Source organism: Malaclemys terrapin, chromosome 8 (assembly GCF_027887155.1).
Source record: "Malaclemys terrapin pileata isolate rMalTer1 chromosome 8, rMalTer1.hap1, whole genome shotgun sequence".
Classification (NCBI taxonomy): domain Eukaryota; kingdom Metazoa; phylum Chordata; order Testudines; family Emydidae; genus Malaclemys; species Malaclemys terrapin.
Window position 1 is genome coordinate 65,785,191 of NC_071512.1, and position 576,716 is coordinate 66,361,906.

The 576,716-nt window shown below is 41.1% G+C and overlaps 6 protein-coding genes and 1 long non-coding RNA gene across 17 annotated transcripts; 4 read left to right on the top strand and 3 right to left on the bottom strand.

Annotated features, from left to right (window-relative positions):
- The first annotated feature begins 24,031 nt into the window (after window positions 1-24,031).
- On the top strand, window positions 24,032-237,077 carry CRB1 (crumbs cell polarity complex component 1). 6 transcript variants are annotated; one of them, XM_054037261.1, is made up of 12 exons: window positions 24,032-24,251; window positions 87,076-87,657; window positions 102,044-102,239; window positions 106,041-106,180; window positions 108,089-108,271; window positions 136,465-137,418; window positions 141,513-142,063; window positions 142,440-142,605; window positions 146,808-147,714; window positions 150,336-150,464; window positions 155,617-155,743; window positions 235,994-237,077. In XM_054037261.1, the coding sequence occupies exons 1-12, from the start codon at window positions 24,176-24,178 to the stop codon at window positions 235,994-235,996; spliced, it is 4,014 nt and encodes a 1,337-aa protein (XP_053893236.1). In that variant the 5' UTR covers window positions 24,032-24,175; the 3' UTR covers window positions 235,997-237,077. The 6 variants fall into 6 exon arrangements, with proteins under 6 accessions (XP_053893236.1, XP_053893231.1, XP_053893232.1 ...); XM_054037256.1 differs by lacking the exon at window positions 235,994-237,077 and adding an exon at window positions 196,741-197,530; XM_054037257.1 differs by lacking the exon at window positions 235,994-237,077 and adding an exon at window positions 196,741-197,530 and having other exon boundaries at window positions 155,617-155,737.
- On the bottom strand, window positions 210,810-464,698 carry DENND1B (DENN domain containing 1B). Of its 3 annotated transcripts, none has more exons than XM_054037262.1 (23): window positions 464,409-464,698; window positions 460,356-460,420; window positions 389,721-389,764; window positions 365,630-365,679; window positions 355,300-355,419; window positions 340,360-340,429; window positions 337,913-337,993; window positions 332,531-332,590; window positions 330,294-330,347; window positions 326,248-326,358; window positions 302,710-302,810; window positions 288,678-288,723; window positions 283,964-284,065; window positions 273,502-273,627; window positions 262,244-262,345; window positions 254,438-254,528; window positions 243,355-243,395; window positions 242,372-242,440; window positions 239,500-239,556; window positions 238,541-238,651; window positions 224,041-224,129; window positions 222,429-222,645; window positions 210,810-219,618 (listed from the first exon to the last, which is right to left on the bottom strand). In XM_054037262.1, the coding sequence occupies exons 1-23, from the start codon at window positions 464,423-464,425 to the stop codon at window positions 219,061-219,063; spliced, it is 2,382 nt and encodes a 793-aa protein (XP_053893237.1). In that variant the 5' UTR covers window positions 464,426-464,698; the 3' UTR covers window positions 210,810-219,060. The 3 variants fall into 3 exon arrangements, with proteins under 3 accessions (XP_053893237.1, XP_053893238.1, XP_053893240.1); XM_054037263.1 differs by lacking the exon at window positions 464,409-464,698 and adding an exon at window positions 393,304-393,455; XM_054037265.1 differs by lacking the exon at window positions 332,531-332,590.
- LOC128841822 (uncharacterized) lies at window positions 308,343-310,254 on the top strand. The gene is made up of 2 exons (XM_054037266.1): window positions 308,343-308,749; window positions 309,740-310,254. The coding sequence occupies exons 1-2, from the start codon at window positions 308,347-308,349 to the stop codon at window positions 310,213-310,215; spliced, it is 879 nt and encodes a 292-aa protein (XP_053893241.1). The 5' UTR covers window positions 308,343-308,346; the 3' UTR covers window positions 310,216-310,254.
- Window positions 464,699-508,548: 43,850 nt separating the features above from the next.
- Window positions 508,549-521,840, bottom strand: LOC128842263 (uncharacterized). Its single transcript, XM_054038114.1, has 2 exons — window positions 521,182-521,840; window positions 508,549-509,997 (listed from the first exon to the last, which is right to left on the bottom strand). Exon 2 carries the CDS (start codon window positions 509,971-509,973, stop codon window positions 509,206-509,208), a length of 768 nt encoding a protein of 255 aa, XP_053894089.1. The 5' UTR covers window positions 509,974-509,997; window positions 521,182-521,840; the 3' UTR covers window positions 508,549-509,205.
- A 971-nt stretch (window positions 521,841-522,811) lies between these two features.
- Window positions 522,812-523,977, bottom strand: LOC128842041 (uncharacterized). Its single transcript, XR_008445932.1, has 2 exons — window positions 523,887-523,977; window positions 522,812-523,173 (listed from the first exon to the last, which is right to left on the bottom strand). It is a non-coding gene; the product is annotated as an uncharacterized LOC128842041 (long non-coding RNA).
- On the top strand, window positions 523,516-528,772 carry C8H1orf53 (chromosome 8 C1orf53 homolog). The gene is made up of 3 exons (XM_054037687.1): window positions 523,516-524,050; window positions 527,056-527,157; window positions 528,553-528,772. The coding sequence occupies exons 1-3, from the start codon at window positions 523,694-523,696 to the stop codon at window positions 528,622-528,624; spliced, it is 531 nt and encodes a 176-aa protein (XP_053893662.1). The 5' UTR covers window positions 523,516-523,693; the 3' UTR covers window positions 528,625-528,772.
- Window positions 528,773-533,462: 4,690 nt separating this feature from the next.
- LHX9 (LIM homeobox 9) lies at window positions 533,463-555,146 on the top strand. Of its 4 annotated transcripts, none has more exons than XM_054036483.1 (6): window positions 533,463-533,576; window positions 539,601-539,719; window positions 541,432-541,634; window positions 542,720-543,075; window positions 548,911-549,113; window positions 553,746-555,146. In XM_054036483.1, exons 2-6 carry the CDS (start codon window positions 539,603-539,605, stop codon window positions 553,800-553,802), a joined length of 936 nt encoding a protein of 311 aa, XP_053892458.1. In that variant the 5' UTR covers window positions 533,463-533,576; window positions 539,601-539,602; the 3' UTR covers window positions 553,803-555,146. The 4 variants fall into 4 exon arrangements, with proteins under 4 accessions (XP_053892458.1, XP_053892459.1, XP_053892457.1 ...); XM_054036484.1 differs by lacking the exon at window positions 533,463-533,576 and adding an exon at window positions 538,006-538,061; XM_054036482.1 differs by lacking the exon at window positions 533,463-533,576 and having other exon boundaries at window positions 539,501-539,719.
- Window positions 555,147-576,716: the final 21,570 nt, after the last annotated feature.

Consider the following 576,716-nt stretch of genomic DNA (forward strand, 5'->3'; position numbering starts at 1 on the left):
TCTTATCCAATATAAGAATTCTCACCCCTACAAGTCTTGAAGATATACAGTATATGCAACTTCTAATGGTCACTCTTAGCCTAACATCTCTGAAACATGACCCATATTTTCATTCATACATTTGTTTTATGATTCTTTCATTTCAGCAGTGAGGAATGAGTGTCTGAGGAAAAAAAGGCCTGAAACTTGGGTTGTCCTCTTTTCTAAGATTTTTTTGTATTTTATTTCTAGTAGCCACATTCACAGAAAACTTTTAAACTAGGCCATGAAGAAAGAGAATCAAAATATTGGCTGGAGGCTTAAACAAATTTTCTAGCAAACTGTGCTGAATTAAACCTATTGGGGAAAATGCTACCAAGATGCAATTTCAACTAGGCCATGAAAAGACAGCCTAGGTCTCCCAATTCAATTCTCAGTGGGACACTAATCAGTTGGAGATTTGTAATACTAATGTTATTTCCTGGCATGCATGCCCTATTGATCAAGCCTCTCCTCTTTTATATCACCAGAAGCAGCAATGTGCAGAGATGAGGGTCAGATTCTCTCACTGTGCCAATCTGGCCTATTACCCCACAAAGCGATCAATGCAAGGGACCACTGGCAGTAGTACTGCTGCTTGTGCTGCTTCAGGATTTCTTCTGGAGAGAGTAGCTTTAATATCTTCAGGGAGCTGGCAGAGGCTGCCATTGGTGTTTGCTGAATAAGCACAACCTTAACCAGAGCTGTCCTCTCCTGGAGCTGTGCTGGCCAGTTAGGGAGTCCTCCAAGCAGAAAGGAGGTTGCATGTGCCTTGCCCTGCTGCAGACTCCCTGAAAGCACACTTTCTCCTTCTGGGACCCTGTGCCATTGTGGACACTAAGTGAAACTAGCCCATAGTTTTAAGATCAGTGGTTCAGATTTCTACAATTTTCCTATAAATCATTACTCCTCTTTATCAAAGCCTGACAAAGTCTCTGGAAAGTATCAGACTTCTCTTTATACAAATCTTCTGTACTTTGTCTAGCAGCTGATTTAAATTCAGAAAAACCCACTTCTATTCCAGGAACCCAGGAAACAGTGAGCTAGGTGAGCAGCATCCTTCCCCGCCTAGATGGAGCTTTCACTTGGTGTCAGAGATTTTTCTCAAGGTAATTCTTCTGCTGAAATAGTTCAGAGCTATGGCACCAGAAATGACCATAAAGAGAAGCAGAAAGTGGAATATAAAATGTAAAATCCCCTACAGAAAAAACAAACCACACTCAAACTAGACTCACCTCTATCTTATCAGTATGTGTCTCAAACATACATTTATAGATAAGTTTCAATCACTAGACAAGGTCAAAGTTAATCTCTAATTTAATAGCCTAGACACTCTGCTGGTGTTGTATTAAACCCTGAAGTTGAATTATTATATTAACACTGTGTGGAATGCTTATTCGAGGGTAATCCTCTCATCAGTGTATACTCAAAACTCCCCTGGATTTCAATGGAAATTCCAACAGTGGCAGTCTTGTGCTTGGTTGCATGACCTTCTGAGTCTCATTTCCAGTTCAATATCATGTTATTCTGTTCTGAAGCTCCATAATTATTCATTTCTTTTCAAAGATCTACATGAAGGACCATGAAAAGGTGAAAAGTGAGTAATGAAAACTAAGGAGATCAAAGTCCTTGGACTGGATTCTTGGATCCACTGAGTTCTTGTTGTGCTACAAACAGAGCGGGTGGACAAACTTCCTAGAGAACTCCACCTGTGTTGGGGGAAATCTCTGGCTAGTGTTGGCTATGCCACTTCCTGTGCTTGCTTCACCACCTTCTGCTACCACCTCCTCAACTAGATCTATGCTGCCCACAGCGTAATGTGGGGAGAGGAGGCAAGTTAGGGGTGGGAAGATGAGTCAGGGGGCGGGTTGGAGAGAAGAGTGTGTACATGGCAAAGCGAGTCTAATGTCCCTTAGTGAGGTTTCATCTGCTCTATATGTTGAAGCTGCCCCCTGCAGCTTTAACTTGCACTTGGGATGTGCAGAGCAGAATGGAGGAGGCGTAAGCACAATCAAGATGTTAGCCCCTTATGAGAAAATACTCCTAGTATCAAAAAGGTCATTTTCCAATTATGGAAACAAAATCGTCCCTCCCTGCACAGAAACAATCTTTGGCTCTCCAGAAGCCCCAGCATAGCTAGGCACCCCACTGCACTGCATACCAAGAGACCTGCAAATCATCTTGCAGTAGTGAATTATTAATTGAGACCCTATTATAATACAACAAGTATTCCCGTAATAAAGGGTAACAGAGAGGTGATGCCATTGTCACTTTGTTCAGTCAACCAGAAACCAATTATCCCTGGCTGACAGGTCCAATTATATCACTGGATAGTAGGGTATGCCAGCCCTCTTCCTCTTAGATTTAGGCAATTGGAGTTTCACTGCAATCATCCTTGGTAGTGCCCATTGGACCATAAGATAAATGTGAAAGTCTTCCTACCCTTCCCCGCTCCTCCTTACATACACATTTAGCTTTTCTCCTCAAGAGAAGTAGTAGTATCCTGAAACAGGTGTAGCAAGCATGAAAATAAACCATACATTTAGCCGTACCAAACTGAAACCAGAAGGTAACTCCAGCTGTTAAGGTTTTTAGAGATAAAGTACTAAAGGTAGTTCTGTTGTGTTATATAGCCTCAGACTGAGGCTCTGGGTTGATAATTAAGATTTTAGGCCTTGAATCAAATACCTGTGCAAGGATACATAAAGCTCCAACTTGTACATTGGTTTTAAAATTAAGAATAAATATAACTGCTTAGTAATGGATGTAATAATTGGAATTGAGGTCTAGGGGTATTATATAACTCCTGATTCAACAATACTAAAGCAGCAATGCAATGTTTGTGCTTAGGTCCATCACTATTCAGCTAAGCACTTACTATGTTATTATAACAGACTTAAAAGTATCTGTTCCTTGGTGATGTAACAGACACTTTAGGAAAATGTCTTAGATAGGTGTTCATTTGAGGAATGCTCCCAGTACAAAACTATTGTAGAACGAATTTGCAAATGGTACAATTTTTGTACCCTTTGGGCTAATAGACCTTCCATCCTTCTCTCAGTTGCACATGGAAGTACACCCTAATTTGCAACCAGAAAAGTATGCCAAATTCTGCATCTTACTTACACCTTAGTTAGAGGGATTGCACCGAAAGTAAATAAACACATGATTTGGCCTCTCATGTAGAGCTCCGCAAATAATCAATTTTTCAGTTTGCTGACCTGGATTAAAAAGTCTTAAAATCCCTCTAGAGTGGGGATTTGAATGTGGGTCTTCCACAGTTCAGGGAAATACTCTAACCTCTTGGTCTATACAAAGGAAGATACTAACTTCTCCTTTGCCTCCACTGGTATTATGAATGAGGTCCCAGTCCCCTGGTGAATCTAGCCCAAAGCTATATATATTTGCTACCAAAACTATTCAGCACATTTCCAAATAGCTTTGGGTTGACCCAAAACTGCATTTGGAGAATAAACTTCTCAACTGAAAAATTTCAGCCAGCTCTACTCATGTTCTAATACTGATGTTGCATAATAAAAATTAGAAACTGGGCTGTATGGTAAGTTATATACAGGGCCGGCTTCAGGCACCAGCCCACCAAGCTTGTGCTTGGGGCAGCACCTGGAGGGGAGCGGCACTCTGGCTCTGGCCGCCGGGGAGAGCGGAGCCGCGGTGGGCACTCTGCCCGCTGCCAGGGAGAGCGGAGCCCCGGCCAGGCTCTCCGCCCTCCTCCCGGCGCTCCGGCTGGTCGGGGAGAGCGGCCCGTGGCCGGGCTCAGCCCCCTCCCCTGCCGTGCTGGGCGGCAAAAAAGCCAGAGCCGGCCCTGGATATATACACACTTATGTACTCAGTGCACTCAATACTTTTAATTTGAGAGACACAAAAATTGCCTCAAAGAACCATTACATGAAAATATTAATGCTTAGGAATAAAATATCAAGCATGGTAGTTTCCTGATATTGTTCAAAAAATTAAAAGGCCAGAAATGCTATTTGATCAAAAGATTAACATATTAACCTGACATGCTACCAATAGCTTCTAAACCACCTTGTCATCTCATAATATTCCATATGTAATGCTAACAACTGTTAGAAGAATTAGGAAAGAATAAAATATCAACTAGGCTTTTATCAAGGCTTTCTAGAGCTCTTCCCTTTTCCTGTCCATTGTTATGAAACTTCACATGGTTACAGTTGTCAGGCAATCAACATTCATCTCTGGGTTTGAAAAGCCTAGTGTTTCTCAGTGTAAATGGAAATAGAAATTCTATTCTGTGCCATCTTTAATCAGGATTTGTTAAAGATGTGTATAGTATCAATTTTAAATGATAAATAGAAATTATTGTGTTATCTACAACATTTTTCCTAAAGGAACTTTTTCGTTAAAACTGTAGGATGCCTTTAGGATCAGAGCATTTTTATCAGACGTTGTGCATTTATCTGAGCCCAGTTTGTGTATTCTATGATGAATTAAATCAGTCCAGTTACATGCAGTATGAGGGGATACATTTATGAAGCTTATACTGTATATCTTATTATCTGCAGGAAAAAAATAACCTATTACAAAATGAAAGCATAAGCAGCATATCCATTTCTGGAGCATGACTACACTAGAAGCAGACATTTATAGAACCATCCTTTCACTTATGTGATACTCATTAGCAGATTCCTTAATTATATATTTTAAAGTGGTGATTACAAAACTTAACTATGAAAACACAATTAGGTGTAATTAATCAGTGTGGAGGGTTCAACTGAAAATCCATATTACATGAAGATCAATTACACTTTAAACTACTGTTGAATATATAAAGCAGTACATACTTGTTTTCTGTTAGGAAAAGCCATAATTAGGTTATTATACAATACATAAATGCACAGTATTAAAGAAAAGGGTTTGATTTAACTCAGAATAGCCAGGAAATTAAGTGTTATGCCTGACTAATTGGTGGTTCCATATGTATAAATTGCCAGGATAGGAGTTTATGCTGGAAAGTCTGAATTAGGTGCAGAAGAGCGCTTTAAAAATTCATATTAACAGCAGAAAAACATGGTTTTATGGTTTTGTCAGTCATTCATGGTATAGTGAAAAACACTACTAGAAGTAGTTCTTATACTGTGTTGAGGCGGATTAGGGGGTTGTGGGTTCCTGGGTCAGAGCAAGCGGGGGCCCGTCCCCACCCCTTCTGTCTGCAGTCAGCCCTGCCCCTGGTACTCCGGCTGGGGAAATGGAGTCAGGGCATGGGGGCTTCCTTGCCTCGCTTTGCCCATCTGGCACTCCTGCTGGGGAGCAGGGCATGCCCCTGCGCTCCAACCCCACTCCCTGGCAGGAGCACTGGGCAGAGCAGGTCAGGGCGCAGGGGCACCCATTTTTCCAAGGGGTCTCTGTGACAGGGTTGGGACTTTCCACGACAGTGCCTCCTACTGGTCACCTCAGGGAATCTGTTCGATCCAGTAGAGCGCCTCCTTCTGGTGGTTTCCCGCCTTCGGTTGGCAGGTGGACCCGCGTTGCACCGGGTCCCCTTTCTGGAACACTGCCCTCCAACAGTGTTCTTCTGTCCTTGCACGCCCCCTTACAGGGGGGTGGGAGGGGCACTGGATGATCAACAGTCCCACACCTTTAAGTCCGATCCCTACAGTCCAGGATCTGGCGTGGTTCCAGCTGGCTGCTCCCTGTGGCCTATGGCTGAGTGTATGGCCAAAGGGAACAAAAAAGGGGGGAAGGGAGGGACCCAGGCCCACCCACTACTCTGAGTCCCGGTCCAAAGGCCCTCTAGTGACAGCCTTGCTGTCCTCCTTCCTCCTCTGACTGCTCCTCTGGACCGCTTCCCCAACGGCCCTTCTCCCCGCTAGGCCTTTCCTTCCAGGCCTGCCGCCTGGCAGGCTACGGAATAGGACCTTCTCCCGCTCTCTCAGGATGGCCCGCACTGCGCTGTCCGTGGTGCTGACCTCCCAGCTCTGGAGACAGACCTTCCCCTCTGAAGGCCTGGGACAGACTAAGTGCTCGCTCCCTGAGCAGTCTTTTATATGGCTGAGCTTGGCCCTGATTGGCCGTCCCCTATCTGGGCTCTGATTGGCTCGCAACAAGCCTTTCCCTTATTGGTTGCCGGGATATGCAGGCACCCGGGCCTGTCCCAGCCCACACTCCCTGTGCGTGGGGCCGCCGCCCCACAACAATCCTCAATTGGCCAGGGCCCCTAGGCACGGCCCCATTGGCCCAGTGGCTAATCTGCCGCTGACTGTGTCTATGTAGTAAATACTTCCCCATATCAATACTGCAGCATCTTAAGAGGTTTGTGCTTCTCCATTAAAAATTGCTAACGGCTGCAGTCCATTAGCTTGAAAACATTCAGGCCTGGTCTACATTAGTTGGTTATTTTGGAATTAGCCAAGTTAATTAAAAAAAAATGAGTCCGTCCATACCACCAAACCGTTTTTTTCAATTTAAAGGGCTCTTTAATCTGATTTCTATACTCCACCTCGGCAAGTGGAGTAGAGCTTAAATCGAGATCGCAATCCTGAGTTAAAGGTATTGTAGACACAATTTGACGTTATTGGCCTCTAGGAGCTATGCTTCCTTGTGACTGCTCTGGACAACACGCTCAACTCCGATGCACTAGCCAGGTGGGCAGGAAAAGCCCTGGGAACTTTTGAATTTCATTTCTTGTTTGGTCACCATCAGCACAGTCCACCATCACAGGTGACCATGCAGAGTCCACCATCACAAGAGATTATGCAGTCCTGGATTTGCAGATGAGCTCCAGCATGGTCCGAATGGGAGGTACTGGATCTCATCGCATGTTGGGGAGACGAATCTGTTATGGCAGAACTACGTTCCAAAAAAAGGAACGCAAATACGTACGCTAAAGTCTCCAGGGCCATGACGGAAAGAGGCTACTCCAGGGGCACAGAGCAGTGTCATACAAAAATCAAGGAGCTCAGGCAAGCATACCAAAAAGTCAGGGAGGCGAACGGGCGATCTGGGTCACAGCCCCATACATGCCGCTTCTAGAGTGAGCTGCATGCAATTATGGGGGGTGACGCCACCACTACCCCACCACTGTCCGTGAACACCTGCAAGGAGGGAGTTGCATGGAGCGAGGATGGTGAGTCATTGGAGGATGAAGAGGAGGAGAAGGAGGAGGAAGACAGTGCACAGGCGGCAAGTGGGGAATCCGTTTCCCCTCCTAGCCAGGAACTATTCTTAACGCTGGAGCCAATAGCCTCCCCCCACTCCCAAGGCAGGCTCCCAGACCATGATCCTGGAGAAGGTACTTCTGGTGAGTGAGAGCCTGATCGGAGCCATGCGGTGGGAGGCTGGGGGGAAACCTAGCTGCGCTGGACTGTTTGCGTTTAGTTTAAAGGCTCATCCCTGCTCAGAGCCTCATCAGAGCCATGCAGTGGGTGTGGGGTGTGTGTGTTGTGTGAAGCGATCGTCCCAGAGAGCCCGCAGGCCCTCCTTTTATATGGCAAACCCACCAGGCATTGCTTGCTATGGGAAAGGGGGCCCAGCAGTTTGAAAGCATTGAAATGAATGCGGAACTAGCAGAACCCCCCGTGCCCCTAGGGCTTACCATGCCTGCAAGCTGAATTCTGTTGCCCGGCCGTGTGTGATGGCTTACTCACACCAAAGTGGCAGGCACTTCAGTACAAGAGGCAAAATGCTAACTCATACAGAAAGAACATGTGCTGTGTACTACGAATTGCCTGTTTCACTGAGAAAGGGTGTCCCCTTTGTTCTCTGAAATGTATCTTTTAAAATATTACCCTCCCTTTTTCTCCTCCCGCAGTTGCAAATGTTTCCATCCCAGAGGCTGGTCCAGATTAGAAGGCAGAAAAAACGAACTTGGAACGACATGTTCGCCAAGCTCATGCAGTCCTCCTGCACTGATAGGGCCCAGCTGAATGCGTGGAGGCAAACAATTGCGGAGTCCCGTAAAGCATTACAGGAACACGAAGAGAGGAGGGATGCGTGAGATGAGAGCAGGCAGGACGTTATGGTCAAGCTCATGGGGGAGCAAACTGACATGCTGCGCTGTATGGTGGATCTAAGGCGGGAAAGGCAACAAGACCACAAACTGCCGCTGCAGCCCCTGTATAACCACCCTCCTTCCTCCCCAAGTTCCATAGCCTCCTCACCCAGATGCCCAAGAACACGAGGGGAGAGGCTACGGGGACCCACACACTCAACCCCAGAGGATCGCCCAAGCAGCAGAAAGCTGGCATATGCGAACTTTTTATTTGGTTTCTGGATTTGTCCTTCCCTCCTCCTCCACCCCCAACCCAATACCCACCTCCCTCCGGTCTATCTTCTGATTTCTCTCAATGTGTTGTGCAACAAATAATAAAGAATGGTTTTTAGACAATTTTGACTTTATTTCCTTTCATATATATATATATATATATATATAGGGAGCGGGTAACTTATATAGGGAGCAGGTAACTTCAAGAGAAACAAACACAACTGTCACACCGTACCCTGGCCAGTCATGAAACTGGCTTTCAAAGCTTCTCTGATGTGCAGCGTGCCCTGCTGCGCTCTTCTAATTGCCCTGTTGTCTGGCTGTGCGAAATTGGCCACCAGGCGAGTTGCCTTAATCTCCCACCCCGCCATAAACGTCTCCCCCTTACTCTCACAGATATTGTGGAGCACACAACAAGCAGCAATTACAATTGGAATACTGGTTGTGCTGAGATCTAACCGAGTCAGTAAACTGTGCCAGCGCACTTTCAAACATCCAAAAGCACATTCTACCACCATTCTGCACTTGGCCAGCCAATAGTTGAACTGCTCCTTACTACTGTCCAAGGTGCCTGTGTACGGCTTCATGAGCCATGGCATTAAGGGGTAGGCTGGGTCCCCGGGGATAACTATAGGCATTTCAACATCCCCAACAGTAATTTTCTGATCTGGGAAGTAAGTCCCTTCCTGCAGCTGTTCAAACAGACCAGAGTTCCTGAAGATGTGAGCGTCATGCACCTTTCCCGGCCATCCCATGTTGATGTCGGTGAAACGTCCCTTGTGATCCACCAGTGCTTGCAGCACCATGGAAAAGTACCCCTTGCGGTTTACATACTGGCCGCCCCGGTGTGCCGTGGCCAAGATAGGGATATGCGTTCCGTCTATCGCCCCACCACAGTTAGGGAACCCCAGCACATTAAAGCCATCCACAATGGTCTGCACATTTCCCAAAGTCACTACCCTTGATAGCAGCTGGTCAATGATTGCATTGGCTACTTGCAGCACAGCAGCCCCCACAGTAGATTTGCCCACTCCAAACTGATTCCCGACTGACCGGTAGCTGTCAGGCGTTGCAAGCTTCCACAGTGCTATGGCCACTATCTTCTCAACTGTGAGGGCTGCTCTCATTCTGGTGTCTTTGCGCTTCAGGGCAGGGGACAGCAAGTCACAAAGTATGACTGTATAACTTCATTGACGACATAAAATTGGAATAATGCAGGGGTGAAGCAGGCCCTTAGTTTTTAAATTGAATTTACTTTTTGTTAGAGGAAATTTAAGAAGCACCTGTAAAACTCCTATATAAAAGGCTAAATTCTCCTTTATGCAAGTTATTTCTAATCCATCCTCTTTGTACAGTGAGCTTCTTTATAAAACATTTCCCACCATTGCTAACACCAGTGCAGCTTCACCAATGGCAGTAACAGTGGGTATGCCCAGTGTACCCAAGTGTTGCCCACTGCTGGCATTTTTAACCTCAGTACTCTGTAGATCTGACTTGAGAAGGGTTAGATGAGAAGGTGTTTATAAGACAAGTAGCTGCCTTTAGTCCTGTCTACATTAGCACTCCAGCTATCGCTACCTTTGGTTATAACCATGTATAATTCCCACTGATATTAATGAAAATTTATTTACATCAATGTCAAGGATAGGCTTCAAAGGCCATATTTTCAAAGGAACCTCAACTTGACTCATGTCCATTCCCAATTTTTATGAACACTCACCTGTGCACACCAGGAATAGAATATGCACCAAATTTTTTTTGCTCAATTTCTTCCCTGTTTATACTAAATTTGGGTACCCAAATTGGTTATGTGCATGTAAATTCAATTATTTTTATGCACAAATAGCACAAAATATATGCATATACATGACTATATGCACAAAGCTGTGTGCTCACAGTGTCTTTGGATGAAATCCTGGCACCACTGACTTCAGTGAGGCCAGGATTTCACCTTCTATTTCTTTCAAAGTGGGTAAGTAGTCTCCATTCCATTTCCAGAATTTTCTGGATCACCATAGGCATGGTAAATACCTTAGGGTGTTTATTAGTGTTTGCTGAATTGTCTTCTTACTCTGGGGATGACATCTCCTTCCTCTGGGTCATGGACATCTGCTCATCCAGAGTATTATCACCCATTTTCTGATCAACCATACCTTAATAGAATTTATCTCCTCATTGGTGGAGATCTCCTCTTTCTCATGTGGAGGATGGCAGGATGAATAGCCAGGACAAGAAGGGAACATCCAGGTCCTGGGTGTCCTTGTTCAAGCTGAAATGTGATCTCTGAAATTAAGCATGAGCAAAGGTAGCCTTCCTTTTTATCTGAGCTATAGGCCATGTAGCAGACAAACATGATGTAAAATGACCAATCCTGGACAGGATAGTAGAAAACTACAAGAAACAAGATGAAGGGATATCTCCAGGGTCCCCTGGAATCCTCTTTGCTGAGGCAGGACCTCCTTGTCCTTTGCTGTTCCCCAAATACTCACTAAAGAGGGATTTACGTTCTAAATTATTCTGCCTCCTCTTCAACATAAGAGGGGCAAAAGGACTCCACAACATGCCCTTGGAGTCAGCACCCTCATAGTGACAGCATCTGATATCTCTCATCGGTTTGCTCTGTCATTATGGGGGGAAAAACATCCAGCTCAAGGGATATGTGATGCACTGAGGCCCAAGGTAGTGCTGGCACCTCACTAGCCTATTTGACAGTGAATGTAGACGAAAAAGAGGCTGCTGCAGAGAAAAGGCCACATAGCTCACCATGGTGGGAGGGAGAGTAGTCCTCATTGGAGCAGGCAATTTGGCGGATTGCGGTTTGTCTGTGGGAGCTTTGTTGAGGAGGCAACATGTATAAGACCAGCGTTGAAAAAATCTCACCCTGCAACTGTTCCATATAATCACATCCATTTTTTAAAAGTTTTAGTTACATTAAATTAAGACTATGTTTTTTCAAGGGTATATACTGGCATGATGGAAGGTGATGAGGTTAACAAGCCCTGACTAGAATGTTATGGTCCTAGAATTACACAGGTCAAAGTACTGGGCCACTAATAAGCTCTGTATGTGTCCTAATGATATCTTAATTTTATTTATACATTACTTGTTTTTAAACAATGTTCTGTTTTGCAGTCTGTTTTAGTGCTGCTTTTATGGATAGTTCTAAGAAGGCTCAGTAGGTCTAATCCAAATCAATTGTTCTTCCTGATTTCTTACTATTCTCATTGTCCATAATTTTTTTTAACCATAGATGGAAATATGTTTATCCTGAAATGTTGTTTTCAGTTAGCACCAAGTCCTGTCTGTAAAACAACTACACCTTGAACTGATTTCTCTTTCACATTTCTCATTTCTCTTTCACATTTTAACATTTCACATTTCTCTTTCACATTTTGTAAACTGATTGGTTCACAATAAAAAATGAGTAAACCTGTGTCCCAGATTCAGATATAAATTGTCCCAAAGTTCTAAGTGGTGATATTCGAGTTTGTGGTTGTAATATTATTAAATATTACGTCATGTTTCAATAATGTACACAACATAGGATTTGCTATATCAAATCAGACCAATGGCCAATGAAGTTCAGTATCTTGGTCAATACTTGATACTTCCCACCTCTTCTCATGTACACCTAGCTAATTGTGCAATGTTCAACAGCTAAGAAAATCCTTGACACTGCAGTGGATTATGTTATGCCCTCAAACATTCAGAAAAGACTTTGAAATATTTCATGTTTACCATGGTTTTTTTTACCTGTTTATCACTTTCATCTCATTTTTATGCATCAGATTATGAATAAAAAATTGACATTAGTCTGATTATATGCACAAAAATGACTAAAAATCTTTGACCAAAAAATTGAATTGAAGGATTTTAGCTGTTAACACTAAAATTTACTTGGATGCCAAATATTTTCCACCAAAATGTGAGAATAATAAGATTTTTGCTATCTTTAAGCTATACATTTCTTTATAAACAGTACACTTATTAAAATAAGAGGTGTTGTGTTCATTGATGAGTTTTGTTTTAAAAAACAAAATAGAAAACTCTCCACAACAATATTCTTATTGTTATCCGGGCACATTCCCATACTTCCAATCAAGTTTGGCCATTTATAAATGGTAATGGTGGTATTCTTGTTTTCATACTAACTTGGCTATGAGTCACAAATGTGACTCTTGGTTTCAAGATTAATGAAAGTTTATAGCAATTAGTAGGATTAAGCTAAGTGCCATAAACTAAGTGCCTTCAGCTCCTGAAGATGAGCTCTGTGAAAATTAGAAAGCTTGTCTCTCTCTCTCTCACCAACAGAAGTTGGTTAATAAGACATATTATCTCACCCACCTCGTCTCTATACTAGAGAATAACCCTGCATCATTAAAATCAATGGCAGTTTTTCCTTTGCCTTGAATGGATCAAGGATTAAGCCCATAGTGCACAAGTCCTCCTGCATGTCCTCTGCAGTGGAGCGAAATTCACTCCAAGTAAACAAAGTGGATGCAAAGTATTCTGGATCAGAGAGTGCAACTTCTAAATCCATAATACTCCATTTTACCTTCATGAACAATAATTCAACCAGACAATCTTCCAGTATTTAGTTTGGTACAAACTGTCACATATGAAAAATGCATCAGTGTTAAGAGAATTCTGTCTTAACCAATATTTAACAGAGACTTGATATCCCTCAGAGGGCTCCAATTATTATGTACTGCTCTTGATCCAAAACATTATCTAATATTTTAACATTAAGGCCAAGATTTTTAAGAGGAATTAGTGGTTTTGGGTGCAAACCTAAGACACTTCAAAGGAGTCTGATTTTTAGAGGGTGAATGCTCTGCAATTCCTGAATGTCAGGCCCCTAAAATGAAGCTTCACAACACCTCTGTGAGAAAAAACAATGCACAGAGAGGTTAAGTGACTTGCTCAGGGTGATACTGAGTCAGTGGCAGAACCAGGAAAAGAATCTTGGCATCTTCACTTCTAGTCCTGTGCCAATGAAACCAAGAGTTCTCCAGAATTTTCAGTGTGGGCCAATTCTTAAGAAAACAGATCAACAGCATTAGAACCATCTCTCTTCCAAGAGCTCATCAACATGGGAAAATTAGTATGGAGCAAGCTAGAGTGTGAATTTTTTCCACTAACTTACCCATGTAGATAAGCCCCCAGGCCCCCTTCAGAGTCCTATTTACCATATCATGCCATACCTGCATTGAGCACGGTATTACATGAAATTATATATGTACAGTTAACATTTAAAATCAAAATGATCTTTGTAACCAAAGAAGCTCCTGGCTTCTTGGCTCTGACTGCTCCTCCCCCCCCCCCCTTTTATGGTTGTACTACCCTCTAATAGAGTCTGTTAGGTTTTCTCCTCCATCTGAAACGATTTACCATTGTTTAGTCCATGCTGCACATGTAATTAACTCAAATCTCTTTCAAATGCCCTTGGAAATTTTGCTTAGATGACAGAAAAGATCCTTTAAAACTGACAAGTTTCCTAATTCACTTCCTATTATTAATATACTAGTTTTCAGATCTCCTGTGGCTTTTTGTTTCAGTGGGTGAAATATCTCACCCTGAAAACAAATTATAGGGGAATAGCTCACAGACCTTTATTTATAGTGGTTTAAATAGAACCTCCAACTTTGCAGTTAAAAGGCACAGCGATAAAAGTAAAATTTGCAATACATTTAACAGAGTATGTTAAAGTTTTGAAAAATATCACTTCTCTCTTTGTCAAACCTTTCTGTAACCTTGACAATCACTGGAAGATTATCAGGACGCACAAAAACGTCATGATTAGACAGTTCATTAGCAGGAAGGTACAGAATACTAATCACGAGATTTTCATCTGCAGTGACAAGGGCTGACCTAGCATTCATCTCTTACAGTGGAATCGCTTCCCTGGTGGTATCAGCCACACACTATGCAGTAAAAACATGTTCTTTGTGCAAGTATTCATCAAAGGTAAGGATAAGTGAATCATACGCTACTGAGTTCTGCAGCTCCCAGGGGAGTCCTGCAGTACCTTAGTAGAGTCAGTTTGTTTTGTCTGTAAAGTGTAAAATACCCAGGGGGCACTTTACATGTTAAAAGAAAAACAGCCTAAACTCCTGTCTGAAACTGCAATGATCTGAACAGCCTGTTCTTTAACTGGTTTAAATTGACCATGAGCAAGTACTTGGATCAATAATGCTGTTATAAGTACATACAGTTGAAATATCTAGGGGACAGCTTCTGATCCATTACTTCAGATTTACACTGGTGTAACTCTCTCCACTACCCTAGGGTATCTCCACTATCCTAGTGTAACTGAGATCAGAATCTGGTACCTACCAGCCTATAGTAGTAATTTAGCAATTTATTTTAAAAATATTGATAGCAAGTATGCACTGCCTTAGATGGCTATCCCTTCAGGCATCACAACAATTGAACACTTCATTATCAGCCATGGAAAACATCTTTCTTTATATAAAAATAATAGCAAATACCATATAATCTTGAGGACACAGGCCCATATTGTTTATAAATTTACCAGCAATTTAGTATGCCTTCCAAATTTTGTGTATTAAACACTTGATAAAAATAATATGATTTCTACTGTCATACTAGAACACAATAGGGTTTATGCTACACATATAATATGATTGGTTGAAGGAAGGATATGCAAATTGTGGGAATTTGCAGTGTGCAGTCTGCAAGGACCCTATACAATCCTGATTTGAAAATACTTCCATGAAACTCTATCAAAGTTCTTTAAGACCTCACAGGATACTATGATGCTAACAGTCCAGGTGCCAGTTCATGCCAACGGCCATAGGCCTCACTGAATACATAGTTGGAAACCAGTGCTCTCTCACCTGTGTGTTAGTATTGTTAAAATAGATGTTAGAGCTATAAGAGTTTGTTTAGTGTTTAGACTTTATGAAATGCTTGTAGGACGCTTCATGCATTCATCTTACTTATAATATCTGTATCCCATGTTATAAGGTGATAGTTAATGTTTGTTCTTTAACTATAAAAATGTTTGTTAAGACTGTAAACCTCCACAGTTAGGGGAGAAGCATTACCAAGTGTGAAATACTAGTTTAGTACAAGAGGTGTCATCTCCTCCAATAAATGAAGGCCTACAGACACCTGACAAACCATTATGGCACATCAGTAGACAAGACACATTTGATTGCTTCCCCCACACCAGTGAAGAGGGTAAGAACACAAGCCCTCATCCCATCATGGCTTGAATGATGGGGAAAGGGAATAAAAATTCCCGTCAAGGGGGAATTGTTATGCTACTTGGAATTTGGAGAGGACAATATTTCTAAGCATCAGCAAGGGATCCCAAGTTGCTTAGGTTGGGTTAGCCCTAAAGGATACTGAGCTTGCATATTACAGCAGCTACTATTACTAGTGGAACCCAAGACTAACTCATTTGAGTGTGTATGTTTATCTGCTTTAATCTTGTAACTAACTCTTACTGCTTTTTCCTAGTTAATATGTCTTTAGTTAGTTGATTACAGGATTGGCTACAAGTGTTGTCTTTGGTAAGAGATAATGCACAATTGATCTGGCATAAGTGACTGGTCCTTTGGGACTGGGAGTAACCAGCATATTGTGATTTTTGGTGTAAGGAACTATCTATCACAAAGACAGGCATGCCAAGGTAGACTGGAGTGCTTAAGGAAACTATCATAAACAGATAGTTAAGGGTTAATGCCTCTTTTACCTGTAAAGGGTTAAGAAGTTCACCTAGCCTAGCTGACACCTGACCAGAGGAACCAATGGGAGGACAAGATGGTTCAAAGGGAAGGAGGGAAGTTCCCTTTGTCTATTGAGTTTCACTTTGGACCGGAGTGGGAAAGCTCCAGAATTCAGCCTCTTATTAAGTAGTGAGTATTAGTGAAGGAAATAAATAGGTTTATGTTTATTTCTTTGTAACTTGTCTTGTGCAATTAGAGGAATAGTCAAATTGGGTATTTGGGTATTTTTTGTGTTTTTGCCCAGGGGAACATCCTCTGTGTTTGGAATCTGTTGTCTGTGAGAGTAGCTGGTATGCTAATCTCTCCCAGAGGGTTTTCTTTTCTTTTCTTTAATTAAAAGCCTTTTTCTTAATACCTGATTGATTTTTCCTTGTTTTAAGATCCAAGACGGTTGGATCTGGATCCACCAGGAGTTGGTGGGAGAAAGGAGGGGGGATGGTTAATTTCTCCTTGTTTTATGAAGAGTCTCTCAAGGCTACCCAGGGAAGGGAGTTAGTACTTGGGAGTGGTGGCAGCAAAACCAAATCTAAGCTGGTAGTTAAGCTTAGAGCATTTCATGCAGGTCCCCACCTCTATACCCTAAAGTTCAGAGTGGGGAAGGAATCTTGACAGGAACTGTCTGGGACTCCATGTTAAGGCTGCCATAATGCTGCAGGAGTTCACACATGATACTTGGTTGGTGAAATCTAATGATGGAACTCACCACCAATTCAGGGTTTGTGCTATTCTTTTGTACTCCTCTTTAGCAATGTATCCATGTTTCTACTTTCTGTATGGCTGTCATGCACAAGGAGACCCATCTCCCTCTCGTACACCTACTAGAGGCAGCTATAATTTATCTGTTTACACTCCTGGAATGCAAGAAGAGGCCAGCCAGCACTCCCACCACTTCTGAACACTGCAAAGGAGGTATGTCTGAGTGGGGTGGGGCCTTTGTCCTACCATCTGTCCAGCACAGTTCAGCAATCTGTAGTTAACCTGACATTTTAGGCTAGCAGTTCAAAAATCCCTCCTTTCCTGATGGGAATAGCAGCTACATGGGGAAACAGTTCTGTGCCCAGAATCTCAGAAACATTTTTTTAGTGCACCAGTAGGCTTGGCAAATTTTGCAAAATGACTGTGAATTTTCAAATCTAACTCTTTCACTTCATAGTCCATTGATCAGCTGCAAATTGGCATAGTTGTGAAGCTTGTGTTCTGTCCTTTCTACAGGAACAGGGTGTTCTGCTTCACTTCTCAGTCCTGTTCTGGCTAAAGAAAAAAGAGCTCAACACAAGAGCAAAATCAAGAGCTCGAGAGAAAAAAAAATAGTAAGAAAAATGATTTTAAACTGCTAAAAGAAAATGGACTCTCAAAAGAAAAACATATTTTTACTAAACAATATGCAAAATAAAATTTAATTACAAGATATTTCTGCACAAAAATGACAGGGTAAAAGTAATGTCAGACTGTTGTCTTATTGACACCTGCTTTTATCAGTATTGTGTGGAATAGATGCACATGTAATTGTTCCTATTACTAGGTTCCTGGCTAAATGTGTGAACAGACCTTTGAAAAATTTGTGACAGAGTCAAATAGCTTTCTATTGCCTCAGTGGAGACTGCTCACTATCCAGAGGACTGCCAAGACTTATTCAAACCGGTTTACGTATTCCGACCAATTACCCAACTAGCGACATCACTCCGAGATCATTCTGGATCTGAGCTACTTCCCAAGTATATTAGCCCTGGGGCTGGCAGAGAGTGTGATTCTGGTGGGATCCATGGTTCTATCAGGAATCCAACTACCAGAGCCAAGCTCAAGGCTGGGATTGGAGGGGACTAGAGAATGTGGTCAAGAGGGTGAAGGCTAGAAGCATCAATCCATACCAGTGTCACACTGTAGGATGAGCTCAGGGTTGAGGTCAATGAGCTATACCAGGTCCGAGCCAAGTGAGTCAATCAAAGTAGGGTTAGAGGAACAGAGATAGAGGAAGGTGTCAGGAGCAGATGCCAGGACCAGCAGCAGGAGCAAGTCATCCTGAGTATACAGCAGGGTCTGTTTGCAGCAGCAAGCCAGGCATCCATTTAGAGTAGCACAGACAGCCCACGTGTGTTTTTCTAAGGTCCTAAATAGCGTGGCTTGGCCAATCAAGAAATGCTGTCGGCTCTGCAGTGTAGACATCCAGTGATACTTGAAGCTGTAGGGGTCATAGGCTGCTGTTTCCCACTTTGCCAGAGCTGCTGGGTGGTTGCCATGTCTACGCCACCACCCAGGAGCCAGCAGATGTGTGTTTCAGACCCACAGATCCTCACAGGTTCTGGCAGACTCCATGAATCTAAAGGTTCCAGGTAGGTGTATATTTCAGTGCCCAAAAATGTGCTCATCTGTGGCACAGATATCCTAAGTCATCCAGATAGAATATAATAAAGTATTAGTTAGCTTTCTATAATGCTTTTCATAGTCGAAGCATCATGGAATACTTTACAGTCAGCACACATCTTCAAATTGCTACCAGAAGAAAAGAAAATGCAGAGTATACAGGGAGGTCTTTTAATCCCTGCAAAATAAATAGATTTTAGGAAAACTTAAAGTTTTTTTTACCTTTAACTTAGGGGGGGAAAAAAAGACAATGTCTACCTTATTTTCTAAGTTAATGGAAAGGACATCCACACTGGTGGTGGAACTAAATAAAGTATCAGATTACAGCTGTTCTCTGAGTTGGTCACATGTAATTTAAAGTCAGCTGCCATGATACAGCCCAGCCATGGCTACAATACTAGGGTCAAATCCTGCTTGCATTACTCACATGAGCTTTAGTCCAGCTTGCTTGGTTTATTTTCTTGAGGTTAGTTGGACAACTTGCATGAGTAAAGCAAGCAGCATTTGACTCCCTAGTCAAGGCCTTCAGTGACTCCGTACTTTAAAGTTAAAGGAAAAAATGTTGTCCATTGGTTAGATGACCTAACTGGGAGTCTGAACTGCACAGCTCCAGGCAAATTAGTTACACCCTAAATTGACTTACACCCTGTGTAACTCCGTTGACTTCAGTAGGGTAGTGTGGGATACAGAATGTGTCTGCTTACCTCTAATTGGCTCAGTTTACCCATCTGCAAAATGAATATCGTAATAATTACTTGCCACAACCGTATTAAGAGACCAAATTAGTTGCTTGTAAAGGAGTTGGATGTGCTTGATAAAAGATGCTATATTGATAGTATTACAGAAATTAAAATGTTGTATATTTTATATGGGTTTCAAATGTATTTTTACAATCCACCTGTTTTAAATTGCCTCTATTTACCATTCTCTTGATGAAAGTTTTCCTAAAATCTATTTATTTTGCAGGGATTAAAAGACCTCCCTGTATACTCTGCATTTTCTTTTCTTCTGGTAGCAGTTTGAAGATGTGTGCTGACTGTAAAGTATTCCATGATGCTTCGACTATGAAAAGCATTATAGAAAGCTAACTAATACTTTATTATATTCAATCTGGATGATTTAGGATATCTGTGCCACAGATGAGGAACACGTGTTACTTTTATTACAGAGCTTGCAGTACTGATCTCCTTACATTATCTTTTTATTTAAGTTAGCACCTGAATAACTTGAGGTCATTTTGTTTCCCTACCAAGACAATTATTTAGGACATTTCTCTTTGAAGAGAAAAATATAGTATTACTGTGACTTCCACAGCCAAACTAGTAATTTAAAGGCATTGGTGCACAGCAAAACATTTATTTCAGAAATTATATTTATGTGGGGCCGAAGCCTGGAGTCTTTACTCAGACAAAACTTTGATTGGCCCAAACCCTGACCTGGTTGCTCCATTGGTCCCTATTGCAAGATGCATCCTTGCTGGTGATACACATCTGTGGCAAAATTTAGCTATCATCTAACACAAGGCTAACAATAAGTACTGCAAGGCAAGGAATAGCTAAAGCCCCGAGGAAAGGCAACACATTACAACATAAACCAGAGTGCATGCATCAGGTATGGAAAATCTGGAACTGAAGGGAAATAGTACTGAGTTTGTGCAGGAGGCCTAATGTTCTATTATCTTGCTCTCTGCCTCTGTGAAGCATTCATGAGAAAGCAGCCACCTAAAAAAAATCTGCCTGCTGCTAGCTAATAATAAATGCCAGTTACTAGGTGTTTTAATTGCCAATGGGCAGGAGGGAACCATTTAAAAAAAGCAATTCTCTTTATCATCATTATTCAACAACAACAGCTTTGTAACATCATGTCTTAAATTTTCAAACTGTAACCTGTACATAGATTTCAGAGTAGCAGCCGTGTTAGTCTGTATCCGCAAAAAGAACAGGAGTACTTGTGGCACCTTAGAGACTAACAAATTTATTAGAGCATAAGCTTTCGTGGACTACAGCTGTAGTAGCTGTAGTAGCTGGGCTGTAGTCCACGAAAGCTTATGCTCTAATAAATTTGTTAGTCTCTAAGGTGCCACAAGTACTCCTGTTCTTTTTGCTGTACATAGATTATTCAACTACTTTTATTTCTGTTCATGTAATACTCAGTTTACACGAAAAAACAAACAAATGTTGCACAGATTCTAAAGGAAATACTGATCAGCCAGGAACATTATCCTCTAGTGGTATCAGAACTAAAAGAAAGAGGAATAGAAAATGATCAATCTTAATAGGAATAGTATCACACAATCAAGAAAGAATATGCTCTATGGCAGAGAGGCAGATGTGGGGATAATCAGTGTTAAAAACATGTCAAAGTTGAAAAATATCACTTATATCAGAGAAAAAAAAAGATGTAGGTATTGAAGTTTGTAGGCCAGAGGTGAAAAGAGATATTCTAGAAGAAATCATATTGATTGGTAGAGTGTGAAACACATACTGTATTGTAATCACCACAAGTGGAGCAATCAGAACTACAGAGACAGCACTTAGGTGAAAGACAGTTGATTGCAATGTGAAGACATGAGATTGTGAGAGTCAAATACAGGGGAAATGGTTTAATGATGGAATTAAGTGACTGCAAAAATGTCATCAAGGCTAAATTGTACTTATATGCAAATTGAATTTATATCTCATGTTTGCTGCATGCAAAATAGTATTAATAATGGGGTTCCTTCCTATCTATTCCTTCAACTTCTTCTGTCAATCAGGAGCACCGTGATCTGAAATTAATATGGTGAGAAGCACATTTAAATTCCAGGACAGCAATGGCTAGCAAAGAGGAAGAAACATTTTATATAGACCTTTTAAAAATGTGGAGGGGAATTTCAAGAATGGAGAGATGATATGCTGAAGAAGAGTAGTCTCTTTTGGCTGCCGTGAAGATGATACACATTTTATGAACTAGCATAAGGATTAGGATTTGTCCATACACTAGCTTTGTATCTTGTAATAATGGTCTAGTTAGGAGAGCATGTAATTGTTTTGATCAATGAGAAAACATGGATGTTTATAGGGCAGTGGTTCCCAAACTTGTTCCGCCGCTTGTGCAGGGAAAGCCCCTGGCGGGCCGAGCCCATTTGTTTACCTGCCATGTCCGCAGGTTCAGCCAATCACGGCTCCCACTTGCCGCGGTTCGCTGCTCCAGGCCAATGGGAGCTGCTGGAAGCAGCGGCAAGTACGTCCCTCGGCCTGCGCTGCTTCCAGCAGCTCCCATTGGTCTGGAGCAGCGAACCGCAGCCACTGGGAGCCACAATTGGCCGAACCTGCGGACATGGCAGGTAAACAAACCGGCCCAGCCCACCAGGGGCTTTCCCTGCACAAACAGCGGAACAAGTTTGGGAACCACTGTTATAGGGTATTCTTATAATCTAAAATAGGTGGCATGTCTTTGTTCCTGTGGATTTGTATAGAAGCACAGACTTTATATAATTTTTGCATGAATAAGAGTAACGTATTTTTTATTCACAGTTATAAGAGACATGTATTTGAAGGATGGATAATGTTGGTTTAGATTTAATAGTTATTGTGACTGTTTTGCTCCAAGGCAGAGCTAAGGACTTTTTAATCAATGTGATAACTATAGATTTTTTTGAGTCCTTGCCATATAAATAATTCTGATCATACACTTTCGAAAATCATGAAGAAAAAAGTTTAGTCCACTGTTACAGTGAATACACGAATTTCAGACCAATAGTTCTTCCACATACAAATTTGGAGGGATGGCGGGGGCAGGTCTGTCTGATTAAAATAAGCATTATATTTGAGATTGCAACCTTAACTATGGAGTTGCACCAGTGTCTTTTTAATCTAAGTAAGATTAATTTAATGATTCATCATAACTCCAGCACAATAATATTTATCAAATTCTTATTTGCAGTGACGACAGCCACAAAAACATTGAGGGATTAATAAAAATTGCAATGGGAAAAGTCAAGCTTCCAAATAAAATAAATAATAATTAACAATTTAAACCTAAATTCTATTAGGTACTCAGCATTGAATTCAATGGCATAATTTAATCTAACAGAAGAAATTCCCAAAAGGCAGAACACTATTTTCATGTTCATATACTTATGCCCATGTATTTCACAGAGTAATTTTAGAAATAAACTAAATAGCTGGCAATGAGACAAAGCAGTGAAGCAAAATATAAATCAAAGGAAAGATTTAAAGACAGAGAAAGCTGATTGACCATTAAAGTGGACTTTAATATGGAATTATGGTTGTCTGCAAAATGTTACTGTTTCTCACTAGGAATACAGTTCACTGTAAGGTTTGCATCTGATTAGATTTGGCTAGAAGAGTCAATCTGGAACCCCATCAGAGAGATTGGAGGTCTTTTTCAGAATCAACTGGTGGTGGGAGGGCACAGATGAAGCTATAGGCCTGAAAGAAGGGAGTGGCTGGATTTTCAATTCAGATACTGAACAAGCAGAAGGGAGGAAAGGGTCGCAGCCCTGTTTAGAAGTGGACTATCGAAGCCCCACTGATAGGAGGATGAGGGATAGGGGGAGGGCTCAAGTGGCACCTGAGCCTGATTGAGGTGGAAGCGAAGAAAAGGCTAGAAAGCTGGGGAAAGGTGCTTTAAATGGGTTGGTTTCAGTGTGTAGAAAAGGTTGATGTTCCTGTCAGTGGACACAGAATATTTTACCCACCATCAATTACTGAGAAATAACAAATCCCTCAAACTAAGGTCCTGATTCAGCAAAGTACTTAAGCACATGAACAATCCCATCCCCATTCAGCAAACTGTTTAAGCTTGTGCTTAACTTTAAACATGTAAGTTCCATTGAACTAATGCTTAAAGTTAAGCATGTACTTTAGTGCTTTGCTGAATAAAGGTTAAACTTCCTTTGAGTCAAAGGAAAATACCAGGAAAACCGAAATTAGTAAGCATTATTTTTTTAACATAGCAACAGCCAAACAGATGTTTAAGGGTACACAATCATTTTTTTCCTGGACCTAGGGACATGCAGTCTATGTAGTGAGATTTATCCCAGAGCAAACTTTTATGTCTGAGTTTACAAACGCCCAGAAACCAGGATTTGTAATGAAAATGATAGTAGATTCTTACCTAGAGCTTGGAACTATAAATATGATCTAATGAAGACAAGAGCACGTGGGCAAAATCCCCTTTTAATGCACCTGCATTGCTGTACATAGACTAGAAAAGACACTATGAATAACTAACCAAAGACGAAGGGAATAGCTCTGGCTTTTGCAACTAAAATGAAACTGCTCTATGTTTCTAATCCATTTTGTAAGGGTGGGGTTAATACAGTAGGAATGCAAAATGTATAAAGTATTATTATTAGCAATGGTTCTTTAATGTTATATCAGAGAGCGTGTGATATAATGGAGCCTTCAATAAAGAATAAAATGTGTTGTTTTCTGAAAGCCTGAAAGATTACCTTGGAATTGTGTGTGAAATATCAGCTAGGCATTTAGTGGCACAGTTCTATAATAGAAAGCCAAGGGGAAAGACTCCAATCCAGACAGCAGAGAAATCTGCACCAGGTTTGAAAAATCACCCAAACATGCTCAACTAAAATCTTAACAAGCACAACTGCCTTTTGAATCAAAGTCTGTAGGTTTGCAGTGAACATGCTGAGAAGAGTCACGGGCAGAGATGGCATGTAGTGGACTCTGTGCCTTGGCTATCATCCTGGCTTAGAGGTAAGGAGAAAGCAGTAAAGATCAGCACCAGCCTCTTGGCAACTAGGCAACTTAGAGGAGGATGTCCTATCAAGATGAATATGGCTCATTCAAGAATTAACTCTCTACTCATCTTCTACCTCAGTTTTTTGCTGCTCATCCATTTAAAAAGTAAGTGTTGCTCTTTTTCTTATCATTCTGATATGTCCTAGGGCTAGGTGGCTAGATAAACACCTCTGGCAGAAAGCTCATTTTGTCAGGAAGCCTCTAAGCTATTGGTTACAGATGCCAAAATGAGTCGGTCCAGGGAACTATAAGTTTTATAAATTCATAGAACAGATGGCTTTAAGATCTGAGTATTCACACTGTTTGATGTTAGTAGAGAATGAAAGCATTTACATTTTATTTGTGTCTGAATATTCAAAGTTTGGTGCTAGGAAACCCATAAGAAATATTCACATAAAAATACACATCCATTTTAAACTTTGCACTTTTGGAACCTTACAAACAGTCCATTTAAACCTGGGATGTTTAAAATGATGTGTTAATATGGAGATTGATCTTTTGTTTCCTAATCCAACATATTACTTTTTATACTAACTGCTCATCTAAATTATGTATTGTTATTGTGTCCATCACGGTACTGTCTAAGCACTACTGTGCAATCATTTTTTTTAAAAAGTGTAAGAAAATTAATTAAACAAATATGATTTGTTTTGTGGTTTAAATGCCTTGAGTTTAACCTTTGTAAATATCAACATTAGTTGACATTTAGTCTGATCATTTTTATTAAAGAAATCTCTTCAGCAGACTTCCACATAAGCAGAAGTATGCACAATGGGTTTCCTTGATAATTTTGTCAGCTGGATGACAGTAAATAGAATCCAAGGAGACTAAATGGCCTCAGCTGGTAAGCTGATGTATGTTTATGAAAGGCAGTAGCTACTGAACATGTTTAAAATGAAGACAGCGAGAGTGTGTGTCTGTGCGAAGAGGCTGTGTGATTTGTGACTGTTGAGTCTGAATTGCAATAAGACAAAGCTTTGAGCAGCTGCCATAAAAGAAGACTTGGCATTAGCGGACAGTGTTTTGTAATCTGGGTCACCTTCTGTTACTGCATCAGTCAGATTGTTACTTGTACAGTTTACAGCTCAACGTAAATCAGACCCTGAAAACCCAGAAACATTTACATGAATTAGCACTGTTAAAAAAACAACAACAAAACTTTAGAGCCAGGAAGATTAATGTAACATATATTATACATTCAAGTATAGTTTCTGATTAGTTTTCTTACTGGAAGATGTATTGCGTTATGTAGTCATTGCTTGCACCAATGTTCTTTTCCAAACATCTCACAACAGGACAACTATTGGAAAAAGACTATTGGAACTTTTATTTTCAAGATGCAGTTTTTATAGTCACTGTACTATTTCATAAACAAACAGCCTTTAAATCTCTATGTAAATGTCTCTTGGAGAGAATTCTCTATCGTAATTAAAGGAACTGAAATGATGATAATGAAGAAATGTCATTTATACACAGTGCAGGCAAATATATCTAACTGATACTGTGTTAAAGGGGAAAACATACAATGCTTATAAAATTAAAAATGTTATAGTAAAAGTATCACACACACAAGGCACTGATAGATGCTTAGGCCCTTGAATGTAAGCCACAAACAGTAACCCAGAGGCAGTACAGAAGCAACAAAAATAAAATAAATGTGCAGGGCTCAGTCCTGGGTTTGGCTGAGACTGGCTTGATATACGACCCCAGGGGAGGCAAAAGTTGTTTGTCACCGTTAAACTCCCTTCCCCAGTATTGGGGCCCAAATCAGCCCTGGCACAAATTAAAGCAGACTCTTGGCCTTCTTCCTTTCTCTAGATATGTCCATATGTGAGGAGGGCTAGCAAGGGGTTGCCTTATATCACCTGAGGATTCCCTGTAGTGATTGAATCCTTAGACTGCTAAGTCTGGTTTGTGACTGCTTTGCACTGGCGCGGAACAACCACAGCAAGGATTGGACCAACATAGATTTTTAAGTACTGCACTTTCTGCAATCTCGACAGGATACTTGATTGCATAAAACTTTTTCTAAGAACTTTTTAGCTTCTGATTTTTTTTTTAGTGGTAAACAAAATAGTTGATTACAACTATTTTCTAAGATAAGTATAAAAGGAGACCATGACATAGGTATAACAGATAGGGGTGTGCAGCAGAACTGCGGCAGTATAAAATATGAGCTACAATATGTATACATGGTTATAAAAGTTGATTTTTTTTCAAGTAATTTTATCCCATTGGACACATCTTTCACCAAATGGTTCATCTGTTAATCTAACACAGGCATTAGGGCCCAGATCCACAAAAGTATTTAGGTGCCTAAGTCCACCGTTAAGATTCCACTAACATTCTCAAAAATGCTGCTTAGTAGTTGCCTAACCCCACAGATCCATAACTCCCCCAGGCACCTAAGTTTCCATCAATCGGCATTCGCAAAAGCACCTAAGTGTCAACACCATCTCACAGCTAATGAGCTGCTCAGGGCCCTAGCTTAAGCCGAAGCCCCCAAGCGGGGTTCTCAAACCTAGGCAGGAGAATGTTTATCTCGACAGTGGAGTCTGATCCTGTAGGCATGCTCAGAGCACTCATAAAATCTGATACCTGACACAAAAGACAGCTGGGGTGAGCAGGTCAGGAATTTTTTGAGGAAGAGGTTGGGTGTGTTTTGCAGGAACGTCGCAATTTTGTCAATTTTGGAAATGTTTTGTTTCACCTTTTATATTTTATTATTATAATTTATATTATATAAAAATTTAAATGTTTCCACTTTTACATATAATATTATTATAAATTATAATGTAAAAGTCAAAACGATAGTCAGCTGAAATGTTCTGACCTTATTGAAATGAAACGTTTTAGTAAGATCTAAATTAAATTTTTCAGAATATTTCCTTTGTGAATTTTTTTTTTTGTTTTTTTACTTTTTGTTCTGATTTGGGATGCGATGAAATTTCAAAATCTCAGAATATCTGTGGGAGAGCAATTCCATTTTTCTACCAGCTTTACTTAGTGCATGGGAGTGGGTTCAGCATTATGATGGCCCTGGGCTGGATTCACCCCAGCCTTGCATCTTGTACAATCAATTACACCTGTGCAGAGCAAGTGCCAACTGAATGCACAGTGGTACCAAATCAGAATAATAGTATTTACCACACACTTTGCACAAGTGTAAATGTCTGCATAAGGTCAAGGTAGTGGAGAATCAGACACCATGTCTCTAAGTGGGGTTATCTGCTGAGTAGGATGTATCCAGCCTCACCAATTGGCAAGTGCATATATTTCTGTCACCAATGAGTACTAGCTGGCAGATGGTGGACACTCCTACATAGAAGAACAGCAGAGTACAGTGCTATGGCACAGTGCCCTGGCCGGCAGGATACCGCCTTGCTTCTCATTCTTCCATTGGGCAAGGTGGGATTTGACTCTGACTTGGGTGAGGGTCTATAATAGATTTAAGAACTGACTCTACAAGGTGTTGAGTGCCCTTATATCTCATTGAAGATCCCAGGAATCTGCCAGTAGGGCTTCTTTTTAACCATGTTTTAATTTTACATTCACATAGAAATATCTAAAACAGAAATAATATTACTTAGCATGGACTTCAGATTAATTAGCATTTTCAAATTATTGTGAATTTGCTATAAAAAGATTTTTCCACACAAATCCAGAACACAAGATAATTTAAAAGGACAACTCAAGGTGCTTTATTATCAAGTGTCAGTCTCCACCTATGTGACACAGAGATAATATTTACCTCAAACAGTGTTAAGAGGATTAGTTATTTAATTCTTGTATAACATGATGCAAGTGTTGAGTACATGGAAAACCTTCATTTTATTAAAGTCTTGGGGGACATCCAAAACTTTCATAATACTGGGAATTTGTATAATTGGGGAACATATAATAGCCTTATGTAAAGTTGGGGGACAACAGCTTTTTTAATTAAACAGAGTTTCGTAAAATTGTAGTTAATAAATTTGTGTTTTACTTGTTATTAGATGTACTCACGTCACTTAACATCAAACTGTACAGCGAGAGGGATTTCAGTCAGCAAACCACCGCCCAGAAAAATAAAATATTATCCTCTCTCAAACAATATCTAATTCCTTGTTGATGCTATTTGTGTCAAGTTACATCACTCCACTTTCACACATCCCTCTCTTCATGCAACTATTATTCACTTCTTCAGAAGCTATCCTTTAGCAGTTACTTTCTCAAACCCCATCTCTTAAGTGGCCTCACTGGAAGAGATGGAGCTGCAACAGCACAGAATATTCAAAACACTCATGTGGCAAAGGAAACATTTGTTTTGAAAAAAAATCTTTGTCCTGCTATGGCGTTGATATACAGTGGTACCAGTTAAAACATAGGCATTTGTCCATAGTTACTAAACCATGGAATCTGAAAAAAATACTCCAGTAACTCAGGTATTCAACTGTGGTAAGCTGACTTTTTAATAGTGACCACAGTATATTCAGGATGGCAAATGTCTTCTGTGATTATCCGATGTTTCAGCTCCCATTTAATCTCAGCATTTATATCAGGCTCTTCATCACCATGGTATCTGAGCACTGTTCTTCATTTAATCACCCTCCAAATCCATTTGTTGCCTAGTATATTCCAGTGCCAGGTGCACTATCCTCTAGGAAACAGAGAATAATTACATATGAAATGTATTAGTCTGATCACTGGCATGACCTGAGGTGCCCAGCATCCCCACCCACAAATACACACAGCAGGAAATAAACACTGATAGCACTGGGAGCTTTGGTTCTTGTCTGACTTACACTGAGTCCCATGGAATACTTGATATTTTTCTTTCCTTAAAGTCAGTTGCACTTCCTGAGCTGGCATCCTGAGAGCAGTTCTTCCTCCCATCCATCAGCAAGAAGCAGTACTCCTCATGGAAGTGGCGATACAGAGTAGTGCAGTGATGAGGCAGGGATGAGTAAGAGAGCAGAAGAGGTGCAAAGGCTGCTCATGAGGACTGTTCAACATGCAGTTTTCTCTGTGAAAAAGTGTCAGAGGGATAAATGATGAGCTTTCCCAAGTTTCATCCTAGACTTGATTTTAACAAATAGGGAATTTGAAAGTAGAAGGCAGCTTGGGTGAAAGTGATCATGAAATCATAGAGTTTGCAATTCTAAGGAAGGGTAGAAGGGAGAACAGCAAAATAGAGACAATGGATTTCAGGAAGGCGGATTTTGGTAAGCTCAGAGAGCTGATAGGTAAGGTCACATGGGAATCTAGACTGAGAGGAAAAACAACTGAGGAGAGTTGGCAGTTTTTCAAAGGGACACTATTAAGGGCCCAAAAGCAAGCTATTCCGCTGGTTAGGAAAGATAGAAAATGTGGCAAAAGACCACCTTGGCTTAACCACGAGATCTTGCATGATCTAAAAAATAAAAAGGAGTCATATAAAAAATGGAAACTAGGACAGATTACAAAGGATGAATATAGGCAAACAACACAGGAATGCAGGGGCAAGATTAGAAAGGCAAAGGCACAAAATGAGCTCAAACTAGCTACGGGAATAAAGGGAAACAAGAAGACTTTTTATTAATACATTAGAAGCAAGAGGAAGACCAAAGACAGGGTAGGCCCACTGCTTAGTGAAGAGGGAGAAACAGTAACAGGAAACTTGGAAATGGCAGAGATGCTTAATGACTTCTTTGTTTCGTCTTCACCGAGAAGTCTGAAGGAATGCCTAACATAGTGAATGCTAATGGGAAGGGGGTAGGTTTAGCAGATAAAATAAAAAAAGAACAAGTTAAAAATCACTTAGAAAAGTTAGATGCCTGATGAAATGCATCCTAGAACACTCAATGAGCTAATAGAGGAGGTATCTGAGCCTCTAGCTATTAACTTTGGAAAATCATGGGAGACAGGAGAGATTCCAGAAGACTGTAAAAGGGCAAATATAGTGCCCATCTATAAAAAGGGAAATAAAAACAACCCAGGAAACTACAGACCAGTTAGTTTAACTTCTGTTTCAGGGAAGATAATGGAGCAAGTAATTAAGGAAATCATCTGCAAACACTTGGAAGGTGGTAAGGTGAAAAGGAATAGCCAGCATGGATTTGTAAAGAACAAATTGTGTCAAACCAATCTGATAGCTTTCTTTGATAGGATAACAAGCCTTGTGGATAAGGGAGAAGCTGTGGATGTGGTATACCTAGACTTTAGTAAGGCATTTGATATGGTCTCGCATGATATTCTTATTGATAAACTAGGCAAATACAATTTAGATAGGGCTACTATAAGGTGGGTGCATAACTGGCTGGATAACCGTACTCCGAGAGTTGTTATTAATGGTTCCCAATCCTGCTGGAAAGGCATAACGAGTGGGGTTCCGCAGGGGTCTGGTTTGGGACCGGCTCTGTTCAATATCTTCATTAACGACTTAGATATTGGCATAGAAAGCACGCTTATTAAGTTTGCGGATGATACCAAACTGGGAGGGATTGCAACTGCTTTGGAGGACAGGGTCATAATTCAAAATGACCTGGACAAATTGGAGAAATGGTCTGAGTTAAACAGGATGAAGTTTAACAAAGACAAATGCAAAGTGCTCCACTTAGGAAGAAAAAATCAGTTTCACACATACAGAATGGGAAGAGACTGTCTAGGAAGGAGTACGGCAGAAAGGGATCTAGGGGTTATAGTGGACCACAAGCTAAATATGAGTCAACAGTGTGATGCTGTTGCAAAAAAAGCAAACATGATTCTGGGATATATTAACAGGTGTGTTGTGAGCAAGACACAAGAAGTCGTTCTTCCGCTCTACTCTGCTCTGGTTAGGCCTCAGCTGGAGTATTGTGTCCAGTTCTGGGCACCGCATTTCAAGAAAGATGTGGAGAAATTGGAGAGGGTCCAGAGAAGAGCAACAAGAATGATTAAAGGTCTTGAGAACATGACCTATGAAGGAAGGCTGAAAGAATTGGGTTTGTTTAGTTTGGAAAAGAGAAGACTGAGAGGGGACATGATAGCAGTTTTCAGGTATCTAAAAGGGTGTCATAAGGAGGAGGGAGAAAACTTGTTCATCTTAGCCTCTAAGGATAGAACAAGAAGCAATGGGCTTAAACTGCAGCAAGGGAGGTCTAGGTTGGACATTAGGAAAAAGTTCCTAACTGTCAGGGTGGTTAAACACTGGAATAAATTGCCTAGGGAGGTTGTGGAATCTCCATCTCTGGAGATATTTAAGAGTAGGTTAGATAAATGTCTATCAGGGATGGTCTAGACAGTATTTGGTCCTGCCATGCAGGCAGGGAACTGGACTCGATGACCTCTTGAGGTCCATTTCAGTTCTAGAATCTATGAATCCCATATTCATACCAGGGAAGGGGTGGTCCAGAGTTTCAAAGTTCAGATTCAGCTCTAGATCTGTAAGTGTTCAGATCGGGGCAGCGGGTGGGGTTGATGTATGTCGTCTGTATACAGTGAGCATGACAGAAGTGTCTAATGTACAGGTCAGCAGATTCATTTACGTGGGATATGAAAACAATATCTAACTGTAGAACATTTTCTAGACAGGAAACTGTTCTCCTGAGACACCTCAGGTGATGGTGGCCATTGAGCGCAGTATTTTTAATTTATGTTACAAATAAAATGCATGAAGTTGCTAGATAAAGCTGATGAAGTGCAGTGGAAAATGCCATCTTTCCCTATTTAAACTCTAAATATAGTAGAACATCTTCCACCTCAGATACTGATGTTAAATTTCTTGAGTGAAACATTGGCCCTACTTTAATATGTCATTGTGAAATTCCCTTTTAATTGAAAGACTCAGGCCAACATTCTTTGCTTCTTTTCAAATGATTCAATATTTATCTTGTCTGCCATCAGTAAGGTAATTTGCACCTCAGATGCAGACACCCTGCTGTTTGACATGCTGTACAGCATAATCAATTTTAGCTTCTCTCTTTGGCTATCATTTGTAACCACTTGTTCATAACCATCATTAAAGTGTATGAGGGAGAGACCAAATGTTTTTTGGTGTAAAAAAGTGGACCTTTTTTATTCAGCTGCAACCTTTTATTTTAGAATTGGCCCAGACTAAGCCTCTGTGACTTCCACATTGAATAACTTCAGTGCTGCACACTCTAGCCCAGTTCAGGAAGGCTGTCTATTCAGGACTGCATATAAAAGGGGGTTACCTTTAGGCAGGAGCTTAAGTTCTGTTAAAGTCAATGGGATTTAAGCTTGTGCCTCACATTAAACACATGGGTAATTGCTGTTCTGAATATAGAAATACTTAAAGCTCTTGCTTAAATGTTTTCCTGGTCCATATGGGTAAGTCTATGGGTATGCAATAAAAAATCTAAGGCACTGAGTCTCAGAGCCTGAGTCAACTGACTCATACAGTTTGGGCTGTGGGGCTAAAAATTTCAGTGTAGATGTTTGAGCTCAGGTTGGAGTTGGCTTCTGAGACCCACCCCCCTTGCAGAGTCTCAGAGCTTGGATTCCTGCCCAAGACCAAACATCTACACTGCAATTTTTAGCCCCACAACCTGAGCCCAAGTCAGCTGACCAGGGCCAGCCGTGGCCATTCTGCAGGTCTTTTATTGTAGTATAGACTTACCCTTATGAGGCCACATTTAAAGAGCACTCAGAAATAACAGCTGGTGCAGAAGATGCCTATTTCCTTGTCAGGTGGAATCAACTTCAGGAAACCTACTGCACTGGTTTCCTATTTGCTTCTGCTTCAGCTGATTCAAGGTGTCAACTATATTCATAAAGCCCTACATGGTGTGGGCCTCCTGGCTACCTCAGATACCTCCTCATCCCACAGAAGTTGAGGTCATATGAGGTGCTCAAGCTAATAGAGGCTAAATTTAAAAATCTGTGGCAAAGGATTCTCAGTGAAGGACCAATGATGTTGTAATATGCTTTTTCCATTCATCTGCCAGTGCCCAAGCCTGTTCTTTAAGTCATGGTGAAAAACTCATCTCTTTTCTCAAACATGTGCTAGACGGGGTGCTTTGGTTGAGAGGGAGGGATTGCTGCTGTTGGAGAAAAAAATATGAGAAGACTAGGCCATGTCACAGAGCAGATAGCTCCCTAGTTCTGCACTGGCCTACCCCTTCTGCGAGAGCAGCCTAGGGTCTTTTGCCATTGGCATAAAGTCCACTGTAGTGGCAGGGGGGAGCTCGTGAAGGAGCTGACTCAGGCTTTATACCCTTAGAAGTTAACCCTCCAGCAAGGGAATTCTCTGTTGGCAAATTACATTTTTTAAAATTCAAGATTTGTAATCCAGGCACTTAAAAAACATAATAGTATCCCTAGCAATTTTCTTTCCTTGAAGTATATAGATAATTTTTATAACAGGGAGTATCATCATCAGATACACATATTTCTGCAAAGAGACCAGACTATCAAAATAATTGGAATGATTATTTCCAACGGTCTTAACTGTGATAAATATAGAACCAAAACACATAAAGGCAGGATACCTTGGAAGAGTAATATTAGACATTAGGCAATAAAGAGACGTTAGATGGTACCATACATAAAACGGTCAGTGAAAAAGAGTCGAAACCTGGAGCCAAGGAGCACTGAACTTTTGAGCAGCTCAGATATGGATTTACAGCTCCATTACTCTAAAGTGTGCCAAACCAAAACTTTGGGTTCCAATACCACCAAACTTTGGGGAAGTGCAGACCAGGATCCAGTCTGGATCTGAACTCTGTCTATAGCTGTAAGAGACTTGCACATGCTTTGCCACAACAGCAGTCTAACATCTTATCAATGTTTTCAACATCAGAAAATTAGGATGCTTCCAGATGTTGTTCAATATACCTGCAATTATACATTGTAGAAGTATGCAGTAGGAGTTACAGCACGGTGTGTCTAGAGTCAGACATGTAGATGAAATGAGAGGCTATGCCAGTGGTTTAATCTTTCCAGATTACTGTACCCTTTTCAAGAGTCTGATTTGTCTTTGGACCCCAAGTTTCACCTCACTTAAAAACTACTTACTTACAAAATCAGACAAAAAATACAAAAGTGTCACAGCACACTATTACTGAAAAAGTGCTTACTTTCTCACTCACCATATAATTATAAAATAAATTGATTGGAATATAAATATTGTATCTAAATTTCAGCATACAGTATATAGAGCAGTATAAACAAGTCACTGCAGGTATGAAATTTTAGTTGGTACTGATTTCACTAGTGCTTCTTATGTAGCCTGTTGTAAAACTAGGCAGATATCTAGATGAGTTGATGTACCCGCTGGAAGACCTCTACGTACCCCAGGGTACACATACCCCTGATTGAGAACCACTATGGCTATGCCACAACACTGCTAGTTTGTGGAAAGATGAAGTCCAGGAGTGTCACATATCTCTCATTTCACAGACGTGCACGTCACCTACCACAAAATACTGCAACTGATCTCATATATTATATAGGCTACTTCCATGCTGCTGTGTTTGCTTATACATGGCACTATAAAACAATTCAAAGAAAACTGTACCTTTTGTGTTCATCCCAAAGCTGTAATGGTATGAAAGATAGTATCATTAATTTTCATGTATAATTTTCAGTTCACTCATTCTCAGATATCCTTTTTTTAAATGGAAATGTCAGAGTTCTCCTACAAAAATCAGTAGAGAGGTCTTTTCCATAATATGAACAATATTTGGGAAATATTAAATCAGATAAAAACACAGTAGCTGTGTATCTATGTAATCGAATCATTGCTTTATATACCCAATGTCTTCCATGGAGTCTCGCAAATCCATAGACTATCCCCGAGATTTCCATTTTTCATTTAGAGTTTTATTTAGCTGGTAGATGTGAAAGAACACATGTAGACTGACAAATCAACAATAGCTACATATTTGAACACTTTGATCAAACTAAGGCTGGCATTAATTTCAGTTCAAAATTTTCCCCATTTATCTTTTTCCAATAGTACAGTACATCACTGTTCTCTTTATGATCTCACCAACTTTTGTTCTGATTCTGTCCCTTTTTGGGGACCCTCCAAGCACAAACAGGCACAGCTAGAGATGCATCCATTTTTTTCATAAAGCCTCCCTACAAGAAAAGCCACCTCAAGTCTTTATTTAAAACTTTATTCACATAAAGTCCTACCAGTGGGACAGAAGCTCTGTCATGCCATTAAAGGCCTATATAATGGGGATACACAATGCAGTTCTTGTTATGACTTTTTAGCTACAGTCCATAGATAGCTATGGATTAGGGTTGCCAACTTTCTAATCGCACAAAACCAAACACCCATGCCCCACCCCTTCCCAGAGGCCCCACCCCCACTTGCTCCATCCCCCTCCCGTTGTCGCTCATTCTCCCCCACCCTCACTCACTTTTCATCAGGATTGGGGTGCAAGAGGGGGGTGAGGGCTCCAGCTGGGGGTGCGGGCTCTGGGGTGGGGCCAGGGATGAGAGGTTTGGGGTGCAGGAGAGGGCTCTGGGCTGGGGTAGGGTGTTGGGGTGCGGGGTCCCGGTGGCACTTACCATGGCTCCCACGAAGCCAGGGCCGACTCCAGGGTTTTTGCCGCCCCAAGCGAAGAAGAAAAAAAAAAAAAAAGCCGGGATCGCGATCTGCGGCGGCAATTCGGCGGGAGGTCCTTCGCTCTGAGCAGGAGTGAGGGACCGTCCGCCGAATTGCCGCCAAATGGCTGGACGTGCCGCCCCTCTCTGGAGTGGCCGCCCCAAGCACCTGCTTGGCAAGCTGGTGCCTGGAGCCGGCCCTGCAGGAAGCGGCCGCCCGTTCCCTGCAGTGCAGCCCATAAGTGCATGGGTGGCCAGGAAGGCTCCACGCATTGCTCTCGCACCCGCAGGTGCCATGCCTGCAGCTCCCATTGGTCGCAGTTCCTGGCCAATGAGAGCTGCAGAGCCAGCAATAGGGGTGGGGACAGCATGCGGAGCCTCCCTGGCCACCCATGCGCCACTTCTGGGAGTCACATGGAACTAGGGCAGGTAGGGAACTTGCCTTAGCCCCAGGCCACCACTGCACCGTCGACCAGACTTCTAACAGCCTGGTCAGCGGTGCCAATCAGAACCTCCAGGGTCACTTTTTGACCAGGCGTTCCAGTTGAAAACTGGACGCCTGCCAAGCCTACTCTGGATATTGGTCTGCTGCATGTAAGGCAGCAGTTTAAATTAGTTTGTGTACAGAAATTTTTATGAATGAACTAATTACAGTGAATTCCTCTTTTCGGGAAATCCCCGCATATTTTGAGATATAAATGAGAAGGGGGCATGTGTATATAAATGAGATATAAATGAGAAGGGGGCAGATAGAATAATAGATGGAGTGAACTCTGCCAAAAATCAAGAAGAACATGGATAACAAGTTGCTCCCATTCTACTGTCTCACAGAAGTTGGCACCGTGTAGCTGTGGACAGACATGGGCCTCCTAACTGCATGTTATCTCTCTAAAATGACCATTGCAAGTGAATTGTGCCAAATGTAGATTAATTTAGGCCCCAATTCTGTGGCTGACTTTGTGTGGGCAGACCTCTGAGCTCAAAGGAGTCATTTGCAAGATCAGGGCCTTAGATTTTAACCCAGTTTTATAACAGACCAATCACCAATGTTGTAGTTGTTGTGTGCTTTATGTTATCATAGACTCTTCACAATGAAGAATCTAATTCTAATGAAATATAATCTAATATTCTTAATAAAAATTCACTGGATAAATTTTTAAATCTAAAACTATCTTCATCCATTACAGTGGCTTCATGACCTTTCAGCTCAGTTGAAAAAAAAATCAACCATTTATTAATATATACTATTAAATAATTTTCTACCCCAAATGTACATAAATTAGACTGTCATTCCATCTAGGAGTTCTGTGCAAAATATCTCAGCTTTATTTGCACTCCTCCTTTTCCTCTCTGAAATGTGAGCACTATGTAATATTTCCCTATGAACAAGGACTTTTCTTTCCTGTCACTATTCTCATTACTCAGTAAACTTCTAATTAATGCCTAATTACTGTAGTCAGAATAAAGCTCTTCTTACAAAGACATTTGTGGTTTTGCTCATGCTGATGGTCCCTCATGCATACCAGGATGACATCAAGCAGGTTCCCAGCAATCAAGGGAATCATGAAGTATTGTTAGGATGAATGTTTGATGAGTTCATAACAGATACTGTACTTTAATAGTTCCTCATTAGTTAACTGTGGAATGCAGTGGCAGCTAGAGATGCATTCAGTTATGTCAGAGTGCTAATGTGAAGAGCCTTGTAGCTTTCCCCTTCAATTCTGGTTTGCACAGATTGTGTCAATACATTTCATCACAAATAAAATATTTCTTCCTCTTTCTCATTCTGATCATCATCCAAAGTAAGCCCAAAGTGAGAACTTTAACTTCACTGGAGTCCTTTATAAGTTCCTTTTATATGCCTCATTATAACGTGAACACACACAAAATTTCCTCTCTGCCTTTGGAATCAAACTGTCTGAATCACAAGGATATAAAGTGGCACTGGCCGCACTGTAACTCAAGGGAATAACTTCCGCAAGTTGTGAGTAAAGCCTACATTTCTGTGGTAGCAAGAATTGCACATGGCAAATAATATAAGCTAATTACACCTCTAACAATTTAAAGGGGTAGAAGGTTGATCTTCACCCTTCCAGTGTGGTACAAAGAGATATAGGGTCCGATTCTGTTCTGACACTGATGTAAATCAGGAGTAACTCCACTTAGGCCTTGGCTACACTGGTGCTGTACAGCGCTGCAACTTGCTGCGCTCAGGGGTGTGAAAACTCCCCCCCCCCCCGAGTGCAGCGAGTGCAGCGCTGTAAAGCGCCAGTGTAATCAGAGCCTGCAGTGCTGCACGCTCACTCGCAGCGCTGCAAGCTATTCCCCTCGGAGAGGTGGAGTACTTGCAGCGCTGCACGAGAGCTCTCTCAGCGCTGGCGGCGCAACTACACTCGCGCTTCACAGCACTGCGAATTCTCAAGTGTAGCCAAGGCCCCAGATTAATGGCACTGGTCAGGGCCGGCTCCAGCATTTCTGCCGCCCCAAGCAAAAAAAAAAAAATCGCGACCGGCGGCGGCAATTAGGAAAAAAAAAAAAGCCGCGATTGGCAGCGGCAGTTCAGCGGCAGGTCCTTCGCTCCTAGAGGGTGTGAGGGACCTGCTGCCCCCGAATTGCCGCACATGCTGCCCATCTCTCTTGGCTGCCCCAAGCACCTGCTTGTTAAGCTGGTGCCTGGAGCCGACCCTGGCATTGGTGTAAAACCAAAGTTAAATGACATCACATTCAGTCCCATGAGGCAAAGTGCCTAGTTTATAAGAACGTAAGAATGGCCTTACTGGATCAGACCAATGGTCCATTTAACCCAGTAACCAATGCCAGATGCTTGAGAGGGAATGAACAGAACAGGGCAATCATCCAGTCCAAGTTTCTGGCAATCAGAGTTATAGGGACACCCAGAGCATGGGGTTGCATCGCTGACCATCTTGGATAATAGCCATTGAGGACCATGAATTTATCTAATTCTTTTTTAAGCCCAGTTATATGTTTGGCCTTCACAATATCCCCTGGCATTGAGTTCGACAGGCTGACTGTGTGTTGGGTGATGAAGTACTTCCTTATGCGTGTTTTAAACCTTCTGCCTATTAATTTAATTGTGTGACCCCCTCAGTTTTTGTGTTATGTGGAGGGGTAAATAACACTTCCTTATTCACTTTCTCTACACCATTCATGATTTTATAGATCTCTATCATATCCCCTCTTAGCAGGGGTGAAAGTAAGATAAATTACTTACCGATATGGGGGCCTGGCGCCTCAGCTGGAAAGGGCGAAGCTAGGAGGGTCAATCTCCCACAGCCAGCCCTTCCACGCTGACTGGCCCACACCGCCTGGGGCTCCAGTGGTGATTTTCCTAATGGTTCCTAACATTCTGTTCGCTTTTTGACTTCAACTGTACATTGAGCAAACGTTTTCAGAGAACTATCCATGATGACTCCACAATTTCTTTCTTGAGTATTGATAGCTGATTTAGACCCCATTATTTCATCAGTATAGTTAGGATTATGTTTTCCAGTGAGAATTACTTTGCACTTATCAACTGCCATTTTGTTGCCCAGACCATCCAGTTTTGTGAGATCCCTTTGTAACTCTTCACAATCAGCTTTCAAGTTAAATATCTTGAGTAATTTTGTATCACCTGCAAACTTTGCCACCTCATTGTATACCCCTTTCCTAGATCATTTATGAATATGTTGAACAGCACAGATCCCAGTACCAATCCTTGGGGGACCCTGCTATTTACCTGAAAACTGACCATTTATCCGTACCCTTTGTTGCCTATCTTTTAACCAGTTACTGATCCATGAGAGGACCTTTCCTTTTATTCCATGACTGCTTACTTTGCTTAAGAGTATACATTAAGTTTGAGCCTCTATTATGGTGTTTTTAAAAACAGGCATTTCATTCTTGTGACTATAATTTCTGTTTAACTAGCTTCCTCATTTTTGTGTTTTTCCCCTTATTAAAGTTAAAGGCTACTGTGGTGGTTTTCTTTGGTATTTTCCCCCTACAGGGATCTTACATTTAATTAAATTATGATCACTATTACTGAGCAGTACAGCTATATTCACCTCTTGGTCCAGATCCTGTGTTCCATTTATGACCAAATCAAGAATTGGCTCTCCCATTGTGGGTTCCAGGACAAGCAGCTCCAAGGAGCAGTCATTAATGGTGTCTAGACATTTTATCTCTGCATCCCATCCTGAGCTGATGTGTTCCCAATCAAAATGGGGATAGTTGAAATCCTCTATTATTACTGGGGTTTCTGTTTTTGTAGCCTCTCCAGTCTCTCTGAACATTTGACAAATTTTCACTGTTACCATCCTAATCAGGTGGTCAGTAGTATATTCCTACTGCTATGCTCTTATTGTTCAAGCATAGAATCTCTAAGGATGGAAATTCCATGGCACAGTTTGGTTCATTTAATATTTTTACTATGACTTTATGATTTCTGTGACGTTACACGCTATATGATTTTATGAAAATATGCTAATGTAACTGGAATATGCTTCATGCAAAGGGTCTCTTGTAAGGTATCATTACAAAGTTTGTAATTTACTGAGTGTGATCATCCTATTTGTATAAATGTACCACTCTTGTATCTGAAACTAGAAATATGAAATATAACTCTGAGGGCCTATTGTAATTATGCAAAGTGTGGGCCATTAATGGTGGTTTGGAATCTTGATGACTCCCATTAACCAGGACAATTGACTGCAGATGGCTCTATTTTACCTGTAAATCTTCCTGTATATGTGGGTGCTGGCAAGTGGGTAATGAAGTCTTACAGTGACATGTGATCATGTCACCTGAACTGGAATCCATCTTTAACCTGGTGCTTTTCCTCTGAGCGGAGGGTGTAGGGGGAGCCGGGAACCCAGAGGGACCTGTCAGCTTTTCCCCCGCCTTATGCAAAAGATATATAAGTGGGTGGAACAGAGAAAAGATGGAGCCATCATGAGGAATCCCCTAGCTACCACCTGAGCTGGAACAAGGGCTGTACCAGGGGAAAGGATTGTGCCCAGACTAGGAAGGCATCCAGTCTGTGAAAGAGACATATTGAAACATCTTTCAGGGTGAGATTTTATCTGTACTGAATTGTATTACTGTATTAGGCTTAGATTTGCATGTTTTATTTTATTTTGCTTGGTAATTCACTTTGTTCTGTCTATCACCACTTGGAACCACTTAAATCCTACTTTCTGTATTTAATAAAATCACTTTTTACTTATTAATTAACCCAGAGTATGTATTAATACCTGGGGGAGTGGGCAAATAGTTGTGCATCTCTCTCTATCAGTGTTATAGAGGGTGAACAATTTATGAGTTTACCCTGGATAAGCTTTATACAGGGTAAAACGGATTTATTTGGAGTTTGGACTCCATTGGGAGTTGGGCATCTGAGTGTTAAAGGCAGGAACACTGCTGTAAGTTGCTTTCAGTTAAGCCTTCAGCTGTTAGGGGACGTGGTTCACACCCTGGGTCTGGGTTTGCAGTAGGCTAGCAGCTGCCAGGGCAGGAAAGCAGGGGCAGAAGTAGTCTTGGCACATCAGTTGGCAGCCCCAAAGGGGTTTCTGTGATCCAACCCATCACAATTTCTTTCATGGATAGTGCCACTCTCCCACTAGGTCATTGTTATGTATTTTGTACCCTAGTGTTACCCTGTTCCATTGATTATAATTGTTCCACCAAGTTTCTGGGATGCCTATTTATATCAATATCCTCATTTAATACCAGGCACTCAAGTTCACGCATCCTAATCTTTAGACTTCCAACATTTATATACAAACTTTAATAGAATTTGTCAATATTTAGTTGTCTGCTTTCATGTGATGTAATTGCATGGGACTCTTTTTCGTTTGACCGTTTCTCTTCAATTCCTACCTATACTTTATCAACTTCTATCCTTTTCTCTTTACTAGGATCTAGAGTATGCCCATCAATAAACCTTCCCCAAGAATGTGTCAGTCCAAATTATGTGTTCCTCCTCATTTGTCAGCTTTTTCCCAGCCCTTAATTTAAAAACTCCTCTACAATCTTTTAATTTTACATGCCAGCAACCTGGCTGGTTCAATTTTGGTTTAGGTGGAGCCAATCCTTCCTGTATAGGCACCTTTTTTCCCAAAGGCTCCCTAGTTCCTAATAAATCTAAATCCCTTCCCCGGACACCATTGTCTCAACCCCACATTAAGACCCTGCACTTCCGTTTGTCTAACTGCCCATGTGCATGGAACTGAAAGCATTTCAGGAGAATGCTACCATAGAGGTAATGAACTTTAATATCGTACCTAGCAGCCTACATTTGGCCTCCAGGACCTCTCTCCTACCTTTCCCTAAGTCATTGGTACCTACATGCACCATAACCACGAGGTCCTCTCCACTACTGCACATAAGTCTATCTAGATGTCTCGAGAGATCTGCAACCTTCCTACCCAGCAGGCAATTCACCATGTGGTTCTCCCAGTCATCACAAACCCAACTGTCTATATTTCTAATAATTAAATGTCCCCATTACTATTACCTATCTCTTTTTAATAACTGAAAAAGACTTTTTAAGCTTTTAAAAGAACTGGGCCAGGTTCCACTTCTTTTCATAGCCACCATTCAGTAACTGAACAACACAACCATCTTACAACACAGCAATTAAATATTTCACATTCCAATACAGAGAGAAAGCCATCCCTGCTGCATGTTTTTGTGAAGAAGCTAAAATGGGAACTGTGGGGCACAGAGACTCTCTACATTAGGCTCTAGATATCCCAGTGTGGTTATGCCAAAGTGAAGACACTCAAAATTAATGGACACTTCTGAAAATTTAGGTGCAAAAGCTGATGCTGCTCCCATTGAAGTCCATGTCAAAACTGGCAGAGCCAGGAAGGATATGTAAGAGTTATAACTGTTTGTTCTTTCTGACGTCTCAAAAATGCTTTCTCCGTGTACAGTAAAAGCTTTGTTATCCAGCATGTTGGGGGAATAGAGGGTGCCGGTAACTTGAAAATTCTAGTTAGCTAAGAGGGAGGGAGTTTGGGTATGGGAGGGGGCTCAGAGCTGGGGATTGGAGCATGGGGGGGGTAGGGTCAGCGCTCGGGGGGGGGCAAGGGCAGCATGCAGAGCTGCCTAGCCGTGCCTCCGCCTAGGAGCAGCCGGGACATGTCACCGCTTGCAGGGAGTCTCCCGAGGTGAGAGCCACCCAGATTTGGCACCCCAAAACCCCTCCCACATCCAAACTCCCTCCCAGAGCTTGTGTCCTGCACCCCTCCCACACTCCAAACCCCTTGTGCCTGTTCCTCCACCTAGGAGCAGCAGGGACATGTCACCGCTTCCGGGGAGCCACACAGAGTCAGGTAGGGAGCCTGCTGGCCCTGTGCCAACCGGACTATAAAGCAGACTTTCAATGAAGATCAGAAATGCCAGTTTATAGAGCTTTCCGGTTGGTAAAGTGCCGCATAACACACTGTATTTGTTTGTTTATATAATATGTGTGTGTGTGTGTACATGCATTTGTTTATGAGTGTGTGTGTGTAGATGTGTGCATTTATGAAGCACACAGAAATAATGATTCTAAGAAAGGAACGAGAAAATGATACTAAAGGGAAAATGCATCTGGGGACTCATCAAGGTGAGAACTTTAAAGTTGGAAAATTCACTCACAGGTTAGTTACTAATTTAGTCTACAGACCTTGACTGTGGATCTTTAATTTGGCCTTTGTAGTTCATGTTAACGGTCTGGAGCTTTAGGACCACCAATGAGAAAATACCAACTTCAGAGAAGATTACTACCTTTGCAGAAACTGCTGAAATCTAACTTATCAGCTTTTTATTTTTTAAAAAAAGTTTGAGTAGTTCAATACAGGAATATAAATAGTCACAAATCAGAAAGACGTAGGGAAAGGAAAGAGATTCAGCAGGAAGATCATTAATCAACCCTATAATTTGGTGTTGTCTGTGAATAATGATCTATTACACCAATAACAAGAAAGAAAAGAAGTTAGATGAAGGGTATTTATCATTTATTTCCAGCTAGCTGCACAGGCTATGCAGATCATTTCGCAGCATTGACATATTTTGTATCAGAGAAAATGTAGTGAGAGACCAGAAATAACATTTTAAGAGCTCTGAACACTGGATATAAACATATAACTTTATATATAGATGGGTAAGTGTCCGAAGTGATTAAGGGCCAGATTTTCAAAGGTGTGTTCGTGCCAAAAGATGCAGATTGAAATAGGAATTAGGCAACTAACATGCTTGGGCATTTTTGAAAACCCCATTGAGGCACCTGAAGATGCATATTGGTGCCTCAATACCTTTGAAAATATGACCCTACGTGACTTAGGAGCCTTATTCCCTTTTTAAAAAGTGAGTTAGATACTTAAAAGCCTAAATCTTATTGACTTTCAATGAAACCTGGCTACAAAGTCACTTTTGAGATTGAAATTTAGGAGGTAAAGCTGATTTTGTTCAATGCCGCATTGGCTGAATTAAATAGCTAGGGATCCTACAGCAATGAAATTCCAAATGCTCTCCAACAGAGTATGCAGGTGTGAACTCAGTGGAAATTTGTAGTTAACCAATAACCATGGGAACTAGGCAGGATTAGTTAAAAGGCTATTCAAACCCCATCAGCCAAATTAGATTTTTCCATCCACCTTAAATATTCACTGTTTGGTTAATTGTAAAACACCTCTTTAAAAATAAAAAAATTCAAACAATATTTTAACCTCCAAGCAATTTTGCAGTGTTTGAAGAGTCAAAAAAATAATCAAAGATGAATATTTTTGTTCCTGATATTTACTTTTTTTTTCCCCTTAGGGGAGACTTTCCTAAATCTGGATGTACAGACAACAGGCATCATACAGATTACACTGTTATTCTCAATTGTTGATTTTAAAGATAGCCTATCAATCAGTCCTTAAATTGAACTTTTCTTTATTTCCTTATAGTTTTTCACATTGGCCTCATCAATGAAAGGCCTCACAGATTAAATTAAAAATAACCTGGCAAAAAACAGAAACAGATTTTCAAGTTAGAATCTTACTTTCACTTTATATTGATTAATTTTTACTCCTCTAGAAATGTCACTATTTTGCACAAATAGTACAATGGTTTGTATATTTCTGCTGGAAGCCCCAAATCCTCTCTCTCAGACATAGCCCAAGCAGCTGGGATTAGAGGACCCCTTGGGGGCTACAGGAAAATAATCCTCTCTCTCTAGGCATCGGCAGAGCCATTCTGCAGCTGTTGCTGCAAGCTCAGGCTGGAGTAGCCTCTATGCAGCCTCTGCAGTGGGGGCTGGAGTCACAATGCCTCTAGAAGTGTGGCCACTAAACCACTGTGTGAATGGTCTCTGCTTGGGTCCCACTCTACTAGCCAGGGTGCAGAGTTTAGCGTGGACTCTGGTACTAGCCTGGAGATGTCTTTGTACGCTGGGAAGCACATGGACTGGCACTGTGCTTATGCATCCTGAACTGGTGCTGCTCAAAGGGAGAGCTTTCTTCCACTCTCTTCCTCCCCGGCTCATCTGCACAAGGCCAGGCATGATTGAATCCTATTTCTTTAATCTCCCCTAGACCGAGACAGACAAAGCATCTTTAGTTCTCAGCGAGTCCCACAGACAGGGCGCGTAGCCCTAGATTACACTGACTCAGATTTATAACTTGGACAAACCAAATATCCTGCTGATTCCTACCTAAATAATTAGCCACAAACACAATGGCCTCGAGTCTCCATTGTTCCAGGTCTATGGGAACCATCTTTGTGCCTCCTGTATTCTGGGGCTATCAGGGACCTGCCTGGCACCTAGTTCAGATAATAAGCCTCAGGGCTGCTGTAATTTATGTTCAAGCTGCCAGTGGAACCCAAGTGGCCACAGGGAGCCGAGAATAATTGAAGTACAGTGTGTGTTGGTTATGCCTCTGGCAACAAACCCCATTTTGGGGATGATAGTAGGAGACTTTTCACCAGCTCTATGCCAGCCAAGGAGACCCTCAGCACTGAGTGTAATCTCCAGGGGCTGTGTTTATCAGCTCTCTATCTGCAAAGGGGGTGGATCATGAAGAAAAAAGTGAAGATTTGCTATGTAGACTGTGCAACATTGATTCATAACTTTGAAGGGAGTTAAAGGACTTTGAACTCAATATATAATTTGACAGGGAGCCAAAGCAAAGACTTTGAAACAGGAGCAATATGCTCAGACAGTCCATACGTTCCAAAAACAACAAGGAGTCTGGTGGCACCTTAAAGACTAACAGATTTATTTGGGCATAAGCTTTCGTGAGTAAAAACCTCACTTCTTCGGATGCATACTTTCACTCTATGCATCCGAAGAAGTGAGGTTTTTACTCACGAAAGCTTATGCCCAAATAAATCTGTTAGTCTTTAAGGTGCCACCAGACTCCTTGTTGTTTTTGTAGATACAGACTAACACGGCTACCCCCTGATACTTCATACGTTCCAAGGCCATCTAATCTTGTGATCGTCTAGTCTGACCTCCTGCATGACACAGGACACAGAACTTCCCCAAAATAATTCATAGAGCATATTGTTTAGAAAAACATCCAATAAAGTCACGTCTACAAGGATGTGGATATAAGGGTCTAAGGCAGTGGTCCTCAAACTAGAGCCGCCTCTTGTTCAGGGAAAGCCCCTGGCGGGCCGGGTCAGTTTGTTTACCTGCCGCCAGGGCCGGCTCCAGGCACCAGCCTGGCAAGCAGGTGCTTGGGGCGGCTGCTCCGGAGAGGGGCGGCACGTCCAGGTATTCAGCGGCAATTCGGTGGACGGTCCCTCACTCCCGCTGGGAGCAAAGGACCTTCTGCCGAATTGCCGCCGCAGATCGCAATTGCGATCGCGGCTTTTTTTTTTTTTTTGGCTGCTTGTGGCGGCCAAAACCCTGGAGCCTGCCCTGCCTGCCATGTCCGCAGGTTCGGCTGATCGTGGTTCCCACTGGCCGCGGTTCGCCGCTCCAGGCCAATGGGGGCTGCAGGAAGGGCAGCCAGCATGTCCCTCGGCCCACACCGCTTCCTGCAGCCCCCACTGGCCTGGAGCGGCAAACCGCGGCCACTGGGAGCTGCACTCGGCCGAACCTGTGGACGTGGCAGGTAAACAAACCGGCCTGGCCCGCCAGGGACTTTCCCTGAACAAGCTGCGGCCCTAGTTTGAGAACCACTGGTCTAAGTCATTTCAAATAATTTGCATTTATTATGCAACATGAACAGGAGCTCCCAAAATCAAGTGCAATAATTTAGCACTGAAAAGACAGCCACATACCTTAGTTGTTTCAAATCTGATATGCTGAGCAGTGATCTGAGCTTGGTGATATTTTGTAGATGGTTAAAAAGAAGTTTCAGTAATGGATCCATGATAAATAACCATTCATAAATCTGGGGACAGTATAGCATCCAGACTTCTTACACCTGAAGGAGGAGTCCATGTTATATTATAAAGTAAAATCAGCAGTTAGGAGCATAACTCATCCACCTTTCAAAACCAGTGACTGGCACCTCTGGTTTGTTTGCATGGTGATATTGATTTTTAAATACATTTTCTTAAATATGTGAAGTATCCATTGTTGAATGTGCCTAATGGTTGGTCAGAGTATAAATTTCAGTAGAACACTCAGGTGCAAGAATAAACTGTTTCTGAGCAGCATATGCCTGGCTTTGCTTATGGGCCAGATCCTGGGGTGCGGACAAATGATGCAGAGCACAGTTTAGGATGTATGTATATCACTGGCTTATACCAGCACTGTCTCCCTCATACCAGGCTTCAACATCCACAGGGGGCCAGAAACACAGTTGAAGTCTGGCACCATGTAAGGAAAAGCCCTGGTCACACTCACTTTCCTCCAGCCACGGCCACTTGCTAGTGCCTGTACAGAGTGGAGAATTAGCATTTGGGAGGGCATGAAGAGAGGGAAGGTGCCAGCTTTGCAGATTGGGCGAGGAGGGCCGAGAGGCTGATATGGTAAATGGCATGGAGCTGTCAGTGAGAGAAGCAGCACTGAATCTGGCATTAGTTAGTGGAGCTGGGAAGGATGTAATCGAAGATGAGATCAAAGCTATAGAATAGAGTGGAGCTGTGGAGGGCCTTTTTGTTCTAGTCCCAGCTGTAAAACAGAAGTTTAACAGAATATTTTCTGAACATTTCAGAATCTTGATAAAAAGTTTCCTTCGAATTTCCATCTAAAAACGTATGAGTATATGAGGGGAGCATATGGGAGAAGGAGACTTCCTTTACCCAAACCTATTTGCTCACTGCCCTTATATTTCAGGATGTGAAAGGGCACATTACAGTGTGTCCTGTTATAGGATAGCACAAACTGATGTGTCTACAATGTAACTGAAAAGGGCAATCAAAGGCCAGTTTTTTTGTAGCACCTATAAAACAAGGCTCAGTTGCTATCCCCAGACTCATCCACATCATCTTTGCCTTTTCAGTTGGAGGGATTTTTTTCCAAATGAAACATCACTGACATTTGTAATTCTATATTCACACTTAATCAGACTGAACATTCTGCAAGCATTGGTCTGTGTAAAAACGCCCTCTGCTTGATATAATGAGAACTGTCTGTTCCTTTCGATCTTTAGCATTTCACGTCTAGTTCAATTACATCCAACATGCAGCCAATTTGGGGCTCCTGTGATGGAGTGAGGAGACCAGGTAGCCTAAATCAATTGCTATGTTTGCATTTTAAAAGGCTTTTTCCAAAGTACATTCAAATTCACAAAGAACTAGGGGACCTTCCAGTACTTGGATCTTTGCTTGTGATAGAGAAAAGGACCAAATCCTCTTCCCAGCACATGGGCTGACTAAACAGGCTGGCCAGTGGAGAGATCTGATGGGCTGAGTGGGGAGAGATGTAATTCTTCCCTCCAGGCTGCAGAGCAAAAGTAGAGCTACCCTGTGGCCACTGCTATAGCCTGAAGAATGCAACAGATCCAGCGGACACTTCACCCATGGGGAGGCTGTTGGCTGGTGGTTCCATATAGACAGGGATGTACTAGCCCTGCACCTGCCCTGAAAAATCCTATCTGCTCTAGTGCCCAGGAAGGCTTCCTGGAGTGGTGCTCCATACAGCTCTCCCTGAGCAACAGAACCACAGTAGTTATGCTGCATCCAAGGCTTTCTGTGGCATTTATATGGACTGCATCACATGACCCAAAAGACTCAGAGGTGCACCTGCAGCACCAAACACAGCATACAATAGCCCTGATTTCAGTTTTACTTATTTTATTCTGGCCTTACACTGGTGTAACTCCATTCCATTTTGTTGTATCGCTGGTCAGGCCCAGTGTGCTATTTTATGTCTATATACACAAACTTTGTTTAATAGCTTATGATCAGGAATGGTTTATTTTCAAGTGGATTCAGGAGGATTCCCTTTGAGACTCCTTCCCTGCGTTAGGAGGCATCATAAGTAGGATCACACTCTTAAATCTTCTTTGAAGACTGACTGAATAGTGATAATAATCCTTGCCCATTAAATGTTAGCTGTACTCTGTGGTAGTAGCATCTGCATTTGCATTCTGTTAAATGCAAGTGGGTTGTGGTTATACACATAACAGGGATTTCTATGTAACAGGCAAGATGCAATCATTTAGAAATCCATTTTTTTAATGTTATCTGAAGGATAGTGATGAGTTCTCTGAGCTAACAAAGGAACATGTTATTCTGGGAGAAATGCACTTAGGGACTTACAAATGATTTAGTTTACCTTATTTTAGTACAGATGAGCTGTGTCAAATATTTTACAAACAGATAAAGATTCCACTTATTTTAATCAACACACACACACACACACACACACAAATACTGGATCTTCCGACAGCTGGCAGATTGTTTCACCTCTCAGCCTTGGATGGCTTTTATACTAGGGTTGTGAATTAGCTTGAACTGAAAAATTTGAGTCTGTCTTCATGGGTGACTGCTTCCTTTCTGCAATCAACTGCTCAGTGTTTGTATTTTCAGTGGTAACTACAGAGAAGTATTATGCACTTACAATAACATTGGCTTCTGGAAAATAAAGCCATACCACAAAACATTTTGGGAAGGGTTAGAAGAATTGACGTAAAACTGATAATAAAGAAATGAAACATTTTCAGTCAGGCTGAGTCAGTTATCATGGTGCTGGTATAGCAGTCATCTCAGCCAGGCCACCAGAAGAACTTCACTACCAGTTCTGGGATGTTTGTAGCAATCCAATGGATGATTTAGGGTTTGGGGAATGCTAGGGGATGAATGAGGGAGACAGAATTATTGGGATGAGGCCTTTAACTCCCACTTCAGACACAATTTAAAAAACTGGAGAGGGAGATTGGGCCTGGGAAATAAACTAAATCAAATATCACCATCCTTAAAAACATTTAACATTTAGCCCTGAAGCATGGCTCAAAATCCTCTCCTTTCAAAATCTCCCTAGCAGGATCCCAGCATCACAGCCATGTTATTTCTTATGCCCTTCTAATGGAACTCCTGGGGAGCCACAGGAATGCTGAGCACTACCCTCACTGAGACGCCCGCCTTCAGAACCATCCCATGACACTACAGCTTAGAACAATATTGGACTGCGGAAGGCTCTTGTGTACAAAATAGCCATGTGATGAGTGCTGCTATCACAGGAACATCTGCAAAATCTGTCGCTTCCTTTTAAAAAAAACCCTGAACGACGACTTGTGTCGTTTTTAGGATTTTGACCTTGCTGCCAAGGCCAGCAATTCAGCCTTTCATACTGCAGTCATGCCTCATTCCAGCTATTACATGCCTCATTTCTGTTAATCTTCTCTAATTAGTTCTGCTTCTTAAGTGAAGTCTTGGAAGCTAACATTTTTCTATGCTAGCAGTCAGGGCTTTGCTTTCATGTTCAAGGTCAAATTCCCATTTCACCTTGTGAAACTCATTTGTCCTCTCAGCACTCAGAGGGATATATTTTAATTCAGGTTGCGTGGCCAGATTTTCAAATGACATTTTACTAAAAGCGTTGAATTAAAACAGTGACTAGAGCTACAGGGGTGTCCAGGTTTATTGTAGGCCTAGATGTCCTCCTTGGTTTTACTTCTATGGATATTGTATTTGCTGCTGCTCCATTTATACAGGAAGTGAGAGAATGGGGTTGTAATGCCACTGCTGGTGGTACAGGGATTTGGAAGCTGCTCCCAGAGATATTGCGCCTCAGGCAGGCACAGAGTCTCCAAGTGCCAGGGGAACACAGGACAGAGTGACCCCTGCTGCCACCCTTTGAAAATGTGCAGTGTGTACCCCACAACATGGGATCTAGCTCCTCCCATCCCACTTCTTTGGAAAAGCTAGTGCTGCCAATGGTGCAAGCAATCATTATGCTCACAAGGCCAAAATCAGAGGGAAGGTGTAAATTATATCCCCTACACTCAGTTAGACTCCACTGGACCTGCGTACACCCACTTGGCAGGTGGGTATAAGTGTAAAGAAGTCACCCTAAGGGAGTCTAAGATGATGTAACATCGATGTTGTTGAAACCAGAAGAAGAGGAACATTACATCAGTTTGGACTTCCTCTAGACTTACTCTGAATTTAGCACAGAGAGTGCAGTGTTGCAATTGTGACAAGGCTGTGCACAATACTGCAAGTGTTTGTGTAGGAGGGGGTTTCCTGCACATTCTTCCACTAGTTTGCTCGTCTGCACAGAGCTAGTGACAATTTATCCATAAAATACCTTCACTAGGTATAGTGTCTGTCATGTGAAGAGCTGTGTGCTTTATAAATGTGCATAAGTGAATCCTCACAGCACCTCTGGGAGGTGGGTACTATTGCCATTTTACAGATGGGAAAAATGGAGGGACAGAGAGATTAGTTGCTCATCAGGTCAGTGCCAGAGGCATGAATAGAATCCATGTCACCTGATTACTGGTGATGTGGTTTAAACCATGATATCGCCTCTTTCGGACTACTAATGCCCATGACATGTTACAGTTTGAATAAAAGCAAGCTAAGACATGAATAGTGATTCTGTAGTGACAGATATGCAATACACAAGATATCATTGAATCACAGAAATATAGGACTGGAAGGGATCTCAATAGGTCATCTAGTCCAGTCCCCGGCACTGGGCAGGACTAAGTATTAACTAAATCATCCCTGACAGTTGTTTGTCCAACCGGTTCTTAAAAACTTCTAGTAACAGAGATTCCACAACCTCCCTAGGCAATTTGTTCCATTGCTTAACTACCCTTAAAGTTAGGAAGTTTTTCTTAATGTCTAACCTAAATCTTCCTTGCTGCAATTTTAAGCTCATAACTTCTTGTCCTGTTCTCTGTGGGTAAGAACAATTTTATCACCCTCCTCTTTATAACAACGTTTTACTTGAATACAGTTATGTCCCCTCCCCTCAGACTTCTCTTTCCCAGACTAAACAAATCCAATTGTTTTACTCTTTCCTCATTTTCTAGACCTTTCATAATTTTTGTTGCTCTCTTTTGGATTTTCTCCAATTTTTCCACATCTTTCCTGAAATGTGGTTCTCAGAACTGGCCACACTACTCCAGTTGAGGCTTTATCAGTGCTTAGTAGAGTTAGAGTAAAGAAGAATTTCTTCTCATGTCTTGCTAATAAACACTTTTGCTAATAAATCTCAGAATGATGTTCACTTTTTTGGCAACAGTATTACTTTGTTGACTCATATTTAGTTTGTGATCTACTATAACCCCCAGATCACTTTCCACAGTAGTCCTTCCTAGATGGTCATTTCCCATTATGTATTTGTGCAATTGATTATTTCTACCTAAGTATAGTACTTTGCATTTGCCCTTATTGAATTCCATCTTACTGAATCCAGACCTTTTCTCCTGTTTGTCAAGACCATTTGGAATTCTAATCCTGTCTTCTAAAGGGCCAGCAGTCCCTCCCAGATTGGTATAATCCACAAACGTTATGTGTGTATTCTCTATGCCATTATCCAAATAATTTATAAAGATATTGACTAGAACTGGATCCAGCACAGATCTCAGTGGGACATCACTCAGTATGCCCTTTGAACTTGACTGTGAACCATTGATAACTACTTTCTGAATATAGTTTTCCAACCAGTTGTGCACATATATTATGGTAGGTTCATCTAGGGTATATCACCATAGTTTGCTTATGAGAAGGTCATGTGAGACAGTATCAAAAGTCTTACGAAAGGCAAGATATATCACATTTCCAGCTTCCCCCATCTGCAAGGCTTGTTACCCTGTCAAAGCAGGATATTAGGTTGGTTTGACATGATTTGTTCCTGACAAATCCATTTTATGGTTATTTATCATCGTATTATCTTCTAGGTGCTTACAAATTCTTTGTTTGATTATTTGCTCCATTATCTTTCTGTGTACTGAAGTAAAGCTGACTGATCTATAATTCCCCAGGTTGTCCTTATTCCACTTTTTATAGACAGGTACTATATTTGCTTTTTTTCACTCCTGTGGGATCTCTCCTGTCCTCCATGAGTTCTCAAAGATAATTGCTAATAGGTCAGAGATCTCTTCAACCAGTTCCTTAAGTATTCTAGGATGTATTTCATCAGGTCCTGCCAACTTGAAGACATCTAAATTGTCTAAGTAATTCTTAATTTGTTCTTGCCCTATTTTAGCCAGAGATCCTACCCCACTTACATGTTCATTAGGTTAGTTGTCTGATCACTGCTAACCTTTTTGGTGAAAACTGAAACAAAAAAAGCATTTAACACTTCGGCCATTATTGCATTTTCTTTATTGTCTTTTCCCTCTCATTGAGTAATAGGCCTACTCTGTCCTTGGTCTTCAACTTGCTTCTAATGATCTGTAAAATGTTTTCTTGTTATTCTTTTAATCTCAATTTGTGTCTTGCCCTTTCTAATTTTGTCCCTGCATGCTAGTGTTGTTGGTTTATCTTCATCCTTCGTAATTTGACATAGTTTCCACTTTTTGTAGGACTCTTTTTTGAGTTTCAGATTATTGAAGATCTTCTGATTAAGCCAAAGTGATCTTGATACTACTTCCTATATTTCCTGTGCATTGGGATAGTTTGCTCTTATGCCCTTAATAATCTCTCTTTAAAACACTGCCAATTCTTGTGATCTCTTTTTTCCCCATAGGCTTGCTTCCCACAGGATTTTACCTACAATTCTCTGAGTTTGTTAAAGACTGCTGTCTTGAAGTCCATTATCTTTATTCTGTTGTTTTCCCTCCTGCCATTCCTTAGAATCACGAACTCTGATTTTGTGATTGAAATCAGTGGGGAATTTCAACAGAAATATGCCCTCCTAGTATAGATCCTTTATTAAATAGGAAAAGGGAGTAGATAACATGAGATTCCCTCGGAAGATGGAATACTACACCAAATATAGACTAAAGGACCTTAGTCTCTCCTCAGCCTTTCCAGACTGCAGTGCCACCACTACACTAGACCGATGCTTTTTTTCCTGAGTAATATGTGAAAAAGAGGAATAAGTAAAACCCAGACCTAGACCAGGGAAAGGACACAAGGAACTCATCACACTTGTACTTCTGTGCAGGGACCAGCCAAAGGCTTGCTGAGAAGCTCCTGGCTAGCTCATCCAAAAGTCCTAGAGATAGTTGGGAGGCACACTGACCCTCCCAAAGAGAGGATAGAGCTGACAATCTGGCATGTGCTTCCTGGGAGAGCCCAGGAAGAATTGGTCAGCCACAATTCCACCTGTGGGCTCCAGCAGCAGCACACCCATATGCAGCTCCTAGTGGGCCTGAGTAAGGGTCCCAAGGTTTAGCCTTATATTTTCAAGTAACCAATTTGATTCCCCTCCCCCCACATAAAAATCAGTACACTTTTCACTACATAACACACATAGCCAGTCACTGGGTCTGCGATTTCCATTACTGGTTTGAAAGGGTTTCAGTTGCACAGCATTTCTTTATCTGGTTAACACTCCTTGCACTCTCTCATTATCACCTCAGACCAACCACCTACTATAATCCTCAACCTGCCATCCTGTAGGCCTTCCTTCATGATGATTGGCTAGTTGCAATAATTACAAGAGGCACATAGCTGGTGAGGTGTGAACAGTAATGGCAGGAGGCATCTGAGCCTCTGGCGAGAGAAACACTCAACTACAGCTGACACCTGATCCAAATGGGCAGAATATTTTCAGATTCATGGAATCGGAGGGAAAAAATCCTTATGTTTTAACGAAACATAGCAATCTAGGGTATAAACAGTTAAAACAAACAGTCTGCTGCAGGTTGAGCTTAGTTTCAGATGCTACTTGCAATTAAAAAAAAAATACATAGGATTAAGGTTTTGGATTTCATGCTCTTATCCTGAACAAATTGGCCATAGTAATGGAACAAATCTTTTATGCTATAATCTAGAGATCCCCAAAGTGTAGGGCACACCACCTATGAGGACGTGGAGGACTGTCCTGGGGAGGACGGTGCAGCAGAGCATGGGCCAGCCCCCTTCCCACCCCCAGCTCTGCTCTGGTCCCGCCCCCAGTTGCGGCCCTGGCTCCTGGCCCTGTGTGTGCCTAGCCCCATTCTCAACCTCTGCCTCCACTCCATTCCCAGCCCAGGACAGATGCTGAGGGCAAGGCCATGAACAGATCTGCACCTGACCACAGGCCCAATTGCCGGCCCCCACCACAACCCAGCTACAGCTCCACTCCTGCCCCCAGCCGTGGCCCTGTTCCCAGCCCCAGACCTACCCCCAGCTGCGGCCCCAACTTCAGCCCCCTTACCCCTTTCCATATTGCCTCTCCCAGCCATGGTCTCGCTCCTGGCCCCAGCTCTGGGGGAGAGGAGGGCACAGAGAGGGGCAAGGGGGGGGCACACAACCCTCAAAAGTTTGGGGACCACTGCTCTAATGACATCATACCTTTAGTTTCAATTGTGTTTTGTAAGCAGTGTGCTGGAAAATTTGTTACTGACTGATACAACTGTACCTTATGTTTTTTCCAAAAGGAGTGCAAATAAATATAGAGATCATTTTAAGGAACACTTAGCACTTTCACCTTTAATTTGTTCGTTCACAGTAGCGGGTGACAATCCCACCCATCCAAAGATTTTTAAGGGAGTACATGGGGTTTTAGGCATGTAACTCCAAGTGAAGTTAATAGGAGATATGCAACTAAACTGCACATGCCACTGAAAATGATTTAGGAGCCTGTTTTTCTTAGTTCTCTTTAGTAGGGCCTATCAAGAAAGTACTCAGTAGTGGTTTGTCCCTAAAATAGCAATAGCATTAGCTAATGTATGTCTCACTGAGGTACTGAAATCTCAAAAATCTGGTTATTCCTCTAAATCTTTGTGGTCCGATGCTGAAGTGGGGCAGAAGGGTCATGGCCCTGCATTCTCCCCACCTTGTGTGTGTGTGTGTGGGGGGGGGGGGGAGGATGTGCCTCCTGAAGGCACATGGAGTCTAGTTGGATTCTGTATGGTCACAGATTTCCACCCACACAGATTCACTTGGATTCTGGTGTCCTCAAGGCATGTTGGGGAGGACCTCACTCTAGCAGTAGACATCATTGCAACTATGCGAGAAAAATACAGTCTGACATGAGTAAGGCTACATCTTCACTGGGGGGGGGGCATCGATTTAAGATACGCAAATTCAGCTACGCTATTCGACGTATCTGAGCCGACTTTCCTCGCTGTGAGGACGGTGGCAAATCGACCGCCGCGGCTCCCCTGTCAACGGCGCTTACTCCTGTGCTGGTGGAGTACAAGCGTCGATTCGGGGATCGATTGTTGCGTCCCGACGAGACGTGATAATTGGATCCCTGAGAGATCGATTTCTACCTGCCGATCCAGGCGGGTAGTGAAGACGTAGCCTAAGTGTATCAGAAACTGGCTGTATATGAGCTGTACATCCACTCCCTCCTCTCCAAAGGATGCCTCTCTCTCCCCCTCTACTAGAAAAGCTGATTCAAGCGTACTGTGTTTTGGCTGTGCTCTGACTAGGTTTCCTGTGGTCAATCCTTTATCCTCTGTGTTTTTTGCTCATTAGGGAAGTACTTGTAGTGTTATCCAAATCTCAACTTTACTGTACATCTCAAATATTGTCAGCTGTAAATATTTTCCAGGTTCTGAATCCTTGCACCACGTACAATACTTAATATCATAGTTATGTGTTAAAAATTAACATCCAGATCCCAGATTCTTTGCCTAAGGATGGGCTATCTAAATAGCTCAGTATGCTACTGTCTTTCAGGAATATTGTTTGTACAGCACCTAGCACAACGGGGTCCTGGTCCATGACCAAGGCTCCTAAGAGCTACTGTAATACAAATAAATATATAATAATAAAAATAAATAATGTCAGAGACCAGGAGCTATTATGATATCTGTTTCCCCGATTAGTCCATAGGCAAATAATATTTCAGGTCTTACCAGCTAAGCTTAAGGCATTAGCGTTCTACCTAGTCCAACAGGGTTTTATAAATTTTGAAATATAAATGGTCAGATCCAACTTCCATTAAGCCAACAGTCGTGGGGGTTTGGTTTGGTTTGATTTTGTTTCCATTGACTTAGTAGGAGCTGGATTTGGTCATGGACATTAGACTTCTTAAAAAGTTAAATGGGGAGGCTTTTTGCTTTATACAGTGCTTAGAGGATTTGATCCAGCACCCACTGAAGGCAATAGCAAAGTCTCCCTTCGGTGGTGGAAGATCAAGCCTATAAAGCATTTTGTGTGAAGGGCATTATGGGATCGATTCCACAAAGTGCTGAACACCCTGGCCTCCATCCATGCTCAACTTTATACATGTGAGTACTACCACTGAAGTCAGTGGAATTATTCACATGCTTAAAATTAAGCACATGCTTACCTTCTCTGCTGAACTGGAGGCAGAGTGCTCAGCACTTCACAGGATCAAGCTGTGCAGGACAGCTGTATACTATTTCCAGAAGTATGGCATATTGACAGCAATGTAAGGCATATTGACAGCACTTATTTGGATGTATGTCAGATAAGCAATGTCTTTGACCTACCAATGGGTCCCGGAATATCCTCATTTACAGAGGCACAAACTCCAACACTGTGTAGCACAAAAAGGGGTGGGGTACCTTGAATTAATATTATTGAAATATTACATCAGCGTCCAGAGACCTCAGTCAGATTGGGATCCCCCTGTGCTATACCGGAAATGGAATATGGGAAAAGAGAGAAGTAAGGAAACCAAGGGGCAACTAGTTAGGATAGGGTCCCCTGCCAGCTGAACTTCTCTCTAGTTTTAACACTGGGTTGTTGCCCTGACAGCCTCACAGTGGCTATATTCTGCTTTTGCATACCTTGATCGGTCTCTCTCAACTCACAGTGACACTGTTTTATCATTGAAATATTTTCTTTATAGACCTGTACTGAGTACTGACAGGGCTTTCCCCTTCCCACCCATCACAATATCATCTTCATAGAACTGCATTGACACTATCTTTACATTGCCTTGACATTGTTTAGACACTTATGAAAACTTCATCATTATATTAAGCCCCTCTGTGGCAAATGGTGAAGGCAACGTTGCCAGGAAATGTAAAAGTACTACGGAAACAGTAAAATAACTGCAAGGAATTATGACATTGAAAATAACATCTGACAAATTTCTAGTAGGTGTTACAAACCGTAATTAAATAAAAAACACTTCTCATGGTTGGCAAAAATGCATTTTAAAGAGGAATCAATTTATTATTATTATTACTTTGTAGCTATGAGTCAAGGTTCAGTAAAACTGGTGCATGGATGTGTTAATTACACATCTATGCGCCCTCTGGCAGTGTTTCCTCTATTGCCCTCACGCAGAGGAGCTGCTTTCACTCCTAGCAGGAACTCCTATAGGAGATCAGCACGCTAGAATGTTGGAAGGGGTTGAATCAGTGAACTTGTCAACCACTGGGCTACACTCTCTTCCAAGAATTCAAACTTGAATTCCTTTTAGGAGTACGTTAAATTAGCTGGAGGCTCATCCTGATATTATTGGGGATTATTTCCTATTTGGTAGTAAAACTGAATTTCATTTTAATGAGAGCAAATGAAAAGGAAGTGGCTTTGAACTTGGAAGCAGCTAGTAGTCCTTTGGCACTCAGACTAATGCAAGACCACTGCATTTAAGAAGGTAGAGCCACCAAAGGCAATGGGCAAAAGCATAGTGTAGTGAATGCAGTGAATTCAGTAAATGTAAAGGGAGGCAGCTAGAGAGAGACAAAAGATAGCAAACTAGACTTTGAATGGCAAGGAAGAAGGAGGAAAAGGACCTAAGGAAAATAGTAAGTAATAACCTGAAAGAAGGAGCTCAGGGTTGCTTGGCAGCTGCAGCTCTACATATGCAAATTATTGCATACTTTCCTTGATTTGTTAATGGTTAGAATACACTTAGGGCCACATTGACTTCAATAGGAGCTGCTGAGAAGACACAATCAGAATTGTGTGGATAAAAACCCTTAGAGTGGTACAGTGAGCACTGAGTATAGATAAAGACCTTGATATTTTGGACAATATACAACAGGCATCATTTGAGGCCTGGATGGACTTTCTAATGATAAAAACTGGATATATATTTGTCTTGTGATAAGGCAACTAGGGATGATGGCGATCTTATTGTAGATTTTTAGTATCTTTGAGATGGGTTTAAGCCAGGGAGTTTGGATATAGGCCCAGTTGCTATCTGAATTTCAGGATTACTCAGATTCAGTGTTCTGTTTTAGCCCATTGTAGATACTGGTTCTGGATAAAAGCCTTCATCAAATTCAGGAGAAAGGGCTTAGGTTCTCGTATTTCAATGTGGGCACAACTCCAGAAAAGACATCTTTCTGACTCCTGGGCTGGCAGTATTATATCTAGTCATGATTGGATCTTAAAGTACAGTTCTACTGTGGAAAAGTGACTGTACATATGGCATTGTGGGGGTCCATGTTTAGCATTACTCACTGTTAATCAGATCCAGTTCTCTCAGCTTACAGGTGAAACTCCGGGGGTGTTTTTAAGTCAGTTCTGAAAACTCACCCTGGGATTCAAGTGTTCCCCCCGCCCCCTCAAACAGTGCCACTAATAAAGCTTCTGTAGGCAGAATAGTGTCCTTATAGTGACACTTGTGTTATGCTATACAAAGCACACAGGATCTTTTATAGGAGAAGGCAAATACGCAGCATTTATTGAAAATACAACCGTTAGCATATGCTTTTTAGTTACACACACACACACACACACACACACACACACACACACACACACAGAGTCCTACCAGTTGATGTTTATAGTTACCAGTCTGTTGTAGCTCGAGTCAATCTAATGGCCAGTTAGATTGAGCACGAGTGTGGAGCTGGGCTCTTGTCGGTCACGATCTGATGCTCCGAGGATTTGCAGGACTGAACCCAGAGTTCCATGGCAAAACACCCCAGCTTTATAGTTATAAATTCCCATTTGAGTCCAGGCATTTTGCAATGTCATCCTGTAACCATTAGTCCTTAAGTGGTGTTATCATTTGATGGTTATTGTCAGGCTTCCCATCGTTATCTTCTATTTGTTGTCTCGTCTTCGGGGGTGCCTGCCTCACCTCTGAGGTCGTCAATGCTGCTAATGTGTTTAACATCGGATACAATGGATATTTTCTGATTATCTCCTGGTCTTTCCACGTCTCTCACTTTGTCTTGACCATCTGGACATTTGTGATGGCTTTCACACCTTATCTTTTCCTGATGCATGCATTCCTCATTCACACAAACAATCTCTTACAGAAACCTTCAAAAGTATACAGAGAGCACTATTGTACATTCAGCAGACTACATTGTAAATCAAGCCTTGCTAAATCTTTTAACTAAAACAATTCACATTGGGGCTTCAGGCTCTCAACATTCCTCTAATGTCCTTAACATAGATACAATACAAGATCCTGTCTCTTACTTACTAAAACCTTAAAACAAAGAAACGTATATTTAACTAGAGTGTCTAATTTGTAATACGTATAGGAAACCACAGTAGACATTATAACTTATCCTAAAACAAAGGGTGACCATAATCAATCAGAAGGATTGTTTTGGTCTGTTATTCCTTTCTGCTATTCAAAAAGGGTGGCTGACAGGATGAAATCAAATCATACATTGATTCTTATGGAACATTATAAAATCCTGCTCCTACACTTGTGCAACCCCATTAACCTTTATTGGGTGTGCACAGGAATGACTGGGGATTAAAAGGGCACAGTTCTATTGATGATGCACAAAACTGATTAGAATCTAGTTCATTCTGTCTCAGAGATGATTCTGCATATGCACATGCGGCTGATCTGGTGAGTAGTGAGGGATCAGCCTTACAATTGCTTTTCAGAGTCCTGCCACACTTTTAAGATCTGCCAGATTTTGGCCAGGAAGAGCTTTGTCTCTCAAAATTGTAGTAGAAATGTAAAGCTAGGGTTTGAAATGCACACTGAGATTTTTCTGAGGTGGAGTATAATAAGGTGTCATTTAATACACCCTCCAGCCTGCTTGTGGTGCTGCCTACATGCTCAGTACAGCTCAGAAGGGGAGGCAGCCATACGTTTGCTTGGCTGGTCCCCATGTAAATTAGAGTATCCTCAGGGCTACTCTATTTTACACCAGCTGCCAATGGCTCCACGGGGCCACTGAGCTTACCCAGACCCAGCCCTATCCCTATTTCTTGGCCCTATCCCCTGCACCAAAAGCCGGGAGAAAGGGTATCACAGGAGCTCTACATTACCTGGGGATTCCCTTATGCAGGGGGAAATCTCAAGTGGCCATTTAAATGAGCTTTAGGGCTTGTTTGGGACACCAGGGAAATGCAAAGCACTCTTAATATACTGGGAGATCTAGCTTCACATCTTCATACAACAGGCCCCCTTTTCCAGACTGCTTTATTAAGTACAGTACATGCTATTGCTAGGGAACCGTGCTCCCACACAAATAAAATGTGGGCATGAACTCTGCCAGTCGCTATACCCTACTACGCATTGCACGGGTGCATGTGATGCTGGGATGGAATTAGGTTGCTGGGATTTATAAATGACTTTTGCAGATAAAACCTACTGTTTAATCTGTTCATCTACTTGAGATAATTCATTAAGGAAACCCCTAGCAGCCAGATACCAAGGTAGACTTTATTAGCCCACTCTCTTCACCTGAAATAGTCACAAAGAAACCCTGGACTGGAGTATTACAAGGGCTGTTTTGTGTAGGTTACATATATAGACACACGGTGTAAAGTAAAGTAATCAGATGATAAGGACTATTATAATGGTTTTATCTTGTATGCCATGTCTCCGCTCCAGGCCCAACTTCAATCCTGGATCTATGCCCAATGGAAGACAGGGCAGACCTGGATGCACAGCCCTAGCAGCAGTAAATCCACCTGCGGTGGAATCTGGCTGCACCTTCTCCATTGCTGCAGGGGCTATCACTGCATAGAAAGAATGCAGCTAGGAGATGTACTGTTTCAGTTCACCCACTGAGCAGGGATGCCCTCCCCCACCAAAATCCCATGGACAGGCAGACAGAAGCAATGCTACCTAACCTACATTTAACTTCGGGTATAGACTGATCAGCTGGTTCAGGGATGTGTAATTTACTGCTGTTCCAGCTTGGTGAATTTAACTTCTATCATAAATTGATTAGATGTTTTAGGGCACTGGGAACCAACTGAAAGGTCTGAGATCTCTTATATGTGCCCCAAGAGCCAAATTCTGTACTCTGGTAATCCAACACAACTCCCAGTGACTTTCCTGGGAATTTTGCACTGGGGGACAATAGAATTTTTCTGTGTGCTTTGGCAGAATGAATTGAGGGCAGTGTCTGCCATGATAATGAAAAAACTATTGATAGACCAATAAATCTGGCAGTTCCTGCATTTAGCTATGGCATGTATATCTTGGGTTTCGGGATCAGAGAAGAGTTAGCAAATTTCTCTTATGTCATAAAACCACTTAAGAGGGAAACAGTATTCTTAATCAGCAAATATAACTTTTATTGAGACCACTGGGAACTGTGCGTAGAGGGAGGGCAAGTTGAGAACTTTGGGGAAAAAAATCTGGGAAGAAGGGGACTGTGAGAAGTAACTGTTTTGGGGAGGAAATCTCTAGTAGTGCCATACTGTGCTATCCTTGCTTCTGCTTAAAACTAGATGTCATTATACGTTCCTAGCAAATTACTACAAAAAGATATTATATTCCTTAGATTCACAAATATGTAGTAAGTAAATTCTTAATTTTATATTTCATTGTATTATTTTTTTTCCCCTCAGTAAAGATAATGGTGCTAATCAGAGATTGTAATTAGATATATGCCTTAATTATTTGTATTCAGTACAGATGGGCAATCCTGCCAAACATCTGCAAATATTTTTTCAAAATCTTAAAAATTACCATTTGGCTATGTTCGTAATCCTTTTGTGTTTATTTTCTATGAATATTTGAGCAAAGGAAATTTTTGATAGAAGTGCTTGGTGAAACAGTGCACTTTAAGTATTCTTCAATATTTGCTTACAGGATATGAATTCTGAATTATTAAAAAATGAAATATTTATGCTGGCAACCTGATCCTAAGGTTTGTCTACACGAACACTCAGTTCATGGCAAGTTGGGTGTAAATCTACCTTGCACTAGCCTGCCGCATCCTAAGTGTCCATGTGGACCCTGCTGCTGCACACTAAAAGAATTCCCTAGGGCATCTGGATCTACCCCACTTTGAAACAGGAGTGGATTAGAGTGCCCACATAGACAATTAGTGCACAGCAGGCTAGTGCAGGATAGATTCATTTCAGCTTGCTGTTAACTAAGTATTCATGTAGACAAGTCCTAAGGCTTAAGCTCATCCATTAAGGAAACAAACATACCATGTGACCTATGTGTCCAATCAAAACTAATCAACACATTTCTGACTTTGAATGTCAGCTTGTAGCGGAGTGGTCACCCGCTCCAGCCTAAAAGGGCTTAAAACAGCCCAGGAGAGGTCTGTGGCTGGGAGCAAGCAGTTCCCAGGCTGATTGGGGGAAGCAGGCTCAGCTGTGGCCACACCCCAATCAGGGCTCAGCTGGCCCTTATAAGAGGGCAGTGGGCCAGGAGCACAGAGTCTCTCTTTGCCTTCAGAGAGAGAGAGAGAGAGAGAGGAAGGAAGGAAGGAAGGAAGGAGCGAGCGAGCGAGCAAGCAAGCAAGCAAGCAAGCAAGCAAGCCAGCCTGCCTGCCTGCCTGCCTGCCTGCCTGCTGAGAAGTTCAGGGTGCCTAGAGTGAGGCAGGGCTGGGGAGCTCCAGGCTGGCAACTCCACAGGCTGCAGGGCCTTGTCCAAGGCCCCATAGAGGCACTGGGTTGCAGAGAGAGGCAGCAGGTCCAGACCCAACCTTGACTATGATGAGTGGCTGACCCTGCAGTCTGCCTCAGGGCGCGGGGGTGAGTTGGTGACTGGCAGTAGCCTATGACTGAGGCGAGGTGGGGATAAGGGGTGGGGGTTCCCTGGGGAGGGGAGACCCCTGAGACTGAGGGGTGTACTGCCAGGGGGCAGCACCCCAGATAAAGGGGCACCAGAGTCCAGGGAGGGACACGGGGGGCCAAGTGGCAGTGGGACACTGGCCTGCAGCGGGCGCTCCACAGCTGGAAACAAGCTAATTCCCTGAGAGGCCAGCGGGAGGCGCCGCAGGGGTGAGTCTGCACACTTACATGGCTACTTAAAACACAGACTCAGGCTAGGTCAGAAGGATCCATCATGATCTAGTCTGACCCCTTGCAGGGCACAGAACCTTGCCCACCCACTCCTGTAATAGGCCTATCACCTCTGGCTGAGTTACTGAAGTCCTCAAATCATGATTTAAAGACTTTGAGTTACAAAGAATCCACCATTCATACTAGTTTAAACCTGCAAGTGACCCATGTCCCATGCTGCAGAGGAAGGCGAAACCCCCCCAGGCTCTTTGCCAATCTGATCTGGGGGAAAACTCTAAACGTGTGGGTAAGAGCCACCAGCCAGACACCTGGGAAAGAATTCTGTGTAGTAACTCAGAGCCCTTCCCATCTAGTATCCCATCACCAACCATTTGAGCTATTTGCTGCTAGCAGTTGCAGATTTCCTACAACAGCATGTAGCCAGTCTCATCATACTGTCCTCTCCATAAACTTATCAAGCTCGGTCTTGAAGCCAGTTAGGCTTTTTTGTCCCCACTGCTCCCCTTGGAAGGCTGTTCCAGAACTTTACTCCCCTGACGGTCAAAAACCTTTGTCTAATTTCAAGCTTAAACTTGTTGATGGCCAGTTTATATCCATTTGTTCTTATATCCACATTGGTGCTTAACTTAAATAACTCTTTTCCCTCCCTGATATTTATCCCACTGCTGCATTTATAGAGAGCAATCATATCTCCCATCAGCACTCTTTTGGTTAAGCTAAACAAGCCAAACTCTGAGTCTCAAACTGAACATGCACACTCTACAGACCTAGAATATTTGTTGAAGGTATTCAGTGACTAATTTCAAAAACTGAAGAGAGAGAAAAATCATAAGCTGTTCATGGACAATTTGAAAAAAGAAACAAAATTAATCTAAAACTACTAGCACTAATATAAACTCCCATTCACCATGGGGGAGGGGAAGAGGAAGAAAACTTCAAGTGCAGCAGTTAGAAAACATCAGATCAAGCCATTTTTCTGGTATGCTAGTAGAAGGGAGCTAAAGGACAGATTTAGGACCTGATCTTGTACTTACTCTCCATACAAACTTCAGTCATAACAGAACCAAAATTTCCTCTTTCAAAGTACTAAAATTAAAAATATATTAGTTACACCAAAATGAATACAATTAAAATATTTGTTATTTGAATGTCATGATCATGGTCATGTTTGGTATTTATGAATAATCAGTTCCTTAAAAATATCAGTACCAAGCAGTCATGAAAATACACCTATACTGAAACTGTTAAATCAAATAGTTTGTTCCTTGTAACTGTGAACACAGTGAATTAGGAGTACCAAGTTTCATTCAAGGCTACCTATACTCATTAATTATCCCAAGATCAAAGGAAATGTGATCCCTGGAAAAAATTGCTTTTGAGAATCCTAAAGTAGTGGGAATTAGTTCTAAATCTATTCTTCAGCCTTTCAGCACTACATGCTATGCCCTTTGGGACTGTAAAACATGCCATGTCATGAAAAAGATCTCCCTGAAAAAGGCTCTAGGTTAAATGCAGTCACTGCATTTAAAAGACATTACTAGCAGATCTTTTTTAAAGCTTTTTCTGACTGGACCTACTGTGCAGCCCAGATAAATCTGACTTTCACACACTGCAAGTTAATCAAAACAGGGTGAGAATGCTTCCTTTGAATGTACTTTGTATTGCTAGGTCCTGGATTGGTACTATGGCAGAATGACCCTATCCCCAGCTGAGGAAACCCTTCTGGCTCCTCAGTGGTGAATGGCTCCAAGGATCTGTTTACACAGGGACCTGTAAAACTTTGTGAAGGGACAGGGCCGGCTCCAGACACCAGCCCACCAAGCTTGTGCTTGGGGCGGCACCTGGAGGGGGGCGGCGCAGCGCTCCGGGGGAGCCCCTGGGGAGAGCGGGGCCACGGCCGGGCTCGCCGCCCTCCCCCCGGCGCTCTGGCCGCCCTCCCCCCGGGGTAAGAGCGGCAAGCCCTGGCTGGGGCTCGCCGCCCTGCCCCCTGCGCTCTGGCCGCCGGGGGGAGAGCGGAGCCCCCGCCGGGGCTCACCGCCCTCCTCCCAGGGTTCCGGCCCTCCTCCCCCCGGCCGCCGGGGGGAGAGCAGAGCCCCCGCCGGGGCTCACCGCCCTGCCCCCGGGGCTCCAGCCAGGGGGGTGGGTGGCCGGCGGCTTTTTTGCCTGGGGCGGCAAAAAAGCCAGAGCCGGCCCTGTGAAGGGAGCAGGGAGGTTGTTAGGGAGGATGCAAGTGTTGGGGAAGCTAAGGGAAAGAAACAGAATATATAACAGGGAGAGAAATGAGGCCATTAAATGAGAGGGAAAAACAAAAGTACCAAGAGGAGGAAGTGAGAGGGGAAAGAAGTTGCTCCAAGTCAGGACAGAGACAAGGAGATGGGAGCAGATGAGAGTTCTGCTTTCTTTCAAAGAAGTGGGGGCATGATTCTGTGCCCCCTGAGATCAATGGAAAGACTCCCATAGGCTTTGGATTACACCCTAGAAGGGTGGGTGCGGGGGGAAGCTTGGATAAATAGAATGGGAGATAAGACAAGGTGGGAGGGAAGAGAGAATTTAAAAGGGAAAGAGGAGAGGAGAAATCAAATCTCTGGTGTGACCGGACTGAAGTCAGTGGGGGTACCTCAGGGATGAATTAGAGAAGAGGGAGCATGGTATGTAAACAGGGAAAGAAAAAGCAAGAAATGGCATTAACTATATTGCTAGGGAAATGTTTGTTCACTCCTGGTTTTAAATTTTATAATGTTTCCTTGGCAGAACTCCTGCAGCTCTGTAATTTTTGTGGAGCATGGGCTTGCTGGCAGGATTTGAATCTGCATCTTGGATAACACTGCTGTTTGCCATATGCTGCAGAAATGCCATGGCAGCAGACAATTTTTCTCTAAAATGCACCATTTTATATTATGCTGTTTGAAACAACTTGCTTTTTAATAAGAGTTTCTCTAATAAGAGGGGCTTATTACTCAAAGCCTTCTCTGAGTCAGACATCAGTGCATGTCCTGATGTTGGTCAATGGTCTGTTTTGAATTTGGTTCCACAATGTAGCATTTTACTCCCATTATGGAGGAGGGTATTCCTTACTTCTCTGAATTCCTCTGGGCTAAATTCCCTCACCCAGAACCCCATGGGAAAAACCTGCAGGAAGGGAGTGAGGGGAGAGGAAGACTCATGGACTCCCCTCATGGAACCTTCCTGCTACTGTCCCTTGGGTGTGAGAAGTTAATGGAGGCCTGGATTTCAAAGCCCATGCCTCCTCTAACACCAGAAACCCTCCCTGAGCCATCCTGCTGAGATGCCTGCTGGCTTCACTGTCAGCAGAAATCCAGACACAGAACAGGGGACAGTGATGCAGGACCACCTCACTCCATTCCCTCCCCTTCCCTGAAATTTGTAAAGCCTTTTTGATATGAAGCACCTATGGGTGGGTTTGGGCAAAGAAGAGGGGGAAGAGAAGATGCCACACAGATGAATCTCCTCTCTCTGCCTGGAAAGGGAGATTTCCAGGGGTAGATCTCCTGAAGACCGCCTGTGCGGAAGTACAGTCACGATGACTTAGTTTGTACAAAGTTCTGAGGATGTAAACCACTATGGAAGTGCTAGATATTAATATCTAAAAAAGTCTATCCCCTTTCCTGTGTCTGACAATATAGGACTTACAATTTCAAGGTTTAATTGCAAGCTGTCACCCAAGAAAATTAACGCCATCCCTATTCTGTTGCATGGAATAAGAAGTAAAAGGTAAAAAATCTCAATGGCAGAATCCTGCACCAGACTCTGAGCCAGGTGTAGTCAAGAGAGATTTCATGGTGAGAGGAGCTGCCTTTTGTGAGGGCATGGCCTTGGTATAATGAATTATAGAAGAGTCTCTGGTACCACAAAGACATATGGAGCTTAGAAAAATACCGAACACTTCAGGCATGTCTACACTACACCGTGGAACCCAGGCTTGTGGACTCTGTTTCCGAGCCCACATTTGAGCGGCGTACAGCATGTGATTTCCACTTCCTGTAGGCCATCTTTGCCAGGGGGTGCAGAGCGTGGCTGTGATCAGAACCCTATCCTCATGCTGCCTGTCCTCGATGTAGTTGATAGTGTTAGATTAGCACTATGCCTATAGCCTCATCATGATTGTAACCAATCCAGTACAGCAGCACGAGAGAAGGGCAGGGGGATGGAATGCGCCTTGCACCCATTTCCCCTTCCCGCTGCTTATCCATGCAGGGCCAGCCACAGTCTGGCACAATTTATAGAAAGCAGGCCTCTCCCAAGCTATTTTTAATCCCAGTTGGCAGTTAGCTACTTCAGAAAACAGTTTCCAGGTAAATTCCAGGACCTCTAAGTAAATCATGGAAAGGGTCTGTCATGCTGACTTCACATACCAGAACAAAACTTGTCTACACAGGTTTTCCACCAAGCCACTTTGGAAAAAATTGCAGAGAAGAGGGGGTTTCACAAGGTTTTTCTGTATAGTATGTGATCCTTAGCCCCATTTAAGCCTCTTTCATCTGATGCATGTGGCAGCTATATCACAATACACTAAATTTCCAGAAAAAAAATAATGCAATTCAGCCACAGGGCTGAACATTTTAAAAAGGATGGAAGAGACAGGAGAAGCAGCAGCCTGGCTTTGACATGGAGAAGATGTTTGTTTAGAATAAAACTGAAATTGTGTCAGAAAAGGACAATGTATTCAGTGAGCCTGCAGGGACAGCCTGCACCCTGGTGGCTTTATATATCAGTTGCTATTCTACAAAAATCAGGGCATTAGTTACAAAAAGTTGAGCCTGATCCTGCCTCCATTTTGCTTTCTTAAGAAAAGTGAACAAAATAGTTTTCAACTCAATGCAATAACTAGCTGTGTCATTGACCCCAATGTGTTCTGAATCTTTCCCTCCCAACTTCCCCCCCCTCGCCTCTTCCTCAACATCAACACATGGCTTCACATCTATAATGTTTGAAACAAGACATTCAAGTATTTTCTCAGACTTCAAAAATGGAGCCCAGAAAGCTGGAAAAATTAATAAAGCAATGTCCCACCCATACAGTAGAATACATACCCAAAGGCCAAGGAGACTTGAGGATGCATTTTTACAGTTTTCAAAGTGAGCAGAAAGACAACATTTGGATCCAAACTGTATTTTGAACACCCCAAAACATTAGTTTCGATCTTTCTTTCATGATGCCTTAAAAAAAACAAAACTTTTTGTTAAACGTATCCCTTGGTCAAGCTATTTTAAAGATCAGTCACTTTGACATTGCCCCTTAGATCCACAGCATAATAGATTATAGGTTGGGATCAACTACCTCAGGGGTAGGTAACCTATGGCACGCGTGCCGAAGGCAGCACGCGAGCTGATTTTCAATGGCACTCACACTGCCTGAGTCCTGGCCACCGGTCCAGGGGCTCTGCATTTTAATTTAATTTTAAATTAAGCTTCTTAAGTATTTTAAAAACCTTATTTACTTTACATACAACAATAGTTTAGTTATATATTATAGACTTATAGAAAGAGACCTTCTAAAAATGGCACGCGAAACCTTAAATTAGAGTGAATAAATGAAGACTTGGCACACCACTTCTGAAAGGTTGCTGACCCCTGAACTACCTATTTATTAACAACTCCACCCTGCAAGAATCTCATGCTCTGTTATCTTGTGCTTAAAACAGAACCGTTTACTTTAATTAAATTAATAAGATCTTAACTGGGGAACTAGGTTAAAAGGTCTCAATTAGGGTTACCATACATCTGGATTTTCCCGGTCGTGTCCAGCTTTTTGGTCCTCAAATCCCCGTCCAGGAGGAAATTCCAAAAAGCTGGACATGTCTGGGAAAATAGGGAGGGGTTGTAGGGCTTGGGTCTGGGCTGGAGCTGCTGGGGCCAGGGCCAGAGCCAGAGCCGCTGGGGCCGGCGGTGCTCGGCCACCAGCCAGTGCCGCTTGGCCAGGGCCGGGGCCGCTCGACCGGAACCGGAACCAGAACCAGGGCCCGAGCCGAGTCGGAGCTGCTGGGACCGGGGCTGGGGGTGCTCGGCCGCCAGCCGGCGCCGCTTGGCCAGGGCTGGGGCTGGAGCCGAGCCAGGCTGGAGCTGCCGGGACCGGGGCTGCGGCTGGAGCTGCCGGGGCCGCTCAGCCGGGGCCGGCGCATTCAGCTGGAACCGGGACTCGTGCCCCAGGGTCCGAGCCGAGCTGGGCCAGAGACGCTGGGGCCAGAGCCTCTTGGCCGGGGCCGGCTGCCAGAGGGAGCCGCTCAGCCCGGGGGGCCGGACTGGGCCGCGCCTCCTCACGGCGCCCCCCGCCTCTGCCCCAGCTTACCTGCTGCCTGCCTGCCTGTTTCAGGCTTCCCGCGAACATTTGATTCGTGGGAAGCAGGGGAGGGGGAGGAGCAGGGGGCGGAGCGTTCAGGAGAGGGGGCGGAGTTGGAGCGGGGCTGGGAAGGGGCGGGGCCGGGGCCCCGTGGAGTGTTAAAATATCTCAATACAGAACTAGATTCCTATCTACACTCTAATCAAGCCTTGAAAGCCGAGAATGTATATTTATATTATTGCTCTACAAATGTGCAACATAGATTACCCAATTTTTATTTATATTTTTAAAGGAAACAAAGGTCAAAACCAAACCACTGGATGTTTTTGTTTTGTTTTTAGATCAAAACAATTTAGCAAATCTGATGGGAATTCATGAAATGTTTTAGTTGAACTGAATCTGTTTGATGAAACTAGTTTCATCTGAACAACATCCCCCAGCCCTACATGGCATTGCTTCTCCCTGCCCAGCAGCCAGCACAGCTGGGAGCACTAATTACACCCTGGCAAAAGGTATGTGGCAGCAGCAAGACACCAACTGCCTTCTACCATGCTTTAAAAGCTCTCTTGAGCCCACTGGTGCAAAACAAATGTAAGCAAAAAATGGAAGCGGAAGAGGAAGTGCCAGAAGAAAGCAGTGACACTTAGGAGGTTTGTGTTATTGTGCACTAGCTTGCAAGATACTCCATGAGTTAATGAGCAGCACCATTGCCTCCTGTGCTCCTTAATGGGGAAGGGAAGCAACTGAGGGTGTGTGATGCCAACTTAGTGCCTTTGAGCAAACACACCACATTGTGACTTGATAGGTAATCAGTGTGTGGTTGTTTTGTAGGAACACCTGTCATATTGTCAGTGTGTTTAGTATAATCGGTAGCTGCTGCTGTTGTAAGGTGTTCATAGGAAGAGGTAGGCTGGGATTGCACAAAGATAAAACGGTAGCAAAAGAAAACAATGGAAAACAGTAACAGCCTTCATTTTCAGGGAGCAGTGTCACATTAGCATGTGCTTTCAGGGCTCATGGAAGATTAATGAAATGAAGGCACCCATTTAATAGCCAATTCTGTAATTTGAATCACAAATGTCTTTGATCTTCAAGTGTTTCCTAAACAACATTTTCAAATTATAATACTTTTCAGTAGTTACTGATACGCTAATATGCCTTGCATAGTGCTTCTGCTGCAGTAAATATGTTGTTAATTTAGTTTCTTTGTTTCTGCCGATACAAGTACATTTGAAAACAAAATTAGCCTTTTCTATGGAAATTGAATGTTTTGAATAACTGACTTTTTTTTTGGTGGTGCTGGTTACTATGGCAATAATCTTGATTCAAGATTTAAACCTGCAAGTGGTTTCTATAACAACATGATAGGATGCTTTGGAAACCCAACTGAAGTAAACACATTCAAGAGACCCTTAATCTTAACTCTTTTATGACCACACTGTTAGTATCTTCCTAGGGCTCACGGGCATGTGCTGGCTTGTTTGACAGAAGCATGTTTAGACCTTCTAAAGTACAGTACTTAGTTTCATTTTGGAAATAAGTAAACATCAGGTATTAAATCTAAATTGTGCACAGGATCTGGACCAAGAAAGTCAGGTCTTAGGGAATGGCTGAAGTATGGGGAAGAAGGGATGGCATTTCTATGGCTCTCATCAGGTGCCTGAGTGCTGGTCTGGTCTTCAGAAGAAACAGAGCGGCAATGTAATTAAACTGTTCATTGTATTAAATGATGGAACATAGCTGGGAAAGGAGGAATGGGACACAGATAGAAATGGGAGAGAGCACGATGGAGAGAATAGTAGTTGTGAGAGCTATATTAATTAGGAGAACTTGAGCGGGACTGAGGGAAGGTAGAGGTTGGACCCCAGACAATGCTAGTGGATGAAGTTGTGTTGGTGGTGTCTTGTATCTCTTGAGGTATTTCATTCCATCAGTACACGTTCCTATGGCTTTATTTGTGTTGTATCTATTCCCTTGGCATGCTTCCCCACCCCATGTGCTGATCCAATCATAACATCCCTTCCTTCAAATTCATGATAAAGATGTCTGAGACAACTCAATCCCTCTCTCTCTGTTCTCCGTATTATGCATCTGTGTTCTCATGTTCACGGGTGCTTCCTTAAGTATCAACCAGTGCCATCCCAAGATTTAATGCATATGCACAGTCAGAGCCTTTTAGGGCTGTCTTTTCCAGGGAGTCATGGCATATTTATGAACCACATCTTTTCACTGGTACATTGTAGGTAAACTGAGATGTCTAGGTGTACCATAGCTAAGCACTTTGAGCAATGCAGACACATCAGCCTGGTCTACACTATGATTTTAGGTTGAATATAGCAGCATTACCTCGATTTAAGCCTGGACCCGTCCACATGACAAAGCCCTTTTTTCCGACTTAAAGGGCTCTTTAAATCGATTTCTTTAATCCACCTCCGACGAGGGGATTAGCACTGAAACCGGCCTTTCTGGGTCAGATTTGGGGTAGTGTGGACGCAATTGGATGGTATTGGCCTCCGGGAGCTATCCCAGAGTGCTCCATTGTGAACGCTCTGGACAGCACTCTCAACTCAGATGCACTGGCCAGGTAGACAGGAAAAGGGCCACAAAATTTGAATTTCCTGTTTGCCCAGTGTGGTGGAGAGCACAGGTGAACACGCAGAGCTCATCAGCACAGGTAACCATGATGGAGTCCCAGGATCACAAAAGAGCTCCAGCATGGACCGAACAGGAGGTACGGGATCTGCTCGTATGGGGAGATGAATCAGTGCTAGCTGAACTCTGTTGCAGTAAACAAAATGCCAAAACATTAGAAAAAGTCTCAAAGAGCATGAAGGACAGAGGCCATAACAGGGAGGCACAGCAGTGCCGCGTGAAAATTAAGGAGCTAAGGCAAGCCTACCACAAAACCAGAGAGGCAAACAGAAGGTCCAGGGCAGAGCCGCAGACATGCCGCTTCTACGCTGAGCTGCATGCCATGCTAGGGGATGCAGCCACCACTACCCCAACCCTGTGCTTTGACTCTGTCAATGGAGAATCACGAAACATGGAAGCGGGTTTTGGGGACGAGGAAGATGATGATGAAGACATTGAAGATAGCTCACAGCAAGGAAGCGGAGAAACTGGTTTCCCCAACAGCCAGGATACGTTTTTCATCCTGGACCTGGAACCAGTAACCCCCGAACCCACCCAAGGCATGCTCCCAGACTCTGAGGGCACACAAGGCACCTCTGGTGAGTGTACCTTTGTAAATATTACACATGGTTTAAAAGCAAGCGTGTTTAATGATTAACTTGTCCTGGCATTCGCGGCCAGTACAGCTACTGGAAAAGTCTGTTAACGTGTATGGGGATGGAGCGGAAATCCTCCAGGGACATCTCCAGAAAGCTCTCCTTGATGTACTCCCAAAGCCTTTGCAAAAGGTTTCTGGGGAGGGCAGCCTTATTCCGTCCTCCATGGTAGGACACTTTACCACGCCAGGCCAGTAGCACGTAGTCTGGAATCATTGCATAACAAAGCATGGCAGCGTATGGTCCCGGTGTTTGCTGGCATGCAGACAACATCCATTCCTTATCTCTCTTTCTAATCCTCAGGAGAGTGATATCATTCATGGTCACCTGGTTGAAATAGGGCGATTTTATTAAGGGGACATTCAGAGGTGCCCGTTCCTGCTCAGCTGAACAGAAATGTTCCCCGCTATTAGCCACGCAGTGGGGGGGAGGGGTGAAGTGATCATCCCAGAGAATTGGGGTGGGGAGGGGCGGGGGTTAGTTGGGTTTGTGCTGCATGTTAACCTGGAAACCGCAGCCCCTCCTTTTAAATTGCAAACCCATTTTAAATGGCCAACCCAATGGCCGCTTGGTATGGGAAATGAGGGTGCTCCTGTTTGAAACCATTCCCACATAAAAGAAGCCAAAAGACTGTGGCTTACCATGGCTGCCTTCAAGCCGAATTCTGTTGCCTGGCACTGCGTGAGTGATCTCTCACACCAAACCAGCAGGCCCTCAATATAAGAGGAAAAATGCGACCTTGAAATGAAAGCACGTGCTGTGTAATGTGAACAGCAAGATTGAATGTGAAAGAGTGTACCCATTGTTCTCTAAAATGTCTTTTTAACTGCCACCTCTCCCTTCTCCTCCACCAGCTGCAAATGTTTCGCCTTCACAGAGGCTAGTGAAGATTAGAAGGCAAAAAAGGTGCACTCGGGATGACATGTTCTCGGAGCTCCAGATGTCCTCCCACGCTGACAGAACACAGCAGAATGCGTGGAGGCAGGCAATGTCAGAGTGCAGAAAAACACAATATGAATGTGAGGAGAGGTGGCGGGCTGAATCCCAGGCTGAAGAGAGCAAGTGGTGGGCTGAAGAGTATATGTGGCATCAGCTTGCTGACAGAAGGCAAGAGTCGATGCTCCGGCTGCTAGAGCATCAAACTGATATGCTCCAGCGTATGGTTGAGCTGCAGGAAAGGCAGCAGGAGCACAGAGCGCCGCTACAGCCCTGTGTAACCAACAGCCCTCCTCCCCAAGTTCCATAGCCTCCTCACCCAGATGCCCAAGAATGCGGTGGGGGGGCCTCTGGCCCCCCAGCCACTCCACCCCAGAGGATTGCCCAAGCAACAGAAGGCTGGCCTTCAATAAGTTTTAAAGTACAGTGTGTCCTTGTCCTTCCCTCCTCCACCACCCCTCCCGGGCTACCTTGGCAGTTATCCCCCTATTTGTGTGATGACTTAATAAAGAATGCATGAATGTGAAATAACAATGACTTTATTGCCTCTGCAAGCGGTGATCGAAGGGGGGAGGGGTGGGTGGTTAGCTTACAGGGAAGTAGAGTGAACCGGGGGGGGGGGAGGAGGGGGTTCATCAAGGAGAAACAAACAGAACTTTCACACCGTAGCCTGGCCAGTCATGAAACTGGTTTTCAAAGCTTCTCTGCTGCGCACCGTGCCCTACTGTGCTCTTCTATCCACCCTGCTGTCTGGCTGCACGTAATCAGCAGTCAGGCGATTTGCCTCAACCTCCAACCCCGCCATAAATGTCTCCCCCTTACTCTCACAGATATTGTGGCATGCACAGCAAGCAGTAATAACAATGGGAATATTGGTTTCGCTGAGGTCTATCAGAGTCAGTAAACTGTGCCAGCGACCTTTTAAACGCCCAAATGCACATTCTACCACCATTCTGCACTTGCTCAGCTTGTAGTCGAACAGGTCCTGACTACTGTCCAGGCTGCCTGTGTATGGCTTCATGAGCCATGGCATTAAGGGGTAGGCTGGGTCCCCAAGGATAACTATAGGCATTTCAATATCCCCAACGGTTATTTTCTGCTCTGGGAAGAAAGTCCCTTCCTGCAGCTTTTGAAACAGACCAGAATTCCTGAAGACATGAGTGTCATATACCTTTCCCGGCCATCCCACGTTGATGTTAGTGAAGCGTCCCTTGTGCTCCACCAGTGCTTGCAGCAGCATTGAAAAGTACCCCTTGCGGTTTATCTACTCGCTGGCTTGGTGCTCTAGTGCCAAGATAGGGATATGGGTTCCGTCTATTGCCCCACCACAGTTAGGGAATTCCATTGAAGCAAAGCCATCCACTATGACCTGCACGTTTCCCAGAGTCACTACCCTTGATACCAGCAGCTTTTTGATTGCGTTGGCTACTTGGATCACAGCAGCCTCCACAGTAGATTTACCCACTCCAAATTGATTCCCGATTGACCGGTAGCTGTCTGGTGTTGCAAGCTTCCACAGGGCTATCGCCACTCTCTTCTCAACTGTGGGGGCTGCTCTCATCTTGGTATTCTGGCGCTTCAGGGCAAGGGAAAGCAACTCAAAGTTCCATGAAAGTGCCCTTACACATGCGAAAGTTTTGCAGCCACTGGGAATCGTCCCACACCTGCAACACTATGCGGTCCCACCAGTCTGTGCTTATTTCCCTGGCCCAGAATTGGCATTCCACGGCATGAACCTGCCCCATTAACACCATGATTTGCACATTGCTGGGGCCCATACTTCGTGAGAGGTCTATGTCCATGTCTATTTCCTCAACACTATTGTCGCCACACTGCCATCACCTCCTCGCCTGGTTTTGCCATGGCAGGTTCTGGTCCTGCATATACTCCAGGATAATGCACGTGGTGTTTAAAGTGCTCATAATTGCCGCGGTGATCTGAGTGGGCTCCATGATCCCAGTGCTATGGCGTCTGGGCTGGAAAAAGGCGTGATTGTCTGCCATTGCTTTCATGGCAGGGAGGGAGGAAGGGTGGGGCCTGACGACATGTACCCAGAATCACCCGCGACACTGTTTTTGCCCCATCAGGCATTGGGATCTTAACCCAGAATTCCAATGAGCGGCAGAGACTGTGGGAACTGTGGGATAGCTACCACAGTGCAACGCTCCGGAAGTCGACGCTAGCCTCAGTACTGTGGACGCAGTCCACCGACTTAATACACTTAGAGTATTTTGTGTGGGGACACACACAATCGACCTTATAAAAACAATTTCTAAACAACCAACTTCTATAAATTCGACCTAATTTTGTAGTGTAGACATACCCATCCACTTAAATGCTAATTCTCTCAAAACCTTACTAGAACCAGAGAATTTGATATTTCAGTGACAGGAACTCAAATTTGTGTTATAATCTCAGTGACAGATTTGTTTAAACAAGAAATGAACAACAAATGTTCTGACTCCAAACCCCAGGGACAGGACAGAGCAGTTACTTAGGAGTTTGTTGTACCAGCACTTCTCTGCTAGCCTTATCTGGTTGTGAAGGAAATCTTCTGAATGTGAACCAATGCCATCTACTTTTGCTAAGTCACCTGACAGACTGAAATGGTAGCTCTAAGAGATGCCAATGGTGCTGTGTTCATCTCAATCAATTGTCTCTGAAAGCTAATGAGGACTTTCCACATGTCAACATAGTTAACTATTCTGCTGCTGATCATATTAGCAAAAAATCCCAACCCATATATGCAGGGACTGTGGGTTGAACTTGAGTGAAGCAGCACTCAATTTCTCCTACTCCAATATAATCCCTGCTCAATACCACTTGATTAATAATTAAGGAATTAAATAGTTATAGCTAAAGGCACTTAAAATTGAAAGTCTCAGCTATGAACTAATGGTCCAGCATGTGTGCTGCAGCAGGACAAAGAACAGTAGTACATGTTAGCAATTCAGTGGCAGGTATAAGGCTAAACATTCAAGCCTTTGACAATGTGTTAGGCAACACTAGGGGATGGAGCTCCCCTCAGATGAACTATGCATAGTGATGCACAGCTGGATCTGCTCAACATGAAACAAAAGATCTGGGCAAGCACAGAATGCCAGTCTTCACTTTGATCTCCCTTGCGTGTGTGTGTGTGGTTGTTACTTAAATGTGTGTGTGAGAGAGTCACAAGAATTTAACCTTCCTGATTTTAATTTAGCAGACAAGTGAATCACTAGCTATGTGTTCAATAAAGGGGAATTTGCAGCCAATTAAGTCCCCTGCCAAGCACCATGCGCTTGTCAGTGCTGATGACTTTAAAGAGTATCCAGAATCTAGTCTTCTGCAGGGGAGTTCTTCTCCTAGGAAATATACCAACTGCTTTGAGAAGGTCAAAAAATGTCTGTAGATTACATGAGGACCCTACAGCTGTTAGTGCTGAAAGCTCCAGTGAAGATCAGGCCCTTCTCCAGGAGAGAGAGGGGAAAAGAAAAGGGAAAAAAAAAGAGGCAGACCTTACTGAGGAATGGGTTTGCTAACAACAAGCATCTGCAGGCCATGATGAACTAGTTAGCACAGTCCACCTGACAATAGTTCACCTGAATGTGGTGAACTAGGCTTTTAGTGACTAAAATTTGGTAAAAACTCCTGCCATTCATTACAGTATTTAGCTACATAATGGAGATGTATCCAGAAAGAACAAGTCTTTGCTGAAGGATTTATTTGGGATTGTGTATATGTATCAGAAACAACCCAGCAGAGTTCTGCAGGCCAAAGGGTGTGTTTTCCTTCTCTATTACCTACACTTGTAGGGCTTTTTAAAAAAGAAAAAGAAAAAGCTCTTACCTAATCATCTTACCAGTAAGTGATTTATATTTACTGAGTGTTGAGTTCCTCAGTGGAAGGTGCTATAGAAGTGCAAAGTATTCTGAAGTGCTGCTGTGATCTAAGCACAAAGACAAGTCTCCTGACCTGGGCTCTAAACCCAACTCTGCAACTGACTCAGCCTGCTGCTTTGGGCAAGTCATTTATTCTCAGTGCCTTTCTATAAAATGGGGATAACGATACATACCACCTTTCATAAAGCACTGTGAAAGACGGGGATGAAAAGCATTGTATAAACAGGTTTTAGTATATTTTAAATGCTAATAGCCCAATCTCAACAGCCTGTCTCCAGCAAACAGTCATTTTAGCAAAACAATGTTAGTCACTAGGCAGAACCAGGAGCATAACAGTGTGCTCTCAGAGCTGCAACTTTTGTCCTGATTCCCTAGATTGGCAAATCTTAGGCATGGATCTGGACAAAGCACAAGAGCCTAAGGGTCAGAGGGAAGCAACTTCAGGCAACTGGTTAGTGCTTCTATATGCTGGTAAGTCTCCATCCACCTATCATATGGTGACAGTGACCAAAGATACTATTTTTTGCCAGTATATTAATAAGTCCCCCTGGGCAAGGTAGGGCTGCAGAAAGGGCTGAACCCCAGCCTTGCAAAGATTCTGAGACTAACTGGAATCAAATCATATCCACCTTCTTCTCTATGAGCAAAAGTCATACCTATCTGACTTAATCTGGGAGCTACTAGATAGAGTCAGCTTTGCATAGTGACCTTGCCTGTTACTAACAGCTGTGTGTCTACTGGGAGTGCAGGTTGCATTGTGCAATGCACACCTGGACAAGTGAGTCAGTGCTGGGATTGGAGCCCAGTTGATTAGGGGACAAAGCAACCTGGGTTCAGAGGAGTCTATCAATATATGAGTAATCATAGGGGATGCTGGGTGAAGGTTAAGGAAGAAACCAGCATGTGATCTATGAAAAAGGTGGATGTGTAATTCAACTTATTAGGGGGCAGAGGTTGTTCCCCTTTGAGCTGAAGTCATTTATTTGGGAAAGATAAGAACTGTTAAAGAAGACCTGAATAGAATCAGAACCGAGGGAATCATTTACTCTTGTGTCTGTTAATTTTATTCTTTTAAAATTATGATTTTTTTTTGTTTAAAAAAAAACCCAAACCCATGAAGCCTCTAGCTCTGAATAGGACAGATGTTAGAAGAAACTGATCCCTAAAGCAAAAGTATTAAGAGTAACCTAGGAGCACAAATCCCACTGAAATTCCATAGAACTGTGCCAAGTCACTTCTGAAAATCCCACCCTAGAATCTTCATTAAATATAAATATATGGAGATACATCTATCTCAGAACTGGAAGGGACCCTGAAAGGTCATTGAGTCCAGCCCCCTGCCTTCACTAGCAGGACCAAGTCTCTTTGTTATTGTTCTGATGATTTAACCTTGAAGGGTCAAATTTGGCCCTCAGGTGCAGATGGCTGTGCATTCACAGCCTCATAAATAACATTGTCTTGCAACATCACAAGGGTGGATTCTGGCCACTGAGACAGAAATCTCTAAGAAGAGAGACCATCATACATTTTTCAGTGTTGATTGGTCATATGCTCTCAATTACACAAGTGCAACCCTGTTAAGCTGGTGTAAATCCATTGAAAAGTTATCTGAGTGAAGATCTGGCCCCTTTATTTCTAAAGTCTCTTAAAATGTGGTTAGTTTCTTCTAGCTACATCTCACTAATGTTAGACTATTTACACCATTTCTAGTAGTGCAGGTGATAACCAGTAGGTGGCAAGCTTTACTGCAAAGTATTTAGTGTAGAAAATTCAGAGAATCCAATATATTCCATCTTCTATGAAGTGTACTGCCAAGCATCTCACTTACATCAAAATGTCTTAACCATGGGGTAAAAGGTTTGGCACTAATTTCTCTAGTAATTAGATTAAAGTGGTGATGTTTTAAAGAGACTCAGATAATTACTTCATGTGTCAATCAGTCTAAATCTAAAGTGATCAGTGCTTTGTTTGAATTTTTCTAATGTTAAACATTAATTTTAAGAATCTCTGTCAGAGCAGGTCACTGCTCAAGTGATCTTAATTCGTTGAGAATGCAAAAGGCTCATTCTCTGCAGAGTTTAGTTTGGAACATGTGAGGACTCATAAGGTTATCTCTATATAAAGCTGCCAAAATCTAGCTCCCAAGAACATTTAAATGTTTCTTCACTTGCCCTATTCTCCTTTCCCACTATGTTAAATTGAGACATTTTTCTCCTGATAGCTGCCATTTAGCACTCAACCTGAGCCATCCTATGCACCCATGTGCCCTTTCTCCTGGGTATGGGCTACTCACACCATAGGTCACATCCTGCACAGGTGGGTGGGGAGTAAGTAGACCCTTTAACCTATTCTCTCTTATCCCATATGCACTCACCAGCACACCTGAGCTGTGTGTGTGTGTGGGGGGGGAGAAGTAACCTGCAACAGAAAGAGGACTGTGGCATGGAACAAGGTGGGTGTGGGGGGAACCAGGACCAGATTGTGACTCAGAGGGTAAGTTTTCAAAAAAACACCTAACTCACTTAGGAGCCTTGAGAATTAATGAAAGGTATGCTCCTAAGTTGCTTACGTGCTTTCAAAATTCCCACCCTTTGAGTCACAGCCTGGTCCCTGCTGTGCTACTGGGGCAGCATGGCTACATGATGCCCCTTATTCAGAGCAAATTGCAAGGTGCCAATCTAGCTTATAGAGAGAGAACATTGCTGTGTATCAAATTGAAACTGGAAAGGAAGAATAAAGTGCGATTATACAGTCTGAACAATACACTAGGGGCCAGATCATGGACTACACACTGCGGAAAGAACCACAAGCGGGGGGAGGGGGCGGAAATGCAGAGCTGTGCTGCCCCAAGGAGAGCTACAGGAAGATGGTAGCAGTGCAGATGCTACAGCTTGGTAAGAATCCAGCTGCCTACCTTCTTAACATGAGAGGCTGCCATCAACAGACCAGTGTGCATAGATTCTTCCAGGAGCTCCAGTCTGCCTATGCTGTTAATGCAAATTCTTGATCCTGGTCTGCAAATCCATCTGAAGGGAAGGACCCATCCTAAGCAACGATGGCAGGACTATACAGATAAAATCCAAAGCACATGAGAGAGAAAGTGCCCAGTTCTTTGTGGTCCTAAGGGACCTTTATGTTGCTCTGACATAAACCAGACAGAAGCATCCCCCTGAGAATCTCCCCAGCTGAGTTGTTGACCTACCCCCCTTGTAGGCTGTATAGTTATAGCTAGATACAATTGCTAATTACTTAAACAGCCTACTTTCTTCAGATATATCCTAACCATACAATTCCAATTAATGTAACTTTATAAACAGTTTGAAGAATGCATTATTGTGTTATTAAGATCATATGGTCCTCAGAAGTGCCTAACATAGGTGCTAGTTTTCTTAAAGAACCTAGCTTCATTAATTCTAACAAACTAATTATCAGGTTTACTTGTAAATTCTCAGATAATGAATTCTATACTCAAGTAAGTTTGGGAGGATCTGCTTCCCTCTCTATCCCCCCCCCCCCCCTTCATAACTGGGAGGCTGAAATCCTTCTTTAAGTGCAAAAGTCAACCTTAACTATGGTGTCATAACCAATGCCTCCATAAAAAATTCCTTCCCATCTCAGATTCTATTCTAGGCAGTAGACAGTGGGAGGGGAGGAAACTTTTTTTTTTTCCCCCTAGCCACATATGAAGAAGCAAAAGCAAAACCCTTTTCAGGTCTTCTTTATATATCATAATAAAGAAACAAAAAGGCATAAAACACATGTTTTTCATTTGCAGGATACCTTAAAGGCCACTACTGGTTTGGGTCCAATCATGGAATCATTGTTAATATGGTATTGAGAACTGTAATGTAATATGCACGTACAGGCTACTTGTTTCATCAGACAATAATTAGGCCTTTGAGTCAGTAAATATATCCATCCCTGGGTATGTGGGACCCACCCTCCAAATTGGTATATCTTATTTTCACAAATATCCAGAGCTCCTCTGCACATCTCAAAGAAGAAACCACATGAGGAGGCACAGCTCACTTCTCTGATCTCCAGATGTGTCACTCTGTCACAGTTCCTATTATAGGAGTGCTTTTCTGGTAAGATTATCTGAGGCTTTGTCCCTCTGGCCACAGCAAAAGTCCACTCTTTGCAGGACAAAATCAGGGAGTCCAAACTAAATAAGGCCACCTGTATCCTCCCTCAAACAACCAAACAAAAAAAAAAACACTGTACAAGCCCTTTTGTCTTCTGTGACTGGCCTCATTGGTCTTTTAGTCTCCCCAGATGAACAGCTCTACTCCTTCCATCTCAGTGAAGAGGTTCCCCATCAGTGGCAGATCTCTCTCTGGACTGAGTGTGTCACTCACACTTTGCAGGTGGGACAGCTGAGGTGTCAGGGAACCTCAGCTCTCTCTTTCCCTCAGTTCCAGTCTAGGGACCCTGAGAGTGAAGTGGCTGTCTCATTCACTAACACCCCACACTGCCTCACTTCCCCTAGGCCACTTCCTATACTGCCAATCCCTTCCTCAGGTCTTCATAGCCAGTTCCCTCACAGGCTCTGTTCTTGGCTCCCTTTCTACAAGGAACTCCTCTGGCTCTTGGTGCGTTTCCCCAGCCTGCCATTATTCTACCCCAGGAATCTCTCAGCAGTGAGCTAACTATCACTGATCTGTCTCCACAGCCCAGTTATTGATGAGCCTCCCAGCTCATTGCTTCTCCTACCAATACCATCAATCCTCCCTCCCCCCACCCAGGCTGCCTCATATATCCTAGATGGCCTGCCTCTTGGTCACCTGCTCTCTGGACTGTCAGTCCCAAGACCCAGGAAGAAATTAGAGACAGGTAATAGCTGAGCCTGAATTCCCTTTAAAGGGACAGCTCACCCACATACAAGGAACAGCATATTAAAGATAACATTCCACCATTCATTATCAAGCAGTTACACTACAACAAATGTATACTGCCTACTTCTAAAACAGGGATCCAGAGCAAAAATTGAAAGGAAAAAAGACTAATATGATGTGTTCAGACCAGGACTGCAACACAGATTGTTTAATATAATATGCATTCTCCAGCACACATGAATCTTTTTTGTCTTTTGACTGACTAGCCTCTTTCTGAAGGGTCCATTCAGCTTTATTTAGTAGCTTCTCAGCCAAGATGTGACAGCATCTTTTTTTCTGTTGAATAGACATGGATTTTCCCCTCCAGTAGTATACTTTTTTTATTTAAACAGCTTTACTGCTTTTATTCTGACTCCAGAATGCTCGACAATTCCAGGGGTACTATATTGTCATCACTGAAGAAGTTCTGTTCTACTCAAATGTTCACTAGACATTACAGTATTTGTTCACAACATGATGGCAATTGGTTACAAAAAAAAGTTGCATTGGATAAAATTGTGATCTAGTAACAGTTTAAACATTATACATGTTTTAAGCTTTTAACATTATTTCTACATCTTCTATTTTCTTTCATGGGCTGTGTGTGTGTCAATAACTAACCACCCCTCCTCCTCATTTCCACTCATTGGTTATGATCGGCTGTGACATTTGATCCATTATTGTCTAAAGTCTATGTTAGGATTGCTTACTGGCTTAGTAGGAGGCAATCACAGAATTGCTTCCTCAGGCCCTGAATCAGGAGTCCATCCCTGTTCAACAAAGCACCTAGGGACAGGCTTTGCTGGCTAGGGATGAACTTAAACATGTACTTAAATGTTTTGCTGAACCAAGGCCAGGGGTAACAGACATCCTGCAGCAACAGGATCATCTCTGTTAACATCTCTTCATTGATCCTCTCAGACCTTACAAACTAAGCTGAGGGTGAGTCAGGTCAGACCTGAATGAGAGAACTCCAAGGTGCTGCAGGAAGTGGTGCTGACGATTCCCTGGGTGGTATTCTTTCCTCTGAATTGGTCCTGAAGTAATGCCTTGTGATGATAGGGACAATGAGCGGTTTCACTCTGAAAGACAGGGGTGTTTAAGTCCTGACTATTAATGAGCAAGAAAGATCACACAGCACTCTGTAAGAAGAGCGTATTAACCCAGGTAATTCAGCTAAATTTCTGTTTCCCTAAATTCTTTGTGCTGTTTCAGTTGGATAAAGAACAGGAGTACTTGTGGCACCTTAGAGACTAACAAATTTATTAGAGCATAAGTTTTCGTGGGCTACAGCCCACTTCTTCGGATGCATATAGAATGGAACATATATTGAGGAGATATATATACACACATACAGAGAGCATGAACAGGTGGGAGTTGTCTTACCAACTCTGAGAGGCCAATTAAGTAAGAGAAAAAAAAACTTTTGAAGTGATAATCAAGATAGCCCAGTACAGACAGTTTGATAAGAAGTGTGAGAATACTTACAAGGGGAGATAGATTCAATGTTTGTAATGGCTCAGCCATTCCCTGTCCTTATTCAATCCTAAATTGATTGTATCTAGTTTGCATATCAATTCCAGCTCAGCAGTCTCTTGTTGGAGTCTGTTTTTGAAGTTTTTCTGTTGTAAAATAGCCACCCGCAGGTCTGTCATTGAATGACCAGACAGGTTAAAGTGTTCTCCCACTGGTTTTTGAGTATTAGGATTCCTGATGTCAGATTTGTGTCCATTAATTCTTTTGCATAGAGACTGTCCGGTTTGGCCAACGTACATGGCAGAAGGGCATTGCTGGCACATGATGGCATATATCACATTGGTAGATGTGCAGGTGAACGAGCCTCTGATGGTATGGCTGATGTGATTAGGTCCTATGATGATGTCACTTGAATAGATATGTGGACAGAGTTGGCATCGGGCTTTGTTGCAAGGATAGGTTCCTGGGTCAGTGTTTTTGTTCAGTGATGTGTGGTTGCTGGTGAGTATTTGCTTTAGGTTGGGGGGTTGTCTGTAAGTGAGGACAGGTCTGTCTCCCAAGATCTGTGAGAGCGAGGGATCATCTTTCAGGATAGGTTGTAGATCTTTGATGATGCGCTGGAGAGGTTTTAGTAGGGGGCTGAAGGTGACAGCTAGTGGTGTTCTGTTATTTTCTTTATTGGGCCTGTCTTGTAGGAGGTGACTTCTGGGTACTCGTCTGGCTCTGTCAATCTGTTTTTTCACTTAAGCAGGTGGGCAGTGTAGTTTTAAGAATGCTTGATAGAGATCTTGTAGGTGCTTGTCTCTGTCTGAGGGATTGGAGCAAATGCGGTTATATCTTAGAGCTTGGCTGTAAACAATGGATCGTGTGGTGTGTCCTGGATGGAAGCTGGAGGCATGTAGGTACGTATAGCGGTCAGTAGGTTTCCGGTATAGGGTGGTATTTATGTGACCATCACTTATTAGCACAGTAGCGTCCAGGAAATGGACCGCTTGTGTGGATTGATCTAGGCTGTAGCCCACGAAAGCTTATGCTCTAATAAATTTGTTAGTCTCTAAGGTGCCACAAGTACTCCTGTTCTTTTTGAGGATACAGACTAACACGGCTGCTACTCTGAAACCTGTCAGTTGGATAAAGTATTCTTCACTTGTTGCCCTGAACTGATGCTGTGCTCAGTTAAATAATTGCCATGTCTCCCTTCTCCCCCATAAGTGGCTGCATCCAGTGATGGATGAAGGTATCAGTTTATTAAAACACGTTGGGATCCTTTGAGATGGGTGACAGGGGGATGGATCACTTGATTACCGGTTCTGTTCCCTCCCTCTAAAGCACCTGGCATTGGCCACTGTTGGAAGACCAGATAGTGGACTAAATGAACCTTTGGTCTGACCCAGTATGGCTGTTCTTATGAAAGATGCTGTATACATGTAAGACTCAGAGGGGTAGTCGTGTTAGTCTGAATCTGTAAAAAGCAACAGAGGGTCTTGGGGCACCTTTAAGACTAACAGAAGTATTGGAGCATAAGCTCTCGTGGGTGAATGCCTACTTCATCAGAAGCGTCTGATGAAGTGAGCATTCACCCACAAAAGCTTATGCTCCAATACTTCTGTTAGTCTTAAAGGTGACACAGGACCCTCTGTTGCTTTTTACATGTAAGACTATTATCCTTCCTAATAAAATCAATTTAGGATCCAGTCTTCCACATCACATGCATTCCAAACCACTGACTGACTGTACTAATGTTCAGTGATGGTTGGGTCAGCATTTTGTTATTGGTATTAGGCGGTGAGTTTGCAAATGTTGATGCTGCTGCTGCCAATGGTCTCTGGAAGGGATAGGTAATAGGAAATTATACTCTGTTCATGCAGTAGTACTTTTTTTTTGTATTAAAGAATTCATTGCCACATCCTCCCCCAACTCTGTTTTCTTTTCAACAGTGAAAAATTACAGGAGAGAGGTCTAGTTTAAAACATTATACTAAGGTTTGTAGTTCTTTCTTATTCATTTAAACTGCTCTGGAAGTTTCTCAGTAATTTTTGTGTTTCCTTCTTAGGATCACTTAGCATAAGAAATGATTCCAGGTGCCTGTCAAACTCTTGCCAAAAGAACTCTACATGTGATGCTGCTGCTAAGGACGATTCCTGCCGCTGTGCAGACAGACTTGATATTTTGGGGGAAGACTGCAATAAAACTGATGATCCTTGCGCCTCAAACCCTTGTCTTCAAAATGCTACCTGTTTAAGCACTGCAGGAAACCTCAGCTTTACTTGTGAATGCCACACTGGGTACAGTGGAACTACCTGTGAAACTGTCATCAGCCTCTGTGACACAAACCCTTGTAGACATGGAGGCACTTGTCAGAATGGCATAGCTGGCCCTACCTGTGTTTGTAGTGCAGGATACACGGGCATGCTGTGTGAGACCTACTTCAATGTGTGCATTTCTAATCCATGCCACAATGGAGCATTGTGCAGGGAAGGAATTGACGGGTACTCCTGCTACTGTGTCCCAGGCTATCAAGGCAAGCACTGTGACCTGGAAGTGAATGAATGTGATTCAGACCCCTGCTTGAATGGGGCTACATGCCTGAACCAGATAGGCAAGTATGACTGCATCTGCCCTGCTGAGTACATGGGTAAGCTCTATTAAAGACATCTTTTTTTATTTTGACATGCAGAGCAACTTTATTTTATGTTCCAAGATATCTATCTTACTGTTTACTCACATTTTCATAACAAAGTCAGATCAAGTTCTCTGCTGAGTGCTGCTGCTTTATGAGTTACCGCATCAGGTTTAGCTAGTGTGCTAGAGATGGAAGGATTCAGGAAGTTTCATATTACACAAAATCTACAGAATATTTGACAAAGATCAGCCTACTTCACAGATTTTAAATAACTTTCCTCTTAAAGCAACTTAAACTGGATGTGCTCAGAATGCTACACCATGTATTTTGCTAATCAAATAAAACCAGGTATATTATATCTTCAGGCACAGAATGTTTCAAAACTTCAGACTGAGATCCCCTGGACTGGATTTATCTGCCGAGCGTGGCAGGCAATGCTCTTCGGCCTTTGCATTTGCTTTTCAGGATCCTTTTCTTCTGCCTTCACAGCCCATTCTCTCTCACTTTCTCCTCTGCTGAGTTTCTTTCAGACTTTTTTCAAATGCTTGATTCAATCTTTCTTTCCCTCTCTCCATCCCCTTTCCACAGGGCTGCCCAGAGGATTCAGGGGGCCTGGTGCAAAGCAATTTTGGGGGCCCCTTCCATAAAAAAAGTTGCAGTACTCTAGGAACATGTATTTGGAAATGTAAAAAATAACCAGTGAAATACATTCAAAAATTTTTAATAATTTGAAAATACACAAAATATATTTAAAAACATTAAATGCTTTAATGGTATGTATACATTTGCAATTACATAATGGGCTGTTGCTGGGTTATGGTTGGTGCCAATGGGCTGTTGCTGCCTGGGGGTGGCACTACTATTGCCCAGGGCTGGGTGGGGAGCTGGGCTTTAGGTCAGGGGCTGCCAAGCTCAGAGGGGCTGGACTCAGAGCTGGGGGCCGGGGGGGGGAAGGGTGCTGGGGGCCGGGGGGTGCCCGGCTCAGAGGGGCTTACCATGCCACCTCCCCCCTCTCCCAGAGCCTCAGCAAGCCACATCCAGGAGCTCCTGCCACTCGGGCCGCCAGAGCTCGCAGCTCTGCACCCTTACCACGCGGCTCCGAGTGGGAGGACCTCAGGCCCCGTTCGAGCCATGCTGCTGCAGTGCTGTCCAGGGCAGCTCCTGGACACGGCACGCTGAGGCACCAGGGGATGGGGGAAGGCGGAGGGGAGTCTCCAACATTCTCGTTGGGGCCCCTGCAGGGCCCAGGGCAATTTGCCCCACTTGCCCCTTCCTCTGGGCGGCCCTGCCTTTCCAGCTCAAAGTCCTCTTTCTCCTTCTCCACTTTATTGGACCTCCATGTCCACTTGATTTTTCAGTCAATCACTCTCATGTACTGCACTGTACATGACTTTACCCTTCATATTGTTTACTTCTAGTTTCTTTCTATGGTCTTAGTCTATGCAACATACTGATGGCACATAGTCAATCCAACAGTTTCCCCTACCACTCATTTTCCTGCACCACTTCTCAGCCAAGCACCTGCAACCTGTTATGTGGCTGACTCCCCAGTCAAACACCCTTCCTCAAAACCCTGGTAAAGATTCTGAATGGAACACAAAGCTCAGAAAGTTCCCTCCAGCATGGAAACTGGGAACAGTAGTTCAGTGGGTCCAACGTATTCTAAAATGCATTTTTCACTCTCCTCTCATAAGTAGTCAGGCTGACCTTTTAAGTGATGCAGTCATTTTATATTTAGAGAGTGCACTTCAGAAGCATGGACATTTGTCCAAATGGTAGTTAGCATTACATTCAGCCATGCAAGAGACCTAGATTCATTACCCATGTCCAGTTCCTCATTCTTCAAGCTGCTGTTGGTTAAGAGTGTTGGAGAGGCAGCTTACTCAGCCTTTGCTGGCATCTCAGAGTTAAGACTATTAACAATGGGCCCTCTTGATCAGATATTGCCCTGGTGTCATAGCACCTAAGTGTGGGTTAAGCGCCTTAAAACTATGATAGATGATTACATAGGTCTAAAAGGAAGATCACTGTGATAAAGCATCAAGCTAGAAGTTGTCTCTGAAGGACTAGGGGAAAATTTTTTACCTTGGAAGAAAAATAGATATTTAGAGCCAAACTTTCATCCTTCCATTTTGAACCTACAAAACAAAAATGTGCATTCATAGGGTCTACAAAATGCACATTCAGTGTCTGAACACACTTTTTTTTATATTTGCCATGTAGCTCCAGTGCCTGAATAATTTGGCTTTATGGTTAATGTTATTGAAAAACTAAAATCTATGATCTCCTTTATTATTTAATTGGATTTCGTTTGACATCTTAAAGACTACATGGAGTTAGATAAAGCCACAAGAAAAACCAAAACCAAAACCACTACTATTGGGTTCCAGCACAGCATTTTGAAGTAATGCCGTCACATTTTTCAGGAATGTGTCCCCTTAAATAATCAAGTGATTTTTTTTCTTATCATGTAATTCACTCTATGGGGAAGCACTTTCATGGTTCCAGGTCATTGCTTTAGTCGGCATTCTGATTGTGTGTAATAAACAGTCTCAGAGAATGCAGAACTCTGTTCTTGGATGGCATGGGGGGGAGGGTTAGCACTATCAAGCTTTTAAAGAGAAAAAAAAAGTTTTAGTGGCTAATCTGTAGTGAGGTTGGGGGGGGGGGAGAAGAACACTAGACAGTATAAAAAATTATAATAGTTGCTTCAAGCGATTCAAATGAATAAGAAATAAAAGATGTAGTTTAAAACCCCCATCCAAAAAACTCCACAAGGGAGAAGTCAGAAGGTAAAAGCAGATTTCTATTGCTGACACAGAATTCATTTGGAAGCCAGGCCTCAGTTAATATCCTTCATGTGCACAGAGAATGTTATTTGAAGGAAGCTTGTTGCCTTCCTGACACCCTGCTGCTACCAGTGGGTGTCTCAGCCCAGGCCAAGGGATGAGAAAACTACAGAACTAGGGGAAAGCTGAAGAGGAGGAAGAAGGAAAAAACCTATTAGCAAGCAGCATGGTTACTCTGAAATGATCAGACTTGACCCAGACCTCCTGTTGTACTCAGGAAGCTGTATTTGTTTAACCTGTGCTGTTAGCTCGATCCAGGGCTGGATCTATAGCAAAGGAGATCTGCTTGAAGCAAAGAGGATATGCTGGGGGAGGGGGGAGGAAGACAAAAAAAAGGGAGAGAAGTGAAAAATTAGAGCAACACAGATTGTTGGAGGAAGCGCACTCTGCTGGAGTCACTCCTTTCATCTCAGAGCTCTGCTGTTTCCCAGACTAAGTCTCTGCTCTCCCCAAACCCAGGGACTATCATTCTGATGGTATGTCTACGCTGCAATTAAAAACCTGTGACTGGCCCATGCCAGTGGGCTCAGGCTCACAGGGCTCAGGCTAAGGGGCTGTTTAATTGTGGTGTAGGCATTCAGGCTCAGGCTGCAGCCTAGCTCTTGGACCCTCTCCCCTTGCAATCAGTACAATAAAAGAGTTAAGAGGTGGAGGAAAGAGTTGGAAGCCAAGGAAGGAAAAGAGGTCTCATGTACAAAGCAAAAGAAATTGCACTGTTTTGATGTACAGCTCAGGCATGGCTTCCAGCAGCAATGAGGCGAATAATAATTCTATAAAAGGAGTAGTTGACTGTTCCTTCAGCACTAAACTACCAGCTTTTAAAGCCTCCTTAACCAAATGATTTATCAGAAGCCGTTTTTGTTATTTTCTGCACCTTGCTGTGAGTTGTGTTAAACGCATAAGCCAGAGGGATTATTGGATGAAAGCCCTGAGGTGTCCCCACTGTTAATAAAAATCCTCATTTACTCTGTCAGAGGATCTTGCCAACTGTTATTATCCTGGCCTGACACCATGAATCACAGTGGGAAGTCATCCAACCTCATCTCATTTCCCTAGGATGTTAAAGAGGTTATAACTTTTGATACATAGGTGGAGAATGCGCAGTAAATCTACAGCAGTAATGTTAACCAAAATGCTGGAGTTACTGGGTTTAGTTGCTACCAGTTTCATGGGCTATCACTGCTACTTTGTGTGATTGGTATGTTGCATGCAATTCCTAAAATAGCTGAGAAATCTCTCACAATTCTTACACAAATGGGAGAGGTTAGACTGTCTGAAGAGCTGAAGAATGGAAAATTTAGCATGAAATCTCTATTTTACTACGATAATGCACTGCATGTGTGAAATTATGTACAAGACATGTCATACAGCTGTTAAATAATGAAGCTCAATTGGTTTGTCAAACCTTTGCTGGATATGCTAGCAAAATGCAATATTTCTCCATTGTACTAAATTACACTTTCATTTCACTTAAGCAAACAGAGCATGGTATAAGAGTCTGCTCCTTGCTGATGGCCGGTCACAGTTATCTTCTTACTGCACACAGCTGAAACCAATCTCCTATTGCCAATAGGCAAACATTTAAGTGTAAATTATCAAATATGTATACTGCAGTTCCAAAAATAAATGCTATTCAGAGACAACGGAAAAGGCCATTTTGATTGCACTTGGCAACAGATAAAATAGATCTAATAGGCCAAATTCATCCTAGGTGCAATTCCATTTACTACAGTAGAATTATACGTGAGATGAATTTAACACAATGCGAGGATATTATTGCAAGCCCAAAACTAAGTCCTTACCTTCTTCACTCTGCCTTTTTGCACTGATGTAGTATTTCCAGCAGTAGTGGACATGCCATGCCAGTATTTAGAGTAGCTTTTTAAAACTCCATCCTCCTTCCCTGTTGTATCAGGGCATTGCAACTATGATGCACTAAGTTATCCACTTGTATTGATCTGTGATTGCACACATGTATTGACACTATGATTGCTAGCAAATATAGATATATGTGCAGTATGGATAATGACCAACTGCTCCAAAGACATAGAACTCCTCTGTTTGAGACAAGAGTTCTCTTAATTTTCAGTAGTACGAGAGGCAGGATCCACTTTTCAAGCCAGTCACTAGAAGGTAAGAGATTTACACAGGGAGATACGGTATGCTACAGGAGGGCTGACATAATCCATCCAGCACAGAGCAGTTGTACTCCTCCATACAAGTCAGTTTATAATGTCTGACCGTTCTTTCACCCCTGCCATGCTTGAGCAAAATGTAATTTAAAGACCAAAGTTTCTAAATGTGGGTGCCTGTTGTCAGGCACCTGGCTAAGTGACCTGATCCAGTTGGAGGTGCTGAGAATCTATACAGCTCCCACTGAAGTCAGAACGGGAGCACTCAGCACCTCTGAAAAAAAAAATCAGCTGATTTATGTACTTAAATAGGGACTTAGGTGCCTAACTCTGAGCATCCAGCTGTGATGCTTTATAAAGCCCCACTAAACATTTATCATCTTCCGTGCTCCCTCTCTCCTCACTGGGGCTGTGCATGCAGGTGAATATTTGTGTTCATTTTTTTAATTAGCTAAGAACAGGATTAATAATGGGCCTGGTTCTGCAGAGCATTTATGCATGTGATTAACTTAAAACATGTGAGCCATCCCAATCATTTCAGTGCACTTGAGTAGTCCGAATTGAAGTTAGGCACGGGCTTAAATGATTTGCTGGATCAAGGGCTGAATGTCTTTTCTTTTATGGGTTAGGCCTGTACAATATGAATGGAGGTTTCTGTTGGTGCGGTTTTATTTCAATTGTCTTTTAACTGCAATGCTGCCCTAAATACAGTAAAACAGGTACACACCTTTCCTTTCTTGTTCTTAAATATCATGCTTCTGGATGTCAGCCCCACAATGTATAGCATATCACGTTGGGTAGATACATTGAAGTGGGACAGGAGTTTCTTTCTGAAAGACCTGGTCACTGGAGTTAATGGACCAAAGGCATAACCCAATGTAGCAAACCCAATGTTCTTGTGTTAATCAGGCTGTCCTCTGGCCTGATATTTTAAATCTGGTTGAAGTGAGACTTTTGCACTAGTTTCATTTTGTCACATTGTTTCCACTGTTTGGAGCAAGCTGTTAATGAGCTCTGGCAGATTTATGATCACTAGACATAGTTCTGCAAACATTTTTTACAAGTTCAATTATTCATAGGGCAGCAACCATGGAGGAGTTCCTTGCTGTATCTGGATGAAATGAACATTACCACAAAACCTTAGGAGATCGTTCCAGTTGTAGGCCCTAATACTACACTCCTCACATACACAAAAATCAGTGGCTAATTGAAGCAATGAAGCCTCAGAATAGTGTTGTTTTGCATACATTGAAGACATGACCTATCATATTTTTAGAATATACTTCAACAACCTCTGATAATAACCCTAGTTATTTTATGTACCCGTATGTTTTTAAAGAACATTTTAAACCACCAGTGTAAGTATTTACTACTACAACTGTATTGAAAGATCCCATTTTCAAGGTTTATTCTGATTTATTATGATATCTCCAGCTGTAATACAGAATTTTACAAACGTGCTGCATTTGTTGTTGGCCTAAATAAGTCGGCAACCAAGTCATGCAGAGTTTAACACAAGCAGCCTAAAGGTTTGGGGAAAATACTCTTAATCAAAGTGTACATATCACTCAGTGTATCATGTACATGATCTGTAAATACATAGTTATTTACAACCAATTGAGAACCTCTCATTTTATTTAATTCAATTCAGTTTGTACCTATCCATTGTACTAGGTTCTGTACAGATATTACAAAACATTCTTTGTATCTATGGATAAACAGTATCAACAGGTTGCTTTCAGTTACCCCAGTATAAATCTGGAGTAACTCCAAAGAGTTAAGCCTGGATACATGTGGAATGATTGACAGCATAATTTGGCCAGATATGTCAATGTAGGCAATTTTAATTGTTAAATGATACAGAAACTAAAAATGTATGTTTCTACTCTGCAAAGTAACTGTAAAAATGCCAGCTTTTTTTACCCCACGAATTTTCAGACATAGCTCTTTACTTTAAATGAAGGAGGGGGAAGGAAATCACCTTTTATTGCTATTAATACTGCAGTAACACAGCTACAGGAGAATAACCTGGATGCCATGATCATCAGCATTATTAAACAAGTAAATATGATAAGTAATTGATTCAGACATGGAACCCCACAATGCTATTTCTGTAGGGCAACCTTTCAGATTATAACAGTGCTTTAAAATATACTATGGCCACTAGCTGGGAAATTCTCATTTACAAGCCAAACAGGATTCTTATATAGTCCAATAATTAAAAAAAAAACTACACATTTTAAGTATATGAAAATATTTTTCTCTGGACCTTATGCATCAAATGTGCAGAAATGGCTTCTAAAGTTACAGTCCACCATTTCTGATGCCAAGGTTTAAATTCTCAAATTGGGTAGTTTCACATAAACACTCAATGTGCATCTGCAAATACAGTTTACCCTTGTACTACTGAGTTTTGCATATGCAAGAGCTGGGAAATCAAATGTGCATGTTTAGTTTTAGAGGCTTATAAATATTTGCTTCTATATTGGAAGTCTGAGCATTGATTGACTAAGTGTTAGAAAGTTAGAAATAGAAATGTATTATAAGAAACATGACAGATTTAACCCAAGGTACATTATGTGGTGTCTAAATATAACAGCATGGTACCCAAGTGCCCCCTCCTGGCTGGGTGTGTCTACAGTCTTTAAACAGTCTCAGTCCTGGTATTGAGCCAGTAGTGGCCTACCCCCTACTCTAGGTGCCAGCCCAGGGACCCTAAGCATAGCAGCCACCCAGGGCCATGTCCCTTTAACTAAACTGCTTTCAGTTCCCTAGGCCGCTTCGCCAATGCTTCACCCTTACCTCAAAATGTGTCTATGTTCAGGCCCAGCAGCCAGCCAAGAGCCCTTTCTTACTGCTCTGGTCCCTGCCAGCACTGAGCTGTCCATAGTGCTACAGTTCCCTTTGGCCAGCCAGGAACACAAACTACACTCCTTTGACTCCAGCAAGTAACTGACTCTGGTCTTCACTGCTGCTTCTTTTATGCTAGCCTGCAACCCTCTGATTGGCTAGCCCCTTATAGTGTCACCTCCTGATTGGCTGCTTCCTGTGCAGTCTTTCTAGGCCTCTTGGAGGACTTAGCGCCACTGCTCCTTTTCTGGGACGGGTGTGGCAGGGCACTGTGGCCTCCAGCAGGGGACCTCTGGGCCTAGTCCACCCCACCACAATGAAAAAAACCCTTATTAAATGTCAGATGTTGACTATTAATACTGATGGAGGAATAGAACATCTTGGACATCCTGCCTTATACAATTTAGGAAACTGTATAAATAATAATAATAATCATTATCATCATCTGTGGAAAAGGGAGCTTTTGTGCCTTCCTGTAGTTGTGCAGAGCAGGGTCTCCATTTAAGTCAATGGGGGGGTCTATGTATGATAGGAATGCAAGATTAGGTAAATTAAGATTTAGTGCAGAGACTAAGGCTATGGGCAGGGTCAGCTCTAGGTTTTTTGCCGCCCCAAGCAAAAAAATTTTTGGCTTCCCCCCACCCCACCCGCACCCCCTGCCGCCCCAACCCTGGGCTCTCCCCCCACCCGACCCGCACCCCCTGTTGCTCCAACCCTGGGCTCTCCCCCCTCACCCGACCCGCACCTCCTGCCACCCCAACTCTGGGCTCTCCCCCCCACCCGACCTGCACCCCTTGTCATCCCAACTCTGGGCTCTCCCCCCCACCCCACCCCACCCGCACTTCCTGCCATCCCAGCGCTGGGCTCTCCTCCCCACCCCACCCGCACTCCCTGCCACCCCAGGCTTCCCCCCACCAGCGCTGACTCCGACCACTCCCCCCTCGCCTCCAGCCAGTCCAGCGCTGGCAGGGTTGGGGTAAGCAGCGGGGCTCCCAGGCCACGCCACAGCCCAGGGTCCCTCCAGCCGGGGCTCCCGCTTCCAGGACCAGCCAGGACCGGGGAGGACAGAGCCGGGGGACCACGCCGGCAGGGGGCTGAGGAGCCGGGGCAGGGCAGCCCCAGAGGGAGCGTAGCCCCGGAGAGCGGGACGCGGGCCCCGCACGGCAGCACCCTGCCCTCTGTGGCCCCGCTGCTGCTGCTCCTGGCCGCCCTGCTGCAGTCCCTGGATGGCTCGGGCTGCTTCACCCAGCCCCGGCTGCGGCACTGGGGAGCGGCCACCCTGTGGCACCTGCAGGCAGTTCTGTGTGCCCTGAGGGGCGGCCCCCAGCCTAAGTGTTCCGCGCTCGGAGCCCGCCCAGCCATAAGGTGCGGGCGCTGCTCCCTAACGCGAACTGGAACGGCCCGAGGGCGCCCACGGTGCAGGACGCGCTGCTGCTGCCAGGGCTGGCTCTAGGCTTTTGCCGCCCAAGTGCAAAAAAAAAAAAAAAAAAAGAGGCTGGCTGGAATGCTGCCCCTGAAAATGTGCCACCCCAAGCACCTGCTTGGTTTGCTGGTGCCTGGAGCCGGCCCTGGCTATGGGGCAGGTACAGCATCACATGATGCAGGCTTCTCAATCCCATCATTCTATGGGTGTCCTACTAGATTGCCAGCTGCTTTTCCACCAAAGTGTGTGGGGGGGGGAGGGGAGGGAGTGCGTGACAGGGAGTGTGTGTGCAGGGGGGGAAGAGACAGAAACAGAGTGTGTGTTGGGGGAGTATGTGTGAGAGTGGGGGGAGTGTGTATGTGAAAGAGACCGAGTGTGTGTTGGGGGAGAGTAAGTCTGTCACTCTAAATTCAGACAGATGCTGGAAGGAACCAGTCATGAGGCAGAAGAAGGGGGACACCCCCGACATCAGCCCCCACCTCTCTCCCTGGCTCTGCACAGCACAGCAGTCTCTCTCTCTCTCTCTCTCTCACACACACACACACACACACACACACGCCTGCCTGCCTGCCTGCCTGCTGCAGTGTTCCTAGTGCAGGGGAGAACAGGAGGATTCCACATTAATGATTTGGTCTTTGTTGCAGGAGCTGAGAGGCAAGCTCAGCTGTCAGAACATCCCAGAGCTTTGAAAGGGGAAGGGGCATGCCTGCAGGGCAGCTGAGTTCAAAAAAGTGAGCAGAGTGGTAATGGCAGGCATTGTGGGATACTAGGGGAGGCCAGTTATGGTGATATAACGAACGGCAGCATCTACACTGACACTTTGTCGCTTTAAGTTTGCCGTAAAAAGCTTTATGCCTCTTGTCAAGGTGGTTTTATTTTGTCTGAAACTGAAGAGTTTTGTCACCAAAAGTGGCATTGCACTGTGTCCACCTCCACTGTTTCGTTGCCAAAAGCTTCCTTTTGGTGACAAAACTCTGCAGTGTAGACAAGGCCTAAGTGGTGCGGATGCTATGTATTTCACTGATTCTTTTGGCAGACCTGGGCATGAGTCTGGAACCAAACTTTTCCAAGGTTTGGGTATGTTCAGATCTGGAATTTTGTATGTTCTACAACCTGGTTTTAAATCTGACCATTGATGGAGGCTATAGAAAGCTTTTCAAAGCTATCTTGGCAAACAGGGGACTATGACAAGACAGATCATTTGTCCAAGGACTATTTTTGGTTTTCTAATCAAGCTTCTAAAATGTCTGAATTACTCCTTAGTACACACAAAAAATAATGTTTTAAAATGCATTGTCTTTATATTGCAAATGTTGCCATCTCCTGACCCTACATTAATTTTTTCCCCTCTGTGCCTGGCGGCACTGTAACATTCTGGTCCTTTTCAGAATCATATCTCTAGCAACAATTTTTTTTCCCATGGGAGTTTCCCATCATATAAGAAATATTAATGAGCTCTCAAGTCATGATATAAGGCGTGCTGTTAGGGTTGATAATTACAAGCAGGATACTTGCTGAAAGTGATTTGATTCATATTGTATGTGCCTGTCTGTGGAGCTCTCAAATGCCACAAATTTGAATACAGTACAAAGACACTGCTATTTTGTCTGTGAGCAAATAGCAAGGAGATAAGCAGCTGAAGGTCAGAGCACTGCACTATTCTCACTGCTGCTTCCAGCAAGATGAATGCAGACAATACCTATCATAGCTAAAATGAAGCATACAGCCCTTCTGGAACTAAAGAAAAAAAAGCAGAAAGTAGATTTGTGGAGGGAATTAGAATTCTATGGGCAGTATTTGTATGATGTTTGCAGAGGCTATAAAACACAGTCTTGTCATAGCAGCACAGGCCTGGCTTCTGTTCTGGGCAGTGTCATGAACTTTTGGTGTGACCCTGGATAAAGCTTGAGTCATTCAGGCTGATAGGTTGCAATCCTGCTTGTATTGACTTTAATAGCGGAGGATCAGGCTGAGGCGGCATTTCAAGATCCTTGAGTAGGTGCTACCAAAGCCCTAGTGATTACTACTACCACTAGCTATTGAGTCAAATGTGATTTTGAAATGGACCTGAATAAAAGGAATTTATTTGTTTTGTAAAAATATTTGTGGTGAAACTTAGGTTTAACCGGGCATTGGGGTTAGTCAAATTCAGCACGAGTTCAAAGTTCAGCAAAAACAAAAGTCAACAAACTCTAATTCTCAGCAAGCAGAATAGTGCACATGGAAACTCAAAGGCTGGGACCATTCTGAGGGAAATCTCCTTCTATTGCTCTAGTCCTGGTCTTCGCAAGGGTGGGAGCACTGGAGTAGAAAGGCTGCTGGTGTTATCATCCCTATGTCACCAGAACTCACTTAGAGCTCCTACCCTTGCTAGCACCAGCAAAGTTGCAACAGTAGTTGAGCATGCGTAGGCGATTTCCCTGAAATCCTCAGTGCAGACAAGGTCAGAGCACTGTGCATCAGGAACAGAACCAAAACGACAAGGATGAACTCACCATCAGCTGGCTGAGTGCAGAGCCACAACAATTTATGAGGGTGAGCAATAGCCCAAATCCAGGTGTCTGCACCCTCTGTATCTTAGCATTGCCACAAAACAGGACTGAAGAGGCAAATGAAAGACAAACGGAACTCCAGTCACTGATGAGCAAAGAAGAGATTTGTTTTACCCCAGGCTGTTGTTTTAAATTCAAGCCCCTGCATAAGTAGGTAATGGGGAAGAGAGCCCAAGGCTGCATCTCTTGCAGAGGACAGCCATAGTGTGGCTGAAGAGCAGAGACCACACTCCATCCTAGTGCCTCTACTGGCATTGGCTGCCTGAAAGGGAGCAGGGCGAGGGAGGGGCAAGTGTGGAAGGTGGAGCACAGCACGCCCTCTCCAAGGGTGATGTAAGTGCTACACTGGTGTATGCTGCTGGAGAGTCCCCACGAGGATTCTTACCCCCGGGCACACATTGCATCTCCCTCCCAGGTGCCCATGCAGGCATCCAGGTCACAGTCTAACCCTAATTAAAGAAGGTGAGGTCAGCCGCATTAAATTAAGATGTAAGCAATATTCTCCCAGGGGTCAGTGAGAATGGAACATGGTTTCTGCTCTTGAGTCCTTATGCTCTACCTGCCCCCTTCTAGAACTCTAATGTATTGGGTGACACCGAATACCATGAATCAACAAGAACTCAGGTACCTAAAGGAGTTAGGTGACCAACTCCCACTGAATGCCAAAGGGAGTTGGGCACGTAAGTCTCCTAAGGCCCCTTTGAGAATCCCAGCCTCAATTCTCAAGCAACAAAACCCCCATTGGCTTCAGTTTTCAACAGATGAGCAGTGCACACAAGCAGCAAGAGAGAGAACTTTGGAATTATAGGTAGGTGATCCTATACATTAAGGGCATGATCCTGCTGCTACTGAAGTCAAAGGCACAAAATGCCCAATAATTTTAGTGGTTCAGAATCAGGGCCTACAAGCCCAATCCTACTCCTACTGAAATTAATAGAAGTTTAGCCTTCAGTTTAGATTTCAGTATTGTTATTATTGTGCTGTGGTGGTACCCAGATATCTTAATCAGGACCCCACTGTGCTAGTCACTGAACCCACAATTAATACAAAAAGACAAAGAGCATACAGTCAAATCATATGACAAGGGAGGTGGATCAAACAAGCGGTGAGGAAGGGAGAATGACAAGGTAACAGTAACACAGTTGTGTTGGGTATAAGCCCACGGCCTCAGCACACCAATTATCTAGCCTGGCAAAACTGTGGGAGCAGGAGCAGACTTCAAGTACTAAAACAGGCAAAGTTTGTAATTTGAAAATAAATGGCCTGGATCTTTATCTGGTGTAAATTGTCATAGTTCTGATTTGCACTGGCTCAATATCTGCCCCAAGGCTGTTGGGTTTTTATGTACCTGAAAAATGTGAGGAGGAGCCCTAATTTTTACGTGAAGATTCCATAGTCTGATTTAACAGATCTTAAAAGACATATCTACACCACAAGTAAAAGCATGTTGTGTTTAGGGACACCTTTTTCTAACACACATTTTATTTCTCATGTGGAATGGAGTCTGTCACTATGTTAGAATTAATAACACAGGTCTTGACCATGAAGGCTGGATTCTGAATGAGACCAAGCAAGACAGCAAATTGGATTTGAACTTTGACCTTCCTCACCCCCTGCAAAAACATATGCTTTCTCTGAATTACTGTTAGGAGCAAGAAAGCATTTCATTTTTCTGCAAACAAATGGAACACTTTGTAGATGTTGCTCTGGGTGCCAGATTTTCTTATTTTTATGCACTTTTAATTTAATTTTCTTAAATAATAAATATTATTTTTTCTGATGGTTTTAACCTGCCAACTGCAAGTGTTCTGCCAGCTACAATATCTCCACTGAATAAATGTGAGTTGTGAAATTTGGATGACATAATCACAGTTTTCAGTGGACTCTCTTGCCCTCCATTTAGCTAACAAGAAAGCAATGGTGCTAAAAAGATATTTTAGGAGAATTTCCTGCTCAAAAGAAAAACATTACTTAGCAAATAATACCAGCATCCCTTGGAACAGATAGAAGAGACTTTTTTTTTTTTTAACCTGCATGGTATCTTGAATATGGGTAAACATACTTCAGAGTTGAGGTAACTTTACAGAACATCCCAGAGGGGCTGTTACAATACTGTATTGTAACAGCCCTTCAGTTGTCAACAAGATATCTCACACACTAGCATATTTATGAATTGCAAAGGGCAATGACCAACACAATGAGACAATCTTCCAATTAATTCAACTAACTGTAAGGCCTACCAGTATTGACAGAGTCCCTTTAAGTGACTAGTTCCTCACAGATGCTATTAAATACAAATGTAATTGTAACATGGTGTAAGTAATCTGAAAATTAAAGGGTTTGGTTTCCATGTGAATACTTAGATAATAAGATGTGATTGTAATTATTCCTTGTGAATGAAAGCTGTTCTGTTCTGTCTTCTGTAAATTTCCCCAAATCTGCAAAAATGTAACCTGCAATACCTACTGAAGAGGCAAATTATTTTCTAAAAGAGATACTTGCTTGAAGAAAGCTTACATAAATATGACATTTAAAGTGTTCCCAGAGAAAATGTGAAGAATTAACACTTTGCTAAACTTTTTTTTTTTAAAGGTATAAACTGTGAGCTGGAAATTGACGAGTGTTTGTCACAGCCTTGTCTAAATGGTGCAACCTGTCATGATACTTTGGGTAGCTATTTCTGTTCCTGTGCACTTGGATTCCTAGGTGAACTCTGTGAAATCAACATTGATGAGTGTGCCAGTCAGCCATGCCTCAATGGAGGGCAGTGTATAGATGATGTCAATAGGTATGTATCCTAGATATAGGGTAACTTATTCACAAGAAGGACAGATGCTCGTTAACTTGAACACTAATAGGTTGAAATAACATCTGGTTAATTGAGTTGTCAAATTGTTGATTTCGTTTACTAAAAAAGAGGACCCAATCCTGCACTGACTTGAGTGCAAGTTTGGGTGCATTAAGAAATGCAAGATTGGGCCCAGAGCTGGGAAACCAATGGGAGTCTGCTGCAAAGACTGATTGTTAGGTGGACTCCTCACATTTGTAACTTTACAAAGTGCTGTTTAGTCAGCTCTGCACAACTATTATTTAAAGGTGAATTCTGAACCATTTTGATAAAACAAATCTTGAAAATCATATTAATCTGTCAAAACTTCAGTTTCTTAATCAAGATGAGGAAGTTACAAAATATAACATGTTGGCATTGTTCAACTGTCCACTTTGAAAGAATAGAAACATTAAAGAAAAGTGAAAGACAGGGTAATAGTAACCATAGTAATAGACATCACTAGGAAATGTGTAAGACATTTTACAGATACATAAGGCAACAGATCCCTGACCCAAAGAGCCTACAATCTGTGTAGATAAAGGACAGGAAAAAAAGAAGGAAAAGGGACGGACTTACAAGCAAGTTCCTTTTGCCAAAATTAAGTGATCCTACAAGGAGATCCAAGTGCAACCCAGGCAGGCCAAAAACCAGGTCTTGGCTCTTTGATGATAGCATTACATACTGTACATGTGATTCCAAAAGAGGGGAAGCTATGCAAAAGTAAAATCTATATTATAGAAGTTAGGCTGGAAACGATCAGTTAGTTCAGCTAAGTAATTCCTCTATCAGTACTGGATTGTTCCCTACCGTGTGAATTCCAGTTCTTAAGGGGCTATTTTGAAGGTACCAGTTATAAAGAAATCCATCGGAAAAGCCATGTCATCAAGAGCCTGGGCTTGACTTTAATTCACAAGAGGAGAAAGATCATGTTCCAGCAATGAACTTTTGCACCATATTGCAACATTACGCTAACCTTGTAGAATTCCCTTTCTGTAGTACTGAATGACTCTGAGCAATACAAAGCAATTCTCAATTTTCCAGTGCAGTGCAAGCATAGGGGAGTGAGAGAAAGAGGAGAAAGAGGTCACCTGGCATCTGACACCTGCTCGGCAGAGTCATTTGAAAGCCTGAGATCTTTTGAGGGCACACACATATTGTGCGCAGCAATAATGCTCATTCTAGCCAGACCAAATCACACTCATTTACCTACTGGAGACCAAAACTGTGGCACATGTAGGAACGCTTTGAAGTGACTGATTATACTACAGTGTTTCTGGAGGTCAATTTGGTTCTCATAATGAAAAAGAATCTGCACACTAATTACATTAAAAAGGGGCTTGGACAGCAGAGCACATTTGAAATATGAAGGTAGTGAGCCAGTCCTTTTCTGCCATCCCTCCTCTTATTAAGATGTTTGAGTTAGAAGAAAGCTTTTATTCTTCACATCCTCATTTCTCCTTTCTACCTCATCCTGCAGTGAAGTTATAATCCTTTGATGGGACAGTCTACTGCTGCGAACATGACTGTGAAGTCACAGATTCAGCATTATGAGCTATTTATTCAAACACTAGGCCAAATTCTTCCCTCATCTTCAGTCTTGAAGCCCTGTTGCCTTCAATGAGGTTACATGGGTGTAACATAGGGCAGAACTTGACACACTGGGCCCAACCCTCTTCTGAAACCAGTTTTACATTTTACATTGACATCAGTAGAGTGCTGATTTACACTGGTACCTAACCTGCACCCACAAAATACCAATATGTGCACACACAAAGTATAATTGTGTGTGCTCAAAGGACCTGATCCAAAGCCCACTGAAGCCAATGGAAACACTTTCAGAGGGATTTGGGTCAGGCGTAAAACAAGCACTGCTCTGGACAAGTAGCTATTTTGCACATTGTGAGATCTGACGTAAAGTGCCCCCAGAAAAATCGGTTAAGGGAACACAGGGATTTCTCTTAGAAGCGTATACCAATGAAATCACAGCCCGGGCACTAGGAGGTATGGGTGGGGAATTTAGAGCCTCACTGGGCTTTCTACCTACCCTGCCCTCTTTTTTATTAATTATGCAAACCACATCCTCTATACAAGTTAACCTCAAGGATCCCCTAGCAAATCATTGCAATGTGTAACAATTGAGTGTACATGAGAAATGGGTAGATATGGCAGTGCAAGCAATGCTATTTGAAAATTCACTGTGACATCATTTCTGGGTCAAGGGAGAAGAGAAGATGGGCTAAAGGGGGATGAATCCCTTCTCCAAATACAGATCGTCACCAAGCAGAAAATGTATCAAGGAAACATATGGAAAACTAACAAAAGAAATGACATTTTTCTGTTCTGAGAATACTTTTAAGAGTTCCTCTCAGGCTGAAAATTATGTAATTGATCAGAGAAGTCCTTCTCCCCACATTTGACTTCCAAAATTCCATACACACTGGACCAAATTCATCTGTGGTCTAAGTCCACATAACCATTGGTTTTAGCGGTGTCACACACACGGTATGAATGAATTTTCCCCATTGTGAATTTTTTTCCTACCATCCAAAGAAATACTGTAGAATGTTAATATTACAGTAGAAATATCACATTATGCTCTGGTGTTCAACAGCATTACTTGCTTCTCCAGAATAAGGCTTTGGAGGTAAACCCTGACATCACAAAACAAGTGTAGTCTTTTTATCTCAAGGCTAGAGATGTCATGTTCAGTCAGAAATCTTCATGGTTTTAATTGCACAAAAGCCAATGGATTTTTTTTCAAAATAAAGGAAATCTAATATAGTAGCTGAATTAATTTACTTTCTGATGACATACACAGATCCCCTGTTCTTACTAGATAAAGATGAAATGCAAATCACCCCAAAAAGCATATTATAACTCAGCCATTTTGCAGAGGCCTGTCTTTTTGTATGACATGTGTTGCATTAGGTGTTTACTTGGATCATGCCAGAAACATAGGAGGTATGACATATCATGGTGCGATTACAAGATACTGTGTAATGTGACACAGTTGGCACTTCTGAAATCAGCACAATGGATTAAAAAGCAGTCACTATTGATTGCCTGCAGATAGTTCACTACTGCACATATTCACATCTCATCTTCATGCACAAGCTACTTTATTTCTGAATGGAAAACAATAGCACTGCTGCTAAGTTAAAGAGATATTAGTATTATTTCTCTTACAATATCACACAGAGGCCTTATTGTGCTAGCTCTACACATTGTAAGAAGCAGTCCCTGCCCTGAAGAGCTTACTGCTTAAATAGACCAGGCAGACACAGGTCAGTATAAGAAAGGAAGTATTATTATCTACATTTTATAAATGGGGAACTGAGGCACCAAGACTTGCCCAAGTTTACACAGGAAGTCTGTGGTAAATCCAAGGATTGAACCCAGATCTCCTGAATCCCAGTCTAGTTTTTTAGCCAGAAGACCCAAGGCTGGGAAAACAACCCTGGTTGAAAGTGTTATGAGTGTGTCAGTTAGGCTTGCAAGGCACTGTGCTTTTACATAATAATAAGTACTATTATTATTTATTTCACATGGTGCCCACAATGTTCTAGGTGCAAACACAAGAGGAGGCACAGTCCCTGCTCTGATCTTTCAACTTTAAAAAAGTTTTCATTTTAAATGGGTCATCTCAGCACAGGATGCTATAGAGAATGTTTCCACTGTAAAAGCACTTCAGTCCAAAGATATATATGAATCATCATAATGGCTTCTAGTTGGACTCAGTGTCAACCTTTTGTATTGTAGGTATAGCTGCAACTGTACCAGTAGTGGATTTATGGGCCTGCACTGTGAAATCTTAATTCCTTTATGCCAGTCACAACCATGCCACAATAATGCTACCTGTGAGGACAGCGCTGAGAATTATACATGCCACTGTTGGCCAGGTAAGCTCTGCATTCCCTTACAAGCATTCTCCTTTCCTTTAAAGTAGAAATGTCCACACTACTCTACAGATACAAGAAAACACATACCTACATACATTTAAAAATATTGTATGTGACCAGCCTTGGAAAGGGTTCATGGGACAGAACCTTAGTATAGCTCCATTGGCTCCAATGGAACTCTTGACAGTTTACCCCAGCTAAGGACAGATGACCCCATATGAGGTCAAAATGAACAAAATACAAAGTATTATTAAGTCAACTCATTAGCACAGTTGGAACTATAATCTGGGGTTTACTTCCTAATCGCATGCTTAATTCATCAGCCCATGGAACATGGGAACTCTTGCTGCTGCCGCCAGGTTTTTAGTCTTCACAAAAGGGACTTTTCGATTGAAATGAGAACCCTGGTGCTCCCACACAACATGTTGAATGCTCCAGCTGGAAATAAATTGAGCTATAAGTGGATTTTGGAAACCAACCTCCTGTGGCCCTCTGAGTGCAGGTCCTTACAAGTTAGAACAAGGGTCAACACACAAGGCGCAATTTCAGAGTCTTGTGCTCCTTCATGCAGCCATGTCCCGCTAAACTGAGGAACTGCTTCAGAGTCAGTTGTTTGAGAAAATGCTCCTGCATCCCCAGACAGGATGCAGACACTATAGTTTCCAGAGAGACCCATTATGATTAGTCTGTAAGCTGGTAGATTGTTTTCCTGCTTACTATACTGTAGTGGGAGCTCAGATAAGGTGATTGTTGCATTAGAAATGCATCGATTTGACAGAAGTCTTAGAATTATGCAAGAGTCTCAGGAATAACAAGTCTTTGCAATTCTATAGCACCTTCCATTCAAGAAGCTAAAATCACTTTAAAACATTAGTTTATTTGGCCTCCCTACACTCCTGTGAAGCTTGCAGTCAAGCCAAGAACGTTTCCTGATTCCCAGCCCTTTGCCTTAATCACAAGACTACCATCTGTCTTTTATATGCCCTGCTATTTTTGAAATGTGTGTACAATTGAACTGGCATTGAAGTAAAGCTGAGGGTTCTTACTTTTCTCCCTTCCTTGAGAGCTGTAGAATCTGAGTGGTTTCTTTCTAATCCAGCTGCAACTGCTACTTGCTTATTACCAAGGTGTAAATGATGTATTTGGAAAAACTGAACGAATAAAACAGAAAAAAGCAATGGTTGGAAAAGGCCAGCTGCTTCCAAGTAAGGCTCCTCTTGGGCAAAGAATACTAACTGAACAAACAGGCACGTAAAAACTGAGAAAAGCTTGGAATAGAAATGGACAACACTTAAAGGTTTGCTGGAAGCTAATCACCTCAAAGTATGGATGCTTATTGTAAACATTTATAACCTTTTGGGTTTGCAAAACTTGGCAAAAAATGTTATAAGAATCATCTCTTTCTCCTTAGTTTATCAGTACTTCCTGCTTCTAGTTAGTACCATGAAAATGTCACCTGTTGCTGCGGATTTTTGGAACCATAAAACAGCAGCAGAAAGAAACCAGTTAAAACAGAAAACATAAAAAGGCTTAACTGCACCTTTTGAACCTCATAGGGCATTCAGATCCATGGTTCCAGTTTGACACATTGTAAAGTTTGTATCCAGATTTATCCGTAGTTTATGGTGCTCAATATTTTCAAATCCAGAATGTTGGTTCTGACTACTCTCTACCGTCACACTGGCCATGGAGATTGTTTGACAATGACACATTCTTGTTGTGGAATTAAGGGAAAATAAAGGAAGACTAATATTCTCTTAGGTATTTGTTATGAGACTACAATTTTGGAAGCAATCTTTTCTCCTGGAGAACTGAGACTTTTTACAACACATCTTAAGTGGCTTACTTATCCAGGGAGACTCATATGTTTTTCAAGACTGAGTCAAACACCTGATTTCTGTTCCACAGGTTATGAAGGTTCCTATTGTGAGATTGATGTAAATGAATGCAGCAGTAATCCGTGCTTCTACGAGAGTGAATGTGTGGAGCGGTCCTGGACAGCTTGGTATGGACGTATTCTAGAACTGCCAGCAGATTTCAGCTACAACAGAGCATCGGGTTATGTGTGTAATTGTCGGCCAGGATTCACAGGTAAGCCGGTTGGGAAAAACTGAAGATATAATCTGTTACAGTATCCTATGGCTTAAATATAGTTACATGTTGTATAGGTGACATAGTGCAAAGGGTCCCCCTTGTGGTCATAGTAAATATGTATTTTTAGCAGAAATATTGAGGGCAAGGCTCCCAAGTCTACAAGATAAAAAAAAAAAAAACTGCCACACACTTCAATGACAAAGCTACTTAAGAAAAGCAACAGGCTACTTAATTTAAATGAATGGGTAATTACAGAGGGACTACTAATTTATTAAAAAAAGAGTTGTGAGGGTAGCAAGTTACCAGGAGTTGTTAAATTTGACAACCAAACCAATCCCTGAGCAAGGAGACAGAAAGAGAGACTTTGTGCCCTCTGCATTTTTGTGCTTGGAACACTGTTGCTCTTATTGCATTTGTTTGAATTTTACTAAAAATTCCTTTTGGTTGGGACTTCTTTTCTCATCCATTTGAGGATAACTGTGCACACTTATAACATTCCACAATGGGCAATGAGTATTAACAATGATGACGCATATTTGTAAATCAGACATGAAGTAAGAACTTGACAAGTTTACAATTCCTCTCTCAATCTCTGCAATTCTAATGCACTCCATATTATATCGGTGGTAACCCTCCTCACAATGACCCAAATGCAACTCTGTTGACACATCTGTCATGTAAGGCACTGGTGAGCTTCTACATCTTAAATGAAAATTAACTTCAAAGGAGTTTGTATGTCCAAAAAAAATCTTTTAGTGATAATCATAATTCTATAATAGAAAGGTAGGTCAGTCCTGAGTTTCGTGTTCAGTTATCTAATGTATTAATCCTTTAAAAAAGTCCAGTAGTGTAAGGCTCTGGATCTACAGTCTGGCCCTGTCAACTCCACTCTCCTATTCCCCAAGAAAAAAGAATGAGTCTTTAAAAATAGAAAGGATACATTTTACCTGTCTTCAATTTGACATTCCGTTCACCTCATGAGTGGTTTATAAAATCTGCCATGTCCTCCAGTGGGTAGCACGACTGACCTCTCTGACTCAGCAGGTACAGAAAATGATTTTTCTTCTGCAATTCTCTCCCTCTGTCTGTCTCTCTGGATTTTGGATGAATTTCCACAGAGTGGCCATGGGACTCTAAATGATTCTGCTCCATTCTTTCCCCTTAACTATCCTTCCCTCTCCATTGCACTTTGTTCTGTCTGAGGCGTCCATCCCTCCCCCTGTATATTCAGCACCATCACTCTCCTCCCAATCCCTCCTCTCTCACCTTGCATCCATCCCCACCTTGCATCCCTCAGCTCTCTGTTCCTCCCCTATTAGCCTACTTTAAAAATTCACATGCTGTTCAATATGGCTTCCATTATTGCTCTTTGGTTTAACCTTCATCCCTCCCTTCCCTACCACTGTCTTTTGCCTGTTCCCTTCATGTGTCAGGTTTGCCTGATTGAGGCTCTGATTTTGCCGTTACTCACTCTTACTCCCTGGGTAGTCCCACAAAAGTCAATGGGTCTACTTACAGGGTCAGATACTGCTCAGAATGAAGAAGAATCCAGCCCTTACATCAGAAACTTTCTAGGGATGGGACAGTGTATTTTGTATTCTCTGTAAAGTCTGGCATTATGTGAATGTTTATTAACAATAAATAATAATAGCTGCTGCTATCTGCTCTCTGGTCTAGATGAAATTAGTGCTTGGCAGATACTCTCTACCCTACAAAAGCCTTGAGCAAATGCTAAGTCTATTGCACGGCTGTATAATTCCTATGTGAGTATATGCAATATGGGCACATGGAATATAACATATTTTTAATAATTAGGATCCTAAATGACTTTTGAAAGTCCTCGCTAAAGTGTTTATATTTATGTAGCCATCCTGTAGACTGTACCATGGGGGCAAAAAAGCAAGTCAGAATGAACAGCATCACTGTTTGCACTCAGTGTGACATGTGACTAGCTAGACACAGGAAGAAGGTCTGTGTAATAAGAATAGTTGCAGAAGCTGCTGCTGAAGAACCATTCAGCAGCCACATGTTGTGCGAGGCAGTGGCAAAACAGGTTTATTCTCGTTACTCAGGACAGTTCAGCTGCAGCATCTGGTTCTCAAAGTGGTCCAACTTTTAGCCACTTTCTTAGCTGGGTTGGCCAAGGTACAAGGAGGTCAAGTGTCTTGCTTCAAGTCACACGGTAAGACAGCTGTTCTGCTGCAACTGGATCCTAGGATCCCCTGGGCATCCAGTGCTTTGCTCTAACTAGAGAAAACTGTCTGCTGGAGTTAGAGATAATGCAGTGAGACTGATTTGCAGAGGAATAAAATCTGAGTTAGTGCTGATGAATGTGGTGCCCTTAGGTGCAGTGCTAGTAACCGCCCCAATTCCTTTCAGTAGACCGCAGTCTTTTATAAGTGTGTGTGTACATACCCACAGACACTATAGTCAGAGGCAGCATCTACATTCTGAAAATGAACGGACTCAAAATCTGCCTCAGCTGCTTAGTATGTCAAAAATGCTGATGCTAAAATCTCCATGAGACTAGAATGGAAACATTCACTTCTAGTGGTGGTAAATCATTTCTCCAATTAGAGCCAGGCACCCAGGCTTTCAAATAATAAATCACACTGTTCTGTGGGAATTAAGGAAAATGGGGGTTGATCAAGGTCTCTAGCAGTTGCACTGCTCAGTCTGGAGATAAATCCATAATGAATTTCACACACGGCAACATATTGGCTGCTGGTTTGTGTATGTGTATATAAATATATGGAGAACTGTCTTCTACTGTATGGAATGTCAGATGCTGTCATCTGCTTATCAGTTTCATTAACTGGCTAAGCTAAGTTGCTTTGGCTTGCTTGTTAAAGGTCTGTGTTTTTGGAGCTGAAGATCTTGAGTTCTTCTGACCTTAACACCCAAAGATCCATGTATGTTTAAGTACACTGTATGCAGCCACAGATTGTTATCAAGGCAAAGGATTAGTAGAACAAAGCTTGTTCTCTTTAATAAATAATCTTATACATTTTATTATAGTGGAATGTAAATTAAACTTGTGAATTCAAACAGCCAAAAAAACCCACAACACATAGTAGAGCCAAATTTTGCCCTTGAATATATGGGACTAGCAGCGAGGGTCAATCATTAGCTGGAGTAAATTGGAATAACTTCAGCAGAGCTACACTGATTTACCCCAGCCGAAGATCTGGTCCCCATTCTTCTATTGGGGCACAGCACAGTTTCACCATCCTTTGCTGCAATAAGTCACGCACACAGCAGTGAACATTTACTGTCCGTGGAGGAGCGGAGAGAAACAGCACCCTATGTTCTGTGAGACTACCTAAGGGAGTCTTCCCATTGACTTCAATGGCCTTTGGATCAGGCACTGATTTTGTAAACGCTTCCGATATATACCTTTGAAATACCATAGCTAGATGTATAAGGTTAAAAGTAAGTGCTGTAACTCAGTGGAAAACTGAGAATCTCTCCTTTTTGAAGGTATGAAATTCCATTTTCTAGCCCAATGGGTTAGAAGATAATGAACTTACTGCAGGGCAGAATATTGCCCATCTTAGACCTCATGACATCTGTAGGGAAGGTAAAGAAAGAAACAGTCTCTGGCCGTATTGACTTTTTGATGGTGGTTGATTGGGTGAAATGGGTCTCAATTGTACAATTAAAATTTTGTGCATGGACACTCCTACCCCAAGAGTTGGAGAGGAGAAAAATCCCCCCCCCCCCATATTTGGATGACTTGAAGCCAGCTAAACAGATCTGAATCTAAAATGCAGCAAAAAGATTTGCTTCTCAGCTAAAAAGAAGTCTGGGGAAAAATCCCCAAGGAGGATTTTTTGAGGGAGTTGAAAGTGATTGAAAATAGAAGCTTAAGGCCCTAGGGAGGAGCAAAGCCCCCTAAAGAAGCTGCAAGGTGCCAAGTAGCTCCTAAAAAGTGCTGAGATCATCAGCTCTCTTTTAAGCCAATAGACATTGAGGATGCTCATATTTCAAGAGGTCCTCAGCACTTTGTAGGATCAGGCCCTTAGAATGTGGATGCTCTCTCTGACTATAGTGTCTGTATCCTAAAGGTACTCTTAATAGTTTGCATTTTCTTTTTCTTTAAGATAAAATATGTTTGTAATTTGCTACCTTTGTCTGAAGACAATTATTGTACTAAAATTTATACGTTGTGGCCTTGATTCAGCAAGGTACTTTAGCACATGCATAACTAATTAATTGAGTAGTCCCATTGGTGTTAAATTTGGCATATACTTAAGTAACTTGCTCAGTTGGGGCCTAGATGTACAGCCATTTACATATGGGTTTCACCACTGTAGCTGCTAACGTGCTGGCTTGGAGACATGTGTGTACTGTATGGCTTAGTACTACATGTGTTGGAAGAATGCTGTTGGCTGAAAGAGTAAATTTTTCACTTCCATTCATGGAAACATTTAATGAAATGTTTACTGACATTTCAGCAAAACCAGCTTTGTACAGGAGGACACACTATTGATTTGCTAGTGACTTGTTGCACTAGATAGTAACAAAAATGAACCCCCCCTCCCCCAGGCCTAATGCGTACATTGGAGATTAGTGCATCCCTAATGTAACCACTTAAATGCTGCAGAGCTTGACAGGTTTGTCCAGGCAGGCACACTGAATTGATCCCAATGGAAGGTTAACATACAAGAGCGGTGATGCTGGAGTCCGATGCACCACTGGAATCAATAGGAATTATGCCATTAGTCTCGATGGGAGCAGGACTGCATTGAAAACCATCAGCAAAACCCAGCAGTTTTACATTAATAAAGCTATGTAAGCTGCAGTGAGGATAGCGACAGCAGAGCTAACCAAGCTGTTTGTGATTATGCCCAGTGCCTGCTGCCAATTGACTTAATGTTGCGTATTAAGGACTTTACCATTTACGGTGGCTTTCTGACACTAAACCACCTTGCCAGTTATGCCACCAGCATTGTTGCTTGCTTTGGCACACTGAGTTCCCAAGAGCCTTTTGGCACAGGAATTTTTTTCATTTTCTATTTTCTCCTTTTAAATCTCCTTGGCCCTTTCCCCAATATGTTGGGGCAACACATGACAAAATGATGTGACCAGACTGGTGTCATATGTGCATTCATTGCTTAGCACAAGTGGTTGGATGAGAAGAGGAAAGAGAACGAGGATAAGCTGGCTGTAATGCACCACTGCCAAGCAGCCTCTCAAGACAAGCTGCCTATGGAGCCTTGGGTAGATTTTACAGCTGTTCTCCTCTTGTAAAACCCCTGGCAAAGGGCAGCAACAGCAATGCCACCTGGAGGTAACTCCTCATTTTAGTGCAACTGCTCCTGTGGAAGCAGGTGCTGCAAATTAAAGTTCCTGCCCCTGTGGATAAATTGGGCCCAGAATATTATACAGATATAAATATTATTTGTGGTCTACAGTAATGGGCAAGATACTATACACAGGTTGCCAACCCCAAATGCTCAACAATCATGCATCAGAAACCCCCTAATCATGAGTTTGGGGTGGTGATGGTATTTTTTAAAAAATTATCTCATGATTTTTGTCTCTGTTGTTTTTTTAAATTTCCCTACTAACCCACAATGTCTGTGTGAGAGTCACAGTGCTGCCAACACTCCTGAATTTACACAGCAAGGTGATTTTGGCACTTGCTGCAAGACCCAACTAAGATCAAATGAGACAGGTTTGTATAAAATGCTGCCTGCTGGTGCAGAGCTTCCATCTTCTCCCCAAACCCCAATATTCTAATTCATGCATGCTGTGCTCTTCCTCTCCCACATAGTCCCACATCTGCCCATTTCACAGACCAGTAATAAATTATGCACTCACCCTGCCATCCAATCAGTTCTGCCCTCTTAACCCTAAATCTGTCCCTTGCTGCACAGAACCCCTCTGCTCCTTCTGCAGCCCCAGGAGTCTTCTTCCCCATCCCACACCTGGAAAGAGGGCAGCTGCAGGGGGTATTCACTGCATCTCCCTTTACAGGCCCAGTGTTGTGACAATGGAAAGGGAAGATGTGGGAGCAGAGAAAAGCCAACACATTTCTCACAGGAGGATAGAGGGAGGCGAGAGTAGAGCCACCCTAAACTTCAGGACTCTTTCTGCTCCCTCCTCCCCCATCACCTATGTGAAAATGGTATGAAGCTGTTTTGTCTCCCCCTTTTTCTACCTATAATCGCCTCTGTTTTTTGAGGGGAGGGGACAGAGCTCTGCCTGCCTCCTACAACAGCTCTGGTTGGCTGCTCTTCCTCAGAAGGTGGACAATCAAACAGGGTTCTCCGCAATGGCAGGGCTGAATATTGTCTGTGGACTGCAGCTTCTCACACTCCAGTAGAAGGCAAAATGTTTGTCTGATAAATTTGCAAGAGTTGGTATCGCTGAAGACAGACAGACCAGAGAGATTAGACAGACAGCTCAGTAGTTGATCATACCAGGCTCACTTTGACTTCCTATTAGACTAAGCAGAGCCTGGGAAGTTGTAAAGGTGGCAAGAACCTGTCCAAACTTTTCAGAGGATATGAGAGAATGGCCTGTGGTGCGCAGTGATCACTCTGAGCCAAGGAGTCTGACAGAGGTCTGAGTTCTAACTGATCAGGATTGTGTAACATGGGCCTCTGCATAAGCTAACAATGGCTTCCAACTAGCTCTTGCCAAAGCCTCTTAAAGGTACAGCTCCCCACATGGGTAGATGATGGGTGCCTATTGGTTGGCAAAGCAGCCAGTGAGCAATTTTGTGATAAGGGCCAAGGAGTATAGCAAACATGTAACCAGACATGTTACACAAGACTAATGCATTTGTAGTGATGGTAATACTGTCAGTTGTTGGGGGTCATAGAAAGAAAAGTGAAATTCTGCATAAATTCATAAGCCTCCGACCCCTCAATGGCCAAATTAGGTCAGGTCTCGGCAAGATCTCTTAGGCCTCTCAATTAGGATCAGATACCCCATGGTAGCCATGGCATGCACTTGGAATCAAAATCCTGGTAGACTTGCCACACCAGATTCTGGACCATTATAAGACCGTGTGAGTCTTACTCAGACCAGAAATGATCATGCTTGAATTCAAGGAGAGGAGAATGTTCTTGTCAGGCATGCACCCTAGCTAGACTTAGGTGGAATAAAGAAAAAGTCCAAAAACTAACACCTGAGACCACTACTTCTACAAAATAAATTCCATTGTTTATCTGATAGTCTGGAATGGCTCAGGTTTGTATGTAGTAGGCCTGATTCTTCTCTTATTTACATCAATGTAAATCAGGAGTGACTCCATTGCAATCTGTGGAACAGGAACAGTGTAAAGATCAACCACAATGTACCTAAGATATATTGTGCAGCATTAGGACTTGATTCTCAGTTACTCTGAGGCCCCCTTTACACCACACTGGCACTATAAAGAGGCCTTAAAATGGGGGCAAAGGTAATTTTTATTTGTTCCATCCTAATCTTATTAACACCCATCTTTACACGGTCAGAGCAGTTTAAAGGTGATTCAGTGGTAATGAGGGTCAGGCCCTGTCTACACTAGAATGATGTACTGGCAGAAATTCTGCTGCAAGCCCCCTTCTTTTTTCTGAAGACATTTATACAGTGCTGTCATGTCCATTTTAGTTTCAAGGGTATAATAACCAAGTTCCTTCAGTAGCCACTTTTGTATGTCACATGCGTTACTCTGCCCAAAAACATGTGGGGCAAAAAGGAAATTGTGCTACTATGACCAGTCAGTCTCCAGCATCAGCCTGCACTACAGGTATGCACGTATTGTGCATCAATACATGACACCCTCAGGGCTTGGCAGGCACTCACTGCCTGTAAAATCCCAACGCAAAAAAGACAATTAGCACTTAAAAGTACTTTTCCCTCTCTCCTGAAGCCTCTGATCTTGAAAGAGCATTTGAACAGGCTTTAAATAGATCTTATAACACTTCTTTTCTTCAATGCTTTTAACCTTTTGTCAATCCTCCGCATCCTAGTACAGTAGCTGTTCACTCTATTGTCAGCTGTGCTCACAGTGAGCAGAGTCTTTTGAGTCTTCCTCCTCCTCCCCTACTTTTGCTGTTGATTGTTTTTAATTCCTGAAACCTAACAAAACATTCTCATTGAGTTACATATGTGGTTCCATTAGTCACTCCCCCTGCAAAGCTCCAGTAGGTGAGTCTGAAAGTGCTTTGCATCTATTTGGGAGTGCATAGATGCATCTGTGTTCAATTCCAGTCTCCATCTTTGTTTGCTGTCAGTCCAACCCCTTTTCTTTGAAAAGGTTGATAGTCATTTCTTGCCTGCCACACTACGCTGAAAATCCTCTTTTCTGAGCATGCTGGGCCTGGATTGGCTGCTCCTTGCATCCTCTCTAGGCTACTAGTAGGACTCACCTCTACTGCTCCCTGCTGAGGTTAACCCTGGATAATCCATCAGAGCGGAGGGTGCTGCCACCTCCCTGGTGCCAGGGTGATACTACAGCCCCCAAAGTGGGTGGCACTTGTGGGGTGTGAGCATCACTGGGGAATGTCGCAAATAAGCACTTCCCTGTATAAGTTTCCACCTGCTGAGTTAGTATGGCACTTCAACGGGAGTTTAATGCCACACCCCTTCATCAGGATCCATGCAGTTGTGCAGCTCTAGAAACACCACTTCCTCTCCCTTGGGGTGAATCCGCAGCATGGTTTCAGCACCAGGGCCTCACAGGTGCAGGAAGGTATAATATTCACCTTCCTGAGCCCGTGTCAGTCACCAAAATGGCTAAAGACTGATGGCATTACCTTCTCCAGCTCCTTCCTGATAAGCCTAATTCTTAAGGTCCTTGAGGTTAACAATATTTTCAGCAAATATGCACCTTAATATAAGTTAGAATTTGTCTCTTCTCTGAGTTGTGGTTGGGGCAGTACTCATTTAAATGTGACCACTTTTTTCTGTAGCACGTTACATAGGGTTTATCACAGGCTAAGGGGGTCCTTGTTTGTGGGAGTGTCACAGGGTGCGTCACTCACTGCACCCCCTTTGGCACCCCCTCCTGATCTGGCACCCACTCCTGGTCACGCTGGTGATTAGCTTGAGACCAACACCTTCCTGTCCACGGTTTGCATGTCATCGCTCTGTCTCTGTTGATCTCCTGCAGTTTCTCTCACAGCCTCAGGAACCTCAGTGTCCTCTTCGGGACTCAGCCCTCAAGTCATGTCACCATCCTTGTTCCCCCCTTCTGGGGGTTAGTGTCTCAGTCTAATAATCATGCCACTTCCACATTGGCCCACCCACTACTCCAGGTCCCACGCCAAGGACCCTACAAATAGCAGCCTCTTCCTGTGACTCTTTAATGCCTCCCAGTGCTGCTATATCTCCCTGGCCCACTACCCCATGGCCCCAGCCAGGGCCAGCCTTAGGGAAAATGTACTTTGGCACTCCCTCACCCATCACTCCTGGCCCCCACGGGCTCCTTGAGCTTTCCCCCACCCCCCGCCTCACCTCTGGGCCCTGCTTGCCCCCCCAGTGTTTAATTTGTATTGAAAGAGATGCCAGAAGCTAGAGCTCAGCCCTGGCACAAATTAAGCCCTGGCAGGGCAGCCTGATACTGGCAGGTGCTGGCTGGGCATCCAGCTCTGAAGGCAATGCCACCGCCAGCAGCAGCACAGAAGTAAGGGTAGCATGGTATATGGTGTATTGCCACCTTTCTGTGCTGTTCTGCGGCTTGTGGTGCCTGATGCTAGGCATGTGGCTCAAGGCGGGCTTCATGCTGTCATATGGGGGCTGCATCTTGCCAGAGCCCATGGCCCTCCTGGCTCACCCAGGGCACCATTTCAGATTTGTGGGGGGAGGAAACTTTAACCATGATTCCAGGGACTCCTTAGGCACCTGAAAACTAAGGTTTTTGTAGATAACTTAGGAATTAGCTGACAGGAGCACTGTATCTAATTGTTATATAAAGAAAGAAAAAATATATACAAACTCCAATTAAAGCCACATCTAAAGTTTACATGTAAATTTAGAACAATCAGGAGAGAATACAGCAAGATATTCCCAATCCCAAGCCTTTAGGTATCATTTCTAGAGCTGTAACACACATATGAGAAACACGTTTGATACTCTGTACACTATCTTTATTAGAGATACATAAAAATAAATAAAATCTGCTTAAAATCTGTGTTATTGCCATTATCTACTCTATTTTAGTCAATTGTTTTTCACTAAAAACATAATTTTAACATATGTGACTAAGGTTTTTTTTCTCTTTTATTAAGAAAGGGAATTTATTTTTCTAATTATTTTGGCACTTATGTTTACAAATCACAATCATGTATGTGACTCACTAACATTTGTCTCCATCATTGCTATTGGTATCATAGTTGGAACTGCATTTATTTTCATGCAAATTTTAAGTTATTTTAACAGATATAACTAAAAATACAATTTGAAAATAAGCAACCTTCATCTGCCCAGTGTCTAAAGTTATGTGTTTAGCTAATGTTTTTTAAACTGGCACTGCTAAGGTAGTAGATGTAAGTATGTCTTAACTTAGATCATAACTTAGATCAACATCCCCCCCAGTGTAAACCAGGGCTTAGGTGCAGCATAAAAGCAGAGTGAGATGATATGACTTGTTCAAGGTCTCACAGGGAATCTGTGGCAGAGCCAAATCTCCTGAGTTCTAGTCCAGGGCCTTAATCACAAACCTCCTCCTGCCTCTGACTTTCATCTGAGGATATTAAAGTGCTTTGCAAAGATTAATGAAGTCTCACAACTTCCCATTGAGGTACCATAAGGACATTTTAGTCAGATCAAGTTAAGCATGCTTGATGGGTCCCTATGTTTAGCTGTAAATGGTTCCATATATCCTACATACAATGCACCAGCATTGGCACAATAGTTAACAGGAAATATATTTTTTAATGAAATGAGAATTGACTTTGCAAATAAATTCAGCCTGACTATGATATTCCAGATTTAGAAGGAAAGTTTGTTACAGAAATGCAAACAAGCAAATACGGACCCATTTGCAATGATGTTCTGTGGTGCAGTCATGACATGGCTAAACCTTGGTAATTCAGGAAGGAGCTCTGGAACTTTTCATGAGGACACTAAATAAAAATATGGCCCCAATTCTTACAACTGCTTTGCAATACTGGAGATAACATTTGGGGCTCTAATGTGGCTGTGTATGTTTTCCTCATGCAGAATATGAATTCAATGAGAGATGTGCCATCCCCAAAGCCATCTCCATGGATTTCTTCCTCCTTAAAAATGCAACAGGAAATTCAAAATATTCACAGTAACAGGCATCTCTTCAGCAGAAAAAAAATGTATAAATATTCAATTCCTTTTTTTTCTGAATTGGAAATGCATAGAAAATTAAAACCTAGGGAGCTTCTACCAACACTATTTTCAAACATCTGCAGAGATTTTTGCTTTAGGATTTCATAGCTGACCCATCATTACTATAATCTATCTTGTCTGGTTACATTGTTACGCAGTGTTATATAATGTAGCCCGACATGACTGACAGCGCCTGCAAGCAGTGGATATTTTGAAGCTGGCACATCTCTCTGCGTAAAACATTGCTGTTCATAAACACTTTTTAGCATGTAAAACTTGTTCCCTTAAAGGAGGGAGGCGGGAGAGAAAAAGATAAGTGTCTTCTCAGCCATGAGCACCCAGACCCTGGTACAGATAGCATACTTAGAACTGTAGGAATCCCAATGCCCTGTACTCGGGCTGAGCAAGTTCCTATAGAAAGAGAATTGTGTATTATTGGCAGCAGGAGAGTGTTTCTCAAGTGTCTATGCATATGCATTTTCCAAGGACATCTCCCCCCTTCTCTCCTTGCACTCACTGCTGGTGGACTATTCCATTATCTGATGGATATCTTGTTATAAAATATTCCAAATATCAAGAATTTTTCCTTTTGAGGCTTTTAGAGGCCATTACTATTTACCTTGCTTTCTCTAACTACTAGGAATAATTCTTCCACAGCTTTTTTTCTAGTATATTAGATATTTATAGTGTGTTATGTCCCAGTTTTGTCACCTCTCAACTAAACTGTATGAATCCAGTTACTTCAGTCTCCCCCGTATAGAATATGCTCTCTAACCCTTTCATGCTTGTATGGCCTTTACATTTTGTCCAGTTTAACAGGGTCCATTCTGTATTGTGCAACTCAGAACTGAACACAAAACTCAAACTGTGACCTTCCTATGACTGAATAGAGAGTGATTATCAACTCCCTAATACAGCCAGAGACTGGTAAGATCTCTTACCTGGAACAATGTGGGTGCTGATCTTGGTGACTCTTGAAACTCATGGCATCCTATTTCAGCTAATGATATCTAGTTAGGAAAATATGTATTCCCTTTCCTCATGTGTCCGACTGAGTTCTTTGTGTAAAGAACAAGTTTGATTGTGCACCGCAGACTGAAGACAAAGACAATTCTATCACTGGCCATGGAGGGTAAAATTGTGCTGTGTTATAAGCAGGCAATACCCCCTGTGAAATCAATGATGCCGCACATGCGTAATTGACAACAGAAGGTCACTCAGCCTCTGTTACGTAATAATCTGCTTCTCCAGCTCAAGGAAAACTAGTTTGTAGAGCTGATGCTTTTCAGCATAATGTTGTACAAGGCCACATTGTACTGGTCAAATTTACAATCAGGTTGCCAAATCAAGACAGATGCACAACCTGTCATATGCTATGCATTGGATAATAAAACTTGCAATGAGATAATGAACTTGAGCATTATATAGTCTCACAGATCCCTAGGAAGATCTGAAAGAGTCTGACATATACAGAGAAGAAAAAAAGCGGAATATGTTGGATGTGTAGGACTCATACATTTTACATGCCCCATATATTCTAGAATATGACTGGGATATTTAAGATCAGACTTTAAGTGGTAAACAAAATGACCCAATTTAATGGTTCAAAAATGAATGTAAAGGGATCAAATCACATCCTATACAGCCCTACTGACTTCACTGAGTGCTGCACCAACTTACCTCAGCATTAAATTTGGCCAAGTATTAGATTTTTAACAAAAAAAATTCTTAACATGCATATTTTGCTGTTTTGAATTTTGAAAACAGTCCTATAAACTCACCGTTATAAACCCTATTAAGATACAGTGTACTTGGAATTCAGGAAATTAACTTTATTTCGATAAAAGGAACAGGAGTACTTGTGGCACCTTAGAGACTAACAAATTTATTAGAGCATAAGCTTTCGTGAGCATATGCATCCGAAGAAGTGGGCTGTAGCCCACGAAAGCTTATGCTCTAATAAATTTGTTAGTCTCTAAGGTGCCACAAGTACTCCTGTTCTTTTTGCGGATACAGACTAACATGGCTGCTACTCTGAAACCTGTCTTTATTTCGATAAACACTTTTAAAGGCAGAAGGCTTGATTCTGATCTCCATCATACCTGTGTAAATCAAGAAGTTAACATAATTGTAAATCTGTGTAGAAATTAAAATGGCTATACAGTGCTGGGCTATATATGGACAAGACAGTTGTTCCTGAAGTTACATTATTGCTTTCTTTATAGAAAGTTTTTCTTGAATAGCTATGATTGTTAATTGAAGTGTTCCAACTGTTTTATATTATCTATATTAAACTGCACAATCTTTCTTGGCTGGATGGATTGTATTTTGTGGTAAGAGAAAAACATTTGTCATCATTTCGCTTCTCATGATCTACAGCGTGTGTGTGTGTGTGTGTGTGTGTGAGCCAGAATTTATTTTGCTCTTCTTTACAAATGAATATAATATTGAGGTTTCAGATAACAGTAACCACGTCGTGTATATGGAGTATTTATATATTTGCTATGCCAATAATATTGGCCACTATTCAAATGTCAATTCTGTATTAATCTTGATTCTTAAATGTACAAGAATACAGCCCAGCCAGTATTTTGCTGTTGCAATAACATTAAATGTTGTAATTCTCTCCTTAATTCACCGTGTGGTGCTTAGAACCTTTAAGGGTCACAAATTGCATTTAGTTAATATATTTCTTTTACTCTACAGTATCCTCTGTAGGCTTGAGAAGACTTTATGCTGCTACTTGGTTTGCCCCCTTACTCTGGCAAATGTTATTTTGGATTTTTCAGTATTAAATTCTAGCTTGAAATTTACATGATGCATTATCCTTTGCTTATGAACCAGCATCACCACACAATAGGAAAATGTCCTGTACTTCCTGCATCTACTGAGCCAGCAGAGGGAGCATAGTGTTTTATAGATGTGTAGGACCTTATAAACATTGGCAATTGTTTGATTTTAGATTTAGCTCTTTATGTCCCAAAGGAGCGATTAGAGCCTAATCCTGCAGATTGTACTCACTCTTTACAGTCAGAGTCCTTTACAGTCAAAGGACTTTTGGGTGAACTCAGGTCCTTCGTGTCAGCATTTTCTTAGGCTTACATAGATTCAGGAGATTACAGAAGTTGGGCTTTGGTGTCATGTCGATTCACACAGACCTGGACATGCTATGAAAAATAGGAGTTGCAGCTTTGTGCAAACATGAAGAAGTAACTTGATAGTTGAACCGAGGCTAACATCTGCTGAAAGGTGAATAGACCTCTGATGCTTTCACACAGGAAAATAACATGGTACTTCCATTCCCATGTGCTGTGTCCTGTTGATGGGGCAGGGTGTCTTATTGATGAAATGACTTCATATTTAAGATGGACAGTGTGGAAGGAAGTGTTAGAGTGCCGGATCCCGAGCACTCACAACACACACCGCAGTCTCAACAAAATAAATATTTTGATTAAGTATTTTATTTTTCTATCTATCTATCTATATATATATATACACACACACACACACATTCATGTGTCCTCCAGATTGCTAAAACAGCAGTAAAGTAGGTTAGAAACAAGTATGCCGTCCCTTACATAAGGTTCCCATAATACCAGTGACATAAATGATGTCACCTTTTAAGCATAATGGGCACCTCCATCTAGGCTCAGAAATCTCAAGGGTAATTACAAACTTTGTTTTCAAATACATTTAATAGTTTATTTATGGTGTGAAATGCTTTTTACCCTTTTGAACTTTCAGATTTCCAGGCTAAGCAAAATTGTAGGCATTTTCCTTTAAAAAATAATTGCATCTGGACTGAGAAATTGTGTGCCAAGATCCAGCCTGAACTAAATTAAATGGGCTGAGCTAACAGGCTGGTTGGTGGTAGAATTCAGTGCTGCCATGCAAGAGATGTGAGTTTCAGTCCAGGATGTAACCTCTTACTTCAGAGGCCAAAATGGGTAGGAAACACTGCAGAGACACCACACTTATCCTTGGGGGAAGGGAATGTCTTGCACGGATGATTCACAAACGGTTAAAGAGATGCAATGTCAGGCTCCACAGGGAATACAACCTAGTTTTTATAGGTCATCATGGGTCTTCAACCAGTGAGTAGTAAAGGCAGGGGAAATCATGGGGGCGTTGGAAATGCTCAAGACTGTCATGCACAGATAATCCTCTAAACCTTCTTGGACAAAAGCTGCTAAGCCAAGAACCTCTGAATTGGTACAGGTATAACAGAAAAACCCAAAGATCCTCAATTTTAACAGCAGGGCCAATCTGCCTCCAATTTCCCATCTGTAAATGAGGGTAATACTTACCTGCTGAAACATTACCCAGAATACAATTGGGACTGTTGGACAGCTGTGTCCACTCAGTTCTCCAGTCTGGGGTGCCTTTTACACTGCTTTGCTTTGAAAGCAATCACTCCTGGTTTCCTCACACATAGCCTCCAACACGTAAATTACCCTCAGCTATAGTGCAAAAGGGCTTCAGCCAGCCAGCCTGCCATCCTTGAATTAGACTGCAGAGTGACACCAGCAAATTCCCAGTCCCAGACTTTCCCCCAGAAATGTGTCTTGTACTGCCCATTATCCTCTTGGACAATTCAAGCTCATATAAAGTCCATTATTTCATTAATAGAAAATTATATGCACAAACCTTATCTCAAATGGAGTTCCCCAAACACTTCAATCCAAACACACTGGCATAGATAAAACAGTAAAATAAGTTTATTAACTACAGAAAGATTGCTTTTAAGTGATTACAAGTAATGAGGCATAAAAGTCAGAATTTGGTTACAAGAAAATAAAAGGTAGAATGCAACTAAGAACTAACTTAACAAGCTAAATGAATCTCTTACCACATGATTTTGCGGTCTTACTGGCAGGATGCCTTTCAGTCAGGACCCACCCCCCAGTCCAATGCTCCTTTTCTTGTCCTTCAGGTGTTGTGGATGTCGTGGGCAGAGAGAAGGGAGGAGAGAGGTAATCTAAGGAGTTTGTTCCCCTTTCTCACAGCATTTCTCTTCTCCGAGAATCATCTCAGCTGGGGTTCACATGACAAGTCTGTGGGATGGGAACATCCAGCTGTTTCTTTGCCAACATGTAAATTTCTCACTCACATCCTTTTTCCTGCCAAAGAATAGCCACTTAATTAGGTTATAGTCCATTTGATTACGCTGACACCTGGCTGAGGTGCTGGGTAGCCTTTTGTTTCTGGGGCACTATTTTGAAGCTGTTTTCCTAGACTTGTAACGTGTCTTATACAATAGAATTTTATAACTTTACATAGAGTGCTGCCACTCATATTTTACTGGGACAATAATGTTCAGCAGATTATGAGATTTAAAAGTGATACCTCACAAGGCATACTTTGTACAAAATTTATCATAGTCTTGTAAAAAGGATGAGCATAAGGGTACAGACTGTCACACCTGCCTTACAGAAGTGCTGTAAGATTTAGTTAATAATGCACAGCATTTGAAATTGAAAAGCATTATGTCAGGTTCCCTGATCCTATAAACCACTACAGCTGGACCTCATGCTTCTGTGAGGAAGCTTTAAACATAGTAGGTAAGAATGAAGCCTAGTCATGTTTGCAAGATCAAGCCCTCATTGCTTGGTTTTATTATTTTTTAACAGAAATTCTACTATTTTATGCCTTGTAAAGATGGTTCCTTGCCTCAAAAAATTGACTAGTGTTTCAACTATCCAAATGTTCTTTTTTTGTATAAAACTACATACACCAGATTCCCATTGTAACCCACCAAGGACAAAAACCAAACAACCCGCTGCCCGACCCCCCCCCCCCAAAAAAAAACCCTGTGTGTGTTTTTATGCTTCTTGACTGAACCCAGTAGATTTACATTTTGCTGACAGTTAATTATCACTGATGAGTCCTATGACTAAGGTCTTCTCAAGTACATAAGAAAGTACGTCACAATACCAAGCAGTAAAATAATCTGGGGAAACGAGTTCCAAAAATTTTGTATTTTATGTGGTGTGTCACATAAAAGCTCTTTTACCTAAATTGTTCCCTGTAGCATCTCACTCTTAATTGTTTTAGTGTTTGCAGAGAGTAAGAACATGAATGATAGTACTTTGCATATTTATATCGGCTCATTTGCACTGCTTGAAATCAACACTGAAGTGATTATAATGAGGTATGACCTGTTTTTGTTTAGATATGCTTAGTGACTCTTCCAGGTGCAAGGAGAAGTTAAAAGAAGTTAAACTAACCTTTTACATCCCTTAAGGATGCTGATCATCTTTTTAAATAAGAAAATATTTTAATTACCTTGAAAATAGGGACATTGCTGTTTGTTTAGGAGGGAATGGATTAAGGAAAAGGAAAAATGCAACATATGTGGCTAATTTGTGCTGATAATTAGTTGCTAGAAATAGATTTATTGGGCCTGATTCAGATTGATCTCACTCTGGTGTAAACTCTGAGATTCTAGCTATTTTAACAAGAAGACAGTATTAGATAGTCAAAGTTCAATAGTATTATGGATAATACACTGTAATGTCGGCACTGATTTTTTTTCTACCAAAAGGATTTATTCTTATTTATTATTAGGTTGTGTGCATATGGAGAGGGGCTGTTTTTGAGGTTAAGCCTTAGGGCTTGTCTCCATGAATACTTAGTTCACAGCAAGCAAGGCTGTGAATTTACCCCGGGCCTGCGTGCCATGCACTAAGTGTCCATGTGGACACTGCTGATGCACAGTAAAAGCTCCCTAGTGTGCTTTTTGATCTATCCTGCTTTGTGTACAGCAACACCCATATATAGTAAAATCCATGCCCTTACAAACTGCTGTATCCAGTCCATAGCAAACCATAGTTAAATACAATGGTGAGGATAACGGTTATTGAAAGTATGTTTCAAGGAGGAGTAGAGACTCACTTTTCTACTTTATATCTAGCATAATATATACATACAGTATATACACATCTATTTTTAGGGCTCTGTTCTCCTTTTAGCTGGGTATGCCCTATTAAAACTATCATTTTCTAGCCTACTGGCTTTTTGAATTTATTGTAATATGGACTGACAATGAGGTTATGCAAACGCAGTCACTTTTATAGATTGTAGAGATGCACATTGGTTTTAGCAAAACAAAATTTCTTGCAAATCACTGAAATATTTTCCCAAGCTACTATCTCCCTGGGCAAGAGTTAGGGGCAGGAGCAGTTTCACACTAGACAGCACAATGGCTGTACATGCCTATCTCAATTAGAACAAAGAGGAAACAGCCAACAAGAGACAAGATACAAAATTCCTTTACAAGAGACTGGATGCAGCCAAGCCTCTCAATAGCTGTATTAATCAAACAGCAAACATTCTTAAAAACCCTACAGAAGTTTTAGGAGTGAATTTTTTTTTTTTTAATTCCAGAGTGAGGTTTTCTTTAATCAAATGCTCAAAACAGATTTTAAGTCAATGACATGTGATGTTGTATGAACCTATTAAAGAGCTCAAAGGGATTGTTTGTTTTAAGGTCCCTAAGGATACTTGGCAGTTCAAACATACACAGTATATGTTGGTACAAGTGTGTAATCTACACAAAATGCAAAACAGATCATTGATGTTTTGAATTTAACAGTCTGGTTGGGGTACCCAGCAAAGTGAAAAATGAAAAATGGGGTGAATTGTTAACAAATCTCTCTCTGACATTCTGCCATGGCACTTGCAATTACAGCATATTGCAAGTAGAAAATAAAACATCTTTCTTTGGCTTTCACATGTCTAGTCCACAGCTCCTTCCAATCAATTGTAACCCTGTCTCCAGTCCTTTTGACGCCCCTGTCCCACTTATTTCTGTTCTATTTTGATCCCTATTTTCCTCCACCTTTTGTAAGTAGACAGTCTGCTTCCTCTCATATGACTGCCTTTTCTCCATTACACAATCCAATGGCTCTTGTTTTTCCTAACTCTTCTATATATTCTGCCTTTGACTTTGCTGATTTTCTCCTCCCTGAATCCACCTTCGATCTGTTTTTAGCCCCTTCCTCCCTCCCTTCATATTCATGTGTATATATAATATGAGCTCACCATTGCTGAGACAAAATCACTATTCTGCCTCCCAAACTTTCTCTACTTCTTTTTCTCTTCAACCATTGATGCTATCCTCCCCATCACCCAGACCAGTATTTTTGGTGTCATCTTTGATGCCTTCATCTCCTTCTCATTGATTCATAGAAGATTAGGGTTGGAAGAGACCTCAGGAGGTCATCTAGTTCAACCCACTGCTCAAAGCAGGACCAACCCCAACTAAATCATCCCAGCCAGGGCTTTGTCAAGCCGGGCCTTAAAAACCTCTAAGGATGGAGATTCCACTACCTCCCCAAGTAACCCATTCCAGTGCTTCACCACCCTCCTAGTGAAATAGTTTTTCCTAATATCCAACCTAGACCTCCCCCACTGCAACTTGAGACCATTGCTCCTTGTTCTGTCATCTGCAACCACTGAGAACAGCCTAGCTCCATCCTCTTTGGAACCTCCCCTTCAGGTAGTTGAAGGCTGTTATCAAATCCCCCCAAACTCTTTTCTTCTGCAGACTAAATAACCCCAGTTCCCTCAGCCTCTCCTCATAAGTCATGTGCCCCAGCCCCCTAATCATTTGTGTTGCCCTCTACTGGACTCTCTCCAATTTGTCCACATCCTTTCTGTAGTGGGGGGGCCCAAAACTGGACACAATACTCCAGATGTGATGTCACCAGTGCCAAATAGAGGGGAATAATCACTTCCCTCAATGTGCTGGCAATGCTTTTACTAATGCAGCCCAATATACCGTTAGCCTTCTTGGCAACAAAGGCACACAGTTGACGCATGTCCAGCTTCTCATGCACTGTAATCCCCAGGTTCTTTTCTGCAGAACTGCTGCTTAGCCGTCGGTCCCCAGCCTGTAGCAGTGCATGGGATTCTTCTGTCCTAAGGGCAGGACTCAGCCCTTGTCCTTGTTGAACCTGATCTGATTTCTTTTGGCCCAATCCTCCAATTTGTCTAGGTTACTCTAGACCCTATCCCTACCCTCCAGTGTATCTACCTCTCCCCACAGCTTAGTGTCATCCACAAACTTTCTGAGGGTGCAATCCATCCCATCCTCCAGATCATTAATGAAGACGTTGAACAAAATTGGCCCTAGAACCGATCCCTGAGGCACTCTACTTGATACTGGCTTCCAACTAGACATCATGCCATTGATCACTACCTGTTGAACCCAACGATCTAGCCAGCTTTCTATCCACCTTACAGGCCATTCATCCAATCCATACTTTTTTAACTTGCTGGCAAGAATACTGTGGGAGACTGTATCAAAATCTTTGCTGAAGTCAAGCTATATCATGTCCACTGCTTTCCCCATATCCAGAGAGCCAGTTATCTCATCATAGAAGGCAATCAGGTTCATCAGACATGACTTGCCCTTGGTGAATCCATGTTGACTGTTCTTGATCACCTTCCTGTCCTCCAAGTGCTTCAAAATGGATTCTCCCTTTACACTAAGGTCATCTCCAAATCCCACTCTTTTTTGCCACAACTTCATCTCCAAAATCTTACCTGCTGTATCTCTGTCACCACTAAAATTATTCTGTTTTCTGTCTTGATTACTGCACTTCCTCTTCCTCCTCCCCGGCTTTCTCATAGCTCATTCCCCCCTTTTATCTGCCCTGTGCCCTCACTCTGACTATGTTCCTTTTAAAGTTCTACTCTGGATTCCCATATTCTTTGAATTTCACTTCAGACTTAAGCTGGCTCCAGACCTCACTTCTTCCTACAGTCCATTCTACACCATGTGCAGAACCTCAAGCTGCTTTCTCAACTGCTCCTTTCAGGGTGGACTGTGGCATATAGACACTGACCCACACGGTGGGGGGGTGGGAGGGAGAGTGGCATAAGGACACACCAGTCCAGGGGAAACCCAAGAATGATTGTTCTTCATTGCACCAGGGCTGGGGGTTTGTCATGTGGGAGCCTGATGCAGCTAACTGAAGAGTTGGGGATCCTGATACTAGTATTTTACCCCTCCACTTATGTCCCCACTATTATTGCCGCCCTCCTTCTCCCAGTTGGTCCTTTCTGGCTCATATCCACCTTGGGATCAAGGAGAGGGGAGACAGAAAGGCCCCTGAACTGTCTGCTCAGTAGTTGCCAATGTGTACGCCAGAGGCCAAGTGAATCCAGAGTGTAGGCCTAGGGGCAAGCGGCAGCTATGCCATGCTGTTCTTCTATGAGAAGGCTTCATGCTATTCTCATGCCCAAGAGTTGCTAACCTCTGACCATGCTCTACATAGAATATTGAGGAAGATATACTGATGCTTAGCAAAGCAATCTCATGAAAAAATTCCAGCTGAAACGACTTAGAAGCTGATGCCGGTTGTTAAATAGGTTGGCTGTTTCCAATATTTGTAAAATAAAATAAACAGACCAGTCCTCACTACACAATCACCTACAGCAGGTATTTTTGTTTTCAAATGAAAATTATTTCAGGTGTTACCAAACATCTAACAAATGGAAAAAAATGTCCAAATGCTGTTGCACTCAAAAAGCTTTAATGATGTAAGAGATTAAGGCCTTTTTTCCCCTGCTTAAAAAAAAAAAAAATCCATGAAGGCTGAAAAGTTCAAACTAGTCTATGAAGTTTCAGCCCAGTGCAATTTAAAAAGGTTGAGTTACAGCATATTATACCAAACGTAGCACATTATGAATTCCATATTCCCTCAGCAAGAGTGGCATATTTAATGAGTAAGCCAAGTCATTCAGCTCTGTTTCCATTTTATGTTTTTCCCAAAATTGTATTAGGTTAAAATGGACATTTCAACTGGAAAGAGGAAAAATAGCCGAATAATGAATTTGTAGGCAATAAAGCAATAACTAACAAGTTACTAGGACTTTACAAACTTTGTGTTCTATGTGAAAGTTATCATGTGTACATTATCTCAGTGTCAGCAAATGCTTATTGTAATGCAGTTTTAATCAGGGTTTCAGCTTTCCATGTGCATCAGCCCTGTCCTGTCTTTTGTACTATATAACTTTTTCCTGCTAAAACAGCAATACAAGATTTGCAAGGGCAAATCTGATTGCTGGTTGGATTAAGACCAGTATCCAGCAGAAGTAGTTTTTTTACATTTCAGAAGAGAAAAAAAATCCTTTAATTCACCTCACCAGCTCTGTAGTGTTCATAGCAGTAACATTTCCCTCCTGACCCCTGTGGCAACTGATTTACACCCTGAATCACGAGATTTAATTATCATTATTTGAGGATGGGCGATTTCGCTTCCTTGCAGTCTCTCACTCATAAAGGTGCATTTCCTCCTTCCAGCAAAAAGTAATTATCTCTGCAATTATCAGCACAGATGTGGCAAAATTTGAATTTTCATGATTATTCAATAAGATTTGGAGCATTGAAGAATATATACCCAGCGAGATCATTCAGCTGGCCTCAGGATTAATGAGCCTCTTGAACAGAAGATGCTGCAGAGAGTGAAGGAGCTTTTCTAACAGACTGTTCCAATACAACTGTTAAGATGGGCGGGGAAAGGATAATTACAGATTCTTCCCTGTCCACCCCCCAGAATACATATTTTTAAAGGGCACATTATCATTTAAGTTGCTGCAAGGTTTACTCTTATTTGCATTAGAGTTAGCTTCATTTACACTTTAGAGACTGGGAATTATTCAGCTTTGTGAGAGAGATGAGCCCAAACCAAAACGCCATATCTGAACTCTTCGTAAGGCTCTGAACCCCCAGAGTTTGAACCCCACATCTGAGCCTGCCCAAATTGCAAAGAGCTCAGATTTGGTTCCTGATAGTGTTAGCTTCAAGCTGCAAACCAGAATCCAGATCTGTAGTTTTCTTTCAGGCCCATCTCCTTGTAGCAGTGCTGTACCCTCACATGGTTTAGAAATGTGTAGTTGATAAACTTGAATTTTCTGGGTATGAATGGCAGAGCTTCCTCCATAGGTGGAGCAAGCAGAAATCTGACCAACGCTAAAAGCAGCTGCTCAGGCCTTCAGAAAAGTTTCAATGCTGATTTTAGTTGAATGGTTGACTTTATTTGACTTCCCTTGCAAGCAGCCAGGGAACAGGTGTTTTGATCTCTCTAGTTCTCAAAGTGTGAAACTCTTTACTTGTACACTGAGCCCATTTGTTAAAGAAATAATCCAGTGACAGTAACAAACTCCCAGGTGCCATTGTACCAGAGTGACTTTTCAGTAGAGAAATGCACTTTAAGCCTTGTAAAGTACACAGATACCACAGCATGAGCACCAGATAAATGCTGATCATTTTTAGTCATAACACCAATGTTTCCATAACTTTTTATAAGGTTTCCTGAGTTACCTTTGAAAGAGTCTGAATTACAGTGTTCAAAAGCATATGCATTTATTATATGCATGATCACACTATATATATATATATATATATATATATATATATATATATATATATATATATATATATATAACTTTTCCAGCTGGAGGGGATGCCTTAGTTATCTAAACATCAGGTTGCAAACTTCCAGGTCCCATGGCACTCTGAATTCAAAGGCTGGCAGGGTCAACTCAGCCCTTCAATCTGTCAAGGTAGAGAAACTGAGTTTCCTGTATATGGGAGTCTTTGAGACCATAAAAGCCATATTCCCAAGACACAAGGCTCTGACGACCCCTGATGTTGGGCGGGGGCACTCAAAGCCAGTCTGTGTGGCACTAGACGGGGAGGGATGCATGTCCCCAGGCACTCAAGGAATGTTCTGATTTACCATACCCCTGACAGTCTCAAGTGGCAGGACTTCTGTAGAACTATGACTGCCTTTTAAAGGTACCCTCACCCTCAAGGAGCATGCAGTGCACATTTGGATGGGGCGTTGTAAGTTATAGCTTGAGAAAGAGTCCAAGTATACATGCCTACTGCGTAAGCAGCATAATGAGTCTTAAGTTAAGCCCTACTGATCTGGCTTGGGGAAAATACACCGTCAGGCTACCTCAGCAAACATAGTACATATGTGGAACAAGCTAATCCTGGAAAAGAAGCCCTCGTTTCTAGAATTGTTTCAAAATTTACAGAAAATTATTTCATGGACCACATAAATATTGTAAGATCCATTTTACTGCGGAAAAAAATGGTTGTAACTAGGATGCAGGCTTACGCTGTTATAATGACAGTATTTACAGGTAATTGGGGGGTTTTTTGTTGTTGTTGTTGCTAAACTGTGTCTTGGCTCAGACCTCTCAGTATTTTCTGGCAGGTGGACTGTACTGAACATACAGTTTCTGGCCTGAATACCAATTTGCTACTTGCATAATATTTAGAATGCATTAAGAAATTGAGATGGGAGAGGATGGTAAACAGATTTCTAAACAAAGACGCAAACAAATGTTTAATTCAGGTAGTAGCTTTAATTTTAATTATTTAATGGAGTGAAAAATTAATGGACACTTAGCAGAATTAAATTTGAATAATTGCTTTTGTCATTCAATTTCTGTGGCAATTTGCTACTAATTTTGAAACAGCTTAATTTAAGATTTGAAAAATTTGGTGAGTAAACAGTTGTAATATCTTAATAGCACATTAAAAATGCAAAGAAATTATCTGTTTTTTCAAGTACAAAATCAAATGGACACATTTCATCCAATTTTTAAAATAAAATGCATCATCTCAGATGGGGAAAAATTAACATGATATATGAAGAGAAACATTTTTAAAGTATTCCTGATTTCAAATTGTATTATGAAATAAATTGTGTACAAAAGAAGGCTGGATAATTTTACTTTCAAAAGAATATACAATGTATTTAGCTGAGCAGATGCTTATAACTACCAAAACAATTAGCACTGAAGTGACAATTACTATTCCTTCTTACCCTCTCCCGCCGCTAATTTTTGGTCTGTCTCATGGCCTACCCCTATGCAAACTATTTTTTACATGACGACTTATACACCAAACTGAAATTGGTGAACCACATAGGCAGTTCTATAAATATTGACTAATCCTTTTATCCTGAGTGACAGTGGTCCTTGCTTGCACAGCCAATTGGCAGATATCAAGCAATATCAGACAATGCTTGTAAGGAGGTTTAATTATTCTTGAGAACTAAACAGAGATTTAATCTTTGACTTTTCAATGGGGCTTGCGTGTATGTTTTGTGTTGATCTTAATACAAACTAGAATAGATACAGTTTGTTGTTATTTTTGAAATCTCATTTAATACTGCTTAAACAGAGATTCACATTCAGACATTGAAATTCTTATGAAATAGTGTTTCCTAAAATTGATCCTAACATGCAGGTTCTTTACATTCCAGGGTTTACTTTCTGTAGACAAAAGAACACTGTGGTGTGGTTTTGTTCTTTGTCATACTTCACCATTAGTAAATGTTCTACTTAATTTACAAAGTGGAAATGTACATGATTTACCAAAAAAAGTGGAGAATCAGCCCTTTTTTGTGATACCTTTATGAACAGCAGGAAGGATAAACTGGGAGGATAGGCTCAATGATATATATGCAGGGCTCAGATAGGTGAAATGGGGATACATAAGTACCTAGACAGACCATATGTTGTGCCATCCACTTTGCCAATTCACTCTATGAAAGGTGTAGTATGAAACTCTGATCCATACATTGCTAAATGAATTCTGACGACGCTGAGGGTATACAGCTCTTGGCATACTTAAGCACCCAGCTGATCCTACTGCTTCAATATTGCACACATTTTTAGCCCTGACACAAAAACCCAGTGACACCCAAATGACTACAACAGCAGTGCACGATTGAGTTGTACATACTTGTGGACACTTCATTCTCTATGTTAAAGGCAGAAAAAGTAGGCGACATCAGGAAGATGATGTATTAAAACATCGGCTGAAGCATAACAGCTCAGTGGAACTTCACTTTTCATATATTCAAATGACTTCTAGTATAGCAAAAAGCAGGACAAGACTACAGCATATAGATTACTGTAAACTGGGTGAGGCAGATATTGTTCTGGCCCCCAGTCAATGAAGGTTTAGAAAGTGAACTTGACTTTAAGAAAGTCAGTCCCAATTATTCATATTTCTGTCAGGTGTCACTACACATTAATGTACAAATAGACATCTCATGATGGAATATATATAAGGTAGCTGGGAAACAGAGAGACTACAGCAGTAATAGCCCATTGCCAAAACATAAGAGATAGTATTGGCTACATTTGATGATCTGAACTTTCATCTGGAAACTTCACACCATAATTTGAGAATGATAAATGACAAGGGTCATTGCTAAGACAGGGAGCTAGTTATGACAATGATTGAGTAAAGTGGACAGACACTGAATTAGTATGGCTGCTATTCCAAGCTAATCAAAATAGTTTAACTCGTTCCTATAATTTCGCTTGAAGGACATGTGTGTTTTGCAGTAGTAGGTCAATCTCTTTATAGGTTTGCATGCAAAGACAGGTACAATATATGATAACAAGTTATCCTCGATGAAGGGAATAGTGTCTTCTTATATGCTGTTAAGAACACTACAGAATTCTTACACAGTTTCTGGAGAGCCAACAAACCCATCTAAGCCAATTTAATTTCAGTGGGAGATATTTGGGTTCAAACATTATTTTGGTTAATTACTTCATAATGATCATGCTTTGTAATTATATTTCAACCAAAGAGCTCAAGACATTTCCTTTCCTTCTCTGGAATAAAAACTGGGGAGGGAAATGGAATCTCTGTGTTAAAACCCATGTGAGTTTTCAACCAAAAATCCCACTGGGATCTTCTGCAGACCTCTATGGATTTCCCTTCTCCATTAAATATGCAGGCCTAAATGGATTTCCCCTCTCCATTGAATATGTACTGGTCACTCTTGAATGGTGTGGTTCCTGGCTGCTCTGTATCAGAAGGGAAACTGCGGGATCTAGGCCCCATTTATTAAGTTTCAGATCTCTGTGAGATATGTGTTACTAACATCAGAGTGAATCTGTTGAAGGAAGAGAAAAGTCGCTCCCGAAACATGGTGAAGTGTGCATTGAATATCAGAACTTCAGATATGTATGTATGTTCAAAGAGCCATCTGTTTGCAAGACTAACTGGTCACCCTGGAGAAAGCTGAATCTATAAAGGGAGGAATGGGGACTTGATTATGGGAAAACTTTTTTTCTATTTAAGGTACGTATATGGCTTCCATCACTGTAGTATCTCAGCACTTCACAATCGTTAATGTATTTATACACTCAACACTCCTGTGAGGCTGGGCAGTGCTACCATTCCGTACCTTACAGATAAGGAACTGAGGCACAGAGAGACTGAGCGGCTTGCCCGGGGTCACACAGGATGTTTATTGAAGAGCTGGACTTAAACCAGGTTTCCTGCAGCCCAGGGTAGCGCTCTAACCACTGGACCATTCTTCCCCTCAACTGAATGAATGTAAATGAGAAAGAAGAACCTGCAGTCTCTGATCTATGTATTATTTTATTATTCATACATATTAACGAACAGTTCTTGGCTTTCAACATGGGATTTAAAAAAAAAAAAAAGTATTTTTCCAAAAGAATTGCCACTTTCACACCCACTCTGCCATGGAAAGCAATTTGTTTGATCACGTCTTCATCTTGATTTCATTACACTGCCATTCAAGACAAATTTGTAGCTTGCTCTTTTCTTCATCAATTATTTACCACTAGAGTATATGTACAGAGCTTAGCACAAGGCCCTGACCCTGATTGGCACCACTATGCACTACTGCAATACAAAATAATAACAGCATCTATTCTAATTGCTGTCAATCTCTGGGGACCAACCATCCCTTGATAAACAGATCCCCCCTGTAATTAGAGTTCATTTTATTAAATATCTAAAACAGTTTGAGAAAAACTGGCCTGCACTTATCCAATCAAATCATCATCTTTTTTCTTCTTCTTTTGTTTAGGTATTCACTGTGAAGAAGACATCAATGAATGTTACATGAACCCTTGCCAAAACGGTGGCACCTGTGAGAATTTTCCTGGAAATTACACTTGTCGTTGCCCATTTGGAGAGAAGGAGGGGATTTCTTATGGTGGCAGGAACTGTACGGAGGTCCTCCTTGGCTGCAATGACCATCAATGCCAAAACAGTGGTTTATGTATCCCTCATTTAAAAAATGGCCACCATGGATCCAGCTGCATCTGCCCACCTGGGTATACTGGAACACACTGTGAAACAATAACCACCTTTTCTTTTGAGGGAAATGGTTTCCTTTGGGTGAACAGTGACATGACCTCTGTAAAGGGATCTTTCTATAACATAAACCTGAGGTTTCAGACTGTGCAACCTACAGCTTTTATATTTCACCGAGGGGAGAAAGATACATTTGTCAAGTTGGAGTTACTGAATGGCTACTTACACTTATTCATGCAAGTCAATAACCAGCCACAGGTTCTTTTGCATATTTCACATAATGTCAGTGATGGAGAATGGCATTCCGTGGAGGTAACCTTAGCAAGAGCTGTTACCCTTAATTTACTTGACAGCTCTTGTATAGAATCATGTGTCAATAAATCTACTGCTGCAATAGATAGTGATCAACTGATGCTTGCATTTCAGAGCACATTTTTGGGTGGTTTACCAGTGGGAAATATGAGCAGTGACTCTCCACCTAACATCTATAATATGCATTCTGCACCTTCATTTGTAGGCTGTCTTCAGGACATTGAAATAGACTTGAACATTATTACCCCTGAGAACATATCAAGTGAAACATCTTTAAATGTCAAATCAGGCTGTATGAAACAGGACAGGTGTGAAAACCACCCTTGTCAAAATAGGGGACGCTGCATCAACTTGTGGTTGAGTTATCAATGTGACTGCTACAGGCCTTACACAGGGCCAAACTGTTCAACAGGTAAGATAATGCTTTTGGCATTAGTGTATTAAACGCCAGCTCAAAGCATAATCACAAATAACAAATCTGTTTATAGCAGTGATGAAACACTATGACCCTTAAGACCTTCGCTGCTTACTGTCAATTGATGAGAAAACACAAGAGATTAGTAGTAGCACTTGTTCATTATTTTCTAGTTCTCGCTATAGGAAGCCTAAATTTCAATCAGGCAGAAAAGTGAAGGTAAATTGATGGGTTCTGCTCATCCAATTCTTCATTTTTTATTTTTTTTTACTTTTAATATGCCATTAAACTTTGGGAAACTCTGGTTTGCTGTAGGTTTAGCACCTAAAGGCTATGTCTACACTATAAGCTAGGGGTTTGATTCCCCTGCTCATGTACAAATACTTGCACTAGCTCTCATCCAGCTAGAGTGAATATAAATAGCAGGGTAGTCACGGTAACCCTGGTATCAACAGTGGAGGCACAGCTGAGCCAGGCTGACTACAAACCTCCCTGAAACTGGGCTGGCTAGCTTGATGACAGCTCCTGTGAGTACTTCCACGACAGGGGAAGTGACACCACTAGCTTGTAATATAGACATAGCCTCAGGAACTTAAGTTCTATTTTTAAAACTAACTTAGGTGCTTTACCCCCAGTCTCAATATCTGTATGTAAAGCAGTGCTCATGTTTTTGAGGGTAAATGAAGAATGAATAAAACATTGAACAGATGAAAAAATTAGATATTTTTTAAAAAAATCATATCTGAGCTTTCACCAGCAGATTAAGCCTGACAGTCAGTAGCATCATTTTGCCAACCAGCCTAGGGAGAATGAACGCTTGAGGATTGGCAATCGGATCTTTGGTTAGCTGGTTGAAGTCCAGCCCTGGGTAACAGTTACCAATAGCTGTTACCATCTGAGAGCTGCCTGGTTGTCTGCGTGAAATGAGTCAATTTCCCACTGGACATGTGCCCATGTCTCAAAAACCATTTAACTGGCATCCTTAGGGGCAGAGTCAGCAGAGAGGCCAAAACCTGAATGGGCCTGGAAATTGAATTATCCTCACTTTAGGTCATGTTAGGGTTGCCAGCCCTCCAGGAATTAAAGATTAATCTTTAATTAAAGATTATGTCATGTGATGAAATCTCCAGGAATGCATCCAATCAAAGTTGGTAACTCTACTCCATGTGTTCCACCAAGTATGAGCTGAGGCAAACTGGAAGGACGATATGAAGTCCCTGCATCGCTGTCTGCTATGCTCTACCTGCTATGTGGATAAACGGAGTGCGTCATTCTCCAGGGTTATAAATATAGCACCTTTCAGGAACACTTTGAACTGGACCCTCCCCTCCTTTCTCAGCAAAAGCCTATTGAGCTCAGACTGGGAGTTTTGCCTGAGGAAGGTGTGCGGGATTTGGCCCTCTATTCACACACAAATGCCCCCCACCCCCTGTTACAAATCACTAACTTTCTACTAACACATGTTAATTTGGGGATGAAGAAAAGACAGTTTATTTTAAACCAGGCAGTCTGGAAAAAATGAAGAGCATCAGCAGTGCCCTGGCTAGATTCAAAGGGCCAGATCCTCCACTGGTGCAAGTTGTCATAGCTGCATTGAAAGCAATGAAGCTACACAGATTTATCCCAGCTGAGGATCTGGTCCCATGGGGTTATTGGATGTATTTAACCAGAAAGCTGCATCTTGAAATCCCTTTCAAAATGTTTAAATATTACAGCATATGAAGTGATATATTTAATAGTTATCAGTACCTTTTTTTTTAAATGTAAAATGATAAAGCCTGAGAGGTAATTCTAACAGACTGCTTTGAACTCCAGCTGTAATTTATCCAAAGGTTTGAAAAGCAACTTTGGAGTATAGGACAACATCTGGTAAATATGTTTGCCTCTTTATATGAAGTGAAATGAAAACCATTCAGGGCCAAGAGAGGCTTATTCTTGCATTAGAACTGTTGAGAATGATTAAAAAGTATTTGGTATTTTTTTCTGCTAACCGCAATATTCCTTGCAAATCATACCACCATGCCACTTTGATACATGGATTTTAGATATATGCAGTACTTAAAACACTATGGCAGTGGGGAGGAGGGGACTTGTGGCTAGGGATAACATAAGAAATTTTGGTGTCCTTTTGAAGAAAAGTTGCTGCCAAGGATTTAATTGACATGAGGCAATATTTTCACTACATATACAAAATAACAAACAGATGTTGACTTATTTTGATCAGCATCCAGATGTAGTGACACAAGAAGTTAATATTGACCAAGGTGATGCTAACTGTCCCATCAAACCCAAGATCAGATTCAATATTAACATTTTTTTGTGGCAAAGTAATAGAAAATTTCAAGTACAATATTACCTTTTTCTAAGACTCACCCTTTCTTCTAATGTTGCAAGGCTCCTGTACTCCAGCTCCTAACTCCATTAGAAATGCTCACTTTTTTCACATGAAAAATGCTTAGTTCTCAAGGACTGCCTTCTAGAGAGGGTGCATTCTACAAAGCTCTCATGCCTCAAAACACCCATTCCAGCAAAAGGGAAGATTTATTTCTCCATGTCATGGTTTTAACAAGCAGATAAAGAAAGAAACGTAGATAATCTCTTTCATAAAATTAAAATATTTCATACGTAGTTATTTATGAAATTGTCTATTCAGGAACAAGTCAGGGATTTATTCCCCTTACTAAATAATATTACTGTGGCACATACTAACACCATGGTTGTTAAAGGACTGTTAGGGTTTCCACAATCAATCCCCTATTTTCATGGGTTTTATAACCAAGTCATAAAAAAAAGTAGTGCTGCAGGCAGAAACTTGACATATGAGGTCCCAGTCCAGGAGTTTTACTGCACAAAAGAGGACTCTGACTGTTTAGTTACAGGAGTGATTTCTTTGTTTAAACCAGGTTGACACTTTTTATGCATTTGACATACTAAAAAAAAATAGCTCTTGAAAGTGTTTAGGCAGAAAGCCTATAATATGGAGAACAAGATTTTGAAACTTAAAATGTAAAACGAGTAGAAATACTGTGGTTCAAAAAGCTGATGCATCAGAATAAGTAGTTTTCATTACAATGGTTTGGGAGACAGTTTCGGTTTGTAATTAAAAATCTTTGCTTCATTATGGAAAATAGAGACAGACAGAGAGGAGTTCTGGTTTAATCATCTTAACTGATAAAAGCAAAATTTTAAAATAGTGTCTTGAATTCTAGATCCTTTGCCTACCCTGGTGGCGCAGCAGTGTCATGTGTTGGCAGAGACTGATCATATGTAGAAATGACAGTTTGGGAGCCAGATTTACTGATGGATCTAGGCTGATGCAGATCAGCATAGGTGTAATCTGCCAAGGGAATAGAGGGCTATCACAGCTCCAGAGTGGATGGTGATGTGTAGAAACTGAATAGAAAATAAGAGCATGTGCTAAATCAGCATATGCTCTTATCAGCCTCTTTGTTTGGAGACCAAATCCTGATTTAACATTGTCCATGTTCTTTGATGGGAATGCTTAGAGAGTATATGTAGGGGAAACACTTCCTGTCCTCTCTGAGGATAAATCCCTAATGGTACATAGGGGTCCACTTGGAATGGGAAGGTGTAAGTTACACTTCCCTATACCAGCAGTAGTGCATATGGTCTTGGGGTGAAGTCCTACCCCCGCTGAAGTCAATCGCAAAACTTCCATTAACTTCAATGGGGCCAGGATTGTACCCTGGGACTTTAGGGGATGGTAACAGCCAGGTTGGGCTCAAAATACACCCTTCTCATGACCAATACAAATAACTGTGCTGCAGTCTTCCCTGAGAAACCATTTGGATACACATCCTCACAAGATGTACAGAGGCTGCAAAAGGAAAAGAATGTGGTGTAATAATATACCCTACAGCACCAAAATAAAGCCTAACCCTGCCCCCATTGAAGCCAATGAGAATTTTGCCATTGAAGCCACTCAGACCAGAATCAAATCCTTATTTTGTCCTTAAACACTTGCAGGTACCTCTTTTTATCAGTGGTAGATGTTTGACCATTGTGCTGCCTCCATTAGTCAATTAGTCTTAAACTATTTTATTTTCTCTCTTTTCCCCCCTCATTTCAAGAGTACATGCCAGGCCGATTTGGACGTGAGGACTCCTCGGGGTATGCTGCTTTTTCTGTTGATGGTAGTCAGAACGAAAACATTACTATATCAATGTTTGTCCGAACACGGAAGTCTTCTGGCTTGTTACTAGCTGTGAGGAACAGTACATCTCTGTATATAAGGATCTGGTTGGAAGATGGGAAACTAGTCATGTTAGCCTCAAATTCCACCAAATTGTTCAGCGCATGGACTGTGAGTGATGGAAATTTTTACTTAATATCATTAAAAATAGAGCCAAATAAGGCTGAATTGTTCCAGTCATCTCAACAGCTAGGCTACATTTCTACCCCAATACTAACAGTCCAAAGTAGGGATATTCTCTATATTGGAGGACTCCCAGACAAACAAGAAACTGATATAAATGGTGGGTATTTTAAAGGCTGTATCCAAGATTTAAGACTGAATAACCAACAACTGGAATTCTTCCCCACTACTACATCACTGTATTCTGTCATCAACCGAACACTGATCAGCGTGACCCAGGGTTGTATTGGTGACAATCTTTGCAAGGTAAGGATGCCTTTTCTTAAAGCATGTTTCCATGTTTAGAGCCAGGACTCCTCTTTTCACCCATTAATGTTCCCATGCAATATGTGACAGTAATGACATCTTAATTAAACATATAAACATGCTGGTAAGAGCAGATTTTGCTGAATAGTGCTGAAAATTGTGGGCATCAGCAGCAAAATATATGAGGGTTCTGAAAGGTGAGGTAAGGATAACCATTTACCAAACTTGCTATCCATGCATGGAACCTGTAAGGTTTTATAGCTTTCAATCCAAAGTAAACACAATTCTGTTCTCTGCCAAGCAATCCTGCCTTCCCTTGTGTGTGAATCCACTGCCACTTGCTAACACTTTGATTGTCTCTACTCTTTCCATTTAGTCCAACCCTTGCCACAATGGTGGCATTTGCTATTCTATCTGGGACGACTTCACTTGCACATGCCCCCCAAACACAGCAGGGAAAGCTTGCGAGGAAGTTAAGTGGTGTGAACTCAGCCCTTGTCCTCATGAAGCACAGTGCCAGCTGGTACGCCAAGGATTTGAATGTAGGTACATTTCTATCATTCCTATGACCTTTGGGGAACTGAAACAACTTCAGATAATGTTGATTTTCATGAACTTTTCAATTAAATCAAGCATTCCAATTCTCATACGGCCCAGATGAATTTTGTTTGTTAATAATGATGATAATAATAATAAATAATAGAATCTTGATTACTGCTATTAGAAGTATTATGAATGGAATAATGGGATAGTAAAATTCAAGTTTAAGCCGTCACCTGTCCCTGATCACAAATTAAGATCCATTTAATCTTGGGCCTCTTTTTTTAAATTACCCTCCCATTTTGAAAGCAATCGAGTGAGGATTCCAATGATATTGCCTGCAGGGGCTTTACTCTTCAGTTAATCAATGCATCTACTTGGCATGTTTATAAAATAGACCACTTTGTTCCATCACTGCAGGGAGATAAGAGGATTAATCTTAAAATGTTCTCCCTCCTCCGGAAAGACATGCCAGATGACAGACTCCTGCACACTGCTTTATTCCATTTTCTTAAAGTGAAGCATCTTTAAAAGCTATCTTAAGCATCCTAACACCAGCAATGTATTTGAAAGATAGTCATTTCAACTGGTATCTTAATAAAGAGCATGAGAGTTCCAAGAAGCTTGTACATTTGAAAATTAATGACCACTACTTATCATAAGAACATTAACCAATGTGTTGGATATCACTTTCTATTTCCCCTCTCTTGAAATCGAGTGGAATTTAAAAAACATGCTATGATTTTGTTATGGTATTTTCCAAAAGCATCCTTTTTTCCACCCAAAATATCCCCATGATGCTGTGAAGCAGGATTAATGTACACAAAGTGCAATGGAAGCCGTTAGAATAGCTGACTCCTAGGAACAGAAGAGTTGGTCAGCAAAAGGTTTCTAGCATAGAGGAAATGGAGCAACCTGCAAATAGATCCATATGATGCAGGTTGTTGTTGAGCCAGGAAAAAAAGGTCAGTTAGAGTGAGTATTAAAACACATTTATATTTTAAAATACATAGTTATATTTATAACCTAAATCAACATATTACACATTCTCTTTGATGATAAAATTCAAATAGGTGATATCTTATCAACTATTTTAGCTGATTATAGTGGAGTATAAACATACGGATGGGAAGTAATTGCACTGTTTCTTTTTGCTAAGATCAAGGCAATCTACATCTTTAGCAGACTTTAACATTGGATCTCAGTGCTCTTTTGTGTGGCAATGGCAGGGGGTTGCCATAATGGACGTTCATAAACACCTGGGAGACAGATATGTTATGTATCTTTAATTATCTCTTTGTTTCCATGCATTAGTATCCAAACTTCTATGTAGACAGACATAATAATATGCCCCTAAACTCACAGACAATAGAACTGAATTGGTTTGTTGTTATTGTTTATTATTAGTACTGAAGTGTGTAACGAGGGCCTCCACTCACCGCTAGGGTGGCACTTCCTTCTGGCCACTCTGGGGATTAGTTCGCAAGGTCAACGCCCCTCCTAGCAGTTGCACGCCATCATTCCATATCTCTCTCTGGTCTGCAGAACTCTCTCTTCCTCCAGGAACTGCAGTATCTACTTCGTGACTCGGCCCTTTGGCTGGGTCACTCAGCATTCCAATCTTCCAGGGTATAGTCCTTCAAGTCTCTGTAACTCCCACTGGGACCTACACAGTCTTCCAATTCACTGTCCACCAGTGCCACTTCCCCAGTGGCTGGTATGGAAACCCTGGCCTGTCCTCTACTCCAGGTTCCAGCCCAGGGACCCTACAACATGCAGCCAAGGTCTGTTCAGTCCCCAACTTTGCTGCTTACTCCCTGGGCTGCTTCTTACTCTGGCGCTATCCTCCCCCCGCCCCCTTTGGGGTTTGCCAGCCTCTCTACTCTCTCCTCCCAGTGAACAACTGTGAGCTACTTGTATCTATAGCCCCCAAACACACCTCCCTTCTGCCAGGGAGTGACTGCAGACTACCTCCCCACAGCTGCCTTCCTGCTGTCAGCTCCCTGGCTTTACAGAAGCCCTGCCTGTTCCTGAACAGGTGAACTTCCCCTAATTAGGGCTTTCCACTCAGCCTTCAGCCTAATAAGTTAATAGGCTCATCTGGCCTCCATTAACCCCTTCAGGGCAAGTGTGGGTTGGACACCTAGATGCCCCATTTAGCAACTGGGGTCCAGCTGTGATAGGTGCTATACACACATATAATAATTTCAGATCCTGCCCCCAAAAGCTTGCAGTGTAGTTCTATGATGAGACACAATGGGTAGGTACAATAAGCAAATGTGGGGGGCACAAGGTAAGAGAAAGACAATTATGATCAGTGTCACAAAGAGGAGTAACAGCACACCAGTCACCTAGTCATTGCCAAGTGCTTAATAATGTCCACACAAGAGTGTTTTAAGTTTTTGATTCAAAAAACCTTAGTTGGTTCTCTGAGAACAGAAGTAAATTTTGAAAATACATACATTACAAACACTGATGTTTCCTAGATGCCATAAATTATGCTGGGGAAACTGTTTCTATTCACTTTCCCATTTTATGAGGCACAAGAGTTGGTATGCCAAGAGACATAGTGGCACAGCCATTGCCTTAGCATTTAGAGTACACAGTCATAAGGCAATGTGATCATTCACAGTGCTTAGTGTCCATATTTCCATTCCCAAACTATTTCAAATAAACTGATTTTCTAGTATTTATTGTAAAGTAAAGGGCAGATTCTGCTCTTGTGAAGTTTCCCATTAGTAATCCCTTATTGGTAATCCCAAGGGTTATTGCGATCAAAATTTGCCGAGATTGGGAAAGAATGCCCACAGATATCCTAGTAATCTGCTTTATCCGACCACCACAGCTCTCACAAACCCTAACACCAATACAGATTTGAACTGAAGCATGAATAGGAGACATTTCTTTCTCTCTCCCCTCCCCCTATATAATAGGACATATCCTGAAAAAGCCGGGAATGCACATTTAAACTCTGACTAGTTTTGTCTGTTGAAATGGACAAAATGCCAATGAAAAATGTCAAATATATGTGTAAAGAGATCAGATTATCAGGCCCTAAAAATGGACATATTTCTGTTCACTAAACTTGGCTCACAGCCCTACGCAGTTAGGGCTATATTCCCCTCCAAGTTCCATCAGTGCAGCATCACTGAAGTCAGTGGAAATATGCCACTGTGTAACTGAGAGAACGTCAACATCATGGGCCTGAATCTCCTTACATTAGTTTTACACTGGTTGTAACTCCACTGACTTTAGTGGAATTATTCCTGATTTGTGACAGTGAATCCGGATCAAAAGTTGTTGCTTTATATAATCATAATCACGCTAAATTGGTAAAAAACCCTAAAGATACTATTTCACAAGGGAGAGAAATGGAAGTGGGAGGGTTTCTATTTTTTCTGCAGTTCTGGAGCTAATGGAGGTTTACAAAGATTGTAAATTCAGGCAACTACTGTATCATCAACACATGAACTAATTATTAGACATTTTTTGTAATTCCTACCATTGGCTAATATACCTACTTACCATCTTGGAAAAAACAGCACATAAATTAACACCAGCCACTATAGTTCTATTCAGCCTGAATTTGACAAACTTTTACAAAGTTATTTCCCCAGCTCAACAGCTGGTGTAAATCATCCTAGCTCCATTGATTTCAGTAGAATTATGCTGATTTTCACCAGCTGAGGATTGGGCCTTTGTTATTGTTTATTTGTTAAGTGTGGCACAAGACAAAGAAATCGGCCTTGATTCTGATCTCACATACATTCGTTTTACACTAGTGTATCTCTTCTGCCTTCCATGGAGTTTCTCCTGATTTGCACAGCCATACATGAGATCAGAATCAGGGTCACCATTCCCAAAGAGCTTGCAGCCTAAGAGACAGTGAGAGTTTAGACAAAAACACTTAGGATGCCCCAGAGGTTTACAACATTTAGGGCTAGATCCTCAGCTGATGAAAATCAGCGTAGCTCACTGATTTCAGTGGAGACAGGGATTGGCATCAGACTCTTATTTTTTATAATGAGAGGCCAAGAGGTGTAATATTGACACTGGTTAGAATTTGCATGCTTCATGGAAAGAAGTGGAAAGATTTAAATTACAAGAGGCAGGCAGCCTGGCACAGTGGAGTAGGGAAAATGTTGCACGGGTATCAATCTAAAATTGGCCTGCTTTCTCAACGGATATTATTATCTTTGCACAGGTGTTGCCAATGCAGTGTTTAGCGGCAGAAGCAGTGCGATATTTTACAGAACCAATGGGAAGATAAGGAGAGACCTCACCAATATCGTATTTGGCTTTCGGACTAGGGATGCTGATGTGATACTGCTGTATGCTGAGAAAGAGCCAGAGTTCATTACCATTAGCATTCAGAACACCAAGCTAGTGTTTCAGCTGCAAAGTGGCAACAGCTTTTATGTGCTGACCTTAGCTAGTTCACAGCCCGTGAATGATGGGAAATGGCACCAAGTGATTCTCTCTATGACAGAACCCTTATCCCAGTCGTCTAGATGGCACATTGATATAGATGATAAAAAAGACACTGCAACTAGTACAGTCGCCACAGGAAGCCTCAACTTCCTAAGAGAAGAAATAGATATTTATGTTGCCGACAAAGCTTTTGACAATCTGGATGGCCTAAGGGGATGCATGAGCACTATAGAAATCAGCGGCATTTATCTCTCGTACATTGAAAATTATGATGGCCACACTAAAAAACCTCAAGAAGAACAATTTCTCAAAATATCTGCAAATTCTGTTGTTACTGGCTGTTTGCAATTGGATGCCTGCAGCTCTGATCCCTGTATGCATGATGGGATATGTGAAGATTTATATAGTTACTATCGTTGTACGTGTCCCAAGGGATGGACTGGCATGCAGTGTGAAACCAACATTGACGAATGCTTTTCAAACCCTTGTATTCATGGAAACTGCTTGGATAGAATCGCATCCTATGAGTGCAGTTGTGACCCTGGTTATACTGGGATAAACTGTGAAAAGGACCTAGACAACTGCCATGGTCACTTGTGTGCAAATGGGGCAACTTGCATAGATGGAGTTAACACTTATTCCTGCCTGTGTGCTGGTAACTTCACTGGAAAATTTTGCAGGTATTATAAATAAGAAAGCTTCAGAAGCTAAAAAAACTTCTGCCATCAGACCTCACCTTTCAGATGTTTTTCAAGTTGTTTAAATTAAATTGAGAAAAGATCAACCCCTACATCAATCCTACATTAATACTTAGGGCACACTTACACAACGGGTCCTACAGCAGTATAGCCATGGCACAGTAGCTGTTCCATTGTAGTGCCAGAGTGTAGACACTTCCTACAGCTAAGAAAGGGTTTTTCTGTCACTGTACATACTCCACCTCCCTGAGTGGCGGTAACTAGGTCAACAGAAGCATTCTGCTGTTGACTGAGCCGAATCTACACCAGCAATTACGTAGGCATAGCTACAACACTCAGGAGTGGGAACTGTTCATACCTCTGAGCACCATAGTTATGTCAACCTAAATTTAAGTGTAGACCACGACTTAGGTTTTCCCTGCAGAATTATTACCCCACAGACATTCACATTTCAAAGGAATGTAGGGAAATTGTGCAGATCTTGTATTCTGTTGGATCCCCAATATAATGTGTACATAGTGTTTTATTCGGGTAAATCCAAATAACACAGACTTTGCATTTGTTTTTGGGTAAAATTTTCAAAAGCATCCAAGTGACTTAGGGACTTAAGTGCCAAAGTAAAAGGAACTTTGGCTCCTAATCCACATAGACACTTTGCAACATTTCATTTTGTTTGTTTGCTGAAAAGGCTCTTTTACTGTCTCTGGAAGTCATTTATGGGGCCAAAATAATAGGAAATTGCTTTCCTCACAGAACTTCCACCATCCAGAATTGAAATGTAATGAGGAGACCAGCAATGGCTTTATTTCAGCCCCATTCATGGCTCCTTGAGATGACAGAAACTGACTGCAATGGGAGTTTTGCCTGAGTAAGGACTTGCAGGATTAGTCCAATAAACTTGAAGACAAATAAAATACAGGGTCCCTTTTGTTCTTAATTGATACAGACACTGGACCATAAGAAATTATAGTCCATTGTCTTCAATGGATTTACACTGATTTACACCAGCTGAGGATCTGGCCCTCTAATTTCATTTAAAACTAAGACAAACTTGAAAACAATATATTTCGAGCTATTACCAAATTTTGTTTTTGCATTTAACGTACTATGTCCTATACACAGAATCTTTCAGATAAACTGCTAAACTATATTGCTACCAAATAGCTCCAAGACGCTTACCTAAAGGAAGGATTTGGCCCATTGTTTGCCTCAGAGTGAATTGTTAAATCGGTATTATGGAGCTTGAGAAAGCCAGTTGAATTAATGTGAAATTAAGTTTTTAAGGTTCACTGTTGCTTGGTATCACACTTCAGTTATTGCTTTCTTTCCTTTGTAAACACCCCCTTTAGTAACTGAATTTCACGCAGCAGCAAAGGTAATAAGTATGCTACAATATAGATGCATTCAGGTCTGGAGCATTGCTACCTGCAAGAAAACTGTGCAGACCTTAGAACAGGGGTCTCAAACTAAAATGACCACGAGGGCCGCATCACTGACACCCACCCCTTGCTGCCCCCAGCCCTGCCCCCACTCCACCCCTTCCATGAGGCCCCGCCCCTGCCCCGCCTCTTCCCACCCCTTCCCTGCCCCCATTCCAACCCCTTCCCCGAAGTCCTCACCCCAACTCTGCCCCCTCCCTGCCCCCAGGGGGTGTAGGAGTGGTGCAGGGTGTGATGGGGGCTCAGGGCAGGGAGTTGAGGTGCAGGAGGTGTCCAGGGTACGGCAGGGGGCTCAGGGTAGGGAATTGGGATTTGGAGTGCAGGAGGGGTGAGGGGGTGCAGCAGAGGGTTGGGGTGCAGGGTGTGGCAGGGGGCTCAGGGCAGGGAGTTGGGGTGAGGGAGGGTGTGGGATGTGGCAGGGGGCTCCGGACAAGGGGTTGGGGTGCGGGGTGCGGGCTCCGGCCCGGCGCTACTTACCTAGAGTGGCTCCGGGGTGGCAGCACCACGCACCGTGGCCAGGGCAAGCTCCCTGCCTGCCTGCTCTGACCCCGCTCCGCTCCAGGAAGCAGCCAGAGTCCCGGGGGGGTGCGGGGAACGGCGCCATGTGCTGCTCTTGCTCCTCCAGGTATTGCCCCCAAAACTCCCATTGGCCGCAGTTCCCCATTCCCGGCCAATGGGAGCTGTGGGGGGCAGTGCTTGGAAGCGAGAGCACGGAGCCCTCTACTCCCTCCCCCCGCCCGGGGCTGCAGGGACATAGTTCCAGCCGCTTCAAGGAGCGGTGCGGGGCTCGCGGTGCCACAGGGTAGGCAGAGGGGCGTGGGGGCATGGGGAGCTTGGCGGGCTGCACAAAAGAACCCCACAGGCCGCATGTTTGAGACCCCTGCCTTAGAAGATGTCTGTCTACATGCATTCATCCTTCTACAGATTCACAGCTGTGAGCTGATTTACAGCCAGATTGTGCCACCCCTACTCACATTGAATAGTACCTTACCCCAGGAGCCACTGAAACTGATAGGAACATTTCTGTAAAACAGGAAACCTAAACACGTACAACTGAAACAGACTAGCATTTTAATATAGTGTTAAATAAATGAATGAGGGAAAATGAGATTTTACCTGAAACAAAAAGATATTAATTGCTGCTGTTGCCTCTTATTCATCTAGACGCACCAGGCTACCTTTTTCCGTCTGTGGGAATGAGAAGAGAAATCTCACTTGCTACAACTATGGCAACTGTACTGAGCTCAAAGGCGAGTTGAGATGTATGTGCCTGCCAGGCTTTAGTGGAGAACGGTGAGACACTTCAGAACTTTATGTGCACTTTCCCTTAGTGGGTTATTGTAGGAGTATTGCATTGTCTTCTTAGAACATGAGTTCCAGAATGGGCCCTTTTTGGATATCCAAAATTAGTGATTGAAATGGTACCTCACCTGCTGCAGACTTCCTGCAGCAATGAGACAATGTTTATTCAAAATGAGCTAGAGTTAGAACTGGGCAAAATATTTCTAATTCATGTTATTTGGGGGGCGGAGGGAGAAACAGTTTCAGGTCAACTGAAATTAATTTTGAATTCAGTTCAAATTTGCCAAACAGTTTGTCTGGAAATTTAAAATAAACATTTTGGAACAGTCTAACCATTTTGTTTTGTTATTGTTAAAATGAAACATTCCAATTTTTAATTTTAAAACAACGAACGTTTCATTTTGAAATTTGCCTAAATTTAATTTTTTACAACGTGTTAAAAAATTAAAAAAAGAAACAAAATGTCTTGCGTTGAACAAAAGAGTGTGGTTGAACCAAAACAATTTTTTTTTTCAATATTTTGATTCAGCCAGCGAACCAAAAATCAATTATTTGCTCAGCTTAATCCTCTCTTTGCTAAATATGACTTCCAGGGGTTAACAGCATGACAATTTGATTTCTACAAAAGTCAATAGTCAATGAGTCAAATTCATTCCTAGTGTAACTCCAATTACTTCAATTAGGAATGAATTTGACCCAAGATGCTTTTTTTCTTAAATAACATTATACTGATCACATCTCCCTCTGCATACAAATATTCCTGGCTCTACATCGGTTTCAAACATGACAAAATAGAACAGGATAGTGATTTTATCTCTCTGTGTATAAACACAAACACACAACCCACCCACCCCCCATATAATACACAAATAGACGTACATAAAACTAACTGTTTGATTTTAACTGACAGCCAATGGAAATACATGAAGTGTACTCTCACAGGGGAAGTGTAATGCACAGAACACCCACTCAGATTGTATCTTGCCAGTTTAGAATCAAATTCTAAAAAAATTATACAATCAAAATTGGCTAGCTTCTTTTATATATATGTATTATATTATAAGGCAGGTCTTAGCACGAGGACCCATCAACTTCACTCATGACTTACCCCTCCGCAACCCATATTTATTGTCTAGTATATTATTACCAATTCTCTATATTGTCCTGTATCCTCAGTCAAGACTGGGGGCCCACTGTTCTAGGTGCTGTACAAACAGAGGAAGACACAGTCCCGACACCTATAGGTTATCCCAAGTTTTGTTCAGAAGCATTCAGCTGATAGCAACACAGGAGATAAGGTACAAAGAAGGTAGAAAACATAAGACAAATGGTTTTGCTCTCTCTCTCAGTGCAATGAAAATTAAATCAGTGGCATAGAGTGTCCAAAGGTTCAGTAGGCCTGCAACATGTAGCCTTAGCACATTCAGAAAAACTTTCAAGAAAAGGTTTCTCCCTCTCTCTTTTTAACGCCCACTGCCTTAGCGGAATCACTGCAGTAAGTCATAAATGATGGATTAAATGAAAAATTCCGTCCCACCCAGTACAGAGTGCACTTGGCAATTGCTGCTGTGCTGTAATATTTAAGTCAGACACCCAGAAAGGTCCCCTGCCAACCCCAGAAGATTTGGAGAAGAAAAAACGTCTCAAGCACTTTTTTGGTGTATATTTATCTTGGGGCTTCAGGGTAGGAGGAAAGTGCTTTTTCCTTCTTCCTTCCACCCTCAGGCATTTTGCTAACTAAAGCTTTGGAAATGAGAATCCTCCCTTACATACACACCCACTGGCTGGCAATAACCTCTATTTTATGGTTCCCAAGGTCCTACTACTGAGTGGTGAGCCAATACTGAGCATACTACATGGTAATATACCACTGCAATGAGACATTCTACACTTTATTCTCTTTTTTAAATCCTAAATTTCCACTATATTTATTCTCTTTTTTTTTCCGGGTTGCCAAAATGTTGTAAGGTAAACTAGTAGTGTCTTTCTCTTTGAAGACCTCCAGTAAACTAAATCAGACAGAACACACACAAGATTTATTTTACCAGAACAAATTCAAAATATTTCATATAATGGGATATTAAAAACCACACCATCTCCATGATTGATTGGACTTATATTACATATATTTTCCTTTAAAAGTATAACCAATCCCTAAGAAAGGGTTTGATCCACAACCTACGGAAATCAGTGGGTGTCTTTTCACAGAATGCAATGGAATTTGGGTGAGGACCAAAAGAAAGAATTTGATAGTAGTTAGATATGGACAAATTATTCCTCAGTAGAGTTGGTCAAACTTTTTATTGCAAAGAAATTATTCACTGAATTTAGGCTGGGATTTTCAACTTGACTAAGGGACTTATGTTTCCAGCTTCCACTGCTGTGGCTCTTTTCCCTGTATGTGAACCAATCTTGATTTCTTTTTGTATGTATGACTTCATTTGTATTCGTAAATATTTGCCAACTAGTTTGATGAACAATTTTTGTTTCAGATTTTTGAGGACCATAATTGATCCACTAAATCAGTTAGTATTCTTTCTGTTCCTGATTGGATACATGTAGCTTTTAAATAGATGAACAGAAAATTCAAATATGAGTGTTTGATATGAAAACCTGCCATTCCCCAAATGCTTATGCAAACAAACTTTTTGGCATGAATGTTTGCAATTGGACGTGACTTTGGTTAAACTGAACAGCTTTTAGTAATTCAGACAAAGGGAAAACATAGTCACAGCAAAAAATACTGAAGTCATAATTTTAGTTTTAAAAGTTAGTCCTGGCACACTTTTAATTAACAATAAATTGTTTTTTGTGGTGGTGTTGTAGCTATGTTGTTCCCAGGTTATAAGAGAGACAAGACGGGTGAGGTAATATCATTTATTGGACCAACTTCTGTTGGTGACGGAGACAAGCTTTTGAGCTACACAAAGCTCTTCTCCAGGTCTGGGAAACATCACATCCACCATAATCTCTCCCCCACCAAGAGGACAGTCCCTGAAATCCAACCACCAAATAGTGATCAAATCCACAGACAAAAGGGCACTGTCATAGTCCTCAACTATGACGACTACATTGACAAGGCCAACTGACAACTGTCCAACACTACCTATTATAAAGAACTCAAAGACAACCCCACACCACAGTTTACCCAGAAATTTAAGGATATCATCAAATCCTTCCCCAAACAACTCCCAGAGAAACTCTACAACCTCATCCTGATGAACGCACTCCAGGGACCATCTACATCTTTCCTGAGATACACAAACAAAGGAACCCACAGCGCTCATCATATCTGGCCACAATATCTTTTTTTAAAGTGATCGCGCTATATTTGACCTCACAGTCCACACCCTCAACGGAACCCTGCACAACACCTTCAAAAGATGAGTCTGGAAGCTCATATTCATAACTTTGCTAGATACTAAAAATCATGGGCGGGAGATTAGGGTGACCAGATAGAAAGTGTGAAAAATCGGGATGCGGGGGGGGAAGAAAAAGCCCCGAATATCAGGAATGTCCCTATAAAATCGGGACATCTGGTCATCCTAAGGGAGATGGAGGAGTGGGGATGGGGTGCACTCAGGGGAGTGGCAGAAAGAGGTGGGGTGGGGCATTGGAGACAGGGGTTAAGTGGGAGTGAGGGCGGGGGTGGAGTGAGGGTGGGCTCTTAGGGGAAGGAGTGGAGTGGGGGCGGGGCCTGGGGCGGAGCGGGGGTTGAGCACCCCTGGGGAAAATTGGAAGACGGTGCCTGTGGAGACACTGGATTTATGGCTTTTACAACAATCTGTAACCCTCTTACACCTCCCGTTCAGCCTTTTCCCCACATGACTGGAGAGGTATTAATGTGCCACTTCACCTTGAATGGTTCCTTGAAATATGTGTTAACTACTTATGCTAAACAATCTGTTCCTCCTTGTATTTAGCTGTGACACTCTGGATATGTTTACACTGCAATTAGACACCTGCAGCTGGCCCATGCCAGCTGACTTGGTATCACTGGTCTTAGGGCTAATGGGTTGCTTAATTGCTGTGTAAACATTTGGGCTTGGGCTGGACCCTGAGTTCTGGGACCCTCTTACCTCACAGGGTCCTAGAGCCCGGGCTCCAGTCCGACTCCCAACATCTACACTACACTACATTCTGAGCCCCGCAACTCCAACTCCGCTGGCCTGGGCCAGGCTCAGATTTTTAATTGCAGTATAGACATTCCCTCTGAGTACATTTCCCAGACCTGAAGAAGAGCTCCATGTAGCTTGAAAGCTTGCCTCTCTCACCAACCAAAATTGGTCCAATAGAAGATATTACCTCTTCCACCTCATCTCGCTAATAAATTATTTGCCATGAGAAGTGGGATATCCCCTATTTTATAATAAATATTGTTTGAAACAATTAAATAATATTTAACTAAGCCTTTAAAATCTGATACAATGCTACACTTGACATATTATATTTCCTGGCATTATGGTCCTCAAGTAGACTAGCAGAAGAATGCTACTAATTTCAGGTAGGCAATAGGTATTTGGATGTTCACATAGGTACTTAGGCATGTGAATAGATGATCACAATGGTCCCTGCTAACTAGGGGATCTATGAATCGATGAAAATGGTCATTTTTGTGACTTAGGGCCCAATTCTTCAAGATGCTAAGTGCCTTCAACTCTCACGGACATCAATAAGAGTGGAGGGAGCACAGTTCTCTACAGAAGGTAGCCAAGATCAGCCTCTAAGCATATGTTTACTCAGGAATAAAAGACCCGTGGCACATCTGCGGCTGGCCTGGGTCAGCTGACTCGGACACATAGGGCTCAGGCTGCAGAGTTAAAAATTGCCGTGTAGATACTCGGGCTTGGCTAGAAACCAAGCTCTGGGACCCTCCACCCTCACAGGGTTTTTCATCCCTGTGTAAACATAGCCTAAGTCACAAATGTCCATTTTACATATCTAAGTGCCAATGTGAGCATCAAAATGCCACAGGTATGGGATTTCCCATTTTTGTACCTATATGTGAAAACAACACAAGGCATCAAAGATGTAAGTGTAGCTGGTAATGTCTGTTATTTTCAGGACAGTGAGAAACCCTTGTCCGATTAATGTTATCTAGTTGCTATAACAGTTGCTTAGTGCTTTTGGTCTTTTACTGTAGGTGTGAAACAGACATTGATGAGTGCAACTCTGATCCGTGCATGAATGGAGGCCTCTGCCAGAACCTACTTAACAAATACCAGTGCATCTGTGATGTAAACTATGCTGGCGACCGCTGTGAGGTAGATGTAAGCGACCTCTCCTTTTTTGTCTCTTTATTATTGTGGCAGAATCTCTTTCAGCTTCTCTCCTACCTTATTCTGCGAATGGATGATGATCCAGTAGTTGAGTGGGGAGAACAGGAAGATTATTAGCCATCTGTACACGGTTAGTATTTTAAAGCTATTGACACACAATGGAAGATGCCTTGAACAGGAAACTAGTTTAGCACTCAGAAAAGCAATAAGAATCACATTTTAAAAATCATTTATCAATGTTTTGAACATATTAAAATATTTTATTGTAAATAATTAATTCTCCAACTGTGGCTTTAAATGCAGAAGCTAAGTTTCTAAGCAGCATCATATTTCTTTGTATTATTTTGTGTAAAAAATGAGATATGTATAGAACTTTCCAAAGCAAACATTCAGATCTTGGTTCTCACCTATTTATGAATCATTTTCACTCTGCTTTGGTTCATTTGCTTAATTTTGGAACAGATGCTAGTAGATAGTGAATATCAGTCTGAAAATACTGCTTTAACCCATTTCTACTGGGGTATTGCATGGTCTCTTCGTTTCTTACAGTGTAATGCATAAGACTAGTCCATGACAAGATATGCTAAGAGCTCAGGGTGAAATCCAGGCTCCACTGAAGTCAACAGCAAAGATCCCATCAACTTCAATGAGACCAGGATTTCACCCTTAAAATTTAAATATATCACATCCCATATTATTCACTGCTGTTGATGGAGAAGTTTGGTTCAATGTCTGTGGAATCAGATATGTCATAACAGTGGATAATGTGAAACTATTTTGGATAAGCCACTGGCAATATACTGAGCCCGTCTTGTTGGAATCAATGGCAGAATTGTCTTTGATTTCACTGGGAGTAGGATTGGCACTACTATCTGTACATTTCATTTGAATAAAGTTTACTTAATTAAAACAAAATGCAACTATTCTATGAATTCACATGGAATGGTTTTCAAACATGCCCCATGATATGAATTTATTCATTTTAACCAAAGGTCCAATGAGGATATCATATTTCAAATCCAAAGGCAGAATTTGTTAGTTACAATATTGCTACCTCTTGAAGTAGATCTATTTTATCTGTGAACTGAGAATGTCAGTACTGTAATACATAATTCAGGCAGAGGAATATGCTTATTTTTCACTTCAGGAATCAATCACCTTGCTCACTGATGGGTTGTTATCCTTAATGAATGAGGATTAAGTGCACGATATTGCTTACCATTGTAGATCAGGCCTGATTCAGCAAAGTACTTAGACATGTACTTGGCTTTGAGCACACAAGCAAGTTGAAGTCAATGGGACTTAATCACTTGCTTAAATTTAGTCACCTCCTTTAGTAACTGGCTGAATCTGGGAAAATATGTTCATGTCATACTTTGTTCTTTCTGGAAAGAGTTTTACAGGACAAGTACACTAATGAATTGTGCAATAGTTTATTTGAGTATTATTACTCATGTTATATTAGTACAGTGTCCAGACCTACAAACACTCATTTGTGTAGTCCCCTTGAGCTCACTGTTCACAAGAGTAAGTGTTTACAGCTCTGTATTTCATTATTATTAAGTGATGTGGTATGCAGGCAGAGCTATGAGAAAGAGATCTTTATTAAGTATGCTGAGGTTCTACAGTTTGAGAGAGACAGCAGCTTGGCTTCTGCTTCAATCCCTGAGCCCTTGGGGTACATCTACATAGGGATAAAGACCCTTGGCACTGCCGCAGCTGGCCCTTGTCAGCTGACTTGGGCTCACAAGGCTCGGGCTCAGGGGATAAAAATTGCTGTGTAGATGTTCGGGCTTGGGCTGATGCCTGAACTGTGGGACTCTTCACCCTCCCAGAGTCCCAGAGCTCAGGCTCTAGCCTGAGCCCAAGAGTTTACACAGCGATTTGTCAGCCCCAGAGCCTGAGCTCTGAGAGCCTGAGTCAGCTGATCTGGGCCAGCCGTGGGGTTTTTATCCCTGTGTAGACATAGCCTAAGTGTCACATGCATCACATCCCAATCCTGACACCTGCCTCTCTTTCTCCAGTTCTATTCATTATTGTATGTGTGCGCAAAATGCTGTTATTTGTCTCTGTTACATGTAGCATGTTAATGTCTCAAGGAGCTGCCCTGGTCTGAAAACTTAAGTGTAATACATTGCTGTATAATAACTGTATTACACCCCGATAATCTCTTTATCATCTTTCTTTTACTAGAGAAATGCCTGAGGTAATTTTGCTGTTGATGGCCTGTAAAAATGTTTTATTCCTCTCTTTTGTTTTATACATAAGCCACACTTCTGTGAATAGAATATAACAAAATATGTTCCATAGTGGGGATAAAATTATTGTAGTAATATCAAAAACATAAACACTAAGTGTTCTATTATCTATACTATTGGATTATTTTAGATCAGACTAGAATTATTTGGATGATATACCTTTTAGCCAGTTTAGACTGTGGAGGCAAGCAAATATTCAAGTAATGGTATTACACTTACACAACATAGGCCCCAATTTGGCAAAATACTTCGGCACATACTTAACTTTAAGCACATACTTAAATTAGAGGTGATTAAAAATTATATGGAAAGTTTTCCCACTGAAAAATCTGGTTTAATTGAAACTAACACTTTTCACAACAAAATGACAAATATGACCACAATTTGGATTTGCCTGCAGGAAATGTCAAAATGAAAATTTTCATTTGAATCAAGACTTCAATATGAAATGATGTTTTAGTTTCAAAATGCCAAAAGTAAACAAAAATAGTTCATTTCATTTTGACTTAAAATGTAATTTTGTTTTGGCATCTTGAAACTGAAAAAGAAAAACAAAACATTTTATGTTGAAATGTCAGTTCAAAATGGCAATTTTCATTTTGTTTTGATTTAAATTGTTGTTTTGGTTTTATTGACACCAAAAAATGAAAACAAAATGACATTTCCTGTCAAAATGAATATCATCATACTGTTTCAAGATGTTAATCTGAAACAAAAACATTTAATTTGAAACTGAAAATTTTCAAACCAAGATTTTTTGTTCAAATTTTCACACAGGAAAAATTTTGGTTTTCCAGCCAGCTCTTGCTTAAATCCCATTGAAATTAATGGGAGTTAAGCACCCGATTAAGTGCTTTGTTGCATAGCAAAGTCTGCTGAACATCATGCCACAAAGCTGTCTCAGATCATTGATTTCAGTTTGCTGTTAGTGACAAGGGAAGCTGGGGAAAGAGATACATCTTATATCAGTGTTCCTAGCATACTGTATTTATAATGCCCCAGACAAACAAGAAATGAAAACCAAAGAATATATACATGTATAGAGATTTCAAACACACTATTTCCTCAATTCTAGAAATGTGGAAATGCATAGATATATACAGTATACCATATATATGTATTACATGTTACATAAAAAGTTACAAATTTCAAATAGATTAAATAGCAGTGCAGTCCCTGGCTCTCCCCTTCTGTTTACATATCACTAATGCCACTATATCCATTAGGATTGTAAATGATTTCTTTCCTTCCTCTAATGCCTTGTCATCATGAAACATTTCCTGATTCAGAACTGCTGCTCTTTCCTCTTTGTACTTCTGTATTCTCAACTACATTGTGTGTGTACATAGCTTTCCCATCGTTATACACAAAATAAACCTTCTGCCTTTGTCTCTTTACGTCTATTTTTCATTTTTCTGCTGAGAACTGCTTTCATTTGCTTTAAGTGTACCATGATTTCTGAATGTTTACACTTCACTCGTGTGTTACACAAGCATATAAAACGTAGCTCTTCTGCACTGCAATGATATGATACCCTTTTAACGTACATGGCCGCTTACGCATCTCTTCCGATTGATGCCATTTAGTCAGAGGAGCACTATTCTGCACCCCAGGACAAGTGTCCTTTATTTCTTATTGCAGAATATATTGGGTGCCTGCTATTTTGATTTCACCAAACGTCATCAGAAAAAGCATTCACTTGGGACTTCCCTATTTAAACCTGAACCCTGTTCTTCCCCAAGTTTCTGATGCTGTAAGTTTGCTATGTTTTAGTGTAACAGCTATAAACAAAGTTGCCATGGGTTTTAAAGGAGTAGCACACCGTGAGGGAACAGTAGCTGACATAGTGTATGCCAGATAACACAAATTAGTCCAAATAATTACTAGGGTCTTTGCAGCAACATCAAGATGTGTAAATAATTGAATATGTCCAAATTCCTTATTTACTTTCTCTATTTTTCAGTTATTGTTCTATTAAAACACATGGGATTCCAATAAAATCATTTTCAGGTAACAGAGAGAAGAGATGAATGGCAGAAAGTGTCCGTAGATACTGTGCATTTGATTCAGACAGCTTAAAGTGACCCACAAAGGATTTTTAAAGAACTGAGCTTTGTTCTTTTATGTTCCTTTCTTAAAAGCTCTTTGAAGAAAGAAAAGCAAAACAAAACAAAGAATGATTCTTTTTGGTCTTCTTTTCTTTTTACTTTAGAAATTCAGGCGTCATAGAAATTTCACACTCTGGAAAATTGTGTGGTGACTGGAAAACTATTAAAATTATGAAATCCCAAGAGACCAAACTCTGAGTAATTCAGAAAGGCAGGAATTTTTAGTCAAATCGTTTAAAAATTTTGCAATTACTTTGTTAACCCCTATTTACTTTCAATCCCTAATAAGGATAGGGTTAGGAGGGTTGTTTTTTTTAAAAGTGTAAACATACCATCCCCTTCTATTAAGATATGATAGCCTATAGAATACATGTCTGGGCTACCCCATACACAGGTTTTCCAGTGATACCAGGGGAGAGCGGACTTCATAGTTTAAGGTTTAAAAAGTGGGATTTTAAAAAATTAATAAATATCACATAAAATAAGTTTAACAAAGTAATTTTTAAAAAAAAAAAAAAAGGAAACTCCATTGCAGGTCACCTGTAAAGGGGCACAGCTAAGAAAGCAAACAGAAAATATGGCTGCACATGTCAGAAGTAAAAGCACCACGATGTACTTAGTTACACATGATTTCAGAGGCTTTGGGGGGATTTAAGAGGCTCCTTCCCCCTTGCAGACATGTAGACTTTAAGGCCAGAAGGGACCATCATGATCATCTAGTCTGACCTCCTGCACATCGCAGGCCACAGAACCTCACCCACCTCCTTCTGCAATAGGCCCATAACTAGTTGAGTTACTGAAGTCCTCAAATCTTGATTTAGAAACTTCAAGTTACAGAGAACCCACCATTTACTCTAGTTCAAACCAGCAAGTGACCTGTGCCTCACGCTGCAGAGGAAGGTGAAAACTGCCCAGGGTTTCTGCAAATCTGAGGTGGGGGAAAATTCCTTCCTGGTCCCTTACATGGCGATCAGAGTCTAAGGGTATGTCTAGACTTACCTCCGGGTTCGGCGGTAAGTAATCGATCTTCTGGGATCGATTTATCGCGTCTTGTCTAGACGCGATAAATCGATCCCAGAAGTGCTCACCGTCGACGCCGGTACTCCTGCTCCGCGAAACGAGTACGGGGGAGCCTGCCTGCCACGTGTGGACTCGCGGTAAGTACCTTGTAGTTCGAACTAAGGTACTTCGACTTCAGCTACGTTATTCACGTTTGATTACAAGTTTGATTACAAATCTCATGTATTTTGTTTGAAGCCCAGGTCCTGGAGACAATTGCTTATGTGACAATCTCAGCTTTCATTTTTTTAAAAAGAGCAAGTTCAGAAAAGGGTGTGAAAATGTGACCCAGGTACCTCCAAAGGCTTAGAAAGCAGAAGGGAAATAAAAATAATTTAAATTAAAAAGATAATTTTTAAAAAACCCTCATGATTTTTTAACATTAAAAGTTGGCGACATCTGATCTCTTTTCTCCACTTTTTGCTCTTATAGTACGATTTCCCTCACCCGATACAAGTGACTAACTCTCACAGAAGACAATGGATAATGGGATGCAAATAGGCCCCAGGAATTCAAAGGGAAAGTAAGATTTCTGTCAAGTAGGGAGACAGAATCATTACTGATAGTAATGGGGATGGGCAGAGATCTCCGTATTTGCAGTGAAAAATTATTTAAGATTCCATATAGCCCAAAAGTAGTGCTAGTTGCATTGGCAGCATGATATTCAATAAAATATTATCTGAAATACACCTCCAGGAACTTAGTAGAAGGTGGGGTTTGGCTGGTCATTTTAATTTATATTGCAGTAGTGCCCAAAGGCCCCATTAAGACTGAGAGCATGCTATGCTATGTAATCATAGAAATGTAGGACTAGAAGGGACCTCGAGAGCTCATGTATTCGAGCCCCCGGCACCGAGGCAGGACCAAGTAAACCCAGACCAGGTGTTTGTTCAACCTGATCTTAAAAACCTCAAAAGACAGGGATTCCACAACCTCCTTTAGAAGACTATTCCAGAGCTTAACTATCCTGATAGAGCATTTTTCCTAATATCCAACTTAAATCTCCCTTGTTGCAGATTAAGCCGTTACGTCTTCTTCTACCAAATACATACACACAAAGGAAAATACGGTCCCTGCCCTAATTAGCTTGCAATTTTGTTTGTATTCTGGAAAGTTTTCCTGAACAATAACATGGATTGCACCTTTGGAACAGTATTCACTCACAAAAGGTACCCTGATTGTACATGTACAAGTAATGCAGAAGCGGTGGCTGGAAAAATGACACAGAGTTTAAGTTCTGTGTTAAGATGGCTAGAGTTCCCGCCCACACACACACACCATTGCTACTTTCATATCCTCTTCCAGCTGGTACCACTTCACCCTCCTGGGCAAATGGACAAGTGGCACATGCTGCATGGTTACACTTCATCTTAAATGTCATTAAAATACACTAGTAAGCATGTACGATATGTTCAATATTGAGTCCAGATTCAACAAAAACTCAGTCTGGCTTCCATAGGGTGGAAGTTTGAAATTGTGATTGAATCTGCCCCTCAGTGATTAGTTAACATATTCATTAACTGCAAGTGTTAGTAAAATGAATGTATCTAATGATATTTAATTACAATAATTAATGCCTGATGTCTCATGAATAATTTAATTGCCAGCTATTTGCATTTTCATACTTATGCAGTTATTCATGAGTAATTATCATATTGACTAAAAAGCATGGACACCAGGAAAGTAACAACTATATCATCTTCTCTATGTTCACTTTTCCTTCTGCTCTCCTGTCAACCCTCCCTCCCAGCCCTTTCTGTCTGGTTCCGGTATAGCATGTTGCTAATGCAGAAGGAGATGCAATGTATTTTATTTTTTAAGAGTTTTAATGCAATGCTTTGATAAATATGGGCCCAGTCAGTCACACAGGGTTTCAGACTGACCCAGCTCCAGCCAGTACCAGTCTGGTGGCCCCAGTGAGATCTGGCAGATTGTCAACTTTCATTGAAAAAGAAAAGTTTCTAACCCTTAGGGTGGCAAAGAAAATCTCCCAAACCTTAAAAGATGCAGTGCTGCCTTTTTGCACCTCCAGATAGCCTGATAATTCTCGGAGGGATTTGGCCATCAGGATTTTGTTCTCTGGGAGTTTGCTTTGGTCCAATGTTTTGAACATACAAACCTAAATGGAATAGAATGGGAATGGAAACAGGAGCCAAGAACTTATGTGAGTTCTATTCCTGGCTCTTACACTGACTCCTGCTGTGCACACGCAGACGTTGAGTAACTGCTCTATCTGTTCCCTCAGCTGTAAAATGGAAACAGCAGCAATGCCAGCACTTCCAATTTAAACTTCAGAACTTTAGTGTTTCTAAAGCCCCAACTCCAGTACAAGAATCTCCACTTTCACAAAAGATACATTTCTAGCCCTCCTGGGTACAAAGAAAAGCTTGAAAAATATGACCCCTACAGGTTGAAAAACCAGAGGGCAAATAAAAAGAGCTCCAAATTGATCATATTTTTAAATGTCATGATTTTAAAGCCAATCTCATGATGTTTTGTAGCCTAACTCATGATTTTTGAATGCATGGGGCTGGCAATAGCGGGATAATAATATTCACCTACCTACTTCAGAGGACGTTGTAGATGAATTCATGCTTGTTCAGAGCACTGAAAGTTAAAAGCACAAGGGGCTTGATTTTCAGATGTGTTAAGTAATCACAATTTCACTTGAAATCGACAGGAGCTCAGGAACACAGAAAAGCTGGTCCTAAGTGTTTTTGATTTCAGAAGGTTGCTGGTGAGTCTTCCGTTTGTGGACTCCAGCCCTGGATTTCACACAGGAAATGGTGTTGCTGAGGAACCTGCAGTTAAAAGTACCAAGTTGGGGCCTGCCTACTGGTACTATTTGTAGTATTGAAAACAGGCAGATGTAGGCCCAGCCCCAACTAAAGGCCCAGCCCCTCAATTAATGGGGAGGAACCACTTAGCCCAGGCTACAATTGAATACTTGAGACAACAAATGAAAAAATAGGAGCAGGAGTAAGGTCAAAGGTTGAAAATCAGGGATCCAGAGGGGGAAACCAAGCAGAGAACCCACAGCAGCACCCACTGCTCCTCAAAGACATGTAGGGAATCAATGGACACTGAACATAAAAATGGCCATACTGGTTCAGGCCAATGGTCCGTCGAGCCCAGTATCCTGTCTTCCGACAGTGGCCTATACCAGATGCTTCAAGGGGAAATGAACAGAACAGGGCAATCAACAAGTGATCCATTCCCTGTCATCCAGTCCCAGCCTCTGGCAGTCAGAGTCTTAGGGACACTCAGAGCATGGGGTTGCATTGTTGACCATCTTGGCTAATAGTCATTGGTGGGCCTATCCTCATGAAGTTATCTAGTTCTTTTTTTAATCCAGTTTTGGCCTTTACAGCATCCCCTGGCAACAAGGTTGACTGTGCATTGTAAGAAAGAGTACTTCCTTTTGTTTGTTTTAAACCTGCTGCCTATTAATTTCATTGGGTGACCCCTGATTCTTGTGTGACGTGAGGAGATAAATAACAATTCCTCATTCACTTTCTCCACACCATTATATCATATCCCATATATATATAGTTATCTCTTTGACAAGCTGAACAGTCCATCTGTTTACTCTCTCCTCATATGGAAACTGTTCCATATCCGTAATCATTTTTATTGCCCTTCTCTGCACCTTTTCCATTTCTAATATATCTTTTTTTAGGCGGGATGATGGGAACTGCACATAGTATTCAAGGTGTGGGTATACTATGGATTTATATAGTGGCATTATGATATTTACTGTCTTATTATCTATCCCTTTCCTAATGGTTCCTAACATTCAGTTAGCTTTTTTGAATGCCGCTGCACATTGAGCAGATGTTTTCAGAGAATTATCCATGATGACGCCAAGATTTCTGTCTTGAGTGGTTACAGCTAATTTAGATGCCATCATTTTGTACATATAGTTGGGCTTATGTTCTCCAATATGCATTACTTTGGATTTATCAACACTGAATTTAATTTGCCATTCTGTTGCCCAGTCCCCCAGTTTTCTGAGATCCCTTTGTAACTCTTTACAGTCTGCTTTGGAATTAACTATATTGAGTAATTTTGTATCAGAGGAACTCTGCCTGGAGGCATGATTGGGCAAGGGACTGAAAATAAGCCCCACAGTCACAGAGCATCCCCATCACCTTGTTCAGGTTCCTCCTCCTGGAACGATGGATGGCCACTTTGGCCAGCCCCAGGAGGATGAGGTTCCACAACTTTGGGGGGGGGCCTACAGATAGGGTGTGCATAGGCCAGGCTGTGTCGGGAAAAGGGCAGCCATAACCTCAATAAGAGGTTCTATCTGAGCTGGAAGAGGGTCTTCAACCTGACGCGTCCTACTTGGATGTGTTCCAGTGTCTACTTCTCACCACAAAAGGGACAGGTGTTGGGGGAGTTTGTGAACCATGCCAGATACATGCCTGTGCTCATAGGACCATGGAGGAGTCATCAACCAATTTCCCCTTAAGCCCATGGAACCAGAGTGGAGTACAGACTGGCCCACCAGGTTCCTCACGCTCCTTAGGTGGCAGTTGGTCCTGCCACTTAGTATCAGGACAGGACATGACGATGAGGAAGTGGATGGTCTGAAGCATGGGCATGTACAAGATGTTCTGTGGGTGTGGATAACGTGCAGCTGGCTCAGGTGGTGTGTCAGGAGCAGCCAGGGAGGCTCACATGCCAGGGGCCTGATGGTGAGTTCTGGAGGGCCAGGAGTGAGGGGAAGGTGGAGAGCACCTTCCCACAGGACTCACTCAAGGAAAGCGAGAGAACCAGGAGTTGAGGCTGCCCTCACCTTCTAGAGCATATGACAGGGGACACATGGGGTGGACAGTTGAGCACCACAGGGGATAGCCAAGGAATACAGAACTGGCCCTTTCATGTTTAAAAAGTGATTATGGCTTACAAAGTAACTATGTAAAATTGGCATCATCTCTTTGTGAGCATTTAAGCATCGACTGTGATATCCCTTCCTCACACTGTGTAGTATCTTACTCTATGTTAAGTCCTACTGATATCAGAATAAGGTACTATCAAACATGTGTAAAGTTATTACAATCTGGCTGTTAGAGTCATTGTTAGTTATTTCACAGACCTAAATAAGTGTTTATTACTTTTGTTAGCCCTGCAGAGACAATTCACTTTGGGGGACAAGGGGAAGAAGAGAAGGGGCTCAATTTTGCAGCATAAAGAACCCAGCTTTGTTCCTGTTCTAGACTGAGTGTGGAATAAGAAAAAACACATCTTAAGATTTGTAAACTGAGTGGTTCTGCTCTGGAAGTCATTGGAAATATCACAATGCCATTTTTATAGTCACTCTTCAAAGCAGAACAGCCCTTTAATGTCCTTTGTTATTTTTTATTAGTTGCATAGTATTCTCTTGATTTAACCATAGTTGTAAAAAGGATATTGCAAGAAATGTAATATTTAATATGTGCTGTACCTTAATGTGCATAAACATTATGCTGTAAAGACAGTAAAGTTAGCTAATATGTCATAGCAGTAAAAGACAGGAAAGCTCCCCACAAGGCCAGCATTACTGCATGCATCAATGAGAAGCAGTTGAATATTTAATATGTATGGTAAATATAAGCAGAAAAGGGAGTCAAGATGACATATGATAGCATAACACTCTGTAATATAGGAATCAGTTCAAGTACAGCATTCACATAACAGAGTTAGTATTCAGACTAACAAATTTTGTTTGTACAACATCCTTTACATTGCAGTGGCATTGTTTTCCTTTTCCTCACCTTCAAATGTTTCCCTCAGAGACTCACGTTTACATCACATGGGCATTTATTTTAGTCATTTCTCACCTTATAACACATTAATGTAATGCAGCCTTGCATTGTTTATATGTTAAATTTTATATCCTTTTCTCTTATAGTTCATGTGGGTTTAATGTTGTTTTCTTTTATCTATTTTTGTTACCATTTGCAGACTGAGCCCCACTGGTGGGGGTTGCTTTAGAAAGACAATTATTTTAGATATGTAACTATAACATATTATTTTTACAGTACTTACTCTAATAATTTCTCCATAAAAGCACCAACATTATTTTGCCTTTTCTTTCATCATACCATCAGGGATTCAAATATAATTTCCCCAAATCTCTTACAATTTACACTGACTTTCTAAATATGCACTGATATTGTATTTTCTTGCAATCTCCGAATACTGCTATTACCTCAGCACGAGCGCCACATCATCACCATCATAACCTTGCATTGACACTGCTTTTTAAAATCAGTCAAATGAATGGGGGATTTTCTTTTTCTCTAAATAGCTTCTGATATCTATGTTCCATAGTATCTATGATGGGTTGTTAATTTTCAAAAATGTTCATGTTTACAATTATGGACATTTAAAAAACACACATAATGTTCTCTCTACATCAGCATTAATCATCTGCATTTTTCACTTTTAAAAATAAAAAAAAATTGTTGTTTGCTGGGGAACTTGGCAAAACACTGTCTGAAACCAGATCATAAATCTGTAACAATCCCATATGGCTTAATTCACTAAAAGTTCAAAAACAAACAAACAAACAAAAACCAACAACTTCACCTTCAAGCTGAAAGCTTGTAGTCCAATGTTAATGAAAAGATCAAGAAAATAGGATACGGGGTAAGCAGAATGCATTTATAATGGAAAACTTAATTCACTTGCAGCTAGGTCATGACGGCTGCAATCTCATCGGGTGGGATGTCTGTCTCATTCATTGAAAACTAAGGATCTGATCCTGCAATGAGCTCTGTATGGATGGATCCCCACTGAAGCTAGCAGGACTGACTGTGGCACAAGGGTCTGCATGGAGCTCACTGCAGGATTAGGGCCGGAGGTAATTCTGTCTTTAAGCTACCCTGTTTACTGCCATTTTTAAAAAGGCAAATGGTTTTCCACTCTCTCTCTCAAATTAAGTCATTGTTAGATGATCCTTTAATAAATGGCAGTTTAAGATCAGCTGTTGGATCTTAGGCACTTTTGAAAACCTGGCCCCTTCATGTAAGTGCCTAAATGGGAGCTGAGCTCTTGAAATCCAGCCACTTAGGCCTTGTCTACACTACGTAGGGAGATCGATCTAAGTTGTGCAGCTTCAGCTATGTGAATAACATAGCTGAAGTTGACGTACTTAGAACTACTTACCGCGGGGTCCAAACTACGCTATGTCAACGGGAGACGCTCTCCTGTCTACTCCCTTGTGCTTCTTGTTCAGGTGGAGTACAGGAGTTGACTGAAGAGCGATCTGCAGTTAATTTAGCGGGTCTTCACTAGACCCATTAAATCAACCACCGATGCATCAATCACGGCGTGTCGATCCCCCGGTAAGTGTAGACAACCCCTTATTTTGGTTCCGAAATGGGAGTGGTCAAAGAGCCCTTTTTTTCTGGCCCAGGGACCCTTAGGCCTTGATTCAGGAAAGCATTCCTATTCAGGGAAACCACTGAAACATATTTAAGTCCCTCTGAAGTCTGTTTAAGCATACTTTTCAGTCCTTTCCTGAATCAGGGCCTTGCTGCGCACTGCTTACTATTTCATTACAAAGCACATTTGGGTAGTGGCAGTGCAGTAGCTCATTAGGTATTACTTGTAGTATAATGAATAACTCTAATATCAAATATCAGAGGGGTAGCCGTGTTAGTCTGAATCTGTAAAAAGCAACAGAGGGTCCTGTGGCACCTTTGAGACTAACAGAAGTATTGGGAGCATAAGCTTTCGTGGGTAAGAACCTCACTTCTTCAGATGCAAATAATGGAAATCTCCAGAGGCAGGTATAAATCAGTTGATTTGTTTCTTTATTTCCTTGTGTGGGTATCGTAGTTTTGAGAATGCTAGGTACCTACAAGATCTTCATCAAGCATTCTCAAAACTACAATACCCACACAAGGAAATAAAGAAACAAATCAACAGAGCCAGACGTGTACCCAGAAGCCTCCTGCTACAAGACAGGCCCAGAAGAGAAACCAAGAGAACTCCACTGGCCATCACCTACAGTCCTCAGCTTAAACCTCTCCAACGCATCATCAGTGATCTACAACCCATCCTGGACAATGATCCCTCACTTTCACAGACCTTGGGAGGCAGGCCAGTCCTCGCCCACAGACAACCTGCCAACCTTAAGCATATTCTCACCAGCAACCACGCACCGCACCATAACAACTCTAACTCAGGAACCAACCCATGCAACAAACCTCGATGCCAACTCTGTCCACATATCTACACCAGCAACACCATCACAGGATCTATCCAGATCAGCTACAACATCACCGGCTCATTCACCTGCACATCCACCAATGTTATATATGCGATCATATGCCAGCAATGCCCCTCTGCGATGTACATTGGCCAAACTGGACAGTCACTACGCAAGCGGATAAATGGACACAAGTCAGATATCAGGAATGGCAATATACAAAAACCTGTAGGAGAACACTTCAACCTCCCTGCCACACAATAGCAGATGTAAAGGTAGCCATCTTACAGCAAAAAAACTTCAGGACCAGACTCCAAAGAGAAACTGCTGAGTTCCAGTTCATTTGCAAATTTGACACCATCAGATCAGGATTAAACAAAGTCTGTGAATGGCTATCCAACTACAGAAGCAGTTTCTCCTCCCTTGGTGTTCACACCTCAACTGCTAGCAGAGCACCTCATCCTCCCTGATTGAACTAACCTCGTTATCTCCATACTGATTTATACCTGCCTCTGGAGATTTCCATTACTTGCATCTGAAGAAGTGAGGTTCTTACCCACGAAAGCTTATGCTCCCAATACTTCTGTTAGTCTCAAAGGTGCCACAGGACCCTCTGTTGCTTTCTAATATCAAATTATTACACTTAAAGAAGCCATACACTGAGGATTGGTAGTTCAAAGGTCTGTGACATGGAATGTTTCCCATTAAACTGAGGATGTCATGTAAATCTGTCTATGCATCACTTGCTGAACTGTGCTTGTACAGTACATTTTCCATCTCTGCATTCCTAACAAACTTTCAGTTTTTGTTATGAAAATTCACTCCTGATAACTTCTGGAGACATTGTGCACACTTTACTGAGCCTACGGAATAATTTTTCCACTACAAAAAGCAATGAAAGAATTCCCTTTGTTGAGACTATGAAAGATGTTTTGGGTAGAGCCAGTTGCATAAATAGCTGATTCTTTGATTGCATTTTACTGTACATTTTTGAAACAAATAGGCAACAATGAACATAACAGATTTTAACTTTATTCAAACAAAAATAGAGACAATGGACAATTCTCCTCTCACTTACACTGAGGTAAGCCAGGACTAACAATACCGAAGTAAATGGGGTGACGCTGATGTAGAACTGGTGGAAGTGAGAGGAGTTTCAGAATCTGGCACACATTGCCCTGCACTATCTACCATCATAAGGAGCCCAGGATTGGTGCGGGAAGTTGGACCACACTGCCCAAAGGATGGCAATATGGACTATAGACTGAGTTCAGCCACATCTGAAGAGGATGTAGGCACAGCCTGGCAAACTGGATACCTGTGTGCAGGTGGCCATATGACCTAGTAACCTCAGGCATCCTTGGGCTGTGGTTGAGGGTTGAGACTGCAGTTCCAGAAAAAGGCAGCAAATTGCCTGGAATTGGTCAGTTGGCAGAAATGCTGTTGAACTCATAGAGTGTATCAGGGCCCCAACTAACTTGATTCCTTGAGTTCGGACCAATGTTGACTTACTGCTATTCAAGATTAGGCCTGGACAATTGAGTAAACATAGCGTGAACTGAACATGAGAGAGGACTTCTTCTCTGGACTTGCCTTTCAGTAACCAATTGTCCAGATATGAATCCTCTTCTTCCTGAAGTTTGCTGTTATCATAATCATGCATTTGGTAAAAATCCGAGGAGCCAAAGAAAGATCAAAGGGGAGCACAGTATACTGTTAGTGCTGGTCCAGCACAATAAACTGGAGAATTGCTCAGGAGAAAAATGACCATCCAGAATCTCACATATCTGATGTATTTGTTGAGGTCACTGAGGTCAAGAACAAATCTCAGCCCTCTCTTAGATTTGGGAACGAGAAAATACCAGTAGTAGAATCCCTCACCCACATGTAGCAGGGTCACCTCCTGCTCAGCCCCCCAGAACTAGTAGGTACTGAATCTGCTTGAGAGCAGTATCTTGTAAGAAGGGTCCCTGAAGAAGGATGGGGTAGGAGGGTGGGGAGATACGATGGGTGAGTAGGAGGGTGGGTAGGAGAGTGGGGAAGAACTGTATGGCACACCCCGATCTAAGGGTAGGACCCAGCTGTCCATGGTTATTGAGTCCCAAACACCATAAAAATGAGTCAGATGGTCCCCAAGCAAGAGGAGACAGGGATGAAGAGGTCACCACTAGATTACTGCTTTGGACACAGAAGTCAAAACAGGTGCTTGCCAGATGCCAGGGGAGGGCAGACTGGCTGGCTGAACCTATAATTAGAGGCTCTCCACTTCTGGGATGTATGACCCATTCTTGGGTAATCCCAGTGCCTCACAAGGAAGGAGGACTGCCCAAAAAAAGCATCTTGAGTGGCATTGCTGTTGCTGCTGACTGTGGCACCTCTGTATTGTAAACTCCCAAGGAGCGCAAAATGGCCCAGAAATCCTTAAAGGACTGCAGGGTATCATTGGCCTTGCCCAAGAACGAAACCCAGTCATCGAAAGATAGGTCCTCGATATTCTGCCATACATTGGATGCAATGCTCGAGTTCTGCAGCCAGGAGGCCTCCTCCTGGTTACTGCTGAAGCCACAATTGTGGTCAAGGCATCTGCCATGTCCAGAGCTAACTGCAGCAAAATCTTGGCTATCAAATAGCCTTCTGAAACAAACACTTTAAACTCCTTTTTGGAGGCTTCTGGCAACTTGTCCGCAAACTTAGACGTGGCCACCCAATTAACAAAAATCGTACTTAGAGAGCAATGCCTGTTGGTTTGCAGTGTGCAGCTGTAATAAAGAAGAGGTAAAAATCTTCCTCCTGATCAACAACAACTATATGGCTGAACAACTATGTGGGTAAAACCAGACAATCACACTGTTGCCAACTCTCATGATTTTGTTATGAGTCTCAGCTCCTGGACTCAAGTTGATATGTGATGATTTCAGCCTTCATTCTTAAAGAAAAAGTAAGTTTCTAACCCTCATAATGCTGGAGAAAGCTTCAAAATGTGACCCCAGTACACCCTAAAGGCTTGACAAGCAGAAGGGAAATAAAAAAAAAAAACACCAAATCTATTGAGGTCAGACTAGATGATCATAATGGTCCCTTCTGACCTTAGAGTCTATGAGTCTATTATTTTACATAATCTCATGATTTTAAAGCCAATCTCGTGATTTTTGAACATTTGGGGTTGGCAATACTGCAATCACTGTGCTCTCGAATGAACTCACACAGGAAAGTTATAAAAAAGACAAAAACACCCTATCATATGTGGGTGAACACTTTTCACAAAACGATTTCTCTATATTTGACTTGTCATCCTCATCCTCAAAGGAAACCTGCAGAACACTTTCAAAAGATGAGCTTGGGAGCCTATATTCATGACTTTACTAGACACTAAAAATCATGGACTGAACAGAAACATTGGATTTATGGCATGCTACAACAAACTGTTACCTACTAACCCTCCTTTTTGTCCTATGTTAACAGGCCACTCTAACTGGAATGGTCCCGTACAATATGTGCTAACTACTTGTGCTAAACAATCTGTCCCACCTTGCATTTTGCTGTGACACTGGAACTACCTTTCCCAGACCTGAAGAAGAGCTCTATGTCCCTCGAATGCTTGTCTCTCTCACCAACAGAAGTTGGTCCAATAAAATATATGACTTCACCCACATTGTCTCCCCATCAAGTCCATTTTCTTGGAATCTTTGTCCTTAGGGATGAACTTATACTTCCCCTGCTGTGCCCTGTCATTTGCTGCAGTGACCACCAAAGAGTTTGGGGCCAGATGGGAATAGAAGCTCTCCAAACCCTACCTGGGGACAAAGTATCATTTCTCTGGATGCTTAGCCGTTGGAGGCAACAAAGCCAGAGTACTCCAGAGGGCCTTTGCCAGCTCCTAGAGAGCCTCATTAATCGGGAGGGCTTCTCTCCCTGGAGCAGATGGTTGGAGAATATCTAACAGTTTATATGTATTTTCCTGCAAAAATTCTGCCTGGATGCTCAAGATAGTGACCATATGCCTCAAGAGGTCTTGGTATGCCTTAAAGTCCTCAGGTATCCAGGGAAAGGAGGAGCCTAGCATGGTAGAGTTGCCCAGGGAGGATGATAAGGTGGTTTGCTGTGCCAATGATGGATCCCACTCCTGGACTACAGGATATGATTGGGACAATTCTGGAGGCCCCAAAGGAATGGGCCCCTGGTTGCTTGTAGCTGCAGAGGCTCAGAAATGGGAGCACCCAAAGGGACCAGTGATCTCGCTCTGGAATGGGTCAAGGAACAGCACTGCAGGGATCAAGGAATATCCCAAGGATTCCAAGGAGGTCACTGAGCATACAGGTAAGGCATTGGTGGCCAGTAGGTACCAGACTAAGAGCCTCTGTCCTGGCTGTGGGGAAGGTGCTGGTCTCGGTACCAAGAGTGATCTGAGGATGGCCTCCAGCACCCATCAAGCAATGACAAGGGAGACAATGACTTCAACCTGGATCTCAAGGAGTCTCGAGTTTCCCCGTTGACAACAGGGGAGCCAGTCGCAATGGGGCAAGTGAACTGGACTTATCCAAAGCCCAGCATGCAGGCAGCAATAGTGCTGAAGAAGAATGGAGAGTCGGCACCAGTGGTGCTGAGTGATGCACACTCCCACCCAACACCAGAAGAGGTGTCTGCACCAAGGTGAATGGTGGCACTGAGTTTGACTATGGTGTCTGCCACCAAAGCAGTGAGTGTGCTAAGGGGTGCATCTGTATCGAGTAGTCCTTTGGTGCTGGGCCCAGCATCAGCCTCAACTCCACTGTCTGCAGCCTGTGAGGTGTCCCCCCAGTGGCTCTGACACATGGCCTGAAGGTGCCATGGGCACAATTGAGGAATAGGAGGAAGAAGCTATGGTCTGGAGGACTCCTGCACCAATGGAGAGTCCAGGGCTGGAAGGCAAAGCAAATTTGATGCCGATTAATATGTGGCTGGCATGAGACAGTCGGCACTGGTGCCAATGCTGTCAGCACAGGACTCAATGGACCCCTCATGGCCGGAACCAGAGGTGACAGTACAGGCTCTCAATGAGCTCAATGTGGTACCAGGGAGCAGTTAGATGGACCAGCTCCCTTCTGCATGCTGGGAGATGCATGGTGCCAGTTAGCACTACTCTTGGAAGAGGACAGAGTCTGCTCAAGCCCTGGAATGATCCAGGTTGGATTTGTGGGACCTCTTCCTTGGTGTACCTAGAAAGGTGAATGACTTCTTCTCCACCTGGGGAACCCAAACATGGAGGGGCCTCACTAGCTGGATCCACAGTCAACCACTGATCAGATGCGGCCCTTAGGGCCGAAGTAGGCCTGATGGCCTGCTCCAGATGGTGCTGCTTCAACCCTAAGTCCCTTGCCACCTGAATCCTCTTTGTAAATGACTTACAGATGGAGCACCCCTCCTTGATGTGGCCCTCCCTGAGGCACAACAAGCACCTCGTGCGGGGAATCACTATTGGGGTTAGCCCCACTATGTGACAGACAATGCTTGAACCCTGATGAGGGCATCACACAGAGCAGCCAATTACACTAATTAAATCTAACTAACACTAAATTAAACCTGAGACACTATTACAACTATATATAAGAAAAAATTCTCAGTAACTGAGACAGAAAGTGTGAGGTGAAAGAACACCACACAGAGCTTTGACTCATAGACTCATAGACTCATAGACATTAAGGTCAGAAGGGACCATTATGATCATCTGGTCTGACCCCCTGCATGCTGCAGGCCGCAAGACCCTTCCCTGGACTCTACCGTTGAAGTCCCCAACCCTGTGTTTTAGTGACTTCAATCGGCTGAGACCCTCCTGCTAGTGATCCCTGCCCCATGCTGCGGAGGAAGGCGAAAAACCTCCAGAGGCTCAGCCAATCTACCCTGGAGGAAAATTCCTTCCCGACCCCAAATATGGCGATCAGTAATACCCCGAGCATATAGGCAAGAGTCTCTAGCCTGACCCTTGTTGGCCATTATGCTGTTCATGTACCATTGCTTGGTTTTCCTTGGCTACTATGTTTTATCATTAAACCATTCCCTCCATAAACTTATCCAACTTAATCTTAAAACCAGACAGGTCCGTCGCCCCCACCGTTTCCCTCGGAAGGCCGTTCCAATATTTCACCCCTCTGATGGTCAGAAACCTTCGTCTAATTTCAAGCCTAAACTTCCCCCCGGCCAGTTTGTATCCATTCGTTCTCGTGTCCACATTAGTACTAAACTGGAATAATTCCTCTCCCTCCCTTGTATTAACCCCTCTGATATATTTAAAGATAGCAATCATATCCCCCCTCAGCCTTCGCTTTGTCAGACTAAACAACCCAAGCTCCTCTAATCTCTTTTCATACGACAGGTTTTCCATTCCTCTGATCATCTTAGTCGCCCTTCTCTGCACCCGTTCCAGTTTGAGTTCATCTTTTTTAAACATTGGAGACCAGAACTGCACACAGTACTCCAAATGAGGTCTCACCAGCGCCTTATACAACGGAAGCAGAACCTCCCTATCTCTACTAGATATACCTCGCCTAATACATCCCAAGACCGCATTGGCTTTTTTCACCGCCACGTCACATTGCCGACTCATAGTCATCCTGCAGTCCACAAGGACCCCTAGGTCCTTCTCCTCTTCCGTTACTTCTAACCAATGCGTCCCCATCTTGTAACTAAAATTGTTATTATTCGTCCCCAAGTGCATCACCTTACACTTTTTACTATTAAATTTCATCCTATTTCTGATACTCCAATTCACAAGCTCATTCAAGTCTCCCTGCAGAGTATCCCTATCCTCCTCCGAGTTTGCAACTCCTCCCACCTTCGTATCATCCGCAAACTTTATCAGCCCACTCTTGCAATCGGTCCCGAGGTCAGTTATAAATAGATTAAATAAGATGGGTCCCAAAACCGAACCTTGAGGCACTCCACTAGTAACCTCCCTCCAACCCGACAATTCACCCTTTAATACGACCCGCTGCATTCTCCCCATTAACCAACTCCAGCCACAGTCAGTGAGAAGAAACTAGCGGGGGTCAGGGCAGCACCCTTATACAGCTAGGGGAGGTGTTAAGGCTGCGAGATGTGAGTGACGCCCCTATGGATACTGCTAGGCAAAGTTCCCTGGCTCCAGGGCTCTGGGTGTGTGCGCACCTGCCTGGACTACATGGCTGTATCTACTTGAAGAAGAACTGGGGCATAACCTAAGAGGAAAGAAATCCCCAGTCTAAGCTGACCTTGTAGCATTTACACAGCTGCCCTATCCATACCCCCTCCTGAGAGGCAAAGTCCCTTTTCTGTCCAGCCACAACTACCAAAGAGGGCAGTTAAGCCTTAGATGACATGACATGTGCAGTGGCTGTCCTGATGGCCTTGGGACAGGAAGTTTCCTTCCCAGTTGATAAACTGTCATCCAGGGAGAAACTGACTAGATTGCATGGCCTGAGGAGAGTACAGCAAACTGACCGCTATGAGCTAGAGCTGTCAGCCGTGGAGCTGAAGATCTCCTTAGCATGGCTACATAACTGTTATGGCTTCGATTTCTCAAGGTCTGCACTGCTGCATTTCTAAAGAATCTATCAGCAGGGGCAGCTGTCATTTTGTGAGGTAGACTGGTGCAACATGTTACAGGGGAGACTCACACTGTGCTCTCTCATGGAAACTTTACTTTGGTTCTCTCTTGTTTCGTTCTTTCCCTTAATTGGAAATAAAAGTAATTCAGACGGAAAGTATATTTTTGCCTTTTGTGTATCAAAAAGCAGAATACTTTTCCCACACTGGGAAACTCACTTGGATAAACTGGCCAATTTCACAGCCGTTTACACAGTTGGGAGTTATACACGCTATATTAGCTTGAGGGTTTGGCCTCCTGTGTATGATATTCCCAGACAGCCTTAGCAACCCCAGAGGAGATATCTGAAGAATCCAGAAGAGAGGTAATTCCCAGAGGAGATCCTTGAAACAGCCAGAATATCATATGACATTCCCTTGAAGCTGACAAAAGCATTTTGAAAGCATCTGCAGTGATCCTTGTAGCACCCAGGCGGGATAACAGAAGCAAGGGGAGCACAAAGATGCACCCAATAATACTGAGGGGTGTTGGAGCCATAAGAGTGGAAAATCTGAAATATAATGGAGTTGTATAAATCAAACATGTCAGAACAATACTGAACATGGGGAATGTATCAATAAGGAGGGCCCCATTATCCATAAATGGTTTTAACTTGACTATGCCGCTCAGGAACAATGAGGCCCTTCTGTTATAAAGATAAATTGTATATACTTGGCATTGACTGACAATGTTCCTATAAATATATCTCATATTTAACAGAGAGGTTATGGATTAAAATCACCATTCGGGAAACATTCTTCTTCAAACATTCCCCCTGCAGTTAGCCTGTTGTTTCATACCCTAGGGGGGGAGGGATAGCTCAGTGGTTTGAGTATTAGCCTGCTAAACCCAGGGTTGTGAATTCAATCCTTGAGGGGGCCATTTAGGGATCTGGGGCAAAAATTGGGGGTTGGTCCTGCTTTGAGTAGGGGGTTGGACTAGATGACCTCCTGAGGTCCCTTCCAACCCTGATATTCTATGATAATTTGATAATGTTAATCAGAACCTCTTCAGAGTAGCTATCAAATACAATTTTGATGCAGGCATATGTGCGGGGGGGGGGGGCTTCTATAGCAAGATAATCTTCTGTTTTGATTCAGTTAGTGCATCATTTGTCCATCTTTGGCTAATGTCTATCTATCTAGGTACATGTATGGTGCCCACAGCATTAGTATCTGAGCACCCGATGATCATTTTGAGTGTATGCTCAGACCACCACTGTGAGGTATGGAAATAGTATTATGCCATCCTCCATTACACGGGCGTCATTTCACATTTCAATGGTGGGAAGGGGGCAACTTTCAGCGGGGATTCAGAAACTCCTGGATTTGTTTGAAGGATAAAATGTCAAAATCCATAATCAGCCAGTCCCCTTCACAACTTCCAAGGTTGAGCACTCACTGTCCTTTTCCTAGGAAAAGCTGAGATTCTGAAGCAGAAGATGGCTCTCAACCCACCACTGGGCTAGGGGTGAGGCTGCTGCAATTTGGCACTGAAGGAGTTGGGACCAGTCATGCACTATAGTCCACAGAGGGGGGAACATTTGCTTTGCTCACGAAGGAGATTGGGCTCCTCGCCACACCCATGACAGCTTGCTCACCACGTCCAGTACAGTGGAATCCTACCTACATCCATTAGACTGCATGCCATCCACTTTGCAAGTACTTGGCCAGGCAGCAGCGAGGCATGGCAGTGGATGAGGTTGGAGTAGAGCTACAGTTGGAGAGACGGGTCCCAAGAGCCGGGCTGGGAAGGTTGGGGAGCAGGGACTCCATGCTTCCTGCAAGGATCTGGCCACTGAGGGTTTCAGGGAGCAGAGCCAGGCTCTGGGCCTGGAGACTGTGGTATTCACATAGTACAAAGTGTCAGGAGGGCATCTCTCCCCACTCCCTCATGCCTTAACTAACTGGCTAACCTCACATCCAACCCCCCAAACTTTAGGAAAGTTAAAATCTGGATGCTTGACCCTCTGTAATTGGCCTGAACTGATGCCCTGAAACCACATAGCTCTGAATTTGGAGAAGGTTTGGATCTGAACTTCCTGGCTATGCCCATGTTTACTCCTCACCCAGAACCAATACTGACAAGACAACTGGAGGGATTCTTCTAAAGGGAAAACTGAATTGTTTACACTGCCACCCAAACATTATATAAAGTGCTCAGATATAAGGTTGCCTCCCTGATTTTTCTATAGGATCTGCCAGTAAGGAGTAGTTCATGTCAATATTATTAAGGAGCTGTCATTCCCCTAGGTACTACTTCTTATAAATAAAAACAGAAGTCACACAGTGAGGGAAATAAGGACAAGATGATCCTTATTTCCAACACAAACTACAAGCTAAGGCACAATCCTGCAACATGAAGTATGTGGGTGGAGTGTTACACCCACATGAAGGTACATTGGCTTTATTGGGGCTCCCCACGGGTGCAGCTGTTCACTCATATGCTACATGTTGCATGACTGGGATTTAAATATGAACAGCAGTAACAGAGGATGATAATAAAAGAGTGGAACTATAGGCACATTTGACAGAAGGAAAAAGACTCAAAATACAAAGTCATTTACTGTTCTTAAACTTCTCCCTATATGTATAATAGCAACAATCTCTCACAGATCATTTAAATGTCCTTCTTCTGGGGTCTGCTTAGATCACTTGTTGGTCTCCCAACTCTCACTACTTTCTTTTTCACCTTCATATTAGGAAGGAGATGAATCTGCTTAAGAATCCAACCTCTGGTTAAAGCTAATCAGGCCATTCAGCATTTCCCCTAGCCAGCAAGTCAGAACAGGTGTCCAGCTGCAAACTAACTGGGATCAGCAGAGCAAATCAGAAAAGATGAGTACAATTTTTCTCTCTCATTTCTCCAAAATACCATGAGGATGAGTGGTTCATAATCGATAGCATATTGTGATATTACAAGGTCTGCTAAACTGGAATTAAGATTGAGAACATATAAGCAATGTAAGGGTAACAAACACTACAGTGTTGCTGTTATTACCCTAAAAACAAATGTTACAACCCCAGGAAAATCAAAGTTAAATTTAAAAATAGTCCAAACATGTTAAATTCTGGAAATGACTAGTTCAGGCAAACAAAATGCTTGTGGACTCAAACTGGATTAAACTGATTTTAAAGACAAAGGTTTTTTGTTTGTTTTACATGGTGTCATGGCAAAAAATGACCAATAATCTTTAAAAAAAATCAGCAAATGTTGCTAACACATGAGATTTCTAAGCGTTTTAACTACACAGGAAATTTGAAGCATCTGTATTATTCTGTTAGTAAGCAGGGCCGGCTCCAGGGTTTTGGTCGCTCCAAGCATCCAAAAAAAAAAAAAAAAAGCTGCGATCGTGATCTGTGGCGGCAATTCGGCAGAAGATCCTTCGCTCCAAGCGGGAGTGAGGGTCCGTCCGCCAAATTGCCTCCAAATAGCTGGACGTGCCGCCCCTCTCCGGAGCGGCCGCCCCAAGCACCTGCTTGCCAGGCTGGTGCCTGGAGCCGGCCCTGTTAGTAAGAGCATTTGGGACAAAACACTGTGCAACACTGCTAAATTTCTTAAAGGACCCATATTTAAATTACTTCACTTGTGTGCTAATTACCAAATTGCTTTTAAGATCCTAGATAATTAATTCTGTATTCAAAGAGTGAGTGTTGTAATTTTGGGGAGGATAAACTGTCTTCATATTTGACAAAGAGGTTGAAACCCTGCTTTAACTACAAAAATCAGCTCAGGCTTAACTATGAAATCATGACTAGTATTTCCATAATTATCTGAACCCTTGTATATCACACAGTATATCAAACTCTGTTGTTTGAAGTCTAGGCCCAACATTGAGAATATGAAATACCTTGAATATTCTACCATCAGAACAGCGGGGTAAATCCTGTCACATAAGGAAAAGATGGGGACTGAAGAGATGAATCTTAAAAGTGTTCTGTTTTAATTGTATAAACAAATCATTGAGTATTTGATAACCAGTGTATTTGGCATTATTCAGACTTAGTACAGGTGAATGCTGTTTAACCAAACCTCTCTAATCCAAACCTGCATTATCTAAAATGTCTGCATCTTTCACAGCTGTTTCACTGATGCTAGACAGCCTAATTTCAGCACCTTTTAATCTCTTAAAATACCTATTTTCATTTATCACAGTAGCTGACTTTATGCCAGTGAATTCTGATTGAGACTGAATTTGATTCACATTTTGATTCAGTAGAGTTTAAATTATAATTAATTTTATTCATGTGGTATTTTAAGGTATTAAATTCTAACTTCTCTGTTTGCATAAAGCATAGATATATGCATTTATTAAGTTAGGCACTATATATTACAGTACATGGAATTTATTGGCACCTGTCTGTAATTAGCACACTCAGTCACCCCCAGATTATCCAAATGCTTTGGATGCCCCTCAAGTTCTTCAGAAAAAACACTATGTGAAACTTGCATTCAAAATCCGAGGAAACTTTTAGCATTTTTATTTAATTCCATATTCATCTCAAATTGCACAGTAGCAGTACTAAATCTTTTGTTTATTTCTGTACAGGGCTAATTCCCTTTCTTAGCACAAAAACATTAATGGACTTCAAACAGATCTCAAGTCTATGTGGATGGCTAGTGGCACCTGCATTGCTTCTATTGAGAGAGAAATCAAAAGCATACACATTCTGACTTAAAAGAAAAAGGTCTTTATTGGTTTGGGGCAATTACAGATAATGAGATGGATGGGAACAGATCATTTCAATGTCTCTGAATATTTTAGCTCAAAACAAGACCCTGAGCACCCTTTACTCAGGCAATATGCCCACTGGAGTGTTGAGCTGGCACCAGGAGAGGAAAGCAAGGACCGTGTAAGTTATCCTAACCAGTATTTACATAAGGAAGAGTGATTGGCTGCTCAGTGTTTGTGATGGAGTGATTGTCCTAGCTTTAAAAATAACTAAAAGCCTGACCCTTGAGTTCAATGGAAATTTAGGCTGAGTTGGGACTGCAAAAGCCAGCTGGCCCTCAGTAGTGTCCATGTGCAGATAACTGCAACATCTCTGAAATTCAAACAAAATAGAAGCTTCAGCTTTTACTTTTTTTTCCAAGCAAGAAGCTTCAGATGTCCAGATGCCACAGCAGCAGCGCTGCAATATCCCCTGAGCACGCAGTTCTGTAAGATGCCTTGACAAAGACAAAATAAATATATCCACCACAAATATATATGGGTCTGTTCTTCTCATAATTACTGTGGTAGCACCTAGAGACCTCAAGCAGTTTGGACCCCCTTGTACTAGGTGCTGTACAAACATACTGGAAAAGACATTCTCTGCCCCAGACAGCTTACATGCGAAAGGACAAGACCTAAGAAGTGGAAAAGACAAAATATTCCTCTTATTGTTCTTACACATATTTTATGAGAGAATTGGAATGTTCTTCCTTTGTAGGTAGTGCCATGTGGGGTGATAGACCATGATTGTTGGGGATTGTGAACTTTTTTTTTTTATATGGAGATATACCTATCTCATAGAACTGGAAGGGACCTTGAAAGGTCATCGAGTCCAGCCCCCTGCCTTCACTAGCAGGACCTTCACTATCAGGACCATCTATGAGGGGAGAAATACCACTCTGCTTTTTTACAGAGGACATTGGTGATAGCTGAAAGTGGGTAGGCAAAAATAACATGTAAAAGTGTCTCAGAGCCAGTTCACCTCAGTAGGCAAAGATACCTTTTGATCTGACACAGAAAAAAGTAAACAAAGCCTATTCTGCCCACCCTGATGAGCTTCCACTTCATTTGGCTAAGATCAGGATCACATTCAAACTTGATACATGTCCACTGAGGGACCAGACTATTTTCTGCTTTTACATGGAAATAGACTCAATTACCTAGCAGATTTTTTCCATCTTTAACTACTATGATTTTCAATAGAGCATGGAACTGGGAAGTTAAGGGAGAAGTCTCCAGAATTTCTTGCAACCCTCATGCCACCTACATCACTGTTTACAACACACTGGGAACACTCCATCAGGCATTCACTTCCATCTCCAAGTGATAGCACAAAACAATGTGTACCCCAACTTCATCCAACGCACACTCAAACGCCAGACCATAACAGCAACGTCTGTAATGGTAAAGTAGAATAACATTATATATGGGTGTCATCAACCATGCCCAGTACTTAATACAAGAGAATATGTGGTCAGAGTTCAAGTTGTGTGTCAGACAGAAAATCCCACACCTTCCTGTCAGCAACAAAGAGGCATACCAAAATCCTAACATACCCATAGGCAAGTCAAATCTCTGAATCCAGATAGGGACTATGTGTGAAGGCCGGAGTTCCAGCCAATGATAATCAAGAGATGAAAGGCCAGGAATACATATTTTATATTGAATTTTATTTAGCCTTTTCAAATATGCATTTATTTCAAAATTTCCTTCAAACCTAAATTTGCTGCTGTTAGTTCTCCCTCATCTGGGCACTGATTAACTTTCTATTAGGAAACTGCTGACAAGATAAAAATATACACAAACTTGTTAACAAGAACTATAATTAACTACATAACAGAAAATAATGGTGGGTGTCATGTGGTGAGGCAAGAAAATGTAGCCAATAAAGGTTTACCATTAATATTTACAGTTGGAAGCACTAGATGGCTGCAATCTAAGTGCTGCACCAACAAACGATAGCTGTTGACTTGATACCTTGTAGGCTGACAGTGTGAAATATTCAAATAGCTACTTTCTTAATCATCACTTGGCAGCATCATGGTAATGCTAGGTAATACCACATGGCTGGGGGGAAAAGTTCACTGGATATTGTTTGCATTACTATACTTTTTTGATTAGCAGATTTGCACTGAGTTGAAGTACTCATGGAGTGCTGGCCAGTTGTAACACAAAACTGGGAATCGTGACTCTTTGTTTCCATTCCAGACTGCCACTGACTTACTATGTTACAAGGGCAAATCACTTACCTTCATTACCTTCATCTTCCCATCAGAGTTGTGAGGCTTAAGAAACTTGGACAAAATACAGTCTGTTACTGCAAACTATTAATAATCATTATTACAGAAATCAAGATATTATACAATGGAGATATGTATAACAGGTACACTCTGATCCTAGGACAAGTAGTGCAATGCACCAGCTTTGGGTCAGATTGTGACTAGCACTTGGGTAGATGCTCAGAGGAAAAAGGTTCAATAAGTCTCCCCCAGTTTGTGAGATCTATACAAGGACCAGTCATGCATTCTATCCCAGAGAGTATGGGGAGAAGTAGGACCAGGGCTTCACCTCCCTCTGCAGAAACCCATGGAGTGGGATGGCAACTCTAGGGGGAACTGGTGACCTGTGGTAGCACTACCACCAACATGGACCAGTGCCAAAATAGTGTAATTTGGCCCTTTGTGTATGTGATGATGTTGCCCTACAGTGACTATTCTAGTGTTGAACTCCAGTGATCTAATTTCAGAGACAATAAAGGACCTACTACTAATACCATTTAAGGGACATCTCCTTTAGCTCAAGTACTGGAAATGTTGGAGTTTCTAGTCTTAGGACCCAGGAAGGTTAGAGAATTATCTCATAATTGCATTGTTGTACACAGTACAGCCATTTGTTATAGTGAGGGAGGGGGGCAAATACACTACCACATAAAAATGTGTTGTGATAATGGGGAAGCCCTCAAGCACCTCAACACTCTGCAGTGTGAAGTGGTGGACAGTGTAAACCAGGGCTGGCTCCAGGCACCGCTGAGCAAGCTGGTGCTTGGGGCGGCAGATTGTTCGAGGCGGCATTCCGCCCAATCCTAGGGCGGCACAGCCACTTTTTTGTTTTTGTTGTTGTTCTTGTTCCGCTCCAGCCGCCCTGTAGGGGGTGGCGGCGCGGAGAACCAGAGCGCCTTGCAGGGCAGTCCTCTTCCTTCCCTCCCCGCCGACCGGAGCGGAGCCCTTGCGGCTGGCGGCAGGAGACGGCGCAGTGGGAGGGGCCGTGTGGCAGCGCCCCTGCTGTAGCCCTGGCCTCCCCCTTCTCTCTCTCCCGCCCACTCCCACCTCCTCCCCGCATGCACCCGCGCTCCGGCCGCGCTGCAGGTTTTTTTTTTTTGCTTTGCCGTTCTAGCTGCCCTGTTTTTTTTGTTTGTTTGTTTGTTTTTTGCTTGGGGCGGCCAAAAAGCCAGAGCTGACCCTGGTGTAAACCTGCCATATCAATTATTATAATGAGACGGGGGGGATACAGAAACACTCCCTGCCCATATCTATCTGTGACCACCAATGGAGGCCTCGCTTGAAGCTAAGTCCAAACCTTTTGCTTCACATATGTATCTTGTCACTCTTCTCAGCACTACATTGTTGTGGGCAGAGGGGGGCAGGGGCATCTCGTTAGAAGTGAGAAAATAGCAAATACAATGTACCATAGCCACATAGAATATTTACACTAACCTCAAATGGCAAAGAGAAGATGAGACTTTCAAAGGGACCTATGAGAGTTAGGTGCCCAACTCACACTGAAAATCACAGGAGTTGGGTGCCTCTCTTGGGCCCCTTTGAAAATCCCAATCTTAAGGCCTATCATGCCCATACGTGAGTAGGTGTGCTCTTGGCCAAGAGATGATGAGCTCTTTCAGCTCACACTGGCTTCAGTGGAATATTAGAATGCTCATTGCTTCTCAGAAGATGCTCAGCATGTCACAGGATTGGGCCACAATTTGTGCTCACTTACGCTGGCTGCACACAGAAATTAGTCACAGTGAGGTCATACAGTTCCCGTAGCGTTCTTCTATTTTTATTGACCAATGGCATTTGTTCCTCCGTCAGAACTCTCTAGTAACAAACATTGTGTCCGTACATCTTTTGGAGCACAGCATGCAGGGCCCACAGCATGCCTTGGAATTGTAGTGCTGTCTGCAGGATCTGGATTGGACAGATCTTTCATTGGAATTGGTCAGAACAAATGTTCTTCATTCACAAGGTAAATTATTTCTACAGAGAGACTAGTGACTAGGGGCCAGATGATAAAAAGATGCCCTTCGTTAAACTTGTGCAATTCCATTAAAGTCAAATGAAATCAGCTGGGATCACACACAGGGGCCAGGATTTGACTGTATATGTTGAAAACAGTGCAAGTTGATACGCAATGGCAAGGCTTTGCATAGCGGAACAACTAAGCATTGCGTGCCTGATTCCAGTTTCACCTGGACTGGTGTAGTGCTGGTATGACACCACTGCCTTCAGTGGAGTTACTCCTGATTTGCACCAGCATGAAGGGGATCAGAATCAGGCACTGGATGTTCATTCCAGATGAGAAAAAATGTGTGAATTAGTCTAAGGTTCACAAAAATTAAAGGTTTACATTAGAAATAGTTCAGCATGCTCCCTGCCATGCAGATTGGTAATCCAGATGCATTTCATCATCCACCCCTCCTTATCCCCTGCCCAGCTCATCTATGTCCAAATCTTGCCACTTCTTCCAACATAACGTTTCATGCAGGCCCTCATTATCCCCCATTTTGAATGTTACAACCTCTTCCTCTGCTCCATCAATGCCCACATCACCCCTCTCCAAGCCATACAAAAGGCTGTTCAGAGATTACCCTCCTTGCCCATTGCTCTAACCATTTCACCCTCTGCAATGAATCCCTCCATTTCTTCCCTGTTCTGCAGCACCAAATCCTCCTCACCATCAGTTCTCATGTATTTCTGCCCCTCCCTACTTACCTGCTCTTAGCTTTCAACACCTTGCCCTGCCCTCCACTCCTCCCCCCCCCCACCACCAATGACAGCTTTGGCTCCCCATTCATCCACTTCAGCCACAACCCACTTCCACATAGCCCATAGCATGGAACACCCTTCCTAAATAGACCTGTAAAGCCTCTGCCCTTAGCTCCTCCAAATTCTTCCTCAAGACCCATTTTCTGCCATGGCACCTACAAGAAATTAACCAGCTAAATATAGCTGGCTAGGGGGCAGTAGGAGATAGTGACTGTTTTAAATAATCTTCTGACAGGATATTTTATCCATCCTCTTAAATTGCTTGTCTTCTGAGGCTTCGATCCTGTGGTGGGATCTGTCCATGTGGATGCTTACCTTTCAGGTGTTGAACCTTATGTTGTAAGATTATTTTCCTATGTGAGGCCAGCACCTAACATACCATGCTGAGGTGCTACCATAAACCAAGTAATAATTATATGTAATAACTAGAAGCTTTACCCAAACTGGAGGGAATGTCAATCCACAGAGACTGACACATTTACTAAAACACTGTGTCTTATTGTTTTCCTGGTCTGAGATTTAGCAACTATGGGCCAAATTTGTCCTGAGCCTAATTTCATTTAGTTCAGGGGGTTTACATGAGGGGTGCATTTGCCCTCTTGTGTTTTTAAATTGAAGCAGATGGTTAAGTTTTACACCAGAGGCTGTCAGTAGAATTTTAAAAGGCATCTGATAACAACACACTGAAGCTGTACATTCAATCTGTGCAGCACCAGCAGAATGGTCCAGAACAGAACTTGAGCACATTTGTAAAATTAGCATTGGCACTCGTTGCAAAACAGTATCAGTTTGTATGCTAAAAGCCCACTCCTTAATAATGGCTTTTCTCCTGAAGCAGCCAATTGAAGCATTCTGCTCCAGAGATGGAGAAGTGATGGTGAAGGAGAAAAGGCATTTCAGACTCAATCCTGCGAGGTACAGACCAAAGCATTTAACCATGTGCTTAAGGGACTATGCACATGCTTGAAATTAAGCACATATATGATGGGAACCAGAGCACTCAGTGTAGGTAACACATAGGAACCCCTCTAGAAAAGATCACTCTTATTAGGTTGCCTCCTGTCTAAAAAGACCATCCCAAATAATCTCCAAAGATATGCTGCCTCATCAGACCACCTCCATTGACCAACCAATATTGTACAATGAATACAACACAAACAGGATATTAATATAGCAAGCAGTTACAGAAAATATACTTTAGATCTATTTGTCCTTTGTTACGTTCTTTATAAGTCATTCTTTAGAATCAGCTACTGAGTTCAGCAAATCTGGATTTCCAAGGGCTAATAATGTAAATAAAATGTTAGTTTAACTGACTATTGCTGCAACCAAATACTGGAACTTTGGTGAGAGTGGCTTGTTTTGGTTTACACATTGCACCATTTTTAAGAGCTCTAGGAACACTGATGATGGCCCTGATCCTGCAGTTTGAATCACGTGAGCAAAAACCCATAAGGAGTCCTAACTATGCAGATCAGATGGCAGGACTGAGGCCAACATTTGTAATTCCCATGTTTTAGCTGATGACATCTGCCTCACTGTTAACTCTTATAGGGCTCAGTCCTCAACTCCCCTTGAAATCAGGAGGTGAAACCTGGCCTCACTGCAGTAAAAATGAGCTTTGCCTTTGACTTCAATAGGGCCAGAATTTCTTCCAGTGAGAATGAATGTTCTCATTCATCACCTTGCTAGGCTAGATTACAATAGACAGCTAAATCCACAGATTTCAATCATCTGCATGTGTGCTCGCTTTCTAACGGGAGGTCACAGATGAGATGTTTCTTGCTTGAAAAAACAGACTATTTGACTGTAAATTAGAAAAATACAATCCAGTTTAGCAATTGATCACAATAGCTACGACCAGCTGTCCCCCAACATTTACTTGCGAAATCACCAGCACAAATGGCTGTTAGACAACTAAGTTTTGACAGTTCCAAGAAAGGAATTTACTCAGATTATGCAATGCATTTAAGCCATTCAGCCTATGTTCTGTACTTCAGTGGAGAGTTGACAGTGATGATTATGATTAGTTACTTCTGAGACGCTTTTAAAAAAAGGTTCAGAGAATAACATTCAGCAAGATGACATTGCAGGTATTAATAAACCATAAAATAGATAAAATAAAATTAAGGTTTAAATGATAGGTTGAAGGAATTAGACTAATGGTCGTTACATGAGTGAGTTAAAGAAAGAGCTTTTCACCTCCAAAAGTCTGGGCAAAATAGAGCTCAAGTAGACATGAATCTGTTAAATTCAACTGAGTCCATAGTGTCTATTTTTTTAGATAGAGAAACCAACATACAGGTCTGCAAAGCTCTCAGACTCTGCTGGTTGATGTTTAATATTGGAACAGCAGTTGTTTATTCTAGGTGATTCTAGCCAGAGAAATCCGTGTTCATTTGTGAACGTAAAGAACTCACAGCATTTTAAACAGAAAAAGGAAAATTCATTTAGCCCTGCATGTGTTGCTAATTTAATGCCATTTTAAGGTATTGGGACAAAGTCAAGATATTAATTTATTGCTACTTTACTGTTGTTATAAATAAAGTGGGGCCCCATATGCCCCAAGCCAGAGGTTATCAGTGCATCACATTATAGTGGGTTTCTGTACAAGTGGCTGGATTTCTTACTGAACTACTGGGGTTCCTGTTGGAAACCAACCTTAGAATAATTTTCTGATAAGAAGGTTGCAAATCCTTAGTGATCAGTGTATCTATGAATTTTTTAATCAATTTTATGGCTTTTCTTTGACTGGTCAAATTATCATTATATGCCCTCACCCACTTTAAAGTAATTCTGACATAGATTAGAGATACTCAAGCCAATAGTTGCTCATTACTGTAGCAAATGTTTTTGGTTTCTAGACAGTAAACATGAAGACATGGACCAGATTTGCTTCAGTAGGAATTAAGCGATAAGCTGACCAATAGTGTCAGGACTCATGGTTACTCACCCAGGAAAACACAACACCTCTGGGCTAACTGCTCAGGGAAGTGTAATTGTTCTTAGATGTAGGAGAGCTGAGCTGATTAGACTTCACAGTTCAGTACTTTTTAGGGAAGTATTATAAGTATTATTTATCTGTTACTAGGGTGACCAGACAGCAAATGTGAAAAATCAGGACAGGAGGTGGGGGGGGGGGTAATAGGAGCCTATATAAGAAAAAGACCCAAAAATCAGGACTGTCCCTATAAAATCGGGGTACCTGGTCCCCCTGTCTGTTAATCAAATCAAGGAACACTGGTGGTGCACATCGGCAGCTGCAAAATTCTAAGCAAGTGATGCAAATGGCAGTGGAGGGAATGTTCCAGAGGCTCTACAATTTCCCATATTTTAAAGCTGCCAGTGATGTTTGTGTCTTGCTAAACTGCCCGATTATGGCTGTTCCTATGTAGGGGCTGGAATAAAAGGGGACTGCTTCCTGTGCTAGAAGCAGCCAGAATCCAGCCATTTGTGCTTTCTGAGTGAAAGCTGCCACTCTTGCTTCTGGACACATCACATGCCCCAACAAAGACATTTATTCTCAGGCCATGTCACTACTTGCCCTATGCAACAGCAAACACCAAGATGGCAGCACCAGGGGAGCACATGTGGCTCGTTTTGCACCATACAGCAAGAACCATTTTGGCCTGCATCCCTCCCGCCCCGGTACCTGGAGACACAGGGCCTAGTTCTCTGATCACTCATGTTTGCATAAATCAGGATTAATTCCAGTGAAGCCACTAGAGCCACAGTAGTATAAAATAATGTGAGAAGAGAATGAGGCCCATAATGTCTCCTGGCACATCTCCTCAGGCACTACACCCCACCGCCCCACTGACTCCCAGAGCCAGAATTCAGTCGTACATTTTTCAAATGTTTTCCAGTCAAAATGTGTTCTCATGCAACCCCACCCCATTCTACACTATTAATTTTCAGAAGGGAGAAATTCCTTTGCTACAAATTTTCTTCAAAGAGTGAGAAGCGATTACAAAAGAATGATGTATGTTATGTGGCTTTGGCTTTGCAGTTGGGCCCTGCTTATCCAGCAGTCTGCCCACACACTACACAATGGGAGCTGGGAACTAAGTATGTACTTCTAGAGTGCACTAACAAAATCACCTGCGTGGTACTCTTAATAGGCCTTTAAAAGTTAAAGGGCTTAATTCTCACCTTTCACCCCAGAGGAGGATGCATGCCAGAGCTGTCCTGTGGACAGTGCATACATAAGCCTTTGGAATCTGGGGAATGTAAGTGATTATTGGTTATTGAGTGTAAGGTTGTTGTTTAGCCTTGCTTGCGCAGTCAGGGGAGCTGAGGGCACTTATCACCATGCCAGTGCAAGCCCTTAAGTTTCAACTATTGTCTCCTGCTGCTGTGTATGTGAGTTCCACAGTCTAAGTGCAAACTGCCATAGAAGGTTTGTGTGCATGTTACCCTGCAGCACTCAGCTGCTGTTTAAATGACTTACTTTAGCTTTAGCACGCTCTAGATGAAACCAGTATTTTTCCTTCACTTCACCATCCTACAAATCCTCAGCAATAGCACCCAGGAAAACAGGACACTTCTGGCCTAACTGCTCAGGGAAGTGTAACTGTTCCTTAGATGTAGGAGATCTGGGCTGATTAGACTTCACAGTTCCGTACTTTTTAGGGAAGTATTGTCAATATTACTGGTTATTGTTTTCCCAATACTGAATGGAGCTGACATAATTCTGCAAACACAGCATCAGTTAGTGTCCTATTTCGTCCACAGTCTGGAATCTACAATAGCCATTCACAAACCCAATTAAAGAATTACCAATGGATTCAAGTAATTTATGTTAAAAATCTCTAGCCCAATTTAGTGAATGATGTAACATAAACATCGCGTTTCTTTTTGCTTAAGTCCAGTAGCTAATTAAGAGCAATTTTCAGCAAGAACTAATTGAGTAACATTGACTTTTATTATTTTCTTGCTTAAAAAGGTATAAAAATACCATCTTGCACAAGTTTTTCTTTAACTCACAAAGCAATGAGCCCCGAGTAAAGGTCTGTTGATGATTGTTATCTGCAGTAGGAAGAAGTGCAAAATGTAACAACAGGTAATAAACCAATAATAAAGGCTAGGATTCAGAGGAGCCCTAAGGGAATTAGGCACCCAGTTCCCACTGAGCATTTAATGGGATAACTCCCATGGGCCCCTTGGAAAACCTCGGCCAAACATAGCTTTTTGGGGGGAAGGGGGACAAGACTGAGGTGAACATAAAGATAAGTCTGTGACTCCCAAATGCTGGATACTGAGCTGCTGGATACTTATAGGCAGGCCCTGATCCTGAAAGCCACTCCATGTTGATGGACCCCTATGCGTGTATGATGCCCCGTGAAGTCATGGTGTTTCATGCAAGTACAAAGGCTGCCAACATGGAACAGTTTGCAGGATCCAAGCTTTATAGTATAGGCAAAGAATTTAAGAAATTACATCACCCATTCAGGCATTATGCGGTCCCCATCACCATGGTGTCGGAGTACCTCAGAGTCATTCCTCCATCTATAGTGGTCACCATTAAGCAGCAAGCATTTGCCAATAATTTTTCACATTGGGAGTGGACATCACAGTTCATGCCTATAAATTGGTCACCATTATAATCTTTACGATATTACCTAACATTAGTCATTTAGTATTACATCTGTTCCCTACATACAGTTAATTATTTGTAAACAGCACTGTACTTGGATTAGAAAACAACTGTGGCAACTGCATGGTATCTGTTAGCAAATATTGAATTTTGAAAGGCAGCCACTGAGTATAACATTATCTTTTAGGCCATTCTGATAACCAGCTGTCTTGAAGAATAATTTTACAACATGCTCCTATTTAGGATGTTTCCAGGTGTTCTGTAGCAATTTGTTTGTGCTGAGACATAATAAAATATACCACATATCCTTCCTTGCTTCTCAGGATATTTTTTCTCTCTTCTCTTAGTGCTCTAGGGAAAACTGCTTGTGTTGGATCCCATTACAGCCCTGTGACAAAGCGATTAAGCATATTGTATACTGAAAGCAAGTGGCCATGACCTAATGCTCAGATCAAAGATGGAGCTCTTATCACAGCTATCATGGGAAAGTTGGCATAGTGTAATATCAAAATGTGATGCTAAATTGAAAAGTGATGTACTGCTGTGATGATCTGTGTGGAGACATTACCCATATATTACTCAGTGCCTCAATACTGCAGGAGTCTTAGAATAGTGGATGACCTTACATGTATCACAGGCCAGTGAACACCTTATTCCTGTTGGTAAGCAGTTACTCACATGAGGAATCGCATTAGAGTCCAAGGGACTAGTTATGTGGGCAACTGCTCACTAATGCAAGTGAGGGGTTCACAGTCTGGCTCCATACAAAGTGCAAGGCAATAGCCAGGGAAAATAACAGGATGAGTTTAGACAGAGGTGTGACTTTAATTCTTTATTTCCTGCTTTTAAATCCAGCCCCTACCATTATTCAAACATGTTTTTTATTGTGGGTTTGTTAATTGACACCACTTCCCCTTAAAAAGCAGGACAATTATGTTCCTAAAGATGCTGCTCAGGGCTTCATCTTTCCTGAGACCATGAAAGATTTTTTTTTCATGTTTCCAAGTGTTGTCATCAATACCATATATTGTGACAAGCCAATCCTGATGCCCACATTCGAGATTTCTGATTCTTTTTCAGACAATACAATTTCTTGTATGTTTTCCAAATTAAATTAACTGTTCAGCAATCAATTAGTGAAGAAACAGTTGATCCTGATGGGACCAGACTACAGAACCTTCTGGCAACTCTACATCAGTTCACTGCTAGTGCTAATCAGGCTACCCGCACTGTAAACCTGAGCTTTGCTATGAGCGCTGACAGATCAGGAGGACAGTCCATGACCCACAGTTTTTAATAGCTCAATATGGCCTAGCCGAGTGGATTGAGGAAGGATGAATTTTTTTAATTTTGGAAAATCAGCAGTGAACACTGAACAGAGAAGCAAAGTTGGTCAATATGTCCCTTTATGATAGAAAATGGCTCTACAGATGATCTTACTCAAAGCTGTAGCCACTTGACAGATTGGATCAGGTTGAGATGTTTTGACAGATTTCAATTCTAGGAACATCTGTAGCTCCACTAGCTTCCTCCAGTGTAGGTCACTGTCCAGTCAAGAATGCTCCCAAATCAAACACAAGAGGCATACAGAAGAGGCAGTGTTCCTCTCCATAATAGCATTTCTGTAGTAATTTCTATTGCACTAGACTAAAATATCCAGGCACCGAATGGTTATGCACAAGGATAAGAATTCAGTGATAAATTAAGCAGAATGACTACTGCAAAACAACAGAAATATATTTTTATACTGATCAGTATATAGTATGAATTCAGCTTGGATAATTCTGACATTTATTCCTATTGTATTTGTGTTTTTTCATCGTATAAATTACCGTACAATTTTTGTGTGTGTGTGTAAACCTCATCTCCAAAAAAATACCATAATCGGACATGACCTTAGAATCTACTATTGATTCAAGTCTCTTCATAGGTGTAGTTATAATAGGATTTACACTATTGCTGATTCACAGAGTTTAAGATGAGATGGGACCAGTAGATTCTGTAGTCTGACTTCTTGTCTACCGCGAGCTATTAAATGTAAGCTAGTAAGCATTGTATTGAGCACAATAACTTGTACAGATGGTCCCATTCAAACCCAGGAACACAGAGTTAACTGTGAGTAAGGGGAAAGGATAAACTAGTGGCACTGCCTGGGATGCAGGAGACAGGACAATTAACTTAATCTACCTGTGCCTTACCTCCCCAATCTGTAACATGAAGGGGATACCTCGTAGGGCGTCGTGAGGATAAAAATCCATTCATGATTGTGTGATGCTCTGGTACTACGAGGGCCATATAAGCACATACAGACACACACAGAGAGAACTGAATCTCCAACAGAAATAGAAAACAATATTTTTAAAATGCCAGCTAAAGAGCTTATGAAATGACATTCCCAATATGACACAATAATATAGTAGATTGACATGTTGTGTTGCTTCATCTCAGGTACTTGGGTATTGTGTGGTCTGTCACCTGGAGTAGGTTATTTCTATACAGGAAAATTAATTATTTTTAAATCATAGAGGAGTCATATTTAACAATCAAGGGCAGAGGAGAGAGTAATTGCAGCTGCTTGTAAAGCCCCCAAGGAGAGACCTTGAGCCAAACTTGCTTTCATTACTGTAGCTGGATTTTTTTAAATCCAGAAAGAAAAGATTCTTTTAATATTTTTCCTGTGGCGCTGTCATTGTACTGCAGAAGAGTCTGAACAGTGGGGTTCAAGATGTGTATATTTGGCATTTATAGAGAATTAATGCCCAGCTTAGAGTATCCCTGTTCTGAATGCAGTATTATCCTCAGCACTAGGACTATCCCTGCATACTCCATGGGAATGACTATTAAGCAGATCACTCAGTGTGGGTAATAGTATTCTGTAACAAGCTGTACCTAACTCTCTGGGAAATGGGATTTGAGTTCTGACCTGCTGTTTTCTGTTTCTAAACATTTTGGATTTGAAAGTTCTGCCGCAAGCACATGTGCATCTACAACAGTTCAATTGTCACTTGTAATACAAATCAAAAGATGATGGCAAAATCTGCCTGGAAGACCAATTCCTTGCAGGGTCATTCTGTCCATAGGGACCACTTTTCCATGACACCCACATCATTTCAATGGCTTCCATGACTGCAGAAAGACTGTTTTAAACAAATGTTTTCATCTGCCAAAAATCCAACACTAAAAAGTGTTTCTGGCAGATTTGTTTGCCTGTTCATGGTGCATGTTGATGTTATTACCTTTCCCATTGCTGTATGAAAACAGGGTATAAAGGAATACAATCTATATATCCATCCTGAACTGTATTGCTTCCTGAAAAGGAATTATGGAAACATGGGCATGTCTTCATAATTAAAGATGCATAGTAGTCGATCTGTGGGGATACAACAAAATGTTTTCTGTGAATATTTATTGATTTGAATTTCCCATCAAAGGCATTTCAGTTATGTTCATGTGTGTCCTTTGTGTGTTCTCAATCTGAAACCTTCCTACACCACCAGACATCGTTTAGGGTCCAAACAAGGATCCGCCAACCCTATTGTGTCTATTGTGCTATTTGCTAGAATAGCTACCTTGTTGTGTTTCTACCACTTTTTTAGGATAGGTTGTTGGCCTATCAATCACTGAACCCTCATCCAGGATCAGTGGGCTGCTTTTCTCTGGTCTCTGCCCTTAGATCTGTCTGGGTTAGGTGGCCCTACCAAAATTCCCATCAGCATAAGTCTGAGGGTCAGTGGAATACCCAAGTCTTTCCACTACCTGACGATGCAGTTCCCAGGGAGGGTTTGTGTGTTTGCGTTATGCAAATATTCCAGGAAACAACTGTACTGGCAGGAATGTTCAAAGGAACTGAGTATTTTACAAAAGTATTTATGGAAAGCAAAATCTGAAATTGTAACTGCAAGTCTTCGCACCAGAAACCTGATTCATCCAGTGAGGGAAACAGAAATGCCATGTGCCTATGTATCCAATGAAAACTGTTAACATTTTAAATATCCAAAGACTTGCAATGAACTGCTTGTGAACTACCTACGGACAAAGAATTGTTAGTAAAAACAATTCAGCAAACAGTTTCTGAATACTAACTCCATTTGTGAAAAACACAATCTGCTCACAAATTGCAAACAGAAAGAAAGTTGTAAAATAAACTAGTCATTATACACGATTCACTCAGCTCTGGGTAGGTGCTCAAAAGATAACATGCTGCAATAGATTTACTTTCCATAGAACCTAAAGCACCAAACTTTGGAAGGCTAATCTACTTTTCTACTAGCAAATATGTTCTTTACAATATTAGATCTCACATTATATTTGAAATTATTATTCCAGAATGTTTTCCTACCATGGTAGCTCCAGTGTGTGTGCCTCTATGTTCTTAACATCAATTATATTGCAATTATTTCAATCCTTTCAGTTGACAGCTGACTTGATCTCGAACATATTCACCGCCATTGGCTCAGTAACGTTGGCCTTGTTATTGATCCTCTTCTTGGCAATTGTGATTTCTGTCATAGCTGCCAACAAACGGGCGACTCAAGGGACTTACAGCCCCAGCCGGCAGGAGAAAGAGGGATCCCGTGTGGAGATGTGGAACATGGTGCAGCCACCACCGATGGAAAGACTGATATAGCAGAAAGCACTCCTCTGTTCTACACGCTGGCAGGCATCTGGCTGAAAGGAAATAGAGTAAATATGATGGAAATGGTTGTTTTTAATTTTGTTTTTGATACCAAGGAATACGTGATGACTTTAGGGGCTGTTGAAAATATTTGGCATTTAATCCAATAACCTTAAGGGTCTTTAGTATTTGAGTGAACTGATGCCAGCTTCTTGGACTCCCTGAACTTGGACCAGCTTCTCAAAGGACAATTTTGTTTGCACTGGAATTTTCAGCCTGGGTAATTAGCAGTACGCCTTACAGAGTGTAATGGCTTCTGGGAAACATGTAAGTGCCTGTCTCTCAGATACAGTTTGAACCACAGCTTCTGTTTTGCTTTTCCCTTTGACTGCCTAGTGATCATTGTTGCAGAAGACAACACAGAGAAATAAAATAAGCCTGTACAATAAATACATCATAATTATGTCATGAGAGGTATTAGCATTAGAACTGTGTCTCAGCATATCTACTTTCATTCTTTAATCAGGGATTAAAAGGAAGGTCTGGGGAAGCTCCTCATGAAGCAAAATAAACCTTTCAAAAGTTATTGGCTTGCTTCCCTTCAATGCGCTCATTTCATCTGCTGTTTCACCACCCTTTTCCAATGCCAGTAGCCTTCTGTGACAAACATGTGCCTTCTCTAAGCATCAAAAATGACACTCCAAACTGTTAAGGTGACACAGGTTATTTAACCAGACCTCTTTAAAGACATGGAATCTAAACATCATTTCAACCCTGCATTCCCCACCACTGTCTTGTTCTGACTACATCACTACACTAACGTGCATTACTAGCCCTCATGCAACCCAGGTCATAAATATACATTAAGTACAAAACAGACAAGTTTGCTCAAAAATGTGCTGCCCAAGATTGCTGGAAAATATCAGGAAAGGAGAAGGATTGTCTTGTACCTAAAGCACCAGACTGGGAATCATGAGATATGGGTTCCCAGCTCTGCAGCAGATTTCACATGTGACCTTGGGCAAGTCAGTCACCTTTCTGTGCCTCAGTTTCCCTCTATTGGGGGATGATAATATTTGCCTACCTCATTTCCTTAACATATGTCAAAACTTTTGTGGGAAGAACTAGAGAAATGTAAAATATAATTGATGGAGCAAAGGAAAGTTTGGAAAGTCTCCCTAACAATATAGACACAAAGGGGTAATTTTTCAATAGGACTTAAGGCTCAACCACCCCATTGGTGGGGGTAACTAGCACCTGCCAAAATGCATCCACATTGTTTTGTGTTTACAAATTACATGTAGGTGCAGGTGTTATCAGCACACATCTGACTAGCTGGTTTGCATATAGAGTCAGGTAGTTAAAGTGTAACTAAGCTTTAAGCTCCCACAAATGCTCACAGAATGGAGGCAAGGCCACTGAAAATTTGCCGCTTTCCCTGCCCCCCAATTTCTTCTCCCGGAGTTCCAAGTGCATAGCATTTTTCATAGCCCCTCAATCCTACCCCAGAGTTGGACATGTACATGGCTCAAATGGTTATGCCAGTACTACAACTGAGATCAGCTGGATCTACTAACTAGCATCCCACTTTTTAAATGGCCAAACCCCAGTCCTCAATGGGCTACTGAGGACCAAATCTGACCAAAGTTTATATTCTTTATGGACTATCAGCTGATTACAGAGAACAATGGGTGGGGGGGGACAAAGCTTCTGTCCAGCACTAAAACATTAGTGAAACAGGAAACAAACAGAAACCAACACAGAAGCTCCTTAGTTACAACTCCTGCAGCTCCACTGAAGTCAAATACCTTGAACTCAATGGAATTGCACAGACTATAAAGCTAGGGTAGAATCTGGTGCACCATGTATTTTGAATGAGTAGATGTCAGTTATCTTTTAAGCTGCTCCTGCCTTCAATGAACCCAAATGACAGCTACTAACAGAAAGAAAGAAACCAAAAATATTATAGTAGAAACAGTGGAGCTTTAGCTGAGCCATTAGCAGAGTTTGATTTGTTTATTATTACATTCAGATGACTGACACTGAGGCCCTCAGCACTGGTTTACAACTTAGCTTAGCTTAGCCATTATAGTATGAGACTAGTCCTGATGACTCAGACTAATAAGGAACACAAGGAGGTTTGGTATGTATAGAGATATGCAAAATTTTTCAGATTAAATTTATTTCAACAAAAAAATGAAGCTTTGGATCAACATGCAACACCCCCACTGAGCCCAAACACAATCCCATCCACCGTTTTGGCATCATCATCACCCCAAGCTGCTCCCCACATATCTCTAGTGGAAAGAGGTGGGACCCAGCACCTATTAAAGAGCACATACCACTATCCAATAGTGTAGGATAGGAAGAGATAGTGAGGACTGCATCCCAGTGAAACTCCAGGGAGATTTAAACTAGGCAGCATATAATTATCCCATCTGGAATCTGGCCAGGACACAAGGTTTAATAGAACTATACAGTATGTGCCTTTTGCAGTTTTTTAAATGTAAAATTAACTCAATTCTCTCTGCGTATATAATTTTATAGCATGGATGGTACATAATGTTATTATTTTCTATGTGCAGCCTTAAAATACAGAAATGGCAAACAAACAGGGACTGTGGCAAATCATGCACATGAACTGCTCATGTTTTTGTTTTGTTCTGTGGGACTATGTGATCAGACATTTAAAAATAAAATTAACCCCAGGCCAGAACCATATTTGCTGCTCAAAAATCAAGAATTGTGCCGTTTGGAACCAAGTGATCCATAAACATTTACCATATACGGAATTCATATGAAAGTGCTTTGTAGCTGGGATCTGGGGCTGTCTGCATCAGTCTCCTGCTGCCTACATGGCTTTGGTAATATGTTCATGCTGACAGGCTGCACTGTGTGTGTTAAAGGGAAAATATTTAAGACCAGGTGATCAGGTGGTGTAAATCAGCAAAGTGCCATTGGAGTCCATGAAATTATGCTGATTTACATCAGTTGAGAATCTAGCCCTCCGTCTCCTAATTCACGGGTTTTTCCTGTGTTGTTTGTGACTGTTTCCTACTCCTGTTGTTACTCACACTGTGTGTGGAATTGGAGAGTACGTAAAATAGAGACAATTGGGGCCAAATCTTCTTGATCCTGTACAGGTGCTTGAGGGCAAAAGTTCCACTCCCACTTTTGTCCCAGAGGAAGCGATGAACACTTTCACAGCCCCAGGAGACATTCCAATCCTTCATCTGGTGTCTACTGGTCTCTGCTGATTTCTCCTGGAGGGCCAGGAGCCTCAGGAGGCAGCAGACTTATTGCCTCAAACCAAGTAGCCAGCTGGAACTACTAGGAACCTACTTGAATATTTTCAGCTCATTTTAATGCTTGCAGTGGCATTAGCTTCCCAAGAGAGAGGCTGGGCTATGCTTCCCTCTCTGGGAAGTGCAAGCAGCACTCTTAAAAATGGGTTGCAGTGGCTGTGATCCCCAGTACACTCTGGGATGGTGCAGAGTTCAGGTACACACCAGCCCTGCCTCACAGCCTTAACTCTGCCCTCCTTGAGCGATGCCCCAACCAACCCACCAGATGGATGATATGGAACAATAGGAGAAACTGGCAGACCATGTCCTCACTAAGGCAAATTTGAACATCAGCTGGCTGTGCCTGACCTTCCTCAACCCCTGCATCTACTTTGCATAAACCACCCGAGGATTGCCAGATGTCACCACCCCCTTGTTCTAAGGATTCCCTCTGGAATATCATCTCTAACCTGCAGTGCACTGTCCTATATGCTATCAGACTATTATGAATTCCCACAGCACAGATTACTTTGCTCCTCTAGACACACAACCAACATAACTCAGCGCAGAAATGAGCCATCTGCAATCCCTTTGAGTGTAGATGCACCTTTCCTTGTATCGCAACGTGAGCTGTGCAGCCTGCTGTAGGTCATCCCTGCACCAGTCAGACAGCTGTCCCTAGCACAGTGAAGGGCAGCTGGAGTGTATGCAGACGAATGATAGAAAACAGTTCTGTGGGACAACACAGCACATCAAGTGGCACATTTAGTCATTCCTCCTGTCTGCTTAGTATATGGCAGCCCTGGCTAACACATATTTAAATATATCCCCCATGGCTCTGGCCAGCTCCATGGAGCAGAGTTAGATTTTCAGGGCAGAGCTGGAGTGTACCTTAACTCTGTATTTCCTGGTTTTCAGAGTTTCAAGTACTGGTGCAATCAACACTCTGGAAGGGTACAAGCCACTGCTGGTCAATCTTAATTCAGTGTTGGACAGTGAATACTCCCGGTGTTTAGGGTCAGTACCTATTTAATCCTGGATGTCAGGACAAGCTGCAAGCTGAATTAAATCACCATCACTTAAAACCAAACGATACCATCATATTAGTAACTGAATGCGAAGGGATTCTGATCTCCTCAAAGTAACACAAATGATGAGGATTCACCGCAGTGGACTTTAAATAAAAAGAAAACACTGCCTTGCCTTAAAGTAACACTGTGAAAGGTAAATGAAAGAACATAAAGGAAACATTTTATTATGTTGCCAAGAAACCCTGAAAGAGTAATTCTCAAGGATTCTTTTCCGCCTCAATAAAATATTATTTTACCTGAGAAGTTGCTGTGTTATGTGACTTATGTTAACAGGCTACTCTGCCATTCAAGAAACTCCAATTCAGTTTTCCAGCTGTGGCAGGCCATTCTCAGCAGAGTGTACTTAGATCTCGAAGTCACACCCCTTTGAGATCTGGCAGAATCCAGGTCAAATAACCTTTTAAGATGCAAGATCCATCTTGTTCATCCGGCCTGTTGTTCAATAGCTGAGCTAGTATTTACTGTCAGTATCAGAGTGAGTGCACGTGTGAGTGTGAGAGACACCGGTTTAGTAGCCAGTTAGCAATCAATGTTAACTGTTCATTTTTATAAACACCCGGATGATGGACATAATACAAATTACAACTTAAATAAGGAAGGTGGTAGTGGCTGATGCAGCTTAAGGAGATGAGTGTGACAAACCTAAGAAACCTATAGCAGAAAACTTCTACCCTATTCTCTTTCTCAGCTAGCAAAGCAACTGAAAAATTCTTCACAGCATTTTATTAATTTAAGCCCTGAGCCAGGGACCCACTCTTTTCAGGACAAGCATTGCAGCTGCAAATGCAGAACCCCAGGAATGATAGGATGCTGGCAATGTTCCTTTTCCCTATTTTATCTGATTGCCTTGCAAATAACAAAACCTGACACTTCTGTATATGATTCAAATAAGAGCATCAGATTGCGCAGTGTAAGTCAATAAAATGAACACTGAGTCGTTGACAACACTAAAAATTTTGCCTATTACAAAACGTCACAGTTGAGTGAATGGAAGGGGCTTTCATGCCCCAATGGAGCATGCACAGCCTTCAACCTACTGGCATGTGTCAAGATGCTGCAAAATGTAACATTTATAAAAGATACATCTGGTGTGTATTTCTTGGGAGCAGAGTAAGGTCTTGGTTAAATTGTGCACATGCATTTGATGGGAAAAACAGGAAATACCCATGCACCCTAATAAAAGCATGTTCTAACCTAACCTCCAGCTATGATGCATGCCATGAAGTGCCAAAGCCTATTGCACATTGAAAAGGCAGAGTTTAAATTATGAATCAAGGGAGAGGTGGGAATCCCAAAGACCAGAATAAGCACTCTCATTTCATTGGTGAGATGGGTTTCCTGCAGGTTCCCTTTAAATGTTATTTCTGGAATAAAAAAATATTGGGTTTTTATACTGTAACCAATGCAAACCATTTTGGGTTACATTTCGACTTGGTTTCACAAAAGTTGTTTTTCATTCCTGTTTTTATTATTTTGCAAGTTTTTCCCTTAACGTTGTTTGGCAAAGCAATTACATTTACCAGTAATTCATCCAACATTGTCTAACAACAGTAAGATTGACATTTCCAAAACTTTAAATCATCCTTTTGATCATAACAAACTACGCAGGCCTTCATCTGGTTTTGTGCTCTTCATGGTACTGTTCAAAGTGTGACATTTTTCTTAGCTCAGTAGTGTGTATGACCTTTCAAATTTCATCTGTAGTTTCACCAGAAGTGCAATTTTCATTGGCATGTATTGTAATAAATAGTGATGACAAAAGTGTGTGTTTCCAATTTAAACCCACCTAGTTTCATTTCGCACCTGTGCTGAATTTTACTTTTCTGCAGAAATCTGAAAACACTGTCAGCAAAATAGGTTTTGAAGAGGGAGTGCCTAAAGGACAGAAAATGTGCACTGGTACATCAAGTTGTTTGGATGACAGCACTTTCTAACCCTCCCACAATGACATTTTCATCTGCATGAATATACATCTACAGCTTGTTTGCAGTGCATATGTGATTGTAGTGTGGAGGACTCGCAGGTTAAACATCAGCTTTCTGTCCCCTAAAATCATTGCTTTAATGTGTGCTGTGCACCCATGTCACTGCACAGTAGTACATAGAATGTCATGTGCTACTCAGTCAATGGCCAACTTCACAATTACAGTCAAATTGGCAAAGTGCGAGCTTATGTGGAAGAAAATTAATGGGATTTGTAGATACATTTCTGTCATAGTGAAAATTAGCTTAAACAACTGGAAACTGCTTTGCCTGCAAGCTTCTCCCTACTGTGCAGAAACGCCACTCAAAGCTGCAAATCCGTGTGCACCCAGCAGAGATGGGCCACCCTTTCTGCTGCCCTGAGCCAAGACTAGAAAGGTTAGGGCATGACACATCCCACCTAAGGGCAGAAAATACAAGACTTTCCTACAACCCTCTTGAGGCTGCCTAAAGTATTGGTGCCAAATCTAGCAAGACAGACATTTCAAGAATTGGACACAACGTTAAAGTGATCAGAGAACCATTGAGTGAACCACATTGAAAACCATGACAGCCAAACAGAATTTGAAACAGAAATGTTATGAACATGTTTGCCCTTCCTTCTCTCTCTCTCAACTTGCTACTCATTTGCCATTGCCCCATCGACCCCACAGATGAAAATGTGTCACTCGGTGCCTAGGTGTTTCAATTTGAGAACATTAACCGTAAATTCACAGGGTGGTGCTTACCTTTCCACCTTTATTGCCTCTCCCCCACACCTCCCAATTTCCAAGTAAACTAGAATATCCTTTCAGCCAGTGATCTGTGTGAGGGCTTTAGCTCAATATACCTACCTACCCCTCTCATCAGATGCCAGAGATGGAATCTACATTAGTCTGTTTAAATTAGAGCTGGGCCTGACAAACATAATTCAGATCCAGGTCTTGATGCAGCTGCATTGTAGCACTGATGTAATGTAGCCTAAAGCTGATTTAACCAGCCCAGGAAAACGCTACTTTCAGGAAAAGCAGTGGCTGTTAAACACTAGCAAGAAAAATAGATGGTCCTGCAGAAGATGTGCATTTACCAAACTGTGTTGTGCATGCCAATCAATCCTGAGCTGTATTTTTCTCAGACAGTGGGGCTGAGACATAGAACTGCTGAGTCAAACTTCCTGACACAGATCAGAGTGGAGAGAAGACAAAGAAAAAAACCAAAAAAGTTACACAAATACTGGTCTGTTGACATTCAAAATGAGACAACGAGGAGGATAAAAAAAGATATAAAAAATACTTGGCCAGTAACCAAAAGGACCAAAGACAAATCACAAAATAGGCTGTAACTAATTAGACTGAAATGCCAACATTGCTCAATACAGTGTTCGAAGTATCCACAGTGTCAGACTGCTGCCCTAACCCCCGATTTGAATATGCCAGAGGGAGAGATAGCAAAGGACTGGCTCAGTGAAGTTAAATACAAATATTTTAAAATGACATTTGAATTTCAAGCTCGCCATTTTAACATTTTCAAAATCATTAAATAAGCATGTCGCCTATTCTGGGAGCAGACCGAATGTCAGCTGTTTGTATGTATTATTCAGGTGAACATTTAAAATACATAATCTTCCACACTGCTAAACAGGTTGTATTATATTAATAGGTTATCATCATGAAAGGGAAGAGGTTAGTGCTGAATAAAAGAAATTGCTGATACTATAACATTGCAGATATTAGGAGTTAGATTATGGTTCTCAGAGCCAAAGTTGAGATGAAGAGGGGTGCATGGGGAAGGAAGGGAAAAGTAGCAGAGAAAAGTTAACAGTGACCTCTGATTTTTGGAACCCACCTCAGGATACCTGGGGCCTGCCTGAGTCTCAGATGATGAGCATTCACAATTCTAGTTGAACTCATCAACAGCACTCAGCACCAGTGAAAATCAGACCCAAAGAATCTAAAGATGGAGACCAAAAAGGAGAGCCCGCAAAGTCAGAAGCCATTCTTAAATGTTTTGGCCTATGACCTTGAGCTGTCCAGTGCTGATAGCAGCAGCACCCAGCATCCCTTTGAGCACTGGGAATTCAAGCAGTAGCACTAGTATTGGTGGAAGATCACTGTGCAGTCCCCCTACTCAGTGCAGCCATTATTTGGACCCCAATGGTTTTTATTTCCCTACCACCATAAGTGGGCTAGTCTTTATCCAGACAAACATGGAGACAAGGTCCTTGACCTGCAGAGCTTGCAGTCTAAATTGACAACACCTCTTCCTTCAATTCCCTCCGCTGGTTTCCCTTTGACCATCTTCAAAGCTCTGCAAAAGCACCCCAATCTACAGCATGGATCTGAGCCCTCCGTCATCTTCTCTGCTCTGCCAATGATGCCAAAGTCACCATGGTGTCCTTCTCCTATCCCTCATCTCTGCCCCTTCTTCCATGCTGACCCCTACACTTGGAAGTACCTCCAGAGGACCAGCTGCCCATCAGTCCAAACCATTGCTAAAAACTTCTTCTGAGAGGCCGCAGGACACTGAACCATGTCAGCCTAATGCTTTCTCCACCTCAGGAAACTGGAAGGAAGAAAAACAAAAACAACCAAAAAACTAACACCTTTCTCTGGATCTCCCAGCAACTTCTTGTTATCCGAGGCCTTGTCTACATGGGAAAGTTTTTTCAGCATAACTCGAGTTATGCATTACACCATTGTGGTTATACTAGTATTGCCCATTTTGGGACACTCTTATTCAGGTATGAGACGGTCTCTTTTCTGTTAGCTCGTATCTCTTGGGAAGGGGTTTAAGCTAAACCAAAAAAAAGCACTCTTATACCAGAATACAAGTGTCCACATGGAGAGGTTACACTGGTATAACTGATAACGCTTCCCCCTGCAGACAAGCCCTGTGTTTTGGGGGGAGGGTTGTTTAATACTGTAAGCTCTACAGGACAGGAGCCATCTTTAATTATGTCTTGCACAGCACTGAGCCCAGCAGCAGTACTTAACAAATAAGAACTGATAATATGGCAGAAAGGAAGGGATTTGCAATTTGCTGTGAAGTTTAGGGTTTCCTATAACCCTTGTTTTTATCATCTATTCACAGTTATTTGAGGCGAGAAGTAGGATGTATAGACCTCATGAAGGAAGCCAATGCAGCAATACCAATATACACCAGCTGAGAATCTGGCCCTTATACTACAAGAGGAAACTTAAAGGAGAGGGTGTTAAGTCAGTGATAGTCTGTATTTCAAATGCAGTCCCTTAATTTTACTTTTAGCACTAGCTCTTGTTTATATTTCATGCACAATTTGTAACAGGATTGACAACCTTCAGGGTTTTAAAGTTTAAGAAAGAAGTTGTCAGCATTTTTTCCTGACTGATGAAAAAATCACAAACTCACTCCCCTTTGCTTTTACTGGATACCAACAAATCCACATCATAACTTGAGGCGTTGCTTATGTTTCTGTTGTTGTTAGGACTTGTCACATCAAATCAAAATCTAAATCCCTGCATTTGATAAAGTTACTTTTTCTTTTGTGATCACGAGGTTTCAGGCACTGGGTGTCTGGAAAGAAAATGAAATGCTTTACCCGTGGTCCATGTATGGTTGCAGCAGCATTGCATATGAATATGTTGCAATAGCAATGTTCTCCGCTGCTTATGGAGCACACACGATATGGTGGCCATTCATGAATAGCGATTTCATGACCTCCATACCTAAGCAAGCCCACAAAATGACAGAATTTTGAGTTAATTTTTTTCCTAATAAACCACACTTCTTAATAATGTACCAACCTGGCTATTACCTGGTGTGTCCCATCTGACTGTTTTACCAAAGCACTCTGAAAATTTCTTCTTTACACAAATGTTTGACATAATTTTTCTTGACAGGATTAGAGTAGCCCTATAGTGCTGCTGCTTTAAAATTTGCCACTTGAATGTCAAAAGATCAGGCTACTTCGCTATCTGCTGTATCCCCTGTACTTCTCTATACTTACTATAGGAAATAACGTCAGTAATTACAGCATTTGAAGTATTCAACTGCACCTACACTGTAAAGCAAATGGGCAAGCTGAAGCTGAAAGAAAACCAATGAATCAATTGTTAATTATATTAAGCTGTTTTCATACTTGGATGAGTACTTCGCTCTCTCACACTGCATCCAAGAAGCAACTGTCTGCTCGTGGTGACAATGTCACTACAGTTCTGACAGGAGTAATTCAAGAGACAAGATGAGTGAGGTAATATCTTTCATTGGACTAATTTCTGTTGGTTAGAGAGACAAGCTTTCGAGCTCCACAGAGCTCTTCTTCAGGACTGGGAAAGGTACTCCGAGTGTCACAGCTAGATTGTCATCTGTCCAAGTTGTGATGCAAGAAAAGACAATGAAAATGAAAACAAAGATTTTGTTGTTGTAACCATAAGAGATGAATAAATGCATGTAACTTTTTAAAAAATGACTGATGATTAACAATATTAACATTTATCTGGTGGGCTGTATGTTTTGTTTGAATAACTCAACAAAGTGCTTTTGGCATTCTTTTCCAGTTCGGACAAAGGAATCACTGTTTAACTCACTGACCAGATTCTGCTGTGTGGCCATTTTGTGTCACGCTGCCTGTGTGGATTCTGGTTGTAATTCTACATGAACTGGCTCAGGGAGGTTAGATCCTAGGAGAGGCTGAGCCACAACTGTGAAAGCACCTCATGTTATGGTGTTTGGGGGACTGAGGGATTTTCTCACATTGTGCTGTGTCCTGCCACATAGAAAGTGACTAATGGCTGGAAAGAGCTGCCGTTGCGGTCTTTACACTTTGTAGTGGGTAGTGTGCTCCCACTGGACTGGGTGGATTCAGAAGACTTGGGTTCTACTGGCTGTGCCAATGGCCTGCTATATGACCTTTGGCAAGTAACTTCACTTTTTAGTACCTCAGTTTCCCCATCTGCAAAATGGGGAAAATGTTTGCTTCCTTTGCAAATTGCTTCTTCTGTAAAGTGCTTGGAGATCTACAGATGAAAAATGCCATATAAACACTGGTTATAATTGGCTGGAATTTTCAAAGGGGCCTAAGGGATTTTGGGCCCCAAATCCATTGGAATTCTATGAGATTCGTGCACCAAACAGCATTAGGTGCCTTAGAAAAGCCCAGCGCATTTCCCAAGAATCATTACATAAAGAATTATCATGTCTGCATCCCAAAGCAGGCAGCGTTCAGTTTGTCTGGGTAGTGCTACCATAACTGTGTATTTCCTGGGATTTCTTTAAGGTTGTGGTTGGCTTTTTGTTGTAACACTGATGTTTTTTAAGGTATGTCTGACAGAACTGAAACTGAACATTTTCTGGTTTTCCAGTATTTGAGGGGTCTGTGTAATGTAGTGGTCTGAACGTGGGGCTAGGAGGAACTTCTGAGATGTAATGCCTGCTTTGCTGCTTCAGAGTAACAGCCGTGTTAGTCTGTATCTGCAAAAAGAAGAACAGGAGTACTTGTGGCACCTTAGAGACTAACAAATGTATTAGAGCATAAGCTTTCGTGGACTACAGCCCACTTCTTCGGATGCATATAGAATGGAACATATAATGAGGAGATATATATACACACATACAGAGAGCATAAACAGGTGGGAGTTGTCTTACTAACTCTGAGAGGCCAATTAATTAAGAGAAAAAAAAAAAAAAAAAAAAAACTTTTGAAGTGATAATCAAGCTAGCCGAGTACAGACAGTGTGATAAGAAGTGTGAGAGTACTTACAAGGGGAGATAGTCAACGTTTGTAATGGCTCAGCCATTCCCAGTCCTTATTCAAACCGGAGTTAATTGTGTCTAGTTTGCATATCAATTCTAGCTCTGCAGTCTCTCTTTGGAGTCTGTTTTTGAAGTTTTTCTGTTGTAATATAGCCACCCGCAGGTCTGTCACTGAATGACCAGACAGGTTAAAGTGTTCTCCCACTGGTTTTTGAGTATTTTGATTCCTGATGTCAGATTTGTGTCCATTAATTCTTTTGCGTAGAGACTGTCCGGTTTGGCCAATGTACATGGCAGAGGGGCATTGCTGGCACATGATGGCATAGATCACATTGGTAGATGTGCAGGTGAACGAGCCCCTGATGGTATGGCTGATGTGATTAGGTCCTATGATGATGTCACTTGAATAGATATGTGGACAGAGTTGGCATCGGGGTTTGTTACAAGGATAGGTTCCTGGGTTAGTGGTTTTGTTCAGTGATGTGTGGTTGCTGGTGAGTATTTGCTTTAGGTTGGGGGGTTGTCTGTAAGCGAGGACAGGTCTGTCTCCCAAGATCTGTGAGAGTAAAGGATCATCTTTCAGGATAGGTTGTAGATCTCTGATGATCCTGAAAGATGATCCTTTACTCTCACAGATCTTGGGAGACAGACCTGTCCTCGCTTACAGACAACCCCCCAACCTAAAGCAAATACTCACCAGCAACCACACATCACTGAACAAAACCACTAACCCAGGAACCTATCCTTGTAACAAACCCCGATGCCAACTCTGTCCACATATCTATTCAAGTGACATCATCATAGGACCTAATCACATCAGCCATACCATCAGGGGCTCGTTCACCTGCACATCTACCAATGTGATCTATGCCATCATGTGCCAGCAATGCCCCTCTGCCATGTACATTGGCCAAACCGGACAGTCTCTACGCAAAAGAATTAATGGACACAAATCTGACATCAGGAATCAAAATACTCAAAAACCAGTGGGAGAACACTTTAACCTGTCTGGTCATTCAGTGACAGACCTGCGGGTGGCTATATTACAACAGAAAAACTTCAAAAACAGACTCCAAAGAGAGACTGCAGAGCTAGAATTGATATGCAAACTAGACACAATTAACTCCGGTTTGAATAAGGACTGGGAATGGCTGAGCCATTACAAACGTTGACTATCTCCCCTTGTAAGTACTCTCACACTTCTTATCACACTGTCTGTACTCGGCTAGCTTGATTATCACTTCAAAAGTTTTTTTTTTTTTTTTTTTTTTTTCTCTTAATTAATTGGCCTCTCAGAGTTAGTAAGACAACTCCCACCTGTTTATGCTCTCTGTATGTGTGTATATATATCTCCTCATTATATGTTCCATTCTATATGCATCCGAAGAAGTGGGCTGTAGTCCACGAAAGCTTATGCTCTAATAAATTTGTTAGTCTCTAAGGTGCCACAAGTACTCCTGTTCTTCTTTTTGCTTTGCTGCTGGCTCTCCCTATGTAGGCCTGATCAAATCACTTAACATTTCTGAGTCTAGCTTGGGGATAATGTGCATATGAACTGCCGATCTCCCAGGACATGATGATAGTTAATAGTTATACACTTTGAAGATGCATTATATAAATGCTAATTATTAATAATAAACACTTGATTAACTTCTCCAAAATGGGTTGTGAAAAGCTCATAGTATAACATCACCATATTGTTTTAAACTACCCTTTTGATGGAAAAAGATCACATCCTTTCGCATAAGATATGTAAATCAGATCACTACATCCAACAAAAACCTGCACACCACACTCGCTTTGATTTTGGTACATTTTATTGTATAACACAATGTGGGGCACTTTATGGTAATGTGGAGTTCACCAAAAATTTTGCACTGACATTATCACTTGGAAAAAACACAATTTATTGTACATATACAGTGTGCTACTGGTAGTAGTCTAAGGTCTGGTCTGTAATTCTGGAGATGACTTCATATGACTGTAGGCTAAAGTGTGCAACAGCACAGAGTAAAGTCCTAAATTTGGTGGCAGTTTTAATAAAAGCCAGTGACTGATCCTATTTATAAACATGTTAGAACACAGTGTTAACAATTTATTTAAATACCTCTGTGATTATTAAAAGGATCAATAAAAACATTACATCTCAAAACATCCTGGACTTCATGTTATTTCCTGTAAGTAATTAAAGATGTCCCTACTGGCCCATAAGAGCTTTATAAAGACTTTTTCCAAAGATGGATAAAAAAAGCTCTGAAAAAAGTTTAGGAATAATGCCAGGATAGGTTATTACTCTTTGTTCAATGCTGATGCTTTTTCCTGCTCTCTTTCAGACACAGATTAAAAAAAACAGTTATTTCCTTGAACAAATGAAACATTTTTACTTATCTTCTCCTGAACAAAATGGTGAATTAACACAATATATGCTTCTTTGTGTGTTGCATCCAAAACTAACTATTCCACAGTGCTTTATCGCCTCATTCAAGTAAATTAATTTAAACCAGTTCTCGACAGAAGCTTTAAGGTTAAAACAAAATGTACATCAATACATAATTTAATTTACAAAAAATTAAAAGGTACTGGCAACAATTGATTTAAGCAATGATTTATCACAATTAGGGCTGTCACAAACTAGATTCTGGATATACATACAGTAACCACCATAAATTATTATCTAGCATTGATTATATTGATTATATTGAGAATAGATGCTTAACTTGTTAAAAAAAATCAAATGATAAACTAAGCATCAGAAGTTCTAAATGTATAAACAGAAATGACTCCCACTATGTTCTTGTAACATACTGTGAGTAGAATATAGACATTATTACTTTTGCTTTTTTGTTTATTAATCATTGCTGAAACCAGGTTTATTATAGTACAATAACATGACAAACACAATCATTTCCAGTCACATTTGGAGATGCACATTTGCCAGGTGACAATGTACTGTTTATATTTTTATCATACAACCATATTAGAATGCTACATGTAATTTTATACAGTTCCAAAAATACGATCTCAAGGATCTGCTTGAAGAGCAGATGTGCATATTTGCTGGAACTAAATTACTTTAAAAAAAAGGAAAAATATTGCACAAAATCCAGTAATTTTTTGAAAGTCAATACGTGTCCCTCCACATCCAAGTAGCTCCCTTATTTTAACAGAAACATAACAGCATTTTACACAATCAGAATCAAATATCAATTTACTTGAATTTCACTTCTGTTGTTCCAGGGCTAATACTGTTAGTGGATTCTAAATGTGAATCCTGTTAAAAGTGACCTAAGTAATGTACAAACTAGCTTCTGTTGAGCACATTTTACTGTAGTAAAACCTGGGATATAGTTCATAATTTGAACTTTTCATCTCAACTACAGCTGGGCAAAATTTTTCAACCTAAACTTGTTTTGGTGAAAAATGCAGATTCAGCGACATCAAAACATTTAATGAATTTGTGTAACTTCACCTAATTATTTTGGTTGAAACCCCCGGCCCTGCTAAAATCCCACAGGCTCACCTGACAGGTGGCAGATCCCTGTTCAAACCCGTTCTCCCACCTCCCAGGGGAGTACCCTAACCACTGCGCTAAAAGTTACATGAGAGGTCCTTTTCCTCTGCTTCCTCTCGCTGTTCTGTATAAGCCCATCTATGGGGGCCTGATTCAGTGGGCAGCCTTTGAGCATGCCTACTGGATTGGACCCCTCAGGCAAGTTCAACGCTGAAAGCTTGTTTTCTCCTGGTTTGTGTATCATTCTGGGGCTTACGCAGGAAATAGGTGTCCGGTTGCCCATGGGAAGGAAGCACTGTGTGTGCTCAGAGGCAGAAACATGGGCTCCTAGGGAGTCCAGTGAGTTTAGGTGCCTACAGAGTTTCAGTGGGAATATTGGGCATAGCCGTGATCCCAAAACTGGAGACTTAGGCACCTAACTCCTTTTGGGTAGTCAGCCCATGGTGCCCCATGTGACAATAAGCATCTGCTAAGACAGAAACCCCTATGTAAACCCCTCAGAACTGCCATAGTCCTTGAAATAGTATTGACAGGGAGGATGGATGGCAAAGCTTCCATGGATCAGCAGTTGTGTAGACTCCTTGCTCCTAAATGGGCTACTAATGTAAGTTTTTATTACACAAAGGGACACATTTTCAAAAGGGCCTCAACCTAGAATCTAGTTTCCCTGCATGAAGTTTTGTTCCCTCAATCAATTACATGCACATAAAACAGATTATAGACATTTACTTACCAATATGATTTGAGGGTTGCACAACTGATTGTTCTGTAGAACTGAACCCACAATTAATTGTGGATGGAAAATTAGAAGCTATTTAACTGGTTTAAAATTTCTTTGCCTAGAAATATATAATTAACAATAACACGGGGTTAGGAAAAACTCATTCTACAGCCTGAAAGACATACAAACCCAAATTTTGAAATCTTAAAAAATTTAACAGTTAGGTAGGATTTCAAAGTTGCTCAGTGTTGCTCTAAGTTTGCTCCCACTAAAGTCAATGTTAAAATGCCCATTGACTTCCCTGAAAGCAGAGTCTAGCTAATGCTGAGACTTTGTGAAAATCCCACCTTTAGCCAATCAGTAATATCACTCTCAGAAATGCTATGTGACTGTGAAGGTTTCAGTCAGGACAATTATTTCACAGCGTCTCAAACTACACTCTTCCTTCAAAACAAGGCTATACGTGACAATACCCCAAAACATGGCACTGTGACTGACACACTGTCCTCAATCATCTCCTGTACAGATCTCTCTCCGCATGCATACAGGGAGGGCAGGGATTGGCATTGGTTCTGTCCATCCCTGGACTTCTGTAAAGAATTTTCACAGTATTGGGGATCTACACATGGAGAGATGAGAAGGCTATAATGGGGGCCACTGATCATCCTTCCCCCTATGTGGGATTTGATGAAAAGGCTTCATTGGAGTCATGCTGCAAAACAGCTGGCGTGAGACAAGGCCCAGGATTACAGAATACCCACTGAGATCCACAGGTTCTGGGGGCTGAACCCTCTGCTCATGGGTTGAGGGGCCCGGCTGTATCACCCCAATGGAACAATACAGGGAAAAGTCAGAGAGGGGAATCCTGAAGAGTGTCTCTCCCTTCCCCTGATGCTCTCACGTTGTTTTTTTCTAAGCAGAATGGGGATATGGCTCACTTCATGGAGGCACGGTGCATAATCTATTAGAGATGAACCGAAGACCTGAAATTCAAGTCCCAGTGTAACTGACTAGGTCAGGACTTTGTCCCTAAGTATGGATAAGAGAGTGCAATGTTAAATCAAACAAAATCTCATATTTCCCTCATGGGGGGAAAATGGGAAGCTCATAAAGATACTGATTCAGCTAAAAAACAAGTGCCTCTACTGGAGTCCTGAGCAGCTTTTTACTGAACTGAGTTCAGCTCTCACCAGTAGATGGAGATTAATGCTGATGCTTTAGAAGGCATTAGGAGAATTCACACAGATGAGAATAGTTGAAAACTTGTAAAATCCTTGACATGGACAATTTTTCTTACCATCGGACTCTCTATGATAATCAAAATACTGTAGACATGGCCTACAGACAGACTGATACTGCACTAAGAACAGAGTAGAGCTGTGTTGGCTGGAGCTAGAGTTGCTACTCTATTTGATAAATTTGGCATGGTTAACTGGTTTTTTGATTGTTAATATGGAAGATGCCTGGTAATTTTGTATGTTTAAATAAGGCACCAATATTAGCCTTTCAAAAAGACCTTTGATATCAAGTGGTAAAGAATCTAAAAATGTGGCTAAATTTAAATTAATCAGACATAGACAACGAGGCTATATTTTAAGGTATGTAGGTTCAAAAAGAAGGAAGACACAATAGTCAAAATATTGTAAACATTCTACGAATCACATCAGCAATATGGGAAGGATTTGACATTAGTGTGGCAACCCTAACACATTCATGGCTATTGCAATCAAAAATAATTAAAAAAGTTGAATTTTAACAGCCATCTATTAACTTTCTATTTCTGCAATTTCACTTATCAGAGACATGAATATTACTTATAAAACAATAACCCATCAAGGCATCAATGTTGTACAATTCCCAAATCATTTTTTTCAGTGCTATACTCCTAATAATCATTAAAGGGACATTAGCAACCCAGTATGGCCTACAAATTCTCCTCCACTGAAGTGCCTAAGGGAGTCGGGTGCCCAACTCCTATCAAAAGTCAGTGAAAGCTGGTCCATTAGATGTTTTTGAAAACCCCATCCTTAAATCTCATGCTGCATTCCTGAAAGATGCTTTTATAGATTTAAAAGTAAACATGACTAGAATTTCTGATAACCTTATTTTTTCCTCCAAGACAGAAACTGATAATTCTCTAAGATATAAAAGCATTTAATATAACATTGTACAAATGTGCATAGTGCCTATTATCCTAGTATATTCCTGTCTTTTCACATTAGCTCATTCTGATTCCTCCTAGCCCTACCCAAGAATTCACTTCACCTACTGCGATATGGTGTGCACCCCACACCAGCCCTAATAGGGTGAATGAGGGCCTGAGACACTAATTAGGTCACCTGACATCACCTGAGAGAAGGAGGGCCAGGGTTAATTGAGAGGGAAGCCCAGCTTGGGGGAGGGCTGGGCCAGCACTAAAAAACCAAGAGGTTGAAAGCAGCAGGCAGCTTGCAGGTAAAGGAGTCCGCAGTTGCTCCCCTGGGAGGAGGGAGGTCTCCCGGAGCAAGGAGGAAGTCCAGGGCGAGAGTAAGCTCTGGGATCCTTTCCTGGTGTAAGGAGTCTGGCAAGAGGCTAGGAGGGGTGAAGTAGCCACGGAAAGTACAGTAGGCTCCAGTAGTAAACCGAGAACCAGGAAAGAGAAGATACAGAGGCTTGGTAGGAAGGAGACTGGGGAAACAGTGCCAGGGAATGGGAATGAAGACCTGGATTGCTGGTTATAAGGTCCCTGAGCTGGAACCTGGTGTAACAGGTGGGTCCGGGTTCCCCTGGTATAGTGGCACAGAGCCAGAGGAGGGCTGAATGCATCTGGCAACAGCATTTGGGCAATTGTCCTATTGGACTTTGTAAGTCCACCGGAAGGGGTGGACTAAATAGTAACCTAGCTGGAGGGCCAAGTTACTTGAAGAAGGGCTATTGCAGAGCAAGCAATGAGCAGCAAGGGGGCATGCGATGCAGCAAGAGCGACTTTCCCTGACCTATATACAAGGAGGCACACTACCAGAGAGTGGCAACCCTGTTAAACCTACAAAGGAGAGCAGGTTTCAGAGTAGCAGCCGTGCTAGTCTGTATCCGCAAAAAGAACAGGAGTACTTGTGGCACCTTAGAGACTAACAAATTTATTAGAGCATAAGCTTTCGTGGACTACAGCCCACTTCTTCGGATGCATAGGAAAGGAAAGCAGCCTTCTCAAGAGTGGGACTGTACACAGGACCACCACCCAACAGGAAAAGAATACTGTATTCAGTTGAATCTGGGAATTAAGGTTCGCAAAATGCAGTTACATAAATAAGAATCCAACTGAACATTTCATTTTTCTAGTGTTATCAGAGTAACAATCAAACGAGAAGTGCTAAGAGATTGCTAGGACTTTTCTTTTTCCCGTCTTATCCTAAATCCACCTAACAGCACAGCATAACCTACTTGGGTACTGATTCAGGACCAACAAAGAAAAATGCCACTTCCAGATTCCCTGTACAACCTCCTGCAACATCTTGTGTTTTCCTTCGAGCTCCCCATTTAAACACTGTTCAGACCTGACACTTCCTATTTCTTGATATCTGATAACCCAGCTAAAATGTTTAATAGTTTATGGGTTAATAATAATTTTGGTCCTCAGTAACTCAAACACAGTTTTGCCAAGTGCCACTTTTTGGGATAACACAAATAAAGACTCCACTTGCATCTCAGATCCTATGGTGATCGGTACTACAGAAAACTCTAAGACAGATCAGGAGGCAAATCTTACCATCATCCTCAGCACCAATAAGCTGCTGAGGTCCTCTTCAGAAATATATACTGAACACACCTATAAAAACTTTCATGTTCTAATCAGCCAAGGACATTGTATTATGAATTGTGAGTCCACAACCCGACCCTTTCCCTTGCACGTAAAACGGGGCACTTTGGTGAAGGGGCCTCATACCATTACCCAGTCATGCGGCCCATCCTCACCAGTGGTGTTGCTAAAATCTGCCTCCCTGCTCCTTTTCACCCATCTGGAATCTGTAGTTTGGGATACAAGACCTTCTTTTACAATGCCAGGGATGTTGCCAACAAAGTTATGTGAAATGACAAGATAGTATTAGACACTAGATCTCATGGGCAGAGCATCAGCCACCGCCCCCCAACCTCCCCAAAGGGATCACACACCAATTCCCTTGAGCCACCTGACATAACCGATTGCCTGATGCTCATGGTGATAAAACGGGAAAAGAAAAGCCAAATCGCATTAGCCAAGAGGAAACTTCCTTTGTAAACCCAAACGTGACAACTGGTGTTAACCTGTGCAGTGATCCACTACCAAAGTACTGCAGCCCAACCTGCCCCTAACCCCTGACTTCTTCAACTTGCTCTCCTTGGTCTGTGCTGAGGATACCACTAAGCCGTCCTTGCCGCAGAAGAAGATTCCTGCTGTTGGTGAGGAAGAGTGGGAGAGCATTCCTCGCAATGACAAATCCTGTTATTCCTTGCTTTGGGTTACACATGCCAATAGACAGTATTCAAAGTTGCCATTTTTGGCCTAGTGTGGTTCACCCCAGAATGTACTCGTTCTGATCCACAGAGAGTATGGGACAAAGAGGGGTGGACAAGGACAATGAATAGATGTGCTCCACTCAGGGAGGAATCTACTTTTTGAAATTTAAATACAGAAATATCCTTTAGGAATGCTACCTTCTCGAAGGAGGATAAACATTTATGCCTAAATATAGTACATGCAGCATCCATTTAATTCCCTTCCTTGTAATTGCAAAAAGATTCTCTGGTACATGAGAGTGGGGTATTTGCATTCTTAATTGCTGAACCAATTACTTTTGATGTCTAGTGTTATAAGTAATCTTCATTCACTGCTCTTTAAAATACTGCACAGCTCAACTAAACAAAACTCCAAAGAAGAAAAGCAATAATGTAATGTTTCTTTTAAAGGTGGCTTGTAAAAATCAAATGGTCATGTTCAGCAGTGGCACAAATTAATTTTAGTACAGAATTATTAAATTGTAGAAATTTAAAAAATAGCAATAAAATCTATCAATTTCACGTACACTTTCCTTTCTGAAAATTCCTAGATGAAAACGTCTCCATTGAGACACTGGATAATATGTCTTTAAAGTGCCTTAGTTGTAAACAGAAGTTAAGTAACTTCACATTGTAATTCAGCACTTCATAAGAGAAAAGTATGCACCGCCTTTTCAAGGTCTGGAAGACATGGCCACAGTTTCTGTTTATAACAAGCTCCCTATTAGTCACAAGAGATCCTTTAGTTTAGAAAAGGTCTTTTTCCCCTTTGCTCAAGCAGATACCTGCCATGGAAAATCATTATTGCTCTTCTGAATGTTTGCAAGTCATCTTCTAAGATATTTAAACCTTTTCCCAAATGATTAAGGCAATTAAATCATTACAAACATCGATATTTGTAAGTTTCAGACAAATCTAAACTGTTTTTGTTCATTTCATGCCCAACAGGATTAATACAGTACCTTCAGTACCTGGATATATGCAAAGGCGATACACTTCCTGCTGCACAAAGGAACATTAGTAAGCACCATGCACCAGTTGTATATTTCACATACATACAAACTAGTACCTGATTTAAGAGTGCATTAGTATATTTAGTTCCATCTTGTGGACTTAAACACAGCCAAGAAATTAACTGAGAAACATATAAGCAGATGTCTAAATCCATGTACTAAACAAACAGAAGTATTTTAAAATGTAAAAGTAATTATTCCTTTGTGATCTTTTGGTTATCATGTATTACGTGGACTCCTGAGTAGTCTCTCTTTAACCTCTCATGGAAGTAGTTTCTCCTCTCAAAGTTCCCTTACACTTTATTTCCACTGCTATTACTGGAGTAATTATCCTCTGAAATGTTTAAACTGTGGTGGAAAGCAGAGGTCATTTTACATAATGACACAACTTCATGAAGAAGCCCGCTTTCTTCTGGGGTTTCCTTTCCTTCATCCCCTTCTTTTTGCCAAGGAATTAGAATGGATGGATGTTGACAAAGGTTCACTGGGAGCTGATCCTCTGAGGTATTGCTTAGTGTTTCATTCGGTTTTATCTTCCTATGGAAGGAGTCATCTACTTGGGAAAATTCCAGAGAAGCAAGCTGTGCAACTGATCGTGTTGGAGAAGTTGACTTCACAAAATCTTTAGAGAAATCCACATGGTCAGCACTAAGGATTTTGTCACTATTTTCCTCCTGCAGCACAGAGACAGATTCCATCTGGTCACTAAAATCAACTTGCTTTCTTGGCGATGGAGGGAGCTGTTTCCCCTGGAGAACACTATCATCCTGACCCAGATTCCACTCCACTGGATCATTAGTACCACTACAGAGCAGAGCGAGGTTGCTCTCACTAGGTGCACTAGACTTGTTCTGAAACAAAGAACATGTGTTGTTATAGTTAATGTCACAAGAAGAACCCTGGCACTCGCGTCACTGAAAGAAAAATCCTGTGTTCATGAAAGGATATACATCTCCTGGATTTCCGTAGATACAGAACGGCATAGCAGGGAAACTGCAATGCAAGCTTTTTGACACTGCCTCATCCCGACGTTTAAAGATCACCTCTAGGAATGACAAAGGAGTTCAGTCTCCATTGCCCATTCAACCTTGACCACACAGCTGTGCAGTAAACAAAGGTATAGCCTGTGTCAACTGCAATGGTGGTTTTGCATTATGAGATAAGAAATTGAGATTCAGACCCATGGCCACTGTTGGCAGTGTTGGTCCCAGGATATTAGAGAGACAAGTGGGTGAGGTAATATCTTGTATTGGACCAATTTCTGTTGGCGAAAGAGACAAGCTTTCAAACTCCACGGAGCTCTTCTCCAGGTTTGGGAAAGATATTCCCAAGGTCACTGCTAAATGCAAGGTGGAACAGGTTGTTTAGCGTAAGTAGTTAAAACACACTGTAAGACCTTTCAAGGTGAATTGGACAGTTAACTCGTCTCCAGTCATAGGACAAAAAAGGGGGGTTAGTGGGTTACAGATTGTTGTAATAAGCCATAAATCCAATGTTTTTATAAGACCAGGATTTTTAGTGTCTAGCATAGTTATGACTTTAAGATCCTGGGCTCATCTCTTGAAGTGCTGTGCAGGTTTCCTTTGAGGATGAGGACTGACAGGTCAGATATAGAGTGATCACTTTGTGAAAAGTGTTCGCCCCTGGGTGAATAGGGTGTTTTTGTCTTTTATCACTTTTCTGTGTGAGTGCATTCGAGAGCGTAGTGATTGCCTAGTTTCACCTCATAGTTGTTATTGAGCCATTTAGTGCATTGGATGAGGTACACTACATGTTGTGATAGGCATGTGTAGTACCCACAGATCTTGAAAGGTGTGTTGTGGAGGACATTGCTCATTGTAGCAGAAGAGATATGTCTACAGGTTTTGCATCTGTTGTTCTGGCAGGGTCTGGTGCTGCTTTGAATTGGTATGTCTGATCTCTGGGGAGCTTGCTTCTGATAATGATGTTGAGGGGTTGTTTGAAGGCCAGAAGAGGGGGTTTGGGAAAGATTTCTTTTAGGATGTGGTCCCCATGGGTTGTAATTGTTTAATGATACTTCATGTGGGTTCCAGTGTGGAATGGTAGGTGACAACTAGAGGTGTGTGGTCAGGGGTTCCCCCTCTCCCCCGTACAGAAGCAGATTTTCCTGGGGTATAGCTACTTCCACATTGTATTTAGCTGTGACAGTCTGAGTACATTTCTCGGATCTGAAGAAGAGCTCTGTGTAAGCTCAAAAGCTTGTCTCTTTCACCAGCAGAAACTGATCCAATAAAAGATCACCTCACCCACCTTGTCTCACCCATAATCACTGGGATTTCTATTCTTCGTTTCAGTAATCAGTTACACACACATTTATTATACACCTCTACCCTGATATAACGCTGTCCTCGGGAGCCACAAAATCTTACCACGTTATAGGTGAAACTGCGTTATATTGAACTCGCTTTGATCCACCCGAGTGCGCAGCCCTGCCCCCCCTGGAACACTGCTTTACCACGTTATATCCAAATTCGTGTTATGTCGGGTTGCGTTATAATGGGGTAGAGGTGTACATGTTTTAGTTCACAAACAAAATGGACATTTTATTAATGCAATCCTTGTGTGGTGCTTATAACATCAATGTTGATATGGATTAGCATCAGAGTTAATTGTTCCAGCCAATGATCGCTAATATGGGAGTGCTTTTGACAACAGCAAATCTTAAGCACCAAAACACAGGAGTTGGAATTTACAGATACAAAAGTATTTTGACAGTGGCCACCAACACCAGGGAGCTGATTTGATGAAGATTTTAAAGATTCAAGCAGAAGCTCTGCTTTTGCCCTGGGTCCAATGGGACTGTGAACTGAATTAGGGCTGGTCCACACTGGGGCAGGGGATCGATATAGGAAACGCAACTTCAGCTATGAGAATAGCGTAGCTGAAGTCGAAGTTTCCTAGATCGAACTAAATTTACTTACTGCAGGTCCACGTGGCGCAGGCAAGCTCCCCCGTTGACAGCGCTTCCTCCTCTCTGCGAGCAGGAGTTCCGCAGTTGACGGGGGAGCGCTTCTGGGATCGATTTATCGCGTCCAGATGAGACGTGATAAAACGATCCCAGAAGATCGATCTCTACCCGCCGAATCGGGCGGGTAGTGTGGACCTACCCTTAGAGGCCTCGAGTGGGCAGACCCATTTGCAGGATGGAGCCTTAAACTGCTACACTGAAAATGAAATGGTTTCTAAAGCAACGACTACTTGGATCCAACGACTTAAACAAGCTGGGAAACTGCCCCAGAGTGATATACTTATACCTACTTTCAATAGGGGAGACCAAATTAATATTAACAGCCTCTAGAACTATAACTGAGACCAATTCCTGCCCAGGGGATAGAGAGAGAGAACATAAGAAGCCTGTGCAGTAGGATTCCCAACTAGCCCTAGATGTGGTTACCGCTTCTAATGGCACACCATTGATAAGCTGGCTAGGAGTATACCCAAATCTTCAGCTGATGTGCATTCATACTGTGGCTATCAGCATGAGTTTGTTAGAAAAACATGCTTCTCTTTTTTGGAGCAGCAGCAAGGCACAGTTGTGACCATATGAACCATTCTTCTATAAACTGGCCATAACTGCAGCTTCCACTAGCTTCTATTCTAAATTAATGAGGTTGTTTTACACATGAAAAAGGTGACTAACCATAGCCTTATAATCAATATCGTCCGTTGATCTAAAGAAATCCAGGCTCTTTGCTCCTGAGAGCTTTCCTTGATCTGAACTGTGTGTGCTCAGCGAGTCCAAAATCTCTCCCAGCAAGTCCATTTCTCCTGTGTGATAAGACTTTACTCCTGTTTCACCAGAATCATCACTATCATAAAAATAAGCGGAGGCTTCCTCGCTGTCTTCAGACGATAACCTAAAAACAATAAACTTTCCATCAGCTAAAAACATAAAATATTTTATGATGTCAGAATGGCAACTTCTGTAAGTAAATAAGGATAGCTTATTCAGTGGCCATTTGAATTTGAAAGTGGACTTAACCTGGCGTTTGTTTCGACAATTTCATCTGCAAATAAGAACATGCAGACAGATGTAGGTGCAAGCAGGGAGTAGGTATCTACATGCCCCAGTAACATACAGGAACAAAAAAGGAGGCCAGGTCTTGTAAAGCAAGCATTAAGTAGTGATGGATTTATTTTATGCGTATCATTATGAAAATAATGTTCACAGAGTTCAAACAAACAGCCTTTTAGAATATGGTCTACATATTAACAGCATTTGACTGGAAAATGATAACACAGACACCATTAATAAACAAGGAGAAAAATCCACAACAGACTCCTGTGGGACCCCGCCAGATATATCCCGCCTGTTTGACAGTGAACCACTGATAACTACACTTTGAGTACAACAAGGAGTCTCATGGCACCTTAAAGACTAACAGATTTATTTGGGCATAAGCTTTCGTGGGTAAAAAAACCTCACTTCTTCAGATGCACATAATGTGGGGTTTTTATCCACATAAGCTTTCATGCATCTGAAGAAGTCAGGTTTTTTACCCACGAACGCTTATGCCCAAATAAATCGGTTAGTCTTTAAGGTGCCACCGGACTCCTTGTTGTTTTTGTGGATACAGACTAACACGGCTACCCCCTGATACTTTGAGTACAGTCTTTCAACCAGTTGTGAACTCCCCGTATAGTAATTTCATGAAGACCACACTTCCCTAGTCTGTTTATGAGAATGTTTATTCCCCATATGCCTTACATTTGGGTAGAAAAATCCACAAAACTACCTATTATTCTCCTTCAAAAACTTCCTAAAAGCTCTACATTGCTGTGATGCCTTCAAAAGACTTGACAATGGTTAGGCTGCTTGTGTGCTGAGATCATTGACTTTCATGCTGACCAATATTGTCTCCTTGTTTTCTGGCACTACTCATCTATTTGTTTGTATCAGTCTGTTGTCTCTTGTCTTGCATGTAGATATAAGCTCTTTGGGAGAGGGACCATACTTTTGTTGAGTGTACAGTGCCAAGCACAAAGGGGTTCTAGTCCATGACTAGGGCTCCTTGGTGCTATAATAATACAAATAAATAATAGTAATAATATGCTGCCCCTGTTTCTCTGCTACTAAAAGTAGGATTTTATTTCCATATTAGACACTAGAACATGTAGCAATTTTTGGGTCAGGAGTCACACTGGCAAAATATTCACTCATGTGAACTCAACTGGTTTAAAAATCCATTTGTGGGACACACTGACATACATATAGTCTCTCTCTGTCTCACACACACACACAGGTTGCTTACTTGCTTGTTCTGTCCATTTCATCATCGTCATCGTCATCCAGTGCAGAATCATGATTGCTGACATTGGTAAGATGTTGGTTGAAACGCGTCTGGAGAGGAAAAATTAACATTGTGATCCTTCTTTATTTTCTTGCCTTTTGATCACTGTTCATTTGGGGTCTCACCACGCTCTACTCATTTATTTCAATGAGAGTAGAGGCCCTAGAAGAATTGAGCCCTTGATGGGGAGCATTATGTATTGATAAGGGAGGTCCTTTAGGGATTCTCAAAGGATGACCAAAAGAACTCAAACATCACCAATAAAAGAGTAAACAATGCAGTACATTTTTCTTTATGGACATAGATAGCCTAATAATTCATGTAAACCCTTTACACTAGTTGAAGAAGTTGAAGATGAAGAAGCTGCACTGAAAAGCACGGGCTATTTTTTCTTGCAAGTATCTTAGACAAATAACTGTGGTTCAGTGTCTCCAGACATAAACTTTAGAACTTCACACAAGTACAAGTGGCTAACTGTATATGAGAAATTAAGTCATTTCTGGAATAGTGAATATTAAATGAAGCATGAGGCTCTTTATGTATCTTCTTTACCATGTAGAATGCAGAATTCTGTTGAAGTGTTTTACTCTACTTGAACAAATGTCTCAATTACCTTAATAAAAGCTCTGGGACAGAAATTTTGGTGACTTGTACAATGGAAAGGGCAGAAACCTGCCCCCAAATTTTATGCATCTTTAATACTTATGTGACAATTAACATACGCAGAAGAACCACAGAAAAGATCTTCACATATCAGAAAACTGACCATTGTGAAATGTGTGCGAAGTCAAAGTACCTATGTTAGCTAACTTAAAAAAAACAAAACAAACCAACCATACACTACTATAGAGAAGTGCTACTGCCAGAAATCTGTACACCATTATGGCAGATGGTTCAGTGAATGTCTAAACTTACAATGAGTCCCTATTGTTGAGAAAGTGTGGCCTTTTTCTCAAACTGCTTGGAAAAGCTCACTGAAGATTTCACTATGCCACCTAGTACAGATGCTGCCACAATGAACTAGAACATTGTTCTACATAAACACCAACACAGTGTATACAATACTTTTTCTTCTCCATGAGTGTCTCTGGGTATATACATTGCAGGTTACCACAAATATGTTTTTCTTCAAGACTGAATGACAAGAAATGTTTTAATTTATGCAGCTAAATTTTGTTGTACTTTTTTCATGGATCTTAGTCTTTTCCGCACTGCTTTACCACAGAGAGGAAACATATGGCCCTTAATGACTTACCAGTTAATAAGAATGTAAGAATGGGTCTGACCATACTGGGTCCATCTTCTAGCCTAATATCTTGTCTCCCAAAAGTGGCCAATGCCAGATGCTTCAAAGGGAATGAACAGAACAGGACAATCATCAAGAGATCCATTCCCTGTTGTTCAGTCCCAGCCTCTGGCAGTCAGAGGCTAGGGACACCCAAGAGCATGGGACTGCATCCCTGACCATCTCGGCTAACAGCCACTGAGGGACCTAACCTCCATGAATTTATCTAGTTATTTTAACCTAGTTATAGACTTGGCCTTCACAGCATCCCCTGGCAATGTGTTCCACAGACTGACTGTGTATTCTGTGAATTACTGCCTTTTGTTTGTTTTAAGCCTGGGGCCTATTAACTTCATCGGGTGACTCCTGGATTTTGTGTTATGTGAAGGGGTAAATAACACTTCCCTATTCACTTTTCCCCCACACCATTCATGATTTTATACACCTCTATGATATCCCAACCCCATCATCTCTTTTCCAAGCTGAACAGTCTCAGTGTTCCAGACCTCTAATAATTTTTATTGCCCTCTCTGTACCCTTTTCTATTTCTAATATACCTTTTCTGAAAAGATATTATTTATTACTGAGTTTTCTATTTTTAAGGGTGAAATCAGGCAAAGAACCCAGACTAAACTTTACAATGGAACCAATATTTGAGCATGGAACAGAATACTGTACAGTCAATATCTAATGAAACAGTGGACAGCTGACTCGTCAGTGACTAATGCTACTGAAAGTATCTTTTGAAACATATCCTCTTTATGGCTAGCAGCAGTGACACTCAGTTGTCTAAACATTTATCTGTGTTTATCCATTAAAATACTTTGATTCCATAGTATTGGGAATGAATTAATTCTCAATGGAGATTCCCACTGATGTGTCAATTCCAGATAAATTTCTCATTTAATACAAATTAAGGCCTCAATTCTGCAAGTGGCTCTGGAGAGTCCAGTTCTGTAGACACATCAGATTTAGTTGTTGCAACCATAAATCATCTCAGTGATGAAACAAGAAGTCTTCAAGAGAAGAAGGGCTATTCCAAAATGAAGAATTCATTCCATTTTTAAAAAATGCTTACCAAAAATACAAATAAAAAAAGCAACTGCAACAGGCTTTTTATATGGAAGTATTAATTCTATCAACAGAATAAAATCCCATGGGATTACACTGACTGGCTCCTAGAAACAAACAGTACAAATAGTTTCAAAGAGTGAATGCGTCAGGTGAAAAAAAGAAAAAAAAGGTATGTCTTTGGAAAACAGGAACTGAACAAGCTGATTAGAACTGGCATACGCCACAGGGCTTAACAGTTACCCTTGCCGGGGCTCTTTTGAGAGGTCTTCTGAAAGTATTACGGTTTGCCATTACTTTGCACATTAGTGGATACCAGCAGCAATAGTATAGTATACAAAGGCAGTGTAGGACACAACATATGCCGATGAAGTAAATAAAAATGAGAGACATTTCTGCCTTTCCCCTTGACTTTCACTCTCTCTTTGGAGATGGATTTTTGAATTTTTATGGGTGTGGTATTATAGGAGGAAATATTTTTTTTTACATCCAATTGGTGAATGCTAACATAAATAAAATGAGATGTACATAAAAATATTTAAAATGTAAAAGAAAGAAATATATTATAGGCACATTTCCAGGACTAAACAAGCATATTCACAATCATTTAAGGTACCATGAAATAGCCACTGAGACAAAATACAACATATGTTTTTGAATAGATGACTTTCCTTTCAGAGTTGCAATAAAAATGACTAGGAGGGAGGAGTATGTCCAGACTGCTTTGCAAAAAAGAAAAAATCCTCTTAATAAATTCTAAATGGAGAGCCATAAATCTTTTTCAAAGCTCCACTAGATGAAGTGACATAGTATGTGCACCTGCAAAAGCTGTCAAAGTCATTTAAGAAAACCTTCCATTATTGATGAACCCTGCTGTTCGGAGTTATTTAAGCTTTTAATTTCTGTCTTTTCTGCATTTTGAAGTGTGCACACTTTTTATGCCATTTCATAAAAAAAGGGACAGACCTTTGTTTCCTTCCTGATCAGAGTTCTAATAAACAGACCTCTTAAATTCATTACCAGAAAAAAACAAGATCGTAACCCTCCTTTCTTGCTGCACCAAAACTTTATGAAGACTTAATAAAGTGTTGTCATAATTTGCTTTATAAAGCAAGTAAAACTTCCTACAATTACTAAACTCATATGGCACCTTCCAGTTGGTACTGTTTATATAATAAATTTAATAATAAAATCTTCATAAAATTTATATATATACATACACATATATATGTTTCATGCAGTCTAATTTTTTCTTATTTTGTTTATAAGAGTAAAGTGAAGGTTTCTCTGATAGATATCCTCACCTCTTCTGGCTCACACAAATAATTAACTATGTTATCTTTTCCTTCCTATCTGTGAAATATAGTGTAAGTTCCACAAAGAAACAATTTAAGAAATGATCAGTTGGTGGCCTTCATAAGCCACTTCATTGAACCACCCCGTCAAGCTTAACTGGCCTGTACAGAAGCTATGGGAAAGGAGCAATTGTAGCCAGTGCGGGGATGAGTTCAGAGACCCATCTTCAACCCCCAGATGGCATCATGGTGCCTGATGATGTCACTATAGCATGGGCCATTCACCTATCCTGGAGCCTCTATGGAGCACTGGAATTGGTGGGCTGGTGACATATCTGTGATGCTGTTGCTTCTTCCCTACTGTCAAGACATGTTTCCTTTCATCATTAATATATGTTATTTTAATAAGGTTATGACTGCTTAGCCATAATTTTCACAACTCTGTCTTCTCTGGTCTTTGCTTTTTTGGAAAACCTCCATCTTTACAAGGTTTGCTGACTAGAGGACTGAGGTGGATGCTGGCAACTGTGAATAAATCGAAGATTATAGCAGCAACTATAAATATGGACAGACCCAAATAAAATGAGGAAAGTTACAAAAGGAAAAAAGTTCTCTTACATATGATAGTGGTTTCATAAACTTGCTATGATGGCCCCAAAATCTCAAAAATGTAGGAGAAATACATAAATACTAAAGGATTTAAAAGTTAAATTGTTACATTTTTGATTGGGCATGAAAATGTAGGAGAAATACATAAATACTAAAGGATTTAAAAGTTAAATTGTTATATTTTTGATTGGGCATGAAAGCCAAATCTTTGAAATGTTAGTTTTTTTATCTAACACAGGAAGTTTGATAAGGCTACTGCCATTAATTGTCCTCAACATGAGAAACGAATAAGCCTTTGAAAAATGGCAGCTCAAATATAGTTTCACTTTTACTGACTATTCAATATATCAACATTTAAAGTTTTCAACTGTGTTTAAAATAAAATATGTGAAGTAAAGTTTCCTTCTGGTTTAAGATATGAAAGTTACTCATTTAATATGAGAAAGCTAGATAAGGAAAACTCATCAGAAATTCTATTTCTCACAGTCCCCTCCTTCTCCCATCCTATCCAGCAACAAGAATTACAGACAGAAGCAAGGAGGCAAAAAATCAGTTAGTTCAGGGTACTATGTAAGCACTAATCCACACACTCCTTTCCAGTTAGGTACTTCCAGGCTATAGTAAAGGACAATGAGATCATAGGGAAAATACTTTTAGTTACACTCCTCAAGGGCAGACTAGAATGATGCAGGAAATGGGAGGAAAAGAGAAGACTATGACAAATTGGATTACAGTTGAGTAAATTTTCCCTTGTTCAGTGTTCCTCTTCCCCATTATACCAAGCAACCACATTTACAGACAAATGATGTCATAAGAAGTGAGCCACGGCAGTTATGCTTACTTGACAATTGTGCTCAGAGCACCTAATAGCCAATACATTTCAGTAGGCAAGGACTGATCCAACTGGAAATGGCAGATGCAGTTGGAAGGAGATGAACAAATGGCCATGTATCATGTACTTCTGCTCTGACAGTTTGGAACAGTCCACACTGGCCTCATACAAAATGGCATTTGGCTGTTTGCCCTGGACATAAATTAGTAAGATATAGTTCTTAATCTGCCAAAACACTGTAGTTTTGGTACCTTTTGCCACTTGTTACCATCACAAACAGGAAACTTCTAAAACTATGAGTGCAAGATAGAAAATGACTTCAAAACTGCAGAGAAAGACTCTCTGCTGCAGCAAATACAGATAAGGATACAACCTAAGTAAACCAATAGGTTCGTTAACATACAACTCTGAATTAATCCCCAGAACAAACTCAGTGGGAAAGTCAGTGAACTGTCTGGTTTTGAAAGACGCAAACCACCGAAGGAGAAATAATCAGTGAGTTTAATTCCCCACTCTCTGTGGGATATCTTGACAGCAACTGAAATGCTACCTTAAGAGAACCTTACTTATAATTTCAGGGATAGGTCTCTCAAAGTTTGAATGTGGTTCCATGAACCACGGGAAATCTGAAAACTACTTGCTGGTATTTAGGAATCTGCGAGAGAAGGGAATAAAGAAGCTTTGGGGGATAATGATGAGAAACAATTTCTCTACTTTTAATGGGGCTATGAATAGCTCAGAAGGCTGAAGGATGGACCTGGAGAGAATCAATTTAAAGCAGATGTAAAGGTCTTACAGACCTTTCTTGAAATCAGTCAGAATTAAAACAATACTAGACTGGGAGCTGTAGCCCAGATATTAACAAACCTCCTGAAAAACATGAGGACACAGGTTCCATTTCCAGGGATGATTACTGTTATAGTTAATAGAGGCTCATGCTAAACTAGTTCTCTGTGATGATGTCCTTCCCTTAAAGGTAAACTACTTACCCAATGTGTAGGGAAACACGGGGAGGAAGATGAAATTTGGAGATGCAGAGGTCAGGAGGTTGGGGAACCCAGGATGTACAATCTAGCTGTTTTGTGCTGCTCTGATGATACAAAACAGCTGTAAACCCAGCTTAAATGGCCAGAACACTCAGGTTGCTTTGCACTGCTGCTAAGTAGGGTGAAGCAGCCAGAACATATCAGTTAATCTGATCCTAAAATGTTAAAATAAAGAAAAATTGATTTCAGGTTGATACACCATATCTTCAAATCATGAAAAATATTACATGGTAACATTCTCTTTGGGATTTCTGTTAATAGTTCATATACAAAATTATTGCTGTTTTAAAAAAGGGGAAATTACCAGACCAAAAGCTATGTGAAAATAGAGCTAAGGTTAAGGGTACATATGAGTAATTTGGAGTAAAAGAGATTACAGGGATGTTGTAATGATTCCCAGAAAAGCATTATACATTCAGAGCCCCGAGCCAAAGAGACCCTGTCACCTCTGCTGGCTAGAATGTGGGAGGAGGAAGATAGCCTATCAGCACCAAGCTCCCTCCATGGGAGGGCATCAATCCCAGAGTGGGAATAACTCTTCCAGAAAGGTCATGAGAAGGGTCATTGCCATGAGAAGCTGGGCAACACCCTGATGGTGGGCATAGATTTCATCCAGTATACATAAGCCCAAATTGGGAAGCATGGAGGCTCTGAAAACAAAGAGGGCTGATATGCTGGTAGTTTTGGCATTGATAATATTACCAACCCCAAACATACAAAAGTCATGATTTTTGGGGCCGAATGTTTGCACTTGGCTTAAAAATCATGAGGGTTGTTTTTTTACCAAAATAATTGATGTTGGATTCTTTTTATTTCCATTCTGATTTTTGAAGCCTGCTGAGGCTTCACGTTTTCACACAACCATGAGGACTAGAAACTTTTTAAAAAATGAAAACTGAGATTCCATGAGCTGAGGCTTTAGGAACAGACCCAAATAAGACTTGCAATAAAACCAGAAGAGTTGGCAATATTGCATCAGCTGCAACCCTGTCACGCAGACCTACAGGCTCTGTTAGAGCCTATCCGGATGAGGAACTCTCAGACTGACTGTGCAATCTAAGAAGCTAATCTATGTTGCGGGGAAATGGAGTTCAGCCTTAGGTGTGATTCCAACATCATCTCAGTTCAGAGTCCATGATCAGAAGATTTAATCATGAGGAGGAAATCTTCCTGCTAGTTCCATTTACATTTATCCCTTCCAGCTGCCAACTCTACTAGCTGTAAGGTCTCGACAGGAAAGGATTTTTTCTGTTGCTCTTCTTCTCCCTGCTTTTTCCATCAGCCAAACTCATTGTCCTATACCTGAATCACTTCTTTTTTCATTGCTTCCCTCTAACGTACAGGAGGTTAGAGACCAGACAGAAGGGGAGCTGAAGCTGGAGACATAAGACTGCTCTCTCCATGCTTCTAGGTCAGGAGGCAAAATTAAGTTGGAAAGGAAGCAGATGGATTGGTGTCTTGAATTGACAGAACTTTTGACTCCTTCCTTCTGCTAGGTGGAGCCATAACACTATCTGTAACTGCTGTTCTTAGGTAGGACGCGAGAAGAGGGATGCATGGCAAATAAAAGTAAGATATAAATATCAATGTAATTTATCTTGATTAGTAGTCTACCCCTAGTTACTTCAGTTAATTATCAAATATTGAAGAGCTTCTTCTGATTCTCCACAGCATACTCAGCACAATAGTGTTTCTCTTTCAGAACCTTAAAAGAATCCTTTGTTTGTGCAACACTAAGGTTGTTTTTGTGACAGACTCACAGCTGAACTGCCTTTTCATTCATTAGTTCCAGAACTAAAATAGATTGCATATGTCAAAAGAATCCACCTGCCAAGCTTTCACTTTCTAGGTTTCTCATTTGGATAAAGCTGAGGCAGTATGTGTTGGTGCCTTGGTCCTGAAAAGGCCAACTACTCATCTAAATGCCACAAAGGCCAGCAAGAGCTTCTGGACCAGCTTCCAGGCCCTCCCTTTTTTTGTTTGGAAACTTGATGACAGTCAGAGATGGCTCTCAAGTATGGTTTTTCACTGGGGAGGCCAAACCAAAGAAGGGCAGATGTCTTCTATAGAATAAAATGAAACATGAGACTATAAGTCAATAATGAGTAAAGGAGAACTTGCACCAGAAATGCAGCTAGTACCATAAGATTTCTTTCTGTTTTGTTAATATCTTAACAGGAAAAAAAAAAAAAAAAAGAATGGGCTAAGAACAGAAGAGAAACAATCAGAGATAAAAATAAAAAGCTTTATAATATTTGCATTGTCTCCTTTTTTGTTTTAAATACATCAATTTGCTAAATAAATCACTGAAACAAGATAGTCCCCCTTCAATATTTTTTCATAATTAATCTCAAGAGTATGGTTATGCCACAAAATATTTTAAGTGAATTAAGGAAACAGATTGTTACTGTTCAGAGAGTACATCTACAAAAAATAAAGATTGTTCTGTTTGAAGGACATGGATATGACAAACATCTATAAGTCTGCATACTCTTTTAGATAAGAATTCTATTGAGATAATGGTTACTGTTTTGTTTCTAAAAGATCTTTTGATATAAAGAGCAAGCATTCACCATATGACACTGGGTACATATGCTTGTAGTATATGGGAAGATATCAGGACCACCAGAGGGCACTCTCGTAATTTATAATTTGAATTTTTTGCTGTCTAGGTTTTTCATTTTTAATTAAAAGAAAAGCTGAACAATTTGCAGAATGAAGAGATCTTACTTGACATACAAAAACAAAAAAAGTCCCCATAAATTAAAAGAAAACTAAAATTGCTTGCAATATTTTCAAATTATGCCCTCTTTTGTTCAAAATATATAATTTACCAATTGACCGAAGTTTATCGCAGAACATATTTTATAGGAAAAGTTTCCCTAAAGATGAAGCACACTATTAAAATACAAATTCAAAACTGCTAATTGTTACTGCATCTGACATCTGTCAATTGTAATATTTTATCTACATTACTTTAATTATTCAATGAGGATTAAAGCAACCCAAGATCCATGTAGGATTTTCAGTAGATATGAGGCATGTGGACAGAAGCTATTATTCTGTGTTTCCCAAATGTGATCCCAAACATTTCAGCTGAATCCAAATACAATAGAAAGCATGGAATAACAACTTTTATATTTTTTAAATGATGAAGATGTTCGATTCATGTTTGATAATGGGACTTGTCTCTCCCTCTTTTGCAGTATTTATATTCAGCAGCACTCCAATGGCCCAATTTTGCTCCAATCTCCTCTTCTCCCATTTCCTTTCTATTCCCGCCATAATCACCTTTTGCCAGGTTGGGAGGGTAGTCAGGTACTGGAGGCTCTTTGCAGCTAATATTTGTGTCATTTCTTTGCTAGCCATTGGAGGTGGTATTGATGTATGGGGCATTCGGTATTCTCCTGAAGATGCCGAATGCTGCCTCCTCCTCTGAGACTTGCAATAGCTGTTGAGGAGGAGCCAAAGTACACATTCTATCACTTGAATTGTGTGTGTTCTATTCATTATGCTATATTTATACTAAGTATCTGAAAGTCACACCTATGTTCTGCTTTAAAAAGAAAAGAGAAAGAATACTTTTATTTGGTCAATTCACTTATGTTTGGGGAAAGCAAGATAAGAGGTTTAATCTGAACTGGTTTTAGTTACACTTGTTACATAAAGAGGTTTCAATTATAAATGAGATTTTTAAAACACTATATTTAAAATACTGCATAGTCATGACAAGTAGTTCACCTGGTTGCTTTGATATATGTGTAAGTAAAGTAGCAGGGACACATTGGGATTCCCAGTAAATCCACACTTACAATCCAAATGCCCTATTTTTTATTATGGCTACAAGTTACTGCATGCCTATAAGTCTTACGTCTATTTCCTTTGAGACAAGGGTGCACTGGTAGCTTATTAATTATAAAATGAGCTCATAGTTGTTACACAGTACTCTGCAAATCTGCTAGCATGTTTTATAAGCCACTGAATACATAAGGACTATTTAAACCCAGCAATGTTCCCTTTTAAATAAGCCACCAATCACTTGGGATAATGGTTACATATGGTAAAATTACATAGATCATATTCATGAAAACAAACAGATCTTCCTGGTATTCCTCCTTTTTTCTTACTGAAACTCTTTTTTTTTTTTTGTATTTTAAGCAATATGGTAGAAACATGGTTGTGTCTGTGTACACTCCCCCGCCCCCACCCCGAAATCTGCACTGCATCAATGCATTTAAAGAAAAGGAATTAAAATGAATTATGAAAAACTGAGTTCTCAGTAGTTTAATTCAGTATTACCAAAAAATGTTGGTAAATAGTAAAAACATAGTCAGAGTGTAATTTGCTAATAATATGTGGCAAAATAACGTTAACATGAGCTGAAACAATCTCATGTTTTGTTTTAGTTTGTCGTTCAAAACATTTAACTCGAAATTTCTCATACTATCTCATGTACCTTGTCTACTTAGAATACAGAAAATATCACAGAAATGCTATTAGTTCAAGGCATGAAACAGTTAACAGTAGTGTACATGCCAAGGTTTTAATAAGGCTTAACAATAAAAAGCTTCAATCCTCTACTTTCACTAGATTTTGTTGTTGTGGTTTTCCCTTGCTTAGGGCAATCCATCTGTTAATGTTGACTTGCAATACAGCTAAGCTCCCGCACACACAAAAAGCCCAGAATAGCTAACCTAAGCAAGAGTGGGCTCAAACATATATGAGAGAGAACAATTTTTCTAACACTATCTTAGGCTAAGTTGAATTGTGTTTTTTTTTGTTTTGCTTTCCTTGGGAAAGATTTCCCAAATGCTAATTAAAGGAAACCAATATAATCACTATAGTTTGTGATAACAGATTTAATTATTTATCCTCTGATTAAGCTTTAGCAGCTCTTTTACATATCATAATTCATTCTGATTTTTTTTAAAGTCTATTTTTTTTTAAAAACAACCACAAGGGCAATGATAAAGATTAGTAAATATTCATTGTTAAAAATGGCTCTGCATTGTGACCAGTGCCGGTATTCTCACTGGGCCAAACTGGCCTTGTTTTCAATAAAACCAGAGAAGAATCCTTTCCCTTGAGCCCTGTTAGGCTGAGGCTGCAGTTGGAACTGTCATCTTCACACAAAAGCAAAGGGGTTGGGTTTTACAAACGCAAAGCCTAATTGGAAGATCTTCATGGCTGTACCCTTGACATTTATTTAAGCCTCATCAACAAAACAGGAAATAACCGTACTAATTAGTAGACCAGCATACAAACTACTATTTGTTGGGGTAAAAAGCAGATTCACATTCTATTGTACAGAATCTCCTGGTAATGAAACAGTCATTAAACTGATCTCTAGAATCAAGAGAACTTCAGCATCATACACTATTTTATAAAGTATTTTTTTTAATTATAAACAATATTTTTGAATTTATTTCAAATGACTAATTTGACATTTATGGTTTACTGGAAAGCAGCAATGGGGAAATAAAAACTCCCATCAATAGGCCTGACATGAAACAGAAAGTGTAACATTAAATTCTTTATGTTGCAGTACTTTAAAATGACTTACTGTGAGATGGTTGATAATGGGGATGGAGGAGTGGGGGCGTGGGGGAAGCCCTCATTGTCTTGAGGTAAGAAGACTTAAAAATCTACACTGTCTGGGATTTTAGAAGTATTCTCATAGTTGATTTTTCAGTGAATCAACCTTTATCCATTATTTAAAATGTATATTTAAATGCATAAGCTACTGTGTGACCATTAGCACTATCTTATTTTTCAGTGACTACAGTGAGATGACAGTGAGCAGCGCCATTTTAGAAACCTGGACAAAAAGATTAATCAGCAGGAAGGAAAGCTTCAGACAAAGCTCTACAATTATGAACTGTAGCAATGAATGCAATTCATTGGCTTTTAATAATAATAATAAGTAATATAATTTATATAGATGCAAGCTCTCAAAGCCAGCAGTTAGTTCAATGGATCTTGCATTATTGTTAGCTGATGCTAAGAGCCTCCATGTTTAAAAACAGCACCAATTATAACATGTAGGACAGCCTGAGACTCCATATAAATAATGATGTTTTGGGACCACAAAGCCCAGTTTGCATTTTTTGGAACTGTAGAAGACCAAACTTCTTGGTCAGTGATTACAGCTTGTTGTTTCCTGCCTACTGAGTGCATGTGACATTCAGGGTAGAGGATGGGGTGGGGACATAGGTCATGCTGCTCTCTCAGCTCGGCAAAGATATGGAGCCATTAGTAACAGAGCTTGTCTCGTAAACAACTCCCCGCTTTTTAAAGCACATTAAGATTTTCCTTGCTCTATATAGGACAAAAAAAATCTCAGCTGTTCTGACCTGATACACTGTATCATTCTGAAAGAAGTGTATGCTGTTTCACAAATAAAAAGTTGGCTAGTTGTCAGAAAAGATGTACTAAATCTCAGTATTATACGATTGTATGAATGAAAAATCATATAAATGTTTAAGTATTCTACAATGACACAATCCTTCAGAAGAAACATTAGTATCTAATAATAAAATTTACTTTGGTATAATTTATTGATGTTGACTCCAGTACTAAAATTAAACAATTAAAGTGGAACAGCAGACAGACCTGACCATGAAGTAAATTAATAAGCTAACAATTTTTCTACATGTGCAGCATTTAAAAGCATCTGAATGTGCAGACACATATTTTAGCTATATTTGTGTTGTACATTTGCATAAAAGTTTAAGTGAACATATAAACAGATTTGGGTATGTGTTTCTACGGTGTACTGAAAAAAGCAGTGTTATGCGACACAGATGTGGTTAAAGAAAAAGTTTCTGTATATTAGAATGACAGTTACCAATTAAAAATAAATAAGTATCAATCTCTGTTATAAATACTACATTTTTAAAATTCTAAATGTATCTGCATATCTTCTGTCTCAACTGTCAAGGCAGGAAATTTAAACTATACAAGGTTCTTGAAAGAAAGGACGCACTGTGTTAGTCTATGTGAAAATACAATGACAGCACACACTTGCAGACTTTAGTATTACTGTATTTAAAAAGAAACCTGAAAAACATGTTACAGAAGAGAATCCACCTATATAATTAAAATAGATCTGCCTACATTATTTATACCACTGGAACCAATGGCCTCAGTATTACCATACATTTTCTAACATTCTACTGAGCAAGTCATTAATCTACCCTAATTGTATATTAGTTTCCACAAACACTTTCTATTTTATCAGTCAAAACACCTGAATGCATGGGCTTACAAAATTAGAATTTTATCATAACATTATTATTATATATAAAGTAAAATAGTGTCAATAGTCAGGTAAATTCAACTGTCAATTCGAAGACCTACAGTACTCACTTCTTATCTAAGGAAGACACATTTGTGGTATCAAAAGCAGGAGTTTGTATATATTATTAAAAATATATATTCTTATTCAAAAGGGATCACAAAACCCCCAGACTGTTTATTACTCTGTACAGAATAAAGCAATAATTCAAATAGAATTTGGGAATTAGTACTGGGCTAAAACCGAGATATTACACCTGTTATAGAGAACCAGACCCATTAAAGGAACTGAGAACAGAAAGACAAGACATCTGACACAGTGTTAGTTACTTAGCAGTAAATTCACTATATGATAATTAGCTTGAGCAAGGTCTGAATTAAAGGCATGCCCTCTCTCAAAATCAACTGGCTTTCGGTAAAGTATTAACACATACCACTGTATTTTAGGGTTGTAAAAAGACAGTTTATCAGTGAAAATCAGCTTGGGCATACGTGAATATACCAGAATTCCTTTATTCAAAAACTAATATTCATGCTTGATCGGATATGTATGTTTTATGCCTATGAAATTATTTATCTAATGGGAGTCCATAAAAGATACATACTACTAAGTAAACTTTTCAATAGATCACACCTTCAATATTCCTAGCATTTATCTGTTTTGTACTCTTTGTACTTTTAAACAGTATTTATTAAATATTTTTAAATATTTGTTTGAAAATATAGTCCTATTTCTAAGGATCAATTGTGATTTCTTTTCCTGGAGATGTAGCTGGCAACCTCATCTCCCTGCTGAATTTCCTATTTTTTCCCCTCCAGGAGGATGATATATGATCAGCCATTCTCTCAACTCTCAAAACAGCATAATATGCAAGCAGTATTATTGTGAATACTACTTATCATATTTCCTGAATACAGATGGTAATAAAGGTATTTACCATAATATTTTAACACACTACTGTAACAGGAAAACAGTTATTTTTTAATATTTTAAAGAAAGTGATAGCAAAGGTTTCAGGTGACTTACCTGGGCAAGTCTTCGTTTTTCTGAGTTTCCTCTTTTCTGATTGTGTAAGGTGTACACTGGCGCACACTGTAGTACACCAGAGCTACAAGTTCCATATTCTTCATCACTCTCCTACACAACAGAATAGATTTAAAATCTCATGTTTACAATATTTATCTACATATCCTATGTATACATAGAGTACTAAAAATAATTTTGTTAATACAGATCATTTGTTACTAAATATTTGTCATAAAATCATATGTATTAACAAAATGAAATACAGCATTGCAAAAAGTTAATAGTTATCAAATGCAACAGAGTGAAGTTTTCAAATGAAGCTTTTAGAATGTATATAAAACAATTTAAATCCATTAATGTTTATGAAATATTTTTTTAAACTTTATATTTGAGAAAAGTATAAAATAACATTGAAGTTAGTTCCCCCTTCTCACAAGGATAATCATAAGTGAAGAAATAAAACTCATTAGGAAAACTGTCCTTAAATGCCTAAATCAAGCTTCATTTTGATATTTCTATGTTATTTTTCAAAGTTGAAATGTTTCTCTATTTTAAAACATTAACATTGTGCTCGGATCTTATGAATCCAAAACAGACAACTACACCTTCTGAATTACATTGTACTGCAAGACTGTCCTGTCTTAAATTCTCAGCTTGAAGCAAAGGCTTCAATTGTGATATCAAAGCAATCAGCTTTATGAAAACATACATCCTGTTAACGTATCTTTGAAGATCTCTGTTGTTCTATGATAAAATATGCAAACAATAAAGAGATTATTCAGTGGATGCATAGAATGACAGATAGTTGCCAGAGGGCTCGTTATGAAAAATGTATTGTTGAACAAAGGGCTAAGCATATTTCAAAAGTCATTAAAAACACAAATCTCATGTGATTTGTAAAGTATAAGCTTCAAACTGATACAAGAAGCAAGGTAAGAAAGTAAAATTGTATTACATACCTTGTGTTTTAACTTACTCCTCACTTCTTTTATTCCCTGCTTTGCATGACTTTTTGCCTAGAAAATTAAAACAAAAGGACTTAACTGGTGGCGCAAGAGATAGGCTTTGTTCAAAGAATATGCTTTATAAGGCCTACTTAATAAGAAATATTTTTTTAAATTTTATGTGATATAAGGATAATAATCTCTATTGCTAATTTCACCTGGGCTGTATCAGTTAGCTATACTATTCTAACAGCAGTCAGTTAGTAAGAATTGTGCATACATGCCAATGTGAAAACATACTAATTTTGCAAATGTATCCTCACCTATTGCTAAAAATGAACCATCCTACTGGTCTCTAGTGTCCATCTCTTTATTTGAGATGGTCCTTTAAATCTGAAGTAGTATTTTAATAGCAACTCATGTTGGAAAACTGTTAAGATTTTCAAGCTCACTGCTATAGTGTTCCAGTCTGGTAACTTGCAAGGCAACATCAATCTTAAAAGAAATGAAGTGGTTTTATATGCAGATGGAGAATTTCTCCAGCGTTGCTGAACAGCGTAGTGCTGATAGTTAGGGGGAAACTGTGTGCATTAAAATAGGCAGCCAAGTCCCATGATTGTTCATGACAATAATTTGCACAGAAAATGGACCCAAGGGCATCCTTCTATTTAGAGATGAATTACCATTCTAGATGACAAGTAATTATATTCTAAATTTTCTACATTTTATTTTTGCTAGAAAAAATGCTAACCTGGTCTTAAGAGAAATAGGAAAGTTTTCCTTACATGAACCGTGTTAGATTCAAGTTAACTTTTAGAACCAATTTTCAAAAGTAGCCTTGAAAATTATGCCTATGACTTTTCACATTTAAGGGCGATATATGAAAAACTTCAGACTCTACACATGAAAATCAGTGACACACACATCTTAATTATTGATTTTGCACCCAGGGAGATGTAGTTTGTGGGGAGAGTTATGAGTGTTTCCATATACAGATGCCCACCGACCTGCGCAATTGTTCCATTCCGGAAAGCCTTGTGTAACTCGAATTTTTCATAAATTGGAAACGTACACCTGTACGTTACGCAAAAATTTCTGCACTTGAAAATCCTATTTCTGACTTACGGAACTTTTTCTGTAAGTGCGAATTTGCGTAAGTCGCGTCTTGTGTAACCTGAGGAATGTCTGTACAACAACTTGGGATAGTTTTGATGACCAGATTAGGGAACTTTTGAAAATGTGACCCTTAAATCATAAGCTCAGTAGCTCAATAACAAGGCAACAGGGTGCCATGTAGTAGATGCATGCATGTATGGAAGGGGAAAGGGCAAGAGAGGACATATAGGCCTGCTCCTGCACCTTGATCTATGCCTGAACATGCACAGATTCCCACTGAAATTAATAAGGCTTCTTGCACACAAGGAGTCTGCTGATACAGAAAGTTGTAGGATCAGGGACATAATGGGCAAAATGGGTAGCTGGGAGGAAATCATGAAACCTCATCTAAGCTCATGAAAAACAGAGGAGGAGAATAATTTCCTGCTAGCCTGTTAATGAACCATTTTTAAATTATAAATGAGTGGGTGGTTATACAGTACCTTTAATTTATTTACCTGTTTCTTTCCTCATGACTTTTGTGAGAGTTTGAATTGATGTATAATTAAAAATTCTCTTTTTAAGTTTTATTTAAAATCTACTAGCATCACACTGTAGCACTGATTTATTCAGAACTACTTACTATGCATCAATCTAAAGAGCCCTTGGAAAAGCCAAAAGAAAGGCAGAGAAGATTCTTCCCCTGTGTGCTTTGAACCCAATCTTAAAATACTTATTGTGTCATTTCTTACAAGCTACCACATTGTTTTTAATACCCTGGATAATATAATGTAATTCACATTCTTTATGATCTAGGGATATTTAAAGATCATTTAAAAACTGGACTGCTTGTCAAACTGAAGACATAAAACTAGTTAAACAGCGTGTGGCAAGCTGGGGTGTAAATCTTCACTGCACTAGCCTGCTGCGCACTGCCAGTGTGGACCCGGCTACCACGCACTAAAAGTTCCCTAGAACACTTTGATCCTATTCCTGTTTCAAAGTGGGGTAGATCAAAATGCGTCAGGTAACTTTTACATGCATGCTTCATGTAGACAGTTAGCATGTGACATGCTAGGGCGGTACAGATTTACACCCCAGCTTCATCTAGATAAGCTGTAAATCAAGGGCCAAGAGTGCAAGTCCATAACTTTTTGAATTAGTGCTATTTTATTAACACCATAACAATAAGTTTAAAAGATGCTCATACTCAGATAAGGAATAGTTTGCTTAGGGTGGAAGTTTTGGACTGCAATTGTTCCTTGCACACAATATAAATGCTTCCCAACCCGCTTTGGATAGGGTACCACGCAGTGTCAAACTGGAGTCCTTAGGGGCATATTGTTATGTACACAAAGACTCCTTTACACCACCTAGAACTATACACAACATTTATACGGACTTTTAATTTACACTGCCAGGGAGGAGTAAAGGGGCCTTAGTATAATACTAAGTAGTAATGAGATTTAGTATTTTCAGCGTCCATATTTTAAGATCATCAGTTAAGTAGAGGTTTTCAGCTGTATTTCAAATATGTAATAGGTATTCAAATAAGCATTTACGGTATATTTTGAATGAAGCCAAAAATAGCATACTGAACCACTTAAAACAGTAACATGAAGTGGTTATTGTTCCCTCACAAGATAGGAATAAAAGATGAAAACAATTTCTTAGGCTGTAATGTTTTTCTGTAATACATATTGGAACTACACAGCTTTTTCAGTTTTTGACAATAACTGGAGATTGTAGGTGGTTTCTGTAATTTTTTATGCACAGATTGTGTTGATCTTACAAATTTGTATGCTGTCTTCACAGCAGGGCTGGCTTTGGTCATGGCTGTGTTGATTAGTGCACCTCCTTTCTGAAACATACAAAGGCATATTTTAATAACCCTTATAACAAAGATTAAAAGTTAAGAATAGTAAGAAAAATAAATGACAGGCTGACATAAAATAAAGTAGGAAAATAGTAGCCCTCTTTTTAAATTAGGAAAAATTTCCACAGCTGCATTCTATCTACAACCTGCTGTCTACATCTACACAAGGGTTACAGTATGTCATTATCATGGCTGACACATATTTATCAATGCATTCTAACATAATGACGTATTCTCATACCCATGCATGAACTGTTACCACATTACATGTAATATTGGAAGCTTTCCTTGGCTTATTAATGTATATATTGTATCATTTTAAAAAAACTATTTCTATCACATTGAGGTAATCATGTCTTATTTAATCACAAGAGTTTTGTCTAAAGTACTAGATTTTACTAATCCTCCCTAGTAACAATGTTGTGCAACAAAGGTCCTCTGTTAGTCAGACTATGTAAAAACACTATTAACCAAACTGCTGTTTACTAGAAGTGATAAAATTCCTATCAAATCCTAGTGCCACACCTAACTCACAGTTATGGAATGTAACACAATACCGCGTACAGAAAAATCCTTGGCTAGATGAACAGAAAAACATTCTGTGCTTTTCAAAATTTGGCATTTATTTTGTGCATGAGACATTTTCTCATTTTTAAACTAATATAAAAATATTATCATGACACAGACACTAGTTTATAAAAAAATATTTAAGTAAAAATAACTTCCTTACTAATGTAATATGCTTTCTCTGTTACATTAATACAAGGAACACTACACAAATTTAGAGAATGCGGCTAATTGACCATATAAAGTCAAATATCCTTTTAAAGCTCGATGTTCAGTATGCTGACTTTTACAAAAATAAACAAACTAGTCAAATAAAAATAAAATTGTTATACCTTTACTGTATGCACCCACTGCTGATAAGATCTTGAATTTCCTGAGATGTGAAGGTAAAATAAAATAAAATAGTCAGAAATACATTCAACACATTTTTGGGTGTTCCTGCCCTCTCCACAATACATTTTGTATTAAAAAAAAAATCCCATAGATTGTTAAACATGCGTTTGAATTGTCTAATACTATGAAGAAGGGAAATCCATGTACACAAAAAGCAAAACTGGGGTTTCCCTATTATGAACCCCTCATTTTCTTTCCAACAGTGCTTCTTTTTCACCATACCCAATTGTTTTCTCTGAAGAAAACTGCTAACTCTGATTCAAGTATGAAGAGAAAGGACAGTTACCTGTTCTGTAACCGGCATTCTTCGAGATGTGTTGCTCCTGTCTATTCAACAGTAGGTGTACGTGCTTGCCACGTGCACCGCTGCCGGAAGTTTTTCCCTTAGCAGCATCCGTAGTGGGGGAGCACTGCTGCGACCCCCGGAGTGGCGCTGACATATCGCGCTATAAAGGGGGCTGCATGCTCCCGCCACCCTCAGTTCCTTCTTGCCAGACAACTCCGACAGAGGGGAAGGAGGGGGATGTGGAATAGACAGGAGCAACACATCTCGAAGAACGCCAGTTACGGAACAGGTAACTGTCCTTTCTTCTTCGAGTGATTGCTCCTGTGTATTCCACAGTAGGTGACTCCAAGCTATACCTGATGGAGGTGGGTAGGAGTTCTAAATGATAAAGGTTAAGGGTTACATGGGCGGAGCACCGCCCTACCAAACCCGGCGTCGTCCCTTGCTTGGGAGATGATCGCATAGTGCGATGCAAAAGTATGGACAGAGGACCACGTAGCAGCCCTGCAGATGTCTTGAATAGGGACATGAGCCACATAGGCCGCAGACGAGGCCTGGGCTCTCGTCAAATGCGCCTTAACAAGAGGAGGCTGGGGAAGCCCAGCCAGGATATAACACGTGCGTATGCACGAGGTGATCCAGTGGGAAATCCGCTGGGTGGAAACCGGTTCCCCTCTCATGCGCTTGGCCGTAGCAATGAAAAGCTGAGGGGATGCCCGAAATGGCCTTGTTCAATCTAAGTAAAAGGCCAGCGCCCTACGCACATCTAGCATGTGTAGGCGGCATTCCTCATTGGAGGAATGGGGCTTAGGACACAAGACTGGCAGGAAAATGTCCTGGTCCATATGAAACCAGGAAGGCCGGATGGGGGCGAAGCTGTACCTTCCCCTTATGGAAGACAATAAACGGGGGTTCCGAGGTGAGCGCCCTAAGATCCGAAATCCTGTGGGCTGAGGTGATAGCCACCAAAAACGCCACTTTCTCAGACAAGTGGGACCAAGAACAAGTGGCCAAGGGCTCAAAGGGAGGTCCTGTGAGGCGTGACAGAACCAGGTTCAGGTCCCAAGGGGGAACCGGTGGTCTAGCATAAGGGAACGCTCTGTCCAAACCCTTTAAAAACCTGGAAGTCATGTGGTGGGAGAACACTGACTGTCCCGCCACCGGAGGGTGGAAGGCCGAAATGGCCGCCAGGTGCACCCTGATAGAGGAGGGGGCTAGCCCTTGGGTCCTAAGGGACAGGAGGTAGTCCAGGACCAGCTGGAGTGGAGCAGATGCAGGGGGAGGAACCTCTCTCCCTCGCCCATGAGGAGAACCGATACCACTTAGGCTACATCTTCACTACCCGCCTGAATCGGCGGGTAGAAATCGATCTCTTGGGGATTGAATTATCGCGTCTCGTCGGGACGCGACAATCGATCCCCGAATCGATGCTTGTACTCCACCAGTGCAGGTAGGAGTAAGCGCCGTCGATGGGGGAGCCACGGAGGTCCATTTGCTGCCATCCTCACAGTGGGGTAAGTCGGCTCGGATACGTCGAATTCAGCGACGCTATTCGCATAGCTGAATTTGCGTATCTTAAATCGACCCCCTCCCCCGTAGTGAAGACGTACTGTAACTACCTACCTTAGCCAGGTAGATCCTCCATGTGGACGGCTTCCTGCTTTCGAGCAGGACCCATCTAACCTCCCCTCCTCCGCATCTAGCCACGGAGCAGCCACGCTGTCAGGTGGAGTGGGGCCAGGTTGGGATGGAGGAGATGACCTCCCTCCTGGGAGAGAAGGTCCAGGCGGAGCGGCAGCCTGCGGGGGCGGGGGGCCGCCAAGAGTTGCAGTAGGGTTCCGTACCAATGTTGACGGGCCCAATCCGGCACTATCAGGATAACTCTCGCCCCGTCTGGCTTCACCTTCTGTAGGACCCTGCCTATGAGGGGAAAGAGCAGGAAGGCGTACATCAGGGGCCCCGACCAATCGAGCAGGAACGCGTCCGTCATGGCCCCATTGCCTTCTATCACCCTGGAACAGAACCTGGGACAGAGGCGGTTCTGGGCGGTAGCGAATAGGTCCACCTTGGGAGTGCCCCACTGAAGGAAAATCCATTCTGCCACCTCTCTGTGCAGGGACCACTCGTGCTGATGTGAGAACACCCTGCTCAGGCGATCTGCGAGCGTGTTGCTCTTGCCGGGTAGGTGGAACCTGGAGGAGGATGTTGTGGGCTATACAGAACTCCCACAGGAGTTGGGCTTCCTGGCATAAGGCCCTGGAGCGCGTGCCCCCTTGCTTGTTGATGTAATACTTTGCGGTGGTGTTGTCCGTGAGGACTCTGACCACCTTCCCTTGTAAGTGCTGGCGAAAGGCCAGGCACACCAGGCGCACAGCCCTGAGTTCCCTGACATTTATGTGCAGGGTCAGTTCCTTGGGTGACCACATACCCTGGGTCCTGATGTCCCCCACGTGGGCTCCCCATCCCAGGTCCGAGGCATCCGACACTAGATCTAGTGAGGGAGACGGGTCTCGGAAGGGGATTCCCCGGAGCATGCTGCTCAGAAGGGACCACTATTAGAGGTCTGCAATCACCATTGGCGGCACTGTGACAACCTTGTCCAGGCCGTCCCGGCCTGGGAATAGCGAGAGGCCAACCAGAGTTGGAGGGGCCTCATCCAGAGCCTGGCGTGTCACACCACTGTGGTGCATGCTGCCATGTGGCCACGGATTTGAAGGCATATCCGAGCCGTGGTTACCGGGAAGGCCGTGACCGAGGCAACGAGGCCTCTGAGCGCCTCGAACCTGTCCCTTGGAAGGGAGGCCGTGGCCACCTGGGAGTCCAGCAGCGCTCCTATGAATTCTATGCGCTGGACTGGAACTAACGTGGATTTCTCCTCGTTTACCACTAGGCCCAGAGCGCAGCAGGTGGTACTGGCTACTGGACCTGGGACCAGGACTTGCCCTTGAGCACCCAATTGTCCAGGTAGGGAAAGACCTGCAGCCTTCTCCTCCTGAGGTGGGCCGCTACCACCACCATACATTTGGTGAAAACCTTGGGGGCCGTCAAGAGGCCAAAGGGGAGGACCGTAAACTGGTAGTGGTCCTGACCCACCAGGAAACGGAGGAAGCGCCTGTGATGTGGAAGTAGGCATCCTGAAGGTCCAGCACTGCAAACCAATCCCCCGGGTCTAGGGAGGGAATAATAGAGGCTAGGGATACCATGCGGAATTTGCAGCGTACCAAGAGCTGGTTGAGCTTCCGCAGGTCGAGGATGGGCCGAAGCCCGCCCTTCGCCTTCGGGATGAGGAAATACCTGGAATAGAATCCCTTGACCTGGAATTCCCAAGGTATCCTCTCCACAGCTCCCAGGGAGAGGAGGCACTGTACTTCCTGACCCAGGAGGAGCGCATGTTCCAGGTCCTCTGCCGATTCCCTGGCCGGAGGACAATTGGGAGGGGGCGAAACAAACTGCAACCTGTACCCCAGGGATACAGTGTTGAGAACCCAGCGGTCCGTAGTAATACAGGACCATTGCAAACGGAAGACAGGTAAATGATTTGCAAACCTGAACTTTATTAACTGGGGGGGGGGGAGGGTTAAATTGGCAACAGGCCCAGTGACCACCCGCAAGCAGTCAAAAATGCCGCTTCCCTGGCCTCCTGGTCTTAGAGGGCCCCGGATGAGGGGCCAAGTGGGATTGGTGTTGTGACCGGCGCCTCTGCTCCCGCTGCTTCTTAGGCGGGGACTCATATCTACCCCTAGCCTGTGGAGTGGAGGTGTGAGGCTGGGCTTGTCCTTGGCCGGCGGGACGTACAGGCCCAGCGTCTGCAGGGTAGTACGGGAGTCTTTCACCACATCAAAGGCCACCTGGAGCACCACTTTAGCCACCACCGCACCCTCATCCACAAGGGCCCGGAACTCCTTCCTGTCCTTCTCGAGGAAGGAGGGCTCAAACTTGGCAAGGGACCGCCACAGGTTAAAATCATATCTGCTCAAGAATGCCTGGTAGTTGGCCACTCTGAGCTGAAAGCTCGCAGACGAATAAACTTTTCTCCCAAAGGAATCCAGCCTGCGAGCGTCTTTGTCCTTAGGAGAGGGTTGGCCGTGCCTCTCTCGGTGGTTCGCCAACTCCACCACTAGAGAGTTCGGAGTTGGGTGGGAGTATAAGTATTCGTGCCCCTTTGTGGGCACAAAGTACTTCTGTTTGACCTTTTTGGAGATCGGACAGAGAGATGCCGGAGTTTGCCAGAGGCCAGCCAATATTGGCTACCCCCTGAATGGAGCGGTAGGGCCACACGCCCCGGCGTCGAGGAGGTCAGGACATTAAACAATGTGTCCGACGGCTCCTCCATCTCCTTGGCCTGGAGCTGGAGGTTTGATGCCACCCTCCTGAGTAGCTCCTGGTGGGCCTTGAAATCCTCCTGAGAGACCGGAGGTGGTGGCACCACGGAGTCGTCCGGTGCCAAGGAGGTGCACCCGGCTGTACCACAAGCGCGACATCCTGACCCGGGGCCCGAGTCAGTGCCGGAGGGTCGGTGCCCACTGCCTCGTCATGGTGCCGAGGCGGCGACGTCGGCTGGGCCTGGGATGCTCCCGCCACGGAGCAGGGTCCTGGCGGTGCCAGTGCCTGGGGCCACGGTGCCCATTGGCACCACTGTCCCTGCCAGGGAACGGCCTGGCCCTGGGAAACGGGGTGGCCCAGAAGAGCCAGCTGGTCCTGTGGCATCGAGCGGCTCAACGAGGGGCATCTGAGTGCTGAAGCCGAAGTCCGGGATGAGCGGACGGTGCCGTACGAATGGCTGGAGCAGTCCCGTACATGACGTCTCCGGGCCCCGGAGGAGGACAGGTAGGAGTCAGGGGTGCTGTCTCCGTAGTGCTTCTGGCGCCCAGAACTACGACTCCTCGGTGCCTGGGATTCCCGTGACAAGCTGCGGGCGTGGTGCCTTCCACAGCGGGTGCCGGAGTGGGAACGGTGGTGCCGACGATGACGAGACCTGTCCCTGCGGTCAAGGCTCGAAGAGGAACGGCGCCGTCTCTTAGTGCCTCCCCTACCGCCTCCCGGAGTGGAGGTGGAAAGCTCGCTCGCAGCCAATCCTGCTCGCGGCGTGGAGGCGCAGCGAGGTCCGCGGCTCAGCCCTTCAACTCGGGGCGGTATCTCGACCTCGGAGACGTCCAGAGAGGGTCGATGGGCAGTGAGCGAAGGCTTCCCACGGAATCGGGGGCCCGACTGGAGCGGAGCCCCCGGTATCGGAAGTGTCATGATGTCGCATGAGGCCTGAGCTGCCTCCGGCGTCGAAGGCATTCTCACCTCTGGCGAGGCACACTTGGACGGCACCAGACTACTCTGTTGTACCCAAGTCGGAGGTCTTGGTCCCGATGGGGATCGTGGGCTGCCCAACACGGGTCTAGCCTCCCCCCCGATCTTTCTCCCGGCGCCGCTGAGTCTTCCCTTGCTTCTGAGAAGGGGAGCGGTGCCGGCTCGTCGACGGGGCCTCGCTGTGCACCGAAGATGCAGTACCGGACACTGAATCAGGACGGCGAGCCTGGGGCGCTTCGCGCGCGCTGAGGACAAGATGCCCAGCGCGGGGTCAGCTCAACGCGCCGGTGCCGAGGTCAACGCCGACTCCATTAGGAGAGCTCGGAGTTGGATTTCATGCTCCCTCTTTGTTCGGGGCTTGAAGGAGCGGCAAATTTTACATTTCTCACTAATGTGAGCCTCGCCCAGATAGCGAAGACACTGAGTATGTGGATCGCTTCTGGGCATAGGATTGCGACAAGAGTTGCACGACTTGAAGCCTGGGCCACGGGGCATGCCCCGAGCCCAGCAGTAACAGAGAAAAGTTCAACAAGTAACTTCAGGGAAAGCTGGATACTACTAAGGCTAGAATTGCTGCAGCAAAGCTGGAGCACAAGTTCCGACTACCTTCACTGGTGGCAAGAAGGAACTGAGGGTGGGGGGAGCACGCAGCTCCCTTTATAGCGCGATATGTCGGCACCACCGCAGGGGTCGCAGCGGTGCGCCACATGGCGAGCATGCACACCTACTGTGGAATACACAGGAGCAATCTTTCGAAGAAGAAATTAAAGTCGCAATCAAATATTCAGACTCACTAAAAACAAAAGAAAAAAAAAGAAAAATCTGAAGGAGGGGTGTGTATATATTGTGCTAAGAATATATCTTGCAGTGAGAAAATGAATTGTGCTGCAGACACTATCATCTTAATATCAGAGAGAAAAGGACTAGCAACAGGAACAAGGACCTTAATATTGCGTCACATCTCCCTTGTAGGGAAACCCACTATAAATTACATGTTCTTTCTTTCACAGTGTAGAAGGCAAGTGGATGAGTAAGACAACATAGATAAGATCATTGGGTGCTATTATATTATTAAATTGGCCACAAAAGATACGCTAAAATTTGAGAAGGTGGTTGAAGTAGAACTGAAACAACAGCCTTCCGAAGACACTTCAATTGAACATGCAAGACTGACTTCCTTACCTTTGAGAAATGTTAAGAGTAGCTTAATCACTTGAATTTACTGATATTGTGAAGTGCAATGATAGTTACCATGAATTAATACTTCCAAGCAAAATATCTGAGATCACAAAAATAATGTTGCTCAAAGAGATAATTTATCAACTTTGCAAAGAACACACTGATATCCTTTGACAAAACATCGGCTTTTTAACAGGAGATTTCAGAAGTTTAAGCTTTGAAATTAATCTAACAACTAGAACCTGGATTGGCTGGTGGAAAGCCAAAACACCAACAACTTAGCTCTCATCGAACGTGTCTGATGAATAACTGGATAACTGTAAAAGGTATTACAGCAATTTCTGAAGGAAACAAGTGAAGGGATTTAGCTGTTTGGACTTATAGAAATGCTTTCATTTAAATGTTCCATACCATTGCACTAAATTCCTTGCAAGCAATTCCGCAATACCCAAATTCTCAGAAATGGTGCAGTGAGTGAAAGGGATGCCAAGCTGGAAAAGAGAGCTTACTAGCATTGACTGTGCGCTTATCCCCAGCAGAAGTGCCTTAACCAATACGCTACATTCACAAAGACTGAACAGTTGTCCTTTTAAGATTGACTGGGCTCACCTAGTGTTATTGGAGGAGACATAGTATACACACAAACACTATTCCCTCATCATAAAGTAGAATGTAGCCACTACTCATTCACTAATATAATGAACTTGCTAATGTAACAATTTAGCGCTCATGGTCATGGCAAACTTAACCACATAATCATTTCGGGCTTAATAAAAAACCCATTGAAATAATGGACTACCATCGGCTCTTGCTTAAGAAAGAAATTCCTGCACTTGAAATATGTTTATCAGGGCCCCTCTGAATTCCATTTGTTACCAGAGATTACAGTGGATGAGATTTTGTAATTTAATAAGAGATTTATTAGACCAGTGCACTGGTGGGAAGACTTTCAGATCACAAATCCTTCCAAAGTTCTACCATTTACTAGTCAATGAGTGAAGAAAAACAGACACATACTCAACCAGGAAAAACATGAAGTAAACACCATGTATGCGGAGCCAATATCTGAACTACCTCAAATTTAAATAGGAAAATGTTGAATTCTTATTATAAAGCTCACATTCCCAACAGAGGTTCAAAGTCTCTTGACTTCTTCACTATTAAGTAGAATCTTTTTCCACTAGAAGCTCCAAGGTTGTCACCACAACTAAAAAAATTAGTGTACTAATAAAATACGAATGCTTGCTGATATTTTCTTCCCTTATTTGCCAATACATTCTGGTTATGAAAAAAAACCCTCTCTGGATGAGTAAAATATATCTGTAAAAATTATTACCAAGCCCCAGTCCAAGAAAAATTAGGTGATAGGTGCAGATTGTTTGCTGTTATAGAAGCAGGAAAAATTCCCAGTTAAATTTCTTGCTAATACTTATTTATATATGAAGGCAATTTGCTGGGAATTACAAGACTTGTAGTTTTTATTTCTGAGCAGCCAGCTGTGACCAGGGGCCAACAAGTTTAAATAACTGTGCATAAAGTTTTAACTGAACAGCAGCAATGCAACACAGGCTGACACTGGGTTTTAGGCTATTTTCCAATATGACCATATTAAAGAAAGTTCTACTGATAAAATTCATTTCATAGGTTTTTGTCATAAACATGAGATATTTTTTCCATCAATAAAAAATACTTTTCCTATTGTGAAAGGGAATGCTGTGAAGCATACTGTGAAAGTGTGTGAGAGAAAAAAGAAGAAAAAGCAGATGGCCCAAAGAAAACATAAAGATGATTACCAATTGGTAGGCTTCTGGGAGGTAGGGTGTTGAACACCTGATTCTCAACATTATTCCCAGGTCTTTGACTACAATGGCATACTCTTCCCCATTCCCTGTCTCCACTTTACATTTACCTTGCAAAAAAATTAATTGAAAAAAGTTTTGCAGCAGGTGGGGATCAAACTTTCCACTAACAGAATTGTTTTTTCATGTGGCACACCTAGAAGGTACAATAAGGACTCAACAACTCTGCCCCCCCCAGCAGAGCTAACACAGAGTAGAAGAAAAAGGCCCCAAGGTGCACCATCAATAATCCTAGCAGTGCACTGAAAGTTACATTCACACTGATGATTCTTATATTTACCTCTATAGGAGAATGCATGTGAGGGAAGGTGGAAACTTGTGAAAAAGTTTTAATGAGAATGTTGCATGATACAGAATGCCATTTTGATATGGTACACAATTTTTTTTTTCATCCTTCAGACTGAAAAAGTGTATTTTTGAATCATTATATTTAAAGAAAAATCTATTTATAGATATATAACTGATTAAATGCAAGCATTGCTTCAAATTTGCAGTTAAAATTTCTACATAGTTTAGCTATGTTTGTATTTTTGGAAAATGCAATAAAGTATTAACGAAAATGGAGAGGCTGAAAGAAAGTCCTTTCTTTTGACTCAATAGCATGAAAATCTTATCACTGTTCTTCATGATGTCTTCACCTGCCCCTTCAACAATGCATAGGTTACTTTGACTTTTAGTGACCTTTCTGAAAGCTGGTATCCACCCAGTTTGAACCAATGGCAAAGTTGATGGGATTTAACTATGAAAAATACCACAGTTCTACCCCATTAGTGTCACAAAATGTCACCCTCAATTCCATACTTGTTGCTCTGCCTGCACCTCATAATGATAATGAGACAGCAGTTATGTAAATATTGAATATGTGCCCTAAGCAATTTGTTCACAACGTGGTACAGCTTGTCTGACTTGAAAATTAAGGCTACAATAAATTCTAACACAAAACTGCTAGTGAAGGTGAACATTCCTTCATGAGCACAGCCAGATAAGCCATGTGGTTGACAAAACATATCAATTTAGAGCCAAGAACCTAACTTTATCCAAGTTCTAATGTTATTCCACTGCACCCTTTTGACCTCTTAACTGCAAAGAGCAAAGGAACTTTAAGCACTGACATTACCTATCTGAATGGACATGTCCACTGCATAAAAACTATTCATAAAGTTGTATGAGTAAGTTGCCCTAAAAGGAGGGGACAGACTAAATCTTGGTGTTACTGACATTCTCTCCTAACCTCTTCAGGGAAAAACAGACTACAGGCCAGATCTTAGCAGAAGTCTAGGAAGATGGGAGAAAGAAAGGAGCAAGGTCACTTTATAGTCAGACTCTAGACAAGTAGGCTTCTATGTCGAGAGTTCAGAGGACAGCCCAGAATCTCTTATCGTGGCTCTGCAGGACAAATCCTCCATTGACCAGATCTGCTAGCTCAAGGGAAGCTTTGTAGCATAAGACTGTCACAAAGCTGCCCTAAGAGACATGATTTGATTCAACTCATGCAGTTCGCATTTATACAGAAAACTGAGGTTCTGCTATGAAAATTGACTGTAAAAATGGCATTGTGGAGGCTCACATTTATTGTAGGAAATATAGCTGGTTTATAACTAAAAAGGTATAACTGACTTGCTATGTTACTGGAAATGATAAGACAATCCTGCTGGAAATGCAGAACATGGAATTGGATCCACCTTATGCTTTCTTAGACGTGCTGGCTTGGCAAGGCTAGCAGGAGTTAAAAGTAGTAAAATTTATTTCAGTCACTGAAGTCAGTGGATATGACTGGATACAAACAGGAAGTAGTAGGTATGCTTAGGAAGAAGATATACTTTTACACTGTCGCTTTTTAGAGTAGAACTGCACATTAAGATTATTTATTTAAGGATAGTGCATTTTGCTTGAGATAGTAATTACTCATATTTTGGAGAAATTTGGCTTAGGTATATTGCAAAACTACATGAGATACATGAAGGAATTTTTAAAAGAGACATTAGAAAATAACTAAATTAACCATTATTAAAAAGGAAAGAAACTAGGGAACTAAAGTCTTGTAATTATTAAAAAAATATATTTTAACCAGTAAATATCTAATTAGTTATTAAGCAAGCCAATACTTTAAAAACATCTAATAAAATCTATTCTGATCTTGATTTTATAAAAACTAATTTATTAAAGTAAAACAATTCCATTTATTTTCAGTTAATGCACTGGAAATGTTTGGCTAAATAGCTAATTAGTTATTCTGCTACTGATATATAATGGACTGAAACTCTGCTAAGAATGAATCAGAGGCATTTAAACCAGATAAGTGCTTATCTGACTATGTTCATGTGAATATGATATCCTCAACAGTTCCTGTGGAAGAGACAATGATATATTGAAACAAATGCTCTTGAAATAATTCTGTACCTCTACAGAAGCCTCCAGAAGTGATCTCTTCTTCAAAAGCATCCGAGAACCCTCTTCCTGCATTTAGCTTTGCTAGTCGACCATCAATAAACTGGAATATAAAAAATATTAGTCAAAACTATGTTGACCTTTTCTTAGGTTTCATGTAAAATATCTATATTAACAAGAATATAACAGATCACAAGAATGCTGTAATAATTTTGGATAGATATTGTAACAGTGGATATAAAGACAAGTGGCAGAAATATTATCACCATTGTACCAGTGGCTTTAGTATTCTCTACTAGTGTTGTTTGTTGTGTGTGTGAACAAATATAAAACTTGAAATATTTTAAACTAACAAGGTCATTCCCAGAATGAAATTCCAAATCACTTGTTGCTTTGAAAGTATTTTAAGTTGCTTTCTAGCTCATTCTTTTTCACAGCAGATGATGTGAAAGTTTATTAAATTTATTTCATAATAAATGTTTAATTTCAGGTTTAAAATTATAATCACTTATGGAAATTGAGACGTTCACTCATGTTGTGTTTGAAGGGTCATGAGCTGGCCTCATCTGTCTTTCCAGATAAGTATCACTGAATCTGAAGAAAAAGCTAGTTGAAAAATGCAGAAGATTTGTAGTTGAAATCTGGACAAATGTTGACTATCTCTAGTGCAAAGCAAGGCTGAGCTGGGATATCTGATGCCCACTGACTGTGCACTTGAGAATTCTGGCTGAGGATTGAAACTCTGCTGGCTGAGGAGTTATGCAAACTGAGAAGAGTTTGGATCACAATCATTTTATATGGACGGAGAGAAGCTGGTAGCTGCAGCCTTTAAAGAACAGTGGCAACAGGAACAATAAGCTTAGAAGGATATTTCATTTAAATGTAGGAGAACTCAATGCACTGAGTGCCAAAATAGAAGTACAGTACTGTGTAATACAGAACCATATTTTAAGCTTGACCTCTGCCAGTCTACACCTGCCTGTGTGCTCATACTGATCCATACAGACATACTTTTCAGGTGCAAACACATACATGCCTGCTTGTTTGAAAATTCTAACACCTGCACATTTGTGTGTGTGTGCATGAATCCATGGAAGTGTCAGAATTTTCACCCACAAAACAACTTTCACTTAATGGGATTTGCAGGTGTCCATTCTAACACATGTCCATATTTCGCTGCATATGCCAGTGCGTACATTTGTGTTTGCATATATGTGCATGCAAAGGCTAAAAATTAGGCCCAAATATGTTAGAAACAAAGAACGGTGAACATAAAATAAACAATCATCTACTATAACCTCCCAGAAGCAATGAACACATTCTTTTAAAGACTCAGTTTGCTTTTCAGGATTAAGACAGAAACACTGGCATTTCTAGAATGCTTTCAAGAACTAATCTATGCATTTTAGTATGAATAGGCTAACTCAAGTCTGAGCAGAGATTAATTGAGAAAACATTTTACTGATTATTCGTTTTCTAGCAGGAGTTACTAGTTATTCACTTTTACTAAAATAGCACATAGAAGCTAACAGAAATTAATTATTTGGCTGAGTGTCATACATTATCACAGATTATCCAAACAGTACTGTCAGTGGCAATCTGATGCTTGTCAATGGATAGACTGATGACATGAAACAAACCCCATTCTTCAAGTACAAAAAATTCCAGCAGCAATAATAATAGAGCACATGCTATTGAAGATAATCATTCCCTGTTTTTTCTTGGCTAGACTCCTTTTTATTTTTTCATTCTGACTCCAAGTAGGCTTCTTTCCAAATGGGTTTGGTTCATGGTCAGACCACTATGGGATCACTGGATTATTTCACAGTAAGAAAAAGAGATAAGAGCAATAAGAGCATCTTTAGCTACTGCTGTGCAGAAAACAGTCGTTGAACTGCAAGACATTATCTCTTTGGGGAAAGTTATGAATTCACTCCATGCCATAAACCAACGCATGATTTATGGGCACGCTCATCAATTGGTAAAGTATCAACAGAAAATGGAGAGGCTGACTTTTAGTTTTCAGTGCAAGGATTAGTCTGGCAAAACATTTAAAAGTAAATACTGCCAAATATAACTGTTAACAGAAATGATAGAAACTTATTTGAAGGAAGTGATAGTATTATTAATTATATTGAGTATCAGAAGTGAGAGTAAAGCCATTCCAGTTTGTTTTTTTTTAAAGTAGTACATAGCAGAAAGCTTGGGTAATGTTAGTAAAGCCCAAGTATACAAAGCATGGCTCTCTGTCCCCTTCTGTAGGCTGGACCTCAGAAAGGCTTCTGAGTCTGTATTGTCTTTGAGCTATTAGATCAGGGTCTTTTAGTTAAGGTGGTAGAAGTTCATGCTTTTAGATCCACAGAACCAGAGTTTGATACCCACTATTGACAAACCACTCAGTGGCATTGCATAATTAACACAGAAGTAAAAATACTTCTCTGCAATTTTGCTTCTCTGAAGACATAATTCTGATAGGATTCTTCCTTTGGGTCTTAGCTCCTTAGTAAAACAATAGCAGGACTTCCAGAGTTCTTAAAGAATTTCGCCCTTTGAGGATACAATATGAGCCAATTCTCTTGGCCACTGCCTGTAGCGAACAGATGATGCCAGCCAATTCATTTGGTTGTGCAGAAGACAAAGCTCCCATGATAAGCCAATTCAAAATTAGGTAACACAATATGCTTCAGAGGGAAAAAAAAAACAATCAAGTACAAGAAAGAAATCCCTTAAAGAAAATAATTGCCACCCTCTGAAATGACGTGGGCGAATGAATGAAAATCCTGGCGTAAACTGTATCTTCAGGGAAGCAGAATTACAGGTACGTAATTTCCGCTTCTCTGTAGATATAATCTGTGAGTATTCTCACTTTTGAGGAGGAGGAAGCTTGAGGAGTGACACACAAAAAAAACAGGCAAGGTTGTAACAGCTTCTGCAAAATCTGGAGGAAACAGTTTAATTTCTCATGAAGTTGCTGTCTTGGTGCCCCTTCATAGTGGATATGTATCTGAGTCCAGACAGCAGTCCTTATCACCCTGAACTTCTGCCTGTTCTGACTCAAACAGCTAGAATTATGTAGGTGAAGTGGTGGCCTGGAGCACCAACAGAACTTCATAAAGCATTCACATTGCCTTTGCTGGAGCCGCTAGGGAGGCTGCTAGCACTGAGTTCCTGATGCTCACTGGTCTTGGCTGACTCAAGGTTTTTCTTTCAAGGGTTTACACTTTGAATGCTCTAGCCAGGTTATTCTGTGCTAGACTTACAGGTGTTTTCCTGGGATGTTCCAAGAGGCTTGAGAGGTGCTCCCCATGTTTCCTTATCACATAGGGTGATATCTGAAAGCAAGTCTAACATTTGTGCACTGGGGTTGACTTCTAGGCACAGTGCAAAGAGCATGGTTGTCTATAATGAACATAGTTCTGCTGCATGGCTTGAAGCTGCAGAACAGGGCTCTTTCCTCCTTTGAAGATGGGGTACATAAAAAGAAAAAGTATGCTGGAAACACTAAGTGGTTGCTGATGCAACGACAAAGGAAAATGTACATTGGAGCCCCAAAACAATAAACACCAACACACTAAAAAAATGCATCTGAGTGCTCAGGCAAAGGTCTCACAATTCAGGCAACTTGCCGAACCAGCTGGATGATTGTAGAAAGAATGAAAAAGATATAAGCAGTGGGAAAAACTGGAGCAATGCAGAGTGCAGTGAGCAAAAATGCCAATATGTTATACAATAGGGATTTATAGTTAACAGTATGTACCTTAGAAAATCTCCATGCTGGTCCAGATATTCCTTATGACTGAGTTATTATTTTCACTGGACACCCATCAAAAATATTTAAGGTCCAAAATACAACTACTTATAGCTGGTGTTTGAAGCTGGGAACAAGCAGTAGCTAAACTTCAGACTTCTAGCATGAGGTTTAACAACAGCAATATTATGTCATCCTAATAAAAGGAGAGACTTCTCAGGACTGGAAAAAAAGCGAGGGTATAGATACCATATATTAATAAGCCATCCTGAAAGGCTGAAGAAAAGCAGTGGTAGCAAAAGGAGTAACACAGCCATCAAATCTAAGAAAATACAAGCTAAAGAAAAAATTGGCAGATCTGATTTATTTATTTAAAATATGGACCTCTTCTCAGCCACAAAGCTTTATCTACTGAAATTAAATCTCCTCTTAGAACTAAAGAATAAAGCTATCTTGGTTTTAAACACAAAAGGTCTTGATCAGGGCTGAGGGAAACTCTAAAAATCTAGTCTGCAAATGGGTTATAAAAAAGGGCACCAAATGCCCTCAGGCCTATGAACCCTGTTCCATATAAAAATGCTTTTAGTTAAAATATTGCCATGTCAATGGGGAAGTATAGCAGGAGGAGGGCCAGATTCTACACTAAAAATTATATAACTGAGAAGACTTTAATGGTTCCTGTTACGAAGACAGCAGTCCCCTGCTGACACCATGAAAAACCTATTCTAGTGAGTCTTTAAAAATAAATTTAATCTAATCTGGGACCACAAACCCTAATATGCATAAATCATAATTGTATTCTCACTGCATAGTGTCACTTCAGGGCATAGTGAAGGTGGTTAGATTTCTTTTAAATTTAACCTGAACTCTGAATTTCCAGGACTTATTTATGCTTGATTTGAGGATCATTACAAGACTCCTGTAATGTGTACCCTAATCAAGCTTAATGCATTTTTGTCTTGAAAATATCAGTTTTTAAGCAGTCTAATTTCCACCTATGAAATTTTATCCTGGGATTTGAAATCTGTGTTCTCTGTGGCTAATGCATCATCATCATCAGTAACAAAGAATATGTCAGTCAAAGCCTGCCCTCCATTACACCAATGCTACACCATTGACTTCAACAGAGTAGTGAAATGTGTCTGTGAGCAAAAGTTTGCCCTGCAATTGGAGTATAGTTAACATCTCTGATGATGAAATGATCCAACTGCCTCTCCAACAGATGCAAGGCCAACAGGAGGAAAAACTAGTTAAAAAATGTTTTTGTCACTAAAGTGAAAAGATCTGACACTGAACATACACAAGGAGCAGATCTGCTGAGTAAGAATGTTAAATTTGTACAAGGTCACTTCTTAGAGTCAAAACAGTCAATACATTAATAATCTAAGAAGCTTTAGGAAAGAAAAAAGGCATCTAAACACAGAATGCTGGCCCTTTTTGGTTTACTTAATTCCAATGACTTCTTTTTTTACTCCCCCCTTCTTCCTTTTCTTTTCCACAAAACAAATATAGGTATGTCTTGAATTTGTTTACAGACTACTAGTTAAATGTCAACATTTGCGAAGTTATCCACTGCAGTAACACAATATTCAGATACACTTTTGATATGAAGTAACTGCAGTATCTGAGACATTTATGTGCTAAACAAAAGAAATAAACTAATTACAACAAATGATAGCAGAGGCGTTAGGTGCAACATTACAGTATAGCTTCTTCCCTGACCAACCTCAGAGATCTTGAAAAACACACTTCACAACCACTGCTCTCAACAGTGGCCAGGCCATCTTTAATATTAAATTTCTATTACAAAGCTTAATAATTCATATTATTATTCAAATAGCATGTGGGATATAGAATAAGTTTGGTCAAATACATAATAAAGTAAACAACAGACAATGAAGACAAGTGTTTTGTTCTGGATAACAAGGAGCTACAGATAATTTAGGTCAGCTATCAGAAGCTAGTATAGTCATGTAATGGTTCTTGATTTAGCTATTCCCTTGTGCAAACCCACCATTGAAAGTACGGCATCCATTGCAAAGTGTTACCGAGTTTGGTGGTAAGAACGGTCCTCAGTTGTAAAAACTAAAAAAGAATAAATGCCAGGGCAGCACTTCTGAAAGTGGCAGACAAAGCATATATGCAGGGAAAAAACTGCAGTTAAAACACCTCCAGGCAGTCCAGCCTAGGTGTCTAGGCTGCTTTCAAGAATTATTTTCTGCTAAAAAGAATGCCTAGTATCAGGAACCCAGTAAACTCATGTTATCCTTTGAAAACACGAACAACCTTGAAAGCAGCCCAGTTGTCAGTGCGGAACTGCTGGAGATGAGGCAGCTGGGCTGTGGATTAATTAGAGAAGTGGGAGGAAACACAGCAGATCATAACTAAGGGAAAGGCAACATATTAGCTAATAAAAATGTTTAAAATATAATAATTTTAATATATTCTCATCTTCAAAGGTATATTACCTCCCTCGGTATGAAGAAACATTAGAAAAATAATAAAATTGTTAAGTGATTTTTAAAATAAATATAAATTACAATTGAACGGCTAGATGTAAACGGACATAGTTCTAATAACTTCAGTGGAACTACTCTAATTTACTCCATCTGAGGATCTGGCCACAATACTCATATCATAATTCAGACTCTTCAGCATGTGCAGTAGCCTTCGATTGAAAAATAGCCCTGATAGCTGAAGACATTCAGAAACATGTAACATGGGATCACAGCAATAAAAATAACGATGTTTCCATGTTATATTCCTTTCTCTGCCACCAATCTTAATCTGCTGAACACTTATGTTTTAAATACCTCTTTTAATACTTTATATAAATGAAATCTTTGCCCCTGCACATATAATACAGTGAAATAAAATAAACTGGATTCTAAGAGTTGATCCCTGGAGTACTCCATCTATTATTTTTAAAGTCTGTATTTATGTTATTTATTTGTAGGTATTTCCATAATTTTGTCCAATTAGAAAAGTGTCAACCTATGACTACTACAAGCTAGCATCCTTGTATTCCATAAATCTCTACCTTAGCCATTAATCTTTGATACAGAAACTTGTCAAATGCTTTTTGAAAATCAAAGTATTCTACATCCAATGAATTTTCCTTATCTATTATGGTAGTATATCTTCAAAGAACTCTAGCAGATTAGTTAAGCATTCACTCCCCTGCCTGAATTCATTCAGGCTAGCTTCAATCAAACCATGTTTTTTCTAGAAGTTTTCCCACCTTATCCCTTAAGATGTTTTCTCAGATTTGCCCACAAACAAAGATAAGCTTACTGGTCTACAAGTTTATGGTCAGTCTCTTGACCCGCTTTCAAACAACTAAATTACACAAGGGAATCGAAGGGAGGACAAAAAGAAAAGCCAGGAGATAATAGCACGAAAAAAATGTATAATAGATCTTGTTGAAGCCATGTTGTGTGAATACTACAATAGTTATTACTGAGCTGTAAATCCTCCATAGGAACTGTTGTTTTGTGCTCAACCAACCTCAATATGGAGGAATTTTCATGAAACTATTAATTTATTTGTTTGGCTGAGGTCTTGATTTTGAAAAATTCGGTGTACACATGGTTAGTGGATTCTACCAATCAAAGAAGCAAGTACAGTTTGAATCCAGTACTTAAATCAGACACAATCTCTGTCTAACAAAGTGTTAAGTGCTTTGGTCCTCTGTCTGTTGACCAATAGAGCCTGACTATACTGAAGAGGCTGAAAAGTTCAGCTTCTAAAGCAGGGAGCTCCTTGCTTTTTCCTTGTCAAGAGAGTTCTTGATTGGCTCCAGAGGCAAACACAGCCAGTCATTTTGGGGTAAAAGTGGGGAGTGTCTGTGCCTGTGTTGAGATACAATGGGATTGGGAAGATTTTTTCCACACTCATTGGAGTTAAACATTTGCCATTCTCTCTCTCTCCTGTATTTCCTCTCAAAATGGTCTTCTTGAGAGCTTTCAAAAGCTGGCAGGCGTTGATACAGAGGCAGAGAGGAGAACATATATATCTGATATCTATTAGAAGGAAACTGTTAGATCACGAGGTCAATTGGCCTGTCATACCTGTTTAAAAAGTTGAAGATTCACTGCAGTTTCCAGGAACTGTTTGGTAGTACTGGAACGATGCTTCACAAAACTGTCCTCACAGAAAGTGATAGGCTCTCCCTAAATTTAAACAGAGCGCATTAGAAGGTACTCCTAGCTATAACCAGTACTGGCACATTTAAAATTCTCCTTCATCAATTTTCCCCCCTTAAAAGTTAGCATGTACAGTTACTGCCCATCAATCAAAGAGGTATTTACTGAATTCAAAAGGAAAGTAGGTAGAGACAGTGTAACAAAACATTGAAAAGACAAAAATGTTGATATCTTTAAAGTTTTCACTAAAATACATTTTGATGGTGACAATGCTCTGCTTGAGTTACGAATCTTAACTACTGTACAAAATTACTCTGATTTAACTGCACTTACACCAATGGCAAAAGCAAGCAGAAATTCTGACTGAACACCAACATGTTATGATTATCATCAGATTATTTGTCTATTTGTTGTGCTAAATATAACATTAATGTGTGTGCAGCTAATTTGATTAAGCAGGAAATAATTATAAAACGTAACTATTTTCTTTCACCAATTTCACTGTCAAATTAAAGACTCCTCCTGTCTTTTCTGGGAGTCATTACATAGTCATACAAAAGGTTTAAAAGAGGTCAGTTGAATTGTTAATGCAGTAAATTGTGTGGCCTTTGGAAAAGAAGGTAAGAATAATGTGAAGAATACTGAGTAGACATGTCAAAAACACACAGTGATGAGACAAGGTAAATATATACAGTATTTACTGCAAGCTAATAGATGCTAATCAAAGTAACTGGAAACAGTAAAATTATATTGTAACTCCTGTGTTATCCCTTAATTGCATAAAAGAGTATCTATCTCTACTGTATAGTGACCATATCAAATTACAGGAGGAAGACTCCCCTAAATTATATTATTCTGGTAACTGTTTAATTTCCATAAACTCCACTAGCATAGAGAAGGTTTTAAATATTTTAATACATCAATGTATAGTCTGCATATTATTTCCATGATAATGATTCAGAGAGATATACTGCAGGGAGTATTGTCATGCAGGCAAAGGACCTACCCGACAAGAGCATATGCCTTCATGGTTAAAAATAAAAATAAAAAAATAAATAAAAAAATACACCAGGTTGGAGGAGTTTTTCCCAGATTTAGGTAAAGCAGACAATTTGAGGTCCTGCATAAAATATTAGAATACACACCTGACTCAGCTAATAGAACATTTTACTACCACAGACTTTTACACATAGTAAAAGCCCAGAATAGGGTAAAAGATACCTCTGGCATTGGGAAGAAAAAGGATCAGACATTCCTTATGTGGATCCTTACAATAATGAAACAGAGGAGCCTTTCAGACACAAACTGCAGGTCACTTTGAAGACAAACATATTTATGCCAATGATCACTGCCTCCTCCTGCTCCTACTCCTATTAACTCTGGCAACCTTAGGTGCTGCTTTACACAAATTCTCCTAAATTCTAGTTTACAATGTAGTTCAATGCTTAAGGATTGAGAGAATGAGTTTCCCTCATGTGATCTGTCAGCACATTACTGAGTTTGTCCAAAAGTATCCCCAAATCATCTTCAAATGATCTTTATGTTATATTTATTTGTAAATGGTAAGAATATTATCTAAAGAGCTGTTACATTAAAGCAACTGACATGTCATTTTAAAACCCTGTTTTGATATTTTCAAGCGCTCCCTTCCATATTGATTTTTCAAAGACTAGATCTTGGATGCCTTAGGCTCCAGTTCATCAAAGCACATAAGAACATAGTTAAGTTCATCCCTATTCAGCCCAGCACTAAAGTACATGCTTCATTTTTATAGTACAATCCTCCCTTCTTCGGGGGGTGGACGGAAAGCTATGGTGCACGATCCCTTTTCAGTGCAGTACTTGGTAGCTCACCAGCTATACCATGTCTCAGGGCAAACAATTTAAGTTGCCTTAGCTGCTAGGCTTTAGTACATATTGGATCTGAATAAGCAATCTACCAAATATCTTCAAAATGTCACCATCCCCCCCCAGGTGCCCCAGATCATCTGCCTCTCTGACCAACTCATCACCAACCAGCCCCGCAATTCCACAGAACCTTTCTTTGTTCAGCAGATTTGTCACAAAAGATCACAACAGCTGAGATAGCAGAAATGCTTAAACTGAATCCTCAGATTTAAATGGCTGCAAACTGGAAGCATGATGTCTTTGAGAGAGCATCTCCCGTCTGGAACTTACTTCCCCCATTTGTTCAATACATCACAAGTACACTGCAAGGTCCACCTCTTTACATAGGTCTTTACCTGAGGAAGTGACCTGTGGCACACTTTTGGGAATGGAAAGTTGTTGATTCTTTTAGAGACATTGAGTCAGCTTGTAATGATTACTTTTTAATATGTACATGCACCTAGAAATTTCAAAGAGACATATTTTATAAATAAAAAAAGCATCTAAAGCTGCATGTAGAGAACAGCTATTCCCTCTGATGCTACCAACATATGCCAGGGAAGTACCATAGACCCTCAAACTCAGGACACAACAGGTAAATAACTAAGAAAATTATTTTCAAATATTTTGTTTTGAAAATGTAAGGACTAAACTATGCCCCCAATGTGTAAGAGTACTGAAGAGAGGAAGTGAGCACAAATGAATTTTTTCTTTCCAGTGCATCCATATAGGAGAGGCTAGGTCCCAGTATAAGAGGAAGTGTAAAGCATCAGTGGAGGAGTGGCTAGTAATATCAAAAGCATTAGCAGCCTAAGAGATGTTAGCTCTATGGCACCGTCATACCTTTGTGATGTGATGACCTTGTTGGGGAGGGTGCTTCATACATATTTTTGAAGCATAGAGAGGGTTGTTCCCCAGCAGGCTTTTTCTAGCATCCATGGGGACATAATATTTGCAGTAAGCACTGGTCTATCTGCACTCCCTTTGCAGTGCAACTCAGATTCACAAACAGAATAACTGTATGTTAAATGTAATTTTATTTAGATCCATAAACAGTTTACATTGAAAAACAAAAGCCTTTAAGAATACATTTATGTATTGTTATGCTCACCTGCTTAAAGCAGGCTTGCTTTAAAAGTTTCACCAGTTTGAAAGATTCTACTCAGGAGATCAAAAATACAGAATAAGAATTCCTTTAGAACCAGCAGAATTTTTCAAATCAGTGCAATTTTTTTCAGGGCATCCCTTGTACTTCTGAAACTCCATCTAGCAATTTAACTCACACCACAGTTATTCAAGCCCATATGTCTTGTATTTTATTGGGTAAAACATTTTGATTAACATAAGATTGCATAAGGAATAACCCTGAAGTACTGTAATTCTAAAAGGATTCTGAAATGCTTTATTATAAAAAGTAGAACGAATTACTAACTATGAATAAAAATATTTATATCAGTTTTCTGATATGAACTACACATTTCTAACAGATTTATTTTTACAAATACTATTGAATAAATTCAGAAACTTTGAGTTTTGGAGGAATGTTTCACTGATATTTAACTAGCACACAGTCCATTAGCCACTTTAGTATTGATCTACAATGTACTTTCAAAGCAAGTTCGATCAAAACCCAGTAGGGATTCTATATTGAAAAGTAGACAGCTAATACTCAGACCAAACAATCTATGCCCATACAAGATATCTGTCCTTTTAACAACAGTTGCTATAGAATTTTTTTGCCCTTTTATGGGTTGCCCCACACAGCAGGAATCAGTTCCTCTAAGCTGCATTCGCATTTTCATTAAGCTATTTATACAGACTCAGATGGAACATTCAAGTTAAACATAAAACATGAAGCTAAACCTATATGATTATATTAAAATCAAAATCAATCTTGGTTAGCAGAGATACTGTTGCTTTCCAAATCTAGTAATATTTAACAACAACAATAAATACATATTTCAATTATTTCCATGCATAGAAGTAGTTCAGAAATTTCTTATTTGGTTTTCTTTTCCTACCAAAAAGATGCGACACTTGTAGCAGTTGCTCATTATCGTTAATATTAAAGCTTATTTAACATATTTAATACAGTTTTGGTATACAGTAACTCTATGTTGGTTACATTATGAGAACAAGCAGAACTGTAGTCTCCAACTCTGCATTAACCAAACTCTGAGTTTTTAAAAAACATCTCTACTTTTACGTTATGACATTGCACTTTGTAACAAGAGAGCATCTAATAGTACCAGGATGAAAATACCACAATTACTGGCATTCTCATGGCACCTTAGTAGATAAAGATCCAGATAGTAACCAAGAACAAAGCCGGACTTTATTGTTGTTTCCATTTGGGATGGTGCCAATAAAATTTACAAATAAATGTCTGAGTTTAAAGTCCTCTGTCATCAATGTTATTTACCTAATGCAAAATCTAGATTACCTGGCACTTCCTGGAATCACAACTAAGCCATACATACTGAAGACCCTACAGGCCCAAAGGATGTTTACCCTGTAAATGAAGTTGTGGCCCTTAATACAATCCTCAAGCTAAAAATCTTACAGGAGGGCTTAGGGTCAAGCCCGAGAGTCCTGCACCTAATCAAAAGGCCTATTCTTGCATCGGATTTTCTTTCCTCCAAAAGTGCTTTAGCTGCAGCCACTGCCAAACCCAAGCCCAAATTCTGGGAGAAGGGTTAAGGCAAATCAGATCCCATTGCAAGGTACTCCTGCCCTCTAAACGATAACAATCAAATTCTGAAACATAAGCCTAAATAAACCAGAAGCAAATATTTCCCCACAGACAAGTGAACATGTATGCCATGCTGAAGGTGTAATCAGATAACCTGGCTGCTGATCCTTACAGAATGCCCTGGAAGAAGGCATGGTTCACACATACACTTTGCTGGTTAAGAACCGGGGTATAAGAATAGGAATCACCAATCCCAAGCATTAAATATACCCTAATACTAGTCAGCTAATATCTCTTTTCAGGGTATAGAAACTTCTTGCTTAACCAGGTATGCTTATCCCCAGTCTGTGTTCAGAACAGGAAAGGTTGTGTAAGCAAAACAGATTGATTCTGGCAAAAAAGAGGGTGAATGTTTGTAATGAATGGGAGTGGAAGTCTATGCTTTTTAAGGACTAAACATCACATCATGAAAATAAGCAAAGGAGAAAAACTGTTTACTAATTTGTTAAAAAATATTGGAGGGGAATAAACACTGGTGTGATAAAAGTGTAATTCATCATGATAAAGTAGGGAGGAAAAATAATCTATTTTACATACAATAACAAAACAAATAGTATTCCTTAAAAAACATATCTAATTAAAAAAGAGTTAAGAATATAAACTGGTATGATTTATTTTCTATGCTAAAAAATTCTGGCTTTCCTTCAAAAAGTTAGGCAACAGAAAGATTAAGTCATACAAAAGAAAAAGATATTGAAGTTACCTCCCCTTTGGGCAGGGGTAGGAGTGGGGGGGAGAATAAACCACCTAACATTAAAACAGAAAGGAAGCTGACCCAAACAAAACTTTGAGTAATGATAATTTGCAACTTTGGAACAAAGTCTTGGCAAAAATCGAGACCTGGTCTAATTGGACACCACCCCTATAGGAGTCTTTGGGTCAAATTCAGTAGTGATGTAAACAGTGACATCAATTACATATCTGATGCAAACAGTCTAGTAGTATATGCATTGCATAAAGTAAGTTTCAAGTGCCGCGGAAAATGATTGCAATGTTTACATGGATGGGATACAAGGGCCTGTAGCATAAAAACAACATGACAAGAAAGTGTAAAATAAGGGGGAGAGAAAGAATACCAATTTTGCAGACAAACTGAATGACGACATCATTATGCTAATTACACTACTATAACCTTTGCATCTGATGTGTAACTCATATCTCGGTTTACATAACCGCAATATTTGAACCATTATGTAATGTCATAGATTGGTATTCCTAAAGGAATATATTCATAAATGATTTGGAAAAAGGGTTGTATTCATAAATGGTCTGGGAAACGGGGTAAACAGTGAAATGGAAAAATTTGCAGATGACACAAAATTACTCCAGATAGTTAAGTCCAAAGCTGTTTGCTAAGAGTTACAAAGGGACCTTACTAAATTGAGTGACTGGACAACAAAATGGCAGATGAAATTCAATGTTGATAAATGCAAAGTAATGCACAGAGGAAACAATAATTCCAACTGAACTGGCTGTTCTCATGGCAGCAAAAAGAGGGAGTGGCCTAACTTCCCCTACGTCAGCTCTATACCAGTAGAGATTCACCCTTAATTCCTGATGGCATAGAGACTGACTCAAATCTTGCTTGTGCAGAGTTGTGTACAAACTCATCATTATTCAGTGAGCCAATTAAGAGGTTTAGTTTTGATTTCATTTCCCATTTTTATAGCCATTTACCAAATAATAGGGAAGAAATTAAGAACAGAATCAATTATCTTATTTTCTCTTCCTCCACTTCATTGGAAGTATTGGAAACACAATAAAATGGTAAATATGGGAAAGTGGAACTTTTACAATTGTAGGGTTACAGATAGAAAGAAACAGAGAGAGAGTCTGTCTGTCTGTCTTTTTACAATTACTGAAATTACCAATGTTTGGAAGCAGTATCAACTTGATTGTTTTATATTAGTTTGTTGTAGTAGTGTATTAAGTGAGAGCAATCGATTATTATTGCTTTTACAGGGGAATAACACCAAACTAAACTTTTATGAGCAAGACTGTATTTCTTACTATTATTCTTTACAAATGATATGAACAGTCACCTTTATAGATGTCCTGCCTTTAAAGGGATAGTCCCAAGTTTTCATATGATGTGCTGGTGTCCCAGAACTTCTTTCACTATTCCACTTTTCCATTTCAATCAATCATATTTTTTTAATAACTACAATACACCTCTACCTCGATATAACGCTGTCCTTGGGAGCCAAAAAATCTTACTGCGTTATAGGTGAAACCGCGTTATATTGAACTTGCTTTGATCCACCGGAGTGCGCAGCCCCGCCCGCCCAGAGCGCTGCTTTACCGCGTTATATCAGAATTCGTGTTATAGCGGGTCGCGTTATATCGGGGTAGAGGTGTATGTATGTTCAAGACATACTGTTATGCTGAGGAAAATTTGTTCTGTGTTTACTAGAAACAAACAGTCCCACGAAATAAGTGTTTACTGTGAAGAACAGTGTTTGGAGTTAACGGGAAAGTTGAGTGAGTGCAAACACTAACAAAGCTGTTCTTTTACCCAAAGTGAATATTTCATGTTTCAAGTTAAACTCATTCAGTGCATTAGGGTACTGGAAAAAAATCCACCAAACTGAAAAATATGCTTTTGAGTCAAAAGCAAACAGTATTAACCCCAACATACAATTACAAAAGTGTACTTTTGTATGGCTGTTTTGTGACCATAAAAATGGTGCCACAAAAGCAGTCCAGGTTTTGTTTCTGAAAATATGATCAACTTATTTATATCATTATAATTATTTTAAAATTATAGAATGAATCTTCTCATTTGAGTATATCCCTTTAAAATGCCAATGTGAAACATTATATGAAGCCCAATATAAAAGTAGATACAGTCTGTGACTCTTATTTGAGTTTTCATACTGCACCCATCACTATGGTTTCTGGCGTGAGAGAGAGTAAATTCTCTATATCCATTCAGTACAGGACACATCTCTTCTGAGAATACTCCCGAATGGTGCCAATTAACTGTGATGAGGTTGTTTTGTAATATAGATCCACATCCACTAGGTACTGAACTGAAACCAACTCATTTCATCATATAGGTCTTTGATCAGTCATTAGACAACAACTCTCAGTAACTATTAACCTGGACAAAGTTCAAACTGGTAACCCAGAGATAAAACCGTAACAGCACACTAAGAATCCTGTAAATCAGAAGTCTAAAGAAATAATATATGAATTTCATAAACAAGTACTACATTCCTATTTTATATAGCAATTTAGAAGAGGTCAGATTTATCTCCAAGGAAAAATAGCTTCTGGGCATGATGGAACCTATATTAGTTAAAACAATATGAACAGCAATTGACATTGAATATTATCACTTGAAATAATTTTAAGTTTTAAATATACTAGCTATTTCTTTTCTTAAGTTATATTTTCCATTTTTGACTGGTATCTTCCAATCTAGGACAGGCTGACAATGGCCAGCAGGCTGAGAAATTCCAACATGGTGCCCTAATTAGACCCTTTCCCATAGTGAGTCCACATATAAATTTCTCTTATATATATTACCGCTGGAGTAAAAAAAGGGAGGGGAGGCAGAGGGAGGGCAAAAGCAAATAATCCTGAAAGGAGGAGCTACATAGGTTATTATTAAAAAATATTTTCCAACTTGTATTACAATTTCATATTATTATCAGTACAATGGAAAACATGGGTTTCTCAAATCGGAATGGAGCAATTGATGAAAAATGGTGACTTTTTAATATTACCATAGTAAAAAGAGAAGAAGTTGTTAAAAGGGAAGTTGAACTGAACAAGGAGACCTCGTGCAGCACCTTGAAGATAGTTATAGATGAACTCCAGCAGACTTACTGAACCAAAAAGGACCTCTTCCTTGGTCATTTCCAGATCAAACATCAGGTCAGAATGTAAGGAGAGCCTGCTCTACCTCAACAACACTTTCTTCTTCACATATATTAGATGTAGATTAAGACACTGAAATTAACTTGTTTGTGCACCAACAGTCAAGGCAAACTGCAGAGAATCAATACTGAAGGCTCCCTCACTCTTATAGCAATGAGCAGATGGGCAACCCCATTCTGCAATGGCTGCAGTTTCCAAATCAATTTCATATAGATCTCATTTGGAACAAATTACAACAATCTATTATGGAGACAGCAAAAGTAAGAATAACTGTGAAGGTCTGTAATGGGGAGAACTTCCAGGGAAAGAAGAAGATTGGGTGTCTGAAATGCACTCATAACTCGAGTCCTGCACTGGATTCTACAGATCTTGAAATTTTGCATAGCCATTTTGGATACTATTGCAACATGGACTTTCGGATCAAATAGCAATTATTTTAAATCTAAAATTCGGTAGTTGTTATAGGCCACCCACGTACAAAAAATAGCACATTCACATATTCCTTAAAATTGCTTATCTCAGTTGCTTATCCCTGGTACACCATTTCAATCTTATATGGGTCAACTTAGTTAGTTGTCTTTCATCTAAAGAAAAATGCCTGCCAGTCAGAATACAGTTGTAGTTATGTTAGTCCCAGGATAGTAGAGAGACGAGGTGGGTGAGGTAATATCTTTTATTTGACCAACATCTGTTGGTGAGAGAGACAAGCTTTCAAGCCACACAGCAGACCTGAAGAAGAGCTCTGTGTGGCTTGAAAGCTTGTCTCTCTCACCAACAGAATTTGGTCCAATAAAAGATATTCCTTCATTTGCCTTGTCTCTGCCAGTCAGAATGATAGTGAGGGATCAGTACGAAAAAGGTCAACAGTAAACAAGGCAGCCTGTAAAAGAGAGACTTGAACAACAAGAAGGCACCCATCATTACTTTCTGATACACCTCTACCCCGATATAACGCGACCCGATATAATACGAATTCTGATATAACGTGGTAAAGCAGTGCTCCGGGGGGAGCAGAGCTGCGCACTCCGGCAGATCAAAGCAAGTTCGATATAACGCGGTTTCACGTATAACGTGGTAAGATTTTTTGGCTCCCGAGGACAGTGTTATATCGAGGTAGAGGTGTATCTCTCATACCAGAATGAGAGTAATTAGAGATCACAAACAATTCTGCCTATTACTATCAGGAACCACAGCCTACCCACTTACATCTAGTGATCATCTGAATCAGAGGTTGACAGATTTCAAATGACAGATCCCTCATGTCTATCATAAGATCACCAACAATTCTGTTAACTAGAGCTGAATCCAGGACATCAGGCAGTTAGAATTTAGACAAAAGTGTCAGAAATATCAGATCATGATTATACTGGAGTTACCAAACCAACATGATCTCACTATCCTTCCCCTAGAGACCACTCAGTAGTTTGCAAATAAGTCAGTGTTAGAGGAAAGTATTTTAAGTAGGCTGCTTCTCTGAACATTTACTTGCAGCTGTGAAAGTGCCACCTTTTGATAGGCATTAACCACATCTGTCACCAATAGGCTCAGCATTACTCCACCAGCATTAACAAAACAGAAAAGACAAAGATCTATGCTAGCTCCAGTCTACAAAGCACCAACTGAACCTCAGAAACACACATATTCTGAAATTTTGCTAAGACAGACAGGCTTTCATCCCTTCCTGCCCTATTACTGATATCAAAGTAGGAATGTCACAGGTCATGAGCATGCTGGATTCACCAAACAGCCTGTTAGTGATCAGGGTATGGGCAGTTGTACAGAGTGGTTAGAGCAGGAGTCAGGCTGAGTGCTTAGAGCAGGAGTTGGTAGTCAGGAATTGGAGCCTGGTGTCAAAGACAGAATCAGAGGCCTGATGCCAGAGAAGAGAGTCAGAAATCAGGAACTGAAGCCAAGAATCAGGAGCAGGTTATCTGAAGTGAGGCAAGGCAAGCACAAGGCTGGGGCTATTGGCAGGCGCAGGTGCTAACACAGCCAATGGCAAATATTTTGAGCATCTGTTGAAGGGCTTCTGCAGCAGGGCTTAAAGAGCTGGTCTGCTGCCTCTTCTAACCAATCAGTCAGTGTAGCCAATCAGGCAGCCTACTACAGGCCAGCTGTGGTCGTTAGGTTGCTTGGAGACTGGCTCTGCTGCAGGCTCTGCTTCCTGACACAGCCAAACCAAAAACAGTTCCACTAGATGATCTAGATACCTTTGCTAGGAGGTAGTAAAAGCTTTTGGGGGATTCTAAGTAGAGAAAATGACCAACCTCCAAATTAGTCAGTCCCTTCCCCAACCTTGTCAGTTCCTGCAGTCCATCACTAATCCTAAGTGAGCCATACAAGTAGTTTCTTTATTAGAGCTCCATTTTTAGTTTCTATGACTGAGACAAATGGAAAGTAGTTTGCTGGCGGGCAAGTACCTACTGTAAGTAAAACACAGATTGTTCAGATGCTCAAGGTTCAAAAGTCAAAGAAGCACGTGTACCCAACTTGTAGAATACCAGCTTATTACCAAGTTTAAGATAATGTTTAGGGCATGTTGTTTTTTGAAACCCTTAAGATTGTGATAAGACTTTAGTACTTTTCTTGCAGACAGTAAAATAGTGAGTTTCTGTTCTTATGAATAAAGGAAAACAAATTAAAATAATAAAAAGCCTTACAGGTTTGTATCTTAGTGCATCTCTGTAGGATCCAAACAATGCTGCCTGTGTCCTAAGGAAGGCCCTAGCTACTCCATCACCCGTAGCTGTAGACTGCTTCTTCAGTTTATTTTTCAAGGCTGAGACCTGCATGACAGAGAGGAACAGTTAAATTAACACCTCAGAAATTGGTACAGCAAGGTATGAACCCAATCAGCAGGCAAACCACAGTGTCTACAGGTCAGCCAAAAATTCATCCTCCTCCTTGATAGCTTATCTTTTTAACTGCAAAGAGCACCTGCTGGTCTGTTAATTGAAACGAAAGCGGGGGATGATGGTAAAGTGCTAATGTAAATTGGTTTATGCTCTCTTTTTTTTCCCAAGGCCTCTTGACATAAATAAGCTTTAATTATTTTACAGTAAACTGCTTGTGAGCCACTTTTCTGCAGATTTTTTGCAATCATAACATGTGTCTGCTTGTCTGAGACGAAGCCAGTTGGGTATCTTTCATTTATGCTGTGGAGGGTTATTTTTAAGGGCACTTAAAGCTCACTTACCACTCAATTTTAGATTTTTTGTTGCCAACTTATTAGCATGCATCATTTTTCATGCATCATGGGAGCAGTTGCCACTATTGTTTGCTAGTTGGGGAAAGCCTGTATAAATTCAATAGTGCAGTGTCTTTAGAACTGTCCTAAGGAATAAAACATCTGAATGGGGTGGAGGGGGGGTGAAAGGGATGGAAAAGGGAGGGGATAACACCCTTTTATTAGTGATGAGGCACCTGCATTAAGAAAAAAACATTAATTCCAGCATCTGATTTCTGAAGATCTACTCTGTTTTATGTGGTAAACAAGTTCTGATGGTACAACTCTGGAAGGCACGAGTAATGTTAGATTAAAAGGCCATTCTTTTGTTAAGGAAGCTTTGGAGAAATATCATATATTTTGGAATTATTCTGATATTCCTAAAAACAAGAAAGATGTGTGAATGTAGTTAATAAGAACAGTTCTTCCATCCTTGTTTTAAGATGCCAAATACCAGACAGTTGGAGAAAAAAAAATCAATTCCAATTATTACAAAGATGTATTTCCATATTAATTTTTCTTGCAAAGTGCCTTGCAAAACAATACATAAGTTATCAGATACTGTCCAAAGCATTATTTATTTTAAGTCGGGTTACTCTTTAAACAGAACATTTAGGCTACCCTTATAAGCCCAAAGTATCACCAAAATAGGTTTCATTCTTTTATAAATGTATGCAAGAATGAATATCTTTTTGTTTCTTTATGCAAGCAGTCATGGCTGTTCTTGTAGATGATGATTGTAATTGAAGTGTCAACCTAATTAACAACTAAACTTTGAATAATGCTAATGAGAACTGAACATGGCATCAGAGAAAAGACCAGCTCTACAGGTGATAAACCTTCACAGTAGTGACATTTTCCACTGTAAAGTCACAGTTACTGTGATCTGATCAAAGAGAGAGACCCCCATTGGGTCCAATTATAACTATAGTTTTGAAAAAAAATTATTGAGTTATGATGTTCATAATCTATGCAGAAAGGCCTTTACAGTATAGGTCTTCTCCCCATAGCTGTGATCTTTTCAATTTATATCCAAGCTCCATAGATCCAGATAAAAGTTTAGAGTCTGATTCGGTTAGCCCATGGAGAGCACACACCAATGCTCATTTAAGGTTTTTTTACTTACACCTCAAAAGAAAAAAAAAAAAGAGTACAATTCACAGTACAGGAAACAGTTACACAGTTCAAGGTTGCAAAAATAAATGCTTGTCATTTCACTTTCTTTGTTCTGTAGTTTATGATTATTTTGAAAGTTATTAAAATTGAAGCTTATTTAATTCAAGGGGAAAAACATTCATAAGTTCTTTTAAAAGGAGAGATGTGCCAGCAATTACAGTTATATTTCACTAATGTTGAAATAAGAGAGCAAGGTTCAGTGTAAAGAAACCTGGTTTGTCAAAAATGAAAACCAGATTTCCACTTTTTTTTAATCCAGTAGAATATTTCCTAAATGCAAGAGACAGAAGTTTCCCCCCTTTCCTCCTTAAAAAAATAATTTGCATTCATGTAAATTATATATTATAAATAGGGCTGTGAAAAAAAAATTGTGAAAAAATGTTCATTGAATTCCAAGCCATCTTTGGACAGCAAAATTTTGCATACTGCAATTTAATTTTTTTGTATAATGTCATGTCTTGTACATTTTCATATGAAAGCTGATCTTCATCAAATTGAAATTTCACTCTTTAAAACAGAGTATTTTGTTAAAAAAATTAGACCAAACTTAGGGGTTCATTTTTTGAGCAAAAGCAATAACAGAAAATAAACAAACAATAAAAATCTGGCAGGTTTTCACAAAATGGAAACAAATTACAAAAAGCTCAGACATTTTAAAATGTAATTGAAAATATTTCTCACCTCCCAAATAATGAATCAGGAGACTTTAGTTTCCAACACAATTATGTCAACTGAATTAATTGGTTTATGGTAAAAATTGTTATTGAGATAGCATACATTCTTTAGAAAAGTCCTATTACATACTGGTGAGAAACGTGTAATTTACCTTTATTGAAATCAATGGAACTATGCATGGTTTTAAGCTATGCATGTGCTAAAGTGTTTTACTGGATAAGTGCCAGAATGCAGAGCACTTTTCAGGCTCAAGCTGCCATATACAAGAACCAGGAGTGTTTAGTGCTGGCAGTGCACTTGACAACCAGAGGAAATAAGACCTCAAGCCTACTCCCTTATACATCAGCCTGCAAAGAAAGGTCAACAAAGGAGGACCTTATGCTGCACCCATCTGAAATGGTGTTGCAGCTCCCCTTCTGTCACATATCCCCCTGATCTCTCTGAGGCTCTCTGGGTGGTGAGCCAGAATCCCTTTGTGGACTGCCACTTAGGCAACTCCTTCCTCATCCCAATGTAAGATCCAGCTATCCAAACTACAGGACAACCCTTAATGTTGTTCTAACATAGCTTCTGATGGACTGATACTTATTTTTTTTCCCAGAGTCCTAAAGAAGTGTTGCTACAAGAAACAATTGAGTCAAATGAAACAAACAGCACCTGACACAGATGTCTACCCCACTGATAAAAAAAGGGATAAACCACACTCTGTTGATGCATCACCAGCTTCACCACAAGGTTAACCAAGTAATAAATGTGTCTTAAATATGATTATTACTTCTGCAGTGCCACAGCTGTGCTCTACAGGCATTTAAAAATAACAGACCACTCCCGTGAAGAGCTTACTATCTAAGGCCCACATCTTGCAAACATAGTATAGATAAATGCATAAGCACTTGCATGACCAAGCTCCAAGTTTAAAGATCACTAATGATTAAATTAAGCAACGGAAGTGTCAGAAGAAGGGAGGGCATGGATTATTAAAAAAAAGATGCTGCTTTGGCATGACATACATGGATCTTGATGGCTCTCTGTATTTTTTTTTTTTTTGTATGGATGGATGGGACAGCTAGGGATTACCAATATATGTTGATGATTCCCCCACCCAACTATCTATGTAAGCAAGGACACAACACATAGTTAGCAATGACAGACTGAAGAGCAGGGGAAGGTACATTTTCTGTTGAGAGGAGAAGAGACAATGTTGCAGTGAGCACAGGAAAAGGAGTTGGATGGGAGATAAGGCAATTTGTGGGAAGAGAGGGTGTGTAATGGTAGAGGTGAGGGAGGAGAGTGGATGTAAGGATAAAATAAAGCTTGGTGAGGGAGGGACCAGCCTATATGTTCCGTCAATAAGATAAGCAATCAATATGGTCAAAGCCTTGTGTGATAAGAAGTAAGCTAGTAAGCTATACCCAGGGGAGAACTTCACCATCTCGTGGGTCTATCTGGTATAAATAAGAGCAGCAGAAATCAGAGAACCACCACCACTGCAGCAACCACAGGGTGTGTCAGCATAAAGGCAAAGGTACTCCCCTATAAAATATGGTAAGAATTCTACATACTCCAAGATAGACTGCACTATAGCAGTAAGCGTCATGTTAACAGCTCCCATACAGACTGCTAATGAAGACAAATCTATCCTCCAAAAGATTATTTTGTAGTTCAAGGGAAGCTCCCTCAAGCTCCCACCTTCCCCAAGAACAGGCAAGGAGTAGCTCCACCAGATCACAATGGACTTTCCACTCTTGGCAGTTATGGTTTGCCAGTGGTCCATATGCAGTGGCAAGAGCTTCTTTAGCAGTGTCCCGACAAGAACTGTGTCACTGGAGTGGTATCAGCACAATGTTCTCCAAAAAGAGCCTAGCTAAAGAAAGTGGTGGTTAAAACAAAGGAGAAACTTGAAAATAAACCAGACTGAACTAGGATAAATCAGTACTTGTGGAGTGATTCAAGTGTGAACAGAGGAGGGAACAGGTGCTGTGAAGTGCTCCTGAATGGATTAATTTCAATTACTTGGCTGTGGGGTGGAATCTTGGAGCATGTTAACAGAGAAAGGTGGAAAAATAATTTGCTAGAGGTGGTAAGCCAAAGAGAGGAAATGTGAGTCACCTGGGGTGACATGATAGTGGCAATATTATTAACACAAATGCATAAAACAAAAGACTAACAAATTTCAAATGTATGTTTACACAATATCGGTAACAAAACCAAACATGTTATAAGGTTGAAAGTGAATTGTTATGTAGCTTGTATGGCAGTTGGTGCTCAGGAAGTCACAAAAGCTAAAACTGGAATCAAGCAATTCACAGGAGGCAGGAATAACAGTCAAGTTTGCTTCCAGGAGACACTAGTGATCCATTAGGGCAGTCAGAGATGGGGTTCTTAAACTGCACTGAAAGCAAAATGTTTATCTTTATCTTGCCCTGACCATTCTTGGATCCTCTTGGGAAGGTCACTTCACTGACTGTTAAACACTAGCAAGCAAGGGTAAAGCAGAGATGTGGAAAAGTTGGAACTAATAGGATATCATCAAGGGACTGTCAGGGATTGTGGGGTTTTTTTTTTTTTTTTTTTTTGGTTGGTTGGTTGGTTGGTGCTTTTTACCACATGCTGGGACAATCTGAAATGTAAAATCTAGACATATTAAAGAGGTAAGCAAAGAATGTGTCACAACTTTTGGAAATATTCACTGTATTTCCCTGAAGATTTTAAACTTTCAAAAATGCAACTGAATCAGGTCAAACTGTAATTAATTTAAACACATGTGACTTGTACCTTGATTGCTTGACATAATATGTCAATGAAACACTGTAAAGGTGATTGAAGGCCAAAATTCACCCTTCATAAGAAGAATAAATAAAAATATTTTATGATCAATATATTCACATCTTTATATTTAATATTCCAATGAAAACATTTGGGGTGGATTTTTAATTGAAACATTCCCCTGGGGTTCTTGCAACCCACATACTCTGTGCTTGTAGAGCACAAAGGCAAAAAAGTAAAGATGACAAGAAACTGACTAGAAATAAAAGTGAAACTGATTAGTTTCTTTTTATGGCCCACGTAGAAAGAAATATAAAAACAGAATGAATGATGCAAAATAAATTCATAAAATTGTTTCAGTTTTCATCATTTAAATTCTTAACAACGTAGTTTAAAATGCTTATTTTTAACCTCACTTTGGAACCAGTCCTGCTGCCCAAATTTACGCAAGTTTTCACAAGTTTACTTTAGAGAATTTACAACCAAACTTTAAAAGAATACTGGATCCAATCCTGTAATCTGTAAAATTCCAATCCTGCAGGCCAAATTCATGCAAGTGGTCTTTCTGAAATCAGTGGGACTACTCACCTACTCACCTTGATCCTGCAAACACTTATACATGCGCATAGTCTCTACTTATGGTAGCTAAGTAAAGCAAGTGCTCAAATGTTTACAGAATCAAAGTTGGGTGAGTAGTCCCATTGATTGCAGAAACCACCTGCATGAATTGGCCTGCAGGATTAGAGCTTCACAGACTGTCGGACTGGATCCAGTATTCCTTTAAAGTTTGGTTGTAAATTCTCTAAAATAAACTTGTCACAGGCCTCTTGACACAAATCACATGTTTGTTTGTCTACAAACCTAAACACAAGGTACTCAAATCTCCCAGATGGATATTCAAGATACTATTCCAATATGAGTGGGAGTTGCTTATGTTTCAATCAGCATTCCTATTAAATCAGGCCACTAAGAATAAGACAAGTCAAAAACTGTCAGAAAGTGGACTGGTTAAAGAACAGAAATGGAGGGCAGTTTAAAACAAAATTTACTTAAACAAAAGGTAACCTCAGAATATGTAGATCATTATTTTAATGAAAAGAGTTTCGCTATTCGCAGTCTTTGGACATCTCAGCCCTTCAGCATTTAACACTAAATATCCATTTATTTCTAAACAATGATGGGTATCTGCTTAAATGTAGTATTTCCAAAATCAAATAGGGTTCAAAGAATGCTGTCATTTTTAATCTAATATTCTAATTCTAAACTTATACCAAGGTTCACTGTGATGCCGAATGATTGTAAAAATCTCTACACATAAGCAGTTGGCTCTCACAATATTGCCTTCTTTGCTAGCCATTCTGGATTTCTAATGGATTAATAATTATTTTTATAATACATTTTCCTACTGACACTTCATAAGTAAAAAAATGTAAATATTATGACTAATGCAATCAGTTTCACAGTTAGGAACTAATCACAATTTATTTTACAACAGCACTAACTGTTGTACTTTGAGGAACAACACTCACAGGAACTAGTATTCAAAGCAAATATTCAGTTTTCTGAATAAATTAGAGTCTACTTATCAAATATGGAGTGGATTTACGGTGTTGAAACTGGTTTACTTTACTATCTAAAATGTATTTCTTGATGAAAAGGACACATATAGATATTGTTCTGCATTCAAATATCTAAATGCTATACAGACCATCTCACTTTCAGTTGCTCTATAGTTTTTTAGTACTTGGCACCATTATTTAACAAAATGCAGAAAATATTAAAGAAATCATAATTTTCCACAAATCATATAAATATTTCTCAAAGCATTGACACACAGCAAGACAAGCAGAGGGCCCAATCCTGAGGTCAATGGAACTGCTCATGGTATTAAACACATGACATCAATCTTGCAAGTCTTTATGAAAAATGCTTAGCTTTAAGTACATGAGTAGTCCCACTGACAAAGTTAAGCATGTGTGCAAGTCACTGCTGGATTGGGCACAGCATTTATAATTTTGAGATGCTTGTAGTCTCAACCATCACTGAAAACTTATAATATAAGGCCTTACAAGAAGAAAAAATGGTGTTCTAAGGACTATTGTGTTAGAAGAAAATTTACTCTTACTGAAATAGCTGCTTATTTTGTTTTTCTTTAAAGAAATGAGACAAATCTATAGTGAAATGATGAAATCTAAAAACAAGTGTTCTTGTCAGAAGACAGGAAGAAGGCTTTTTCCCCCCTTAAGGAAAACAAAGGATTCCTGAAAGTCTTGCATTGATTTATTTTTCCAATTTTAAATACCTTAGGAATAGCGGAACTGCTACTGGCATGGTAGTATTTCTAACAGTCAATAAATCTAGAATATTATGTGTGAATATTGGAATGAAGCCATTAAGAAGATTACAGCATGCAACGCAGCAGAGGGTCCACATGAAAAAAGGACTGGTAATTCAGGACAACTGTGACCACTGACCTTTGAACAGTCAAGACCACTGGTCAATCTGACAAAATAATAGAGTTCACATGCACAGAAAGTTATCTAGCATGTAAGTATAATTTAAATGCTTAAGTGACTGATTTTAAAAGGTCCTTTAAATCTCAGTTAATTATAATGTATTAGACATAATATCAAATAGTAATTTTTTCAGATTTCATATTATATTTTTAAAGAAATTCATTCACAATAAAAGAAATATTAACGTTTTAATAGTCATATTACTAGACTTTGTTAAACTGTTATATGCCTCGCCACTGAAAACATATTATCTTCAGGCTTATTGATTAAGAAAGCTGTTATCCAATTTCCTTTTCGACACAAGAGACAGTTTTAGAATATCCTTTGAAAATGTTAAATTTATTATGGTGGCTTGTTAATTTGTCTGAAATCAGTTTTTGGAGGGGGATGGCAAACTTAAAGCTGCCTTTATCCTTTCAACAGTTTGTTCTGGTTTAACACTCTTAATTGCTATTCCTGATTATATATTTTTTCATCAAAAGGTTTATTACCCTTGTCTGTACATTTGTGGGCTTTATTTATATGTATTTATATGTTTTACATCTGCAAATATATGCTGTAATCTTTTCAATTTGATCTATCATTTTTGTTCTATATTGTTTATAATATACTTGAAATATTTATATCCATATATTAGCAGTTGTAATTGTAATTTCTCTTACGAATGAAAGACAGTTTGCTCTCCCCAGTCATGTTATATGCCAAAATCTGTATACTGTCTGTACCCTTTGTTTAGGATTTTTCACCCACATTTGTATGTGTTTTTAATTAACAAATTAGTTCCACAAGGAAAACTGTTTCACTGCTCAAGTCAAAAAGAGATGGGGAGACTCAAACGAAATATAAAGTAACCTACTAAAACTTGTTTCATCCAGAAAAATATGTTCCAATAAAATCTGGCAAGTGAGACATCTATAAAAACACAGTTTCCCTGTTTTGTTCCATACTGTATATGGAATGTTGTATTTTATAAAAAGTCCATTGTGCACTCTATGTGCCTGGGTAACCCTTATTAACATTAATAGGACTTACATGCAAACATCCTGGGGTACAACATACCTCTAAAAGTATGGGAGTTTGTATTCACTAATTTTATTTTAATCCAGCCTGCCTAATCAGAGTATTTTGATAAGCATGTTTAAAAACAAACAGATTTCCTTCCAATGTGTGCACTCTTTTTTACAATTTGAAATCACTGTCACTTACAGTACTGGTATATAACAGAAGATAACGCTTAATTCTGAATTTCACATCTAACTATCATGTGACAAAGGATATATACTTTATGGCATACATTCTAACCTCAACAAAATAACATTTTTCACTTAATGCAAAATCAGCCAGAATTATTGACACAACGAGTGACTGTTAGTTTTTGACTTAACTTGTTATTCTTATGCAAAATACAATACATTTAAAATCACTGACAAATATACCACAATCAGATTAAATATAAACAATATCAAATTCTTTTATTAGAGCTTGGAGATTGCAGTATTTGACACTTTATCTGGTCAAACTATGCCTTCATTATCTCAAAAAAGTTAAGAATGTATTAATAATAATAATAATAATCCTGATGCTTACATTAATGGACCATTAATGTAAGCATCAGGATTTTGCTTTCTGTTATATATGTACTCAGACAAATTACCATTGAGATAAAGATAGGGCTTATCAGTCACTGTAGTGCCTTAGTTTGGTTAAAATACTGAGTTTAAAAAAGACTGCAATTTTGGAAACAGGCTACTATTTGATTTCACTCCTTTCTATAAAATACTTTTTGTTGACACACATTTAAAATAGCATTCTACTATTATATCTTGAATATCTAAAACTTGAAATACACACATTGGTATCAAAAGGGTATCCTTTCAGCACTATATTAAGGAAAAGCAAGGTAAGTGTAATGCATTTTTGAGAGTATTTAACATGAAATACAGAATATGTTCCATTATAAGCAGCAGGGGAAAAAAATCTGTGCAAGATCAAAGTCCAGAAAGAACTGGCACTTAATTTATCATCCTTTACAGACAAAAGACAGTTTTCGTCATTTCAAAAGGATCAGATGTCTTTTATGACAAACTGGGTTAGCAGTTTAATTTACAAATAGAATTCTAAGTAAGCAGTCTTTGCTCTGCCAAAGCAAATGACAAACAGTGTAGGTTTTCATTCATGCGACCCTCAGCAGGATAGAAGAGATTAAAATAAAACTGAAATAATTTAGAGAAAACAAATAAATGTTTCAAAAAGTTGAAGATGATCAAAGACTGAATTTTTTGACCCCAACTGTACAAGCATTTCTTATTATATTGACCAGTGCCATCAGATCATTAATTAAAAGGAAAAGCGCTGGCAGGTGGCAGGGAAGCAGAAGCCGATAATTGGCCCCCTTCTTCTTTTTGCCTTCAAAAACTCTCTCGTTCTTTTGCAAGACATGCCACTAGGCAGACAGAAATGCCTACTTTGTAATATAATGATTAAGATGAGATGAAGAGACTCTTGCGTTTAAAGCAGCAATGCCTAATGAATGCAGCTAGCTTTATAATTATGATCCTGCTTTTACAATAAGGAATATGATGTTCCATTCAACATCTCCTCAACTGTCAAAAAAAGTAAAAATCTTAAATATGGGGTCACAGCTGGTACTTTTTCCCCTTATTCCTTTTATTTCAGTTAGCAAAAGCAGGTAAAAATCACTATTAGTAATTCAAGCTACTAGAAAAGAAAAAAACAACAACATGAAATACCCATCAGACTTACCACTTCACTAGGTAGGTTGTTCAGGTCATTAAATGGGTTTTCTAGAGTGTTTGTGTCAACATTTAGCATAACCACATCCTCCAGTGATCTATTTTTTACTCTCTGTTCAGGAAAAAATGCAAGTGGGTATTAGTATTTTAATACATTGTCCACATAAATTACACAATTTTCTATGCTTAGTTGAGGATTATATGAGGATTATAACAATTTACAAATAAATGAAAAGGCAACATTTTCATGTTTTGGATCAAGGATATCATTATATGAAGTTTTAAAAGTACTTTCCTCTTCAGTGAACAGCAATAGTGCAAAAACTGCATACACTTTGAGGTTGCAGAATGTATTGTATGGAAACTCAAAATTAAAATCTGTAATTTTATTCAGATATTTTTCTGGATAATTTCTGCCCTAAATTTAGATACATGCAATCCTGCTTCTGGCAATGGGGTTGCACAGATATAACTGAAGGTGCAATTGGACCCTTCATGCTGAAACTGTTTGGATAACTATTAAACAGTTCAAAGAGTTTTTTAATTTGTTTATTTTGACCCCAATGCTAAAATAATGTGGGATGAAACTATGAGCGGGCACTTAGAGGACACAGCATTATACTTTAACAATTGGTTGATGATATTTAAGCCTAGTACCTATCTTTATGTGTTTCAAAGTTTTCAAAATCACAAATGAATTATGTAGCCCCAAGAAGTATGGGGATTGTGAAAGTGGCAAAATTGGGTTTAAAAAAAGTACACAATCACCATTTAATTTCAGGGAAATTATAAAAGGTAAAATGAATATACTGTAATCTGTGACATACTATAAGCACCCAGTTTACCTTTTATTTTTAAAGAAAAAAAATCAAGCTTACGATAAGGAAAACATGTGAAGATTTGCCTAATAAACTCTATCACGGGAGCCTAACAAATGATTTGGGTGACCATAATGCTACAGCAGTTTGACGTCTTTTACATCAGCATGTCAGAATAGCATTGTCTGCCAGCTAGCCAAAGAGCATGACGATTCATGAGACAGCTGCAACTAGAATTCATTTACTACTGAAACAAAGGAAGGTGCTGAATAGCAGTTGAACTATAGATGGGAAGGGCATGGCATAAAATATAAGGAAGAGGAGAGCAAATGATCTCAAATCCCTTACTATAAGAGGACTAGTCAAACAGGTTCAGCACTAACTAAATATCAAATTAAACTGATAGCATTCTTTTAAACTAAAATCAGAAACGTTGGGTATCATCATTATTTGAAATCTATAAATGACAGGAAGCAGATCAGGTGAAGTTGTAGTTGTTTCTGTCACCAGGAGCGATGGAACAGGGAGGTCAATGGGGGCTAGCGCCACCACAATCGAAATATTGCAGGGGCTGATGTATGTTTCTGTCCCCCCATGTCTTCTGCCCCACAATACCTCATAGAGGCAAGAGCAGAACCCAGGTGTGTTTCTAACCCCTTGCACACACAGGAGGGAAGGGGGAAATAAGAGTGGGACCTGGAGGAAGGGCTGGACTGGCTGCCATGGGGCCTGGGATCAGGCCCACCACCTGTTGGGGAGCATGTAGGAACAATTATCCTCTTCCTGTTTTATTTCACTTGAGTAGCTGTAGAGACTGTGGCATCCAGGGTTGGTGTGCAGTGACCACACAGGGGTGACAGCCTATGCCCTGAGCTGGCTGGGGGAGTTGGCTGCTCATGTGACTCCCTGGCCAAGCCTGGTCAGTCTTTGGGCCACCAAGGGTCCTAGAGGAGACACTGGATCTAGGAGCACATGTGTGAGCCACCAGGATGGAGTGGGAGACACAGTACCAGCATCTAGGCAGGGGGCAGGGCGCATCAGCACACAGGAAACCAGCCACCGATGGAATGGGGAAGGCACAGGGCACCAGCGACCAAGAAACTGAGATAGGACCAGTAATAAAAACTATGCCCCCACCAAGCCTGGAGCAGGCTATTGCCCCAATCTTCTCCATTCCCCCCACTGAATCTCAGTAACTGCCCTTGCTCCCCCTCTAATCCCTTTGCCCCCGTTCTCAGGGAGCGTCTGCCCTCCCCATCGCCTCCTGACATTGCTTTCCTTAAACAGCTGATCTTGTTAGTAAAACAGTACAACTTAGGTTTTCCCAACATCTTCTGCCTCAATTAACTACACTTACAGATAGTGTATGAAACCAGAGATTTGCCCGCAGTTCATTTTACTAAATGTACACAAGCTAGGATGTGACCCTATTACTAAATACTTTAGGATAAGAATCTGCCTCTTTATTCTTTATTTATTTTCACAAACTCCATTATTATGCAAGAATATGGGAGAGAGAAGCTGGTCCAATAAAAGCTATTACCCCATTCACTTTGTCTCAGAAAAAGAGACACATTAGGAGAATTCCTGTCTCACAGATTAGCGAACAGTGAACACTACAAGGTGAGCTAATGAAGGTTACTTAAGGAAAGGTAAATGTGAGGTTGCATTATCAAAATTCTCCTTTGAATCAATGCAGTAATGTCTCCACAAAGTATGTCTAGAACTTTGCAAATGTACTTAAATGGAACGTGAAGCACATGGGCAATTCTACATTAATCATCCTAAAATTAACCTGAATCTTCCATGACCACTGAATGTCTGCTGCCCTACAATCTGTAAGATAGATACACTATCCACTCATAGAGATCTGCTTGGAAAATATAAGTCAGCTGGATCTAGCAACTAAAATGTTTGAAGAACTCAAATTTAGAACTCACATATCACTTCAAGTTTATGTAGAACAGTTTCACCCCTAATTTGCAGGCAGAATAGTCTCTGGATATAAATTAATTACAGTAGCACCTTATATTTGTGGAACACAGAAGATGAAGATAAGCATATAATCACACTAAGAATCAAAGGAAACATTAGCTAATGTTTTCAGAATTTATGAGAGTTCAGAGGTCTTGGGTATCTACTCACTTCATAGAAGTAAAGGGAAAAAAGTTTTTCATGAAAGCAGGTGATCACAAGGTGAAAATTCTGTGATTTGTTCTTTGGGGAAAGGTGGCTAAATTGTTGCCTATGTAGTCCTGGAAATAACATGGCTCAAAGGAATAACTCAATGGTTTCAGTTTCATAGTAAACCTCTCTCAGATGACTTACTGCCTAATGTTTCATGCCACTGTGGTCAACACAATAGCATGTCTAGATGTAGGATCTTTCCCGACAAAAGGAATACAGAAGACCATGTCTGGAATCATCAATACAGGTGACAAATGTGTCTTTTTCAGGGACAGAAAGGTGTGTTGTGCTGGATGACAGGACTGGAGGAGAAAAAAGCCCTACCCTCAACATAGCAAATGTGAATTTACTCTTTTTTATAAATGGCCTTATCTATTGCAAGTCTAAACCAAAGAAAGCCCTTGAATGGGAGACTGGCAAAGTACCTTCTATGAAAATCAAGAACCAGACCATACAAGCAGGGCCAATGACATCTTTCAATGATTACAAGATGACATAATGTGAGCTGCTGTCTTCAAAGTGTTAAAGACTGCTCAGGGACAGTGCCTAGAAACTCACAGTCTTTCTTCCAACATTCTTAAAAAGTAACCTTTAGTCTTTGGGCAAAACAATAATGTTTTTTAAAGTTATTGTTATGCCTGTATATGGACATCTGATAACGTGGAATGGTTCTTACAGAGAGGGTTACAGCAGAGTAAAAAATTTCATTGGAAAAATCAAATAAAATACTCTTTTAGAATAATGTCTGACTTATGAGTGGGGAAGCCACAGATGCTTAGCAGACTCCATGAGAGTCTAATTTACTATTATCATTATTTTTATTATCAGGAAAAACTTGAGCATTCAGGCACATTTGCAATGTCTACGGCATTAGTGAACCAGTTTTTCCAAGTTTTTTAAAAGTTAGAGATTCAATAATAGTTTATGGGATAACAACTGTATACAAGGAGATGAAAAGCAGCAGTTTCTTCAACCTTTCTTTTTCATTCTGTTAAATGAAGTATTGTAGCCTGAGGGTATGTCTACACTGCAACAAAACATTTGTGGCTGGCCTATGTCATCTGACTTGGGCTCATAGGGCTATAAAATTGCAGCACAGACATTCAGGTTTGGGCTGGAGCCCAGGTTCATGGGCAGAGACTCCATGGGGGGGGGGGGGAAGGGCCCCAGAGCCCAGGCTATGGCCAGAATGTCTACACTGCAAATTTATAGCTCTGCAGCCCGTCCCTGAGTATTCTGACACTGGCCAGCCGTGGGTGTTTTATGGCAGTGTAGACATACCTATGTTAATTAAGTTGACTTTCCACTAAAGAGTAGTGAAGCAGGTATACCCTATTTTACACAGGAGGTTAAATACACCAAACATAATGCACAAGAAAATTCATACAAAGATAACGAAGTATAAGCAAAAACACACGATGCAAGCCCTGAATACCCACATAGCACCTTTGAAAACACAACTTTTACCAAGGACATTTCTACTTTCATGGTGCTTCCAGTGTTTGTAGTCAGTCATTTCATTATGCTAATTAAACTGGTAATCATTCTCTAAGCGACTTCATTAAAATTATTCTCTATAATATGCATGTTCTTAATAAAACAATTGACAAAATGCTCACCAATCCTTTCTCCATAAGGAAAAAAGATAATGCCCCCTGTAATCTTTTCCATTCTCACACACATATATGAAATATAAAGATTAGTTTGAAAATTACTCACTTCTATTAAGCTTAAGTGGACTCCAATTAGATATGGCATCGGTGCACTGAAATCAAAAATGAAAAAAAAAATCATTTTTTTCTTGAAATACAAACCACCCGTATCTTCATCTTCTTAATATGATAAACAAATATAGAAAATCTCTACACAAAGCAGACTCCAACTGGTCTTCACCATTTAAAGCAGTACTGAGCATGCACATCTTTAGTCTAAACTAAGCAAAGGAATTTATTCTGTTTTTAAAACTCCAACAGAAGTGGACTCTGTAGAACTCAAGACACAGTACCCAACTATGGGAATTAAGACAAATAAAATCAGATGTGTACAGCTGGCTGAGCAGTTTGGCTGGACACACATTCTAGCCAGCCTGAATCAGATCTCTTCTACTTGGCTTGAACTTAACCAGAGTACTGCAAGTTCAGGTTCAGCAGACACAGCTGCAGTGCTAGCCTGGAGGAGCCAGAGTGAGAGTTTCATGAGGAAGAAGACTTTTATCTGCCATTCTGGAGAGTGTGTTCTTCTTGGCTGACGTAATGGGAATGATTACATCACCATATTGTACATAAATATCATAAAGATGTGATGCCAGTTTGGGTTCTCTATGCTTTATGGCTACAATCCAGGCCTTACACCCTTTACATCAACCCAGATCCTAATACCTATCTTTGTCGTTGGGAGTTTTAAAGTTGTATAATACTGAACTCTATACCATAAGTCTCTCATTGCAAATCATAAGTCTGTCATTTCAATGGTGAACTAAGACAAGAAACTATATGCCGTCCAACAACAACCCAAGTAAAACATGAAATGCTGCATTCCAATTCAGGTGAAGCCACCAGATTTAGACCTCTGAGAGTACTGTATGCAGTAAGATATTGTAGTCAAGTTGAGATGATAAAAGCATTTCTATACCTTTCCAATCCAGTAGCTTACTCAGACTCACAATTAAACTGATTATCAGAAGAAAGATTGGATGCATACTAAGACTTCATGCTCAAAGAAAAAGTTAAAGCAATGCTATCGTTGGGAATTCAGGGAATGGAGCATCATTTAAAGAGTGCATATGACTCATGGTACTAATTAATAACATCATTTTACTTTAATTTAATTTCCATAAGACTACAGCCAATGCTTGATATCAGGGGAAAATATTGACAAAACTAATGTTGTGAAGAAATTCATTAGAGTTAGCTACACTGATAATACCCATATCTGTAAGAAAACAATTATAAATGGTGGAAAAAAAGATCCAAGAACCAGTATGTAAACAGTGAACAGAAAGATAACTACAAAAGGTGTACAGCATAATAGCACGTTAACCTAGATACATGAAACAAACTTGTGCACGATGATCACAATTTGATTTAATATTTGAATAAATATAAAACAAGCTAGGGATGTACTTCAAAGAGCCACATTTTCCACATAACCATATAATAAAGAAAATTTAAGGTTGTGAATTTTTTCATAAAGATAATATTCTGTTAAATATTCTTCCAAATGTGCTTTCCAGCATTCTTTTCTATTGATGCCATGTGACAACTAAAATTATTCTCACCAGGGGGAGGCCTATCCCAGTCATGGAGCTATCAAAGCCTGCTTAAGAATACCATGAAAAAAACTCAGATTACAATGAGGTACTGATAAAAATCAGAATTATTGGACACAAAATATAAATTCTCCTTAAACACTATTGCAGAGTATGGGACCAAATGTTACAAAGATTACAGACTGCGGACAAGATGACAAGTTTTTAAGTTGAAATAAATAAGCATATATCACTTTTGAACATAAACTTTCATCAATGAGTAAACAAACCAAATGTGATTGTAGCATGTTCATTCACATGAAAAAGTCATAGAATATTAAAACCTTAGTTTTAGCCAATAAAAACAAAGGAAGTTCAAAGTTATGGCTGAACAACTCTGTGCTTAGCACATCCCATTTTGCTTACTTGTGGCAGCTGATACGTTGTAAATTCCCCACATTTTCTAAGACCTCACTGATTTAAAGCTAAATTAACAACAGCATTATGGCATAATGCTGATTGTTCCAATAATCTAAGTCAGACTTTTATTATTACATTTTGTAGACTGTGTGTATGAATTTCTTCTATTTTTCCTAATTCAGGTCAGCCCTCCAGCTGCTTTGCCAGGTGTGTGAGGAAGGATAAAGGGAAACAGTAGCCCCGCAACTTTACAGGGATCAAGGTATGGGAAACAGCAGTGACATTTCAGACTGACCAGCCTGCCACATTCGCCAACTCATAAAGGGCTGTCATGTTCTGATGGAGAACCTAGTTCTCTTGTCCCCTCCTTCCCCTCATGATGGTCAACACTGTTTCTATGGGGGAAAAAACGAGGAATCCTTGTGGCACCTTAGAAACTAACAAATTTATTTGGGCGTAAGCTTTCATGGGCTAAAACCCACTTCATCAGATGCATGGAGTGAAAAATACAGAAAGCAGTATAAATATTACAGCACATGAAAAGATGGGAGTTGCCTTACCAAGTGAGGGGGTCAGTGCTAATGAGGCCAATTCAATTAAGGCAGAAGTGGCCTATTCTCAACAGTTGACAAGAAGAGGCGAATATCAAGAGAGGGAAAATTACTTTTGTAGTGCTAATGAGGCCAATGCAATCAAGATGGATGTGGCCTATTCCCAATAGTTGACAAGAAGGTGTGAGTATCAGCAGAGGGAAAATTACTTTTTGTAGTGACCCATCCACTCCCAGTTTTTATTCAGACCTCATTTGATGGTGTCCAGTTTGCAAATTAATTCCAGTTCTGCAGTTTCTCTTTGAAGTCTGTTTTTGAAGTTTTTTTGTTGAAGAATTGCCACTTTTAAGTCTGTTATTGAGTGTCCAGGGAGACTGAAGTGCTCTCCTTCTGGTTTTTGAAAGTTACAATTCTTGATGTCTGATTTGTGTCCATTTATTCTTTTGCGTAGAGACTGTCCGGTTTGGCCAATGTACATGGCAGAGGGGCACTGCTGGCACATGATGGCATATATCACATTGGTAGATGTGCAGGTGAATGAGCCCCTGATGGTGTGGCTGATATGGTTAGGTCCTATATGGTGTCCCTTGAATAGATATGCGGACAGAGTTGGCAATGGGGTTTGTTACAGGGATTGGTTCCTGGGTTAGTGTTTTTGTTGTGTGGTGTGTAGCTGCTGGTGAGTATTTGCTTCAGGTTGGGGGGGCTGTCTGTAAGTGAGGACTTGCCTGTCTCCCAAGGTCTGTTAGAGTGAAGGATCATCCTTCAGGATAGGTTGTAGATCCCTGATGATGCACTGGAGAGGTTTCAGTTGCATGGTGTAGGTGACGGCTAGTGGCGTTCTGTTACTTTCTTTGTTGGGCCTGTCCTGTAGTAGGTGACTTCTGGATACCCTTCTGGCTCTGTCAATCTGTTTCTTCACTTCACCAGGTGGGTACTGTAATTTTAAGAATGCTTGATAGAGATCCTGTAGGTGTTTGTCTCTGCATGAGGGATTGGAGCAAATGTGGTTGTATCTTAGAGCTTGGCTGTAGACAATGGATCATGTGATGTGGTCTAGATGAAAGCTGGAGGCATGTAGGTAAGTATAGCAGTCAGTAGGTTTCCGGTATAGGGTGTTGTTTATGTGACCATTGCTTATTTGCACTGTAGTGTTCAGGAAGTGGATCTCTTGTGTGGACTGGTCCAGGCTGAGGTTGATGGTGGGGTGGAAATTGTTGAAATCGTGGTGGAATTCCTCAAGGGCCCAGATGATGAAGATGTCATCAATGTAGCATAAATAGAGTAGGGGCGCTAGGGGATGAGAGCTGAGGAAGCGTTGTTCTAAGCCAGCCATAAAAATGTTGGCATACTGTGGGGCCATGCGGGTACCCGTAGCAGTGCTGCTGACTTGAAGGTATAAATTGTCCCCAAATCTGAAACAGCTGTGGGTGAGGACAAAGTCACAAAGTTCAGCCACCAGGTTTGTTGTGACATTATCAGGGATACTGTTCCTGACGGCATGTAGTCCATCTTTGTGTGGAATGTTGGTGTAGAGGGCTTCTACATCCACAGTGGCTAGGATGGTGTTTTCTGGAAGACCACCAATGGATTGTAGTTTCCTCAGGAAGTCAGTGGTGTCTCAAAGATAGTGGGGACTGCTGGTAACGTAGAGCCTGAGGAGAGAGTCCAAGTAGCCAGACAATCCTGCTGTCAGGGTGCCAATGCCTGACATGATGGGGTGTCTAGGATTCCCAGGTTTATGGATCTTGGGTAGCAGATAGAATACCCCTGGTTGGGGCTCTAGGGGTGTGTCTGTGTAGATTTGTTCCTGTGCTTCTTCGGGGAGTTTCTTGAGTAGATGGTGTAGTTTCTTTTGGTAACCCTCAGTGGGATCAGAGGGTAATGGCCTGTAGAATGTGGTGTCAGAGAGTTGCCTAGCAGCCTCTTGTTCATATTCTGACCTATTCATGATGACTACAGCACCTCCTTTGTCAGCCTTTTTGATTATGATGTCAGAGTTGTTCCTGAGGCTGTGGATGGCGTTGTGTTCTGCACGGCTGAGGTTATGGGGCAAGTTATGGGGACTCTCTCCCCAGGCCCCACGCTACCAGCACTCCCAGCTATCTTCAAGACACCACTGACTTCCAGAGGAAACTACAATCCACTGGTGATCTTCCAGAAAACACCATCGTAAAATTTTTGAAAGACTCCTAAGTGATTTAGGAGATTCAGTCCTATTTTCAAAAGTGACTTGAGATCTTAGGAGGCTAAGTCTCATTGGTTTCAGCTCCTAAACCACTTTTAAGTTCTTTTGAAAATGTTACATTCTGGACTCATGGGTTCAGATGCAAATGGCTGGCAAAATCCAGGCAATGGGGGAGGGCTATCCTAGCAGGGATTCCACAGGGAAGAGTCTGGTTCACCAGGGAAGGTGTGCCAGGTTATGTCTCTCATGCAAGATATACAATGTAGGCACAGATGACCTGACACGAGATTCCCCTGGGAAGCAATAATTTGTAATCAAGGACCAGCATGGGACTGTTGGTCAAGGTGAACAGGGCAGAACTGCATTGTAGCAGGCGTTTCCAAAAAACAGACTTCCCTAAAGTATTAATTATAGGAATTGTCGTAAACCCAAGTTAATCACTTTTCAGTTTACCTATCTGTGAGCTCTTCTAAAATGCATAACTATAGCAAACATTAGCTTAAAAATAATGGAAACTCATAATTTCATGTCTTTAAAACACCCTATAAACATTTTCAAATGGCCTTACATAAAGTATTTAACCAAGACTAGACTGATTGACTGACAAATGCATTTGAAGATTCTCAGAACACATTGAGTTCAACCGTTGTGTAAACCCTTAAACAGCTTCTTGAATAGTATGTGAAGACATTGTTAAAAAGGGAAATTCTGCAAAATAACTCCTCCAATTCATCATGTGAAGCTATTTAAATGTTAATGATGATGTGTACTGAAAAAGCTACTAGGGAATAAGTTACCTATGTCAAGTAGTCACTTTACGCACACTGATTCTCATCTGAAGTAAACTGACATAGCTCTATTGGCTTCAAAGGAACTACTCTGACAGCTGAGGATCTGCTCCATTGACAACTCTGCTATTTTAAAAATGTAGAGCAGGGGTCGGCAACCTTCGGCATGCGGCCCATCAGGGTAATCCGCTGGTGGGCTGTGTGACCGTCCCCGGGCAGGGCCCCCCACAGCTCCCAGTGGCTGCGGTTCACTGTTCCCGGCCAATGGGAAAGGAGAGCTAATAACATATGACATCAAGAAGGCTGACAAGTTTAATGCCTATTTTGCTTCATTCTTCACTAAAAATTGTTAATTGTGATCAGATGCTTAACGTAATTAATATTAACAAACAGGAGGATGGCATACAAGCCAGAATAAGGAAAAGACTGGTTAAAGAATATTTAGATATGTTAGATGTATTCAAGTTGGCAGGGGGCCTGATGAAACCCACCCTAAAGTTCTTAAGAAAATAGCTGAAGCAATCTGGGAACAATTAGTGATTTTCTTTGAGAACTGATGGAGGGTGGGTGAAGTCCCAAAGGACTGGAGAAGGACAAACATAGTACCTATCTTTAAAATAGATTACAAGGAGGACTTGGGGACTTACAGACCATTTAGCCTAACTTTGATACCTGGAAAAATATTGGCTAGGCTGGGTAAGTGATGTAGGGTGGAGAGTTTTGGTTTTGTGGAACACTGGTCCCCCTTCTCTGCAGAGAGGGGGCTGTATAGCTTGGATGGCGTCCACCATCCAAGAAGGAGGATCACTCTTCTTGGGGACAGGCTGACTAGAGTAGTCAGAAAGGAGTTAAACTAATAGCAAAAGGGGAGGGTAAAAGATGGAAGATATGAGCACTCAGCACAAAATCGAGATGTTGAGAACAAAATTAATCAAGGAATTAAAAGACATGAAGAGAAAAAATTCCTGAATTGCCAGGAGACTGGGTAACAAGCAAGAGGAATTGGAATTGCTCTAGTTTGTATTACTGAAACCTGGTGGGATGATTCACGTGAATGGATTGTTTAAAAAAATCAATGGCTTTAATCTATTTAGGAAGGATCCAGTGTGGGCAAAAAGGGTTGGTGTCTGCTATATCACAACTAAATCACACTAGGGAACAGGATGACCACCTCCTTATACCTCTACCTATAATGTGTAGGCAAAAAACCTGCGTGATCATGGAGGACTTTAATTTAAATGACATATTCTGGAGTCTCACACAGTCAGTACTACAACATCCTTAGAATTTCTAAACATTATAGATCATTATGTCCTAACTCAAAAAGTGTTGTAGCCAACACAGGGGAATTCTTTATTAGACCTTGTCCTAATAGATGAAGAGGAACCGATAAGAAAACTAAAAATTAATGGTCGCTTAGGTACAAGTGATCATGACCTGATCACATTTATAATATGCAAGCAAAGAAAAGTCCAGACTAGTAATATCTATGTACACATAAACACATACTTGGTACTTAAATAGGACCAACTGCACAAAGCTGAGAACAGTTACAAGCCAAATCAGCTGTGAGGAAGAGTTTAATCAGAAAATTGTGAGTGATAATTGGGAATCAGTTAAGAATATCTTATTAGATGCCCCAAAAGCCACAATCAGCCACAAACCAGCTGTGCTGGTTAAAAAAACAACCCTGGTCAGAAGGGAAGTGAAGGCAGCTATAAAATATATATCATTTAGAATGGAAGAAATGTAAAAAAGCAGCAGTTGATAGTAATGAAAATAAATCAGAAGTTAGAAATTGTAGAAAATTGCTAAGCACAAATCTATGGCTAGCAGAGCTAAGAACGATAAGGAGTTTTTAAAAATATATTAGAAACAAATAGAATCCTGACAATGCTATTGATCCATTACTAAATGGAAATGGTAGAATTATCAATAATAATGCAGAAAAGGCAGAAATGTTCAAGAAATATTTCTGTTATGTATTTGGGTGGGGGAAAACAGATGACACAGTCTCATCACAAGGTGTTGATACACTCTTTCCATTCCACTAGTATTAAACAAAAGCTACTAAAGTTAGACATTTTTCAATAAGCAGATCCAGGTAACTTGCATCCAAGAATCTTAAGAGCTAGCTGAGGAACACACTGGACTATTGATTTTTCAATAAGTCTTGGAACAGTGGGAAATTTCCAAAAGACTGGAAGAAAGCAAATGGTTTGCCAATTTTTAAAAAAGGATAAATGGGATGACCTGGGAAATTATGGCCTGTCAGTCTAACATCAATCCCAAGCAAGAAATACGGGACTTGATTCATATATAACACTGGTCCACAATTTTTGAGAAGTCGTCTGCTTCAGAGATAAAATGTGCTATTTATTATGTATTTTGATGTGCTGAATTCAAATATGACAATTAAAACAACTGATTGGCTACTGTTTCAAAGATATTTAAGATTTTACATTTTATGTCTATGTATATTGTGTAGATAGTAGTTTTAATCATAAATTGTAAACCTAGGTCTTTTCATGTGTTTATGGTTGCTTTACATGATAATATTTCACCTGTCCTGTTTATGTAACACTTTAAAAATCAGCAAAAGGGTTATATAAATAAAATTTATTATGAAACCAAAGGCAAAAAAGTATTATGTACATAGTTTAGTCCTATTCAGTGTCTACTCGGCGCTTCTTGGCTTGTCTCTTGTATTCATTAAATGGAGCATCTCTTGTCACTGTCCAGCAATAGTCTGTAAGCATTGATGGGCTCCATTTGCCCTGATAGCGTTTCTCCATTGTTGCAATGTCCTGGTGAAATCGCTCGCCGTGCTCGTCGCTCACTGCTCTGCAGTTCGGTGGAAAAAAATCTAGATGAAAGTGCAAAAAATGTATCTTTAGTGACATGTTGCAACCAAGGCTTTTGTATGCCTTGAGGATGTTTTCCACCAACAACCTGTAGTTGTCTGCCTTGTTGTTTCCGAGAAAATTTATTGCCACTAACTGGAAGGCTTTCCATGTCGTCTTTTCCTTGCCACGCAGTGCATGGTCAAATGCATCATCTCGAAGAAGTTCACGAATCTGAGGACCAACAAAGACACCTTCCTTTATCTTAGTTTCACTTAACGTTGGAAATTTTCCACGGAGGTACTTGAAAGCTGCTTGTGTTTTGTCAATGGCCTTGACAAAGTTCTTCATCAGACCCAGCGTGATGTGTAAGGGTAGTAACAAAATCTTCCTTGATTCAACAAGTGGTGGATGCTGAAAACTTTTCCTCCCAGGCTCCAATGACTGTCGGAGTGGCCAATCTTTCTTGATGTAGTGGGAATCTCTTGCACGACTATCCCATTCGCAGAGAAAACAGCAGTACTTTGTGTATCCAGTCTGCAGACCAAGCAAGAGAGCAATAACCTTCAAATCGCCACAAAGCTGCCACTGATGTTGGTCATAGTTTATGCACCTCAAAAGTTGTTTCATGTTGTCATAGGTTTCCTTCATATGGACTGCATGACCAACTGGAATTGATTGCAAAACATTGCCATTATTTAGTAAAACAGCTTTAAGACTCATCTTCGATGAATCAATGAACAGTCTCCACTCATCTCGATCGTGAATGATGTTGAGGGCTGCCATCACACCATCAATGTTGTTGCAGGCTACAAGATCACCTTCCATGAAGAAGAATGGGACAAGATCCTTTTGACGGTCACGGAACATGGAAACCCTAAAGTCACCTGCCAGGAGAGTCCACTGCTGTAGTCTGGAGCCCAACAGCTCTGCCTTACTCTTGGGTAGTTCCAAATCCCTGACTAGGTCATTCAGTTCACCTTGTGTTATGAGATATGGTTCAGAGGAGGAGAATGGGAGAAAATGTGGGTCCTGTGACATTGATGGTTCAGGACCAGAAGTTTCATCCTCTTCCTCTTCCTCGTCTGACTCAAGTGAGAATGAGTCTGGTGCATCAGGAACCGGCAGTCCTTCTCCGTGGGGTACTGGGCGTATAGCTGATGGAATGTTTGGATAATGCACAGTCCACTTTTTCTTCTTTGACACACCTTTCCCAACTGGAGGCACCATGCAGAAGTAACAATTGCTGGTATGATCTGTTGGCTCTCTCCAAATCATTGGCACTGCAAAAGGCAGAGATTTCCTTTTCCTGTTCAACTACTGGCGAAGATTTGTTGCACAAGTGTTGCAGCATATGTGTGGGGCCCACCTCTTGTCCTGATCTCCAAGTTTGCAGCCAAAATAAAGGTGAGAGGCTTTCTTAACCATAGTGGTTATACTGAGCTTTTGTGATGCAAAAGTCACTTCACCACAAACATAGCAGAAGTTATCTGCACTGTTCATACAAGTACGAGGCATCTCTGCTCACTTTGGCTAAACAGAAATGTGTCCCTTTGCAAAATCAAACACTGACAAATAAGAGAGCACAACACTGTATGATTTCTGGAGCTGATATAGGGCAATTTGTTCAGCAGAGTGATGTAAGCTTCGTTATGATTGCATAATCCATGACTTCTAGGAATAACATGATGCAATTCATATCATGTATGACGCAATACCAGCTTCAGATTGCATCATTCATTGTTTTGCCTAAAAAGCAAGTACTGTCCAAACCCAGTCATAGATTTATTCATAGATCCAGTCAAAGATGTATTTTAGTCATTTCTGGTTTAAATTGAGATCCCTTCCCTTTATAACTCACTTATCCTCCGCCATTCCCAAGTCAAGGGTCGTATATACTGACTCAATAGCATATCTTGAAAACTAGAGCCAATCAACAATTTTAAGCATAATTTTTGTTCTCAGTGACCCAGAATTAGTAAAGTTTGACTACATTTATTTCAGAAGCATTTTGGCTGTAGAGCAGTGTAATTAAAAGAGGGTAATGTAATTAATGTAAATCAAAATAGCTATCACATGACATTTTGATTAAAAAACTAGAATGATATAAAATGAACATGGCACACATTAAATGGATAATAAACTGGCTAACTGATAGGTTTCAGAATGTAATTGTGAACAGGGAATCGTCATTAAGCAGGTTTTTTTCTAGTGGGGTTCAGCAGGGATAGGTTCTTGGGCCTACGCTATTTATCATTTTATCAATGACATGGAAGACAACATACTATCATAATTAATAAAGTTTTCAGACGATACAAACATTGGGGGAGTGGTAAATAATGAAGAGAACATGTCACTGATTCAGAGACAAATGCAAAGTACTACTTAGGAAAGTAAAATCAAATGCGTAACTACAAAATGGGGGAAAACTGGTAGTACCACTGAAAAGGATCTGGGGGTTATAGCGGATCACAAACTGAATATGAGTGAACAGTGTGATGCAGTTTTGAAAAGGCTAATATCATTTGGGGTTTATTAATAGGAGTGTCATATGTAAGACCTGTGAGGTAACTATCCTGCTCCACAGGTGAGGCCTTAGCTGGAATAAAAACCTGATTATGAGAAAATGTTAAAAAAACGGGATTTGTTTAGTCTTGAGAAAGGAAGACTGGAGGGGAGGGGGAATTTCATAAGAGTCTTCAAACATGTTAAGGGCTCTTATAAAGAAGACAGTGATCAATTGTTTTCCATGCCCACTCAGGATGGGACAAATAGTAATAGACTTAATCAGCAGGAAGGGAGATTTAGGTTAGAATTAGAAAAAACATTTCTTCTAACTCTAAGGATAATTAAGTACTGGAATAGGCTTCCAATGGAGGTTGTGGAGGTTTTTAGGAACAGATTGGACAAAGGGATGATCTAGGCATAGTTGGTCATGCCTCAGCCCACGATGCTGGAGTAGATGATCTCTTGAGTTTCCTTCCAGCTCTATATTGTATGATTTCTATTGGGTTTGATGGGGTTACTCATATGTGTAAGTGTTTGCAAAATCAAGGCCTACATCCTTTAAGTAGACTAAATCATCTTAGTTATTTTGGGGGTTTTAACTATGATTTTAAAACAGCCAAACCTCTCTGACACAAACAATTTCCGTGGCAAGCTGCTAATACCTCAGTTTCTTGAATTGAGTTTCATGTTACAATGATGCTATGACAATGTGACTAAGTCTATGGGAGACATCATAATGAAGTCCAAGTGAAATAATACTGGGGCAATCTCTGGTTATGATATGACATATCAAGCCAAAAGGAAACAATGACAATACTGTAAATATAAAAATAACATTTTTATGTCAAGACAATGGCAACATAATAACAATGCACAAGAAAGCCTATGAAGGTCATTTTACTCGTTCTGAATTGTGGCAGCACCCATAGATTGCTCTCATTACATTTAGGCACTGAAATCATACAGTAGAGTCCTACATCTAACTAGTGTTCCTCAACACTCGGTCATGTTATATGCCTATGGGGAAAATATTTACTTTGCTAATAATAGCCAAGTACCTGGGGAAGGAGAAGTATTTCACGTAGCCCTTATTGTAATACTGCTATCTGCCTAAAAATAAAACAGCCCCGTATTAGAAGCGCTCAGATAGAGAAACATATATATGCAACAAGCTGAGCAAAAAAAGTTGAATTATAATTGCTGTGGTAATTTCCCCTATCATGCGGTTGCTTTTGTGATTTTTATGTTGCAACTTGAATACTTTATAAACTTGTTTTCCTCTATAGTGCTAAAGAAACAAAGAAAAAGGATATAAACAAGTCTTACAAGTTTAGAAGCCTCTTGTTTCTTTAGTGAGTGAATCAAATGTTTGGATCATGCCATTAAGACCTAGAATCTCAACTATTAACATGACAATCAACTGTGCACAGGACCTGCCACTACAATGTCTGGGTATACTATCCACAGCTTAGTAGTGAGAAATAAAAGCCCTGCGGTACAAGATAAATATCCTAGGGTACCAGGTGAAGAAAAGGGTGAATTCAGGTTCAGAAATCTGCCTTCTTTCTGAGAAGAGCAAAGATGGATGATATTGAAGAAGAGTCAGGAGTTGTGATGCTAAGTTCAAGTGACACAAAAACTAAAAGAACCGTGTCCAAGCTATACCCCTGTCTTGATGCATTTTCTCAAAGGCTGGAGAGAAAGCAAACAGGAATGAGTTTCTCCAAAAGAAATGTATCATTTGAAATGAAGGGCTTGGGGATGGTTTGAAGGAAAAATTGAGAAAAGATAATTTGCTATTAAAGTAAAGATACTACCATGGAGAGAAAAAACAACCCATATAAATCAACCATCTGCTTAAGAAGAGACCACCATGAAGCTGTAAGCAAATATATTTAGAACTTCTTTAGAAATCAAGATGATACTGATGGATTGAACAAAAGTCAATGAAACAAACACCAATACTCATAGGTTCTACAGAAAATCCAGCAACCTACCAAACACGTAAACATTATTTCAACTGTGGGGGATACAGGAAACATTAACCAAAGACAGGAAAGAAGGCAGTTATTGTTGTTAAGGCACTCAGGAGATCTGGGCTCTATTCCTGGCTCTATCACACACTTCCTATCTAACCTTGCACAAGTTACTCTACATCTCTAGGCTGAAGTTCCATATCTGTAAAATGGGCATAATAATTCTTTCTTCCAGTCTTTTCAGAATTGTCTATTTAAATTACATGCTTCTTTGGGCAGGGACTATCTCTTGCTATGTGTATGTACAGTGACTAGCCCAATGGAGCCTCTGTTTCAGTTGCATCACTAAGGACTATGATAATACAAATAAATGAATAATAAATCATTGGTATTCCTAGGTCTTAAAGCCCAAGCCTTTTTTGAACAGTAAACTATTTCTGAAAATACTCTGACAGTCCTAATAATTCACGGCCACCAAATATGTATAACTGGAGCCACTTTCTCTTGAACGATTGTGAGAAGTGGCCATAGAGGCCAAAAACACAACTTTCAACTGTAACTTGACAAGAATACAAAGTCTTCCATGTGATCAGCACACTGCAGTTTGGGGCAATTCTTTAACAGCAGTATTTGTTGACAAAAAAATTTCCTCCCCAAAGATTTTGGGATACCCAAAAGCAGACTGTAAGCTTTTTGGGGGAGGAACTGGATGAGGTCCTGATGGTGACCGGGCTTCAAAAATGGTAATAGAACCTAAATATTAAATAATAATATGTAATTAATAACAACTCTTTGCCCATTAATTTTTGCTCCTAAATCAAAACCCAAGAATCAGACTTTAGCTTACAATTCCAGGATTTTTTAAAGTAAAACAGCTTTACATAAATGAAAATTATAAGATACTTATATTAAAATTACTGCATGCATTCTCTGTTTGGAAAATATAAACAGCTTTTGTAAACATGCTTCCAAATGTTATATTGATATTACGTAGTATTACAGTTTCAGGTCACAATACAGGAAAACACTTAACCACATGCTTAAGTTCATCTTTGTTCGGCTTAAGTGCCTTCCTGAATTGGGGCATGCATCATTATTAGTGTATTCACTCACACAATTTATTAATGTTTTCATGAGTTACTTAGATTGACAAAGCTAGGCATTATTATGGCTAAGTATCTCAGAATTAAACATAATATAATATGTAATATAATATAATAGCTATCTTACCAGCAGTAGTCCAGAAGGTGTGGAGGAAGCACTGGGATGTATATGTGTTGCCAATACATTGGATATAACAATGCAGCTGACCCATGAACACAAGCAGTTAACTGAAAATAAAAATATATACACAGAATTGACAACAATAAAATTTTAACACAAATAAAGTACAAAATTTAAAATTAAATGTTTATATTTTTAAAAAGAACAGGAGTACTTGTGGCACCTTAGAGACTAACAAATTTATTAGAGCATAAGCTTTCGTGGACTACAGCCCACTTCTTCGGATGTTAGTCTTTAAGGTGCCACAAGTACTCCTGTTCTTTTTGCGGATACAGACTAACACAGCTGCTACTCTGAAACCTGTATATTTTTAAAGTCTCAATTGCATGAAAAAATGTTTAAATGTAGCATCGTTAATATTATTTTCAATTGTTAAGATGTCAGAGTTTAGGGCTAGAACAGACCACCAGATCATCCAGTCTGGCCTCCTGAATATCACAGGCCATCAACACCACCCAGCACTCACACACTAAACCCAAAACCCAACATTAGACCAAAGTATTATAAACCATCATAACCTCTGAACACAGACTTATAGACTTTAAGGCCAGAAGGGACCATCATGATCACCTAGTCTGATCTCCTGTATATTGCAGGCCACAGAATCTCACTACAGTAGGCCCTTAACCTCTGGCTGGGCTACTGACATCCTCAAATCTGGATTTAACGACTTCAAGTGTACAAATATTTACAAAATGATAAACTGACACAATTTGAAAAGGATGCCCCTAATAGTTATCCCTCCTAAGCCATCCTCCCTCAAAAAAAAAAAAAAAAAAAAAAAAAAAAAAGCCTGAGCAAACAGATGTACTTGCATCATGCCTGCAAACTCAGATCTGTCAGAGTAACATCAGAAATGAATCCTACACTTACTTCATTTTGATTTTTTTTAAAATCCCCATTAATAGGCCATACAATGGATAGCTACCCAAGAGCATAACAAGCCCACCGCATGCCCCAAAACTGAAATATTTTCCAGCCAATAATTTAAAGAGCCAAATACCCAAACCTTCTGCCTTCCATAGAAGTCTTAGCAAACAAGTACTCTTTGTCTTTGGGAAAATGATACAATTTCCTGCAAATCACCCTTGGTAATCTTGGATAAAAGACCTGAGCCACAAAAGAGAAGCTCCCTCTACTCCTGTAACTCAACACCACATCACGATCAACAGTGTCAAAGGTACAAGACAGATCGGGTATCATCATCGTGGACATTTGGGACTCAAGTGAACTTGCACAACATTCCATTCATCTGAGAAGGAGCATAAGTAACTTTCAGACACTATTCCTAAGGGCTGAACTAAATTCTCCGTAGTCTTTCTCTGTCTTCATCTCTCAACAACTTTTGAAAAAAAGAGTCCAGTAAATCAGGATACTTCAAATGATATGAGACCAGCTTTGTCACCTTTTCAAATAACCCCTCCCAAAAAATCTGTGGTGAGAGACAGGACAGAAGTTTACAAGAGATAGTTCCCTGACCAGTAGGTGAACAACTTCTTGTATGAGGCAAGCTAGCACCTTGGTCTCCTGTAATGAGATGTTAGTCTCCACTAATATTGGTCCCAGCAGCCCAGTTTGTTTTACCATTCATGAGGTGCTATCTTGCAGGCTGTATGCCACAGATCCTTACCTGGAGGACCTAACTTTACACACTATTGTGAATAAAACCATTTGAAACAACCAATAATTACTTTGCATTTGCTCTCCCATACTGGGCCCTCCTACCATGAAGACAGATAAACTGGACTGAATCTGGTTGATTTTATTCATAAAATAGGTGGGAAATTGCACAAAATGAGAAAATATCAACATTGTTTCCAAACAGAGGTAGCCCAGATCCAGCACATGAGACATCACCAAGAACACAATCCTTCTGATCTGAAGTTCTCAGATGGAGTAAAAGGAAGAGGGGGGGGAGGAGGAGGAAACATCTTTCCTGTGCATAGGATTTCAGAAACCCAGCCATATAATAGGACTCAAAACCTTATCTTTTTAGTTCCACTACCGGTGCTACAATTGCCTTCCCTGGTACTTGATTTGCCACAGATAATACGATGGTGATCTATGGTAATATCACAGACAGAAGGAGGTTTAGAAGCCACCTTGTTTATGAAAGAAGACAAAAGATGGTTATAATGTCTTATTAGATCATTGATAAAGTGACTATCCAATATTGACTTAATTAGTACTGGTCTTTATTAAGCATGCGTTTCTACTGTAGCAAATGTAAGAGCTAAAAAATGTGGATCCTGCTAGTACAGTCCTGAAATGTTATGGATTTTATAGGGGAAATCTCTTCATGGAACAAAGCAGCAATTAAAGCTTTAGCATCCTGGGTATCTTGGACAGTTATACTTGTTTATAAAAATTATAGAACAATTTTGCATATACACTTTTATAATAAAAATGGAAAAAATAATTATAAGAGCATCTTGGCAGAAATCACAGACAATTACAATTTGTGCAGCACAGTTTGCTCATCACTCAGATTAATATAATACGATTAAATATGGAAAAAAAGAGGGTCTGAAAGCTCCTGAGGGATATCATTAGGGCAAATTGCCAAAGAATGAAACATGAGCCAGTCAGGAGTCTGGAAACTGCAATAATACCAAGGGACTTGAATGTTCGACAGTTGGAGCTTCAGTAATGTGTGAACTGCAGGTTACGGTATCAAGAGACTCTGTTCACTGACACATAGAATGTCACTATTGACCAACGAACTGCCCAAGCTTGACAGCTATACTACAGGAAGCCAAGTATATCATAATTCCATATTTAAACTGTTCATTTCAGATTAACATTTTGTTTCTTAGCTTTATGTCAAACAACTACAATTGTACTGTTTTTGGCATTAAGGCAATATCCAATTTAATAATTATTGCTTTGTTACAAAGAGTTAATTATTCATTTATCTTTTGGCAAATGAAGATCCTTCCTTTCTCTCCTGCACTCATTATTATTTGTTGGATTTATCTAGGATTGCTTTCCTTAACATTTTAAGTAATATTCTTGAAGCTGTACAACAAATTCAGTACTGTTTTTAAGTATTTTATACAAAATGGATGTGGATTCACAAATTAAAATATTTATATTATATTTTGTACTTCAAGCCAAACTGTCCATATAAAAATTATTGTTGCAGACATTTCAATCACAGACTGAAATAAAGCAAAGTGTTGTTAGAAGATTTCCAAAATTTAGATAAAGATCTCTTTATCTAGTTAATGAAGCTGTGTTAATCAAGAGTCTAAAATTGTATATCTTATATTTACACATACACAAAAAATAGATACATGCACACAAGCATTTCTATTTATAGTTATGCAAAAAATTGAAAAATGTGCATTATGTTTTGGTTTGTGCTCATTACCAAAGCAATCTAGGAAATGAATAATTACATTGCACACGATATTAAAGTTCTATAATTGGTCTTTACTACTTTGCAATCCACGTTTTGGGCTGACATTCAGAAGATAAAAATGTTAAATTAATGCATAACATGACTTTACTCTTTTCTAGCAGTGAAAGTATGGACTTAGCTGGTTTATTCATTTAACGAAGTTCATTATATTTCTCCTTACATTTTGTACTTAATACACCAAAAGTGTATTGTTTTAACATTTCTATCTATTCCTTAAACAAGAGTAAGTGGATTTATAAACATACCACTGGGAGGTATATAAATATTTAGTGTGCATTCTAACTTTTAATGAAATTTTGTAATTTAAGCATATATGGGACAAAGATGCTTTTCATCTGAATGACACTGAATACTGTGTCAACTCTACATTACAACATTTGTGAAGTGATAACTGTGGCCTTCGTGTCTTGAGAATTTTGCACTTTTATCTTGATATTTTATTTTGCTTTTGGTTTACCTTGTGATTTTACTTTTTCAAAAAATTACAAACTATAATGTTATTTCCCAAATGCATTATATGTGTCAACTGTGTCAACTCTACATTACAACATTTGTGAAGTGATAACTGTGGCCTTTGTGTCTTGAGAATTTTGCACTTTTATCTTGATATTTTATTTTGCTTTTGGTTTACCTTGTGATTTTACTTTTTCAAAAAATTACAAACTATAATGTTATTTCCCAAATGCATTAACCATCTAAATAACTGCACCTTAATATTTGTAGTATTCCCCCCACTAGGTGCAGGAAAATATAGGGAATTCTGTAGATATTAGGATAAAACTATCTTTAGCTTTAAATAACCAGATATTTAAGGAAAAATTGAAAAATATTTAAGGGACATTCTATACTTGATCATTTGACCTCTTATGAACTCGGCAGTTTATAAGTCCACTATTTCATGCAGTGGAATTCAGGAGAAACCTCTGAACGTCTTAGAGGGGAGTGGACACCTGACTCTAGGTTCCAGTGGGGACTGCTAAGGGAGCAATTAATTGGGTATCAAAGAGCTGTTGTTCATAGAACTGCAAGGAATGGTCATATATTACCACCAGAGTGCAGTATTTAGCACGCTGTGGAGAGCTGAGTAAAGAAGGCATGGGGCAGAAAGCGGAGTCTGAGTCCCATGATGCTGATGCAGAGAAAAGTGGTATAGGTAACAATGATTGTGGCTGAAACAAGTAGTGAACAGTGTGGTTTATGTGAGTCCCTGGCAGAATGCAGGATTTTTTTTGCTGTCTGGGGAGAAGAGTGCATTTAACTGGAGACTGCATCCAGACTGAATTCCATTTCTACAGGGATTATTGAGAATTACAAAAGAGAGTGTGGTTCAGATATTTTTCAAGGCAGAAAGCATCTTTAGTAAATTGTCTTGGAGTTGTCTTCAAGGTTGTGACCAGTCCTACCCATCCTGTCAGTTGCTACTGGAGATTACATCAACTACAAAATCTGATCAATTTCTGCATAAATATTTCCATAGATCTGATTTTAGACATGCAAAACAATGCATGCAGAACTTCCCTATTAAACATGTTGGATTGTTGAGGGGATTACTTAGTTTCAGAGTCAGAACTGTCCAGTGCAATATGTAGGGCCTGGTCTACACTAGGCGTTTATGTCGAAGTTAGCGCCGTTACATCGAATTAACCCTGCACCCGTCCACACCGCGAAGGTATTTAGTTCGACATAGAGGTCTCTTTAATTCGACTTCTGTACTCCTCCCCGACGAGGGGAGTAGCGCTAAATTCGACATGGCCATGTCGAATTACGCTAGGTGTGGATGGAAATCGACGCTAATAGCTCCGGGAGCTATCCCACAGTGCACCACTCTGTTGACGCTCTGGACAGCAGTACGAGCTCGGATGCTCTGAACTGCCACACAGGAAAAGCCCCGGGAAAATTTGAATTTGAATTCCTTTTCCTGTCTGGCCAGTTTGAATCTCATTTCCTGTCTGGACATCGTGGCGAGCTCAGCAGCACTGGCAACGATGCAGAGCTCTCCAGCAGTGATGGCCGTGCAATCTCAGAATAGAAAGAGGGCCCCAGCATGGACTGATCGGGAAGTCTTGGATCTCATCGCTGTGTGGGGCGATGAGTCCGTGCTTTCCGAGCTGCGATCCAAAAGACGGAATGCAAAGATCTACGAGAAGATCTCTAAAGACATGGCAGAGAGAGGATACAGCCGGGATGTAACGCAGTGCCGCGTGAAAATCAAGGAGCTGAGACAAGGCTACCAGAAGACCAAAGAGGCAAACGGACGCTCCGGATCCCATCCCCAGACATCCCGTTTCTACGAGGCACTGCATTCCATCCTCGGTGCGGCCGCCACCACTACCCCACCAGTGACCGTGGACTCTGAGGATGGGATAGTGTCCACGGCTGGATCCTCGGACATGTTAGCGGATGGGGAAGATGAGGAAGGAGATGAGGAGGACGAGGCAGTCGACAGCGCTCACAACGCTGATTTCCCCGACAGCCAGGATCTCTTCATCACCCTTACAGAGATCCCCTACCAACCCTCCCCAGCCGTTACCCCGGACACAGAATCTGGGGAAGGATCAGCCAGTAAGTGTTGTAAAAATCTAAACATTTATTTGTAACAGAACAGGAATATTAACAATTTAAAAAATGGGTTTCTCATGATTAGTTTGATTAGCTTAACGGTTCAGTCATGGGCAGTGCAACTATTGAAAAAAAATCTAGCAATGTCCGGTTTTGCATGATTGTCCTGCCCAAGCCGCTCTACTGGTTAGTCACTGCTACAGCAGCTACAGTAAAATGCGGTCTATATGTCCGGGGATGGAGCAGAAATCCTCCTGTGACATCTCGAGGAAGCTCTCCTGGAGGTAATTGGAAATCCGCTGCATTAGGTTCTTGGGGAGAGCGGCCTTATTGGGTCCTCCGTAGTAGGACACGTTGCCACGCCACGAGACTATCAAGTACTCTGGAATCATTGCTCTGCACAGCATGGCGGCATACGGCCCTGGTCTTTGCAGGCTTTCCCGGAGCATTCTCTCTTTCTCGCTGTCAGAGATCCTCATGAGGGTGATGTCGCTCATGATGACCTGCTTTGAATGAGGTAGGGGAATGTTAGTGTTGGGACTGCTTTGCCGTTCCTTTACAGAACTGTAACCGCTGGTTTGCAGCCACGCGGTGGAGGCGGGAGAGGGGCAGCCGAAAGGGATCGTTCCCGGGGACAGCCGCGAGGGTGTGGGACAGGAGCAGACTTCCTGCTTGCCGAATTGCTGGCAGCAGGGACCGACATTGATTTCAATGTGAAATGAGGCCATTGCTAATATTAAAGTTTTAAGCTGCCACAAGTCTACGGCTTACCATGTCTGCCTGCAACAGAAATTCCGTTCTCCTGAGAGGCTTCTCAAATGTGCTGTAGAAGACCCCAGGCACTGAATGCGAAGGCCGAGAATTCGACCTTGTGCTGAGTGCGCATGTGATAGGTGCTGTGCATGGTCTTGTTCACAGAGAAAGACTATGTTCTTTGTTCACAACTACATTTATCTTTCTGAGGAATTCACTCCCTTTTTCCCATTCCCACAGCCCCATCTGCGACTGTCTCACAACCTAGCCTGTCATCACACTCCCAGAGGCTAGCGCGGATTAGGCATAAGAAGAAGAGGACACGGGAGGACATGTTCTCGGAGCTTATAGCCTGCTCCAGAGCCCAGGCAGCACAGCAGACCCAGTGGCGGGAGAACTTGACCCGAATGCACCAAGCCAACATGGATCGGGAGGAGAGGTGGCGTCAGGAAGACCAGCAGGCGACTCAAACCCTGCTTGGACTAATGAGGGAGCAAACGGACACGCTCCGGCACCTTGTGGATGTTCTGCAGGAACGGAGGCAGGAGGACAGAGCCCCGCTGCAGTCCATCTCTAACCGCCCTCCCCCGCCACCAAGTCCCATACTCCCCTCACCCAAAGTGCACAGAAGGAGAGGCAGCAGAGTCCCTGCTAACTCTCACTCCACCCCTGCAGAGAGCTCGAGCAGCAGAAGGCTCTCATTCCCCAAAATTTGACAAGTTCTTTCCTTCCCGCCTGACACAAGCCCCCGTCCAAGTTTCACTTTCCCAGTTCCATGTTTGGTTGATAATAAAAAATACGTTTCTGTTAACTACTGTTTCCATCATGTTCTTTTGCAGGAGGGGGGGATAGGGGGTTGGTAATTCGACAGGACAGTCACCTTTGGCAGGGTATATAGTCGGGGGCAGGCACAGCAGCAGGGCACATACATAGTGCAGTGATGCAGTGACTAGTTACCCTGGTTAGTCTGGGAGGTTGTTTTCATGTTATGTGGTGGGGGGTGGGTTGCTCTGTGACTTTGTGGCAGGGGAGGGCAGTTACAGATCTTAAGCGGCGGTCCTTAGGCAGGATCACAGAGCCACACAGCAGGGGATCTGTAACCGTCCTCCCCCTGCCACAAAGTCACATAGACCCCCCCATACACACAGTCCCTATCAGGAGGGGTGACAGGCTCCGTTGAAACAACCATCCCACCGCAGCGGAGCCTGTCAATCCTTGAGTTTAGAAGCTGCATTCGCGCCACTACAGTACACCCGCTCCGCACCACAGTCTGCGTCCCAGTTTTAAAAAATTCCCGCGAATACAGTATTAAAGAAAACGGTGTGCTTTAACAAAGTAGAACTATTTTTATTTTGAAACGTGTGTTGGAAGTGGGGTGAAGGGGGTATGTAACTGGATAGGATAGTCAACATTAACTGGGCAAAGAAATGGGGGCAGGTTTAGCTTCTCAATACACAAACTTTAAAGTCACAGGTTACCCTGCTCACTCAGGAACTTTGCTTTCAAAGCCTTCCGGATGCACAGCGCTTCCCGCTGGTCTCTTCTAATCGCCCGGCTGTCTGGCTGTGAGTAATCAGCAGCCAGGCTATTTTCCTCAACCTCCCACCCCGCCATAAAGGTCTCCCCCTTGCTCTCACAGAGATTGTGGAGCACACAGCAAGCTGCAATAACAATGGGGATATTGGTTTCGCTGAGATCACAGCGAGTCAGTAAGCTTCTCCATCTCCCCTTGAGACGGCCAAAAGCACACTCCACCACCATTCTGCACTTGCTCAGCCGGTAGTTGAAGAGTTCTTTTTCAGTGTCCAGGGCGCCAGTATAGGGCTTCATGAGCCAGGGCATTAGCGGGTAGGCTGGGTCCCCGAGGATGACTATAGGCATCTCCACATCCCCAAGAGTTATTTTGTGGTCCGGGAAGTAAATACCTTGCTGCAGCCGTCTAAACAGACCAGAGTTCCTGAAAACACGAGCGTCATGAACCTTGCCCGGCCATCCCACGTAGATGTTGGTAAAACGTCCCCTGTGGTCCACCAGTGCTTGCAGCACCATGGAAAAGTAGCCCTTTCTGTTAATGTACTGGCTGGCCTGGTGTTCCGGTGCCAGGATAGGGATGTGAGTTCCATCTATGGCCCCACCGCAGTTTGGGAATCCCATCGCTGCGAAGCCATCTATGATCGCCTCCACGTTTCCCAGGGTGACTACCTTTGGCAGCAGTACATCAACGATTGCCTTGGCTACTTGCATCACAACAACCCCCACGGTAGATTTGCCCACCCCAAACTGGTTCGCGACTGACCGGTAGCTGTCTGGCGTTGCAAGCTTCCACAGGGCTATGGCCACTCGCTTCTGGACAGTCAGGGCTGCTCGCATCCGGGTGTCATTGCGCTTCAGGGCAGGGGACAGCAACTCACAAAGTTCCAGGAAAGTTCCCTTCCGCATGCGAAAGTTTCGCAGCCACGGGGATTCATCCCAGACCTGCAGCACTATGCGGTCCCACCACTCAGTGCTTGTTTCCCGTGCCCAGAATCTCCTTTCGACGGCATCAACATGACCCATTGCCACCATGATGTTCTCGGCGCTGGGTCCCCTGCTTTCTGAGAGGTCTGTGCTACTCTCAGACTTCAGGCCATCACCGCGTTGACGTAGCCTCCTCGCCTGACTTTTCTGCATCTGCCTCAGGGAAAGGTGTATGATAAGTTGCGAGGCGTTGAGAGCGGCCACAACTGCAGTGATGGTTGCAGCAGGCTCCATGCTCGCAGTGCTGTGGCGTCCGCGCTGTCACTGACTAGAAAAGTGCGCGAACTGATTTCCCGCCGGCGCTTTCAGGGAGGGAGGGCGGGAGTGATGGACGGATGACGACAGTTACCCAAAAGCACCCTGGACACCTTTTTTTTACCCAGAAGGCATTTGCGGCTCCACCCAGAATTCCAATGGGCAGCGGGGACTCCGGGAACTGTGGGATAGCTGACCACAGTGCACCACTTCCAATGTCGACGCTTTCCCCGTTAGTGTGGACTCACAAAGTCGAATTACTGTCCTTAGTGTGGACACACACGTTCGACTTTGCAATATCGATTCCAAAAATTCGATTTAAGTAAAATCGAACTACTCTCGTAGTGTAGACAAGGCCTAGAAACTGGTAGTCCGTTCCCCTGCAAAAACTTGCGGCTTACATCCTTGTCTGTCAAAATTCCTTTTGTAACATGAGATGTTCTGATTGGCACATAATTCTATGGTTTTAAAGAAGATGGAGAAAGTTTGTTGCATGAACTTTGCTAAACCCGACTGTTTGGTATTTCTATACCAGTATTTGATTTTCTAGGTCTTGAAAGTGGTGGCAAAACAGCTATAAAAGCACCTGGACAGAAATGTTTGTTTGATAACTTTTTGTTTGTTTTCAGGCAGGGAGCTGAAATATGGTGCTGAGATAGCCTTTGTCAGTCACAAATAACATGACGGAAAAGGCCTGCCTTTGTTGGTATTATTATGGCTGTCAGAATCATTTGATACTGTCTGTCAATAGATTCTATTGCACTTTCAAGTATGACTGGGAATGTTTACATCTGTTTCCGGTGCTATCTGACAAGGGATTCTAGTCAGTACCATCAACATCACTCAACATCAATCATAGGTGCTGGAACTAAAGTTGCAGGGGGTGATGCAGTACTCGCTGACTTGAAGTGGTTTCCATTATATATGGGATTTACATTTTAGTTCAATGGCTCACAGCACCTCCACTATAAGAACTGTTCCAGCACCCCAGAAATCTTGTGTTGTGTTCCCATGAGATTTGTAATAACTCTAGTGCTCTTTAATTCTATCTGCTACCACTTTGAAAAGAGTGTGGGAAGTAGGTGCTTACTGATAATACCAAGCTACATATGCTACTTTCTCCAGACACTTAGGGGATTTTGTTGTTTAAGAAATTTCCTTAGTGAAATTCATGACAAGATGGCACTAAATTAGCAGAGACTGAATCTCAACAAGATTGAAATTATGCTGAGCAAGTTGGGCAAGAAACGTGAGGAGAGTCAGAGTTTCCTTACATCTTCCTATTTCAGATAGTCTCTTCAGAAGCCTGACAATGTTCAAAAACTGAGGCACCCTTGAAGAGCGACTGCTGTTAGATGGTGCTAGGTCAGATGTGGTGAAAGCAAGTTTATTCTTTCCCTAAGAACATCAAAAGACTATAGCTTTCTTTCTCTCTCACACACAAGGACTTGACAATTCTGATATGTGCCTTTGGTACTCCAATGTTCAACCCTATCAATGAACCTTTACTATGAGCTTTCAAAATGACTGGTCAACTGCCTGCAGCTAGGGCAGCCTGAGGTAAAACAACTGTCTATGGTGTCAACAGAGAGGATTCTGCCTACCCATGGTTATACTTTGCACTGGTTGCCTGCTTGGGTACAGATATGTTTCAGGTTTTGATCTTAATATTTAAAGCTGATGGTGGACAACAAGTATATTATTGAGGGTCTGGTGTTCTATATATCTTCTTGTCTTCTAAGATTCCATTATAACTAGGCATAGAACTGAATTTGGAACTGTGTTTAAAATCAGCTTAAACAAGTCTCCAGTTAAACTATTTTCTTATATGTTTTGTCAAGCCAGCGAGGATGGTATTAAACTGTATTAGAATCATGTTTTAAAATCATGTTTATAGTTGGCAACCAAATCATGTTCAAAATCAATGTAAACAGTTCCTAAACTCATTTCCTAGTCCAAAAAGTTTATACTTATTGAATAAATATCCACATACTATATAGGAGGCATTGTAATCCAGTGGATAAAGCAGTGGACATGACTCAGGAGACTGGGTTCTATTTCTGGTGCTGGGCAAGTCACTTCACCTTTGTGCCTCAGTTTCCCCATTTGTAAAATGAGAATGATTATACTTAATTCCTTTGTAAAGTCTTTTAATACCTACAGATGAAAAGAACTATATAAAAGCTAGATATTAATTTAATTTATTATTATTATTATTAAGAAGGTGATTATGGCTGCAAGAGAAGTATATAATTTATAAAATGTTTCCAGTCCTGCTTGTGTGTTATATGGTTTTAAAAGGTGATTTGTCAATTCCAGATTGTGAAATGCATGAGTCTCTATATGGCATAAAGGAACATATCCTTAAAACAAATCAACAAACAAAACTTGACTACACTTTCAGAAGTTTGTATGACCTGTACTCAGTGGAGTCAATGTTCTGTCTGGAATTGTGGGAAAACTGTAACCTAATCATCTGACTTTGCACAGCAGGGACACACGTTTAATACTGTATGCTCTCTCAGCAGTAGTACATGCTCAAACATGTCAGATTTATCTCTAAAAAACATCGACTAGCTGAGAGCTGTCAGTCAGTAAAGTATCCTCTGGAAATCTTTACATTTGTACCTCTATTTTGATTTTATATTATTTCTATTTAGGTTCTTACAACAATACCCAGGCACCACAGCATCTGAGCACTAGTTAACAATATTTAATGCATAACAATGCAAGGTTACACACTAAACATTTTGACAAGCCAGAAGGATTTGCCTTTTGGAAATACACCTCTCTAGTAAACTAATTTATTTAAAAGTAGCAACAGAGACTGACTTAAGTTTATACCTTTTCACAGTCTGGAGTCTATGTCAACAAGAAAAGCAATTTTCTACAATATTTAAAGTTACATTTTTTTAATTTCTGCAGAAACACTGAAATCTTTTTGAAACAATGCTATTTTGAGTTGAAAGCTTTTTGTTAACAGATTTCTACAATATATTTATTTGAAAGCTATTTGCAGATTCATCTAATTCAAGTGAATGATCTGAAAACAATAACTCCATATATCACACAAACCATTTTTCTTATCTGACAGTTAACATTCTATCAGTATAAATTACTTTGTTCAAAGCACTTTCTGCAACCTCCAGCGAAAACAAAACTGAGAGAATACAGATGACAAGATTTACAATCATGACAATATGAAAAATAGGAATTTATAAAAACTTATTAGCAGAATGTTGTCTGTAAGCCAAACACAGTGACTCAAATTAGACAAAATGTGCAAGTAAAATTAACCTGTGGTGCCGTGCAATCACATTTAAAAAAAAAACTACCGTATGAGCTACAGCATCAAAAATCAATTCCCCAAAACATTCTCTAATGTTGTCAGTGGCTTTGAATGTCATGTCTAGGAATGAGCCCTGGCACACTCTTCCTCAAAGTCCCATAGGCCTAATGGTTTGTCTGCCTCCCATTGCAACCCCAACGATGATGATCAGACCCCTCTATTTAAATTTGCCTTTTCAACCAAGGAAATAAAATGAAATGTTGGACATTAAATAAATAACATGAAAATGTTAATTTTAAACTTGTAGGCATAGTTTAAAACCAACTTCCTATTTTTCAAATTTTGTCCTCTTTTTAATCTGTATTTTCAATATGTTTATTCCGTGCATTTGACAGCATTTTGTGTAGTCATTTCACTGTGTTGCTGATGGGCAATTGCTATTTCTCTCATGATGCAGCATGGTGATATCACTCTTTTATACTACCTTGGAAGGGAAAAGAATTCACACAATTCTTGCCTAGCCTTATGGGCTCAGGAAAAGGGTGTTTCCCAGTACTAGCAGCAGAGCAGAAAATGAAATTGAAGAGGCAGTGGGCAGGTGAATGCCCAGAAAGGAGCAGGTGGAAGGAGGAAACTGAGCTTATTTGCCTGCACGAAACACTTTTCTAGGCATAAGTGGAAGTGGAGGCATAAGAGGTAGCAGAGACAAGTCCTTTGTAAATTTTTTAAAATGTTTTTCCTCCAAAAAAAAAGCTAGAACATATTTTAAAGGGTGTTCTTTAGAAGAGTGTTTCGAAAAATATTAGTCAAGTTTAACAAGTTCAAATTGAGTGTCCCCTTAAGTTTTAGACTAAATAAAGAATGTCTCTCCAGTCTGGTGCTCCTTTAATCTTGAAAAAGCTAACTCCACCTACCACTGCTTTCTTCTCACTTTTTTGTCTTTTCTAATGTTCGCTTTCAGTCTCCCTGTATTCTTTCCATTTCCATGTGCTATCCTTCCTTCCCCTTTTGCTCACTTATACCCTAATTTCTAAATCTCTCCCTAATTTTTCCCAGCTCCCCCAACTTCTCTTTCTCCCACACACAGGTTTCCTCGCCCATCTCCCCCCTCTTACTACCTTCTGTCTCACCCATAATCCTTTCTTTCCCTCTCCCCCGCCCATTACTTCCCCTCTCTATGCAAAAGAGGTGGCTCTACCATAAAACAAGGGGGGTCTGCATATGTTTTTCCCCTCTGAAGGGGGAATTCCCAAGAATAATTTTTTCATCCTCCCTCAAAAGGTAGAGGAACCCTATGGCATGCTCTCCTGCTGTCCACTAATTAAGGAGCAGCAGGGAACAACACTCTTTGTGAATAGCTGACAAGCGACTTATTTACTGCAAGCAAGACTAGAGAGCATCATTGGCTATGCTGTAATTCATCTTTTGAACAGTGAATATGAGGAAGAGAAATGATGGGATGGGCGAGAAGCTGTGCTAAGTAGGAAAAAGCAGATAGCTAAATACTACTGGTATGGTATGCAGGCAAAAAGTGCAAGTGTGACATACAAGTTCAGTTCAGGTGTTGATCACATCTCCTACTTTTACGCAGCCACTGATCAACAGAGTCATAGTTTTTTTCAAGGGACCTGATTGCTCTGGCAATTCATAATGGAATCTGGAGCATTTCACTTTTAGGTCACCAGTTCAAATATGGCCCAGCTACATAGTGACTCAGCATCCGAAGAGTTTTTTTAGTGACCCTTAGTCCAGGTCCACAAAAACTGCCATTATCTTTGGCACTTATGGCACTCTTGTTTGGCAATCCTAACTGAATTGCCAGGGATTACTAGACATGGAAAGTGAGGAGGAGTCCCAGTCAGACCAGGAATTTTTTCTTTTTGCCTTAGTGTTAAACTGCGGATGGTGGGTTTTTTTAAAAGGTAATTTGCTGATCCTTTGCTGATCCACCTTTGAATCATGACCTTTTCTTGAAAAGAAAACGAACTCTTATGTAACTCGCACCTAGTCAGAAAAAAACAGAATTGTCAACAGTGTAATTCCTGATCAGAGGTTTCACTGCTTTTCCCCAATTCATCTCTAGTGTCATTCATCTTGTTATATGTTATTGTAAAGACAGGAAGGATGATCCAGTGTTCATCATGCCAGCATAAGACTAGGGAGACCTAGGTTCAATTCCCTACTCTGCCCAGGTCTTTTGGTGTCTCCTTAGGCAAGTCACTTAGCCTCTGTGTGTGTCAGTTCCTCACCTGTAAAATGACATTTATTTTTGTAATGCTGCTGTTCATCATTTGTTCGCAGGCACCAACAGTGGTAATAATGCTGTGTGTGTGTGTGTGTTTTAATGAGATTTCTGGGCATTCGCTTAATATCAGTTAAATCTTTGCAATGCTTTATGAATGGGATAACAAATTAATATCACTTTCCTACTTTCCAGAGCTAAATTCAGCCCTCAGCTATGTCCACACATACCCTACTGACCTCACTGGAATTTTGTGCATATACCGAGAGCAGAATTTCACCTTAAGTCTATGAGGGATAGCTCAGTAGTTTGAGCATTGGCCTACAAAACCCAGGGCTGTGAGTTCAATCTTTGAGGGGGCCATGTAGGGATCTGGGGCAAAAATCTGTCTGGGGATTGGTCCTGCTTTGAGCAGGGGGTTGGACTAGATGACCTCCTGAGGTCCCTTCCAACCCTGATATTCTATTATTCTATGATTTTGCATAGAATTATCAGGATAACTCTACTCAACATGATTGTTGCTATAAAGTTTACAATCAGTTTCTCAGATGAAGAGTAGCCATATTGCACTGCACCACCAGCAGACTCTGCTTAAAGAACTGGTATAACCAGCCGTGGGAGGATCACCCCAGTGTAGGGGGATCACTCTGGAGGCACAGAGCCCTCATAGCAATTTCTATGCCAGTGCCTCCCCGCAGCATATGGGCACAACTGGAGCTGATCCCCAGATACTGTTTTGGATCCTTCAGTTTACACCTGAGGAACATTCCTGCAAACAGCCAACCCAGGACTGAGAAGTAAAAAAGTGAGCTCCACACCCCTTCCTCACTGACTTACACTGTGTGCTCTACAACCACTCCAAGGATCTGCCCCACTACCAAAGTACCGGTCAGCAGTTATTCTTTAAACATGGCCAAGGATGAATCTGCAGCCTACGAACCACAAATATATTATTAAAGGAAGGACAAAAATAGACAATTAATGATGAACTTGCTTTGTGACTCAGTGGACAATAATACCACCTAGGGACACATCAATTTGGGAACAAACTCATGAATCTCTCTTTTAAGGTCAGCTGAGGAAGCAGCAAAGTGATGTGCAAAGGTGATGCGCTTAGCATTTAAGTTAAGGAGACTGTGCTTTGCATTCCTACCAGCTGGTCAGCTGCATCACATCCTCAAAGGAGTTGTCTGGTCTTCCTAGTCCCTGGTTGACTGTAGATACTATGACTGTCAAGGCCAGGGAGCTGAATAGAATTTAATGGGTAAAAGTAATCCATACGGACTCAACAAGATTCTAAAGACCCATTCAATCCAAGTAACTATGCTGAATTCAGTGACTGAGTGGGGCTGCTCTCTTTGCATATAAGCAAGGAAAAGCCCACAGTCAAATACCTACAAAAAATGGTTGCATCTATTATTAACATAATGAAAGAATTCCTAGTGCATTCCTTTACATGTAAGCTTCTCCAGAAAGGGCTCACAGACAGTGAAGTCAAAATTTTAACTACAGTGCTTACAGACTTATCAGGCTGGTATTAGCTAAAACAAATATTGGTCAAAATGGAGATAACATTTAGACATCTGCTTTAAAGTGAAGCTTCCTTTCCACCTGCCACATAGGCCACAAAAGATACACTCTAGTTAACATATTACTGACAGCATGATGAGAAACCTCCTGTCAGACGCTGGCCAGCCGGGTGTTTGAGACAAAATGCACAGCCCCAGCTGACTAGTTAGAGAAAGTCTGGTGAGGTACAATTATAGAGGCATATGACAAGCCTTCATGCTTGACTGACTTGAGAACCAATGACATGGCTTTAAACAGCAATCCTTCCTACCTCCGGTCACAAAACAGCAATAAGTCAACTGATGCACTGTTGTAAAATCATGATTTATTCCTTTGCTTTGAATACATGAGAGTATGGTATGATGTTCTGGTAGACTACCACAGCAGGTTCACTTGGGGCCTAAACATCTAGGGCCTGTCTACAGCATGCATAAAATCAATGTTCTAGCTCAGCCTTACCAGAAAAGCTTTCCACACTAGCTTAATAATTTATGCAAACATTGAATAAAAAATAAACTGCATTTAATTAATAAAACAATTCATACAAATATAGCAGTGGATGCTAAAATACTAATATACGAAAATATTCAATATTTTAACATGACATCTAAGACCAGTCCTCCTTATTCAGTTAAAGTGAAACAATAAAAATCACCTCTGTGAATATATCCCACACGTTGTTTCATTCACTCATTCCAAAACGTAATTTGTTTTTCTTTTATAGATACCTATTCAAAAGCTACAAATTGTAGTTTTTGCTACAAACAGATCTTACAGAACATGATCCTCAGGCGAGGTGAATCTAGCCCACTCTAACACTAAGCCCCAAGCAAGCTGCAAGGTTGATGATAAGCATATTATTAAAGGGAGTTGGAAAGCTGTACTAGTAAAAGAGTCAACAGCTAGGGCAAATAATGACCATGAAGCTATAACAGAACTAGTGCAGGGAAGTTTCCAACTACACCTTTTTGTGCTCGCCATGCAGATTGCTATTAAAATTCAAGCAAAGGGAGTTTTTTAAAAATAGAAGAATAACCATAGCAAATCAGTTATAGAAACATGCAAAAGAGTAAACAGAGTTGCAATTATGAAAAGATGCATACAAAACAGAAGCCTGCTTGGTTGGGAATAAATGCAAGCGTCTCACTGAGTTAAACCTATTAGAACAAATCAGATTAAAAATGCAAATAGTCCAATCACCAATTAAAAAGGCTAATTGATAACTTAATGATTCAACGCTCTCTTCTATATACTCCCTCCCTCAAAGTAAACCTTCTTTATAAACGCAATATTGTATTTTTCTCTTGCTTTCATGCCAGGGCCAGTCCTTTATCTTGAATACAACAAACACATCAAATTTATAGCAGAGAAGTGCTAGACTTAAAAGAATTTTTTTCCAGATATATTCAAGTAATTTTGCATCCCCCTCAAAAGAAGGGTAAGGAGAGATTGAGAGAAGCCTTGAATTATGCCTTTTGTTATCAGTCTTTACTGCCCTGAGATAGTGAACCAAAACAGAGCTGATAACTTGAAAGTGACATCACAACCCAGTCTTCATGAACTGTCATAAACACTTGGTATTAAGTTAACCCCAAAAATAAGGGACAACTCCCTTAACAATAAAATGCATTTGATATCACTACCTTTGAAAGATAAATTTGCTTAAGAATCAAAATTTAATATAGGAATATCAAAAGGGTACCTTTTCAGCACAGTCAACAAAATATTATTTTATACATGCAATAGCCAAGAGAACAAAATCTAGCATACACATCACTCAAACAGAGACTGTTTGTTTATTTGGAATATTTTTATTAATACACATTGTAGCAGCACAAACTGCTCCCTGGCATGATTTGCTACTTTGCTGTTATTGATCCTGGTTGGGCAATCGGAGCATGCTCAGTAACATTTGCTGAAGCCACTGCCGATTCTTCCGTCACTCAGAACTAAAATTGGCTCCCTGCTATTAATGGGGGCTACCAGAGTACAGAGAGCGCAAACTGGAGGGGAGGGATGGCCTGAATTTATGCAGGAAAGTCAAATTGTATGTGCAGGGGAGTCAAACAGGTGGAAGCAGAGAAAATAGCGAGGCAGATAGGCAAAATCGGGGATGGGGTAGGAGGTTAAGAAAGAGGGAGAAGTGCTGCCTAAGAGTGGCAGAGGGGAAAATCCCAGGGACAGGGGACAGCAAGAAATAAAGTTACCCCCAATGAGCAGCACTTGCAGAAATAGGATGTAGGTAGCAGATGGGCTTTCCCCCCCTCCCTTGGCAGGACAGGGCATCTCAGCACCCACTTCTCAGTGCCAACAGGGAGGGATAAGGAGTGGGGTTGGGAGAGATAGGCGCTTCTAGGAGGAGATGGTAGGATGGCTCCCTCAAGGGCTGAAGCTCCTGAATGTGACACAGACATTCCTAAAATACCTTCGGTAACAATTACAGTAGCCAATTTTCAAATATCAGTAATGTGACTTTTTTCCTTTTTTGTATTATCATTAATTATTGCATGAACATGGCAAAAATTGGTTTTGTTTATGAGTACAGTTATCCAGAGTACCAACAAATGCCAAATGTGATATTTTTAGTTTCATACATGGTCCTGAGTTTCATGATTGAATTTAAGAATTCCAAACAAAATTATTGTCAGCAACAGCTCATAACTTAATTATGGATGTCATCGCTACTAGATGTGGAAGAAGATCTCACACATTCCAACTGATTGTTCAACTATTGGCACACTACTGCACAATAATACATGTCTTTAAAACTCCCTGGACACACACATACATGATACTCTATTGTAGTACGCATTTTTTAAAGTCCTTAACTACACATTTACATAATCCATACTTTAAACAGTCCTGAAATACCCATTTATACAATAGAATGTAATCTTTCTAAAAAGCAATTGCAATCCACTTTGTATGCTCTCACACAGTTCTGTGAGGGATTTCTCCCTCTCTTTTTTTTTTTGTCCTTAATAATAAATTGTAAGTTTGCCCAAGGACAAAAATGTAACACTCAATGGAATTTATAGCCCACTCAGCACGAAGAAAATTCAGAGGAAACATTGTCTTTGCCAGTACTGTGCCTTGGAAATGGGCTAGATGACTAAAATTTAATCCAGTTAAGACTCTGATATTGTTGGTAGGTTGGGAAAAATAACCAGAAGAAACTGAGGAAGTGATACCAGCTCCCTCATTCATGGGAATTTGTCTGTGATCTGTTATTCGAGTTGACAACTTGGGGATTTTATTGTATCTTAAGCTGTTTTGAGATGGCCTCGATCGCTATCTGAACAAGAATATCTTTTCACCTATAGTTGGTCAAGAGACTGCAACAAGATTTCACCATAGTATCTATGTCACTTCACTAGTGGATTATTGCAATGCAATTTTTATGACGCTGCATCTTAAAACTGATCAGAAACTTCAGATAGTTCAGAATACAGTTGCTCGTCCCGTCCAGACCCCGCAGGCCTTGTTCTCCCTGTACAGGTAGCAATAGGCACACGCCAAGCCCTGAGGGTTCATCCACTGAACACTCACAAAATTAACAGGCCTGAAGTTCCCAAAGTAACAGTACACACCAGTTTGCAAGATTCAATTCAGAATCATCACTTTGCTTAGTACCACAGCAGTTAGATACATTTATAGTAAAAACAAGAATACGTTTATTATCAAAAAACAGAGATTCAAGTGATAGAGAGTAAAAATATTAGAAACAAATGGTTACATATAAAACAAAATCATGACCCATTTTCTAGAGACTAAATTTCAAAGTACACCTGTACCCCAATATAACGCTGTCCTCAGGAGCCAAAAAAATCTTACTGCGTTATAGGTGAAACTGCATTATATCGAACTTGCTTTGATTCACTGGAGTGCGCAGCCCTGCCCCCTCGGAGCGCTGCTTTACGGCGTTATATCCAAATTCGTGTTATATCGGGTCACGTTATATCAGGGAAGAGGTGTAACAGGTTAACCTACTGTCTAAAGAAGTTTATTTCACCCAAAGTTCTCTACAATGTTTTCAAACAATCCTGGCTTAGACCCCTTTGTCACGAAGCAAACTCGCTGCACATTTATTTTCTCAGTGAAGGACGATAGGGTTGTTTTCTCATTCAGTTCAGACTGGTGATAGGAGACCCATTGTGAACAAAACCATACTCAATGTACATGTAAAAAGCTATATGGAAATACATCTGTTATCTGACAGAAAATCTGTTTTGCACCTTTGCTGCTGACCAGTTCCTAGACACAGACATTAAGAACATATTTTCTGTATATATACACATAATTCCTTGCACAACATCTGCACATGCATTTCACAGTGATACTGATGATGCATGTGATACTGGCTTTTATTTGAGACCTCACATGACATTCTTTGGTGAACTAGAATGTTCATATCAGACTCAGGAGATTCCTGTAGCTACTATGTGCCCCCTCTGTGCCCCTTGCCAGTTGGAACTAAGAGGTTCCTGGATCATAGTGTCTTACTATGCCCTTTGAGATCAACTGAGATATGAAGGCTAACAGCCCTGGTCTTAAATGGAAGGGAGCTAGGCAAAAACAGATCAGATTATACATCCCATTAAGCTTTCCAGCACAAAGCAGACTTAAACCTGGTTTAACTGACTAAGGGTACAGCTACACTACAGGGGGGAGTCGATTTAAGATACGCAAATTCAGCTACGTGAATAGCGTAGCTGAATTCGACGTATCGCAGCCGACTTACCCCGCTGTGAGGACGGCGGCAAAATCAACTTCTGCGGCTTTCTGTCGACGGCGCTTACTCCCACCTCTGCTGGTGGAGTAAGAGCGTCGATTTCTACCCACCGATTCAGGCGGGTAGTGTAGACCTAGCCTAATACAGGATTCTTGTAGGGGTATAAGGAACACCACAGTGACTCCTACACATCTCTTCTCCTAGAGCATCACTGGGGCTATTTATTGCACCCTTATGGCTATTATATCTCTTATCAGGGACCAAGCACGCAGCTGGATTGGTGAGCTGCAAAAATGGCTTAATTCTATGTATTGTCCACCTCCTCTGGACTTCAGAATATAGGTCAGAGTTTGTTCAGCCTAGAGGATGAGGATCAAGATGTTTTCTGTGAAGGAGCAACCATTTTAGAAGTCTCTTCCCTCATTGGTTTGACAAAGTCCAAATTTGTTGTTCATGGTGTGATGCTCATCTGGTCTCCTAGGCTTTTTCAGGGAGGGAGGATGGGTGAAGTGATGGGAAGCAGATGATGTGAAACGTTGGTTTGGGGTAGGGGAGGCTGGGAGGACTTTGCGTTTGGACATCAGTTAAAATTGTTTATTGTTTAACTTTTATTGATAAGTTTTGTACATGCACTACTCTCGATGGATGCGTTTTAGATAAACTGAAATAAATCTTGGACTGTATGATTGAAATGGGAGATTCTAGTCTAGTCTGAATTTAAAGAAAAAGATCTAGCTTTTAAAAGTCAAAGGCACTGGGATTTTAATAGAATTTTTTTTTTTTTGCAAGCTTACAGTACTTACATCATCAACTGCTTTCTAAAAGCTGCACATCACTCATTCAATAACAAACTATTTATGGGTTATTTAGCTTGGCTCTGCTCCTGCACCTTGAGGCATGTGAACTGATGTGCTTGCATTAAGACCCACTAAAATCACATGGGACTCTGCACAATGCTGCAGCCCACACAACAAGTTGTATATTGGGGACTTGTGATGTTTTCTTTTTCTTTTTTAGGAACTGCTGCTACTTACTAGCATCCTTTCACAAAACAAAGGGTTTTCCCCACCACACAAAATTTCCTTTTTGGCTCAATGGAATTTAAATTAATCTTTATATACCATATATTTTCCGAGATCTCAAAAAATATTACATAACATAGAAATTTGTTTTTAGAAACAAAATGGAACATCTGTATCTCTCTGAAAAGTTGCTCCGAATTGTGTTTTTAAAACTGCATCTAAATCCTGCTCCCAAAGAAAACTGTTCATTTACTCTTTAGTAAATTTAGTAATGCTGAATTACTACTATGAAAAATGTGTCAGATAAAAGGCTTTATCCAGCACCGCTTAAAAGAAATAAAAGGATTTTCTGTGACTGAGTTTTAACAAAAGATTTAAGCTACTAAATACAAATAAATACTATAACACAAATTGGTTTGTAAAATGATAGTCACTTGCAACCTGAGTTAACCTCTCAAGCATGCAAACTATAAGAAAATCTCAACGTTTAAAACAAAAGAATATCTGAATATTTAGATATGGTTTTGTAACCAAACATAGACATTCTTTCATTTCTCCAGTCTATACTGACATAAGGAAAAACATTTCAATGTGGGCAGTACCCTAAAACCTGTAATAAAAATGCTATTTTGAGTTGTAAATTATTATCAGCCACAAGAGCTGTTCCAAATCAGAGCTATTACAGTATATACCCCAAACGACTACTCTGCAACAAAGATGAATCTACCTATTACCTGGTTAGGATAGCAGCTATTATCATGGCCTCTTGATTTCCTTCAAGTAGCTCCAATGGAATAAGCCACAAGTGAATAATAAAGATCTTATAATAGCCCTTAAGAATTCTTTATAGGGTAGCAGGCACAGAAATGAACTCTGGAGAGTTAAAGAACTCTCATCTCCTGATAAGAAAAAATAATTAACCTGACTTAATGTATCTGAGTAGGTCTTATATCAATCAGACTTTTGTACTTCAAGAGCCAGATTAAAACCATATATCAAAAAAGTATGTAGATATTGTCTTACAAGTACACATGGAACATATCTAAATCTGCAGAGGTCTGAAGGTCTTTTTATGAAATGCTCAATATATTCTACTTAAAAGGAGATGTGTGAAGTACTTACAGTGCTTAGTTTGCTAGAGGTAATAATGATTCGTCTCTCATGCAACATACTGGCATAAAGTTGCATCATGTTGTTCACATCCACAGCAACAAAATATTCAGTAAGATTTCTCTGTTTAAATAAATAAAAAAAGAAATGTTAACATATATTAACAATGGTAATTGAGTGGAACATTTTGTACATTATTTATAGAATTTCTTACAATAAAAATGAAAATCAATCCTGCCAGAGAAACATGTCTGTTCATTAAATATCTGCATTCACAAAATTCCTTGCCATTTTAAACACAAAGTAAAATTAACTTTAAGATCGTCTCTTCATTTTGTATATTTACTTATCCTTCTGGGTGGAGAGGAACTTTGTATTTTCAACAAATTTGGAAACATGGAAACTTTGGAACAATATGTGCTAGTTCTGTTTAAAACAGCTATTCATTTTTATTTATGTTTTTGTTTTTAGTATGAATGCATCCTGGGCCTTAGGTGAATATACATTAAAAATTTTTAAAATGCATTGCTTTGTAAAATATATACAAAAGCATTCACAAAGACTGAGTACCAACCGTAGTAAATTAAACTAGTAAATTCCTCATTGTATGTAGTGTTGTTGTAGCCATCTTGGTCCCAGGATATTAGAGACTCAAGGTGGGAGAGGTAATATCTTTTATTGGACCAACTTCTGTAAGCTTGAAAGCTTGTCTCTCTCACCAACAGAAGTTGGCCCGCATATAAACTCACTCACCTTGTCTCGTTAGTAAATTCCTCCTCATTAATGTATAAACCAAGAAGTTTAATCTGTATAATAAGACTCCAGGTGTGTCAACATATGTCACTCTGAAGCCTAAAATGTCTGTTGAGTCAGTGTGAAGGGTTGGAAACAGCTACAAGTGTTGCTAAGGGCACTTCTTGTTCAGAATATCACCAGGTTCAGTCATCACTGGGATTCTCAGTCTGTTACTGTCAAATTTTTATGTTCTCAGCCATTTTGACATCACAAATTATTCCCATGTGGTATCCAGCTACAGTAAGGCACATATGTATACCATGCCAAGAGTCCTAGACCATTGTGATATCAGTGGAAACTCAACCAATCATTAGCCTTACTCTATAGCTAATATGCACACAACAATATCATTGGTTGTATGAAGGAGACTACATAGATGGTGGATTATTTGGCCCAGCTGCCATTGTTCTGCAGAATCACCCACACAACAACAGAACCATCACATACAATAACTAAAATATATATATAACCCCTCACCGCAGTACACACTTCTGATCTGCCACCTGCACGAACCAACACAAATCTCCAGCACAATCCCACCCCCACCAAATGAAAATGAACACAACCACACACACCACCACTACCTGGGATTTATGGTCTGTCACTGTAAATTTTTTTAAGTTCTCAGTCATTTTCAGCTTTTATATGCATGACTATGTATTACACCTGTGTAACAGCACGGGCTTTCAGCTACTAGTATTTTTATTAATGTGAAATGGTAGAATGGATCTGACTAGACTGCTGCCTTAATTTCATCCTGACAGCTGGCCATTGGCAGTACCTATACAGGGTAACCATTTACTCCATAAAAGGCTGAGTCCCACGGTTTAGGGTATGCCATGGTTGGTGGAAACAAGGAACCCAAATGGGACTCACAGCTGTCAGTTAGGCTTCTCCAGCCTCTACGGATGGTGTGGCCCAGCGTCTGCCCTCATGGTTCACTAATTACAGGGGGGGTGGGTGTCTCAGATTGCATGGTCAGGGACAATGAGTCTTAATTTCACAGGTCCTACACTGAACAGGAAAGCAACTATCACTGGCCAGCCAGAGGGCTCAGAGTGCAGGGAGGGTTTCTTCCTGATGTCCATCTCACATTCCACCACCCCCAACCAATTGTATGGTCAAACCTTCCCCCCTATTTCAGGTTTCCTGCAATTCCACACCTGTAGAATTTCTCCCTTGGTCTAGCTATGACATCAGAGTGTGCTACCCTGCCAGGCTCTCACAATGCCAAAAAGATCAGGGGCATGATGATTAATGTTACTCTCAACTCTACTGGTTGGCCCACAGGTGCTGTGCCCTCAGTGTACTGGGGGGATGAGAGAAGATGCTGAGACTCTCTGCCATTACCTCCCTTCATGTGACAAAGATGCCAAACACAATCACCCCCTCTAAGGGATAGCGGAGCAAGATCACTGCCAAACCGCACCGGGCAGGAAAGAGAGTGGGGAAATTCCTGTGCACCAGAACTGGGGTAATACTGCAAATAAACCTTAAATAAATAAACATTTGTTTATATTTTGCTTGGATAAGAATGGTCATCTTCTCCCTTGTGATTGTACTTTGTGGTGTGGGATAGAGAAAGGCGAGTGAATAAAAATTGCAAGGTAAGGCCTTGACATTTTCAAAGCATGAGGATGCAACTGTGTGAAAGGCCCAATTTCACATAAATTGGGGCATACTGAATAAATCCCAGGAGAAGGCCTAAAATGTAATGCTTGGCCCCTGGGGCATCAGGGCTCAGAGCTGGTGAAAGAGATGAAGGCAGGGGCTGCTAGGACCCAAACTGTTGTGTGGAGAAAGGAACCATGGCTCTTGAACAGCATTTTAATATCCCATCTGAGAGAGATGTGTGCCACAATGACTAGATTGATTCTAATTTACCAAGGACTAGCTGCATGGCATCTTATTTATATCGTGGTTCTGTGTTGCTAAAGCTGCAGAACAGTCAAAAGGTACATCTAGCTCTTCACTTCAATAAAGCACTCTATATTGCTATATAGATTTATTTATTTTTTTGCTAAAAATTGTCAGATTTATTTATATTTTAAAATATAAAATGTAAATGTTCATTGCAATACTTTGAAGCTTCACAGCAAAGAATTAGTGGACTAGAGTTTATTATTAATTTACTACTGTTTGCCCCCATTTATTTACTCCCCATGTAAAATCATAGCTTCTTATTACTTCTTAGACTGAAAGGATGGGACACAGTTACAAATGGAATGAGTGGGAAAGAGAGGGTAGAGAAAGGCACCTCTACTTCCATTTTCTTTCCTTCCTATGAACAGTATAAAAATGTACTGCATTACTTTCACAACAATCACAGCATCTATCAACCGCAGGCGCAGATTTGAAATACTTTAGTGAATCAATATTCTGCTATGTGCATCACATAATTTCTTCATGCCACTGAGCAGACTTAATTTTCTGGGCGGGGGTGGGGGGAGGAGGAGGAGATCATAATTTCAAAACTGTAGCAAATGGCCGGCTATAGCATGAATGCCCTTGATCCCACATTTAAATGCAAGATTTAAAGAAGGTGGTCTATTTAAATAAGCTACGCGTTCAATGGCTAGTTATTAAACATGCAGTCAAGCACACACTTGAAGATCACAGACACTACATTTACAGTATTTATCTGGCCTCCATCACATATTTGAATTCTGTAGAATGCAAACCTTCATTTAAACAAAGAAAAATCTTTTAACCATTAGAGCTGTCAAGATGACCTTCCAAATGTGAACACGTGTGTCTTAGGTAGCTTGAAACAACACCACTCAGAAAAATAAATTGTTTCCATTCATCTCAATGGGATGTTAATTCTGGCATTTAATTATGCAATTTTGGGGGGCCAGATATTCAAATAACTCAGGTGCATAAGTGGCAGGCATGATTTGTATATATAATTACCATAAATGCACACACAAATTGGGTAACTGAATGTGCAAATGTTCAAACAACGTACAGAAATAGTGGTAGTCATAAAAATACCTTGTATAATTCTTTATCACTGGATGACACTCAATGCAGCAGTTCTTTCACTAACTAAAGATTCTGTTATTAGACAAAGGCTGGATTCTCCCCTCATTCTTTGTAAAAACCTCTGATTGACACCAGTATGAGATCTTCTGTGGAAAGCAGTATATGGCTCTAACTTTGTAGGCCCAGCCATAGACCATAACTACAAATTTAATTCAGCCACACCCATCAAACAAGGTTAACACTGCTGGTTAGATATTTAAAAAAAAAACCATACTTACACTTTCTGGGATTGTTGGCAATCCAGTTAGATCAGGAGTAATGAAGTACGAATGCTAATTAATGGGGGGGAAAACAAAATTAATATTTTGTGCAGAAAGAGACCAAGAATACAAATTGTGTGTGTATATATTATAAAATAAAGCAGACCAGAACACCAAAGATTCAGCAGATCAAAAATCAACATGCCATTGCTTTAGAGTCATATTGAAATTATGCAAATTTTAATTACTGTGTCAAGACTGAGCGTAAGAAACAGCAGATTCAATTTGGGACTAACGATTAAGAGTTTCTGACAAATAGGTTTCCCCCCACAAAAATTTACAAGAGAACAAAATCTAAATTTAGACTGGAAGAGGAAAAATCATTCACCTAAGAAAATAAATTCATTAGGACAGAGAGACTGTTACTGCAGGTACAGTTCCCCTCAATTTCACAACAATCTTTAAACAGAAATTAGGATAAGACTACTTGACTTTCCACATTAATCTATGACAAATATTAACAACCTTATACAACTTTATATATTTAAAGGTTGAGCAACATTCAGGATGTAAATACAGACCAGATCAAACTCAGTACAGCTATAATTCACTAATTTATATTAATCCAGTGACTTCAATACTTAAACAAGGAATGAATTTGGTTTAATAAGTTTAACATATCATTAGTATCCTAGCCTAAATCTTGTAGGAGAAAAAACTTTATTTATCCCATTTTCTTAGTGAACATATACTCTACAATTTAAAATAACTGCCTCTGTTTATATCTATATCTAGATCTAGATATTTGAACAACCAATATAAAAATAAAATGTATTTCTAGTCAAACTTTAAAAAGATTAACTAGAACATGATGAAATATATAAAAGTATATAAAAATTTTAATGTAGCTTGTGTTTAATCAGCAAATGTAATTTATTATTGCTATTTACTATACGCACGTAGGAAGATCTTACTGCACCAGATTGATGGACTTAAAGAACATTTTCCCCTTAACAATAATTAGCTTATTTGGCACTAGCTAAAAAGTCCACACACTAGCTATACAAAAAGAATGCATTACATGACACTGTGCCCTGTGCACAATAAATAAACCAAGATACAGATGTGCATTAATATAGTAATGAAAGACAAAGAAAATTATTTTTCCATTTGCAAAGACCAAGAATACACCCAGATCAATGGAAAAGTCCTCTGTTTTCTGTTTATACCAAACTTTTAATTCTCTTCTCCTCCCCCACTGCCCACAAACACAGAGTATTTAAGGCTACAGAGTATTATTCAGTAGTAATTTAGAAGTGAAACAATCAATGATTTTCTAACTGCTCATAATGTTAACAGAGAAATAATCAATTCAATGAGCAGAACAGCAGAGATGTGCTATGGGAAGCCATCACCCACTACTGCCAGACACCAGAGCCATAATCAGCTACAGTAGAACCTCAGAGTTATGGACACCAGACTTATGAACTGACCAGTCAACCACACTCATCTGGAACCGGAAGTACAAAATCAGGCAGCAGAAATAAAAACAAACAAAAAACAACAAAAAAAAGGCAAATAGCGTACTGTACTGTGTTAAATGTACACTACTAAAAAAAATAAAGGGAAAGTTTAAAAAAATAGATTTGACAAGGTAAGGAAACTGTTTCCATGCTTGTTTCATTTTTAAACAGCATAATTTCTTCTGCATAGTAAAGTTTCAAAGCTGTATTAAGCCAATGTTCAGTTGTAAACTTTTGAAAGAACCACCATAACGTTTTGTTCAGAGTTATGAACAACCGCCATTCCCGAGGTGTTGGTAACTCTGAGGTTCTACTGTATTTCCAGTGGAAATAATATAGCTTGGAGTACTGCAACCTATTCTGAGGTCTCTTAGGAAGACACATAAGATCTTTAATAGGTATGAAATTAACAAGTGCTGGCCACTATCATGCTTCTGCTATTTAAAAAGTGGAAGTGTGAATAAATGTAGGGTATTTATTCCATCATCTCCATTTTAAATTTTGTTTTGTTTTTGCAGTCGGATTATAATTCACACATACTGCAGTTTTGAAATAAGGTCAGTATAAACAGAAATATATTAATAAAGATTGGGTTTTTAGACTAGAAAGCCACAGAATAATCATTTTCCAAAAGACCATATATGAACAGCCTGAAATCAACAGAGAAATCATCTGGTAAGTAATTATTTCTTTCATCGGTAGGATTTAGGTAGCCAGTTCTTTTAAACTCACCGATACTAGGTACGGCTGATTTTTCAGAACTTGCTCACTGGCAAAAAACATCTCTTGATTCTTATGCAACATGAGAGAAAAATTGAACATTTTGTTTTTTAAACCAAAAGATTAAATCTGATTCATAATATTTTAACTATAAAAGTAACTGGGGCAAAGATTTCAATATGCGATAATCTTTTGAGAAGAATGAAAATGTCAAATGACTTAATCAGTAGAATTTCAGGTTCTGACCTTCTACATAACAATGCAAGACTCATTTGTTGTATATAATAAACTAAAATACTATAACAGATCAACAGAGAATGCATAATAGCCATGTATAAAATGGCAGGGCATAAAATGTATTTGCAGGGTGATTAAGCAAAGTTAAAGATTGGGGTTTTTTTTGTATTTTTGTTGGTTGATAGAGTAGAAAATCTCATTACATTGTGTGCTGTATTTGTGTTTACCTAGGAGTTAGACTTTAATTTTTTAACAATTAATGATGACATCACCCAGACCTTGGTTCCATATATTCAAACAAATTTCCTAGGTTGGATAGTTCTGATTTCACCTCCTTGGCATCAAAGCAGTCACACTGTGATATAAAAGCATCACAGTGCAGTTGAAATATAGGTATTAGTAAGAGTCCATAACTTTCAACCACCTCTCAATAAAGTTCTATCTAACGGTGCAGCTTTATGACCCACACACTCAATGTACATGTAATCAGGGGAATGGACAGGCTTGAATTGTGGTAATAGTCAAAAGAGTGACTCACTCATCAGATCTGTTACCTGTGTATATTCAGACCACAACTGGCTGACATTTCTGACAAAGGTGAACCATTATTACGTTTTATTCCTGTTAGCTATACAAGGCCAAACATCAAAGGGCTTGTCTACACGGCACCACAGTGAACTACAGGGCTGTGAACTGCAGAGCTCACCAAAGAGGGACACGCTAACTGCCCTGTGTGGATGCTGCTAGTGCAAACTAAAAGATGTTTACTTCACAGTAATGTAGTGCTTCCAAAACACTACAGCACAAACTAGGTACTTTTTAGTTTGCACCAGTATCATCCAAGTGGGGCAGTTTGCATGTAGTTGACACCTCAGTAGTCTGGGCTGCAGGGCATTGTAAACAGAGCCTGAGAGTGTGTGACCTGGATTCCATTCTGGCTCACATATCACCGACAGAATGCTTTAATATGGTAAGTTCCATTTGAAGAATGTATTTTTTACCAGTGCTGATGTGTGAGACTGAAAGAACACAGCTTGGCTTCCAGATCCCAGAATGAGTTTGTGGTATTTTTTCCAACTGTCAGCATCCTTTTACCTCTGCACCAAGAAATTTGATCTAGACCCACTCAGGGACAGTAAACATGGAATTCCATAGTGCCATTTTTACAGTCATTATTCAGAATATAACTTAATTTTAAATCTATTAGCATCCACAGTTTAAGACCTTGCCACTTAAATATGGGAAAAGGGGACACAACAAACAAACATAAAAATTTAAGCCAGACTGCAGACTAAAACAGATTCTGGATTCCTGCAACTGTGCCAGTTACCAGTGCACATGGGTCTAGATCAGGTTCAGCAAAGACTTCTCACTCAGTTTGATGATTTAGTCCATTTGTTTATTTGTTAAAGGTCCTAAAATTTGGTCCCACACTACTTCCTGTCTCTATTTGCAGCCCAGCACTTGGCATTGGGTCTCCATTTATATAAGATCCCTTCATCTAAACGGATTCCAAAGCAAAAATTGTTTAGCACAGTACTCTCTCCTTCCCCCAGACACGCAGGGGATGATGGCCAGGGGATGATGGCCAAAGGAATAGCTTCCCTTCCAGTCAGCCCACAGTTTAGCTAATCCCACTTCTTCCCTCCATCCTCTTAACCCAAGGAAATGGGGAACCGTTAGAGAAGCCACGACCCCTTTCTTGCTGCTGGCCAGATAAAGCCCCACCCCTTTAAAGTAGCCTGGACCCCATTTTAACCCAGGCAATCTCTCTAAGATGAAATGCAACAACTGTAAAAGAGAATAGTAGCAATTCTCAAGAGGTAAGACAGGTGAAGAAGCTTGCTATATCCAACTGTGACTAGAGTAGAAATTTTAAATAGGAAGAATGTAAATTGCAATACTCTTGCAATACAATACTACAATACTCTTGCAAAAAGTGCTGAGATGTAGTATTAAATGATATATGTTTTCTTTAAAATAACTTGAAAATTTGAGAGCCATAAAAATTATTTGAGGATAGATAAAATGCCTTATAGTGAAAGACAAAGAGCTCAATCTGTTTAGTTTAGAAAAAAAGAAGAGTGAGAGGTGATTTGATTACAGTATATAAGTACCTTCATGGGCAGAAATACTAGATACTAAATGACTTCAATAGATCAGAGAAAGGTATAACAAGAACACATGGCTGGAAGCTCAAGCCAGACAAATTCAAATTAGAAATTTGGCACAAATTGTCAACAAATACTATTTGGCACAAATACTAAATGGTAGATTCTCCATCTCTCAATGACTTTAAATCAAGACAGGATGTCCTTTTAGAAAATGAATATAAATCAGAAGATAGGAACTGTAGAAAATTGATAAGGGAAGCAAAGGGCCACAAGGTGAAATCTATGGCCAGTAGAGTAAAGGACAACTTTTTTCAAGTGCAACAGGAACAAAAAGAATCCTAATAACAGAATCAGTTCATTAGTACATGTAAATAGTCGAACTATCAATAATAATGCAGAAAAGACAGAAGTATTCAATACATATTTCTATTCTGGTAGTTGGGAAAAAACAGATTATGCAGTCATATCATACAACAACTATCTTTCCATTCCACTAATATCTCAGGAGAATGTTAAACAGCAGCTACTAAAATTAGACATTTCTAAATCAGCAGGTCCAAATACCTTCCATCCAAGAGTTTTAAAAGAGCTGGCTGAGGAGCTTACTGGACTGTTAATGTTTATCTTTAATAAAACTTGGAACACTGGGAAAGTTCCAGAAGACTGAAAGAAAGCTAATGTTGTGCCAATTTTTAAAAAGGGTAAAAAGGATGCCCCAGGTATTTATAGGCCTATCAGTCTGACATCAATCCTGGGCAAAATAATGGATCAGCCGATATGGGTCTCAATTAATAAAGAATTAAAGAAGGGTAATGCAATTAATGCAAATCAACACAGTTATATGGGAAAAAAGATAGTGTCAAAGTAACTTGATTTTTTTGGGATGAGATTACAAGTTTGGTTGATAAAGGTAATAGTGTTGATGTAATATATTTAGACTTCTGTAAGGCTTTTGACTTGGTATCACATGACATTTTGATGAAAAAATTAGATATAAAATTAACATGGCACACATTAAATGGATTAAAAGCTGGCTACTGATAGGTCACAAATGTAATTGCGAACACTAAATCATCACCAAACAGAAGTGTTTCTAGTCAGGACCCACAGGATCAATTCTTGACCCGATGCTATTTAATGTTTTTATTAATGATCTGGAAGAATGCATAAAATCATCACTGATAAAGTTTACAGATGACACGAAATTTGTGGGAGTGGTAAATAATGAAGAGGATAGGTCAATAACATAGAGCAATCTGGATCACTTTGTCAGCTGGATGCAAGCAAACAATATGCATTTTAATACCACTAAATGTAAATGTATACATCTAGGAATTAAGAATGTACACTTACAAGACAGGGGACTCTACCCTGGAAAGAAATGACTCTGAAAAAGATTGGGAGTCATGGTCAATAATCAGCTGAATATGAGCTGCCAGTGTGGCCAAAAAGGCTAATACGATCCTTGGATGGAACAGGGGAATCTCATGTCGGAGTAGAGGGGTTATTTTACCTCTGTATTTGGCACTGGTGTGACTGTTGCTGGAACACAGTGTCCAGTTTTGGTGTCCACAATTCAAGAAGGACGCAGATAAATTGGACAGGGTTCAGAGAAGAGCCACAAGAATGATTAAAGGATTAGAAAACATGCCTTATGGGGTAGACTCGAGGAGCTCAATCTAGTTAGCTTAACAAATAGAAGGTTAAGGGGTGACTTTATTACAGTCTACAAGTATCTACATGAGGAACAAAGATTTAATAATGGACTATACAATCTAGCAGAGAAAGATATAACACAACCCAATTGCTGGAAGCCAAAGCCAAACAAATTCAGACTGGAAAAAAGGTGTAAATTTTTAACAGTGAGAGTAATTAACCACTGGAACAACATACCAAGAGTCATGGTAGACTGTCCATCACCGATAATTTTTAAATCAAGATTGGATGTTTTTCTAAAAGATATGGTGTAGGTATTTTGGGGAAGTTCTATGACTGTGTTATACAATTCTAAACACACATCTGAAATGCTATATATTATATGCCAAAAACATACAACCTAATGCTTCATTAATGTTACAAATTCAAAATACAAAAAAAGGTCAAGAACTGCAAAAGTTGTGGTTCTCATATAACATTAACTTGCTCACATTTGGCATGCTGCTTTATTTTTCTACCCAACCAGTATATATTTTAGCAAAAAACACCATTTCACCCAGAAAAATATTAACTATGAAAGGTGACCTCTGGGTAGGGTGACCAGACAGCGAGTGTGAAAAATCGGGTGGAGTGAGGTGTAATAGGCGCCTATATAAGACAAAGCCCCAAATATCCCAACTGTCTCTATAAAATCAGGACATCTGGTCACCCTATCTCAGGGAGTTGTACTCTTTGAAAAGCAAAACCAATATGATAGCAGTAAGTGATGAGTGCAACTTTGCTGTTCCTGTGGGAGCCATAATCCGCTACAATTTCAGGACACATTCCCACATCACTTTACTTGTGTGCAAGTTCATTGGCCTGGACCTGCAGAAATCTTTACACAGTTCAGTAAAACCCTCCTTTTCTTTTCTGCATTCCAGCCTGGCATGATCAAGCACAAGTGGGAAAAGGGGGCAACTGCAGACAGGCAGTAGAAAAGCCAAGCTCAGACTGACATATGACATACCCTTCCCTACTCAGGTGTTCAGAAGCCATGGCACAGATCTTGATCCACAGCAGGAGTAACTAAAGATACTCATCTGAGACAGCAGGCAACGAACAAGATAGGGAGTAGCATTGCCAGTTGGTATGGTAGCTTGCCCTCTTACCCATGCAGCAAACCTCAATTTCTGCTAGGTTAGGATTGGAGTCTGCATAGACAGACAGACACACACACACTTTTTACATGGTAAGTGAATACAGTATGGCAAACCATTTAACAATAGGAGGCAATATGATGAGATTTTCATAATTTAGCACCAATACCCAGGTTTTGTCTGGGTTTTTTGACCACAAGAAACTGTGTAAATTTTTACAATAAAGAGATATTACACAGGATACCTACCACGTTTAAACTGACAGGAGTGTTTGCCTTTGGCACAGGGTGGCTATACAGTGATTTTAACATATCATTCAAGTCATTTTCCTACAGGAAATATTAAAAAAAAAAGTACTTAATAATCATATACAAATAATACATATTCCATTTTAACAAATATCTTTTCATTCAATCACAGATAACTTCATCTCATAGTGCAACTGCCATATATTAAAGTACAAGCACAACTACTTTTATGGCTCAGAGAATGGGCATTTCTTGCAAGTTCTAAAGTCAGTTTCTTTAACATTTATTTTCTTTCTCAACACTTCCTGATATGCACATGTAATTTAACCATGTTACTTGAACCCCTTCAAAACGGCTCATGCTAAAAATGGTACTAACGCAGTTTATCTGGCCTGACAACACCTTTCTAAAATTGTATTAGCCTTGGGACCTCTCTGTACAACATTTAACTGAATTTATAATCAAGCAAAGATATGGTGTACTCTACATATGGCTTGGATCTGTACACAACATGGTTAGCACAAGTTTAACAACCATGGCAGTTAATGTGCCTAGGCTGCCACATGGTTGTCTTTCTGTGACCTGACCAGGTCATTATACTTATGTTGCTTCAAAGACAAGACTCCCTAATCACATTTGTGTTACTGAGCTGACTGGGTCTTCTTTCCTCCTACCTCTATATATAATAGGACATCACAGGATGCATTTCCCTTTGGATTGCTTGTTGCACTCAATGTATATGTCCTACAGGCACTTTAACCCCTACTGAGACTATGGGATAGCACCTCTGAATTTCCCAAAATGCATTAACGCAAACATAATTAGGCAGAGCAGTACATGTGAATGCATACAGATGTCATATAAAGCTGCTGTGGAAACACAACTCAAATGTGTTTTTTGTTACTGGATCTGTTTAGGGTGTCACAACCTGGTTTCCAAAATGGAATTGTATTTAGGAATGATAATGGAACCTAGATCATGATTTTTATATTCATAAATTCGGTCCTAAATTGAACAGGCAAAGCACAACAGCTTGAAATATTATAAAATAGTTCGGCTAATGAGCTCAAGCTAAATGTGGAGAAAGGGTCAACATGTCAGCAGAATTGTACATTTAACTTTCATATAAACTTATCCAATTTGTCTGAAGAGGGCTGTCATCTCTCTATGCAAAGATGGGTGGAGTTACTCAGGTATTAGCAAATAAGGCCTTAGGTTTAGATCTTTGACTGGGTCAGGGAGACAACAAGGAGCTCTCTGATAGATTCATTAGTCCAAGAGACGGGGGACGAGGCTGCATACCAAATCAAATACTTCCACTTTGTACAGTGCCAGAAAGAACTTATGGCCCACTAAAGCGTAGAGTTCTTTAACATATACTATAATAAAGTTGCAGCTTTGTCAGCTATACATTGAACTACTATTTATTTGTTTAGTGCCAACAAGCACTGGGAAAGACCCAAAGGTAAAGACAGGCCTTGCCCTGCATGAGCCTTGTCATTCAAGCATGACCTCAATAAAAAGCCCTATTACAATTAAATAGTAAGATTAAGACAAAACAAAATTTAATATGATTTAATGTGCTAACAATGGGACTTCAGTGACCATTACATTTTGTTTTACTTAAGTTAATGCAACTGGGCTATTATATATATAAAATGTTATTGTTTTCTTTAACCTGTTTCCGATAGGTATAATTATTGCACATATATTCTTGCAATCTCAGCATCTGCAGCCAACAGCATATGGCTAACCTTTTTCTTTTTTAAAAATTACATTTAGTATACCAAGATACTTGAAGCAGGAAAGTAGATCTTTAATACTTTTAATAAAGACAGATGCCAGTATTTTCTTTCCTGCGCAATCCTGTGAATATATCTAATTGCTCATGAATATGCAAACTAAACTATCATGATTCTTCACTGAGTGCTGCAAGCAGTTTCCCCCTTCTAGTCAAGATGACAGTATGATGAAGTAGTTTTTAGTTAATATGAAGGGTAAAGTAGTACATCAAATCTAATGCAGTTCAGAAAAAGTGTTTCTATCTGATAAACCCCAAATCTCAGGAACTATCTGGTTAACAATCAACATGTCATGGAGTTCTCCAGTGGCTTGACACTCTGCTCACACTTAGCCCAGGATTTGTTTACAGAAGGACTCTGACACTTCGCTGTAGTATGTTCTCAGCAGCTTTTTAAAGTTAATACATGACATCCACGTAATAGTTGCAGCAGCATATCCAAATTTTTTTTAATAACATTGGGATATGTCAAACTTCCTGGCCACTTAGCAAAATTTAAATGCATACATTTTTTTATTTTGTTGCAAATTTTAAATACATTGTTCAAACATGCAGACAGTATGAAACAGTTTTGTAGGATTTAAAATTATTACGATTAATTTCAAGTAAAATATTTTATTAGAAATAAACAAATATCTAAAAGTACCTGTTCTTTAGCCAAATAATCTGCCAGAGTATTTAACAACTTGTAGTATACCTCAAACCATGGCAGGTAACTGTAAAATAGAAATATGTATATTATTATTATTTTTATCAAATATATTAAGAAAATTATTGCCTATTTTCCAGTTTTCCATAATATTTATTGCAAATTAACTTTACTCATACTTCCATCATAAACATTTTGAGCAAATGCTAACTTGCATATTTTTTTATTTATGACAGTATAGTATTTCCAGGAAGCATAATAATTACATTTCTTAAAGTTGTGCTTATTATACAAAACTATACTTTTAAACATCCAGTTCAGGAGTACTATTAATGCTTAGATTTCAACACTTAGGTAAGCCATTTCTGGTTATACAGTAAGACAGACAAGCATTACAGACAAAAAGTGAAGAAAGATCTCAAAACTGTTTGATTTTTCTAACTATATTTTAAGACCAAAAGCATTTTAAACATTCCTGAATTCATATAAATGTAATTCATCATGTGCTTAGTGGTTGTAGTTCCATGCATTCAGGTGATTTGTTTTTATGAAAATAGATTTGCCTTAGACCCCAGTCCTATATTGTGTAGTTCATGAGCAGACTGCCATAACTGTATGGAACCCCCATTTAGTCTCTGGGGCCTTCTGTTGACACAACTGCCCCTCCACACACACTACCCCATGCAAGATTGGGTCTTTAAAGCACTATTATAAATTCAAAAATATGTCAAATAAATATTGGTCTCTCTGCAAAATAATCTCTACATATAGACTTTTGAAGCCATGTTCATGTACAAATATTAGTCATTTACATGTACAAATATCTGAACATAAATAATATTGAATAATCTTCAAACCCAAGTCTGCAGTCCGTATGCATGCGGCACTCTCAGACCTCAAAGTAATTATCAGATAACAAAGGTGGTCCCAATCCTTCCAGTCCTTACACACATCAGTAACTTTGCATCAGCAAACTATTATGTTTCCAGATGGTGGGCTTTTATCTCTGACATCACTAATGACTGGACATTAATTCTTTTCAAATATAAAAAAACTTTCAAAAATCATTTTTCATGCACACAATTTAAGTTTAGTAAATCTTACCATTACTACCCAAAACAATACCAAGATAAATTACATATGTACAAGCTATGTACATTTTCTTCTGTTTTAGTATTTCATCACAAATATAATGGTACCACTAGAATACTGCCAATTGAATACTACAAATTCTATAATTGGTTTAAAAGCTTTGGGAGGAAGTCTTTTTTTAAAAACTGAACATTATTTCATTAGCAAAATATTGTCATGTAATTTTATCACATGAAAACCCACAGATGCACATTGTACAGCAGCATATTATAACTGCAGTATTTCACAGTATTTTTTTAACATCAATACGTGTTTTGGATATATTTGTGAAGTTTAAAGATATGTATCAGAGAGTATTATGCTAGCTGCATGTCAATTGCCAAAGAAAACTCCCAGGATGCAGATTCTAGAAGCTTTTCCTCAGAGGAAAGGGAAACCTGTTAAGGTAGTTTGCATGGAGTCTTGGGTTGGTGTGGAAGCCAGTCTTGTCCAGTGAGTGGACTGAAGAGTTAAGGTTTTTTCATAAAAATTCAGTTGATCAAGCCAAGTGAATAGCTGGCCAGGCTGAAGAAAGAGAATCTCCAGTTTTCAAGGCAGGGAATGGTATACATTTATTATTTTAGTTTGTAATGTAAACAATCATCATGTCCCAAATCTAAAGTAATTTAGTTTGCTATTCTTATAGTTACTTCACTGTTGGTTCTTATAGTAATTCCTCTTTTGCCTGATTCAGTTTTCCTTTACTGTCTTTGTATGTTTGGGAATAGCCCATTACTAAAGTTATAGTCTGCAAATCAATGTTATCTTCTAATCTATTTTCCCACATCTTATGGAGAATGTTTTATTAAAAATAATAATAGCTGTGTTCAAAAGGGATGAAATAGCATCTGATTTTACTGCCTTTGCAGCACACTACTAAATACTGTAATAGAAATCCAAGATGAAGATTACTAAGCCATGGAAATAAACAACATTATTAGTATTAGCTACGTGCCTATAGAGTGCTTGAAGCTGCATAAGACAAGTATAAAAACAGTCCCTGCCTCATGGAGCTTAAATTGTAGAAGGCAGACATAAAGGAGATGGGCTACACTGAAAGCCAGAGCTAACTTGCAATGTTTTTTTTTTCTTAATTATTATTTTGCATTCACTTCCTGTTGGCAGGGTTTAAAAATAAGAGGCTTTTGGAGGGATAAAGGAAAGAATGGTTTGCTTGGAGAATTGGAAATAGGAAGTTATTCCATGTCAAAGAGGAGGTGCAGAAAAATGCACCAAGATAGGGGACCAGCAGAAGGAAATAAATGGCATGTCTGTATCTTCACTTCTGCAGAATGACAATTCATGATCCATGGGTCAGGTGAGACCCAGAGGAAACTGTAAGGTGTTCAATTTATCTACCTCAGAACAACTTCATTGATTCTGACTGACCTTTTATCCAGGGATTTTACTCCAAGGAGTTTCAGGATTTAAAATCTAATCTTTGACCACCAGAAATCTTTCCACAGAATCTAAAAGCCCATCCTATGTTTTCCATGTGTCTAACCAGACATGTCTGTAAGAATAAATTAATGGAGGGTTGTGAGGGGTTGATTGTTTCCACAAGTGGAGACAGAATAACCAATATCTTCCATTTGGCATATTATGCAAGTTCCAAATAGCTCACCATTATTTATTTGTTTGTTTTTTTAAAAAGCACACACTATTCTGAAAGTATGACTATACAATACACATAAAATATGACATCTATGCCATCTGATTTTAAACTGCCTAGTTTCATAATTCTAACATTTATTTATGAAAGGATATAACCCAAAAAAGGATCAATAATAGGCAAATTTTCAGAGGCAAGCATGCAAAAGTGAGCATTTATTTTGAAATTTTTCCTATTTAAAGAGATTTTTAAATGTATATGGCAAACATCACCTCTCTCCCACATAGCAATTTTATCAAACTCAAGGTTTTAAAATTTGAACTGTTTTTTAAGAAGTGGAGTAAACTGACTGATGGTAGTTCTGTACCAAGTGTATCTAGCATACAGTAGAACCTCAGAGTTATGAACTGACCAAACACACACCTCATTTGGAACCGGAAGTACAAAATCAGGCAGCAGAAAAAAAAAAAAAAAAAAAAAAAAGGCAAATAGCATACAGTACTGTGTTTAACATACACTACTAAAAAAAATAAAGGGAAAGTTTAAAAAAATAGATTTGACAAGGTAAGAAAACTGTTTCCATGCTTGTTTCATGTATAAACAACATTATTTCTTCTGCATAGTAAAGTTTCAATGCTGTATTAAGACAATGTTCAGTTATAATCTTTTGAAAGAACAACCTTAACGTTTTATTCAGAGTTATGAACATTTCAGAGTTACAAACAACCTCCATTCTCAAGGTGTTCGTAACTCTGAGGTTCTACTGTATCTTTAAAATTTAATTTAATTAATTTAATTAATTAATTAATGGAGATATCCTATCTCCTAGAACTGGAAGGGACCTTGAAAGGTCATCGAGTCCAGCCCCCTGCCTTCACTAGCAGGACCAAGTACTGATTTTTGCCACAAATCCCTAAGTGGCCTCCTCAAGGATTGAACTCACAACCCTGGGTTTAGCTGGCCAATGCTCAAACCACTGAGCTATCTCTTAAAATGGCAGAGTTTGAAACTACTTAGCTATTTCAGCTGTTCATATATCAATATGCTCATGAAAACAAGTGGCAATGTGTTAACTTCTCTCATTATTTCAGCTGAGGCTGACTAGCTTTGACTCTGAATGAAAATATTTTACCCTGATGCAGCTTTTGGGAAATATATTTCTGCACCCTAGCTAATTCACAAGAGTAGATAATCCCAGTTCTGTGCAATTCAGAGAGAGACTGGTCTTCTCTCCAAGAGAGTTGACAAATTTGAACTGCTATTTTTTTTTTTATATAGATGATGGGTAAGGTTTAAAATATTGGAAATTTTGATATGATAAAAAATAAAAATAAAGATTTCAAGAATCTGCTTCTGTCTGAAGAGACAGACACCTCCCCAAACTGTGATGACTTCAAATGTCCTGCCCAATATGTGACTGTAGCTCTCATTAAAACAGATGTCTTTCTGAAAGCTGCTACAGGCTTTAGGCTCCTGCAGGGAGTCCGCAAGTCAGCAGAGTTTGGGCTGAAGCAGCCTGTTTCCTGAAAGCTGCTACAAGCACACTCTAGACAGTTAGCCTTCTTTAAAAGGCTTTAATGCACATTGTGCCGTCTGTTAACTACATCTGAGTCCATATCTTAATGCTTTAACAGACATTTATGCTACCTGGTATTATTTATGGTAGTTAAAGTGTGACTTTATTGCGTAACTTGATTATAGTATTTGCTCTTCAATACCCTAGGATGTAATTGTTCAGTGTACCTCATTACCCCTAACTAAAGAGCACGCAGTGCTATAGATGTGAGTGTTGTGTGTTATGGTGAAACACTGACTAGAAAATTCCACAAAATGATTGCTTCCGGAAGTTTCTTCCTGATAGATTATGTTTCCTGTTATCTTTTGGAAATATGTTAATAGTAGAGTTTATTGGGTGGCTGAAATGTAAAATATATGTCTAGTGGGGAAAGTGTTAACTACAAAACCCAATGCAAATCAAACACCGTACTGTAGAGCAAATAAAAAGTGACTTTCTCAGTCTAATACAGTGATGTAGATTGGTGTTTTGCTCTAAGTATTTATCTATAAAACCATCATACAATTTATAAATTACAGAATCATTTTTCATACTCGTCACAGAGGGTTTGTTTAGATTATCCATCAATTTTCCTGTGTTGTGCCATGTAGCAATATCTCAGCAGTAGTACTACGGTATTTTTTCCTACTATGTTTCTCTTTTCAGTAGAAAACACAAAGCTCTAAAACAGGGGTCGGCAACCTTTCAGAAGTGGTGTGCCGAGTCTTCGTTTATACACTCTAATTTAAGTTTTCGCGTGCCAGTAAAACCTGTTAACGTTTTTAGAAGGTCTCGTTCTATAAGTCTATAATATATAACTAAACTATTGTTGTATGTAAAGTAAATAAGGTTTTTTAAATGTTTAAGAAGCTTCATTTAAAATTAAATTAAAATGCAGAACCCCCCAGACCTGTGGCCAGGACCCAGGCAGTGAGTGCCACTGAAAATCAGCTCACGTGCCGCCATCGGCACGCGTGCCATAGGTTGCCTACCCCTGCTCTAAAATATACGTCCCTTGACTTCTGAGCCTTCATTTTTCATTATCAAGAGTACACTGCAAAAACAAGTGTTCCCATTTTAATCTCACATAATGCTTATATTTATCTCTAACAGTCTATGAACTTAGCTCCCACTTACTACAAAAACTAAAATTGATACAATATTAAAACAGATGCAGAGAGAAAGGTCATATTCATATTCTGAAACTAGTGATGCTTAGCACACAGCTAAGGGAGGTTTTCCTTCCTTATAAGCAGGCATACTTACTGTACTTCTAGTGCCCCAAATATTTCTTCCTTTAAGAAAAAATACACTGATTTTATATGCCCACATTCTAGATGCTAACAAAAACTTGAATTATAAAAAATAAAGTGAAGGAAATCTTAGTAGTTGAATAAGTTTTAAATGCTGTAGTAGAAAGCCTTTTACTTCATAGCTGGAATACTAAAACAATAATTACCTTCAGCTTAAAAACTTAAAATCATAGAAAATTAGGTTAAAATGATTTTAAACATGCCACTTATAACCAAAAAAGCAAGGGAAGCAAATCTTAACTCACACAGTTGCAGAAAAAGAAAAGAACAATATATACACATCATCCTGACAGCATAAAATTAATTTAAAAAAAAATCAGAGTGGTAGTCTATATTTTTTAAGTAAATCTTTTTTTTAGGTATCCAATAGTGTAAATTAAGTCCTGTGTTTCTGCCCAGATTTTTAACTTTACTTTCTTTACAATACTCCAACAGTACACTGCGAAGAGCGGAAAGAAGGTAACTGGACCTCCTGAATATTTTTGTGTGTGTCTGTATTTGGCTAATAAGTGCTAGTAAATATATGAAAGTTTTATTCTTAAAACAAATGCTTAAATGCTATTTTCTCTTGATATTGAAAAAGAAAAGAAAATATATGTAAAAGCAGCGCTACATTCATACATGCAACACTGCAAAAACAAGTCAGTATGTGTACACAACAGAAAAAATATCAGTGAGGAAATCTGTCAGTTTCAAACTTACAGACACTACTATAAGTGTTTAAAAATTACTTTAAAAGATATGTGATACAGTATTATTTGTCACTGGACAATAAAGGCTCTTGTAGAGCAATGGCAGCCTAATATCAAGGCCTGAGCTTTCAAACACTTATTCCCATGAATAATCTCATTGATCTGAACAGGATTACTCGTGAAAGTATTTGCAGGATTCGGGCCCTATATTTTTATTCAGTAATATGTAGATTTTTGATACAGTGCTATTGTGTTTATGCATCAGACCTATAAGCATAAAAGTGTTGTGGAGGGAAGAAGCTACTCAACCCCTCTCAAGAAAATAACTCAACCAAAGCTCATTACAATTTTGATAGAAAAAGGGCCTTAACGCTTTTATTAAAAAATAAATATGGGCTCAAAACTGCCAAACTGATTTATTTTGAGTGCAGGTAAAAAAATAAGTCTCTAAATAAGGAAGAACTTGCTACCCAAGTTTGAACTAATACCAATATGCAAGATCAATTTATTATATTATTATTTCACTGCCTTATAATAACAACAAAAAGATTGAAGCCCCATTGTGGTAGCCACTTTAGAAACACAAAGGAAGATATGGGATGGAGTTTTCATAAGTACCTGAGTGACTTAGGCTGCTAAGTCCCTTCAGAGGTGACTCAGGGTGCACTAACGCATGGTATGGGGGAGTGATTTCTAAAGTGTACTCATGTGTTGCACATTAATCGGTCCATGAAGACCCTGTTGGTGCATGCATCTACACAGACCAACTAACGTACACCACATTTGTGCACTTTAGGAATCACACCCCCACGGTGCGCAATTCCCCACCAAGCAGACAAGCCCTCAGACTCTTGGGAGCCTAAATCTCATTGATTTGCAATGAGATGTGAGTTTCTAAATGTCTAAATTACCTTTGAAAAATAGGACTTCAGCTCCTAAATCATTTTGGACAATTTTACTCATGGTCTCTGCCCTGAAGAGTTTACTATGTATAAGCTTCTGAAAAGCAGATATGGAAAACTTGATAATCTCTGCATTCACTGGTGTATAAGGTGCTACGATAAACTTTTCTTGGAATGAAAAGAAAAAATCCTATAACACAACTTCTGCAACATAGATCATGAAAATGAAAATTTTATGCTTTTAAAATCCAGGAGATTTTTTCTACAAATGTGCCAATCACTGTAATGAAAAAAACACTACCACAAGATCTTTCAAGATCTTTCAAAAAAGTGTATTTAGCATTTTCTGCTAATCCAAAGTAGCAACAAGGCAGGAGCTCAGACTTTTATTCAAAGTCATGCATCATCTTTGTCACAGTAAGTAGACTTCCACCTCACTTATGTTTCTACAATAGCTCTGATAAAACTTTTACATCCATGAGTCAAAGGTTAAATAAAGGAAAGGAAATGTTTTCTGTCAAATAGTCAGGTAACCACTAACAGTCCTGAACTATCAGCAGGAATCTAACTTCTAGTAATCAAATAAAACTAAGGAAACCGCCTTTCCGTAGCTAAATGTCTAATGTCTAGGGGCTAGTTTTCTGTCTGGAAAATTGACACAAAATGTGTAAAATTGAAACATTCTGCTTCTAAGGGATTTGCCTAAAGGAAGAGTGAGAAAGCTTCAAGCATGGTCTGAGTTGAAGAACTACAAAGGCTTACCATATAAACCTGTCTTCCTTATTAGAGCATTTCATTTGGAAATGTAGGTGACAATTTTACAGTCATAAAATTTCATTAATCAAATCTAAGGCAGAAAATTTTTAATGATGTCTTGCATTTCTCAGCGTACATAAGGTCAGCATTAGAAGCAGTCAGCAGTTGCAAGATTTTAACAAAATGAATCACAGCTGTAATAGTTGGCCTTTCTATTCAAACAATTTAGTTGTAGACAATACAACATTAATTTAGTATTGCTCAATATCTATAGTATATGTTTTTTCTAAATATTATCAAAATATTTAGTAATAAAATATAAAAGAATCACACTTCCCCCCATAACAGAAGAATACTTAAAATTTACAAACATATTATAGGATACCAATCAAATCTGAATTTGCAAACATTTGCCATTATTCATATAAAAAAGACCCAATCTAGCACATAGGCACAACAGGGTATATTTAAAAAATACTCTGAAGGAGCATCCCATTGTGCTTACATACTAGAGGGCATGTTAGCTGAAAAGTTTGGAGGGGACCACGCACACAGCAGGATTCTACATTGTGAGCTTCACAAAGCAGTCTTAAAGAGTCCTGCAAAGAATCATGCACAACAAATGGAGGGGAATCCAACAGATTTCTTTTTTTCTGGATTCACTATATGGTTGGTTTCCCACTTATTTGTAATGGGCTTTGGGTTTGGTAGCTGGAATCAGAATCATTTAAGGTACATTGGATCAATGTCTCTTTCTTTAAAATTAAAAGGTGTTAAATCTATATATTGGGTTATTTTTTTTTCATTGTGTCAACATAAACAAAATACACTTACACTAGCTGCTACCTTATAGAAAACTTTGAAAAAAACATTCTAATTTAGAGACAATTCTCCCTGTATACACCTACATACACAGTCTGCATTTTTCTTCCCCTTCTTTTATTACTGTAAGCATTTCATGAGTAGAAGAAGAGTACATCTTGTGGTATTTATTCTCCTGTGGCTACAATGTCAAAACTGGTTTCCTCATATTAAAGTTTCAAGTGAAGAAGAAACTACAAGAGAAGTGAACCCATTAACTACGAGATGGGCAGTATTTTACAGCCAGCTGAAAACCGCCACCCAATGACATCATGTTTACCTCAGCAGGACTGCCTTTGATCAAATCCTATTACTTCAGAGGTTTGGGACTGGCTAGGACATAGCAAGGTGCCATCCATAAAAGGAAGCTACAGGTGGAAGGATGCCTGCTTTTGTTCTGCTTCCCACCTGCCCACTCAACAACTCACCCAATCTCTTTACTTTCTTCTCTCCTTTCTGTTTGGCCTGCTCCTGCTTCCCCATACAATCTTCACAGGCTGTACTGAATTTAGTTACATGTTACCATGGCATTACGCCCCATATTCTTCATAGAGATATTGTTATGATATGATTAGGGCATAACTATGATGTATTTTATGCAAGATATGTGCTTTGACATATCATTGAAAAGGTTATGATTTATTGAATATGATTATCCTATTTATACGCATGTATCATTTTTGTATCTGAAGTTAGGAATATTGTCTATGCATCTATTACAAACGTGTTTACACCTGGGGAATGCCCACTAGGCAGAATGCAATCAGTCTAGATGGCAGGCCATTATGGAGAACAATAGGTCTTTGAAGATTCTAAGATCTCACCAGGAAGACTTCCTGTGGACACTGCAAACAGCCTCTGAGTCATGGCTGCGGTGGCCCTACAGGGACATGTGACCAAATCACCTGGTACTGGACTCCGTCATAATGCTAGTGTTTTTCCACTGATGGGGGTGGGAGTCAAACTGGGAGACAAAGGGTTCCTGACATATTAAAAAGCTATTTAAGGCAGAGGAGTGACATCATCGTGGTTCATTCTTCAATGACTCCCCGCCCAAGAAACAGGACTGCTGGAAACACCTGAGAAACAAAAAGACTGAACTGGGGGGAAAGGACTGAACCCAGACTAGACGGTTGTCTAGCCTGTGAAAGGAATAACTGGAGTTTTAAGCTGCAACAAGTGTAGCTTGCCTTCAAGAATCTCTGCAATCTGGCTAAAACAACATTAAGGGTGAGAATTTGCTACACATATCCAATTTCTTTAGTATATTACGCTTAGATTGTGTGTTTGTTGTATTTGCTAGGTAATCTGCTTTGATCTGTTTGCTATCCCTTATAATCACCTAAAATCTATCTTTTGTAGTTAATAAACTTGTTTTGTCTAAAACCAGTGTGTGGAAATCATAACTGTGGGGCAGAAAGCTGTGAATATTCCTCTCCACATTGAGGAAGGGGGTGAATTTCATGAGCTTATGCTCTACAGATCTCTGTGCAGCACAAGACAGTATAATTTTGGGTTTACCTTCTAGAGGGGGTGTGCACTTGAGTACTGGGCAGTTCCTTATCTGAGCCTTCCCATGCAGAGCCGATCACAGCATCTGTGTGAACCTGCATCTGGGTGTGTCCCTACCTGTATGTGTGCTGGTAAAGTGCAGTCTGAAGCCTGAGGGAGGGCTCAGCAGACTGCACAGCAGTACAGTGTAAAGGGAACCCAGGCTGGTGGGTCAGGTGGGCTCAGTGGTATCCCTGTTCCAAGTGGCATCCAGGGGGGAACCCATCACAGTTACCATTTCAGTTTGCTAAATGGGGCTCTCTCCATCTTCTAACCCTCGACCTTCCCCCAATTTGCCTTTATTAAAGCTACAGGAAACAATCCGAAGCAATCCTTAAAGTAACAGGTAATGTTCTTGCAATCAAAAATTAACCTTTTGTACAAGAACATGCATCAATTTAAGATTTTCTTTGTATGTGGTCAATCTTTAAAATAAAAAACGCATACACTGGGGATACTCAGATGCAATTCTAGCACAAATCTGTGTGTGAATACTAACACATTTGCTCACTGCTAATGAATTTCGGATGCACAGTATAGACCACATTGGATCTGAATATGTATCTATCAGAAATACAGACACATACATTCTATCAGTAAAGTTTCAATGCAATCTCATACAGTCAGCTACTAAAGAAAATGAAATCTCATATTTGTGAACTGCACATTTTCGGTATTAAGGACTACTTAATACAATCACCTTACAGTACTTGATGCTTTTATATTTTACTCCATTTGTACAAAGAAAACAATGGAAAAACAATACTCATCCTGTTCGAGATAAAGATTTAATGTGTTACAAAGTAACAGCATGATCTTTTTGTCAGCATTCTACTCCTGAAAAGTTTTCCTTGTACTCAGAGTTAACGATTTTTTCTCGCACCCTCCTCCTCGAGTTAAAGATTAATATTTTACCAATCCAGAAGTACAGATTTATAAAAGCTGGTACAACTATGCATTCAGCATTGCATGGTAAATTTGAAATTGTCACAACAGAAGCAATAAAGGCAATGTTTTTATTATGATGCAGTGAAAAATTATAGCTTGCCACTTTTCATTTCATTAGTTATTTCTACAAAGTAGCAGACCATCAGCCAGATCCTCAGCTGATGTATATCAATGTAGGTTCCACTGACTACAGTAGAGCTATGCCAATTTATACCAGCTTAGGATCTGGCTCTAATACTTTTTTTTAAGTAGACAGAAAGACTGTCACTTACAGTATTTTAACATTAGCACTTGGGTGTGTGGAACTGATGAAGCATTTACTGTTATAACATTAGAGATAAGTCAGACAAAGTTAGAAGAACAAGTAGAAAATGTTATTTCTTTGTCTGACGTGGAAAGGCAGGGTTGTGAGCAAAGGGAGTGAGCTAAAGTAGTCATTCTCAGTCTTTCCAGACTACTGTACCCCTTTCAGAAGTCTGATTTGTCTTGCATACCCCCAAGTTACACCTCACTTCAAAACTATTTGCTTACAAAATCAGACATAAAATACAGAAATATCACAGCACACTAGTACTGAAAAATTGCTTACTTTCTCATTTTTACCATATAATTATCAAATAAATCAATTGGAATATAAATATTGTACTTACATTTCAGTATATATAAGTCATTGTCTGTATGAAATTTTAGTTTGTACTGACTTCGCTAGTGCTTTTTATGCAGCCTGTTGTACAACTAAGCAAATATCTAGATGAGCTGATGTACCCCTTGGAAGACCTCTACGTACCCCAGGGATACATGTACCCTGGTTGAGAACCACTGAGCTAAAGCACAGGAATAAATTTTCCCTGAGCCTAAACAAGACATACCAGCAAAAGGTATAACAATGAAAATGGTTTAGTATCCTCATGCTCCACAAAAGCCAAGATGGATTTATTTTTCAAGTGTTTTTATTAAATAGTTATCATCATTACTATAAGAAAGCCAATTAATATACATGAGAAAATACAGACTTCCACAGTCATGCCCAGTTCCCTTATTCACTAGTTTGGACAAAGCAAAAAGTGAACACCAGACAGTTTCTCATTAATATATTGATTTTTTTAATCACTCCAAAAACCCTGCCTGCAAAGCCATGTCATTACATTAGAGGCTGCTGAATATCCTAGTAAAGATTTGACTGGGCATTTTCAGCAACAACAAAAATGCTCTTTCTAAAAACTTCTCTGCTGCCAGTTCCCTTTCTCCCTTTGTATCCGGCCTACTTATGCCCATCTCCCCTATACATAGTGCTAGGCCTTTTCCCTAGCACATGTCACCTAACCTCCTGATGCCCTTCACCAGCTCCTCTAGACCAGTGTTTTTCATATCATGGGTCGAGACCCAGTACTGGGTCACAGCATTTCAGGCACTGGGTCGCCTTGCTCTGGTCAGCACCACCAACCAGGTTGTTAAAAGTCCTGTTGGCAGTGCTGCCCAGCTCAGGCAGGCGAGTGCCAACCTGCTCCGACACCGTGCTGTGCCCCGGAAGTGGACAGCAGCGGGTCCGGCTTCTAGACAGGGGAGCCACGCGGTCCCACGCGCTGCCCCCACCCTAAGCACTGGCTCTGCACTCCCATTGGCCGGCAACCAGCCAATGGGAGCAGGGGGCGGTGCCTGCGGGCAAGAGTTGCAGAAAACCACTTGCGCACCTCTGCCTAAGAGTTGGACCTGCTGCTGGCCGGTTCTGGGGTGCAGCGCGGTCCACGGTGCCAGGACAGCCGGGAAGCCTGCCTCTGCACCCTGGCTGCACCACTGACCAGGAGCCGCCAGAGGTAAGTCCGTGCCCCAACCCTGTGCCCCAATCCCCTACTGCAGCCCTGATCCCACCCACAAACATGGAACCCCTTCCTGCATCCCAAACCCCTCATCCCCAGCCCCACCCCAGAGCCTGCACCCCCAGCCCAGAGCCCTGACCTCCTGTCACACCCCAACCCCTTGCCCCAGCCCTGAGCCCCCTCCCACACCCTGAACCCCATATTCCCGGGCCCCCTCCCACAGCCCTCACCCCTGCACCCTAACCCTCTGCCCCAGCCCTGAGCCCCTCCCACACTCCAAACCCCTCATCCCTGGCTCCATTTGGTTGTGGGCATCAACAATGTTCTTCAACTGGGTCCCCAGAAAAAAAGTTTGAAAAGCACTGCTCTAGATGAACTGTCCAGCTTCTGATCCTCTACTTCCGAACTCTTCACAACTCTTCACAGGCTATCCACCTTCTTCCCCACTGTTCTTCAGGATACTCTTCCCCCACTGGCAGCTCCTGGCTCCTTTCCCATTTGTCTGTGGTTAATGGCTCCAGTACTGCAGCTGCCTCCCATTTTGAGAGCCTTCTATTTCCTGTCCTTGTCTTACACTGCAGCTAGACTGGTTCCTCCAGTTTTTTCCTAGTTGGTTTTACAAGCAGCCAGGCTCCTTTTTAAAGTGGAAGATGTTTGTTTTGCTCAAATTTTAATTAAGTAGTTTGCTGCATTCTTGTTCTCTAGGTTTTGTCAGCTTTAGAGCTGCTAGATAAAACTTGTCAGGAATTTTCAGTCAGAATGATTTTTCAATGGAAAATGAAGTTTCTGTAAAATTAAAATTTCCCATGAAAAAATTTTGACTGGCCTTTTTGTTTTTATTTTCCATAAGGAAAACCAAAACAAAATATTTAGCATTGGTCAGTTTGAAATATTTGGTACAAGAACTACATCTCCTATGATGCAATGCAGTCTCTCCTCTAACTAAGCAGCATGGTGTAGCATAAGAATCACCTATCTGCAGGTGCCTTATACCAGGTGTAGTCCAGCCAAGGAGCTCAGACCACAGGAGAGAATGGCGGCATCAGGCACCCAAACTACACAGCCCAGAAGACGATACACCATCACACGGAAATGCAATTTAATGTCAAACTAACATGAAAGGACACATCTCAGGTCAGTACAACAAATCAAATTAAAACATTTTGATTCAGGAATATCAAAATGTTTTTATGTGAAAATGCTGAAACAAAATGTTTTGTTATTTCTGAATCAAAATTTTTCAAAATGTTTTGATCAACAAAGCGTTTGATATTTTAACTTTTTTTTGGTGAAAATTATGCATGCACAAAGGAACACAGATAGAAACGATGCTGTGATGCAATGATCTTCAGGACTCAAGAATTCCAACTGATTAGCTCTGGAATATCACATCAGAATTAATACAACTAGTAACAAAATTGAACTACTTGAAACATCTGTATCAATTGTTTCATTAAAAAAAATATTAGCACACACGTAACATTTCAAGCCAGAAAAGCTACATAATATTCTCAAATATCTGTTTAAAGCAGATCTTTCCTATTATTTACGTAGGAATATTTATTTTATCCCTAGGTTCAATTTCATAAAAATCATTTAACTTATTCCTTTGTCAAAAATTAATTGTTAATATTATTATGGACAAAGGAAACACACTGGTATGTGAGTATACATCATCATTTAGAAGATTTTCGATCTATTAAAAAAGTCTCTATGCATTTTAAAGCACAACAAAATATAACCCTAAAAATAACAAGTCCATGGAGTAAGAAACTCCAGTGTTTCTTATACTCACTCACCTTACAATACAGAGGCAGATTTTGCCTCCTGATGTTAACCGGCAAAATCCAAACTTTTGTTTACTTTCAATGTCTGTAAGCACAAAGGTAAAGTGCTGTCCTACTTGATTTTGGGACACCCTAAAAAAAAATAAAAACAGATTGTAAAATGGCTAAATCATATATGACAGTACGCTGGGAAAAAACAGTTTTAAAATTTTACAAATATGTAATTCAGTTAGCAGCATGGACAATACTTTTTCTAGGAAAAAACATTATTTTAAACTATGAAAAATGAGAACACAATAATAAGTTTTCACAAATCCTGTAATCAAAAGTAAGCAAGTTTTGATCCTAATCTTCAAGGTGCTCAATAGCTTAGGTCTAGGATACCTAAAAGATCACATAACACTCCAAGATGAGGACTGATCCACCATGTGAAACCTTAGGCACAGTGGAACATTCTACCACAAGGGTAAAGCTTGTCTGTGCAGGAGACAGCACTTTCTAATTTATTACAAATAACACACGCGTTAAAGTAATGTTAAGATTGCAAAGTCAAGCACTCAAAAGTCACTAAGTGCCTGTGAAAAAAAATAGTGTGAGATAACTGATTTAAAGATGGTATCATAATTCATACACACAAGGAGGCCGAGTTAAGGTTGCACAGCAGTAACCCTCCCCAAGCTTCTCATTTCTCTCACCCCGAAAGTCCTTGTCCAAGTCTTCTTGGCCAGCGAGTCCCAGTCTCCATCCCAGGTTCCCATTCCTGTCAGCCCCACACCCATCCAAGGCTCCTTGTCCCAATCTATTCCTTTAAGTAACACAAGTAACATCTTAGAGAGACAAGGTGGTTGAGGTAACATATTTTATTGGACCAACTTCTGTTGGTGAGAGTCACAAGCTTTCAAGCTTCTTCAGGTCTGGGAAACTTACTCAGAGTTGGTCCAACAAAAGATATTACGTGACTCACCTTGTCTCTCTAATATCCTGGGACTGATATGGCTAAAACAACACTGCATTCAATGAGTAACATCTATCACATGTGGTTTGTTCCCTCTCAGAGGCTTGTCTGAGACTATGGAATGAACTCCCACAAGAACAAAGGACCATTTCAAGCTTTACCACCTTTCACTCCAAGTGCAAGACACACTTCTTTAACCTGCCTTCTGTCATATAAACACATAGCAGCATGCACATTTAAGGGGGGGAGGGGGCACTACACTGCACACACAATTCTCTGCCTGTGGAGAAGATGAAAGAAAGAATGAACTACATTCAATGAATGTTAGTCACATTGTTTACTCTGAAGGTGCTCAGATTCTACAGCCCCGAGGCCACATAAAAAAACATATAGAACAAGCAACAACGTGTCAGGTTTGGCATTCGTAACAAATTGGTCCTCCAAAGGACCAACTGAATTAGGACCTATCTGCACATAAATTGGCTGTACTGAAACATGAGCCCTATTTGAGTATGCGGGTAAATAAATCAACAACTTGTCTTTACTTTCAAGGGCCTTTTTCACAGCTTAGAACCTCTAATATGGTATACAGCTGTCAACCCGTCTCTGCTCTGTCAACATCATCAACCTGCATTGCCTATCAGTTAAATTTTCCAGTGAACACCTCTGTGCTTTCTCCTACACCTTGCCCCTTTGCATCAGAGGATGTCCCTATAAAAATCTGCACCAGAATATCTTCTTTCAAATCTCTCCCTGAACTCACAGCTGCGTTGATACCCATAATTCACATAGAAATGGCTGGTCTGTAGTTACACACTGATCACAGCATATTTAGCATAATCATCGCACTTACCTTTGCTTTCCCTATTTGCTTGCTGTAGCCTATTGTCCAAAGTCTTATACTTCAAATTGAATCATTTTGGGGAAGAAATTGTCTTTTTGTTGTAGGTATATAGAATGCCTAGCACAGTGTGGTTGCAGCCACTAGGCACTATAGCAATACAAATAAACAAAATTAATAATTTCTCCTTCTATCCATAGCTATATGTGTTTCTAATGTACTGTTTCAGTAGGAGGTTACATTAAAGGACCACCTCAGCATCTTTGATCCACTTGTCTACACTTGTCTGAGCCAACAGAGCTTTATGCTGGAGATAAGGGCATTCGCTGTAGTGGGCCACTATCTCTGGAAATTGCTTCCCAAAGAAAAACACTTACGCACAAACCTAGCACATTCAGAAAAAAAATGCAAGAAGTACAGACCTCTTCATCCATCCTTCCCCAAATGATGAAGCCTCTGATTCTGCAATCAAAACTGTGCAAGCAAACCTTCAAGCCTATGTGGGGCTCTATTTGCTTCTGTGCAGCTGCACACAGACACAAGTGTCCCCCAACCTGGATCAGATTGCAGGATCGAAGCCTAATCTATAGTATTAATTCCTGGGTTCCTATCTGACTAAGGAGAGCTTGGAGTTTTCTCCTCTTATTTAGAACACAGACTGATCCAATTCAAGCCTCAAAACAAAACTCTGAGATACTATGGTGATCGGAGTCTTCTGAATATAAATAATAATTCAACCTAACCATATATTGTAAAAATTTATGAAAATTCAGCAGATGTTACCAATACAAACAAATGTTGACACTTCTAATTCATGTACCTACTGTATACGTTATGCTGTGATAAATTCTCTGCTTAAAGTGATTTTGAGGGATGTCATTTAAATCCAATTAGTATAATATATTCGGCTTCTTTGGACCCAGGTCTCTCTCTCAGAAATACTTAACAGTCCTTTCTGCAATTGCCAGAGAAAAAGAAAGATGGCTGCTGCAAGCTTTCCTCATGGTGAAAATTTCCCTCAAATCATTGTGACATATAAATTATTACATATAGTTCCACATTTCATTATAGAGCACAGAATTAATTGGTCTAGCTCTGGTTGAAAAAAATATTTTGCAAAAGTGTTGGTCAAAAGCAGATAATTTTAACTGAATGTAGTCCACTCTTCTTGAGTAAAATGAACAGATGCAAATTGTTACATATTCTGTTACTGACCTTTTACTCACTCTCTCATTCCTCTTTTCTGCCTTCTTTTTTATATGCAACTCCTGCAATGCATGCTTATATATAATTTTAGTTTAACAGTAATAAATCATTAAATAGTGAAGAATGTGTATAAACACCTATTAACTCTACAGACTACAAAGGGCTCTTTCAGGGTCACTATAATCTATCAAATAAATAAATCAAGTTTTTAAAATTGTCTACATCCATTTTTACATAATAATGTAACAGCTCTTTGGATTATATAGTAGATAGGGAGTTCTTTTAAATATCCTTATTCACATTATAGAGACATAAATTGAAGGCTTCCTTGAGATCTTTGGGTAAAGTGGGAATTAAATCCCTTCCTCGCATATAGAAATTAGTGTGCATCATCCCCAAACTTACACCACTTACTCTAAGAGAGAGAACTATTTTTCTGTGATTATATGCAAATCTGTTTAACAGTTTAGGAGACTGAAGATGTTAAAACTGACTCTTGTTGAAGTTTTAGGATTCCTCTAAATGGCTTTGTTTTCATCTGTGAAACTTAAAAAAGTTATGTTATACAATTAAACAAATTTTCACACTTGGGCTAGGGTTTGAGGATATATTTTAAAGAAATGTGATATAAAATATAAGAGCATTATTCATCCTAACCATGTCTATTTATGTGAAGGAAAACTGATGGCTATGGCACTATTCTGATTACAGCTCAGCCAGTTAGGTTCTGAAACACTTAAAGTTCTAAACACAGAAGTCTTTCAGCATTTCAACACTTATCTGGATGAACTGTAAGCAAGGCCAATTTCCCCAGACACTCAAGGAGCTGTTCTAACTCAGAGTACATAGTAGAGGTGCATTCTGGAGCCTGGGTTAAGACCTGGAGGTTTGGGAAACGAGGCTAAAAACAGGTTGATGAATGGTGAGATAAGGACCTCTGACAATCTCCAGCTTTGGGTCCTCAGTCCCCAACTAATTCCTTTCCAGGACTCCGAACCCAGGCCCAGTCCTGCCTCCCCAGTTCCAATCCATATTCTATAGCTCTAGCACTCAGATTTGACTCTAGCTCCAGACAACTTGGAGTAGCTGTTTTCCAGCTTCCCTGATCTCTTATGCCTCCAACAGAAACAGGAAGCAGCCTTAAAGCAAAGAAAGATTTAAACAGCTCAAATTATAAAAAGTCCCCAAACTAGGAAACTTCTACATTAAAAAAAATAGTTAACAGAGTTAAAAAATGTATTTTTCAATCAACATAAAAACTGAAAGAAACCAAATTGAACAGGATAAGGTGAATCCATCGTTTATTTGATAATTTATCCATATCTTTATGTTCAGTGTGCACAAAATAACTAAATGACCCATTTGGATCACAACCTTAATTCTAACCTTTCCTTGACCAAATTAGTTACTTGACCAAAAAAATCTTAACACAATATGTAACAGAATAGCCATTTTTAATAGATATATAGAATACATATCTTATACAACACAAGGATTCAACAACAAGCTAACATTTCTTTTCCATATCCCAGAAAACTTATATAATCTTCCATTCCAACAAAGATCATCTACACCTCTACCTCGACATAATGCAACCTGATATAACATGAATTCAGATATAATGTGGTAAAGCAGTGCTCCGGGAGGGCGGGGTTGCGCACTCCAGATCAAAACAAATTCAATATAACGTGGTTTCACCTATAATGCGGTAAGATTTTTTGTCTCCCGAGGACACCGTTATATCAACGTAGAGGTGTATGTATAAGCAAATATGGACTGAATCTTTAATAAACATTGTCTTTAGTAATAAAGTATGCATTAACAGACTAGCTAACTACTATATATTATGGTCACAGCTAAGATTGTACATTGATCTGGGATGAGTGAAGTATAGAGGGGATGCTGTATATAGTGGAATCATTTTAACTCTACATTTCCTTTATTTTCAGTGTTTGCCTGGATTGAAAATGCACTTTCCTTACTTACTTCTAAAGCAAAGTTTTCTGTATGTGATAAATTACATAGGTACTTTGGTGAGGACTGTAGATCCAGTGACCTCCCACATCCACAGACTACCCTGCTTTTAGACTTTTGGATCACACCTGGGCTTCTGCACCTAGCAATTCCCCTAGACACATCAACAAAAACAGCATCAACCAAGAGCAGCAGAGTGAAAGTGACATCGTCCCCACCATTTTCACTTGTTGATCCTACTTGGTCACTGGGGAAATGCTATGCACAGGAGCCCAAGTGTGATCTAAAGCATACGAGTGATCCTCCATTGCTAGATTTCTTCCTTCTCCTCATGTACCAGCAGGGGTAGTAGGACTCCGGCACATAATGCTTCCCAAGTGACACAGCAAGAGCAGCAGGTGAAATTAATGAGGTATATCAGTGTCACTTGAATACTCTTTGTGATACTTCTGGGAATGTGCTACCTGCAAGCGCACATTTACTGTACGCTCTTCTTCTGGGAAGTGCTCTGCAGAAGGATCACAAGCTGAAGGGGAAAAAAAGACATAAACAGAAGGTAGGAAGAAAGGATTAGAGGGCAGAGACAAATGAAAGGAGACGAGATTCAAAGCAGAAAGAGGACTGAGTAGTCTAGGGGTTACATATTGCAGTTTGGGACTGAATTTGATCCTTCCCACCCTGGGCAACAAATACCATGAAGGCAGCCACAGGAGAGATGACACAGCTTGCATGGCACTTTAGTGACCCTCTGACCAATTAAAGGGATCTGCAGTCATGGACTCTATAGGGAGCCACAGCTGAGACTCTTTGGCTGGAGGGAAGATAACCATGATGAACACAGGTTGACAGAGAAAATGGGGAATGTGAGGCCCCTGAAGAAATAGGACAGACAGACAGACAGGCACCAGTTACAGGCAAAGAACACGAAGACATGGAGAAGGAGGAGAAACAGAACTGATTAGTTTAATTTGGTTGAGGGAAGGAGGGAAGAAGTTGTATTAGAGTTGTTTTGGCAAACAATACAAAAGAAATGCAGAAACACCCTGTACCCTGAATGGTAGAATCCCTCCGCCCCATATGAAAAGGAGAGGAGAAGGGAATCCCCATGATAAACAGAAGTGAAATTAGCCACCCATTAATGGTACCAAAGGAGCTATTACAACTATTATACAACTGAGTGTCATTTATTAAAGTCTGAAATTATTTATTTACACACCAGACCTAGAACTCCTAGCGCCAACTGAGTAAACTCATCAGAATTTATATGTATGGGTTTGACTTTTTCCCTTAAAAAAAATCAACCACAATCATCACTAATGAAATTCAGGGTCTGAGTTAAACCAATAGTACAGAAATTGAAATTAAAAACTAAAATCCTGATGTGCACTTTATACAATTGTGTCCTCCTTTGGTTTGCTTTTCAGTCTTTATTTATTGTACAGTGGCTACATTAAGTATTGATCACAGATTTTTAGCCTCCATTCATATTATTTACTTTTGAAAATTAGAAGGAATAATGTCTTAAGTATTTACCACATCTGCCCTGCTTCCCCTACCCTTACTTATGTGTTTGTGGTTTTGGTTGCGGTTTTTTAAGTTTTCATCCCAAAAGAGCATTCTGTACAAAAACAAATCAATTAAAGAGACAAAGCTTACATTATCAGAAGACCCTGGCTGTAGCAGAATTAATGCAGTTCCACTGCAAAGTGAAGGGAGACAGATTCTGGACCATGTAACCAGCCCCAGCACACAGAAATTTTACATAGTGAGGTGATGAAATACCCGGGCAAGGGCACTGGGTCCCTAACTACAGTCATCCACTGGCCATTCCTCAACCCTGCAAGAGTTGGAAGTAAGAGTACCTGGGGCTACTGCAGCCTCAAGCTGCTGCAGAGTTGCCCTACTGATGCTTAGTGGCCTGATGAAGACTCTGCACCCACGCCCCTCCCTCCACACAGATCTTCCCTCGAAGTCTGGGGTATCCAGAAGCTGTGTACTAGGTGTAGGATTTGGCCCAAAGGCAACTGTCCAGCATTTTTGAGCAACTGGATAACAACAATCTGGTGTATGCATGCAGTGCTGGATAACAGATCCGACAATGCACTCATGTTTGGCACATGACATACACAAATGAGAAATTTCATGCATCTACACGAACTCCTTTTGTTATCTGAGCCATGGAGTTCCCAATGCTAGTGACCAAGCAAAATGCCACATTTGCAAACATGTTTAGAAATTCCCTAACTCCACCTACCGGGCGTGCTGAATCCGAAAGCTCTATTTCCTGCTTCTGCCTACGTGGGTGAGTGGGAGACCTTAGCAACAGCCCTGTTTACCCTTCTCCTGGGCTCAGGAAGGAGGTATCAAATCTTTCTGTGGGAAGCTATTGCCATTGGCTCAAAAAAGTAGTCTTCTATCACCTTCTTCCCTCAAGAGGCACACTTAGTTACACTGGCCTACACAGTAAAAGTTCATGGGATGCTCTCAAAACAAAACATCTTCAAAACAGTGACCTTTCTTTGAGGTGACTAGGTCAGTATGTAAAAGTTTACAATGTGGAGTTTCTGTCCAGGAAAACAACAATAAATAGTAAATACAAACATGTTACATCAAAAGAACATTAAGGTTGCAGCACTCAGCCTCTTATAGGCTTTCCCAGGGTTTTCATCAAGTATCTGAGAGCCTCACACACCTTGAATAATTTATCTTCACATCACTACTAACAGGCTGACAAATATTATCACCATTTTACAAATCCCAAACTGAGGAACAAAGAGTAAGTTCAAGACCACACAGGAAACCTGTGGCAGAGGCAGAAATAGAACCCACATCTGATAGATCCCAGACTACTACCTTTATCTTCCCTTTCTTGCAGGCTCTTATCTCATTTGTGACAAATTATACAACTAGTATGGTGAATAAGGCAAGATGTTCTGGACCCAGCCCAATTCACTACATAGCCTTGCCTCATTCACTGTCCAGTTTGTGCACAGAATTAGGAAGGTGTCCTGTGGAAAGATGTAATATGTGATCACACAATTAAGACTTCATCATAACGTGTAGGATGTGCAGGGTACCTTGTCATTTCCAGACTTCAGAGAGCTTACCTTTGTAACTTTAAAAATTATTAATCTACTTTTTTATGGAATTTCCTTTTTTTTTTAAATAAAGAAAGAAGAATGAATGAAATGCCATCATATCATACTAGAAAGTCACAGAACTCTATACTGTACAATATGGAGAATCAATGAGACAAGAGCTCTTGTCTCATTTTATTTGTATCTTTCTATATTATATGTATAACGGCAGGAATCCTTCAGAGCTATGCCTCCTTTCATATACTCCTTCAAGGATTGTTTTCCAGAATGCTCTAACTATAAAGCCTGGGATTCCATTCTATTTTGTTATATACACAAAAAACCACACCAAAGGTCACCTTTTCAATGAAAATTTTTACTAGGTTTAGATAATCGTGTGTACATTGTCAGAAGAAAGTTTGGGAGTTCCTTAGTTTTATGGTTAGAATAAACCAGCATACATGCACAAAATGAACATTTTAAATCTTTATAACTTGTCCAAATTAAATCCACCAAACCAATGGCTGGCACATCTATGACCTAGGGAATATGTCCTTGCCAAATTTCCATTATCTTGTATTTGGGCACTACAGCCATTTAAAAAAATAGTTTACAACAAAATTTTCTTGGCAAAAATAAATGCTTCTTTTCCTCACTCCTGCACAGAGCACACCTACCAAATCTCAGCCCAACAGGTAAAACTTTGAGAAAACAGTAAACTGAAAAAGAGCCTTTAAAATGGAAATGCTAGGTAACCTAAACTACAGACATTGCTTTGCCTGTTAATAGCTAACAATCACACACAGCAATCTGTAGAAATCATTTATCTACTGCTACTGACTAAGTTTGTGCCACTGGATGGCAGCAACAGAACCTCACCTGCTTCTGTCATCATCAAATTTGATTTCCATGCTGCTCCTTCACTATCAACTTGAAATAGATATAACTTAGATAAATTTTTCACTTCAAGGTCCTAGAGACACAGACAAGGTTTTCATCTCGAGACCAAAAGACCAAAAACATCAAGACACTTGATCACGGCCTTGGATAGACCAAGAGACTACTTACACTTGATCTTAGCTCATAGAGCCAGTACATATTGTAAGCACAAGAATGTAAAGGCTTTAATGCACGAATACAAAACATTATCAACAGTGTTGGATGAGTCATAAAACTTGTATAAGGGGATTATATGTTTAACCAGTTCAAAAGCCAAACAACTCAACTGAAGCGCAACATCTAAGAGGTTAGGTGACCAAGTTGACTATCAGATAACATGTATTTGTAAGGTTCTATGTTGCACCTGGCTTCTCTTCCAAGCTCTTCTTCACTCCCATATATGCATTAGATTTTCTGTCTTCTGTTTCCTAAATTGTAACATCTTTGGGGGTCCTTCTCCTCGAATCCTGTCATGCAACTGATGCTAATACCATTGAGACCAACGAGATCTGAAGGCTAGCTGGGTGCACATTCATTAATTGTACAAACCAAGCTTCTACCAGTAACACAATATCAACTGACTCACGGACAGACACAATGTGAACATTTCCCAAACTACAAATCTACACAACTGATTAAATGAATAATCGTTAAACTCATTATCAAACATTTTGATGAAGTAAAATAAATATTTGGAGCTTATAAAAATATCTTGTATGAACATTTGAAATGAGAAGCAAGTGATATGCGGAAGCCACACTAAAACTGATATCAGGAAGGTGAAATACCATTTACAAACAAAGGTCTTGAATCTACCCTCAGAAAAATCCATTGCTGCCTGTGCACATTCAGTTACTGGCATGTAATTGAAGTTCTTTTAATTCTTATATAAGGTGAAACACAAACTGTGGGTTATTTTTAAAACTGCACAGTGAGTTTTTATATTCTGGTATATTGCACCATTGCTTTAAAGCTGATATTGGGAGGAAACTAACTATCTTGTATCTTTATAGTACACAGATGGTGTTTACAATGGGCTGGAGGAAGTTGGGAGCCAGGATGCAGCTCTATATCAAAAGAGAATTCTTAAAATCCTAGCAAGGGTGTATTATACTGTAATATTTTTCTACTAGTGCCTAAATACATACTTGGAGAACAAAGGAAAAAATGTTTAGTGTTTATTCTTTTCACCTCCAGGTGCAAGACCAGAGGATGAAATGCATTTTATTTTGTTCTTATTTCTTTAAGTCTAGACTTTCAAAAAGTTATTTTCATTTTCAGTGAACAAATATATAATTTAGAATACATTGAGTTAAATATTTTTAAATAAATGATCACTGTACCACAAACCTTTCAATGTCAAAAGGAAAGCAGAACTTCGGCACACTCTGCAGCACCTCCTGTAAATACAGATTAAAGAAATAATGTTAGGATTTTAAAATAACAGTTTATTTAAGTATTTCTGCTATACTGTTTGCTAGAAAAACCATTTTAAAGAAATATTTGGTTGCAAGAAATATAGCACACGTTCCTGGACTGAAATAATTGATTATTAAAAAGGAATTAAGTTTGTGCTTTGGCAGATTGCAAAGACAATGCCATTGAAGCCCCAGGAGGGAAAGGCCTGGCCTGAAGGGTATTAACACCCTTCACATCCCCGCTGGGATTCCCTTCAACAAGGCCATATGGATTTTACAAGAAGCACTGCACCATATGGGTAAGCCACGTCTGCTGCTACTTGTACCACAGACTAGCCACAGGGACTTCTGACAGATCCTGGCTCAAAAATACAAATGTTGTTTCAATTAAAATGCAGGCAGAGAAAAGGGAATGAAGTTGGCAGCAGAATGAATTACTGAGAGGTATAACAACTCTATATGTGTTTCATAGTCAAATGCTGAAAAAGATGAAAATCTTCTGTTGGTACAAAGTAGAAATTTATATGGTTATCTCTTCAGTAGAGCAGTAAGGCATTCACAAGCAAACCTCATTATTAATTAATTAAAAGTAAGACCATTCCTGCAGTGTTCAGACCATCATGTAATGGATACTGTGTTTCTTTTCTGCACATTTTTATTTAAGAAGCTGTTTAGTGGCAAATAAAATGTGTTAATTAAATATAAAAACGTCCTAATGTTTTTAAGAAGTACAAGACCTCTCTCTAGAAAAATCAGAGCTAACAGATCAGCTGTCAGCAAAGCTGAATAAATATATAACACTGATCTTACTGTATTTATTTTCTTGCTTCCAGCAAACCAGTTGGGAAAACAAGTCCTCTGTGAAATGTTTAAATGTAGGAGGAAGGTTGTCGATGATGAAATGTAGTTGGGTCAGTGACGTGCAACACTTGCTTACTATACCAAACCTGCAAGCACTTATGTGCATAAAGGTACCCGTATCAGTCATCCCACTAAGTGAGTGTTTGCAGGATTGAGTGTGCAGGTTCCAAACTTCCAGTGCCAAGGGTGGGGATTTAGGTGCTTGATCCTGCGAGGTGCTGCAAACCCTCAAAACTCACTCAAGTGAAAGAATGCTGAGCACTTTGCAGGATGGGACAGCAACTACCATATACTGAAAGTCATGCAGTTAAATTCCTGTGCACTGCACTGAATGCGTACCTTACCTTAAGTATTTGCCTGGTTTTACACAGTGTAAAACACACATGGAAAAATATTAATATATTAACCAGCAAGGTCTGTATATTTCAAAACTCTGTAAACATTGCATGAGTGAAATGTTTACAGCTTTTTTCAAGGATATAGTGTGTGTCCTGGTAGACCACTACATTAGTACATACAGTAAGAATGAGAAAGCCTATTATTCCTGAGTTCTGGAGCAGCTTTGGGACTCTCACTGTGTGTGATAATAACAGAGATAAAGATGAAAGGGATGAAAGTAATATGTTGTGTTTTGGGGAAGGATACTAACTCTCTTGATTATGGAAAATCTTTATGTAGTAGCGCATATAATATTCTCCAAACAGACTGCTGTTCAGTCTCAGTTTTGGCAGGCAGGGAAGGGCCAATGTGGAAATTGCAGGGAATAAAACATACACACACAAACACACAAAGTAGAAAACAAGCAATAAAACAAAACCAAAAAACACAAACTAAAGAAGAAACCGTCCAAACTTCTAACGTATTAATTTTCAAATAGAGCATACTTTCAGGCTCACAAAATTTTAATTTTCTTCTTTCAAAGAAATAATTTCATTTTTAAATTTTGGGTCTTCAGGTAATAAAACTCAACACAGATACCCTGCCATCTTCAACCATTTTCACTTTCAATATACATCTTAGTTTAAAACATCATTTTTGTCTTACTATCAACAATATTCATTGCTGCTTGGTGACTATAGGACTGATTTAAAATAGGGAGGGAAATGTATTTCCAATATTCATCTAAGTTTCCCAATGGAGCTTTTTTAAAAAAAAAAAAAAATTACTGCACAAGGAAGGAAACAAAAGAAAGATATTAACAGAACATAAAGTACATTTTGCAACATTTTTGAGACTCAGATGAACTACAGTACTTTCCCATTGCTCTGCCTCCCACCCCTCCCCCACCCCGACCGGCACACACATACATACACACACAACTTCTGCAAAACACAGCCTCAGCTCGCTTCCCAACTGGCAGGAGCATCCCTCAGGGGACAAGTCTTTAAACCTCCGCACTCTTTAAAATTCAGCCAGCCAGCAGGTCTATAGACTGGTGTATAAACAGTATAGACAAAAAAATCCTCTCTCAGCTTATGTCAGTGACAAAGCAGCTCAGCAGTTGACTGCTTCTCCCCTGACAGTGTAAGCTGGGTTTACACAGATCAATAGATGGAAGTCCTACCTAGCTTCCAGGGCTCAGTTTTCTCCCTTAATTACAGGTGCTATTCAGATTTTTAAAATGGAGGAAAATAAGATGCATCTAAGATGCTTTCTAGGTGTCTTCTAAACACTGTTGGGGTGTATTAATTGCAAATAATCATGCTATACATGTATTCGTGCATATTAAGTATTAAAACATATTTAAAATTGACACTTATTGTACAGTGACCCTTTCTCCTGAATGAAACTTGAACTCAGTTTTCTAATCGATCTTCGTTTCCAGGGGCCTGTACCTAAGACATACCTGCTTGTTGGACAGAAAGATGTGTACTCATTAGAAAAGGAGGTTTAACACAAATATTTATTCTTTTCTGATGAAAAAGTTACATGCATCTTCAAACACAAGAAATATCCTTGATTCTAGCTTCTAGTGGATTATTTTCATCTATGGAACCTGTAATGCTAGATTTGGGTGCTTTCAGAAGAGTATATACTGTTTAACTTGGGAAATAAAATTATTTTGCAATGTATTATCTAATGCTAAAAGCAATAACATTGTTGCCTTTAAAAACAGGAAACCTCATATATTTGCATAAATAAATTAAATTGGTTGTTGTTAAAACAACAGGCAACTACCTCACTCTTTAGAAAACTTCCTGTATATACATATAAACATTAACAAAACCACTAGAGTAGTTATGCAAGCTTCAAAAATCCCTCAAAAAAAAATCTTGGCAGTTCACAATTTCCCTGACCACACCTTACCATTCCTCCAGCTTTCCCACAAACATAGATCTCTATGCTTCTGTGGAGAAAGCCACAGCAGGCACCCGAAATATAAGAATGATTTTCTTTTTCTTGCTTAACTGAACATCTATCTATCTGGGTTATTATTATATGGCATCCATCACCATGATATATGCATCATCCAAAGCAAGTAGAGCTGAGGAATATAAGAATGATGTTTAATGCACAGGTGATGATGACCATCTGTTGTAGGAAATCTGCTGCCAACTCACGGCATTGCCTTTGAAAAATATTACTGGTCTGCTCTTCCGGTTAGATGACTGGCATCACATTCGTTATGTGTCTGTCACGGAGGTCACGGAAGTCACAGATTCCGTGACTTTTTCCATGACCTCCATGACTTCTGCAGCAGCTGGTTCAGCAGCAGCAGTTGGGGTGTGGAAAGGCGCTCAGGGCTGGGGCAGTGGGTAGGGGTGCGGGACAGCGCTTACCTTGGAGGGCTCCCAGAAAGCGGCTGGTATGTCCCTGCACCTCCTAGGCGGAGGGACCAGGAGGCTCTGCGTGCTGCTCCTGCCTGCAGGCATTGCCCCTGAAGCTCTCATTGGCTGTGGTTCCTAGCCAATGGGAGCTGCAGACCCGGCGCTCATGGTGGGGGCAGCACCTGGAGCCCCTCGGCCCTCCCTCCCACTAGGAGCTGCAGGGACATGCCGGCCATTTCTGGGGAGCTGCTGCCCGCCTCCCCCCAGCACCCGTGGCGGCTCCGGACTGCCCTCCCAGAGCACCTGCGGCTAGCTGGCCCAAGTTTTAGTTAGGGGTATACAGTACAAGTCATGGACAGGTCACGAGCTGTGAATTTTTGTTTACTGACCGTGACCTGTCCATGACTTTTACTAAAAATACCTGTGACTAAAATGTAGCCTTATTCATAACTAGATAGGAAGGACAAGGCTGGAATTTTAAAAATTACAGTCATCATCAAAGAGAAGAGGATTTTCATTAAGTTACACAGATCAATACTCAGAAATGCAAAATCCTACTGTAATTAATCTTCATTTTGTGTAAAAACAATCATCAAGAGTAGATTAATCATATTTTCTCTTGGTCAGACACTAAAAGTATTAAAATGTTGTTCAATATCCCCTTCCCAACCAGAACACCACAAATTGCTAAAAATATAGGGTGAAATCCTGGCCTTATTTAAGTCAATGGCAAGACTCCTATTGACTTCAACAGAGCCAGGATTTCACTCAATGTCTATACAATACATAAAGGTTTTGTAGGATACATTCTTTGCTCACCCCAATCTTATCCTAAAAAGCAGATTTATGACCCTCTATAAACAAAGAAGTTCAAATTGTGTCATATTCCGAAAGTTGGAGTCTGAAATGCATAATGGAATTTTGATAGTTGATTTACCAACTTGAAAGGAGAGACTATTACATTAAACAATAAAGCTTGTATACCAGAAAGGGGTGCATACTGATGGGAAAGGTAACTTGGGAATGTACAAATTTATATTTTTCTTTAAACAAAAAACACTGGCACCTAACTATAAATGAATGAAGACTAAGGCGCTGTCTACATGGGAAAGTTATACCAATGTAGCTTAGGTGTGAATTTAAACCAATATAGTTATACCATCAAAACCCACTATGTAAACATTCTCATTCCAATATAAGAGTGCCTTTTTCCAGCTTAGTTTATGACACTTTGGAAGAGTTTAACTACACCAGTATAACTGACAAATTTTTCCCACATAGACAAGGCCTAATACTACACCAAATTTGAGTGTGGTAAACTTGCTAGAATTCTTTGTACTTGATTCTTTAAAACTATACTAAGCATGTTACTTGGTACAGCACACTGTTTGAACTGAGTAACTTTTAAAATGTGTTGGGTGGGGATTTGCAGTTATACCATCAGACAAATTTATTTATTTTTCTTTGTATAATATATGCTGCTAGTATGTACAATCTGGTGTATTTTAATGGGATGGATGAGGGTTGGGGGCAGGGATGACTGGCTTTTTAGAAGCACCTCTATCTTCCCTAGCAGGGAAGCTTTATGTATCCAGAACTGAACTTCAACAGAGGCAGGAAAATCCATTTTCCCATTCAGTTCAAACTTTTTTTCTTTTTAAGAAAAGGAACCATATCATTCCAGCTGGTTCGGTGTATGATCCACAACACAAAACTGGGCCTCAAGAAAGCAAGCAGACCCTCAACTAGGTAACCACCCTAATTATAAGCAGAGGAATAGAAAAGAGAATGTGTCCCTTTAGAAAGAAGGGATTAATCCTACACCAAGAGACGGGTATACTAGGTCCACTCCAGAAACATTTCAGAGTTGCCCAGGGGAGGGGAAGAAATATTTTTTTAAAAAAGTAGCAACCATGACAACACCAATTATTGAACTACAGAACTGAGATAAGATAGCCAACAATATTCATATAACAGGTGCTCAAAATAACTAACCATCCTCATAAACTTGCAGAGAGATCGGACATCTGCTAGGGAAATATTATCACATATAGGAGCATAAATAAAAATCACTAACTTAGAAGTGACAGGTTTTTTACATCTTCTTTCCCCACTACCCCCTCACTTATTCTATTTCATTATTTCCTTTTTCTTTCTCACCACGTTATTTTTCCTTTTCTCATTTCTGCCTAAGGCTTTTTCCCTCCTCAATCTTTTTTTTTAAACTCTCTCATTTTTCTGTACCTCCTTTTCCCTTTTTCGAAAGGAAGCAACTCCTCTTCTCCCAATCCTTTACCTCTTACACACCCACCCCATTCTATTTTGTACCTCCTTGCTTTTTCCCATATTGCTGAATACAGCTGCTGCTAGTTAGGTCTTGCTCTTTGTTCTCTCCTGTATTCCAGTACATCTCACCTATTTCTCTCTCAATTCTTCCTTGCTTCCTCCTTGCATTCCCAGTTTCTCTCTTTCTCCACTGTAAAATGCCCTGATTGGATGTCATCCTGGCGGTGTTTCCTTTGGTCTTCTTGCCCCTGAGCTCTTTCCCCTCTTGGAACTCCCTCATGTCTCTTTCCCTCTAACTCCCAATTTTCTCCTTTCTTGGGACCAACCCAACCTTCTTCCAACCTTTCCCCTCCCCACACCAATTCCTTTCTTCAAAGTTCCTACCATGTTTTTTATTCCTCCTTTGACCATTAAAAGAAAACACTGAAGGCTGTTATTGTTTTAAGCACCTAGACCTGATCCAGTGACATCAGTGAGATTATTCAGATGCTTAAAGTTAAGCACATACTTAAGTTCTTTGCTGGATCAAGGCCAAACTTCTCACATTTGAGCCCTTCACCATTAAGCCCCTAAGAGCGTGAAATCCTGATACTGCCACATAAGACGGCCAATGCAAAGCCAGGCAGCTCAGTCCTCTCTCTGATCTTTCTCTGCTGGCTTCTCGGTCACCCTCTCTGTATGAGAGGCACACAGAGCAGCAAGCAGCATGAACCTAACAGAAGGAGAGCAGAGAAGAGAGAATCATAAAAATATCCCCTATCAGTGGAAAGATGAAGGAAGAGAGCTATTTAGGCCCAACCTGACAATTCCTGCATGCAAGAGAAATGCACTGGTCAGACAACTGCACTGTTCTATGGAAGCAGGATAGTTAGCGACACTGTTAATAGTACAGAGATAAGGTCTCAGTACACCTTATCAGGTAATTCCCAGCAAAAAAAACAAAACAAACCCTTCTGTTATATTTCAAAGACATTATCATTTACTTCTGCTAAAAATATTAGAACATTAAAAAAATCCAAATTAAATCCTTGAAAGCCAGGAAATACCAGAATTTAGATTATATGTACAGAAAAACCAAAAGGTGTGAAATCTGGAAATTCAGAGTTAAGTTTCCACATCCTGGCTCCTCTCTGCTTTGCAGAGCATTGGGGCACAGCCTAATTAGGGAACCAGCAGGAGGGAGGAGTCCCAGCTGCCTAGCCAAAAGGAAGACAATAGCCTCTAGTGGCACAGAGGATGCCACAAAAGAAAGCTGTCAGTACAGAGGTGGGACTCGGGAGCCAAAAGTCAACCACAACTAACCTGCTACTGAACATACAAACAGCAGCTGCACCACTGCCCAGAAGTAATAGTAACAGTGTACCAAGTTTACTCAAAAAGCTCATACATTTTAAGATTTTTTTTTTTAAATGTCATTCTATGGATGCATGGTTTAAATACAGGGATCAGCAACCTTTAGCACCCTGGTGGGCGAGGCTGGTTTGTTTACCTGCCGCGTCCGCAGGTTTGGCCAATCATGGCTCCTACTGGCTGTGGTTCTTTGCTCCATGCCAATGGGGGCGGCGGGACGCGGCGGCCAGCACATCCCTGGGCCCCCGCCGCTTCCCGCAGCCCCCACTGGCCTGGAGCAGCGAACTGCAGCCAGTGAGAGCTGTGATTGGCTGAACCTTTGGACGCGGCAGGTAAACAAACTGGCCTGGCCCGCCAGGGTGCTTACCCTGGCGAGCCGCGTGCCAAAGGTTGTTTTATATATTAAACCAGGGATTGGCAAACAGAAAAAGGGAAACAAACTTTTGCTCATATTTTCAAATATTAGGGCACTAATTTGCATTTTTCTTTAAGTTTGGTGCAATGCTACCAAACACAGAATGATTTGTAACATTGTCCTTTAACAATCACCTGTGTGAATCTGGGCAAAAGATACATGAAAAAAACGAAGTGATTGCTTTTTCTACAAATCCAACCCTAAAAAGGATAATTTTATCTCAAAAGGAAATGCTTTTATTGAAATAGTAATTTATTTTAAAAACAAAAAAAGAACAAGAACAGCCCACTGAAATTTAGAGGAAAATAAAAATAACCTAATCACTCTTGCCATACCACCAAATTGTGAGCCTCTGAAAAACCTCAGTTTGTACATGGTCATTAGAGATTTGTTAGACTCTGGAAGCTAAATTCCACAGAGACTCCATCTACACTGAGTATGCTCCAGCCCAGGCTGCCAGGGCAGAACTGCACTTGCCCTACAATTGCTCCTCCCAGCGGTCAGGAGCCGCTGTGGTACCAGGCACAGGATACTAAAGCAGAGTGACTGTCTCTCCTGAGCTCTCAATGCTCTCCCTATTCAGACCAGGCATCATGGAGAAAACAGAAGGAATAAACAGACTAGAATGCAGGGTGGATAAAAATCAATAATTTATTTTTATTTAAATCGGATTTTTTTTGATAAAATGCTTTTTGGAGGAAAACATCTATCTAAAGATAGTTTTAATTAAGATACATTATAGCTCAAAGATATCTCATCATGGAATAGGGATTATAAATTCTAATTCTATAGTATGAGACAATATATTCAGGTAATGTTTAAGACAAGTTTTGTAAATCCAATAGTTCATGGATTAGGGACCCAATCTTATGGGGTTCCAGGGACTTCTGTATAGATTATTTAGGTTAATCTTCCTATCTACCCAATGGGACTCAGTGCTCAGTCTAGAAGATACCATCAGAAATGTTTAGTTTTGCAGTTCTCAAACTGTGGATTTGTGTCTTCAGAGATAACATGTTTGATAACAGCAAAAATGTTTTAAATAAATAAACAAATAATATATAGAGGTGAGAAATAACAGTCCTCAACCCTATTGTCGCTCTGCAAATTTGTGTACACAGAGTCAATCCCTTACGTCTCCCTAAAAGTGCAAAGTTTCAAAAAGTTCAATGAATAGAAGATTGTTGCGGGCAGAATAGATCTGGACAAGGAGAAGAAGTCTGGAGATAAATGTGAGGAGGGAGGGACAGGCAGTAGAAACAAAAGTGAAACTGTTTGAGCAGCATATTCCAGAAGTCTTGAGGTCTTTCTGAGTGCAGCCTTCATTAATTTGATATCTACCATACCATTCTCTCACTAAAATGGAAAACCTATAATGGCAGCAGGACGTAAAAGAGACCCAGTTTGGGAATAAGAACCATTCAAGAAATATATGTTTGCTGATGATGTTTTAAAGAAAGTCACACCAGTGAACTAGTGGAAGTCACTTAAGCACTTGGATTCAGAGACTGTTAAAGTTGATAATCTCACTTTTAACAGTAGTAGCTTCTTCTGCTGGTGTAGAAAGAATATTTTCTTCCTTTGGACTAATTCATTCCAAATTGAGAAATCGTTTGGGACTTGAAAAAGCAGGAAAGCTTGTTTTTCTTTTCCAGATTATGAACAAACAGGAAAATGAAGGTGAAGACAACTGAGTTAGCTGTAGAAGCCAAATATTTTAAGTTTTTCATGTTGACCTGGCTGACAGACTATTTAATTTTTAGTTTTTTGTTTTAATAATTTAACTATTTTAGTTGAAAACAATTTTAACAAAAATAAACTTTATTTTTAAAAAACTTGAATGTTTAACTAAATTCAAAAATTCATATGCTTGTTTTATTAAAATATTATATGTTTGCTGTTGAAGAAAAAAATCCAGAATACATAATGCTGTTGTTTTAGTTAAATAAAACAATTTAAATGTCTGTCTGGTGATGTTCTCCTCCTAATACAGCATAGCAAGAAAATCCTCCAAATATGAATGATTAACCTGTTGAATTGGAGATGGTTCACCTCCCACTGACTTCAAGAATATCTGCTTCAATTACGTTTGGTAAATGAAATAACTGAACAATCATTCATTTTCTGACAGAGCTGTAAAACTAATCTGAAAAGTTTTCAAAATAAATCACTTTAAAAATGTATAGTGTGTACCTTCTAAAAATGAACCCTACATCTATCTCTGAGTTGTGAAGAATATGTATTAAGGTTATAACAACCAACAAGAAAGCACTTTTACGTAGAAATCCATGATTAAATTGAGTCTTCCTGACTAGTGATTTAAAAAAAAATAATAATAATAATGGAGATATCCCATCTCCTAGAACTGGAAGGGACCTTGAAAGGTCATCGAGTCCAGCCCCCTGCCTTCACTAGCAAGACCAAGTACTGATTTTGCCCCAGATCCCCAAGTGGCCCCCTCAAGGACTGAACTCACAACCCTGGGTTTAGCAGGCCAATGCTCAAACCACTGAGCTATCCCTCCCCCCCGTCATGATTTAAATCAAATCCACCCTGCTAGAATGCAAAGGGATGGTGAGAGGGGACACTGGGGTAAGGGTCTGGAGCAGAGAGGAAGAAGGTGGGAGTCTGAGGTCTGGAGCCAGGGGACTGTGATGTAGGGCCTGGGGGCCGGGACAGACTAAAGGGGTCAGGGGAAGAAGAGTCTGTAATCAGAGTATATTTCCCTCAGAACAAGGATTCCTGAGTGTCAGTATTTCTCTGCAGGCAGCAAATAGCTATGAAATGCACTGACAAAATGTGTGCCTCATTTCCCTCTGGTATATGGCCCACACAGCAGCAGTAGGCTGTCATCCTTTATCAGTTACTGTTACCTCAAGTGGCTGAGGTCTGCATGGTGGAGCTAAAGGTTTGAACTCTGCAGATGAACCATGGTTCCACATTTGGAATTTGGGTTTTTTCCAATTTTTTTTTAATAAACCTGACAAATTACATATAAAAAACTACATTAAAAGAATGTTAAGGTTGCAGAGTTAAGCACTTAAAATTTAGGTAATGCCAGAATTAAGGCTTCCTGTGCGACCGCCACCTGATTTTATTAACATTTTATAGCACTTTATTTGTTCAGAGCACAATTATCAGAAACTTATTAGAAACTTACTCTTCTTAAACTCTGGAATTCTTATGTAATCAACTGAGTCAAGCAGCTGGGGCTTTGAGAAAACAGCTCCAAATACCATGGAACTCATGATAAAACCATGAGAGTTAGCAACACTGCATTCCACAAAGGACTTCTCCACTAGAGAATGTTCAGACAGAGGTAAATAACTGTTGTAACTATTGTTGAACAAACACGAGTATGATAAAGACCACTGTATTACTGCAGGGCTAGTATGATAAAGTCCGAAGTCTGTCTGTTACATCATGCATCCACAAGCAACTTCTACTGATTTTTCTTCTTGATTCTGGCTTGTGAGATTCTTATTCCCTGAGCAGTATGGGAGGTCTGGGGATTGTGGGGGGGGGAGGGGAATGGGAGTACTCCCTTCCATCAAATGCCACTTGTATAGATTATTATGCGGGCAATAATTATCTTTTAAGATAGAAAATTTCCAAGTTGCTTGCTGGTGCATAAATACTCTGGGCTCTCCACTTGCTAAAAGATAATAAACATTCCTCTATTATCATCCAGTAAATGAAAAGAGGTGTCTTCACCAGTATACCGCTTCAATGACAGCATCTCTGGCTTTATTCACAAACTGATCTGAAAAGCAGTTGAAACTAAAGATAAAAAGGTAAATTAGTGTCTGCAGAATGTTTCATGAAGTACAACATAAATCTAACATACGGAAATGGGAAGCAAGTGGGGAAAGACATTTCATGAGCATAGCGTAAAACCTGTTACACTTTGCCCTGGTGGTAGCAGAAGCAATTAGATGACCTTACTCTTTCACTCCCAACCCCAGAACAGTAGTGATGCAGAGTACTCCGTTCAATGTCCAATATCCAGAGAGGCGGAGCTAATTCGAACACCCCCCAATGGATGGCCTGAAGCTGAGGGAGACAGAATCACCAGTGGAGGGACAAAATACCTCAATACAATGAAGCCTAAAATGGAAAGAATGAACTGAAAAGGGGGGAAAGAGAGTGTAGCAGAAGAGTAGAATGAAGTGAAAAGTAAGCTGTAAACTGGAGTGGAGTGAGAGCAATAGAAGTCTATTAAGAATGACACCAGGTAACTATTTTCAACATTCTTGCTCAAAATGATGGTCTAAAAGATTCATCATCACTGATCCAACACCTGACCATGGACTACATTTTCCCCCCTTTGGTTTGCACATTACTGAGGATTATAGGGTTAGGTCAAACCACTAATATAATTAAATTTTGAAGGCTGTATTTGAAGGACTGTCAAATATTAAGTTAATACTGTACACTTACTTGAACACACACAGAAGAGAACATTTTTACAAAATGTAGTCCCTAATATTACAGCTGTATGATAAAGAAAAAGTGGCTAACATATGCATACAGTCTAGTAAAATGCAGACAGTCTATTAAAATGCACATAATTTATTTGACTCAAAATGAAAACATATCTAACAAGTAATTCCATTCATCTGGCCCTTTTTCACCCAGCCTTAAGATATACAAATGCATGTCTTTTCACCAGAAACAGCAGCTGGGAATGAAAAGGAAAGCAGTCAAATGATCATTTTCACATCATATTCCATCGTCTTTTCACCAGCTTCTCCTCCGTCTTTCTTTGAGCTCCATTCTATTACAAGAGAGATGCTTTTTAAATCAATTCATATTTCCATAATCCACACTGCTGTTTCTCCCTCCTCTCCCCAGGGTGGACTAACCCCTACATCCAGAACTATGGCTTACAACTGTCATTAAGACCTATAACAATAACAAGATAACAAAAGAGCTGGTAGAGATGAGGCTAGCTGGTACCATATGCTGATCAAGTTCAGCATTTTTAACTCATGGAAAAGCTCTATAAAACAAAACCATCACAATCCTAACAATAAGTATACTTGCAGTTGCCACCTGCCCCCAAAAGTGCAGGAAAGTCTGATTTTTGAACATCAGTGCTGCATCCACTTTGTAAAAAATGGTGCCCCCATATAAATTATTTGTTGTGTGTTTTGGGGTGAAAGAGAGGATACATGACACTGCTTAGACTTCATCTTGGAACATTTTAACCTGAATGTTATGGGGGTCTTAGTGACCTCCACTGCTTTTAAAACATTTAAACAAATAATTGTCCTAAAGCAAGTTTTCCAAAGCAAAGTGGAAACCTTCTGTTCAAACAACTCAGTGTAGCAACTCACATTTATAAAATATGGCTAAAAATAACTGCTGTTATTCCATTAGCTGCAATTTGTGCATGAAAGAAAAATAAAAGCATTCCATACTTACACACACACACACACACAGAGTTTCTTAATAATTTTTCCTTAAGTCCTTTTGACTTAATAATAAATACTAGATGCTTTTCAGCCATAAAGGAAGTTAAGGAGCCAGCAATTCATAGGAAATTATCTACCTTAGCCTCATCAGGGTTTAGCTAGCAGGCAGAACATTGCTATTATCTGAGTTGGACCAAGCATTTTCCTGGATGTCACTTAAGGCTATAAGTTAGAACATAAGAACGGCCATACCAGGTCAGACCAAAGGTCCATCTAGCCCAGTATCCTGTCTTCCGACAGCGGCCAATGCCAGGTGCTCCAGAGGGAATGAACAGAACAGGTAATCATCAAGTGATCCATCCCCTGTTGCCCATTCTCAGCTTCTGGCAAGCAGAGGCTAGGAACACCATCCCTGTCCATCCTGGCTAATAGCCATTGATGGACCTATCCTCCATGAACTTATCTAGTTCTTTTTTGAACCCTGTTATAGTCTTGGCCTTCACAACATCCTCTGGCAAGGAGTTCCACAGGCTGACTGTGCATTGTGTGAAGAAATACTTCCTTTTGTTTGTTTTAAACCTGCTGCCTATTAATTTCATTTGGTGACCCCTAGTTCTTGTGTTATGAGAAGGAGTAAATAACACTTTCTTATTTACTTTCTCCACACCAGTCATGATTCTCCCCAGGGTGGACTAACCCCTACATTCAGAACTATGGCTTACAACTGTCATTAAGACCTATACCAATAACAAAATAACAAAAGAGCTGGTAGAAATGAGGCTAGCTGGTACCATATGTTGATCAAATTCAGCAAGTTCCTAAATTTCCCTACATGTTAAGCAGAGACCCATGTTTGACACATTCAGGGTATGTCTACACAGCAAAGAAAAACCCACAGCTGACCCGTGCTAGCCAACTCGGACTCACAGGGCTCATGATGCGGGGCTGTTACATTGCTGTGTTCGGGCTTGTGCTTGAACCAGAGCTCTGTTACCCTCACACCCTGCAGGGCCCTAGAGCCCAGGCTCCAACCCAAGCCCAGAAGTCTACACAGCAATTAAACATCCCACAGCCTGGGCTTCGCGAGTCCGAGTCGGCTGGCATGGGCCAACTGTGGGTTTTTCTTTGCTGTGTAGACATACTCTTAATCTCAAATCCATAGACACAAATATTCTCCAGATAACAAAAACACCATCAACTCACCAGCATAAGAGCAGCACCAATAGCTTAAATTCCCCTTTCAGATTGGTTGACCAAAGTAACAAAACCAAAGATTTGTTGCATCCCTGAAGCAAATACCCTTGTATTTCCCATGAGCATGTGAAAGGAGCATTTAATGCCCCATCAGTGCAGAAGAACGAAGGGCAGAAAGATGGTGAGATGCATCTCCTCATATCATCTCTGCAGCCTTGACAGAAGTACAAACTACCTGATATCCTGGGCTTGTGTTGGTCTCACAGGTGAGGAGCTGGGATTTCAAGCCTATTACAGCTGTCTTTTATATATTATTGTTTGCAGTGTTCTTGTAGCTGTGTTGGTCCCAGGATATTAGAGAGACAAGGTGGGTGCAGTAAAATCTTTTATCTGATGGTGAAAGAAACAAGCTTTCAAGCTTACACAGACCTGAAGAAGAGCTCAGTGTAAGCTCAAAAGCTTGTCTCTTTCACCAACAGAAATTGATCTAATAAAAGATAGTACCTCACCCACCCTGCCTCTCTTTTATACTTCACTGAATTTCACATGACTCAATGTTCATTGTCCAGAACACAAGTTTGTCTTCTGAAAACCAAATCCAGCTTTTTATAGCACTCGTACTTTTATAGAGCTTGTATTATTATTTAAGTCAGAAAACAATATTTTCTCTTCCGCATTGCTCTGGTCTCTATTACTGCTGACTTCACTGATACTTCCAGACACCAAGGACTTGGTGTAAGATGCAGAGCAATTTGGCTGTGATCCAGCAGCGTACTTAAGCATGTGCTCAATTTTCAACACAGATGTCATCCCATTAACCTCAATGGAACTACTCACATGTCCAAAGTTAAGCATGAGTTTAAGTGCTTTGCTGGATCAGGGCCAGAATGCTCAGCACTTGGCAGGATCGAACCACTAGAGCAGACATCTGTTATACCACAGAAATCAGACCTTGCCTAAATGGTTCATAACTGGAAAGGATGTTAGGATACCTAAGAAATGGGACAGTCAATAACACAGAGACTATTAGAATTCCGTTATGTAAATCCGTTGTGCAGCCTCATATAGAATAGTGTGCATATTACTGGTCACCCCCCTCAAAAAGGATATTAGAATTAGAGAGGTTTTAGTGAATGACAACAAGAATGTGCAAGGTCATGGAAAAGCTCTCACATGACGAGATTGAAATGGTTGCAATTGTTTACCTTAGAAAGGACATAAAGAAGAGAGGACATGATAAAACTATACAGTATAATTAAGAAGGTCTAGAGAAGGAAGATCAGAAACTTCCACATCTTGCAACAAGGGGAGCAATAAATTAAATTAAAAAGTGACAAACTAAAGACTGATAAAATAAAATATTTTTTCACGCAACTAATATACTATACCATGGACCAAGAATTTAGTAAGATTCAGACCAAGAATTTATTAAGATTCAAAAAGGGATCAGATATTCATATGGATACCAAGAATATCTAGAGTTATCATAATGAATTATGGAAAAACTTTGGAAAGGATATTAAACACTACTCTTCAGGGCTTATGCCAACCTCTTAGGCCAACCATTATTAAAAAAGCAGGCATTATAACTGTCTGAAATTTGATTAAAAAATGTGTCATCCTTCTGCTATTTGGCTGACTAGTTATACGAAATACTTATCAATTCTCTATTTCATCGGTGCCATGCTGTTGTTTCTAATATTCCTAGGGGGAACTGAATTGCAACTCCCAAAATGACCTGCAGGGAGCTCCACGTCTTTGCCAGGGGAAATTGTTATTTGATGATGTTATGAAGGGAGCACTCTCAATGAATTTTCGGTTTATTAAAGGGACAACCAGGAATAAAGCTGCTTGGGGAAAAGCTTGCGAATTAAATCCTGACCCCATTGATATCAATAATAGTTTTGCCAGTAACGTCAGTGGAACCAGATTTCCTCTATAGTCTGTCCAGTTACTGGGGCTTAGTGCTGCACCAAGGCATTACTACATTTTCTGCCAGAGATACCTTTCTTGTTTTTAAACAATTATACAGGACTGGGGGGGGGGGTTGTTTTGTTTTGGTGGAGTTTTTTGGCTTTTTTTTTTTTAAAGCACTTTGAAATAGAACTATTGTATTTTTTTCAACAAAATTGTTCAGAACAAAACCGAAGAGAAGGTTACTCACCTTGCAGTAACTGAGGTTCTTCAAGATGTGTCCCCCTGTGGGTGCTCCACTCCAGATGATGGTGCGTCCTGGTGCTGTTAATCGGAGATCTTCCATAGCAGTGCCTGGTTGGGACGCACATGCTCAGGTGTTGTTTCGCGGCGTCGTTAGGGTCTGTCTGTGCGCACGCGTCCCATACCCCCTCAGTTCCTTCTTTACCGTAGAGTCGTCTGATTCATACTCCAAAGTAGAGGGGAGGAGGGTGGGTAGTGGAGCACCCACAAGGACACACATCTCGAAGAATGTCAGTAACTGCACAAGGAGAGTAACCTTCTCTTCTTCTTCGAGTGCTGTCCCTATGGGTGCTCCACTCCAGGTGAATGTGAAGCAGTACCCACTATGGTTGGTGGGACTTTGGAGTTGCAGCATTGATAATGGTAGACAGTACAATGTGGCCTACTATAGTGTCTGCCATAGTGTCCTATGTGATAGTGTATTTGGCAAACGTGTGGGCTGATGCCCATGTAGCTGTCTTGCATATGTCGGTAATGCAACAGGTCCAACGGATGTTGACAGCACACTAGTAGTGTGTGTTCTGATGCCCCTGGGGGGGTTGAGCATTCTGGGTCTAGTAGCAGGACCTAATGCATTCGGATATCCACTTGGAGAGTCGTTGCTTGGAAATAGCAGCACCCTTCGATCATTCAGTAGTGGACACGAATAGTCTAGGTGATTTACGGAATGCCTTAGTTCTGTCCAAATAAAAGGCAATTGCACGTCTGACATCAAGAGTATGTAATGCCACTTCCTGTGGGTTCTTATGAAGTTTGGGGTAGAATGCAGGTAGGTGTATTGGCTGATTGAGATGGAAGGTGGACGCCACTTTGGGAAGAAATTTGGGATCGAGTTGCATCATAATCTTGTCTTTAAAGAAAATTGTGTAGGGAGGGTAGGCCATTAGTGCGCTTATTTCCCCGACCCTTCTTGCCGACATTATGGCAACTAAAAAAACGACTTTCATGGACATGTGTAGTATGGCGGAGGTAGCCAGTGGTTCAAAAGGAGATTTCATGAGACCCCAGAGAACTAGGTTCAGATTCCAGGTAGCTGTGGGTAGGTGAATCTCAGAGTAAAGGTTTTGAAGGCCCATGAGGAAGCGTTTTATGGTGGGGTGGGTGAAAACTGAAAACGCGTCCAGCGTGTCATGGAAGGTATTAACTGCCACGCAGTGTACTCTGATAGAGCTGAGCAATAGTCCATCTTTTTTTAGCTGTAAGAGGTAGTCCAAGATATCAGGGAGAGGCGCAGTGCAGGGTGTCATCCCATTAACCTCAATGGAACTACTCACATGTCCAAAGTTAAGCATGAGTTTAAGTGCTTGGCTGGATCAGGGCCATTGCGAATTAAATCCTGTTGGAGCACCATATGGAGAACTGTTTCCACTTTTGCAGGTACCAAGTCCGTCCGTGGTGCCAGTAGCTTCGGTGCCGAGGAAAGCTGCCCGCTGTGGGGGGTCAAGTCCTTGTTTCTGCACCCTGTGTGCGCCGTGCCTGAGGTGCTGGGGCAGTCATCTGTACCGGTCGTTGGTGCCGTCAGGACAGGAGAAAGTGACTTCGCCGGAGACCTTTTTTGTTTATTTAGGTCCCTGTGTGGAGAGATTGGGGCTTCCTGCCTCTTCGCAGGACAGGGTGAAGCCATGCTCCTGATCAGTTCCAACCTGGCAGGGGAGCGTGAGGGAGAGGGTTTACTTGTGCCCATCTCCACTGGTGGTTGCAGGGATTTCTCCATAAGGAGCATTTTCAGCCGCAGGTTTCTGTCGCGGCAAGCCCTGGATTTCAGGCTATTACAATGAACACACTTTGCGGGAACGTGTGTCTCGCCTAGACACTTCACACACAGTGAGTGTCCATCCGACTACGGCATAGACTCATTGCAGGAGCCACATTTTTTGAATCCAGGGGGGAAAGTCTCCGCAGGAGACAAACTTGAGAGAAAAAAAGTTTGTTTTGTTTTGTTTTTTAAACTAACGAATAATGAATGACTATTCTAAAGGAAGAGAAAGAACTGGGACATTTCTAGCTAACTATTTCTACTTGTTTCCTTCAAGTGACCAGGGGAAGAGGTTCAGCACTGCCCCGAGTCCCGTCTTCAGCCCAGGACGGTTGAGAAGTAACTGAGTGGGTGCGGGACGCGTGCGCACAGACAAACCCTAACAACACTGCGAGACAACAGCTGAGCGCGTGCATCCCGACCAGGCACTGCTACCAAAGATCTCCGATCAACATCGCCAGGATGCACTGTCACCTGGAGTGGAGCACCCATATGGACAGCACTTGAAGAAGTAGTATGGATTCTAATGGCTAAAACACAGACCCAAATATTCAGTCTCGTCACATAACTGCTACTGAATTCAATGGGAGTTTTGAATGTAATCGGACTGCAGAATGAGGTGTGCAGACATAGATGTACAAAATATATTATCCATCTAAAATTTACGATTACCCACCCACCAGCTGCCATTCACACTGATCTGAGTTTGCTGAGGTAACCAGGCAAACTGGAGATCTATTTGTGCTCAGTTCAACCATCCAGAGACAGTGTTTCTACAATAAGCAGACTAATTAGCCATTAGAGGCTATTCTACCTAAAAGTACAATATAGGTCCTGAAGACCAGATTCTGCCTAACCTGACCCTTGCATGGGTGCACAGCATGTACACAGGTAGTGATGACAGCATAAGAAGTCTTAAGTTTAAAGGTTAACAAAATAAAGATACTGTGCAAGATCCTCAACTAGCGTAGATCAGTGATTTACATCAGCTGAAGATCTGGCCTTTTGTCTTGCTTCAAAAGACTGTAAAACAAAATGTGATGTCATTGATTTTTTTTCTCTATGTTTTAGAGCAGTGGTTCTCAAACTGTGGGTCAGGACCTCAAAGTGGGTCGCAACCCCATTTTAATGGTGTTGCCAGGGCTAGCGTTAGATTTGCAGGGTCCCAGGACTGAAGCCTGAGCCCAAGCCCAGTAGCTTCAGCCCTGGGTGTCGGGGCTCAGGTTACAGGCCCTCCACCTTGGGCTGAAGCCCTTGAGCTTTGGCCTTCCCACCTGAGACAGCGGGGCTCGAGCAGGCTCAGACTTTGGGAGTCATATAGTAAATTTTGTTGTCAGAAGGGGGTCGCGGTGCAAAATACAAGAGAAATACTTTCAATACTGGAAATTCTATTGAAAGAAGTTTGATTTTCTCTCAAAAGATAACTAAATGAACAAATTTATTAATGGGTTAATGGTTGTAGTGGGCAAAAATAATTTGTTTGCAAACATCATTGTACTTCTGAAACTGATGACATCTTTCACCAAACCTCCCTCACCAAACAAATATGGAAATACTATGGCAGAAGGGGCAGCAGAGTATTCTTCCTAAATGAATAAACTTAACTGAATTTTGTCTTTTCATCCCACAATACATTTTCTATCTACAGTTCTCAAAACATAAAGACAACTGTTTCCTCATTTGATGCTACCTTACTTCTACTTCAGTCAGTGAATTGGTCATGATCTTTCTAGTTTAACTTCAGTATTAGATTAATCAATGAACTTTTTAATTGCCATTTCTTTATTGCCTACTAGAGCGTCCCAGCTTAAGCATTTGTGACTTCTATTTGCTTGCTAGTTTAAATGATTTCATCTTTCTATACTGATGTTGAGACTTTTGTCATCTCATTCCAGGGTTCTGAAAAATTCCTTTACTGTGTTTTGTGACCATGTTTGTTACTGTGTGCATGGAAGAATAATATACAATTGGTGCTGATGTGCCATTGTTTTAATGAAGGTCTTTTCAATTCCCTACTTTTCCAGGTATCTTATAATAGAATTTCTCCACCTCTGTCAAACTATTTTTCCATAGCAGAAATTCCAGCATAAGGGTAAGTTGTACAGTTGTCTGACATCTCAATGACATGATTAGTTTCTTCATACAAAGGTCTTCTATTGCACTGCACTCTGTACAACTTGCTTGTGGCTCAGCTTCACTAGATGGTATACAGCCCATCTCTAGGTGAAAATCATGCCAAACCAACCAAATTTCCTTCTCTGACAGGGTTACTGGTCTAGTAGACATGAGGAAGCAGAAGTGATTTATGTAGATTTTATTAATGCTTTTGACATTCTCATAAGCAAAATAGGGATATGTGGTCTAGAAGAAACTACTATAAAATGGATGCACAAACTGCTTGAAAAAACACACACAAAAAATAGTTATCAGTGGTTCACTGTCAAACTGGAAGGACATATCAAGTGGTGCCACACAAGGATCTGTCAGGGTCCAATACCATATTTTCATTAACTTGGATAATGTGGTGGACAGTATGCCTATAAAATTTGCAGATGACACCAAGCTGGGAGGTTGTTGCAAGCACTTTGGAGGACAAGATTAGAATTCAAAAGGACCTGGAAAAATTGGAGAATTGGTCTGAAATTGACAAGATGAAATAGCAGTAGCGGCACGTGCAAAATATTACACTTAGGAAAAAAAATTAAATGCACAACTACAAAATGGGGAATAACCAGCTAGGCCGTAGCACTGCTGAAAAGGATCTGGGGATTAGAGTGGATAACATATTGAATATGAGCCAACAATGTGATGCAGGTGCTAAAAAGGCTAATATCATTCTGGGATGTATTAACAGAAGTGTTGTATATAAGACCCGGGAAGTAACTGTCCTGCCCTAATGGTGAGGCCTCAGCTGGAGTACTGGGTCCAGTTTTGGGAACCATACTTTAAGAAAGATATGGGCAAACTGAAGAGCATCTAACGAAAAGAGTTAAGTGCTGGAATAGGGTAGGTATATTTGGTCTCACCACTGAGCAGAGAGCTGGGCCAAATGACCTCTGGCAGACCCTTCCAGCTCTTCATTTCTATGATTCTGTGTTGAGATCCATATTGTCGAAGTATCAGTAAAACCATTTTTCCACATTTCAATGGGGGAGGGGTTGTGTTGTTTTGTTTTTGCCTGGTCTGCCAGATAAATAGGCATTTAAACAATTAGCACAGAGAAACTGATTTGTTCCCAGTCACGCAGGAAGTCTGTGGCAGAGCGAGTCCTGGGCTGGCGCCCTAACGATTGGACCGTCTTCCTCCCACGTATGTGAACTGTGACTATAATTAACCAGTTTACTCTGACAGAATTTTTTTCAGATTGTGTGCCTATTATTTCCATGGCGACCTAAATGTGCAGAATGCTTTACAAAATAAATAAGATGACAAAATTCCTGCCTCAAAGAAATGACCTTTTAATCAAACCAAAACCAAATAGTTCTGGTGCAAAGTGACCTGGAGACAACTTTGGTGAGAAGATCTGTGCAGGAAGAATTTGCAGAAGTGGCCAGATATGAAAGAGCAAATGTCTCTTGGGAAACAGGAGATAGGAAACTGTTCATAGGGCTAGTAGAAAAGAAAATGTGAAACCAAGAGGATGAAAAAGACATAAGGAAGCAATAAAGATTAGGAGGAGCATAAGAAGAGAGTAAGGAGGAAAAATCAGAGCAAGTGAGATAGGCAGGAGAAAGTTTTTGCTGTACCACGAAAGGCAAGAGAAGGCAATAAGCTGTCAAGGCATTCAACATGGGAGGAAAGCAATTCTTTGTACTCTCTGTAACTGCAACCAATTCACTATTATCACAAGTGCCTAGGGATTTTAGGAAAGATGATTTCTTAGCATACGTTCAAAACTGAATAACATTTTACTTTTAAAGCAGAGCTGATTAGAAAATGGGTAGAAAAACTTGCATGAATTTTTTTGTGAATCCCCCCCTCCAACACACACACACAAAACTTTAATTTATATTTCATTTTATTTCATTACAAATGCTCTGACTAGATCTAAATAGAAATATGCAAGTGGACGATATTTAGATCCTCCAAGTCTCCTCTTCTGGGGCTTCATCCAAAGCCTACTGAGGTCAACTGAAAGCTCTCACTAACTGCAATGGGTTGGTTGGATCAAACCCTTCACGCAGAAGCAAATCCCAGCGGCTTGTTGTTTTCAAAACCTATTGATCAATTTACATTTTCAAGGCAACTTCTGCATAAAAGGGGATTTGAAATTTACATTTTTCCATGAAAGCTGATATAATACTAGAATATTAGTTTCCCCAAATTGTGGGACAGGTATGAATGCAGATTGTGCAGCATGCAAAGGCAGGTTCCAGATAGATGCCTTTGAAATTCGGTTGGCCACATCCATTCCACCATTACATGTTTCCCTCCAGTCTTCAGTAGACTTCATCTTCTAGTCATATTTCAACATCCAATGTTCATTGATTAACCCTCAACCTACTGATTAAATTCCAACTTGTCCTCATACTTCATTTCTAACCTCTTTTGAGTGAGTCCTTCCTAAAACTTCTGAATTTAAACCAGAAAAGGGACAATCATTCTTTCCTAAGAAAGGTATTATCAAAACTTGCAGGATATATGATTAAGAAGGTATGATGGTTACTTTGCTTATATTCCATTCATCCCTCACTTATAAGCTCCAGATCCTTGACTGGTGGTAATCTCCCAACCAGATAAAGACACAAATATAAAGTGTGAGCTAACTATTCCTTTAAATCCTGAACCATCTTCCTTCTGTCTTTACAGAATCTCGTGCTATTAATTTCAGACCGTTTCTCCAATTTATCAAAATCTACTGTGCAGATATTTCTAAGTATCTATTGTAGTGACACTATCAATGCTTGGTTGACTCAATATGGATATAAGAAAGAAATCAAAGAAAGGTGTTCTCTGTCATCAGAAACACTTCTTCTGTTAACTGTGTCTACATAAGCTCGTTTTATGCAAATAAAAAATGGTCTCAATAGAATAGATACATCTAAATTATAGCGAAATACTAAAAAACGGTTACAAATAAAAATATCTCCATCTAAGCAGAGTACCTAATTAATACACTTGCTATTAATGCTATCAAGTATGGACATAACCCTTTAGATACAGTGGACCTAAGTTTACCTTTGGGAATAATTCATAATAAGAAATTAGAGCTTCAGTGTTTGCATAATCAGCAGGTTTACCCCATTGTCCATTACTAGCATGTGCAAATCAATTGTCTTACAAAGCAAAATGCATAGTAATTTTATAAAGCAATAAAAAATGTTGAGCTATAAACTACTATGGCAACATTATTCATAAAGGGTCCAATATTAAAAGTAGATATCAAAATGTTTTTGTTTATTTACATATCTTTTATGAGACAAATTTTTGTCTCATTAAGATTAACTGTAAAGCTTTGTTGAGAAATGTACCTTATTTTCAACCCTAAACAACACAAAAAGAGAACTGCATAAAAAAACTCAAATACATTATATTTCATATAATAAAAAGAATGTGAAATCTATTAAAGGCACTACTATGGGTAAAATGCTTCGAAACTACTATTGCATATTCTTGTCACAAATGCATTCTAATTACCAATCCATCAGCTGAAGACTTGCTCACTGATATCATTAGCATCTGCCTTTCCATAGCTGAGTAGGAGAGCTTTTTTATTATTATTCTAACATTAAAAAAAAGTTCAATCTCATGTTTCCAACCTGGTCTCCGAAGTCCTCCGGGAACTTCCACAGTACCACCGGATCTGTAAATAATTGACAGACAGCATTAATCAGAGGCAAAGGAACAGAGTATTACAGTCAGAGTACATTAATATTAAAGAGAGGGTCAGCATAGCTTCAAGCTCTCTGGCAAGTGCAAAAATGTATCTCAAAACTGAGGAAGATACTGGATTATTAATAATATTCTTTTATTTCATATTTATGAAACTGCAAGTCTATTTTTACGTAACAATAGTAGGTTACGATGTATTGAGATATTTTCAGATTTAAATATTCTTTTTAACCTTTGAGTACTTCAACCTTTTTTTAAGGAGTAAATCCAATATTCAAAATTCTATTTCAGTTACGGCATCAAGTGAAAAGAGCCTTTTTTCCAGCCACTGCAGGTAAGATGGCAAGATGATAACTGATTAAATGGGGCAATAACTAAAATCTACCTACAACGCATAAGTTATTTGTAAACACACTATACATGAATACAAAAATGGCCATTATTTTCAGAGATTCTTGTTTATCCATTTTCCTTTCAGACTCATATAATGCCATTTAAGCTACAGATTAGAAAACTGATTGTTATGTACTTATGAAGTGTAAGCATCATAACTTAACTTTGAGCAAAAGTCAAAACAGGACCACATACCTCCTTTTATTTTGGAGCATTTAGCCCCTTTTAATAAAATGCAATATTTCTTTCGTTTCTTATATCCATTATTCCAAACTGTTTCACAAATATTAATTAACCCTTAAAATGCCCCTATAAGGTAGGTCTGGCAAGTATTATCACAATTTTACAGATGGGGAAACTGAGACACTGATGTTTTATCACAGGTCGTGGAGTAAATCAACATCAGAATAGTAATAAATCGCCAGAACCAGATGGTATTCACCCAAGAGTACTGATGGAACTCAAATGTGAAATTGCAGAAATACTGACTGTAGTCTGTAACCTATCATTTAAATCAGCTTCTGTACCAGATGACTGGAGGATAGCTAATGTGACGCCAATTTTTTAAAAGGGCTCCAGAGGTGATCCCGGCAAGTACAGGCCAGTAAGCCTGACTTCAGTACCAGGCAAACGGGTTGAAACTATAGTAAAGAACAAAACTGTCAGACATATAGATAAACATAATTTTTTGAGGAAGAGTCAACATGGTTTTTGTAAAGGGAAATCATGCCTCACCAATCTGCTAGAATTCTTTGGGGGGCGGGTGTCAACAAGCGGGATCCAGTGCATATAGTGGACTTAGATTTTCAGAAAGCCTTTGACAAGGTCCCTCACCAAAGGCACTTAAGCAAAGTAAGCTGTCATGGCTAAGAGGGAAGGGCCTCTCTTGGACTGGTAACTAGTTAAAAGATAAGAAACAAAGAGTAAGAATAAATGGTCAGTTTTCAGAATGGAGAAAGATAAATAGTGGTGTCCCCCAGGTGTCTGTATTGGGACCAGTCCTATTCAAAATATTCATAAATGATCTTGAAAAAGGGGTAAACAGTGAGGTGGCAAAATTTGCAGATAATACAAAACTACCCAAGATAGTTAAGTCCCAGGCAGACTGCGAAGAGCTACAAAAGAATCTCTCAAAACTGGGCAACTGGGCAACAAAATGGCAGATGAAATTCCATGTTGATAAATTCAAAGTAATGCACACTGGAAAACATAATCCCAACTATACATATAAATTGATGGGGTCTAAATTAGCTGTTACCACTTAAGAAAGAGATCTTGGAGTCACTGTGGATAGTTCTCTAAAAACATCCACTCAATGTGCAGCAGCAGTCAAAAAAAACAAACAGAATGTTGGGAATCATTAAGAAAGGGATAGATAATAAGACAGAAAATATCATACTGCTTTTGTATAAATCAGGTGTCGGCAACGTTGGCAATCGGCTCACCAGGGTAAGCACCCTGGCGGGCCGGGCCAGTTTTATTTACCTGCTGACGCGGCAGGTTTGGCCGATCGCGGCCCCCACTGGCCGCGGTTCGCCGTCCCAGGCCAATGGGGGCAGCGAGAAGCCGCGGCCAGCACATCGCTTGCCAGCACCGCTTCTCACCGCTCGTATTTCTAGTAGGGATAAGGAGGTGCTGGTTCCGTTATACAAGGCACTGGTGAGACCTCATTTGGAGTACTGTGTGCAGTTCTGGTCTCCCATGTTTAAAAAGGATGAATTCAAACTGGAACGGGTACAGAGAAGGGCCACTAGGATGATCCGAGGAATGGAAAACCTGTCGTATGAAAGGAGACTCGAGGAGCTCGATTTGTTTACCTTAACTAAAAGAAGGCTGAGGGGGGATATGATTGCTCTCTTTAAATATATCAGAGGGATAAATGCCAGGGAGGGAGAGGAATTATTTCAGCTCAGTACTAATGTGGACACGAGAACAAATGGATATAAACTGGCCATCGGGAAGTTTAGGCTTGAAATTAGACAAAGGTTTCTAACCATCAGAGGGGTGAAGTTCTGGAACAGCCTTCCGAGGGAAACAGTGGGGGCGAAAGACCTCTCTGGCTTTAAGATTAAGCTTGATAAGTTTATGGAGGGGATGGTTTGATGGGATAACGTGATTTTAGTCAATAGATCAATAACGTCCCATGGCTGGTAATTAGTAACAATGGTCAATGATGGGATATTAAAAGTTACTACAGAGAACTTTTTTCCGGAGGGTCTGGCTGGAGAATCTTGCTCGCATGCTCAGGGTTCAGCTGATAGCCATATTTGGGTTCCGGAAGGAATTTTCCTCCAGGATAGATTGGCAGAGGCCCTGGAGGTTTTTCGCCTTCCTCTGCAGCATGGGGCAGGGGTCGCTTGCTAGAGGATTCTCTGCGACTTGAAGTCTTTAAATCATAATTTGGGGACATCAACAGCTGAGTCAAGGGAGAGAATTATTCCAGGAGTGGGTGGGTCAGCTTTTGTGGCCTGCATCATGCGGGAGGTCAGACTAGATGATCATAATGGTCCCTTCTGACCTTAAAGTCTATGAGTCTATGAGCCGCGTGCCAACATTGCCGACCCCTGGTATAAATCCATGTTAGGCCCACATCTTGAATACTGTGTACAGATGTGGTCACCCCATCTCAAAAAAGATATGTTGGAATGGGAAAAGGTTCAGAAAAGGGCAACAAAAATTATTAGGGGTATGGAACAGCTTCCATAAATGGAGAGATTAAGACTGGGACTTTTCAGCTTGGAAAAGAGATGACTAAGGAGAGATATGATTGAGGTCTATAAAATCATGACTGATGTGGAGAAAGTAAATAAGGAAGTGTTATTTACTCCTTCTCATAACACAAGAACCAGGGGACACCAAAGGAAATTAATAGGCAGCGGGTTTAAAACAAACAAAAGGAAGTATTTCTTCACACAACGCACAGTCAACCTATGGAACTCCTGCCAGAGGATGTTGTGAAGGCCAAGACTATAACAGGGTTCAAAAAATAACCAGATAAATTCATGGAGGATAGGTCCATCAATGACTATTAGTCAGGATGGGCAATAATGGTGTCCCTAGCTTCTGTTTGCCAGAAGCTGGGAATGGGCGACAGGGGATGGATCACTTGATGATTACCTGTTCTGTTCATTCCCTCTGGAGCACCTGGCATTGGCCACTGTCAGAAGACAGGAAACTGGGATAGATGGACCTTTCATCTAACCCAGTATGGCCGTTCTTATGTTCTTGGATAAGAATCAAGTTTCCAAGTCTCATTCCCACACTCCAACCTAGGGATAGAAAAATCTTTCAGATGTCTACTAGACCAGGAGCTAAAGGCCTAATTACCAGAGGCAAATACATCAGATGGGGAAGCCCAAGAGTAAAATCCTGGGGAAATGCCCAGATGAGAAGTCCAGCGCCCCTGCTCCCCCTAGCTACTGAGATTCCTACCTGCACAAAGGCTAAGATTATTGGAACAGCTCAGCCTCTGGCTAGCTGTGTCTGATAAATCTGAAGCCCCACACCCTTCACTGGCTGAAAGGGGAAAAATAATTTTCCTTTTTTTTTTCCTCATTCTCCTGCCAGAAGCTATTGACTTTTAATGAGTTTGAGAGGGTGTGTCGACGCTGCTCTACTCCTCCTCAAGCCTGCTGGTTGTTGTGAGTAGAGAGTTGTGAATGACTTCACGAAACTCACTATTAAATCTAACCCTAATCAAGTCCTCTTTTATTCACTTGTCCAAGAACATTTAGGTCACACATTTTTGTTCATGTGAACATTTGGGAAGAGTTATTATTCATCTGAATACAGCTATTCATAAGTGAGTTTGCATATTTGCACTGGAAGTGCTGGCCCTCCTGCTCATGTACCCAATATGTACTATTGTGTATGTTCGGAAGCAAGAATGTTAGGAGGCGGGTAGGAAACAAGAGAGAGAGAATGTTATTTTGTCACTGAGCATAAGTACAATAAGGAAAGAGTAGAGGGAGCAGGGGATGGGATACTCCTGAAAGATCCCTTGCCTGCAGCCATTTGACACCTGTGGCAGCTTCAGAACATCTAGCAAGGTATCTGTGGTGTTGGCAGATACTAACACAAGGATGGAGGGGTTAATGTCCAGGAACAATTGTTCCTCTCCATGCTGCATGGCCCACATATATTTATTGAAATTTACTGAAACAACTATAAGCAATCAGAGTGCTCCTGGTAAACTGAGTAGTCTGGCTTTATAATTACTATTACAAGTATCCATCCACATTTAAACAATAATGAACATCCTCACCTATCAACCTAACCCCATGAAAAAGATGTACTTTGCAGTGAATCTGTGCTGTAGTGAACCAAGCTGACGGGGAAGCAAAATTCCAATAAGGGGACCTCAGACCCCAGTAGAAGATTCCTCCTGTTTAAATAGAGGGTGCTCCAGTTCAAGCACATCTGCTGTTTCCACCTTAGGCTGTTTCATTCTTAAGCCATCTAGCGGTTTAAAGGTCAAAACAGACAATTTCAGTTCCACCCAGGAGCTCACAGTTGCATTCTATACAGGTTCTTATACTATGCTCATCACTGTAATATCGTAGTGCCTTCCAGCAGAGCATTAGCGATGGGACTAATATCTGAAACATGTGGCTTCTTCTCTCATCCTCTCCCCAGGGTTAGAATTGTGTGTGCCGTGGAGTATTTTTTTTTTTTGGTAGGGTGTTTTAATATGTATGTTAGTATGTGTTTATGTTAGAGAAGCAATGTTGAAGTACCTTGCACTCCGAGCAGAAGATGGTGAGGTTTCTGAGTGTCCACATCAGTCAACCAATGGAGCTCCTGTAGCACTGGGGCTATGTGTTACTGGTGCTATGTGCTACTGGCATAGGGTTGCCAGGCGTCCGGTTTTTGCTCGGAACACTAGGTCGAAAAGGGACCGGGGTTGCTCTGGTCAGCACCGCTGACCAGGCCATTAAAAGTTCGGTTGGCGGGACACTGGGACTAAGGCAGATTCTCTGCCTGCCCTGGTTCCACACGGCTCCCAGAAGTGGCAACATATCCCAGCAGCCCCTAGGCACAGGGGGCAGGGAGGCTCCACGCACTGGCCCCACCCCGAGCGCCAGCTCCCCAGTTCCCATTGGCCAGGAACCACAGCCAATGCGAGCTGCGGGGGTGACGCCTGCAGGCACTGGCAGCGCACACCATGCAGAGCCGCCTGGCCATGCCTCCGCCTAGGGGCCGGATATGCCGGCTGCTTCCAAGAGCAGTGCGGAGCCAGGGCAGGCAGGGAGCCTGCCTTAGCCTCACTGTGCCGCCTAAGATAAGCGCCACCTGGCCAGAGCCCACACCCCCACCTGCACCGCAACCCTCTGCCCCAGGTCAGAACCCCCTCCTGCACCCAAACTCCCTCCCAGAGCCTGCACCCCACACCCCTCTCCCACACTCCAACCCCCTGCCCCAGCCCTGAGCCCCCTCCCCTACCCCAAACCCCTCATCCATGGCCCTATCCCAGAACCCACACCCCCAGCTAGAGCCTGCACCCCGCCCCACACCCCAACCTTCTCCCCCAGCTCTGGGTCTGCTCCCACACTCCAATCCCTTTGGTCACAGCCCGGAGCCCCCTCCTGCACCCCAAATCCCTCATCCCCAGCCCCACCCCAAAGCCCGCACTCCCAGCCAGAGCCCTCACCACCTCCCACACCCCAATCCCCTACCCCAGCCCAGAACCCCTCCCACACCCTGAACCCCTTCTTTCTGGCCCCACCCCAGAGCCCACACCCCCAGCTGGAGCTCTCACCACTCCCTCACCCCAGCCCCTTGCCCCAGCCCAGTGAAAGTGAGTGAGGCTGGGGGAGAGTAGGCGACAGAGGGAGGGGGCTGGAGTGAGTGGGGGCTGGGCTTCAGATAAGGGGTGGGGCCTCATGGAAGGGGCGGGGAAGGGATGTTTGGTTTTGTGCAATTAGAAAGCTGGCAACCCTATACTGGCATATATGCTTAACAAGTGGTCCCCTGCATTTTACACCTTCAGTTTCTGAGTTGCACTTACCAGTAACAGACAGAAAAAAAAATATTCAGCCCTGGCTGTTCCTTGAGCATTCAGCAGCACCCTCAGATCCAAAAGAACGAAGCACCTACATTACAAATCACAGCTGCTCCTGCTGAGTCTGGGGTGGCAATGTAGTTTTAGCTACTTCTTCCAGTTGTTTCCTTAGTCTACCATCATCTAGGTCAGGGGTAGGCTACCTATGGTACACGTGCCATAGGTGGCACACAAGCTGATTTTCAGTGGCACTCATACTGCCCGGGTCCTGGCCAACAGTCCCGGGGTCTCCACTGCTAGTCTGGGGTACTGGACGCCGGCCCCCTGCCAGCTGGGGTTCCATCTGCTGGCCCCACTCAGCCCGCTGCCAGCCCCGGGTCCTGGCCACTGGTCCGGGGGCTCTGAGGCTGGCCTGGGGTCCTGGCCGCCGGCCTGGGGCTCTGTAGCCACCCCCAGCTGTGGCTCACTGGCCCCAGCCTGGGGCAGTGAGAAGTGCAGACAGGGGAAAGCGGGGGCACAGCTCAGCACCCCTACCTTAAAAATTGTTCCAGTGCCACTGTGCTGGGATATTTTTAAGTCCTGATTTGCTGCTTACATCACTATCACGCTACATGGAACAGCGCACTGCATTTGACGTTGAGATTAGAATGTACGTGCAAGAACAGGAATCAGAATTTTCTGACAGATTTAAAGATTTCCAGCGATTTGGCCCAATGCTTTCTTTTCTAATTAAACCTGAAAAGTTCAACAAAAGCAACTTGGATTTGTTTGTATTTCAGTGGATGGGGGTTGAAGTTTTTGAAATGCAGCTCATTCAGTTGAAAAGCTCAGAATTGTGGGCATCAAAGTTTGGAGATCTGTGGAGTACACTTGAAGCTAGGGTGACCAGATGTCCCGATTTTATAGGGACAGTCCCGATTTTTGGGTCTTTTTCTTATATTGGATCCTATTACCCCCCAACCCCTGTCCCGATTTTTCATACTTGCTGTCTGGTCACCCTACTTGAAGCTACCAAGGGAGATCATGAGGCCTCCATTCTGACCTGCTGGACATCCCTGCCAGTGAAATTTAACTGTTTGAAGAAAATTGCGTTTGCAATGCTTTCAGCATTTGATCCACATACCTGTGTGAAAAGGTATTTTCACACATGAAATGTGTCCTCTGTCCCTCTTGGAGCCGCTTAACAACTGATCCCTCAGAAGCCTGTGTGCAGCTTAAAGTATCCAAATACATGCCAGACATTGGAAAACTCAGCAAGGAAAAGCAAGGGCAAAGATCACACTAAACTGATAAGATCTGCATTTTAATTTAATTTTAAATTAAGCTTCTTAAACATTTTAAAAACCTTATTTAATTTACATACAACAATAGTTTAGTTATACAGACTTATAGAAAGAGACCGTCTAAAAACATTAAAATGTATTACTGGCACGCAAAACCTTAAATTAGAGTGAATAAATGAAGACTCAGTACACCACTTCTGAAAGGTTGCCGACCCCTGATCTAGGTATCACCTGGAGTAAGTCTCAGACAGAAAGCCTTGACCCACACGCATTGGGTCACCCATTCCACTGCGTCAGTAGGATAAGATGGAGTTGCAAAAATGGGTATTCTCAGAATACTCAAGACATTGCAGGCCAAGTGTCCTTAGCCCTTCTAGGGAACAGCAAAAGATTGTCTAGGTCTACTTATCTCATTTATCTATCTCCCTGAAGTACTCCCAACCTCTTCTTGTGTGATTCAGTATCTGAGTGATTTTTTTTTCAGGCACCATGGCTCTTTTCATAAAGGTTAAATAATCAATTCAGAGAACAGAAGCCATATCAGATAACTTAGGTGACCTATAACACAGACCAAATTCTGACTCTCACTACAAACAGTTCAATAACCCATAATACAGAGGATATGCAAATACTTTTAAGATATGCTAGAAATCATACACATTGGTTACTGCATTACTAAGCATTTACTATTAACTATTGTAAAACCTATTAATTTCAACAAAGAAATAGTTTATGTAAGCTTGTTTTTTCTGCACACTTCATGAGAAGTTAGTACCACATGTTCTACCATTTAAAATTATTTCCATTGTCAAATTTAGGCCCAGTTCCTTCAACCAGATGTCCTTATCTAGTTACAGAAACTGAGTGTAAAAGAACAATCTACCAGTGTTACATGCATCTTTGGTCCTTTCATTGCTTAAGAATGAAAAGGGCAATACTATCTCAGCAGAAGTTAAATAGAGTGATTTATTCTATATTTTATATATTGAACATTTTAATAACATTCCCGGTAATGCAAGAAAAAGTTAGGCTGGGCGGGAGGTTGGGGGAAGGTTGGTTTTTTTGAGTGGGGGGGATTTTGAGGTGAGGAGGTTGGTTGGTTGGTTTTATTTTTGCATTATAGAAAATCTGTAACTAGCACTATTAAAGATTTATTTCCCAATACTTTCCTTCTGTTAAACAATAAAGATTAATTTAATAAACTTTCTGAAATTAAATATGAAATATAGTATTTTATTCACACTATTGTTCTTATCAGACAAATATAACTATCAACCTTAAGACACATTTAAAAAAAAATGTAAGTACTGTTAATCTAGATAGAAATTTCCCGCAGTCGTAAAATTACTCTCTATTAAATAAAAACTTCATCCTGCCATATTCTAACTATAGTTAAATTATTATTCGGAAACTATTCTGTAAACTAGGAATTATGCAAAAAGCAGAATTTTTATTATTTATTAGCAGTTACTGTTTCTTAGTCACTAGAAGAATGAACCATACTCATGGACTTGAATGGCTTCCTGCAACAGTGCCCTATAGATAGTAAACTACAAGATAAATATCTCTAATACAAACTCCTTTGCGTTTCCATAGTACCTTAACCAATATAAATCCTACAACTACAGTTCAGTCCAGTGCAGGTACTCAATAGGGAATGGAAACAGTGACCAGATAAATGGCTTAGTAAAGGACTTTAAAAGGATGTGTTTGTTAAAGGAGCAGAACCGAGGGGGCGGGATTCAGGTTTCCTATGACTGGCATTGCAGGGAGTCAACCCCCTTCCCTTATAGCCCTCCTTAACCCTCATTCGTGGGCGGGGGTAGGCAGATGGTGAGGTCCTAGCCATGGGTTGGCTGGGGAACCTGGATGGAAAAAGAGGCAGGCTGGCAGAAATCCCCATATAGATATTGAATGATAAAAGTGTACAGGGCAGGTAACTCCATTATCTGTCAGGTAGTTCCAGACATGTAATAACAACGTTGAGGCCTGATTAAAACCATATCAAGTGTCTCCTGTCCTTTTTTTCGGTACAGCCAGACAAAAAGCCTTATGTGTCTGCCTCATTACATTATATTTATTTTATACCAGCTCTCTCTCATTTTCACCCTGCTTTATCATACTCTCTCTTTCAAGTTCCAACAACTGTAGTGAGCTACCATTATATGTACTGAAGTGTGATTTCTCTCTGGATATTATTTACTTATTTCAAGTTAAACAAATTAAAAAGACAAAAGACACACCTATCCTCCAGCTCTATGTACTCTGACAGATCTCTAAAACTATACAGTCCAATACAGCAATGGCAGGCCATTGGCCAATCCCTCCCAAAAACAAAACAGCCCATAAAAAAAAAAAAAATCCCCATCTTAATTCAAACAAAAGCATCCAACCCGACAAATAGGAAAAAAAAAAAAAACATGCCTCTCAATCTCCTCCAAATGTTCAGAAAGACCGCTTCGCAGAACTGTAGTTACTAATATTTATGTGGTTGTGTTCATCTGTTATTAATATTTTGATAGATGTAGTAAAGTTATCAAATAAGTATCTAAAAGAAAAATATCTATATTGCTTATGCCACAGAAAGAAAGTTCACTAGTTGTTTTTTTTTTTTCATTGTTTCACTGAAACCAACCAACACTACCCAAAAAAAGTCCACCCTACCCTTCTTTGGATTTTATTGTAATCATCTGAGTCTGTTTTTTTTGTTTGTTTGTTTGTTTTTAATAAAAGATTATGCTTGTTTCTGCTTTGGGGGTTAGACTCAAACTACATCTGACATATCTTTGTAGCAACTTCTCACAAGCGCTGCAGAAGAAGAAACAAAAGGGCACTGAATTTAAAAATAGAAAGAGAAAGAATAATCCGATTCTGCAACTTTATGCATTTTATCTTCAGATTCACAAAGACTGATTTTTCTTTTCCCCTGAGGATTACTTTCCAGATACTCCATCTGATCTAGCAATGTTAGGTCAATTTTATGCTGATTTTATGGGTGAGAAGATGGGAATTGCTAGCAGAAATAGCTGTTACCATAGTTGGCTGATGAACCATTGAGTGTCTCTGAGTTTCCTAGTTCTAACCAACCTGTCAGGCACACATGCCTTGCCTTAATTCTAAGTAAATGTGCTAGTGAGAAGAAACCCTAAATTAAATCTGTAAAGAGGCTTCTTTCCAAGTCTACTGAATCCATGGTACACATTTCTTACACAAGACCATGCTCAACATTGGGCCAAGAATACTTTACAATTAAAATCTTAAACATCTTATCAGGAAAACAATATTAAGTATTTGAAAATACCCCTCACATGTATCTAAGAAAAACCAAGTCTTATAAAGTGGTCTCTCAGTCTATATTACCTGATTTAATAAACTATAGCTACAAATATGCCTATACAGCAATTATTAGTCTCTTGTTTCTTCCTCAGCTGTGAACACCTAAAGCAACCATATTTTATTTTTAAAATACAAATAAATAAATAACCCAGCCATCTTATTTTAAAAAAATTAGATGGATCTTTACAACACTACAGCTCCTACAATCCTGCATGGAACAGATTCTAGATTCCAAAATTGAGTAGTAAACTGCTTACATTAAATCAAAATTTGTTAGATGAAAATATTGCTAGAATGCTATTTATTGTGTAGTGTAACTAGAGTAACTATGTATGTTGGGTTAAAAAAAATGCCACTCACACAGCTGATTGTCATGATCCAATTTTGACTAGAAAACCCTGCAGTAAAAATGCTTTGGCTAGTAAGAAAACATTTCATTTTAAACCTTACTAGACACATTAAGCTTACAGCTAGCTACAGTAATACAATTTGAAAATCTAGTTTGAGGGAAACAATAGTGTCTTGGAAAAGAAATTCTAAAGTCTAAATTATTAATGTAACTATCACTTTCACTTTGAAAATACAATACCATATAAGCTGTACTTAAAAATTCCTTTGCTGCTTGTGTCCAAGAAAAAAAAACTTCCTCCGAACAAACATATGTTCTACAACAAAGAGATGGGTGAGAACTACACCCAAAGCACACTTTAACAGATAGCTAATTTCTTCCTTACTTCCATAGCTAGGAGAAGTATTTAATGTGCCATGGAAACCTTAAAAATAATAAACTATAAAAAAAAATTGTCTAGAGCAATACCAAGAAACACAATAGTGCAATAAGTCAGAAAGTAACAATCTCTAGAAAAACTCAGTTAAGCGTCAATTATTCAAACATCTATGCACTTGCATAACTATATCACTTAATACATGATGTTTGCAGAAGAAGAGGCTTGAGCTTTATGTTAAAAGGAACTCAGTCAGGACGTCATTTCCTAAAAGTTGCTTAGTTAAAACTAGAAGCAGATAATGTTATAACATGATGAATATATGATCAACAAATTATTCTAAGTGTGTCCTTCAGAAGCTTCAAAATAGAGCTCTAAGTCTTTAAAAAAATGTATGGGTTTTTTTATTGTTTAATAAATGACAACAGTGTACTCAGTTATGTATGAGACATCAGTGTTGAATGCTCTCATGATTTTATAATGAGCAATGGGATTTGGGCATGAGAAGCAGCAATCCTTCATATAAATTTCAGAGTGCCAAGGGGAAACCTCCTCCGATTGGCTGCCTTCACCAGTTCCCTGCCTCCTGGTAAAAAAAACAGCCAATCAGACATGCTGCAGCATGCAAGTTGAGCTGTCCATGTCCCTTCAGGAGCTGAGAGAATTTCTGGATAGGGGAAGAGGGAGCAGCTGATACTATTTTCAGAGGAGAAGAGAGTAGAGGAGGAGGAGGAAAAAAGAACCTAACAGCTCAAGGCAGCTCCTGACCCTTGAGAATCATAGAATATTGGGATTGGAAGGGACCTCAGGAGGTCATCTAGTCCAACCCCTTGCTCAAAGCAGGACCAATCCCCAGACAGATTTTTACCCTGTCCCCTAAATGGCCCCCTCAAGGATTAAACTCACAACCCTGGGTTTAGCAGGCCAATGCTCAAACCACTGAGCTATCCCTCTCCTCCCCCCCCAAAAAAATGGTTCAGCTCCTCTCTGCTTCTCCTCCCTCTCTACGCTGAGACACTGTGCATGGAAAGGGGGAGGAGAGGACCCTTAATGGAACTGCTTCCCACATGAGGCTTTGGGGTGAAAGGAGGAGACTGTGAAATGAAGAAGAGACCCGGGAGCTCTTGGCCCCCCAGGCCTGGAAGTGGGGGTGAAATGCCTCTATGGCTATATTAGAAATGGAGGCATGCTGGGGGAAAAGAGGCAGCCAAGGGCTGGAGGAGGTGCAGAACTGATTGGGAGTCTGAGGGGGTACATAAATCATGTAGGGATGTGGGGGCCAAAAATTGCATCACCCATTATAAATGTGCAATAGTTGACAATGCTGTCATTATATATTTAAAATCTTATGTTTTGAGCCAAACTCATGATATTTTGGGATGCTCGTGCATGATCTTTGAACTTCTGGGGGTAGCAATTCCTAAACATAGAAAACAACAGTCTCTGTCTCAGGAGCCTAGAATCTCAACAGACAATGCAATGTGCACGAGGAGTCCCCAATGGATAATCCTATCTTCTAACATTTTTTCTTAAAAATTGATTATGTTAATGAGGGGGAAATGATAAAGTTCATGGCAAATGGTGAGGGTTAGTATTTGTGGGCTTGCAAAAGAAAGGGGTCTAAAGGATGAACTATAAAAGGAGGAGGCATCTAAAGCATGGAATAGACTTCTGTCACTTTCCATTTTATAAAGACACCCATTGGTGGGTAACAGAGTAGCTAAATCAGCTTTAAGTTTAAAAAAAAAACTTAGCAAATAAATGTTACAAGCCAAAACTGATAGAAATAATGGGTCCACAATGGATCCAGGACAGTCAGAGGTTTCCATAGAGTCATATTTCAGCCTTTACTTAAGCCATGTCTACTCTTAAAAGGTTTGCTGGTATAACAGCAAACTCTCATAGCATAGACACAGTTTATAACACCAAAAAAAAAAAAAAAAAAAGGATTTTTAACCAGAAAAACTAGTTCCTGCAGCAAAATAAGAATACCAGCAAAAATATTTTTGCTAGTATAATTGCATCTACACTAGGGCGTTAGCAGGCATAGCTTTGTTAGCAAAATATCACACCCTTAACCAAAATATCTATGCCAGCAAAATTTTAAATGTATCCAGGCCTTTAATCATCAGGATATTGGGTATCTGAAGCAAGCAGGAGAGCATCTCTAGCCTTTTTTCCTGACAAAGCGATAGTAGATGTTCTCTACATTTTCTCCCACACTGGCCTAATGAAAACAGGAGATTCCCAACGTCCCCATTCCCCTTCTCCAAAAGCACCTTTTCCCTCTCTTCCTATTTTGCATTATTCCCGTAGGTTCAAGCCTGGCTGCTTCAGTGGAAGGGAGAGGTAATGCATTCACCTAGCCAATAATTTGGCATTGGTGAATACATATTTTGAAAGTTGACTGTATTCGTTATGTCTTTATGGTAACACAGTATGTTTCCCTAGTACAGGTCATCTTAAACTATTACAGTAACTCCTCACTTAATGTTGTAGTTATGTTCCTGAAAAATGCAACTTTAAGTGAAATGATGTTAAACTAATCCAATTTTCCCATATGATTTAATGTAAATGCGAGGGGTTAGGTTCCAAGGACATTTTTTGGGGGCAGACAAAAGGCATTATATACTATACAGTACTGTACTGTACTGTGGTTTGGAAGTGCCCCTGGCTTACTCCACACAGGCACAGCCCGCTGCAGGCAAGGACGCTAGGAAGTACCTTCGCAGCAGCAGCGGGAGCTTACCCAGGAAGAACAGGTGCCGACTTTGCCGGGAAATGTCCCGACTCCACTTCAGGCCCACCTCTTCCGACCCCCCCTCCACCTCCTCACCGGACCAGCCACATAGGCACTCCTCTCCCCCCCCGCACTCCGCAAAGTCCTAAGCGCCACCAAACAGCTGTTTGGTGGTGCTTAGGACTTTCTGGGAGGGAGGGGGAGGAGTGGAGACACAGCACTTCCCCGCTCCTCCCCCTCCCTCCCAGAAAGTTCTAAGCGCCACTGTTTGGAAGTGGGGGGAAGCGCTGGGAGGGAGGGGGAGAAGGTGGAGAAGAGGAACTTGTGCAATGCTCCCTTGTAAAGTCACTGCTCTTCCACAGAATCTTACAAGCAGTGGACAGAGCAGGCAGCCAAACGACGTTATAAGGGAGCATTGCACAACTTTAAACGAGCATGTTCCCTAATTGAGCAGCAATGTAACTTTGAAACAACGTTAAACGGGAGAACGTTAAGTGAGAAGTTACTTTTAGTTTCATTGCAAAAATGCTGTATTCAAATCAGAATGATACAGTCCATTAGCCCTTCTCTACAAGTATGATGGCTATAGAGAACAATGTCATTTCAGTGACATGAGTAGTAGTACAATCGCAGACTGGCCTCAACCTCTGCTCCTTCAGGTTTGTGGAGAGCACAGCACGAGGACTCAACTTTTATGAGTCACTACTAGCTAATACTCATTTTTCAGGGCTTAATGTGAGCCTCATACCTGTGTGCATTCCAGGAGTGGGTGGGGGAATCACCTTCTCCTCTAAATCAAATAAAGGATGCTGTTGGAGACAAGGCACAAGACTAGCTAGATCAATTGTCTGTGCCAGTATAGCAATTCCTCAGAAAAACGTGGAGACATTTTTTGAGTTCTGACAGAAAAAAAACAGAACATATCCTTGGGCAGAGGAAGGAAAAAAAGGTTAAAAACACTGGTGACACTGTACACTAACCAAGAGCCATGATCTGACTGTTAAGCAGAACAAATACATTAGATGATACTGAGAACAAGTCAAGTTTGAGGCATACTAGATGAAGATACTGGATGTTCTTAGAAGGACTAGGCCTGGAAATTTTAAGGACTTCTTTTTGTTTATGTTTAAAGTAGGCAATTAAGATGTTGTACCCATGGATCTTTACAGAACTGGGTGGGTTAGTGGTAGCCATGTGTTTGCTGAGTAAAAGACAAGGTAATGCAGTTTCTGAAAGAACTGTGGTTACACAATGCTGTCAGATATGGACATGAAGCGCGAAGGATCCCATACAATTCTTTTCACAATTCTGAAGTAGTACACAGAAATGCATGGCCAAGTTAGTGCACACAGTAAGTAATATAAGCAACCCATATAAATACAACTTCTCATACAAGCACAGCAAGGGCCTCCACAGGTATTAGAGAAATTTATTTGTTCCCTTTATTTCACAGCACTCCATGGAATAACAGAATTAATTATTTTGGCCATTTGACTTGCCTGGGATTCTTTTCCTATACTTTTTCTAGTATTTTTCTCCTTGTGAATGTGACTTTAAATTAAACACAAAATAATAGTATGTTAAGCAATCAACAAAATTTAACACTAATGTCAAAACATTAGTTCTGAGGCCAGTTGATATACAAAAAGCTCTAATGAAAGCATAACAAAGGCCCTGTTATGTTACTGCCCTGCAGAGCCATAAAGGATTCCAAAGGAAGGTTAACAGGCTGAAACAGATTCACTGTTAGCCTGCAAGAGTAAATAAAGGGAAATTGATTACCTTGGAAATTTTGTGAGGTTTTCTTTTTAACTTGATTCTTTTCAAGTGTTCACAGGAACAATATTTTAACCTCTGTATGATTATAGAAACTTAATGTAAGCCAAGATTTGACAGTAACAGCTTGGAGGGTAACGTACACTCCTTTCCTTCACTTGCAGGTTTTGCAGTGGATCCTAAGGCTATTGTGATGTGTAAGGCTGGCTGTTTGTTGTGACAAAAATAGGAAAAATCATAGCTTTGCCAGGACTAAAAATACAATAGTCATCATTTTAAGATTTATTTAAAAAAGAAGATATGTTAATTAATATACAGTGGTTTGTCATGGGAAAATTATGAAAAAAATTAAATACGTATCCTTTATTTTACCACAAAAATGATTTTAAAAATTGAATAATCTTTAATTCATACCTAAAAACCTCATATCAATGAAAATCTTTAAAGCCTCATATTCCACGACAGGACATAGAGAGAGTTCAATTACAGAACATTGGAATAGCCAGAGTGGATCAGACTGCTGCTCCACCAGCTTGGCTCAAACACTGGCCAGTCCTTCAGAAGAGGGTGTAAGAACCCTGCAGTAGGCAAACATGGGATAATCTACCTCTGTTATTAGGTTTCATCCTAAATATCTAATAGTCAGAGATTGTCCTAAACCCTGTGTCACGACCCACATGTCTTGAACTGGTATCTGCAGGGTTTCTAGGAGCTTCCATGCTCCAGCCCTCCATCTGACCACCTGCTGATGCTTGTGTACCTGGGACACATGAAGCCCAACCCCAGTTTGAGGCTCCTCTCCTGCAGTCCTGGAGCAGCTGATAAGCTAGCTGGCCCTACTTAAGTCAGCAGAAGGAACAGGACAAATGGGTTCCACCCTGTTCTGGACTGCATGCCTTGTGCTTCCTGCTCCTGGATTTCCTGGCATCTAATTTGTGGTTCTGATTTTCAGTTTTTCTCCTGCTTCTGACCTACTAATATCCTGACTCAGCTGACTCCTAAACTCCTGTCCTGTGGCCATGAACTCTGGCACTGACTACTAGGTCAGGCCGCCCACGACCAGGATGCGACACCCTGAAACATGAGTTTAATATCCCTTCTAAAATTATTGTTATCATTAATTATGACCACTCTGAATCTTGCTAAATTCTGGGCCTGAATAACTTCCTGTGGTAATGAGTTTCACAGTCTAAGTATACAGTGCATGAAAAAGTATTTCATTTTTATCAGTTTTGAATTTGCCATCTTTTAATCTCATTGAATGTCCCTTTGTTCTTGTGTTATGAGACAGAGAGAACGGCACTTCCTAATCTACCCAAGGGGGGTGGGAAGGGCAGTCTCCAAAGGGACTTGGCCATATCCTCTCCAGAAGAGGTGAAGCCTGCATTAGTTCATTTTGTTGGTGACTACTGGGGCAAAGAAGCAATGTGTGATTACTTCCACTGGAACTCTCACCACAAAGGTGAGGATGTGGTTGTGAGTGCATTTATCAGGATGCTTGTCCAGGTATCATTCTCTATGGTACCATGGAATTCTGCTTCTCATAGTTCTTTCATATTTTGTGCCTTACGTATTTCATTATCAATCAGAGCTCCATGGAGTTTATTGGTCTGTGTCTTTTATAGTAAATTTTTACAAAAGAATTGAATAAATCTACTGCTTTTAATTTTCAAATCTGATTCTGCACATTAGAATGGATAAAAATGCTCACGGGATAAGGCTTACATTATTGGTTACATTACATATATGCTTAATAACATTTCTTTATAGTCTACAGTTTTATACTACTACATATGCTGAAACTTTCTGACTACTTTCCCCACATATTTTTGTTACCAATTTATCCACAAAGGGTAAAAAACATCCAAGTGAAAAGGGCTCACACAAGGCCCTCTGCCAGGGCCGGCTCCAGCATTTCTGCCGCCCCAAGCAAAGCAAAAAAAAAAAAAAAAAAATGCGATCATGATTGCGATCGGCAGTGGCAATTGGAAAGAAAAAAAAAAAAGCCACGATCGGCAGCGGCAGTTCAGCGGCAGGTCCTTCGCTCCTAGAGGGAGCAAGGGACCTGTCGCCCCCGAATTGCCACAGGTGCCGCCCCTCTCCCTTGGCCGCCCCAAGCACCTGTTTGTTAAGCTGGTGCCTGGAGCCGGCCCTGCCCTTTGCACAACAGTTACTTTTACTGGGTAGTGTGAGAGTGGGTGGGAAGAATGAAAGGTTTCTCAGGGATTAGGTTGGAGAACCTGAATGCTGTAGAGCAGTGGTTTTCAACCTATGGTCAGCAGACCACTGGTAGTCCCCAGACTATGTCTAAGATTTCCAAAGGGGTCCACACCTCCATTCAAAAAAACGTTAGGGGTCCACAAGTGGAAAAAGATTGAAAACCACTGCTGTAGAGGCTCTTAATAGAAGTCCCAAACAGGCTAGCAGGGGAGGGGAAAAGAGGATCCACATTTACATGGATACAGTGAGCAAAAATAAGCACACAGGGTGCAAAGGAGATCTGCAGCCACTAGAGTCTAGCCTACATTGATGACATCTTCATCATCTGGACCCATGGAAAAGAAGCCGTTGAGGAATTTCACCATGATTTCAATAATTTCCATCCCACCATCAACCTCAGCCTAGATCAATCCACACAAGCGGTCCATTTCCTGGACACTACTGTGCTAATAAGCGATGGTCACATCAATACCACCCTATACCAGAAACCTACTGACCGCTACACTTACCTACATGCCTCCAGCTTCCATCCAGGACACACCACACGATCCATTGTCTACAGCCAAGCTCTAAGATATAACCGCATTTGCTCCAATCCCTCGGATAGAGACAAGCACCTACAAGATCTCTATCAAGCATGCTTAAAACTACAATACCCACCTGCTGAAGTGAAAAAACAGATTGACAGAGCCAGACGAGTACCCAGAAGTCACCTCCTACAAGACAGGCCCAACAAAGAAAATAACAGACCACCACTAGCTGTCACCTTCAGCCCCCAACTAAAACCTCTCCAGCGCATCATCAGAGATCTACAACCTATCCTGAAAGATGATCCTTTACTCTCACAGATCTTGGGAGACAGACCTGTCCTCGCTTACAGACAACCCCCCAACCTAAAGCAAATACTCACCAGCAACCACACATCACTGAACAAAACCACTAACCCAGGAACCTATCCTTGTAACAAACCCCGATGCCAACTCTGTCCACATATCTATTCAAGTGACATCATCATAGGACCAAATCACATCAGCCATACCATCAGGGGCTCGTTCACCTGCACATCTACCAATGTGATATATGCCATCATGTGCCAGCAATGCCCCTCTGCCATGTACATTGGCCAAACCGGACAGTCTCTACGCAAAAGAATTAATGGACACAAATCTGACATCAGGAATCAAAATACTCAAAAACCAGTGGGAGAACACTTTAACCTGTCTGGTCATTCAGTGACAGACCTGCGGGTGGCTATATTACAACAGAAAAACTTCAAAAACAGACTCCAAAGAGAGACTGCTGAGCTAGAATTGATATGCAAACTAGACACAATCAACTCCGGTTTGAATAAGGACTGGGAATGGCTGAGCCATTACAAACATTGACTCTATCTCCCCTTGTAAGTATTCTCACACTTATTATCAAACTGTCTGTACTGGGCTAGCTTGATTATCACTTCAAAAGTTTTTTTTCTCTTACTTAATTGGCCTCTCAGAGTTGGTAAGACAACTCCCACCTGTTTATGCTCTCTGTATGTGTGTATATATATCTCCTCAATATATGTTCCATTCTATATGCATCCGAAGAAGTGGGCTGTAGTCCACGAAAGCTTATGCTCTAATAAATTTGTTAGTCTCTAAGGTGCCACAAGTACTCCTGTTCTTCTTTTTTTAGAGTCTAGCCCATAGTCTGGAACAGAAGCTGTGCAGGGGATATACTGTCACTCTGTACCTTACCCACTGATTACTGGGAGAAATTGGTATTTGAAACCTGATTGTTGTGGACTTGTGTGGAGAAAGGTTGGGTCAACTTCAGCCTAAAATAATAGAAAACTTCAAGAAAGAAATACAAATCTAAGTCAGAACCTCAGAGTTACAAACACCTCAGGAATGGATGTTGTTAGTAACTCAGAAATGTTCGTAACTCTGAACAAAATGTTGTGGTTGTTCTTTCAAAAGTTTACAACTGTACATTGACTTAATACAGCTTTGAAACTTTACTATTAAGAAGAAAAATGCTGCTTTCCCTTTGTTGTTGTTGTTAGTTTACTTTTAACACAGTACTGTACTGTATTCGCCTTTTTTTTTTTTCTTTTTTTCTTTTCTTTTTGTCTCTGTTACTGCCTGATTGTGCAATTCTGGTTCCAAATGAGGTGTGTGGTTGACTGGTCAGTTTGTAACTCTGGTATTCGTAACTCTGAGATTCTACTGTATAGTGTCACCAGTCACAATACACTCTCCCTGAGTAACACTGAACACACACGTATCGAACTGAGTCTTCATGCAACACTTAATAAATGGTTCAAAAGTGTTTTAATCCAACCTCCTCTTCCCCAGATTGTGCTTAGTTTAGAAAAAAATACAAAGAAGTAGGATACAGATTAAAAGAGAAAGAGTATATTCTCAGTGGAAGCAATTCATCAGTGATAACAGTACAGCATGGATAACTATATATTTGGTGAAAGCATTTTAGCCTCTGTAGATGTATTTGTAACAAAACCAAGAGAAAAATAAAAGTAATAGATTTTATCACAACAGTATATGTTATAAAATTTGTGTTTTCAAACATGTAAAAATGGAAAAGCTTGAGTACAAAATATCGGGATGTAATTTTTCAGATATTTCACTAGGAAATAAATGTTATGCAAAAATCACTGTCTCACTGTCAAACTCACAGAACACTAACATTCCCCTAAAATCAATATAACTTAATTAGCACAGACACTTAATCAGTAAAAGCTATAAGTGTACCTTTACAGACTTAGGCTTTGGCTACACTTACCAGCTAGTTCGACGGCTGGAAATCGAAGTTCTGGGTTCGACTTATCGCGTCTAGTCTGGACGCGATAAGTCGAACCTGGAAGTGCTTGCCATTGACTGCGGTACTCCAGCTCGGCGAGAGGAGTACCGCGGAGTCGACGGGGGAGCCTGCCTGCCGCGTGTGGACCAAGGTAAGTTCGAACTAAGGTACTTCGACTTCAGCTACGTTATTCACGTAGCTGAAGTTGCGTACCTTAGTTCGAATTAGGGGGTAGTGTAGACCAAGCCTTAGTTTCAAGCGAACTGTCTCCCCTATGGGCAGAGTTCTACATATAGAAAAAGACACATATTGAAAAAATCCCTGGTTGAGAGTAGATGTTTATTCCAGACCGTCCTGCTTTTTATATATCTAGATATCTATCAATCTATATAAATTAAAAGACTGCAATGAATAAATCTAACTTGTCAACCTGTTCTCTCAGGAGAAAATGATAAAGCAGATCACCTACTTAAATGTTCAGTATATTTGGTTTTGTTGAAATTTTATTTCACTGCACAAAAAAACTAAAGCCTAGTTTTTAAAGTACTCCTCAGCTCTCAAATAAGCATGAGAGTTATATGCTTTTAACTGCCATAACTAAATAGAGAATCTCAATCTTAACTATATTGGTGCTGCCACTCTAATATAATAGCTTGCTACTGTTATAGTTATTTATAAACAAAACAAGAGAAAAGACCAACCATAACATACAATGTAAGTATTTTCAAAGATGAATTCATTTGGTGATGAAACAGCATTCACATAAATATAAAAGTTACTGCTAGCAAAGATGACTTCTATATATCATATTAAAATCCCTTTGTTAACAGTTTCACACAGTATATACAGGGGTGTACTAGTACGTGATATACTGTTGTCAGGAAGATCTGAGTTTAGGAGCGGTCTCAGGCTCCTAGGTTCTGGAGGATGAAAGTGGAGCATATTCTAGTAGTTGGATGGAGAGGAGGCAGAGTAGAGTGGGAAGGGAAGGAAGTTACAATATTTGCCAGGCATCGGTAATCAAAAGAAAGAACAAACACAGAATAGAGTGGAGAAACTTCATAAAAAAGAGAAACTAAGGAACACTTGCTAACTTTTCTGGCACTTAAAAATGTCAGATTAAAGACAATATGCAAATGAGAGTGCCACTTTAAGAAATACATGAAAGCACATTTGTATGCAAATCATGCACTCAATGCATTTTTGCTCATTAAAGTATGACTGTTAAAAAAAAACTTTTACTGAAATGTTAAGAGTCTGTTCTTACTGTAGTATTTCATAGGAGAGCTACTACAGAAAGCAGGTACCCAGTTAGAGAGGATTCCTTTACAAAAAGTGTAAGAAAACATATTTACAAAATTAAATCCAATTTCAATAACCTAAACAAAGGAAAAAGGACAGAGTATGATTGATTCTGAATACTGTGTTCTAAACAGTGATATTCTGTAAGCTTGCCATCTACTAAACCAAGCTTCTTTAGAAGTAGTCCCAGAGGAGATGGATTAAGTGTGTAACATGCAAATGAGGGAAGAAAAGTTTCAAATTTAATTGAATGTATATATACTTATCACATGATTTTTTTAATTACAGTAATTACATATGATATATCTTATGTAGATGTGTATACAGATTGGGTGTATATTTTCAAAAGTGCCCAAAACCCATTTTCAGAAGTGATTTAGACACTCAGGAACCTAATGTCATTGAAAGGCAATGGGGCTTAGGCACCAAAGTGCATAAATCACTTTTGAAAATGGGTTTTGGGCACTTTTGAAAATTTTACCTGTTCACTCACTCCCTTGTTGCTGTGTGAAAGACACACACAAACTAAAAAGGGAAAATGACTGATCATAGAGTCAATGAAACTGACTGCACTAAGTACTGTCAAATCACAAAGTAAATAAAGTGGAAAAAGAGAAAATAATTTGTTTAGTAGTCTTTTTCAATTATAGTAATCTTAGGTGTTTCTTGTAATAATGGTAGGTAACACATGTCAAGATAGAGATGTGATTCTTATACTGATGACTTTCCTCTCAGATCCATCTCTAAGGTTCAATGAACAATCAGTACCAGGAGGAATGAGAGACTTGTACCACTGTAGAGCTAGAAATCCCTTTTTCCCCAGTTAAACACAGAAATTGTTTCTAGACATGGCAGGTCATCAGTTAATGAAGCTTAAAATTATGACATTATGAGTTATAACAAAAACTATGATAGATCATTTTTAAGGTTTTTTTAAATGTATGAGTCAGACTGTATGAGTCTTAAATGTATGTGCTTCTATTCCTTCACTTGTAACCTGGACCCAGGGTATTATGATATAACCAGTTTTTCGGAGACGTACAATTCGGTTGTAAGAAAAAATGGTTTCACAACACCAATTTCACGTGCACCATTCGTGTTTCAGAAATGGACATTTTTAAGAGACAGTGAAGGAAAGTAACAAATTTGCCAATTCAAAAGTAATTCACCTGAAAAATGTTTCAAGAACAATAGACCAAATTAAACAATGGTCTAGGCAGCCCAACTCACATTTGAAGTCAGTGGACCAAATTCTGCTCTCACTCCCACTACTATAATTCTTCAATAACTTCAGTGACTCCAAATGTGTGTCAGGACTAAATTACTTACTCAAGGTCTGAATTTGGCACAGTCTCTACTTAAGTATGTGAATCTGATGTATATGTACATGACATAGTAAAGGCACTGGCTAGAGCCAGTGGCCACATAATTTAGCATAGATTTATTTCAAAGTACCTCTGTCTTAACTTGTATCATAATGGCTCCTCAAAGAACTCACTAAATCTACGTTGTTTAAAAAAAAAATGCAAAAAACTAAACTACTCCCACAAATACCTTGTAGGATTCAACATACTGCATTCTGGATCCAGTGTTTCAGCTGACAGCACTATGAGTATTTGTGACAATTCTGAGAAACAGTTGTCAAGGTGCCATGTGTGTATGCAACTCACAGAAACCAGGAAATATGTACTTTTTTCCTTCTTATAAGTAGTGTAAAAACTTCTAGCCACAACTTGCCATTCCCGTTAGAGTTATAGGTCAATCCCTTTACCCAAGAATTTGTTACCGTTGAAGGACAGAGCAATAAGTCATTTTCAGCTAAATAGGTACATAAAGAAAGGGTCTTTTTTGGTTGCAATGCTATTAGCCATGCTTCTGGATAAAACCTTAATCAGGGTGAAGGTTCACTGCACAGAAAGTGTACAGATAAAATGAGTATGTCTGTCCAACCTTTACTTGGTCTTTCTGCAAGATAAAATGGAGTTGCTTTTCCTTTAGCTACCAACTCATTAGAGTGAACTTGTAAACAGCTATGTGCCCGTTGGTAACTAAAGCATTACTTATTCCTTTTTATTTTTCATCTGTGAGTGAATTTACTGATCATGAAAATTAGGGTCTAAAATCAGCAACTGACGGACAAGCACAGGACAGGGAGGCAGGCACTGTGCAAGCTTCCGCACACATCACTGCTAATGCACATCACTTAATACCTACAATACAACCGTTATTCTTGTGCCAAGCCTCTCTTGAGCAAACACTAAATGAGCCACCTTGTGCAATGGTTTTGTGAATTGAACAATGGTTGAACGGGATGAGGCTACCAAAGCCATTTACACTTATAACCAAATACAAGTTTTGCATCCAGTTGAAGGTGAAAAGCTAGCTCACTATGCCACCTTAGACCTCTGTTGAAAAACACAGCATGTAGTTATCGTTCAAGATTCAAGTGCAGCATTCAAGATCCTTAAGGATACTGTGCAGAGCATCTCCTCCCCTTCCTGAGATCAAGTGGATATTTTTGCTAGATTGCTATTGCAAGATTGATTTTGAGAAAGATCCAGATGATTTCAACCCAATTATTATTGAACAATATATGCTGAGTAAATTAGGAACAAGCATACCTGCTGTGCATTTAAATGTACCCGATATATCCTATTGCTTAATATGCCCCCTACCAATGGGGGGGGTCAAACTGGAAAAAGACATTGAGCAAGAAGCATTTAACTTCAGTAGTGAAGAGGCTATGTTTACTTTGTGAAAACTATAGACGTCATATGGAAAAATCTAAAGAGCTTTTTGAATCTCATAAACACTAGATCTCTAGTATCTTCTTGGATATATGTGCCATACTCTTTTCTATCTAATTTTCTTTAGGAAATGCCAGCTCATCTAAAGGCTCTAACATGAAGTTAGAGAGGGCCACATCCAGGGACCTGCATATATAAAAATAGTCAAGGTTCTCTAAAGTAAAATGTCTGGCTTGAAAAATGGCACAAAAGAGTAGCAATAAATATTCACCATTTTCTAGCAGACTGCTGTTGGAAAAGATTCAAAAGCAATGCTATGCTGTAGTCTAGATCCTTCACATGCTAGAAAAAAAAGTCCAAATAAAATTGGCAAAAATAAATCTAAACACTGATGCTTCTGTATAAAATTAAAAACAGAGCTAAAAACAACAAGAAGACTGAAAGCTAGCTCCCCTGTACCTTTTCAGGGAAAGAAGAAAGCTAATGTAATGCTCATATGGTTGGAGAAGAGAGACATATTGAATAAGGCAATATTTTAGATATTGAGTAGAGATGCCTGACGATTTACAGCACCTTTTACTGAATCACTGCAGCATCTACCCAATCTCTTAAATAGTGGGATACCACACAGCTCTGTGATGACCAAACTCTGTTTGATATCTGACCTTCCTCTAAATCATAGCACATGACTGTTATGCCTAGAACTGCAAAACAGTGAAAATGGATGAATCGATTAAATAGTGGGCTTTCTTGGATTCAGCTGTACTGCAAGATGTAGCACAACTCCAGAAAATAAAGATTTCATCTGTATTGTGGTTCTCTATCACCCATTGATTACCTTATCACCATCCAAAGGCCTTAGGGTGTTCTTATTTTCACCATCTAGCCCCTCTTCACTGCCACAGTAAAAGCAGAGGCTAGCTTTAGCAGTCTTGAAATGGGCTGCCTACAACATTTTGGGGCGCTCCAGCAAGTATGTGACTATCATCAACATCTCTATACCATGATTTGCATCCTTCTAGTCCTGAGTATATTGTGAATACAAGACACAATGAAACCATGATGTAGTTACTATCTGTCCTTGTAAATATTACTTTACTACAAATCTGCTCAGAGGCAGAGTACCTTCAGGCAGCCTAATAAAACTAAGTCTCCTCAAATCAGCAACCACCTGAATGATCCTCAGCCAAATCACTTTCCTTCTCCTATCAGTTGTGATCTCTGGGGCTCAAGCTTTCAGTCAGCTTTGCAAACCCAGCCCCATTGATACTGCCACTGGAACACAGTACATGCAGAAGCAATGGTGTATGAATGGGGTTGCATGATGCATGTATCTAGGAACGGTAGGTTTGCAACTGAGGATCTGGGTTCTACATCACTTTTATTAAATTTAAGTCAATTAAAGAAACAGATTCACATTTCAATGTCAGTACAATTCAACAGCAATGCGAGACAGGGATGGGATATTTTTAATTATTACCAGGCTTGTATGTGAAAAAGTAGGGTTAATGGAATTGTTTGCTTTTACAAAAAGACTCAAATTGAAATTCTTTCCCCCTCCTCCTCACTCTCAATTTCCCAATCAAGATGTACATTTTGTATTTATGAAATTTAAGTCCTTTGTTTTTCCCCCACAGGTAATGGTAGGGAAGCACCGAGAAAGCTAGTGTGACACTAACAACCCAAACCTGATCTGATTCCCACTCGGGAGAGTCTCTAAAATAGCATAATCAGAAACCTCTCTAACTGTGAATGTGCCGACTGTATCAGATTATATTTTGTAGTTTTGTGATGTGAATAGTAGTCCACAAGGAATTTAACTTGAGAACACTATTTTTTTTTCTTATTTACACAAAGAGGACTAAATATCATCACCACCACCATCACCACCAAAGGTTAGTTGTATAGCCTATACATATAGTTTACTGAAGAACTTACATGAAGAACATCTAAGAATCCTTAAAACAGTATGTATAAAAATATCTTTTCCAGCTACTTTTGATTCAGTATTCATTGTGTCGTTCGCTCATAATGTATCAAGCCACTTTACAAATGAAGAGTGCTGTACAGATCAATAAGAATAAATCTACTTTTGTTTTTCCTTTTCATTGTATACCAGATCTATTTTAATAACATGGGGAAAAATAAACTCATCAGTCACCTGATGGAGTAATTCAAAACTTAACCAAACAGGGCTAATGGGTGAGAATTGAATTGAAAACACCTTGACAAAGAAAGCAATTTCTTTTCTTCGCACTCCTCTGAAGCTGTGGGTGATCACTGTAATCGAACCATCAACAGTGAGGGGCCATCTGTCCCAAGGGCTCTCCATGTGAGCAAGAATCAACAACAACAAAAATTTAAAATGCCGCACCACATACATTCAGCCTTGATTCATCTGTGACAGGCAGCATGCAGCTGAAAAATCAATGTTTTGACGTTCTTCACATACCAATCTTTAAAAGTCAACACTAAAGTTTTGATAAGAACAAAGCAAGAAAAACAGGTTAATAGGTTGCTTATAGAAAGATCAGTGTTACTCCAACAGCCATAAACCTTTTAATCAGCTGAGATTCTCACGATATCATGAAGCATTACTTTCTTACAACTCAGTATCTCACACACATACTCAACATGGGAAAAAGGGGGAAAGAAAACATTTAAATTAGTATCTATGTTGAGGGTTGCCACTAGAATAAGTAAAAGATTGTTTGTCTAATCCAGATATGCAGTTCCTCCACCATTTATAATATTCTATGAATTGTTCCATCTGTGGATTTAAAAAGACAAAATTATTTACAAAGAAAGGGCCAAGTCATATCCTTCAGCAGAAAAAAATATGGAAGGAGAGAATATCTCCACAAAAAGTTCCAAGTCAGTGACTGCACAGATGTGACACAGTCTTCTAAGGAGAGGAAGATTAGGAACAGCACAGAAGAGACACGGGCCATGACCTTAGCATCATATGGAGTCCAAGTATCAACATGGAATCAGCATGCCATATCTGTGGATCTCTCAGGAAACTTGCATAGGCTGCCTGCCCCTGATGGCCATGTCCTGGGCTCTCTATTTCCAGTTTGGTGGCTACACGGCAATTGCTCACCTGTTTATGACCACACACTTAATGCTTCCACAGTGGGGACCAACTACCTGGTGCAAATTGGTACCGCTTATTCCTGCAGTGTTTTCCTACTGGAAAATATGCAAATTTACTAGTGGAGCAAATTGCCTAGAATAGCTATGCCCCCGCATTGCCCCTCTCTAGCTGGTAACACATTCAAATGCCTGTGGAGCCACAAAGTAACAGAGAGGCCATGAAGGGATGGCCACCAGCTAAGAAGAAAAGAGAAGGTGCCCCATATTCACTATTCCATACTCTGCTGCCACAGTTGGTTCATATTCACATACATTTGCTCCTTTCTGATCTATAACAGACTGAACAGTCGACCATAGGCTGTCAGGGGAGACAGCATAGTTCAGTAGCAAACAGTGTACTGGACTGGGAATCACAAGTGAAGGTCCCATTTCCAGCTCTGCCAGTTAACCTGCAGGGTAGCCTTGGGTAAGTCACTTTACCTGTCTGAACCTCATTTCCCCCCATCTGTAAAATGAGCACAGATACTTGTCCTTTGTAAAGTGGTTTGAGAACTATAGATGTAAAGCACTAGATAAGAGATCATTGTTATTTTTAAATAAGTAGACCCAATGCTAAATGTTATAGGAAATTATTTTAATAGACTAATGAGATAAAAGCATTTTGACTTTTAAGGAATAGACTCTTCCTCAGACAGTGCCCAAGAAAAAGGCACAGATGAAGTCAACCTTCTATGACAACTTCAGTTGGTAGGTTTAAAAAAGAAGGTCTGAATGTTACATTATAAAAAGTCAATAGAAATAATAATCTCACACATTAAAAAACAAATATACCTAATAGTTAATATTCTTATTCTCATTTAATGTTAGGTCATCAAAATATTTAATTGTACAATGTACAAAAGTAATGACAGCATATTTGTAAAAGAATATTTTGTCTACTGTCTCAAAACACAGCTAAGAAGAATGATTAATCCTACAGGAGGCTTTGAACCTTCACACTGCAGCACAGGGGAGTAACACTTGTCCTGTAAACCTACCCAAATCTTGGTCCCAGGTCTAGTGTGGAAGCAGAGCATAAGCAAGTGAGTGGGATGTGGGGCAAAAAGGGGGGTAAACAATGAGAATATAGCTGTGTTCCCACCAACTTGCCAGCCAGCATAGCTGAGAGAGCTGTGAGAGGAGAACTAACCACACCCTATAAAGCGGCATAAATTGTTATTTCTCTCTGAAGGAGGAGGGAAGCAGGGATGGAACTGTGACATTCTGAGTCATAATTTATTCCTGAAGCTTCTCTTGGGGAAGTACATCTACATGCCACTTCATATAGCTCAATCTTTCCCAAACCATATATAGTAAATAGGAAATGAATCTACCAAAAATGCAATGCATGTACTTACAAAAACTAATCCTTCAGCAATAAAATAAAATTTATTTTCTTCTCTTATTAATGATTAAAGCACTGAATTTTCAGATTAGCAAACAAAGGCTGGGTGGAAGTATCACCCCAATTTACCTCAAATGATGTGATAATGTAATTGTGCTGTATGAAAGCTACGAAACATGTCTTCTGTAAAGAATATGCATCTTATAAGGCCTATATTTTTAAAAAAAATCTTTTTCTTCATTTACTACAGAGGATTATAGACAGAATCTGACACAAGTTTGTCAGTTGAACATCAGTTTGATAATGCAGTTAAATATATTCTTAAACTGCAGAAGTGCATTTGCCTCAACACCTCCTGTCCCCCTCTAAAATACACATACATGCTCCATTTGTAATTCTACTGGTAAAACTACTTGAATGGATAATATAATTCACCATCAATAGAATGAGGTTTATGCAGAGCTCAAAATGATACATTTGCCCTCACATTACAAATGCTAATGTGAGCTTAAAGTTGAACATACCCTTTATGGATTGAGCGTTTTCTTAATGCACCATTAGGAGGAGCTTAGTTCTCCTCCAAATTACCACAGTAGTACGGTTGCATTGAAACAGCCAGTCCTAAAACATAAAAGACCTGGGTCTCTGGAGAAACCAATTAAATGAAAGCATGCTATATGATCTCTCTCCATTTACGGTTTTACTATGGTGATTATCACGGTACAATGGTAACTAAACAGAGAAAGATCAAGCTCCTAATATTGAATTTTGAAAAGGTTCCAGTGGATAAAATAGAGATCATGAGTAACTATATATTCACATACATGTGCCAGATTTCTAAATTCACTCGATTCTAGGGAAATCATTTTGGAGGTAATTATTATTGCCATGAAATATCAGGAAATGTTTACCAACAATGAAATAATTGTACAAATTAAGGTTACATCTCATGTGAGAATGTGTTACCTTACCAAATACATCTTTAATGTTTCAGACTGTATATAATTTTGCATAAGTTTCTACTGTCAATATGTAGAACATACTAGGAACTAACTTTTCCTTTTGTTTACATGTAACTATATTGTCTATATATTTTTAAACATAGAAGTCTTTCCTGGACCACTGCATTTCCAATCCTAATATCATAATTTATCTGCATTCAATGGTTGCATGTAAAGATTAGACAATATTAAGGAGACAAGGGCCTGTTACTTTTTCAAGTAACAGGCCCAGCTGTCTGGTTACGGCACTCTTTTTGTATTTGTGCTGTTGACTTCTTCTCCCTTAATGTCCATCTTACATATATCCTTGATTGCCTGCAGCCCCCAGCACTCTAATCTCTTCGGGTCACTTTACTTCTGTCTGCCTGTATGTTTGCTACCCCTCTATTTTAATGCTGTCAGTAAATAAGACCATGGTTGAATTTATACCAAAGAAACTCCCACCAAAGGAAAACATGAAGCAGCAGTGCAGGGTGCAAACTGGTGTATGCGCACATGCATTTGTTTGTTAATTTTAGCTGGTCATAGCATTATGTGAGCCAAAGACAGACCTGGGCTGGTTTACAAATAGCAATGGGCATCATTCTTGAAGACTAGAAGAGCTATTTAGACCAGCAATACACCACAGATCACAGTTTGAGAACCACGGTGCTCCAGGTAATGAACAAAGGAAGTAAAATATTCCATTTTGTTATTTGTATTTTAAAATAATGTACACAGTGATAATTTCTTATCTAAACATGTGTTGGTATCTACTAAATCAGTTGATGAATTGCTACTTTCTTTTTCACTCAGACTAGTTACAAGCAGAAAACAAGACCTTTGGAGGCTTCAGATTTACAGTCATGACCACGTGGAACCTAGGGATTTACTACAGCTGGTAATTTTCTAGATGGGTGGAAAATCTCCTCTGACTAATTGGAGAAAATACTAAGAATTAACCCTGGATGATCCCTTCCCAGACTGGTGTATCAGACACAGGGAACAAACACATTTTCAGTAAGAATTTTAATCTATGTGTCTTTAGACAAGTTAGCTTTTATTATTAAGAAGTTCTGCAGCAGATGTGAATGAAGTACTATCCATATGAGTGAATGATGATGGACTATCTACCATACACAGTCAGATGCAGGAGAATGTTTCAATGCCATGTTGCTTAATTTATTATCCAAATACAGTAGAACATTACTAACACACACAAAGTAGAAAACCCAATTGTAAGTGAACACAATTTTTAAAAAAGGACAAATCATTAAGGTGAGTCTCACTCATTCATTTTTGACAAATGTAATTCAACTGTTTAACTTCATGATGTGCTAGTAAAAGTAATGTAGTACATTTTGAAAAAGTTATTGAGTAACCAGAGATTTTCCTTGCAGTGCTCTTTTGTTAAATCCTGAGAAGTAGTGAGAAAATGTATTCTTCTTTTCATTTTAAGGTATGCCAATTAGTGAGGCTCCACTACACTTTTCTTATGGTAGAAAAATTTGCTTAAAAGAGAACTGAATACTAATCCTAGATTTGTTGTCTTATCTCTTCTTTTGTTTCACTACTATATTAAGAAACTGGAAATAAAATATGTTTGAACACCCCCTGGAGAGATAAAGAAAGCACTGTACCTAGGTTTAACTACAATGTTCACCACAACTGCCACCATCCTGATGAACAAAATCAGCACCCTGGCCAGACCAGGGAAATGTACTCATTTCTGAAAATAGAGAAGGGACCTAAGATGACACTAATTATTGCAATGTGAACAGATATTTTCTTGCTAAGAAGTTCTCCTGGATTATTTGCGATCTATATGTTCATCTTTTCTACCAACGGGATTAACCTTCCTAAGTCAAAGAGAGGAGATATGCCAGTGAGCATCTTGACAACTATTCAACAGAGAACATAGAGTGCAGTCCTGGAACCTAAAAACTCTCCATGTCCGAGATGATTTCCTGTCCGGGTGGATGCATTTTACTGATTAATATTGAGCACCTATTTTAAAAACAGAACAAAACAAATCACAAACAGGACAAATGGAATTTTAAGATTCCAGGAGTGAAATACTGACCTCATTTAAGTCAGTGGGATCAGGATTTCACCCCAGAATTATATATGCTTTTGAAACTTTGCTACTTAAAACGGACGATGATCTAACTTTGTTCACATATCTTCCACTATTCCAGTGTGGAAGAGAGAGAACGCTAGACAGTTATATGGTGGACTTGAACTCCGCAGTAGATTCTATAGCATCCTTATAGTGCCTCAAAAATTCAGTGGTATTTTTAGACCTTTCTTCCTGACACACAGAAATGTTCTATATTAAGGAACTAGTCTAGAACACGAGGATGTTATGTCATCTTGAGCAAGGTATGGAAGAGGTTTAGATTGCTATAAAGATTTTCAAAAGGAACAGTTACAGGTAAATCTGTGCCTCCTTGGTTTCAGTAGAATCTACTGAAGTATTGTCTATACTAATAAAGCTTGAGATCGCTTTTAGCTTCTGGTTTAATGCTTCCTTAAAGGGCAAAATTATCAGTCATCCTGGAAAAAGTTCACTTTATCCACAACAAATTCACAAAGCCCATAAGGACACAACAATGCCTGTCCTACAGCAAGCTGACCTCTGAAAGGGAATTAAGAACTAGACTATTAATAATAAGACAAGTATCTGGATTACACTAAATCACTTGTTTCACTTTCACTAAAGAGCCATGGGAATGTTCCCTCAAAACAGAGTAATTTCTTACAGTTTTTCCAAGAAGGTCCAGGCTACATAACCTCTCTTTGGAAATGCCCACCTGAGATAATGACCACATAAAGCATTCTCTCAGAATCCCCACCAACTTCTTTTCTAGAAAATCTCTAGTACAGACATTTCCTTCAATGGACATAAAAATGCAGAAGGCAACATACAGGTCCATCTTTGAAGAGCCGCTGCTCCCCTCCTCCCCTCATAATCATTTCTCTTTCAGCAGTTTGCTCCAGTTGAAAAAGATTTGGCTAAAGTAGAACTCAGATTGCAAACTGGAGGAAATGAAATATTTAACTGAAGAACAGACTATCCATGCTTGTCCAACCAAGGAATAGATTCCTGAATCTTTCATGTAAAACTGACTCAGTTGGCAACCTCATGTTTCCGACAAGCTGTTCATAGAGGTCCTGCATTTTGATAGAAGTAATCTTGAACCTAAAGAGAATAAGGGGGCTCCTCCCTCAGCTAAGAAAATGTCAGACCACTGAGTTACAAGTAGTAGTGTCTTTGTGAGAAATGTACCTCTTTTGTAACTGAAGAGAAGAAATAACCATATCATACTGAGGGGGCAAAAGGATTAAGCTTTGGTAAGATATAAAGGAATCAGAAGTCAGAGATTGTATTAGGTCTGAACACAAACTAAAATCAAGCATCTACCTGCTCTGCCCCCCCCCCCCCACCACCACCACCCCTCCAAAAGAAAAGTGTATTAAGGAGCATTAAGGAGGCAATGAGGCTGGCTGGGTGAAGAGGGATGGTGCTTGCCTACCAATTCTCTTAAAGCTAGAGTGATGAGAACATCCTGGTCATAAGAAAATAACTTCTATTCATTCCTGAGACATCTTAAAAACATTTGACAAGAGTGGACAATGAGCTCTAGCTTTGATTTCATCACAAAATGTGGAAAGGGGGTTTACTCAATACAAAAGGGCATGCAGTGGTCATCAGGAGTCGAAAACTTCCAGTGGTACATTAACAAAGCTTTATGTCTTCTTCTTTTTCCCTCTTTTCCATGCTAAGGAAAAAATAATTCAAAGAAAAGTTGTTACTGTGAATTTACTGTAGTGAAGCACACAGTACACTTGTGTTCCAGGTAGGAAGCCCAACGGCACCAAGTATATTATTTACTATTTGGATCTGCTGACTGACTGAAGAGAAGGATGGTAACCGATTAGTCAGACTGGTGGATCTGAGAGTGTAGAAGGCTCAGCTATTAACTAACAACATAACTTTCATCATTTCTAATTGGATTGTGACTAAATTCCCAGCACTGATAATACCAAAATGAGATCAGAGGGAAAAGTCTCCATATTCCCTTTGCACTAAGATTTAGAACAGCTCTCCCTTGGTGTTGTACAATAGCAGTGACCACCCAAAGACCTATGTCATTAACTTAAGAGACCCATCTCACTGCCTGCTGAACAAGTGTGAGGAGGTTATAACATACACATGAGATGCATGCTGTTTTACCTCTTTACCACCCTCAGCAAGAATGAGATTTCCTATGGAAGAACAGAACTCAGGAGAGAAAACAGTTAAGGGAATTGGGAAGGAAGGTTGACTGGTTTATCTATAAAAAGCAAGATCAGAAATATCCTGATCTTAGGAAAAAACTTACATACGAGACTTAAAAAGGAAGCAGAAGATAAGATTTCTGTATAGCCTTTCTCTTTGTTTACCAGTATCAGAGAAAAGGGATCTATGAAAGTTTCAAATTAAGCACTAATATCCAACTAAGAAAATTAAGTCAGTGGATACTTTAGGAATCCCACATGTCCTATCAGAACTCATGTAATCATTCCTGACAGTCATCTCTTGACCCGTTTTTGATAAACAAAGCATAGAGTACTTGAAGTATTTTTCCCCCTTGTTCATCCCATTTTTCACTGGTCTCTTATTTTATGGTCAGAGGTTAAACTGCTGACCTCTCACCTTCCAGGCAAGTTTTTCCCTCTTCTATAAAAGGTTTTTCACAGTGTGCAGCATTTGGATTAGCCCCTCTCCTCTGGAACAAAAGCTGTGTCTTTGTACTGCTGGTTTGAGCATGGAGTCTGTACATCAGAGGAAGCTGCTCCTACTTAACATTCACAATAACTATATTGTGAGGCCCCACTAAAGCCTAGCCTCTCAATGTCTAGACTTTCATCCAACCAACCAGCAAAGAGAAAATCCTGTCAAGCACTCAACTGAAAATTAACTAAGGTATCCTGTTGTGAACCTGATGAAGATGTTATTTGAACATACGGTAAAACTTTCCATTGTTTAACATAAAGATAAGAGAAAAACTTTTAGAGCCCAAAGCTTTAAACAATCATTGGCACTAATTCAATCATGGGTCAGTAAATTTATTTTACTAGCAGGCAGCTACTGCCCTATGCGCGCCTATAAAACAATACACAGATTATTAAATGACATTTAAACCCCAAGTATTTGGAAATGTATTCAGTCTCAATTTTTATATAATTCAAGGAAACACTAAGGCAAATCAGAATGCAGGATAAAAATGTTCATTTCTTACTATTTTAAACAAAGAGTACTGCATCAGTATCAACGTGGAATATTTCACTGCTATTATTACCTTTAGCAACTGCCACAGTTTGTGCAAAAACTAGAAATATGGCAGCGAAGGTTTTTTAAAAGTTTTCATCTACGTATCTCTTGGTCTATACAAGTGACATCTGTTCATTAAACACCATCTAAAGAGAAATATGGGAGGGAGACTGTAAACCTGGGGTACAAATAAATCATGGAATTCTAAAAAAAATTCTGTGATTTAATTATATTTCATTGTAAAACCACTGCATTTTCTACAGAATAAATCATATCCAGAAGACAGAATATTATTTAATTGGATTACTGGTAATACTAATGTAGTCTTCCTTGCTGAGATACTTAAAGCAAACCAGAAAAAAATGAAATCAAGAATGCTTTTGAAAGTATGAATAACTAAAGTAAAAAGAACACTATTCACTCTGCATAAATATATGCATATATCAGGGACAGATTGGCCCAGGGGCTTGGGACATTAACAGCTTCATGGCCTGACAAACAGGGTCTGAGGGATCAGGGGCCACGCCAGGTACACTAGCTGGTGATTGTCTGGCTATGCTGAAAGAATGACAGGAGACATTAGATATGGGTTTAATCAGGCCACAATTTTATTATTGACAGATGTCTGGGACTAACCTGGCGGATAAAAATGTGTACAGTGCAGGTGCAAAATTTATGTCCCTCCAGCAGATTTACTGTCGGGACCTTACCAATTCCAGCCAATTCTGGGGGGAAGAGGGCTTCCACAGCTCCCCCCAATCTATCCAGGTACCTCCAGCAATTCCCTTGCCGGGATCTTATCACTTCCAGCCAGCTCCAGGAGGGAGGGCTTTCACCAGCCCACCACCCCCCTTTTCGTCCACATCCACAAACCAGCCCAGCCCGCCAGGGGCTTTCCCTGAACAAGTGGCGGCTCTACTTTGAGAACCACTGATCTAAAGAACATTTCTACACAGACTGGCCAAGTCACTAATAACAAGGTAGATTTCTCAAATCAGAATTAACAGCAGTAAAATCAAACCTGCAGCATTACCACACTATATTATTCTCTCAAACTAAGGAGTACTGCAGTACAATGTCATGTACCTTAATCCCTAGAGCAAGTGTACCTTCACATACTAGACATGGAAGTGTCAACATTTAGGGAAGGGAAAATTGAGAAGACCCTATACAGTAGTCACCAGTTCTATGCTAATGTGAGGACTTTCCAAATTTGTGGACTCTCACCAAGTGTATGATCTAAAATCAAGGGAATTCAGACCTACAAATGAAATATGTTTTCATACGTATCTTGGTTTCCATGGATGGGCATAACCACACTGGTTTCAGCCAGGCATAAATGCGAGAGAGAGAAAACAAGCAAATCTAGAGCACTGATCCAAGAATAAGGTAGTGGAGGCTAAGCAATTTTTAAATTCTTCCCTCCTACTTATAGTTGTAAATAGGACTACAAAGAGAAAAGAGAACATTAACAAGGCATCAGACTTTGAAAGCAAAATATATAGTAGCTTTTCCCCAATACTTTACATTAACCCCAAAATTCTGTTTCCTATGAAAACCAATTAACAGTACAAGTAGTTTAAAAATATAATGTTGGGCCATGTTTCATTCTGATCCCTTGCTCCAACCCCACTCCAGGAACATGAGAAGGGTTCTATAAAACTGGACTACACCTGACCAAGGCAGATGGACTACCAGTTTTAGTCTTAAAACGGGTAGAAAAGTTGGTTTTGTTTTCATAGTGACATATCTATGGGAGGAAGTTGAGTAAGGATGCATATTTATAATAAGAGTTTGCACTTTGGCTAGGGATATGGTTATGTGGGTGGGCCTCTGATGGAGCATGAGCCCTTTGGAAGGGATTTTGTTATTATTGATGGATTTGCTTGCAGCTCTTAGTTGCCATCAGTCAATATCATTTCACTTGAAAAAAAGGTATAAAGCCTTTTCCAGATCTGACATTTACCCTGATCCTCTCAATGGAATACAATATTAGACTGCTTCCCCCATTCCTTGCCCCTCTGTGATGGATGGGTGAGAGTAGAGATATGGTGTGTGCAGATTTTAATTAGAATGCCATCAGTTGTTATCCAAGGAAAGTGGAGAGAAGAAAGATGTAGAAGAGGGTGCTCTGAACAGCATGGAGGTTCTGATGTTGGCATTGAAACCATATATGACATTCCCCAGGGTACAATCTGAACCACTGAACTGCTGTGTCACCTTAATTCTCCAGACCAGGATGTCTCTTACACTGCTCTGCTAATGAAAAGCAACCTCTCCAGGGTCTGCTCACAAAGCCATTAGCATGGAAAGGCACACCCAGCAACGTTACATGAATGTTCTCCCAGCCACTCATGAACAGATACAGAGCAACACCAGCATATCCCAGCCTTGCTCCCCAGAAATGTGTGTCTTACACTGTTCAAGGCCCCCCTCCAAACAGTGTAAGCTCCTTACACATTTGTCAGTCCATCAAAGGGTAATGAATATGCAACAGCCTTTGTTAACCTGAGTAGAGATTCCCCGGACACTTCAGCCAAAAGCACACTGGTTTAGATAAACAATTAAACAAGTTTATTAACTAGTGAGAGAAAGAGATTTTAAGTGATTATAACTGATAAAGGCATAAAAGTCAGAACTGATACAAACATTTTAACAGAACAGTGATGCTCAGCAGATTATGGGTTTTCAAATGATACCTCACAAGGCATACTTAGTACAAAATATATCATATGTCACAACAATGTACACAGGCATCAGTTATAATGCCATCAGTTGTTATAAAATGAAGGTGGAGAGAGGAAAATTGTAGGAGGGGGTGCTCTGAATATCACGGAGATTCAGATGTTGGCATTGGAACCATTTGTGATGTACTGATGTCCTTGGCTGCATTCGATGTAGGGAAAGTTGGGAGTTGTTTATACCTCTTATTGTTATTCTTTTTTATCCTGTTTTACCAACCAAGTCTCACTGATAGGTGGTGGGAGAGACATGGGCAGGAAGGATAATTTCTAACATAGCTAGGATTGAACTAAATATTTTGAAGCATTCTCTGAATTTTGTTTTATCAACCTAGTCTAGGAGCAGGTGAAGTAGATGGAAGCCATTCTGGCAAAGCCATGGATCTGATGGTTTGGGAATTCCTGGAGCTGTTTATACAGATTTATTCAGAAGCGCCAATCCTAGGCTGTCCCCGCTTGGAAGTAGAATTGAGTATGTCTCTCAAGAAGTTTTCCAGCTATTTCAGTCAGATTCAGACCACACTATCCATTTTTGTCGAAGAGAGCAAATGTGATATCTAATCTGGTTAAACTTCAGCTGATTTTACAAACTGTTTTAATAGTGCTGGGGAAGCTTTGGTTTGCAGCCTGGATACATGTCCCTCAGAGGGAGAAAGATCATGTGCATATCTTTGTGATCAAAGAAATGCAGATATAATTATTATATCAAAAGAAGGAAAATATACTTCTGAAGAAAATCAGATTTGATTTGGCTTCTGCCTCTCACTCACAAATGTACAACAATGAATTTTCAATCACAAAATTCTACTTTTAGTATACAGATTTTTGTTGCTCCTCAAACAATATAGCATCTTTTTAAGAAAAGGTCTCAGTCACAATTTCCTCCCACATACACCCACGCCCAAAATTGCAACAAAAAACACTAAGATAGCAGAAAATAGAGCTGGTTCAACTACATTACAAAGATATTCATTGAGGTACAGAACAAAATAAAGAAACCTCATTTGTAATGTGTTAAACATGCCTTCAGTAAAAAGGTTAGACAAAGCACTAGAAAAACTATACAGGAGAGAACAATCCTGCAGTAGCAAAAGGCTGGTTTGGTTGACCTACTAAGTCTTTTCCACTGAATTGCTATATCATAATTAGGGCCCTACCAAATTCACAGCCATGAAAAACAGGTCACAGCCTGTAAAATCTAGTTTACCCTTGAAATCTGCCAGGATGGGCTTGGGGCACCCCAGCCAGGACTCCTACCATGCACTGGGCTCCAGCTGCTAGTCCTGGCAGTACTGGGGAGAGACAGGACTACCTCTTCTCCTGCAGGGTTTGCTCTTGGGGCCTGATTAGCCCCACCTCCGGGAACCTTCCATGGATGCAGGAAGCTCCTCACCCCCACCTCACTTCCTTCCCCCATTGCTCCCCAGCCAAGGGAGGACGGAGTCACAGTACAGGGAACAGCCATGGAGCTTCTTGCAGCCAGGGGAGATTCCTGGAGGTGGGTCTGACCTGGCCCCGGGAGCAGTCGCTGCAATAAAAGAGGAAGTACCATTCCTCCCCAGCCCGACTGCGACTAGCAGCTGGAGCCCAGTGCACAATAGGAGCCCCCAGATGGTGTGCCCCCAGCCAATGCTGCCGGAACCAGGGAGGCCAGAGCCCATGCCCCCCACTTTTTAACATGGGCATAGTTTGGAGGGGGGAGGGAAGGGGGGATGTTGCCTCCCCAAACTGCAAGCCTTGGGCAGGCATGGAGCAGTGCCAGCAGGGGCTGTGCTTCGCTGCAGGGGAGCTGAGCACCCCATTGGTGCTGATCCATGCCTACCCGAAACTTGTAGTTTGGGGGGGGGGGAGGAGGAATGCCACCCCAGACCCCCCCCCAAACTATACCCATGTTAAAAAGTGTTGGGGAATTGTCCCCGGCCCCCTAGTTTCCAGCACCAGGGCACTTCCATTTCTACAAAGGTTCTGGCGCCCTTGCCTCAAGCCCTGCTCTGCCCCGCCCCAACTCCGGGCCCAGCACTCCGAAGTTAAAGGGGCTTTCAGTTGGCTGTGTGAGAGGAGGGGAACCACAGTGCCCCCCTGACCCTGGGGCGGTCACCCACCCTTTAGGCCATCCCTGCCACCCACCTATACCATGCAACCCTCGCATCTGCACTGCCCACTGCTCTCCAGCTGCCTAGAGCGCAGAAGTAAGGGTGGCAATACCGTGACCCTCCCACAACCATCTTTTGGGACAAGCCGCCCATGATTATAACACCATGAAATTTCAGATGTAAATATCTGGAACTGTGAAACTGACGATTTTTAAAATACTATGATCATTAAATTGACCAAAATAGGTAGGGGTCCCAACCATAACTTATTAACATGACCTGTAATTTTACTTACAAATAGTGTCATAGCCTTGTTCTTACTTCAATTAACAGACAAAATTCTTTTAACTTCATTTTAAACTACTGATCTACAAGCAAATAGTTTGCAAACTGTTTTCATAACCTGATGCAAACTATTTTAGAACACACATTACCCCTAGAACACCAATTATGCACTTAGCTGCTTTTTAAAGTTTTACCTTATATGACTTAGGAGACTAAGTCCTATCTTCAAACTGATAGGCATTTAGAAGCCTAAGTCCTATTGACTGTCAGTGAGATACAAGTTCCTGATTTCATAAATCACTTCTGAAAAATGGGACTTTGGATTCCACATCATTTAGCATTAGAGTGCTGCATGAATTTCTTGATTTATTCTATTTACAGATTTCAGGCTTTGTACAACTTTTAAAAAATAATTTAAGAATGAGAAAATTACTTCAATGTAGTTTTCACCAAGTAACAATTAGTTTTGATCAGAGCTGTTTAAGAAATTTCTGTACGCAACACTACTCAGTTCCCCACAAAAGTTTTAGTGAAAGATAAGTGAACAAGTGGTCTAAAATTGCAACCAAAAAAAGCAAAAGAAATGTAGACATTTTAAACAAATGCATATTCTACTATTATTCTGTTATTACTTTAGATAAATTTAGAGGCAGCTTTTGATAAGGAAATAAAAATATAATAGGCTCACCACTCTTTATAGTTCACTGGATTATACATCTATTTTAAACTCTAGGCCCTTGTATTTAACATAAAAACATATACATGATTTTTTTTTAAATATCAGCAATCACCAAATATTCTATGTAAAGACATCTGAACCAACACTCAGTCTGAAAAGTTTCAGCATGAATTTATAAGGCCACACAGGGGGAAGGGGCTAGGTGGCACAGTAATTTAGCATACAAGTTCACTTTGAGAAAAGACAATGCAAATCCCAGTTTAGGTCACAAGTAAACATTAGTTCCACAACGTCCTTCAACCCTCCATTTCAGTACATCACGAGCAGTCACATGATTTGTCACAATTGGCTATATCCCTTCACAAGACAACCAGGTCAGGAATGGCACAGGTGTTTCAGGTCAGAACTGAGATATATTAGCAAGGCTACGCAGGGAATCTTACGCAGTACACTTGGCTGCAGAAGAACATTTATTTTTAAGAAATTCAGAGTTCTTTCTCTAAAAACAGATCTTTAATTATAAATCTCACGATGCACTCCTGGAGCAGTGGTTACAGAATACACTGGAATGGATTCCTTACATACAATGTTAAATGGTTCAGTCCACCCCTTCAGAATGCTGAAAGTTTATATGGTAACTTATTTCCTGTAACATATCCACCAAACTCAGATCGTTGGCGGGGAAGCACTCTCTTTCTCTTAGCCACACACTCTGCCCACACTAGTTCCTGCCTGAAAGGGAGTTCTTACAAAGCTGCTTAACTACATATAAATATAATCATGCAAATTAATGTTTAATCACTGACAGCTAAATATATATAGGTGAAAATCTGGCAATTTTATGAATGACTATAAAAATACTGACTTTGAAAGCAGGAGAAGTTTGGTCACTGTGTTAACAGTGAAAATAAATTAACAAATAAGAAGGGAATTAGGGTCTGATTCTGCTCCTATTGAAGTCAGTTGCAAAAGTCCCATTCACTTCAGAGGTGCAGAATTAAGTCCTTAATGAAAGGTGAAATAACTGATAAACTATTCTAGTGAGGCAGGAAAAAAATTATTTATCAAAACATGAAACAACTAATAACTCCCAACTCTGGAAAATATAGAATCTATTTTAGTGCATGTGTCGTTCTGATTTCTGGTAAGAGAACAAGAATGCAGACTCCATGCACTCAGTGCTTCTGAGGTGAAAGAGTTTAGGTTGTTTTTTTTTTTAAATCTACTCTCCCTGATGCTGTTCTGGCTAACAGGATCCAGGTGAAGCTTTTTCCTTTTTTTCAAGTCCAACAAATAGTTCAAAAACACTAGTGTGTGACCTGCATCTCTTATTTTTAAAATGCTTACCAGAATGAAACTGCAATTATAGGATATCAGGTGACGATGAGGAATTCTCACTAGTGTTATACAGAGATCAACAGCTACAGATTCTCTGACCCTTTCTGAGATAGACTGGGGCTATGGTGTAAAAGGGTTGAAAAATTGGCGAGCGCTCTTAACACGCTCTTGGTAAAATGCTTTATTTTGCATCATTTGACTTGGTTTTTATTATTATTTATTATTTGTATTACTGTAGCACTCAGGAGCCTTACAATATCTGATTATATTGTGATTACTTATTATGGATATACTTATTCTAAGGTCTTATCTAAAACAGTGTTCATTCCACATTTTGAGAAGGGGGGTGGACAAAAGGTGGAAAATGGAATTAGCAACAGAGCCAGCTGAATTATTTTCAGATTAATGGAAAACTTGCATACATATTTTCACTTTTAGTTGCGCAGTGTTTATGGGCAACAAAATAGTTAATTTATTCTTGAGGTTTTTTTACATGCTGAAACTGCCTAGTCTGACATAGAGCTGAAAAACAGGATATTCATACAACTTGTTAAGTATCATTACCACCATTTTATACCTGAAACCAAGAAACCTAACTGACCACTTCTTTGAAACAGCAAGTCAACGTTAAGAACCAGGATTAAAACTAAAGTCTCCCTATTCCCAGTCCAATGCCAATTCAAAGTACAGTGCCCATCAGACAAGTCATTTAATCCCTTTGAGCATCACAAAATTGGTGAGAGGGAGCAGAAAGGTGAGTGGCTTCTCATTAACTGTTTTTGTTCTGCCTGCTGGTCTGTTTAAAAAAATAACATCCTTAAGAGGCCCAAAACAGACAGTAATCAACATTAATATAAATGAGGGATATAGAACTCAAAGGATCTCCAAATAATTCATCAGAAGATTAATTCCTACATGCATTGTACCCCAACCCATGTTTACAAAGTAGGCATTACAGATACAAGTTAGATCAGAAATGTAGAGCATCCCCCAGCCATCTCACTTCTACAAATGTTATGGACCTGTCCAAAAATTAAGTGCTTTTGAAAGAATTTAAGGATTAATGGAGTTTTACACCTGTTTCATGAAATGGATATTCTTGCAACAATTTCACATCCCAATTTAACTACAACCCTTGAATTCCCAGAAAATAACTGATTTTGAATGTTTTTCCTGTTTTGATTTGAATGAAACTTAACAGCTCATACAGATCTATGGGTAAAGAATGGTGTCCCTAGCCTCTGACTGTCAGAGGGTGGAGATGGATGGCAGGAGAGAGAGCACGTGATCATTACCTGTTAGGTTCACTCCCTCTGGGGCACCTGGCATTGGCCACTGTCGGTAGACAGGATACTGGGCTAGATGGACCTTTGGTCTGACCCAGTACGGCCGTTCTTATGTTCTTATGTTATAAATATTCCTAGCTTATTTGATTTTTAATATAACCCTACAAGTGTTCTTCCAACATCTAAAACATGCCACAGTTTGTCATTTGTCATTCTGAGATTAATTTCACCACAAAGTAGCAATTTATGAACTGTGTATGTACTGGAATAAAATAAAGGAAGTGTGAAAACAAACGCAAGTAAAGTAGCACTCAAAATGGAAAACATTCATTTGCTGACGTCCCATTTTGTTATTATCTAGTACAATTTAAACAAGAGTTAACTTACCTTAATATTCTTGCTCCTAATGTTGCTTTCAGTTAGATGACTATGAAAAGAAGTAATGAGTAATAAACAGAAAAGACATGGGATATTTTAACATTAGCTCCAAGTAACTACATTCAGTACTGGGAAACTGCTTACAAAAATATACTATACGCTGGTGTTACTCATGCATTTCCAACCTTAATCATCCATTTCCAGTAAAGCGCTACTCAATTGCAAACAACAACACAAACAGTTTTTGAAGAGATAATCAATGCTTATTAATAGTAAAACTTATGAATCTGGCCTATAACTTACTATACTGTACTACTGATAGCACAGGGAGGTGGTGCTCAGGAATTCAACGCAGCAGAGTGCATGCAGGATTACTGATGCCTCCCTTCATCAGCATTTCAGGGGAATCCTAACCATGCTCCTGCCCAGAATCATCCCATTTCAAGTTTCTCTGGACCCTGCTGTCTCCCCTAGCCCAGCAAAAGTAAGGTTATGCTCACTTTATGCAGCCATACCTTTCCCTCCTCATTTCCTTTCTGTCTGGTTCAACATCATTTAAAGTCAGCATAGATCCAGGACTGACTCTCGCCCGCACTCTGCCCCCTCCCCAGCCCTCCCCCCGCCCCACCACAGCATGCATAAAGCTAGTGTAGCCAAGACAAAATGAAAATAAGTATGAGGAGAGGCGGCTGGGTTAGAGCAGAACAATCACAGAATAATAATCAGGGTTAGATTTGAAAACACGACCTTGGGCTGAAAGTTTTTGTATCCTAGCTCTAATTACTGAGCCATCTAGCCTCCTAAATTAGGAGCATATTTCATCTATTGTTTTAAAAACTCTTTTCCTTGTTGACTTATTGTGATCCAAAACTGACTTGCATACTTCCTGCTGGTATTATATTGCAGCCTAAATATAAACACTTTGTACTACAATGTTTCTACTATCTCCGATGGATTCCCTGAGTATTAGAATTACCCTTTCTTTCCTGTGGATGAGAATTACTATTTGCTAGAATTAAACTGTATTTTATCCATCCAGCAGTTCATTACTTTATCTTCCATAACTTTGTTGCATCTCCTAATTTGCGTAATCACATTATTTATAATTTTGGTGGTTGTTATAACTTAATTTTACCAAGTGCCTTCTCCTGATTTCATTTTCAAACACCTATGTAGATATTTTACCAGATGTTTTGTACATCCCCTCCTTCAAAGCTTCCCATTAGTTGTACCTAGTGTGGTCTTTCTACCATTCAAAATCAGTTCAGGAGCTTGAAATATCTCTATTTCAAACACGTCTCATATTTCTTAGTGTTCCACATGTTGAAAGTAGAAAACATATAGACTTCTCTATATATATTGGTACAAATGCAATACTACAATCATCCTAGCATCTAGGCACAATATTTAAAAGCATAAACTATATAAGAGTGTTTTATATTCTTAATTCTATGTGTCGAGTGTTATAACACTGTTTAACTTTAGGTCTACTGATTTATATTCCAACTGTAGTTTCTAAATGGTATTTTATTGCAACTCCCAGTAATGGATTGGTTTTGTTCTGTCATAGCGTATGAGCTTAATTTAGCATATCTTTTGCAGAGTTGCAAAGTGTTAAATCTATTTTTTCTTTTTGTTGCTCCATATGATATAACTTTTTATATTCACATGACAGATTGCTGGAATGTGCATTGCAAAGACTTGAACAAATAATATTGGAGTGAACATAAGTCAGTAGGAAGGTACTTCCCATAATCCAGTGAGTGTTAAATACTCCCTTGTTTAATCTCAAAGTAGGTTGTCAGTGTTTGTTCCAGGATTTGGATTAACTTCTAGTCTGCAAGTACAGATGTATCATAGCATGTATAATATATAGTGCTCTATATATTCAAATCCTGAATATTAGCTAAATGAAAGTGATGCATCCTATACAGACTAATGAGTGTTCATTTGTTATTGGGTCCTGGGTATGACCGTAAACTGCATTCAAGTGGAGGCCCTGGTGACAACGTGGTGGGGCTACTTGTGGCAGGGTAGCTCTTATAAAATACCACAATGATGCAAGCTTCAGCGTAAGGTGAATATAGGGGGTCTCAAAACCCTAGCCCCCACTGCCTTGTGGGTATTCCTTGGCTGGAGTAAGGCTAAGGGACATCACCCTGACAGAAACGTGCCCTCGTATTAGTCAGTCAGCAGCAGCTCTAATCTGTTGCTCTCTGGCAGAAGATACAATCCTTAAGGCACTGAATGTCTGGACTCAGTCTGGCCTTCGGACACTGTCTCAATGGTCTAAAGGGAGGATGGTAGGTCTAGGGCAGCCTCCACTCCTCCATACTCTTGCCTAGGTATACACATCAAAGGTCTTGAACACATGGATCTGCTAAATTTGTAAAAAAAAAACTGTGTCGCTCTTGAATTGGGCTTGTCTGCCATAAGCAGACTCATCAGGTACCGGATTAGACCTCTTATGCATATAGCATGATCCAGTTTGGATAAATGGTTGCCAATCAATCATTTGTCAAAGAAGTTTTATTTGGTTTATGTTTACGTATAGTAACAATTCTAGAGCAGCATAAGCATTATATAACTTTGACCTCAATATGAAAACCCAATAATATGTATATAGTTGCATCCAGATGCACCATTCTTTAATTAAAATGCAGCCAGCAGTGTATGTTATGGGATGTGAAGTAAACAATAAAGCCCCTTCCCTGATTTACACAAACTCCATATGTGTTTAGGTTAGGGTCTAAGTAGATCTGGTTTGGACCTAGAGGTGGGCCAGATTCCTACATAAGTGTAAATGGGAAACAACCATACACATTAACACAACATTTACAGCAGGCTCTAACTCCAGGCTGAAGGTCAATGTTAAGACAAATCATGACTCACCTAAAGGGTCAAATTAATTTAGGCTTTAACTTTAATGAAGTCACTAGTGACAAAGTTGATATTCAGGTAAACTAATAATTTTTAAATTCCAAGTCATGACTTTTGGGGGGCTCACTGCATATATAGCCTAATTTCGAGCCTGGATACAGTTTCTCCCTGTGCTATATGTTTAAATGGGCTATCAAGCATTTGAAAAATAGGACAGTATACATCAAGTAAATTGTCTGGTCTGTCCAACCACAAGTCAAAATTCCTATTACATATTCTATTTGAAGACAAGTGTCTGGTAAAATAAAAAATCTGGATTATTTACAGACTTTTTTCCCTCTGATTAAGTAAGTGCTTCAGACATTAACATTAATGTAATTAACTTTTAACTTGTTTGCTTCAGCATCAAATGGTTTTCTCTTTCCCCCTAGTCTGGCTCCTGCAGGAATCGTACAGCCATAGGATACAGGTACTCCGCCCCAGCTCCCAAAAGAGGTGTGCAGTAGATACCACAAATAGGGACTTTGTGAGAGCTAATGCTGCTATTTAGAGATTCCCACTCAGAAATCCACAGAGTGCTACTGCTCCAAAGTGCAACTACTTTCCTGTTCCATCCCAGCTCTGAAAATCTATCAACTCTGGACAGCATAGAGGAAATTCTGTATGTTTTGAGGAAGTAGGATGGAGGCTTTGGCGCTACATCCTCCTTCACATGGCTTCAGAGAACTCTGCAGGTTTCCAGCATTCCAACTTATTTGCTCTAAACCTGCAGAGTAGACCACATAACAAGAAAGCAAAGGGAACTCTGATTTTCCAGCCACATACACTGCAAGTATTTGGGTTTTCTGTGGGTGGACTATGGAAAGGCTCGCAAGGTGAAATCTACTAGATCCAATCCAGAGCATGTAACTGCAGCAATAGCCCCTTCACAGAAGCTGAATGAGATGTCGGAGCTATTGGCCCTCTCCAGCTTTCTATGTCAATCTATCCAACCACATCAGAGATGTAAATGCAACCCCCTCAGGCCTTTCTGCCAAGACTCCCCTTGCACAGCTCTAATGCAGGGTTTAAGTGGCATGGATGGCTAGTGCAAAACACACCACATGACAGGTGAATTTCACCCTCAGTGAACATAGAATGAAATGTTTCTTTGGCAGGAGGAGGAAGGATTTGGACAATGGAAGGAAGAGAGGCAAAATTACAAAGCAATCCAAATTTTTCTGAAGAGCTTGTAATGTCCCATTTGTTGTCTACAGTCACAGAATAGACAGAATTTTTTTTTAGGTAAATAAACTTTACAGCCCATTCAACTACTTTTGAATATAAATCAGCACTATGGGATTGTCTGATTCATATCGGAAAGAATCTACTGATCCAGACTTATTTTTGTGGAGTTACGTGAAGATGATGTAGCAATAGTAACAAGGAGCAGAGAGGAGAAAGTAAAATAAGATGAGCAAATCTGCCTGTCCTACCAATATTTAGCAACAGCCATGATGTTTCAACAAGTGGAAAATTAATATCACTCAGTAAGGCTAAACTTTCAGTTTTTTCCTTTACTGTTCTCCAGCACTGTCAGAATTTATTATTTAGAATATAATTTATTCAACAAATAAATGTCCCTATGTTTCTCATAGTAATTGTAGTTTGTAAAAATACTAATTAGTTAATACATTGCAACGAGGCTTTTCCCCATCTTTATTCATGCTTTGGGTCTCAGTAACACATTTGACATTACAGACCTCCAAACTGTTATTCTATATGTAGGATCAAGACTGTAATTGATATACTTCTACTTCAACTGAATACTCTTTCCTTTTATTCCAAGAAATTGCCTTGGTCTGCTCAATGACATGAGACTTCTGCATCTGGTTAATCTGAAATAAAGAGCCATTTATTTTCCATGCAAAAATAATATGCACTACTTATATTTTTTTAAATAAGTTTTCATGAATCTATGTTTATGCAGTCTAAAGGCCTATATAAATGTAAATGCGTTCCGCTTCCACTTCACCCATCCAAATTATTATTTTAAACTGAAGCTATGGTAGGAAGTGGAATGTCAGTTACTGAGAGTCAAATTCTGTCGCAGAGCTGTGTAACTCCTGTTAACTGGAGTCACTCCAATCTTCCACTGATGTAGCTGAAATTCTGGTTAACAGAAAATAGGGTTAAACAAGATTTCTTGTTTTTAGGACACTGAAAGTCCAATCTGAAAAGCGAAACCCAACTAAAAATTGACTAGTTACTGGTCATCTGACTAAATCCAATAAATCACAGAGGTTAAGTTTTTTCCCATAAAGATGACAGCCCATCAGTAACTGTGAAAAAGTTAAGACTTCTAGGGAGCCTTGTTTGATACAATGCTGCCTTTATGCAATTTGCTTGACAATCATTCACTACAGAGTAGTATATTGTATTTTAAAACAGACGGAACAGCTAAAAAGGAAAGTGTTTGTGAGATAACTTTTGCCATCTGAATTTGAAAAGACTAGATCAAGCAGGTACAAAGTTCATTTATGAAAGATCAGTTCACGGAAACATGAACTTCCAGTGTCGTCATGGGGCCCCAATTCTCCTCTCACTTAAACTGGTTTAAAAATAGTTAATCTCCAGTAATTTCAAAAGAGTTATTCCCCATTTGAGTTTCTGGACCAAACCTTTAATCTTATATTTTTGTGAATGAGCTTTGGATGCCCATTTGGGTAAAATCTGTACCTTGATCTTTAGAATTGGAGGATTTATTTCGTTTTTTTCATTGTTAAAATACAAAATGTAACAGTGAATTTCCTATGAGGTCTGTGAAGGCAGTAGCAACTATCATACAAGACAAAGGAGTTTGCTAGCTCTTACACAGGGGTTTGCTTATTCAATATCACACAATTGCTTATTTAAAAGGAAGATAGTCATCATCAGCAGTAGCCTGAGAAATTCCTGCTGTAAGCGCAAACTTTGTTTTTCAAACAACATTTCAGTTTATTCACAGAGGGAAGTGGCTTTTTTACCTTTTGTGTTCACCCCAACAAAATGAAATTTTGAATATTTTTCCTTTATTCTGAATAAGTAATACCGTTTCTTTGATTACATTTTGGAATGCTTCACAGTGACTTTCTTGGTACCACTAACGTTATGAAGAATACTGGAGTCTCAGTAGAGTCCAAATAAAGCTTTTATCAGTTCAGTTTACAATTATTCTTTTCAGTCAAGGAATCTCTCACACATTCATGACCAGCTAATTAGGCAAGCTGCTGACCCTTACCCATGTTTTGATCACCTCACGCACTTTTTTTTTATCTTTATGGCCTCCTGATAGTTATTTGTAAACTACAATACGTCCAGAACCCATGAGTCTACATTTCAATTTATTCTAAGTACAATACAATGCATCAGGCCAGAACTGAGAAAAAAAGTGGGAGGAGAAAAAATAGTGAGAATTCTTTATTTACTACACGTACTAGTTCAGTTGTATTTCCTATTACCGGTTTTTAGTACTAGCATGAACAACATTTAGATGTTGTGAATATTTATGGACTTGATCCTCCAGGGACAGAGCACTCAGTCCCTGATCCAAAGTACAGCACTTTTAGCATGTGAGTAGTCCCACTAACTTCAAGTGAGACCACTCGTCATTAAAGTTAAGCACATGCTTAAATGCTTGGTTGGATTATGGCCACAGTGCTCAGCACCTTTCAGAATTAAGCACCTAGCATCAGAAGGCTTCATCAGCTGTCACATGATCATTTTCTTCTAGCAGTTAACTATAAAGTGACAGACAAAGCACATTGAATTCAGCTGAGGAATAAGCAGCAGCCAATGAATTGCTAAGGAACTAAAATTCTGTTTACATGAAAGTGTTCTTGAGGGAGAAGAAATCCTGAAAACATACCCCCAGCAAAACTGCCTCTATACAAGAGTATTTTTCAGCATTTCCCACAAGCTGTCATTATATCTTTAATTACTATTCTCAACTCTAAATGCTAGGAACAATACAGCCTGATATTGATCATCACAACTATACTACTTAAATCACCTTTTTGTTCCCATTAAGTGAGAGACATCTATTAGTTTAGGAACAAAATGTGATCTGCTATAAAACACTGGATACTAGCCTCTGAATACAAAGTTTTAAAAAAGGAAAAATAGTTAACCTTTATACAGGATGCACAGTATTTTGTACTTCACTATTTACTCCTGAGGGCATTTTGTACCAAAAAATTAAAAATTCTATGCACAATATTTTAAGATTCTGTAAAATTCTGCAAATGTTATTTGTCAAATAAAGGTGGAGGCTCCAGCATGGCACTGGGGAGCACAGGCCACTGGCTGCACAGAGATGGGAGATCACTGTACAGCTCCCCCCAGTGACACAGACTCAGCAGTGAGGCTGCACCCAACCCTGACACAGTGCAAGGAGCGGGCCTGCGGGGGGATCTGGATGCACAAGGGCTTGTTGGGGGTTCTGGGTACAACAGTAATGGGACTCTGCAGAGGGGTCCAGGTGAAGGTGGTTGGGGCTCAGCGGGGCGGGGGGCGGTGTCTGGATGTGGAGGAGAATAGAGCTTGGCAGGGGAGTCTGGGTGTGGGGGGGTTCAGTGAGGGGTCCAGATGATGGGGAGTGGGGCTCAGTGGGGTGAGGAGCTAGGTGCAGCTGGTTGGGGCTCGGTGGGGTAGGGATCCGGGTGTCTCATCAGGGTAGTCCAGATGCAGGGAGAGTGGGACTCATCGGGGGGGTTCTGAGTGCAGGGGGGGGGGGGTGAGGCTCGGTGGGAGGGTCTGGGTATGACAGGGCCTGGAGGCACAGGTGTTGGGCAGATGGGGAAGCAGCTTCTTGTACAGGGATCCCTCCCCCTGCAGCTGAGGAGTAATGAGCACAGGAAGCGGGGTGTGGGGAGTTTGCAGAGCTTCCTGCAGCCTTGTGAAAAATCTGCGGGTGGGTCTGACCCAGCCATGAATGTTGTGCAGGGGGAAAGAAGTTCCGTCCTCCCCAGCCCAGCCAGGACTAGCAGCTGAGCCCAGCTCAAGATAGGAGCTACCAGCTGGGTCTTCTCCAGTCACGCTTCCTTCCCCACAGTGATTTACCTCTCTGCCAGCTGCCTTAGGCACGCAAAACATACTGCTGGGGAGGGGTACATGACTCTTCTTGTGGCTTCCCTTTGCTTCCCCGTCAGAAAATCATTTTTCTGCAGGGAAGCAAAGAAATCTGTGGGGTGACATACATTCTGTGCATGCGCAGTGGAGCAGAATTCCCCCAGGAGTAACTATTACAGAACCATCTTATAAACTGGCTTATAAATCTCATTTACTCCTATTATTGATCACAAAGGCAAGTAAATTGATGTTTTTTTGTATGAAGAGAGGAAAAAACAAGCAGTGACAATATAATAAGAAAAAACACAAAGATAATTATAAAATAAACTATAGTCACTATAACATAAAACAGTATTTTACACTGTTCTTTGTTTTATGCTGTAAGAAAACTCAAAAAAACAATGCAAAGACAAACAGCCACAGGGAGCAAAGGAAAGAGGACAAAGACCACACAGTATGTCACAGCAATGGCCAGAGCCAGATTAGGTTACAGGCATTATAGGCCCATTCTAGGGCCCCAGATCAAGAGGCAGATGAGATCAGAAATTCAGTATTCATTTTAAAAACATGTTTCTAGCCCTCATGGATGCATAAAAAAGCTTGAAAATGTGAAACAAGTGTAACTGATCCCTGTCAGAGTCTGCTCACAGCCTGAAACAATATCTCCAAGAGATGGGAACTGCCCCATTCATCTTAATTCTAAACTTGTGCCACCTCAAGGAAGGGCAGGTCCATGGCATTAGGGTGGGGGCCCTGGGCACACCATCTGAAGTGTGCCAAGAGCCCTGAATAGCCTTAATTTGGCCCTGGCAATGACACCCATCCGTAACTATCTCCAGCACTGGTCCAGCAGCACATGCAACCATCAACAAGCAGTGGACTGGGAACCCCACTGTGTGATTTACCTATCAGTAGGCACCTAACAAGAAGCTTAGCCTGAAGGACATGAAGAGGTTATAGTCCAGGGGCGGGCAAACTTTTTGACCTGAGGGCCGCATCGGGTTTCAGAAATTGTATGGAGGGCCGCTTAGGGGAGGGGATCGTGGCCTGCCCCCCACCCAAACACCCATCCCAGGACTCCTGCCTAATCCAACCCCCCTGTTCTCTGACTGCCCCCCCGGGAACCCCGCCCCAGCCACACACACTCTGCTCCCTGTCCCCTGACTGCCCCTGGAACTCCTGCCCCTGATTGCCCCGCGCCCCATCCAACCCCTCCTCTCATTCCTGACGGCCTCCCCGGGACTCCTGCCCCATCCAACCATCCCTTCTCCCTGTCCCCTGACTGCCTCTGGAACCCATGACCCTGACCACCCATCGCACTCCCATCCAAACCTCCCTCTCCTTCCTGACTGCCCCCCCAGGACCCCTGCCCCCATTCAACCTCCCCCCCCCCGTTCCCCACCCTCTGACCACCCCGACCCTTATCCACACCCCTGCTCCCTGACCACCAGTCTGAACTCTCCTGCCCTCTATCCAACCTCCTGCTCCCTGCCCCTTACCGCACTGCCTGGAACACTGGTGGCTGGCGGCAGTACAGCCACACCACTCTGCAACTGCACTGCCCCAGAAGCTCGCAGCCCTGCCACCCAGAGCATTGCGCCAGCGGTGGAGCGAGCTGAGGCTGCGGGTAAGGGGTAACACCAGGGGAGGGGTCAGGGGCTAGCCTCCCAGGCCAGGAGCTCAGGGGCCAGGCAGGAGGGTCTTGTGGGCCAGATGTGGCCCATGGGCCGTAGTTTGCCCACCTCTGTTCTAGTCCGAAGAGTGGTAGCAATAGACAAACCGGATATGCATCATATCAACATTCTTTAGCGGTTGTGAATTCTTCTTCTGGAAGTAGATTAGAGAAAGAGGTATTTAAAATGTTACTGTTTCCTTTCCTCCTTTTGGTGGAGTATGTTTCTGTGCTTTATAATAGATTTATACTCAGTTTCCGCATTTCAGTTTTAATTATCTATATCGGGGTCGCCAACCTACGGCACGCAAGCCGATTGCGAGTGGCACGCTGCTGCCTGCCGCGGTCCCGGCCCCCAGCCCCACTCAGCCCCCCCGCCCATCGCTCTCCCCTGCAGGGGCAGGAGGCAGAAGCTTGGTCCTGCGGCAGCCAAGCTTCCCCCTTCCCCCGCTTCTTCCCCCAGCGTGGTGCTTTCCTGCCCTGTGAGCCGCTCAGGGCAGGGGGCTGGAAGGGATATGCCCTGTTCCACCCCCTTCCCCAAGGTCCCATCCCTACCTCTTCTCTGCCTCTTCTAGGGAGCAGCGAGCACACTGCCACTCCTCCCCCTCACAAGGCCCATCAGCTGATTACCGCAGGGCAGGAGAGGAGGAGGGGCAGGAAAGCAGCACACTGGGGGAAGAAGCGGGGGAGGGGGAAAGCTTGGCTGCCGCAGGACCAAGCTTCTGCCTCCTGCCGTGAGCCGCTCAGGGCAGGGGGCTGGGAGCACCCCCACGAGCCGAGCACCCCTGCCCTGACCCCTGAACCTCCCCACACACACCCAGACTTCTGCCCTGCACCTCCACCCCCCTAGCCCTCTGCCTTGACCCCTGAACTCCCCCCCACACCCAGACTTCTACCCTGCACCCCCACACACCCCCAGCCCTCTGCCCTGACCCCTGAACTCCCCACACACCCAGCTTTCTGCCCTGTACCTCCCACACTCCCCAGCCCTCTGCCCTGAACCCCCACACACACACCCAGCCTTCTGCCCTACACCCCCCACACACCCCAGCCCTCTGAACCTCCCACATTCCCACTGCCCTGACCCCTGAACCCCCCCACACCCTCACTGTCCTCTGCCCTGACCCCTGAACACCTCCCCCAGGTCTGGGGTCCCGGCTGCCAGCCCCTTGCCAGCCAGCATCCCGGCCGCAGGCCCCACTCCCGCTGCCGGCCTAGGTGAACAGAACCCCAGGCTGGCAGCACGCTGGCGGCATAAGATCAGCATTTTAATTTAATTTGAAATGAAGCTTCTTAAACATTTTGAAAACTTTGTTTACTTTACATACAACAATAGCTTAGTTATAGAATATAGACTTATAGAGAGAGACCGTCTAAAAAATGTTAAAATGTATTACTGGCACGCGAAACCTTAAATTAAAGTGAATAAATGAAGACTCGGCACACCACTTCTGAAAGGTTGCCTACCTCTGCTCTATATCACAGCAAAGTAATTTTGGTATTCAAGTACATTACACAGAGCAGGCCTATACCATCCACATGTTGTACACTGTAAAAAGAAAAACAAATAACAAACACAAACATCACTGCCCTTTTTCAAAGGCAAAATTCTGATGCTATATCTAACAGCACAGGGGTTTTGCAAAATATGGGTTAGTTTTAACAGAGATTCAACCAGTAGAACAAATAGAGTAAACAAAAGCTCTTGGTTTGGGTAATGTCTAGGGTCAGATGCAAAACTCATTTAGAATTCTGAGTCTATTAGAATGAAAGCAGGATCAGAACTGTTAATCATCCTTCATGTGTAGTACCAGTCACCCCTGAACTGAATTGCAGTACAATGAACCGAACTGCGATAGTTAACATTTACTGACAGTTATTTCCTATTTTGAATGTCGGGGAAAACTGCTGTATCCCAGCTACCACTGGTGGTGGTAACTCAATCTTTTGTCTGACTTTCTCATGGTTATGATCTTTAGTGAAACATCCTAATTATGATGACCAGTGCAGACTGCCTTACCTAATGAAAGTTTACAAGAATGTAATCTAAATAACAGAGAACTGCCCAAACCAAAGTGCCATTTTCAGGCATAAGTTTGCAGCCTGAGCTTCTCCCCATAATGGGCTGAATCTAGGTACCCCAAACTTTGGAAAAATCTGATTCACATCCAAATTTTGAAGCCCTAAATTCAAGTATGCAAGCTGAGATCCAGAGTTTTGGTTCAGGACCATCTCCACAAAGTACAGGGTATTAATAAAACCACCTTTCAACAGAGAATCACAAAGTGGTTTACAAAAGCAGGCAATGTGTGTATAAGCTGCTCGCCTGCCTCTCCAGTCCAGGAAGGACTGATGTAACGCCGACAGACCCCAGTGTCGGGGGGTGGGATCGAACCTAAGCCCTAGGCTTAGTGCATGAGCCTCTACCGCATGAGTTAAAAGCCAACTGGCTCTTAGCTAAAGCTGTAGAGCAGACTCATTTAACTCTCTCTAAGTGGTCTCGGTGCCACTAGATGGGACAGAACACCACACCCAGAAGGTATGTGGGTTACACTGATCCCATACCTAAAATCTGGGTCAGTGTAACCCACATACCTCTTTCACAATGCGTCAGCTTTATTTCTTCATAATAAAACAATTCAATGCAAGTTTCACGTATAAACCCCATCTTTTCCCCGAACGAGGATCTTCTGAAGGGGGCTATATATCCCCGAGGCCCTTCATTTTTGGTTTTTGATTAAAATTTCCCAGGAATTTATACGTGTTTATTTAAAAAAAATTAAAATGGGTGAAAACTGTAAAAAACAAAGACAAAAGGGCAGAGGGCAATGAGATTGGGGTGCCCTGTATTCACAGGAGGTAGCGGGCAGAAGAGCGAGGGGATCCTTCTGCTTCCTGCGGGGCTGTCACTGCAGTGGTTGGGTGGTCTCGGCTGCTGCAACCCAGCTCCCTGCCCACCTCACTACCCCACTGTGCAGAGGAAACAGGTGAGGCCACGCTGATGGTCCAGGGTCAGGAGGCAGCTCTACCCAGCAGAGAAAGTAAACAGGGTCTATTGCCTGGTTTCCCACCCATCTCACTCCCCCACTGTGCAGTGGGGAAGCAAGACAGACAGGGAGGCACATGATAGGGAAGCAAGATGGGCAGGGACCCCCTCAGCTGCTAGGACCTGGCTCCCTGCCCCTGTTGCTCCCTACAGTGCAGCAGCAACCACCTACCACCCGTTACCCTCCTCTGTGCAGCGGGGACTCTGCACGGAGGTAGCTGGGTTGGGGAGTTCCAGCACTTGCAAAATCCAGGTAAAAACTTAGTAACCTGAATATTTTTTTTCAAAACCCAGGAATTTTTCATGAAAGTTGGGTAGAAAACGAAAACGAAGGCTCTTCCCTCTTGCCCACAGGTTCCCACTTATCGGGTGCTTTCTTGAGAGTCACCCTGATTCTGTGCCTGCCACAGGAGCCAACCCGCTTTCTGCAGCTCTCCACCCCAAATGAGCCACTTGCTGGCTTTTATCGCCACCTAAGCAATCTGAGCTAGGAGACAGCTAATCGGTCATAGGTGAGGCCAGGCCCAACTTCCCTTAAAGGGCAGATGCCCTGTAAAAATGCCCATTCCAGCAAGGACCATCTTTTGTTCTGCGTTTGTACAGTATCTAGCACAGTGGGGTACTGGTTCATAACTAGGGCTCCTAGGCATTATAGTAATACAAGTAAGAAACAAAATAATAGTAATATCACAGATAAGGAAACTGTGGCACAGAAAAATTAAGTACCCTACTCCAGTCAGTGGCAGAGACAGGAATAAAATCTACACCACCTGACTCCCACTGCTTGAGTCCATGTACAAGAATATCTTGCCTCCCTAACACCCATCACTTCAAGCTTAGTGAAACTCACTTGAAGCTTCCACAGGAATAATATACAGATATACATACACCTCTACCCCAATATAATGCTGTCCTCGGGAGCCAAAAAATCTTACTGTGTTATAGGCGAAACCGCACTATACTGAACTTGCTTTGATGCGTCTGAGTGCGCAGCCCCTCCCCCACTCCACCCCCCACCCCGGAGCGCTGTTTTACCGCGTTATATCCAAATTCATGTTATATCGGGTTGCGTTATATCGGGGTAGAGGTGTACTAACACCTTTTCAAAGTTATTTTTATATATAGCATCTAGGAGGCCTCAGCTGAGACCAAAGTCCCAATGAGATAGGCAGTATGCAAACTCATAGTAAGATAGGTTTCAGAGTAGCAGCCGTGTTAGTCTGTATCCGCAAAAAGAAGAACAGGAGTACTTGTTATGGTAAGATAGAGTCCCTCCCACTCAAAGAGCTTACTAAATTCCTAATATAGAGTTAACTTCAGAATCTTTGCCTTTTCATCCCATTCCAAAATTCTCTATTTCAAATGTCAATGCAAAGGGACAAAAGTTTATAGCCAATAATTTAGTGTTAGAGCAGTTGTTTACTTAGAGTGTGCAGACCTAAGCTTCTATCAATAAACAACATTATTTTCATCGGAGAATCCTGACTCTGCGTATCAAGGGGTTATTACAAGACAAGGTCTCCTATGCAAAAAGAGACTACTTTATACATTGATCTTCAAGTGGAAGTATGCACAAGTTGCTCTTAATATACAAAAGTTCTTTAAGCAGTAAAAGCACTAATTTGCTTTGAAAAAACAATTTTCGTTATTTAAAAAAAAAAAACACTCTCCAGTACTTTGTACTGGCAAAATAGCTTTTATAGTAGTCTCTTTTGTAAATTTTGGAATGCAAAAGCATAATTTTATTTATTTATTGGATTTATATATAGAACTACCTATCCCAACAAAATTGTGTGATAGACACACCTAGGACATCACCAGGCAATATCACAGCTGGGAAATAAACAAATTAAAATAACACTTCTGTGATTCAGAGAAGAAACATGGCATTCCACTCTCTTCAATGGATGGGGAGACAGAGAGAGACTTATGACTGTAGACAGGATTTGTAAACCTTAAAATCAACATAAATTGTTATTGTAAAATACATTTTAAGTCGGTACCGAAAGTGAAAGAGAAGCCTTTAAAGTTACACTTGAACAGCAAATGTACTGAACTATCAGTATAACAACTCTCCTCAAAGAATGAAGTCCAACTTAGAGCAAGCTTTCTTTCTAAGATGGACTGTGAAGTGTGTGGGCAGAAGTATGCTGACACTAGCTGAGGAAAATATGCCGTCAAACTCTTTAATGCTTCTGAACACAGAAGCTTAAAAGCTAGCAAATGAACAGAGCTACCTCAGATATCCAAGTACTAAAATGAGACAAATTCAACTTAAGAAAAAAAGCAAGAACTGCCATATTTTACTCAGGTTGACCCTACTTCTATATGTTTGCTATCTTTGGCTCACACGTTAATATTAATGTACTTAAATACATACTGGCCATCCTATTAAAAATCTACAAAATAGTTCTCTTCATGGCAAATTAATATTTATGCTTCCTAACCTATCAGATTTTTTTCTTGTATTCCATTGCCTACAAACTAGTCACATATCTATAAATAGCATCTAGCATGACGCAGAAACTGATACAGCCAGGCAATAGCAAATGTCTTCAAGGTAATAATTCATCTCCCTCAACATCATGTCAGACAGCCTGCGTCCAACATTTGCTATAGCTGGTGCCTGTGAGGTACAGCTGGGCCTCCCACCCCAGCCTACATCCCACAACTGCTGAGGCAGGGAGTCAACCCTCCCCCAAAGACCTCTTCGCCAAAGTGGAGACTAAGGGCTGAGTACGATAAATAGCTTCTTTGGCCTATGTCTTCTCCCAGCTCCCCCACTCCCAACACGACACGCATATCCAAGAATCATCTTGGCTGTAGGGAGAGTGCTGTAGAAAATAAGAACGCACAGTAGCAATTTTCCATCCCCTCAATTACTCCTGATTGGCCCTACAGACTTCCTCCCTTCTCCAAACTCCTGTCAAATGGAAAGGAAAAGGTGAAAGGAGCCAAGCCACAAATCTGTGTCCTAAGAGGTAAATTGAAAAAAAAAATTCAATTTATTATTATTATTTGTATTCCCATAGCACCCACAACGTGCTAGGTGCTGTCCAAACATATTGGAAGACTTAGTTCCTACCCTAAAAAACATTCAGACTAAATAAATGAAAATTCAGTAAAATAAATATTAACCCACTTAGATGTCACTGGAATTTTAAAAAAAATACTTGTGAGATCATTATGATTTGTAACCTACTGACAGTGTTCTTGGTGGTGTACATGAGACAAATATTAAGACCACCTTTGGTCTGTATTCTTGAGATTGTTCAGTATCGACATCATTCTTTGGTTTTAAAAATATTGCACAATCTCAGACAATTCATCTGTTTTTGCCCTCAAAATGTTTGTGTAATACTTCACTAAACAAAGGATTTGTTAACTACCCTCCTAATCTGTTAAGAACAACTGTAAAGGAACCAGGTTACAAGTAAATCCTTTTTTTAAAAAGTCACATTATGTTTGTAAAATTCAATAATGGAAATTAAAAGAAACCCTTAAGGGTAGTGGAACTAATCTTAGATATGGCTATAATTACACCGTCAATAAATTACAGGTTAAGGTACCTTTACTTTAAACTATAGTAACTAATGACTCATGTGCATCTCCCAGAATATTAAGTGCTGATATAAATATTCATAGTGATAGAGCCACAATTAAATAACCCTTTTTATTTGTTGTAACTGAAGTAAATTTTCAGCATGCACTTACGGTTATGACAACATTGCAGAAAATACTGCATATTTTGGGTAAACATTTTTACATATAATTACATTCAGCTTACTGCTTCTTCTGTAGCAAGTCGAAACATGCACACCTAAACTCCATATACAAAAATGCTTTGTTGCCATTATCTATAGCACTCTGCTACCACAAGCAGCATCGTAATACTGTATTCACAATACCACAAACATCATCAGACATTTTAATTAAGGAGTAACTGTTAAAAATCTCGATTCCCCCATATTACTAAAAACATTTTTTTTAAAAACCTAAAGACAAACTTCAAAAACTTGTAAAAGGGATACAAGTTTTAAAAAGCAAACTTGTCATACACCTAAATGCTGGTATCCAATTGCAGCACTTACAGCAATAATCATAAAGATTACACAAGTCTAGAAGAGGGATGTAGCACATAATACAACTTTAGGCCTGTGTGCAACACAACATTTTCTCCAACATCATATTGGGGCAAACTAAACCTTCATTTTTTTTAATAAAACACTATGTATTTAATCATGACAGGTTTCAGAGTAGCAGCCGTGTTAGTCTGTATCCGCAAAAACAACAGGAGTACTTGTGGCACCTTAGAGACTAACAAATTTATTAGAGCATAAGCTTTCGTGAGCTACTGCCCACTTCTTCGGCTGCATATTGCTTATGCTCTAATAAATTTGTTAGTCTCTAAGGTGCCACAAGTACTCCTGTTCTTTTTATGTATTTAATCTTTATTTGAAGCACCTATGATGTTTATATTAATAGCCATTTGGTTAAGTCTTATAATAATCTATACATTCAAGTAATTACACTGCTAAGAAGGTATTCAAATACATTATTCAAAACTAAACTTATTTCAAATTAATTGATAGCAGAGGACAAGTGTGTAGCTGCTTTTTATTCACCTTTCTGCCATAGACAATTTTTAAAAATGTAGAGATCAGTACTTTTGAAGGTAAGCCACTTGAAAACCATCAGTTAAAAAATATCCGTATTGCAGAATAACTGGGTATTCTATTGAATGTTTCAAGTATTTTGAAAAAACAAAATTACTACAGATTGCTTGGTGCATTACATTGATCTAACTAGCTTTTTAATCAGACTTCAGTCATGCTCTGAAAAGGGACTGACGGAGGAAAACAGTTATCTGATCAGTACATGTTACACCCACAGAGTGTTTGTGGTTAATGAAGAGCTCTGTGCAGTGGGAGGAAGACAACATACCAACAAACAGAGCACACAAAGCCCAATCCTGCAAGCAGCTCCATGAACATAGACTCCAGTGCAGAACCCCACTGAAGCCAATTTTTCCACCTGCATTTAACTGCTTGCAGGATTGAGATCTCAGGTTATGTCTACACTTAAAACAATACAACGGCACAGCTGTAGTGCTCTGTGTAGCCACTCACTACAGCGATGTAGTTAACCAACCTCCCTGAGAGGGGGTAGCTAAATCAACAGTATAGGAAGTATTCTTCCATCAACCTAGAGCTGTCTACAACAGAGGCTAGGTCGGCTTAATTATGTCATTCAGGGCTGTAAATTTTTCATAGAATCGTAGAAGATTAGGGTTGGAAGAGACCTCAGGAGGTCATTTAGTCCAATCCCCTAATCAAAGCAGGACCAACACCAACTAAATCATCCCAGCCAGGGCTTTGTCACACCTCTGAGCCATGTAGTTGGGTCGAATTAACTTTTTAGTGTAGACCTGACCTTAGTGAAACTAACCATTTCACTTAATATTAAAATTCATTTTAATTAGAGATTTGCACAATTTCATTATTTTTGAACGTGTCTTTTCCAAGCAAACATCACTTGGAATAAAGAGTACACAAATCTACTGGGTTTGCTAACATTATTTGTATTTATTATTTGTATTATCGTAGTGCCTACATCAGTCCTAAGTCCACTGTGCTAGGTGCTGTACAAACAATGAACAAAAGAGAGTCAGCATTTAACACTGTTCAATGGATCCCAACTTTTTCTTAAGACAGGAAAAGAAACATTTAAAGATATCCTTTGAAGATATAACCTTTGGACACAGCTCCCTATCTAAAAGAAGTTATGTTACTGGAATTAATAATGTTAAACTGAGTTAGTGGAACAAAGCAATCTCTACTATTAAAGCAACTTCTTCTAAAATCGCATATTTCTAGACCTATTTAGGGTTATACAAGATTTTTGAATGGTTAAAACAGCATGTGGACAGGAGCCTCATGCCCCCTAAAGGACTCTGGGCCCCTTTTGCCATCTCAAACTTAGCATACAGGGTGAGAGAACTGGGGTGGAAATTGGTTTACTGTCACTTGAACAGAAAAGGGTCAGCTTGAGTCACATTCTTCTCAAGGAGTGAGAGAAGAATGGTTTGGAGACCATATCTACTAGAGATATATATGCTGGAGGTCAAGTTCAAGGAATGTATTTGCTATGCAACAGTTCAAAGCTTATCGTGCTCATAGAAGTTGTGGCCTGCTGACTTTCCACTTCAAAATAGCATATTTTTATTGCCTATTGTGCTACATTTCAGGAAAATTAATATAGTGGAAAATCTGTTTGTCTTTCATAATGAAATGATGTGGACAAATAGACAGCTTCAATTAAGCTATGAGCAAACCTCTGCACTAAGGTATGACAATGAAAGGTGCTTCTGCGGCATATAACCTTCAAATGAAGGAAGGTCTCCAGGAAGAGAGAGAAAGTTTGTTTCAATGTAGCAGCACAGCTATAACTAAATAACAGCCATGTACAAGTTACCACTGTGAGGAAGTTTACAATGGGACACTGCATGCCACTTCTACCAGATAGAAAATCAAAAAACACTGGAATACAAGTTAAAAAAATAAAGTCTGAAGACTGACACCATTACTTATAATAATATAATGAACATTCCAGATTCTACAATATTAATGACAGGTTTCAAACTGTGCCTCGTTTCTACAAGTGCTAACTGAATGTAGAATGCCAGCTAAAAAAATGTTTCTTCAACTACCATCTACTTTTTTTTCAAATGTGCCAAATAAATTAAGGTATGACATGCTGACAGAAATAATCAATCTTGCAATTTTCTTAGAAATAACGTAAATATGTCTACTCTATTTACTGCAGAACCATGTTCACACTGCACTTCAAACATGCAAGCAACAACCTCATTGCTGCTAGAGTGTGCTAGCACTGTTCTCCTGGCCCATGCAGAAAACCATGCTGCACATAAGCTAGTCTAATTTTTATGTACTCCGTCTTAACATGTATCTTGGGGGAAGGGGAAATGCCCATCCACGGTGATCAGCTAACACGTGCTAATTGAGTTACCCCTAGTTCAGAGGTGGGCAAACTACATCCCGCGGGCCACATCCGGCCCACAAGACCGTCCTGCCAAGCCCTTGAGCTCTCAGCCGGGGAAGCTAGCCCCCGTCCCCTCCCCTGCTGTCCCCCCTCCTCTGCAGCTACGCTGCCGCACGGGCAGCACTCTGGGCGGCGGGGCTGCGCACTCCTCCAGGGCAGTGTGGCAGCATGTCTGGCTCCAGCGCGGCGGCCAGACATGCTGCTCTGAGCGGCATGGTAAGGGGACCGGGGGGTTGGATAAGGGGCAGGGAGTCCCGGGGGACGGGGAGCAGGGGGCAGTTGGATAGGGCGGAGGTTTGGGGGGGGGGGCGGTCAGGGGACGGGGAACCGGGGGAGGGGGGAGGGTTGGATAAGTGTGGGAGACCAGGGGGGCCTGTCAGGGGGCAGGGGTGTGGATAGGGGTTGGGGCAGTCTGAGGACAGGGAGCGGGGGAGGATAGGGGGTGGGGACCCGGGGGGCAGTTAAGGGCAGGGGGGTCGCGGGAGGTGGCGGTTAGGGGACAAGGAGCAGGGGGGGTTGGATGGGTCAAGTGTTCTGAGTGGGGCAGTCAGGGGGCAGGAAGTGGGAGAGAGCGAATAGGGGGAGGGGGCCAGGCTGTTTGGAGAAGCACAGCCTTCCCTACCCGGCCCTCCATACAGTTTTGTAACCCCAATGTGGCCCTTGGGCCAAAAAATTTGCCCATCCCTGCCCTAGTTGATGATAACACAATTTTGACCACATTATGAGGGCATCCAACTTTTCCCATTGGCTAGGCAGACTTAGATTTAACAGAGCTTTTACCTGTGGATGATCTACTAGAATTTATCTCAATCTGATAAATTTAACATTTAGTTTCAAATGCAATTATATACTGTAAAGTCCTTTATCACTTTTCTTAGTTATTGGGCAAAAGCAAGAGTGTTAGCCCTGCTGAAAGTGTAACATTCAATATACTCCAACTTGGCTAAGGCCTTTTTTCTGTGTCTGTATTCTTACACCATCAGTAAACACATTGTCCCCCAATAAAATAAATACTAGAAGTATTTCCTGACAATGAAATGATGAAGGTTGAAACAAAGGTCCATAGTAAATCAAATACTGTTATTTTGAGTTTCTCAATTGTACAGTAGACCCTCAGAGTTTCGAAAACCTCAAGAATGGAGGTTGTTAGTAACTCTTAACAAAACATTGTGGTGATTCTTTCAAAAGTTTACAACTGATATTGACTTAATACAGCTTTGAAACTTTACTATGCAGAAGAAAAATGCTGCTTTCCCTTTATTTTTTATTATTTACATTTAACACAGTACTGTACTGAATATGCTTTTGGGGGGGTGGAGGGGGGCATCTCTGCTGCTGCCTGATTGCGTACTTCCGGTTTCAAATGAGGTGTGTGGTTGACTGGTCAGTTCGTAACGCTGAGATTCTACTGTATTCATTGAATTAAGTTTTCAATTAATTAAAATAGCATGCATTTGGATTTTATTTATTTATTGGATTTTACTCTTGGCTATAGAAGCAATAATTTTAATCATTCAACTTCTCCTCAAAGCCAACCTCACAGCTTATTTAAATCCCATGACACTTTTTGTGTATTTGCTCAGCTATGATTGAAAAAAACACTTTCAAGCTTGTCAGGACTGTTTCCAAAAAAGATGTGTTGTATTTTAGGGGTTATTTAAAAATGTTCAGCTGTCAAAACTCATGTTTGGAAAGTGCTAATTTTAAGTGCGAATTACTGTGTGTCACATCATAAACAAACTTGTACAGGTGTGCAGCATCCTATTTAAAAATACTAGCTTATTTATAGTCAGACACAGCAGGGCTGTGTTAGTTTTTACTTATTTGTTTGAACTGTAGCACAGCTAACAAAGGGTGGTTAAACAAAATGCAGAAAATAACTAAAAGAGGAGCTCACTCTAGAACAAACTTGAAATGAAAACCTTAAAGATCTCTGGGTCACATTAAGGTCTTTCTCCCTCCTAACTCAACTTCTCCTGCTGCTCACTCATGCAGGGTGATCATAATTCTGTGCTTGTGATAGTTCCACAGCAACACTGATGACAGTGATGTCACAGATTCAACCCTGACTTCACTGCAGGATCAAGTACAAGAAGCAGATGGGATGCGAGAGAGAAAGTCCCTATTTAAACACAATTCTCTTTCATGGGAAAGAAAGCGGCACAAGCAAAGAAACTGATGAATGGACGTTGTTTTGATACACGATATATTCAAAACATTATCATAGCATGAAAATCTGTTTAAAGGCAAGTCTTCCAATACAGTGTAAATGTAAAATTTGTTAGCCTTATAATAAACTGACCTGGAAAGCTCCCTGTTTAGTAAAACAAACCTGTGCTCAGTTTTTAAAGCTGTGTTAGAGAAATTACACATTCATCTCTTGTTACATGTACAATAATTCCTTAAATAAATTCAGTCTTAATACTCAGATGTATTTATTAGACACACTACTATTGTACTCCCAGTGCCACAGGCAAACACAATGACAGATCCCTGCCCCGAGGCATCTGTGATCTAAATTAGACTTAATACAAGAGACAATCTAATGTGATGCCCAGAGTATGGAAAGATGATAATTATAATATACAAGTGACACCCTAAGAATGGTGATGGGAACTGCACCTCAGCCACTAGACCTTTCACTTGTGACATTTCAGAAGGCTCAATTCTCTCTCCAGTCCTATTCAAGATCAACATGCAGCCACTAGGCGAACTGGTAAGAAAATAGAGACTTACGTGCCAGCAATACATAGATGACACAGCTCTACCTATACATCACCATATATGACCATAGCACTCAACATAAAACATCTCATCCAAGCACTGGACTCTGCTCATGGATTAAAAACAGCTGGCTGAAGTTCAACCCATGCAAGATAGAGGTGGGCAGAGGAAAACGCTCTGAAGAGTCTACACCCAAGGTGCAGTCTTCTTTGGTGGAAGGTGCATACCTCATAATTCATCAGTTCAGCTGGGAGTTTTGGGGTGGTTCCTGGATTGCTCACTGATGATAAGCACTCACATAGCATCCACAAGTGATGCTTTCCAATATCTGTAGCTGTCTAGAAGACTCCATCCCATCATAGTAGATGGTGACCTAACCTCATTGATTCATATCTTTTTCATCTCCTATCTGAACTACAGCAATACAATATAGCTGGGCATGAAGCCTTCAGCACATAGGAAATTCCAGCTCGTACAGAACACTGTAGCACATCCTCACCTCACTACACCGTGAGCACAACAAACCTGTCCTCTGCTCTCTACAAAAGTTTCCCCATAGAATAGTGAGTCAAATTCAAAGTGTCTGTCTTTCGCTTCCAGGCATCAAGGGCCTGGGCCAAGCATATCTAAAAGACCACCACAACAGGTACAACAAAACTTTGGACCATATGGATAAAGCTCATCTGTGCAAGGTACCAAGCTTTCTTAGGGGCTGCTCTGAGACTGTGAAATGAACTCCCTCATGAACAATGGACCATCACACCTACCAAACCCTACCAAAAAGTCCCCACTACATTGGACACACAATTCTCCCCCTGGGGACAGGATGAGAGGGAGACTTAACCACACATCTTTAAGACTAACAGAAATATAGGGATCTTGCATCTGAAGAAGTGAGGTTCTTACCCACGAAAGCTTATGCTCCCTATACTTCTGTTAGTCTTAAAGGTGCCACAGGACCCTCTGTTACTTTTTACAGATTCAGACTAACACGGCTACCCCTCTGATACTTGAACCACACATGTTGCTTAATGCACCACTTGTCAAATGCTCATATTCTATGGTGATGAGGGTGATATATGAACCTATATGGAATAGAAATCAAAATATATACTTGGTAAGTACCCATCCAGTTGCTTCCTTTTAAAAAATACATGTTAATGTGTGAAGATTTGGGAGTGAGGACAGGAATAGGAGAGTAACCAAAATATGTTTTGAGGAGTGCTTTGAGAAGATGAGAAGAGCAAAACAGCCTGGCACACAGGGCCAGAAGTATACTCCATACATAAGGGGCTCATGAGAAAAGGCACAGTCTCTTCTACCAGAAGACAATCAAAGGAGTGTTAAGATGAACTGAAATAGCACATACAGTGACAGCTGGGGAAGTGCCAAGAAACTAGTGTTGAGGTGTAAGCAGAAGCCAAGCCTTGTAGTCCTGAAGGTGCGTATTGGGAGTTTGAATGTGATGCAGAAGGGGAGTGAACACCAATGTAGGATTTGACCAGGCAGATATCACAGAGCTGTAGGTGAGGCAAACATTTCTGGTAACAGCACGCTGGACAGACTTGAAGGATACAACATGAGAATCATGGTCAGAAATGAAGATGCTGTAGTAATCAAAGCAAGAGATGACAAGAGTATGGATCAAGGTTCTGGCAGTAGGAATAGAGAAGGGACAGATTTTAAAGATACCAGAGAGGAAGCACCAGATGGATTAATTGTCAGACTATATCCTGGGGAGAAAGAAACTGAATACGACATGAAAGTTGCAAGCCTCGGTGAAGGGGAAGATGAGTTGAAATGTGTCTGGACATCCAAAAAAGATGTCAGATAGACAGTCACAAAGCAAAGACAGGCCATGGGAGACAGATCAGGTGTGGAGAGATAGATCAGGGTCTCATTATCATTCAGGATATGAGAATGGACAGAGGGTTACCAAGGGAGAGAGTACAGAGAAAGAGCAGGAGAACGGGAGATGACCAGAAAGTTGCCTCTATTGGAATTGCTAAAAGGAGGAATTAAGAGAGCAAGGAAAGCCAAACCCACAGAGAAGCATAAAAGCACTGAGAGCAAGTCTCGGAGGGAGCATAGCCAAATGTGTGAAGGAGGCTGATCAGTCAGGGAAGATAAAAATAAAGAAGACACCCAAGAACTTGACCAGGAACAGGATATAATATCCTGCCTCAATGAAGGCAATTACATGAGAGTGAAATGGGTGGAAACTACCATGCAGAGAGGATCCAGGAGGAAGTCAGACTAGAGGAGCTGCGGCGTTGGCAACAGACAATAAATTCAAGAAGCCTGGGTATGAATGGGAGGAAGAATATACACTGGCAGTTGGAGAGGCTGGAAGGGTTAAGGAAAATTATTAGAATAAGGAATACAGCGGTGGGCTTGAAAGCAGAGGATGTGATGGAGAATAAGTGAACGAGGAAAAATATGGGAAGCAAGAAAAATCAATAGGGGATAAAGTCAAGGGGACACATTGATGTCCTAGGAGATGTAAAACTAGTTATATGCCATTATTCTTGTTGAGTCCCTCATTAGAAATTCTAGTCAATTCTAGTCAGCACTGTAACTTTGACCTGAGAAGTCCCATGTTTTCCTACATGCAAATTGCAACCAAAAGACTTGCTCAGATAACTGACTAGGATTGTGATCTTGTTAGTACTCGTGCAGCACCATATCTCTTTCACCAGAGTGCTTATAGGAGTGTGAAACTAATTGCTAATACCAATTCAAGTCAGCTCACAATGCCATTTGCACTATTCCAAAATTGCTACAGTAAAAGTTATTTTCTGCTACTTAGGTATTTTTTTTTCTTCCAAAGAGACAAACGGAGAAATCAAAGTACTCGAGTCCCAGTTCTGAGACATACCACTAAAATGAAATGACTTATTAAACCTACATTTTATTGACTGAAAGATTATAGGAATTAAAATGGTATAAGTATGTAACACAAACCACCATATCAACAATAAACTGCTGTAAATGCTTGCCCTTCTATCATCAGAATATTAATAACTGAAAAATGAATTAGAATAATAGCAATGAGCAGTAACAGAATTCCAAACTATCAACACTTCAAAGCATGAGGTGACAAAATAGAGGGTGTGTGGACTAAATAATCTAATAGGGTCTTTTCCACCCCTAGTTTCTATAAATAAATGCCAACAGTTGGAGTACATTACCTTCATTTTCAGAAGCCTGGCATTTTACCTTGAGTACCAAATCAAACGTACTTTCTGGATTTTCCCTGGAAATAAAAAACAAGTCAATTGATTAGTCATACATATGTCACAAACCACATAGACTGATCTAGATTATCAAGCCTTCTCTACAGTGTCCATAATGTTATATCCTTTCCACTCCATTTGACACTATAAAATTAGAGAGAGAATCTCAATTATTTGGATGTTTTGTAAGATTTCAGAAGTCGTATTTTCCTTCACATCCTGTAATATATTCACACACTTTTCAAAAAAGAATAGGCAACAGAAACAAGAATTGAGAATAATTATATGATTGTTAAAACAATCAAAATTCTGTGATTACACTGATAAATCTTAGTCCTATATGTTTGAGAGCTCTTCAGTCCTTTCATATGTCATTACCCCATTTTAAATAGTCGTGTTGAAGTAAATACAATTTTAAACTTGTTGACAGTTTGCTTTACAAAACTGAACTTTACAGACAGATAATAAAGAAACTAACAGCATTTTTTCCATCAATTAGACACCAATATGTAGATTGGGCCTCTCTGATAACCTTTTCCACTTCACCAGGTTGAACCATTTCTGTTTTTAAGGTATGAAGAGAGTAAACCAGGATTAGGCTTCCATCTTAATTCCTGCAAACTGAGCCATTAGCACATTTATCTTTTTAATATATTTGGTCACCAACTGAAACTTGACAGTCACCTTACCATCTCCTTCAGAAGTTACTGCCACTGGCATGTTTAAGGGCCCAACCCTAGCCTAAATTTAAATAATTATTTGAACAGAACAGCCACAAGTGAGTACCATTACTACACAACATTCTCTGTCTGTGAATAAACTTGTACATTTCAGTAATTTCTTGATTTATTATGTTAGGTTCAGAAGCAACCCTTAATTTATTTTTACCGTTCTGAGTTATTTAAATTCTCATTCTGATGAGCAATCTGCCATTTATATTAAAAGCAAACATTATAACCTTCACCATATCAATTATTTATCTAAGTAACCACATAAAGGGCCCAGGTTTGAACTCTTTTCTTGAGTAAAATGCCTATAGAAGTCAGCAGTTTTTCACAAGTAAGGAATTCAAAACTGGGTCCCAGGTTTCTAAAATGATGCATATAAAGCATATCACAGATTGATAATTCAATACAAGTTTTTAAAAAAAGTTTTAGAGGGATTTTGGACTAGAGCAGGGGCGGACAAACTTTTTGGCCTGAGAACCACATCGGGTTTCGGAAATTGTATGGAGGGCCAGTTAGAGGAGACTGTGCCTCCCCCAACAGCCAGGCGTGGCCCGGCCCTGCCCCCATCTGACCCCTTCTCCCCCCCACCCTGCTTCTCGCCCACTGACACACACCCCCGGACTCCTGCCCCATCCAACCCACCCTGTTCCCTGACAGCCCACCCGGGACCCCTGCCCCATCCAACCACCCCCTCTCTGTTCCCTGACTGCCCCCAGAACCCCTGCCCCTGACTGCCCCCCGCCCTCCCATCCAATCCTCTCTCTCCTTCCTGACTGCCCCCCCGGGACCCCTGCCCCCATTCAACCCCTGTTCCCCACCCTCTGACCGCCCCACCTCCTAGCCACAACCCCGCCCCCTGACCACCACCACCACCCCAAACTCCCCTGCCCCCTTACCCGCTGCCTGGAGTACCGGTAGCTGGTGGCGCTACAGCCGCACTGCCTGGCTGGAGCCAGCCCCGCCACCCTGCAGCACAGAGCACCGGGTCAGGCCGGACTCTGCAGCTGCGCTGCCCCAGAAGCTCGCAGCCCCACCAACGAGAGCATTGCACCAGTGGTGCAGTGAGCTGAGGCTGCAGGGGAGGGGGAAGAGCATGGGAAGTGCCAGGGGCAAGCCTCCAGGGCCAGGAGCTCAGGGTCCCACAGGCCTGATGTGGCCCGCGGGTCATGGTTTGCCCACCTCTGGACTAGAGGGAAACTTTCAGAGGTCACCAGTTACTTAATGTGTTTTCTATCATCTATTTTGTCACCAAGTATTGACAATATGCATTTATATTAAGACTGATATCAAATTTCTGAGCAACAATCACATATCTTCCCACATCACAGTCCTTCCCTGCATCACTTTTTAAATTATACAGTTGGAAAATCTTAAAGGAGGATCCTGAATGAGCTAGTTCTGCACTTTTTTTATTTTTTTGTCTAAATTTTGCTCTCAGTTACACCAGTGTAAATCCAGACTACTTGAGATTTACAGGAGTGTAACAGAAAAGAAAATGATCCATTGTTTCTCCCCTCAGCTAGCAAGATCAGAATGAATCTAATTAGTGTTACATTCATTTAAATAAGGGCAAAACTGAGCTGTAAGAACCCAGCCTGTAGTGAGAAGAGTGGAATCCCTCTACCATGAAAGGGTTAAATGAAATTTAAACCTAGGTGTGTTTTTGCTCTTTTGGCACATTTTCCCCCTTCCTTAAAGGAGGGGAAAATCAGAATGCTGGATTTAACACATTCATTTCCATTAAAAAAAGTGTCTCAAATACAGGATTAGGACTTTAGAGCTCAACTTCTTAACTGAATTTACAGTCAATAAGACAGCATATGAAAATGTGTTTCATCCCTCAGTACACCACCTCAAAGTCTGCTTCCACAGAAAAGTTCTAGGTTTACTCTTCACCTCCCACATAGAAGGTGTTACTTATACTTAGAAGTGTCAAGAAATATGTCAAACTAGTGTGATATATGTCAGACTGACTTTCATTTCTATTATAACTATTAAATAGCAGATTCATCATAAATACAGATTACTGTCAGTTTACAAAATTCAGATTTAACCTCTCATCAATTACTGAATTAAGGAAGTCAATGGGACTATTCACAATGGGCAAGTAGCTTCAAACCATCACAAAAAATTAACTTCACAAAAGTTACTTTGTCAACACATCTGGGTTACACTAAAATTCTCTCGAGGTAGAATTATTCTCTTAACTTCTTGAAAAACCGTAATTTTCTTCAATAATCACACAGAAAAATGATAGATTCCTTAGAAGAATGTTTATAAACAACCTCTGTTTTGATGTTACTAGTTTTACACACTATTTTTTTAGCTGTTTTTCAAAACCAAAACTCATTCATCTGTATTCTTCACAAATATGACAGTAAAGTAAAATAGCTGGAATATTTTTTAAAAATCACCATTTATTGGCAATAGATACAAAGAGACAATAAATAGGCAAAAAGTAGAAGTGCAAAAGTTTGTTCAGTATTGTTTTTGTAATCCACCTAACACCCAAACAAGTCATCGTGGACATTCTTCTGAGAAGTTTCGTAGGTACCAAACCTTAGGCTGGCACTGTCTTCTATGAAGACTAGTTATGTGTATGCTCCCAGAGACAGAAACAATGGCCTGTCAATTCTTCCATTTGTGGGGCAGACTCCTTCACTGGGATGAAGATTATTATAAGGCCCTGTGTACCTTTATCTCATCCTCTGATGATGAAGGATTTAGCAAGTGGGGCTCACTTTAAGGTGTAGTACAACAGTCTCTCATGATTGACGGGGGGGGGGGGGGGGGGGACAGAGATCATTTTGACAGAGTGTGTGTTCTCCAGTCTCTTGCTGGGAATGAAGGATGCTAAAGCAAAGAGGGGTTTCTTTGTGGGGAGGAAGGGTGTGGGGTTGACAAGCTCTCATTGTGGGGCGGGCTGTAGGATTCATGACAGGGCGTCTCCACTGGGGGATGGAGAATTGGGTAGGGAGCCACCAGCTGTTCACTCGGAGGCTGCCAGTGTCACACCTGCGGGGAAGAGGGGATTTTGCCATGTGGGCTCCCATGACAGCCCAGTGCAGTCCCGCTCCTGTCGTGCCCCGGGCTCTGCTCAGCCGCCCCCTGTGCGTGCCCAGCGCAGAGCCAGGCCCCTGCCCCACACCCCGCCAAGCTAGGGGAGGCTTTGAGGCCTAGTCCCTCCTCCCCCTCCCTCCAGCGCAGCCCCCAGAGCCGCCTCGGCCGCCCCCTCCGCCGAGCAGCCCCCGCGCCGCTCCCCCTGCCTGCCGGCACTCACTTGATCCTGCTGTCCATGGTCACATCTCGGGCCCCGGGCGGCCGGTCCGCGCCCCCGCGGGGAAACACCTCGCCCGGCCGGCAGGGAAAGCAGGGACGCGCCGGCCCCGGGGGAGGGGGAGGTTACAGCGGCTGCTGGCGGGGGCCCATGGCTGCTCCGCTCCCCCGGCTCGGGCCGTGAGCGCGGCGGGGAGCGGCGGCACCGCCTCCTCCCAGCCTCAGTTCCTGTTGCCGCGGCGCCGGCACCTTCTGGGAAGCAGGAAGCTCGGCGGTGGCCGGAGCAGCCGCCAGTGTCAGTGTCACCTGCGCCGGGCCAGGAGGTGGCTCTGCGGGGGTGGCGCTGCCGCAGGGGCACGGGGTGGGGGTGGGGACAGGACTGAACTGCTCCGGGGACACACGCGGGGTGTCGGCTGCCCGGTCCGTGCACAGTGCGGCGCTCCCCGCACCGGCCCCAGAGCCTGCTGCAGCAACCTTTGCCCTACGGGCCCGGCCCCAAGCCAGCGCTGAATGCGCTCGGAGGCACAGGGCAGGGGCCCGGCTCCATTGCCTGACCCACGGTGCTGCTCCAAAAGCTCTGGCTAGGTGTGTCCCCCATGGGGGCTGTACAGTCCCAGTCCAGCACAGCCCTGCACGTTTCCTCTAAACACCCCGAGCGGTGCCTGAACTTCTCCTTTCATTATAATTAATGCTTCCCTAGTTTGGGGAGGGAGGAAAAAATCCCCAAACCGCCACTTTGCACTGTTCCTCAAGAAAGACAGGCAGACAGCTAAGGTGGTTGTTGTTTTTTTTCCCCCACTTTATCTCCCCAAACCCTTCAAGCTGGGTTCTCAGGTTGTTACAGGTTTAAAGGAATGAAGTTCCAATTTACACACACCAAATGAAGAGGGAAAGGGAAATAAAATGTTGGGTCAGATATTCAAAATATCTCATTACTAAAGCACATGGGGGGGGGGGGTGAAGGATTTTGCAACGGGGGACTTTTTAGAAATGCCTTCATTAATCCAGAGTGAAGCAGAGGTGGCTGCTCTACTCTCTCCCAACCAGGAAGCTGGCTCCCTAAACCAAAGACTCATCCTGTAGGCTCCAATATATGCCTTCCATTACTCACTGCAAATATTCCCATTGACTTTGATAAGAGTCTGGTGTCGATGCAATTCTTCACAGCGCACACTGTTAAACATGCCTTGCAGTATTTGGTCTTTACAGTTTAGGAAGGTCCAGATCCTGCAAGCGGATCCAGAGGTCCGCTCACATGGTTCAGCTTTCAGGATATAGGCCTTCACACCAGGAAGAGCCCTCAGAGGAAAAGGACAACAGAAGCAGCATACACTAGAACCTAATCCTGCAAACAATTATGGATGCCAGTAGTCCCATTGAACTCAATGCAGCTATTCACAAAGTTATTTCTGTGTATTTTCAAAATTAGGGCCTTCCTAGTTTCTAAGGGACAGATTCCTTTGACTTCAGATGGAGCAGCAAGCATGTAGGTGAAAACAGAATTTGAATCAGAGTCTTTTGTTGGGCTATATATAGCCCTTCCATAAACATATCCAACTTGCATTTGCTTCCAGGGGAAATCTTATGCCAGAGATGAATTTGGTCTATTCTGTTTGCAAATAGTGCAGTTATTTTGGCAACAATCATGTCATCTCTACTTTATACCATCACAGATGCACATCAGATGTTTCTATTTAATATATTTAGACACTTTTACCTAATAGCTTTATTACCACTGTGTATATGTTAGTTCTATAGTGGAAAAAGTAATGGTTTTAAGATTATTTTAAAATTATAATAATAATATATGGAGATATCCTATCTCCTAGAACTAGAAGGGACCTTGAAAGGTCATTGAATCCAGCCCCCTGCTTTCACTAGCAGGAACAAGTACTGATTTTGCCTCAGATCCCTAAGTGGCCCCCTTCAAGTATTGAATTTACAACCCTGGGGTTTAGCAGGCCAATGCTCCAACTATCCCTCCCCCCATTAAGAATTTTATTTTAGCCTATAATGCTGTTAGTTCAGCTTTGTTTTGTATTGTGTCTTAAACAAATTGTACCCCAAAATTCTTAACAAGTAATCCAAGGGAAGAAACTACAAGAGTAAATCACCAATTCTGCAAATACTTATACACAAATAACTTTATGGACTGTAGTAGTCCCATTGAGTTTGGAATGGGATAAAAACAAAAGCTGGTGCTAAGAATGCACCAAGTCCCATTCACCTTAGGTGGTCTGTGCAGCCAAATTCCCACCTATACCAAATTTCCTTCACCTCATAATATAATCGCAATGAAAAATGCAAAAAGCAGAAATTTTACAATACTGGGCCAAATAAAAAATGCCCTTAACTTCACTGCTCCCTCTGAAATTAATCATAATATCAGCACTTGGTGAGTGGAATACACTCAAGCCAATGATCTATTAAACACATAAAACAGCACTAGTACGTTACTGAAGTTGAAGAATCAAGCACTCAAAGAAGTCAGGAAATGATAAACAACAGTTTTCCTGCTGTAATATTAACTTGGCCATGTTGCACATCCTATTCACCGTATGGTATATAAATTAATAATAAAACATATAGAATGTGCAACAAAACCAATTTGATGTTGAAGCAGAAACATTAGCTTTTGGATTTTCTTAACTATTGAGTGCTTTCTTTCTCCAACTTGATGATGCATTAATTTGTGTGCGTAGTTTCAGAAGCACTGAGCATATGCAACTCCCACTCCCACTGAAGTCAATGGGAGCTGTGGGGAGTTCAGGATCTCTATAAACCCAGACCATCTTTAGTTTAAATGAAAAATAAATGAATTGATTATGTGGTAATTGAGGCTCCTAAGAGGACCACTGAAACCTACTACCCTTAACTGACCAACTACCTAAACTGGACTCCTCTTTGGGGATTGAATGGGGGAAGTTTTTCAAGTTCTGGCCACAAAATAAGCAGTAGGCTGTGCAGGTGCTCAAAAGGCCTCATTTGGAATATGTGCACAGTGCTAGTCACTTCATCTAAAAAAATATCTTATGAGACATTACAGACTTTTGGTCATCTCTTAGGGCTAAATACTAGTCTCATTTGACATTTTGCTATTGATTTCACTGAGACTAGCATTTATTTCAATTTCTCTGTCACTATTCCAAGCTGTAAATGCAGTACAATTACAATATGACAGTTCCTATTAAAAATTCTCCAAAACAAGAACACAAGCATGAATTTCCTAATTAGGGTGCCCAGCCTATGATATTTACTTCAAGATAATATTAAAAAATAGATCCTTAATGGCCCATCCCCTAAACCAATATTAACCCTTAAAAGATTTGGCCTTTAAAGAAGAAAGCTAAAAACTCAGTCACTGATTCAATATAGATACATTTCTAGAATGCTGTGAAGATCACTCGCCAGACATCAGTAAATAAATGTCTAAAGTACTTCAAATCATTCCATCCACCGTCAGCTGTCCTCAGGGTGTGCTTAATTGGGTAAACTGTTCTTCACATTTTTTAATATTATGTATCCAATTATTTGGATTATTTCCTTTAATGGTAAAAAAATTAACTTTTGTTTTAAGGACAAATGTGAGTACCAAAGACATCTTGTAAGGGTGTGTGTTTGGCCCAATAAAAAAGTCTTACACACAAATTGCACTGTGCTATCATTAATGCTCAGGAATGCAACAAACTTAGCTGTCACTACTCATTTGATAATGCTGTGTCTCAACACCATGCATGTGCCACATGACAACTGTATTCTGCACAAACATGCACACACCTCTGTAAATAAGCAGGTAGACATCCATATTAATGAGTGAACTCCCAGGGAGAGGTCAGTACTAAGGTAGGAATGAAGATTTCCAGGCTTTCTAATTGATGTGCCCTACCAACTGGGCTAAAAAACCCAGCTCCACTTAAGCAGGTCAGCTGATATATTCCCCTACAATTTATCACTTCATTAGTGAGTGCCAAGTATTTCAATACATCAGTTCAATATGGACATTTTTATCATTTACGTGATGTTTAGTGTGTGGGTAACTGTTGGATATCATTAGAGTACATGTCACACTTTAGCAAATATAGTGAGCACCATAGTGCCATCTCTGCGTACCTACATATGTGTCAATTTAAAAGCAAAATATTTTCTATATAAAATCTGGTGACTATCCATTGTTTTGATTCTGAGAACATAAGTTTAAGCAGGTCTGCATTCCATATTAAATCCTGTTTGTTCTAAACTTAAAATTGTGAAATTAATTGGGGAGATTGGAAGAACTTACATTAATGCCATATTCAGATTGCACAGTTTTAAAAGACAGGAAATTGAAATGTTAAAATATTTGCAGCAATATTAACTTGGAACATAGTATTTTTAAGGAGTATTTTTCAAGCCTTATTTTTCTTCTAAATGGGTAACTTAGGGCCCAATTGTGAAATCTGCTGTGAATTACCAATGAGAGCAATAGGTTTACAATCTGGCCCTTAATGTATTAGTTTGTTAGATGTGCACCATAAGTTTCAGAAGATGTGTGACATGCCCAGGTAAATTGTATAAGCCTTCTGGGGGCATATCCTGCCTTAATTTTTAAAATGCCATTTTAACATTACACTAGTGTTTTGCAATTAATTTCATTTTTTAAATGAAAGACAAAAAATGCATTCCCCATGCTTTCCAATTTCTATATTTAATTGTACTGTCGTGTATAAAACAAGTTGGGAATAGTAGAAAAGCATTGTGAAGAATTTCTGCTTTTCACAAACATGGCAGCTCAAGGAACTGATAGTGGAATAAAGAACCTTTTACCTATTAGGCTTTGAATCCAGCCCAGCTCAGTAGCTACCACCAGTTCTTACTAGCTGTTGATTGTTCAGTGGAGTATGTGAAATAGATTGGTGATTATAGTCCAGTTCTTACTACATATGTCCATATCTCAACTGCCACCCTTGTTAGCATACTCTAAGGTCTGGTCTATACTACCCACCTGAATCGGCGGGTAGAAATCGACCTCTCGGGGATCGATTTATCGCGTCCCTTCGGGACGCGACAATCGATCCCCGAATCGGCGCTCTAACTCCACCAGCGGAGGTGGTAGTAAGCGCCGCCGACAAAAAGCCGCAGAAGTCGATTTTGCCGCCGTCCTCACAACGGGGTAAGTCGGCTGCAATACGTCGAATTCAGCTACACTATTCACGTAGCTGAATTTGCGTATCTTAAATCGACTCCCCGCTGTAGTGTAGATGTACCCTAAGAAATCAAAGAATGAGCAGAGAAACTCCCCCTGTTCTCTCCCCACCCGAGATAGTTCCTCCATGCAAGGTTTGAGAGACATTGACAGCAATAGTGTGAAAGTATGCACTGCTCCTGCCCATATGTAGTGATTATTAGGAAAAACTTTTCAGTCCACCAGACATTTTTCTTTGTAATACTAATTTCCTTTTAAAACATAGGGGACAGCTTATGAATCCCTTCTTCGTGTTGGTAGTAATTTACTATGTGCATAGTCTGAATGGAGGACAGGTATTCATCCAAGTCATTTGTAAACAAAAGATTCTTAACAGGTTGAATTCAGTGATGCTGAATGAATTCAGTTTTTCTGTTTAGATTGAGGAATCATATTTCTAAATGATAGCAAAGCCCAGAAATGTATTCTGCATTTTAAGTTTACCGGACTAATCTGGTTGTCAGTAAAATTATGGTGAAGCAAAGATTTCTTTGTCAATTTTGAGAAAAGCTTTATTCAGTCAGCAAGAGAACAATTTTTACTAACAGCAGTGTGAAATTCTTGAGGTTATCGTTCACAAAAGTGTCCTTGCTATGGTGAAGCCGAAAGGTCATAAAATTAGGAACTGATCTGTATTAAAATAAGGATGTGCTTAGGACTTGCAAATCATTTTGGAAATTGTCTTGCTATGTCTAACCAAAATACAGCACTAGCTTTGTAACTACAGTTTTTAGGGGATGGTTCAGTGTGAATTACAGTCTTCCATTAAGGTGTCAGTACATAAAGGGACTGTTTACGGGTGGAAGTTATTTATGGAAATTAGCTGCACAACGCAAACCTGTTTCTCAGCTCTACACAGGGAGTTTTCATTTTACAAATATAAAGGGAGTTGCCATTGCCATTACATGTATTTGCATACCAAAGGCTTACAAACATCTCAGGTGTCTAGTTTTTATCTGAGCATCCTGATGCTCACAGTACTTACCCTCTCTACTCTAGTTGACACATAACTGAGTGGGGTCCAGCGTTCTGACCTGGTCCAATAACATACAAAGATCTTAGGCCAATAACTGGCTCCATTTAGCTTCTTGGTCATTATACCACCAGTACTTCCCCAATCACATTGCTCTGCTAATCAATCCCAACATTTCTCCCTTTCTACAGAAAGCTGCCTTTATATAAGACAAAATCTATTAACCAGTGTTTTTTCTACAACCAAAAAAAAATGTACCATTATTCATTTGCCTTAACCCCTAATGCAAATAAAAAGTACAATAAGTATTTCTATATTTTTGTTGTAATAACTGCTTGGTATGCACTAGGATCTCAAGATGTTCTTAAAACAAAATGCAGGGTTTTGCACTCTTCTTTACTCTAAGATAGTAGGGCAATTTACCCAGTTACCTTTGTGTGATTGTTTTGGCTCAATGCATATGTTTGCCACCATTTAACTCTCTATTGAGCCTGACACTGCAAGATGCTGAGCAGCTTTTGAGAGATATGGAGCTGCTCTGTAATAATTTGAATACTGTATGTTGACACAGTTATTGGAATGTTTACTGTATGGCTAGATTGATTTAGTTTAGTGGTTCTCAAACTTTTTTTTTCGCAGACCACTTGAAAATTGCTGAGGGTCTCGGTGGACCACTTAATGATCTTTCCAAATGTTGTTTGTACCGTTAGCTAACTATTGTAAAGTGCTTTGGATAAAAGCGCTATATAAAAAAAAATAATAATTAATGTTTTTTGTTCTACAAATAAAAGCACACAACCCATTTTTTAATATCAGTAGTCTTACCTTTCTAATGCAATGGATGTGTCCTCTCTCCCCCGCCGCGGCAGCCCCCAAGCTGTGGCTGGGAAGGAGGAGGGTCTCTCTCTGGCAGCTTCAGCCCTGGAGCTGGGGAAAGTCACCTCTTTCTCTGGCTGCTGCAGCCCTGCACATCCCAAATTCCCCCCACCCTGTCTTCTCACCCCACTGCCCCCTCCAACCTACCCCCTATTCCCCCCAAGGCCACCACCTCACCTTACATGTGTGTCTTCTCCAGGGTCCAGGCATCTAATTAGGTGGGTGGCCCTTCATTCTCTTGTGTGCGGCTACCCAGGTGCGCACCTTAGAGGGAACTTTCCACGGATTGCCTGAATGGAGCTCGCAGACCACTGGTGGTCTGCAGACCACAGTTTGAGAACCTCTGGTTTAGTTTAATAACTGGCTGTAAGGAAACAGGCAGGAATTAATCAATAGGTCAAGTTAAGCCACTCCTCAGTAAACACTTCAGGGTTGTTAAGAGACACTGCCCAAACCATTACCTGTTAATATTTTACCTCCTGGCTCCAGCCATCTTACAGAATTGATTTGGACAAGCAAGGAAAAAACCCAGGAACTGATAAGAACAAAGGAGCCCTGGCTGGATTGAAAGGGACTCTCTATAGAGGGGAGGCTGTTATTGGGGGTGTTAGGTAAAATGGGCAGGTGTGTGCACAGTTTGTTGGTTTAAACTCCCTCCCATTCTTTCTTCTTCTTCTCTTTCTTATGCTCTCTTCTGACTATAAAAATAAATGATACTTTGGTTTAAGAAGGCTATCTGGTCAGCCCAGTAGTCACAGACTTCTGGAAAAGAAGAACCCAGTTGTACCTGCTGGGTAAGCATAGTTGATAAAGGTACTGTAGCCCAGGGCCTAGTCTAAGAGTGGGTGAATCACAGGGTGCCACCTCAGGAGAGGTAAAGACAAAAGTCTGACACCTGAGGGGCTGTGCTTAAAGAGGGGATGGAGGTACATGTAGATTAGCAACCAAGACATGAAATACCCTCAGCACTCACTGATGGTGGAAACTAAGGGTATTCAGTACCTCTCAAGAGCAGCTTAATACATTGCAGCAGTATCAGGTCCTTATTGTCCTTAGGGACTTGCACAGAAATTTAAGGAAAGTCTTTTGCTCAGGACTCTCAATCTCTTACTTTGCTCTTCAATAGGAAATGGTCAGGAAGTTGGTTCTTCAGCAACACAGTGCCCTCTAGCATTATTCTGAGTCACTGGTTCAGTTCTAAATCTGAGGATGTAGTGTTACCTACAAACTCACTAGCACCACTTCTTACAACAGCTAGTTGATTCTTGGGTGTCCCCTATCCAAATACTGACATTAGCAAAGGTGAGAGTTCTGATGGGATGTGTTAAAATATAATAATCTGGTTTTGCTCCATCTCTGAGTATCAGTATTTTATTTCTCTTGCAACCTCAGAGAATTTCTGGTCACCGTGTATGTTAACATGTAATTACAGTGTTTTGGTTTTTGTGGGTTTGTTTTTTTGAATGCTCCTCCAAGGACATGTTCTTTCAGCTTTAACATCTCCTAGGTCCATTTTATGTCAACCATTAGAAGTGATGCCTTGTTCCCAGCACCTTTGTTACACACCTAATAAAGCATCAATAACACCGATTTCAAAAGCAATATAAAAAGTGTACTACTATTAAGCTCTTCATGGCCTGTTCTTGTCTTAGCCGGCATTGCTTACTAACATTGTGTTTTTACATATTCATCACATTGGACCTGTTCCAGAGGGTACAAACTACTTAGTTCAGTTAACCCAAAGTTTGCCATGTCAAAATGGTTTCACTGTATTAATAGTTATTGCTGGCACCAATATTTAAATGTATCTGCTATTGAAACATTATATCTTGATCCTTTGTCTCTTAAGATACAAAGTGTTTTGCACATGTAATTTCCCCCCCCCACAAATAATACACAGTAAGCTTGGCAACTGGAGAAGTCCAGGGAATAGTTTCACAAAATAAAATATTAATTTACTTTTCCACAGAACATATGTCTGCCATTACCATACTCATAAGATGTAACCCATAGGAAAGTCCTTAAAATATATATTTTGAAAAAACAATCAGAAGCTTCCCTTTGCAGGACTCTTCCTTCAATATATAAGGTTGGGATCAGAATGGGACCGATTCTATAATCCAGTGTAGATAGTAAAAATAGGTTTAGAATAAACAATTACTTTATCTCCTTCTGTTAGCAAAACAAATGGATGTTGCGAAGTACTTGCTGGGTGAATAAAGCATATTTTGATTTGACCAAGACTTTAATAAGATATCCCAGTTTAGTTTGACACCCTATTTATAGTGGTCTTCTAATGTGATACAATGTATTTGCCCAGTCTGGTAGTTTGAAATGCATATTACAATTGTAAATGTTGTACAATGTTCCCTTATTAACCTATTCAGTATGATGGAGCTATTTTTGTAGCAGACATGGTTAAAGCTGTTTGTAATATTCTAATCATAGTATGTGTAAACTGACCCAAATGTTTCATGATTCCCCCATTGGTATCTTTGCAAGGTTGTCTCCATTAACCTGCTGTTAATTAAGTTAAATTTCTTACGTGGTCTCCTGAACTTGAAACACCAATAGCCTTATTTTGCCCTGCATGGTCTGGAATACAAGCAGAGTCCAAGAGAAATAATTTGCTGAAGCACCAGCAAACTCTATTCTTCATGTTTCCAACTGTTTGCTGATCTATAACCTGTTTAACAAGTCACCCAACAACATTTTCAACAAATATAGCCATTATGTTTTGGCACAGCAAGTCTCCTTTAGTCACTTATTTACACAATAGCAGGATCCAATCAGCCACTGCTACTAAATATACAAAAGATGTAGTTTGTCTTTCTTCAGCTTCACTTTTTTTCCTTTAAACATCACTCAGGTCCATTCACTCATCGAAACAAAACAATCAGCATGACTCACTTTTAACTGATAAAGCCAGTTAGCATCTCCCAAATCCACCCACTTGTATTCTGTTCCATACAGAATCCTTATAGCTCAAATTAACCCATCAATCTCTGCAATACAGTGTTCTACTACAAATTCTCTACCATTCTTTTCTTAAACTAATCCTCAGTTTATACAACTGCCTCTTACAATAAAAGCAGGCAGGTTAACCAGGGAACCCAGTATTAGTCAGACAGCTTGTTATTTTTGTTTCATTGTCTCTGGAGAATTACTCTCTTGCTATAGTGTGTGTTTAGTAGTAACAACTATGCTGAAGTTTGGAAAACAGTTTCAGTTATAAACACCCTCTATTCACTTGCATTGGATTTTAGTATTTCTCCATTTGGGATGAAATTTTGACAGCTTCATCTTTGAAAAAAAAGATTTGTGTGTGTGTGTGTATATATATATGAGAAAATCCTTTTAGCCATTTTAAGTTGTGTATGTTTATTTAAAACAAAAACCAAAACCACCATTTTCCCTAATGTAAAACAATCATTGGCAGAATCCCCTCCTTCTTGTTCCATAAATTAACAACACAAGAGAGCTGAACTTTCAAACTTAATCCCAATCCTGCAAACAGTTGTATTTAATGTTACTCAAATGAAGAATCCCACTAACTTCTATAGGACTACATAGGAAAGGAAAGTTAAACCTGCATATAAGTGTTTGCAGGACACTAAGCTCTGAAGTTTCAGAATTACATAGTGATCATTCACAGTAGAAAAAAAAAAAACACCAAGTCTGAGAGAATTTGCATTTGTGGAGAAATGCACTGTGGAATGTGGGTGAAATTCACCCTAAAGCAAAAGGCCTCCAAAAAGTCCTCTATAACACCTGTGTCCTACTGAAGCCGTAAATGTGGAGGGAAAGGGCCTTGTGAGGGTTTGGAGCAGTGTGTGAATTTCAACCACTGAAATTCTTTTCCATTTTACTAAGAAAAAAGTATGCACCACTGTGGCCAACATCTAACCGCTGCCTGGTTGTTCTGCAAACATTTTTGTTCATTTTTTTTTAACCTTATTTGTTTCCATTTATTCATTCCTATTCCTCCCCCTTGCAAAACAATCTAGGAAATTAAGGGTCAGATGGTCAGTTGGTATAAATCAGCATCACTCAGTTAAAACCAGAAGAGCTCTACCAGTTTATATCAGCTGAAGATCTTGCACTAAATGCCAAAGGCTATGTTAAGGTTACACAGGTAAAAGTCAGGAAACGACCCACAGCAACATCAATTCAACCTTGTTTCATTATATAATATTTTCTCATCTTGTTTTCCATCTAGGTAGCTTTTCCTAACATGTAGCTTAACATACTGCTGTTCATATCATTACACATTTACTATAAAACATACAGAATGTAAATTAGAAGCACTGTAAACCACCTCCTACAGTTCTCTGCCTGATCACTTTTCAGACTAAGGTAGTTTAGCATCATAGAATATTAGGGTTGGAAGAGACCTCAGGAGGTCATCTAGTCCAATCCCCTGCTCAAAGCAGGACCAACACCAACTAAATCATCTCAGCCAAGGTTTTGTCAAGCTGGGCCTTAAAAACCTCTACAGATGGAGATTCCACGGCCTCCCTAGGTAACCATTCCAGTGCTTCACCACCCTCCTAGTGAAATAGTGTTTCCTAATATCTAACCTAGGCCTCCCCCACTGCAACTTGAGATCATTGCTCCTTGTTCTGTCATCTGCTACCACTGAGAACAGTGTAGATCCATCCTCTTTGAAATCCCCCTTCAGGTAGTTGAAGGCTGCTATCAAATCCCCCCTAACTCTTCTCTTCTGCAGGCTAAATAGCCCCAGTTCACTCAGCCTCTCCTCGTAAGTCACGTGCCCCAGCCCCCTAATCATTTTCATTGCCCTCCGCTGGACTCTCTCCAATTTGTCCACATCCCTTCTGTAGTGGGGGGTGGGGCCAAAACTGGACGCAATACTCCAGGTGTGGCCTCGCCAGTGTCGAATAGAGCTTCATTGGCTCCAATTTTACTAAAGATTTAGTCTGTTGCTAACACCTTGTAATAAAGGCATGATGCTTAGGAACCTGATAAGAGAATGCTATTTACTTCCTGCACCCTAATACATGACTGGGGGTTACATATGGCAATGCCCTTGTCACATGGTGGAGGTCGGTATCGACTGTTTTTAGTGGCTACTCTTAAGGTATTCATCAGCACAAACTACTTTATGTATAATCATTGACTCATCCAGTGCAGACAGAAAGGAAGTAAACTGAAAAGAGAAATGAGGAAACAGAAATACAAGCAGCACAACGGAACCAGAAAGTTCTAATCCACTCCAATTTAGCTTGCTCAAGAAGTATAAATAGGGCAGATGGAAACTACATGTAGTCTCAACATCTTGACTTATTGTCTGGCCAAATCACACAAGCTAAACAGGTGATGCAGGAAGTTTGTGTTGGTGGCCTTTGTGGATTATGTAGCTATGTAACCAACAAGCCATATCATTCTGTTGTCTGTGTACTATGCCTTCAAATGCAGAGGAGTTTTCTTGCCTGCTGCAGGTGCAGCACTGAGGAAGCTATCATTTTGGGTTCTGAACAGATGCAGAATGTTAGAGTGAGAACCTTCATTCACTCTTTCACATCTGAGAGCCTGGTGAATATATTTGTTCATTTGTGTTGTTTTCCTTAATGTGAAACAACTTGTCTAGAGCCTGAAGACTGCATATTTTGTTTGTTGTGTGTGAAAGCACATAACAGCTCTCCTTCTGCTGAGTCAATGCTCAGCCAATGCCACAACTTGGTATGTGGGGGGTATGGCCTGCACTGTCAACGATGCTATTTGTCAGAGGTCCTGCAGCCTGTTGTCATTAAGGAATCCAGGCACCTTTTGCATGGCTAAGGATATTAGAGTCATAGAGTTTAAGGTCAGAAGGGACCACTTGATCATCTAGTCTGGCCTCCTGTATAGCACAGGCCACCAACATCTCACAGCACCCACATACTAAACTCAACAACAGAAATGAGACCAAATAAATGAGACTCCCCAGAAGACTAGACTACTATGTGCCAATTGCAGAGAATAGGAAGGACCAAGGTACACCAGTACCCGAGGCCCCTTCAATGACAGGGAAATGATTAAATGAGATGTACCACATAATCCTTGCAAGTGACCCGCACCCACACTCTGCAGAGGAAGGTGGAAAAACAGCAAGGTCACTGCAATTTGACCTGGGGGGAAATTCCTTCCCGACCCCACATATGGCGATCAATTAAACCATGAGCATATGAGCAAGAACCAGCCATCCAAGCACCTGAGAGCAAGAGAATGCTCAGTGCCCTGTCCCACCCCACCCACTGTCCTATCTCCAGCTGCGGCCATCTGGGATGCTTCAGAGGAAGGAGATAAAACCTCTCAGAATTCATCGGCAGAGAGAGAGAGAGAGAGTCCCTTCCTGACCAGCCGGCCACTAGCAAGAAAGACTGAAGCATGAGCTTTAGGAACATAAGATATAAACTGGAGCAAGCCCCATCACCATTAACCTTGAGGCACTGGCCAAATTCCAATATGGCTAATTCCATCTTGTTTACTTAAATGCCCCCAGCACTTTTAATTAACTGCAATATTTCTCTTGTCTTCCTGTCCTCAGTTGTTTTGTAGCATTGTTGTGCACTGTCAAAGAGTTGGTGAGTTCCACCCTAGAGATGGCTGCATTTCCCTGATGAGACTCGTGTGTGTGTGTGTGACATCTGTAAAGTTGTCTGGAATGAAAGGCAACACAAACATAAATTATTAATTTGTGAAATGCAATAATGCTTTTTCATGTCTCTCTTCTTTGAGCACATCTCCCATTCACACTTTTTTTTCCAAGGGGAAGTTTGCTGGCAATGCCTGTGAAATCTCACTTCTAGTTCCTCACACAGAATAGTCAAGATGTGATGAAGCTGAAGATTTTGTTCCAAAACCACATCTGAAGGTTTTTTGGATTTCCCTTTGCAAATTTTACAGTCAAAGAGAAACCGGTAGGACTTGGTGACCCCCATTCATCAGTAATTGTAACATTTGGAAATTTAAGACAACTTTGCCAAACTTAACATGTGAAATTCCACTGCATATATGGCCCTTGATATATTACCTAAGATGCAGCAAAAGCTTTTGTGGCATCCAAGAGTGGGCAGATTGTTGAGGCAATTCGTCCATACAAGAATATAAAATAATAAGTTCCTCTGTATGTATCAAAGGAGAACAACTTAGTGGTGCCAAATAATTATTAAAACTACACATTGCCTTACTTGCTCCAAAGAAGGGTTTGCACTTTGCTGGTGTTTGAAATCCACATTGAAGTCTAAGCTCAGCTAAACCCTACTATGTTGCTGGTATTGCTTGGTTGGTGATTTAGCTCTGAAGTCTTTGAATAGATTCCAATCTGGGTTAATTATGATGCCATTTTGCTTACCTCAAATTCTCCTTGTAGTTTCAATTTAATAAGATATTCTTCACTTCTTCTAGAATTTTTGTGTAATAGTGTGTGAAGTTAAATGGTTTCCAAGTATCAACCTAGAAATAGCTGCAAAAACAGTGCAGTGGAGAATGAAATGATGGTTATCTAGTTTGATAAACTCTTCAGAATGGAAGGTGTGTAATTTATTATTTACTTTTTTTGCTGAAATGCAATACATTTTCTGCAGAACTCCATCTTTCTTCCTGCTACAAGTCTTTCTATTTGGTTAGGGAAAAAAAACTTTTAGATGATTGAGCAACTAAAGGCAATAGAATGAAATGCACTACTTTAAGGCCCTTACTCTACAAACATTTACTCCCAGGGTTACTGATGGTAGTAAAATTAAACAGCTGCATAAATGTTTGGAGGATAAAGGCCTTAGACTGTAAACTCTTGGAAATAGGAACTGTCTCAATTATATGTTTGTACAATACCTAGCACAATAGGGTCAGAGTCTATAGACACTACTGAAATAATAATGTTAACTCAGCCAATGCCTGTGTACATTTAAAAAAAAGGGGGGGGGGGGAACATACTCATAGGCCCCCTACAAGGGCCTCTTTATCCCCCCACTTCTGTAAGAACTACTTTCTTTGGAAATTCATTTTGATTCAGATAATTGCCCGAGTTTGCGTGCTTCTCCAAAGACTATCGGGGCAGTGAGTTGTATGGGCCCGTGGTGCCTGGGATCCATGTATATTTAGGGCCTGGGGGCCCGGCTCCACCAATGTTCGGGGCTGGATCTCTCCTCCGGCCCCATCTGCCGCCCCCACGTGCCCCCCAGCCCCTCCTGCTGCCCCCGGGCGATTTAAAATGGCTGGGGGCCCCTAGCCGCCACTGCCACCATCACCAGCAGCACAGCAGGACTGCCTACATTACAGCGCAGCCACGGCAGAGAGGTCTCCCGGCGATAAAAGATAACCACCCTGCATGAGGGGTGGTAGCTTTAATGTTGGGAGCGTGGCTCCTGGCGATAAAGCACTGTTTATACTAGTGCTTTTCAGCGCTAAAACTTTTGTTGCTCAGGGGGGTGTTTTTTCACACCCCTGAACGACTAAAGTTTTAGCGCTGAAAGTGGCAGTGTAGACATAGCCTAAGGTGGCTCCTGCCCGCCCGCTCTGTGCCTCTCCGGGAAGAGGCCGGCACGTCCCTGCAGCCCTGGGATGGGTGGGTGTCTCCACACGTTGCCCCTGCCCCAAACACCAAGCCGCTGCCAGAGGGGTGTGCAGGTCACTTTCAGGAGCTGGAACTGCCCACGGTAAGCGCCGACGTTCTGACTCCCTCCTGCACCCCAAGTCCCTGCCCCATCCCAAAGCCCACACCCAAACTCCCTCCCCGAGCCTTAACCCCCTCATGCACCCTAACCCCCTGCCCTATCCCAGAGTCCGCACCCAGCACCCAAACTCCCTCCCAGAGCCTGAGCCTGAGGTGGGGGACTTGGACCCGTTCTGGGCACCACCAAAAATTATCCAAATCTGCCGCCTCTGAAGACCATTCCACCTCTAAAACCCTCTTGAATCTGAAAGACTGAGAAGAAATCTCAGCAGAAATGATATCTATGAGATTCCCTGTTACTCACAGCCTCTGGTCAAATCGAGATTGTTCATGAAAAGCTTTTCTTAAGAGAATGTTGCACTTCCCTGTCTTTTCCCAGCAGAGGCTTGTGATAAAGAAAAAATAATAGAAACAAAAAAGTAAAAAAACTTTATTAACCTTTGAATAACATTGAGTTCTAAGCAAAGGATCAGTACAATTCTTAGATTACTCATACTAACCTATTAATCTTCAAACACCTCTGATAAAATAAGGCAGAGAGAGAGCACTACATTTTGGCTGCTCCAGGGTGGATGTGTTGGAGGGAGAGATCAGAAGAAGGCTCAAAAAGCCTTTCTACTTCAGTGCATCTTAGAAGGGCAGACATATTTTGGCTGCAGCATCTGGGATCACAAGGATGGGCATTATTATCTTCCATAACAGCTACATTCCACTGGAACAATGCAACAATTGACCAATACAGGAAGTGTGGAAGATAGAACTTTCACAGGAGCTGGGTCAAGTCTACGGAACTCACTCCCACAAGAGTTAAGAATGACCCATGAAGTTCACTGCTTTCCGAACTACCTGAAACACTCATTAATTCAACTTAGCTTACCCTCAGTAAGTACTTTTTACATGCATACACATCACATTCACAAATTATGTTTTAAACAAACAATATTAAACAACCTTATAAGCTAATTAACCTATTTCTCCTGCAGGCTGGGAAGGAAGAAAAAGAAAGAGCACATTATTGTTATTTCTATTTTAAAATACCTGTGAGGGCCTCACATGCTACTGTCACAGGGGCCATATTTTTCTGCCTAGGATAAAGGCAGAGCTACAACCTTCCCATGGGTGTCACTAGATAAGAAATGTTGGAGGAACCTAGAGTGAAGATCTGAGTCCTGCAGCTGTACTGGAAAGGACACAAATGGAATACTAATGAATCGAGGGAGAACTGGCCACCTGCAGAACTTCCAGGGATTCATAGATTTGTAAATTCAAAGGCAAGAAGGGACCATTGTGAACATGTAGTCTGACCTCCTGTATAGCACAGGCCATAGAACACCCCCAAAATAATTCCTAGCCCATGTCTTTTAGTTAAACTTCCTATTTGGGGAGCACATGTTCAGCTGATTATCCACCATGACCCTCAAATCTTTTTGAGTCACTGCTTCCCAGGATGCAGTCCCCATCAGGTAAGTAGTTCCTGCATTGGTTTTTCCTAAATATATCCATTTACATTTAGTCATATTAAAACATATATTTTTTGCTTGCACCCAGTTTACCAAGCAAATCAGGTTTGCTTTGTATCAGTGACCTGTCCTCTTCTTTTCTTACCACTCTCCCAATTTTTATGTCATCTGCAATCTTTATCAGTGATGATTTTATGTTTTCTTCCAGGTAAATAATAAAAATATTAAATAGTATAGATCAAGAACCAATCCCTGTGGGACATCACTAGATATACACCCATTCAATGATGATTCCCCATTTACAATGACATTATGAGATCTATCAGTTAGCCAATTTTTAATCCATTTAGTGTGTGCCAGTAGCCATTTCACTGTATGGACTGCTCTCCCCTTGGTGTTTCTCCTACACTATGTTTTAGCCATAGTGCCCTTAGTGCCTGATCCTGCAAAGACTTACATACGTGTGACTTTACTTATGAGATTAGTTCTGTTGAAACAAATGGGTCTCTTCTTATCAGTAAAATTATTTGTGAGCTTAAATCTTTACAGGACTAGGGCCTTAGACTGTCTACTTAGGGTTAGTCTATGGGGATCCTGGTGGGTGCAGTCAGCACAGCACACACTAGCAATGGCAGGATCAAGGCCTAAGCTTTTGTTTCAGAAGTCAGGAGTCTTACTGGTTTGTTTCCCTAGTATCAACATATTGAAAAATCTAAAGGCCAAACTGCTCTACTTGTTTGCTTGCATATAGCTCTCTAATCTGAACTTGTTATGTGTGTCATTCTTTTCTGTGTAGTGCAGCTTTAAAAGAGTAATCGTCCTCACTCCTTCAACAGGAAACTCAATTTGTTTAATTTCAGATGCAGAACATTACAGAATGAGTTACTGTGTTTTCTTGCTTCGATGGAGACTTTATATGTGTTCCTCCTTGGTTTTCTGTAATCTGAAATAAAAATTTCTCTTTGCGTGTAAGAAAATTTCTTACATCCATTTGCAAAGTGCAGGGTTATGTTCATAATGTGTTTCTATTTTCAAAACAATTGCTTCAATACTATATCTTTTTAAATCCATTCCAGCTGTGCAGCACCCATGAGCAACTCTACACATTAAAAACAATAGCCTGTGCTTGAAAGGGAGAGGAGAGAATTGTTGGGAAGAAAACAGATTTCGGCTTAGATCTGCAGCTGGCGTAAATCAGCATAGCTGCATGAAAGTCAGCTGATTTTCATCAGCTGAGAATCTTGTCCTTCATTTTTAAGCTTCCAATAAGAAACTATAAAATTACATTGTCTTAATGCTTAAGATTCATGAAAAATACACAGTGTTCCTTTAGTATTTCATGAATTTACTCAAAAGACCAAAATCTTTACTAATAAGGCTGAGGCATGTGCCTATGCAGGAGTCATGAAACTAGAGTTGAAGAATTTGGCAAAAATAGTGCTCTCATAAGAGTCAGATTCTGAGCGCTATACTAATTTATAGTAGTAACTGCCAGAATGCTCAGTCATTTTCCAAGAAATCTATATTTCTTGGATGCATTATCCCAGCTGGTCTATTGATTTCATGGTTCTCCATTCCCAATCACAGTTCCAGCTCACTGATGATTCTATCCAGCACTAGTTACATGAGGTGGCGTTGAAAGCCATCTTTCCTTTGAAGAAGCATGTGTTTCTCTGACAGATGCATTAAGCCAATCTGATAGTCTCCAAACTTCCTACTTCTGGGTTTTTCCTGCAGGAGGAGGCAAGCTGTTTTCTGCAATAAACTTTTCTCCTTCAGCCCACACTGATGGCCACAATCCATGTTCTAAATCACTGTCTTCATGAGCTTTAAGTAAATCCTCCTTCAAATTCCCTTCTAATTCAATGGCATGTTGTAAATCAAATACAGACCATTATAACTGTCTGAGACTATACTGAGCTCTTCAAAGATATTCTTAGAAAGCATCAAGCATATGGGAAGCTTTGGGTACATTTTCAGCATGATATAAAAGGATACAGTCATGGGATAGACCTTAGCAAGCATAGAAGCTTGATAGCTTGGGCTTTGCAAACAGTCAGATCATTAACTTTGTAAGCATATGAGTTGTCCCATTAAAGTCAATGAGACTCTGTGCATGCATATAGTCATGCATATGTATAAATATTTGCAGGATTTGATACAGGATCCCTGTTCATCTAAATAAACACATAATAGAAATTCTTACCTTTAATAACTAGTTTGTATTTGCCTCTTTCACAAAGCACCCAAAGGCCTTTTTGGTGGCTGGCAGGGTCTTATGGCTAACAAAATATAAAATCTTCTGAAAGACCCCACAGTCACAGATCACCAAGAGACTGGAGCCAAGCAGGCACAGTTATTAAATGTTTTTTTAACAAATAAGCATAGGCAGTACAGCCAGACATAAGTACTGTACAAGATCAAAAGCTTAGGGCCATCTAGATTTGTTCACACAAGTCACAAGCTGACATACCTACAGAATTACATACAGAGATAGACTGAGCAAAATAGCACGCAGGCTATGATATGGCATCTGGTTTTTTTCTGCAGGAAAATCCAGCTTTTCTTTTTCAAACCATTGACAAAATTGAAAAGCACATTTTGCCAGACAGCCTTGGAGTCTTTTCTCCTCTCCCCTTATACATATGCTTTAGGCAGTAAACGCTGCACAGCTACCCAGTGAGAGTAGAAAGGATATAAAGATGACAGCTGCAACTATGAAAACTAGGAATAACATGAGTAATTGTTCTGATGGTTTGATATAAATCACCATTTATGTTAGATGTTTTCTGGGAGACTTGTACCAGTAAATATTGGCTTAAAGTTTGAACCTGAACCCAATCTCTAGATATATGGCTGCCTGATTATACTTGGAATGTAATGCTGATCATCAATTCCCATTTAGAACCCTAACTTTCTGATTGTTTTGTCATTAGTAATGAAACCTTTATAGAGCACTTTACATGTTCAAAGTGCTATACAAATCATAACTCATTCACTGGTTCTCAGCTCTTTTCCATACCATGACTCCAGTTAATACAGAAAAATGTTTCAGGACCATACCTTCCCTGCCCCCCCTTTTCCATCTAATCCTAAGGAAAAGGAAGGTGGTCACCCTTCTCCCTGATCTGTTTGCAACCTTCTTTCAAGAGTTGCAACTCTCATGTTTAGAACCCCTGAACTAATTAATCCTCTCAGATGCTGAGTTCGGTCATCTGTGGAGATTAATCCCAATTGGCTATCTTTGTGAGTTAGGCATCTATTAAAGTTCCAGACCGGGAAGTGGAGGAAGAGAGGTTAAATATTTTGCCCAAGCTTACAGAGGTAGGGATGTGATTAGAACAGAGGACCAAGCAATTGCCATTCCCATACAGTGTTCCAGCCCACTATCTCCTGACAAATCCAAACTAATGGACACCTGCTTATTTTATTTAAACATCCTTGGCTTGCCTGCTTCAATAGAAAATGAAATAACCAAGCATCTGTCTTCAGTCATTGTCTTGCTTGATAGGCCTATCCATAAGGTCAGTGCTATTAAATACCGCAGTACTTGCTCTTGGATGCATTTGTAGATGGATTTTCAATGTAGAGACAGCAATTTTAGGTGTATATTCCAAATACCCTAATGAATAAATTCATTCCCTGTACATTACCAGACTGCGTATTCTTCAGGGAAAATAATAATCGGCCTCTTCTTTGGATCTCTACCAGAGCCAGGGACTGCAGCCATGCCATTGGGATTAAAAGAGCTTTATTCTTGCCCCGTTTTCTAGTGTGGAACCACAGTGACTGACTGTGTTGGCATCCAATCTGTTCTCTAAGTCCAACAGGCTTGGTAGTTCTGGACTGTGATCTTTTATACTACAGTACTTACATCTGAGTAGCAGACTCTCTTCATTGGTGAGTTCTGAATTATTATTCTCCACCACAAACTAATGCACTGACCTTGTTAGATTCCGCTTTCTCATTGTCATATGCACGTGCTGGCCTCTTTATTCCTACCTTCACTGAACTGGCTTATAAACTATTTTCCCCTTTTATTCCTCTCCTTTCCTGACTTGTACAAATTGGTTTGAAGAATCACTTCATCTGTTTCAGTCGCCTCTGCTTTTGGCAAGAAATTCTCCAATATCCATTTCTTAATCCTATTCCTAAACAATCATAACTACAAAAATATTAGTATAAATATGCCAGTATGAAGCCAGTTTGCCAAATGTTGATGATACTGACATCATACAGCACATTCTGAATATGCACAAGGTTTTAGCAATTGCATAGTCACTTAGGGCTCAACAGGGTGGATCAAGGTTCTGTAGTGAGCCAACCTATTAATAGAGAGATCAGTCTCTGGAAATGAAAAATAAAGAGTGACTCTTTTATGTAGCACCAAGTTGCAACACAGACAAGGAGGTGCCCCAAAACTTCAAACTCTTTCCTCTCTTTTCCCCCTCCCTGGCCATGCAGAGAATTTTAAAGCCAGGAGTAAATCTCCTATGAACCTGTAGAAGGGATTTAGGCTTACTTGTACTAAATCCCCCATGCTTTCATACAATAAAATGATGTGGGGAGGTTTCTGCACCATTTTTAGAGCTTCATGTTCTCAGTGTCTTAAAAAAAAATCTTTGGACCTTTTTCCTTTCAGTGTTTCCTTGGCTGACTGACCATTTGTTCTTAACATTAGCCAGGGAAAATATATTTTGGCCTCTGCTTCCTCATCGATAGTAGAAGAAAATGTGCAGCTGGTATACATAGCACTCCCTGGAGGAAGAAACTTATCACTCAGGCCACCAAACAGCAGGAACATTTTAAATTTGGCCTAGCAAATTGGGATTAGTCTCCACAGCCTCCAGCACTCAACAGCTCCAAGGCTAAATATGGTTGGACAGATCACTTACTGTAAGTTGTAAGATTTAGAGTGAGATCCTAGCCTCACTGAAGTCAGTGGAAGTCTTGCCATTGTCTTCAGTGGAGCCAGGATTTCACCCTGAATATTCTCAAAGATCCTTCTCACATACACACTCTTCAACACAGTGTCCATTAAACAATGGCCCTTATATCAAGAAAACCCAAGTTGCATCTTTTGGGATGGTCCTAGCTTGTCTTGGAGAAAGGACAGTTTTGCTAAGTACCACAGGATATTTTCCCAAGATCTCTCCATTTAAGATACAGCCAGACCTGAACTTCAGGCCATATTTTCAAAAGCCGGCATGTGCATCAATCTGGCTGGACAATCACGATATAGGTGTGACAGGTTCAGTCACAGAGACCCCCTTGGGACTGTCACCTGATGTGCTGAGACTACCTCTGAGCCTGTTTTCTCTGCCAGTTTGGGCCTCCAGAACCCTGCCTTGTTGAGCCAGACATGCAAGCCTGCTGCAAACCAAACCCAGGGTCTGAACCACACCCCCAAAGCTGCAGATTTAACTGAAAACAGCTTAAGAAGTGCTCCTGTCTCCAGCACCCAAACACCTACGTCCCAATGGGATCCAAACCCCAAATAAATTCATTTTACTCTGTATAAAGCTTATACAAGGTAAACTCATGAATTGTCTGCCCTCTATAACACTGATAGAGAGAGATGCACAGCTGTTTGCTCCCCCAGGTATTAATCACTTACTCTGGGTTAAATAAACAAAAGTGATTTTATTAAGTATAAAAAGTAGAATTTAAGTGGTTTCAAGTAATAACAGACAGAACAAAGTAAGTTACCAAGCAAAATAAAACAAAACATTCAAGTCTAAACCTAATACATTAAGAAACTAAATACAGGTAAATCTCACCCTCGGAGATGTTCCAATAAACTTCTTTCACAGACTAGACTCCTTCTTAGTCTGGGCCCAATCCTTTCCCCTGGTACAGACCTTGTTAGTTCCAGCAGGCATCTTAGGTGAAAAGCAAGGGATTCCACATGACTGGGACCACCCTTGTCCTGCTCCATCCCCTTTTATAGCTTTGGCACAAGTCAGGAATCCTTTGTCTCTCTGGGTTCCCACCCCTCCTTCTAAATGGAAAAGCACCAGGTTTAAGATGGATTCCAGTACCAGGTGACATGGTCACATGTCCTGTGAGACCCCTACTCTCCATTCTTTCTGGCCTGACTCACAGGAACACAGGAAGGCTTACAAATAAATAGAGCCTTTTACAACCAATTGTCTTGGTTAATGGGAGCCATCAAGATTCCAAGCCACCATTAATGGCCCACACTTTGTATAGTTACAATAGGAGTTTAGAGTAATACTTCATATTTCTAGCTTCAGATACAAGAATGATACATTCATACAACTAGGATGAACACACTCAGTAGATTATAAGCTTTGAATGATACCTTACAAGAGACCTTTTGCATAAAGCATATTCCAGTTACATTATATTTACACTCATAAGCATATTACCATAAACATATGGAGTGCAACGTCACAATAGGCATGCACAGAATTACAAAATGTTCAAAATGGGGTGTCTGGGCATGTGGAGAACCTCTGCTTCCCAAAAGGTAAGCATGCCCTAATGGGTGTAGTCACAGAGATTGGCATACACTACCCCTTCTTAGAATTATGCAGGCCCATCTTAGGCACATACAAGGTAGGTATGGCTTTGGCAGGTATAAAATATCCAGTCCAGGGAGAGGCCATCTCCAGGCATTGGAATTAGAGTGGCTGACCCAGCAACCAAAGAAGAGCCAGTATCTGAAGCAGAGAACAAACAGTGATGCACTTGACTTTGACAGAGAGATGGCCAACATTAGCTCCACCCACATGGACCAGTTTCAAGCATATGCAATAACAGAATTCCCCAGTGACTCAATAGAGTAAACTCTCTCCTTAACAGAAAGCATGAGGCTTCCCCCCTTGTGGAAATGGCTAATGGCTTCCTCATCTCCAGTCCCTTCAGCGGGAAATTACAACATGGACTTAAGGGCCACCAGGTCTCTCAGAGAAAGCCTTTGTCTCACTTTCTCAGCATCACCCCCAACACCACTGGATGAGGCCATCCTTTCCATTTGGAAGCCCCAACATGCTGAATGACCTTGGCTTATTGTCATACCTAGTATCATTTTGCACGCATTATGCTCCATTAACACAAGTTAATGCAACAGGTTGGCCATAGCTTCAGAGTCCTGCACATACTGGAATATCGATGTGTAGGTTTTTAAAAGTAGCCTATTGAGTGTCCATACAGGAGTTTGTAGAGCAGTGTGAGCAAGCAGCATTCTGCGTAATTTTAGCTGAAGGGGTGAGACCTATATTTTTGATGCTAAAGGTCCCAGGTTCAGTCCCCATTGACAACCCATGATGGTGGGTCATTACGAAATCATGGCCACTACAGGGATTTGAGTTCCTGTGGAGCGTCAGAAGCTGGAGGAACCAGGCTTGCCAAATGAAAGAAGACAGGAATAGTAAAGAAATACATTTTATTTTTAAGCTTTCAAGAAAGTGTTACAAACAAAAAGTACCTTATAACAAACACAGACAACACTTGAACAGGGGCATCATGTGCTATGGGTTAAGAGGGGCAGTTGCCCACTCCAGTCCTTGGTTTGCCCCTCCTGACTTTTCATAGGTCTATAGTCTTAATTATATTTTTTACTTTGCGCCCCCCATATACATATATTTCAGGGATATAATATAATCACATATAATGTTCTATATGCTGACACAACTCCCCCCCCCACACACACACACACATATTTTTTCCCAAAAATTATGCCCCTGACCTGGAGAATACTTGGAAGGGCAGATACGGATCCTCAACACAGTAGCCTTATTTGTGGAATTCAGCTTCCCTTGGCAGTCTGCCAGATCTCAGGTTTACTGACCATCAGAGCATGGTGTTAGGCAAGTTTATATTATCTGGCCATAGCTGGAGATGGGACATTGTATGGGGTGTGCCGTGCTCTGATGTGATACCAAGCATTCTTTCTCTCAGGTGCTTGGCTGCCTGGTTCTCGCTCATATGCTCAGGGTCTAACTGATTGCCATATGTGAGGACAGGAAGGAATTTTTCCTCAGATCAGATTGGCAGTGACCTTCTGGGGGTTTCATCTTCCTCTGAAGCCTGGTGTACAAGTTGTTTGCCAGGATCATCTTGGTATATCTCAATTCCCTGCCATTGCAAGGGCCTTGAGCATCGGTCCATCTGGGTCCCTTCTATTCTCTGCCTGCGACACATATTGGTTTGGTCTCCTGAGGACTGTTAATATCTTGATCTAATTTCAGTTGCTGGATTCAGTGTGCTGCTGCTGGTTGGTGTTGGTAGCCTGTGATATACAGACAGTTGGATTAAATGATCTGGTGGTCCCTTCTATGAGTCCCCGGCTTGTAAAGGACCTAAATATGGCAGCCTTATGATGTAGATTTATGCCTAGCAACAGTCATAGCACCAATGGGTCACTAAGCTACCTTTGTGGGTAGTTTCCATATTTAATTTTTCTGTGTTTCTTTTAATACTGTAGGGTGCCAATAGATCCTGGAAGAATGCCCTGCCACCCTACTAATCATTTCAAAATCCTATATCTTTGGTTGTCAAATGCAATCTGTAGATTGCACTCAAGCTTCCATGCTGCTAAGGCTGTTGGTAGGGGACATTCACATCAAGCTTAACTTGTGTTATTAGCATAAACTGTTGCTTTTCTAAGTGTTATTTTTAACCTGACAGAGAATTAGCTGCTTTTCAAGGCATGAGATGGAAGGAAAACTTGCGGCACAGGAGAAATAAGGGCTAAATTCTATGCTAATTTACACCCACATAACCCCTGTGAGATCCTGTGAGTGAAGACAATGCAAAATGTGGCCTGTGTCCATCTTTAGTGTAATGCAGAGACATAAGTAGCTAAAACTATGGGTTTTCCTTGTATGTTATTCAATTCCCATATATAGAACTTTCTCTTGCCTTGTGGCTAAATATATTGATTCATCACTCAGGGAGCTCTACCTCAGGATTACTATCTGCAGTGTTTAGATGTGATAAATTATCAGTATTTTAAAGTCCTTATTAAAAACTTTTTACAATAAAACTTTCTATAAGAGCTTTTCCAACATGTTGACACAACATAGTTTTTTCTTGAAGCTTTTTTCTTTTTTAATTTTAATATTTTGTTGCCTCCAGAGAATAAAACAAAAAAATTCATACTAGTCAGGAGTGAATATGAGAACTTGTAGTTAACCGTTCCCCACCAAAACACACTCACACAAAATAAGTTGGTTGGGTAAAGAATTGTGAAAGGACCTGCTGGCTCATGTGGTATGAAGATGTCTTGATCATATTAGAAGTTTTCAATTACAGAATAAGTTCATATTTCAAAATATAAAATATTGGTAAAACTGAATAATCAGAGTCTTCTGTGGTAACTGCAAACTGAAACCAAAATACTGGACCTCTGTATCACCAGGGAGAGAAAGATGGGTGCTTGCTAGTCTGCACAATGGAAATTTTCAAAACAAACCATTTATATAGTACAAATCTCAACTTGTGATCTTGTCAGATAAATATGCTAAGGGCCAGATCCTGCAAATACTTCAGCAGGTGCAAAACTGTACTCAGTGAGTAAAGTTACACATGTGCTTAAGTGTTCGCATGATTGGAGCTTAGTTGAGACTGGTCAGTATGTGGCTAGAAAGCCTAAAATAACAGAAAAAGAAAGAAACCCTAAGTGCTGTAGAAAGCAAGTCTGATGATCACGTAGACAACAATCTCCCCTAATGAGACTGTCATTGAACTAATGCCCGCAGTGTGCTGTTGGGAAAGGAAGTTTATTTTTATCATACAGGATTTGAAGCATTTGCGGCCATAGTGGTACTTGCAAGATTATGGTCTTATCACTGGCGCCTTAGACAAATTCTAGTTTGGGTAGTTGTGTCCTGTTTCTCAATTCCACCCCCAGTTGCAACAAGGAGCGGTCAAACTCTCTCCTGATAGAAGTACATTGAAGTCAGTGGAGTTACACCAACAGAGAATCTGGCCCAATAACCTTCTCATCATAAACTGTTATTTCACTTCAGAAATGGCTGAAATGATTACCTGAGCAATTAAAAAAGGGGAGTGGGGGAAATCTGGTCAGAAAGTCATCTGGATAATTCAGAGGAAGGTTTACCTTCAAATGCAATTATTTTCAAATGTGAAAGATCTTTCTTTTAGGTTTCCTTGGTAAATATATAGCTTTGGAACAGTAACTGGGACATAAGTATTCTTTACTGACTGGATTTCTGTTATCATATACTTTAATGTTTGATGTTCTGATCTTTACTTTTTTTTTTTTAATTTGGCCTCAGAGAAAAGCTGCTCTATAAATTTTCATTTTTCTAATGCTAAGAATGTTTAGAGTGTTGACTGACAATATGTATAATTCATGTTTCTGATCCAAAGTGTTTTGTGTTTTTCTCCTTTAACAACAGCTTTGCATTGACTGTAGTATTTTCCCCCACCTTATTAGATTTTATCATATTACCAGAATCATTATTTCTAAAGCAAAAAATAAAACCTATGTCATCAAGATGTTAATTCTAACAGGAAGTCTTACTTGAAGGCTTAAATTCAAACCTTTTATTAAATTTCCCAACACAAGAAATTCTCCCTTATTCGTTTCTCTCTTTTCCCCAATATATATGTTCTGTGGTCAGATAAATTATGTTGGTGGTTGGTTCTGCTAAAAACCCTTCCAATAACCTTTGTTGCCAGAACATCTAGCTATAAAAATCAGTTTTAGCTCCCATAGTTCCAGTTGGCTCACATATATTAAGTTTGAAGTATTTGAAGATTCCCTGCAATTATCAGTCTCCTTTGAATAGTGCAATATATAATGGAAATGCTTGTGAAAGAGTTTCACTCCAGTGTATTTGGATTACCTGCAGCTACAGGAGTGAGTGCCTTCTAATGTATAATGAATGCTGAGGCTGTGCTTAGATTTGCCCAGGGCTTGTTTTGCCTTAAAATGCTGGGTTTTGTTTGGGGGTTGTTTGTTTCAGGGAAAACTGTTATTGTACCATTAAAGGGCTTACCAATAGACCCTGGAGAATTTTAGGATTAGTGTTCCACATGTCTATATTTGCAATACTGGTTGGTGAAACAAAGTAAGCACCAAACTTTTTGCATAGCTGATCTTCTACATGCTTGTTGAAAGACTGTCCTTGGAAGAATACCCCTATTGCTGTAGCAGCATAGCCAAGACTATAACTGGGCAGAGAGGTAGTCTACCCTGCTGTTATACCAGGACATTCAAAGGGATGAGTTGGGAAGTCAACAGTCTACCTCTAATAGAGATGAGACCATTAAAGAGGCCATAGGAAATCAATGAATATTCTTGTCTACACCCAGTTTTTCTGGAGGAGAGTGACTATATCTGAGCAAGTAAATACATATTTATGTTTTAATGTTCTAGTCCTGAGATAAGAACCATGCACAGAAAGGGTCTGAAGTGGACCAGGAGTCAGTATATAGGCCCAAGATCTCCACATCTATGACCCTGTCCTCCAGTGGTTCCCCTTAGACACACAGGTTCTGAAAGCCAACCCCACTACTACTATTTCTGTAAGGAAGCAGAGAACAACTCCTATTTCAAACCCAATAGAAGATACAGGTGGTAACTGAGTGTGAACTCACTGCATTTCCTCTACCTGGGAAGTGCCAGACTTAACTCTTTCCTTGGTTAGATTAAAGTTAGGGTCCTTAACCCTCTCATTATAACATACGGCTTGTAGTCTGTTTGCTATAACACTAAGCATCTCTATAGCATTTTTTATCCAAGAATCTGAAAAAACTTTACCAGTATTAGCTCATCCTCACAAAACTCCCATTTCTTCTATGTGTTATTTTACAGAGGGACAAACTGAGGCAAAGAGAGGTTACAAGATGTGCCAAAGACACACTGTAGCCATTGATGTAGCCAGGAACAACATCCAAGAATCTTGGCTCACAGATTCCTGTTCAAACCACTAAACCATACTGCTATCCTAATTAATGATATGTGCATAGCACTGGATTTTTCAAACTGCCTTGCATGCTTTCCCTTGTCTATTTGTGACAATTCTATGTTAAAGTAAAATTACTGGATCAGAATAGTGGTTTTTTTATTACTATAGTAAAAAATCAATTTTTAGGCCTACTTTTCTTGCGTTAGCAATATAGCCTAGTAAAAATATTTTCTACATTTATGTCCAAATCTTAGACAAATTATTCCATTATAAAATGAAAAATATATATTTTCTGACATGCCTTTTGGCCATTTAAAATGTTCCTATTCTTATGGGATTCAACAACTGTCCCTTAAAGCATGCCAGGGGCATGCGAATGATAATGCAATCATAAGCCAAGGTCTGAAAAGACTCTCATACAAACATTTTCTTGGATTTCCAACAACTTTAAAAAACAAGATTTGGCAAATGCAAGCAAAACTCTTGTAGCCTTTCGCTGTTCACCCATCTGATGTGAAGAACCCAGCATTAAAACAGATTTGCCATTATGATTCCTCTTGCAACTTTTGGTCATCAAAATTACCTGCAGTTTAAGTATCACTAACAAATTGCATAATGACATTTTTTCCTCTGTTATTTTGAAAAAGGCCCATATATAGACCCTGGTCCCTGGAGAATGTAGCTAATTCAGCACATGCAAAGCCAAATCCTGCAGATTTGGGAGTAAGTGCTAGTTTTTTCTTGCAAGATTGAGCCCAGAGAGTCCTTCCAGATTCAGGAGATACAATGGTTTAGTGATGGTCCCCAGGAAGTCAGCTCACTTATTTTTCTGGGTCAGCCACTGGCAGGAATACTGTCACCCAGGAATGATTGAAAGATCAAAATGTCTGAAGAGGGAGAAAACTCGCTAGCTTGTTGAGAATCATCTGACAAATAAATAAATAGCAACATGAGAAATAGGGGAGATGGGGGAATAGGTAAAAGAATTAGGGGACAAGATGAATGTGACCCAACATTTGAAATATTTCAATAGATGAAAGAGGTTGTTTTCCAATTGCCCCTCTCCCAGCAGTCCCTACTGTAATCAGCCAGTTAACTAACTACATTTGTAATCCACACTAGGAGAGTGTGGTTCTTTGTCCTGCTCTAGTGGCTGGTTCATATATGGGATAAAATCCTACTTCTACTACCAGCTAGAGGAGTTACTACTTTAGCTCAAGCTTGTTTTTAGCACTGAAGGTCCTAGGTTCAAACCTTAATGATGACCCAAGTGTGGGTCTCCCTCGCTCTACTTATATATATTGTAATGGGCTTCTCCCCCTCCACTAGCTGGTTGCAGGTGGGTGTGGTTTGAAAGAGAGACTCGGGAGGCTGGACAGTGAAATAGGTGCTGCTGAGGACTTTGGCAGCATTTAAGTTTGTTGGGTTTTTTTGGACAACTTGGTCTTGCCTCATTCTTTCAGACAACCCTGATGCTACAATATCTATGCATAGCACTCCAACAAATTATCATCAGATGGCTGTGGGTGGTGGCTACCACCAGGCCATTTGTCTGCATCCAGGTCATGCTGAGAGCCACATGTCATGTCAATTGGAGAACTCCATTGAAGCTAATGGTGCTCCACCAATTTACATCAGCAGAGAAATTTGAAGAGTCTTCACAGGTCTGGGGCTTCCTGGTCTCCAGAAAATGATCCCGTGAAGGGGTGGCAATGAATATAGTCACAGTTCTTCCAGAACAGGCAGAATGATGTCAGGGACACACAGCTCAACAACGTAAATCCTAATGAACTGAGGCATTCACAGATGAGGAAATCGTTTAACCAAAACACTGTTCCCAAATTCTCACACTCATTGCAGCAGCCTCCCTCTGAGATAACTGGGAGGGGAAACTGTAACTGGAAACTCTCCTGACACCTCTCAGAGCTCTGACCGGGCTCTTGTTATATGATCAGACTTCCACTAAGGCAAACAAGCTGCAAAACTAGTTCTCTTCAAGAGGCTCAACACAGCTGTTGGAGGACTGTGTTTTCTCTTGCCTGAAGAGACATCTCTCCATAGATCCAGGGTCTTACTTCTGCACTAAAGCCTCAAAGCAGTTGCTGCTGTTCTGTTTCCTTTCACTCCTCCAGCACTCACCTCCCTTGACTCACAAAGCCACATAGTCAGGGGAACGCTTGCCCATTTTACTGTAATTCTTTTGGCCCTTTTTGGTGCCTCTTGCAGCCCAAAGTTACAACCTGGCCTATAGTACTAGGTCAGTAAATATACTGGAGATAAACTAATTGCACATGAATTAGTGAAGAACCAGATAGACTAGCAAAGTCAGAGGGGAATTTGTAAGTGAAACACATATATTTACCAGAATCACAGAAAGAGCTGCCCATGTCCTATATTTCTTTGTCACCCTAGTTTTCCTAGTCCCCGCTGGACCTCAGTAGCTGCAGACATGCATTCACTCTGGGATGGATTTACATTTTGGCAAAAAACTTGAAGGGAGTTTATTGTCACCTACGTCTGCTGTGACTACAAAAAAATAAAATAATTACATGTATAATTTGCATATGCAAATTATTGCCTGGATTTAGTTAATCTGTTACTGAAAATGGTGCCAAGGTGGTGGGCGGTCTGTCAAAGGAAAGATACTAAAGGATAAATTAATTGTTGTTTAATAATATAATTTTCTCTACGTATTAAAATAAAGAGTATGAAGCCAAAGTAACTACTATGCACCATTACCAGATTAAATACCATCTAATCACATTATCAGATTATACTATATTTTTGTATGAATCAACAAATGTTTAATGTGGTTTATTTCTCTAAGGCAAAAAAAAGCATATTACAGGGGATTAAAACTATGTAAAAATATCTAGATTAATATCACATCACTTAGGAATAAAGAACATGGTGGGTAATGGGGAGATGACCCAGTTACAAAAATTTGATGATTTAAATACAAAAATTCAACATGATGTATTTTTAAACCTCACAACATTTAAACATCTTTGACTATACTTCAACAAAGAATCCTTCTGTTATGCAAAGAAGTTGTACATCCTGGCACAGAAAGAAACGTGAATTTGATTTTAATTGAAAGAAACCTTGACACCATCTCACCTAAGAAGCAGGTTTATTTTTATTTCACAATGAAGCTATCATTCAAAATATTCATGGGCAACGTTCTCTCCTAGCTACATGGGTTTGTAATCCAGCAGTGAGCAAAGATGCTCTGGGCATGGCCAAAAAGGTTAACTGCATTAACCCAGCATAGCCAAAGCCCCCTTGCTTTTGTATCACACAGTTGAACAATGGGCACAGTCACTAGTAGAAATAGTTTGGGGGAAAATAAAAGAGGATGAGCCACTGTAAGAGCAAGATTGTGTAGTAGCCACTCCATAGTTAAGGTTGAAGCTGGCTTCCCATTATAAGCCTGATTTTCAAGTCTTAAAACTCCCTCCTCCCCCAAAGAAAACAATCCCCCTGAAATTTTTCATGCCACAGCTCAATCCAGAGTGGAAGTTTCTGGAAAGTTTGGAACAAGACAGGCAAAGGATTTTAAAATTATGTTGTCTGAAATTTTTCCTTCTGAACTTTTGAAAAATGTCTCAAATTTTTGGCTCATCCTCTCTCCAAAATGGCTCAAACTCATAGAAAGTAATATTCTCTCTCTACCCTGCACCCTTTCAGTCCTCACTTATGAGCTTTCCTTAAACAGGTAAGTCATCATTCTCTCTATATTAAAACAGATGGAGTACCAAACCTTAGGTTTTATGTTGGGATTCTTCAACAACTTATTAACAGCTTGAACTACATTCTCTTGAGGGTTTATCCTGCCTGTTTAACCTGATTACATTAAAGTCCTTTGTTCATCAAGGGACACATATGATCTACATATGATATTAAAAGTGAAACAACCCATGCCTGAATAATATGTTTGTGACACAATTTGAAGAAGCCTGGAAGTTCAAATTTCCATCATGTAATCTTTTCCTAATGATATCAGCCTTGAACACCCATTTGCCCATTTCTTCCATAAATGCTCCCACTTCCATCTTTCATGCATGGAATGCCCTCTCCAAACTAACCCATTAGACCCGTACCCTCTTCTCCTTCATGTTCCTTCTCAAGATCCACTTCCACTTAACCCAGCATAGGGAGATTCCCAAACCTGAGCTGTCCTTTGTAGGTGACAAATCTGAGGAATTGTCACAGATTGAAGTGTCATTAGAGGAGGTTTTGGAATTAATTGATAAACTTCACAGTAACAAGTCACCAGGGCCAGATGGCATTCACCCAAGAGTTCTGAAAGAACTCAAATGTGAAAGTGCAGAACTATTAACTATGGTTTGTAACCTGTCCTTTAAATCAGCTTCTGTACCGAATGACTGGAAGATAGCTAATGTAACACCAATATTTAAAAAGGGCTCTAGAGGTTATCCCGGCAATTACAGACCAGTAAGTCTAACATCTGTACCGGGCAAATTAGTTGACAAAAATTGTAAAGAATAAAATTGTCAGACACATAGAAGAATATAAATTGTTGGGCAAAAGTCAACATGGTTTCTGTAAAGGGAAATCATGTCTTACTAATCTATTAGAGTTCTTTGAAGGGGTCAACAAACATGTGGACAAGGGGGATCCAGTGGACATAGTGTACTTAGATTTCCAGAAAGCCTTTGACAAGGTCCCTCACCAAAGGCTCTTACGTAAATTAAGTTGTCATGGGATAAGAGGGAAGATCCTTTCATGGATTGAGAGCTGGTTAAAAGATAGGGAACAAAGAGTAGGAATAAATGGTAAATGTTCAGAATGGAGAGGGGTAACAAGTGGTGTTCCCCAAGGAATCAGTCCTAGGACCAATCCTATTTAACTTATTCATAAATGATCTGGAGAAAGGGGTAAACAGTGAGGTGGCAAAGTTTGCAGATGATACTAAACTGCTCAAGACCAGAGCAGACTGTGAAGAACTTCATAAAGATCTCACAAACCTAAGTGAATGGGCAACAAGATGGCAAATTAAATTTAATGTGGATAAATGTAAAGTTATGCACATTGGAAAAAATAACCCCAACTATACATACAATATGATGGGGGTTAATTTAGCTACAACTAATCAGGAAAGAGATCTTGGAGTCATTGTGGATAGTTCTCTGAAGACGTGCACGCAGTGTGCAGCGGCAGTCAAAAAAGCAAACAGGATGTTAGGAATCATTAAAAAGGGATAGAGAATAAGACAGAGAACATCTTATTGCCTTTATATAAATCCATCGTACGCCCACATCTCGAGTACTGCATACAGATGTGGTCTCCTCATCTCAAAAAAGATATACTGGCATTAGAAAAGGTTCAGAGAAGGGCAACTAAAATGATTAGGGGTTTGGAACAGGTCCCATATGAGGAGAGATTGATGAGGCTAGGACTTTTCAGCTTGGAAAAGAGGAGACTAAGGGGGGATATGGTAGAGGTATATAAAATCATGGTGGTGTGGAGAAAGTGAATAAGGAAAAGTTATTTACTTGTTTCCATAATATAAGAACTAGGGGCCACCAAATGAAATTAATGGGCAGCAGGTTTAAAACAAATAAAAGGAAGTTCTTCTTCACACAGTTCCTCCTGTGGAACTCTTTGCCTGAGGAGGTTGTGAAGGCTAGGACTATAACAGGGTTTAAAAGAGAACTAGATAAATTTATGGAGGTTACGTCCATTAATGGCTATTAGCCAGGATGGGTAAGGAATGGTGACCTTAGCCTCTGTTTGTCAGAGGGTGGAGATGGATGGCAGGAGAGAGATCATTTGATCATTACCTGTTAGGTTCACTCCCTCTGGGGCACCTGGCATTTGCCATTGTTGGTAGTCAGCATACTGGGCTAGATGGACCTTTGGATTGACCCAGTATGGCTGTTCTTATGTTCACTGTGATACCCTACAGAAATCAGCTAGCTGATGATGACTATGTTGCAGGCTACCTCATCCCCAAGGAATCTTCTTGGCAGAAAATTAGATTCCTTGAAATCTGACTTCAGTTAGCTTTACCCAAGAGAAAGAAAAGTGCTCTCTGAGATAGAATTTATATTTTCATCCCCTGGCCAACTTCCTGGTTGAGTCAGGGCTGGAGGACATTGCTCCAATGACAATGTGGTAGGGGACAGAAAAGCAGTGCCACTCACTTTCCTTTTAGCCTTGTTTAGACTAAGAAATGATGTCATGTTGTTTTAAAATATGTTACCAAACATTTTTTAATGAACATGATTTTTAACAGGACTTGCATACAAATTAATAATAATAACATAGACCGGGCAAGTCATGTTTAAAAAAGAATGGCTGACCATGATCAGCTAGCATGTTTTTTTAGCACAACTTGTCCTGTCCTGTTAGCTGACACATTTTAAAACACCACCTATATTTCAAGTCTAGACATGACCATAGAAGACCGAAAAAGTCACAGCCATTATTCTTTTCTATAGAGACAGCAGTCTGAGCACATTCATTGTTTAGCGGGACAAGGCATTCACTGCACTTGACTATAAAAGTAGCTCAGCGTTAGGGGCCCAATCTTGTTCCCACTGAAGTCAATAGATGTTTTGCCACGAATTATAATGAAGCCAAAACTGGGTCCTAATTTTGTAGTTAGGTCATCAGGGGATAGGACTAAAACTTCCTTTTTAAAGCAGTACATTGTGGGTATTCCCCATGTGCAGTTCCATAGGGGAGTATTTTACAGCCCAAGTCTGATGTCACTCTTCAGAGACCGAAGGGAGGCCCATCTATTTTCTCAAGCTTTTGCCTCTCGGAGTTGAGTGAGAGCTATCCATGCAGGCGGATTCATGAGGCAGAAGTTTTCACCAATACCTTTTGGTCTCTTCTTTTCCCCCTCTATTATTAAAAAAATTGTCTTGTGCTAGCCAGTTGTTCAATTTCATTTTTCCCTTTAGATTATTTAAACTTGTTATATTTTGCAGGTGTGTTGGTTGTTGCATTATGCATGTGTCAGGTTCAAAATCAGTCACTGACGGCAGCTAAGCCCTTTGGTCTGAGGGCCTCTGTCCACTGGACAGTTTCTTCCGTGGATGTGGCTTTTCATGACAAGTGATTAGCTAGCAACATTATTCCACTCAAATAAACAGAATCAACTGTTATTAAACTGTTTTTGTTGTCTTTTCCCATCCCCATTGAGCCAGAAAGACAGAATTTTAAACACTAGATCTTAAGCTTTGCCCACAAATTGTAAGATAATTAACCTTGAGCTGCTTAATTAACTCCTTCTGCAAAGCACATATATAATACCATTTTGTGCTAACAAAGTGATGTCCTGGCCAAATTTCATCTCAGATAATACTAATTATAATTTTTCTACTTATACCTCTTTGTGAACTTTAATTTGGATGAGGCAGTATGGTATCCCCATTCTGCTCTGAACTATTATGTACCATTTGTCAACGGTTAAATAATTGTCGCTTCCCCCCAAAGACAGCTGTGATTCAAGGACAGGTGGAATGATCCCTTCATAGAGAGCATTTTAATTTGTCATGTTTTAAGTGCTTTGAAACTCAAGGTGCATTAGTAAAGTAAAATTATTAGGAGGGAACTTCTAAACTCTGCTCAAAGTTTGGCATGTGTGGTCCTGAGTCAATCCCTTGTGTGACTGAGTTGCCATGGTAGTTTCTGATACAGAAGCTCCCGTGCCAAAACTGGGGTTTAGATCTGGAGGGAAACTTTTGCTTGTTGCACTGGAGAAAATATTATGCTGATGACTTAGGCTATGTCTACACTATGAATCTTACAGCAGCACAGCTGAATCGCTGAAGCTGCGCTGCTGTAAGGTCTCCTGTGTAGCTGCTCTATGCAGGCGGGACAAAGCTCTCTCACTGGCATAATTAAACCACCCCCAATGAGTGGTGGTAGCTATGTCAGTGGCAGACCATCTCCCGCCAACATAGCACTGTCCATACTGGCACTTTTGTCTGTGAAACTTAAGAATTAAAAGACAGACTCACCCAAAGTCACATAGGAAGTCTTTGGCAGAGCAGGGAATGGAACCCAGGTATCCTGACTCAGCTGTTGTGTCCTGGCTATAAGGCCTCCTTCCTCACACAAGGGCTGATCCAAAGCCCACCAAAGTCAATGGGAGTCTTGCCACTGACTTTAATGGACTCTGTGTTAGGCTTAATAATGGAAAATTAACAAAATTTGTGTTATGGAATAAGTGTGAACTTTATGCTTCCAACCCAACAGGCAAAAAAAGCAGGGAGTCAATAAGTGTCAATTTTTTTAAACCTTTGGTAGCATCTTTTTTGTGGCTACAGAATTACAAATATTTAAAATGTGAATAATAATTTCAACTAAGTAGTATATTTTCTCATAAATTATAAATTAAGGCAGCACAAAAATCCTAGATTAGTGTCCAGTTATCAAATCCTAAATGAAACGCTGTTCCTTATTGGCCATCCAATCCATGCAATGGAGTTTAAATGTTTCCCTCATTTTAAAGGACTTGTCAAATAGGTACAAAAATGGATCTAACAATGGGCATAAAGAGAAGGGGTGGGGACAAAAAGAAGGCATTAAGTGTTTTGTGCTCCTTGGGAAAACAGGAGCATGAATTTTGCAGTGAAACATAAACTATTTTCTTCTTAAGCTCAATGACAAAAATTTTGGGCTGCTCCTTAAGACATGCAATAAGGGATCTTATGCTGCATGTGGATTTATCCGGGCAAATCCATTAAAATTAATTGGAGATGTGTGACTAAATGCCTGTTCACCATATCAAAATATTCCCCCTATGAAAAACAGGAAAGAGATCCTGTATCAGACTAGCAATGTTCACTTGAAATGCCTCACACTGCTAGCAAATGTTGGTCCTGCTGAGAAAGAGTTAAGTGAATTCCACTGACTCACTAAAGCAGGTGACTCATTATCCCACTTGGATAGGTTTAGAGACAGAGGATCTAGGATGTGAGTTGAGCAGTTTAGGAGAAGGAGCCCCAGGAGCATCCAAGTCATGAGGAGAAGGCTGGGGTTGAAACTTGTTATCTTATTGTTCATTTTGGGTTGATAAAGCCAAACCCCAGAAAAGGGGCACGTTTTTTATTCTACCATGTACCAACTGTGTGCAAGAGCAGGTTGGAAAAGGAACTAACAGCACTACTCAGGAAGCAGTGAGGAGAAGTCAATGAGCCACAAAAGCATTCCTTCCAAGGCTAAGCTACTCTTCACTTTAACAGTAACAGATGTCCCAGGGCTCCCAAGAAAAGGACCAAACAAACCTCCAGTATTCTCTTCTCAGTCTGAGGTGGTCAAGAACATATTTGAACCAAACACAACTCTTCCCTTCTCAAGAGCTTCTCACAGTATCCCTCAGTGCAGGCAATCAAACACTTAATTAGTCAATTTGTCCAACCTGTGTGGCAATTTTCATCCTAATAAATAAATTATTTCAGCTCACACAAAGGGGTCGCTGTTTACAATACAGTATCACAAGCATTGTAAACAAATACAAGACGGAAACTGTGCTCCCCCATGTACAATATATGCAGGAACATTTGATTATCCTGTGATGCCAGGAAAGTTTAAAAAAGCTATGATAAAAACACTGAGCTTCCCTGCATTTCTAAAGCTTTGACAATAATGTTCTATTTGACCACTGTGTGGATGGATCAGATCATGGCACCGAGGCCTCAAACTGGACTTTTTTTAGGATGCCATCTTGTTCTCTGGGATCTAATTTCTTTTTTAAAAAAAGTCTCTAACCCTTATGGATGCAGAGAAAAATCAAGGAAACATGAAACAAGTGTAAATTGATGTAGCAATGTCTGCGGCAAGCCTGAAACAACAGATCTGAGAGGTGTGAACTGCACCATTCTTCCAATTACCTGATGGTGGGAAACTCATGTCCAATGATGATTTAAATGTCAACATTTTTAACTATTTCACTGATATCACAGCATGGAAGAAAAGAGAGGAAGGATCACAGATCTGCACAATCTACAGGCAGTGCAGGCAGATCATTCATCAGGTTTTAAGATGGACAGTGTTGCTTTTCTAAGGTCTGTCCTCCATCTGATACTGAGACAAAACCGCACGTGGTTTTGTCTGATATCAGATGGGGTTCCGTTTTGAAGAGTACCTTGTCCCATGCATGCCAGCGTTACCTCACATTCACTGCAAGGTCATTCTCGCAGGGTGGGGTCACACAGGCGGGGATGCGCCTGGACCCATACCATTCACAGAGGTACTGGAATGTTTGGTATTCTGGGAATGCATGAGTGGTCACTCTAAGTCAGATAGTGTTTGGGAGAGCAGCAGCATTTCTTGTGCCTAATGTGCCCCATGGAGCTAAATGGCCTGAGAGGCTAAGTAGAGCCCAGGTATGGCTTCTGAGTCACACCAAGGGGAAGGAAATCCCACAGAGCCCAAAGGCCATCCAAGCCCCACTGGAGGAGAGACAATTCCACGGAAGACATAAAAAGGGCCGAATCTGCACTGAAGCTGTGTGGGCTTCCTCCTTGACCCTAGTGACTGCTGCTCCACCCTCTGCTAGAGGCTCTCTGCAGACTCAGGCAGACAGCACTGCATCACTTACACTCAGTTCACATTTTCAAGCTTTTCTTTGCAAGCATGAGGACTGGAAACTTTTTTTTTTTTAAATGAATCTTAGATTCTGATGTCATCACAAGACTCTGGGATCCAGAGATTAACATGTGCCTATTGCGTCTCGGGAGTATCCTAACATCACTGAGAGTGCCCAGCAGAACCTGCGGGATCACATTTTCAACATCTGCAGAATCTGCTGTGAGTGATGGGCAGAGCTCAGTGAGGAGGTAGAGCCTAGCATTTGGGTGGAGCTTGAGAGGGGTACCACCATCTCCCCTCCCCCATTTCAGTTCTGATGGACCTCTGGTAGTTTGATGTTCTGCCAACTGCCACAGTCCTTTTTAACTGGCTATCTACTGTAGGTTTAAGGTACCAATTTGGGGGGGGGGGGGGGAGGAATGTGGCCTGCCAACCACAATTCCAGGCCCCAGAGCAGAACAGTCAATGGGCCCCCAGGCCTGGCGTGGCGTCACCACGTGGGCGCGAAGCTGGACCACGTGTGGCGGCTGGTGCACGCATGCACAAGCCACGCCTGCGCAGACACAGTCCGCCTGACATTTGGGCAATGCTGCGCCTGTGCTGGCTGGTGCCCAGCAAGCTGCTGCTGGCTGCGCTGCTGGGCGCGCGCTTCCGGCATGGCCAGGGTTTCCACGTGCCCGCCCGGCTGCCTTGGAGCGGCAGCCAGGGGTCCCCGGACCCTTTTAAATCACCTGGGGCCCTGGGCAATTATCCCCTTTGCCAGCCTCCCCTCCCCCTGTGGGCGGGGCTGTAGTATGTGACTGTAGTGCTCATGATAGGTGTCAGAATATCAGCACTGGAACCTAAACTCTGCTCTCTAGATACATAGGTAGTCAGATGAGCCTTATAACTGTAGTATCTGAGTCCAGCATAATCATTAATGGATTTTATCCTCACAGCACTCCTATGGGGTAGGGAGGGATTAACCTCATTTTACAGATGGGGACTATGGCACAGGGTTGATTAAGTGACTTACCGAAAATCACAAGTCATTGACAGAGCCAGGAATTAAACCCGGTCCATTGCCTGAATCATGAGATCATGCTTACTACCAACCTTATCCACTAAAGAGTGTCAGTGTGAATGGTTGTAGTACACCATACCTTGCCAGTATACCTCAGCCCTGGGCGGGAGCAATCACCTTTAAGGGATGAGGCCAGATCCCTGGCTTTTCTGCTGAGACTGCCAAAGAAGGAGCCATGTCTGGGACTTCTGTGATGCAGGTGTTTGTCTTCCAAGAACTGGGCCAAGACCAGCAACTCCTTTTAACCAGATCACTGAACAGCCTGCAGGTAGCATTTGTGTGCCAGTTTTAAATGGGTTTTTCTGGACCACAGCCCTCTCCATTCACTTTTTTGTCAACAGACTTTAAAGAAATTACCTGAAATGATGCAACTGTGTTATTTTTCCCAGGCATTTTCCAAGACCTTCTGGAAAGAACAAGTACACACACCTGCACTCCCGCCACTTTGCTCCTCTCTGCATACAGTGGTTTCTCTCATATACTATAACATTTACAGTAACTTTATTGGAAGAAGGCTGGATACAGCTCCCTCAGGAAACAATCAATTCCACTACTTAGCATCCCTCTAGTGCATTTTCAGCAGGTAAAGAGAAATGGTCTGCCTCCAGGCAAGGGCAGAGCCAAACTCAGGCCCCACACTTGGATCTGCCCCTTAGCAACATTATACTCTGCCGCCACCAGGCTGCCTAACTAGCTCTGCTCCGTTTTGACATTCTTCAGTCAGGGGAAACAGGAAAGGTGTCAGAGATACAAACAATTGCCCATTCCCCACTTAATATTTGTGTTTTGTTTTTAAGTCCTTTTGCTTCTGCTTCTGTGAGCAGCTCTGATTGTAAATAAACTTGGTCTTGTACATCTAAACACACAGCATAAAACCCTCTTAGCAGCCAATCCAGCATCCCTTAGGCCTGGTCTACACTACGATTTTAGGTTGAATTTAGCAGCGTTACCTCGATTTAACCCTGCACTCGTCCACACGACGAAGCCCCTTTTTTCGACTTAAAGGGCTCTTAAAATCGATTTCTTTACTCCACCCCTGACGAGGGGGTTAGCGCTAAAATCGGCCTTGCAGGGTTGAATTTGAGGTAGTGTGGACGCAATTTGACAGTACTGCCCTCCGGAAGCTATCCCAGAGTGCTCCATTGTGACCACTCTGGACAGCGCTCTCAAATCAGATGCACTGGCCAGGTAGACAGGAAAAGTCCCGTGAACTTTTGAATTTCATTTCCTGTTTGGCCAGTGTGGCGAGCTGATCAGCACAGGTGACCATGCAGAGCTCATCAGCAGAGGTAACCATAGAGTCCCAGAATCGCAAAAGATCTCCAGCATGGACCGAACGGGAGGTACTGGATCTGATCGCTGTATGGGGAGGCGAATCCGTGCTAGCTGAACTCCGTTCCAGTAAACGAAATGCCAAAACATTTGAAAAAATCTCCAAGGGCAGGAAGGACAGAGGCTATAACAGGAACTCGCAGCAGTGCTGCGTGAAAATTAAGAAGCTCAGGCAAGCCTACCAAAAAACCAGAGAGGTAAACAGCTGCTCCGGGTCACATCCCCAAACATGCCCCTTCTATGAGGAGCTGCATGCCATTCTAGGGGGTGCAGCCACCAGAACCCTAACCCTGTGCTTTGACTCCATCAATGGAGTAACATGCAACATGGAAGCAAGTTTTGGGGACGAGGAAGTTGATGAGGAGGAGGTTGAAGATAGCTCACAGCAAGGAAGCAGAGAAACCGGTTTCCCCAACAGCCAGGATCTGTTTCTCATCCTGGACCTGGAGCCAGTAACTGCCGAACCCACCCAAGGCGGGATCCTGGACCCTGAAGGCGGACAAGGGACCTCCAGTGAGTGTACCTTTGTAAATATTAGACATGGTTTAAAAGCAAGCATGTTTAATGATTAATTTGCCCTGGCATTCGCAGCCAGTACAGCTACTGGAAAAGTCTGTTAACGTGTCTGGGGATGGAGCAGAAATCCTCCAGGGACATCTCCAGAAAGCTCTCCTGGATGTACTCCCAAAGCTTTTGCAAAAGGTTTCTGGGGACGGCAGCCTTATTCCGTCCTCCATGGTAGGACACTTTACCACGCCAGGCCAGTAGCACATAGTCGGGAATCATTGCAGAACAAAGCATTGCAGCGTATGGTCCCGGTGTTTGCTAGCATTCAAACAACATCCGTTCTTTAGCTCTCTGTGTTATCCTCAGGAAAGTGATATCATTCATGTTGAAAAAGGTTGGTTTTATTAAGCGGATATTCAGAGGTGCCCATTCCTGCTGGGCTGTTTGCCTGTGGCTGAACAGAAATGTTCCCCGCTGTTAGCCACACGGTGCGGGGAGGGGTGAAGCCAGCATCCCAGAGAGTGGGGGGGTTAGTTGGGTTTGTGCTGCATGTTAACCTGGAAACCGCAGCCCCTCCTTTTAAATTGCCAACCCATGTTAAATGGCCAACCCAACAGCTGCTTGGTATGGGAAATGAGGGCGCTGCTGTTTGAAACCATTCCCACATGTTATGAAGGTTAAAGAAACCAAAAGACTGTGGCTTACCATGGCCACCTGCAAGCCAAATTCTGTTGCCCAGTCCTGTGTGAGTGATCTCTCACACCAAACCGGCATACCCTCAATAAGAGGCAAAATGCGACCCTGTAAGGAAAGCACATGTGCTATGTAATGTTAAAGCAAGGTTTACCGTGAAAGAGTGTACCCATTGTTCTATAAAATGTGTCTTTTTAACTACCACTCTCCCTTTTATTTCCTCCACCAGCTGCATATGTTTCTCCTTTGCAGAGGCTAGCGAAGATTAGAAGGCGAAAAAAACACACTCGGGATGAAATGTTCTCTGAGCTCATGCTGTCCTCCCACACTGACAGAGCACAGCAGAATGTGTAGAGGCAGACAATGTCAGAGTGCACGAAAGCACAATATGAACGCGAGGAGAGGTGGCAGGCTGAAGAGAATAAGTGGTGGGCTGAAGAGAGTAAGTGGCGTCAGCTTGCTAACAGAAGGCAGGAGTCAATGTTCAGGCTGCTGGAAGATCAAACTCATATGCTCCAGCATATGGTTGAGCTGAAGGAAAGGCAGCAGGAGCACAGACCGCCGCTACAGCCCCTGTGTAACCAACCGCCCTCCTCCCCAAGTTCCATAGCCTCCTCACCCAGACGCCCAAGAACACGGTGGGGGACCTCTGGCCACCCAGCCACTCTACCCCTGAGGATTGCCCAAGCAACAGAAGGCTGGCATTCAGTAAGTTTTAAAGTTTTTAAGTTTTCAAGTTTTAAAGTGCAGTGTGGCCTTGTCCTTCCCTCCTCCCCCAGCCTACCCGGTGCTTCCCTCCTCTCCCACCCCTCCCGGGCTACCTTGGCAGTTATCCCATTTGTGTGATGAATTAATAAAGAATGCATGAATGTGAAGCAACAATGACTTTATTGCCTCTGCAAGTGGTGATCAAAGGGGGGAGGGGAGGGTGGTTAGCTTACAGGGAAGTAGAGTGAACCAATGGGGCGGGGAGTTTCATCAAGGAGAAACAAACAGAACTTTCACACCATAGCCTGGCCAGTCATGAAACTGGTTTTCAAAGCTTCTCTGATGCACACCGCCCTCCTGTACTCTTCTAACCGTCCTGGTGTCTGGCTGTGCGTAATCAGCAGCCAGGTGATTTGCCTCAACCTCCCACCCCGCCATAAACATCTCCCCCTTACTCTCACAGATATTGTGGAGTGCACAGCAAGCAGTAATAACAATGGGAATATTGGTTTCGCTGAGGTCTATCAGAGTCAGTAAACTGAACCAGTGCACTTTTAAAGGTCCAAATGCACATTCTACCACCATTCTGCACTTGCTCGGCCTATAGTTGAACAGGTCCTGACTACTGTCCAGGCTGCCTGTGTATGGCTTCATGAGCCATGGCATTAAGGGATAGGCTGGGTCCCCAAGGAGAACTATAGGCATTTCAACATCACCAACGGTTATTTTCTGGTCTGGGAAGAAAGTCCCTTTTTGCAGCTTTTGAAACAGATCAGAGTTCCTGAAGATGCGAGCGTCATGTACCTTTCCCGGTCATCCCACGTTGATGTTGGTGAAACGTCCCCTGTGATCCACCAGTGCTTGCAGCAGCATTGAACAGTACCCCTTTCGGTTTATGTACTTGCTGGCTTGGTGCTTCGGTGCCAAAATAGGGATATGTGTTCCGTCTATCGCCCCACCACAGTTACGGAATCCCATCGCAGCAAAGCCATCCACTATGGCCTGCACATTTCCCAGAGTCACTACCTTTGATATCAGCAGCTCTTTGATTGCATTGGCTACTTGGATCATAGCAGCCCCCACAGTAGATTTGCCCACTCCAAATTGATGCCCAACTGACCGGTGGCTGTCTGGTGTTGCAGGCTTCCACAGGGCTATCGCCACTCGCTTCTCAACTGTGAGGACTGCTCTCATCTTGTTATTCTGCCACTTCAGGGCAGGGGAAAGCAAGTCATGAAGTGCCATGAAAGTGCCTTTATGCATGCGAAAGTTTCGCAGCCACTTGGAATCGTCCCGGACCTGCAACACTATGTGGTCCCACCAGTCTGTGCTTGTTTCCCAGGCCCAGAATTGGCATTCCATGGCATGAACCTGCCCCATTAAGACCATGATGTGCACATTGCCGGGGCTCATACTTTGTGAGAAGTCTATGTCCATGTCCTCATCACTCTCGTCACCACACTGCTGTCGCCTCCTCGCCTGGTTTTGCTTTTGCAGGTTCTGGTTCTGCATATACTGCAGGATAATGCACGTGGTGTTTACAGTGCTCATAATTGCCGCAGTGATCTGAGCGGGCTCCATGTTCCCAGTGCTATGGCGTATACGCTGAAAAAAAGGCGTGAAACGATTGTCTGACGTTGCTCTGACGGAGGGAGGGGCGACTGATGACATGGCTTACAGGGAATTAAAATCAACAAAGGGGGTGGCTTTGCATCAAGGAGAAACACAAACAACTGTCACACACAATGGCCCCCTCAAGGATTGAACTGAAAACCCTGGGTTTAGCAGGCTGTTGATTTCACAGAGGGAGGGGGGAGCAAATGAATACAAACAAATCTGGTCTATTTCTTGTTTTGAGCCACTCCATCTTACAGGGCCGGCTCTGGCTTTTTTGCCGCCCAAGGCAAAAAAGCCTCCTGCCACCCCCCCTTCACCCCCCCAGCATGGCAGGGGAGGGCACTGAGCCCGGCCCGCTCTCCCCGACCAGCTGGAGTGCCGGGGGGAGGGCGGCGAGCCCAGCCGGGGCTCCGCTCTCCCCGGCAGCCGGAGCACCGCACCGCACCTCTCCAGGTGCCGCCCCAAGCACAAGCTTGGTGGGCTGGTGCCTGGAGCCGGCCCTGCCATCTTATACATCTTAGGCTGGCAGTAGACGGTGCAGTATGACTGCTAGCCATCGTCATCTCCTGGGTGCTTGCCAGAAGACGGTGCAGTACGACTACTGGCAAGACTGAGTCTCCAGGAGACTAAACTTAAAAAGGGAATGACATGGCTGAGTCACTCCCATGTCTGCCCAGGCGCCCCTGACCGACCTCACCGAGGTCGGCTAAAAGAGCACCCAGGAGTATGACGACGATGACTACCAGTCGTAATGCACTGTCTGCTGCCAAAAGGCAATGAGCTGCTGCTGTGTAGCACTGCAGTCCCACGTCTGCCAGCAGCACTCAGGAGACATACGGTGACGGTCAGCTGAGCGGGCTCCGTGCTTGCCGTGGTATGGCGTCTGCACAGGTAACCCAGGAAAAAAGGCATAGAACGATTGTCTGCTGTTGCTTTCACGGAGGGAGGGAGAGGGGGGCCTGACGACATGTACCCAGAACCACCCGCGACACTGTTTTTGCCCCATCAGGCATTGGGATCTCAACCCAGAATTCCAATGGGTGGCGGAGACTGCGGGAACTGTGGGATGGCTACCCACAGCTACCCACAGTGCAACGCTCCGGAAGTCGACGCTAGCCTTGGTACTGTGCACGCAGTCCGCTGAGTTAATGCACTTAGAGCATTTTGTATGGAGACACACACAATCGACTGTATAAAAACGATTATAAAAAACGACTTCTACAAATTCGACCTAATTTTGTAGTGTAGACATACCCTTAGTTATGTCAGCAAGGCCTGCAGATCGGGGCCCATAATGAAGTCGTTATTTCACAGACAAAAATCACTAGAAGTGAGTGTCTTTCTAACCCAGGGGCGGTGCACATAGGAGCTGCGGGGGGCGGTGCCTGGAGGCAAGGGCAACGCATGAAGCCCTTTGCCCCCCCACTTGGGGGCCACAGGGAAGTGGTGCCGGCCGCTTCTGAGAGTGACGCGGGGCCCATGGCGCCACAGGGGGGCAATCCTGTGGGCCGTAGTTTGCCCAACCCTGTTCTAACCAAATTGTAGTATGTACACTACAATGTACTGAAACAATTTGGGACTTCCATTCCATCTGACTCTAAGAGTTGATGAAGGCAAATCCTAATGAAGTGACTTCCAGAAACAACATTGGTTTTATTTTAAATATACAGGAACTGGAGTTAAGTCCTAATTCATAAGATGTTCCAGCCCTGCAGGACTCTCTCAGAGATCATTTACACAGTTAAACAGATGTGCCTGTAACTAGATTCTAAAGCACTGTAACTTTTCCACTCTTGTATTAACATCTCTGTACTGAATCAGGTTACCATATTAGTAGGGGTCCTGTGTTCTAAAACAATCAATCATTCTCTTCTGTGGATAGAGAAACCAGTCACTGTATATAAATATTCTGTTCTTATTCTGTACTCAGCAAAAAGCTACACACATTTGTCTGCATCATTTTAGACTCCTAATGCATTTGATATTGCTTCATATGTTCTCAAGTGATAAAAAATAACTTAGATTTCATTGCTATGCACCAATGTTTTACTTTATTACCCCAAGTGTGACTAACCTGTGTCTATTCCTTAGATCTACTTATTTTTAACTATATACAGTAACTCCTCACTTAAAGTTGTCCCGGTTAACGTTGTTTTGTTGCTGATCAATTAGGGAACATGCTCGTTTAAAGTTGTGCAATGCTCCCTTCTAATGTCGTTTGGCAGCCGCCTGCTTTGTCCACTGCTTGCAGAAAGAGCAGCCCGTTGCAGCTAGCTGGTGGGGGCTTGGAACCAGGGTGGACCGGCAGCCCCCCATCAGCTCCCCACTCCCCTAAGTTCCCTGTGCAGCACTGCCCAGCAGGTTAGCAATTGTAGCTGTCTCTCCCCCCACTGCCATGTGCTGCTCCTGCCCTCTGCCTTGGAGCTGCTCCCCGAGACTCCTGCTTGCTGTGCGTGGGTGGGGGAGGAAAAGGAGGGCTAATGTCAGGGTGTCCCCCTCCCCCCTGCTCCTGCATCCCGCTTACCCCATCTTCCATAGAGCAGGGGGGACACACGATGGAGAGAGCTTGCTGGCAGCAGCTGCAGTCTCAGCAAGCTGATTTAATTAACAAGGCAGTGTACTTAAGGGAAAATGCACATCTCTCTCTCTCTCACACACATACACACACACACACACACACACACACACACAGTGTGTGTCTCTGTCTGCAATGCTGTCTCCCCTCCCTCCATTCCTGCTGCCTTGTAGACTGTGAGAGTTAACCCTTGAGGGTTCAGCCAATTGCTAGTTCATCATTTAGCAGTAAGGCATTCCCTGGGAAATATCCCACCCTCTGACTCCTCCACCTCAACCAAGCTTCACAATCATCATCACTGTGTACCAGTATTAAATTGTTTGTTTAAAACTTATACTGTGTGTGTGTGTATATATATACACACACACACACACATATATATATAATATAGTCTTTTGTCTGATGAAAAAATTCCCTGGAATCTAAGCCCCTCGTTTACATTAATTCTTATGGGGAAATTGGATGCGCTTAATATCGTTTCGCTTAAAGTCGCATTTTTCAGGAACATCACTACAACGTTAAGTGAGGAGTTACTGTATTTGTTATTATGTCTGGCTAATGGAAAATGTTCAAACTTCTCATATAAAAGGGAAAGATTGCTGTTGCACCATGGCTGCTCCCTTCCATCTTCTCTGCACTAGAGAATTGCACCTTTACAACTTGTATTTCAAACAGATGTTGGTAACAGGCAATAGTACAGGTCCATCTTTGCAACACCAGTGCATTGTGGGCACCTATCCCCCAGTTCTCAACACAAAGTTCTTGAAGCAGGTATTTGTTGGTATAGCAATTCACAGTTGAGAGATGCTGTGCCTACATTCCTTTTAGACATGAATTTTCCATGTATAAAATTGCATGTATTTTGTAAAATTAAATGACAAACTATTCTTATTTTTAAATAACAAATGGCTCAGGATTGCTGCATTGCACCTCATAAACCAAGACCTGTATACCTAGAATTCCAAAACCAATTATACAAAATGATTCTGTGGTGGACATTATAGCGATGAACTTTGCTCTGAAAAAAAATGTTGCAGTGATATCAGCAATGCTTGTGCACCATTGCTAACCCTTGCATGTGTGGAGCTGAAATAGAATGGAATTATAAATGCAACAGGGGCTTGCAATGCCAACATTATCTAGCGTAGACAAGATTAGTGAGTAGACTAAACATTAAGAAATAATGCAGGGTCATTCAGCTCTATTTGCCTGATACTGCTGACAGGTCTGAAATTTACCCTCAATGGCCTTCTCTATGCTACAATATTTTTAAATGGTCCTCCATTGCACAAACACTGGTACACAGCTCCACTGGTGATAGCAACGAGGGCACTAGTGTAAACAGGCTCTGAAAGAGATTAGATGACAAAGAAGTAAAAACCCCTGTTCCCTGTGTATACTAGAGCTCACCCTATTGGTATCACTAGTGGAGGTACACCAGTGCTAGAGCTATACTGGTATATTCCTCTACATTTTTCAGTGTTCGTAAAGCCTAACAGAAGAACAGTATGAATTGATCATTACAGAGGTGTGATTCCTACCTCTATAAGGAGGAAAGGGACATGCTGGCAGCCAGCTTTTCCAAGCAAGAAGCTGTAGGGGATGCAGACTTCATGGTGCACCAACGGGGCGGCTGCAACCAATCTTGTGTAGGTTACACACATCTCTTACAGCAGTCACCATTAAAATATGACATGTAAAGCTTCTAATAAGTCAACCTGCACCTGATGTTTTGCAGTATCCCCCTACACCATGAACACTAGAATAAGATTAATTACTTTATTAATAATAATCATCATTATTTGCATTACCACCTAAGAGCTCAAGCCATGGACCAACGCCCCACAGTGCTAAATGTTATTCGAACAGATGGAATAAACAGTTTACAAATAAATATAAAAGAAGAGAGGACTACTTGCCCATGTGGTATATATAAATATTTTTATACTGACCACTGTTTCACGTCTCGGATTAGGTAGGGTGACCAGATCACCCAAGACAAATATCGGGACGCGGGGGGAGGGGGGGGTGACGTGGGGGGCGTGGCGGGGGGCGGGGCCAAAAAAAAAAAAAAAAACCTTCCTCCGCAAGCGCTGGAGGGAGGCCCGGGAGACTCAGGGGAAGCGCGGGGCCGGGGTGAGTAAGAGTCCGGCCTGGTCCCTTGCAGGCAGAACTCAGTTGGGTGGTAGGGCGAGGAGGGGGGCGGCCCGCGGGGCCAGGCGGTGGCTGTTCTTCCCCCGGGCAGCGGGACTCGGGAGCAGCCACTGCTGCAGCTCCCACTGCCGCGGGGGAGGAAGGGGCCATGGCGCTCCGCGGCTGCGGCGCCTCCGAACCCCCCGAGCCGGGGCCTGCTGCGGGGACCCAGCAGCGCGCACGCTGCGCCCAGCCCCTGGCCAGTCGCGTCTGGGCTGGCTGCCCAGCTGGTGGTATCCCGCGGCGGCCCCGGGGCGGAGGCATCGGCAGCCCAGCCCCGTTCGTTCCCCTGCGGGACCCGAGCAGGACGGGGGGGACTGGGGCCTGCTGCCCCCACTCCGGGTCCGCCGCGGGATAGTACCAGCTGGGCAGCAGCCCAGACGCGACTGGCCAGGGGCTGGGCCCAGCGTACGCGCTGTTGGGTCCCTGCAGCAGGCCCCGGCTCGGGGGGTTCGGAGGCGCCGCAGCCGCGGAGCGCCATGGCCGCTTCCTCCCCCCGCGGCAGTGGGACCTGCAACAGCGGCTGCTCCTGAGTCCCGCTGTCCGGGGGTGAGAACAGCCGCCGCCTGGCCCCGCGGGCCGTCTCCCTCCTCTCCCTACCGCCCAACTGAGTCCTGCCTGCTGGGGACCAGGCCGGACTGTTACTCACCCCGGCCCCGCGCTTCCCCTGAGTCTCCCGGGCCTCCCTCCAGCGCTTGCAGAGGGAGGGGGAATGGTGAGCCCGGGGAAGAGGCGGGGATTCAGGGAGGGAGCCAATCGGGGGAGGAGGGGGCGGAGTCGGAGCGGGGGGGGGGGGGTGCGAGCACTTCCGGGCTCTAGGCTCCGGGGCATTTCCCTGTTTGTCCAGTGTCCCGACCGCATGTCGGTCGGGACGCGGGACAAACAAGGAAATATCGGGACGGTCCCGATAAAATCGGGACGTCTGGTCACCCTACGGATTAGGTGATTCCTCTTAGTTCATCTCCTCTTACCCAGAGGAACTGGGCAGTATTTTTGCAACAGTGTAGAGGAAAAAAACAGTACTCAGACAATAAAGAGTCAGATTCCAATTTGAAGCAGACAGAAGAGCAATGCAAGTGATCTCTGCTCACCTTAATTCCTAGCAAACATTATTAAATGCATTTAATGATGCTTATTTTCCTTACTGAAATTAAAGTAGCATGCTAACTCTACAAATGTTTGTATGCATTGCAGTTACCTTGTAAAGCTCTGTTTACTTTCTGTTTTCTCCCTTTGTAATTCTTAAATACTTTTGGTTTCTTATAACCTGACTTGAACTATTTTGCATGGGACACATTCACTGTACCATCCTTCAAAAGAAAGGTAACAACATATGCCTTCCCAAGAGGAAGTCTTCCTAAAGAGTACAAGCAAAAGAAGGCAAAGCAAAGGAAAGAGTTGTAATAGCCAAGGTCTGTATAGAGAGGTCTGCTAGAGATGGAATAATGGAACAGAGAACCAACCCCATAAAAACTGTCAAGATACAGGGGGGCTGGAACAACTTGTATAGTGGGGGTGCTGAGAGTTACTGAACCAAACTGTAAACCCTGTATATGATGGAAACCACTCCAAGCCAGGGGGTGCAGCAGCATCACAGGCACCCCTAGTTCCGCACCTATGTCCAGATACAGCCTTGGCAAAGGCTAGGCACTCAAAGAAGGGATAGGGCACTTGCCAGCTACTCTTCCCATACCTGGTACTTATCATAATAGCATTGCAATTAGTCCATGTCACTAACTCGACAACACTGTAATACCATCAGTGATCTCACATGCAATATGTAATAGCAAATTACAGCAGTCACCAACTATCAAATGGGTGTTCTGTGTTCATTAATTACCCTCTGATCTTAACGTGACTTTTCCTATTAACAGTCAACTGTCACAAAATTTCATATTAATTTAAATGGCAGAGGAGATGAGCTTACATAACATGTGCAACTATAGAGGAAGGAAGAAGGGATAAGAGTAAGGAATAACATATTTAATATTGGTCTCCCCATTCTGCACATGCCTTATCCTTGATCTGCCTCTGTAACAAGCACACTGGCTATTACCCCTAATAAGATTCTGAGCATTACAATGACAATTCTTAGGATCTCCCCGGAGACCATCCAGACTCTGATTAGTTTCTCAAACTGCTCCCACTTCCTAATCTATTTTCCAAAAAAAATTTCCAATAGATGAAAACATTTCTGTGGCCAAATATTTTTTGTAGACACTGTACATCCCCATCTGTTACTTAAAAGGAAAATGTTTAACTCTCTACTCCATTCCCTAGAACAGTGGTCTCCAAAGTGGGGTGCGCAAGAGGATCCTTGGGGGTGCGCGGCAGGAGGAGCGCTATTTTTTATTTTGCTTTGGAAGTTCGGGTGGGAGTCCGAGCGGCTTTTTTTTTTTTTTTGGCTTCGGCAAAAATGGTAGAGCCGGCACGGCAGAGGGTGTGTGCTCAAAATTTTTTACTGATATGGGTGCGCAATCAAAAAAGTTTGGAGACCACTCTCTAGAAGAATGACAAACATGAAATTCAAAGCCTGATTCTCATTTACACTCAGGGTATGGCTAGGCTATAATTTGGATAGCATGTGTAGGTATACCCGAGCAAAAATAAATAAAACAGTTTGGGGCTTAAATAATGCTGAGGCACAGCACAATCTATATTTTATTACTAGTACTACTATTTATTTATATGAGAGTAGTGCTCAATAGCGCTAATCTTCCCATTGCTAAGCACTGTGCAAATGCACAGACACAGTCCCAGTTCCAAAGAGTTTAAAGTGGGAGGAATTGCTGGCTGTAAAATAAACAGATGAAAGGGATCCACAATCAGAGCACAACTGCAGTTGCTGCAGCAGAAGAACCTAATGTATAACAAACAGAAACATAAGAAATGGCTGGAGAGGGGGAGGGAAATAATCACTTGCTGAGGCCACGTGAGTATGGCTGGCTACAAAAATACGAGGGGTAGATATAGTCCATTTAGCATCATAAAATGACTTTACTACATACCAACTGAAAGGCTATTTTCATTTCTGGACTCACAAAGATGTGGCATTTCTAGGCTCCCATTTGATTGTGCTATTGAAGCTTAGAGAGCTGAAAATGCAAAAGAGCTCATTGAACAGCATTTCAGAAAAACTGTCTTCTTCCCACTCAAAGAAAGGTTAGCTTGTACCAGAAAAGCAGAGTCTGCTAAAAGACACACTCACTAGGATACACAGTATCATTTCCAAATGTCCCTCACAGATGGCTCTCTGTCTGGAAGTGTGATTTTGAAGATACTGGTTGCTCTTCCTCAAAACACAGGAAGAAATACCAAGACAAATTACTGCCACCCATTTAAAGGGAACAATCTATTTGCTAGATAAGTAGTAAATCTACAGGAAGAGCTTCTCTTACTCATAGCTAAAATGCTTCTAACCGTCTGGGGAGGAGAGAGCTGAACTATGTGAAACATGGATGCATATAGGGACTGCTGTGCTGGTAAGGGATCCTGAACAAAGGAAAAGCAATTGTACCAGCAGTTCTACAAGAAAAGTAGGTAAGAATGCTTTGTACCACGTCTTACAGCTTACAAGTTTCAAGCAAGGAAGCCCTATAAACAGTGTGAAATATGGAATAAAACTACCCAGTCTGGTGATTGTGTAATTACATACTAGCAGTACCCTGCACAATTATAGCAGCTACAAGTTCAATGAAGTATTATGGATTTGCTAGGCTGCTTCTGTTTGTTGCTCAGTGTGGTTAGGTGCATGTGCAGAGACATCACTTCACAAATCAGGAAGGTGAGTGCCCCTCTTCTTACGATATTGGAAAGACCATACCTAGGACACTGCCTGGGTGCCAACATAAAACCAGGTGCTACAGTATCAGTGACATCTGCAGCGTCTAAGAGCCCACATATTTGAATCAACCAAAACTCAACCACATGTATCCAGAGACCTCCCCACACACCTCAGAGATTTCCATAGACTGCAATTTAAAATCTGCACCTCTGGTGACCTCCTGCTCTTGGGCGTACAAATGATCAATAGGAGTTCTGTATGTGAGCCCAGAGGCCTGGTCCTCCATTGCCCTGCACCATATGGAATCGTTTACATCAGTACAAAGTCAAACAAAATGCTATCCCCATCAGAATGGTAGCTATCCCCATCAGAATGGTAACATTCACTTTACACTGGTAGAAGCATCTACTCTAGGGGCAGGGCCTGGTAATCAGGCCCCACGTGTTATGTTCACAGCTGTCCCATCTTGATGCCCTGCCTTGGATATTCAGGTGAGGACTCTGACACTAACACTAATAGATGGGCAGTGAAAAGGTACAAGACAAGCTTGTATCTCAAGAACCTGTGGCAGGTTATTCAGTGGGAGTAAGGCAATATCCCTATACTGACACTGGCCTCTGGCCCAATAGGTCCTACGTGCCAGTCTCTTTCTACTGCACTCACTTCCATTCCTGAGTCAAATAGCAGTTGTTGAAGAAGTGTGACATCCAGTGGCAAAGGCTTTAAACCTAGAGCCAGTAAAGAATTTTTCAACTAAACTTTTTTTTACCAAAACTGCTGATTCAGCAAAACTGGAACAGTTCACAGGAAAGGGTCAGTTTTGATGAATTTCCCACTTCAAAACATTGTTGAACAATACAGCTTCAGAAAAGTTTCTTTTTTTTTTTTACTTCATTTTTAAATTAAAGTTAATTTAAGGTTAAAAATAAAAAAGACAATCAAAACAAAATGCTTTGATTTACCTGATCTGAAAAAAACAAACAAACAAACCATAGATTTTAGGTTTGCAAAAATTTTAAAGATTAACTTTTCATCCAGATTTGGAATGTGAACATTTTTCAAACTCTCACAACTCTTTTCCTATCCTTTCTGCCCTGATGTATTTAAAATCTCAAGCTAGTGCCTGAGATCTGACACCCCAATATTCTGGGCATTCAAAGTCCCCATCCTATATGGCATGGCCACAATCAGAAATTACACAGATCTCATACTCTGATGAGAAGCCAGGCCTCCCCATCCACAAATGTTAAAGCCAGTGGCACCTTCCTGTGCTAGGAATGAAGGCTTCGGTAATTTGCCTCATCTCAGCTGGTGCAGTGAGAGCTCCCTCCCGTTTCAATCTACTTTAGCCACCGCCAGTCCCCCATTCTTATTGTCTTTTACCCATGGTTTTATCTCCTCCTTCCACCTACCTTGATTACCAAAATGTCACTGACTAATGTCCTTCCACACTACACTCCCACACCGTTCCCAGACCATAGTTCTAAGCCAGTCCACTTGCAAACTCAAAGGGTTTTGAACAATCACACTCCTCCCATCTCAGAACAAATGCCCCCCATAAACAATTAACAGAAAAATCCCCCTAACAATCAGCTTTTCCCTTCAAGGAAGAAAGCCCAGCTGCTGGTGGAGATCAACCTTCTGATCCCTTTCCACAGTTCCTCTTTCCTGCTGCTCTCCATACCCCAATACCTCCACCTATCTCTATCAGCAACCACAGGCAGCCAGGCCCCAGCACACTTTGATTCAGGATCTCTACTACTGAGTCCCCTCTAGTTCCTACAAGCAATCCTTCATTGTCACTCTTGTTATGACCAACTGCTTATCTGAAGACTGAGAGTAAACTCCCCAGATAACTGCAATCTGGGACCCTCAGGCTTAGTCCCAGGTGGAGTGGTTCAAAGTACTCCACCGCCATCCTGTTTCCCTGGCCACACGAGCTCTGCCAACATTCTGACAATCCCTTCTCCAGATTATCCCATCACTGCTGGAAACTCATTACTGTTCTCAGGGCTGGCTCGGACTTTTTTTTTTGCCACCCCAAGCAACAACAAAACAAAAAAAAAAATTGGGGCAGCCAGAATGGCAAAGCAAAAAAAAACCTGCGGGAAAGCTGGAGCTAGGATGCAGGGGGACTTCCGGCGCTGCAGACGTGCCCCGGCTAGCGGGGCAGAAGGGGAAGGAGCGGGGGGAGAGAGAGAAGGGGGCGGCCAGGGCTTCAGCGGGGCGCTTGCCACGCAGCCCCGACCACTGCGCCGCCTGCCAGGAGGACTCCGCACACTCCAGTCGGCGGGGAGGGAAGGACGTGGGCTGCCCTGCCGGGCTTGCTACAGACCTGGCACCGGCTGGGGCAGATGGAGCGCGCAGCCTGCTCCCAGAAGAGCGCTCCACTCCTCCGCACCGCTGCCCCCTACAGGGCTGCCAGATCGGCAAACAAAACAAAACAAAAAAAAGCGGCCATGCCGCCCTAGGATTGGGCAGAATGCCGCCCCGCAGAATCTGCTGCCCCAAGCACGAGCTTGCTTGGCTGGTGCCTGGAGCCAGCCCTGACTGTTCTTGCTCTCAGCTTCTTCTACGACTTCCACCACACAGGCTCCTTGAAAAGCAGCAGCCATCTTACCTTGATTCATCACTGTACGATGAGAACAGGCAAGCCTTCTCCAATGGGCTGTGGAAGAATATCCTACGGGAAGCAGCAGAAGCCCCATTGCTTGAGTAATTTAAAACTGGGGAAAAAAAGGTTGAATATACTGGTTGGAACAAGCCTCCATTGGCAGGCGATAGCCTAGATATCAGAACTGGTTGTTCTATAGGAACAGGCAAAACTGCTATTTTTAGCAGTGATAACAGAGCAGCATCGCACACTCCAGGCCTTAACCTGCTTGCATTGACTTCAGCTCCCTATGCTTCTGATATACTTTGACCTTTAATCAGCAAAATTCACCCTGCTGTGAAGTCACTGAAATCAGCAGTTAGATGGTTATGCCTATGTTCCACAAAAATGTGTGCCTTTGACAGGGTTTCTCATTGCACAGGCAATATTTTCAGGTGACAAATTGTGGAAGGTGTTACACAACATGGTCTGCAAAATCCTCAATGAAAAATTAAAGATGCATGTGCTGGCTGGCTCCGGCTGTGCTCTGCTCAGGATTTCATAGAAGTTCACGAGGAATTTATCTGTCAAAATTTGAAATACACATTAAATCTGACAAGAACTGCAGGATAGGGGCCAACATCTGCAAAAATGAGCATATTTTACTGATATTTAGAACAAAGAAACTTTTGAAATAGGATATTTAGCCAGCATCTTCATTTTGTGAAGCTATTGAATATAGTAGTATATCTAGGTATTCTCCTACAAAAAAAAAAAAATTGTTAGAGCTCATACTGCTAAAATGCATAACCCACCAACCCAAACTGTAACAAGCAAGTAGTTAAGTCAATCAACACTCCACTTACCAGTTCCCTATCTCAACTTCCACTACCTCCTTCCATCGTCCACACTCAACCGCACAGCCTTAACTCCAATGTCACACTTTTCCACATACAAATAACACACCATAGACTTCACCGTTGTGTATAGGGAATATATCTTAATTTAGCTGAGGTCAGAGATCAAGCTGTATGTGTGGGTGTGACTGTGAGGGACTGCATACATGCATTGGGGTTGTATGCTGCAATTGAAAAGGACTTTGCTCTGGAGCTATGTCTGTAGGGCTGAATCCCCTCTCACTTGGACTGGCATAAATCAGGGCTACTGGAGCCAACGGAGTTACACAGGTGCAAAACTGGAATTAGTGAGAGGAGAATCAAGCCCAGTATGTTTGTATATCATGATGTGTGGGTGATAAGGCCTGTGAATTGAGTGTGTATTATCTAACTGGTGAATTCCTTGTTTTTTACTGATCACCTTGATAGGAAATGAACTTAACTAACTACTGTATAAGTTAGTTATATGTTTTTTGTGGGGGCAATAACTATTATATAATCAATATAGACTGTTTACTCATCTTACTGATGAAATTAAAGAATGCTATAGGAAAGAAGGTAAACTAAGTTTTTCAGGATAGGTGCAATATTTTATGTGTATTTTTGCTACTTTAAAGCATCACATACAGTGCTATCTGAATAATACAAAAAAGTTTTAAAATATAATGACACAATTTGGGGCACTTTTAGAAATGCTCTGAGATGACAATACCAACAATGAATATCTTCCTGTGCTGTGGAATAAAACAATATGATGTTCATAAGTTTATATGGTATACTTTTTATTTTCAAATAAAATACAAAAATACAATTAAATTCAACCTGAATACAATCGAGAACACAAAAATGACTGAAATACGGAAGTGGACACTCAGCAGATGAATAGACCTCCGTGCAGAGTAAGGTCTTTACTGGGGTTGAAAATAAGTTAGTTATAATTTAACAAAGTTGTGACCATCTGAAGGTGGTTCATCCTGTGCAGAGCATAGCGTTTGGTTACATGTACGTGCAGCTTGGAACACATGCTTTTCACTGAAGACTCTCGAGCAGCAGCCTGCTTCGCCTGCCTACTTACTGCATCGTGATCTGGATATTCACTTCCTTGCCCAGGCAGGAAACACAGCTATTAAAAAGTGAGAGAATACAGAATAAAAAACAGACATATTTAGTATTTTCCTTTTAAGGTCCTGATCCTGCAAACATATATACACATGCCAGCAGGATTTGGCTGGGATGTACTGAAAACTATTGGGCTCCATAGCAGAAATATGCAAAAATTAAATATTTCTGTAAACCCCTTGTCTGTGTAGAATGGGTCATTTCTAACATAACTGCAGGGACAAGCACATTATTAAATTACACTCATTCCAAAGTTCTTCCTTGGGCTGGAGGCATGGCTGGGCTACGGGCTCTACAAGCAGCCAAGAGAGTCTAAAGGCCTGATCCAAGCTCGCTGGAGTCCTACCATTGCCTTCGGTGTTCTTTGAATAGTCAGGGGTGTGACAAGCAGGAGGAGAGCAGAGGTGGGTGACAGGTGACAGCACCAGGAGTAGACCTGGGTTCTTTTGTTTTCGGCCTCCCCAGGTGGACGCAGACCAGCAACGAGCCCCAACGGGAGACCAGCCTGGGTCTGTTCAGGGCTTATGACCCAGACTTGCTTCCTGCCCCGGCGGGAGTGGGTGGCGCCCCGGCGAGAAGTGCCAGGAATGGGGCCCTCCAGCTGGCTGGGGCTCTCCTGCGGCTGCAGCAGAGCAGGGGCTCCCCGCCGCAGCCGCGTCCCTCCCCTAGGCCCATGGCAGCGGCGTCCTTGGCGCCCAGTTGCAAGCGGCTCCCCACCTTGGGCGCCTCTTTGCAGCCAGAGCGGCTGCGGCACCTGGGTGCGCTGGGCCACGGGCGGCGCCGGCGGGGAGCGCTCTGAGCAGCCGAGCCGGCCGGGCAGCGAGGAGCTGCTGACGGCGGCGGAGAAGCGGATCGTGGCGCTGCACCGGGAGGCCTGCGCGGTGAGTCCCCCGCGCTTCCTGTTCGGGCCCGCGGGGCGCTGCTTGTGCATCGCCTCACCGCTCCGGGCTGCTCCCAGGCGGGCCCGCGGGGCTGGAGGCGGCCCAGACAGGCGGCGTGCTGCAGGCTAGGGCTCCCTGCGGACCCGCTCCCCTGCTGCAGCGGCTAATGGGCGGCGGGGGCGGCCCGGGGCTGCTCACTGCCGCGCACGCTGGCAGCTTTGCCTGGCCCTCTGCAGCCAGCCCCATGGAAGTGCATGGACAGGTTGGCTTTCCCGGGCCTCTCCCTCAGCCTGAGCTGGGGGCATGCCGGGGTCGGCTCAACACCGTGTCCCGAGCACCGGCGTGTGGCCTGGATATGTAGGGAAAGGGGGGAGGAGGCGGGCTAAGGCCGTTGGATGAGCGCAGCGAGCTGCTCTCGGGGCTGGCTGCGGTCACAAGGAAGAAGTGGAAGTGCATGCACAACCGAGAGAGTGACAGGAGCTCCGTGTCCCGGCAACACTTGTGCCACATTAACGATCAGTGACTGTCTTGCCCTTTCAACTTCCCCGGAGTTGCTGTGGCCGGGGGTCCTTTTGGGGTATTTCATAGCGATGGCCTTTCTAGCCCGAACTTCTCTGCACAGAAGTATTGGCTCGTGCCTCTGCGCGATCAGAGATGGCCATTTGCTCACAAGACGCTGCCTGGTGCAACGGGAACTGTAAAGAGAATAAAGTCACAAAACCCCACAGGAAACCAGAGAAGCCTTTCGAGCGCGCTCCCAGTTCCATCATTTTGTAGGGTTGGGGCAAGTCACGGAAGGCCTGGGACAAAGAGAACAATTAAGACAGCAAAAGCGAAATCTTTCCGGAGAGGGGCAGCAGTCCCCAGACAGAAAGCTCATGCAGCGCCGGAGTGAGCCATGTTACCTGCACACTGGGGACTTACAGCACTAGATCTTAGTTATTGATTATGTCAGGGAGAAATATGTCCAAAAATAACAACGTGGTGATACAATGCAACTCTTGGACGCCCAGCAAACTGCCCAGTGCTGGTAGCCTGAACACCAAATGTGTATTTGGGGCTTGACAAACTAGCTTGTATTTCTAGCTTTTATGGAATGCTCGGGTGTTTTGCAGGAAGGGAAATATGTCCCGATAACAGCCTCAAGGCAGATAGGGTGCCGACATGCGAAGTGACTCTCTCCTTCCATCTCCAACTCCGGCATTGACATGAGTAATAACCGCTCCGCTCCCCTTTGCACGCGGAGAGCTGCTGAGCTGGTACCTCAGCTCCCACACCGGAGGGCGGAGGAAAGTGGGGCAGCCTTGCTTTGTTTTGTTTTCTGGAGAGATGGAAGCAACCTGCTGTAATTGTGCGTGGGGCTCATCACTAGCGGTAGGGACAGCATACATTAGACAGGAGCCCACCATGGAAGGCCCATGAGAACCTGCAGTAAATACCGAGTCTGTAGCAATAAGTGGCCTCCGCCTCCTCTCCCCCTGCTCTAGACAACGCACGCTGTTTGCAACGCATGGCGAACGCTTGGCCCTTTCCCCCTTTTCCCACGGATGTGCATCTCGGAGCACCTTGTGCTGCGCGCCTCTCTGCAGCGGCCTCTTCCACCGCCAGCAGTCGCTGAGTTTGCCTGGACAGCCATTGGGCCGATTCTGTTCCGGTTGCGGAGTTTTGCCATTGCCTCCAGCGAGATCGGTCCCAGCAGGAGATTCCCACTGAGGAATTCCCCCATTCCTAGGCAGCTGCCCGCCGGAGGGTCACATGGCAGTTGTAGGCATTCAGCATGGTTACAGTAAATGGCCATAACGTGGGCATGGAACAGTCCCGCGGCTAGATTTCCCACCTGCCTTCCCTTTCGCAGGCGGCTGGCTCTCTGCCTTTGCGCCATTAGTGATGGCTGATGTTTAGCAGGTTTTCTGGACCAGTTTTAAAAATACCTTTGGGCTTCGCTTCTTTGTGTTAGTCCGTCCGCTATCTCAGGGGCTGCAGGCAAACACCAGGAAATGTGCCCCTTTACGGATGCACTGGCGCAACAGAACAGGGAAGCAAAGGAGTTGATTTGCTTACACTTTTGAAATGTGCAGCTCCAGCTTAACTCAGGGAGCGTTATCTTTGCTCTCCAAAACGTAGCAGTGACGTATTTGGTGTCGAACATTTTAAAGCTATGTCCATACCGGCAAAGACACGATCCAAAACCCTGGCATCTTAACATTTCCGCTGGCTATAAGCATTGTTGCAATTGCAAAGGCCACTCGCTGGAAATGACAATCAAAAAGTGACCTAAATATTAAAAGGTGATATCTTGCTACCACACAGCTTTGTCCAGCACCAGAGGCGGATGCCAGCCAAGTATTTAAGTTCCCTCCAATATAAAATAGTTTAACAGTTGCATCATGTTTGCAAATTGCAGTTACACTTTTTAGCGTCAAAGCTGGCGTGATGAAAGTTGCTTGTGATCAAGCAGCACTTGAAAGCAGCAGAAGGTGTCAACATTTTATAACCATTTTAAAAAATAATTTACAATGTAATCAAAACTCAAGAACATTTAGAAAGGGAAAAGAATGTGGCATAAAAAAGTCCAAAAGTGTATAATGTCTAAAGTGAACAGGAAGGTGTCAACATTTTATAACCATTTTAAAAAATAATTTACAATGTAATCAAAACTCAAGAACATTTAGAAAGGGAAAAGAATGTGGCATAAAAAAGTCCAAAAGTGTATAATGTCTAAAGTGAACAGGAAGATATCTCTAAGGAAATGAATGGCGAAGGCTGAATCTATGGCTATGTTAAAATATGCACTGCTGATGCTCTATTACTTCCCCAAAACTGTTTATTTGTCAGTTCTGTCTGAGTTACAGAGTATAAGGGTCAGATTATAATAGTTGAACTGGTTTCAGTTAAGCAGTTGGATTTTAGGGAGATAATGTCAAAGCACTTCCAGTTTGAAACCACAAAGAGATGAAGACTATATAGAATTGAGGTTGACTCTGTTTTGGGTGGTTCTTTTTAAGGCTGGCCTGCAAAACTATGTGGATCCAGTTACTGGCTATTTAGTGTTCACCAAAGTTGCCCACTTGCAGAGAGGTAAATGCTGTGGTTCTGCATGCAGACATGTGAGTATGAAATCCTTGCTTTGCAGCATTAAAATAACTTTGAAAAATATTTTAAATGCTGGCATTAGGAAAAGCTAGCAACCTATCTGGCATGTTTCACTGTGAAATTTAGACTAGCCAAGGACAATAAGTCCAGGAAAGGTCACTGAGGGATTTTCTTAACGTTAAAATAGAATGTTGCAACATTTCAGGTTAACATTATCTCCTTGAACTGCTAGGAGAATTTCACAGGAGTTATTTAATAGACTGTTGTTTTATATAAGTCATGTTCTCGTTGGCAAGTGCAAGATGCCTATGAAAAGAACCAGCATGACAGAAAGTCTATTCAGAGCAAACTTTCTCCTTTTAAAGAAATGAACTAACATAACCGACATATTTTGCCACAAATGTAGTTTAGTTTTCTAGAATTATGTTGAAGGGTCTGTTTTCCAGTCTAACTGAGAAGTATCAAACTATGTGGGGTACGGTGGAATATTGTGTGATTTTTATAATAATAGGACTTCGTGTTGGTATTTTCTGAATACCATTTAGAAATCGAAGTTGTGCAGTGTGAGAAGGTGATATTTTGTAATTTGCACACTGAGCACAATCCCGCTTCCATTGAAGTAAATAGCAAAAGTCCCGTAGCTTTCAATGGCTGACAAGATCAGGCCCATAATAATATGTTGATCAAATTCACCTTACTCAGGCGAGTAGTGTTTGACGCCCCAGGTGGGTAACATATATTTCCCCTTAGTAAATTTAGTTATTAGAACATGCTTTAAAGAACAGCGCACGAAAAACTAGGGAAGGAGGGAAACAACCGCGTAATTTACAGTTCAAATGTACACTGCTCACTTCTAGTTCCTCTTTGGCTTCTTTAGTTGAAAAAGTTTTCTTATGCCACTATTGCGGTGTGAAATTCGTGAGTGATGATGCCAAAGACTCACTCTTTGATGAAAATTCATTAAGTACTTTTAAAAAGAGAGAGTCAACTGGTAAGACGTTTGAAAACAAATTTAAAATTATCAGGAAATGTTTACACTTATTACAGACAACATTGAAAGGTTAGAATGTTATTGTCCTGGCTGCCCCTTTGCCTTGCTCGGAGCTCAGTTATGCAGAACATTTTTCAATAATGCACCAACTAAAGAAGTTTAAGGGGGTGGGGGGACAGATTGGTTTGGTCAGTCAAATTCTTCGAGTTGGAAGGACATATTTAGGAAATGGTTCTTGGGCACTAATTAGGACCATTTGCTTGGGGTTGCCATTATTTTCCTGTTAGTCTGGAGGGCACAATAGATCAAATGATTTATATAATATAATTAACAATTCTTCTTTAAACGTAGCAGGGTTGAGCTTTTTCTTACTGATTGCTAAGTAATGCAATAATGACTTGTTTTATTTCTTCTGCAGTGTCCATATGATCAAGCTAACGTAAAAGACCCGTCCAAAAAGAAGCGGTTCAATTCATTTTTTTATACTTGACGATCAGTGCATTTGCCATCTACGATGCAGAAACCTAAGCCAGGATCAGTTCTTTGTGGCTTCGTCTGCATTAATATTGGCATTCCTTTTATTGATGCTGGGTTATTTGAATACATTTCAATTGTAATAAAAACCAAGCTAAACCGTGTGTGCCTGGGTGTTTCAGATGCTACATTATTAGTGATACTCCTTTCCCTTTCCTTAGCGTTATAAATCACACGTTACAAACTGAGACCACGATTAATTTCGCTGTAAAATCAAGAATACGGGTGCAGGTAGTACTCAGATTACCCTCGCTTTACTTAACACTGCTACTGTATACACCGTAAATCACTTCAAGAGATGTTGTGGATTTTGGTAGTAAATCGAGGAGTTTCAATTATTTTTTTATTTACATCACTGAATGCCATGTGTAACCTACAAGAATGCCCAAGAAGTGTAATCCCATTGCAAAACGGTTTTATTCTAGCAGTAAGAATATAAAAGACCATATATTTTATTTCGTTATATTGTGTGAATCAAAGCCATTCTTCAGGAAAGTCTGTTTGGAGCACGGCCCATACTATTTTATCACATCATGCTGACATTCGAAGATCGTTAGATAGGCCATTAAAAAAATTAGTCTGAACTGAAGTATCACTGACACCGGATTAAACCCAGATCGAACCACAGCATCAAGCTTTCACCTCCATCAATTCCTCCGCCACTCTGGTCCAAGGAGAACGAAGACAAATGTGTCATTACCAAGTCCATCTGCCATTCAATGAAACATCGTAGCATCGTTAAGGGTGGCAAAGCACACACAGAACCAAACATCGATCTTTCCACCCCATGGAAAAGGGTGATTGTTGCCATCACCTTGAGGTAAAAATCAAAGGAGGCTTCCTGACAGACTCATTACAAGGTAAAGTCTCTGGAACTGAAAGGAGGGGCAGTGGGGGTCCCACAGATGCGTTTGAGTTTCTGAATAATTTAACTTCTGTGTATTTGATTGAACATCAGTCTGTTTGGTGTCCAAATTAGCAAGTGCCTTTGAAAAGACGAGAGAACTATGTTTGCAAACATAAAATGAAATGTAAAATATCCTACAAATATTCATGAGCACCCAGGAGGTACTTAACTGTTGTATGATAGAAGACATCTAACTACGACATCTCAGCTTTATTTTATTTAGTTTTGTTTTAGTTTTAAGTCCTGTTCTATTTCCCATGAATGTTGTTGGTATCTTGACTATTGTATTTTTGTCTCTTTCTCATGAGGAGTAAATAGCCCCCAAATATTCCTGATTAAGATTTCCATTGATCACTGTATGTTTCCAACAAACAAACCCCCACCAAGTACCTGACAAATATCTTTAAGATCGAGATGGCTCCCTTCCTACCTACCTCCCCTCAAATATGATGTGCGAGCTGGGTTATTTGTAGGCAGTGATTGGACATTTAGCTATCATGATGTTATCTGAGAACTCCAAGATGGACATTGCATCTTAGAAAAAGGACAGGAGGGGGGATATGGTTACCCTTAGCTGTTGTAATAAACCGAAAGACTTCCCTTCTCCTCCCCATTTGTGGATTGTGAAGCACCCGGAGTCTATTTAAACGGGAAACTATTGTCAGTTGTTTGGTGTCCCAGTTCGGTCCACTTCAGCTTTGGTTGAACGAAATGGCTTGAAACCCATCCTAGAAAGCTCCCTATGCAGCCTCCCAGATGCTAAGATTTAGATCGTTTGAACGTCAGCGCAGCCTTCTGGTAACATTAAACATCCAAATGGATTTCGTTTGCGTATTAATATCATTCCTTATACATTAAGATGGGAGAGCAGCAGTTCAGAGCTAAATTCCATTTGCCTCGGTTTAGTAATTGCATCTAAATGAACATTCACGTCTGGCAAGTAAATAGACTGAAGCCACATTAAACAGAATGTGTACAAATAGCTGAAAGTCCTTGGAATCACCGTTCTAGCAAATAGTAAATTAATGTTTAGTGTTATTAGGGGTGTTTAGATAGCCCCACGTATGCATGCAAATACATAGAGGGAGATTTTTATTGCAGGGAAATGGAGGCGTAAAAATCCTAAATGAACTGATCTGCTGCACTTAAAAGTATCCAAAGGTAGAATCTCATCAGTTTTGTGGCTCGGGAAATCAAATGGTAGTTACTATAATTTAAGGATCCACAAGCAACTGGTTCCCCTTGTGTCAACATAGGGGGATCCATCGTTCTTCGTTATCTTATTAGCAGGAGAATTTCCAATGTAAGGTCTAGTTATGTCATCTCCACAGCAATAATAACAATGAAATAAAGCATGACATTATTTAGGCATGACGCAGCAGGTAGCTTATTATAAGCCTTGCATACTCCTCTGCCTCCTGCTCCCATTAGGGCGTCGGTAATTGGAAGAAGATATATATATATATATATATATAATATTTTCTAAACGAAATCGTTAGATGGGGAAAATGCATCGAAGGTTCCTTTGGATGCGTTTTGCGTATGGAAAGGGCAATACATCTGGCCATATAAACTGCTGGAGCTCACTTTAGAATGGAATCTCTCTTTGCCCCCTTTCTATTTTGTGAGAGGAACAATGCTTCTTATAAAGTAGCTAATGCAGACTGGCAATAGCCTGGCAATAGCAGCAATACATTGGTCATGGGGCAAGAAAAAGGCCCTTCGAAGTAAACAGAAAAGATACAGAAGGTGCAGGTGTCCCAAGAAGATTCAAAATAGAACAAGCCCACTTAAATCTATCTTTATCTATCTCTCTATTCGTGCACACGGCCAATTTCAAGGCAGATACAGAGATGCCGTTGCTGTGATTAAAGCTCTTCAGTATTAAGGATTGTTCTTGCCGTTGGCTAGGCTGGCTTTAAACTCCCTGGTTGTAAGTGGATTCGATGAAAAACTTTTTAAAAACGTGTCACCACCATGCATATTATGAAAGTAAAATAGACCTGCGGCTCCTTAATGTCAATAAGTCAAACTTCGTGTATTTATTTTTTATCACCCGCCCACAAAATACCCATCCTGCAAAAAAGATTGCGACGCTTTTAGTATTATAGCACTTTAATTACTTTCCCTCCTTGACACCTGCTTAATCAGTCACTTCAGATGAGTTGCTGTAACACGAGATCGCGGTATTTACTGCAGGTCCAAGTTAAAATACTATGGGAACTGAAATTAACAAGCCTTCCCCGAATGTCACCCCTGAAACTCTGATTTCAAGCGTTCAGCATGACATTTCCATGCATTATTATATAAGCCATCTAGCTATTTGTAAGGACCGGAGAGAGAGAGATTAAATACACCAGGAGCGGAGCCTTCACCAACCGTGGGATTACTGACGAGATTCCCATTTTAAAGAACACGCTGAAAGTCGTGGCGTGGAGAGGAACACTTCAGTGACACGATGCTATTATTTTGTCTACAGCATGAACTCGGTTCACACCAGCAGCTGTTTGTTGACAACTACCACCACAACTGCCAGAGTCTAGGCAAACTAGGGGATTTGCTGAACTGCCAAAGACAGCATCATCAACCCAAGCCCGTTCCTGGCGCTGCACCTTCTTTACACGTGGTGGATTAATTGCTTTCAGACACTTACAGATTTTTGTCGATGACTGTACAACAACAGCGTTATTTTTGACTTTGTAAGATCATTAGCATTCTTTGCTGTTTCGAATAAAGAATCATGTTGACTACAGACACTAAATGGCCACGTTGCTTACGAGAGAGGAGTTGAAACTGTCACGGGGGAGGGGAGGGGGTGAAGTTATCTAGTATTCCTGACCCAGAACCAAGTGCCCCCGCCCTTAGGATTCTTACAGGAAACCCATCTCCCGGAAAACCATTCTGTAAATAATTGGTGAGAAAGACGCGTGTACTGCTCTCCCCTAAGAGCATGGTTGAAACCCCTGGGCTCCTGGCGGTGCTGAGTTTTGCATAGCCCTGTAAGGAGAATGACTCTTAAAAATGACTCTCAGATTCATATTTTTTCTATTGTTTTGAGTCAGTAGATCAGTTGTCATCCGTGCCCTCACCTAAGAAGCAATGATTCCAATTCTTCTTGGCATCTGATTTTATTCTAATGGGTTAAATTGGATTCAGTTTTACAATTATCCGAGGTTTGGCTGCGTTGTATTGTATGACAACTCCCAATTTCATCGGGTTTGGCAATGCGAGGTTATTCCATACATCCGTACATCAGATCATATCACATCAGGCTGAAGTTTGCTGTTTAGAGAATCCATTTGAGAGGGGTTCTTTTTATGAAAGTGGGAAGGGTTGATGCATTCCAGGGCTGGTTCGGTACGATTTTCAAACAAAGTACAGAGATGGCCCCAACACAGAGGAGTTGCTGCTCAGCTGTGAATAGGCACAGAGCGAAATGATGGCATGATGGGGAAATAGTGCAGTATTTTAACAGCCCTCCAGTCCTTGCCGCCTTTAAAAAAAAAAGCCCTAATATGTTATTTACTTTACTAGTTTTATTTACAACCAGCTCCCCATTAGCACCTCACCTGATTACTGAGGAGGGAGAGCTATGTCAGGAGAGATGACTGAGAGCTATACCAAGAAAATCTAGCAAACCAGCTACTTTTGGGAGGTGGGGTTTCTTTTTTTCATGCTTTTTTGTTTATTTGTTTCGTTTAAAAACATTTGGAAGAGTAAACACAAAAGTAAAGGGCAGGTATAAAGTGTCTGTTGGTAAGAGGTCAGAGGTTAGAAATTCACGTCAATTCTGTGGTAGAGGCTGTGGCGTGGGGCAGGGAGAGGAAAAATATCTTTCCACCAAGCAGCTTGTTGATTTTAATTAACACAGGGATTCTCTGCTAGAAACAAGGGACAACCTCCATCTACTGGCTAGATCATTACGTCTCGTCTCCTTCCAAAACCCATTCCTCACTCATTAAGAAGGGAACAATTCTGGGGGAAGCTGCTAAGGTCTTAAGGTAAGATCCTGCCTGAGTCTTTGCTAAGAATACAGCTATTTAGACCTCACGGATGTCATTTGCTTGCTATTTTTTTTTTTCTTTCTGTGAGCCGCACAGAATGGTCTTTTCCCCAGGTGTATTCGCAGGCGACATTTGGTGCATGTGAGTGTGTTTTAATCTAGAAATATCAGCCTTCGAAGATCGAGCCATTCTTCTTAATAAAAGAGAGGCTGGGAGGGGGGAGGTTGTTTTGGGGTGGGGTTTTTTTTTTTTTTTGGAAGCTTCTTTACCAAATACACTAAAATATGACCAGTTCCCTGGGAAGCTTCGTGCGTCCTTGTTCTGATCACAACCAGGGTGCAAATACAAGGTCCATAGAAAACAATTAACAAGCTAACAGTTCTGAGCTGCTCAACACAGTTCGGTGCTAGACTATAATCTTGTTCTGCCTCTTTCTTTTGGATGTGTGATTATGTGTTTGCGGTTACTCCCCATTTGGCTATGTGTTTGGCATTATTGCGCCGCATTATTTGTAATTAAAATAACCTCTCCTCAAGCCAACCAATACGTGTACATTTCCAGGTTACTGGGAAACACAAGCACTGTGCTCTGGCTGGGTTTTTTCCTCCAATTGTTCTGTAGATAAGCCACCGTACAGCCTTAGCCCGCGGAAGAGAGGCTGATTTTGTGACTCTCTGAGATTGTAACGCACCAGCTTTCTCCATTTCTGTATCATTCGAAAGTTGCCCGCAGAATATTTATGGGAATTCGAGCAGACTTCATCTGATAGAAAAAAGGTGGTGCGGGCAGAGGAGAGGGTATTTCTGACACCGAAGCGGATATTTACACGACAATATCGTTTCCTTAACATGCAATTCATGTCCATGCTGAAAGCAGCTACATCTGAGGCCACTGCAGAAGGGATGTAACAACGTTCAGATTTTCCTCCTTTGTGTCTAAAGTGCTTGTATTAGCCGCGGATTTTGTGGGGCGATTAAATTGATCGTTAAAAGCATTTATCCCATCACTACCTTCTAGAGCAGAAAACAGCATTAGGATTTGAAAATAGATTTCACTGTAGCCACCGCACTCGAAGGCACCAGGATCAATGGTGCTGCTGCTTCGAGGGGGTTGTTTGTTAATTGATTCCGGAAAATTAAATAAATTAAATTGGAAATTGCGGAACAGTTCGGGCACGTGAAAGAGGCGGTTTGCAGATTGCTGGGTTTTGTGTCTGTGGTCAGCTGTCGGACCCTTGATCCGGCTCGTCAGAGTCGCACTAAGCAGCCCGACACACCCTCTGGCATTGCCACGGTGCCATTCTCCCCAAATAAGCAAACGCTTGATTTAAGGTAGACTAAGGCAAAACCTCCTCTGCTTAAAGAACCCGCCTGCTTGAATACCCTCCCCCTTCTTCTAATTATTATCTGTCAGTTATTAATTTGTATGTAGACCTTGTCCTAAATCCTCAGAACTAGACACAAAATCCGTTCACGCTTTAACAGGCTTGAGGCAGTAGCCCGTGGCAAAAAGAATACGGTCTCGATAGCAAAACGGATCCAAATGATCGCATTCGCACGCATGAAATCTGCCCTGGGCGCATGCTAATTGCAAAGCTGGAAGTGGTTTCAGCCGTCGCAGGGAAGGTTCCATGGAAGCGCTAAAGCGGAGGCGCGTTTTGTGACCACTGCAAAGCGTTCGGTGTCGCGATACAGAGACAGGGCAACATTTTACCTGCTGGGATGATCTCAAAAACAAGAGCATCCATCTCACCCCTTTAGTCCGGGAGTCCGAGCCGCACCCTGTCTCTGTCTTTAGGAAAATCTGAAATCGCATAGCACGATCTGAACATATTACTCAGCATCATTGTATCCTTCCTAAAATGCCATTGATAGAGAGAATGGGGTTGGTGGGGCCGTGTGAAACGAGAAACCAAATTCAGAATCAGTGGGGCACTGGTATAAATCGATTCCCAGAGGAGAATCGTTTGACATTTCCTATCGGATTGGTTTTAAATGATGAATTCTCTCTCCCACCCAACCAAACCAGCAAAACTCCACCAGGAGCCAGCTGTCTGTCGCCCACCAACCTGCCCGAGAACAGCAGAGTTACAATGTACAACGAGAAATGAAATCTTAAGAATATTGAAACAGATTTACCTTGGTCTACTACGGGCCTTTTGGAAATGAAGAAGTCACGTTTGATGCTAGCAACAAACTTTTAGTGTCGCTCTAGGTCAGGAGTGGTCTCTCAACATTAGGATGTTAACGAGAAAAAGCTTAAGAAACCCCTGGCCTTCTTTGCTGGGGCAGCAGCAGCAGCTAGTGTATCCTTCACCGTAGCTGATGGAGCAGAAAGAAAGGGCTCTAATTAATTAAGTGCGCCCGATTGTAAGGGGTTTAGTCACTTCTGAGTTTTGTTATGGGATCTGCCCAATTATTCCTAATAGCGCCATTGAGCTAACATAGTGATAGAAATGTAACAAATGATTTTTGTTTAGTTGGTCTCTCTCTCAAACGCCCTTGCTGGCTCGGAAGCTTTTCCCCTGCACCTGCACGTTTTTCATTGAACCCAGCAAAAAGCCATTAGCAGACAAAATGGGGAGGAAAGGGGGAGAGAGCGCTTCAACTTTTCAAGAGCACTTTGCCTGAAAGCGCCCGGGAGCTGGTATTTTAAACCCCGCTTCCGCTGGGGCGGGCTGGCAAGGAGAGAGGGCAAGAAGAAGCCACTTTCGGATGAATGACCTGGTGGAGGAAAACCTGCAGCTCATTGTACTGTCTCCGAGCACGGAGACTAGCCTTTATTTTCCTTGCGATCCCAGAGGTGCGCTCGCACCAAACCACACCTCTCTAGGCTCCGGGCACAGGCGATGAGTTTGCTCGGTCTCAGCTTCAGTCAGACGGGCAGGGAACAGCCACACATAGGACAGGGCTCGAGCGGTCCCGGCTGAGGAGAGAAACAAACACACATCGGATTAGGGTCCCCTCCACGCTGAGTCCTGGGACACTTTGAGCACGTATCTATTCCAAACGCAAGAGATTTCCTCTCTGGAAAACAGGGCCTTGCGGGGCAATCCTGATCGTTCTCATAAACCCGAAAACACTGGGAAGCTAGCTAGTTAGGGCATGGTTTGTTACCGCTGCAACGGGAATATTTGGAAGGGGACCAAAAATCACGTTAGGCAAAGAGGAATTCACTAGATTTATAATGATAACGGGGATATTTATAAAAACAACAAGGAGTCTGGTGGCACCTTAAAGACTAACAGATTTATTTGGGCATAAGCTTTCGTGAGTAAAAACCTCACTTCTTCGGATGCACCGAAGAATATTTATATCATCCATCTGTTTAGAATAGATTTTTAATCATTTCCAAAATAGCTCCGTAATCTACAATACACCACACACCATATATATATGCGCACACACGTAATCTCTCGAATAGGTGTGTGCATGTATCCACACACACTTTCTGTAAACGGTTTAAATCTCTTCTCTGTGGAGAGTAGAGTTCTTCCTCTTCCTTTAAGCCATTAGCCCCTTTCTCTTCCATTACAATCGTTATCATTAGGCAGCAAAGCCGTTGCTTCTGGATTCCTTTCCTTAAGCTTCATCTACCCACACTTGCTGTGCAATCTTGGCTTGTATACCCCCCCAACTGTTTTTTCTTGGGGGGGAAAAGCGGGTGAAGAGGCAACTTTTTCATTTTCTGGCCTGGTTTGGGCAGCTCGGCAATAAATAAATAAATACATTTAAAGTTTCGAAATTCCACTGCAAACAACACCCGCCGCCCGGATTGAATCGCCTTGTTTACCTTTTTCTTGTGGCTTGTTGTGCTAATTGACTTGTTTTCTCCAAGGAGAACCTACCCCTCTGAACATCCCCACCCCCCCTTTTTTTTCAAGGCGTTGACTGCTTTTCAGGAAACTGCGATTTGTGAGAGGACCTACCCATTTTTAAGGGAGAATCCCTGACCCTTTTGTGTCTGCCGTATCGTGTTATAGGAATTACTCTCCTAATAAAAAAAAAAGCAACAAAAAAATTGATTTCCATCCAAAAGGGCTAATTACATTACTTACAGTAAATAGCAGCCCTGCTGTCCAGGGTCTAGTGTGCCAACAGAGAAAAAAATACCGGCTTATTTCACTTGATTGGCTCCATCTTTGTGTGAAATTGTGTTTTATGAGCTGTATTCTGGCACCGGGAGGAATGTAGCAACACTCAATCTGCAAATAACATTCATTTCAGCTACTTGGGGCGAAAGAGAAGGGAGGATTTGGGGGTTACATGGGCGGGGGCGGAGACTCCGGGAGTCCCTGTTCGAAAGGAAATGGGGGCTGGAGGGGGTGTTTTCACGAGTCATGCTGGAGTTTAGGGCGGAAGGCCACTAAGGGAGCCAGGGGAGCAGAACCGCCGCCAGGAAGATCCTGCAGCGGGGACTGAGGTGTCAGGAAACAGCCTGCAGCTGTTGCAGAGAAAGGCAAGGCGGAGAATGGTGTGAAAAGTAAGTGTGGAGAACCGAGAGCTGGCCCAGACTGACTGTCCCACCCAGCCCTGCACACAGCGCTCGCTGGCACCGGCGCAGCCAGCTGAAATCCTCGCTTCTCCCCGGGGGTTGTAGTGCGCGGCGCAGCGCTGCAGCTGGGGAATGGTTCCGCGGGGGGGGGGGGGGGGCTTCCTCCCTGCCCCATAACCCCCCTCCCCAGCTCACGGGACAAGGTGGGGCTGCGGCTGGGGTTTGCTTGCACTGTGAGGCTGAGGGCGAAGGACGGGGGTCTGCGCCCGGCTGGACGTTAACACGGCTGGAAGTTTAAACTTCACCTGGGAGGGATGCTGGGGGGTTACTGATCACCCTGCGGCCGGGCAGGAGCAAGGTGCCTGGCGCTATCCCCAGCGTGCAATCTCTGCCCGGAGTCTGCGGTTACGTCTTCCACGTGGAAGCCTGGATCCACCGGACACGAGCGGGGCTAATTATCCAGCATCATTTCCGTGGACACAATAACTGGGGGACGGGGGAGGTTGCTTAATGCTATTTGGTTAATTACACTGCTGGCAAGGTCCAGTCGCTCCCCATGATAGTAACCTCCACCTACGCCCACAAAGGTGTTCTCATTTTCCTGCCACCACCAAAGGGCCCAAATGGGGGTGAATCTGGGGTCTATAGGCGGCCTTGGCCATTCAGCACCACCAAGTGAGACAATAAACACTGCAAGATCCTGCACTTCTATGGGCAAAGTTGGGGGGCGGGGGAGGCGAGATGGGAGAGACCCACCAAAACAGTCCAGTCGCACTTCTCAGCTCACCAATCCTGCACAGGATGCTCTGAGTTTCCCTTGTGCCTGTAACCCCCGTTTCCCGGGACTGTGTGTGTGAGTGTGTGTGTGTGTGTGTGTTTGGGGTGGGGTGGGGTGGGGGTATAGATCCCACCCCACCCACCATCCCCAACTGGCATGTTTGTCACTGCTTGCCCATCACCGGGGGTTGAGAGGAGGATGACAGGTCTTTGTTGTCTGAATAAAAATCAGTGGCAGCTCTAGGGAGAGAACTCCTCCTACTAAATTATCAAAAATGGGCTGGCTTTAGTCTCTTAACAAATTGGACAGAGCTCCGGAAAGCAGCAGTCCCAAATCCAACCTACAGGCACTGGGAACTTTAAAGCAACCAGGGACTGCTGAAAATAGCACTTCTTTTTGCTTTCTTTGTGTTCAAAACTATTTCCTTTCCCGGCCGATTTGGTTGCCCCTAGTTCCAAGTCTCTTCAGTCAGGAGCCCCCGCTCTCCAGCGCAGTAACAGATTCTCCTGCTTGGTTTTTTTGTTTTGTTTTTGTTATTCTTACTACATTATTTTTCTTCTCCCCCTTGTTTGTTTTCTGCACATCTTCAGGAAGCCCTCGGTGCTTGTGCAAAGAGAAGCCACTTTTGCAATCTCCCTCTGCCTGCGCCGTGGTGTAGACATTTTGGATGATCTAAAGACTCTGGGGTCTGTATATGGAAATAGTGGGGTGCAGAGCAGAAGAAAATACTTGTCCTTTCCGTCCCCCAGCCATGCTTTTCCACGGGATCTCCGGAGGCCACATCCAAGGAATCATGGAGGAGATGGAGAGGAGATCCAAGACCGAGTCCCGCCTGGCCAAAGGCGGACAGATGAACGGCCGGGAAACGGTAAGAAAGAAGCGAGCACCCCTTTAAAGGGAATCACTGCAAGATACGAGCCTGCACCCTGATACACACAGCCTGGGGGAAGAGAGAGACTCTGCTTTCCTCCCTCCCCCATTCCCTTAAGCCCCTTAAGTTTAGAAACATTTCTGAGGCTCACGTTAAACACCAATCGCTCTCTAATGGAGTCTGTTATGCTGGGAGGCTGAGCCATGCATTCGTCTAATATTTGTGTGTGTGTGTCTATGTGTGTGTGCGCGCGCGCTCAATTGAGTCATAAGAGGGAAAATATTTTAAGTTTCATAAGAGGGACACGTTTTAATTCATTACAGCGAAGCAGACCTCTGACTCCTGCATAGTTTGCAGTGGGGGCCCTGCTTTCTCGTTTATCAAGGGGCTACAGGCCGGGTTTTGAAAAGGTGCATTTTACCCTTAGCAGCCCTGGCACTTTCCAAACTGGATTGTAGAAATCTTCGCTGCAAAATAGTTTGTTTTCTTCGGGGCGAGGGGCAGTGTTTAAAGTAAAAATATAGCTTTAATGTCTGAAAAGGGAGCAGCCCGCTGAATGTTATTTCTGGAAATAATATCTCTTTTCTTTGCAAACAAGTTGAAACCTTAGCACCCCACGTCTGGAGAAACGGTCCCCTAGCTTCATGGAATATCTTCTGCAAAGCGAGCTTCTGCCTTTCTCCTACTTGTAGAACTTCCGTTGAGCACTAGAACACAAAGTAATCGTCTGGGGAACTGCTTTACCGAGCTATTGGGTCCCCTGTTAAATAAACTCCTGAGGGTTTTATAATGTTAATTCAACTCATTCCCCCAGTTGTTACAAAAAAGGGAAAACATTGAATTGCGTTTGCATTTGCAGCTAAAAAGAATTCGGTGATAAAAACAGATGAATTTTTCACTTTTCATAAAACAAAACAAAACCCAACTATTTTAAGTTCACGTTTGGGGGGTTATTCTGGTATGTACACTATCCCTCCATCTCCGTTTCTTATTACTGCGATTTCTTATGGAAAACAGGCCAACAGAAACTTGAAAAAGTTTATTAATGAAAGGAAAAGTTAATAATTGTAAGGGGGAAACCTTCCCTGTGCATTCTTTTCATTAGGATCACTCTCCAACAGTTTGATTGTTCTCAATTAATTCTTCATGGATTATTTTCCCTTCATTTCTGCTTTAAGTGGCCTATTTGCATTTAGAGGAGGGGTTTTAAATAGTTTAAGCTGTATTCAAATTTAACAGGAATTCGAATTGGGAGTGTCTCCACTGATGCAAATTTCCAGGGCAGCAAGGAGATATTTTCCTACTTGTAAAATACTCGCTAGTCTGGATTTCCTAGCACCAAAAGGTGCAATTTTAAAGCTAACGGGGAAGATACATCCAACTCTGTAACTTCCCCAGGACTAGAAAACAATCAGTTCTCGTTTCCTAGTGAGGCCTAATCACCGGGCTACAGGTACAGAAATGAAGTTACATCATTAGAGAAGGTGTAATGGGTTAAACAGCCAAGTCGTGTCCTAGTAAATACTTACCTAGGGAAGATGGCCTGGCCCCCTCAAAGGCCAGAGCAAATGCAGCCAGATCGGTTCCAAACAGCTGGTTTTTTTCTGTGAGCCCCGCCTTTGGTTCTTGCGGCAGTCCCAGTCCAAGCATCACACCGCCCGCTTGTCTTGATTCGCTTTCTCATCCACTTTTGTGTGGTTGTTTTGCAGAACATGCCCCCAATGAGCCCCGAGAAGCCTGCTTTGTGTGCTGGTTGTGGAGGGAAGATCTCAGACAGATATTACCTGCTGGCTGTTGACAAACAATGGCACCTCAGGTGTCTCAAATGCTGTGAATGTAAACTGGCTTTGGAGTCAGAACTCACCTGCTTTGCCAAGGACGGCAGTATTTACTGCAAGGAGGATTATTACAGGTACAGCACTCAGTCCCTACCGGTTCAAATGCACATCCCTTCCCAGAACAGCAGCGGCCAAACCGCTCATCTCCAGCTCGGGATAGCTTCTTATAGGCAAAGACTTCTCGTTTATATACACGTGGCTTTAGGGCAATTGTATCAAATGTGCCCCCTTTGTAAATCTCGCACATGTAAAATACTGATGGACATTTTCAAGAGACAAAGTTAAAGCATGTTACGATATAAACAACAACAGGAGACAGTCAGTTTCCCACTGGTCTAGGTGCTGTTAATCGCTGCCTAAATTTCAAACAAAAGTTTCCCTCTCGCTGTAGCGTGTATATTTATTTCCCGTTTCCCAAGAGCAGGGGTCACCCTCCTGAACTGGCTAGGTAATGGCAAAGCTCCGGTTTGGAGAGACGCCGTAAAGAATAGCAAAGACAGCTCTTATTAATACAATAAACCATCCTTTCTGCTAAATCAAATCAACTCCTTGCAGCTCACGACTAGATTTTTAATTCTCATCGGTCAATGACTCTAGACAGGCAGAATTCCAGCAGAGCGCAGTTTCGTGGCTTGTTTGATTTGTTTTGATTTTCTGTTTTTTCCCCCCGGGTGCCCCGTTCTCTCTCCCTCCCAACCTCTCAATCTGGTTTACGATTTAAGGCACGAAAGGGAAGTGAGAACAAGTTTTCTCTCAATGCTGCTTATTTATCTTCATTAACGCTAGTCGAGATGTTGTAAAATAAAATAAAAAAATAAAAAAATCCAGGCAGAAAGATCAGTTTCCTGAGAAAATTAAAGTGGACTATTTCTGGCCCATTCTGGTTTTCTCATACACAGAGTTTCTAACAAGCCCAAATAATTTATATTAGCCAGGGCGGAGGCGTCAGGAGAGGCCTATGTAAAGGCCGCTCTCTGAGGGTTGGGTAGAAACGGGTCCAGCTGCAAGATTTGGGGAGCAATATTTTTAGGCTCTCAGTTCAGGAGCAGAAACTAGGGTGGGAGGTGCGTGATTCAAGTCAGGGGAGCTGGGCAGCCCCCGGGAGCTGGGCAGTACCTAGCACCTTCCTGGTTGATGCCCACTTTTCTGTTTCCTTCAGAAGGTTCTCCGTGCAGAGATGTGCCCGCTGCCACCTTGGGATCTCAGCCTCCGAAATGGTCATGAGAGCCAGGGAGTCGGTTTATCACTTGAGCTGCTTCACCTGCACCACCTGCAACAAGACTCTGACCACAGGCGATCACTTTGGCATGAAGGACAACCTGGTTTACTGCAGGGCCCATTTCGAGACCCTTTTGCAAGGCGAATACCCGCCTCAGTTGAGCTATACTGAGCTGGCTGCCAAGAGCGGAGGGCTGGCACTGCCTTACTTCAATGGCACTGGCACAGTCCAGAAAGGGAGGCCCAGGAAGAGAAAAAGCCCAGCTCTAGGAGTGGACATCGTCAGTTACAACTCAGGTGAGAACAGCGCCCTGAACCTTTCACTCCACAGAAAGGGGCCTTCTCAGACTCCCTTCCCCTCCCCTCCCCAGCCAGGCAGTGCGTCTGTAACTCAGCCAGGCCAAATCTTGCTTAACCATTGGAAAATCAAACAAACAGTCCTCTGAGGGTTGGAGCAGTGGCAGGAAAGCGAACAGAAGCCCTTCTAAAAAGCTGTCTTCCTCTATTAATGTCAAATACCCAGACAGTCACTTCCCAGGGCGAAGACAACACCCCCACTCCCAACCCCAAACCCAGCCCTATGTTTCTGTAGGAATGCGGGAGATGTGGCTGCTTTGATTGTCTCAAAATCAAACCCTCCACCACTCGGACCCCAATTCAGGGTCACCTAAACTGATCAACAGAAAATAAATCTGGAGGAAACATGGCTGATTTCCGCAGGCCCGCAGGCCTGCATGTGAATCCGTAGATACTCAGGCTGAATATTTTCCTATTTTGCTGGCACTTTTTTTTTTTTACCCTCTCCTCCGCCAGCAGCTCCCTGCAGCGGGGCAATAACAAGTAGCGTATCTGCTCCGTTCCCAATGAAAGGCAGGGACACCAGCTGAGCTGAAACCGCGTTATTATTTGAAACGCTTTTCACGTTAGTACCTTTGTCATCCAAACATCAGAACTATTTCCGCACCAGAAAGCGCCACGGGCCCGAATTAAATAGTTCCAGGCAAGTCACACGGAGTTTCACTAACCTGAAGACGAACGAATTAACCGAATTTAAGAATGACCGATCCCAAACGAATGTTTTTACTGAGTTTCGATGTATTCACGAATCGCCCAGTAACACGGAAAGAAAGGTGTATGGTGGGGGTGGGGGTGTTACAGTGAGCAGCTTTGTGTTTTCCTGTGTAGGCAGCAAGACTTTTAACTCCCAGTTAAGCTGGGGGACGGAATTCTAGGCGGTGATCTGCAGTTTGGCTGGGAAAGGCGCCTATAGATGGTGTGTCCATGTCCTGTAACGTGGGGTGCTCGAGGACTCACAACTTGGTTCAATGAAGCAAAGTGCTCTGAAGCGGTCACCGCGGAGGAGTGCACAGAAAAGGGAACCTGTCTATTTCAGTTTGAAGCAACTGCTCTGTGCTCCATACAAACGCACCAACTCCGGCCTCGAATTCCGTCCCCAAGTTCAACCCATTGCCACCGAGACACAAAGATTCCTCCCTTTCTCCTCCCTTCCTCCCACCAGCACAAACCCCAGTCCTCCCCGGACGGGCATTTCTCTTTGGGGCTGTTTGTGAAGAGGGCTTCAGTGTGGAACTGCTTGGCTGTGCGAGGTTATTTCAGCTCCTCTGATGCGTGGACCTTGGAGCCAGGGCAATCAGTGCATTAATTGTTCTTTGTTAATTGAAGATGACATTGGAATCCCTGGCCACTGAGCAGTCCCTAATCAATTCCCTAAAGGGTATGACGGAAGGGGAACCTGTAGCCCAGTCACTCGCTTCTAACGGTGGATTGAGAGCCAGGAATTCAGTTTTGGATCCATGTTATTCCTTATTCGCATCAAGTGTCCGAGCTCCCCCAGACCCCGAGAAACCAAACATTTAGAAGTAATCCACTGTGATAATTAGGCTCACAAGCCTGGCGAAAGGCGAAAAAAATTGCCTACAGCGAAAAACCCTTTGAACGCTAATGTGGGGCGCAGTGAAACGCATTTTTAAAGGCAAATGTGGTGTTTGCGTTTGTATGTTAGGCTAAAAAGTCTTTTCTTTCTTTCTCCCTCTTGCCCCCAGATAGTTAGCGGGGTCACCCTCTGCAAAGGAAGTTAAAAAGCCTCATCTAGGACTAGGAGACAAAATGTAGCTCACCCAAACGGGAACGCAGAATTTACATGGGAAAATGTCCGAGTAAAACGAAGCTACTTCTGACCGGCTTCTTTTGACTCATGCAAGATCAGCCAATATAATTTTTGTAGCTTTAACATATCAATTTTTGGGGGGGGGTGAGGAGAGGAAAGGGGGAGACTATGAATACCCAGTGCTGGCACGTGGTCTGGAGAAAGTACATTTTACAACTAAACTAAAGACGGTCTAGCGCTGATAATTCCAACCCATTGACCAATTTAACACCCAAGAAAGCCACAGAATCTCTGATGGTTTTAGAATGACGTGAAATAGATATAACTGTTATTTGAAAGGAAAAAAACCCTCTGCAGTAGGTAGCCATTTAAAAAAATACATTTTTCCTCGTTCGCCTTTGGCTTCAGGACTGAGAACTATTCTTTTATGTAATTGTCTCCAAAGGGTAACGAATCTAAATAGAAATAAACATACAGGATTCAAAGCGTGGATTTAGAGCAATCGGAAAAGTGAGACACAGATCGGGTGTTTAAACACTTATACTTTCCCAAAGCAGGGAAGAGTCTAAAAGGCAGTATTCTAGGGTATCTTTCTCTCAGATACTAGCCACAACATGTGCTGTCCTTTTGCATATGTAATTAACGGTTTAGCTGGAAACCTAGGTACTGATTCTCTAATCTAATTCAACACAACAGGATAGAAAGGATGAAGTGAAAGTCTTTTGTCAGGCAGGATGGATTTGGTTTTAAAAGACCTCACCAAATATCACTTTCAATTGTATGTGTCAGGGCAGCAAAAAGGTGTTTTCCCTTTGGTGGTATTTCATTGAATTCTGTACAAAAGAAAGCCAGTAAGTTTTTCCACCTCTAAAATATTGCAGTCCAAGTCTGTTCTACTTTTCAAACTCCATGTTTGAACTGCTAAATGAATGTGTTAGTGACCCCTAGTGGCATCTGTAGGCAGGCATATTTCTCAGGTAAAGGCTGAAAACTCGTTAAAGAACTATGTTTATCAGAAGCCTGATCATTACTAAAGGCAAAATGTTTGTCTTTAGACCTGTTTAACTGCAATTTTACACCCTGATGGGTTCCTGAACCTGGACACTAGTGCTCAGTGATTGTTTTGTCTCTTAGCTATAATTCACTGTGAAAACATCTCTGAACACTAGAACATAATTTAAACATTTCCATAACGTATTTGTGCTAAAACTTATCAAGTTTTGGACTGCACTCTGCAGCTAGGCAAAGGAATCCATTTGTTGTGTCAAAGCTAGATTGTAATTGACGATGTAAAAGAATCTGAAGAGGGGCAAAAACTTACCTTTCCAATAAATCAAGATGCTTTCTTAATCAAAACACATATATCGTCCTATTCATACTGCAAGCTGAAGGACATTATGGAAACAACCCAAACGTCTAAAAAAATGAATTAAATGTGTTGCTAGCCCTGATTCAGCAAACAATTTGATCACACAATGGAGAAAAAGTTTATTCTCAAACAAGATTATATGAATCTTGCTTAGATTATGGGTATATGTATGTGTATATATTTTATATATTCACACACACATAAAGAGGCAGGATAGTGTTGTGGCTAGGCACTGGAGTAGGCTCTAGGAGAACTGGGTTTTGTTCTTGGCTCTGACACAGTCCTCTTTTGTGACCTTGGATGAATCACTTAATCTCTTTGTTTCTCTGTTCTTCAGCTACAAACTGGAGACCTAACAATACTTCAGAGAGTTATGACGCTAACACCATTAATATTTGTGAGGGGCTCAGATACTACAGTGATAAGTACCCTATAAATAATGTATTTGATCCATATTAGCTACTATATGTTAGAAATAATTTCTATTTTGAGAGCAACTGTGTTGAACAATTGTCCAAGGAACAGAAAGGTCATCAAATCTGAACAGTGTAAGTTATCTCAAAATGAAGGCAATTTTTCTTTCCCTAGAGCAATGTTTTGCACAGCTATTGCTCAAGAACTCGATCTCTTATGGTGTGTAAATGTAATAACTATGCAAAGTGTATTTGGTGAGATCTTGACAATGGGAAGTGTATTGTGCTGGCCACTAAAAAAAAGATGGTGCAAAGAAACATGCAGTAATGTATTGCCTGAATTTGAGCTGTAGACTAGTTTTTCAGGCAATAATGTAGCATTTTAAGCCACACAATGCTATTTCAGCCACTTAGAGAACAGACTGGTGTAATTATTATATAAATTGGGATTGTCAAAGGCACCTGAGGTAGTTATGAGCCCGTGTTCCATTGACTTAGGCACCTTGGAAAAGCCAAGCCATGATAAATAAATAAATGCTCAGAAACCATGGTGACAAATTTGCTGTAAAAGGCTAGCTAGGCTAGACAGTCAGATAAACTGGAATTGTTGCTGCATAACTTCAATGCTTTAATAAAGAATGGCCTGCAATTGGCTAAAATAACTTCTTAGGGCCAAATTTTGATATACTTGTTCACCATGAATAGTATTTTACTGCTCAAACAGTCCCATTGAAGGCAGTAGGACTGCATGTGGAATAAAGTGTTATTCAGCAAGAGAAAAATATTGGAAACCTGATCCTAAGTTACTTCCAAGGTAATTTCCACTTCCAGATGGTTTCAGAGCTGTCAGTTTATTTTATTTGAAAATACAGATATGACTATAATTGCAGCTAGAATCTCTTCCATCCTGGATGAGCATTCACCTGATCCTTTGTTTATGTGTTGTGCAGCTACCATATGTAACTGTTGACTTACCTCTTAATTCAGTAGGGAGCAAAGCTCTGAGAAGACTTGAGCTTTTTATTTTTGGGGTAGTTGAAAGTTGTTTTACCTCTTTCTAGCACTGCAAGTCTCAGAGGCTCTAGTGACTGATGCAATGCAAAGTGCTAGCTGTGTGTTTTTAATATTGGTGAGGGGGGGACTGGGAGTTGGCTAAGACTAGTTAATAAATCCAACTGTAGGGAAGTAGACTAAAGGAAATTCAAATGAAGAATTAATGAAGCCTGGGCTAATTTACATGGTACATTCTTAACAATTTTTAAATTATTTTTTTAAATTCATATTCTTTGTTATGTGACAATCAGGTTTGCCCTCTGTGTGATTGAGCTAGCTTTGTAAAATATAATCCTGAAAGTTATCAGATTATTTTTCAGGCCAAAAAGTATAACATGGATGACTTTGTTATTTTTCTTGGTATTTGTGTCATTCCTGTCCCAAGCATAGGCAGTGACACCATGGTACTCAGCACTACTACTGGCCTGGTGTGCAACTCACACCCATGAGGCAGTAATCTGTAATATATTTCTTATTCAAAGTCACTTTAACAACTTTCCACATCATCAAATCAAGGCACATCTTTAGCTCTGTGGTCTGGTAGTTGGCCATTCCACAGAATGGTCTATGTAGGTGCCAATCTAGCTGTGGTAACATTGCAGGCACCAACCCCAACACTTTTCATATAAAATTCTAGGCAGAATCCAAATGCATTTATTTTGGGTTTTATGAACAAACAGTTCAGTCTTTATACTTGTCATAACAAGCCTTCCCACCTAATGCTTCTTTTTTTGCCTAGTGGTGATTTGGGAGGATTCAAAATGTTGGTTTGATCTTTACTCTTCTCTCAAGCTAGGGCAGTTTCAATGAGTGAAATTTTAAATGACTCTTTGGAAACATAACAAAACCTTCATCACCAGAGGGACCTGAAAATTAATGCCAAAGCAGTGAAACTTGGCAGATCTACCCTCAATATACTGTTTCCTTAGCAGGAGTGAGCCTGGGGGATATAATAAATGTTAAGAACAGGAAAAGGCCATCCTCCTCCTGACCTTTATTTGTTAATCTAAATACCACTTCCTGCCCATCCCGATACCATATTAGCTCAATCCCCTCTTTCTTCTCCAAAAATAGCGTGTGATTCTGGAAACTTGCCTTAGTTTTATTTACTACGGTATGATGCATGATCACCACCAACTCCTTGTTGTGTCATGTTGTTTACTGATCAGGTTGTAATGAGAATGAGGCAGATCACCTGGACAGAGACCAGCAGCCTTACCCCCCATCCCAGAAGACTAAGCGCATGCGCACTTCCTTCAAACACCACCAGCTTCGCACCATGAAGTCCTACTTTGCTATCAACCACAACCCAGATGCCAAGGACCTCAAGCAGCTTGCCCAGAAAACGGGCCTGACCAAGAGAGTTCTGCAGGTAAGAAGCCACCATCACAGGCTTGACAAAACTCCCCTTCCCCTGCCAATACAATAGTATCTCCCTTATTTAGACTGTTATATGTGTATCTCTTCTTCTTAGTATAATATTGCTGTGTCCCTAGTGAGTGTGCAGAGAACTTAATGGGTAAAGTACTACATGGCAGTGTATAGCTCACCACCCAAATTCAGCCCACAGAATTCTGAAATGTGGTTTGTGATCACCCTCATCCTCGATATGAGGGAACTATCTCCAGAGACTACAAGCCCCAGCGAGGGAAGCAATGCATCATGGGACTTGTAGTCTCTATGTGGTGACCTCTACATTAAGCGGGTAGAAGCAATCTGCTCCATTTTACACAAATGAGGTGCAGCCTTTGGGCTCCCTAAGTTGTCATTGTGGCCCTTGGTTGGGCAAAGTCTAGGTTTCCCTGGGATATGGCAAGCAAGCTTTGGCTGATACGATCCTTCAGGACCAGATTGCTTCCTTTCTCCATGTCTATCACTAAGGGCTTCCATAGTAAAGTCAACAGTTAGTCACTCCCCTACCTAAAATACTCCCCCCCAAAAACACAGTTTAAAAAAATAAATAACTGTAAATCCCCTCTCATTGTGTGCTAGCTCAGTGAAATTAAAGTGAGGTATGTAGTGCTGTGTGCAGTGTGCAGAGAGAGGGCAGTGATCGAGGCAAAAGGAGAATCTATTAGCATTAATTGCTTGTCCATGTTACATGTCACCTAAAACATTTTAAATGAACCCACAGCTTTATAGGGAAGAGGACTAGGAAACCCATATTAATAACCAGTGCTATAGGGGATGGTGTCATTTCCCCTTTTAAAGTTTTCAGACTTTAAAAATGGTCACAAAAGTTTACCAGCCCAAGCACAAAATCTTTATTTTACCCATCCTTTACCATGATGACCTAGGTAATGGAACAACACCCCCAAGGATATGTTACTTGCCCATCAGAAAAGTTACTCTCCTTGGATGAGTGGGTGAGTAGACTTCTGCAAGGCTGCTCTAGGAGATCCTCATCGTGGGCTTCAATGTTCCATTAATCAGCACCCACAGTGCTGGACCTAATGTACAGATGCCTTTGTATGATGGAAACGATGCAAACTAGTAGTAAACAAAGATGTAGAGTTACTTAGATGATTTGCCAAACAAAAACAAACATAAAAATACATAAAAGCAAAAACAAAAACAAAAAGCAAACATCGGTAAAGAAATCAATTGGGATTGGTTTGCAGGTTTGGTTCCAAAACGCAAGAGCCAAATTCAGAAGGAACCTTTTGCGGCAGGAGAATGGGGGTGTCGATAAAGCTGATGGCACGTCACTTCCGGCACCGCCCTCAGCAGACAGCGGCGCTCTCACTCCACCCGGCACTGCGACCACTTTAACAGACCTGACCAATCCCACTATCACTGTAGTGACATCAGTGACCTCTAACTTGGACAGCCACGAATCCGGGAGCCCCTCACAAACTACCTTAACGAACCTTTTCTAACATTTGAGTTTTTTTTATTCTTATTCTTCTTTATTATTATTTACAAGACTCTTTATTTTTTTTTAAACAAACCCACAAAATATTTGGGAAAACAAACAGCTTGGTGTGTAGCATCTGCAGCCACTTGGCAAATGAGTTTGCAGTAATATGTCTCCATTATAAATGAACATATTTTGTCTATAAATTGTATTTGGATTTTTTTTAATTCATCAGACAATTGAAGGGAAAGTTATGAATCATTCTAATAAGTGCCTCTTAAAATTGTATGTTACTTATTTCCAGAATCTTGGGGGGGAAGAGAGGGAGAAGAAAATTATATTCCCAGTCTGATAATCTGAGAAAGCCTCTAACAGTTCATTTAAAGCCAATAGTTTGCTGCTCCAGGATTGTATGTGCATTTATGGAGTTTCAGAGTCCTAAGTCTAACTTTATTTTTATAATACATGTTTAAGTTTCATACTATGTATTTTTCACACCTACAAAACAAATCAAATTAGGAATTGGAATAGACAGCGGCATTCCAAGTGTCAATGCTTCTTCTTCTTTTTCTTCTTCTTCTTCTTCTTCTTTTTTGTTTGTATAAATATTAGTTATGAGCTTGACCCTGTATTCATTGAGCACCCAAAATTCCCATGCAGGTCAATAATCTCAACCCTGCAAGCCATTCATCCATGTGGAATGTCCATTGACACCAGTGGGAGTAAGGCACGGATGGAGGACTTGCAGGATTAGGCTCAATGGGACTGGTGTGTAGGTAAGGACTGCAAGATCAGGCCCTTGGTCTGTGAATTCTGAATTATGCACACTAAAGGCCTTAATCCTGCAAACACTTATGCTCCAGAGTAATTTTACTCATGTAAGAGGAGGCTCACTAAAGTATACACCAGAGGAACTATTCAAATGAAAAGTCTCATTGATTTCAATGAGTTTTCTCATATGAGTAAGGTTACTCTGTTGCATCACTGTTTGCAGGATTGGGCCACAAGGCTGAATAATTCAATCTAAGTTTTAGCATTGCCTAGGCAAAATTTCATTTTTTCCCACTCTGCCATAAATGCCACTGATTTTAATTAAAAAAAAAAAAAGAAAACAATTCACTCTATATGGCCCTGATCCTGCATCAGTAAAGCCAATGGGAGATTTGTCATTAACTTTAGTGAGTGTAGGATGAAGTTCTAAACGTATACAGATCTTTATTACTAAGGCAATTCTCGATGAATTAAACTTTTTCAGGGAAGATGGAAATAAGCAAAATATAATTTATTAAGATGTTTAAGGAAACTGATTTTAGTACATTTTATTCATGCTATTTTGAATTTATTTTAGATGTTTCATGAGATTGTATCAGACACTTTGTTTAATACATGAACTTAAATCTTTAGTACATTAATATTTCTAATATATACTTTAGTTTTTTAACTTTTGTATAAAAGAAAAATGCATTAGAAGAATTCTTATGAAATTTGGAATTGGCAGTGGGTAGCTTTGAGGCAGATAAACTCAGAAGACCTTGTGGATGCTGATCTAAATACATTTCCTAGTTTACAATAGCAATTTTTTTTCTTTTTCTTTTTCTTTTTTTTTCTTTTTTCTTTCTTTTAATTAAACTAAAAGTCTGAATGGTCTGGGCAGTGGTGAATGTTCATTTGTTCCCCTTTATTGTAGTTAAAAACAATTAGATTGTGGAAAGTCTGAGAAACAAAAACAAAAAACCAGTCAAGATCTACATCTTGCTTTTAGTGGATTGTTAAGAATAACTTTGCACATAGAATCCACTTTTTAGACCCCATCAAATCTCTCTTTTGGTGGTGAAAGTGGCTATTTAATATATTTTAAAGGTGTCCTTTTTGGCTGTATAAATGTGTGGTTACATATTGACAGTTCACTGCCCACATTAAAGTGCATTATTGTAACTTTTGCTCAGGGTTTTTAGAAAATTAGCACAGAAAAGTAGCTTATTTTTTAAAAAAAAGATGATGGAAGAGATGTTAACACTGTAATAGAAGAAAGGTGTGTTTGCCATTATATATTTAGCAAGTATGGTTATCATCTTCTACGGAGCTTAAATCTTGACTTTTCCTATTTCTATTACCTTATGGGCATTTACCACTAACCAGACCAAACAACCTTGGTAAGGCTGAGATCTTTATTAATACACTTTTACAGGTAAAAATATTGATACTTATAAATTTTGTTCTTTGACAGAACAATATATGGTACTATAGATCTACTTTATTAAGTAGACTAATTATAACTCAGTTCTACTATGTGCCTTATGATATAACTTGGGAGTAAGTTTGTGAAAAATCAGGATATATGTGTTGTTTGTTAAATTAACTGTTTTAAGCCCTTTTGACACCTCACTAGTTTTGTACTGTTTTACCTCTTATTTCTGAAACTCTTTTTATGGTGTATCCTGTTAGAGGGGACAAACATGTCATAGAAAGCAGTTGTGCACTCTTTCAGATATAGTTGATAAATTCAATAATCTTATATATTGAGCTTCGTGTTTATAGTACAGTAAGTGGTCTAGCAAAATTGTCCATGTTTCTTTGTTTATTGATAAATGCATTGTATAGAAACTATTTCCCCTAAATATTTATGGACCAAACAATTGTGATATATCCTATTAAATTTGTGTGAATAAATCATTTTGGATCCAAGGAGTTTTATTTCCCATCATTTTTTTTTTAATTTAAGTCTACCTGTATCTATGTGTCTCTGCATTTTTACTATGAATGAATGAATGAATGAATGAATGAATGATGTTAAACATGGGGACACAATCTTATAAATGTGATTTCTTTTTAGGTTTTCACTTTCTTCATAGTAAATGTACTTACCATTGATGGCGCAACTTAGGTTTTAATTTTTAAACCTCTCCCCCCCTTTTTTTTTGCACATGAAAAGTAATGCCCCACTGATTTGATATTGCAACCTTATCTTAGGATTTTAAAAATCAGATAACTAGCAGCTACAGTAATTGCATGAAAAATATAACAAATAATTATGATGAAATGAATCAAGATTTAATGCTAGGTATATTGAACACAAACTAGAATTGCAGACCCCTAAAAGCCAGGTTGCTCTGTAGTTTAATAAATTGTCACTATGATTTCTTTCAGGGAGAACAAATCTTGGGGCATTACAGCCAAACATCCCGACGTTTGAAAATTCCCTAAAGTATTAAAAGAAGGGGAAAAGTTTGATCGGAAATCCACTGCAGTGAAGACAAAGACAATATTAGGTTATGATAATCATATATTTAAAAATTTTTTGAGCCAAAAAAATTTAAAAAATAAAATAAAAGACTCAAATGTCATTTCCTGAATGTTAACAAAACATATGTTATTTTATGGTGTTTAATTATCAGAACAAAAGGCTTAAACAATTTGTGTGGTATTAAAAACAAATTTAGAGAAACTGTGTATAAAACCAGAGCAACCTGGCAGCAATCTACCCAGCCCATATTTGAAGACAATTTCTTCTTAAAAACAAATTAAAAATCACATTTGTCAAGCACAAGTACTTGTAAAATAAAATCCGAATGCTTTCATTCCACCTGCTTGCTAATGTGTATTAGTCATATCTGTTAAATGGCATATTGTAAATTCAGAGAAAAAACTTTTCACTCATTTAAGATCATAGGGACCAAAACCCAGTAATTTTAGAATGATTGTTTCTGACTTCTTTTTTTTAATAAAACAAAGAAATCTGCATGCACTTTTCCATCTGTCACCAATAGTGTACATTTCTGTATGATGAATTTTCTCTTTGATGTTTCTTGTATAATAAATAGCTTTCATTAATAAACATTTTATTTGATGCAAACATAGTTAACTTTATGTAAACACATAGCTAACTGTTGAAATTAATTTAAACTCATTTTTTGAAAAGAAGCAGTACAGTACATTTCCGTCATGTTGTATATAGAAAACCAAAAGAATGAGGTGGCAATATTGTTGCAAAGTGTAAAACAATTTCCTTTGGTGTTTAAATTTTTTCATTTTCTTCTCTTCATTTGTTGTGTACAATTGACATATCTAAAACAAAATTAATAATAATTCCATCAGCCTCAACAACAAAACTAACAAAGTAAAATCAGCATAGGAAAGCATATGCAGTATAGTATTCAAAACCATCAATGACTTTTTAGAATACAAAGGTATAATTTATGGAACCCTGAGACGTTTACATCTTCACTATGCAATGAACAAATTTGTTGAACTGTTAAGAAAAGGCTGTCCTAAGAAAGAGTTGATCTTTGCCCATTCCAAATCACAGATGAGTTTAACAAGCCAACAAGCAAGTGTAAAGATAACCAATTCTTTAGTAATGAGGTTTTGTAATTGTTCAAAGGACTATTTGCAGAAAGTTTTTTTTTAAACTATATTGCTATTTAGCTATATATCCAAAGCATATGTTAAACAATTAACATATACGAGACTTGCCAGAAAATCTTTTCATTAAGATGAAATTTTTATTATATAGAAATGAACCCTATGTAAACAATGTAACTTTTATGAATACTGACAGACATTAAATATTTCACTTATGTGTATCCTCAGCATTTTGAATGTTTTCTTAAACTCTCAGTTTCTGAATACTAAAGAGAAAACTCAAACAAGTCCAGTACATACTATTATTAACAACATAACACAAAATTGCACACAGATTACTTCAATAATCTTCTGAAGACCAGTATGTAGAATCTGCAAGCTGCAGTTAGTTATCATTTACTAGTGGCAATTATGGTGAATATTGTTTAAATAACCCTTTTACAGTATGTGGTAAAATACTGTTGAAAAAAAAATTAGCACAGAGGATTTAGTTAAAATCAGCTTGAGAATTTAAACTCTATTGTGAAATCCTTAAACTGTGGTGCTGTATGAAGCAACTCAAGGTAAAAAAGCAATGAGTCATATCACATCATACTATTGGTTCTTTCTGCTGTGCTTAGACAAATAATGCAATTACAAAAGTTAAGAAATTGATCTAACCAGTAAGAGACTTCTGAGTGGGGTCAGGCGTGGGATGTGGGGGGTGGGGAAATCTATCTATTCCCTGTAAAATCTTGTGCAAATCAATGTGTTCATTATCTCTAGTAAATGGATTAACTCCTTTCTCCAATTAATTCTTAGAGCCATACTTTCATTAAAACTCATCCTGAGTGGTTCCAGTTTTCATCTGATTTAAAAGTGGGAGGGGAGAGAAAACTGTGTTAGCTAAAAGCTCTAGGTGAAACCCTGGCTCCATTGAAGTCAATGGCAAAACTTCCATTGACTTCAGTAGGGCCAAAATTTCACCTGTCCCATCTAACTAGTGCTGTTAGGCGCATATTCTGCTCATCGATCCATACTCACAACTACTATTGACTTCAATGAGTTTTGTACACATGGTGCTATGGCTCATCTGGAGATTTACATTAGCCCACCTAGATTAGTTCTAAGCAGGACAATACTTGTTTAGTACAGGAAAAGGTGAGCAAGTTAAAATGGTAGGGACTGCAACAGAAGAGGAGGAACCACTGGAAACAAAAAAAGATAGAACACAATACAGATCAGTGTTTGTAAAAACATGGGGTGTAGAAAATGAGTTGGGGAGGCTTAATACAGTTTGTAGTGGACAAGCACCACTATCTCACCACGTTCAGCACTACATGGTACCCTTGTTCTCAACAGAGAGGCCAGTAGGTCCAAGCCTGCAAAATCTTACTCTGAATTGGTTGCCAGAGAAATGGTTTGCAGGAGCAGATCAAATGACTGAGAGTCAGATCCATAGCTCATTGAAGTTAATGAAGTCTCCCTCTGATTTGAGTGGGCTTTTGGATCAGGCTATGAATGAACATGGAAATTGAATTACTCTCTTGCTCCTAAAAAAAACGTTCCCTCCAGAACAAGCTTACAACATATAAGACAGAAGGAGCCACTGCATGCTGTTCTGTGAAGAGGACTTCATTTTTCAGCGTTGCTAATCCAAACACCTTGCTTGAGCATTATATTGACTTAAGAAATATTTTTCCTCCTCCTGTCCGTCCTGCAATATAGGGCACAAATTCTATTACTGGAATTTCCAATAGCTACTGAAATGCTGGAGAAGTTACTCAGTTATTCTGCAATATTGAGCAATTCTTCTGGGCTTTTCACAAGACACAGCCCTATTAAGAGACATACCTATCTACATACTGCTAGTTTTGCCTTCAGACATTCAGGCACTTCCATACCAATTTAAGTCATTCAGACCTAAAATAAAACTCTTTACACAGGTACACCTTGTAACAAAAAAGAGTTGGTTGCAATTTTCCTTTACACTAAAGCTTGTCTTCAGAATAGGTTTTGTGTTAAGGATTGTATTGCTGGGTGACTTTTCTTTTTATAGTATTTGACCAAAAAAATTAAAATATGTAATGCCCTGAAAAGCATGTGTATCTAGACTACTTTGGCAGATGTTCTTTGTAATGTCTAGAACAGCAACTTATTGCAGTCGTTGAAGTCTGAGCTTGCTTGCTACTAAAAAGGAATATTCTACTCCACTAGTAAATTACCATTAAACAATTTCAAAGTAAACTCAATTCTAACTTGTATTAAGGCAATTAGAATTAGAAATTATGGGCATTTCTTGGTGAATTCAGTTGTGGTTTTGGGCCAAATGGGCTTCTTTTGTTTATGGGCTTGAGACTGCTAGTAAAGCATCCTTTGTAGTAGCTGATGTTAGCCACTCCCAGGAGTAGAGTACCAGACTTGAGGGACCAATGGGTCTGATTCAGTACAGCAAATCCTATGTCCATCTCTGTTTTGTGCTCTTTTTAAACTGGACTGTAATAGGGGAGAAAATATTTTCAATAATTATTCATTTTTAAAATGTATTTCTAGTGAATGAAGGTTAGCTGTGCCTACCTTACACTTCAACTACACAGTTCAGTAGGGATCTCTCTCTGGAAACATGCACAACATTTTGAGTCTTCTAGCTCTCAGCTGTCTTCAGCCAAACAAATGATGGAGAAGGAACAGCATAAGAACAGGGCTACAGAATTCACATATGCCCACCACAGGGATTCTTCCACTCATTGCCTATATGATTAGCTCTTATATCATTACTGCGGAGGTAGCATACCATATATGGACAGATTAAGGCTCTGTGGTGCCTGAGGGAGTGGAGAAAGAAGAATGTTCATAGACTTGAAGTTGGAGCTCTGCAGCATCTGGTTTGCTTAACTGTTCCTTCAGGAGTATGGATTTGCCAAGAGACTAGGAGTCGGTAGCCTGCTCTGGCCCCCTGCAATCTGATCCCGGGGCAAAGAAGCAACAGGGAACAATCTCTGGACAGAACTTTAGGTGAATAATTGTCCTAAAGAGGTAAAAGGAATGCTATCAAATATCTGAAACCAATAAAAAAGTTGCATTAAAAAAGGTCAAAATACAAGTACAAAATACTACTGTACATTTAAAAAATACCACATAAGTGTTGGTGACCTCAGTCCAGTTCATAGCAGGTAACTAACCTTGCCAAACTCTTACACCCGCTAGCACAGCAGGCATCCTTTGGGGGCAGTCTCAGCAGAAAGGACAGGAATAAGTTTGAGCTGATTTTGCAATTAATAGGCAAACTCTCTTGTTTTAGACTAAGGCCTGTGGTGCCATTGCTTGTACTGTACTTCTTCAGCTGGTAGAAAATAGCCCTCATTATGTAGGTCTGACTATCTGGCACATTTAATAGGCACAACATACAATTTTAACACTTTGAGAAAACATATGCTACATAAGAAAAAGCAGAGTGGGTGCAAGACAGTCCATGACCAATACTGGATGCCCATTTTGTGGCACATGGGGCCTAATGAGTAGGTATTGCAGAACGTGGCTCTTAAAATGGTGAAGTTGTGGTGTCATTCTGAATGCTTGGCTTTCTTTCTACTTTCATTTTGAAGGCCTCTTGTTTCTCCTTATAAGCCCCCTCTTGTTACATTGGGATATACGGCTGAAGACTTACTATGTATAAATCCCTTATGCCTGGTACTTTGTGATAGGGTGTACAAACCCCACACTGGGCAACAAGGGGTTATGGGATTATTTTGGGCTCAGCCAGCCTGGCCTGGCCACACCTGCAGCAAATGCTCCATCTGCTGGAGGAATTAAAAAACAGGGAATTAGCTCATTTGGGTGGTAGAACTATAGTTCCCTTTCCCCTGCCTGTGGACCCTGGACAATGGTAACCCTCTCTTACTTATTTTGGTTTGGACTTTCCCAACAAGGGAAAGCCTTGGACTAAGCTGACCGGGTGGAGGGTTGGGGGAGGGTGGGAATGAGAGGAAGAGTCCCAGGAAGGACAGCCTTAAGCAGCCTTGGTTGCCAGACTGCTGGTAGCCCAAAGGGCCCTGGGTCAGAGCCTGGTGGAATGGGAAGTCCCGGGCTCCCCTCCCCACACACCCCTTGGCAATCAGAGGGTGTGGCTATGATCACTAGGCCATGCTCCCTGACCAGACCCTGAGTGAGGACCATTACATACTTAAATAGCGCTTAAGAATATGATTATGTCACAGAGGTCATGGAAGTCATGGATCCTGTGACTTTCAGACACCTCCGTGACATTTTCCTCTTCAGCCCTGGGGTAGCAGGCCTGGAGCTATCAGCTGGCTGGGGCCCCGCAGTGCCAAGGTGCTAGAGCTGTTATTTGTTATAGGTGGCGGGTGCTGGACCCTCTCCCCCCTGCAATGGGGCTCAGGCTCTCATCCCACCCTGCTAAGGCTTCAGTCATCCCCACATCAGCCCCCCACCAATTACTTTTAATAAAAGTCACAGACAGGTCATGGGCTTCTGTGAATTTTTGTTTATTGACTGCGACCTGTCCATGACTTTTATGAAAAATAACTGTGACAAAATCTTAACCTTAATGATGCTATTTTCGTGCTCTGCAATCAAGAATCAGATTCTCTTGGGTTAAGGTCTACTGAACTAAGCAAACATAGTTATTCTGTTCTTTTCACATATTTAGTCTTGACTTATGTATCTATATTGAATCAACCATAACTGCCTCGGCTAGACAAATTGTTCCACTCGTTCTTTGTCCTATTAGTACTTAGTTAGTTTTTTCTAATAGTGAAGTGTCATGGACCTACAGGGGTTTGATGCCCGAGCCTTTACACACTTTTATGGAAGTACCACAATTACTTACCAAGCTCGAAGCTCAGTTTTTCACAAGGATGAGCCCTGAAGCTCTAAAACTCAGACTGTGCCTTCAGACGCCAGTACCCTGTTTTTCTTTATGGCTCTACAGCAAGTCCCAAAGGGGGGCATGGATCAGCATTCACGATGCACTCCCCGTCAGCACCTGGCCCAACTTGGGGAAGCTAATGATCCAAACAGTGGACCAAATTCAGTGATGAATCCTGGTTACATGCCACCCGAGGCATGTTGTGCATGCTAAGAAGAAGCAAGTCCCAACGAGTTCAGATACCTCTTTATAGACTTTAATTGTTTCAGGGAGCAATGCAACCAGTGAGTAGCTGCAATGACACAGGGAAGCCTTTCTAAACAAACCAGCAATTATTAGTCAACTGGTATACAGTCTTTGAGAGTCCTTAGGTCAGCATGGAAAAGCCAAGCTTAACACTAAGTCTATATTGGAAGAAGCAACTGCCGTATTCGTCCATGGTTCGCTGGCTGGTATCCATCTTAGTCTCTTTTTGAATCTGTGTCCCTGTCTGAGCATAGCAGCAAACTCTGCTCGAAACTGGTTTCTTTTGTTTTCAGAAGCAATCACTCTGTGGCCACCTGTTTTTTTTCCTTCGTTGTTAGGCACTTAGGTTTCCATTATTTGTGCAGGACCCTCCATTCACATGTGTGCATTCCATTTGGTTCTTTATAGGCCCAACTGAGTCTGGTGTATATGACATCCACCAATTCCTCTTCCCCTGTCTCAGAGGAGGAAATTAACTCTTTCATGCCCAGTGGTTAGCAATACAAAGTGAGTGGGCAAACTGAGTCACACTTATTATTCACAATAAATATTACAAAAATTCCCACATTCTCCACATCAAATAAGCTAATCTCTTCTGCAGTTTAATCTTTATCTAGGTAATTATGTGCCTTGCACCACCATGATAGCTGAGTACCTCATAAACATTAATTACTTTAAAACCACTGTGTCTCATTTTGGACCTAAACCTACAAGCTCTCCATGTGAGGTACTGCTACAAAAGTCAGTGGGAGTTCAGAGACTAGGGGACTTGAAGGATCAGGCCATTACAACTGATGATCAGATCAATAGTTCTTTTTGCTCCATTGCCTTAAGTATTTATAATAACAATAGGAAAATCTCAAAAAAGGTTCATCTGGAGAAGAACTTGCTTGTCTGAATCTTATCCAAACTGTCTGACCTTAGTGCAGCTACAGACTGTACTCAGGAAACTTGATGAGAGCAGGAGTTCCCTGACTTGATTTCTGGGATTTCAGATTGCAACTCCAGTCCCTTTACAAAGGCTTGGGGTCTGGCCTGAAACACAAGAACTAGCTTTTTATAGTATTTTGGCCTTTCTGGTCCTGAACAAAACCCAGAAGTGAGGGGCTATGTGATAAACAGTGAATCAAACATTTCAGATCATTCAAATAGGGTCAGTTCAGGTCAGTTCTAGAAAGGGGCAAAGGTTTGAGAGGATAGTAGGATGGGCTGGGACAGCCTACAGGTCTGTCTCATCTTATGCTGGGGTTACGTTCCGCAGTCAGCGCCTAAAGCGAAAATCACGTATAGTCAAAATTACATTGAGTGTAATGGCAGGCGGAATCGCCCGCACTACAGAAACAGTATTTAAATTGTTATTTTTCTCTTTTTTTGTTGTTTTTGTTTTGTTTTTGCCGACCGTGTAAAGCTGAAATCGCGCATGTTAAATGCGCCTAAGATGCGACAGACCTTTATTTTTCTTTTCTTTTTTAAATAGGTTCGCTGATAGCTAATTTACACAAAGTTCACGTCTATCCCCTTATCCATTGTGCCATAAGGCTAAATGAATTCATGTCCCTTTACTTTTCACTGCAGCTAAATCAAATTCTCCAATTCCTTTTGTTGCTTATTTCATTTTCTTTGAACATTTTTGTTTTCTGTGCATTTTTTTAAAATGTGGAGACCCAAGCTGTACACAGTATCTCAGGTGTAGTCTTACAAGCAAAGCTATATTGCATTGGTAAGAACGATCGCTCAGCAAGTACACATCCCACAACTGAACAGACTTTCTTCTTAGCTGCTTTGTTTGGTGAACTTATGTTCAGTTTGTTAGTCCTCATTTCTCCCTTAATCCTCCCTTCCTAAGGCTAGGTCTACACTACCCGCCTGAATCGGCGGGTAGAAATTGACCTCTCGGGGATCGAATTATCGCGTCTCGTTGGGATGTGACAATCGATCCCCGAATCGACGCTCTTACTCCACCAGCGGAGGTGGGAGTAAGCGCCGTCGATGGGAAGCCGCGGAGGTCGATTTTGCCACCGTCCTTACAGCGGGGTAAGTCGGCCGCGATACGTCGAATTCAGCTATGCTATTCGTGTAGCTGAATTTGCGTATCTTAAATCGACCCCCCCCCCCCCCCCCCCCGCGTAGTGAAGACTTGCCCTAAGAAAGGGAAAGAGGTATACTGGTGTGAATATACTCCAAGGAACTAAGAAATGCTGAGATCTAGTTCTAGCTGTGACACTGATTCCCTCTGTGACCTTGAACAAGTTATTTATCCCTTCTGTCTCAAATTTTCCCATCTGTGACATGGAAATAATACTTACTGTACCTAGCTCAAAGGATTGCTGTAAAGAGTCATTAGATAATAGGTGTAATTCTGGATGCCTTATGCATAAATAGCATTCAACATATCTTCTCAGATGATTTTTATACTTTTAATAACTGCTTAGCCAGAGTTCTAAGTGCTGTACAAATGTGACAAGGCAGGTGGGATTCGCCACAATGTTTATAAAATTAGTTGAATGTGAGAAGAGCTACATAAATGTTAAGTATTATTACCACCATAAGAAACTTTTACCTAGTTTTTTAAATGACTTTTTTGTTTTGTTTTGGGAATTTAGAAGAAGCTCAGCCATTATTGTGGAATTATTTTCTAGCCAGCTCTGTGAAGACCTAGCTCACTGAGATCAGGAAGGTGGTGATTACTTCATACTATGCCACGAAGGGCACTGCCCACTAGTTCCTTGCTCCCCTCTTTAGAGGGCCATGAGAAATGCTACAGACTTCAGCCAGGAACCTGTCATATTCCCCCTCTCCATTCTTAGGATCCATCTTGTTTCTTAGCACTTCCTCTTTGCACAGTCAGAGATGGAGACCTGCTGGCTTCTTTTCCATCTTTGATTTTCCCAATATAAAGCTGTGATCTGCGTGCAAATCATCATGGGCTCATAAAAGGAGCAGGTATGTCAGGATTCACCAGCAATAGAACAACAGGAAAATGCAGGTGACTTGTAAACCAGACCCTGAAGGTTTTCATCATGTTGCTCCCTAGTACACATCACACTTCCCTCTTGAGTAAGATTTCCTTCAACTTCATACACTTGTAAAGGAGATGACAAAAATTATTCTTTTTTTTTTTATGATTCTTATTCTGATTCTCTGCAACGGTGAATTTGACCCTACATGATTAAGTTTCTTAGCAGACAAGAGCAACTGGGCAACAAACAGGTAAATAAGAACGTCCACATGTTCACCCCAAAAGGAAGTACCATGACCACAAGCACCACAGAGACAAAAATGACCTGCAAATTCATTTTTTTCCCCCAATAAGTGTGTCTGTATAGTTACAATCTATATATAATTCCTCAGGAACTCCTTAAAGGAGAAGGATGAACTACTTTTAGGGCTCAACCACCAGAATGATCCTAGGAGCTATGAGAATAAATGTAAGAATTGCCCTACTGGGTTTAGCTAGCAGGCAGAACATTGCTATTTTCTGAGTTGGACCAAGCATTTTCCTGGATGTCACTTAAGGCTATAAGTTAGAACATAAGAACGGCCATACTGAGTCAGACCAAAGGTCCATCTAGCCCAGTATCCTGTTTTCTGACAGTGGTCAGTGCCAGGTGCTCCAGAGGGAATGAACAGAACAGGTAATCATCAAGTGATCCATCCCGTCAGTCATTCCCAGCTTCTGGCAAACAGAGGCTAGGGACACCATTCTTGCCCATCCTAGCTAATAGCCATTGATGGACCTATCCTCCATGAATTTATCTAGTTATTTTTTGAACCCTATTATGGTCTTGGCCTTCACAACATCCTCTGGCAAGGAGTTCCACAGGTTCACTGTGCATTGTGTGAAGAAATACTTCCTTTTGTTTGTTTTAAACCTGCTGCTTATTCATTTCCTTTAGTGACCCCTAGTTCTTGTGTTATGAGAAGTAGTAAACAACACTTCCTTATCTACTTTCTCTAGACCAGTCATCATTTTATAGACCTTAATCATATCTTCCCTGAGCCATCTCTTTTCCAAGCTGAAAAGTCCCAGTCTTATTAATCTCTCCTCATACAGAAGCCATTCCATACCCCGAATAATTTTTGTTGCCCTTTTCTGAACCTTTTCCAATTCCAATATATCTTTTTTGAGATGGAGCGACCACATCTGCACACAGTATTCAAGATGTGGGCGTATCGTGGATTTATATAGAGGCAACATGATATTTTCTGTCCTATTATCTATCCCTTTCTTAATTATTCCCAGCATTCTGTTTGCTTTTTTGACTGCTGCTGCACATTGAGTGGATGTTTTCAGAGAACTATCTACAATGACTCCAAGATCTCTTTCCTGAGTGGTAACAGCTAATTTAGACCCCATCATTTTATATGGATAGTTAGGATTATGCTTTCCAATGTGCATTACTTTGCATTTATCAACATTAAATTTCATCTGTCATTTTGTTGCCCAGTCACCCAGTTTTCAGAGATCCTTTTGTAGCTCTTCGCAGTCTGCCTGGGTCTTAACTATCTTTAGTAATTTTGTATCATCTGCAAATTTTGCCACCTCACTATTTACCCCTTTTTCCAGATCATTTATGAAGATGTTGAATAGGACTGGTCCCAAAACAGAACCCTGGGGGACACCACTATTTATCTCTCTCCATTCTGAAAACTGACCATTTATATCTACACTTTGTTTCCTATCTTTAACCAGTTACCAATCGATGAGAGCACCTTCCCTCTTATCCCTTGGCAGCTTACTTTGTGTAAGAGTCTTTGGTGAGGGACCTTGTCAAAGGCTTTCTGAAAATCTAAGTACACTGGATCCCCTTGGTCCACATGCTTGTTGACCCCCTCAAAGAATTCTAGTAGATTGGTGAGGCATTATTTCTCTTTACTAAAACCATGTTGATTCTTCCTCAACAAATTATGATCATCTATATGTCTGACAATATTGTTCTTTATTATAGTTTCAACCAGTTTGCCAAGTACTGAAGTCAGGCTTACAGGCCTGTAATTGCCAGGATCACCTCTGGAGGCCTTTTTAAAAATTGGCATTGTGACATTGTGCAGTCTGTATGGTTTTATAAAAACATGATAATAAGTGAATATAATGTAACTGGGATAGTTTTAGAAAAATATGGTAAAAAGTGAACATAACTTAACTGGGATATGCTTCATGCAAAAGGTCTCTTGTAAGGTATCATTACAAAGCTCATAATCTACTCAGTGTGATCATCCTATTTGTAGAAATGTACCACTCTTGTATCTAAAACTAGAAATATAAAACATAACTCTGAGGGCCTATTGTAATTATGTAAAGTGTGGGCCATTAAGGATGGTTTGGAATCTTGATGACTCCCATTGTCTGCAGATGGCTGTATTTACCTGTGAGTCTTCCTGTATATGTGTGTGCTGGCAAGTGAATAAAGAAGTCTTGCAGTGACATGTGATCATGTCACCTGAACTGGAATCCATCTTTAACCTGGTGCTTTTCCAGTGAGGGGGGGTGGAAACCCAGAGGGACAAAGGGTTCCCGCCTTATGCAAAAGATATATAAAGGTGTGGAAGAGAACAAGGGAGAGAGGAGCCATCATGAAGAATCCCCTAGCTACCACCTGAGCTGGAACAAGAGCTGTACCAGGGGAAAGAATTGTGCCCAGGCCTGGAAGGTGTCCAGTCTGAGAAAAACCTATTGAAGCATCTCTGAGGGTGAGATTATCTGTATTTAGCTTGATTAGACATAGATTTGCACATTTTATTTTATTTTGCTTGGTGACTTACTTTGTTCTGTCTGTTACTACTTGGAACCACTTAAATTCTACTGTCTGTATTTAATAAAATCACTTTTTATTTAGTAATTTACTCAGAGTATGTATTAATACCTGGGGGAGCAAACAACTGTGCATATCTCTCTATCAGTGTTATAGAGGGCGAACAATTTATGAGTTTGCCCTGCATAAGCTTTATGTAGGGTAAAACGATTTATCTGGGTTTAGACCCCATTGGGAGTTGGGCATCTGAGTGCTAAAGACAAGCACACTTCTGGGAGCTGTTTTCAGGTAAACTTGCAGCTTTGGGGCAAGTGATTCAGACCCTGGGTCTGTGTTGCAGCAGACGGGAGAGTTTGGCTCAGCAAGACAGGGTGCTGGAGTCCTGAGCTGGCAGGGAAAACAGGAACAGGGGTAGTCTTGGTACATTGGGTGGCAGCTCCCAAGGGGGTTTCTGTGATCCAACCCGTCACAGGCATCACATTAGCTATCCTCCAGTCATCTGGTACAGAAGCTGATTTAAATGATAGGTTACAGACAACAGTTAGTAGTCCTGCAATTTCACCTTCAGAACTCTTGGGTGAATACCATCTGGTCCTGGTGACTTATTGCTGTTTAATTTATCAATTTGTTCCAAAACCTCCTCTAATGACACCTCAATCTGGGACAGTTCCTCAGATCTGTCACCTAAAAAGAATGGCCCAGGTTTGGGAATCTCCCTCACATCCTCAGCCGTGAAGACTGATGCAAAGAATTCATTTAGTTTGTCTGCAATGACCATATCGTCCTTGAGTGCTCCTTTAGCACCTTGATTGTCCAGTGACCCCACTGGTTGTTTAGCAGGCTTCCTGCTTCTGATGTACTTAAAAAAAATTTGCTATTATTTTTGAGTCTTTGGCTAACTGTTCCTCAAATTCTTTTTGGGCCTTCCTAATTGTATTTTTACACTTCATTTGCCAGTGTTTATGCTCCTTTCTATTTTCCTCACTAGGATTTAACTTTCGCTTTATAAAGGATGCCTTTTTGCCTCTCACTGCTTCGTTCACTTTGTTGTTTAGCCATGTGGCTTTTTTTTGGTTCTCTTACTATGTTTTTTTAATTTGGGGTATACATTTAAGTTGAGCCTCTATTATGGTGTCTTTAAAAAGTTTCCACGGAGCTTGCAGAATGCACCCTCTTGTGAGGAGGAAGAAAGGAAAAACTATGGAAAGATAAAATTTTTTACCATCTCAGGAAGCAGAAATAGTAACAAAGAGCAAGCAGTGGCAAAATGGCCACTTTAAGGCTGCAGGAGAGTTTCTCTGCAATAGTCAAAGGGCCAGCCAGACCCTAGAAAAGCATGGTGGGGAAAGGTTCCTTTATGAGGGCAAACCTGCAGTGGGAAGGTTTAGTAGAAACCAGGCAGTCAAAAAGAAAGGTGAGTTAATTGCAGAGGAGGAGAAATAAACAATAGAGACATACCCTACACCAAAATGCCTGTTCTGAACACCCTGATCTTTGAGAGTTTGGATCTGAACTGATCATCTCTCTGGTGAGCTTTGTGAAAGTTTATCTCCAGACTTGAACTTTGCATTTTGGGCCTATTTATCATGGTTATGACATTAATTGAAGATTCTCATTATCTTACTTACCATCAGTTCTGGCAAGAGCTGGTCAGGTATCATATGAAGTAAATTCAGACAAGTGATGAGTTCAGTTTATTGTTATACATAGTATTATATTAATTATTATGAGTATACTGGGGATTTACAAATATTTGCCAATGCAAAAAAATCTTCAAATTATTTTTTGTCTAAAACGTGTGGTGATCATTATTTGCCACTTTTCATTTTCTTATTTAAAAAAGTTTCAGCCATCCAGTCAGGGAGCAGTAACAATGCCATGTGATTCAGGTGACCAATCACACACTGTGAATTGAACTGTATAATTGAAGTGAACAAACCAGCAATTGGAATGCAGCCAAAAAAAAAAAAAATCTGATGAATATTTAAAAACAACAAAATTAATAATTTTTAAAATTAAATAATTTGCAAACAGAATAACCAGCAATTAAAATTATTTGCAATAAATAGTTTAACTAGCTTTATCCGTGCTTTAGAGTTATCTGATCCTCTTCCTCACAGGAAAACATTTTCAACTGACTTAGGAAGGACCTTGACATGTTCTGTTGCTCACAGCACTCTTTGCTATGCTAACATTTTCTCCACTGCATGCTGCAAGCATGTTCTCACTAAAAGACGACTGACATGTTGTTTTCTAAATGTCAGTCAGGCGTAAAATAGCCCAAGCCCAGAATATGTTACATATATTAAAAAAAAGTTTGAAATACTATTAAGGCCATAACCTTAGCTGACAAAAGCAAGAAAATTCTGAAGTGAAGCTTATCTTTTTATCCTTAATTCCTCCTGTTGTGATTGAGTAATGCAGGAGTCTCAGAAAAGTGCTTGCCTCTTACAGACAGTTCCATAACGTAGCCTACAGTACAGTAGGGTGAGATATGAGAAAAGAAGTCAACTCAAATACCAGCTCTTTCTCACACACAAGATCACTAAGGCCCTGATCCTGCAAACACTTATTCACATGCTTAGCTTCACTACTATGGTAATCTCCTACAGACAGTTTTAGTTAGTTTTCTACCTTCAGTGGTGAAGGTAAGCGTGTGTGTAAGCCCTTGCAGAATTGGGGCCTAATTTATTAGCTCATTAATAGCTCTTTCATTCTAAAGGATCCCAAAGCACTTCCCACACCATTAGTACAGCACTGGTGAAACATTTCTCTGGCAGGTTGTGTAATGTCTTCTTGTTAGTTTCTTTTTTTAAATGACATCTGTTTGACAAGGCTCAGAAGTTTTGGGGGCAGATGGATTAGTGGGCGAGTAGAGTGAAAATGGTCAAGAAGTGCAAAGATAAATGGAATTTATTATATGACTGTCTCTACCATATGTGCTAAACATTCTTTGTATATACACTGTTCTTCGGGAAGCTGGCACAGTATGGAAACACATACTTCTGGCATTTCAGGTTATTACTGACATGGTGATTCCTCTAATCCTCCATATATGAGATATGGAGCAATACAGTAAGTGAAGATAAATTTGCTAGTCATTAACGTCTTTATAAACAGAGGGCGGAGGGCTTTGGATTTTAAGGTCCGAGGCTTGAAGAAGGGTTACAATTTCTGAGTGGGCGGGAGAGAGGCAGCCTAGATGATTTTCAGACTAGGGATGAGGCACGTGTGGAAAATCCTATCTAAATATCTGATTTTTAGATCTAGATACATACATTTCTTGGTGGCATAAGGTGAAAGTGGCTTCGTGCTCCTTCTGACACACAGGGAAACCAATGTTTTTAAAGGGGAGCAGAATCTCATAATCCACTCACAAGCGTGACAGTAACAGTCAAAACAGACAATTCCACCCTTTTACAGGTCACCTCAGCAGGATAACAGTTTGCCCAGTGAGTAAATCCCCTGTTGTGGTGATTGTCAATTGATTCCAAATATAAAATGCAGTGAGGATAATCACGCCGCTAGTACACATGCTGGTATGCGCATCACTGCTTTTCTGCTCAACCTTGATGCTGACATGTGTCAGAATGCAGGCTACCATTTCCTCTCTGGCTAATAGGAGAGTGTGTCTTGGGGTGGTTTTTCACCTGTAGTGCTAATGACAGTCCTGTTCAGAGAGAGCTTCTTCTTCAGATCCTCTGAAGGTTCTAGAGTGGTATCCATGTTAATTTGTATCAGCAAAAAGAATGAGGAGTACTTCTGGCGCCTTAGAGACTAACAAATTTATTTGATCATAAGCTTTCATGGGAAACTGCAGAACTAGAATTAATTTGCAAACTGGACACCATTAAATTAGGCTTGAATAAAGACTGGGAGTGGATGAGTTATTACACAAACTAAAAACTATTTCCCCATGCTAATTTTCCCCCTACTGTTACTCACACCTTCTTGTCAACTGTTTGAAATAGGCCATCCTGATTATCACTACAAAAGTTTTTTTTCTCCTGCTGATAATAGCCCACCTTAATAAATTAGTCTCATTAGAGTTGGTATGGCAACCCCCAATTTTTTAATGTTCTCTGTATATCTATCTAATCTATCTATTATCTATCTTCCTACTGTATTTTCCACTGCATGCATCTGATGAAGTGGGCTTTAGCCCACGAAAGCTCATGCCCAAATAAATTTGTTAGTCTCTAAGGTGCCACAAGTACTCTTTGTTCTTTTTTCTGAAGGTTCTGTCACTTTTCCCCATTGATTACAGAGTAAAACCACCTGTGGATTGCTGACCATTTCCTGATGTCAGAGGACATCAGAACACTTGTGTTGTTACAAGTGTTGTTTCTTGATATTACTCTGTGTTTACTGTGTTCTATATGGGTGATATTCACTTCTGTGTGGAGAAACAGCACAAGTCTTATGCATCAACTTAAATCCCACTTAAACCCCCGGTAAGTGGTGTATAAGGTTTAGCATGGCTTTCTGCACAGGTGAATTCGACTCTTTGTGATTAAGTGTCATAGCAGATAAGAGCAGCAGGGCTCCTGTCACAGGGTGACTGGCCCCTGCAAGGAAGGGAGCAGTGTCCAGTGCACCTGGGCTGATTAGCTGCTACCCAACAGGGACTAAGGGAAGGTATCTAGGCCTTATTTTTTAAAAAAAAAGACAACTGGAAATGATTGGGAGATATCTGTAGACACTGCAGGGAGTATGGTGGTCCCTGTAGGTCTCTGAGCTGGGGGAGGAAGCTGTCTGTTGGAGAAGCCTGAATTCCAGACAAGAGGCATTGGGAGAGCAAGAAAACAGCCCTTCAGGGAGGGAGTTGTGACTAGCTTGGGACTGAAGCAAAAGAGTGTTTGAATGCTGAAGGGAAGATAGGATGTCTGGGAGGAGGGGCTGGGCCCAGCTGAAAGTGGGCTGGGCTTGAAAGGTTTGAGGCTTACTTTTCAAAGACTTCTTGTTGAATGTAATAAATTGGACTCCAGAAGGGGGAACATTTGCCCCCTTTTTAAGGGAGCCTGAGTTAAGGAGACACTGAGGCAGGCCCCAGCTGAGCTGTCCTTGGCTAGAAGTGGGTGCTACCAGGCAGGTATGCCTTTAACATATGGTGGTGTTTGCATCAAATCAAGGAGGGAAGGGAGAACAGGAAGCTGCTGACATTGTCTTTCCTGGGTGAGTTAGCCACCTTCCTAAGTTGGCAGGTAGAGCAGAACCAATGACCAGAGGAGTTCCAGGCTTCCATGGCAACATTTTGAGGGGATCCACTGACAGGAAGAGATTAACTGCCCCAAAGGCAGAAAGAGTTATGGGCCCCACCCAACTGTATGGATGGATTGTGGGCAACAAGGACAGGTAAATATGTTTCTTCCCCCCCCCCCACATCTAGATTATGAGGTCTGGCCCATTGCACAGGACCCTATGAAAACTTGGGGAGGCCCAGACTGTTAAAGACACTGTGTTACAGGGTGATGGGGGCCCCTGACTATTATGGGATTGAAATGAATGACTGTGGGGACCAGGGGTGCTAGAACAATTTGTACAGTGGGGGTGCAGAGAGCTATTGAACCAAATTGTAACCCTTGTATATAATGGAAACCACTTCTAGTCAGGGGGTGCTGCCGCACCACCAGCACCTAGTTCCAGCCCCTCTGGTGGGGACCCAGATCGGCTGGAGAAAAACAAATGCTCCATGGGTAGTATGTTTTGGCTGTGGAGAAAAGTATGAAAGGACACAGAGGGTCTGTGGGGGGAGATATTACTCCCATAACAATGTGGGTGGAAGAAGAGAAGTGGGTTCAATTAAATGAAATCCTAAAAGTCTCAGATAAGGATATGCAGACCTGAGTCATTGGAAACCCTAAGAAGAGGTGGATATTGTTACTGACATTCTCAATGCTGAAGGGGGTACACTGAGAAGGCACTTCCTCAGAGCTGTGAAATAGCTTTAGGGTTGCCAATTTTGGTTGGATATATTCCTGGAGGTTTCATCATATGGCATCTTTAATTAAATAATCATCTTTAATTCTTTGAGACTCCAGGACAATCCTAGGTTGGCAACCCTAGGTTTATACAAACTTAACCAGGGTCACAACCTGATCTTGTAGATGGCTTTGCAGGTAGCCCAAGGACTCTGTTATAAATTATGGCATGCCAAGAACTCTGGGGGATTACATGAGATGTATAAAGTTCATTGGACATAGTGCTGGCCTGGTTTTTGTAACACAGTTTCTGAGTGGCAAAACAAAGGCTATTGACAAAGATTTGCAAGACCTTTTGGTGTCAGAGGAAGTAGTAGTGCCTATATGACTGGAGAACTTGAACAAAAGATGGCCACCGAGCCTACATTTGGGCATAGGAAGGCTCAGGGGTGGAAAAGCATGTCACAAGGTGCACTGGATCCTGCTCTCTTTCTTGAAGGGACCAGTTACCCTGTGATTGGAAATAAGAACCTCCACATGTTCCCAAAAAGGAAGTTCCATATGCAGAAGCGTTGTAGAGACACGTATACCCTGGGGCATAATCCAGGGTGATGAGAGCCCATGTGCACAGCTCTTAGAACAGAGTGTGTAAGTCTCCTATTGTGGAGACTGATTCCAGCTTGTGATATTACTTAATTTGGCTTCAGTCAAGTGTCTCCATTACACTTATGTGAGTTTCAAGAAAATCAGGCCTGCAGACTCAAAACTGAGATCTTTTTTCCTACAGTCCTTACTTTTGTTTGACCCCTGATTGCGTGTGGATTGTTTGTGGGGAGGAAAGAATAGGATCACAGGAGAGTGAAATCTGTATACTCTTAGCCACATTCAGGGAATGAATGGAATTAAATCAATATAGCTTGTAGCAGCCCTCACGATCCGCAGCCTGTTAAAAGGGTTACAGTAGGCACTAACAAAACACCTGTGTGTGTCCCTTTAAAAGCAGGCAGTGTCTGTGTGTTGCCAAGAAGCCTTTCAGGACCCTTCCCTACATGTGGCTATTGCTCTGCTTTAGTCATAACGTGTACTAAGTACTAGTATGGCATCTGTAAGGGGGAAATGCTGGTATATGGGCACTGGGACAGAGGGAATCTTCATTTTTATTTTTTTAGGGGGGGAAGCATCTGAATTTTTAATAACTCCTAAATGCATCAATCAGTAAAAATAGAATTAGAATTCTATAGGGCTTACTGTTCCAAGTGCTGGCATTTCTATGGCTGCATTGTAATCTAGTTACCCGACTGGAATATTCACAATGAATGTGGCTTATATGTGGAAGAAGGGTGGCAGGATGACATACATGGAACTTTAGCCTGCCAAAGTGTCTGTTACTGCTGGCCTGAATTCAGACTAACTCGCCTACCAAGGCTATAATATTTGCAACTGTCTTTGATTCCTGTCATCTCACAACTCCCTTGTCTGTACGTCTTATAACCAGTGGCTGTGCTGGTCTCACTCACAAGCCTGCTGTGTCTCTGCCAACAGCTCCTTCAAACTGTATTTGCTTATACTTTTGGTAAAATGGGTTGCTCATACTTACCATTATCGAATGCTTGCCATTGGCTATGCTTTGAGACCTACAGATGAACAAATACTATGTGAGTGCAACATATTCTTATTAGGCATCTTTGAAAACCAGATAGAAAAATGGAGATAGAGCCTAACCCACTAGTCATTGAGCCTAACTTGCAAGTTAAAGGAAGTGGGTTCACTCTCGAGTCTGACAGTTGCTGTGAGTCCCTGAGAACTCACTTACTCTTTGTTTTTTCCACCTGTAAAATGCAGATATGGAGGCTTATCTACCTTATTGGTGGCTAAAAGGATTAATATGGAATATTTGCACAGTTTGAAATTATTTGCCTCCTGCTTGGAATTGCAATGAACCTTGTGTGGCAAAGAACAAGCAAGCCTCCCTCTATCCTAGATCTTCCTTTCAGAATCCAGAGAGGGAGAGATTCTCAGGATAGTTAAGTAGAGAAGGGAGAGGGATGGGGAAATATTTGGCCCAAATGTCTTCCGCAGAGAGAAAAACTGACCTGAAAGAGCAGGGCTGCATGGGTGCAATGAAGCTTTCGTGCTCTGTTGAATGCGGCGGTTCAGCGCTCTAAAATGCGGTTTGAGCTTTACTTTTTCTGCAGCTGCTGTTTTAAACATAGGCAGGGCTGACTCAGACTTTCACCTACAAGGCAGGGACACATTGTTCCATGCAATTTACCATGTGGATTTTTCAGACCAGGATTTAGAACTGAAGCATTATTGGCTTCATTGACATTCAGAGCCTGGGCTGCATTTTGTAAAATGCTGCTCTTACAAGTTTCCTCTCCCCTCACTGTTGTGTAATGTGCTGTACAGCTTCAGTCAGAACTGGGAATGGTCAGTACTTCCCAGGATTTGTCCCTAAGTATTTGCATGTAATTGTGTAATTAAAGAAGAAATTTTAACGCACAACAGAAGTCCTATCTCTGCTCGAGCAACTTCAACATGATTGAGTGCTCAAAAATCAGACCTTAGTTCTAACACTTTTCTACATAGAAATAAAAAAATTTAGCTAAATTTATTTCTCAAAAGGAGAAAATTAGCACCTGAACAATTCATTAGTGTATTTTTAGGGGGTGATCTTAAAATAGCAATGCTGAACCATTTTTACTATGGCAGGTAGTATGGTCAGTGCACAGAGTGAACAGTACTCAATGAGCAACTACTCAATGTTTTGTTTTCTACTCATTGTTCAACCTGTGGCCTTAGGCCTTATTTATGGCCTATTTAAACTATATACTATTTAAACTCTCTCCTAAAGACAGAAAAGCACATGACAAAAGTTAAACTATGGTGCCCGTCACTATAATATCTGAGTACTTCATGAATGATTTTATTTTCCCCCCCCTGGGCCAAGAGGGGGTATTATCCCCATTTCACAGATGGGGAACTGAGGCACAGAGAGATTAAGGTCAAAAGTATCCACTAATTTTGGGTGCCAAATTTGAAATGCCTAAGACCTGATATTTTGGATTACTTAGCATTATATAGCACTTTATTTCAAAATAAATAATTTAGTTCAAAGCACAGATCTCATTGACTTCAGCTGCAGCTGTATGTGCTTATGCAAATCAGACCCCACGGTCTCAAGTTGGACACCCAGAAAACAAGGAACACCCTTCTAGAGATCACCTGTGAAATATTTGGTTTAAATGTCTTGCCCAGCATCATATAAGAATTCTGGCTTAGGCACGGATAGAATCCAAGTCTCCAGGGCAGCAGTCAACTGCCTTAACCGTAAGACCATCCTTTCTCTTCCTATAATCCCCTACCTCATTCACTACACATCTTCCAACTTCCTCAATAAATGAGGCAGGGATCCTTTTTCACTACACATCCTTGTTCTTCGCCAGAGTAGGTCCATGCTGTGCACTGAATGAAGAAGGAATCCTGTGGAAAAATAGTATGTGATCATGCAATTAAAGACTGTATCAAAATGCATATGTATAAGGAGGATGAATTAAGGTTGCACATGTGACCTTAATTCTGGCATTTCCTAACTCTTGAGTGCTTGACTTTACAACCTTAATGTTCTTTTAACATTAGGTATTGAGTGTGTAACTTTCTCATTGTTTAAAAAAGTCAACTTAAAAAAACCAGAAGTGTCATCAAATTGACACACCCGTAGTTCATCAGCAGGCCTGGAACTCTTAGGTCCCCTCACATAAACCTCAGGCCCTTGAACGAATGGTGTAACCCTGTGCCACTGCCTGCCAAATTTCAAGACTCTGATCCAGGATAGCAGTGGTAGGTTTTCATCATCTATGTGGAGCAGCACTAGAAGAGGATGGGGATACATTTTGACAGTGGGTTTCACAGATATTTGCTGATAGAGGAAAGGTGAGATTCAGGAATCTGAGGTTTCATTCCAAGCTCAGGAGAGGAATGTGATCCAGTGGACACAGATTCACCTGCCCGTTCCTCCATCTGTCCCATCCCCTATAATCTGTCCCAATCCTGTATCATCTTCACCTCTGGCTTCTCATCCCAGTCACATTCTCTTCACCTAGTCTGTCCCAGGTTTCATGTCCCAGCCCCAGTGTCCTAGTCTTATACCTTTTAGATGCCCCATCTTGGTCATCTTGTCCATCCATTTCTAGCTTCCTCCCCACAACTCCTTGTCTCCAGTCTCCTTGCTCACCCAATCCTAGTCCCTCCCAACCCTCTAATTGTATCTGTCTGTTGACCCAACTAGGGCCTCCCGTTGCCCAATCTCTAAACCCACATTCCCTGTCCTCACTGGCTTCCAGTTGCAATCTTCATCCCCCCTCTCCGTGTTGTCTCCCCCCCCACCCAAGTATCTTCTCCTGGTCTTTTTGCCCAGCCAGTACCAGATACCTCCCATTCTCTAGCTTCTCATCAGATGTCTCCCTTTCCTCCTTTTTCCTCCCTCCATCCCGTTTCACCCTGACCTGACTAGTTCTCAGTCCCAGACTCCTTGCCTAGCCAATCCCAATCTCTCCTCAGTTTACCTCCATCTCCATCTTCCCCACACCTATTGGCTTCCAGTTCCTATAATTTCTTTCCCCCTCTCACAATCTCTTTGCCCAGCCAGTTCTGTTCCCAGTCCTAGTCTCCCCCCAACTCACAATCCCAATTTACCTAGCCTACCACTAGTGTCCAGTCCCAGTCTCCCGCCTCTCACTAGGTTTCTTGTCCAAATCTACATTCTCCCTGCCTCCACCTACTACTTCAGATCTGGTTCTTGTTCCCTCAACATTTGAATTGGGTAGTTTCCTCCTCCTCCTCCACTCCCCCAGGGCCTAGCAGAGGGGGCATTGAGAGCACAGAAGAGGCAGTCTCCTTGCCTGGACCTGGACTCAGCCCAGTGCAGAACGGCAATTTCAGGGAAAGTTCTCCTTACTCCTGGGCTGGA

Excerpts from the sequence above, each read along its gene's own strand:
- CRB1 (XM_054037256.1), top strand. The coding sequence starts at position 24,176 with ATGAATATGGCTCATTCAAGAATTAACTCTCTACTCATCTTCTACCTC. Across the intron at positions 24,252-87,075 it reads GCTGCTCATCCATTTAAAAA|GATCACTTAGCATAAGAAAT; the intron begins GTAAGTGTTGCT and ends TTTCCTTCTTAG. Across the intron at positions 108,272-136,464 it reads TTGTCGGCCAGGATTCACAG|GTATTCACTGTGAAGAAGAC; the intron begins GTAAGCCGGTTG and ends TCTTTTGTTTAG.
- LOC128841822 (XM_054037266.1), top strand. The coding sequence starts at position 308,347 with ATGGCAGAGAGAGGATACAGCCGGGATGTAACGCAGTGCCGCGTGAAA. Across the intron at positions 308,750-309,739 it reads ATCTGGGGAAGGATCAGCCA|CCCCATCTGCGACTGTCTCA; the intron begins GTAAGTGTTGTA and ends CCATTCCCACAG.
- DENND1B (XM_054037262.1), bottom strand. Across the intron at positions 332,591-337,912 it reads CTCCTGTCAGTTTAAACGTG|AATCAAGAGATGTTTTTTGC; the intron begins GTAGGTATCCTG and ends ATGTTGCATAAG. Across the intron at positions 262,346-273,501 it reads ATGCACTAAGATACAAACCT|GGAGAGCCTATCACTTTCTG; the intron begins GTAAGGCTTTTT and ends GTTTAAATTTAG.
- LOC128842263 (XM_054038114.1), bottom strand. The coding sequence starts at position 509,973 with ATGGAGCCCGCTCAGATCACTGCGGCAATTATGAGCACTGTAAACACC.
- C8H1orf53 (XM_054037687.1), top strand. The coding sequence starts at position 523,694 with ATGACCCAGACTTGCTTCCTGCCCCGGCGGGAGTGGGTGGCGCCCCGG. Across the intron at positions 524,051-527,055 it reads TGCACCGGGAGGCCTGCGCG|GCTGGCCTGCAAAACTATGT; the intron begins GTGAGTCCCCCG and ends GTTCTTTTTAAG. Across the intron at positions 527,158-528,552 it reads GTGGTTCTGCATGCAGACAT|TGTCCATATGATCAAGCTAA; the intron begins GTGAGTATGAAA and ends TTTCTTCTGCAG.
- LHX9 (XM_054036485.1), top strand. The coding sequence starts at position 539,546 with ATGGAAATAGTGGGGTGCAGAGCAGAAGAAAATACTTGTCCTTTCCGT. Across the intron at positions 539,720-541,431 it reads AGATGAACGGCCGGGAAACG|AACATGCCCCCAATGAGCCC; the intron begins GTAAGAAAGAAG and ends GTTGTTTTGCAG. Across the intron at positions 543,076-548,910 it reads CATCGTCAGTTACAACTCAG|GTTGTAATGAGAATGAGGCA; the intron begins GTGAGAACAGCG and ends TTTACTGATCAG.